General features: G+C 45.9%; 2 protein-coding genes, 1 non-coding gene and 1 pseudogene across 7 annotated transcripts; 1 reads left to right on the top strand and 3 right to left on the bottom strand.

The window, feature by feature from the left end:
• Positions 1-92,068: 92,068 nt before the first annotated feature.
• tyrp1a (tyrosinase-related protein 1a) lies at positions 92,069-129,712 on the bottom strand. 2 transcript variants are annotated; one of them, XM_068028970.1, is made up of 6 exons: positions 128,812-129,712; positions 121,209-121,413; positions 111,724-111,891; positions 96,737-96,916; positions 93,911-94,057; positions 92,069-92,594 (listed from the first exon to the last, which is right to left on the bottom strand). In XM_068028970.1, the coding sequence occupies exons 1-6, from the start codon at positions 129,496-129,498 to the stop codon at positions 92,389-92,391; spliced, it is 1,593 nt and encodes a 530-aa protein (XP_067885071.1). In that variant the 5' UTR covers positions 129,499-129,712; the 3' UTR covers positions 92,069-92,388. The 2 variants fall into 2 exon arrangements, with proteins under 2 accessions (XP_067885071.1, XP_067885072.1); XM_068028971.1 differs by having other exon boundaries at positions 128,932-129,712.
• A 21,910-nt stretch (positions 129,713-151,622) lies between these two features.
• Positions 151,623-396,316, bottom strand: LOC137368770 (uncharacterized). 4 transcript variants are annotated; one of them, XM_068028966.1, is made up of 8 exons: positions 395,994-396,316; positions 349,739-349,827; positions 255,225-255,313; positions 206,504-206,668; positions 204,855-205,088; positions 166,105-166,243; positions 154,621-154,725; positions 151,623-151,879 (listed from the first exon to the last, which is right to left on the bottom strand). In XM_068028966.1, the coding sequence occupies exons 3-8, from the start codon at positions 255,250-255,252 to the stop codon at positions 151,750-151,752; spliced, it is 801 nt and encodes a 266-aa protein (XP_067885067.1). In that variant the 5' UTR covers positions 255,253-255,313; positions 349,739-349,827; positions 395,994-396,316; the 3' UTR covers positions 151,623-151,749. The 4 variants fall into 4 exon arrangements, with proteins under 4 accessions (XP_067885067.1, XP_067885068.1, XP_067885069.1 ...); XM_068028967.1 differs by having other exon boundaries at positions 396,142-396,316; XM_068028968.1 differs by lacking the exon at positions 255,225-255,313.
• A 51,652-nt stretch (positions 396,317-447,968) lies between these two features.
• Positions 447,969-448,109, top strand: LOC137369497 (U4 spliceosomal RNA). Its single transcript, XR_010974953.1, has one exon. It is a non-coding gene; the product is annotated as a U4 spliceosomal RNA (small nuclear RNA).
• Positions 448,110-452,706: 4,597 nt separating this feature from the next.
• Positions 452,707-531,960, bottom strand: LOC137368859 (zinc finger protein 721-like; annotated as a pseudogene).
• Positions 531,961-532,649: the final 689 nt, after the last annotated feature.

Below are 532,649 nucleotides of genomic sequence, written 5' to 3'. Positions count from 1 at the left end.
AATTATGAAGGTGTAGGACAGAATGGACAGAAGCAGAGTGAGATGGTCCAGAACAAGGGGACGTAGATACAAGATTAAATGTAAGTGATTGAGGACAGAAAGCAGTGGAACCATTCTTTATACAAAAAGTTGTGGGCTGTGAAATGCACTGATGGAGATAGTGATTGAGGTACAGACTATGTCAACATTTAAGAACCAGTCAGATAGGTATTGAAGGGAAGGATTGTGGGAATACAATAGGCATATGGGATTAGAACTACTGATCATACAGAAAATAAATATATACAGACTGGTTGGGCCAAATGACTTGCTTCAGTGTTGTAATTTTGTCTCCCATACTAACCATTCTTTTGTCTGCCTTTTTGCTATTTTCAATCAGTGTCAAATTAAGAGCACTTTGCTGCTGTGCCAACTAGGAACTGGATTGAAAGGGCCCAAACACAAATACATATGATACTTAGGGGCTATTTTTGGCAGCATGTTCAGGTGCTAAATGTCCTCCAAGTTTGCAAAGATGGGGTCTTGAGCTGAACCGCTGGTTTAGCTTACATTTAGTGCAAGAAACCATCTTGATAAAGGAGCTGAAGCATGTGCCCGTAATGTGCACCGAGAGGCTTGTTAAGGAACTCACTGCAATTTAGAATTCCTGCTAACACTGATTAAAGAGGCTGCACGACATTCAACGTTTGTCCGAATGTCCACTCCTAAAAGTGACCAGCTGTTTGGAAGTAAACATGACATTGCTGTGGATTTCAAGTGCTACATTTTGTTTCGTAAATGGGAAGTGGGCATTGCTGACTAGGCCAACATTTATTGCCCATCCCTAATTGCTCTTGAGAAGATAGTGGTGAACTGCCTTCTTGAATCGTTGCAATTTGTGTAGGTACACTCACTGTGCTGTAAGGAAGGGAGTTCCAGGATTTTGAGCAGACGACAGTGAAGGAACAGCGATATAGTTTCAATTCAGGATGGTGTGTGGCTTGGAGGGGAATTTGCAGGTGCTGGTGTTCCCATGCATCTGCTGTCATTATCCTTCTAGGTGGTAGAGGTCACGGGTTTGAAAGATGCTGTCGAAAGAGCCTTGGTGCATTGCTGCCGTGCACCTTGTAGATGGTACACACTGCTGCCACTGTGCGTCGGTGGTGTAGGGAGTGAATGTTGAAGGTGGTGGATGGTGTGCCAATTGAGCGGGCTGCTTTGTCTTGGATGGTGTTGAGCTTCTTGAATGTTGTTGGAGCTGCACCCATCCAGGCAAGTGGAGAGTATTTCATCACACTCTTGACTTGTGCCTTATAGATGATGGACAGGCTTTGGGGAGACCGGAGGTGAGTTACTCAGCGCAGAATTCCCAGCCTCTGTCCTGCTCTTGTAGTCACATCATTGATATAATGGGTCCAGTTTAGTTTCTGGTCAATGGTAAACCCAGGATGTTAATAGTGGGGGTATTAACAATGGTAATGCCATTGAACATCAAATAGAGATGGTTAGATTCTTGTTTTAGATGGACATTACCTGGCACTTTTGTGGCGCAAATGTTACTTGCCACTTATTGTCCCAAGCCTGGATGTTGTCCAGGTCTTTCTGTATTTGGGCATGGGTTGTTTCAGTATCTGAGGAGTTGCGAACAGTGCTAAACATTGTGCAATCATCAGCGAACATCCTCACTTCTGACCTTATGATGGAGGAAAGGTCATTGATGAAGCAGCTGAAGATGCTTGGACCTAGGACACTACCTTGAGAAACTCCTACATTGAATAGCTGAGATGATTGGCCTCCAACAACCATGGCCATCTTCCTTTGTGCTAGGTATGACTCCAACCAGCAGGGAGATTTTCCCCTAATTCCCATTGCCTCCAGTTTTGCTAGGGCTCCTTGATGCCATACTCGGTCAAATACTGCCTTGATGTCAAGGGCAGTCACTCTTACCTCACCTCTGGAGTTCAGCTCTTTTGTCCATTTTTGGACCAAGGCAGTAATAAGGTCAGGAACTGCGTGACCCTGACGGAACCAAAACTGAGTGTCACTGAGCAGCTTGATAGCGTTGTCGACGACCCCTTCCTTCACTTTATTGATGATTGAGAGTAGCCTGATAGGGTGCTAATTGGCCGGGTTGGATTTGTCCCGCTCTTTGTGTACAAGACCTACCTGGTCAATTTTCCACATTGCTGGGTAGATGCCAGTTTTGTAGCTGTACTGGAACAGTTTGTCTAGTACCAGTAGGGGTGCAGCTAGTTCTGGAGCACAAGTCTTCAGTACTATAGCCAGAATGTTATTAGGGCCCATAGCCTTTGCAGTATCCAGTGCCTGCAGCCATTTCTTGATATCACTTGGAGGGAATTAGATTGGCTGAAGATTGGCATCTGTGATGCCGGGGACTTCAGCAGGAGGCCAAGAGGAATCATTCACTTGGCACTTCTGGCTGAAGATTGTTGCAAATGCTTCAGCCTTGTCTTTTGCACTAATGTGCTGGGCTCCCCCATCATTGAGGGTGGGGATATTTGTGCATCCTCCTCCTTCTGTCAGTTGTTTAATTGTCCACTACCATTCATGACTGGATGTGGCAGGACTGCAGAGCTTAGATATGATCCATTGGTTGTGGGATCGCTTAGCCTTGTCTATTGTATGCTGCTGCTGTTGTTTGTCATGCAAGTAGTCCTGTGTTGTAGCCTCACCAAGCTGACACCTTTTTTTTAAGGTATGCCTGGTGCTGCTTCTGGCATGCCCTCCTAAATTCTTCATTGAACTAGGGTTGGTTCCCCAGCTTGATGGTAATAGTAGAGTGGGGGATATGCCGGGCCATAAGATTACAGATTATGGTTGAATACAATTCTGCTGCTGCTGATGGCCCACAGCGCCTCATGAATGCCCAGTTTTGAATTGCTAGATCTGTTTGAAATCTATCCCATTTAGCACTGTGGTAGTACCACACAACACAATGTGAAGCTGGGACTTTGTCTCCACAAGGACTGTGCGATGCCCACTCCGACCAATCTTGTGATGTACAGATGCATCTGTGACAGGTAGACCATTGAGGATGAGGTCAAGTAGGATTTTGCCTCTTGTTGGTTCCTTCACCACCTGCCGCAGACCCAGCCTAGCAGCTATGACCTTTAGGACTTGGCCAGCTTGGTCAGTGGTGCTACCGAGCCACTCTTGGTGACGGAAATTGAAGTCCCCCACCCAGATTTCATTCTGTGCTCTTGCTACCCTCAGTGCTTCTTCCAAATGGTGTTCAACATGGAGAAGCACTGGTTCATCAGCCGAGGGGCTGCAGTAGGTGGTAATCCACAGGAGGCTTCCTTGCCCATGTTTGACCTGATGCCATGAGACTTCATGGGGTCCGGATTCAATGTTGAGGACTTCCAGGGCACCTGCCTCTTCACAGTATATCACTGTTGTGCCACCTGTGGTGGTCTCTCCTGCTGGTGGTGTCATGAGTTTCTCTGTGTTATCTTTAACAACAGGTTTATTAACAGTTAAACTAGTACAGACAATACAGAACAAACTAAATACAGAACGTTTGCCCAGGATGTTACAGTGCTGAGTGACTGTGGCTTCTAGTCACATGATTACATCCTGGTACTTAGTTCATTAGCATACTGAGTTGTTAAAGGGACATATAATATTCCCTTTCTTTTCAAAGATGTCTCGTACGTCAAAAGTAAAAAACGCATAAAATTGATCAATATCAAAATTAGTTATACAGGAATAGAGATTATAAAAGTTACAAGTATAAAGATAGGGGTTGTGAAATCTACAAATGCAGAAGCTTCAGAGTCCGTATATCGTTTCGGTGCTTTGACAACTCTTCCAGATGGTATAACCTTTTGGGGATGTGGATTTCACCCTTGGCTGTTTTTGGTTTGCAGGCATGTTGTCAATGTGTTGGTCGTTGTCCTGTTGTTTCATTACTCCATGTCAGTCATGCACCATCTTTATTCTCCATTCTTTTCCAAGCAGTGTCTCCTGCATCTTGGAGAATTTGCATCTCATCTGTTGCTGTTTTTTCTGAAGTTTCTCCCTCTCTGCATTTAGTTTCTGTTGCTCTGCCTTCAGCCTGCTAACATACTCTTTTGCTTTTCTCAAGATGACCACTTTTGTTGAGGCCTTATCATTCTTGGAAAGTTCCTGCACCTCATCTCGAAGAGCTAACAGACAATGCTTCAACTCATTCCTTCTCCACCTCTTCAGGACATTGTTTATCCATCACCTCTCCTCATCCTCTGCTTCTGAAGGCTTGGGGCTCCAGCTCGAGGATGACTTGGCTTCATGGCCAAGTACCTATCTGTTTTGGCTTGTTTTGGTGCTGGCTGTTATCTAGAGAGGAGAGGTGAGGGCATGGCATATTTGTGCTGTTGCTGTATTTCCAGACAGCACCGTTTGATGCTGGCCAGAGTCTGCGAGTGGGTTCAAGTCCTTGGAGACTTCCCCTTGGCAATGCTCCCCACTGTCAGCCTTTGCCTCTCAATGGTTAAAAAGTCAATCTCTTCTTCTGAGTTGCTGGAGCGTGATGAAACATTGCCTGTTGACAAAGAGCTTTCACCATCTGAATTTGGATCGTCATTCTCTCCAAACCAGAACCACTGAGATCCTGGAGAAACTGTGACTCAATCTCAGACATCAGGGGGCTGGACACATGGAGTGCATTCTCTCTGAGGTGCAGTACAGCATCGCCTTTGAAATCTCCCATGGTGTTGAACCGGTCCAGGTACATTTGTTGTAAGTCCTGGACTGACTCAATGTGGGTATCATTGGCATCTTCTGCTGTAATGCGTACCTTGGTGATCTCGTGGATAGTCACAATCCTTACATGCTGGTAGTCCTACCACTGTTGGTCTGCGCGTGTCTACCAGGTAAAAAATTTGTGGTTTCCGTGCCTATTTCCCATAGCTGCATTGCATTATTAGTGTGCCACTGCAAGGAATGGGTGACCCCTTGTATGCAGTTAACTTTTCAGTTGTCGATTGTATCATTAACTTCCAATGGCTCCAGTGCATATCCTTCAGGATTCGGACTGGTGGGATATTTTCAGTAGCTCCTGTGTCAATCTTAATCCTGAGTGTGTGTTTGCTGACTTTCTTAGGGCACATGATGTTAATAGTAGCAAAAGCTTCCAGTTGTTTGACTTCATCAACACAATGTGTCAGATTCACAATGTGAAATGCCTACTTGCCTTCTAGCTGAGAATCGCTCCACTCTGAGTTTTATCTTAGGTCTATTTCGCTGTGTAATTTCTGTATCGGCTTCCATTTATGCAGGTCTCTGGCATTCTCCTGGCTGCTGTTGCTATGCTGCTGTGCCTGTCTTCTGTTTGTTTCTGTCCTATTGTGACTTCTGGCTGCATCTTTGGAGCCAGGTTTCTTGAATAGACGGGCCCAGTGTGCTTTCGCACTACATGCCTTGCACAGATCTTGAAATGCAGGACAACTTTGTGGTGAGTGGGACAAACCACACTTACCACACAGCTTGCTTGCTTTTTGCAACCTGGTTATCATGCCAATACTGTTGGCTTCACCTAGTGCTTGCAGATGCTGTTGTCCAGCTGCAATTGCTTTGTATTTCCTGCCATCTTCTAGCAGCACATCAATGCTGTGACCTTTCTTTTTCCCCAAGAGGTCTTTTTGAAACACTTCAATAAGTGTTGAGACAATCACCAGCTCCATTATTCATTCTGACAGCTCAGTTTCTGAAAAATCACATTTGTTGCCTTTACTATGGCATCTACTGACAAATTAATTTATTGATTCTTGTGGCTGTTGCCTGTAGGACCTCAATTCCAAGTGATGAATTCTAAAATTCACTCTTACCTGAAACTGATCTTCTAGCACTTTCCAGATCTTTGTGGGATCTTTCTGGTCCTCTTCAGATAAACCAGAGATATTGATTCTGTATAACCCCTCATTTCTAACTGCTATCAATATTTTCAAAGCCTGTTTCTCCGGTTCTGAAATCACTTGGTCTATGAAGCATAACTGCATTCTTTGTTTAAAAAGTTTGAAATCGGATAGGATATCAATGGCTCTTCAGTTAATGCTGGGAAATTTGATAGCCATCTTTCTGCTGTTCTTTTGCTTTCTTCTCCATAATGAATTTTGTTCAGCTCTGTGTGTGTATTCAGCACTGTACTTATGCTGACTTCCTATTTGTGGCTTAAAACTTGTTTTAAAACCTGTTCTATTAACTCTGCACTATTCCCCCTTTAAGAAATTATTTTTTCTAAGCTATTTGCTTTTATGGAGTGTAACAAGTGCTTGACAATGCTCTGTTTCTTTTTCTCTTTTAGCCTTCGCTTGTATGTATACACAGCTGTTCGACAGGCAGTTCAAGTATTTTCCCCTTTGATTTTTTTGCTAGAGTTTGTTTATCTTCTTCGCGCTTGACTGGCTTAATAATTTTTTTCAGCTTGACTGCATTATTAGAGACTCAAGGGTTTTGCATGCTTTTTCTCCAATATCGGACTTATTTTTCAGTTCGTGTGCTTGTCACGTTTTTCCCTTATGCTCACAGAGCCTTTAGAAAATATAACTTTTTTAAAACTCTTCAAAGGCTCTTCTTTACCAGGATTGCTCGATCTTCGGCACAATGAATAACCCAATTGCTTGCTTTTGAGCCACGCTTCCATTCGATGGAACATTTCTCAGCCTTTTAAGGTATGTAGTTTCTTTTACTCTTTTCTTAAACTTGTTTTAATGTTCACTGTTGCTTGAAATTTTCTCTTCTGTTTTCTGTACTCCTTTAAATTTTGTTGCTGTATTACCCAAGGTCTTCAAGCTTCTATCTTGCCTTTTCACCACCGCTTCCACCATATCATGAGATTCTTTATGTTATCTTAAGCAACACAATGAGATACGTGGATTCCACTTCCTTGAAGATCTCGAGAATGTTTATTAACAGATAAATTAGTACATACAATAGAGAGAAAATTATATACAGAACTTTTGTCCAGGGTGTTACAGGGCAGATTGACAATGGATTCTAGTCACATGCCTACATCTTGGTACTCTACATTACCATCAGGCTGGGGGATCAACCCTGGTTCAAAGGAAAGTGCAGGAGGGCATGCCAGGAGCAGCACCAGGCATATCTCAAAATGAGGTGTCAACCTGGTGAAGCTACAAACCAGGACTACTTGCATGCTAAACAGCAGAAGCAGCATGCGATAGACAGAGCTAAGCGATCCCATAACCAATCGATCAAAATCAAAGCTCTGCAGTCCTGCCACATCCAGTCGTGAATGGTGGTGGATATTTAAACAACTAACAAGAGGAGGTGGCTCCACAAATATCCCCATCCTCAATGATGGGGGAGCCCAGCACATTAGTGCAAAAGACAAGGCTGAAGCATTTGCAGCAATCTTCAGCCAATAGTGCCGAGTTGATGATCCATCTTGGCATTCTCCTGAGGTCCCCAGCATCACAGGTGCCAGTCTGCAGCCAATTCGATTCACTCCATGTGATATCAAGAAACAACTGAAGATACTGCAAAAGCTATGGGCCCTGACAATATTCCAGCAATTGTACTGAAGACCTGTGCTCCAGAACCTGCCACGCCCCGAGCCAAGCTGTTCCAGTCCACCAACAGAACTGGCATCTATCCGGCAATGTGGAAAATTGCCAAGATAGGTCCTGTGCACAAAAAGCAGGATAAGTCTAACCCAGCCAATTACCGCCCCATGAGTCTACTCTCGATCATCAGTAAAGTGATGGAAGGTGTCATTGTCAGAACTATCAAGTGGCACTTGCTTAGCAATAACCTGTTCAGTGATGCTCAGTTTGGGTTCCGCCAGGGCCACTCAGCTCCTGACTTCATTCCAACCTTGGTTCAAACATGGACAAAACAGCTGAACTCCAGAGGTGAGGTGAGAGTGATTGCCCTTGACATCAAGGCAGCATTTGACCAAGTATGGCATCAAGGAGCCTGAGAAAAACTGGAGCCAATGGGAATCAGGGGGAAAAATCTTTGCTGGTTGGAGTCATACCTAGCACAAAGAAGGATGGTTGTGGTTGTTGGAGGTCAATCATCTTAGCTCCAGGACATCACTGCAGGAGTTCCTCAGAGTAGTGTCCTAGGCCCAACCATTTTCAGCTGCTTCATCAATGACCTTCCTTCAATCGTAAGGTCAGAAGTGGGGATGTTCGCTGATGATTGCACAATGTTCAGCAGCATTCACGACTTCACAGGTACTGAAGTAGTCTGTGTAGAAATACAGCAAGACCTGGACAATATCCAGGCTTGGGTTGATAAGTGGCAAGTAACATTCGCACCACACAAGTGCCAGGTAAGGACCATCTCCAACATGACAGAATCTAACCATCTCCTCTTGACATTCAATGGCATTATGATCACTGAATCCCCCACTATTAACAATGGGTTACCATTGACCAGAAGCTGATCCGGAGAAACCATATAAATACCGTGGCTTTAACAGCAGGTCAGAGGCTAGGAATCCTGCAGCGAGTAATTCACCTCCTGACTCCCCAAAACCTGTCCACCATCTACAAAGCACAAGTCAGGAGTGTGATGGAATACCCTCCAGTTGCCTAGGTGGCTGCACCTCCAACAACACTCAAGAAGCTCGATACCATCCAGGACAAAGCAGCCCATTTGATTGGCACCCCATCCACAAACATTAACTCCCTCCACCACCGACACACAGTGGCAGCAGTGTGTACCATCTACAAGATGCACTGCAGCAACACACCAAGGCTCCTCAGACAGCACCTTCCAAACCTGCGACCTCTATCACCTAGAGTGGCAAGGGCAGCAGATGTATGGAAACACCACCACCTGCAAGTTCCCCTCCAAGTCTCACACCATCCTGGCTTGGAACAATATCACCGTTCCTTCACTGTCGCTGGGTCAAATCCTGGAACTCCCTTTCTAGCAGCATTGTGGGTGTACCTACCCCACATGGACTGCAGCGGTTTAAGAAGGCAGCTCTCCACCACCTTCTCAAGGGCAATTAAGGATGGGCAATAAATGCTGCCCTAGCCAGTGTCGCCCACGTCCCAGGAACAAAAACTTAGCTCATTAGCATACTGAGTTCTTAAAAGGACATCACTCTTAAAGCGATCATATAACATGTGGGACAGGACATACCCAGGGATAGTGATGATGGTGTCTGAGACATTGTCTGTAAGGTATGATTCCATGAGTATGGCTCTGTCAGCCTGTTGCTTGACTAGTTTGTCAGATAGCTCTCCCAATTTTCACAAAAGCCCCCACATGTTAGTAAGAAAGACTTTGCAGGGTCAGCAGGGATAGGTTTTCCTTTGTTGTTTCCAGTGCTTATGTCGATGTCAGGTAGTCTGTCTGGTTTCATTCCCTTCTAAGACTTTGTCGTGATTTGATGCAACTAAGTTAGATATAGCTCTTGGGTCTGAAGGGATCAAAGGGTATGGGGAGAAAGTGGGAACAGGTTACTGAGTTGGATGATCAGCCATGATCATAATGAATGGTGGAACAGGCTCAAAGGGCCGAATGGCCGACTCCTGCTCCTATTTTCTATGTTTCTATGTTTCTATGAGTGGCTTGGAAGCCTATTTCAGAGGACTTTTAAGAATCAACCACATTGCTGTGGGTCTGGAGTCATCTTTAGGCCAGACCAGGTAATGACAGCAGATTTCCTTCCCTAAAGGACATTTGTGAAACAGACGAATTTTTACAACAATCGACAACAGTTTCATGGTCATCATTGGACAGTCAAACTGTAGCTAACAAAGGAAGTTATGGATTGTATAAAATCAAAAGAAAGGGCCTACAAAGTTGCCAGAAATAGTGGCAAACCTGAGGACTGGGAGGATTTTAGAATACTGCAAAGGAGGACCTTTCTTTCTTTTCTTTCTTTTCTTTTGGGCCTCCTTATCTCGAGAGACAATGGATACGCGCCTGGAGGTGGTCAGTGGTTTGTGAAGCAGCGCCTGGAGTGGCTATAAAGGCCAATTCTGGAGTGACAGGCTCTGCCACAGGTGCTGCAGAGAAATTTGTTTGTTGGGGCTGTTGCACAGTTGGCTCTCCCCTTGCGCCTCTGTCTTTTTTCCTGCCAACTACTAAGTCTCTTCGACTCGCCACAATTTAGCCCTGTCTTTATGGCTGCCCGCCAGCTCTGGCGAATGCTGGCAACTGACTCCCACGACTTGTGATCAATGTCACACGATTTCATGTCACGTTTGCAGACGTCTTTATAACGGAGACATGGACGGCCGGTGGGTCTGATACCAGTGGCGAGCTCGCTGTACAATGTGTCTTTGGGGATCCTGCCATCTTCCATGCGGCTCACATGGCCAAGCCATCTCAAGCGCCGCTGACTCAGTAGTGTGTATAAGCTGGGGGTGTTGGCCGCTTCAAGGACTTCTGTGTTGGAGATATAGTCCTGCCACCTGATGCCAAGTATTCTCCGAAGGCAGCGAAGATGGAATGAATTGAGACGTCGCTCTTGGCTGGCATACGTTGTCCAGGCCTCGCTGCCGTAGAGCAAGGTACTGAGGACACAGGCCTGATACACTCGGACTTTTGTGTTCCGTGTCAGTGCGCCATTTTCCCACACTCTCTTGGCCAGTCTGGACATAGCAGTGGAAGCCTTACCCATGCGCTTGTTGATTTCTGCATCTAGAGACAGGTTACTGGTGATAGTTGAGCCTAGGTAGGTGAACTCTTGAACCACTTCCAGAGCGTGGTCGCCAATATTGATGGATGGAGCATTTCTGACATCCTGCCCCATGATGTTCGTTTTCTTGAGGCTGATGGTTAGGCCAAATTCATTGCAGGCAGACGCAAACCTGTCGATGAGACTCTGCAGGCATTCTTCAGTGTGAGATGTTAAAGCAGCATCGTCAGCAAAGAGGAGTTCTCTGATGAGGACTTTCCGTACTTTGGACTTCGCTCTTAGACGGGCAAGGTTGAACAACCTGCCCCCTGATCTTGTGTGGAGGAAAATTCCTTCTTCAGAGGATTTGAACGCATGTGAAAGCAGCAGGGAGAAGAAAATCCCAAAAAGTGTGGGTGCGAGAACACAGCCCTGTTTCACACCACTCAGGATTTTAGAATACTGCAAAGGAGGACCAAGAAACTGATAAAGAAAGGGAGAATAGAATATGAATGTAAACGAGCAAAAAAACATAAAAATGCACTGTAAAAGCTTCTAAAGGTATGTAAAAAGGAAACGTTTGGCTAAGACAAATGCGGGTCTATCACAGGCAGTGTCAGGAGAATTTATAATGGGGAATAAAGAAATCGCAGAAAAGCTAAATGATTACTTCGTGTCTGTCTTCACTGAGGAAGATACAAGAAATCTCCCAGAATTAGAGATCCAAGGGACTAGGGAAAATAAGGAATTGAAGGAAATTAGCATTAGTAAGGAGGTTGTATTGGAGAAATTAATGGGGTTGTTTTAGTCTCCTTATTTAAGGAAGGATGTAAATGCATTAGAGGCGGTTCAGAGGAGGTTTACTAGATTGATACATGGAATGAACGGGATGTCCCATGAGGAAAGGTTGGACAGACTGGGCTGGTTTTCACTGGAGTTTAGAAGAGTTAGGGGAGACTTGATTGAAGTTTATAAGATCCTGAAAGGTCTTGACAAGGTAGATGTGGAAAGGATGTTTCCTCTTGTCAGTGAGGACAGAACAAGGGGGCACTGTTTTAAAATTAGGGTCTCCCTTTTTACTCTCTCAGAGGGTTGTGCGACTTTGGAACTCTCTGCCACAGAAGGTGGTAAAGGTGGCATCATTGAATATTTTTAAGGCAGAGGTAGATAGATTCTTGTTAGATAAGGGAATCAAAGGTTATCAAGGGTAGATGGGAGTATGAAATTCGAGATACAAACAGATCAGCCATGATCATATTGAATGGCGGAGCAGGCTTGAGGGGCCGAATGGCCAATTTTGCTCCTAATTCATATGTTCGCATGAAGGTTGTTAAGTCCCCGGGGCCTGATATTCCACATCCCAGAGTGTTAAAAAAGGTAGCTATGAGATAGTGGATGCATTGGTGATAAACTTTCCAAAATTATATAGATTCTGGAACGGTTCCTGCAGATTGGAAGGTTGCAATGTCACCCCACTATTTAAGAAGGGAATGAGAGAGAAAACAGGGAACTACAGACCTGTTAGCCTTACATCAGTAGTAGGGAAAATGCTGGAATCTATTCTAAAGGATGTGATAAATGGACACTTGGATAATAATGATCTGATTGGGTATAGTCAACACGGATTTATGAATGGGAAATCATGTTTGACAAACCTGTTGGAGTTTTTTGAGGATGTTACTAAGAGAATTGATAAGGGGAGCTGGTGAATGTAGTATACTTGGATTTTCAGAAGGCTTTTGATAAAGCCCCCACAGGAGGTTGGTTAGCAAAGTTAAAGCAGATGGGATAGGAAGTAATTTACTGGCATGGATTAAGGATTGGTTAACAGGCAGAAAACAGTCAGTCGGAATAAACAAGTCATTCTCACATTGGCAGGCTGTGACTCATGGGGTACCACAGGGATCAGTGCTTGGGCCCCAGCTATTCACAATCTATATCAATGATTTGGATGTGGGGACCAAATGTATTATTTCCAAGTTTGCGGATGACACAAAACTAGGTGAGAATGTGTGTTGTGAGGAAGGTGCAAAGAGGCTTCATGGGGGTTTGGACAGACTTAGTGAGTGGGCAAGAGCGTGGCAGATGGAATACAGTGTGTAAAAATTTGAAGTTATCCACTTTGGTAGGAGGAATAGATGTGCAGAGTATTTCTTAAATGGTAAGAGATTAGAAATTGAAGATGTACAAAGGGACCTGGAGTCCTCGTCAATAAGTCACTGAAAGCTAACATACAGGTGCAGCAAGCAATTAGGAAGGCTAATGGCATGGTAGCCTTTATCACAAGAGGATTTGAGTACAGGAGTAGTGAAGTCTTGCTTCAATTGTCGAGAACCTTGGTTAGACCGCACCTGGAGTACTGTGTGCAGTTTTGGTTTTGGTCCCCTTACCTTAGGAAGGATATTATTGCCATAGAAGGAGTGCAACGAAGGTTCACCAAACTTGTTCCTGGGATGGCGGGACTGTCCTATGAAGTGAGACTGGGAAATTGGGCCTGTATTCTCTAGAGTTTTGAAGAATGAGAGGTGATCTCATTGAAACCTACAAAATACTTAAACGGATAGACAGGGTAGATGCAGGTAAGATGTTTCCCCTGGTTGAGAGTCTAGAACCAAGGGATACAATTTGAAAATAAGGAGGAAGCCACTTAGGGCAGAGATGAGGAGAAATCTCTTTACTTAGAAGGTTGTGAATCTTTGGAATTCTCTACCCCAGAGGATTGTGGAAGCTCAGTCATTGAGTATGTTTAAAGCAGAGATTGACAGATTTCTAAATACCAATGACATAAAGGGATAAGAGGATAGTGTGGGAAAAAGGCATCATATTGAATAGCAGAGCAGGCTCGATGGGCTGAATGGCCTAATCCTGCTCCTATGTTCTTATGTTACTAAGTAGCCATGACCAGCCTGGATATGGGAAGAGGGGGAACGGAGGCCATTGTCAGCCTGCAGTGCTGTGTGCTCTGCACATGTAGGCTTGGTCTTGGGAGATCTGCAAGGGCAGGCATGGTCTCGGGTGGTCTTGGTGTTGTGCATCCTGCAGAGTTGTGCTTGGTTTCAGGTGTCTGCATGGGTGGCATAGTGCTGGGTCATCTGCACGGGTGGCCATACTGCTGGGTTAGAGGGTCAGGTGGCTATACTATCGGATGAGAGGGTTGGCTATCAGCAAGGGTGGGCACTGAGGGCCATCAGCATGTAAGCCAAGAGGACCAGCAGAGGCAAAGATGCCAAGGCAACTTCGCCTCTGCAGGGGCATATCACGTGGCATGTCTCCAATACACCCTGTCTCTTTGAGACCCCCATTATGATGCAGCATCTCCAACGGAGGGAGGACAAAAAGGCAGCTGTGCCTGCCCAGGAAGCTCCACAATGAGACCAACAGCAGCCAACCATGCCAAGAAGGGCACACCAGTGCCAGAGAGTGTATTGGACTTGCTTCAGCTACCTCCAAATGTGCTAGTGGCATTGTCAGCGTAGATTGAGGCTCTCCAGGGAAGCCATTACTGACTTATGCGCCATGCTCCAGGACAAGTTGTGACCTATGGGATACAGTGGTCACCCTATGCTCGTGGCCCTAACAATCACCGTGACACTTAACATTTACGCGTCTGGATATTTAGTCATGGGATGTGGGCTTCGTTGGCTAGGCCAGCATTTATTGCCCATCCCTAATTGCCCCTGAACTGAATGGCTTGCTCGGCCTTTTCAGAGGACATTTAAGAGTAAACGACATTGCTGTGAATCTGGGGTGTAGGCCAGGCCAGGTAAGGAAGCAGATTTCCTTCCCTAGAGGGCATTAGTGAAGCAGATGAGTTATTACAACAATCGACAGTGGTTTAATGGTCACCATTATAATTCCGGATTTATTAATTGAATTCAAATCTTACCATCTGCCGTGGTGGGTTCGAGCCCACATCGCCAGAGCACTAGCCTGGGCCACTGGATTACTAGTCCAATGACATTACCACTACACCACCGCCTCCCCAAGGATCCACCGGGGACACATGTGTGGTCTCCCAGGCAGCAGTGCACTGCTGCATCAAAGAGGTGACCTGTGCCCTGTTAGGACCATAGATGGCCATTCAGCCCATCAAGCCTGGTCCACCATTCAGTTAGATCATGGCTGATCATCTACCTCAATGCCACTTTCCCACATTATCCCCATATCCCTTGATGTCATTAGTATCTAGATATCTATCGATTTCTCTCTTGAACATGCTCAGTGATTGAGTTTCCACAGCCTCTGGGGGAGAGAATTCCAAAGATTCATCATCCTCTGAGTGAAGCAATTCCTCCTCATCTCAGTCTTAAATGGCCTGCCCCTAATTCTGAGATTATATCTCCTGGTTCTAAACCAGGGTTGTCCAACATATGGCCTGTCAAAGATTTCCATCTGGTCACAGATATAAACTATATTCGGGGCCGTTTCTCATCCTCACCAGGGGTCCGTGAATAGAGGTGAGAAATTTCCCTTTGTCAGACCAGCTTTTAAAAAACATCACAAGTCAGTTTCACAGCTGACAGCTGCTGACATTGGAAACAGCAATTCCCAACTTCGGACAGACTCGGTGTTTTCCAGCAGGTTCCGACTTTTTTTTTAAATCCCTGAATCGGTCCAAAGTTAGGAAATGGCTGTTCCCGATGTCAACAGATGTCAACTGTGAAACTGACTTGCAATCTTTTAAAAAACAATATGACCAGCCATCTGCTGATCATTCCTGCTCTCTGCAACAGTCAGAAAAGGGGGGAATAAGAGAGAGAGAGAAAGGAGGACAGAGAGAGAGGTGAACAGACAGAGAGAGAGAGAAAGAGAGACAGAGAGAGATGGGGAACTGAGAAAGGGAGAGAAAACGGGGACAGACAGAAAGGGAGGGGAAACAGAGAGAGAGAGCAAGAAGGGGGAAACAAAGAGGGAGAGAAGAGGGGACAGAGAGAGAGAATAGGGTGTTAGAGAGAGAGGGGAGGCCAGAGAGAGAGAGACGGCACAGAGAGAGAGAGAGGGGAGGTGACAGAGAGCGAGGGGACAGAGAGAGAAAGAAGAAGGGACAGGGAGAGAAAGAGGAGGACATAGGGCAGGGAGAACACAGGGGTGGGGGGAACACAGGAAGAGAGAGAGAGAGAGGCAGAGACAGAGACAGAGAGAAAGGGAGAAAAAGTGATCAAGATCAATTCTGACAGATGGGCATCTATCTGGAATACTCCACATCACTACATCAAGTAAGCAGGCAAACATTGACTACTCATGTAAGCAAAAAAATGCCAAGTATCTCACTAAATCAGTGTCCACCATAGTGAAGAGAAAGTAAGTCAAAAAAATAAATCTTCTCATTTAAAGCTTCTTTACAAAAATGTACATTTGTCGTTGTTTTGATTAATAGTAATATAAATTTTTAATGCATTTATCTTTCTGAAATTGTCTCACCGCTCCCCCTGTGCATGACAAAAATTGTAATGTGCCCCCCCACCCCCACACAAAAAGTTTTGTCAACCCTGTTCTAGACTCACCAGCCAGGGGAAACATCCTATTCACATCCACACTGTCACACCCTGTAAGAAGTTTGTAAGTTTCAATGTGATCATCTCTCATTCTTCAAAACTCTAGAGAATATAGGCCCAGTTTCTGCAATCTCTCCTCATAAGACAATCCCGCCATCTCAGGGATAATCTGGTGAAGCTCCAATGCACTCCTTCTAGGGCAAGTATATCCTTCCTTAGATGAAGAGACCAAAACTGTACACAATACTCCAGCTGCTGTCTCACCAAGGCTCTATAGAATTGCAGAAAGACTTTTTTACTCCTGTACTCAAATCCCCTTGCGATGAAGGCCAACTAAAGGCCTGCTGTGGTATGAAATTGAAACCCGACCTGGGCCCCTCCCGACCACATCCAACCCGAACCTGACCCGACTACCGTAATAAAGTTAATGATATCAAACAGGTTATTGTGCTCTACCTTGTCCAAATGTTGTGATCCTCTGTTCCGGAAGCACATTTCCCGCCTTGACGTCTCAGCTGAATGTTCAAATTTTGAAGATTACTTCCCTCCCTGAGCAAGGCAGCACTGTGTCCACGTCCAGCCAGACCCAACCTGAGCCTGAATGACGGATCCAGAACAGAGAGCCGACCTGACCCAAGCCCGACACATATCGTCAGGTCTGGTTGGGTTTGGGCTGGGTAGCCATGCTTTAAGGCCAACACACCATTTGCCCCCTAATTGCTTGCTGCACCTGCGTGCTAGCTTTTAGTGACTCATGAACAAGGACATCAGCACTTCCCATCCCATTTAAGAAACTCTCTGTCTTTCCGTTTTTTCTACCAAAGTGGATAACCACACATTTATTCACACTATATTCCATCTGCCATCTTCTTTCCCATTCATTTAGCCTGTCCAAGTCCCCTTGAAGCCTCCCTGCGTCCTCCTCATAACTTACATTCCCACCAAGTTTTGTGGCATCAAGAAATTTGGAAATATTACATTTGGTCCCCACGTCCAAGTCATTGATATAGATTGTGAACAGCTGTGGCCCCAGTGCAGTACTCCACTAGTAACAGCCTGCCATCCTGAGAATGACCCATTTATTCCTACTCTGTCTGTTTTCTGTCTGTTAACCAATTCGCAATCCATACCAGTATATTACCAGTAAAATCCCATGTGCTCTAAATCTGTTCACTAACCACCTGTGTGGGACTTATCAAAAGTCTTCTGATAATCCAAATCCACCACATCCACTGGTTCTCCTTGTTATCTATACTACAAGTAACATCCTCAAGAGGGCCAGTGACTATGAGAGCTACCTGACGGTCAGGCCAAGAGAACCATCGGACTTGGTGCCATTGCAGGATTCCCCCAGGTGCACAGTGTGATAGACTGCACACATATGGCCATCAAGTCTCTAAATGGCCAACCAGCTGCTTTCATCAACAGGAAGGGCTGCCATTCCATCAGCGTTCAACTGGTCTGCGACCACTGAAAGCATTGCCTGCAGGTGTGTGCCCACTTCCTGGGAAGCAGCCTCCATACTTCGACGGTCCCAGGTGTCTCAGCTTTTCAGGCCCCCGCTCGCCTTCAGGGATGGCGTCTCCGGGACAAGGGCTACCCATTGAAGAGAAAAATGAATATCATGGTGGTCAGCTGTGTTCTGCACAGGCCAGCACTGCAGGAAGAGGAGGCCTTTCATGAAGAGGACATGATTGAACAGTCCTTAACCGATGAGGAGGACAAGGTGCCTGGAGTCAGAGGGAAATCTATAAAGACTCACGTCAATGCATTCAGTCTGTCACCTCCTTTCTATTTGTGTTCGGTGTATATTGCCCAGCTTAACCTCGCACTATGACCCATGGGAGACGCTAATCAAATGAGGGCTGTGCTTACATAGGCATCCACTAAGAGAGGCAGAGCAAAGTCAGCAGCTCACAATTAAAGTATGATAGAATAAAAATTTTCCACAATGAACGCTAACTTCAATAACAAGAAAACTTAATAAGACAAAATAAATGGCAAATGTCAAACACCTGTGAAACCCCAAGTGTGTTTTAATGGTTTCTTTATACATTTTCAAGTGCTTCTATGAGGTGTAACCCCTGCACTAGCAGCTGTGCTGGAAGCAGGCTGCTGATCAGGCTGCCCCTTGGCCTGTGATGACTTTGGCGGCTGTCCTCTGACTGCCTGAGGCCTGGAAGGCCCCGGCTGCTTGAGGTTTTTCTGGACTGGTGCAGGACTCTCCTCAGGCATCACGGCTGCTAGAACTGGACTCACTGGCGGAGGGGCTGAGGAGCCGCTGTCCACACTGTCCACGCCCTGAGAGGAGCCCCCAGCTGTGGAGGTCAGCCTCTCCTCCTCCCTTTCAAGGATCACTCAAACGTCACTGCTCACCAAAGAAGGACAAGGAACTGAAGAAGACAACAGGTGCCTTGTCCTTCTCTCCCTTTGCCAGTGCTGCTTAGAGCTCATGCAAGGTGATGGTGTGCAGGTCTGTACATATCTGTGGGATCTGGTTCTCCATGAGGGTCGCCAACCTCTCACTGGAGGAAGCCATGCGTTCACATGCCTGAGACATGGCAGCAATCACGGCATGGATGGACTCCTCCATCACCCACTCATGGCTGCGCATTGCTTCTGGCAGCTCTGCCAAATGTGAGAAAAGAACCACAGAAAAATTACAGTACAGAAGGAGGCCATTCAGCCTGTCATGTCTGCACCAGCCGATAAACTAGCTGCCCAATCTAATCTTACCTTCCAGCACCTGGTCCATAGCCTTGCCAGTTTCTGCACTTTAGGTGCATGTCCAGGTACCTTTTAAATGAGTTGAGGGTTTCTGCCTCCACCACCATTCCTGGCAGTGAATTCCAGACACCCACCACCCTCTGGGTGAAAATTTTTTCCTCATTTCCCCTCTAATCCTTCTACCAATCACCTTAAATCTGTGCCCCCTGATAATTGACCTCTCTGCTAGGAGAAACAGGTCCTTCCTGTCTACTCTATCCAGGTCCCTCAATTTTATACACCTCAATTAAGTTATCCCTCAGCCTCCTCTTTTCCAAGGAAAACAACCCAAGCCTATCCAATTTTTCCTCATAGCTGCTACTTTCAAACCCTAGCAACATTCTTGCAACATCTCACACTGAAGAGTGTCTGCAGAGTCTCATCGACAGGTTTGCAGCTGCCTGCAACGAATTTGGCCTAACCATCAGCCTCAAGAAAACGAACATCACGGGACAGGACGTCAGAAATGCTCCATCCATCGATATCGGCGACCACACTCTGGAAGTGGTTCAAGAGTTCACCTACCTAGGCTCAACTATCACCAGTAACCTCTCTCTCAATGCAGAAATCAACAAGCGCATGGGAAAGGCTTCCACTGCTATGTCCAGAGTGGCCAAGAGATTGTGGGAAAATGGCGCACTGACACAGAACACAAAAATCCGAGTGTATCAAGCCTGTGACCTCAGTAGCTTGCTCTACGGCAGCGAGGCCTGGATAATGTATGTCAGCCAAGAGCGATGTCTCAATTCATTCCATCTTCGCTGCCTCCGGAGAATCCTTGGCATCAGGTGGCAGGACCATATCTCCAACACAGAAGTCCTCGAGGCGGCCAACATCCCCAGCATATACACCCTACTGAGCCAGCAGCGCTTGAGATGGCTTGGCCATGTGAGCCGCATGGAAAATGGCAGGATCCCCAAGGACACATTGTACAGCGAGCTCGTCACTGATACCAGACCCACCGGCTGTCCATGTCTCCGCTTTAAAGATGTCTGCAAACGCGACATGAAATCGTGTGACATTGATCACAAGTCGTGGGAGTCAGTTGCCAGCGATCACCAGAGCTGGAGGACAGCCATTAAGGCGGGGCTAAAGTGTGGCGAGTCGAAGAGACTTAGCAGTTGGCAGGAAAAAAGACAGAAGCGCAAGGGGACATCCAACTGTGTAACAGACCCGACAACCAATTTTATCTGTAGCACCTGTGGAAGAGTCTGTCACTCTAGAATTGGCCTTTATAGCCACTCCAGGCACTGCTTCACAAACCACTGACCACCTCCAGGTGCTTACCCATTGTCTCTCGAGACAAGGAGGCCAAAGAAGAAGAAATTTACCCACCACCGAGGTCAGACTGACCAGCCTATAATTATTTCGCCTCTTCCTCGCACCCTTTTTAAACAATGGTATAATGTTCGCAGACCTCCAATCCTCTGGCACCTCGCCCATATCCAGTGAGGATTTGTAAATGATCCTCAACGCATCTGTTATTTCCTCTCTGGCTTCCTTTAACAACCTGGGATGCAATCCATCTGGCCCTGGTGATTAATCCACTTCCAAGGATGTCAGACCCTCTAGTACTTCTCTCATTATGCTTATCGTATCTAATATTTCACACTCCTCCTCTTTAAATACAATGTCTACATCAACCCTCTCCTTTGTGAAAACAGAGACAAAAAGCTCAACCAGAACCCTGCTCACATCGTCTGCATCTACGTGTATGTTCCCTTGTATATCTCTGATAGGCCCTTCCCTTTCCTGAGTTATCCTCTTGCTCTTAATGTACTGATAAAACATCTTTGTGTTTTCCTTGATTTTGCCTGCCAATAATTTTTCGTGTTCTCTCCTTGCTTTTCTAATTTCCTTTTTTTTACTTCAACCCTGCACTTTCTATACTCCTCTCAGCTTTCTAAAGTATTAAGTTTTTTGCAATCTTCATAAGCTTTTTTTTCTGCTTTGTTTTACCCTGGATGCTTCTAGATGACCAGGGGGCTCTAGATTTGGCCGTACCACCCTTTATCTTTGTGGGGACATGCTTACACTATACCTGTAGAATCTCGCTTTTGAATGCCTCCCACTGGTTTGCTACTGATTTTCCTTCAAGTAGCTGTATCCAGTCCACTTTCGCCAGATCGCCTCTCAGTTTTGTAAAATTTGCCTTCCCCCAATTTTGAACTTTTACTCCTGTTTTATCTTTGTCATTTTCTATGATTATGCTAAAACTAACTGGATTATGGCTGCTATCTCCAAAATGGTCACTCACTGCTACTTCATCTACTTGCCCAGCTTCATTACCGAAAACTAAATCTAGAATGGTGTGCCCTCACGTTGGGCTTGTTACATGTTGCCTTACCTCTCTCTGCAACTCCAGCATATATTGTGTTGTCAACACCGGAGGCTCATCATCAGCCTGGGGCTTAGCCTCCCACTGTCCTCCAACTGTCAGAGTCCTCAGCTGTCTGAGTTCAAGCACGTGTGCGGTGTTCTCACCAGCGGTGACCCTAATTCTAATGCCGAGAGTAAACCCACCAAGGTGATCGTATTTGTGCTGGTTGAAGATGCAAGGGAGTCATGGTACGGTGCATCCAATGACCACTCTTTTATTTGATTCTTTAATGGGATTTGGGCATCACTGGCAAAGCCAGCATTTATTGCCCATCGCTAATTGCCCTTGAGAACTGAATGGCTTGGTAGACCATTTCAGAGGGTACTTAAGAGTTAACCACATAGCTGTCGGTCTGGAGTCACATGTAGGCCAGACCAGGTAAGGACAGCAGATTTCCTTCCCTAAAGGACATTCGCGAACCAGATGGATTTTTACAACAATCGATGATAGTTTCAGAATACCATTAGGTTTATATTCCAGTTTTTAAAAAATTAACTAATAGAATTTAAGTTCCACCAGCTGCTGTGGTGGGAATTGAACCCATGTCCCAAGGGCATTAGCTTGATTAATAAACCAGTGATTTTAAGTTCCACCAGCTGCTGTGGTGGGAATTGAACCCATGTCCCAAGGGCATTAGCTTGATTAATAAACCAGTGATATTATCACAATGCCACAATCTCCCCTTGACTTCTGTGCCCCTTCTGATGGAGTCTCCTGCAGGTGTCAACCTGCATGAGACAACACAAGTATGTGTGGGTTAGGCGGTGCACATCTCGTCATTATATCCATGCATGATGTGTAGCTCCTGAAGTGTGTTGGATGTTGATTGAAGATAATCCTCAATCTCTTGTGTAAAGATTCTAGTCTCACCACCAGCGACTGAGTGGCTGTTCTGGGTCCCTGTTAACTCTAGTGCTTCATTCTCAGCTGCTGAGAGAGTCTGTTTGTCAGCAATTCCTCCGCCAATTCGTAAAGTCTCTGTTATTATGGACCCACTTGCCCTGCAGGTGGAAAGAGGGAGATAGTGATACTATTCAGGAAGAGTTACAGGACAGGTGTGCTGGTGTCAGCCCCTTGTGCCTTGCTGCAGTTTCCTATATAGCTCATCTGCACGTCAGCTCTCAGGGGAGGTGATGGTGGTGAGCTTCATCATAAAGTGGCCTGTGGCTGAGATGCAGCCATGCATCTGCCAGGATGTGGTGATGCCGAACCTCCTTTTTCCAGCACCTTTGTAGTCACTCCCTCCCCATGTTGCGCTGCCTCCCGCATAGTAATATGCGAGCCCCAAAGAGGAGAGTAGTGTGGAGCACTCACCTTGGCAGACCAAAGAAGGTTGTTAACCCTTTTTCTGCACTGGATCCATGTTCGGCGGGAGGTGACACTGCCCCCCACCCCCCACACTGCTGACCTCCGCAGTGATCTCCATCCAGGTTTCCTTGGCCAGGTAGGAGAACCTCCTCCTACCATCACTGGATAAGAGAACCTCTTGCCTTTCCCTTGCAGCCTGGAGGAGAATCCCCAGGAGGGCATCGCTAAACTGTGAAGCCAGTGCCATACTTGGGTGTCCTTGTCGGGTGTGGGGGTGTCCAGGAGTCACTCCAACACCAGTTTCAGCAGGAAACAGCAAATGTGTCTAAGGCAGCAAAGAAAGCAGGGCTGGCAGGGCTTTAAATATGACACCAGCACCTGCTCTGGAGTCATCTGACACTGCATTCAGTGTCTCAAATCTTGCCCCTGTTGTGTAGTCGGATGGGCCCTGCATCTCCATTATCATAATTGGCCGCCCACCACATGATTGTGGTGGGCCCACTGCACACATGGTGAGTGGTGAAGGCGACCATTTCCGGGTCTGCTGCCAGAGACTGCGACAGGAACACTAAATCCAGCCCATACAGTGCCTTTAATGTACGAAAATAACCTAAGGCGTTACACAGGTTAGATTTTTTAAAAATTGACACCGAGGCACATAAGAAGATATTAGGGCAGATGACTGAAAGCTTGGTCAAAGACGTAGATTTTAAAGAGCTTCTTTAAGGAGGAAAGTGAGGAAGAGAGGCAGAGTGGATTAGGAGGGGAATTCTAGAGCTTAGAGTCTTAGCAGGTGAAGGCACAGCCACTAATGGTGAAGCCAGTAAAACCAGGGATGCTCAAGAGGCTGGAATTAGAGGAGTGCAGATTCAACGGGGGTTTGTGGGGCTGGAGGAGATTATAGAGATAGGAAGGGGTGAGGCCATGGGGGGGTTTGAAAACAAGGATGAGAATTTTAAAGTCAAGGTGTTGCTTGACTGGGAGCCAATGTAGGTCAACAAGCACAGAGGTGATAGGTGAACAGGACTGGGTGCGAGTTTGGGCACAGGCAGTAGAGTTTTGTATGACCTCAAGAAAATAACATCTGCAACTTTGCCAAGGCCTTGACATCCTTCTTAAAGGATGGTGCCCAGAATTGAACACAATTTTTCAGCTGAGGTCTAACCAGTGTTTGGCGAATGTTTAGCAAAATATCCTTGCTTTTGTACTCTACTGTTCTATTAATAAAGCCAAGGATCCTGAATGCTTTTTAACAGCCCTCTCAACTCATCCTGTCACCTCCAATGATTTCTGTCCATACACCCCCAATCTCTCTGTTCCAGCACCTCTTTAATATATGATTTAGTTCATATTGTCTCTCCTCTATTCCAACCAAGGTGCATCACTTCACACTTCTCTGCATTAAATTCTGTCTGCCATGCATCTGTCCATTTCATTAGTCTAAGACCTCATAGAGTCTCTTGCAATCCCCCTCACTGTTTACTACATTTCTGAGTTGCATATCGTCTGCAAACTTTGAAATTACGCTCTGTATACCCAAATCACATATATTTAAATTATATATACAATATATAACTATATATATCTCTAAATATATCAAAAAGAGCAATTGTCCTAACAGGGGTCCCTGGAAACACCACTGTATACCTCCCTCCAGTCTTTAAAAACAATTGTTCACCACAACTATCTGTTTTCTGTCCTTCGCCAATTTTGTATCCTTTCTGTCACTGTCCCTTTAATCCGATGGGCTTTGATTTTGCTAACAAGTCTATTATGTGATATCTTGTCAAATGCAAAGGAACCTATGAAATATCTTTCCAGATACTCCTCTATTACATACTGAGAAATTGTGTTTGTGGCTTGCTGTGCCCCTTTAACCTGCTGTGACCAATTATGCTCCTGTTTGTTGCCCTGAAGCTGTTTTTGGCACTAATTGTGCTTTCGCAGAAAAAGAAACAACTAACATTTATACAATATCTTTATAACCAATGATTCACTATTATCGTAAGGAAATACAATAGCCAATTTGCACATCAGTTACAGCCAGGTCCTGCACTCTCCCACAAACATCGGGTGAATGAATGGCCAAATGATCTTTATTGCTGGTTCGGAGCGGAATGTTTTCCAAGGCATCAGACAAATCCCTACTTTTCTTTGAATAACACAATTAGATCTTTTATGTCAACCTCAACAATGGAAAAGGCTTCTGTTGAGCATCTCATCCAAAAGATAGAACCTCTGACAATGCAGTACTGTATTCAAATTTAATGTTATGCATGTACCAATAGGCAGTATATTGCTCATGGTCCCTGTGAAATACTTTAAACGTTCCCCTCCTCTAAGGCTCACATAACTGTCTCCAGTCTCCAGGGCTTTAAAATAAGTTCGGAAAAAAGGTCAGTGACCTGAAAGATTAACCCTGTTTCTCTCTCCACAGATCTTTCCAGACATGCTAACTTTTTCCAGCATTTTCTGCGTTTATTTCAGATTTCCAGCATCTGCAGTATTTTCCTTTGGAAGAGTGTGGAACCTAGATGTAACCTAATTATAGGTGTGGGCTGAGACAGTGTGGGACGCAGCTGTGACTTCTCTGTAGGTGTGGGCTGAGAGAGTGCAGGACCTGGCTGTAACTGATGGATAGGTGTGGGCCGGGAGAGTGTGGGATTCAGTTGTAACTGATGGATAGGTGTGGGCCGGGAGAGTGTGGGATTCAGCTGTAACTGATGGATAGGTGTGGGCCGGGAGAGTGTGGGATTCAGCTGTAACTGATGGATAGGTGTGGGCCGGGAGAGTGTGGGATTCAGCTGTAACTGATGGATAGGTGTGGGCCGCGAGAGTGTGGGATTCAGCTGTAACTGATGGATAGGTGTGGGCCGGGAGAGTGTGGGATTCAGCTGTAACTGATGGATAGGTGTGGGCCGGGAGAGTGTGGGATTCAGCTGTAACTGATGGATAGGTGTGGGCCGGGAGAGGGTGGGATTCAGCTGTAACTGATGGATAGGTGTGGGCCAGGAGTGTGTGGGATTCAGCTGTAACTGATGGATAGGTGTGGGCCGGGAGAGCGTGGGATTCAGCTGTAACTGATGGATAGGTGTGGGCCGGGAGAGTGTGGGATTCAGTTGTAACTGATGGATAGGTGTGGGCCGGGAGAGGGTGGGATTCAGCTGTAACTGATGGATAGGTGTGGGCCGGGAGAGGGTGGGATTCAGCTGTAACTGATGGATAGGTGTGGGCCAGGAGTGTGTGGGATTCAGCTGTAACTGATGGATAGGTGTGGGCCGGGAGAGGGTGGGATTCAGCTGTAACTCATGGATAGGTGTGGACCGGGAGAGGGTGGGATTCAGCTGTAACTGATGGATAGGTGTGGGCCGGGAGAGGGTGGGATTCAGCTGTAACTGATGGATAGGTGTGGGCCAGGAGTGTGTGGGATTCAGCTGTAACTGATGGATAGGTGTGGGCCGGGAGAGTGTGGGATTCAGTTGTAACTGATGGATAGGTGTGGGCCGGGAGAGGGTGGGATTCAGCTGTAACTGATGGATAGGTGTGGGCCGGGAGAGGGTGGGATTCAGCTGTAACTGATGGATAGGTGTGGGCCAGGAGTGTGTGGGATTCAGCTGTAACTGATGGATAGGTGTGGGCCGGGAGAGGGTGGGATTCAGCTGTAACTGATGGATAGGTGTGGGCCGGGAGAGTGTGGGATCCAGCTGTAACTGATGGAGAGGTGTTGGCTGGGAGTGTGTGGGATCCAGCTGTAACTAATGGATAGGTGTGGGCCGGGAGAGTGTGGGATCCAGCTGTAACTGATGGAAAGGTGTGGGCCAGGAGAGTGTGGGATTCAGCTGTAACTGATGGATAGGTGTGGGCCGGGAGAGTGTGGGATCCAGCTGTAACTGATGGAAAGGTGTGGGCCAGGAGAGTGTGGGATTCAGCTGTAACTGATGGATAGGTGTGGGCCGGGAGAGGGTGGGATTCAGCTGTAACTGATGGAAAGGTGTGGGCCGAGAGAGTGTGGGATTCAGCTGTAACTGATGGATAGGTGTGGGCCAGGAGTGTGTGGGATTCAGCTGTAACTGATGGATAGGTGTGGGCCGGGAGAGGGTGGGATCCAGCTGTAACTGATGGACAGGTGTGGGCCGGGAGAGGGTGGGATCCAGCTGTAAATGATGGACAGGTGTGGGCCGGGAGAGGGTGGGATCCAGCTGTAACTGACGGACAGGTGTGGGCTGGGAGAGTGTGGGATTCAGCTGTAACTGATGGACAGGTGTGGGCCGGGAGAGGGTGGGATCCAGCTGTAACTGATGGACAGGTGTGGGCCGGGAGAGGGTGGGATCCAGCTGTAAATGATGGACAGGTGTGGGCCGGGAGTGTGTGGGATCCAGCTGTAACTGACGGACAGGTGTGGGCCGGGACTATGTGGGATCCAGCTGTAACTAATGGATAGGTGTGGGCCGGGAGAGGGTGGGATTCAGCTGTAACTGATGGATAGGTGTGGGCCAGGAGAGTGTGGGATTCAGCTGCAACTGATGGATAGGTGTGGGCCGGGAGTGTGTGGGATTCAGCTGTAACTGATGGATAGGTGTGGGCCGGGAGAGGGTGGGATCCAGCTTTAACTGATGGACAGGTGTGGGCCGGGAGAGTGTGGGATCCAGCTGTAACTGATGGATAGGTGTGGGCCGGGACTGTGTGGGATCCAGCTGTAACTGATGGATAGGTGTGGGCCAGGAGAGTGTGGGTTTCAGCTGTAACTCATGGATAGGTGTGGGCCAGGAGAGGGTGGGATCCAGCTGTAACTGATGGATAGGTGTGGGCCGGGACTGTGCGGGATCCAGCTGTAACTAATGGATAGGTGTGGGCCAGGAGAGGGTGGGATCCAGCTGTAACTGATGGATAGGTGTGGGCCAGGAGAGTGTGGGTTTCAGCTGTAACTGATGGATAGGTGTGGGCCAGGAGAGTATGGGATCCAGCTGTAACTGATGGATAGGTGTGGGCCGGGACTGTGCGGGATCCAGCTGTAACTAATGGATAGGTGTGGGCCAGGAGAGGGTGGGATCCAGCTGTAACTGATGGATAGGTGTGGGCCGGGAGAGTGTGGGTTTCAGCTGTAACTGATGGATAGGTGTGGGCCAGGAGAGTGTGGGATTCAGCTGTAACTCATGGATAGGTGTGGACGGGAGAGTGTGGGATTCAGCTGTAACTGATGGATAGGTGTGGGCCGGGAAAGTGTGGGATCCAGCTGTAACTGATGGATAGGTGTGGGCCAGGAGAGGGTGGGATCCAGCTGTAACTGATGGATAGGTGTGGGCCGGGAGAGGGTGGGATCCAGCTGTAACTGATGGATAGGTGTGGGCCGGGAAAGTGTGGGATTCAGCTGTAACTGATGGATAGGTGTGGGCCGGGAGAGTGTGGGATTCAGCTGTAACTGATGGATAGGTGTGGGCCAGGAGAGTGTGGGATCCAGCTGTAACTGATGGATAGGTGTGGGCCAGGAGAGGGTGGGATCCAGCTGTAACTGATGGATAGGTGTGGGCCAGGAGAGGGTGGGATCCAGCTGTAACTGATGGATAGGTGTGGGCCGGGACTGTGCGGGATCCAGCTGTAACTAATGGATAGGTGTGGGCCGGGAGAGTGTGGGATCCAGCTGTAACTGATGGATAGGTGTGGGCCGGGACTGTGCGGGATCCAGCTGTAACTAATGGATAGGTGTGGGCCAGGAGAGGGTGGGATCCAGCTGTAACTGATGGATAGGTGTGGGCCAGGAGAGTGTGGGTTTCAGCTGTAACTGATGGATAGGTGTGGGCCAGGAGAGTATGGGATCCAGCTGTAACTGATGGATAGGTGTGGGCCAGGAGAGGGTGGGATCCAGCTGTAACTGATGGATAGGTGTGGGCCGGGAAAGTGTGGGATTCAGCTGTAACTGATGGATAAGTGTGGGCCGGGAGAGTGTGGGATTCAGCTGTAACTGATGGATAGGTGTGGGCCAGGAGTGTGTGGGATTCAGCTGTAACTGATGGATAGGTGTGGGCCGGGAGAGTGTGGGATTCAGCTGTAACTGATGGATAGGTGTGGGCCAGGAGTGTGTGGGATTCAGCTGTAACTGATGGATAGGTGTGGGCCGGGAGAGTGTGGGATTCAGCTGTAACTGATGGATAGGTGTGGGCCAGGAGTGTGTGGGATTCAGCTGTAACTGATGGATAGGTGTGGGCCGGGAAAGTGTGGGATCCAGCTGTAACTGATGGATAAGTGTGGGCCGGGAAAGTGTGGGATCCAGCTGTAACTGATGGATAAGTGTGGGCCGGGAGAGTGTGGGATTCAGCTGTAACTCATGGATAGGTGTGGGCCGGGAAAGTGTGGGATCCAGCTGTAACTGATGGATAGGTGTGGGCCGGGAAAGTGTGGGATCCAGCTGTAACTGATGGATAAGTGTGGGCCGGGAGAGTGTGGGATTCAGCTGTAACTCATGGATAGGTGTGGGCCGGGAGAGTGTGGGATTCAGCTGTAACTGATGGATAAGTGTGGGCCGGGAGAGTGTGGGATTCAGCTGTAACTGATGGATAGGTGTGGGCTGTGGAGTGGTTATAATCAGAGTATACCGTAAACAGACTGTAAAAGTTGGGAATTTGGTGAGAGTGGGAATTCTCTGATAAGTGGTGGGTGAGCAGTTCTCAAATTGAAATGTAGATTAACATTTCCGTATTAATTTAGAAGCTTAAAAACTGTAAATGGAACTTCAAGTTAGTTGACAGAAAATGCTTGTCAGTGGCAGTTGACTGTCCATCAGCTGTCAGTGATTGGCAGAATAGTTGTTAATTACTCTTAGCAGGAAGCTAAGAACACAAGAAATAGGAGCAGGAGTGGACCATATGGCCCCTCGAGCCTGCTTCACATTTCAATGTGATCATGACTGATCTTCCACCTCAATTCCACTATCCTGCCCACTTCTCATATCCCTTGATTCCCTGAGAGACCAAATATCTGTCTATCTCAGTTTCAAATATATTCAACAATGGAGCATCCGCAAACTTCTGGGGTAGAGTATTGCAAAGATTCACAAGCCTCTTAGTGAAGAAATCTCTCCTCATCTCGGTCCTCAATGATTGGCCCCTTATCCTGAGACTGTGCCCCCATGTACTAGATTCCCCAACCAAGGGAATAGCCTCTCAAGGTCTACCCTGTCAAGTCCCTTCAGATTCCTGTATGTTTCAATGAGATCACCTCTCGTTCTTCTAAACTCCAGAGGGTATCAGACCAATTTGCTCACCCCCTCATCATTTGATACAATATATAAGCTCATGGCCTTCCATAAATAACCCTTACTCTACCATTAACAGTAAGCAAGGCGACCATGCCGGGTTCAATAAGTAGTGTGGAGAACATGTCAGGAGCAGCACCAGGCATACCTAAAAATGATGTCCCAACCTGGTGAAGCTACAACACAGGAGTACTTGCATCCTAAGCAGTGGAAGCAGCATGTGATAGACAGAGCTAAGCAATCCCACAACCAACGGATCAGATCTAAGCTCTGCAGTCCTGCCACATCCAGTCATGAATGGACAATTGAACAACAAACATGGTCCATTTTCGATCTCCAGATAAAGCAGAAGATGGCTTGAGTGACTGCCATGGCACAGGAGGAGAATATGGGCCAGACCTGCGCCACGTACAGTAACAATGTGAACGCCTCGCAACTGATGACCAGGTTCTTACCCGCAATGGAGAGAGAAAACGCTGCTCCCACATGCTCGGTTTACGTATTACCATGGCTACTCATTCCTTCCAGTTTTTGGCGCACGCCCCGGCCCCTTTGAACCATTTCCCCAGCACCTTCAGGTAGTCTAACCTGACAATGAAAGGGACAAAGGATCAGTCAGCCCAGTTCCCAAAGAACATGGCTTCGCTCTTGCCGCAATTTACTTTGGCTCCTGAGACCAGTTCGACCTGGTCGCAGATGCTCATAAGCCTGCGAATGGACAGCGGATCCGAGCAGAAGACGACGACGTCATCCTTGTGCAGGGAGGCTTTGACCTGAGTGCCTCTGCTGCCTGGGATTGTCACCCCTCTTATGCCGCATCCTTCCTAATGGACTCAGCAAAAAGCTCGATACAGCAAACAAACAAGACGGGGAGAGAGGACAATCCTGTCTGACTCCAGATTGGATCAGAAAACTTTTTGAATCCCACCCATTGATTGAGACTGCACTACTGATGTTTGTGTGGAGCAGTTGGATCCAGTTACAGATTCCCTCCCCAAACCCCATTTTGGAAAGCACATCCATCATGTAGGTGTGCAATATCCTGTCAAAAGCCTTCCCCTGCTCCAAGCTAATGAGGTAGGTGTCCACTCCCCTGTTCCACACATAGGTAATCCCTGAGTAGCGTGAGGCTATCTGAGATCTTGCTGCCAGGTACAGTACAGGTCTGATCATGGGTTTGAATCCCACCATGACAGAAGGTGCAATTTGAATTCGATTAATAAACAAAATCTGGAATTTAAAAAAAGCTAGTCTGATGTTGTTGGAGGTCAATCATCTGAGCTCCAGGACATCACTGCAGGAGTTCCTCAGGGTAGTGTCCTAGGCCCAACCATCTTCAACTGCTTCATCAATGACCTTCCTTCAATCATAAGGTCAGAAGTGGGGATGTTCGCTGATGATTGCACAATGTTCAGCACCATTCAAGACTCCTCAGATAATGAAACAGTCTGTGTAGAAATGCAGCAAGACCTGGACAATATCCAGGCTTGGACTGAAAAGTGGCAAGTAACATTCGCACCACACAAATGAAAGGCAATGACCATCTCCAGCAAGAGAGAATCTCACCATCTCCCCTCGACATTCAATGGAATTATGGATCGCTGAATCCCCCACGATCAACATCCGAGGGGTTACCATTGACCAGAAACTGAACTGGAGTAGCTATATAAATACCGTGGCTACAAGAGCAGGTCAGAGGTGAGGAATTCTGCGGTGAGTAATTCACCTCCTGACTCCCCAAAGCCTGTTCACCATCTACAAGGCACAAGTCAGGAGTGTGATGGAATACTCTCCACTTGCTTGGATAGGTGCAGCTCCAACAACACTCAAGAAGGTTGACACCATCCAGAACAAAGCTACCTGCTTTATTGGCACCCCATCCACAGACATTCACTCCCTCCACCACCGATGCACAGTGGCAGCTGTGTGTACCATCTACAAGATGCACTGCAGCAACGCTCCAAGGCTACTCAGGTAGCACCTTCCAACCCCACGACCTCTACCAACTAGAAGGACAAGGCCAGCAAATGCATGGGAACACCACCACCTGCAAGATCCCCCCCCAAGTCACACACCATCCTGACTTGGAACTATATCGCCGTTCCTTCACTGTTGCTGTGTCAAAATCCTGGAACTCTCTTCCTAATAGCACTGTTCCTAATAGCACGCCACATGGACTGCAGCGGTTCAAGAAGGCAGCTCACCACCACCTTCTCAAGGGCAATTAGGGACGGGCAATAAACGCTGGCCTGGCCAGGAACGAATAATAATAAAAAAATCTCGTCCTGCTCATCGGAGCGGACTCTGGATCGGAAAGTGATCCGTGGCAAAGAGCGAGGCCTGCTGGCTCATCACCTCTTGGAGATCCTCCTTGACTCGACCCTCATCGACTGCAGGCCGAGCAGATTCTGCATTCTTTTCTGAAGTCGGGACATTTCCCTCCATCCCTCTCTTGCTCTTTGAACATCTTTGAGGATGAAGAACCTTTTGCCATGATCGCTTCCCACCAGTGCACCGGAGACTCATAGAGGGGTTTCACGGTTCTCCAACCTTTGTAATCCCTTTTGAATTCTTCGATGTTCTCTGGGGTCAGCGTGTTACATTCAACTTCCATGTCCTCCTGCCAACCCGCTGGTCATCCTGTAAGTGACAGTCGGCCAGTAGGAGGCAGTGGTCAGAGAAGAACACCGGCTTGACATTAGTGGATCTGATGTATGTACAAATAACTTGTTTTTAAAAAGTGTCTTTTGCAATTTTACAGATGAGGAAATTGGTTCAGGCATCAGGTTGCACTTTGGGCTTTTTTTCCCCCAAAAATTTAGTTTATTCATAAAAATCTGTAAAAGAAATGACATTACAAAACAGTTCAAAACAGTTCCAAGGTGACATTCCAGAAAGTGCAAAGGAAATCAGTTTTCTTCAATACAGAACAATACTTCTATTGCATTTCATTTACATTACATCTACATTACATTGAAAGTGGTCATCAGGATGAGGGCGACGTTGGTGACAGTTTTCCCACTTTTATCCAAAGGTTTGAACATTGTGTCCCTCTGGACTCGGTCCATTTTAGATCTCCTGATAAAACGGAAAATGGCCCGGGTGACCGTCACGGCGCAGGAGTGGGGTATGGGCCAGACCTGCGCCACATACAGCAACAACGTGAGCACCTCACACCTAATGACCAGGTTCTTACACACAATGGAGAGATTTCGCTGCTCCCACATGCTCAGTTTATGGTGTACCCTGGCTACTCGCTCCTTCCAGTTTTTGGCGCACGCCCCCGCCCTTCCGAACCATATCCCCAGCACCTTAAGGTAATCTGACTTGATGGTGAAGGGGACAAAGGATCGGTCAGCCCAGTTCCCAAAGAACATGGCCTCACTCTTGCCGTGGTTGACTTTGGCTCCCGAGGCCAGTTTGAACTGGTCGCAGATGCTCATCAGTCTGCGAACGGACAGCGGGTCCGAGCAGAAGATGACGACGTCGTCCATGAACAGGGAGGCTTTGACCTCAGTGCCTCCACTGCCTGGGATTGTCGCCCCTCTTGTGCCCGCATCCTTCCTAATGGACTCAGCAAAAGGTTCAAATCAGCAAACAAACAAGACGGGGAGAGAGGACAGCCCTGTTTGACTCCAGATTGGATCGGGAAACTTTCTGATTCCCACCCATTGTTTGAGACTGCGCTACTGATGTTTGTGTAGAGCAGTTTGATCCAATTGCAGATTCCCTCCCCAAACCCCATTTTGGAAAGCATGTCCATCATGTAGGTGTGCGATATCCTGTCAAAAGTCTTCTCCTGGTCCAGGCTGATGAGGTAGGTGTCCACCCTCCAGTCCCGTACATAGGCGATCGTATCCCTGAGTAGTGTGAGACTATCAGAGATCTTCCTGCCGGGTACAGTGCAGGTCTAGTCAAGGTGAATCAACAAATCCAGAGCAGATTTGACTCGACTGGCTATGACTTTTGACAGAATCTTGTAGTCAACATTAAGCGGTGAGATGGGCTGCCAATTTCTGATTTCCGCTCTCTTCCCCTTCTGCTTGTAGATGAGGGTGATGATGCCTTTCCTCATGGATTCTGACATGCTGCTGGCCAGAAGCATACTCTCATACACTTCCAACAGGTCTGGGCCGACCCAGTCCCACAGGGCCGAATACAACTCAACTGGTAAGCCTTCGCTTCAGGGAGTTTTACTTGTCTCAAAGGACCTGACAGTGTTTGTCAGCTCATCCAGAGTTAGTGGTTTGTCCAGTCTCTCCCTCATGCTGTCATCTAAGACCTCTGTGATAGATGACAGGAAGGACTGGGAGGCTGTGCTGTCCGTGTGCTGTCCTCAATGTTCTCTGGGGTTAGCAGTGGAGCATTGAGCTTCCATGTCCCCCTGCCAACCCGCTGGTCATCCTGTAAGTGACAGTCGGCCGGTAAGAGGCAATGGTCAGAGAAGAACACCAGCTTGACGTTGGTGGATCCGACCGTGACAGCACGGGACACAAACAGGAAGTCAATCCTGGAACGGGCAGACCCGTCCGATCTTGACCAGGTGTATCTACACTACGCTCCGTCTGCAGGTTTGCTGAAGACGTCGTGCAGTTTGGCATCTTTAACTGTTTCCATCAGGAGTCTGGATGTAGCGTCCAGTTTGCTGTCGTCTCTGCCGGATCGTCCAGCTGCATCGATGATGCAGTTGAAATCACTGCCTAGAATGACCGGCCTGGACGTCACCAGCAGCAGTGGGAGCTGCTGGAAGACGATCAGCCGCTCACTGCATTGAACCGGGGCGTACACGTTGATCAACCAGAGTGGAGCGTTGTTGTACATTACATCTGCTACGAGGAGGCGACCGCCCACCACCTCCTTAACATCGGAGATGGTGAAGTTACCTCCCCGCAGCAGAATACCCAGACAGGAGGAACGGGAATCATTACCCCTGGACCAGATTGATGGCCCATGGGACCACCATTGCCTGTAGGTGCTGAGGTGTGGTATTCCATACACCTGCAGAAACAGTAGGTCGGCTTTGACCTTGGTGAGGTAGTCCAAGGTCGAAAAATATCGCGTCGTGGATTTAATGCTACGCACGTTAAAACTCATTAGCTATGATACTGCCACTGTGCAAAACTAAAGAATTTACCTGTCACCAATATTGGTCTATCAGATGAATACTATTCGCGGTTGTGGTGAGTAAAATTAACCAATTTTAGTAAAATGTGTATTATCATCTGGAATTGAGTTCATCAATTATAGCTCATTTGCTTAAAATAAATCTGTTTCAAACTTTTTTTCTTTTTACTTGTGACATCTTGTGAATGTGTACGGACTGCAATGAGCATTAGTCGGAGCTCCACTGAGGACAGTTTAACCGGTTACTTTAACTGACTCAAAAAAAATCCTCATATTAACTCTGCTTTAAAAGTAATTTATGAACCATAATATTATACGGTCTGGACATACTCACACGGTCCTTGTATACTGTAAAATAAAAGTAAAATACTGCGGATGCTGGAAATCTGAAATAAAAACAGAAAGTGCTGGAAAAACTATTTCCAGCACTTCCTGAGTTTATTCCTTGTTGTATTGTACCCTGTTCAGACAGAGTGAAGAGAGCTTTGTGGTTCATGTTGACACGTTGAGCTGCATTTGAGATGGCAAGGCGCATGCGCGGGATTTACTCTGCAGATTTACGCGGGATTTACTCCACCGTGATATTTAACGCAGCGGCTCATTTACATGGCCGGTGTGGACCACCTTCTCCCCAACCCCCCTAATGACGTGGAGGGGGCAGGCTCTCCATCCCCAGCAACGGCAGCCGGCGTCACTGCGCAGGCATCAGCCCCATTTTTGAAGAGCTTCCAGCCCTTACATTTAATTAAATTTTTTAAAGGAATAGCCATTAGAAATTTAATGTAAATAATTTAATAAAAGATTCAATCCCCTCTTCCACCTCCCCAATGACTAAAAATTTGTACTTGCCCTCCGCCCCCAAAAAAACTTAGCTTGCAATCCCAACCATTACCGCACCCCCCCTCCACAATTTAACTTTCACCTTCAACCCCTTCCCCCCCATCCCCTTCACCAATCACAATAGTTTTCCCTGCTCACCACCCCCCCCCCGCCCCCCACTACGCCCTGAAAACTTAGCTGCTCCCGCCTCCCAAGCAGTGTGCTGCCTCGGATCTCCGAATGGAGATCTGAAGATGCAGGAGTCCCAGCAACCGACCGGAATATGGCAGTGGGATGGCCGACAGGAACAGGTGGGTCATTCTTTCTTTAATTTGCATCAATTTACAAATTTAAATCCTGCTCCCATCGCCGAGCTGCACGGGCCCGTCACAAGATGGGATAGGGCCTTCCCAGTGTTGAGGTCCCTGGTGGGCTTCTCCCGGATGCATTTTCAGGGCCCGCTCCACATGACCCCCCTGCCCCACATGTCGGGGAGCCAGGAACATTCAGCCCATTGTTTGGAACTGGACAGAGCAACTCTGATGAAGTAGGCACCCCAGTTGCTGATGTTGCTGAGTATTTTTAGCATTTGCAGGTTCTATTTTTACATATCTACACTTTAATTGATTTCATCTTTTTTACTTGCAATTAGCAGTTCTAATGGGTGAGTTGCGATACAACTTTTACGGCCAATGATTAAACTTTGTTCAAATATATTTAGAAGAAAGAAAGCAATGTTACTTAAAGTACATCAGTAAACTGACACGAGATATGTAGTCATGCTGGGACACAAAACAGCACAATTTGTTTTAATTGATTTATTAACCTGTGTGTGCTTCTCAACAACAACAATAACTTACATTTATATCGCGCCTTTAATGTAAAAAAAAGTGCTTTACAGGAGCATAATAAAACAATGTACAACAACATCAACCACAAAAGGAGACATCAGGTCAGACGATCAAAAGCTTGGTCAAAGGGGTAGGTTTTAAGGAGTGTCTTAAAGGAGGAAAGTGAGGTGGAGAGGCAGAGAGGTGCAGGGAGGGTATTCCAGAGCTTGGGACCAAGGCAACTGAAGGCACAGCCACCAATGATGGAGATATTAAAATCAGGGATGGACAAGAGGCCAGAATTAGAGGAGCACAGATATCTTGCAGTGTTGTCGAGCTGGAGGAGATTACAGAGATAGGAAGGGGCGAGGCCAGGGAGGGATTGGAAAACAAGGATAGGGAGACCAAATGCAGATTAGGTGACTGCAGTCTGTAGGCATAACCCTGAGTCTTTGATGGCCTGCCATTCAAATTCTCCACCTTGCTGTCATGCTGATATCTCAGTCCTCAGCCGACTGCAGTGTTCCAATGAAGCTCAACACAAGTTCCAGGAACAGCACCTCACCTTTCTCTTAGGCACTTTACAGCCTTCTGGACTCAGCGTTGAGTTCAACAATTTCAGACCATAATCCCGGCCTGGTTTTGTTTCCTTATCATTGCATGTTTCGGTAATAATTTTGTTTTCTCTTGTTCTACTTTCGGATAACAGCTGTTCTTTATTCTGCCATTCACACCTCCTCTGGACATATCTTTTGTCATGGAATCATAGAGTTATACAGCACAGAAACAGGCCCTTCGGCCCATCATGTCGGTGCCAACCATCAAGCACTTATCTATTCCAATCCTACTTTCCAGCACTTGGCCCGTAGCCTTGTATGCGTTGGTGTTTCAAGTGCTCATCGAAATACTTCTTATATGTTGTGAGGATTCCTGCCACAATCACCTCTTCAGGCAGTGTGTTCCAGATTCCAATCACCCTCTGGGTGAAAATGTTTTTCCTCAAATCCCCTCTAAACTCCTGCCTCTTACCTTAAATCTATACCCCCTGGTTATTGGCACCTCAGCGAAGGGAAAAAGTTTCTTCCTATCTACCCTATTTATGACCCTCATAATTTTGTACACCTCAATCAGGTCCCGCCTCAGCCTTCTCTGCTGTAAGGAAAACAACCCTAGCCTATCCAGTCTCTCTTCATAGCTGAAATGCTCCAGCCCCGGCAACATCCTGGTGAATCTCCTCTGCACCCTCTCCAGTGCAATCACATCCTTCCTATAGTGTGGTGACCAGAACTGTACACAGTACACCAGCTGTGGCCTAACTAGCATCTTATACAGCTCCATCATAACCTCCCTGCTCTTATATTCTATGCCTTGGCTAATAAAGTCAAGTATCCCATATGTCTTCCTAAGCACCTTATCTACCTGTGCTGCTGCCTTCATTGATCTATGGACAAGTCCACCAAGGTCCCTCTGATCTTCTGTACTTCCTCTGGTCCTACCATCCATTATATATTCCCTTGCCTTATTAGTCCTCCCAAAATGCATCACCTCACACTTCTCAGGATTAAATTCCATTTGCCACTGCTCTGCCCATCTTACCAGCCCATCTATATTGCCCTGTAATCTAAAGCTTTCCTCCTCACTATTTACGACACCACCAATTTTTGTGTCACCTGCGAACTTACTGATCATATCTCCTATATTCACGTCTAAATCATTAATGTACACTACAAACAGCAAGGGTCCCAGCACCGATCCTTGTGGTACACCACTGATCACAGGCTTCCACTCGCAAAAGCAACCCTCGACCATTACCTTCTGCCTCCTGCCACTAAGCCAATTTTGGATCCAATTTGCCAAATTGACCTGGATCCCATGGGCTCTTACCTTCTTAACCAATCTCCCATGCGGCACCTTATCAAAAGCCTACTAACATTCATATAGACGACATCTACTGCTTTATCCTCATCTACACATCTAGTCACCTCCTCAAAAAATTCAATCAAATTTGTTAGACATGGGTCTGAATTTTACCTTAGGCGGATGGGAATTTGCCACCGACATGAAAGTCGCTTCTGCCTAGCCCCGGGGATCCTTCCCGTATTTTATGGATCCCTGCGCTTTAATTGTCCCGAGGCGGGACCTCCACCCACTTGAGGGAGGAGGTCCCGCCCCCGTGAGCTGCTGGCCAATCAGCGGTGGCCAGGAGCGGTGGCCACTGCTGGGACTGCAGCCCAGCTGACGCCAAGGTTCCTGGAGGGAAGGTAAGTTAAGGTTGCCTCACCAGGGGGATCAGTCCTTCCCTGGTGAGGCTGGAGTGCGTGTTTGGGGGGGAGAGGGGAATCTTGGGCCCCGGGGGTGGGTTGGGAGGCGGGGGCGGCCCTCAATCGGTCACCTTGTGCCTCATTGCTATGGAACCCCTCCTGGGTGCGGAAAGGCCAGCAGTTATTGCTGGGTGGCCTTTCACGTCCCCATCACGCCTGCTTGCCATGGGTAACATACCCGTGGAGGCGGGCGAGGGCCCTTAAGTGGACGTCAATTGGCCACTTAAGGGCCTCGATTGGCCTTGGGCAGGTTGGCCATTTCCCACCCCCCTGCCCATGCCATAAACTTGGCCAGAGGCAGAAGCGGGGCTGGTAGGCGTCCTGGACCCTCCCGCTCAATTTTACGCCGCCCCCACTCCACCATCCGACTCACTGGGGCAGCATAAAATTCAGTCCATGATCTCCCCCTGACAAAGCCATGCTGACTATCCTTGATTAATTCCTGCCTCTCCAAGTAGAGATTAATCCTGTCCCTCAGAGTTTTTTCCAATAGTTTCCATACCACTAATGATAGACTCACCGTCCTGTAATTACCTGGTTTATTCCTGCTACTTTTCCTGTGACCAGAGAGGATTTGACAATTTGTGTCAGAGCCCCTGCAATTTCCTCCCTTGCCTCATATAGCAGCCTGGGATACATCTTATCTGAGCCTGAGGATTTATCCACTTTTAAACCCGCTATTACCTCCTCCCTTTCAATGCTAATTTGTTTGAGTATATCACAATCCCCCTCCCTGATCACTACACCTACATCGTCCTTCTCCATAGTGAACACAGATGAAAAGTAATCATTTAAAATCTCACCTACGTCCTCCGGCTCCACACACAGATTGCCATTTTGGTCCCTAATGCACCCTACTCTTTCCCTGGTTATCCTCTTGCCCTTAATATACTTATAAAATGCCTAAGGATTTGCCTTTATCTTGCCCACCAGTGTTTTTTCATGCCTGCTCTTCGCTCTCCTAATCACTTTTTTAAGTACCCCCTCCCCAGACTTTCTATACTCCTCTAGTGTCTCCGCTGTTTTCAGTGCTCTGAATCTGCCATAAGCCTTCTTTTTTTTCCTTTCCAAACCTCTATATCCCTCGACATGGTTCCCTGGACTTGTTGGTCCTACCCTTCACCTTAACGGGTACATGTTGGCTCTGAACTCTCACTATTCCTCTTTGAATGACTGCCACTGGTCTGATGCAGACTTTCCTACAAGTAGCTGCTCCCAGTCCACTTTTGCCAGATCCTGTTTTATCATATTGAAATCGGCTTTCCCCCAATTCAGTATCTTTATTTCCAGTCCATCTTTGTCCTTTTCCATAATTACCTTAAAACTTACAGAGTTATGGTCACTATCCCTGAATTGCTCCCCCACTGACACTTCTACCACTTCTCCAGCTCCATTCCCTTGGATTAGGTCCAGTCTCTTTACTTGTCCCATTACTACTCCCTTTGGCCCTGCCCCTCCAAATCTTTTGTCATTTAATGTCTCCGATCTTACGCCCTATTGCAGACCTGCTCTTTTGTTCTTTTAGCACCTTCCCTTATTTGACCTGCTTAAAACCTACTACATTTCTAACTTTTCCCAGTTCTGATGAAGGATCACTGACCTGAAATGTTAACACTGTTTCTCCCCACCGATGTTCCCTTCCTGCTGAGTATTTCCAGTATTTTCTGTTTTTATTTCCTCTTTAATTGCTCTATCTAAAGCTTGCATGACTTTAAACACCTCTATCACAATTCCTCACATCCTTCTCTGCTCTAAGGAGAACAACTTCAGATTCTCCAGTGAAATGTAATCCCTCATTCCTGAATTCGACAGTGAGTTTCACCTCATCACCACCGCATATTGTCCACATCACATTCGAAAAGAGTTCTCAAGAAATTATTTGGGTGCGGTCTTACTGGATAACAGCAGAGTTGGCAAAATTTGGGGAAAATTTTCTTGCAGTCAAAGCACAGATGAAAAACCTGGATTGTGTGGTAATGAATGCTGAAGGGAAAAAAAAACAGTGAAAGGCTCCTTTTCTGGGTGGTCTCAAACTACTAACTTTCCGTTAATACCTGAATGCACTAATTAATTGCCCTACAGAGACTGGTGGACATGAGTACTACAAGATAAACTAAACCAGGGTGTCGGCGAGTTAAAGCTTCAGATTGTTGCAATAATAGTTCCAATTGTCCCCTATCAGATTTACTTTCCCAAAATAAAGTGTAGGGCATTCATTGTGGATGCATAGAAACAGTCTGATCCTGCCCACTGCAAACACATTCATGTCACTGTGAACCAGCTCTCCCACAACCAGTGCGATTTCCCTTCGAACCTTTTGGTGCCTTATCTGTTTCCAAGTATTCTGATTGGCCTGAAGCTGATATTGGGTTTTAATTCCTGATGTGCAGTACCGACAATCCTTTCAATGGCTCAGATCAGTTAATTTCTCCAATGACATCAGAGTAAATGTTCCAGTGTCTTAAAGAAGGGAAAGGTGCCTGGATTGCCTCTGGTCAACTGGGCAGTTCCCCCTTCATTCTCTTTTGATTCCAATTCCCAAAGTGAATCTAAATATTCACAAAGCTGGAGATTGGGTTTTCTTTTTGATTGTCCAGCTCCCAACTGGCAATATTTTCCCAAACCTTGTCGCAATCCTCGATCTTGCATCAGATCCAGGACTGAGATGAGGAGAAATTACTTCACTCAAAAGGTTGTGAATCTTTGGAATTCTCTACCCCAGAGGGTTGTGGATGCTCCATTGTTGAATACCTTTAAGGCTGGGATAGATAGATTTTTGGTCTCTCAGGGAATCAAGGGATATGGCAAGCGGGCAGAAATGTGAGGTTCAAGCCCAAGATCAGCCATGATAGTATTGAATGGCGGAGCAGGCTTGATGGGCCATATGCTCCTACTTCCGCTCCTATTTCATGTGTTCTTGTGTTCACGTGAATAAGACGTAAATGATTATTAATCCATCGCTGAATCACTCAGCCATTACGTCTCAGCCCAACTGCATGCACCCAAATGTTCAGTGGCCGTGCCGCAAAAGCTCAAATAATCTTTCTTATACAAAAGCCTTCAACCAACACATTGGTAAAGTCCCACTCCACCTGGAATGTGATGACTGCACTACGGAAACCAGTATTAAAGGGAGATCTGACCATACATCACTTGCTCTCATATGCAAACAGAAAATGCTGGAAATACTCAGCAGACTAGGCAGCATCTGTGAAGAGAGAAACGGAGTTAATGTTTCAGGTCAATAAACTTTCATTAGAACTGGAAAAATTGAGAGATGTAACAGGTTGTTCAGCAAATACTCTTGGCCAGACTGGCCAGACTCTCCCCACGAATGTTCCGCCTCGGTTCCCTGGATGGGGATGTGAAGGCGTGGAAGTGTCGGCCAGTGGCACAAAGATGGCACCGGGACAGATGGCAGGAACGTAGGTCTCATTAATTCATTTATTTTAATTAATGTAAATATTTAAATGGCGGTTCTGTCGCCGAGCAGTGGGAGGGGCCGGGTGTGCCACGAGGCCTCATCACCGCCGGCAATTTCGGGCCAGGCCTTCCTGCTTTTGGGGTACGTGGCATCCCTCTCCCGGAGGCATTTTCTGCCGCTCCACCACCACTCGCGACCCCCCCCACCACCACGCCACAACTTCCAACGTCAGGGTGTCTGTAAAATTCAGCCCACAGTGGCAGCAGTGTGTGCCATCTACAAGATGCACTGCAGCCAGTCACCAAGCCTCCTTCCAAACCCACAACCTCTACCATCTAGAAGAACAAGAAGACAGCTGATGCATGGGAACAATGCCAACTGCAAGTTCCCCTCCACATTATACACCATCCTTACTTGGAACTATATCGCTGTTCCTTCACTGCCGCAGGGCCAAAAACCTAGAACTCTCTCGCTCACAGCACTGTGGATGGACTGCAGTGATTCAAGAAGGAGGCTCACCACCACCATCTCAAGGGCAATTATGAATGAGCAACAAATGCTGGCCTTGCCAGCGACATTCTTATCCCAAGAACAAACAAAGAGGTTTACCAGATTGGTTCCAAGATTGAGGGATCTTAGCTGCATGATTAGGGTTGGAGAAGCTGGGATTGTTCTTCTTGGAGCAAAGGAGATTGCAGGGAGATTTGATAGCGATGTACAAGTTTATGACAGGTTTAGATAAGGTAAGCAAAAAAAAACTGTTCCCTTTCGCTGATCGTACAAGGACCAGGGGACCAGATTGAAGGTTTTGGGTAAGAGATGCAGGGAGGGTATGAGGAAGAACTTTTTTACGCAGCGAGTGGTAATGACCTGGAACTCGCTGCCTACGAAGGTGGTGGAACTGGAGACGATTGATGATTTCAAAAGGAAATTGGATGGGCACTTGAAAGATATAAACTTATAGGGTCACGAGGATAGAGTGGGAAAATGGGCCTGACTGGATTGCTCTACAGAGAGACGGCATGGACTTGATGGACCAAATGGTCTCCTTCAGTGCCTTAATGATTCTATGACTGTATGGAGGTCAACAGCCTTCGACCACCCATGCTGCAGCCACCGGATAAGCACCTCTTAAGAACACTAGAATAGGTAAATGCACAAGGAAGACAGGTCGAATGCACAAGGGTGATTAGTTTCTTTTTGTATTATGTATTATGCAATGATTGAATTTAAAACATTGGATTGGAATGTGCAGTTTCTGGTGGTTTTTATTTTTATTTTGACAAAATGAGGACAATGTGATCCTGAGAGAGAAGGTACTAAATGTGAGAGTGTTAGTGAATGGGGTAGTGCGGTTGGAGTTCCTGATATAGCTCATGCAATATTTGATCATGTCAAGCTGGACAGAAAGGGATTGTGTATATTGTCGCCTCCCTTCCTCTTCTTGTTCCTCCATTTTCTCTTCCACTGCCTCCTCCTCCTCTCTCCTAGCAGCTGCTCTCTGCATTCTTCTATTTTCAATTCCCAAAGGAAGCCCTACCAGGCCACCCATGTCTGGAAGGAACTTGCATGCTTGTGTCAAAAGCACAAGCTATTAAATGAACAAAAAAGTAGTTCAGCATCTGCCAGACCACTCCCACTAACTTTAGTGAAGAATAAGAAAGCTCCAAAAATAATTTCATTCCATTTAGCAGCATGTTCAGATGTGAGAGGTTAAGACAGGGGTGTTGGTTGGAATGTGCAGTTGGAAAATGTCTGTGCTGGCACCAAATCAATGTTGCACACTGACGTGCATCATAATCTGCCTGCTCTACATGCTGCCTGCAGTTGTTAGGCATACACATACAAACCGCTTTACCAAGATGGCATCCTGCGCACTTCCCAGTGGAAGCGTGTCCATATCTTGGACCCCATTTTTGAACATTAGGTGGCCACATAATGCCTAGAAAATAGGCATTACACCGCCCAATTTTGCCCCCAATGTGTTTCTCTCTTGTCATTACACACTGTAACTTGTGAACTTCTGCCTAATCCTTGTCTGTTTGTCTCATTCCTATGTGGTTTCCTAGCGGAGGGAGCAGCAGGATAATCAGCTGCTCAGCCAATTTCCAATGCTACGTCTGTTATTAACCCCGATATACCTGCTTTTGTGCCAGAAATCCCCTTTTCTGCAGTCACTGTGGGCTTATTTGTTTTCAGGGAAGCAGCTGCAGTCACCTGTGCAGTGCCATGTGATGCATAAGACTGTTGTTGACATAGCAACTGCCTACTGCTGTGCTTTTTCCCACATGCTACAGGTAGATGGCATGTCCTCATGAGCTCCATTTATCTGCGTGATTACAGAACACAGGGCAGAGATGAAATCTTTCAGTAATTCTCTCATGGTCTGTAAACATTCACCAAGCGAACTGAAGTCAGCCTGGGCTGCTGGTTCCTGTTTCAATCTCAACCCATCCATAGCATCCCTGAGAGTTTTTCCCAGTGCTATGTCTTTAAATTGCATCAGTGAAGTTGTCAGTGGTATTGCTTCCTACTCGGTGACAGATTGCAGTGCAGACACGTATTTGTCCAGTCTAGTTATAATGTCTTGTACTGTGGTGTGTATGGTGTGATTGCTCTAAACGGTCTATAAATTGTAACATTCCACGACAACTTAGGGGAACAGTTAACCTGTTGGATCTCTGCCCCATACATGATAGATCTCAACAACCACCGCTCCCTGTCCCCACCAGTGCACTCTCCTTCAATAGAAACTTTGTAAATCACCTTATTATATTCGCTGTGAAGTATCTGCATCTATGTTGCTGCATATGATGGTGTTTGTGATGGTAATTGGCTCTCTGATGACTGTTCCTCCACAGCTGTCCAGCAAAGCATGGACCACAAAGTGGTTGTGAAAGAGTGCTTCATTAATAAAGTACTAAAGTCGGTAATTTTGTGCAAATGGGAATTTGATGCAGAGGGGAAAGGAGGTGCTACTTTTTTTACCCTCTTGTAGCTGCTGAGTGCTTTTATTTGCCTCAAAGCTGTAATATTACAGACAAATGGCAAGCAGTGGGGGGTGGCTTCCACATTTTACCTCCCAGCTGACCGCAGTCGACAGTGCTATCAAGCGGCACTTACATAGAAGCATAGAAAATAGGAGTAGGCCATTTGGCCCTTCGAGCCAGCTCCGCCGTTCATTATGATCATGGCTCATCATCCAACTCAGTAACCTGTTCCGGCTTTCGTCCCATACCCTTTGATCCCTTTAGACCCAAGAGTTATATCTAACTCCTTCTTGAAAACATACAATGTTTTGGCCTCAACTACTTTCTGTGGTAGCGAATTCCATAGGCCCACCACTCTCTTGGTGAAGAAATTTCTCCTCATCTCAGTTCTGAAAGGTTTACCCCATATCCTTAGACTATGACCCCTGGTTCTGGACTCCCCCACCATCGGTAACATCCTTCCTGCATCTCCCCTGTCAAGTCCTGTTAGAATTTTATAGGTTTCTTTGAGATCTCCCCTCACTCTTCTGAACTCCAGCGAATATAATCCTAACCGACTCAATCTCTCCTCATATGTCAGTCCCGCCATCCCAGGAATCAGTCTGGTAAACCTTCACTGCACTCCCTCTATAGCAAGAATATCCTTCCTCAAATAAGAAGACCAAAACTGCACACAATATTCCAGGTGTGGCCTCACCAAGGCCCTGTATAATTGCAGCAAGACATCCCTGCTTCTGTACTCAAATCCTCTCGCTATGAAGGCCAACATACCATTTGCTTTTTTTACCGCCTGTTGCACCTGCATGCTTACCTTCAGCGACTGGTGTACGAGAACACCCAGGTCTCGCTGCATATTCCCCTCTCTCAGTTTATAGCCATTCAGATAATAATCTGCCTTCCCCTTTTTGCTACCAAAGTGGATAACCTCACATTTATCCACATTAAACTGCATCTGCCATGCATTAGCCCACTCACTCAACTTGTCCAAATCACCCTGAAGCCTCTCTGCATCCTCCTCACAACTCACCCTCCCACCCAGTTTTGTGTCATCTGCAAATTTGGAGAAATTACATTTAGTTCCCTCATCTAAATCAATAATGTATATTGTGTATAGCTGGGGTCCTAGCACCGATCCCTGCAGTACCCCACTAGTCATTGCCTGCCATTCAGAAAAAAACCCATTTATCCCTACTCTTTGTTTCCTGTCCGCCAACCAATTTTCTATCCTTCGCAATACACTACCCCCAATCCCAGGTGCTTTAATTTTACACGCTAATCTCTTATGTGGGACTTTGTCGAAAGCCTTCTGAAAGTCCAAATAAACCACATCAACTGGCTCCCCCTCATCAACTCTACTAGTTACATCCTCGAAGAATTCTAGTAGATTTGTCAAGCATGATTTCCCTTTCGTAAATCCATGCTGACTCTGTCCGATTCTACCATTGTTCTCCAAATGCTCTGCTATAAAATCTTTGATAATGGACTCTCGAATTTTCCCCAATACCGATGTCAGGCTGACTGGTCTATAATTCCTTGCTTTCTCTCTACGTCCCTTTTTAAATAGTGGGGTTACATTAGCTACCCTCCAATCTGTTGGAACTGTTCCAGAGTCTATAGCATCTTGGAAGATGACCACAAATGCATCCACTAGTTCGAGGGCCACTTCCTTAAGTACTCTGGGATGCATACCATCAGGCCCTGGGGATTTATCGGCCTTCAATCCCATCAATTTCCCCAACACCATTTCTCTACTAATAGCGATTTCTTTCAGTTCCTCTCTCTCACTAAGCCCTGTGTTCCCCAACATTTCTGGTAAGATATGTGTGTCCTCCTTTGTGAAGGCAGAACCAAAGTATGCATTTAGTTGGTCAGCCATTTCTTTATTCCCCATAATAAATTGCCCTGTTTCTGACTGTAAGGGGTTCACCAATCTTTTTCTCTTCACATACCTATAGAGACTTTTACAGTCAGTTTGTATGTTCCCTGCAAGCTTGCTGTCAATCCTCAGATCTGTTGTTTTTCCTGGCAAATTTATATGCCTCTTCCTTGGATCTAATGCTATCTCTAATTTCCCTTGTAAGCCATGGTTTGGCTACCTTTCCCGTTTTACTTTTGCGCCAGACAGGGATAAACAATTGTTGCAGTTCATCCATGCGCTCTTTAAATGTTTGCCATTGCCTATTCATCGTCATCCCTTTAAGTAACGTTTCCCAATCCGTCATGGCCAACTCGCGCCTCATACCTTCGTAGTTTCCTTTACTAAGATTCAGGACCCTTGTCTCAGAATCAACTACTTCCCTCTCCATCTTGATGAAGAATTCTATCATATTATGGTCGCTCGTCCTCAAGGGGTCTCACACCACTAGATTGTCAATTATTCCTCTCTCATTGCACAATACCCCGTCTAGGATGGCCTGTTCTCTAGCTGGTTCCTCAACGTATTGGTCCAGAAAACCATCCCGTATACACTCCAAGAATTCCTCCTCTACGGTATTGTGACTAATTTGATTTGCCCAATCTATATGCAGATTAAAATCACCCATAATTACAGATGTTCCTTTATTGCATGCATCTCTAATTTCCTGTTTAATGCCATTCCCAACATCACCACTACAGTTTGGGGGTCTATATACAACCCCCACTAACGTTTTTTGCCCCTTACTGTTTCTCAGCTCTACCCATACAGATTCCATATCGTCAGAGCTAATATCTTTCCTCACTTTCGCGTTAATTTCCTCTTTAACCAGCAATGCAACTCCACCGCCTTTTGCTTTTCGTCTGTCCTTCCTAAATACTGAATATCCCTGGATGTTTATTTCCCATCCCTGGTCACCTTGCAGCCACGTCTCCATAATCCTGACTGTATCATACCCGTTTACATCTATTTGCGCGATTAATTCATCCACTTTATTGCGAATGCTCCACGCGTTAAGGCACAAAGCCTTAAGGCTTGTCTTTTTAACTTGTCCTCTTCCCACTATTTTTCACTGTGGCCCTGTTTGATTCTGGCCCTTGATTACTCTGCCTATCACTTTTCTTATTCCTCTTACTGTCTTTTGTTCTTGTCTTTGATCCCCCCTCCTCTGACTCCTTGCAAAGGTTCCCATCCCCCTGCCATTTTAGTTTAAACCCTCCCCAACCACTCTAGGAAATAATCCCCCTAGGACATCAGTCCCGGTCCTACCCAGGTGTAACCTGTCCCACCTCCCCCAGAACCAGTCCCAATGCCCCAGGAATCTAAAACCCTCCCCCTCACACCATCTCTTCAGTCACGTATTCATCTGATATACCCTGCTATTTCTACTCTGACGAGCACATGGCACTGGTAGTAATCCTGGAATCACTACCTTTGAGGTCCTACTTTTCAACTTACTTCCTAGCTCCCTATATTCTGCTTTTAGGACCTCATCCTTTTTTTTACCTGCGTCGTTTGTATCAATGTGTACCACGACCACTGGCTGTTCACCCTCCCCCTTCAGAATGCCCTGTAACCGCTCTGAGACATCCTTGACCTGAGCACCAAGGAGGCAACATACCATCCTGGAGTCTCTTTTGCTGCCACAGAAATGCCGATCGATTCCCCTTACAATTGAATCTTTTATAACTATTGCATTCCCACATTTTTTACTCCTCCCCTGTGCAGCAGAGCCAACCGTGGTGCAACGAATTGGGCTGTTGCTGCTTTCCCCTGAGAGGCCATTCCCCCCAACAGTATCCAAAGCAGTATATCTGTTTTGCAGGGGAATAACCTGCTCACTGATGCTCAGTTTGGGTTCCACTAGGGCCACACAGTTCCAGACCACATTACAGCCTTGGTTCAAACATAGACAAAAGAGCTGAACTCCAGAGGTAGGGTGAGAGTGACTGCCCTTGACATCAAGGCAGCATTTGACTAAATATGCTGTCGAGGAGCCCTAGCAAAACTGAAGTCAATGGGAATCAGGGGGGAAACTCTCCACTGGTTGCAGTCATACCTAGCGCAAAGGAAGATGGTTGTGGTCGTTGGAGGTCAATCAATTCAACTCCAGGACATCATTGCAGGGGTTCCTCAGGGTAGTGTCTTAGGCCCAACCATCTTCAGCTGCTTCATCAATGGCCTTCCTTCAATCACAAGATCAGAAGTGGGGATGTTCACTGATGTTTACACAATGCTCAGCAGCATTCACAACTCCTCAGATACTGAAGCCGTCTGTGTAGAAATGCAGCAAGACCTGGACAATATCAAGGCTTGGGCTGATAAGTGGCAAGTAACATTCACGCCACACAAATGCCAGGCAATAACCATCTCCAACAAGAAAGAATCTAACCATCTCCCCTTGACATTCAATGGCATTAAAATCACTGAATCCCCACTATCAACATCTTGGGGGTTACCATTGAACCGAAACTGAACTGGAGTAGCCATATAAATACAGTGGCTACAAGAGCAGGTCGGAGGCTAGGAATCCTGAGGCAAGTAACTCACCTCCTGACTCCCCAAAGCCTGTACACCATCTACAAGGCACAAGTCAGGAGTGTGATGGAATACTCTCCACTTGGGTGGATGGGTGCAGCTCTAACAACACTTAAGAAACTCGACACCATCCGGGACAAAGCAGCCTGCTTGATTGTCACCCCATTCACAACATTCACTCCTTCCACCATGGACGCACAGTGGTAATAGTGTGTACCAGCTACAAGATGCATTGCAGCAATGCACCTAGGCCCGTCAGACAGTACCTTCCAACACTCTACCACCTAGAAGGACGAGGGCAGCAAATGCATGGGAACACCACCACCTGCAAGTTCTCCTCCAAGCCACACACCATCCTGCCTTGGAACTATATTGCCGTTCCTTCACTGTTACTGAGTCAAAATCCTGGAACTCCCTTCCTAACAGCAATTATTGATGGGCAATAAATGCTGGCCTAGCCAGCGACACCCACATCCCAGGAACGAATAAAAAGTAGATAGTGTTTTGTTAAAAATGGTATATTAGTCCCTGAGTGTTTTTAGGGTCAAATAAATAGACAAATGACAGGCGTTCTCATAGATTAAAAAAAGGAAGGTATCAATTTTTTAAAAAGTCCTGATATGGTTGCAACCTCACCCACACACACATTTACAAGCACACATACATACTCAAGAATAGATAGATAGAGAGAAAAAGGGTAGGATGCAATTAAAGTCCAAATTACTGTACAAGAGTCCATTGTTTAAAGAACCTTCAGTTTCTTTTGGGAGGAAATTTTATAATGGCGTTGCAGGCCTGAATGTTCCTTGTCTTAGAGTTGCTGAAGTGTTGTAGTCTTCTGTGGTTAAAAGTTGGTGGTGTGAATCTGATTTACTTTCACAGATGTAGAGTCTCAAAGTCACCTTTTTAGTTCTCTGCTGCAAGTTGAAGTATAGTATCAGCAGCAAGGCTTCTTTCTTAGCTGGACCCATTTCACAGTCCTTGGCTGGAACTGGCTTTCTGTGGTCTTTGGTTGATCTCCCATCTCTCTCTAGAGAGCTACATTTTAAGGTAGAAATACATCACATTTGAGTCTCTGTCAGGTGACAAAAGGCCCTCTCTCCTGGAGTGACCACACAATGATCCAGGATATGGAAACCGTTGCTATCTGTTGGCATCTGGATGGGGACCATTCTGTTACAGTGGTGCTCCTTCACTCCTATTATTCTTAGTTTGGGCTGTGGAGACAGTTTGTCGACAAAACTTTTGTTAATTTATTCCTGGAGATAGGAATCATCGATATGTAATGGAGTTCTTTCAATTTCAATGGGTTCTCCCCAGAGCTAATTCAGACGAGGTTAACATGTTTCATCCTCAACAGACAGATGTGTTTATACACAGTACAGAAGGGGTCATCTGACCTCTATTCCATTTTGTCTGTGGAACAAATATGCCCATTTTCTTGTTTTTCAGTTCAACAGTTGTTCCATAACTTCTCCATTTCGTTGTTTTTTTTAATTCATTCATGGGATGTGGGTGTTGCTGGCTTAGTCAGCATTTATTGCCCATCCCTAATTGCCCTTGAGAAGGTGGTGGTGAGCTGCCTTCTTGAACCACTGCAGCCCATGGGAGGTAGGTACACCTACGGTGCCATTAGGAAGGGAGTTCCAGGATTTTGACCCAGCGACAGTGAAGGAACGGCGATATAATTCCAAGTCAGGATGGTGTGTGACTTGGAGGGAAACTTGCAGGTGGTGGTGTTCCTATGTATTTGCTGCCCTTGTCCTTCTAGTTGGTAGAGGTCGTGGGTTTGGAAGGTGCTGTCTAAGGAGCCTTGGTGCGTTGCTGCAGTGCATGTTGTAGATGGTACACACTGCTGCCACTGTGCGTCGGTGGTGGAGGGAGTGAATGTTTGTGGATGGGGTGCCAATTGAGCGGGCTGCTTTGTCCTGGATGGTGTTGAGCTTCTTGAGTGTTGTTGGAGCTGCACCCATCCAGGCAAGTGGAGAGTATTCCATCACACTCCTGACTTGTGCCTTGTAGATGGTGGACAGGCTTTGGGGAGTCAGGAGGCGAGTTACTGACAGCAGGATTCCTAGCCTCTGACCTGTTTTTGCAGCCACGGTATTTATATGGCTACTCCAGTTCAGTTTCTGTTCAACGGTAACCCCCAGGATGTTGATAGTGGGGGATTCAGCGATGGTAATGCCATTGAATGTCATGGGGAGATGGTTAGATTCTCTCTTGTCGGAGATGGTCATTGCCTGGCACCTGTGTGATACGAATGTTACTTGCCACTTATCAGCCCAAAGCTGAATATTGTTTAGGTCTTGCTGCATTTCTACACGGACTGCTTCAGTATCTGAGGAGTTGCGAATGGTGCTGAATATTGTGCAATCATCACTGAACATCCGCACTTCTGACCTTATGATTGAAGGAAGGTCATTGATGAAGCAGTTGAAGATGGTTGGGCCTCGGACACTACCCTGAGGAACTCCTGCTGTGATGTCCTGGAGCTCAGATGATTGACCTCCAACAATCACAGCCATCTTCCTTTGCGCTAGGTATGATTCCAACCAGCAGAGAGTTTTCCCCCGGATTCCCATTGACCTCAGTTTTGCTAGGGCTACTTGATGCCATACTCAGTCAAATGCTGCCTTGATGTCAAGGGCAGTCACTCTCACCTCACCTCTGGAGTTCAGCTCTTTCGTCCATGTTTGAACCAAGGCTGTAATGAGATCAGGAGCTGAGTGGCCCTGGCGAAACCCAAACTGAGCGTCACTGAGCAGGTTGTTGCTAAGCAAGTGCCACTTGATGGCAGTGTTGATGACACCTTCCATCATTTTACTGTTGATTGAGAGTAGGCTGATGGGGCGGTAATTGGCCGGGTTGGACTTGTCCTGCTTTTTGTGTACAAGTCATACCTGGGAAATTTTCCACATGACAGGGTAGATACCAGTCCTTCCGAACATGACAGTAACTTGATATTACTTTAATAGGTTAGTAATTAAACCAGATAAACCAATTAAGTAATAAAACTAAAATAATAAATTCAATTAAAAAGCTAACGAATTAACTAATGAAATAAATAAATAATGTTAGATAGCTGTGGCAGGGCAGTTGGTATGCAGTAACTGCAGCATGTGAGAGTTTGTGTAGAGCATTACGATCCCAAACAATCATGTCTGCGTGTCGTGTCTGCAGCTCGAGGAACCTCGGTTTAGAGTTGTTGATTTGGAGTCTGAGCTGCAGTCATTGTGGGGCATCAAGAAGAGGGAGAGTAGCCTGGACATTTTGTTCCAGGAGGCAGTCACAACCCCTTAGGTTAAGTAAAACTTTAGGCTTGTGTCAATGGTCAGGGGCAGGATGGTGTGATTGTGAGCTAGGTGGGTGTGTCGTGATGGAGGAGCCTCAGCCTTGACTAGAATCAGGTTTACTCGCTGGTGAGTGGACCACACACGCACCCGAGCAGCTGGCTGAGGCTGAGACAGCCGAGGACTCTGACAGTCGGAGGACTGTGGGTGGCCAGGCCCATGCTGAGCCCCAGGCTGATGACGAGCCTCTTATGTCAACATCACAGGGCATGCTGGAGAAGCAGAGAGAGAGGTAAGGCAACATCTGGTGGAGATGCCAGAGGCCATGCAAAGCCTTGAGCGGATGATGGAGGAGTCCATCCATATCGTGACTGCTGCCATGTCTCAGGCATGTGAGTGTATGGCTTCCTTCATTGAGAGGTCTGTAACCCTCATGGGGAGCCAGATCCCACTTGATGTGCCATGAGCTGCAAGCCCTCACCACGGCCATGAGTTCAGATCAGCAGTGGCAGGGCAAGAGAAGGACCAGGAGCCTGGAGCCCTTTCCCATCTTCGTCCTTCTCTCGTGAGCAGGTAGGTTCCAATGAGCCTTGAGAGGGAGGAGGAGAGGCTGTGAAGCAGATCTGGGGGTCTCTCCTCAGGGCGCTTCGAGCGTGGACACAGCTCTTCAGCTCCTCCGCCAGTGAGCCCAGCTCCAGTAGCCGCGATACCTGAGGAGAGTTCTGCACCTGTACAGGAAACCCTCAGGCAACCGGGGCCCTTCAGGCCTCAGGCACCCTGAGGACAGCTGCCGAAATCATTTCAGGCCAAGGGGCACCCCGGTCAGCGGCCTGCCTCTAGCACAGCTGCTACAGTAGGGGTCACACCGTGTACGATTATCCATAAATGTATAAAGAAAATCACCCAGCCACACACGGGCACTCACAGGTAAAACCAATGTCAAGTGCAATCTAATTAAATGCTCTTTTGTGTCAATTATTAGCCATCATTGTGTGAAAACCAGCTTCCACCATGCCTTAATTGTGAGTTTCTGAATTCCAACATTAGTGCAGTGCCAATGTGACCCTTGGCCTCATTATCATGGAAATGTCACTGAAGATCTCATTAACATATACGCTCCCATAGGCACTAGTGCATAATGCAGCTGGTCGGCATTCAGGTAACACAGAGGAAAGGAGGCAGAAGACGATATGCATGAAGGTGAGTCTTTATTGCATTCTTATTGAGTAGACATCAGGTTGGCTGAAAGTGGGTCGCTATGAGGCTGTCTCTTGCCTCCTTTGCACATCACTTAACATGTCTGGCCTCCATCGCCATGTTGTCATCTTCCATGGCTGCTTGGCCCTGTCTCTCCTCAGCGTCCTCTTTGTCGGAGAATGTTTGTCGCTCATGCAAGGCCTCCCCCCTCTGTAGTGCTAGATTGTGCAGAGCATGTGAACTTTGCTGTGACATACTGCAGAGATCCACCAGTTCGATCAAGGCAGTGGAACCTCATTTTCAGCAGCCCAATGGTCTGCACAATTGTCACTCAGGTGCATCCGTTGTACCTCCCCTGCTCAGTATTATGATTGTTCCTCATAGGTGTCAGTGGCCATACCTTCAATGGCTAGCCCTTGTCCCCAAGAAGCCACCCCATTAAGGCGAGCAGGGGGATTGCAAAACTGAGGCACCTGGGACTGTCGAAGTATGTAGGTGTCGTGGCTGCTTCCTGGGAAGCGGGCACACACCTGCAAGAAACGCTTTCAGTGGTCGCAGACTAGTTGAACATTAATTGAATAGAAGCCCTTCCTGTTAATGAAGGCGGCTGGCTGGTCTGTTGGAGCCTTAATGGCCACATGAGTACAATCCACTACACCTTGCACCTGGGGAATCCAGTGATGGCCGTGAATCTGATGACCCTCTCAGCCTGACTGTCAGGGTCAGTCTGGTAACTCACATAGTCACCGGCCCTCTTGAAGAGAGCATTGGTCACCTCCTGGATACAACAGTGGACTACTGCCTAGGAGACCTCACATGTGTCCCCAGTGGATCTCTGGAAAGATCCAGATGATTAGAAGTTTAATGCTACGGTGATCTTTAGGGTCACTGGCATAGGGTTACGCCAAACCTCGTTGGTCACAAATTGTCCTACAGAAGGCAGCATAACTCGGTGCTGGTCTCCCTGGAGAGCCATAGTCTTCACTGACAGTATTGTTCAGACATCTGGAGGTAGCTGATACAATTCCTGTAGACTCCCTGCCATGCCTGGTTCCTTCTTGGCCTTGCCACCAGCTGCTGTTCATGTCCTGGTGCTTCAGGGCCAGGCGCAGCTGCCTCTTGGGCCCACCTCCATCAGAGGTGCCTCAACACATCGAGTTGTATCCAAAAACACAGGGTGTATGAGACCCATGGCAGGTATCCTGGGGCCTTTGGTTCCCTCCAGCTGTAGAGACGAGACTGTGTAGGCAACTGTGTTTGTCAATCTTTGCTTATCTGGATGCCTGATGTGCCTCAAGACTAAAGGTTACTGTGGTCTACCATCTTCTCCAGCTGAGACATCACACACATAACAACATCATTTATGATATCCTCTAATGGCATCCCTGACACACAACCTATACCCTTACACAGCCTCCCTCCCTCCGATACACCCCCCTTACAGAGCCCCCCGATACAAACACCCCCCTTTACAGAGCAACCCCCCCCAATACACACACCCCCTTACAGAGCCGCCCCCGATATACACACTCCTCCTTGCAGAGTCCCCCCACCCCCGGATATACCCCACTTTACAGAGCCCCCCCCCGAAACACATACCTGCCTTACATAGCCCCCCAATACACACACCCCCCTGACAGAGCCCTCCGCCCCCGGATATACCTGCCCTTACAGAGCGCCCCCCCCCTAATACACCCCCCCCCCCACTTACAGAGCCCCCACAGATACAGAAACAAGAAGGAACAAGAGAGAAAATGGGGAACTGTGGAACAGTTATCCTAACATCAGTAGAAGGAAAAATGCCAGAATCTATTATTAGTGACTTCGGGACTTATCAAATCATAATATAACCAAGCAGAGTCAACACAAATTTATGAAAGGGAAGTAGTGCTCAACAATTCTGTTAGAGTTTTTTGAGGATGCAACTAGTAAGATGGATAAGGGGGGACCAGTGGATGTAGTGTAGTGTATTTGGATTTTGAAAATGATTTCAATAAAGTGCCAACAAGAGGTTATTACACAAAGTTAGGACTGGAGGTAATATATTTGCATGACTGAGGATTGGTTAATGGACAGAGAACAGAGAATTGGAATAAATGGGACATTTTTGGGTTGGCAGGCTGTAACTAGTGGGGTATCACAAGGATCGGTACTTGGGCCTCAGATATTTACAGTCTATGTTAATGACTTTGGTAGGGCACAGAGTGTAATGGATCCAGGTTTACTGATGATATAAAGTTTGGTTGGAAAGTAAGTGATGAAGCGGACACAAAGAGGCTGCAGAGGGATATAGACAGGTTGGGTGCGTGGGCAAAAACATGAATGATGGAACACTACTTTGGTAGGAAAAATAAAAAAAGCAGAATAGTTTTTTGAATGGTGAGAGACTGGGAAATATTTGCATTCGGAGGGACCTGGGTGTCCTTGTACGTGGGTCACAGAAAGTTCATATGCAGGTACAGCAAGCTTTTAGGAAGGCAAATGGTATATTAGCTTTCGTTACAAAGAAATTGGAGTATAAAGTAAAGATGTCTTACTACAATTATACAGGGCATTGGTGAGGCCACATCTGGACTACTGTGTGCAGCTTTGGTCTCAATACCTAGGGAAAGACATACTTGCCCTCAAGGGAGTGCAACAAAGCCTCACTAGACTGGTTCCTGGGAGGAGCCGATTGTTCTGTGAGGAGAGTTTGAGTAGACTAGGCTTATGTTTCCAAGAGTTTAGAAGAATGAGAGGTGATCTAATTGAAACACATAAAATAGTAATGGGCTTGACAGGGTAGATGCTGAAAAAATGTTTCCCCTGGCTGGAGAATCTAGAACATGGCATCATAGTGTCAGAATAAGGAATTTGCCATTTAGGATAGAGATGAGGAGAAATTTCTTCACTCAAAGGGTTGTGATTATTTGGAATTCTTTACCTCAGAGAGCTGTGGATGGTCAGTAAATCAGTATATTCAAATTATAAATTCATACAACATAAAGCACTGAAAAGATAGCCAGTATGATATTCAGTGACAACTTTCATAATGCCTTTAACTTGAAATTTGCAGTACATGTGTACTATCTGCAGATGACAGGGGTATGTACACATGTAGCTGTGAAGGAGTGGCAGGCTTCACTTTCTATTGAACTTCCATGATGTAATGCATGTATCACCACTGAAAGCAAACATTGTACACTTTGATGAACAAGTATAACTTTGAATGATAGGTAACTTATATGCACTGCCAATGTGTTACTGAGGCATAGACTAGTAAGGTGTTAAAGAAAGAAAAACCTGCATATATTTGGCACCTTTCACAATCTCAGAATGTCACAATGTTCTTTACAGCTATGAAGTATGTTTGGAATGTAATGACTGTTGTAATGTAGTGAATGCGGAAGCCAACCTATGTTCAGCAAGGTCCCATGAACAGCAATGAGAGAATGACCAGATCATCAGTTGGAAGTGTTTTGGAGGCATAAATAATGGCCATGATATCAGGGAGAACTCTGCAGTTCTCCAGTGAGCAGTACTAGTACGTGTGCCTGAGAGGGCAGATAGGACCTCAGTTTAAAGTTTCATCCAAAAGACGGCACTTTTTTTATTCGTTCATGGGATGCACGCGGTGCTGGCAAGACCAGCGTGCAAAATTAAAGCACATGGGATTGGGGGTAAGGTACTGACATGGTTGACAGGCAGTCTTTTTCTGAGTGGCAGGCAGCGACTAGTGGGGTACCACAGGGATCAGTGCTAGGACCCCAGCTATTCACAATATATATTAATGATATAGATGAGGGAATTAAATGTAATATGTCCAAGTTTGCAGACGACACAAAGCTAGGTGGGAGTGTGAGCTGTGAGGAGGATGCGGAGAAGCTCCAGTGTGATTTGGACAGGTTGAGTGAGTGGGCAAATACACAGCAGATGCAGTATTATGTGGATAAGTGTGAGGTTATCAACTTTGGTGACAAAAACAGAAAGACAGATTATTATCTGACCGGCGATAGATTAGGAAAGGGGGAGGTGCAGTGAGACCTGGGTGTCCTTGTGCACCAGTCACTGAAAGTAAGCATGCAGGTGCAGCAGGCAGTTAAGAAGGCAAATGGTATGTTGGCCTTCATAGCGAGAGGATTCGAGTACAGGAGCAAGGATGTCTTGCTGCAATTATACAAGGCCTTGGTGAGACCACATCTGGAGTATTGTGTGCAGTTTTGGTCTCCTTATCTGAGGAAGGATATTCTTGCTATGGAGGGAGTGCAGCGAAGGTTCACCAGATTGATTCCTGAGATGGCAGGACTGGCGTATGAGGAGAGATTGGGTCGATTAGACTTGTATTTGCTAGAGTTTAGAAGAATGAGAGGGGATCTCATAGAAACCTACAACATTCTAACAGGACTGGACAGACTAGATGCAGGAAGGATGTTCCCGATGGCGGGAGAGTCCAGGACCAGGGATCACAGTCTAAGGATAAGGAGTAAGCCATTTAGGACTGAGATGAGGAGAGATTTCTTCACCCTGAGAGTGGTGAACATGTGAAATTCTCGACCACAGAAAGCAGTTGAGGCCAAATCATTAAATATATTCAAGAAAGAGTTAGATATAGTTCTTAGGGCTAATGGGATCAAGGGATATGAGGATAAAGCAGGAACAGGTTACTGAGTTTGGATGATCAGCCATGATCATATTGAATGGCTGTGCAGGCTTGAAGGGCCGAATGGCCTACTCCTGCTCCTATTTTTCTATGTTTCTATGTTGCCCATCCCTAAATAACCTTTAGAAGGTGGTGGTGAGCCATCTTCTTGAGCCGCTGCAATCCATCTAATGTAGGTCCACCCACAGTGCTGTTGGGGAGTAAGTTCCAGGTTTTTGATCCAGTGACAGTGATGGAACAGAAATATAATTCCAAGTCAGGATGATGTGTGACTTGGAACAGAACTTGCAGATGGTGGTGTTCTCATGCATTTGCTGCCATAGTCCTTTTAGGTGGTAGGGATCACGGTTTGGAAGGTGCTGTTGAAGGAGCATTGGCGAGTTGCTGCTGTGCACACTGCTGCCACTGTGCGTCGGTGGTGGAGGGAGTGAATGTTTGTGGATGGGGTGCCAATCAAGTCAGCTGCTTTGTCCTGGATGGTGTTGAGCTTCTTGAGTGTTGTTGGAGCTGCACCCATCCAGGAAAGTGGAGAGTATTCCATCACATTCCTGACTTGTACCTTGTAGATGGTGGACAAGCTTTGGGGAGTCAGGAGGTGAGTTACTCATTGCAGGGTTCCCAACCTCAGACCTGCCTTTGTAGCCACAGCATTTATATGGCTGCTGCAGTTAAGTTTCTGGTCAATGGCAACCCCCAGGATGTTGATGGTGGGGGATTCATCAGTGGTAATGCCATTGAATATCAAGGGGAGATGGTTAGATTCTCTCTTGTTTGATCATTGCCTGGCACTTGTGTGGTGCAAATGTTACTTGCCACTTATCAGCCCAGCCTGAATGTTATCCAGGTTGTGCTGCATGTGGGCACGGATGGCTTAGGTATCTGAGCAGTTGTGAGTGGTACTGAACACTGTGCAATCATCAGCGAATAACCCCACTTCTGACCTTATGATGGAGGGAAGGTCATTGATGAAACAGCTGAAGATGGTTGGGCCGAGGACACTACCCTGAGGAACTCCTGCAGTGATGTCCTGGGACTGAGATGATTGGCCTCCAACAACCACAACAATCTTCCTTTGTGCTAGGTATGACTCTAACCGGTGGAGGTGTTCCCCCCTGATTCCCATTGACTCCTTGATGCCATACTCAGTAAAATACTGCCTTGATGTCAAGGGCAGTCACTCTCACCTCACCTCTTGAGTTCAGCTCTTTTGTCCATGTTTGAACCAAGAATATAATTAGGTCTGGAGCCAAGATCCCCTGGCAGAACCCAAATTAAGCATCACTGAGCATGTTATTCTCTGTAAGTTCCACTGATAACATTGTCAATGACACCTTCTATCACTTTGCTGATTATTGAGAGTAGACTGATAAGGCAATAATTGTCCGGATTGGATTTGTCCTGCTTTTTGTGTTAATTTTCCACCTTGTCGGGTTGATGCCAATGTGGAACTGCTTGGCTAGGGGCACGGCCAGTTCTGGGGCACAAGTTTTCAGTACTATTGCCGGAAAGTTGTCAGGGCCCATAATCTTTGCAGTATCCAGTGCCTTCAGCCATTTCTTGATATCACGTGGAGTGAATCAAATTGGCTGAAGACTGGCATCTGTGACGATGGGGACCTCAGTAGGAGGCTAAGATGGATCATTTACTCAGCACTTCTGGCTGAAGATGATTGCAGCCTTGCTTTTTGCACTGATGTGCTGGGCTCCACATCAATGTGGATGGAAATGTTTGTGGAGCCTCCTCCTCCTGTTGTTTAATTGTCCACTATCTTTCATGACTGGATGTGGAAGGACTGCAGAGCTTTAATCTGATCGGTTGGTTGTGGGATCACTTAGCTCTGTCTATCGCATGCTGCTTACGCTACTTAGCATGCATGTAGTCCAATGTTGTAGCTTCACCAAGTTGGCACCTCATTTTTAAATATATCTCGTGCTGCTCCTGGCATGCTCTCCTGCACTCCTCATTGAACCAGGATTGAGCTCCTAGCTTGATGGTAATGGTAGAGGGATATGTTGGGCCCTGAGGTTACAGATTGTGGTTGAGTACAATTCTGCTGCTGCTGATGCCCAAGCACCTCCTGGATGCCCAGTTTTGAGCTGCTGGATCTATTCTGAGTCAATCCCATTTAGCACGGTGGTAATGCCACACAACACAATGGACAGTATCCTCAGTGTGTTGACAGGACTTTGTCTCCACAAGGACTGTGCAGTGGTCACTCTGACCAATATACTGACAACTAGATTGGTGAGGGTGAGGTCTAGTAGGTGTTTCCCACTTTTTGCTTCTCTCCCCATAGCCGCAGGCCCAGTCCGGCAGATATGTCCTCCAGGACTTGGCCACTTCAGTCAGTTGTGGTGCTACTGAGCCTCTTTTGATGATGGGCATTGAAGTCCCCCACCCAGAGTGCATTCTGTGCCCTTGTGACCCTCAGTACTTCTTCCAAGTAGCACTCTACATGAGAAGCACTGATTCATCAGCTGAGGTTGGGCAATAGGTATAATCATCAGAAGGTTTCCTTGCCCATGTTTGCCCTGAAGCAATGAGACTTCATGGGGTCCGGAGTCAATGTTGAGCACTCCCAGGGCAACTCTCTCTCAACAGTATATCACTGTGCTGTCACCTCTAGTCGGTCTGTCCTGCCGATGGGACAGGACATACCCAGGATTGGTGATGGTGGTGTGTGGGACATTGGCTGTAATGTATGATTCTGTGAGTATGATGATGTCAGGCTGTTGCTTGACTCGTCTGTGGGACAGCTCTTCCAATTTTGGCACAAGTCCCCAGATGTTAGTGAAGCGGGCTTTGAAGGGTTGACTGGGCAACTTGTGCCTTTCTGATTTATGGTGCCTTGGTCAATGCCAGATGGTCACAGAATCACAGACTTGTTACAGCATAGAAGGAGGCCATTCAGCCCATCATGTCTGCACTGCCGCTCTGAGTGAGCAATTCACTTGGTGCCATTTCCCCACTTTCACCCCATCACCCCGTACATTCTTTCTTTTCAGGTAACTATCCAAATCACTCGCCGCATGAAAAGTTTTTCTTCATGTCGCCATTGCTTCTTTTGCCAATTACCTTAAATCTGTGCCCTCTCGTTCTCGATCTTTTCACAAGTGAAAACAGCTTCTCTCTATCTACTCTGTCCAGAGCTCTCATGATTTTGAATACCTCTATCAAGTCTCCTCTCAAACTTCTCTTCTCCAAGGAAAACATTCCCAACTTCTCCAAACTATCTTCATAAATGGAGTTCCTCATCCCTGGAACCATTCTCGTGAATCTTTTCTGCATTCTGTCCAATGCCTTCCCATCTTTCCTTCAATGCGGTGCCCAGAACTGGACGCAATACTCCAGCTGAGGCCGAACTAGTGTCTTATATAAGTTCAACATAACTTCTTGCTCTTGTACTCTATACTCCTATTAATAAAGCCCAGGATACTGTATGTTGTATTAACTGCTCTCTCAACATGTCCTGTCACCTTCAATGACTTATGCACATATACACCCAGATCCATCTGTTCCTGCACCTTCTTTAGAAATGTACCCTTTATTTTATATTGTCTCTCCATCTTCTTGCTACCAAAATGAATCACTTCACATTTTTCCGCATTGAACTTCATCTGCCACTTGACCGCCCATTTCACCAGTTTGTCTATGTCCTTTTGAAGATCTACACTATCCTGCTCACAGTTCACAATGCTTCTAAGTTTTGTAATTTTGAAATTGTGCCCTGTACACCAAGGTCTGGGTCATTAATATATATGAGGAAAAGCAAGGGTCCCAACACTGATCCCTGAGAAACTCCACTGCAAACCTTCCTCCAGCCCAAAAAAAACCATTAACCACTACTCTTTGTTTCCTGTCACTCAGCTAATTTCGCATCCATGTTGCTACCGTCCCTTTAATTCCATGAGCTACAAGTTTGCTCACAAGTTTGTTGTGTGGCACTGTATCAACCGCCTTTTACAAGTCCACGCACACCACAACACCACATCAATCCTCTTGGTTACCCCTTCAAAAAACTCCAGTAGGTTAGTTAAACACAATTTTCCCATCCTGGCATTTCTTAATTAACCCACATTTGTCAACATAAATTTTGTTTGAGCAGTTTTATTCATATTTGACTTTCCTGTAGCAGTTTTATACAACTTAGTGGCTTGTTAGGCCATTTCAGAGTCAACCACATCACTGTGGATCTGGAGTCTGGAGTCACCAGTAGGTTAGGTTGGTAGATTTCCTTTCCTAAAGGGCATCAGTGAACCAGATGGGTATTTGCAACAATCCAGAAGTTTCATGGTCACCATTACTGAGACAAACTTTTTATTCCAGATATATTAATTGATGGAGTTTAAATTTCCTCAGCTTGGATTTGAGCACATGTCTCCAGAGCATCAGTCTGGTATCTGGATTACTAGTCCAGTAACATTATCACTACCCTACATTATCTGCAGCACTGTCTCAGCATCATACTAAAAGCCCAGCCTCAATTATGTTCTCAAGTTGCTGGAGTAAGGGTTGAAACCATGACCAAATGACTCACAGCAAAAACTGACACCTGCTAAATTTGAACCCCATTGTGCTGAATGTGTTAATTTTAGCTGAGGTAACAGTTGGGACTCTGCAATTGGCTCAACACCTGTTGATGGAGAAGTAAAATAAATGGGAAGCTATTCTGCTTAATAGAGTAAGAATTTCAAAAAATCAGTGTCACCTTTTCTAAATATTAATGTCAGCTCAATGAGAGGTAGAAATGCCTGATATAAATTCACTGATTATTACTTTGAGTGGCAATATAGTGTTTGAAAGAGAGAAAGATAAAACAGCTACTAAGATTCTAGGTTTAGGTTAGGCTGACTTCAATGGAATCAGACAGAGACTATCCACAGTAAACTGGGAAAATCTGTTAATAGGTAAAACGACAGAAGATCAGTGGGAAGTGTTCAAAAAGAATTTGATGTGATACAGAACCAGTTTATAACCTCAATGTATAAACAATTGACCACACCATACTCCTCCAATGACTCTCCACCTGGGTGGGACTGCACTTGCCTGGTTCCATGCTTATCTATCTACTTGTTGCCAGAGTATCACTTATAATGGCTTCTCTTCCCACTCCCACACTGTTATGTCTGGTGTCCCCAAGTAATTATCCTTGGCCCCCGCCCCCCACTCTAAATCTCAACTACGTGCTGCCACCCCACCCCTCCGTGACATCATCCGAAAGCACAGCGTTAGTTTTCATATATATGCTGATGATACCCAGCTCTATTTCACCAACACCTTTCTCGATTCTTCCACTGGTGCTAAATTATCAAACTGCTTATCTGACATCCAGTACTGAATGAGCAGAAGTTTTCTTCAATTAAATATTGGGAAGACTGAAGCCATTGTCTTTGGTCCAGACTCCAAACAATGTTCCTTGGCTACCAACTCTATTTCCCTTCCTGGAAACAGTCTGCGATTAAGCCAGTCTGTTTGCAATCTTGGTGTCACATTTGACCCCGAGATGAGCTTCCAACCACATATCCTCACCATCACTAAGACTGCCTATTTCAACCTCTGTGCATTGCCCAACTTCGCCCCTGCCTCAGTTCATCTGCCGCTGAAATGCTCATGCATGCCTTTGTTACCTTTAGACTTGACTATTCCAATGCACCCTTGGCTGGTCTCCCACATTCTACCCTCCTTAAACTTGAGGGCATCCAAAACTCTGCTGCCCATATCATTACTCATACCAAGTCCCACTTACCTAGCACCACTGACCTGCACTGGCTCCTGGGCAAGTAATATCTCAATTTTAAAATTTTCATTCTTGTTTTTAAATCCCTCTATGGTCTCCTCCCTCCCTACCTCTGTAAACTCCTCCAGTCCCACAACAGGGGCGGCACAGTGGCGCAGTGGTTAGCACCGCAGCCTCACAGCTCCAGGGACCCGGGTTCGATTCCGGGTACTGCCTGTGTGGAGTTTGCAAGTTCTCCCTGTGTCTGCGTGGGTTTCCTCCGGGTGCTCCGGTTTCCTCCCACAAGCCAAAAGACTTGCAGGTTGATAGGTAAATTGGCCATTATAAATTGTCACTAGTATAGGTAGGTGGTAGGGAAATATAGGGACAGGTGGGGATGTTTGGTAGGAATATGGGATTAGTGTAGGATTAGTATAAATGGGTGGTTGATGTTCGGCACAGACTCGGTGGGTCGAAGGGCCTGTTTCAGTGCTGTATCTCTAATCTAATCTAAACCCTCCGAGATATGTGCACTCATGGATTTCTGGCCTTTGCGGATCCCTGGTTTTAATTGTTCCACCACTGATGTCTGTACCTTCAGCTGCCTAGGCCCCAAGCGTTGGAATTGACTCCCTAAACCTCTCTGTCTCACTTACCTCTGAATCACTCCTCAAAAATTATCTCTTTGACCAAGCTTTTGGCCATCGTCCCAACAGCATCTTCTGTAGCTCATTGTCTAACTTTGCTTTATAACTCTTCTGTGAAGCATCGTGTGATGCTTTATTACGTTAAAGGAGCTATATAAATAAAAGTTCTTGTTGTTGTAAGTGGCAAAAAGCAACAAAAAGTGAATTTGAAAATAAATTTGCAAGGGATACAAAAAGCAATGCAAAAGGTTTTTAAAAAAAATATATTAGGAAAAAGACATTTGTCAGAAATTATATGGAGTCCTTTGAAAATTGATAATATTGTCAATGAAAATAAGGAATTAGCAGAAATTTTGAATAATTACTTTGCATTAATATTTATAGTCGAGGAAGAAGACAGCATGCTAGACATCCCAAGGAAACTATTACTGAATCAGGTACAGGGAATCACCAAAATTAACATAAGCAAAATAACAGTAATGAAGAAAAGAATGTCACTTAGGAGTGACAAACCCTCAGGACCAGATGGTTTCCTTCCTAGGGTTGCAAAGGAAGTAGTTAAGAAAATTACAGATGCCCTAACTATAATCATCCAAAGTTCTCTCGATTTGGGAACCATTCCTTTTGATTGGAAGATAACAGATGTCACTTGGCTATTTAAAAAAAGGTGAGAGGGAAACTAACGAATTATAGACCAGTACGCCTAACATCTGTTGTTGGGAAATTGCGAGAGTCTATAATTAAATACAGGATGGCTGAACACCTTGAAAATTTTCAGCTGATCAGAGAGAGCCAGCATGGATTTGTAAAGCAAAAACAGAAAATGCTGGAAATACTCAGCAGATCTGGCAGCATTTGTGGAGACTCATAAGAGACTGTTAGTTAAAGTTGAAGCACATGGAATTGCAGGCAAATTATTGACTTGGTTAGGAAATTGGCTGAGTGGCAGGCGGCAGAGAGTAGGGATAATGGGCAGGTACTCAAATTGGCAGGATGCAGCTAGTGGTGTCCTACAAGGATCTGTGTTGGGGCCTCAACTATATACTGTATTTATTAACAACTTAGATGATGGGATGGTATATGGAGTTAGGCCGCGGATCAGCCATGATCTCATTGAATGGCAGGACAGGCTCGAGGGGCTGAATGGCCTACTCCTGTTCCTATCTTCCTATGTTCCTATGGATACAAAGCCACATATCCAAATTTGCTGATGACACAAAGATAGGCAGCATTATAAGCAGTGTAAATAGAAGCATAAAATTATATGGAGATATTGATAGATTAAGTGAATGGTGAAAAAATTCCAAGGGGAAGTCCCAACATCTGTGGTTAACTAAAGAAGTCAAAGACAGTATTAAACTTAGCATATAATTGCGCAAAGCTGGGTGGTAGGTCAGATGATTGGACAGAATATTAAAAAAAACAAAGAATGACTTAAAGATTAATAAGGAAGGAAACAAATTAGAGTATAAGAGAAAGCTAGCTAGAGATATAAAAACAGATAGTAAGATATTTCAAAAAGAAGAGTTAACAAAGTGAGCGTTGGTCCAATAGAAAGTGAGTCTGGGGAATTAATAATGGAAAATCAGGAGATGGAGATGTATTGAACAGGCATTTTGCATCGGTCTTCACTATTGAGGATACAAGTAACATTCTAGAAATAGCTGTAAATCAGGAAATGGAAGGGAGAAAGGAACTCAAGAAATTATAATCACCAGGGAAGTGGTGCTGAACAAATTGTTGGAGCTGTGGGCTGACAAATCCCTGGGTGCTGATGGGACTTCATCCTAAGGTCTTAAAATAAGTGGCTAGTGAGATAGTTGATGCGTTTGTTTTAATTTTCCAAAATTCCCTAGATTCAGGGAACGTTGCATTAGATTGGAAAAGAGCGAATGTAACTCCTTTATTCAAAAAGTGATGGAGACAGAAAGCAGGAAACTACAGGCCAGTTAGCTTAACATCTGTCTTAGGGAAAATGTTAGAAGCTATTATTAAAGACCTTATAGCAGGGCATTTAGAAAAATACAAGGTAATCAGGCAGAGTCAACATGGTTTTTTGAAAGGGAAATCATGTTTAACCAATTTTTGGAGTTTTTTGAGGGAGTTACATGTGCCGTGGATAAAGGGGAGCCAGTGGATGTACTGTACTTAGATTTCCAGAAGGCTTTTGATAAGGTGCCACATCAAAAGTTATTGCAAAAAATAAAAGTTTGGGGTGCAGGGGGTAACATAGATAGAAGATTGGCTAGCTAACAGAAAACAGATAGTAGGCATAAATGTGTCATTTTCTGGTTGGCAGGATGATACGAGTGGTGTGCCACAGGGATCAGTGCTGGGGCCTCAACTTTTTACAATTTATATAAATGACTTGGAGGAAGGGGCTGAAGATGTGGTTGCTAAATTTGCTGATGACACAGAGGTTTGTAGGAAAGTAAGTTGTGAAGAGGACAATGGGAGGCTACATAGGGATACAGATAGGTTAAGTGAGTGGGCAAAGATCTGGCAAATGGAGTATAATATGGGAATGTGTAAAATTGTTCATTTTAACAGGAAGAATTGTTCTGATCAAGGTGGGAGGAGTGCACTGTCTTTCTCTAGTTCCACTTCTCCACAGGTCACAACATATCTTTAAATGTTTACCCAGTTATCGATACAGACAATTATATATTCTATTTTATTTCAGAATAAAATCCATCAACCAGGTTTCTTTAATAAACAACAAAATTTGTATTTTTTTAATAAAACAAGACTTATCCAGTAAAGATGCAAAGCATTAACACACAGATTGAAAAATCTCACACACACACACACACACACACACACACACACACACACACACACACACACACACACACACACACACACACACACACACACACACACACACACACACACACACACACACACCGGTTAAAGAAAAAATAAAAAAGTTTTCTCTGCAGAGATCTTTTTATAAAAAAGACAAAAAAATTCTTTGGCCAAATACTTGTTAATTCTTGAACGAAAAGACATGGAATGATATCAGATGTCCCTTTATTCTGACATCCCAAATGCTCATAGACAGCTGTCACTGGGATCTATCTGGAGCAGTTCTTTTTAGGTGGCGTCAAGAATGAATCTGACAGGCTTTCCGGGAGACATGTGGCATCAGGGGTTTCAGCTATCACACACTGGATTCGCAGGATTTCTCAGAGAGCTGGAGAAAAGATGAGTTGGGTGTTTCTCTCTTATCAGGCTGACCCTAAGTGACTCAAAACTGTATTCAAAATGAAGCCAACTCTTGACCACCATAAATCTTGACATGTCATCTCTCTGTAAACAACTCCCATAGTCAGAAGGCCCCTGCTGTTTACTTAGCTGAAGACATGTGTCATCCAGCAAATGTTTTTAAACAAAAGCTCAAGTCCTTCCAATGACCTTTAATTTAAAAAAAAAAGTCTAGCATCTATGGAATGAATTCAGTCCCAAATGAATCCATCTCCACAATCTTCAAACACAAGTCCTCGAAAAAATATTAAAAAACAGAAGCACATTCATAATGGAATACAAAAGAAGCATATTATCTAAATGGTGATAGGTTGCAGAGCTCGCAGATGCAGAGGGATCTGGGTGCCCTAGTGCATGAATCACAGAAGGTTAGTATGCAGGTACAGCAAGTAATTAGGAAAGCTAACAGAATGTTATCATTTATTGCGAGGGGAATTGAATACAAAAGTAGGGAGGTTATGTTTTAGCTATATAGGGCATTGGTGAGACCACATCTGGAGTACAGTGTACAGTATTGTTCTCCTTATTTAAGGAAGAATGTAAATGTGTTGGAAGCAGTTCAGAGAAGGTTTACTAGACTAATACCTGGAATGGGTGGGCTGTCTTTTGAGTAAAGATTGGACAGGCTAGGCTTGTATCCAATGGAGTTTAGAAGAGTAAAAAGTGACTTGAGTGAAACATATAGGGCAGAATTATAGAACCGCACTGCTGAAATCAGCGGCGGGCGAAAACAATAGCGGTACACCTGCGTGAGCTGCAAGTCACGGAGCCGCCACGATCCTAAGCACGGCGGCTCATTTAAATAGCTGGGGTGGGCCGCCCCCTTGATCACATGGATGAGGCGGGCTGTCTGACCTTGACAATTGCGTCAGCTGCCTGTGTGCAGCCACTAATGCCATTTTTAAAGGGCTTTGAGCCCTATCGTTCAATTTAAATATTTAAAAATGCAGTGAATAAACAAAATTAAGGACATTTATTTTGCCCCTCTCCCACCACCCAATAACTATAAAATTAATTGCTTGCCCTTTTCCCCCGAAAACACTTACCTTGTCCATCTGATCTCACCCCCACTACCCCCCCGCCCCAAAGTGCATAAACGTTACCCTCAAATCCTTCCCACCATCGCCTACACCAAGGCTGTTACTTTGACCCAGTTTCCCCACCCCACCCCGCACTGAGAAACTTACCTCCTGACCCCTTTCCAACCAGTGTTCTGACCCATACTTATGCGGTGGCATAAGTATAATTAATGCATTCATTTGAATTTATTTACATATTCATATGGGGTGCCGGCACCGAGCAGTGGGGGGGCCGCCACAAGGCCTCGGTGCCGCCGTCAATATCGGGCCAACCCCTCCTGGTGTCAGTGCGCGTGGTGGCCTTCTCCCAGAGGCAGAGGCATTTTCTGCCCCCCCCCCCCACTTGCCACGAACCCCGAAGTCGGGGTGCCTGAAACTCCAGCTGTTAAGATGCTGAGGGGTCTTGACAGGGTGGATGTGGAAAGGATGTTTCCTCTTGTGGGAGAATCTAGAACTAGGGGTCACTGTTTACAAATAAGGTGTCGCCCATTTAAGACAGAGATGAGGAGAATTTCTTTCTCTCAGAGGGTCGTGAGTCTTTGGAATTCTCTTCCTCAAAAGGCAGTGGAAGCAGAGTCTTTGAATATTTTTAAGGCAGAAGTAGTTAGATTCTTGATAAGCAAGAGGGTGAAAGGTTATTGGGGGTAGGTGGGAATGTAGAGTTGAGGTTACAAGCCGATCTGCCATGATCTTGTTGAATGGTGGAGGAGGCTCGAAGGGGCCGAGTGGCCTACTCCTGCTCCTAATTCATATGTTCGTATGAGTACAACTGCCTCCTTATCAAGAGGATCTAAATGTAGAATCAGTTTGGGTGGAGGTAAGAAATAGCAAGGGAAAGAAGTCACTGTTGGGAATAATCCATAGGCCCCCTAATAGTAGCTACACTGTAGAACAGAGTATAGATCAAGAAATAATAGGGGCTTGTAAGAAAGGTACTGCAATAATCGTGGGCAATTTTAATCTTCATATAGATTCGCAAAGCCTGGAGGATGAGTTCATAGAGAATATCCGGGACAGTTTGTTAGAACATTACGTTCTGGAGCCAACCAGGGAACAGGTTATTTTACACCAGGTAATGGGTAATGAGACAGGATTAATTAATAATCTCATAGTGAAGAGTCCTCTAGGGAAGAGTGATCCTAACATGATGGAATTTCATATTCGGTTTGAGGGTGAGAAATTTGTGTCTGAAACTAGTGTCTTGCACTTTGATTAAAGGCAATTGTAAAGGTATGAAGACAGAGTTGGCTAAAGTAGACTGGAAAAATATGTTAAAAGGTAAGACAGTAGGTAATCAGTGGTAGACATTTAAGGAGCTATTTCATAACTCTCAACAAAAAAAAAATCCATTGAGAAAAAGTGATTCTATGAGAATGATGAACCATCTGTGGCTAATTAAGGAAATTAAGGATGGTATCAAATTGAAAGAAAAGGTGTACAATGTTGCGAAGATTAACGTCAGGTCAGAAGATGGGGAACATTTTAGAAAGCAGCAAAGGATGACTAAAAAAAATCAAAAGGGAGAAATTGGAATATGAAAGTAAACTAACAAGAAATATAAAAAAGACAGCAAGAGCTTCTACAAGTATATAAAAAGGAAGTAAGTAGCTGAAGTAAATGTTGGTCCCTTAGAGGACGAGATTGGGGAATTAATAATGGGAAACAAGGAAATGGCAGAGACTTTGAACAAGTATTTTGTAGCTGTCTTTATTGTAGGAGACGGTAAAAACATCACAAGAATAGTAGAAAATCAAGGGGTAAAAGGGAGGGAGGAACTTGGAACAATCACTATCACTAGCGATAATGTACAAGGAAAAGTAATGGGACTAAAGGCTGACATGTCCCCTGGACCTAATGTCCTGCATCCTTGAGTCTTCAAAGAAGTAGCTGCAGAGATAGTGGATGCATCAGTTGTAATCTTTCAAAATTCCCTAGATTCTGGAAAGATGCCAGCAGGTTGGAAAACTGCAAATGTAACACCTCTATTCCAAAAAGAAGGGAGACAGAAAGCAGGAAGCTATAGGATAGTTAGCCACATGTCTATCTCAGGGAAAATACTGGAATTTATTTGAAGGCAGCTGTAGCAGCATATTTGGAGAATCATAATACTATCAGGCAGAGTCAACATAGTCTTATGTATGGCAAGTTGTGTTTGACAAATTTATTAGAGCTCTTTGAGGATGTAACAAGCAGGGTGGTTAAAAGGAACCAGTAGATATAGTGTATTTGAATTTCCAAAAGGCATTCAAAAAGGTGATGCATAAAACATTACTAAACAGCTCATGGTGCTGGGGGAAATAAATTAGCATGGATAGAGGACTGGCTAACTAACAGGAAACAGAGATTCGGGATAAATGGGGAATTTTCAGGTTGGCAAACTGCAACTAGTGGAGTGCCACAGGGATCAGTGTTGGGGCCTTAATTGTTTACGATCTATATTAATGACTTGGATGAAGGACAGAGTGTATTGTAACCAAACTTGCTGATGATATAAAGATAGGTGGCAAAGCAAGTTGTGAGGAGGACACAAAGGGCTGCATTTTATGTTGCTGCTGCTGTAATCGGCGGCAGCCGTAAAAAATGGCAGCTTGCACATGCGGGTTTTACTCTGCAGAGCCGCTGCGATATTAAATACTGCAGCTCATTTACGTGGCCAGGGTGGAATGCACCCTCCCTTCCGCCCGAAGGCGTGGGAGGGAGCAGGCGGTCCGTCCCCGGCAACGGTGTCCGCCGCTCATTGCACAGACACTGACGCCATTGTTAAAGGGCTTCCAGCCCTTATATTTAATTTAAATTTTTAAAGAAACATGGGTGTGAAAAAGTAAATAAAGTCATCGCGACCCTCTCCCACACCCTCCCAATGACCATCAAATTTATTACTTGCCCTCTCCACCCCAAAAAAATCTTACCTTGTGATCCCAAACATCCCCCCCTCCCCACAGTTCATAAACTATGAACTTCACCCCTTCCCACCAGCCGCTAGACCAATCAAATCGTTTCACCCCACTCTCCACCCCACCACCGTGACAACGTACCTGCTCCCCCCCGCCTCACCAGTGTTCCACTTCAGATCTCCGAAGGCACAGGAGTGCCAGCTGCTGCCACCAATATGGCACTGGACCAACGACGGGAGTGGGTAAGTATTTAATTCAGGGTTTTACATACATTTAAATATTTAAATTCTGATGCCACCGCCGAGCACCGGAGGGGGGTGGGGGGGCGCTGCCACGAGGGCTCACCGCTGCCGGCAATATGGGGCCGGGCCTTCCTGGCGTTGAGGTCCATGGGGGGGTCTCTCCCAGAGGCATCTTCCAGCCCCCTCCCTGCTACGGCCACCAACATCGGGGGAGTTGGTAAAATACGCCCCAAAATGTCTGCAAAGGGATATAAATAGGTTAAGTGAGTGGGCAAAATTTGGCAGATGGAGTATAATTTGGGAAAATGTGAGGTTATCCACTTTAGTAGGAAGAATAGAAAAGCAGAATTATATTTTAATGGCGAGAGAGTACAGAATGCTGTGGTACAGAATATAGTGGGTGTCCTTGTACATGAATCACATAAGTTAGCAAGCATTTACATCAAGTAATTAGGAAGGCAAATGGAATGTTGGCCTTTCTTGCAAAGGGGTGGAGTATAAACATAGGGAAATCATTCTACAACTGTCTGTGGTGTTGTTCAGACCGCAGCTAGAGTACTGCGATAATTTTGGTCTCCTTATTTAAGAAGGGATATTCTTGCATCGGAGGCAGTTCAGAGAAGGTTCACTAGGTTGACTCCCGGGATAAAGGGTTTATCTTATGAGGAAAGGTTGAGCAGGTTGGGCCTATCTCATTGGAGTTTAGCAGGTTAAGAGGTGATCTTATTGAAACATATAAGATGCTGAAGCGGGTAACAGGGTAGATGCTGAGAGGATGTTTCTCCTCATGGAGGAATCTGGAATTGGGGGGCACAGAGTAAGGAGTCTCCAATTTAAGACGGAGATGAGGAGGAATTTCTTCTCTCAGAGGGTCGTTAGTGTTTGGAATTCTCTACCTCAGCGAGCAGTGGATTTTTGATCTGCAAGGGAGTCAAGGGTATAATGGGGGGCAGGGAGGAAGGTGGAGTTGAGGCCACAATCAGATCAGCCATGATCTTATTGAATGGCAGAGCAGGCTCGATGTGCCAAATGGCCTACTCCTGCTCCTGTATCTTTTGTTCACAATAACAAAACTGGCTTCAAGTTTAGTTTCTGCTCGTAAAGCAGTGATCAGTTTCTTAGTCAACAGCACCATCTAGTGGGAAAAGTGCACATTTATTTTCCAGTATCCACCTTGAGCTTTTCACAGCCCAGAATATCTGTGGGAACATGATGCCACCCAAGGCCTTGCCTGCCATGGAACTGTGCTGCTGACATTCATGGGGATTGGGGAGGATTCTCCAGGTGCGAGCCATCGTTGGTGTCGGGCCTTACCTGCGGCAGCCACCCTGCTGGAAGTCCCGGAAACCTGAGCTTTTAACAGAATCTGCTTTCACCCAAGAGGAAGTTGGTAAACCTCAACTCACTTCGTCTTCAGGTATGAAAACTTATTCCGAGTCCCGTAGAGGCCAAGGTAGGAGGAGCTCTCAGTGTCGAGAGTTCCTGTCCTTGCCTCTGTTAGTTGCCTTGTTTCATGTGGGCGGCGAGGCTCCACTGCCAAACAAAGGCACAGGAAACTCCGTCGCACTCCTGGTATATCTGGGCCCATGCAGTCTGCAGCCTTTCTCCCTGAGAAACGATAGCAGTCCACCAAACGAATGAGGACAAACAATATAAACTAAATTATACAATATTAACCGGGGTACAGGAGCAGAGATATTTGGGGGTGTATATGTACAAATCTAAGAAGCTGGCAGGACAAGCTGAGAATGCTGCTAAAAAGGCATACAGGATCCTTGGCTATATAATAAAGGTATAGAGTACAAAAGCAAGGAAGTAATGCCAAGCCTTTAAAAAAACACTCATTTTCTTAAACCCCCCCACCCTTGTCCCCTCCATCCTCACCTCTAAAAGTAGGTGCGAGCATCTTATGGAATTCTTTGTCAATAAGATTGAGACCATCTGATCAGCTGCCTCTGCCACATCCCTCCCTTCTAGCAGCCTACCTGGCCAAACATCTGAGAATGTTCCCCACCTCCCCCCCCACTCACCTGCGCCCCGTCCTCGCCCTGCATTCATATCTTTCTCTAGTTTCTCTCCTATCTCCGCTCATGCCCTCTCTAAACTCATCTTGTCCATGAGACCCACCTCCTGTTCCCTCGATCTTATTCCCATTAAACTGCTGATCACCCAACTTCCCCTACCGGTCCCAATTTAGCTGATATTGTTAATGATTCTCTCTCTTCAGGTGCTGTTCTTCTCTCCTTTAAATCTACCGTCATCACCCCTTTCCTCAAAAAACAATCCTTGATCCCACTGCCCTGGCAAACTCCCACCCCATCTCCAATCAGCCTCTCCCCTCCAAAGTCCTTGAATGTGCTGTCGCCTCACAAATCCATTCCCATCTTTCCAGGAACTCCATGTTTGAACCCTTCCAATTAGGTTTCCCCCCCCCCCTCCACCCCACCGGCCACAGTGCCAAGATCCTCCTCTCAAAGTCACAATCTTTTTTTATTCGTTCATGGGATGTAGGCATCGCTGGCCAGGCCAGCATTTATTGCCCATCCCTAATTGCCCTTGAGAAGGTGGTGATGAGCTGCCTTCTTGAATCGCTGCAGTCCATGTTGGGTAGGTACACCCACAGTGCTGTTAGGAAGGGAGTTCCAGGATTTTGACCCAGTGACAGTGTAGGAACGATGATATAGTTCCAAGTCAAGATGGTGTGTGACTTGGAGGGGAACTTGCAGGTGGTGGCGTTCCCATGCAACTGCTGCCCTTGTCCTTCTAGGTGGTAGAGGTTGCAGGTTTGGAAGGTACTGTTAAAGGAGCCTTGGTGTGTGACATCCCATGTGACTGTGACAAAAGCAAACCTTTGCTTCTAGTCCTTCTTGACCTATGTGCAGCCTTTGACACAGTTGACAATACCATTCTCCTCCAACACCTCTCCACTGTCGTCCAGTTGGGTGGGACTGTTCTCACCTGGTTCCATTCTTAACTATTTAATCATAGCCAGAGAATCATTTGCAATGACTTCTCTTCCTGCTCATGCATCGTTACCTCTGGTATCCTTGGTCCCCTCCTATTTCTTGTCTAAATGCTGCCCTTCAGCAACATCAACCAAAAGCATGGCGTTAATTTTAATATGCATGCTGATGACACTTTGCTGTACTTCACCACCACTTCTCTCGACTTGTCCACTGTTGGCAAGTTATCAGTTTGCTTATCTGACATCCAGTACTGAAAAGGTGGCTATGCTTAGGTTAGATAAGTCACCTGGTCTGATGGCTTGCATCCTAGGTTGCAAAAGGAAGTGGGGGTGGAGATAGTGGAAGGGCTTGCCATAACCTTCCAATCTTCCAGTCTTCCCGGTGGAAGTGCCAGAGGATTGGCGAGTGGCAAATGTGACACCTTTATTCAAGAAAAAGTGTAAGAACAGTCCTAGCAACTACAGGCTGGTTAGTTTAACATCAGTGGTGGGTAAGGTTTTAGAAATAATAATCAGAGAAAGAATCAAAAAGCATTTTTTTTTTATTTGTTTATGAGATGCTGGCTAAGCCAGCATTTATTGCCCATCCCTAATTGCCCTTGAACTGAATGGTTTGCTAGGCCATTTCTGGAGAGGTTTGAGTTAATTCAGGATAGCCAGCAAAGATTTGTAAAAGGCAGATCATGCTTGACTAATCCAATTGAATTTTTTGATGAAGTAACAGAGAAGGTTGATGAAGGGAATGCAGTCGATGTTGTCTATATGGATCTTAAGAAATCATTTGATAAGGTACCACATAAAAGACTGGTTGACAAAATGTAGGCTCATGAAATAGTAAGGTCAGTATCCAATTGGATAAAAAATTGGCCTAAGGACAGAAAACAGTGAGTTGTTTTTCAGATTGGAGGATGGTAGACAATAGTGTTTCCTAAGGGTCAGTCCTGGGACCACTATTTTTTTTGCTTATATATAAATGACTTGGATCTTGAAATATGGAGTAGAATTTCAAAATTTGCCAATGATACCAAACTTGAAGGAGTGGCAAACAGTGAGGTTGATACGAATCACCTGAAACAGGACATAGGTAGGCTAGCAGAATGGACAGACGAGTGGCAGATGGAATTTAATATTGACAAGTGTGAGGTGATGCATTTTGGCATATTGGGAAGACTGAATCCACTGTTTTCGGTCCCCACTGCAAACTCTATTCTCTAGCTACCGATTCCATCCCTCTCCCTGGTGAGTGTGAGATTAAGCTGGACAATGTTTGCAACATTGATGTCATATTTGACCCTGAGATGAGCTTTCAATCACATACTCGTGCCATCACTAAGACTGCCCATTTTCACCACCATAAAATCACCCGACTTTGCCCGTTTCAGCTTATCTGCTGCTGAAACCCTCATTCATGCCTTTGTTACCTCTAGATTTGACTATTCCAGTGCATTCCTGGCTGGTCTCCCACATTCTACTCCCAGTAAACGTAAGTTCATCCAAATCTCTGCTTCCCATGTCTTAACTTACACCAAGTGCCATACACTTTTACCCTTGTGTTTGCTGACCGACATTGGCTCCCGGTCAAGCAATGTCTTGATTTTAAAATTCTCATCCTTGTTTCCAAATCTCTCCATGGCCTCACCTCTCCCTATCTCACAATCTTCCAAGAAACACCATAGCATACAAGGCTACAGGCCAAGTGCTGGAAAATGGGATTAGAATAGATAGGTGCTTGATGGCCGGCACGGACACGATGGGCTGAAGGGTCTGTTTCTGTGCTGTATAACTCTATGACTATGACTCTATCTGTAATATGAGAGAGATTGGGGCAACTGGGCCTGTATTCTCTAGAGTTTCAAAGACTGAGAGGTGATCTCATTGAAACCTACAAAAACATTAAATGGATAGACAGGTTAGATGCAGCTAAGATGTTTCTCCTGGATGGGGACTCTAGAACCAGGGGACACAATTTCAAAATAAAGTGGGAGGCCCCTTAGGACAGAGATGAGGAGAAATTTCTTTACTCAGAGGGTTGTGAATCTTTGGAATTCTGTACTCCAGAGGGCTGTGGCAGCTCAGTCATTGAGTATGTTTAAAGCAGAGATTGACAGATTTCAAAATACAAATGACATAAAGGGATATGGGGATGGTGTGGGAAAAAGGCATTGAAGTGGATGATCAGCCGTGAACGTATTGAATGGCAGAGCAGGCTCGATGGGCAGAATGGCCTACTCCTGCTCCTATGTTCCTTAAAACCTACCTCTTTGACCAAGCTTTTTGTCATCTGACCTAATATCTCCTTTTGTGGCTTGGGGTCATTCTTTGTTTTATAATGCTCCTGGGAAGTGCCTTAAGACATTTTATTACATTAGAGGCACTATATAAATATAAATTGTTGTTTTGTTATTGTTGTTTAGGCCATGAGGGTCAGCAATTCTGTGCAGCACACTTTACGAAGGGTATCAGGTGTCAGGGGGAGGCGGTGGCATAGTGGTATTGTCACTGGACTAGTAACCCAGAGACCCAGGGTATTGCTCTGGGGACATTGGTTCAAATCCCACCACAGCAGAAGGAGGAATTTGAATTCAATTAATAAATCTGGAATTAATTGGAATTCGATTGTTGTAAAAACCCATCAGGTTCACTAATGTCCTTTAGGGAAGGAAATCTGCTGTCCTTACCTGGTCCGGCCTACATGTGACTCCAGACCCACAGCAATGTGGTTGACTCTTACATGCCCTCTGAAATGGCCTAGCAAGCCACGCAGTTGTACCACCATCTTCTCAAGGGCAATTAGGGATGGGCAATAAATGCTGGCCTGGCCAGCGATGCCCACATCCCATGAATGAATAAAAAAAAAAGAGGGTGCAGAGATTTCCTAGAATGGCACCAGGGATGAAAGACTTCAGTTGTGTTGTGGGATTAGTGAAACCGAGGCTGTTCCCTGGAGAACAAGGAGCTTTAAGACGAGTTTTGAGACAGGTATTCAAAATCTTGAAGAGGTTTGATAGAGTAAATAAGCAGAAGTCTTGGTTACCAGAGGGCAGAGATTTCAGGTAATTGGCAAAGAAACCAGAGGCAATGTGAGGAAAATGATTTTACGTGGTGAGTTGTTATGAGCAGGGGAATGGAATTAATTGGATAACTCTTTCAAAGAGCTGGCACAGGCTTGTTGGACCAAATGGCCTACTTCTGTGATGAATCATTCTGTGATTCGATGGAATGGCCAAGCAATTTCAGGGCCAAAATCTATGCGATTGCTTTAATTGTCTCTTATTGGGATTGCCACAAATATATTTGGGTTATGAGCACATTTCAAGTTTCCCTTATCTGTCACTTGTTATTTTTTAACTGGTACAATGAAACTGTCTATGAAAAGTAACAAGCTGCATTGTTTTGAAATATGTTTTCATAGAGCCTGAAATTACACAATGAAGTAATAACTACAAATGTGTAGTGTGGTCATCTGGAATTCCTCTTTCCACACACTGGCCTTTGATAAGGTCCAGAAGAGAGCGACAAGAATGATTCTTCGCTTAAAGACCCTCAGCTACCCAGGTAGGCTTAAAGGGTGTAAGCTTAGTGGTCACTTGATAGTATTCTATAGAATAATTAAATATTGTCCCTAAATAGATTATTCCAGTTTAACAGATTGGGGAGGACCAGGAAATGAGTTTAAACTATGTAAGAATAGGAATGGGCTGGATTTTAGGCAGCTTTTTTATTTCCCAGCGAGCAGTGAGCCTCAGGAATATATTAAAAGCAAAATACTGCGGATGCTGGAAATCTGAAACAAAAACAAGAAATGCTGGATTCACTCAGCAGGTCTGGCAGCATCTGTGGAAAGAGAAGCAGAGTTAACGTTTCGGATCAGTGACCCTTCTTCGGAACTGACAAATATTAGAAAAGTCACAGATTATAAACAAGTGAGGTGGGGGTTGGGCAAGAGATAACAAAGGAGAAGGTGCAGATTGGACCAGGCCACATAGCTGACCAAAAGGTCACGGAGCAAAGGCAAACAATATGTTAATGGTGTGTTGAAAGACAAAGCATTAGTACAGATTAGGTGTGAATATACTGAATATTGAACATCAGCAAGTGCAAACCTGAAGAAAAACAACCTGAAAAAAACAGTGGGTGAGCAAACTGAACAAACTAAGATGAACTGAAATAAATACAAAAAAAGATTGTAAAAAATGTAAAAAGGAATGCCAAAAAAAAAAAAAAAAAAAAAAGGAAGAAAAAATAACTAAAAATGACTAAAAATGAAAGTAAAGTGGGGGGCTGTCATGCTCTGAAATTATTGAACTCAATGTTCAGACCGGCAGGCTGTAGTGTGCCTAATCGGTAGATGAGATGCTGTTCCTCGAGCTTGCGTTGATGTTCACTGGAACACTGCAGCAATCCCAGGACAGAGATGTGAGCATGAGAGCAGGGGGGAGTGTTGAAATGGCAAGCAACCGGAAGCTCAGGGTCCTGCTTGCGGACTGAGCGGAGATGTTCCGCAAAGCGGTCACCCAGTCTGCGCTTGGTCTCCCCAATGTAGAGGAGACCACACTGTGAGCAGCGAATACAGTATACTACATTGAAAGAAGTACAAGTAAATCGCTGCTTCACCTGAAAGGAGTGTTTGGGGCCTGGGATAGTGAGGAGAGAGGAGGTAAAGGGACAGGTATTACACCTCCTGCGATTGCAAGGGAAGGTGCCCTGGGATGGGGACGAGGTGGTGGGGGTAATGGAGGAGTGGACCAGGGTGTCGCGGAGGGAACGATCCCTTCGGAATGCTGACAGGGGAAGGGAGGGGAAGATGCGACTGGTAGTGGCATCACGCTGGAGGTGGCGAAAATGGCGGAGGATGATCCTTTGGATATGGAGGCTGGTGGGATGAAAAGTGAGGACAAGGGGAACCCTGTCACGGTTCTGGGAGGGAGGGGAAGGGGTGAGGGTAGAGGTGCGGGGAATGGGTCGGACACGGTTGAGGGCCCTGTCAACCACAGTGGGGGGAAATCCTCGGTTGAGGAAAAAGGAGGTCATATCAGAAGCACCGTCATGGAAGGTAGCATCATCAGAGCAGATGCGTCGGAGACGGAGAAACTGGGAGAATGGAATGGAGTCCTTACAGGAGGTAGGATGTGAAGAAGTGTAGTCGAGGTAGCTGTGGGAGTCAGTGGGCTTATAATGGATATTGGTAGACAACCTATCCCCAGAGATGGAGACAGAGAAGTCGAGGAAGGGAAGGGAAGTGTCAGAGATGGACCATGTAAAGGTGAGAGAAGGGTGGAAATTGGAAGCAAAGTTGATAAAGTTTTCTAGTTCGGGGCGGGAGCAGGAAACGGCACCGATACAGTCATCAATGTACCGGAAAAAGAGTTGGGGGAGGGGGCCTGAGTAGGACTGGAACAAAGAATGCTCGACATATCCCACAAAAAGACAGGCATAACTAGGACCCATGCGGGTACCCATAGCGACACCTTTTACTTGAAGGAAATGCATGGAGTTGAAGGAGAAGTTGTTCAATGTGAGAACAAGTTCAGCCAGGCGGAGGAGGGTGTTGGTGGATGGGGACTGGTTGGGCCTCTGTTCCAGGAAGAAGCGGAGAGCCCTCAAACCATCCTGGTGGGGGATGGAGGTGTAGAGCGATTGGACGTCCATAGTGAAGAGGAGGCGGTTGGGACCAGGAAACTGGAAATTGTCAAAATGACGTAGGGCGTCAGAAGAGTCACGGATGTAGGTGGGAAGAGACTGGACCAGCGGAGAAAAGATAGAGTCTAGATAGGAAGAAATAAGTTCAGTTGGGCAGGAGCAGGCTGACACAATGGGTCTGCCAGGACAGTCCCGTTTGTGGATTTTGGGAAGGAGGTAGAAGCGGGCTGTCCGGGGTTGCGGGACCATGAGGTTGGAAGCTGTAGAGGGAAGATCTCCAGAGGAGATGAGGTCAGTGACAGTCCTTTGGACGGTGGCTTGATGTTCGGTGGTGGGGTCATGGTCCAGAGGGAGGTAGGAAGAGGTGTCTGTGAGTTGGCGTTGAGCTTCTGCAAGGTAGAGGTCAGTACGCCATACAACAACAGCACCACCCTTGTCTGCAGGTTTGATGACCATGTCGGGGTTAGACCTGAGAGAACGGAGTGCCTCAAGTTCAGAGGGGGACAGGTTAGAGTGAGTGAGGGGGGCAGAGAAATTGAGACGACCAATGTCTCGCCGACAGTTTTCAATGAAGAGATCAAGAGCGGGTAAGAGGCCAGGGTGAGGGGTCCAGGTAGAGGGAGAATGCTGGAGGCGGGTGAATGGGTCTGCTGGTCGGGGGGAGGACTCCTGGTCGAAGAAGTGAGCCCGGAGGCGAAGGCGACGGAAGAAGAGCTCAACGTCATGCCGAGCGCGAAATTCATTGAGGTGGGGGCGTAAGGGGATAAAACAGGAATATATTGTCTGCTGGTGTGCTAGGTACTGACTCTCTGTACACCTTCTAGAAGGAGCTGGGGCAGAGATGATATATAGGTGAATTACCTATTTTTAGCTAATACTTACATACGGACATATGAATTAGGAGCAGGAGTAGGCCACTCGGCCCCTCGAGCTTGCTCCGCCATTCAATACGTTCATGGCTGAACTGATTACTCCACATTTCCACCTACCCCCCGATAACCTTTCACCCCCTTGCTTATCAAGAATCTATCTATCTCTGCCTTAAAAATATTCAAAGACTCTGCTTCCACCACCTTTTGAGGAAGAGAATTCCAAAGACTCATGACCCTCTGAGAAAAAGAATTTCTCCTCATCTCTCTCTTAAATGGTGACCCCTTATTTTTAAACAGTGACTCCTGGTTCTAGATTCTCCCACAAGAGGAAACATCTTTTCCACATCCACCCTGTCAAGATCCCTCAGGATCTTATATGTTTCAATCAAGTCGCTTCTTACTCTTCTAAATTCAAGCAGATACAAGCTTAGCCTGTCCAATCTTTCCTCATAAGACAGCCCTCCCACTACAGGTATCAATCCAGTAAACCTTCTCTGAACTTCTTCCAATGCATTTACATCCTTCCGTAAATAAGGAGACCAATACTCTACACATTACTTCAGATGTAGTCTCACCAATGCCCTGTGTAGCTGAAGCATAACCTCCCACTTTTGTATTCCCCTCGCGATAAATGATAACATTCTGTTAGCTTTCCTAATTACGTGCTGTACCTGCATACTAACCTTTTGAGATTCATGCACTAGGACATCCAGATCCCTCTGCATATCAGAGCTCTGCAATCTCTCACCATTTAGATAAAATTATTCTTCCTGTAAAAATGGACAACTTCGCATTTTTCATTATTATACTCCATCTGCCAGATTTTTGCCCACTCACTTAATCTATCTATATCCCTATGTAGCTTCCTTATGTCCTCTTCACAACCTCCTTTCCTACCTATCTTTGTGTCATCAGCAAATTTAGCAACCATACCTTCGGTCCCTTCATCTAAGTCATTTATATAAGTAGCAAAAAGTTGAGGCCCCAGTGCTGTTCCCTGTGGCACACCACTCGTTACATCTTGCCAACCAGAAAATGACGCCTTTATGCTTACTCTTTGTATCCTGTTAGCTAGCCAATCTTCTATCAATTCCAATATGTTACTCCCTACACAATGAGCTTTTATTTTCTGTAATAACCTTTGATGTGGCACCTTATCAAATGCCTTCTGGAAATCTAAGTACAATACATCCACCGGTTCCCCTTTATCCACAGCACATGTAACTCCCTCAGAGAACTCCAATAAATTGGTTAAACATGATTTCCCTTTCACAAAACCATGTTCATACTGCCTGATTACCTTGCATTTTTCTAAATGGCCTGCTATACCATTTTTAATGATAAGCTTTTAATATTTTCCCTAAGACAGATGTTAAGCTAATTGGCCTGTAGTTTCCTGCTTTCTGTCTCCCTCCCTTTTTGAATAAAGGAGTTACATTCGCTATTTTCCAATCTAACGGAACTTTCCCCGAATCTAGGTAATCTTGGAATCAGCTATTTCACTAGCCACTTCTTTTAACACCCTCGGATGGAGTCAATCAGGACCCATGGAATTGTCAGCCTGCAGCTCCAACAATTTGTTCGGTACCTCTTCCCTGGTGATTGTAATTTTCTTGAGTTTTTTTATTCATTGCCCATCCCTAAATGCCCTTGCGAAGGTGGTGGTGAGCTGCTTTCTTGAACCGTCCATGTGAGGTAGGTCCACCCACAGTGCTGTTAGGAAGGGAGTTCCAGGATTTTGACCCAGCGACAGTGAAGGAACAGCGATATAGTTCCAAGTCAGGATGGCATGTCACTTGGAGGGGAACCTGCAGGCGGTGGTGTTCCCATGCATTTGTGTCCTTGTCCTTCTAGTTGGTAGAGGTCGCGGGTTTGGAAGGTGCTGTCTAAGGATGCTTGGTGCATTGCTGTAGTGCATCTTGTAGATGGTACACACTGTTGCCACTGTGCGTCGGTGGTGGAGGGAGTGAATGTTTGTGGATGGGGTGCCAATCAAGTGGGCTGCTTTGTCCTGTGTTGAGCTTCTTGAGCGTTATTGGAGCTGCACCCATCCAGGCAAGTGGAGAGTATTCCATCACACTCCTGACTTGTGCCTTGTAGATTGTGGACAGGCTTTGGGGAGTTAGAAGGTGAGTTACTCGCTGCAGGATTCCTAGCCCCTGACCTGTTCTTCTAGCTACGGTATTCATATGGCTACTCCAGTTCAGTTGCTGTTCAATGGTAGCCCCTAGGATGTTGATAGTGAGGGATTCAGTGATGGTAATGCCATTGAATGTCAAGGGGAGATGGTTAGATTCTCTCTTGTTGGAGATGGTCATTGCCTGGCAATTGTGTGGTATGAATGTTACTTGCCACTTTTCAGCCCAAGCCTGGATATTGTCCAGGTCTCGCTGCATTTCTATTAGGAATATTTCAGTATCTGAGGAGCTGAGGAGTCGCGAATGGTGCTGAACATTGTGCAATCATCAGCGAGCATCCGCACTTCTGACCTTCTGATTGAAGGAAGGTAATTGATGAAGCAGCTGAAGATGGTTGGGCCTAGGGCACTACCCTGAGAAACTCCTGCAGTGATGTCCTGGAACTGAGGATTGACCTCCAACAACCACAACCATCTTCCTTTGCGCTAAGTATGACTCCAACCAGTGGAGAGTTTTCCCCCTGATTCCCAGTTTTGCGAGGGCTCCTTGATGCCATACTCAGTCAAATGCTGCCAAGGGCAGTCACTCTCACCTCACCTCTGGAGTTCAGCTCCATGTTTGAACCAAGGCTGTAATGAGGTCAGGAGCTGAGTGGTCCTGGCAGAACCCAAACTGAGCGTCACTGAGCCGGTTATTGCTAAGCAAGTGCCGCTTGATGGGACTGTTGTTGACACCTTCCAGCACTTTACTGATGATCGAGAGTAGACTGATGGGGCATTAATTGGCCGTGTTGGACCTGTCCTGCTTTTTGTGAACAGGACATACCTCGACAATTTTGCACATTGCCAGATAGATGCCAGTCTTGTAACTATACTGGAACAGCTGGACTAGGGGCGGGGCAAGTTCTGGAGCACAGGTACTATTGCCAGAATATTGTTATGGCCCATAGCCTTTGCTGTATCCAGTGCCTTCAGTCGTTTCTTGATATCATGTGGAGTGAATCGAATTGACTGAAGTCTGGCATCTGTGATGCTGGGGGACTTCAGGAAGAGGCCGAGATGGATCATCACTTCTGGCTGAAGATTGTTGCAAATGCTTCAGCCTTATCTTTCGTACTGATGTGCTGGGCTCACCCATCATTGAGGATGGGGATATTTGTGGGGATATTTCCCCTCCAGTTCATTGTTTAGATTAGAGATACAGCACTGAAACAGGCCCTTCGGCCCACCAAGTCTGTGCCGACCATCAACCACCCATTTATACTAATCCTACACTAATCCCATATTCCTACCAAACATCCCCACCTGTCCCTACATTTCCCTACCACCTACCTATACTAGTGACAATTTATAACGGCCAATTTACCTATCAACCTGCAAGTCTTTTGGCTTGTGGGAGGAAACCGGAGCACCCAGAGAAAACCCACGCAGACACAGGGAGAACTTGCAAACTCCACACAGGCAGTACCCAGAATCGAACCCGGGTCCCTGGAGCTGTGAGGCTGCAGTGCTAACCACTGCGCCACTGTGCCGCCCTCCATCCATGCTAACCACCATCCATGGCTGGATGTGACAGGACTGCACAGCTTAGATCTGATCCGTTGGTTATGGGATTGCTTAGCTCTGTCTATCGCATGCTGCTTATGCAGTTTGCCATGCAAGTAGTCCTGGGTTGTAGCTTCACCAGGTTGACACCTCATTTTGAGGTATGCCTGGTGCTGCTCCTGGCATGCCCTCCTGCACTCTTCAGAGTTGGTCTCCTAGCTTGATGGTAATGGTAGAGTGGTGGTTATGCCAGGCCATGAGGTTACAGATTGTGGTTGAGTACAATTCTGTTTCTGCTGATGGCCCACAGTGCCTCATGGATGCCCAGTTTGGCATTGCTAGATCTGTTCAAAATCTATACCATTTAGCATGGTGGTAGTGCCACAAAACACGAAGGAGGATATCCTCAATGTGAAGGTGGGACTTCGTCTCCACAAGGACTGTGCAGTGGTCACACCTACCAATACTGTCATGGACAGATGCATCTGCAGCAGGCAGATTGGTGAGGACAAGGTCACGTATGTTTTTCCTTCTTGTTGGTTCCCTCCCGCAGACCCAGTCTAGCAGCTATGTCCTTTAGAACTCGGCCAGCTCGGTCAGTAGTGATTCTACCGAGCCACTCTAGGTGGACATTGAAGTCTCCTCTCCAGAGTACATTCTGCACCCTTGCCACCCTCAGCGCTTCCTCCAAGTGCTGTTCAACATGGAGGAGTACTGACTCATCAGCTGAGGGAGGGCGGTCAGTGGTAATCAGAAGGAGGTTTCCTTGCCCATGTTTGACCTGATGCCATGAGACTTCATGGCGTCCAGAGTTGATGTTGAGGACTCCAAGGGCAACTCCCTTCCGATTGTATACCACTGTGCCGTCACATCTGCTGGGTCTTTCCTGCCCGTGGGACAGGACATACCCAGGGATGGTGATGGCAGTGTCTGTGACATTGTCTGTGAGGTATGATTCCATGAGTATGACTATGTCAAGCTGTTGCTTGACTAGTCTGTGGGACAGCTCTCCCAACTTTGGAACAAGCCCCCAGATGTTAGTAAGGAGGACTTTGCAGGGTCGATTGGTCTGGGTTAGCCTTTGTCATTTTCTGTGCCTAGGTCGATGCCGGGTGGTCCATCCGGTTTCATTCCTTTTTTTTTTTGACTTCGTAGCAGTTAGATACAACTGAGTGGCTTGCTAGGCCATTTCAGAGGGCATTTAAGAGTCAACCACATTGTTGTGGGTCTGGAGTCACATGCAGGCCAGACCAGGTAAGGACAGCAAATTTCCTTCCCTAAAGGACATTAGTGAACCAGATGGGTTTTTACAACAATTGACAATGGTTTCATGGTCATCATTAGACTAGTTTTAAATTCCAGATTTCTTAATTGAATTCAAATTCCACCTTTTGCTTTGATGGGATTCGAACACCTGCCCCCAGAGCAATAGCCTGGGTCTCTGGGTTACTAGTCCAGTGACAATATCACTATGCCACAACCTCCCTCTGTGATGAAAGTGATTCTATTTTTTGCTAAAAATATTTTTAAAGGAATTTATAGTTAAAATTTAATATTGGACCAGTTTTTTTTAATTTTAAAAAAAGAGAGCCATCAAGAGGACACTGAGGGAGCCAGATTGGCAACACTGCTGTTGCTGATCACATGACTCAGGTTGGGGACAGAACAGAAAGGTAACAAGGCTCGAGAAGTGACAAGTGCCCTTTGATTGGACACGCCTAGTATTAGCAGGGCACATCTGGGAAGGCAGAAAACTCACATGCGTTATGCTTGTGAGTCAGTGTGTGTTTTACCTTCTGGAGGAAGAGGCCAGATTCTGGCTGAATGCTTAAAAAGTCAAGTCTGTTGAATTGTCAAGGAAGAGCAGAAGACCACAACCCAGCAATTCCATGAAAGACTCTGAGAAGTCCACTGTGTCCATTCATCTGTCTCCTGCCTTTGAAGAAAGCCTGCTAAAAATAATTCTCAATGCCAGCCGAAAAGAAGCGTTCTAAAGATCCTAGTGATCTGTCTATGTGTACTCGGAAGTTAGACTATATGCCAATTTTGAAATAATATATTTCATCTGCTGTTTTCTTCAAAAATGAGCAAGTAATCAACCCAAGTGCTTTATGTCTATAACACAGCTCTGATCCAAAAATCCCTTTTTATTTTTTCATTTAACTGGTATATATATGTGTGTGTGTGCATGAGTGTGAGATGCTAAGGTATAAAAAGGGACGCTAAAATTTAATGTTGGGACTTTAAAAGTAGTAATCTGTGTGTTTTATTTCATTTCTGGTTAAGACTTGTTCTATAATAAACTGATAATTTTGTTGTTCAATAAAGAACCTGGTTAGTGTTTTCTATTCTGGAAAAAATAATGTATATGATTGTCACTATTCGTAAGTGGGAAAATTTTAAATATATGTCGTGGCCTTTGGAAAAGTGCGACTGAATTAACAGAGCACTCCTCCCATCTCCGTTGTAACAAGAGGGAAAAGATAGGTCAACAGGAAGAGAGGACTTGTAGTTATATAGCATACAGTTACATCTCAGTGTTTAGTATACAAGGTACAGTAGTTTGCTTGCTATGGTATGGGACTTGCAATCCAAAGGCCTAGATTAATAATTCAGAAAACATGCATTGAAATCTCACCATGCAGTTTGAGAATTTGATTTCAGTTTAAAAGCATTAAAATGACCATGAAACTGTTGGGATTGTTGTCCAAACTCAACTGGTTCAGTAATACATTTTGAGAAGAAAGACTGCCGTCCTTATCCAGTCTGGCCTATATGCAACTCCAGTATCACACCAACATGGTTGATTCTTAACTGCCCTCTGAAGTGCCAAAACAAGCCATTCAGTTGTATGAAATAGTTACTCAGCAGCTGTTCAAGAAGATGGTCCACCACCATTGCTCAAGGCAACTAGGGATGGGCAATAAATGCCAGCCTTGCCAGTGATGCATTCATCCTGAGAATGAATAAGAATACACAGGAAAATGATAACGTAAGTATAGTAGATTGGAGGTAACTATGTTGGATTTAGCAGTAATATGAGGGTGCTGGGCTTTGAAAGAATTGGGGTGACTCAGGAGTGTGTGCAGTACAGCACAGGGGCTACCTGGGGTTTGGTAACATTGGTGAGAATATGGGGGTGATTCCTGGGCAAACAGGCAACTGTGCCAGACATATTGCATACAACAACCTCCTCAAAACAGCTGTAATATAAAGGATAGTTCATCTTTTTTGTGGTGATGTTGCAAAGAAGGTTGGGCAAGGCATAGTGAATGAAGAACTTCCTGTTCTCTTGTGAATAGTACCATAAAATCTTTAACATCCAAATAAACAGTTTAAACAACAGAGGACAACCTTTTATGGTTCAACATCTCTCCCAAAGTACTTGTTATTCAAAGCATCATCTAAAACATAATCCTAAATTGAATACACAGTAAGAAATTATTGATACTTTGTGTTTTCAGAAAGCTTTGGCTAGCTAATCATCAATATTGGCCCTAAAGTATTGACCAACAGGTCAAGGGAACCCTGGATGTCAAGGGATATCGAGGATTGGATAAGGAAAAAAAAGGCGTATTCCAGATTCAGAGCGCTGAAAACAGCAGAGGCCCGAGAGGAGTATAGAAAGTGTAGGGGGTACTTAAAAAAGTAATTAGGAGAGCGAAGAGGGGGCATGAAAAATCACTGGCAGACAAGATAAAGGAAAATCCCATGGTGATTTATAAGTATGTTCAGGGCAAGAGGATAACCAGGGAAAAAGTGGGGCCCATTAGGGATCAAAGAGGCAATCTGTATGTGGAGCTGGAGGACATAGATGAGGTTTTGAATGATTGTTTTCATCTGTGTTCACTATGGAGAGGGACGATGTAGGTGTAGTGATCAGGGAAGGGGATTGTGATATACTTGATCAAATTAGCATTGTAAAGGAGGAAGTATTAGCTGTTTTAGCGGGCTTAAACGTGGATAAATCCCCAGGCCCAGATGAGATGTATCCCAGGTTGCTATGTGAGGCAAGAGAGGAGATAGCAGGGGCTCTGACACAAATTTTCAAATCTTCTCTGGCCACAGGAGAGGTGCCAGAGGACTGGAGGACAGTGAATGTGGTACCATTATTTAAGAAGGGTAGCAGGGATAAATCAGGTAATTACAGGCCAGTGAGTCTAATATCAGTGGTAGGGAAATTATTGGAAACAATTCTGAGGGACAGGATTAATCTCCACTTAGAGAGGCAGGGATTAATCAGGAATAGTCAGCATGGCTTTGTCAGGGGGAGATTATGTCTAACAAATTTGATTGAATTTTTCGAGGATGTGACTAGATGTGTAGATGAGGGTAAAGCAGTTGATGTAGTCTACATGGACTTCAGTAAGGCTTTTGATAAGGTCCCGCATGGGAGATTGGTTAAGAAAGTAAAGGCCAATGAGATCCAGGGTAATTTGGCAAATTGGATTCAAAATTGGCTTAGTGGCAGGAAGCAGAGGGTGATGGTCGAGGGTTGTTTCTGCGAGGGGAAGCCTGTGACCAGTGGTGTACCACAGGGATCGGTGCTGGGACCCTTACTGTTTGCAGTGTACATTAATGATTTAGATGTGAATATAGGAGGTATGATTAGTAAGTTCGCAGACGACACGAAAATTGGTGGTGTCGTAAATAGTGAGGAGGAAAGCCTTAGACTGCAGGACGATATAGATGGGCGGAGCAGTGGCAAATGGAGTTTGATCCTGAGAAGTGTGAGGTGATACATTTTGGGAGGTCTAACAAGGCAATGGAATATACAGTGGATGGTAGGACTCTAGGGAGTACAGAGGGTCAGAGGGACCTTGGGGTACTTGTCCATAGATCACTGAAGGCAGCAGCACAGGTAGATAAGGTGGTTAGGAAGGCATATGGGGTACTTGCCTTTATTAGCCGAGGCACAGAATGTAAGAGTAGGGAGGTTATGATGGAGCTGCATAAAATGCTGGTTAGGCCACAGCTGGAGTACTGTGTACAGTTCTGGTCGCCACAATATAGGAAGGATGTGATTGCACTGGAGAGGATGCAGAGCAGATTCACCAGGATGTTGCCTGGGCTGGAGCATTTCAGCTATGAAGACAGACTAGATAGGCTAGGGTTGTTTTCCTTGGAGCGAAGAAGGCTGAGGGGGGACCTGATTGAAGTATACAAAATTATGAGGAGCATTGATAGGATAGATAGGAAGAAACTTTTTCCCTTAGCGGAGATGTCATTAACAAGCGGGCTTAGATTTAAGGTAAGGAGCAGGAGGTTTAGAGGGGAGTTGAGGAGGAATTCTTTCACCCAGAGGGTGGTTGGAATCTGGAACACACTGCCTGAAGGGGTGGCAGAGGCAGGAACACTCACGGCATTCAAGAAATATTTAGATGAGCACTTGAAACGCCATAACATACAAGGCTACGGGACAAGTGCAGGGAAATAGGATTAGTTGGGACAGGTGCTTGATGGCTGGCGCAGGCGCATTGGGCCGAAGGGCCTGTTTCTGTGCTATAAAACTCTGACTATGACTCTCTATGACTAAAGTAGAATCACTAGATCATAGGGAAAACAATAGTGCAGAAAGGAAAATTGAAAAGAAAGGATAACCAAAAATGGGTACATTTCAGGCAGCAAAAGGTAGCCCCAGGCTTACAGCTGGAGAAAGAAAACAGAAATCAAGAATCTGTACAAAGTGTTGATCAAAAGCCCTATGGAATGCAGCATACAGTGCAATCATAGTAACTAAATCATTTCCCTTGAAAAGGCAAAGAAATGAACAGAAGTGATTTGATATATTAGGAACTTAAATTAAGAAAGGTTAAGAAAACTGGGCTGATTTAGAAAAGGTATGGTTGTCTTTGAGGTAATCTGAAATTTATGTTATGATAAGTTATAAAGGTACCTGGGAAAGCTGATGGAAGGCAAGAGTAAGAAGGCAGTCAGATGGAGTTTTCACACCTAAAGAGTCATAAAGTTGTGGAAGAAGCTACCTTGAAATGACAGGGAAAGAGACAATATTATGGATTTTTAGAGGGAAGGGAATCAAGGGATATAGGTGAGAAAACAACTAGACATAACTAATCTCTGAAAAAGTTACAGGCTTGTTTGACCTAACAACTTTCCTTGTTTCCAAGTGTTGTTTTGCATGATGACCACACAACAGCACTAACCATCATGAGGTCATTAATATGGGTTTATTGAAGATACAATTTAGCAGAAGTTAAATTTGTGGCTTACTTAACAAATTATTTCCAAAACTTCTCAATTTTAAACCACACTAAAAGCCATAGCAGCTACCATTAATAAGCCAGAAGCAATCATTTTCCGTGCAGGCCAATGTTAGATGGCTTATTTCATTTATTGCAACAGCAGGTCCAAAGATTAGAAGTTCTATAGCTTACTTCCCATTAATCTTTGAACTAAACACAGTTACAGGATGTCAGTTTGTTTTCTTATAGCACATCAGTATGGTGTGAAAGCACAAAAACAAATCAAATAGAAGTCAGACAGCAGACTGTCAGGCTTTTTGGAGTAGTGTTGATGCATCATAATCTGAATAGTTTGGATGCGAAGTCTCTAAGAGAGGTTGGTTCAGTTCACTTGCAGACAGTTTTCTTCTTCTGTTGCGTACAGCTAACATGGAGACAGTGAAAACGATAGCAACCAACACTAGAGCAGCCACAATCCCCACCATTATCATCTCCAACAGTGAGAGTGTCTGATCTGTAGAGGATATGCAAAGGTAAATTCAATAGATGTTTGATTCAGTCCACATTGAACATATATTCAGCAAGATGTACCTATAGCCATGATGATATATGATCAAATGTACACGATAGAATGTGATGTGAAATATACAAATATACAAACTGGGTGGTTTTATTTTAATTAAAAAAAAGTCAACAGATGAAACTCGCCGCCGAACAAAGGCGGTGGAGGGGTGTCACCACCACCCAGTAAATGGGACCAGAACAAGCAGAGATCAGATCGCCAGCCTCTGAATCCGGTGCCGGGGAGGAGGGTGGGTGGGGGTGGGGGGGTAAGGGAGGTGGGGGGGGGAGGGGATGGCCAACAGTTGTAATCTATCTGGGAAAACACGTGGCTGGGAATTAACGGCTCTCAATCTCTTCCCACTCCCCCCACACACAAAAAAAAGCAACCGAAAGGAGGAGGTTAGACCTCGAAACAAGATGAAGACTCGTGTCACCTTTGATGTGAAATTGATTAAATATGTATACTACCCACTCTCTCTCGGTATTGTAATGTGACATGATAAATATATACATAACATTACATCAGTTGGTAATATCTGATCATTTAACAAGCTCTGCTTGTTGTTTCACAGACAGAAAGATAATTTTAGCCTGGAAGCCAAAATGCTTTTTAATGAGAATAGAAACTGTTTAATGCAGGCCTGTTCAACATTGCTCATCATCCTTGAAGATAAAAATCTGACAAAATTGACACTGAGGAGCAAAAAGTAATTTGTTTCCAAACAAACACAATCGAGGTTGAACTTTGGCACAATTAGTTGAGGGGTGGGAACAGGTTGTTGGATCATTGGGAATGATGACTAACTGAAAGCAACTAGACACCGAAAATGGAATAGAAAAATGTTCTGGATAAGTAAATACAACTTTTCTTTGAATAAGGAGCACCATTCCTCATTATCCTGATTTTCTGATGCACTGCTTGACCTGGTTCGCCACCTCAAACTACTGGTGCCAATTACTGAATTCCATTAACCTGTATGAACCATATTGGCTTCTGTACATTTTTTGTTTCTACAGCATTATAAAGGCATTCAAATGATAAATGGTAGAACTATGAAGCAAATAGTGGCTTTTAAAAAAGGAATTGTTCAAGTGTATTTATCTAGGCATAGACACTGCATCTTCAGTTCTGTTATTAAAAGAAGTTAGGCCTCAATGAAAACTGCACAAATTACTAGACATTTTAAAAATTAGATTTTCAAGATTGTTTCTCCACCCAATAATACAAAGTAAGTCGATCTTTTGATTATTGCATAATGAACTTACTTGGCCACTCAACTTCATAGGTGTAGCCAAGATTTTCAGCTGCTGTCAAAAACATTTCTGCGTTGGTAACAGGAGGCCAAAAAGGAACCATATTGTATTCTCGGTTATGTCCTATGGGAGCATTTTCAAATGGAAAGACAGATATATCTGAAAAAAAAGGAGAATGAAGTGGTCTTTATTAACAGGGAGGCATAAACTACATACAGAGGATAGCATCATTTTATTGTATTTCCAAAAAACAAAATACTGCAGATACTGTGATACAAACAAGAAGTGTTGGAAATGCCCAATAAGCGAGGAGAGAAACAAAATGTTTAGGGTTTGGATCCTTTCTCAGAACTGGAAGATATAATAGAGGAATCATTCCTTTCGAAATGCTGGAAAGGAGAAGGAAAACACAACATAACTAAAGGAAATTAAATAAAATGACTTGTGAAATTCTTGAGTGGAGACCAGGACATGGCTAAAGGGAAGAGTGTTCTAACCTGGTCAAGCAGGACATGAAAATGAACACATCTTCACACTGAGGACACCCTCCATCATGTGTTTTGGCACTACCACTGTGTTATGGGATAGATTCAGAAAATATCTAGCAGCTCAAACTGGGCATCTATGAGGCGCTGTGGGCCATCAGCAGCAGCAGAATTGTATTCAACCACAATCTGTAACCTCATGGCCTGGCATATCCCCCACTCTACCATTACCATCAAGCCAGGGGACCAACCCTGGTTCAATCAAGAGTGCAGGAGAGTATGCCAGGAGCAGCGCCAGGCATACCTAAAAATGAGGTGCCAACCTGGTGAAGCTACAACACAGGACTATATGCATGCTAAACAGTGGAAGCAGCATGCAATAGAATTGAGGGTTCCCATAAACAATGGATCAGATCAAAGCTCTGCAGTCCTGTCACATCCAGTCATTAATGATGGTGGACAATTAAACAACTAACAGGAGGAGGAGACTCCACAAACATCCCCGTCCTCAATGATGAGGGAGCCTAGTGCATCAGTGCAAAAGCCAAGGCTGAAACATTTGCAACCATCTTCAGCCAGAAGTGCCAAGTAGGTGATCTATCTCGGCCTCCTCTTGAGGTCCCAGATGCCAGTCTTCAGCCAATCTGATTCACTCCAAGTGATATCAAGAAATGGCTGCAGGCACTGGATATTGCAATGGTTATGGGCCCTGACAACATCCCGGCTGTAGGACTGAGGGACTAGTCATGCCCCTACCCAAGCTGTTCCAGTATAGCTACAACATTGGCACCTACTGACAATGTGGAAAATTGCCCAGGTACGTCCTGTACAAAAAAAGCAGGACAAATCCAATCTGGCCAATTAAAGCCCCATCAGTCTACTCTCAATCATCAGCAAAGTGATGGAGGGTATTGTTGACAGTGCTATCAAGTGGTACTTACTCAGCAATAACCTGCTCACCGATACTCAGTTTGGGTTATGCCAAGGCCACTCAGCTCCAGATCTCATTGCAGGCTTGGTCCAAACATGGACAAAAGAGTTGAATTCCAGAGGTTAGGCGAGACTGACAGCTTTTGACATTAAGGAAGAATTTGGCTGAGTATGGTATTAAGGAGCCATCATGAAATTGAAGTCAATGGGAATTAGGGGAAACCGCTCTGCTGGTTGGAGTCATACCTAGCGCAAAGGAAGATGGTTGTGGTTGTTGGAGGCCAATCATCGCAGCCCCAGGACATCACTGCAGGAGTTCCTCAGGGTAGTGTCCTTGGCCCAACCATTTTCAGCTGCTTAATCAATGACCTTCCCTCCATGATAAGGTCAGAGGTGGGGATGTTCGCTGATGACTGTACTATATTCAGTACCATTCGCAAATCCTCACATACTGAAGCAGTAGGTGCTCATATGCAGCAAGACCTGGACAACATCCTGGGGCTTGGATTGATAAGTGTCAAGTAACATTCCAGCCTCACAAATGCCAGTGAATGACCATCTCCAACAAGAGAGAATCCAACCATCTCCTCTTGATGTTCTATGGCACTATCAACATCCTGGGGCTTGACATTGACAAGAAGATTAGCTGGACTGGCCAAATATATGCTTTGGCTACAAGTCAGGTCAGAATTCCATGCTGAGTAACTCACCTCCAGCCTCCCTGTAGCCTGTCCACCATCTACAAGGCACAAGTCAGAGGTGTGATGCAATACTTTCCACATGCCTGGATAAGTGCAAACCCAACAACACTCGAAACTCGACATCATCCAGGACAAAGCAGCCCACTTGACTGGCACCCTCTCCACCACCTTCAACATTCACTCCCTCCATCACCAGTGCACCAGCTACAAGATGCACTGCAGCAACTCTTCAAGGCTCCTTCAACAGTACCTTCCAAACCAGCGACCTCTAGAAGAGCAAGGGCAGCAGATGCATGGGAACACCACCACCTGCAAGTTCCCCTCCAAGTCACACACCAACCTGACTCTGAATTATATAGTCTTTCCATCACTGTCACTGGGTCAAATTCCTGGAACTCCCTCTCTGACAAAACTGTGGGTGTGCCTACACACATGGAGTGCAGAGGTTCAAGAAGGCAGCTCACCACTATCTTCTCAAGGGCAAGTATGGATGGGTAATAAATGCTGGCCTGGCCAGCAACACTCAAATCCCATGAACAAATATAAAAAAGTGTTCTGACCAGCACACAAGCTATCACAAAATGTAATTATTGTAATTACATGGATATCAGATTTATATTAAAACTTGCTCATAATTATGTCCAAGGTCTACTTGAAATCTATACAAATACATTTTTAAGAAGTCCAGCAACAGTAATTAAAATTAGCTTCTGTTATATTACCTGTATTCCTCCTCTTCAACCACTCATCGAATATTGCATCAGTAAATGTATGCAACAAAACAAAGATAGGGTCATTTGGGGACAAGTGGGTTTGCCCACCAGTTCCATTCAGAAATAAATGTGCCAGATTATGCAAACTACGAACGGCTGGATCGTACCTTCCTGAAGGATCATTATAACCTAGAAGACAATCAGGTCAAAGTCAAGAAAATAGGTTAGAAAGACTATATATTTCACTTTGTTCTAACCTAGCTTAGGAGACCAGTTATTGGAGAAATTTGACATCAAATAGAATAACCTTTTCTTTAGGTTTAGTCTATCCACAGATTCAAGTTTAAAAGGATTTTACATGGGCACCAATAGATTGTGAATATCCCAATGCAGACTAAAATTCCTAAGGAATAAGTTAGGAACACAGGAACATGAGTAGGCAATTTAACCCCTCAAGCGTGAACTGCCATTCAATGAGATCATGGCTGATCTGCAATCTAACTCCATATACCCTCCTTGCCCCATATTCTTTAATACCTTTGATTAACGAAAGTTCATCAATCTCAGCTTTAAAATTTACAATTGATCTAGCATCAATTTCCATTCGTGGAAGAGTTCCAAATTTCCATGTGTAGAATTTCACTCCTGAAATGTCTGGCTCTAATTTTTATATTATGCCCACTAGTCCTAGACTCCCCAACCAGCAGAAATAGTTTCTATCCACCCTATCTGTTTCCTTTAATATCTTGAAAATTTCAATCAAATCACCCCTTAATCTTACATCCATTTGCTACAGAGTTGCCCATTCACTTAATATATCAATATTTCTTCGCAATTTAATGCTTCCATCTACATTGCTTACAGTGCCAACTATCTTTGTATCAGTGCCAAATCTGGATATGTGGCTTTCCATCCCATTATCTTAGTTGTTAATAAATACAGTAAAAATTTGATGCCCCAACACAGATCCTTGCAGAGTAGCATTAGTCATATCCTGCCAATTCTCCCTGCTCTCTGTCTCCTTCTGCTCAGCCAGTTTCCTAAACAGTTTAAAAAGTTGCCTTCAATTCCAAAGGCAATACTTTAGCTAACAGTCTCTTAGGAGGGACTTTATCAAACTCCTTCTGGAAGTCCAGAATAAATAACATCCACAGACATTCCCCTCTCTACTACTTTAGTCACCTCTTCAAAAAAATTCAGTCAGACTCATCAGGCATGACCTGTCCTTCACAAATCCATGCTGGCTCTCTCTGATCAGCCAAAAATTTTCAAGGTCTTTAGTCAGACAATCCATAATTATACTAAGTCAATTTATCTCCAACAGATGTTTGGGCAACTGGTTTCTTGGATAGCTGAGTGACATGCAAAATTTTCCAATCTAAAGGAACAATTTACAAATTGAGAATTTTGGAAAATTATAGCTAGGGCATCTGCAATATTCTCATCGATTTTCATTAAAACCATGGGATGGAAACCATCTGGTCCTGGGAATTTGTCACTCTTTAATGCCATTGTTTTCTTCATTACAGTTATTTTGCTTGGGTTCATTTTGGTGTGTCCATGATTAAATATTAGTTTCCTTGGGATTTTCATATGCTGCCCTCTTCCTCTTACATGAAGTAATTATTCAATGTGTCTGCCATTTCCTTTTTTTGTGACAATATATCACATTTATCAGTTTTTAAGGGGCCCATATTGCTCCTGACCACCCTACTTTTCCTAATATAATCGTAAAATGATTATATGTTGATCTTGATATTACTTGCAAGTTTCTTTTCAACTCCCTTTTCCGTCTCTTTATTGTCTGTTTTGCCACCTTTTGCTCTTCTTTGTTCTTTCTCCATTTGCCAAGATCTGTCCAATTGTTTGCGTTTTTATATGCTTTTCAGTTTTATGTTAACTCTTACCTCTTTAGTTGTCCATGTTTTCGGGCAAATAGAACTCTTGCCCCTTTGCAGTATGAACTGATTCTGTGTCACAAATTCTTTTTTGAACACCTCCTACTGATCTTCTGTCATTTTACCCAATAACAGACATGCCCAGTTTACGGTGGACAGTGTTACGACCAAGGCTGGAGGAGTGCACTGTCTTTCTCTAGTTCCACTTCTCCATGGGTCACAACAAATATTTAAATGCTTACCCAGTTACCAATATGGCCAATTATATACTCTATTTTTATTTCAGAATAAAATCAACCAATCAGGTTTCTTTAATAAACAGCAAAGTTATTAACTTATTAAAAAAACAAGACTTATTCAGTAAAAATGCAAAGCATTAACACATAGTTTGAAATATGAAAGTTCCCTTCTAAATTTGCTATACACACACACATATACACACAAAGTAAAAATAAAGACGTTTTCTCTGCAGAGATCTCTTTACAAAAAAAAAGACAAAAAAGACTTTGGCCAAATACTTGTTAATTCTTGAAGGAAAAGGATAGAATATGGAATGATATCAGTTGTCTCTTTTCTGGTGTCCCAAATATGCATGGACGGTTGTCACTGGGATCTTTTTGGAGCAGTTCCTTTCAGGTGACATCGAGGATTAGTCCGGCAGGTTTTCCAGGAGAAATGAGGCATCGGGGATTTGCAGGGTTTCTCAAAGAGGTGGAGAAAGGATGAACTGGTGTCTTCTCTCTTCGCACGCTGACTGCCAACTGACTCAAAACAATATCCAAAACAAAACCAACTCTTGACCACCATAAATCTTGACATGTCACTTCTCAGTAAACAACTCCCCGTAGTCACCAAGGCTCTTACTGTTTACTTAGCTTAAGACACGTGACTTCCAGTAAGTGTGTTTCTGAACCAAGTCCCAAAGTCCTTCCAGTGACATTTTTTAAAAAAAGTCCAACATCTATGGAATCTCTTCAGTCGTCCACAATTTTAAAACACAAGTCCTCAAAAAAGATTAAAAGCTGGAAGCACTTTCATAACACCTCCATCCTTGGAGGAATGAAATGCCATTTCTAAATGTGTTTCATTATAAAGTGTGGAAAAAAAGATGAAAAAGTATTAAAACACATTTACACACTCATTCTCATTTACCTGTAACTAATGCAGTTTATGCCCTGGACCATCTTTGTACTCAGATAACTCAAAGCAAAGTTCAATTCTCGACAAAGTATCAGCAATTACATTGTTTTTTTTCTGCAATGTGAATAATCTTTAAATGATAGGGTTGCAATAGTAAACTCCATCAAAATAGTCTGGCATTCTGGTTTTTGAATTCTTCTACAAAGACTATGGGATTATGATCCATATATACCAGTGTCTTTCTGTAGTCATGGCTGACATATTTTTCAAAATGTTTAAGAGCTAGTAGTAAGCCCGGGGTTTCTTTTTCATGGTTGAGTATCCCTTTTGGTGTTGATTTAGCTTTTTGGAATGGAATCCCAGTGGCCTTTCTAGGCCCAATTCATCTTCTTGTAACAGAACTGCACCAACCCCCAGATCACTAGCATCAATTGTTACCTTGAAGGGCTTAGTGAAATTTGGAGCAGCCAACACTGGTTCATTGATCAAAATGGCTTTCAGCCTCTCGAAAGATGCTTGGCACTCCTCCGACCACACTACCTTGGCTTTCTTTTTTTGTAGCAAATCCGTCGGTGGAGCAGCTATAGTACTAAAATTTGGTACAAACTTGCGATAGAAACCACACATCCCTAAAAACCTCATGATTTCTCAATTAGTCTTAGGAGCAGGGATGCAATGCATGTACTTCTGCTGTTCTTGGCAACACTTGTCCTTGCCCTACTGTATGCCTGAGGTAGGTTATCCACACTTTTGCAAATTCACTTTTGACAAGGTTTATCACCAAATCAGCTGACTGTAATTTTGTAAATAGAGCCTTTCGTTGTTCCAAGTAGCCCTTCCAAGTGTCACTGTATACCATCAAGGAAAACCACACAGTTAGGAACGCTGGCTACCACTTGGTTTCATTAGTCATTGAAAAGTGGCTGCAGCATGTTTTAGCCTGAATGGCATCACTCGGTATTGGAAAAGACTGACCGGTGTGACAAAGGCGGATATTTCTTAAGTTTGGGGTGTTAAAGGAACCTACCAATATCACTTTAACAAATCTATTCTGGTAAGAAATGTGGCACTGCCAACTCTGTCAATACAGTCTTCCAAGCGAGGAATTGGGTAGGAGTCTGCCTTTGTTACTGCATTAACATTTCTGTAGTCTACGTACAATCTAGTTGAACCATCATGCTGAGGCTGTAACACGACTGGGGAACTAACACAACTGGGGAATTCCAGCTGCTTTGACTGGGTTCAATTATGTGGTTTTCCAACACATATTGGATTTCTGCTTACACTTGGACCTGTTTGTCTGGGCTGAAGTGATAAGGATGCTGTTTTATAGGAGAGGATTCTCCTACATCCACATCATGTATGTCTAAGGTTGTACGTCCGGGTTTGTCCCTACAGAGATTAAATGCTGTGAGTAGCCAAGACCCAAACATTTCTGTGAGTAGCCTTATTAGGTCTTCTCATTGTTCTGCACCTCAATATGAAAGCATATTGTCTAATCTCCATAACAATTCAGTATTAGCTAACCAGATAGTAGGAGGTTCAATTTAAGAATTTTCTAGGCCTCCTTCTGCCTCATCCTCACTATCCCTTTCATCCTTTACTGCCCCTATTACCTGACATACCTGTACTTGCTCATCCTCCTCCTGGCGATGATATTGTTTCAACATATTGATGTGACACACGCCGATTATTTTTCCAGCAATCTGGGGTGTCAATCAAATAATTTGCTTTAACAATCCTTTTGACTACTGTATATGGTCCACTAAACTGTGCTTCCAGTGGTTCACCCTGTAAAGGCAGAAATACTAACACATCATCCCCTGGTTGAAATGTTCGGGTCTTGGCGTGCTTGTCTGCCCATTTCTTCATGGTTGTTTGGGAAGCTTCAAGTATTCCTGAGCCACTTTTCAGGCTCTCCTGAGCCGCTCCAGGAACACGGATGCAGAATCTAACATGGAAGATTTGTCCCTCTGCTCTAAAAACTTTTCTCTGATTAATTTCAGAGGACCTCTTACCTCATGTCCATAAACTAATTCAAAAGCACTAAAACCGGTAGACTCAGTAGATGAATCCCAAATGGCAAACAAAAGAAATTCCAGCCCTTTGTCCCAATCATGGGGATATTCATGACAGTATGCCCTGATCATCATAAATAAAAACAAGAAATGCTGGAAATACTCGACAGGTCTAGCAGCATCTGTGGAGAGAGAAGCAGAGTTAACGTTTCAGGTCAGTGACTCTTCTTCAGAACTAGCAGATATTAGAAATGTGAAAGATTATAAGCAAGAAAGCGGGGGTGGGGCAAGAGATAACAAAGGAGAAGGTGCAGATAGGACAAGGTCACAGAGAATAACTGACCAGTAGGTCATGGAGCAAAGGCAAACAATATGTTAATGGTGTGTTGAAAGACAAAGCATTAGTACATATAGGGTGTTAATGGACTGAAAACGGAACAGCCACAAGCACAAACATGAAAAAAGTGGGTAGGAAAACTGAACTAAAATAAAATAAAATAAACACAAAAAAAAAGAAAAAAGAAAAAATAACTAAAAATAAAAGTAAAAAGGGGGGGCCCGTCATGCTCTGAAATTATTGAACTCAATGTTCAGTCTGGTAGGCTGTAGTGTGCCTAATCGGTAAATGAGATGCTGTTCCTCGAGCTTGCGTTGATGTTCACTGGAACACTGCAGCAAACCCAGGACAGAGATGCGAGCATGAGAGTAGGGGGGAGTGTTGAAATGGCAAGCAACAGGAAGCTCAGGGTCATGCTTTCGGACTGAGCGGAGACGTTCCACACAGCGGTCACTCAATGTAGAGGAGGCCACATTGTGAGCAGCGAATACCGTATACCTCATTGAAAGAAGTACAAGTAAATCGCTGCTTCACCTGAACGGAGTGCTTGGGATAGTGAGGAGAGAGGAGGTAAATGGGCAGCTATTACACCTCCTGCGATTGCAGGGGACGGTGCCGTGAGAAGGGGACGAGGTGATGGGGGTAATGAAGGATTGGACCAGGGTGTCACGGAGGGAATGATCCCTTCAGAATGCTGACAGGGAAAGGGAGGAGAAGATGTGTTTGGTAGTGGCATCACGCTGGAGGTGGCAGAAATGGCGGAGGATGATCCTTTGGATATGCAGGCTGATGGGGTGGAAAGTGAGGACAAGGGGAACCCTGTCACGGTTCTGGGAGGGAGGGGAAGGGGTGAGGGTAGAGGTGCGGGAAATGGGCCGGACATGGATGAGGGCCCTGTCAATCACAGTGGGGGGGAATCCTCGGTTGAGGAAAAAAGAAGACATATCAGAAACGCTGTCGTGGAAGGTAGCATCATTAGAGCAGATGCGTCGGAGACGGAGAAACTGAGAGAATGGAATGGAGTCCTTACAGGAGGTAGGGTGTGAAGAAGTGTAGTTGAGGTAGCTGTAGGAGTCGGTGGACTTATAATGGATATTAGTAGACAGCCTATCTCCAGAGATGGAGACAGAGAAGTCGAGAAAGGGAATGTATGTGTCGGAGATGGACCATGTAAAGGTGAGAGAAGGGTGGAAATTAGAAGCAAAGTTGCTAAAGTTTTCTAGTTCCGGGCGGGAGCAGGAAACGGCACCGATACAGTCATCAATGTACCAGAAAAAGAGTTGGGGGAGGGCGTCTGAGTAGGACTGGAACAAGGAATGTTTGACATATCCCACAAAAAGACAGGCATAACTAGGACCCATGCAGGTACCCATAGCAACACCTTTTACTTGAAGGAAGTAAGTGGAGTTGAAGAAGAAGTTGTTCAATGTGAGAACAAGTTCAGCCAGGCGGAGGAGGTTGGCAGTGGATGGGGACTGGTTGGGCCTCTGTTCAAGGAAGAAGCGGAGAGCCCTCAAACTGTCCTGGTGGGACATGGAGGTGTAGAACGATTGGACGCCCATAGTGAAGAGGAGGCGATTGGGGCCAGGAAACTGGGAATTGTCAAAATGATGTAGGGCGCAGACCCCTGATCATCATTTTGAAGGTCTGATGGTACCTTTCTAAAGCCCCTTGGGTCTGTGGGCAGTATGCTGAGGATTTTAACTGTGTTATAACTAGATTACTTATAACTTTCTGGAAAATTTTAGACATAAAATTGGAACCTTGATCTGAGTGGATCTCAATCTGTAATCCATTTCGAGTGAAGAACTGAGTTAACTTTTCTATCTTTCACTTTCCACCCCACCAGCCTCCACATCCAAAGGATCATCCTCCACCATTTCCGCTATGGCCAGCATGATGCCACTGCCAAATGCACCTTCCCCTCCGCTGTCGGCATTCTGAAGGGATTGTTCCCTCCACGAGACCCTGGTCCATTCCTCCATTACCCCCAACATCTCGTCGTCTTTACACGGCACCTTTCCATGCAATTGCAGAAGGTGTAAACCTGCCCTTTTACCTCCTCTCTCCTCACTATACAAGGCCCCAAACACTCCTTACAGGTGAAACAGCGATTTACTTGTACTTCTTTCAATGTAGTATACTGCAATCACTGCTCACAGTGTGGTCTCCTCTACATTGGGGAGACGGTCGCAGATTGGGTGACTGCTTTGAGGAACATCTCCGCTCAGTCCGCAAGCAGAACCCCGAGCTTCCTGTTGCTTGCCATTTCAACACTCCGCCCTGTTCTCATGCTCACATCTCTGTCCTGGGATTGCTGCAGTGTTCCAGCGAACATCGACGTAAGCTCAAGGAACAGCATCTCATTTACCGATTAGGCACACTACAGCCTGCCAGACTGAACATTGAGTTCAATAATTTCAGGCGGTACAGTGGCGCAGTGGTTAGCACCACAGCCTCATAGCTCCAGGGACCCGGGTTCGATTCTGGGTACTGCCTGTGCGGAGTTTGCAAGTTCTCCCTGTGTCTGCGTGGGTTTCCGCCGAGTGCTCCGGTTTCCTCCCACATCCAAAGACTTGCAGGTGATAGGTAAATTGGCCGTTGTAAATTGCCCCTAGTGTAGGGAGGTGATAGGGAATATGGGATTACTGTAGGGTTAGTATAAATGGGTGGTTGTTGGTCGGCACAGACTTGGTGGGCCGAAGGGCCTGTTTCAGTGCTGTATCTCTAAATAAATAAAAAAATAGCATGATGGCCCCCCTTTTTATTTGCAGTTTTTAAAAAATTTTATTTTAGTTTGTTTCATCATTACATTTTTTTTTTTACCATGTGTCTTCCTACTGTTTTTTTCATGTTTGTGCTTTGGGCCAGGGCTGTTCAGTTTTCTGTCCATTAATACCCTCTCTGCACCAACACTTTGTCTTTCAGCACACCATTAACATACCATTTGCCTTTGCTCCATGACTTTCTTGTCAATTATTCTCTGTGACCCTGTCCTATCAACACCTTCCCCTTTGTTATCTCTTGCCCCACCCCCACTTTATTTGCTTCAAACCTATTACATTTCTAACCTTTGCCAGTTCTGAAGAAGGGTCACTGACCTGAAACATTAACTCTATTTCCCTCTCCACAGATGCTGCCAGACCTGCTGAGTATTTCCAGCATTTCTTCTTTTTATTAACTTTTCTACCACTACCTTAGCAGAAATTGTTCTCAAGGGAATTGCCTCTGGGAACCGAGCAGCCACATCCATAATAGTGAGTTTCTATTGATGTCCAGCTTTTGTTTTCAGTAAAGGTTCCACACAGTCTACCAACACCCTACTAAATGGTTCCCCAAAAACTGGTATGGGAATTTATGCAGGTTGCAATTTTCCCACAATCTGGCACATGTAGCACGTTTTACAGAACTGCACCATGTCTTTGTAAAGACCTGGCCAGTAAAAATGTCAGCTTATACTTGATTGGGTCTTCCAGATCCCCACATGTCCCACTATAGGAATTTCATGTGCTATCCTTAATATTTCTTGGTGATACTTGGGCAGTACCACTAGCTGGTGAACTACCGTCCACTCTTCCTCTGCAGATCTGTGAGGAGATCTCCACTTCTGCACTAGAATCCCATTTTTAATATAGTGGCCTTCTGGAACTCCTTTGGCTTCAGTTTCAGTTAGAGCCGATTGTGCCACTTTTCTTAACTCTGGATCGGCTTGCTGACCCTTGATCAGAGAAGACTTACTGAACATTTCTTTCAGATTATCCAAATCTCCAAAGAAAGTTTCAGATATTCGGCTATCTGCCTGTGGTGCCAATTTGATCTCTGATGATGGAAACTGTTTAGCCATTTCTCGGTCACTACACATGAAGGAAAAATTCCAGGAATCTTTTCCTGCAACTGCTCTGTCTCTTGACTTCACTTGGTCTTTCTGTAACTACTGGAGAAGCTACTACCTTCCCTCTGGCCAAATCATTCCCCAGGAGTAAGTCAACTCCCTCTACAGGCAAACTATGGACAACTCCTACGGTTACCGTTCCATATATTAGGTTACACTCCAAGTGCACCCGATACAAAGGTACAGGTATATACTCCCCGCCAATTGCGTTCACTGAAATCTTGGCTTTCAGTGCGTTCTCTGGTGGAAATGTTATGCCTTTCCCAGTAAAAGATTTTGGGTGCCTCCTTTATCCCCAAGTATAACTATAGGTTTACCTGCCTCACTTGAGGGATAAGGAATTACTTTTCCTTTTGACAAGAATTCCCTATTACTCTCAGGTATCTTATTCATGTCTCCTGCACTCACAGTGGTTTTTGTACTTGGCCTTACAGTTGCAGTCAGAGCTACAGCCTGATCTGTCGTATACTCGGTCAGGATCCCTTTCTCTGCACTGGCCTTGTGTACCCCATAAGTCCCATGGGTTTACCCTGCAACTTCCAGCATTCTGCACAAAGGTGTCCCACCTTGTGGCAATGGTAACACTTAGGTTTTCGGATCTCACTTCCACCCTCATCATCTTCCTTTCTGGCCTGAGGAGGAGATCCTGGGGCAGTCACAACTGTCCCTTCTTGCCCTTGGCTACTTGCCTTCCTCTCACCTTCCCACCTTTTACCCTTCTCGGGTTTGTGGGGGTGAGGGACAAAGGAATTTGGCTTATAGACAAGTTTGTAATCATCAGCGATTTCCACTGCCTATCTGACTATTGAAACCTTCTGGTTCTCTACACGGGTTCTTACTCATGGAGGGAATGAATTTTTAAATTCTTCCAGGAGAATTATTTCCCCAAGGGTCTCATACGTGGCTTCTACCTTTAGTGCCCGCATCCAACTATAAAAATTAATTTGCTTTCCGAAGGTTCCAAAATTTCTGCCTGTAAGCTTCAGGGACTAACTCATCAGCAGCGAGAGTAGCCTTTTTTGCCATCTTGTAATCTGCAGAAGCCTCCTCAGCAAGCATGGCATAAACTTCATGAGCTCTGACAACCAACCTGCTTTGCATGAGCAGTGTCCAGCTTTCCTTCAGCTACTTCATCTGTCTAGCTATCTTTCAAAAGAAATGTAGAATACCTGTGTCCCTTTCCTCAAACTTTGGGAGGGCTTGCACAAATTTAAACAGCTCTCCACTGGGTCCTAGGCTGGAGTCAGGTCTTTCCCCACCAGAATTTTCACTGGAGTCAAGGCCACCCTTATAGTTCCAGCTTTTTAAATTTGCATTCCCTTTCTCATTCCCTTTCTCTATCCTCTTTTCCTTTGAAATGCCCAGACTTTTCCCTTTTCCTCTCTTTGAAGTGCTTCTCTTTCAAGTCCAAGTTTCTTCATTGCCAATTCTCTTTCCTGTTCATGCTGCTTCATCTGCAACTGAATTCTAGCTTATTCAACTGAACTATCATCTGGATTGCCTTTTCCTTCTTCCAATTTCAAATGCTGTGCTCTTACTTCAATTATGTCTGCTTTCTTAGCCCCTGGTTTTAACTCTAACTCCAACTTTTCTGAAAATTCCTTTAGCCCCGCCTTCTTTAAGTGTTTCAAATCACTCAGGGATAAGTCCTCCCTCACCAAAAAGGTCATAGCAACTGTCAAAGCCATTCCGGTCATGTAAACTTTACTCTAATGCACAAGAAACCTGGTGTTTTCCTTTTCCCATTTTCAATTATTATTACCCTACTTACAATTACACATCGTCAGCTTTGGGTTATCCTGGAAGTGCCCTCAATAATGTTACAACCGAGGCTAGAGGAGTGCACTGTCTTTCTCTAGTTCCACTTCTCCACAGGTCACCACATATATTTAAAGGTTTACCCAGTTACCGAAATGGCCAATTATACACTCTATTTTTGTTTGAGAATAAAATCCACCAAGCAGCTTTCTTTAATAAACAAAATTAATTTATTATAAAACAAGACTTATTCAGCAAAGATGCAAAGCATTAACACACAGACTGAACAATGAAAGTTCCCTTCTAAATTAGCCCAACACACACACACACACACACACACACACACACACACACACACACACACACACACACACACACACACAAACAGGTTAAAGAAATAATAAAGAACATATGAACATACGAATTAGGAGCAGGAGTCGGCCACTCGGCCCTTCAAACCTTCTCTGCCATTCAATATGTTCTTGGCTGAACTGATTACTCCACATTTCCACCTACCCCTGATAACCTTTCACCCCCTTGCTTATCAAGGATCTATCTACCTCTGCCTTAAAAATATTCAAAGACTCTGCTTCTACCGCCTTTTGAGGAAGAGAATTCCAAAGACTCACGACCCTCTGAGAGAAAAGATTTCTCCTCATTTCTGTCTTAAGTGGGCAACCCCTTATTTTTAAACAGTGACCCCCTAGTTCAAGATTCTCCCACAAGAGGAAACATCCTCTCCACCCTCAGGATCTTATATGTTTCAATCAAGAGCTTTTCTCTGTCGAGATTTCTTTACAAAAAAAAAGACAGAAATGTACTTTGGCCAAATACTTGTTAATTCTTGAAGGAAAAGGTTAAGATAGGGAATGATATCAGTTGGCCCTTTACTGGCGTCCCAAATACGCGAAGACAGCTGTCACTGGGATCTTTCTGGAGCAGGTCTCTTCAGGCGACATTGAGGATTAGTCTGGCAGGCTTTCCAGGAGAAATGCGGCATCAGAGGTTTCTGCAATCACACACCAGATTCGCAGGTTTTCTCAGAGAGGTGGAGAAAGCTCTTAGCAGGCTGATCCCAAACTGGCTCAAAACAATCCAAAATGAAACCATCTCTTGAGCACCATACATCTTGACATGTCACTTCTCGATAAGCAACTCCCCTAGTCACCAAGGCTCTTGTTGTTACTTAGCTGAAGACATGTGACTTCCAGTAAATCTGTTTCTAAACCAAATCCCAAAGTCCTTCCAGTGACGTTTTTTTTGAAAAAAAAAACAAAGTCCAACATCTATGGAATCTCTTCAGTCCTCCAAATGAATCCATTTCCACAATTTTAGAACAAGAGTCCTCAAAAATATTTTAAAAATGGAAGTACTTTCATAACAACCATCTCTGTCTCATCGCACTGAAGTCAGCCTTATCCAAGTCTGGAATCTTTGTAGCTCTTTTGGGTTTCTCCTTTTCAAACATTAAGTTGAACTTGGTCATATCATGATTGCTATGAGATAAATATTCATGCACCATTCAGCAGTTAACTAAATCTGATATGGCATGACCCCTTGTTGGGCCTCGGACATATTCCTACAGAAAACTGCCCTGGACACACTCAAGAAATTCACTACCTTTCTGACATGTGCTAGTCTGCTTATCCCGATCTATATGAAAGTTAAAATCCCCTGTTAAAACCACTCTGCCTTTGTTACATGCTTGTCTAATCACTGCTGTTATGCATTCTAACACTTGACAAGCTGCTACCAGGGGGCCTATACACAATGCCCAGTACAGTCTCAAATCCTTTTTCTATTTCTTAATTCTACCCATAAAGCTTCTCTGCACTGCCTCCAACGCATTTATATCCTTCCTTAAATAAGGAGACCAGTACTGTACACAAAGAACAAAGAACAGTACAGCACAGGAACAAGCCATTCGGCCCTCCAAGCCTGCGCCGATCTTGATGCCTGTCTAAACTAAAACCTTCTGCACTTCCGGGGTCCATATCCCTCTATTCCCATCCTATTCATATATTTGTCAAGATGCCTCTTAAACGTCTCTATGGTACCTGCTTCCACCACCTCCCCCCGCAACAAGTTCCAGACACTCACCACCTTCTGTGTAAAGAACTTGCCTCGCACATCCCCTCTAAACTTTGCCCCTCGCACCTTAAACCTATGTCCCCTAGTAACTGACTCTTCCACCCTGGGAAAAATCTTCTGACTATCCACTCTGTCCATGCTGCTCATAACTTTGTAAACCTCTATCATGTCGCCCCTCCACCTCTGTCGTTCCAGTGAAAACAATCCGAGTTTATCCAACCTCTCCTCATAGCTAATGCCCTCCAGACCAGGCAACATCTGGTAAACCTCTTCTGTACCCTCTCCAAAGCCTCTACGTCCTCCTGGTAGTGTGGCAACCAGAATTGCACACAATATTCTAAGTGTGGCCTAACTAAAGTTCTGTACAGCTGCAGCATGACTTGCCTATTTTTATACTCTATGCCCCGACCGATGAAGGCAAGCATGCTGTATGCCTTCTTGACTACCTTATCCACCTGTGTTGCCACTTTCAGTGACCTGTGGACCTGTACGCCCAGATCTCTCTGCCTGTCAATACTCCCAAGGGTTCTGCCATTTATTGTATACTTCCCACCTGCATTAGACCTTCCAAAATGCATTACCTCACATTTGCCCGAATTAAACTCCATCTGCCATTTCTCCGCCCAAGTCTCCAACCGATATATCCTGCTGTATCCTCTGACAATCCTCATCACTGTCCGCAACTCCACCAACATTTGTGTCGTCCGCAATCTTACTAATCAGACCAGCTACATTTTCCTCCAAATCATTTATATGTACTACAAACAGCAAAGGTCCCAGCACTGATCCCTGCGGAACACCACTGGTCACATCCCTCCATTCAGAAAAGCACCCTTCCACTGCTACCCTCTGTCTTCTATGACCGAGCCAGTTCTGTATCCATCTTGCCAGCTCACCTCTGATCCCATGTGACTTCACCTTTTGTATCAGCCTGCCACGAGGGACCTTGTCAAAGGCTTTACTGAAGTCCATATAGATAATATCCACTGCCCTTCCTTCATCAATCATCTTTGTCACTTCCTCAAAAAACTCAATCAAATTAGTGAGACACGACCTCCCCTTCACAAAATCGTGCTGCCTCTCACTAATAAGTCCATTTGTTTCCAAATGGGAGTAAATCCTGTCCCGAAGAATCCTCTCTAATAATTTCCCTACCACTGACGTAAGGCTCACCGGCCTATAATTTCCTGGATTATCCTTGCTACTCTTCTTAAACAAAGGAACAACCTTGGCTATTCTCCAGTCCTCTGGGACCTCACCTGTAGCCAATGAGGATGCAAAGATTTCTGGCAAGGCCCCAGCAATTTCTTCCCTTGCCTCCCTTGTATTCTGGGGTAGATCCTATCAGGCCCTGGGGACTTATCTACCTTAATGCTTTGCAAGACACATTACATCAGATGTAGTCTCTCCAATGCCCTGTCTAGCTGAAGCATAACCTCCCTACTTTTGTATTCAATTCCCCTCGCAATAAACAATAAGATTCTATTAACTTTCCTAATTACGTGCTGTACCTGCATACTAACCTTTTGCAATTCAAGCACGAGGACACCCAGATCCCTCTGCATCTCAGAGCTCTGCAATCTCTCACCATTTAGATAACCTCCTTTTTTATTCTTCCTGCCAAAATGGACAACTTTGCATTTTCCCATACTATACTCCATCTGCAAGATTTTTGCCCACTCACTTAACCTATCTATATCCTTTGTAGCTTTCTTATGTCCTCTTCACAACTTATTTTCCTACCTATCTTTGTGGGGCTTTACTGTACGAGATTGCATCTGTAAAAATTACAAGTTATTATTGGAATACTTCTGTTAAAATGTTTCACAATCAATATCCAAACTATTTTTAAATATACCTACCTTCCACTGTGTTTCGGAAACTACCTCCCGAATTAGAGTAGAAAGGTGGCGTGTCATAAGCGGATATGTCTAAACATTTTGCTACATCCTGGGCATCAGGTAGACGCTGCACCATCGGTCTAGCAACATTCCCAGCTGGGTTTCGCCGGATAGGACCACCCTCAGTGCCTGGATGAATCAATAGTATGGAGAGGTTAGGGCAGGTTCTCACTTCATTGCAGCAAGGAAGTATCATTTCTAATCCAAGGTTAAGATTGTAAATACTGGGTTTCGAGTCATAATGGCACAGAAGGAGGCCATTCAGCCCATCAGGTCCATGACAGCTTGTTGAGGCGTACTTTTTTCCCAGCCATTTTGATCAAACATCACAAATTATGGAGGAGGACGGAAACAAAAAACAAGTTGCATTTATATTGTGCCTTTCATGTAGCAAAATGTCCCAAAAGTGATAAAGGTCAATATCAATAAAACCTTTTTTGACACTGAGTCGCAGAAAGAGATATCAGGACAATGACCAAGAACTCGGACATAGAGGCAGGTTTTAAGGACCACCTTGGAGGAGGAGGAGGAGAAAGAGAGGTAGAGGCATCGAGGTTTCGGGAGGGAATTCAGGAGATTAGGGCCAAGGCAGCTGAAAACATGGCCACCAATGGTGGCCCAGTTAAAATTGGAGGTGCATAGGAAGCCAGAATTGGAGGACTGCAGACATCTCAAATGCTTCTAGGGCTGAAGTTGGTTACATAGATAAGAAGGGGCAAAGCCATGGGGAGATTTGAAAAGAAGGATGATGATTTTAAAGTTGAGCTGTTGTCAGACCAGGAACCAAATTATAAATAAAACAAATTATAGATTAAAAATGTGCAACAGTTTTGCTAAAAAGATTTCCCTGCAATTAAATAGTGTTAGGTTTCAAAAGTCAATTATCAGGTAAGATGTCTACACCGTGTTCTTGTAAATATGCTGCAGTGATAACAGACTTACTATTTATTCAGAGTCCACATTTCCTCATTTACCTTTGATATGTAAATATATCTAACGGTGCATTCACAATGTGGCCAGAGTAAAAGTCTGAAACAATTTCTCTTTGCACCAATAATCCGGTTTTAGAGTCAATAAAGACTGAATGTGGTGTTTGGGCCTGATCAGTCAGTTCAGGCCTTCACACTCAATTGATGCTACTTTTAACATTCACGGGAAACAGTTTGGCTTTAAATGCCATGTACTTTTCAAACAATAGATTACAACATCTTTGAGTTAATACTTCTAGTAATAAACCAATTTCTTTGTTCAAGACTGGTCCCAGCGCACAGTTGTTTTGAGATGAAGTGGCATGATCTTTCCAACAACAAAACCCAGTTTATCCAGCAAAAGCAACCGCCTACATCAAGGACTGATCCAGAGTAGAAGGTAAAAGGCTAGAGGTGGAGACACTTAGAGAATATGCATAGCAAAAGGTTAGGAGAGACTGGAAGGTGTTGAAGGAAAAACATAAATCTTGTACAAACAAGAACAATTAAGAGTATCCGACTGAAATTAAAGATGTACACAGCCAAGCTAGGGACATGACTGTGTAAATGATTCAGCTGAAAGATGATATAAAAGGACAAGTGCAAAATTGCTTGGACTGGAAGAGCAGTACAGGAGTTGGGTGGGAGGTGAGGATCTTGGTTCTTACCCTTTTTATGCACAATCACAAATTCCAGCTGGAGGAGGTGGGGGCTTCATGTGTTTTGATAGAGGGGTTTTGACAAGAGAAAATGAGGAGAAACTGTTTCCACTGTCAGCAGGGTGGATAACCAGAGCACACAGATTTAAGATAATTGGCAAAAGGAGAGAGGGGTTGGGGGGGTGTGGAGGGGTATATCGGATGAGGAGTTTTTTAAAAAACGCAGCGAGCTGTTATGATTTGGAATACACTGTACAACAGGGCAGTAGAGGCTGATTCAATAGTGGATATACACTTAAAAAGCAACATTGTGCAGGGTTATGGGGAAAGAGCAGATGGAATGGAACTAATTGGATAGCTCTTTCAAAGAGCTGCCACAGGCACAATGGACCAAATGGCCTCTTTCTGTGCGTATGATTCTATGAATTAATTTTTTTTTCTATGCTCACCCCGATTCTGTGCTGATGTCAGAAGGGGACAGGTTGGATGATGTCACCCACCATGAAAATTCCACTAGCTCCACTATCTTTGCACCTAATGAAAGGTAAAACTTAACATTTTGAAGGTACACTTGCATTCCAGGATATCATCCAGATGGACTGTAATTCCATTAGGCAAACAGCAATTTTAAAAGAGATTATATTATTCAAACATCCTGTGATTTTCAGCCAGAACAACTCACCTGCCTGACAAAGCAGCAATATGTTGCTCTGAAATTCCTGCTCCCATGCATGATATTGAGCATCAAAAGTACCACAGGCACCCAGCCATTTATGGAAATGACACCATTCCTGGAATTTGGGGCAGGGTCATGGCTGGGGCAGACTGGTAGTGGGAAGTCTCACCCCATTGCACTTCTGGTAGTGAGGTAGGATTCTAGGAATTTTGGGCCAAAAATGCTTTTCAAGGAAGGATACAATAAAAGAGAAGGAAGAGTCGATGCAAAAGCAATACGGATGAAAATTATTAAGACCAACAAAGCAATTGCCAACTTATCAACTCTCAGCTGAAGTGAATTGGTACATAAAGGTTAGTGATGTGCTGGTCTTTCAGCTTATGAATACTTAAAGCTATGTTTTTCAATCAAGCAGCCTCCAAAATGGGTAGTGGATTGAATACTCCTCTCTGTTTAATTTTTTTGGAGGCATAAGAGCCTGTACTCACGCGAATGAAAGCTGGGCGATTACAGATACAACATCGCACATGAAGCTGCCAAGACCATTATTAAAGACTGCTTTTGATGCCTTTGCAGATATGAGCACATTAGAACACAGGACCATCAAGATCTCCAAGATTTTCAGTCTCCTGCATGCTACGAAACTTGCCTTCCAGCGAGGCCAAACCATGGAACAGGTGAAGGAGGACCTCACTCAAAATTTAGGGAACTAACCCTGAAGATAGCTCTGCTGAAAGACAGTTACTGCCAGAAGGGTAGCGTGCTAGACTCTTATAGATGAGGCTTTCCAGGCTTCTCCTTCTGGTTGTCATCCAACAGCCCCTGCTGTCAGTGCAGGTGTAAACGTAAGGGGTGTGTACAATCAAGAAAAGAACCAAAACCAAAAGCATAAGGAAAGAGGAGAAAATCAGTGACAGCAAAAATAGAATCCTGCTGATTTAATGGGATTCTCTTAAATCTGACTGATCTGAGAATTGGTGGACTTGAATAAAGAATGACATTTCAGACTAACCAGAAGAATTCTCCTTCCAACATTTTTGAATAGTAGAGTGCTATTTTACTGTATATCTGAACTGTGTCACTATTGTGCCACATTCTATTGTAGAATGCTTCTTATAAATTCAAACAATACACTTTGTAGCCTGAAGCTTTCCTTTAAAGTTCAGCTTTTCTTAAAGATATATTATATGCTTAAACTGAAGTCTTCATTTTCCCCTCCACAAAAGCCCATTAAGTACCATCCATAATGGCAGGCACTTCAGCACTGATTTAATATTACTTTGTAACCAACCAAATTGAGGAACAATTTAATGAAAGGCAGCTTAATCTCCCTTCTCCCGAAACACATGAAAGGAACAGTTTACATTTGGCTGAATCAAAGGCAACTAAATGATGAATTAAGACATATAAATCTCTGGCTGAGCCAACACTAGGGCCTGAATTTGCTGGAAACATGAACCATATTAATAATGCATTAACAGTGTATGCCATTATTAATACATAAGGTTTCCAGCAACTAATAGAGTAAGCAAGTTGCCATTACTCACATTACACAATAATTTGCTGGGACATTTGCGCCTACGCCCAAGTCGATAATCATTCGCTTCTGTTGCACAGCCCACCATTGCACTCAATGATGATCAGCAATTTGCTGGATTTATGCCATTATTTGCACCACAGCCACATGGACTGAAAAATAATGGTGTTATTGATCTGGCATTAATGTGGTTTATGCCATCCACCAGTCTCAGTCTGGAAGGCCATTGAAGCCATGGGACTTCGCCCCAGCGGCTGGGAATTGCTGAGTTTTCTTCTGCTATTTCTCTCAGTTTTGATAGGCCTTCCTGCTGCTTTCGTCATCCAATCCCGTTAGTGTCTAAAAGTAATTAATTTAAGAAGTTTCACCTCTTGCTACATATTAGGAAGGTGAAAGCACAGTAATGGCCTGTCCACATTCACCTATCGTGAATGACCTGGAGAAGGATTAGGCGCATTTCTTGAGGCATCATGACCGGAGGCTAAACCATTATCACTGTTATGACCAAGGCTGGCAGGCTGGACTCTCTTTCTCTAGTTCCACTTCTTCATGTTTTACCCTGTCAATGATACGGCCAATTATATTCTCTACTTTTATTTCAGAATAAAATCCACCAACCAGGTTTCTTTAATAAACAATAAAATTATTAATTTATTATAAAACAAGACTTATTCAAAAAAGCTGCAAAGCATTAACACGCAGGTTGAAATATGAAAGTTACACACACACACACACACAAACACACACACACACACACACACACACACGTTAAAGGAAAAAAAAGGTTTCACCGCAGAGATCTCTTTACAAAAAAGACAAAAAAAGTACTTAGGCCAAATACTTGCTAATTCTTGAAAGAAAAGGATAAGATATGGTATGATCCCAGGGGGTCCCTTATTCCAGCTTAAAATAAGTGTAGACGGCTGTCACTGGGATCATTGTGGGGCAGTTCCTTTCAGGCGATGTTGAGGATTAGCAGGCTTTCCAGGAGAATCATTGCATCAGGGGTTTCAGCTATCACATTGGATTCTCAGGGTTTCTCAAAGAGGTGAGAAAAGGTTGAGCAGGTAGCTTCTCTCTTAGCAGGCTTATCCCCCAACTGACTCAAAACAATATCCAAAAACAAAACCGACTCTTGACCACCATAAATCTTGACATGCCACTTCTCTGTAAACAACTCCCCTAGTCACCAAGGCTCCTGCTGTTAACTTACTGAAGACATCTGACTTCCAGTAAGTGTGTTTTTAAACAAAGTCCCAAAGTCCTTTCAGTGACTTAAAGAAAAACAACATTGGTAGTTACACTCTACATGAGCCTTCTCTCATTCTTCTTCATCTAACCCCATCAGCAGAACCTTTTATTCCTCTCTTCCTCATGTATTTCTCTGGTTTCCCTTAAATGCATCTATTCTATTTGCTTCACCTCACCTCTGGAGTTCAGCTCTTTTGCCCATGTTTGAACGAAGGCTGTAGTGAGGTCAGGAGCTGAGCGACTCTGGTGGAACCCAAACGGAGTATCAGTGAGCAGGTTATTGCTGAGCAAGTGCCACTTGATAGCACTTCCATCACTTTGCTTACCTCACCTTCCTTTTTGGCTGGAGGAGGGCCCCCTGTATCTCTTACTTTTCTTTCTCTTCCAGGACTGCTTGGGCTTCTATCACCTCCCCACCCTTTGTCATTTTCAGATTTGTGGGGGTAACTAGGAAAGGTTTTCCCCTGAGGAACTGACTTATAGATGGGAGCAAACTCATCAGCCAGAACCGCGGTTTGCCTGGCTCTATGAACTTTTTGTTCCTCTACATGTGTCTTTATGGTGAGTGGGAGAGAGTTTTTAAATTCCTCTAGCAAAATTACCTCTCTGAGATTTTCATAGCTGGGCTGCACTTTAAGAGCCCTTAGTCACTGGTCAAAAGCCAGCTGCTTATTTCTCAAACTCCAAGTAAGTTTGACCAGCTTGCTTCTTGAGGGTTCTAAATTGTTGGCGATAGGCTTCAGGTACTAATTCATATGCCCGAGGATAACATTTTTTGTCAGTTCATAATTTGATGAACTCTCATCTGAAAACAGGGAATAAACCGCATGGGCTTTTCCAGTTAGCTTGCTTTGTAGCAGGAGAGTCCACGCCTCAGCTGGCCACTTTAACTTGCAAGCTTTACAAAAGATACAAAAAATGCTTCCACATCTCCCTCATTAAATTTTGGGATCAGTTGTGTAAATTTTAACAATTCTGTATCCAGCCCTGGATTACGATCCTCCATATTGGCTATGCTTTCACTGAAGTTACTCTGTCACCGCCTAGTTAACTCAAGCCGCCTTAGCTCTCTCTCCTCGCATTACTTCTGGAAGGTTCTTTCTCTCTCCTCCCTCTCTCTTTCTTTCTCTTGCCTCTCTCTTTCCTCATGTTCCTTCTGGTAGGTTCTTTCTTTCCCTCTCTCCTCTCTTTCTTTCTCTTTCCCTGTTTTCAAATTCAAGTTTCCTCTGTTCCAATTGTATCTTTGTTAGCAATACCCTGTTGGACTCTATTTCTAGTCCTGTTTCTGCTTCTTCACATTCAAGGGAAAAATGGATGACCACTAGTCTTAGGAGTTCAGACTTTCTAGCCTTGGCACAGTGATCCCACACTACTCAGACATTTTTCTCAACTCTTCCATAGACAGTGCTTTTAACTTATCCCAAGTTAATTCACCCTGGCTTGGGGAGTTGCTGACTTCAGTTGCAGACATGTTAGTATTCCAGCACACACAACCACAGGAAAACCTCCATTGAAATCTTTTCTCTTTGTTTTTGATTGGGATTAATTTGACTTCCCACGTCCAATTTTCTGTTTGTGGGTCGAATCTCAAATTTCTTTATGACCAGGTGAGAAAGGTGTCTAGGGGTTCCCTCTCAGCCTTTTCCTGATTTGACCATCAGAGGGTTTAATTTTTAAAACACTGTGTTTTTAGCTTCCCCTCAGTGAATCCTTGTTTGCTGCTCTCCAATTGTAATGGCAAAGAAATCAACCAGACAGGTTTTCTTAGACTTAAACATGAAAGGTGGAAATTTATTAACCTTCAAACTCTAATTTGGTTAAAACTACTAAAAATATGATGTGACCATGCTAGCATGCACACGCGATGAACACACACGCAGATAGAGACAGAAAAGGAGAAAGAATCAAGGGGAAAGATCCGAAACAATATCTGGAGTTCAATTACTTCCTTTTGATTTTGATCTAATGTCTTTGATTGGCAGTTCGATCTTGCCATCTCGTTGGGGGCCAGTGCACACTTTCAAACTTGTTTTAATGGTTTTCTGTCTTCTTGAAATCCAGTTGTCGTTTCTTTTTCTTGTATGAGAGGGAGATACTCTCTCTTCAAGGTCAGTTGCAGTCTGACCTCAAACTGTTCCGTGAACACAATTCAAACCAAACCAAGGCCAGCAGGCCAGTCATGTGACTAGCTCTTTTATCAGGACAACCCATTCGGCGAGGTTTTGTGGATTCTTTCAATCTTAGTAGACATCCTCAGTAGGGGGATGGAATGCTGACTTTCACACATTCAATATCTGGTGATCAAAATCCATTTGGTTAGTTGAGTCAGGGAGCAGTTCCATAGTCTTCTCCAGGCAACTGCCTCTTAGAATGCAAATGTTTACAGCCACTGTCCTGTTAGAATACAGGTGCAGCCATGTTTTCAGTCCAGTAAGAGTTTAAAATGAATGTTCCATCTGACAAAATTAATATGCCTCATTCTTGACAGGTGTGGTTTTCATCACATAACTCAGAGCTTTAAGGAGGATCTCTTCATCCTTCCACACTTCACCATTCATGACTTATTCAGCAGAGAAGGAAGTGATGGATCCTGGGGAACAAGTTTTTGTGGCCTTTTCCTTCAATATTTGCAGCATTATATCTTTTTACAAAGTAAACTTTAAAAAAATGATTTAACATGATTTCAGAAGTTGTAGCTCACTTACCTTCCAATGCCACACTTCAATCTGAGTTATGGTGTCTCTCCTAGTGTTTCTATTGTGCCAGATGATTGGTCTGCTGAGTAAACCACTGGCTGGGCCATGCATGAGGCTCCTGATTCACCACTGACCTTCCGTCATTGCAGATGTAGTATAGAGTGCTAAGAATGGAGAGTACAATCTCTTGGAGCACATGCCATTAATCAATCAAACTGGTCCTGGTTTTTATGGTGAGAGACTTGAAGCAGCTGACAAACCCGGATAGAGCATTCTCAGGAACATGAAGCTCTCTGCCATTAAATCTAAAAGGCTGCTAAAATCTGAAGTACACAGTGTCACTGATATATTTAAATCACTGACCTGCCTCCCGCCCGGTCCAGTTTGAACAAAAATAGGCATATTTGTGGCGGATCTGAGTCAGGTTTCAGATTTTTAGGAATTTAAACCCCAGATTTCCTCCACCGTTTTCACAACTTCATACATTTTCAATAATTATGGTCTTAGTTCACAATTTGAGCATAGTTCTCAAAATATATAAATATAAATTAACGCGGGGGTTGAGGGAGCTGCAGGAACAGAGAAACCTGGGGATATATGTGCACAAATCATCAAAGGTGGCAGGGCAGGTTGAGAAAGTGGTTAAAAGGCATAAGAGATCCTGGGCTTTATAAATATAGGCAAAAAGTTTAAAAGCAAGGCATTTATGATGAACTTTTATAAAGCACTGGTTTGGCCTCAGCTGCTGTATTGTATCCATTATAATAAAAGCAAAATACTGCGGATGCTGGAAATCTGAAATAAAAACAAGAAATGCTGGAACCACTCAGCAGGTCTGGCAGCATCTGTGAAAAGAGAAGCAGAGTCAGTGACCCTTCATCGGAACCAATGTATTGTATCCAATTCTGGGCACCACACTTTGGAAGGACGTGAAGATTTTAGAAAAGGTACAGATTTATGAGAATGATTCCAGGGGTGAGAGACTTCAGTTAAATCAATAGATTGGAAAATCTGGGGTTGTTCTCCTTAGAGAAGGTTGAGAGGAGATTTGATAGAGTTGTTCAAAATCTGGAGGGGTCTGGACAGTAGATAAAAGAAACTGCTTCCATTGGCAGAAGGGTTGAGAACCAGAGAACACAGATTTAAGGTGATTAGCAAAAGAATCAAAGGTGACAAGAGGAAAAACTGTTTTCACGCAGAGTGGTTAGGATCTGGAATGCACTGCCTGAGACTGTGGTGAAATTAGATTCAATCAAGGCATTCAAAATAAAACTGGATAAACCTGTAGAGAAAATAATTGCAGGGCTACTGGCAAAGGGTGGGGGTGTTAGACTAGCTAAATTGTTCTTGCAGAGAGCCAGCACAGACTCGATGGGCCAAATGGTTCTCTTTTCTGTGCTGTAACCATTCTATGATTCTATGTGAAAGACATAAGGGTAGTTCTCTGGTCTCAAAATTCAAGTAGGAGAGTGAATATTCCCATAAGAAGCAACTCTTACCAGTTGGGAAAAAAAATGACCATGCAATTTGTCCAACTGAAATATTTATGTCATGGTTTCCCATTAGAGGGCAAAGTTTTCTAGTTTCTTATCAGATAAAGACAGATATTCATGTTTCATTTCATACAATTTTTCCTTAATGGCATTTTTAAAGAGTTACCATTGCAAATAGTTCCCAGGTTCTCATAGTCTTCCAAATATTCACACAGGTTACGCCACTGAGAAAAGATAGAGTTAGGACTGATGAGAGTAGGGTCAAAATTGCTTCTGGCTCCCATCAGGTCATCAGTGCAGATGTCACAGGTATTTCTTCCAGTGGCAAAATTCCAGTATGGGAGTGCAAAGGTGGGGTCCTGTAACATCACCTACATTAATGAGAACAACAGCAATTTGGTATACTTGATATAAATGGTTCAGCTAAACTTTGAATCGATTATACAAGACTCATTTAGAAATCATTAAAATCATCAGTAGGCAGTTTTACCATTGATTTTCCAGTGAGTTTATTTGGTTTTGGCTCAGTAAGTCCAAATTCCACAAGACACCTATAAAATCTTTAATTGTCCACCTGAGTAAATTAAGCCAAGACAAATTTTAGTTCACTTCCAATTTTGCTTTCCGCTCAGCCCTAACACAAAGCCAGCCATTGTTGTGGCCAGTCCTCATCAATACAACAGCTACTCGTTTATTTTTATAACTATTCACTTGGACATAACGAAATTCATACTCACAACTACAGCATAATATGCTAAATCTAGGCATTTTCCATTGGCATTCATCATCTGATACTACTTTGTTGCTGGACCATATGGATCTTGTGGGTCCTAATCTCAGTGTCCATAATGAAACAAAACTTCAAAGTGCTCATTATATTTTTGGGTTGTCTCTCACCATATTATCTAGATTAACAACGTATACTGTCATAATCCATGTACCTGTCACTCTGCACAAGCTATAAATCTCCATGAGCATTACACAGGATACACAATAGTGGCTAATGTTATACTTTGTACTGGAACAGAAGAAATAGGAGCAGGGGTAGGCTATATAACTCCTTGAGTCTGCTCTGCCATTCAGTAAGATCATGTCCAATCTGTTCTTTGCCTCAACTCCAGTTTACTGCCCATTCCCCATAACCTTCGACTCCCCTATAGTTCAAGAATCTTTCTCTCTCCACCTTGAATATGATTCAGCCTCCTCAACTCTCTAGACTAGAGAATTGATTCACAAAGCTCAGAGAATTAATGCCTCCTCACCTCTGTCTTAAATGGGTGCCCCTTTATTCTGAAACTATGCTCCCTAGTTCTCGATTCCCCTACAGGGGAAACATCCTCTCAGCACCTATCCTGTCAAGCCTTCTCAGAATTTTATAAGTTTCAATAAGATAACTTCTCATTCTTCTAAACTCATATGAGTATAGGCCCAAACTTCCCTCTTGAGACAACTCTTTCATCCCAGGAATCAATTAGCATGGTTCACTAATATCCTTCAGAGAAGGAAATCTGCCATCCTTTCTTGGTCTGGTCTACATGTGACCCACAGCTATGTGGTTGACTCTTAAATGCACTCTGAAATGGCGAGCAAGCCATTCAGTTGCACCAAACCGCCAGCGAAAAATTTAAAGGGAATCACCAGCATCGACCTAGGCAACAGAAACAACAACAGCAAACCCAGCCCTGTCGATCCTGCAAAGTCCGCCTTACTAACATCTGGGGGCTTATAACAGAATCGGGAGAGCTGTCCCACAGACTAGTCAAGCAACAGCCTGACATAGTCATACTCACGGAATAATACCTTACAATGTCCCAGACACCACCATCACCAACTCTGAGTATGTTCTGTCTCAGCGGCAGGACAGACCCACCAGAGGTGGCGGCACAGTGGTGTATAGTCAGGAGGGAGTTGCCCTGGGAGTCCTCAACATTGACTGCGGACCCCATGAAGTCTCATGGCATCAGGAGTTTAAAAACAGTGCAGGAACTCAAGGCGTGACATCATAGGAAAGACACAAGTTCATTGGCTGGTGAGTATTGCTGCTTTGAGGGGCACGGTCTGAGCGCTTAGCTTCAAATCTCAGATAAGTTATCAGTACTGTAAGGTTTTATTAGTATTAGTAAAGATTATTAGCAGTAATAAAGCTTATTGGGAGTATTAGGGTTTATTAATAAGAAGTTTAATTAAGTAAAAAATTAATTAATTATCACAATGAAAATGGCAGGGCAGGTGCTGTGTTGTGACTGCAGGATGTGAGAGCTGCAGGATGCCAATGTGATCCAGGTCTGCAGTAAGCGTCTGCGGCTGCAGGAACTTCGGCTCTGAGTCAGCGAGCTGGAGGCCAAGGCGCAGACACTGCGACACATCAGGGAGGGGGAAAGTTACCTGGACACTTTGTACCAGGAGGTGGTCGCACTTCTTAGGATAGGGTCTTTTGATTTGGTCCATGGTCAGGGACAGGAGGGTGTGACTCAGGGTGAGCCAAGTATGGGGACCCAGAACGTCGAAGTGGAGGACCCTGAGCGTTTCCAATTGTCTAACAGGTTTGAGGTTCCTGTGTGGATGAAAGTGGGGGCTGCAAGGTGGATGAGCAAACTGACCATGGCACCATGGTACAGGAAGCCATTCAAGCAGGGTGAGTTAATAGGAATGTAGTGGTAGTAGGGGATAGCATAGTCAAGGGGATAGACACAGTTCTCTGCAACTTAGAGCGAGAGTTTAGACGGCTGTGTTGTCTGCCCGTTCCAGGGTTCTGGAGGTCTGCTCGGGGCTAGAGAGGAACTTGCAGTGTGAGGGGAAGGATCCAGTGGTCGTGGTCCACGTAGGTACTAACATAGGTAGAACCATGAAAGAGGTTCTGCTGAGAGAGTATGAGCAGCTAGGGTCTAAACTAAAAAGCAGAACCTCAAAAGTACAAGTAAATCACTGCTTCACCTGAAAAGAGTGTTTGGGGCTTTGGATAGTAAGGAGAGAGGAGGTAAATGGGCAGGTATTATATCTCCTGCGAATGCAGGGGAAGGTGCTGTGGGAAGGGAACGAGATGGTGGGGGCAATGGAGGAGTGGACCAGAGTGTCGCAGAGGAAACGATCCCTTCGGAATGCTGGGAAGGGGTGAGAGTAGAGGTGCGGAAAATGGGCCGGACATGGTTGAGAGCCCTGTCAGCCACTGTGGGGGGGGGGGGGGGGGGGGGGGGAATCCTCGATTGAAGAAAAAGGAAAACATATCAAAAGCACTGTTGTGGAAGGTAGCATCATCAGAGCAGATGCTTCGGAGACAGAGAACCTGGGAGAATGGAATGGAGTCCTTACAAGAGGCAGGGTGTGAAGAAGTGTAGTTGAGGTAGCTGTGGTGGGCTTATAATGAATACTAGTAGGCAGACTATCCCCAGAGATGGAGACAGAGAAGTCGAGGAAGGGAAGGGAAGTGTCGGGAGATGGACCATGTAAAGGTGAGAGAAGGGTGGAAATTGGAAGCAAAGTTGATAAAGTTTTCCAGTTCGGGGCGGGAGCATGAAACCGTCGTTTCGGATGCATCTGCTCTGATGATGCGACCTTCCATGACAGCACTTCTGATAGGGTCTTCCCTTTTCCTCAATGGAGGATTTCCCCCCCACTGTGGTTGACAGGGCCCTCGACTGTGTCCGGCCCATTTCCCGCACCTCTAGCCTCATCCCTTCCCCTCCCTCCCAGAACCAAAGGATCATCCTCCGCTATTTCCGCCACCTCCAGTGTGATGCCACTACCAAACGCATCTTCCCCTCCCTTTCTCTGTCAGCATTCTGAAGGGATTGTTCCGTCTGTGACATCCTGGTCCACTCCTCCATTACCCCCACCACCTTGTCCCCGTCCCATGGCACCTTCCCCTGCAATCGCAGGAGGTGTAATACCTGCCCATTTACCTCCTCTCTCCACATTATCCAAGGCCCCAAACACTCCTTTCAGGTGAAGCAGTGATTTACTTGTACTTCTTTCAATTTAGGATTTGCTGCTCACAATGTGGTCTCCTCTACACTGGGGAGATCAAATGCAAACTGGGTGACCGCTTTGCAGAACACCCCCGCTCAGTCCGAAAGCATACCCCTGAGCTTCCAGTTGCATGCCATTTCAACATCACCTCACCGTCCGCCACCCCACCCCCCCACCCCCCGCGCTCTCATGCACACATCTCTGTCCTGGGATTGCTGCAGTGTTCCAGTGAACATCAACACAAGCTCGAGGAACAGCATCTCATTTACCGATAAGGCACACTACAGCCTGCCGGACTGAACATTGAGTTCAATCATTTCAGAGCATGATGAGTCCCCACCCCCTTTTTATTTTTAGTTATTTTTTATGTGTTTATTTTATTTTACTTTATTTAGTTTGTTTCTACTGTGTCTACCCACTGCTTTTTCATGTTTGTGCTTGGAGCCAAGTTGCTCAATTGTCTGTCCATTAACACCCTCTCTGTACTAATGCTTTGTCTTTCAGCAGAACATTAACATACCGTTTGCCTTTACTCTATTACCTTCCAGTCAGTTATTCTCTGTGACCTTATCCTATCTACACAATCTCTTTTGTTATCTCTTGCTCCACCCCCACTTTACTTGCTTAAAACCTTTTACATTTCTAATATTGTGTCAGTTCTGATGAAGGGTCACTGACCTGAAATATTAACTCTGCTTCTCTCTCCACAGATGCTGCCAGACCTGCTGAGTATTTCCAGCATTTCTTGTTTGTGTTTCAGATTTCCAGCATCAGCAGTATTTTGCTTTTAATTTATACATGTCATTGCTCTTTGTGGGACTATGCTATTAATAGCTAGATAACATATTTCAGTTATGTTAATTGAAGAATAAATATTCGTCCAGACTCCAGGAGAATTTGTTTTTTTTCCAAATAGTGCCATAGGATCTTTTATATCCACCCGAGGGGACATTTCATGGTTTAACATCGGTTTCAAAAGACAGCTCCTCCAATACCCTGAGGTGAAAGTGCTACCAGTGAGCCTTGACTGATATTTTAATGTACCTTAATGTTACAATAACTGTTAATATCTAAGTGATCAACAGTCGGCATACATTTGGAAAACTTCACTGGATTAACATCACCAAACACTAAAGCACTCCACAGAGCAAAGCTCGCAAATTCAACTAAAGTTATCCTTTGTTAACAACTCCATCAGGTTTTGTTGGGTAAAGACTTTGGTCCATACTGATTCTGTGATGGTTTATTGAGTAAAGGCTGGTCTGTGTTGATCTCCTCATGACAAAGTCACAAGTGCCATCCTATGTGACTGTGACAAAATTAAACTATCTCTCCTCATCCTTCTTGACCCAACTACAGCCTTTGACACAGTTGACCACACCATCCTCCCACAATGCCTCTCCACTTTCATCCAGCTGGGTGAGACTCGATTTTCCTGGTTCCATTCTTATCTATTTAATCATAGTCAGAGCATCACTTGCAATGGCTTCTCTTCCGGCTCTCGCACGGTTACCTCTCGTGTCCCCCAAGGATCCATCCTCGACCCCCTCCTCCTTCTCATTACATACTCCCCATCGGCAGCGTCATATGAAAGCACAGAGTTAATTTTCACATGTACGCTGATGACACCCAGCTCTACCTCACCACCAGCTCTCTCAACTCCTCCACTGTTGCTAAATTATCAGTCTGCTTATCAGACATCCGGTACTGGATGAGTAGAAATTTCCTACAATTAAGTATTGGTACGACTGAAGCCATTGTTTTCGATCCCAGCTCCAATCGCTGTTCCCCAGCTACTGACTTCATCTCTCTCCCAGGAAGTGTCTGAGTCAAAACCAGTCTGTTATAATCTTGGTGTCATATTTGACCCCAACATAAGCTTCTGACCACATATTCACAATCATTAAAACCACCTATTTCTGTAACATTGTCCGACTTCAGCCCTGTCTCAGCTCATCTGCTGCTGAAACCCTCATTCATGCCTTTGTTACCTCTAGACTTGAGTGAACTTGAGGTCATCCAAAACTCTGCCGCCCATTTGTTAACTCGCACCAAGTCCCACTCCCCTATCACTCCCTGTGCTCACTGACCTACATTGGCTCCCGATCAAGCAATGCCTTGATTTTAAATTTTTTTAAATCTCACCATGGTGTCACCCCATCCCAACTCTGTAATCTCCTCCAGCCCTCTGAGATATCTGCGCTCATCTAATTCTGGACTCTTGACCATCCTCGATTTTAATCGCTCCACCACTGGTGGCCAAGCCTTCAGTTGCGCGAGATGTTTTTTCCCAAAAACATTTGTAAAAACTACATTACAAAACAGTTCAAAGCAGTTCAAATTTGACATTTTGGAAAGTACAATAGGGAACAGATTCCTTCAATAAAGAACATAAGATGCCTCACAACTCTTTCCATTCCATTTTATATGCAATGTACATTTGCATTAAACAGCAAAATATATTTGGTGCATACAGCCCGAGGGGTTTTACACAGGTTTCAGCCCTTCAGTAGACAATGGCAGGAGAACCTTACACACTGGCCTTTCCCCATTGAGACTTTGCAGCGTCTGCCCCAAGCTTTAGTGCTTCCCTCAGCACGTAGTCCTGGACCTTAGAATGTGCCAGTCTGCAACACTCGGTCATGAACAACTCTTTGTTCTGGAAGACCAGCAAGTTTTGGGCAGACCAAAGGGCGTCTTTCACTGAATTGATAGTCCTCCAGCAGCAGTTGATGTTTGTCTCGGTGTGCGTCCCTGGGAACAGCCCGTAGAGCACAGACTCCTGTGTTACAGAGCTGCTTGGGATGAACCTCGACAAAAACCACTGTATCTCTTTCCACACCTGCTTTGCAAAGACACATTCCAGGAGGAGGTGGGCAACCGTCTCTTCCCCACCACAGCCATCGCGGGGGCATTGTGCGGAGGGGGCGAGACTTCGGGTGTGCAGGAAGGATCTGACGGGGAGGGCCCTTCTCACCACCAGCCAAGCTGTTTTTAGTAAATAAAAGCAAAATACTGCGGATGCTGGAAATCTGAAATAAAAACAAGAAATGCTGGAACCACTCAGCAGGTCTGGCAGCATCTGTGGAAAGAGAAGCAGAGTTAACGTTTCGGGTCAGTGACCCTTCTTCGGAAGCTGTTTTTAGTGCTTGTTTGAAAGTTCTGGTGATGAGGCATTCCACCAAATACAACAGGGCCAAATACAATTCAACCAGTAAGCTGTCGCTTCTGGGAGTTTTACTCATCTCGAAGGACTTGACGGCCTTTGTCAGCTCGTCCAGAGTTAGCGGCTTGTCCAGTCTCTCCCTCATGCTGTCATCTAAGACCTCTGTGATAGATGACAGGAAGGACTGGGAGGCTCTGCTGTCTGTTACACTAGTATTATTGGTAGGTACGGGGCTTGCCTGCCACCTACCTACATCTCTCCACCTCTACTGCACTTTCCACCTTCAAACCAACCTCTTTGACTAAGCCTTTCGGACATCTGACCGAATACCTGCTCATGTGTCTGAGTGTCATAGTTCGGTTATAATGCTCCCGTGAAGCGTTAGCACGTTAAAGGCACTATGTACATATTAGATGGTGTTGTAAAGAGACGGATCTCTGGTCTCTGCCAACTCACTGATAGTAGAGACTCAGTGTACTGATCCCACATCCATCCATGGATAAAGTGAGCCGCCTCGACAAGTCCTTTTTAAAAAAAAAATGCAAAGCAGAATATAATGTACAAAGAAACAAATGTTGCCCTTTCGGGAGATTGCACTGCATGCCAGGTTAGAGTGGGTGAAGGATGATGCCCTTACCTGCATGTCCCGCTCCAGCTGCAGCAGGTGGTAGCGGTGCCAGGTGAGGAAAGCGGGCCCCTCATGGGAGAAGTCGATACCGCCCAAGGTGCGCCCTCCGCCCAGGTAGGTCTTACTCACCGAGTAGTAGTGAGACCACACGAACAGGTTGTAAATGGAGATGTTCTGGAACTGCGGCGTCTGCCCGTCCGCTCCGGTCATGTTGGAGTGGTGGCGAGTGGCGATGAGCAGCTCGGGGTGAGGGCTAAGCTTGGCTTGGTGCAGAGCCCGGAGCAGACGCTGCCTCTCCGGGGGGCTCAGGCTGTGCACGTCCCGCCGGCGCAGCAGCACAGGCTGCTGGCAGTCGGCGCCGCTCCAGCCGAAGCGGCAGCTGCCGCAGTTGTAGCCGTGGAAGTTGGCGGCGCAGCGGCAGGTGCGGTTGAAGAAGCGCAGGGGCCAGCGCTCCCGGTCATCCAGTCCGCTGTGCGGGTACTGCGGGCCGTGCCGAGCCCCGTCAGCCGTCAGGTCAGCGCAAGTGCCCCGGCCCAGGCTGGAGCCGCAGCGGTCATTGGGCTGCTCGGTGAGGGCAGGGCAGCATTCCCCAGTCTGCAGCACCTCCAAGCGCACACACTCCCTGGGGAACTGGCCATGGACAGTCACCGTGTAAAGTACACTCAGTAGAGAGGTGTAAAAGCCCATTGAATTCATCTCCAAATCAAACCCCTTCCTTCCACTGAAACTTCACTTTCTAAAGAGGATGAAGTTTCTTTCATTAGAACTGATAATGCCTCCAACTAATCCTCTCAAATACCCATGGCAGGGTCTGCTGCTCATCTCGTGATTATTTTTCTCTTTTGCGACTGTTTGTTCAGGTTCTGATGAAGTGGAAAGTCTTAACCGATGTTGTATAAAGCATTCATGTATTCCGTCGCCCGGCCAAGTGGGCGTATGCTGCTGAAGTCTGACTCAAGACATGAGTTTCGCTCTTGCATAAACTACAATTGGGCTTTTTGGAAGCATTTCAGGACACTCTCTTGCCCCAACCCTTAAGAAAAAATCGCACAAAGAAAATATCTGAAGTGAAATCTTAGTGACTGTGAACTGGCAGATTGATTCAGTGAAACAGTTCACTGTATGTAAAGGGCAGTGGTCATGGGAAACTTCTGGCAAAGGGATGGCCACTACTTGTCTCTAAGATCATCTGGGTGCATATCATAGAATGGTTACAACACAGAAGGAGGCCATTCGGCTCGTTGTGTCCATGCTGGCTCTTTGCAAAAGCAACTCACCTAGTCCCACTCCCCTGTCCCCTGTCCCTTTTTCCCATACTTTAAGCAAATTTTTCCTCTTCAGATAATTATCCAATTCCCTTTTGGAAGGCATGATTGAATCTGCCTCCACCCCACTCTCAGGCAGTGTATTCCAGATCCTAACCCCTCACTGCATAAAAAGGTTTTCTCTATGTCACCATTCCTTTTTTTGCCAATCACCTTAAATCAGTGTGCTCTGATTCTCCTTCCTTCCACCAATAGGAACAGTTTCTCCCTCACTACTCAGTTCAGACCCCTCATGATTTTGAACACATCTGTCAAATCGCCTCTTAATCTTTGATCTACGCTTGAGAAATGAGAAGACAGTCGTTAAAATTTTGCTCATTATTAAAATCAAATATTTTTAGATATTGTACCAGGCAATGATCATCTCCCACAAAAGAGAACCAATCCATCTCCTTGACATTCAATGACATCACCATCATCATCCGAGTGTAAACACTGTGGTTACTAGAACAGGTCAGAAACTGAACATACTGTGGCTCACCTCCTGTCTTCCCAGAGCCTCTCTGCTACCTACAAGACACAGGTCCAAGAGTGTGTTGGAGTACTGTCCACTTGCCTGATGCAGCTACAATAAAACTCAACAAGCTTGGCACCATCCAGGACAAAACAGCTTCATTCACACTTCACCCATTAGCCTAAACATCTGCCGCCCCCACCACCAATGTACTGTGGCTGCAGTGTGTACCAGCTACAAGAGGCACTGCAACAACGCACAAAGGCTTCTTCAGCTGCACCTTCCAAACCCGTGATCTCCACCAGTTAGAATGACAGGTGCAGGACGGAGTATGGGAACAATATCAGCTCCAAGGCACACACCATCCTGACTTGGATATATATCATTGATCCTTCAGTGTTACTGCGTAAAAATACTGGACCTCCCGACATAACAGCACTGTGGGAACATCTTCACCACACATTTTGCAAAAGTTTAGGACCTTCTTAGGGCAACTGGGGATAGACAATAAATGCTGGCTTTGCCAGGGATGCCCACATCCCAAGAATACTTTTTCACAAATTGGCATTACATAATTACATAATGATACATAATGATATTGTCAGCTGGGATAGATAAGATGATAGGACGATACTAAGCTAGGCGGGAATGTAAGCTGTGAGGAGGACACAGAGAGTGCAAAGAGATATGGACAGGTTAATCAGTGGGCAACAGGTGGCAGATGGAGTATAAGTGTGAGGTTATTCACTTTGGTAGTAAGAATATAAAAACAGAATATTTTTTATAAGGCCTGAAACTTGTAAATGTTTATGTTCAGAGGTGCTTGGGTGTACTCGTACAAGTAACACGAAGTTCACATGCAGATACAGCAAGCAATTAGGAAGGCAAATGACATGTTGGCCTTTATTGCAAGGGGATTGGAGTACAAGAATAAGGAAGTCTTGCTAGAGTTGCTCAGGGCTTTGCTGAGGCCAAACCTGGAATACTGTGTGCAGTTTTGGTCTCCATATCTAAGGAAGGATACACTTGCCTTGGAGGTGGTAGAGCAAATGATTGCTAGATTGGTTCCTATGATGAGAGGCTGAGTATATTGGGTCTATATTCTCTGGAGTTTAGAAGAATGAGAGGTGATCTAATTGAAACATACAAGATTCTGAAGGGCTGGATAGGGTAAACGCTGAGAGATTGTTTTCCCTGGCTGGGGAATCTAGAACATGGGGGCACAGTCTCAGGATGAAAACCATTGTGCCGACCATTTAGGACTGAGATGAGGAGAAATTCCTTCACTCAAAGGGTTGTGAATCTTTGGAATTCTCTAGCCCAGAGGGTTTTGAATGCTCCATCTTTGAATCTAATTAAGGCTGAGATAGATATTTGGTCTGTCAGGGCATCAAGGATATGTGGAGCTGGTGGGAAAGTGGAGTTGAGGCAGAAGATCAGCAATGATCATTTTGAATGGCAGTGCAGGCTCGAGGGACCATATGATCTACTCCTGCTCCTATTTCTATGTTCTTATGAAAATAAGGAGACTTGAAGGTATTGGCTTCTTCATAAGGGTGTAGCACCTTTTGCATTAATTGCCTGTGGTTACGTCGTTCATGTGGCTATCTTCATGATTAAGGCTTGGCCTTGAGTGTTCACAGCTTGGTCAAACTCAAGGTGCATCTGCCAAATCGTGCTCTCAATATCCACTTTTAGCAGGAGCCAGTAGATAGTGAGCAGGAGAGGAAATCCTGGCCCTTCTCCTCCTTTGGGCATAAACAGTCATAAAGTGTATCAATTTGGCCGATAGAGATTGTCAGTTATGGCTTGTCTCTCAGTTAGAAGGTTTGTGAGTTCAAGTTCAACTGCAGGACTTGAATACAAAAATTAAGTTTGATATTCGAGTGCTGCACTCTCAGATGTACTGTCTTTCAGATGAGGTGTTAAACTGAGGCCCTGTCTGCCTCTTAGATAGATGTTAAAAGTCCCATGGCAATATTTTGAAGAAACCAGGGGAGTTATCCCTGGTAATCTGAGCGATATTTATTCCTCAGTCAACATCATAAAACAGATTATCTGGTCATTATCACATTTCTGTTTGTGAGAGCTTGCTGTCTGAAAATTGCTGCTGTGCTTCTTACATTACGACATGTGACTACACTTCAAAAGTGCTTTATTGGCTGGAAAGTGCTTTGGGATATCCTGAGGTGGTGAAAGATGCTGTATAAGTGTGAGTCAGCCTTTCTTTCTTGGCTTCAGGCCTCTCTGTTTGGGTTCCTGCAGTGCCAAATCTGGGCCCGTTTTATACTCCAGCATTGTGACACTTTTGGCTATACCTCCTGACATGCCCACCTCCACCAACCAGCTCACATTAATCCGAAATGCACAATCCAATTTACACCAACAACTTGGATTCGTATAGCACCTCTAAAGTAGCAAAATGTCTCAAGGCATTTCACAGAAGCATTTCTGAACAAAATTTGGCATCAAGTCACATAAGGAAATAGGTCACAGAGGTAGGCTTTAAGGAGCATCTCAAAGGAGGGAAGAGAACTGGAGAGGCAGAGAGGCTTAGGGAGGGAATTCCAGAGCTTAGGGACTAGGCAGCTGAAGCCACAACCTTCTTGGATCTAGTTTACCACAAATTTTAAGCTTAAATATGGACTAACAAGGCTAAATTTCTCCCATTTGTCACACTGAACCATCCGTATTATGTGAGGAAATGTGGGCGGCACAGTGGTGCAGTGGTTAGCACCGCAGCCTCACAGCTCCAGGGACCCGGGTTCAGTTCTGGGTACTGCCTGTGCGGAGTTTGCAAGTTCTCCCTGTGACCGTGTGGGTTTTCGCCAGGTGCTCTGGTTTCCTCCCACAGCCAAAGACTTGCAGGTTGATAGGTAAATTGGCCATTGTAAATTGCCCCTAGTGTAGGCAGGTGGTAGGGAATATAGGATTACTGTAGGGTTAATATAAATGGGTGGTTGTTGGTCGGCACAGACTCGGTGGGCCGAAGGGCCTGTTTCAGTGCTGTATCTCTAAATAAATAAAAAAAATAAAAAAAATTCTGAATTATACACTAGCTGTATAAAATTGTAAACTATATGGCTCATTGTTAAACCATAGACTATGAATTTTTACTGTGATAGTTTGATAGATGTAAAATGAACAGAATTTGCTTGAATGGAGCATGCCCTGTGAGTTGGGCCTTTTCCTCATCATGCAGTGCAGAAACTGTTTATGCTGCAAATTGCTGGAAGTGTGAATTAATAACAAGGCAGCTAGGACATTGGTGAACAATGGGACCAACAGTCCATCTCCTTAACCAATGAAATTTAAGGATAGAGAAAGAAATAGAGAAATGACAGATAAGGAGAAAGAGTGAATGAAACCAAATTAGATACAGAAAGAAAATTAGAGAGAGAAGAAGAATCAGAAAGGAAAAGAAAGCAAAAAAATTTCAATTTAAAACAAGCTCCTGTCCTGGCAAGTTAATGGCCAGTTGGTGTAAAAATATATGTAAGAGTGGATTCTTCTAGGGCACAATTTCAAAGTTTGCAGATGATACGAAACTTGGAAGCATTGTGTACTGTGAGGAAGATAGTGTAGAACTTCAAAAGGACATGGACAAGTTGGTGGAATGGGCAGACAGGTGGCAGATGAAGTTCAATGCAGAGAAATGTGAAGTGATTCATTTTGGCAGGAAGAACATGGAGAGACAATATAGAATAAAGGGCATAATTCTAAATGGGGTGCAGGAGCAGAGGGACCTTGGTGTATATGTGCATAAATCATTGAAGGTGGCAGGATAGGTTGAGAGAGTGGTTAATAAAGCATACAGTGTTCCTTATTAATAGGGGCATAGGGTATAAGATCAAGGAAGTTATGTTGAACTTGTATAAGACACTAGTTCAGCCTCAGCTGGAGTATTGCATCCAGTTCTGGGCGCCGCACGAGGAAAGATATGAGGGCATTGGAGAGAGAACAGAAAAGATTGACGAGAATGATTCCAGGGATGAAGAACTTCAGTTATGAAGATAGATTGGCGAAGTTAGGACTGTTTTTCTTGGAGAAGAGAAGGCCGAGAGGTGATCTGATAGAGGTATTCAAAATCATGAGGGGTCTGGACAGAGTAGATAGAGAGAAACTGTTCCCACTCGTGAAAGGATCGAGAACAAGAGGGCACAGATTTAAAGTATTTGTTAAGAGAAGCAAAAGTGACATGAGGAAAAACTTTTTCACGCAGCGAGTGGTTAAGGTCTGGAATGCTCTGCCTCAGTGTGTGGTGGAGGAGGTTCAATTGAAGCATTCAAAAGGGAATTAGACTGTTTTATGAAAGGGTGGAATGTGCAGGGTTACAGGGAGAAAGCAGGGGAATGGAACTGAGGGAATTGCTCTTTTGGAGAGCGAGTGTGGACAGGATAAGTTGAATGACCTCCTTCTGCACTGTAACAATTCTGTGATTTTGTGATTCTACCCTCCCTTTCGGGATAACTCAGTCTGTGCAACTGTGAGTGTGAAGTCACTATGTGGGAGCCAAAGTAGGTCAGTGAGCACAGGGCTGATGGGTGAATGGGATTTGGTGCGAGTTAGGACATGGGCAACAAAGTTTTGGATGACCTCAAGTTTATGGAGGGTAGAACATGGCAAGCTGGCCAGGAATGCATTGGAATAGAAAAGACTAGAGGTAACAAAGGCATGGGTGAGGTTTTCAGCAGCAGATGAGCTGAGGCAGGGACTGCACGGCTTTCCTTTGTCTAACAGGTGGAACAAAGAATTCAAGATGAAGATTTCTGGAATAAGTTCCATTTACTTAAAAAATCAGCAAGAGATTACAAGTAAGCATCCAATAATAGTGATAGATAATCTCAGATTACATAAGCATGCAAAGGTCTACCTTTTCACTTTAAGCTTAAGTCAATATAGGCAAAAAAATCTCATACATATGAACACAAGCGAGTGGTCAGTTCAGCAGTGACTCAATGTAGCCAAATTCTCCTCAACTGCAGCAGCCCCAAGTTATCTTTTTACAACATCTTTTATACCCTTTTTCAGGGGTTGATGCATGTTATATTGACAGGACCTTCATGCCATAGAGTCCTTACGGCACAGAAGGAGGCCATTCGGCCCACTGAGACCATGCTGTCTCCCTGTAGAGCAATTCAGTCAGTCCAATTCCCTTGCTCTATCCCACTAGCCCTGAAGGTTTAGTTCCCACAAGGGCCTATCCAATTTCCTTTTGAAATTGTTGATTGTTTCTGCTTTCACCACCCTTGTAGGCAGCGAGTTCCAGGTCATTATCACTCACTACATAGAAAAGCTCTTCCTCACATCCCTCCCTGCATCTCTTGCCCAAAATCTTAACTCTCTGTACCTTAATCCTTGTACCATCAGCTAATGGGAACAGTTTTTCCTTGTCTACCTTATTTAAACCTGTCATAATCTTGTACACCTCTATCAAATCTCCCCTCAATCTCCTTTGCTCCAAGGAGAACAACCCCAGTTTCTCCAACCTAACCTTGTAGCTAAAATCCCTCATCCCTGGAACCATTCTGGTAAATCTCCTCTGCACCCTCTCAAGGACCTTCATATCCTTCCTGAAGTGTGGTAACCAGAACTGGATGCAATACTCTAATTGTGGCCTAAAAAGAGCTTTATAAAGGTTTAGCACAACCTCCCTACTTTTGTACTCAATACCTCTATTTATGAAGCCCAAGATCCCATATGCTTTGCTAACTACTCTCTCAATATGTCCTGCCAAATTCCAAGGTCTATGCACATGAACCCCCAGGTCCCTCTGTCCCTGAACACTCTTTAGAACTGTGCCATTAAGTATATATTGCCTCTCACTGTCCCTTCTGCCAAAATGCATTAAGTAACACTTCCCTGTATGAAATTCCATCTGCCACTTGTCTACTCATTCTGCTAGCTTACCTATGTCCTGTTGCAGTCGATTGGTATCACCCTCACTGCCACACGTCGAAGTTTGATATCATCAGCAAATTTTGAAATTGTACTTTGTATTCCAATATCCAAGTTATTATCAAAAAAGCAGTGGTCTGAGCACTGACCAATAAAGGTTCTTAATACAAGATGCCCAATAGAATGTTGAGTTTTTTGTCTAAACCATGGGGTGAAAACCTACCTTAATGTTATTCACCTGCCATGAGTTTCTAGAGTCTTCGCAAGTGCCTTCTGGCCTTGATCAATCAGGCCTTTACATCCTCTTCCCTTATCTCATCCTATGCTGTTCCCCATGATTAGTTCCATAGCTCCCTCAAAATATCCCATCTCTGGTCTTCAAATTAACTTTCAGGGGCTCTGTTGTTTGTGCTTTCCTGTTATCAGTTGTTTATGCTTCGAGTTGTTCTTCAAGCCTGCTAATAGGCTGCTCATAATGGCTATCCAGCCCATCCATCCTCCTTTCCTATACATAGTAATCAACATTCACATTCCAACAGGAGTTGCTTCCAGGTCGTCTTATTAATATGGTCTGGCGTTGTGCATGTTTTCCATCATGGTCCAATGGTTCGTTCCTGCTCTGGGAACTTCCTTATCTTTGAAATACTGCTTGCAGCATTCAGCATTTTATTTTACTTTCAAAAGTCTCCAGGCCTTGCAAAGCATGTTGGCACATGGAATTTGGTCAATTCTTAAATTTGGTCAAGTTACACTAAACTGTACACCAAGGTTGCAAACAGACTGGTTCAGCCTAACACAGTTGCCAGCGAGAAGGTTGGAGTTTTTGACTCGGGAATGGAGTTTGTGGCAAGGACCAAAGACAATGGTCTTCCCAATATTTAGTTGGAGAAAACTTTTTCCCATCCAATACTGGATGTCAGACAAGCAGAGAATTTAGAGACAGTGGAGGGGTTGAGAGAGGTGGTGGTGAGGTAGAGCTGAGTGTTGTCAGCATACATGTGAAAACTGACTTGTATTCAAATGATGTCACAGAGGGAGAAACATATGGATGAGAAATAGGAGGGGGCCAAGGATAAATCTTCAGGCACACCAGAGGTAACGGTGCAGGAGCAGGAAGAGAAGCCATTGCAGGTAATTCTCTAGCTACGATTGGATAGATAAGGATGGAACCAGACGTGTGCAGTCCCACCTAGCTGGATGATGGTGGGGAGGCATCTGGAATGGTTGGTGTGGTCAACAGTGTCAAAGGCTGCAGACAGCTTGAGAAGAATGAAAAGAGATAGTTTACCTTTGCCACAGTCACATAGGACATCATGTGAGTTTGATGAGAGTGGTTTCGGTACTGTGGCGGGGCGGAAACATGATTGGAAAAATTCATACATGGAGTTCTAGGAAGGATGGGCATGGATTTAGGAGGAGACAACATGCTCAAGGACTTTGGAGAGGAAAGAGAGTTTGCTGATGGGGCAGTAGTTTCCAAGGGCGGTGGGGGTCAAGCATTGTTTTTTGAAGACAGCTGTGATGACAGCAGGTTTGAAGGAGACAGTGACAGTTCCCGAGGCGAGAGCACCTTTAACAATAAGACCTTACATTGGAGTCAGGAAAGAAAGATATGTGGCAGCAGTTTAGTGGAATAGGATGGAGGGAACAGGAGATTGGTCTCATGGACAAGATGAGTTCAGAGAGGGCATGAGGGAATACAGGGGAGAAATTAGAGAACAATGCAAATTCAGGGCAAGGGCAGGGGGGGAACCTCAGAGGAAGTTTGGCGTGATGGACCAGGGGAAGGGAGGGAACTGTCAGAGTCAGCTGATTGGCTGGTCTCAATCTTACTCACAAAGAGGTCCATGAACTCCTTGCACTTGATGTTGGAATTGAGGTTGGAGGAAACAGGGGAGAGTGGTTTAAGAAGACGGTTTGCAGTAGAGGAAAGAAGCCGAGGATTATCTTTGCATTCCAGGATGACCTTGGAATAGTGGGCAGTTTTGGCAGATGAGAGCAGGACCCAATAGTGCTTTAGGTAGTCCAGCCAGCTCTGAGGGTGAATGGCTAAACCAATTGCTTGCCATATCCATTCCAGTCTGTATCCCCTGAACTTAAGGGATAAGAGATGAATTCCATAGTGGGGGAATGGCCAGGGTACGAGAGGGTAGTGGTGACTAAGGCATCAAAGGTGGAGGCAAGGGTGCGGTTGAGCAGATTGGTAGCTACAGAAATGGTGTGATGATTGAAGGGTGAAAGACTGGACACTTGGGATTTTGAAAGCAGCTACTGTCAAACAAAACAATGAAGAGAAACTCCTTAAGTGTCAAAGAGTCAGAACTTATATGAGCTGGTAGGGATGGCAAATAAATGAGTAATGAGGCAAATGTGAAGAGCTGATTTTCACTAATGTCCTTTAGGAGAGGAAATCTGCTGTCCTTACCAGGTCTCACCTACATGAGACTCCAGATCCACAGCAATATGATTGACTCTTAACTGCCCTCTGAAATGACCTAGCAAACCACACAGTTGTATTAAACCACTACAGAAAATGCACTCAGGGTGTATCAATGCCACATGGGCAGCAGCAATTCAGGAAGGTAGCTCACCACCACCTTCTCAAGGGCAATTAGGAATGAGCAATAAATGCTGGCCTTGCCAATGATGCTCACATCCAAAGAAGGAATAAAAAGATAACATAAAATTTGTTGAGAGCGTTCAATATCTTGGATTCCCCTGAAAACTTTTTCTGGCAATTGCTTGAAGGATATTAAGGTAAATTGGAGCGGAGTGGATGTGTCAGATATCTAAGTTTCTGGTAGGACAGATATACATGAATGGAAATGAGTCATCAGTATAGGTCTGTCTCCTATGATGTACAGGGAGCTGAAGATTAGTGAGAATAGAAGCAGGATATTTAAAATGTGGTGCCACATTTGACACAGTTAAGTTACCCATGAGAGTTAGGTGCATCAAAAAAAGATTTAATTCTTTAAAGAGGTGTGAAGATGGAGAGAATTATCAAGGAAAAGATATTTGATAATGGCAGTATGCAGAGTTTACACACATCATATTGAATGGAGAATTCAATGATACGGTTTGTCAAAGAGTGGTCTGACAAAATATTTTAACTTGTAGAGTTATAGCTGACAACGTATTGACATTGGCATAATTTCAAACAGCCACATCTTCCAAACCTCGTTGATGGTAAATTAAAGGATGGGCAGGTTAACAATATAACGTACCTTCTGTGACCAATGTTGCTATGGTGGAAATCTGTGTCACTGCAAAAAATGTGCATCAGTGCTATTGACCCCGATGTTAACTCAAAGGCATGTTGGGAGCATGTGAGATCCAATATTGTTTGGGAAACCCAGAAGTAAGTTCAGCATGTCTGTCAGTAGCATTTTAATGCAGACGGCTTTGAATCATTTTACTTCCCTGTTTGACATAGTTTAGGTGGCAGCAGGAGTGAAGATGATCCACATGATGTGAAGATGTCCTGCATGACATAATCTCAACTCTAGTGTCTAAAGGGTTCAGCCAAAGATGGAATTTGGAGGTGTTTGGATTTGGAAGCAAGAGAAGATGAGGCCTCTCAATGGAGTTCAGATGGGCAAAGGCTGTGCCCCAGTTCAGTGATGCTGCTGGGGGCTGTGAGGAGTCAAAGAGAGATACTCTTTCCCAGCAATAGGAGGAAGAAACCTGCTGCTGTCACAAAAAAGGCATGGCTGGACATGGTCCAGGAGGTGAGCAGCAGGAGCATTGTGCCACACTCATGGATTCAGTGCAGTAGGTGCTTTAATGACCTAACCAGGTCAAGAAAGGTAAGCACAGTTGCATATTTACCTCCATCTTACTGTGCACATCACTCCACTTCCTCACTTTGCCTTGTTAACCCTACCCCATCACATCATTCCTCATACCCACTTACCTTGCACATCCACCCATCCTTCTCTTTCTATACAATTTCTCGTATTCCCATCTATTCATCCATTACTGCGACTCACCTTCATCCTTAGGTAATTTGATGCCTTTCCCTGTTATTCACCCTCACCAAATGCACCACATTCATCGGGACACATGCCATTGTAGACACTCATAGGCCTATTCCTTCCCCCGTTGCAGTGCAAGAGAGTACAGAGCACAAGGGAGAAGGAGAGAACCAGTGGTGATTATCCACAGATTTCCCAGCTAACGGCTGCAGAGGAGTAAATGCTGGAGATCAGCGCCACACAGATCTGCACCAATGTGCTGTCTGGCAGAGTGGTAGCAGTGATGTGTGACTGGTCCACAAGAGGGATGATGGCGAAAGGGACATTGAAGTGGGGAGTCCACTCAACGCACTTTCACTTCTTACATGTTGTTCCACCCACTTCCCCCAACACCTCCCATTTAGTACACAACATGCTGCCTTGTATCCTGAAGGACGAGTCTTCCTCTGCAAAGTGCAGGTGGAGCAGTCATTATTGGGACCCCCAGGGGCTCCAAAACCCAGAGGTCATCAGCCAAAATCATCTCAGCTGCCTGAACAGGGTTCTGAACAGACTGCCTCTACCTCTGCTGAAGTCACAGTGATTGTACCATATAGGAGCAGGAGCAAAAGGAAGAGTAAAGCACTGTAGTTGCAAAAGGGTATGCAGATAGTGTATGAGAATATGTTGCATTGTAAACTTCCCATTCTCAAGCAAAATCACATAAATTTTATTAGTTTGCACTACCTTCCCATCTTGTCCATTCTCAGTTGCTGATTGGCAAGTTGTCCTTTAACTTGCTTAATGATGAAAGGAAAGACATAAGTTGATATGGGACCAGTGAGGGGATGTGCAAGGGATAGCAGCTGGTGCTGCATTGCCCTCATCACTTTTCTCCTCTACTGCAGAACCATCCACAGACGATCTGCACTCTGTGTTTGTTTCTCCTGCTGATTCAAATCATTTCACTTTGCAGTGTTGTGTAGAGTGCAGCACACCATGACCATTCTGGACACCCTAGTTAGTGCATACTGAAGGCACCTCCAGGTTTTTCTAGGAACCTGAAATGCATCTTCAGCGTGTTTAACAAAGCTTGTTTGATCACACATTGGTGGTCATATGGTATTCATTGTAGCACTGTTGGGCTTCATTGGTTAGGTTTATAGCAGGTGTCATCAGCTAAGTTTGAAGTGGGTATCTCTTTTCTCCTAGCATCCACTCCTTAAGTCTGCTTGCAGGTCCAAAGAGGCCAAAGAGCTTGAACTGCTCCAGGATGAAAGCACCTCGGGCAGCTCCCCGGCAACCTTACACACACCTGCAGAAATATCTTTTTATGGTTGCACACCAGCTGCACATTGATGGAGTGGATGCCTTTGGAGTTCATGAATACTCCTGGCTGATCTGAGTGTGTCTGGATTGCCACCTGAGTGCAGTTGATGGCGCCCTGCACCTGTGAGAAGCCAGCCAGAGCGACAAAGCTGAGCGCCCGCTCATTCTGACTGGTGTCAATGCAGGCAAGGTTCAAATAATTGCCAGCCTGGTAAACAAGCCATCAGTCGCTTGTCTTAAATATTTGTGAGCTGTTGACTGGGAGATCCTGGATACGATCCCAGTGGAGTCCTGGAATGATCTGGTGGCAAAACCGTTGATAGCAGTGGTTATTTTGACAGCCACTGGTAACATGTGACCACTCGATCCAGCAGGGAGCAGGTCTTCTTCTTGAAGATGTCTACTACTACCTGACACAATAACCTGAGCCCCCTGCAGCATTGCTGTTCTGACATGTCAAGGAAACTCAGCCTCTTCCTGTACATGTTGTGGGTAGTGCCTCCAGCGAGCTATACCCCTCTGCTGCTTTCCTCTCTATTATCCTGCTGCTGGTGGGGCTGGTGCAGGGCACATTGCTCCTTGTCTGAAGTCCAATCTAAGGCAGCCAAGGTGTCACCCATCCTGATGAGATTCAAGAAACCTTCAAGTGTATAAACTATAAGCAAAAATACTGTGAGCAAATCCCTTCCCACTAGTGAGTAAGAAAGCATCCACAAATACTGAGTATTTATTGCAGTATTTCCATGAGTTTTAATTAGCCCCCTCAGTTATCATTAGCCGGGATTTCATGAGTCCCGCAGCGTTCCCGACGGCGGGTCCAGAAGTTGAAGGAACCTCCGCTTCCACCATTTTTCCCGTTTTGCAAGCAACTTTACATGCAAATCAACAGTGTGGCAATGGACACAGGAGACACAGACGATCTTGCAGCGGGGATGGACATTCATTGGTGGAACCCACCGTCACTCAGTCAAGCACCACGAGCACCATGGCTATAAATCATTTTGCACTCCAAGCCTCAAGAAGCAGCAGCCTTCGGGGTATGTCTCTTCAGAGTTACCGCAATTAAATCTTTTACTTAATTTTAATTGTTTTCTCCTTCCTTAATTTTTCAAACTGAGTGCCAACTCCCCATCATTTTTTTTGACTACAGCAAGAGCAAACAAATGTCAGTCAGCAGGCAGTGTCCCGCCCCACGGTTCAGTGATGCCTCCCTGCAGGTTCTCCTCCAGGCCATCAGGGAAAGACGGGAGGTTCTCTTCCCTGCAGATGGAGTGTGAAGACCGTCCCGCCTGACCAAGGCAGCCTGGATGGAGGGAGCAGAGGGGGTCTCAAACCATGGGGTGATGCGGCAAATTTGGGTTCAGTGCCGCAAACATATCAATGACTTGCTCAGATCGTTGAGAGGAAGTGGTCTTGGCGAAACTGCTCCATTGTTTTTGTCCTGACTCTGTCACTTTAAGGCAGAGGGCAGACAAGGCATGCAGTGGAATGTGTGAGCAGTCTTGGTGCCGTACATTTACTGATTGTGTGCAAAGTTGACGATCGGTGTTTTTTATGTGCTTGGATGTGTCGTGCAAAAGCCAGTGCAGAATGAATGATGTCAGTGCATGCATACAATGGGTGTGATGCATCTTTTGACATGTCCATTAAATCTGCACTGTCTCCTGCAGGATAAACGCGCCCACAACCAGCGTGAGTCTGCAAAGACAGGTGGTGATGTCCCAAACATCTGGGTGCTGGCACTGGCTGAGGACACGGCTGCAGAAATAACGAAAGAGGAGGGAGGCAGGCCATATCAGATGGTGAGGCAGGATCCTCAATGCGTAAGGATAAAGTGTCATCTTCAGTCTTGCAGCTATATGTGCACACCAAAGGAAAGTGTGTGAACTTATGTTCGGCTGATGCTTGAAGTGCCACTGTTTGTCTCCATTTCAGGTGCTGCACTCGAATTACAGAACACCACAAGGCTTAAGAACCCTCCGCTGCAGAGGAAGATGCCAATGCCCCAGAGGGCGCAGGGGTGGCACAGTGGCGCAGTGGTTAGCACCGCAGCATCACAGCTCCAGTGACCCGGGTTCTGTTTTGGGTACTGCCTGTGCGGAGTTTGCAAGTTCTCCCTGTGACCGTGTGGGTTTTCGCCGGGTGCTCCGGTTTCCTCCCACAGCCAAAGACTTGCAGGTTGATAGGTAAATTGGCCATTGTAAATTGCCCCTAGTGTAGGTAGGTGGTAGGAGAATGGTGGGATGTGGGAGGGAATATGGGATTAATGTAGGATTAGTATAAATGGGTGGTTGTTGGTCGGCACAGACTCGGTGGGCTGAAGGGCCTGTTTCAGTGCTATATCTCTCTATGACTCTAGGGTGCACCGTCACCTGCTTCTTCTTCCACCTCCGCCAGCGCAGATACGTTCATACAGTCCACAGGGGATTTAAGATTAGAATGTGGGTCGCAATTTGGTGGTCACGACACAGACACATCCTAGCAGCTGAGGGAGCGTGTGCCAACCGGGTCCCCTGATAATCAGAGGACTGCTGGGGACCAGGCCCCTACTCTCCCCCACGCTCATGATAATCCTCTGTTTGTTGCTATGCGAAATCTGCTGGATGTGCAGCAAAGCCATGTAGAAAATATGTTGGAGATCCCTGAGGTCATGCGTGGCTTTGCATGTCTTTTTTGTTTATTCGTGGGATGTGGGCATCACTGGCTAGACCAGCATTTATTACCCATCCCTAATGTGCCATGGAGGACTTCATGCAAGCCATGATATCTGCCTTCTCACAGGCATTTGAACGCATTCCTCACTCAAGAGTCTGGTGAGCTCCATGGTGAGTCTGCCTGAGCACTCAAATCTTATGCGATCTGACCTGCACTCCATCACTGTAGCCATGAGCTCCATGCAGCAGAGTCTAAGCGAGAGTGGGACGAGGAACCTGGACCTCCCTCCAGGTGCTCCTTCCCCTCAGGTGGACAGGCAGGTGCCATCGTGCACACAGATGGAGGAGGAGCGCGTGGTAACTGCCCCGGGACCTTCCTCTCAGGACACCCCCAGGGTAAGTGGCATCTCATCCTCCCCCCACCCCGACGTTGACCCCCTTACCTCCAGCAGGCAAGCACATGGGAGATACTCAAGCATCATTGCTGCAGACCCCCAGTAGGATGGAGAAATCAAGGCCCCAAGCCTCCTGAGGACACCCACTACGGTCATCCAGAGCAATGGGGCAGTGCACTGAGCAGATTGCCTCCACCTCAGCTGTTAATGTCGGGGTAGCACCTAGACGTAGTGGGAGAAAAAGCAAATTGAAACAGTTTTGATCACAAAGGTGGCACGGGTGTTGTATATATTGTGTGCGTATTTATGATATTTAAATGCATATTTATTTGCTGTAATATTTGATACACTTTAGTTTAGAATTAGAATTAGAATTAGAACATTACAGTGCAGTACAGGCCCTTCGGCCCTCGATGTTGCGCCGACCTGTGAAACCATCTGACCTACACTATTCCATTTTCATCCATATGTCTATCCAATGACCACTTAAATGCCCTTAAAGTTGGCAAGTCTACTACTGTCGCAGGCAGGGCGTTCCACGCCCCTACTACTCTCTGAGTAAAGAAACTACCTCTAACATTTGTCCTATATCTATCACCCCTCAACTTAAAGCTATGTCCCCTCGTGTTTGCCATCACCATCCGAGGAAAAAGACTCTCACTATCCACCCTATCTAACCCTCTGATTATCTTATATGTCTCTATTAAGTCACCTCTCCTCCTCCTTCTCTCCAACGAAAACAACCTCAAGTCCCTCAGCCTTTCCTCGTAAGACCTTCCCTCCATACCAGGCAACATCCTAGTAAATCTCCTCTGCACCCTTTCCAAAGCTTCCACATCCTTCCTATAATGCGGTGACCAGAACTGCACGCAATACTCCAGGTGCGGTCTCACCAGAGTCTTGTACAGCTGCAGCATGACATCGTGGCTCCGAAACTCGATCCCCCTACGAATAAAAGCTAACACTCCATATGCCTTCTTAACAGCCCTATTAACCTGGGTAGCAACTTTCAGGGATTTATGTATCTGGACACCAAGATCTCTCTGTTCATCTACACTACCAAGAATCTTCCCATTAGCCCAGTACTCTGCATTCCTGTTACTCCTTCCAAAGCGAATCACCTCACACTTTTCCGCATTAAACTCCATTTGCCATCTCTCAGCCCAGCTCTGCAGCCTATCTATGTCCCTCTGTACCCTACAACATCCTTCGGCACTATCCACAACTCCACCGACCGTGTCATCCGCAAATTTACTAACCCACCCTTCTACACCCTCTTCCAGGTCATTTGTAAAAATGACAAACAGCAGTGGCCCCAAAACAGATCTTTGCAGTACACCACTAGTAACTAAACTCCAGGATGAGCATTTGCCATCAACCACCACCCTCTGTCTTCTTTCAGCTAGCCAATTTCTGATCCAAAGCTCTAAATCACCTTCAACCCCATACTTCCGTATTTTCTGCAATAGCCTACCGTGGGGAACCTTATCAAACGCCTTACTGAAATCCATATACACCACATCCACTGCTTTACCCTCATCCACCTGTTTGGTCACCTTCTCGAAAAACTCAATAAGGTTTGTGAGGCACGACCTACCCTTCACAAAACCGTGCTGACTATCGCTAATGAACTTATTCTTTTCAAGATGATTATAAATCCTGTCTCTTATAACCTTTTCCAACATTTTACCCACAACCGAAGTAAGGCTCACAGGTCTATAATTACCAGGGCTGTCTCTACTCCCCTTCTTGAAGAAGGGGACAACATTTGCTATCCTCCAGTCTTCCGGCACTATTCCTGTCGACAATGACAACATAAAGATCAAGGACAAAGGCTCTGCAATCTCCTCCCTGGCTTCCCAGAGAATCCTAGGATAAATCCCATCTGGCCCAGGGGACTTATCTATTTTCACACTTTCCAAAATTGCTAACACCTCCTCCTTGTGAACCTCAATCCCATCTAGCCTAGTAGTCTGAATCTCAGTATTCTCCTCGACAACATTTTCTTTCTCTACTGTAAATACTGACGCATTTAACGCTTCCCCTATCTCCTCTGATTCCACACACAACTTCCCACTACTATCCTTGATTGGCCCCAATCTAACTCTAGTCATTCTTTTATTCCTGATATACCTATAGAAAGCCTTAGGGTTTTCCTTGATCCTATCCGCCAATGACTTCTCGTGTCCTCTCCTTGCTCTCCTTAGCTCTCCCTTTAGATCCTTCCTGGCTAGCTTGTAACTCTCAAGCGCCCTAACTGAGCCTTCACGTCTCATCCTAACATAAGCCTTTTAGTTTTAGTTTTAGAGATACAGCACTGAAACAGGCCCTTCGGCCCACCGAGTCTGTGCCAACCATCAACCACCCATTTATACTAATCCTACACTAATCCCATATTCCTATCACATCCCCACCTGTCCCTATATATTTCCCTACCACCTACCTATACTAGGGGCAATTTATAATGGCCAATTAACCTATCAACCTGCAAGACTTTGGCATGTGGGAGGAAACCGGAGCACCCGGAGAAAACCCACGCAGACACAGGGAGAACTTGCAAACTCCACACAGGCAGTACCCAGAATTGAACCCGGATCGCTGGAGCTGTGAGGCTGCGATGCGAACCACTGCACCACTGTGCCGCTCTTGTAAATCATTTGCTTTGTTTCAGTTGAAAAGGAAAATGGTTATTGGAGGCCTATGGCAGGAACACATTGATGCTTCTAAAGCATTTCTGAAAGTGCCCAGTGCCCTTTTATCATTTGAGACATTTAAGCCTTCAGTCTTCAGTGATGGCTGTTTGTCATTTGAAGATTTTGCACTTTTTTCCTAACCAATATGCGTTACATTTGTAGTTCTGTGATCACCCCCTTACGTTCCTTGCATTGGTATGTTTGCAGTTTCATCGTAACCCAGAAATGATTTGATATGCCGGTCACATCAAAGTGCTGCAACATTGTAGCTTCCAATGTGTGAGGGGTAATGCCTTGATGCAGGACAATCATTCCATGGAGACACAGGTCGCTTTCAATGAAGTCGATAGCAGACAGATCATGAGGCATATCTCCACTGGAGATATGCAGGAAACTACAGGCCAGTTAGCTTAACATCTGTCTTAGGGAAAATGTTAGAAGCTATTATAAAAGACGTTATAGCAGGGCATTTAGAAAAATTCAAGGTAATCAGGCAGAGTCAACATGGTTTTGTGAAAGGGAAATCATGTTTAACTAATTTATTGGAGTCCTTTGAGGGAGTTACATGTGCTGTGGATAAAGGAGAACCAGTGGATGTACTTAGATTTCCAGAAGGCATTTGATAAGGTCCCACATCAAAGGTTATTGCAGAAAATAAAAGCTCATGGTGTCGGGGGTAACATATTGGCATGGATAGAAGATTGGTTAGTTAACAGGAAACAGAGAGTAGGTAAAAATGGGTAATTTTCTGGTTGGCAAGATGTAACAAGTGGTGTGCCACAGGGATCTTTGCTGGGGCCTCAACTTTTTACAATTTATACAAATGACTTGGATGAAGGGACCAAAAGTATGGTTGCTAAATTTGCTGATGACACAACGATAGGAAAGTAGGTTGTGAAGAGCACATAAGCAGGCTACAAAGGGATATAGATAGGTTAAGTGAGTGGGCAAAGACCTGGCAAATGGGGTATAATGTGGGAAAGTGGGAAATTGTCCACTTTGGCAGGAAGAATAAAAAAGAAGCATATTATCTAAATGGTGAGAGATTGCAGAGCTCTGAGATGCAGAGGGGTCTGGATGTCCTGGCGCATGAATCGCAAAAGGTTAGTATGCAGGTACAGCACATAATTAGGAAAACTAATAGAATGTTATCATTTATCCTGAGGGGAATTGAATACAAAAGTAGGGAGGTTACGCTTCAGCCAAACAGGGCATTGATGAGACCACGTTTGGAGTACTGTGAACAGTCCTGGGCTCCTTATTTAAGGAAGGATGAAAATGCGTTGGAAGCAGTACAGAGAAGGTTTACTAGACTAATACCTGGAATGGATGGGCTGTCTTATGAGGAAAGATTGGACAGGCTAGGCTTGTATCCGCTGGAATTTAAAAGAGTGAAAAGAGACTTGATTGAAACATATAAGATCCTGAGGGTCTTGACAGGGTGGATGTGGAAAGGAAGTTTCCCCTTTTGGGAGAATCTTGAACAAGGGGTCACTGTTTAAAAATAAGGGGTCGCCCATTTAAGAGAGAGATGAGGAGAAGTTTTTTTCTCTCAGAGGGTCGTGAGCCTTTGGAATTCTCTTCCTCAGAAGGTGGTGGAAACAGAGTCTTTGAATATTTTTAAGGCAGAGGTAGATAGATTCTTGATAAGCAAAGGGGTGAAAGGTTATCAGGGGTAGGTGGAAATGTGGAGCAATCAGTTCAGCCATGACCAGCTCACAGCTCCAGTGACCCGGGTTCAATTCTGGATACTGCCTGTGTGGAGTTTGCAAGTTCTCCCTGTGTTTGCGTGGGTTTCCTCCCGGTGCTCCGGTTTCCTCCCACATGCCAAAGACTTGCAGGTTGATAGGTAAATTGGCCATTAGCAATTACCCCTAGTATAGGTAGGTGGTAGGGAAATATAGGGACAGGTGGGGATGTGGTAGGAATATGGGATTAGTGTAGCATTAGTATAAATGGGTGGTTGATGGTTGGCACAGACTCGGTGGGCTGAAGGGCCTGTTTCAGTGCTGTATCTCTAAACTAAACTAAACTGAATGGCAGGACATGCTCGAAGGGCCGAGTGGCCCATCCCTGTTCCTGATTTGTATGTTCGTATGTAAGGAAGGTTTCCCCACCTTGCAACCTCCTCCTGCCACCTTCCTGCCTGCATCCATCGCTCGTGACCCACCCAATGTAACCTTAACTCTTCCCTCTTTTACCATTGAACGTCTCCCCATTACTTTGGACAGCGTCACAATCAATGTCTTCATGCCATCCCTCCCCACTGTTGCTACTCCTGTTACCATCCAACTCTGAGCCTTGACTTTCCTCAAATGCACCTTAATGTTATTGCCAAGTCCCATTCCTCTCCCTATGATGCCCTAAAATGCCCAACCCGAAGTCTCGACCTTCCCCACCACAGAAACTAATTGCCCCCACTGACTGTGACCGTTCCTTCTTAGATTAGATTAGAGATACAGCACTGAAACAGGCCCTTCGGCCCACCGAGTCTGTGCCGACCATCAACCACCCATTTATACTAATCCTACACTAATCCCATATTCCTACCAAACATCCCCACCTGTTCCTATATTTCCCTACCACCTACCTATACTAGTGACAATTTATAATGGCCAATTTACCTACCAACCTGCAAGTCTTTTGGCTTGTGGGAGGAAACCGGAGCACCCGGAGGAAACCCACGCAGACACAGGGAGAACTTGCAAACTCCACACAGGCAGTACCCAGAATCGAACCCGGGTCCCTGGAGCTGTGAGACTGCAGTGCTAACCACTGCGCCACTGTGCCGCCCTAAACCACTGGCAGCCTGTACCCTGAATTCACCCCACAGGACTCCAACATTGACAGTGCTCATCTCTCCTTTTAGGCCCCTCATGACCATCTGTTGACTGTAAAGCAGGGGTGGGACAAGAGATAACAAAAGGCAAGGTGTTGCCTAAAACCTGTTGCATTTCTAACCCTTGTCAGTTCTGATGAAGTGTCACTGACCTGAAACGTTAACTCTGCTTCTCTCTCCACAGCTGCTGCCTGACCTGCTGAGTATTTGCAGCATTTCTTGTTTTTACAACTACTACACACCCTGGACACTCCTCTCCTCCTTCCCGTCCTCCTCCATGCACCCGATAACCCCACCCTGTCCTCACCTGCTCCTCCATGTAGCCGATAACCCCACCCTGTCCTCCCCTGCTCCTCCATGTAGCCGATAAACCCACCCTGTTCTCCCCGAGTGCCCTCCCCTATCCCTCCATGCACAACCCCCTCATGCCTTCGCCACCATCCCCTGAGAAGAATTGCCTTTGCTGGTGGTGAGCCTGGAGCCAAACATCCATTCCAACGTTGGTGTTCCTTGTGCCAATGAGCTCAAGACAAGAAACCACTGACCTCAGACACAAATGCACAAAGCCGACTGGTGTACGCCACATTTAAATGAATGTGAACCGAGTGGCATGGGAATACCATTCGGCGCTAACTTAATCTGGCAGGTAGGACTTAATTTGAACCGTGTAGGGTAATGGCAAAGCTGCAATCCGCCACTGTGCGGGGGGATCCCTGGACCACCGCAAACGTGCCACTGACTTAATTGCAATAAAAAAAAAACCACTGTCGGAAATCTGAGAAAACAACTGACGCCTAATTAAATCACCTCGCACACCACCAAAGGCACTCTTGCAGGACCCATAAAATTTCCCCCATTGTGTTCTCACCAGGCTTTCAGTGGTGAGTTTCAGGTAGCCCAGGAAACCCATGGATGCAATGATAAACTTAAGACTGAGTAGCTACCATACGTTAATAGGCAACCCACCTCGCCTGCGGGGGTTGTGCGCAATCAGTCGAATGTACTCAAATTAAACATGGAAGGCAGTGGGTTGAGGTTGGCATCAGCATCCCAATGCAGTCACATTTTTGCTGAAGTTAACTGCTCTCACCTGCATCCAAACCCATTTGCTCCTCGAGGTTAAAAATCACCCCCATTGCCCCTTGTTAAAAACTGTTGAGCACTGGTGCACAAGTGAAGTTTCAAGAGATTAAGTTCCCTCTTGTGTTGCCAATTGTTTTTATAATGGTCTGATTTTTGAAGTTCCAAAAAGAAAATTTATTGGATTGATGTAAACACTGTATTTAGTAACAAACATTTGCTGGAGGGTCACCTATACATAACTTCATGATTTAAATTAATTCATGTTTGTAATGGAGCAGAATGTAATTAAGATAGGAAAATTAAGTTCTAAAAAGCTGGAGTTTAGGCTGTGAAAGGTTTGCCTTCGTAGTTCATGTCCGAATCAGATGGTTCTTGGGATTGCTGATCTGTTGCTTCCTTTTCCACTTCAGAAAAGCTTTGAGTCTCAGAAGTCTCTGTAGGATTTTTTGCTCTAAAATTAAAATAATAGCTAAATTTAGTTATACACGAACTGTAAGATGAAATGCATTTGTTGAGTGTTTATTAAACCAGGCACATATATAAATTTGAATTTAGCCTTATACAACAAGAAATGTTGCTGAAAAACTATTGAAATAGTAATCTAAAAGCCAGTATTTATGTTTTGAACTAGCTGTTTCTTCCCAGTTAAATGGAAGTACAGTATCATTATAAACAGGACAAGACTTGAGTTGTACTTCCGAAGATCCTTACTGGCAGATGGACAGACTGGCATTGGATGGTGGTGGCATCTGAAATACCAGTTGCAATGAATCACAAAGCGTGCTGAATGAGGAGGTTCAACTCTTTGCTCATCCCTCTCACTGAGCAAAATTCCCACCTTTGAACCTCCCTTCCACTTTCCATCTCCATCCATCCTGAACTTCTGTGCCACCACTAATGGGAGTGTTTAGTTGCAGCATGACATGTTTACATAGGCAGTTTACATTATAAATGTGGAGATGGGCATTTATAATAGATAAAGATAAGGACAGATTGTAAGTCTTTAAAATAGGAACTGAATTACATCTGTATGCACTGGTCCAGTAAGCCCTTGTCCTTTATCCTGCCTCACCTGAAGATACACTTGGCCTTGACTCCTCCCATGTGCAATGTGAACCAGTATATTAAAAACCTTGCAGTTGAGTGCACTTTCTGTCTACAGAAGTTCCTGCTGTCACATTTTTTATGTTAACTTCTTCCCATTGTAATTTCCTACATCCACATTTACAATGAAAACTGCGGAAAACTACAGACCTGTTAGTTTGATGTCAGTAGTGGGGAAAATGTTAGAATCTATTATAAAGGATGAGATAACTGGACAATTGGAAAATAATATAAAAACAAGAAGTGCTGGAAATACTCAGCAGGTCTGGCAGCATCTGTGGAGAGAGAAGCAGAGTTAACATTTCAGGTCAGTGACCCGTCATCAAAACTGACAAATATTAGAAATGTAAAAGATTTTAAGCAAGTGAAGTGGGGAGGGGGGGGGTGGGGGCAAGAGATAACAAAAAAGAAGGTGTTGATAGGACAAAGTCACAGAGAATAACTGACCAGAAGGTCATGGAACAAAGGCAAATGGTATGTTAATGGTGTGCTGAAAGACAAAGCATTAGTACAGAGAGGGTGTGAATTGACTGTAAAGCACAAAGCACTCCAAGCACTAACATTAAAATTAAAAAAAAAAACAGAAACAGTGGGTAGGCTCTGTAGAAACAAACTAATCAAACTAAAAAACCTAAAATAAAATAACAAAAGAAAAAACAACAAATAACTAAACATAAAAAGGGGGGGAGGCCCATCTTGGAAAATCATGATATGTTTGGGCAGAGTCAATGGAAACATGACAAACTCTTACAGGGTATGACAGAGTAGATGTGGATAGGATGTTTCTTCTGGCTGGTGAGTCTAGAACCAGGAGACACAGTCTCAGAATAAGGGGCAGGCCATTTCAGACTGAGATGAGGAATTTCTTTACTCAGAGTGTGTTGAGTCTGTAGAATTCTCTGCCCCAGTGGGCTGTGGATGTTCAATCATTGAGCATGTTTAAGACAGAAGTCGATAGATTTATGGATACTAATGACTTTAAGGGGCATGGGGATAATGGTGAAAAATGGCATAGAGGTAGATGAACAGTCATCATCACTTTGACTGGCAGAGCAGGCTCGACGGGCCAAATGGCCTACTCCTGCTCCTATTTCCTATGATCCTGTGATAAGCTGTCGCACTGTAATTGCATCATTCCACCAATGGTGACACTATATTACCTCAGTTTTGCAACTCCAATTCCTCAATTACTGCAGACAACTTCCTGTGTTCCAAACAACTCTAATTCTTTGTCTCACAACGGAATGTAAGTTATGCTATTTAACTGTCAATACATTCATATATAATATCAATATACAATGCATGATTTTCCAATGGGGACTGAATTACTTCTTTGCACCCTGGTCCAAATACTCTTCCCTGCCTGCACCCCCAACCTTGTTTTGGTTGCTTGGTCTTTATTCCCTGTGTACAATGCCCCAGGAGACTGATTGGTATTACATGAAACATCTTGTCAATTCATACATTTCTGTCCACAGATCCACTTCCTGCTGTTATGGATTTTTGGTCACACTTTTTATGTTAATATTTAATGCTGAAAATGACTATGATCAGGGGAGTTTTCCCATTCTCCTGGCAGACATTAATCCATCAAACAACATGACTAAAAAAAGTTTGAGTGGCCATTTATTTCACTGCTATTTCTGGGACCTTACTGTGCATAAATTGGCAGTCACATTTCCTTACATTACAACAATGACTACACTTCAAAACTACCTCAATAGCTGTGAAGTATTTTGGACTGTTACACGGTTGTAAAAGACGCTATATAAATGCCAGTTCTTAATCAGGAATTCCTAATACAAAACAGACCCACGTGAAATTATAGTTGAAAACCTTGTCCACTAAGCACATTTCTTGTAGCCCCATTACTTCCTGTATGACTGTATCCTGTCTCACTCCATGAGCAATGCCATGGAAAAACTACTCTACAGGCAAAAAACAGAAGATGAATGTGACCTGAACAACTAGACAATCAATCAGGCGTACTTAACTTTCTATAAGGTTAAAGAATTCATACAATTCTTGTTCATCGTTTCCTCAACAAGGCATGATCAAAGTTCATCAATGTATTCCTGATGGACTTACTGTGAGAGTCTTGTGTTGTTCACTGTTACTGTATTCTCATTGGATTCAGCATTAATTGTTTCAGCAGCCTCGCTGTCCTCATAGCTTTTTGCTGGTATTGCTTTTCTATTGGAAAAAAAAACAGTCAAACACAATACGACATTTCTTTTAGTATTAAGGAAATGTTCTAAAATTTTATGGAAGAACTTTTCTAGATTTTTATCTAAGAAAACATTGGCAAAAATATCAAAGAAGCAAGTTATCTTTTAAGATAATCACAATTTTAATTTATGTACACACCCAAGACCAATCATAACAGGAAGTGCCATAACAGTGACCTTTCATCGACCTAACCTGAAACATTAACTCTGCTTCTGTCTCCACAGATGCTGCCAGACCTGCTGAGTGTTTCCAGCACTTTCTGTTTTTATTTCAGATTTCCAGCCTCTGCTGTATTTTGCTTTTATCATCCAAGACCAAGTTGGTTCAGACCAAGAAGGTCCCAAGTTCAATCCTTAATCCTTGAGCGAGTTGATCTCGGTCAGGATGAGAGGGGGCCCTATAATTTAGTTTAGTGTCCCTAGTATGGTGCCACTGGGCTTCACCTGGAAGACATCAGCCATTGCCCCCAGCCCTTTTCATTGTCCAGCGATAAAGTATGCATAAGTACGTATTAGATGAAGACAGAATCAAGCTTAAATGTGAAACTGCCTCCATAGGAACATAGAAAATATGAGCAGGAATAGGCCATTTGACCCCTCAAGCCTGCTCCGCAATTCATATAGATCAGGGTTGATCTACCTCAACGCCATTTTCCCGCACTATTCCCATATCCCTTGATGCCTTTAATATCTAGAAATCTATCGATCTATGTTTTGAACGTACTCAATGGCTGAGCCTCTGCCGTCCTCTGAGGTAGCGAATTCCAAGGATTCACCACCCTCTGATTGAAGAAATTCTTCCCCATCTCAGTCTTAAATGGCTTACCTCTTATTCTGAGACTGTCTCCCCTGCTTCTAGACCTCACAGTCAGGGGAAATATCCTTCTTGCCTCTACCCTGTCAAGCCATGTAAGAACTCTGTATGTTTCATTGTTCTAAACTCTAGAGAATATAGGCCCAGTCTCCTCAATCTCTCCTCGTAGGACAATCCCACCATCTCAGGAATCAGAATGATGAACCTCTGTTGCACTCCCTCTATGGCAAGTATATCCTTCCTTAGATAAAGACAGTCTCACCAAGGCTCTATACAATTGCAGCAAGACATCTTTACTCTTATACTCAGATCTTCTTGCAATAAAGGCCAACATACCATTTTCCTTCCCAATTGCTTGCTGCACCTGCATGTTAGCTTTCAGTGACTCATGAACAAGGACACCCAGGTCCCTTTGTTACATCAACACTTACCAATCTGTCACCATTTAACAAATACTCTGCATTTCTATTTTTCCTACGAAAGTGGATAACTTCACATTTTTCCACATTATATTCCATCTGCCATATTCTTGCCTACTCACTTAACCAGTCTAAAACTCCTTGAGGCCTCTTTGCATCCTCCTCACAACTCACATTCCCACCTAGTTTTGTTTCATCAACAAACTTGGAATTATTACATTTGGTCCCTACATCCAAATCATTGATATAGATTGTGAATAGCTGGGGCCCAAGCATTGATCCTTGCGATACTTAGTCACAGCCTGCCAACCTGAGAATGACCAGTTTATTCCTATTTGCTGTTTTCTGTCCGTTAACCAATTCTTAATCCATGACAGTATATTACCCCAAATCCATGTGCTCTAATTTTATTTACTAACCTCATATGTCGGAGCTTATCGAAAGCCTTCTGAAAATCCAAATACACCACATCCACTGGTTCCCCCTTATCTATTCTGCTACATCCTCAAAAAACTCCCAACAGGTTTGTCAAACATGATTTCCCTTTCATAAATCCATGTTGACTCTGCCCAATCCTACCATTTACTAAGTGTCCTGTTGTCACATCCTTTAATATAGATTCTAGCATTTTTCTCTTCTACTGATGTCAGGCTAACAGGTCTGTAGATCCCCTTTTCTCTCTGCCTCCTTTCTTAAATAGTGGTGTTACATTTGCTACCTTCCAATCTGCAGGAACCATTCCAGAGTATATAGACTTTTGGAAGATGACCACCAATGCATTCACTATCTCTACAGACACCTTTCAACACTCTGGGATGTAGATCATCAGATCCAAGTGATTTACCAAATTTCAGTCCCATTAATTTCTCCAGTACTACTTTTTTACTAATATTAATTTCTTTCAGTTCCACATTCGCACTAGTCTCTCGGTTTTCTAGCATTCTTGGGAGGTTTTTTGTATCTTCCTCAGTAAAGACAGACTCAAAGTATTTGTTTAGTTTCTCTGCAATTTCCTTATTCCCCATTATAAATTCTCCTGTCTCTGCCTGGAATGGGCTCACATTTGTTTTTGCGAATCCTTTAGCCTATGTTTCTGGATTACTAGTCCAGTGACATTACCACTATGCCACTGTAGAAACATAGAAAATAGAAGCAAGAATAGGCCATTTGTCCCTTCGAGCCTGCTCCGCCATTCATTATGATCATAGCTGATCTTTCAACTCAGTAACCTGTTTCCACTTTCGCCCTATACCCTTAGATCCCTTTATATCTGATTCCTTCTTGTAAACATACAATGTTTTGGCCTCAACTGCTTTCTGTGGTAGCGAATTCCACAGGCTCACCACTCTCTGGGTGAAGAAATTTCTCCTCATCTCAGTCCTGAAAGGTTTACCCCGTATCCTTAGACTATGACCCCTGGTTCTGGACTCCCCCACCAGCGGGAACATCCTTCCTGCATCTACCCTGTCAAGTCCTGTTAGAATTTTAGAGGTTTCTATGAGATCCCCCCTCACTCTTCTGAACTCCAGCGAATATAATCCTAACTGACTCAATCTTTTTTTAAATTCATTCATGGGATGTGGGCGTCGCTGGCCACATTTATTGCCCATCCCTAATTGCCCTAACTGAGTGGCTTGCTAGGCCATTTCAGAGGGCATATAAGAGTCAATCACATTGCTGTGGGTCTGGAGTCACATGTAGGCCAGACCAGGTAAGGACAGCAGATTTCCTTCCCTAAAGGACATTAGTGAACCAGATGGGTTTTTACAACAATCGACAATGGTTTCATGGCCATCATTAGACTAGCTTTTTAATTCCAGATTTATTAATTGAATTCAAATTCCGCCTTCTGCTGTGGTGGGATTTGAACCCATGTCCCCCGAGCAATACCGTGGGTCTCTGGGTTACTAGTCCAGTGACAATACCACTTCGCCACCGTCTCCCCATACATCAGTCCCACCATCCCAGGAATCAGTCTGGTAAACCTTCGCTCACTCCCTCTATAGCAAGAACATCCTTCCTCAGATAAGGAGACCAAAACTGCACACAATATTCCAGGTGTGGCCTCACAAAGGCCCTGTATAATTGCAGTAAGACATCCCTGCTCCTGTATTCGAATCCTCTCGCTATGAAGGCCAACATACCATTTGCCTTTTTTACCACCTGTTGGACCTGCATGCTTACCTTCAGTGACTGGTGTACGAGAACACCCAGGTCTCGTTGCATATTCCCCTCTCTCAGTTTATAGCCGTTCAGATAATAATCTGCCTTCCTGTTTTTGCTACCAAAGTGGATAATCTCACATTTATCCACATTATACTGCATCTGCCATGCATTTGCCCACTCACTCAACTTGTCCAAATCACCCTGAAGCCACTCTGCATCCTCCTCACAACTCACCCTCCCACCCAGTTTTGTGTCATCAGCAAATTTGGAAATATTACATTTAGTTCCCTCATCTAAATCATGAATATATATTGTGAATAGCTGGGGTCCTAGCACTGATCCCTGCAGCACCCCACTAGTCACTTCCTGCCATTCGGAAAAAGACCCATTTATCCCTCCTCTTTGTTTCCAGTCTGCCAACCAATTTTCTGTCCACCGCAATACACTACCCCCAATCCCATGCGCTTTAATTTTACACACTAATCTCTTATGTGGGACTTTGTCGAAAGCCTTCTGAAAGTCCAAATAAACTACATCCACTGGCTCCCCCTCATCAACTCTACTAGTTACTTCCTCGAAGAGTTCTGGTAGATTTGTCAAGCATGATTTCCCTTTCGTAAATCCGTGCTGACTCTGCCCGATTCTACCACTGTTCTCCAAGTGCTCTGCTATAAAATCTTTGAGAATGGACTTTAGAATTTTCCCCACTACCGACGTCAGGCTGACTGGTCTATAATTCCCTGCTTTCTCTCTACCTCCCATTTTCAATAATGGGGTTACATTAGCTACCCTCCAATCTGTAGGAACTGTCTACCCCATTTTCTTTTTACATATCTATAGAAGCTTTTACAATTGGTTTGTTTTTCTCTCTAGTTTACTTTCATATCCTATCAAGCACCCGTGCACCTGAAAGTTACAAAGTCTGTCGACACTCATTATCGAGGCATATACACAAAAATGGTGAACTGACCAAAATGCCAGAGAGCGAGTGGCACCTGTGGAATTGTAACTAGTCTGAGTTCAATACTTGCATGAAAGAAAAGGATTGTGAGAAATATGTTATAAAGAAATTAGGGTATATTGTTTCCTGTTAAAATCATTTTTATGGAGGCAATTGAACCATTCATTGTTTCCTGTTATTTATTCATCTCAAATTGCACTAAGGACATTACATCATTGCTATCCTGCTTTTCCAAATAATTTGGTACCACCCAAAACCACAAACATACTTTTAACAACTTGTGCCTGAAAATAGGAGAGATGTTTAAAGGGTGGCAAAATTAACAATGTGCACTTTACACTGTTATCTGAAGTCAAGATTACCTCCAGTATCTGTATAATAACATTGTAGCAAAATGGAAATGCTATGTTAGATATGTTTATCTTGCGCCTTTTAATGAAGTGCTGTAACCCAGTTATAAGATTTATTCCATTTGCTTTGTTGAAAGGAGAAAGGGCTACTGGAGATATTTATCTGTTGTTTCATAGGCTCAGACTTGTTTGATCAAAAATTAGTCAAGATAAAAACTCTTCTGGCCAAGTACAGTGTATTTATGAAAAACATTAAGGTGTCAGCACCTCATAGAACCTTTAGCAGCTTTGTTGCAAGTCGTACTTATGCACTTATGTTTTCAACAGTTATCAGTTTAGTTATGATATTGTATCTTCATCAACATTGAGAACCTGCACTATAGTTATGTGATGGCAAATAACTGTCACAAGTGTAGGTAAAATTGGGTAGTTAGATAATAGTTTAACATGACCATTTTCACACAGTATCCTCTGTAATAACTAACAAGGTCAAGGAAACCATTTTAATACTAATACATGACCATAGAAGCCATTTTGTGTACTGTATTAATCAAACTAATGTATTAAGCAGCAACCAATATTAAACAGATGATTGTAAAAGTAATGAGCCTTGATTGAGTTATAATTAATGAATTGATAATCATGTTAAAGAGTGGGTTTTTAACTTAATGGTTATGAAGTTTAAAACTAAGTCCTAAGCTTGTGAGAAAGTTCAGTGTTAGTTGAATTTTGTAACTCACTGTAATGCAAAGTCAGCAGAATAAAGTGTTCTGAACCCTGATAACATTCAGTAGCTTGGCTAACAAACAATTGCTTTCTGCACGTATTTTCTACTGTCTGGATCAGCATAAGCAGATAATAACAGTAATGAATAGAACTCTTAGTTTTTTTCTGTAATTATTGGCCAGTACTTTATCAATTAGGCCCCTAGTAGAGTAGGTTAGTAACCAACCATTGGCAAACTATAAGGCAGTCTAATGGCCAAAAAGGGATTTAAAACAAACATGTCTCCTTGTGCAAAAATAACAGAAAACCTCCGAGTTAGAACCACAGACCAACAGCCAAGTTTTCAGCCTGACGAGGAATCAAGACTGAAAAGAGAGGACCATGTCACTCTGCGACCAATACTCGACCAGGAAGAATTGTGAGAACTGTAAAGTTGCATTACCAAGTTTGTTAAATATAGTTCTGCTTCCAATTGTTAGGTATTATTTTACTTTCAATAAACTCTTTAGACTTATTAATCAAGTGGGCGGCACAGTGGCGCAGTGATTAGCACTGCAGCCTCACAGCTCCAGCGACCCGGGTTCAGTACTGCGTAATGCCTGTGCGGAGTTTGCAAGTTCTCCCTGTGACCGTGTGGATTTCCACTGGGGGCTCCGGTTTCCTCCCACAGCCAAAGACTTGCAGGGTTGATAGGTAAATTGGCTTTTGTAAATTGCCCCTAGTGTAGGTAGGTGGTAGGCGAATTGAGGGAAGGTGGGGATGTGGTAGGGAATATGGGATTAATGTAGGATTAGTATAAATGGGTGGTTGTTGGTCGGCACAGACTCGGTGAGCCGAAGGGCCTGTTTCAGTGCTGTATCCTCTATGACTATGACTAATTATCCTGTTGCCGTAATATTAGTTTAATCTTGCCTGAATTAAGTTGAATTTGGGTCCACAAGGGAATTTCACAAGCTACAATCACATTATATTTTGACATCTTATGGCTATTATGAAGCTTCTTGCTTTACTTCACATGATTGGACAACTCAAAGCAATTCATTGTATAAATGTCAGGCCTGGTGGCTATTTTTTAGCTATGGTTAGAAGGTCAATACAAAATTGCCTGCATTTAATGCTGAACGGCTGCTTACGTATAATAATAGATTGTATCATCTCAGGAATTTGACCGAAGGAGCTGGAAGAACAATGGACTATTTTAAAGTCTTTCTGGATTAAATAACTACTTGTGCTGAATTATACCCATCTAATACCCTTGGCTTTGTGAATCATGTACTTCAAAGTCAATTTGATCAGTAGCTTTAGCCTTCATAGTGTGGGAGTGAAACTTGTCTTCAGCAAAAGCCAATGGTACATAGTGCCTGATGTTGGCTGCCGGTTTGCTATCACCATTTTGTACCTTTGCTGACGTTCAGTTTCAACTCCCGTGAGTCTCGCAATTGATATTTCCCATCTTCTGGGTTAATAGGAGACATAGTGTGAATCCTACATAGGTTTGAGTCCAAAGCTTTACTACTAAATAGAGTAATTGTTCTGGACAATGCTAATTCATTGTTGTAGAGAATGAATGATCAGGGTTTACAGATCAATAATTTCTGTCATGCTGTTTGCATGAAAAAAATGATGCTGCAAAAGGCACAGACAGGAGCAAGAAGACATTTCAGTCTCTGAAAGCCTAAAGTTCATTTCAATCAACTAACCACTAAGAAATTTGTTCTTACCAATTCCTTCATATATCTATGTTGTCTTGGATTTATTGCTTTTATTCACTGCATTTCAGAATTGGTGTCTTATGATAGACACCAGAGGGATGATCTTGACTGCCCCACGTCCACCTGGCCTGCTGGAAACTACGGGGTTAAAATTGCTTCTATGGCTACCCTGGACTCTTCCATCACCATTCCCGCCCCCAGCATTATAATTGGCCTGTTTGTGTCTGCATGTCTGCCAAGCGGGGTCCAAACTAAAAGGTTAAATTTGTGTTCCTTTGTCATTCCTGCTCACACTGCATTTTAACTTGAATTTGCAGAAGATTCACTCATTCCTAAACCCATTGGAAAAACCTAGTGGGATTGGTCTATGAGAGTCCCTGAAGCAGCATCAAAGAGGACTCCCAGCTGCAGCTCACTGGGTCACAAGACTTTTTGCTGTCTGGCTTGCCAGGAGTGTTTTCAGCTACCAGATTGTATCTTCTACCCTTTTGTGGGAGTGATTCTTGCTTCTTTCTTCTGGATGGAGCAAGACCTAGAAGTAAAGGAGGAGCAGCAGCCTCAGCAACTACCAGAACCATCACCTGGTGTGTCTGAATATGTCAGGTTTGGGGTACTGTATGGAGGAGGCCATACTGTTACGGCCGAGGCAGGAGGAGGACGGAGTACACAGTTAATTCAGTCCCACTTCTCTACAGGTCACAGCATATCAATAAATGTTCCCACTTACCGAAACAGCCAATTAGATACTCTATTTATCTCTGAATAAAGCACACCAACCAGGTTTCTTTAATCAACAATAAAATTAACTGATTATAAATACTGATATAAGTCTATATATGAATTGAAATATTAAAGCTCCCTATTTTCCCTGGCCCTCATGCACAGGCATCCAAAACCCAGTTAACCAGGGGAAAAAAAGGAATTTTGTTTACAGCTGTTTCATAGGAATGAAAAGAATAATAAAAAACTTAGGCTGTCGCGATCTGGAAGGAAGGTCTTTGATTTGTCGAGGTAAAGCAAAGTCGAATAGTTGGAAGCCACTCGAAGTCTTTCCAGGCGAGGTTGATGAACAGTCTGTGATGGGTAGGTGTTCAAAGAACTTAAACTGTAGAAAGCTTCACATAAGATCTTCCATCAGGTGTGCAGCAACAAGGATCTTCTTTGGTTCTACAGCAGAAATATAACAGTAAAAGGTTTCTTCCAATATTCAGGATTCCCTAAATCCAGAAGGCAATAGGGACCACATTTGATGTAGGGATTCTTTAGAGACAGTAAGAATCTGTCGCATTTGAAATACAGGGTTTCTTCTCAGGAAATGCAGGATTCCTTTCCATAGAGGTAATACTTTTCTGGGTCTTCTGATCTCCAAGCAGGTCAGAATCAAATTTCAATTGCCTGTTTTTTGGCCAAACCCACTGGCTTTAAAGTTCAAAACTGAAACCAAAACCTTCCTGAAACAAGTCACGTGCCCAGTCATAAATTCTCCCTTGTCATAACAGAGGGTAGCTCTGAACTCAACCCCCTGTTGGTTTCCTTGAAATTACCTACTTTACAGTCCTTGTATACCAGTTCAGCTTTTGTTAAACTTCCTTTCAAAACATCCATAAAGTTCAACTATTTACAGGTGTCTCAATGTCCACTGAAATCCTTTTTCAGTTTTTAAAAACACAGAATACGAAGTTTTAATACAAAAAAGATCTTCATAACAATACCCAGTATGCAGGGTCTACAGGCAAAAGACACCAAGACCACCTGAGGAGCAGTGCAGGTGGAGGCTACGTTTCTCCAGAGAGATAATTGCAGACCTCTGCAATATCCTCCAACATGACCTACTGCCTGCTGAAACAGGGGGACATACCATAACACAAGAGCAAAGTACCACAGATGCTGGAAATCTGTATTAGGAACAGAAAATGCTGGAAATATTCAGTAGGTCTGGCATACTATGCCAGTGGCCCTCAAAGTCACCACAAGATCTGAATGTTTACCAGCTGCTCCTTTCAGTTTGCAACAAGGGCCATCAGTTGTATCTCACAGGCTGCAGTTCACAGCTGCATAAAGCAGGTGGGCAACACATGACTTTCCAGTGTCAAGCAATATTCACTTTTCCCATTGGCCCCAGCAGTCAACAAGAGGAAGCTTCCCTCACATGCAAGAAATTATTTGTGTGTCAATTTTAGCAGCAGAATACTAGTTGCTAACATTCGTCAATAGAACAAAATCCCACTGTATCTGTACAACTAGTGGCCAAACACAGAGAAACAACATTATGCAGGTCTGTGCAATGTACCCAGGGAACTGCCATGATGCTTTATTCTCTGACACTCTATCATCCCCTTACTGTTCAACCCTTGGAGCTGCTAGGGTACAAGTGATGCCCCCTACAAACCTAGCTGGTGACATCCCTACCAAATCCTATTACAACCAAGCAGCACAGAATCAGTCAAAACCAGGACACAACCAGGATCCTTATAGCTGACTTGTTGGCATTGTAGTGGGTACTATTTGGGTGGGGGGGAGGGTGCAGGGTGGTGAATGTGCAGATATGTTGACATCCTGAGCAGGGTGGAATGAGAAAAAAATGGAGGCTGGGGGCAGGCCGTAAACGTCCCCAACATGGGGCGGCACAGTGGCGCAGTGGTTAGCACCGCAGCCTCACAGCTCCAGCGACTCGGGTTCAATTCTGGGTACTGCCTGTGTGGAGTTTGCAAGTTTTCTCCCTGTATCTGCGTGGGTTTCCTCCGGGTGCTCCAGTTTCCTCCCACATGCCAAAGACTTGCAGGTTGATAGGTAAATTGGCCATTATAAATTACCCCTAGGATAGGTAGGTGGTAGGGAAATATAGGGACTGGTGGGGATGTGGTAGGAATATGGAATTAGTATAGGATTAGTATAAATGGGTGGTTGATGGTCGGCACAGACTCGGTGGGCCGAAGGGCCTGTTTCAGCGCTGTATCTCTGAAAAAAAATGCTTTCAACAGTTGTTCAATGAAAATGTAAGCAAGGGACGCAAACTTGCTTTAAGTGATAAGTAGGATCAGGAAATGCTCCAGAAATTTCAGCAGTCTGTTCTTCAAATGTTAAAATGGACTGTGTCTCATGCTGAAAATGACAGGGAGGTTTGCTGCACGCCATGCTTCTGTACGCACAATACCTGGCCTGAGTTATAAATGGCTGTAGTATATTTCTGATTATTGATGACAAGGCAACAGGCCTATAATTCACCAGTTTACATCTTTATCCTGTTATAATGCTTAAAATCACATTCACCATAAGGTCATAAGGTCGTAAGAACTAAGAGCAGGAGCAATTCAGCACCTCGAGCCTGTTCCGCCATTCAATACGATCATGGCTGATCTCATCTTGGCCTCAATTCCACTTTCCTGCCTGTTCTCTATAACCCTTCAGCCCATGACTAATTAAAAATCTGTCTACTCCTGAAATTTACTCAATATCCCGGCACCCACCGCACTCTGGGGTAAGTCAATTCCACAGACTCACGACCCATTTTGTAGCCCACTGGTATTATCCCCTGAGCTCTGACAATTTTCACTATATTCTTGGTTATAAATTTCACTTCAGTCTTGTGTTTTAGAAGCCTGTAAAATGCTTCATTTTCTCAATGACGTTTTTATTATTGACCAATGTCTTCTTCAAAAACTCAGATGCATCTTTTGTAAGTTTAATTTCCTGCTTGGGAATATAGCTGGTATATCCTATGGTGGAACCTGCTGTGGAAAACGAACAATTAAAAGCACTGTTGTACTGCAAATGATCCCTGCTATCCTGCCCCTTTCATCCTTACTCCAATTGTTGTTGTTGTTCAATATTTTGCCTGAAATATAAAACACATAAAAATCCATTTTTATATTCATTTTTCAACATGTTATCCCATATTTGCCTCATTTTCTGTCTCCCCAAATATCCTCCTTTTCACTATTTGTCTTGACTGAGTAACCAGGTTAATTGGTTCCAAACTCTAACTTGATGCAATGTTTCATCTCGTTTTGTGATCAATAAGTACACTGATTGAAAGGTGGGCAGGACGAGTTGTTCATTTGTCTTTTCAACAGAAGATTTCATCGACATGATACATCCCAGAATAGTACTGGCAAAGCTGTATGTCGCATTTCAAATGACCTGTTCAATGGATTAGGTAATGAAAGATCAGATGTGAAAAAACTAAAAGGTCTTACCTGCCTCTCTTTTTGCATTTGGTGCAGTAAATGGCAAGAGCAAGAGCCTCCACAGCCAAAAATACAGGCACAACAGCTGAAAGCAAACCAAATTTCCATGCCTGAAGACCGAAAACTGAGACTTCGGATGGATTAGTACCTGTGCAGACAAGATAACAATGTAATCTGAAGATTAGAGTTGATCTGTGTGTCTTTTTATTGGTATGTGATTTGAATCAGAGACTTCAAATTATTTGGGTTTCTACCAATCTGGAATCTCGTTTTGGAAGGCGAGCAAATTGAAAAAATCTGATGGCTGGATCTCTGAGATATCTGCTTTCCACCAATCATGGCCACTTTTCATCACTCCATCATTGGACACCATGACTTCAGCTGCTTAGGCCCTAAGTTCTAGTAATTCCCTCTCTAAACTTCTCTGTATCTCTACTCTCCTTTAAATCGCTCCTTAAAATCTATCTCTTTGACCAAGCTTGTGGTCACCTGTCCTAATATCTCTTTATGTGGCTTGTTGTGAAATATTGTCTGATTACGCCTCTGTGATGCGCCTTGGGAGGTTTTTACTAGGCTTAAGATGCTATATAAATGCAAGTTGCCGTTGTTGGATTAAATTTGGATTTGATCAATATTCCAAAGCTAAACTTTGTGCATTCCTATGTAGGAATTACTCAATCATTTTTCTTTATGAATGTAAATTAGAAAGAAAGCACTTGCACTTATAAAGCACCTTGCATGATACCTGAATGGTTGTGAAATGCTTTAGGACAATGAACTAATTCTAAAGTGTAGTCACACCTGTGCAGAAATGCTGCAGCCGATTTGCATACAGCAAGATCTTACAAAAGGCAATGAGATAAATTATCAGGAAATCTGTTTTTGTTGATGTTGGTTGAGGGATAAATATTGGCCAAGACACAGGGAGACCTCTCCTTTTCATTAAACAGGCCATGGGGTCTTTTACATTTACCTGAGAGGGCAGATGGGGGCCTTGGTTTAACATTTCATCTCAAAGACGCACCTCCAACCATTCAGTGTACTTCAGTGAATGGATAAATTAATATCAACTGATGGAAGACTTATGCTGTGCTTTGTGATCCTAAACAATATGAGCAGACAACTCTCTACTGTTTTCCCACTTTATACTTCAGAACTGATAGTTACATATAACTCGAAGCAGAAATTTTGTGGAAAACTCCCCATTGTCATCTACACCAATGACATCATGAATAGTTTTGTTCGAGCAGAGCATCTGTGACATTCAATGCATGTCATTGGTAAGGCAGACAGCAAAATGCAGCTTTTACATATCTAGCAGCAGACTCATGCAAAGCGAACAGCTACTTTTGGATATTCTTATTTAACTGCACAGTGCCCCTAGCCTGAAGTCGTTGTACCATCTGTACATAAATATTGGCGAGTACCATGACCTTCACCTTTATTTTGACAGCAAAATCACAGCATTCTCCATCAATGATGTTAGTGATTTGGAACTACATGAAATCACATGATGGAAAGCTCCCTGCAAAATTGCAGGCATTGTAACACAACAAAAGGTAAAAAAAGGTGATTATGTGGTATTGATAACTGTACAGATATCCTTTCATAATGTGATGGATTCATTTGTTTTTATATAGAAGTTCAAAATCAGATACAATAAAATAAATTAAAAGTATGTTTCCGCTGTTCAGGAGAGTCACAATCAAGAATATATAGAATACGGTTGGCCAAGTTGTTGCAGAAGTGAGCAGACATATTTATGCTAAAGCACTGTTCCACACAGCTTGAAAGAGCATTCTGAAGTTTAATGGAAAAGTAACTTTCATCTCATTAACAAAGGAAATTTGACACTGTCTCGAACGAAGCATGAAGGAGTTCAAATAGAGAGTGAGTTATCAGTTCACAGAGACAGAGATCAAAAGTGCTAGAATGAAAATCAATTTCTGTTTTCTGGTCTTGAGAGAGGCCTTTGAGAAAGCTAACCTCCTTCCTAGGAAAAGACTGTTCACTGAATACTACAGCACTGTTCCAATTGAAGCAGCCTATAAACTGAAAATATAATCTTCGGAACATAGGAAAATGAGTAGGCCATTTAGCCCGTGGAGTCAATTCCTCCATGGCTAATCTGCAACCCAACTCCAGATACCCACATTAGCTCATAACCCTTAATACCTTTGGATAACAAAAATATATCAATCTCAGATTTAAAATTTAGAATTGGTCTAGCATCAATTGCTGTTTGAGGAAGACAGTTATAACGTTTCTATCGTTCTTAGTGTGTAGCAGGATTTTCTATTTCACTCCAGGCCTATGTAACTTGTGTTTTCTATGTGTCCATTTGCATGTGCAGTTTGGCTGCTAATTTGGATCCAAGCCCATCACTTGCATTTCCACTTTTTACTCCCCCACTTTTTTTTAGTTCTTTTCTCTTTACCTTTCCAAGACCCTTCTCTCTAATCATCATGCCTCCTTTCACTTCTCCCCACTCAGGTACTCTGTCCTCCCAAATCCCTACACTAACCCTTCAGTACTCCTCAACCTTCCTGCTCTCCGGCCACTGCCTCAGGCTTGACTCCTTCCCTCCCCCTGTGCCTCTCTTGGCATCCTCCGAAGGCTTATCACAATTAAGGCCTCATTGCAAACTCCACCCCAATTGCCCCATTCTACTGTCTCACCGTACCTCTCCACATCTCCCTCCAGAATGCCCGTTCACTTGTGAACAAGGCTTTTGCCTTCCATGAACTTATTGTGGATGATTGCATCAATATCATGGCCTTGACGGAAGCCTGGCTGAGGGGTGATGACACTTTTCCCCTACAGGAAGCCTCCCCACCTCGCTATGCTTTCCTTCACTTTCCCCATCATGACTGTCATGGTGGCGATGTAGCTCTAATCACCAAATCTCACCTTGCTTAGTCCTCTTGCTCTTTGGTACTTTCTCTTCCATCGAGAATCTGACCTTGTTCCACCCCTCTTACCTCAATGAAAATCCTCACTCTCTACTGCCTACCCAAGTACCTTACCTCCTTACCTCCCTCAGCCTCTGCATCGATCAACTTTTCATCTTCACTGATTTCAATCTCCATCCCAACTCATCATGCTCCCTCTCCTCTGAGTTCACTGACTTTTTAGCCTCCCTTAATCTCTCACTCCATGTAAACACCCCCATCCATATTCATGGCCACCCCCTTGATATCTCACGTTCCATTTCTACTCCCATTGTATCATTCACAGATAAGGTTATCTCTGATCACTTGCTTGTATCACTCTCCACCCACATCTCTCTCCCAAATCCCAACCCCACTTCCTTCTGTGTCCACCCCTGGAAAACACTCTCCCAAATTCCCAAACAACTGCAATTTCAAGATCCCAACTGTCTAACCTTTGGCCCTCTGCTACCGATTTGCTTAACCACACCCTCACCTTCATCTTGATGCCATAGTCCCCAGTAAAACTGTTACTCTCTCTCACCCTGGCCATTTGCCTGGTCTGAATCTCATCACCGCTCCCTTGAGTCCAAGGAATGCAGACTTAAATGGATATGGTGGACAACTGGATTAGCCAGATTTGGCTGGATCACACAAAACGTGTTTGCTAAAACTGGTCATGATTTCAATATCGTCCTGGAATGCAAAGATAACCCCCAGATTCTTTTCTCTACTGCAAACTATCTTTTTAAACTCCTGTCCCCTGTCTCACCCACCCTCACCTCCAACAATAAATATGAGCAGCTCAGAGACTTTGTTGTCACTAAGATTGATACCATTACATCAACTGCCTTTGCCGCTTCCCTCCCTTCCTCTAGTCCAACGAGTCAAACTTCTAAAGTTCCGCGCTGCCCTAGCCCTGAACTTGGATTTTTCTTTAGTTTCTCTTCTATTTCCCTCCTGCCCTCACGGAGCTCATCTTATTCATGAGATTCATGTCCTGTTCCCTCAACCCTATTCCCACTAAACTACTGACCACCCAACTTCCCCTCCTGCTCCCCATGTTAGCCAATATTGTTAAGTTTTTTTTTGTTATTGTCCCTCTTCTTAAAAATGGCCATCATCATCCCTCTCATCAAAAAAGAACGCTTGACTCCACCGTCCTTGCAAACTACCATCCCATCTCCAACCTTCCTTTCCTCTCCAAAGTCCTTGAACGTGTTGACACCTGCAAATCCGTACCTATCTTTCCCAAAACTCCATGTTTGAATCCCTCCAATCAGGTTTCCACCCCCGGCCCAGTACCGAAGCAGCTCTTATCAAAGTCACAAATGATATCCTACGTGACTGTGACAAAGTGAACTATCCCTCCTTGTCCTTCCTGACCTGTCTGCAGCGTTTGACACAGTTGGCCATTCCATCCTCCTCCACCGCCTTTCCACTGTCATCCAGCTGGGTGGGACTGCTCTTTAACATCCCTTTCCCAGCCCCCAATAACAGTTACATTAACTATTTTCCCTTTCCCCCCCCCCCCCCAAATCACTTACCTTTTAAATCTGACCTGATTCCATTTTTGTCTATCTAATCATAAGCAATGCATAGACCTGCACTTGTTCCTCTCAGACCATTACCACTAGTGTCCACTAATGATGTATCCTTGGTCCTCTCCTATTTCTCATCTACATGTTGCCTCTCGAACATCATCTGAAAACACAGCGTTAATATTCATATACATGCTGATAACACCTAACTCACCACCATCTCCCTCAACTCTCTCATTGGCTGGGATTTTACTGGGCCCCTGGCAACAGGCTCTGTGGCAGGGGGTGCCGCCAGAAGACAGTTCCGTGACCCCGCCACCCTCCCACCCTCCCTCCCCCCCCCCACCCCCCCACCACCACCGCTGGGTGCCGGGACCTGAATTACAATATTTAAATCAATAAAATGAATACAATTATGTTTGCAGCGATCTTCAGTGTGGTGGCTGGCACCCCTGTGCCTTCACTTCCCTGTCTGGGGAAGGTGGGGGGGGGATGGAGTTAAGATTTATAGTGCAGGGGGTGCAAGGCGATGGGGTCAAATCATTGTAATGTGTGTAGAGGGTGGTGGAAAGGGGTAAACTTTAAACATTTGTGGGGGGGGAACGGTCAGATTTAAAAGGTAAGCATTTTGGGGGGGGTGGGGCGGAGAAAGGGAAAATAGTTAATGTAACTGTTATTGGAGACTGGGAAAGGGACGTTAGAATTTTACTCCGTACATCTTGGGAGGGGGGTCTCTTTAAAAATTTAAATTTGCCGGCAGGGCTGGCTGCCCTTTAAAAACGGCGCCAGCTATTTAAATGAGCTGTGTGCGGGAGATCGCCATGGCTCTGTGGGCTGCCATTTCTGTCACCCGCGATCCTACTATGAACTCTGATCCCTAGTCATCGACACCAGCCCTCTCCCTGACCACTGTCTGAGGCTGAACCAAGCTGTTCGCAATCTCAGTGTCATATTTCATCTCGAGATGAGCTTCCGACCACATATCCACGCCATCATTAAGACCGCCTAGTTCCAGCTCCGTGATACTGTAAGACTCTGCCCCTACCTCAGCTGATCTGCTGCTGAAAGCATCATCCATGCCTTTGTTACCTCTGGACTTGACTATTCCAATGCACTCCTGAATGTTCCTCCCTCTGTAAACTTGAGGTCATCTAAAACTTTTCTGCCTGTGTCCTTGTTTGCAGCAAATCCTGTTCACCCATCACCCCTGTGCTTGCTGATCTTCACTGGCTTCCGGTTAAGCAATGCTTTGGTCTTAAAATTCTCATCCTTGTTTTCAAATTCCTCTATGGCCTGATGCCTCCTTATCTCTGTAAAGTCTTCAATCCCACAACCCTCTGAGGCATCTGTGCTCCTCTAATTCCAGCCTCTTGAGCATCCCTGATTTTAATTGCTGCACCATTGGTGGCTATGCATTCAGCTGCATATGCCCCAAGCTCTGGAATTACCTCTCTAAACCTCTCCGTCTCTCGACCTCTCTTTCCTCATTTAAGACACCTCTTAAAACTTAATTCTTTAACAAAGCATTTGGCCAACTACCCTAATATCATCTTAAGTGATTCAATGTAAAATTTTGCATATAATGTTCCTGTGAAGTGCCTTTGGATGTTTTATTACATTAAAGGTGCTAAATAAATACAGGTTGTTGTTGTCAAAAGGCCTGGCTCCAATTTTTAGGCTATGACCCCTAGTCAAGACTCTCCAACTAGTGGACATAGTTTCTCTCTATCTACCCTCTCTGTTACCCTTAATATTTTGAAAACGTTGATCAAATCAGCCCTTAACCTTCTAAATTCCAGGGAATACAACCCCAGTTTGTGTAATCTCTCCTTGTAATTTAATTCTTGGAGTCCAGGTATCATTCTGGCAAACCTGCGCTGCACTTCCTTATCCTTCCGAAGGTGTGGTGCCCAGAACTGCTCATAGTGTGCTCTCACCAGGGATTTGTATAGCTGAAGCATGTGTTCTAACCCTCCTTGTATTGTAGCCCTCTAAATATAAAGGTCAGCATTCCATTAGTATTTTCATTATTTTCTGAACTTGTTCATAACATTTTAATGATCTCTGTACCTGGACCCCTAAGTCTCTTTGGACCCAATGAAAGGTCATTGACCTGAAACCTTAACTCTATTCCTTTCTCCAGAGATGTTACCTGACCTGCTGATCATTTCCATCATTTTCTGTTTTTATTTCAGATTTCCAGCATCCACATTATTTTGCGTGTGTCTCTTTGGACCTCGACTGCTCCTAGCTTTTCACTGTTCAGATCCAAAATTGTTGACCTTACACCTGCTTACATAGAAACCATTTGCCACAGTTTTGCACATTCACTTAATCTATCAATATATTGTAATAATTTTATACTTCCATCTCCACTGCTTACAATACCACCTGTCTTTGTGTCCTTAGCAAATTTGGATAGGTGGCTGTTTAATCCCATCACCTAAGTCATTAATAAATACTGTGAATAGTTGAGGCTCCTTGCAGCATACCACTAGTCACATCCTGCTAATTAAAGTACCTGCCCATTATCCCTACTTTCTGTCTCCCAATGCTCAGCCAGCCTAATAATTTTGTTACGACCAGGTGAGAAAGGGGTCTAGGGGTTCCCTCTCAGCCTTTGCCTGGTTTAACCAGAACAGGGTTTAATTTTAAAAACACTGTGTTTTAGCGCCCCTCAGTGAATCCTTGTTCACAGCTTTCCAACTGTAAGGCAAAGAAATGAATTAGACAGGTTTTCTTAGATTTAAACAAGAAAGGTGGAAGTTTATTAATCTTAAACTCTAATTCAGGTAATGGCTACGAATACGCAATGTGACCACGCTAGCATGCATATGCAATAAACACACACGCAGATAGAGACAGGAAAAGTAGAAAGAATAAAGGGGAAATGTTTGAGTCAATAGCTGGGTGTATTTACAGTCCTTTGAGTTCAGTGTGGAGTCTTTCATTGCTGGTAAGTCATAGAGTCATAGAGTTGTACAGCATAGAAACAGGCCCTTCGGCCCACCGCGTCCTTGCCGACCATAATGCCTATCTATACTAATCCCACCTGCCTGCATTAATTCCATATCCCTCTATGCCTTGCTCATTCAAGTACCTGTCCAGATGCCTCTTAAATGTCCCTACTGTTCCTGCCTCCACCACCTCCTCAGGTAGCTCATTCCAGATATCCACTATTCTTTGTGTTAAAAATTTATCCCTTTGATCCTCTTTAAACCTCCTCCCTCTCACCTTAAATCTATGCCCCCTAGTTTTAGTCACTCCTACCATAGGAAACAGACTCTGGCATCTACCCTATCTATGCCTCTCATAATTTTATATACCTCAATCATGTCCCCTGTCAGCCTCCTTCACTCCAGGGAAAACAGACTCAGCCTATCCAATCTCTCTTTATAACTCAAGCCCCCCAAACCAGGCAACATCCTTGTGAATCTTTTCTGCACCCTCTCTCGCTTAATCACATCTTTCCTGTAGTGCGGCGACCAGAACTGCACACAGTTCTCCAAATGCGGCCTAACCAACGTCCCAACTCTTGTACTCAATGCCTCGGCCAATGAAGGCAAGCATGCCATATGCGTTCTTCACCACCCTGTCCAGCTGTGTTGCCACTTTCAGGGAACTATGTACTTGCACCCCAAGGTCTCTCTGCTCAACAACACTCCCAGGGCCCTGCCGTTCACTGTATATGTCCTGCCCTGGTTTAACTTCCCAAAATGCATCACTTTGCACATGTCTGTGTTAAATTCCATTTGCCAATCCCTTGCCCACTTTCCCAGTTAATCTATATCCTGTTGTAACCTTAGACAACCTTCTTTACTGTCCACTATACCACCAATTTTGGTGTCATCTGCAAACTTACTAATCATGCCCCCTACATTCACATCCAAGTCATTAATATATATGACAAACAACAGAGGGCCCAGCACTGATCCCTGCGGCAAACCACTGGTCACCGGCCTCCAATCTGAAAAACAACCCTCCACTACCGCCCTCTGCCTCCTATCACCAAGCCAATTTTGTATCCAATTTTGCTAGCTGCTGTTCATTGGGGCCCAGTGCACTCTTTAATTGTTTAAATGTAGGAATCTTTCCTCTCTTGAGGTTTAAGTGACTTTGGTGGGTCCGGAGCTTTCTGAGAAAGCGAGAGACAGCCAGCCGGCAGAGAGGCTCTCTTGTTCCAGGTTCAGTTGCAATGTGTAGTTTGTCTTCGAACTGTCCTGTGTAGTTCAAAAAGCCTTGTCCAGCTGGTTAGTCAGTTGACCAGCTGACTTAATCACTCCTGTGTTTGTGGATTCTAAAGCTCTCGGTGGGGGGGTGTAGTGCTGTCTCTTACCCCGACAAGATGTGGGTCACCATTGCCCAGCCCAATCTCTGTTAATTGAATCAGTGAGCAATTCTTTTGTCTCTCCAAGCACTGTCTCTTAGTATGCAAATGTCCTCCATCCAAATGTCTGGTGATCTCTTTAGACAAGATATTTCTTCACTCCAGCAACAGTTTAAAATTAATGTTCATATGACAAAATTAATATGCCTCATTCTTGGCAGGTAGGGGTCTTCATTACAATCTGCATACAATTTCATGTGTTTCAACTTTAGCTAACCATCTCTTATGAGGAATTGTATCAAATGCCTTCTGGACGTCCATGTAAATAATACCCATAAACATGACCTTGTCCACAACTTTAATCTTATTAAGCGTGGAAGCCTAAGGCTTCTTCCATGAGTGATGATCCCAACATAGCCCAATGCAGCTGGCTAGTGCATAGTATACTGGAGGCAGTGAAGCAACAATTTGCCCATATAGCGCATTTGATGTAGTAAAACATCTTTACATGGGCTGGAATTTTACGGGTTTTTGGGCAGGTGATGGAGGTTATTGGGATTTTTTGGGTGGGTGATGGGGTGATTGGGTTTTTGGGTGGGTGATGGAGGTTATTGGGGGGGTTTGGGTTTTTGTGTAGGTGATGGAGGTTATTGGGTTTTTGTGTGGGTGAAGGAGGTTATTGTGGTTTTTTGGGTGGGTGATGGAGGTTATTGGGTTTTTGTGTGGGTGAAGGAGGTTATTGTGGTTTTTTGGGTGGGTGATGGAGGTTATTGGGGTTTTTTGGGTGGGTGATGGAGGTTATTGGGGTTTTTTGGGTGGGTGATGGAAGTTATTGGGGTTTTTTAGGTGGGTGATGGAGGTTATTGGGATTTTTGGGTGGGTGATGGAGGTTATTGGGGTTTCTGGGTGGGTGATGGAGGTTATTGGGATTTTTTGGGTGGGTGATGGGGGTTATTGGGGTTTTTTGGGTGGGTGATGGAGGTTATTGGGGTTTTTGTGTGGGTGATGGAGGTTATTGGGATTTTTGGGTGGGTGAACGAGGTTATTGTGGTTTTTTGGGTGGGTGATGGAGGTTATTGGGAGTTTCTGGGTGGGTGATGGAGGTTATTGGGGTTTTTGTGTGGGTGATGGAGGTTATTGGGATTTTTGGGTGGGTGATGGAGGTTATTGGGGTTTTTGTGTGGGTGAACGAGGTTATTGTGGTTTTTTGGGTGGGTGATGGAGGTTATTGGGATTTTTGGGTGGGTGATGGAGGTTATTGGGATTTTTGGGTGGGTGATGGAGGTTATTGGGGTTTTTGGGTGGGTGAACGAGGTTATTGTGGTTTTTTGGGTGGGTGATGGAGGTTATTGGGATTTTTGGGTGGGTGATGGAGGTTATTGGGATTTTTGGGTGGGTGATGGAGGTTATTGGGATTTTTGGGTGGGTGATGGGGTGATTGGGTTTTTGGGTGGGTGATGGAGGTTATTGGGATTTTTGGGTGGGTGATGGGGTGATTGGGTTTTTGGGTGGGTGATGGAGGTTATTGGGGGTTTTGGGGTTTTTGTGTGGGTGATGGAGGTTATTGGGGTTTTTTGGGTGGATGATGGAGGTTATTGGGGTTTTGGGTGGGTGATGGAGGTTATTGGGGTTTTTGTGTGGGTGATGGAGGTTATTGGGGTTTTTGGGTGGGTGATGGAGGTTATTGGGGTTTTTGGGTGGGTGATGGAGGTTATTGGGGTTTTTGGGTGGGTGATGGAGGTTATTGGGATTTTTGGGTGGGTGAACGAGGTTATTGTGTTTTTTTGGGTGGGTGATGGAGGTTATTGGGATTTTTGGGTGGGTGATGGAGGTTATTGGGATTTTTGGGTGGGTGATGGAGGTTATTGGGATTTTTGGGTGGGTGATGGAGGTTATTGGGGTTTTTGGGTGGGTGAACGAGGTTATTGTGGTTTTTTGGGTGGGTGATGGAGGTTATTGGGATTTTTGGGTGGGTGATGGAGGTTATTGGGATTTTTGGGTGGGTGATGGAGGTTATTGGGATTTTTGGGTGGGTGATGGGGTGATTGGGTTTTTGGGTGGGTGATGGAGGTTATTGGGATTTTTGGGTGGGTGATGGGGTGATTGGGTTTTTGGGTGGGTGATGGAGGTTATTGGGGGTTTTGGGGTTTTTGTGTGGGTGATGGAGGTTATTGGGGTTTTTTGGGTGGGTGATGGAGGTTATTGGGGTTTTGGGTGGGTGATGGAGGTTATTGGGGTTTTTGTGTGGGTGATGGAGGTTATTGGGGTTTTTGGGTGGGTGATGGAGGTTATTGGGGTTTTTGGGTGGGTGATGGAGGTTATTGGGGTTTTTTGGGTGGGTGATGGAGGTTATTGGGGTTTTGTGGGTGGGTGATGGAGGTTATTGGGGTTTTCTGGGTGGGTGATGGAGGTTATTGGGGTTTTTGGGTGGGTGATGGAGGTTATTGGGGTTTTTGGGTGGGTGATGGAGGTTATTGGGGTTTTTTTGGGTGGGTGATGGAGGTTATTGGGGTTTTTTAGGTGGGTGATGGAGGTTATTGGGGTTTTTTAGGTGGGTGATGGAGGTTATTGGGGTTTTTTAGGTGGGTGATGGAGGTTATTGGGGTTTTTGGGTGGGTGATGGAGGTTATTGGGGTTTTATTGGGTGGGTGATGGAGGTTATTGGGGTTTTTGGGTGGGTAATGGAGGTTATTGGGGTTTTTTTGGGTGGGTGATGGAGGTTATTGGGGTTTTTTAGGTGGGTGATGGAGGTTATTGGGGTTTTTTAGGTGGGTGATGGAGGTTATTGGGGTTTTTGGGTGGGTAATGGAGGTTATTGGGGTTTTTTTGGGTGGGTGATGGAGGTTATTGGGGTTTTTGGGTGGGTAATAGAGGTTATTGGGGTTTTTTAGGTGGGTGATGGAGGTTATTGGGGTTTTTGGGTGGGTAATGGAGGTTATTGGGGTTTTTGGGTGGGTAATGGAGGTTATTGGGGTTTTTTTGGGTGGGTGATGGAGGTTATTGGGGTTTTTTAGGTGGGTGATGGAGGTTATTGGGGTTTTTTAGGTGGGTGATGGAGGTTATTGGGGTTTTTGGGTGGGTGATGGAGGTTATTGGGGTTTTTTAGGTGGGTGATGGAGGTTATTGGGTTTTTTTGGGTGGGTGATGGAGGTTATTGGGGTTTTTGGGTGGATGATGGAAGTTATTGGGATTTTTTGGGTGGGTGATGGAGGTTATTGGGGTTTTTTAGGTGGGTGATGGAGGTTATTGGGGTTTTTATGGGTGGGTGATGGAGGTTATTGGGGTTTTTGGGTGGATGATGGAAGTTATTGGGATTTTTTGTGTGGGTGATGGAGGTTATTGGGATTTTTTGGGTGGGTGATGGAGGTTATTGGGGTTTTTGGGTGGGTGATGGAGATTATTGGGGTTTTTTGGGTGGGTGATGGAGATTATTGCGGTTTTTTGGGTGGGTGAAGGAGGTTATTGGTGTTTCTGGGTGGGTAATGGAGGTTATTGGGTTTTTTTTTGGGTGGGTAATGGAGGTTATTGGGGTTTTTTAGGTGGGTGATGGAGGTTATTGGGGTTTTTGGGTGGGTAATGGAGGTTATTGGGGTTTTTTAGGTGGGTGATGGAGGTTATTGGGGTTTTTGGGTGGGTAATGGAGGTTATTGGGGTTTTTGGGTGGGTAATGGAGGTTATTGGGGTTTTTTTGGGTGGGTAATGGAGGTTATTGGGGGTTTTTTGGGTGGGTGATGGAGGTTATTGGGGTTTTTTAGGTGGGTGATGGAGGTTATTGGGGTTTTTGGGTGGGTGATGGAGGTTATTGGGGTTTTTTAGGTGGGTGATGGAGGTTATTGGGGTTTTTTTGGGTGGGTGATGGAGGTTATTGGGGTTTTTGGGTGGATGATGGAAGTTATTGGGATTTTTTGGGTGGGTGATGGAGGTTATTGGGGTTTTTGGGTGGGTGATGGAGATTATTGGGGTTTTTTGGGTGGGTGATGGAGGTTATTGCGGTTTTTTGGGTGGGTGAAGGAGGTTATTGGTGTTTCTGGGTGGATGATGGGGAAATTCGTGTTTTCAAGTGTAATTGGAGTTTTTGTGTGGGTGATGGAGGTTATTGGGGTTTTTGGGTGGCTGATGGGGTGATTGGGTTTTTGTGTGGGTGATGGAGGTTATTGAGGTCTTTGGGTGGGTGAAGGAGGTTATTGGGGTTTTTGGGTGGGTGAAGGAGGTTATTGGGGTTTTGGGTGGGTGATGGAGGTTATTGGGGTTTTTGGGTGGGTGAAGGAGGTTATTGGGGTTTTTGGGTGGGTGATGGAGGTTATTGGGGTTTTTGTGTGGGTGATGGAGGTTATTGGGGTTTTTGGGTGGGTGATGGAGGTTATTGGGGTTTTTGGGTGGGTGAAGGAGGTTATTGGGGTTTTGGGTGGGTGATGGAGGTTATTGAGGTCTTTGGGTGGATGAAGCAGGTTATTGGGTATTTGGGTGGGTGAAGGAGGTTATTGGGGTTTTAGGGTGAGTGATGGAGGTTATTGGGGTTTTTGGGTGGATGATGGAGGTTATTGGGGTTTCTGGGTGGATGATGGGGGTAATTCGGGTTTTCAGGGGTGATTGGGGTTTTTGGGTGGGTGATGGAGGTTATTGGGGTTTTTTGGGTGGGTGAAGGAGGTTATTGTGGTTTTTTGGGTGGGTGAAGGAGGTTATTGGGCTTTTTTGGGTGGGTGAAGGAGGTTATTGGGCTTTTTTGGGTGGATGATAGAGGTTATTGGGATTTCTGGGTGGATGATGGGGATAATTCAGGCTTTCAGGGGTGATTGGGGTTTTTGGGTGGGTGATGGAGGTTATTGCTGTTTCTTGGATGATCGAGATTATTGAGGGTTTTTGAGTGAGTGATGGGGGTGATTGGAGTTTTGAGGTGGATGATGAGGGTAATTAGGGTTTTGGGGTGGGTGATTCGGGTTTTCAGGGGTGATGGGGGTGATTGGGATGTTTTGGTGGGTGATTGGGATGATTGGCGTTTTTCGGGGTGATGGGGGTGATTGGGGCTTGACAGCAGTGGTGAACACGAGACTTTTCTATCTCTATTTCTCTGCATTATACCTGAGCACAACTCACACCCTTCCCCAGGTGCTTGAAACACTCCCCTCTCCTGCATCATCTGCTTGTCCACCAATTGCAAGGGGAACTATACCACCTGTCTGTCTCATTCACACATTCACCTGTTGCTATTACTCTCACAACAGGCACAACAGCTTTTAAGTGGCAACTGCTGAGCATTTTGCTTCTCTGCCATTTGCTTCTCATTTCACACTAGAACTATTTCCTTGTTCACAACTTGCTGCTTTACTCACAGCATGCAAACTATATGAAGCTGCTCCACATATCTGCTCAACTCTTTTCAAGAGCTACTCAGCAGCTCTCTTTTTTTGCAGGAGAAGCTGGCTCATAATAACAGGGGATGGACCAGAACCTGGGAGAGCCAGCCTCTATTCAAGCCTTCACCCAGATGGAGGAGGATATATAGACACCATGAGAACAGGCAGAGCAAGGAGTGTTGACAATGGCGAGGCTGAAGGTCATGTTCAGTAGTGAGCCTGCCTATTATTTATACCATTTCTCTTTCATCAACAAATCACACATACAGGGAGTTAACAACATGGAACTGCAGCATTCTGCCAATCACGTGCTACTGCCTAGTCTTTCTGTGCCATGCTGATTCTTCTCTCTCTCTATCTCTCTCTCTCTCTCTCTCTCCCTTTTCTTGATCCATCTGAAGGCCTTGGGCCATGAGAATAACAATGAGAAGAAATCAATCATCCTGAAGGACACTTCCTCTGTCCCTCCCAAACACCAGGACAGAAATTGGCCCCGTGCACGGCATAGATAGTGATCCAGTGGGGTCTATACTTGGTGAAAAGAGACAGCACAAATCAGCAGGATCTTGTTGAGAGGAGATTATGTGTTAGGCTCCTAGCATTTCGGAGGAGCACAGAAGTATCAACTTTAAGAGGCCAGCCTTCAAATATTCAATAATTTAAAGTATTGGAAAACCTGCCAAGTAGTTGCCATTCCATGTCCAAACATTGGAGGGATGTGCTTCCAATGTATGTGTCATTCTGGCACAGCCATCAGCATTCTGCAGTCTACCGTGCAGTGTGTAGTTACCTGTATGGATGCTACAGCTGGGGCCTCGTGTTATTAACTCTTGCAGTTTCAATTGAAGCTCAAACTGGTGCTTTTGATGCCCTGGGCTCCATTGTCGCCACTCCATTGAAAGACTGGAGGACCACATGAATAAGGTGCCGCAATTGCATAACTGATTTCCTGTAGTGTGCTCTCCCGTAGAACAGTGGGAGTGATGAGCCACAGCACTATGAGTGTGGTATTGGAGTATGTTGTCCACTCTTAGCAATACAGCACAACTGCACTCTTGCATGTCATGGTGCTACAAAGCCAGCTGGGCCGGTCTGCCTCGACAGAAACCAAGACGCTTTGCTCAACAGCCAGATCCTCACAGGCCCGAGCTCCTAGAGGCCACCAACTACACACTACGCAAGGGCCCTCATCTAAGCATCAGCAGCTCTCCACAACTCCTGCTGAAGAAACCAGAGGAGCAGTTGGAACAGTAATATCAGCAAGAAGTCACTTAGGAAAATCACTATGGATTCGCACATGGGTGAAAATATGATGTTGTGGCTCTTGTGTCAGCCATTTTTTAAAAAAAGCACTTTTTAATTGAACAACTTTGTCTGCAGTGCAGTGCAACAACAGGTAAGGAATCTGTGGTGTGGTGCCATGGTGAAATGGTGGCAGGCAGAACTGGAGCAGGAAAAGGGTGTTAAATGCAGCAGTGTGATTTCAGCATAAGAAATCTCCTCTTTAAGGTTAAGTTAAATGACTCGTGCACTAACTGAACAAGCTCCAATGTCAGTATTAATGCCAGAATTTCACATTTATTTAGGTCAAGTTAATTCAAAGTGAATGCCTTCCCTGCAGGGGTTGTGGAATTATTGGGACATCTGACTTGATTACACAGAAGTCTTTGTAGTCTGTTAAATTTTGCATTCCAGAAGCTCAGTTAGGCAGAATCATGTATTCCTGTGGCAAGATTTCAAGCTAATTGAAAATGTACCATAAAACCTTAAATACCGAGCATGCAGCTTGTTACATTCTGAGATAGTATCCCACTAAAATAAAGAACTTGCATTCATATAAACCCAGTTTATGTGAAATAGGAATATTATCCACTTGTCTGTTCCGTTCTTCGCAAGTCCTTGCAAAAGCTGGAAGAAATCGCTGCCACCTTAAGTTGTTGCAGGTGTTTAAATTACAACACCCCACCCCAACGCCAGTCAAGTTTGGGTTGGGACTCGAGCAGGGACTGAGGCAAACGGTCCTGACCTCAGCATGGCGCAACCTTAACTCTTCGGCCATATCTTCACATCCCTGGTTAGTTATATGTTCCTGGTCCAGCAGGAAGCAGCAACTTGTTTGGACAAATACCTTTGTACACTTTGGCTTGCCATACACATGTGACCTCTGATGTCATGGTACATAAGTTAAGGATTTTGGCAGTAGCCATTTTTTGCACCACATAGAACATGGTGTCAGAAGTTTAGGCAAGTGGAGGGAACCTTGGTTGACGAGGGATATTGAGGGTCTGGTCAGGATAAAGAAGGAGGCACATGTCAGGTATAGGCAGCTGGGATCAAGCGAGTCCCTCGAGGAGTATAGGGGATGTAGGACTACACTTAAGAAGGAAATTAGGAGGGTGAAAAGGGCCCATGAGATTTCCCTGGCAAATAAGATAAAGGAGAATCCTAAAAGATTCTATAAGTATATTAAGAGTAAAAGGGTAGCTAGGGAGAGAGTAGGTCCCCTTAAGGATCAGTGTGGTAATCTATGTGTGGAGCCACAGGAAATGGGCGAGGTCTTAAATGAATATTTCTCGTCCATATTTACCGTGGAGAAGGGCATGTTTTAGTTTTAGTTTTAGAGATACAGCACTGAAACAGGCCCTTCGGCCCACCGAGTCTGTGCCGACCATCAACCACCCATTTATACTAATCCTACACTAATCCCATATTCCTACCACATCCCCACCTGTCCCTATATTTCCCTACCACCTACCTGTACGAGGGGCAATTTTATAATGGCCAATTTACCTACCAACTTGCAAGTCTTTTGGCTTGTGGGAGGAAACCGGAGCACCTGGAGAAAACCCACGCAGACACAGAACTTGCAAACTCCACACAGGCAGTACCCAGAATTGAACCCGGTTCGCTGGAGCTGTGAGGCTGCGGTGCTAACCACCGCGCCACTGGAAGCTAGTGAGTTCAAGGGAGGGAACAGCGATATCGTGGAGCATATCAACATTACAAAGGAGGAGATGTTGGAGGTTTTGAAGCGCAATAAGGTAGATAACTCCTCAGGGCCTGACCAGATGTATTCTAGGATGCTATGGGAAACAAGGGAGGAGATTGCTGGGGCCCTGGCAGAGATTTTTGTATCATCGTTAGCCAGGGGTGAGGTACCGGAAGACTGGAGGATAGCTAATGTTGTGCCTTTATTTAAGAAGGGCAGCAGGGATAAGCCAGGGAACTACAGGCCTTACAGCAGTGGTGGGAAAGTTATTGGAAGGGATTCTGAGAGACAGCATGTATATGCATTTGGAAAGGCAAGGTCTGATTAGGGATAGTCAGCATGGCTTTGTGCGTGGGAAATCATGTCTCACGAATTTGATTGAGTTTTTTGAGGAGGTGACCAAGAGGATTGACGAGGACAGGGCGATGGACGTTGTCTACATGGACTTTAGCAAGGCCTTGACAAGGTCCCGCATGGTAGGCTGGTCCAGAAGGTTCAAACACATGGGATCCAGGGTGAGCTTGCCAATTGGATACAAAATTGGCTTGGTGATAGGAGGCAGAGGGTGGTAGTGGAGGGTTGTTTATCAGATTGGAGGCCGGTGACCAGTGGTGTGTCGCAGGGATCGGTGATGGGCCCTCTGTTGTTTGTCATATATATTAATGACTTGGATGTGAATGTAAGGGGCATGATTAGTAAGTTTGCAGATGACACCAAAATTGGTGGTATAGTGGACAGTGAAGAAGGTCGTCTGAGGTTACAACAGGATATAGATCAACTGGGAAAGTGGGCAAGGGATTGGCAAATGGAATTTAACGCAGACATGTGCAAAGTGATGCATTTTGGGAAGTTAAACCAGAGCAGGACATATACAGTGAATGGCAGGGCCCTGTGGAGTGTTGTTGAGCAGAGAGACCTTGGGGTACAAGTACATAGTTCTCTAAAAGTGGCAACACAGGTAGACAGGGTGGTGAAGAAGGCATATGGCATGCTTGCCTTCATCAGCCGAGGCATTGAGTACAAGAGTTGGGACGTCATGTTACAGTTGTACAGAACGTTGGTTAGGCCGCATTTGGAGTACTGTGTGCAGTTCTGGTCGCCGCACTACAGGAAAGATGTGATTAAGCTAGAGAGGGTGCAGAAAAGATTCAGAAGGACGTTGCCTAGTTCGGAGGGCTTGAGTTATAAAGGGAGATTGGATAGACTGGGTCTGTTTTCCCTGGAGCGAAGGAGGCTGAGAGGGGACATGATAGATGTATATAAAATTATGAGAGGCATAGATAGGGTAGATAGCCAGAGTCTGTTTCCCATGGTAGGAGTGATTAAAACTAGAGGGCATAAATTTAAGGTGGGAGGGAGGAGGTTTAAAGGGGATCAAAGGGGTAAATTTTTCACACAATGAATAGTGGGTATCTGGAATGAGCTGCCAGAGGTGGTGGTGGAGGCAGGAACAGTAGGGACATTTAAGAGGCATCTGGACAGGTACTTGAATGAGCAAGGCATAGAGGGATATGGAATTAATGCAGGCAGGTGGGATTAGTATAGATAGGCATTATGGTCGGCATTGACGTGGTGGGCCGAAGGGCCTGTTTCTATGCTGTATGACTCTATGACTCTAAATGGGATTTGAGAGGATTTTGATAGCTGTAAGACAGCCAGCACTGTGCAAAACATCGGAGAATTATTAGGCCCCATGGAGTTCTAGCAGGGAAAGTTTTAGCTTAAAGAAAACTTCTGTCTGCAACTTTGCACAGGGCAGCGACAGCTGGGTAATTTTCCAGTACCTGCTGTTAGGGATATGAATGGAGATTTGAGAGGGAACTGGCAATTCTTCCAGTCTCAGTAGCAGAATTATGAGATTGCCACAGAGTTGGACAAGAAACCCAAACAGGTTCATTGATCGGGACGAAGTGTTACAAGCAGTATTGCACCCTAGATCTCACTGAGGAGAAGAAAAGCAAGACTTGGGAGATTTTGGAGGCCTTGAAGTCCCACTTTGAAGTCGCAGCTAATGTCATTTATGAACGCCATTTGTTTAACACTAGAGCCTACGAACAGAGGCAGTGCAAACCTTCCAAGCACAAGTCAGGTCACAACATTCAGAAGGGCCAGCAGAAAGATCAAGGCCAGAGTACTGGATGTAAATACAGTGGGGGGCATCACAAGAAGGGAAAGGAAGCATGTCCAGTGTGGGGAAAGCAGTGTCCAAACTGCAAGAAGCTGAACCACTTTGCACGCAACTGTTTTGCTAGAAAGACGAAAAGCCAGCTTGTAAAGATGGCTGATGGAGAGATGTCAGATGATGATTCTGCCGAATCACTCTACGTCCTAGAACATGTTGGTGCTGTCAAGTCTCGAGGTAGAAAGTGGCTTTTGACTGTTGGAATGATGACTGCAGGAGGAGAGCATCAAGCTGATGTGAGGTGTCATATAGACCCTGGTTCTACGTGCAACATCATGAGCTGTGACTGGTGTGAAATTGTACAAGATGGAGACCCGAATATGAAGTCATCGAAGGTAAAGGTGAGGCTCTGCGATGGAACAATGCTCAACCCAAGAGGACAAACCAAGCTGAGAGTCCAATGCAATGGGAAGAAAGAAGAACTTCAGTTCCAGATAGTGGACACTAGGCAAACTCCCCCCATCTCAGCCGAAACAAGTTAAAAACTTGGACTGGTAACCCTCCATGTACCAGAAGAGATTTGCAGTGTTTCGCAGGACACTAAGTCAGATTACAAAGATGTTTTCACTGGTCTTCGATGCTGTCCTGGTGAATATTGAATATCATCTTGAAGTAGACGAGAGTGTGAGGGCAACTCAACATCTTCCGAGGAGAATTCCAGTTGCCCTCAAGTCCAGCCTGAAGGACAAGATAGAGGAGCTTGAAAAGATGGGAGTAATCATGAAAGTGACCACGCCTATAGATTGGATTAGCAGCATGGAAGCAGTGACCAAAATTGGAAAGTTGAGAGTGTGTTTAGATCCAAAGGACCGCAATAAAGCTTTGAAGAGATCTCACTACCGTATACCAATCATTGAAGAGACTCTGCCTCAATTTGCCAAGGCAAAGCTCTTTACTATCCTAGATGCTAAGGATGGAGACTGGAAAGTGAAGTTGGATGAAAGGAGCAGCTTTCTGACTACTTTTCTGGATGTAATTTGGAAGGTACAGATGGTTGTGCAAGCTATTTGGCATTTCTACTTCTCCACAAGAGTACCAATGCAGACAACATGCGATAGTCAATGGTCCACCAGGATTGGAAGCAAACGTGGATAATCTTCTAGTCTATGGATGGAAGACACCACTGCAGACCATGATCGGAATCTAGTGAAACTGCTGGAGACAGCTCGGCAAATGAAACTAAACCTGAACAAGAAAAGGTTGCAGCTGAAGATGACTGAAGTCAGGTACATAGGGCATGTAGTGACAGTTAAAGGACTGCACCCTGATCCTGATATGGTGCGAGCAGCAGCAGAGATGAAGAAACCAACAGATGTGAAGGCAGTTCAATGACTTGTTGGATTTGTGAACTACCTAGCCAAGTTCTTGCCCAGTCTGTTGTCAGAGTGTGAACCTCTACACAAGCTCACTGCAAAGGATGTTCAGTGGTATTGGGGCACAGACAAAGAAGCAGCTTTTACTTACATCAAACAATTAGTGATGACAATGACAGTGCTGAGGTACTATGATGTCATTGAGGAAGTCACCCTGCAGTGTGATGCTGGTGAAACAGGACTTGGAGCAATGCTCATGCAGCAAGGGCAGCCAGTAGTGTTTGCATCTACAGTATTAATGCAAATTTAACAGTGCTATGCACAGATCAAGAAATAGTGTCTGGCTATTGTCTTTGCTTGTGAACATTTCAACCAGTACCTGTTTGGGAGAAAGTGATGTTAGAGTCTGACCACAAACCACTTCAAAGCTTCTTTCTCAAACAGCTTCTATCTGCTCAAAAGCATTTTCAAAGGATGTTACTGCTTTTGCAGAGATATCACTTGGAATTGAAGTACTAGCAAGGGAAGCAGATGTCCAGAGCTGTGCTCCCTTTGAAGGAGGTTGATGATGCTAGTACAGAGTGTGAAATCTTCCAGATTCAACGACAAGCAACAGCATGACAAGCTCTGCAAATCATCCATCCAGCAGATACAAAGGGCTAAATTTTATGGGCCCCCTGGGGATGGGAACGGAGGCAGGGGTGCCCATAAAATTGTTGGATGGTGGGAAGCAGAGTGCCCACACCTTCCCGACACCTTCCAGTTTAGTCAGAGTTGGGGAAGGCCAAGGAAGGCCTTACCACCCCAGGCAATTGAGGACCTTAAGTCGCCAATTAATGGTCACTTAAAGGCATCTTCCCACCACTGCCTCAATTTAATAGAAGGAGGTGGGGCCTGCTGCTGTGGGGAGACACTGCCAGGTAAAACATGGTGGTCTCCTAGTGGGGTTGGGCGTGGGGGTGTCTCCATCCTTTGGGCCCCCCCACCCCCAGTAGTGACTGCCACCCACTTTCTGGAAGGACACCCCCATCCTCACTAGCCACATCCTCCCACCCCATCACCAGGGCCAGCCTGAATGGCCCTGGCAACTCTGATCCCGCTCCCCTCTACTGGGGTCTTTACCATTCCTCAGTACTGCAGGGCCTCCTGCAGTATCAGCAGTCGCCACTGCTCCTGGTGGAACTGCCGATAAGGCAGGAGCATGTCCCTTAAAGGGATGGCATCCTGCATGGTGGGCAGTTAATTGCCTGCCCGCTATTAAATAGCACCAAGGGTCCAATGCAGGGCCAAGGCGGGGTCTTCCCCCACTGTCCAGCCCACCGCTGGGACCCTGTCTCCATAACAAATTCAGCCCATTAAATCTGACAGATCAGTGTTTTGCTCAGGTCAAGCAGACAATATGACAGGATACAACTCTTCAAGCGCTACAGGAAGTTGTGATGAAAGGTTTGACCTGAAACCATGAAGGGCATCAAGATGGCATCTTGTACAAAGGGACTAGGGTCATTATCCCTAAAAAGATGAGAAAAGCAATGCGGAAGCGTGTCCACACAAGCCATCAAGGAATCGAGTGTAGTCTGAGGATAGCAAGAGAATGGCTAAACATGAGCAATAAGATTAAGGACCATATCAGTCAATGCAGTGCTTGCAATGAATATCAAGTTGAGCAAGCTAAAGAGCTGCTCATTACTCATGATATCCCAGACAGACCATGGATGAAGCTTGGAGTAGACCTCTTCACCCTCACTGGAATTATCCCATCACAGTTGGCCACTATTCAGACTACTGGGAGTTAGACCAGCTGACATCAACAACTACCAGTGAGATTGTAGAATGCCTGAAAGTACATTTCAGTTGTTACAACATTCCCCACATTGTGATGAGCGACAATGGCCCTCAGTTCATGAATGAAGAATTCGGCTGCTTCATGAACAATTGGGAAATTCAGCATTACGCATCATCTTTACACTATCCCCAGCCAAATGGAAAGGCTGAGGCAGCGGTGAAAATTGCAAAGGATCATAAAGAAATCTACTAGATCCAGCACAGATGTGTACAAGGCAAACTTAGAGTGGATAAACACACCTACTGAAGACATGGGAAGTAGTCCAGTCCAGCGACTAATGTCACACCACACCCAGACGACATTTCCAACAGCTAAAAGAACTACTGTCGCCAGATGTGGTGGCAGGTGTGAGGGACGCATAGCGAAATGACTGAAAGTCAAATGTCACTTTGATAAAGTTGACAAATCATGCCAGAGCTGAGAGCTGGAGAGCTGGTCAGAGTGCAAACATTCAACATATTCAAGAAGAATTAGTTCACTTGGCAACTTGGAACTTGTATGAAGAAGTTGTCATCATCATGGTACCAGGTGAAAGTGAACAACCAGATCTATCATTGCAAACACAGATATCTACGCTGAACCAGAGAAGCTGCCCCTTCACAGCAAACGGCTGCTGAGACAGATCTGAGTTCGCCAGCTGAACAGGAAACTGAAGGGCCATCAGTCCCAGAGGTCAACTGTACCCCAACCAACGCAACAGATGAGCAGCAACAATCACCACAGCTACAACACTCACCACAGAAACATTTCCCAGAGAAGCAACACCAACAACATCAAACAAGGAACCAGCAGACACCAGATGAACAGCCAACAACAGCTCTCATGTGTACCATAAAATGTCCTGAATGCTTTAAAGATTATGGAGGCAATTTTATGGAAGCAATGGGAGTCTCGGCATCCAGCTGGACACCTGGTGAGAGACCCACGTTGCCTCCTCCGGGAAGACCCACCATATTACGAGCCAATCAGGTGACTAACAAGCCACTGGTAGGCCTTCCCCATGATCAAGACCCCAGGTGTAGGTAGTCCCGCCTGCCGAGACTTGTCAGCCAATCAGAGGCCAGCAGCTCTTTTGCTCAGCAGCGTCATCAGGGAGGTGGTGGTTGCTGTGGGAAATACACCCAACAGAGGCCCAAGATCGTGGAGTGACCGAGGCCTCAGGTGGGGTGTGTTTTGCAGGGTGGGGGCCATAGTGGAGGGGGTGTAGGGGGGTGAGCAGCAAGGGCAGGGTGTTGGTTCTCAATGGATTCCCCACCCGCTTCCTGATGCCGGATGCTTTAATTAAGCATTGAGGGCCTTCGAACAAGGAACCCCTCTCCACCCCATGCTGGGAGACCACAAGCAGTCCTGCACACGTTTGCATGTCGTGCTCCCCGCATGGTGACAGGCCTGCCAGCTGCTGGGTTAATACCAGCGGCGTCAGAAAGAGGCCCTTAATCAGACATTAATTGCCATTCAAGAGCCTCAGTTGATGGCGGGGCAGGAAGGCCATTCTCGGGCCTTCCCACCGCGGACTTAATTGGGGTGGTGTCGGGAAGGTGGTGGGGTCCCCACCCGCCACCATCCCACCTGATTAAATGCCTTTCCCACCTCCACACTTTTCACACGGGTGTGCATAAAATACCACTCTGTGTGTGAAACGCATGCATTGGAGCAGACAAATTTGAAAGGACAAGAGAGAACAAACTCTTTATGAAAAGAGGATGTTTGGCTAAATACTTTTGTATACTTTAGCTTGCCATATATGTGACCTCTGACATCATGATACGTAAATAAAGGCTTTTGGCAGTAGCCATTTAATGCAGCACATGGAACACATTGGCCAGTGGGTGGAAGCAAGATGTCGGGCAGAAAGCTGCTTCTGGGGACTGAAGGTATCATTCAAATCGCAGGAAGTGGGCTTGGGGAGGTCTTTGCCATCAGGAAGGGGTGTAGCCCAAGGCAGGGGAAGTTTAAATTTTCCCTGTAGAGTCTGGAGTGTCAGAAAAATTCGGCGCTCACCTCTGTTCTCTCCACTTGTTTGTTTCTTTCCTTGCAATTGAAGTCAAAAGCTGGTGAAGATTCCTGCTGCCTTAAATTGCTGCAGACTTTTAAATTACAACCAGAGCACCCACCCTCCCACCTCCATCAATATCAAAATGATAACATTCATCGATGAATTGGGATTAAGTTACAAGAGATGGTTACCAAACTAGCCAATCCCTAACAAGGTGGGAGTTTCTTCCCCCTTATAAGGAATAGTATATATAATGGGTACATGCGATATTGGCTGGATATTGCTCCCCAGGGATCTGCACTGAAGCGTCAGCTTTTCACTATATTGGCAAAGGAATAGACAGCCAAATATCCAAATTTGCTGACAATACCAAGTTAGGTGGTATAGTAAATAGTGTGGATGGGAGGAGAAAGTCACAAACGGACATTGATAGGGCAAAAACTGTAGCAGATGGAGTTCAATGTGGAAAGGCTGTCGACTTTGCAACTGAAGAAAACTGGATGAGAGCACTTTGTAAATGGTAAGGAGCTAGGAACTGTGGATGAGTAGAGAGGTTTAGAGGTCCAAGTACAGAAATCATTAAAAGCTCATGGACAGTTTCAGGCAAACCCCACCTGCCAAGACTGAGGCACACATTATTTCGCCATATGAACATTAAAAGTTTAAAAATTGCACTCTGTGACTGGAAGAACATTTGCATAGTACCAGACAATGTGGAAACAAAGGGAGCCAACCCCTGTTCCTCCAATACACAGACATGGTCAGAGAGTTTTGGTCACATGACTGACTGGCTGTTGCAGAGTTTTTGAACTCCCAACAAAGGATTAGAACAGAGACAAAGCCGTGTGCTCATGGACTGAGAAAATCTCCTCTGCCTGCCTGTCTGTCTGCCTGCCTGCTTCATCTCTTCCAACGGAACTGAATCTTGTGAAAACACGTGAAACTCAAAGAGAGACAGATTTCTACACGAACAAGGTTTAAGACTAATACTGAGCTCCAACGAACCGCAAGACCATATCTTCAATCAAGGACTACAGCAAGCACAAAGCACAGTAACAAGATATTGCCTCAAACTGTTCTACTTATCTTTTCTTCTGTTCTTTTCTATTCATATCTGCATGTTTATATCACGTGTGCATGCTAGTGTGAGCACGTCATATATCCGTAGGTGTGACCCATATTAGAGTTTACGTTTTAAGGTTTTAATAAATTTTCTCTTTCTGCTTTAAACTAAAGAAAGCATGTGTGTGCTCGGTGCTTTGCCTGATAATTGGAAACTGTGAACAAGGATTCACACAAAGGGGAGCTCAAAACACAGTGTGTTTAAAATTAAACCCTGTTACAATGAGACCAGGTAAAGACAGCCAAAGACCTCAAGACATTGCTCACCTGGTCGTAAGAACAGATACAAAAATAATTTAAAAGGCTAATGGAGTGCGGGTGGATTTTATGGGTCCCCCTGAGTTGGGGCCGGTAACGGGAGGCACGGACAATCGTGATAGGAAGCGGGGAGTGGAGGGCCCATCACCTCCCTGTCACCAAACAATATTACCGGGGTGGATAGGCTAACAATGGTCTTCCCGCCCAGAGGCCAATTGAGGCCCTTAAGTGGTCAATTAAGGACCTTCTCCCACTGCCGCTGTGATCTAACCAGTGGCAGGGTAATGCCTCCACCACTTGGGGAGGTGCACTTTGTCAAATGAGCCGCACTCCTTGCGGGTTGGGGGGGACCCTCCTCCATGCACAATTTCTGGCCCATGGAGGACCCCCGCTAGGAACCACTTTACCCCTACCCACAGGAACCCCCTTCCCCTGGACTGCACGACCACCCCCCACGCTCTTTACCAGGGTCTTCTGGACTGATGTCCAGGGTTCCAGCGCTGGACCAAGGCCTCTGCAGTACCGGCAATGGCCATTGCTCTCGGTGGCACTGCTGATACTGCTGAGCTGCCAGTGCTCTGATTGGCCAGCAGCTTTTCAATGCAGGATCCCCATCTTTAAAGTGACAAAGATCCCAGCTTGTGAAACTTAGATTTAAAAAAGACTGGAGGACGCTTCGGGGAGGGGAGAGGGTACACGAAAAGGCAGAAGCAGGTTTTCCCCCTCCTTTTCGGCTGGCACCGGGAGCTGCATCTCCAATGCAAAGTCCTAGCCGTGGGTCTTTATCTCAAGAGAACTTGAATATAAAGGGGTGAAAGTTATGTACAGCTGTACAGAGCCCTGGTTAGAGCCCATCTGGCATACTGCATTCAATTCTGGGCACTGCACCTCAGGAAGGATATATTGGCCTTGAAAGGAGCCCAGTGCAAATTCACTAGAATGATAGCAGGCTTAAAGGGTGAAGTGATGAGGTCAGGTTGAGTGGACTAAGCTTGTATTCCCTTAACTGTAAAAGGGTAATATAGTTGAGATGCTTAAGCTGATCAAAAGTGTTGATAGAGAAAGGGTAGATAGAGAGAAATTATTTCCTCTGCTGGAGGAGTCCAGAACAAGGGGGCATAAACTTAAAATTAGGTCTAGGCCATTCCAGGGTGATGTCAGATAGCACTTCTTAACACAAAGGTTGGTGGAAATCTCGAACTCTTTCCCCTAGAATGCTGTTGAAGTTAGACCAATGGTAAATTTCAAAACTGAGATTGGTAAGAATTTTGTTAGGCAAGGGTATTAAGGGTTACAGAACCATGGCAAGTACATTGAGTTAAGATGCACACTAGCTATGATCTATTTGAATGGTAGAAGAGGAGGGAGGGGCTGAATGGTCTACTCTTGTTCCTATGTTCCTATACTCAATTTATTTGCCACCTATTCTAAAGTACATCCATTCACTTGCAAGCAAATTTCCTGTTCCAATATGCATTGCACTTAGCCATATTAATATCTATCTTCCATTGGCCCAATTATTTAATTTTCCCAGATCACTTTGAACAAAATCAATCTGCCTTACACTGACTAAATAGTCACATAATTTGACTGTGCTGGAATTTTGGCAGAGCAGGAATCTAACCTGTTTTCTGCTCCACTCCACGCATAATTCTGGTTAAAGCATCACTCACTCCAGAAATGTTGGGGCCATTCTACATAGCTTTGGATTGAAGATTCTTGAGCTCATCCACCTGCTCAAGGTAACCTGCAGACAGGATTTCTTTAAGTTGCTTCATAAACAAATGTTTTATTGACTGTTACACTGTATATTTGAACACTAAGCTATGAAGCATGAATCTTGCTCTTTGTCAAGTCATCTTAGTCCCATGACCTAGAGCTCCAATGCTACTTTGTACAAAACATGTTTATGCTTAAGCAACCATGAAATATCCTGTAAAAGAATTATCAAGATCATAGAGTCATTAGTACACAGAATGAAGCCATTCAGCCCAACAAGTCCATGCCTGCTCACTGTACAGCATTCCAGTCAGTCCCATTCCCCTGCTTTATCCCCGTAGCCTTGTAAGTTTTTTTTCCCCTCAAGTGCCCATCCGATTTCTTTTTGAAATCATTCACCCTCTCCACTTCCACCACCCGCATAGGCAGTGAGTTCCAGGTCATTAAAACTCGCTGTGTAAAAACAATCTTCCTCACATCCACCACCCCCACAGCATCTCTTTCCCAAAGATCTTAAATCTGTATCCCAAAGTCCTTGTACCATCAGCCCTGGTTGTCAAACATCTTTTTGTGTATTTGGGGAGTTGAGGGAAAAGGTCATCGGCAAAATTTGGTATATATGTCTGTTTTCCAATATTTTTATTTATCATCTATAATATATAGATATTAATGGGATATATTTGTATTTTAGGAGTTTTTGATATACAGACTTTATGTTTAAAATTACTCTCATTTTCTTAGTATTAGGTTATCATTTCTGTGTTCATAAGAATTTATATCGTGCTTTGCACAACCACCAGACATCTCAAAGTGCTTTACAGCCAATGAAGTACTTTTGAAGTGTAATCGCCGTTGTAGGAAACGTGGCAGTCAATTTGTGCACAGCAAGCTCCCACAAACAGTAATGTGATAATGACCGGTTTTTGTGATGTTGATTGAGGGATAATTATTGGCCAGGAGATTGGGATCACTCTCCTGTTCTTGTTCAAAATAGTGCTATGGGATCTTTTATGTCCATCTGAGGGGCAGACGGAACCTCTGTTTAACATCTCATCCAAAAGACAGCGCCTCCAACAGTGCAGCAATGGAGTGTCCGCCTTGATTTCTGTGTTAGAAATCTTGAAGTGGAACTTGAACCAAGACCTTATGACACAGAAGCAAGAGTGCTATCAACTGAGACACAGCTGACAGGAGATATAAGGATATATTAGGGCGATGACCAAAACTTCGTTCAGAGAGGCAGGTTTTAAGGTACATTGTAAAGGTGGAACGAGGTGGAGAGTTTTAGGGAGGGAATTCCAGACCTGGGGTCCGGGTAGCTGAAGACATGACACCCAATTGTGAGCAATTAAATTCAGGGATGCTCAAGAGGCCAGATGAATGCAGATATCACAGAGGGTTGTGGGGCAGGAGGAGATGACATCGATAGGGGGAGGCCAGGCATGTGTTAGAATAGTCAGGTTTAGAGGTAACATAGTGTCAGGCAAAACCCCACCTGCCAAGACTGAGGCACACATTATTTCATCACATGCACATTAAAAATTAAAATTGCAAGCCCCTGACGAGAAAGGCATTTGCATAGTAACAGACAGTGTTGGAACAAGGGACAAAGGACCATGTTCTGACACATTCAACTAACAATGGATTTTTGATTACCAGACATTGAAGGTGGGGGGAGTTAGCATTCCAGGTTGACTGCTAAGATAACAGAATCCACAAATACAGAACAAGTGGTCAGACCAGTTTTAGTCACATGACTGACTGTTGGAGTTTTTGAATTTGAACTTTTAACAAGGAATTTGAATTCAGAAAGCACCTTTCACCTAGACTAAGAAGACCTCTCTCCTGTCTGCTCTCATCTCACTCTCACCAGCTTTGGAAACCATTGAAGACTTATGAACCCCAAGAGAAAAAAGTCTCCTACAGTGAACAAGGGTTCAGAAGAATACGGGGTCCTTACAAAAAGTAAGAGCTGTCTACAATCAAGGACATTACAGCGAGCTGGAAACAGAAACAGTAACAAGAAAGCCCCACTCCGCCCCCCCCCCCCTTTTAGAGACTGCCTCAAACCTCTCCATTTTATTTTTCTTCTGCTCTTTTCTGTCCCTATTTGCATGAGTGTGTCTTGCGTGCATACTAGCATGGACGTGTCATATACCCATAGGTGTTAACTGTATTAGAGTTTAAGATTAAAGATGAATAAATTTCACTTTTCTCCTTTAAACCGAGGAAAGCCTGTTTATGCTCATTTCTTTGCCTTATAATTGGAAAGCTGTGAACAAGGATTCACAAAGTGGGAGCTCAAAACACAGTGTATTTAAAATTAAACCCTGTTACAAAAAGACCAGGTGAAGACAGTAAAAAGCCACGAGACATCTTTCTCACCTGGTCGTAACAGAAATTTGGGGGCCCGTCTGGGATTTTACCCACAGACAAACGAGTGAAATTGGAAGTGGGAAGTCAAATTGTTCCCAATCAAAAAGAGCAAAATTTCAGTTCAGGTTTTCTTGTGGTTGTGTGTGCTTGAATACTAACATGTCTGCAGCTGAAGCGAATAGCTCTCCAAACCAGGGTGAAGTAACTTGGGATAAGTTAAAAGCACTGTCTATGGAGGAGTTGAGGAAAATGGCTGAGCAGTGTGGTATCACTGTACATGGCAAGGCTAGTAAGTCTGAACTCCTAAGGCTAGTGACCAACCATTTTTCCCTTGAATCTGAAGAAGCAGAAGCAGAAGCAGTGTTAGAAGTAAAAACAGACAGGGTACTGCCAGAAAAGACACAAATGGAACAAAGGAAACTTGAATTAGAGGAAAAAGAGAGAGAGAAGCAGAAGAGGGAGAAAGAGATAGCCTTCCAAAAGGAACGTGAAGAGAATGAAAGGCAGGAGAGAGAGAGTGGAAGAATATTCCAGAAAGAATGCAAAGAAAGAGAGTTAAGGCGGCTTGAGTTAGCTAGGGGGGTGACAGAGTAACCCCAGTGAAAGCATGGCCAATATTGAGGAACACAATTTAGGACTGGGTACGAGATTGCTAAAACTCACTCAGTTAATTCCAAAATTCAATGAGGAAGATGTGGAAGTGTTTTTTGTGTCTTTTGAGAAACTGGCAAGGCAGCTAAAATGGCCAGCTGAGACCTCGTCCCTTTTAATACAAAACAAACTAACTGGAAAAGCCCAAGAGGTTTATTCCTTTTTGCCATATGAGAGTTCATCAAATTATGAACTGACCAAAATTGCTGTTCTCGGGGTATATGAATTAGTACACGAACCCTATCGCCAAATGATTAGAACCCTCAAAAAGTAAGCCAATCAACTTATCTGGAGTTTGAAAGAAGTAAGCAGCCGGCTTTTGACCAGAGGCTGAGAGATTTAAAAATACAGCTCACCGATGAGACTCTCAGAGAAGTAATCCTGTGAGAGGAATTTTAAAACTCTCTCCCATTCTCAATTAAGACCCACGTAGAGGAGCAGCAGGTTCAGGGAGCCTGGCAAGTGGCTGCTCTGGCTGATGAGTTTGCTTTAATTTATAATTCAGTTTCCCAGGGGAGAACCTTTCCTAGTCACCCCCACAAATCCGAAAAGGAGAAAGGGTGGGAAGGTGATAGAAGCCCAGGCTGTCCTGAGAGAGAAAGGAAAGTAGGAGACACATGGGGTCCTCCTCCAGTCAAAAAGGAAGGTGCTGTGAGCAAGACTGAGACCCGGAGACCTGTGTGCTTCCATTGTAATAAGGCAGGGCATTTAAAAGCTGACTGCTGGAAACTGAAGGGGAAACTGGTAGTGTTAATCAGGTCACACCCGCTCAGTGAAGACAAGGGCCTGATGCAAAACACAGAACAAGCTGTGGCTTTAACTGCAGTAAGAGTGCAACCCAGGAAGCTTAGTACAGCCAGTGCAGGGAAAGTTAATAAGATTCCTGAAGGTTATCAGGCTTTTGTGTTTGAAGGAAAAGTAACCCCATATCCCCCGCATGGGGCAAGCAAGCCCATAGTAATTCTCAGGGACATAGGGGCAACAAGATCCCTTTTACTGGGAAAAGGCCTGATCTTTCCCCCCGAGAGTGCAATAAACACCAAAATGATGGTGAGTGGTATTGGAGGGCAGTGTATGCCTGTACCTGTACACCGGCTGCACCTGGAGTGCGACCTAGTTTCGGGACTGGTGACCGTAGGGATTGTCCCTAGTTTGCCCATGGACAGAGTTGACCTGCTCCTAGGTATTGATCTGGCGGGCGTGAAGGTGGTAACCCTCCCCCCGAAGTAGTGAAAGAAAGAGTTAGATATAGTTCTTAGGGCTAATGGGATCGAGGGATACGGGGAGAAAACAGAAACAGGTTACTGAGTTTGGATGATCATCCATGATCATAATGAATGGCAGAGCAGGCTCAAAGGGCTGAATGGCCTACTGCTCCAACTTTTCTATCTTTCTATGAAAGACTGCAGGAGGTCAGAGAGACAGGGCAGTGGCAAGAAACCCTGCAGTTTCCCTGAATTTGGAGTGAATGAGGCCATGATCAAACCAGCTCCCCCAGAAGAGACTGAATTAGCACTGCAGGCAGATGACCATGAGGTCTGTCTGTCTGAGACTTTCTCTGTAAAGTTAGGAGACCCAAGAAATGAATTAAATGGATTTTCCCTCGATGAGGCTCAGCGAGCCGACCCAGTATTGAGAGAGTTAACACAGGCTGCCCAGTCTGAAAGTGAGGCAGAGGGAGTCCCTGACTGCTACTATTTAAAGAATGAGGTACTGATGAGGAAATGGAGTTCTCCTCACAGACCTGAGGGCAAGGAGTGGGCAGTAGTTCACCAGTTAGTGGTGCCACAGAGGTACCAGGGAGAAATATTATGAAGGGCCCACGAGACTACAGTGGCTGTACATGCTGGTATATGAAAGACCAAAGCCTGCATAAGACAGCACTTTGACTGGCCAAAACTCCACAAAGATGTGGTGGAGTACTGCAGGAGTTGCCACATGTGCCAGGTTGAGGGGAAACCCCAACCTACAGTGAAACCTGCACCCCTAAGTCCTGTACCGGTGTTAGGAGGACCCTCCAGCAGAGGGCTGGTGAACTGTAAGGGACCCCTGCCGAGAACAAAAGGGGGCAGGCAGGCACACGGCTGGCAAAAGTTTAGAAAGATAAGGGGAAAAGGTGACCAAGATGGCAGGTTAAAGGAAGTCAGGGAAGAATCCTGGATGAAAACCTTTACTGTCTGGTCAACAAACCCTGCAAAATATGAAAAGTTAGACCCCACATCCTCTTATGTAAATGTAGACCCTAGAAGCACCCCACCGGAGTTGCTAACAATATTTACAGGAACCTACAGAGACAAAGGAGGCACAGAAACCATGAGGGTGATGCTTCACCAAGTCGAAGTGCCACAGGAGAATGCAGCCAAGTCTGCATAAATACCTACAGGTAGGAGTGTGCATACAAGCGTGGGCGCATCATATATCCAGACAACAAAGGGAGAGTAACAAAGACTTCTCCACCACCCCCCCCCCCCCCCCTCCCACAGTCAAAGGAAAAGGGAACCACCCTGAAGTCAAAAGCCTTTGCATGACTCAGAGAGTTCAGGATAGACCTGTCCACTACCAACTCTCCTGAGAAAAAAAGGGGGAATTAAGACAGACCTGGCACCCAGAAAAGACCAATTTTAATAGGCTTTAAGATTGGTGATTGAATGGAAATGAATGAAAGAAATGCATGATTTTTCTTTTTGTATCTTATATTTTTCTCAAACTCTGTAGTGAAATGCGCCATTTTTCTTCAAATCACATTTCATTCCCCTAGGTGTCAGGCAAAACCCCACCTGCCAATGCTGAGGCACATATTATCTTGCCACATGCACATTAAAACTTAAAATAGCAAGCCCCTGACTGGAAAGACATTTGCATAGAAACAGACAGTGTTGGATCAAGGGACAAAGGACCATGCCCTGACACATTCAACCAACAATGGACTTTTGATTACCATATGTTAAAGGTGGGGGGAGCTCGCATTCCAGGTTGACTGCTAAGATAGCAGAGTCCACAAACACAGAACAAGTGGTCAGACCAGTTTTAGTCACATGACTGACTGTTGGCATTTTTGAATTTCAACTTCCAACATGGAATTTGAACTCAGAAAGAACTTTTCTCCTCGACTAAGAAGACCTCTCTCCTGTCTGCTCTTATCTCACTCTCACCAGCTTTGGAAACCATTGAAGACTTATGAATCCCAAGAGAGAAAAGTCTCCGACAGTGAACTGGGGACTAGGGTTAAGAAGAGTACTGGGCCCCAATGAAAAGTAAGAGCTGTCTACAATCAAGGACTCTACGCCGAGCTGAAAACACGAACAGTAACAAGAACCCCACCACCCCCCCTTTAGAGACTGCCTCAAACCTCTCCATTTTATTTTATTTCTGCTCTTTTCTGGCTCTATTTGCATGAGTGTATCACGTGTGCATACTAGCGTGGGCGCATCATATATCCATAGGTGTTAACTGTATTAGAGTTTAAGATTAAGGTTTAATAAATTTCACTTTTCTCCTTTAAACTGAGGAAAGCCTGTTTATGCTCATTTCTTTGCCTTAAAATTGGAAAGCTGTGAACAAAGATTCACAAAGTGGGAGCTCAAAATACAGTGTATTTAAAATTAAACCCTGTTACAATAAAACCAGGTGAAGACAGTAACAGACCCCCAGACACCTTTCTCACCTGGTCATAACAATAGGCATGGATGAGGGTTTCAACAGCAGATGAGTTGAGGCAGAGGCGGAATTGGATGATGCTACAGAGGTGGAAATTGATGGTTTTAGTGGTTGTGTGGTTATGTGGTTGGAAGCTCATCTTGGGGTCAAATATGACACCGAGGTTGCAAACTGTCTGGTTCAGCCACAGACAGTTGTTAAAGAGAGGGATCGGTTGGTGGCTCGGAAGCAGAGTTTGTTGTAGGGACCGAAGACAATGACCTTGGTTTTTCCAATATTTAATTAAAGGAAGTTTCTGCTTATCCAAGATTGGATGTTTGACAAGCAGTCCAACAAATTAGAAACAGTGGAGGGGCTAAGAGAGGTGTGATGAGGCAGAAGTGGGTGTCATCATTGTACATGTGAAAACTGACGTATTTTCAGATGATGTTGCCGATGGGGCAGCATGTAGACGAGAAATAGGAGGGGGTCAAAGATAGATCCTTGGGAACACCAGAGATGAATTTGTGGGAGTGGGAAGAGAAATCATTGATGGCGATTCTCTGGCTAAGATTAGATAAATAAGAATGGAACCAGACAAGTTCATTCCCACCCAGCTGGATGATGGTGGATAGACTTGCAGGAGGATGGTAGGGTGAACTGTATTAAAGGCTGCAGACAGGTCAAGAATGATGAGGAGGGTTCGTTTACCTTTGTCACAGTTACAGGATGTCATTTGAGACTTTGATGAAAGCTAGTTTGATACTGTGGCAGGGGCGGAAACCTGATTGCAGGGATTCAAACATGGAGTTCTGGGAAAGTTAAGCATGAATTGGGAGGCGACAATGTGTTCAAGGACTTTGGAGAGGGCGGGTGGTAGTTTGCAAGGTCAAGGGTTGGCTTTTTAAGGAGAGGTGATGATGGCAGATTTGAAGGCGAGTACGACAGAATTTGAGGAAAAAGAACCATTAACAATATCAAATATCGTGGGAGCCCAGGCAGTGAAGTTGGGTTGTCAGTAGTTTAGTGGGAATAGGATTGAGAGAGCAGGAGGTGGGTCTCAAGGACAAGATGAGCTTAGAGAGGCCCGAGGGAAGATAGGAGAGAATCTAGAGAAAGATGCTAGTTCAGGACTAGGGCAGGGGCTTGGGGGAGGAGACTTAAAGGAAATTTGGCCCAGTGGGCTAGGGAGAGGGAGGGAAGTGGCAGAGGCAGTTGAGCAGATAGTTTCAGTCTTTTGTTTAGAGATACAGCACTGAAACAGGTCCTTCGGCCCACCAAGTCTGTGCCGACCAACAACCACCCATTTTATACTAATCCTACACTAATCCCATATTCCTACCGCATCCCCACCTGTGCCTATATTTCCCTACCACCTACCGATACGAGGGGCAATTTATAATGGCCAATTTACCTATCAACCTGCAAGTCTTTTGGGTTGTGGGAGGAAACCTGAGCACCCGGAGAAAACCCACGCAGACACAGGGAGAACTTGCAAACTCCACACAGGCAGCACCCAGAATTGAACCCGGGTCCCTGGAGCTGTGAGGCTGCGGTGCTAACCACTGCGCCACTGTGCCGCCCATCGTGGTGATAAAGAAATCATGAGCTCCCAGCACTTGTTGTTGGAGGCGAGGGTGAAGTAGACTGGGGAAAGGGTTTTAAGAAGGCAGTTTTCAGTAGAGAAAAGAAGCTGTGGGTTATATTTGTATTCCACGATGATCCTGGAACAGTGAGCAGTTTTTGTAGGTGAGAGCAGAAACTGATGCTGCTTTATGTGGTCCAGCCAGATCTGACATTGAATGGTGAAACCAGCTGTCCGCTATATCTGTTCAAGTGTGTGTCCCTTGGGCTGAAGGGAGCAGAGATAAGAGGGGATGGTCATGGTGAGAAGGAGTGATGGTCTTAATGGGGATGAGGTCATCGAAGGTGAGGGTGTGGTTCAGAAGATCGGTAGCTGCAGAATTGTTGTGGTAAACGAAAGACCAAGTCATTTGTGATTTTGAAAGTGCAGTTTGTAAGTGAATTAGGGAACAATTGTTTTCCCTGTGAGGAAAGGTAATCATGGTGATTTTAATAGACAATGCTGCTGTCATTCCTTGTTTGTTTTAGAGTCATAGAGATATACAGCACAGAAACAGGGCCTTTGGCCCATCGTGTCTGTGCCAGCCATCAAGCACCTAACTATTCTAATCCCATTTTCCTGCACTTGGCCCATAGCCTTGTATGCTATGGCATTTCAAGTGCTCATCTAAATACTTCTTAAATGTTGTGAGGGTTCCTGCCTCTACCACTTCTTCAGGCAGTGTGTTCCAGATTCCAACCGCCCTCTGGGTGAAAAAGTTTCTCCTCAAATCCCCTCTAAACCTTTTGCCCCTTACCTTAAATCTATGCCCCCTGGTTATTGGCCCCTCCGCTAAGGGAAAAAGTTTCTTCCTATCTATCCTATCTATGCCCCTCATAATTTTGTATACTTCAATCAGGTCCCCACTCAGCCTTCTCTGCTCTAAGGAAAACAACCCTAGCCTTTTCAGTCTCTCTTCATAGCTGAAATGCTCCAGCCCAGGCAACATCCTGGTGAATCTCCTCTGCACCCTCTCCAGTGCAATCACATCCTTCCTATAGTGTGGTGCCCAGAACTGTACACAGTACTCCAGCTGTGGCCTAACTAGCGTTTTATATAGCTCCATCATATCCTCCCTGCTCTTATATTCTATGCCTCGGCTAATAAAGGTAAGTATCCCATATGCCTTCCTAACCACCTTATCTACCTGTGCTGCTGCCTTCAGTGATCTCTGGATAAGTACACCAAGGGCCCTCTGACCCTCTGTACTTCCTAGGGTCCTACCATCCATTGTATATTCCCTTGCCTTGTTAGTCCTCCCAAAATGCATCACCTCACACTCCTCAGGATTAAATTCCATTTGCCGCTGCTCCGCCCATCTTACCAGTCCATCTATATCATCCTGTAATCTAAGGCTTTCCTCCTGACAATTTATGACACCACCAATTTTCATGTCATCTGCGAACTTACTGATCATACCTCTTATATTCACACAGCACAGTGGCGCAGTGGTTAGTACCGCAGCCTCACAGCTCCAGCGACCCGGGTTCAGTTCTGGGTACTGCCTGTGCGGAATTTGCAAGTTCTCCCTGTGACCGTGTGGGTTTCCGCTGGGTGCTCCAGTTTCCTCCCACAGCCAAAGACTTGCAGGTTAATCGGTAAATTGGCCATTGTAAATTGCCCCTAGTGTAGGTAGGTGGTAGGAGATTGGTGGGGATGTGGTCGGGAATATGGGATTGACGTAGGGTTAGTATAAATGGGTGGTTGTTGGTCGGCACAGACTCGGTGGGCCGAAGGGCCTGTTTCAGTGCTGTATCTCTAAATAAAATAAATAAATCATTAATGAACACTACAAACAGCAAGGGTCCCATCACCGATCCCTGTGGTACACCACTGGCCACAGGCTTCCACTCACAAAAACAACCCTCGACCATCACCCTCTGCCTCCTGCCACTAAGTCAACTTTGGATCCAATTTGCCAAATTGCCCTGGATCCCATGGGCTCTTACCTTTTTAACCAATCTCCCATGTCGGACCTTATTAAAAGCCTTACTGAAGTCCATGTAGACTACATCAACTGCTTTACCTTCATCTACTCATCTTGTCACCTCCTCGAAAATTTCAATCAAGTTAATTAGACATGATCTCCCCCTGACAAAGCCATGCTGCCTCTCCAACTGGAGATTAATCCTGTCCCTCAGAGTTTTTTTCCAATAGTTTCCCTACCACTGATGTTAGACTCACCAACCTATAATTACCTGGTTTATCCCTGCTACCCTTCTTGAATAATGGTACCACATTCGTTGTCCTCCAATCCTCTGGTACCTCTCCTGTGGCCAGACAGAATTTGAAAATTTGTGTCAGAGCCTCTGCTGTCTCCTCCCTTGCCTCACATAACAGCCTAGGATACATCTCACCTGGGTCTGGGAATTTATCCACTTTGAAGTCCGCTAAAACAGCAAATACTTTCTCCCTTTTAATGCTAATATGTTCAAGTATATCACAATCCCCCTCCCTGATCTCTACACCTACATTGTCCTTCTCCATAGTGAACACAGATGAAAAATAATCATTTGAAACCTCACCTATGTCCTCCGGCTCCACACACAGTTTGCCACTTTGGTCCCTAATGGGCCCTACTCTTTCCCTGGTTATCCTCTTGCCCTTAATATACTTATAAAACGCCTTAGGATTCTCCCACAGGAGCACTTGAACAATGTGGGAAAGAATTTTGTGCTCTCTTTCTCCCTATATTTAGCTGTTTAGTCTATCTTCTCTGTATTTTCTAGGTCAGATTGACAGAACTGATCTTTATGGAAAGTAAGAGTATAAATGTCAGTGAAGTCTTGAATTCCAACTTAGCTCTGATTAGTAGCCTCCCTTTTACTACAGTATTTTGGTTATCAGATTCTTGGAATAACTTATACCTGTCATTCATAAGCCATATCTACGTACATGTATTACCCACAATAGCAGGTGTTAGCGTTGGCATTGTTCCAGCTGTATCTGTCAAAGAATTGCCAAGTTTTGGACCAGCCGTCACTAGTTGGGAGGCAAGAATCTCACGTGGGTTGTTAGATTCCTTGTTGACTTCAGCAATTACTGTGTTGGTTCCTTCAGATGACCTCAGAGTCTCATGAACTGTTGACTGTGATAGCAAGTAGGAGTGAAGTGGAGTCTGGGTGATAGCTGAGAGAACAGAGAGAAACTTAGCAACTGGCTGAAAATTAAAGCTACCTTTCCAAGAGCACCTGAAGATTTTAACAGCTTTCTAATAACATTCACTGATACAGAGTGTACATGAAGTGTAGGGAACTCTTGCAGAAATGGTGCTTAAATAAGAACACCTGAAAATAAATACTTTGAAATGCTTTTCTTTCAGAATACAACAACAGGCATGCAACATAATTTTTCCAATGAAGTAGCAGGGTTGTCTTTGGTTTATGTTAGCATTTAAACTTTAGAGCGCAGTGATGCAGTTTTAGAGTTTTATTGTTTTACCACTGGACAATTAGCAAGTTTAAGAGGGAGACAGAAAGCAGGAAACTACAGGCCAGTTAGCTTAACATCTGTCTCAGGGAAAATGTTAGAAGCTTTTATTAAAGATGTTATAGCAGGACATTTAGAAAAATTCAAGGTAATCAAGCAGAGTCAACATGGTTTTGTGAAAGGGAAATCATGTTTCACTAATTTATTGGAGTTCTTTGAGGGAGTTACATGTGCTGTGGATAAAGGGGTACTGGTGGATGTATTGTACTTAGATTTCCAGAAGGTATTTGATAAGGTGCCAGATCAATGTTATTGCAGAAAATAAAAGCTTATGGTATAGGGGATAACATATTGGCAGGGATAGAAGTATAGTCAGGCCAAGAAATATAAGGAAGGATAGTGTACCATGTTCAATCTCACATAGGATCTAATTTTGTTGCTCTTTGATTTGGCCCATTTACATACATAAACCTGATTGGAGAGGTTCAAACATGCAGTCAGATGGGCACAGTTTTGAAAGGCAACAACAGGTTCAAGAACTTTGCAAAGGTAGGTGAGGCAGTAATTTCCAAGGATAGAGGGTCAAGTGTGTGTTTTTTGAGGAAAGGGTGATGATGACAGCTTTGAACAGAAATGAAACAATACCTGAGGAGATGGAACCATTTACAACATCAGCTAGCATGGAGGCCAGGAAGGGAAGTTGGGTAGTCAGCAGTTTAGTGGGAGTAGGGTCGAGAGAGAGGGAGGTGTTGTTTTAAACCAGATAACCAGGTAGTGAAGGATAGAACTGGAGCTTAATCTCTGCACACATATAAGCTATTATTCACAGAGACACACATTACAAATATGCACCTCCAAACCCAACAACCACAGTTTTCAGTCTGCTCCTATATATAGGAGCACACGTGAATCCCCAGTTAATGCCAACCATCTGAACACAATTAAATACTCAATTGCTCTACAATTAACAAGCATGTTTCATGAACAAGATGAGCTCAGAAAGGGCGTAAAGGAAAATAGGGAGAAACAGGAGAAAGGTGCAAGTTCCAGACAATACTTATTTGAAGAACAAAGCTCATTTTTTAGGGTTTTTTTAATGTCACTGAAATACATACCGTGCTGAGTTTTATTGGCAAATGTTGTTACTGCCTCTGAATGGCCTAAGCTGGTATTACGCACATTCACATGAGAAGATTCAGATCTGTTGTTTTTAATTAAAATGTGCACTGTTGAGAGAGTACTTGTTTCTTCAAACATGGCCATTTGAGTTGCAGTATTGTCTGCAAAGAGAGGAATTTAGTGGTCAGGAATGTATTAAATCTCATGAACCATCAAATGATGTGGAATATATACTGTCAATCCAGTACAGCACAGGTTGAACAAAAAAAAGGTGATCTAGTTTCATAAATATACATTGGAACAATTCCTACATTAGGGGTGATTCTGCAATCACGCCCTCCCAGCAGACGGCTGTGTTCATAGGTTTAGCCAGTTGGATAACTGGGGATAAAATATTGTGGCACTAACTCCAATCTGCACTTGCATTGGGCATGGCTAATTTAATGGGATCAGGAGATCACCCAGTGTTTTTCACAGTACTTCTTTTAAATAACTGCTGGAAGATGGTAATGCATTCCAAAGACAGAAAGGAAGTACAGGCTTGCATTTCTAGAGAGCTTTTATATGTCTTTCAGAAGCATCTCAAAACACAAAAGGGTGCAAAGCCAAAGGGGAAAAGTAGAGAAACAAAAGATGGGTCTAGAAGAGCTGTAGATGGGAATAGCAGAATCATTAACAGCACCCACTGTCTGAAATAATGGGAACAATTGTTATGATCTGAAATTATTGAACTCAGGGCTAAATCCGGAAGGCTGTGAATTACCTAATTGCAAGTTGAGCTGTTGTTTCTCAAGCTTCATTCGACTTTAATGGGAGGCCAAGGACAGAATGGGCGTGCAATGAGGAATTAAAATGGAAAGCAACTGGAAGCTTAGGGTCACACTTCGATGCAGGTGTTCAACAAAGCGATCACTCAATCTGCAATTAGTCTCCTCAATGTAGAGGAGACTGCATCGTGTGCACTAATTCCCATATATCAAACTAAAAGAAGCACAAGTAAATCGCTGCTTCACCTGGAAGGAGTGTTTGGGGTTCTGGGTGGTGGGAGGGGAGGAGGTAAAAGGGCACGTGTCGCATCTCCTATGGTTGCATGGAAAGGTGCTATGGGAATGGGAGGGGTTGTTGGGGGTAATGGAAGAGTGGACCAATGTGTTGATGGAAGGGAAGGGGAGGGGAAGATGTGTCTAGTTGTGGCATGACATTGAGGGTGGCAGAAATGGCAGAGAATGAATGTGGAGGCTGGTGGTGAGGACAGGAAGAGCCCTATTGTCATTCTAGAAGACAGGGGAAGGAGTGATGGCTGAGGTGAGGGAAATGGGAGAGACATGGCCGAGGGCCCTGTCAAACATTGAAGGGGAGTCCTTCGTTGAGAACAAAGAAACAGATATCGGAAACACCTATGTGGAACATGGCATCATCAGAACAGATGCATCGGAGATGGAGAAACTGGGAGAATGGAAGGTAGGGAGGAAGTATGGTCAATGTTGTTGGAGGAATCAGAATGTTTGTAGTGATTGACAGCCTATCCCCAGAAACAGAGATAGAGAAGTTGTTCACGGGAAGGAGGAGCCAGAGATGGACCACGTAAAGGCAAAGGAGACATGGAAATTTGAAGTAACGTTGATGAAATTTTCAGTTCAGGGTGAGAGCAAGAAGCGGCATTGGTACAGTCATCAATGAGCCAGAGAAAAAAGTGAGGGAGAGGACCAGAGTAGGACCAGAACAAAGATTGTTCCAGGTATCCTATCAAAGGCAGGCATGGCTAGGACCTATACGGTTTCCCAGAGTGACACTTTTTATTTGGAGGAAGTGAGTGAGTGAAAGGAAGAATTGTTCAATGTGAGGTCAACTTCGTCCAGGTTGAGGAAGGTGGTGGTGGTGGATGGGAACAGTTTGGGCCTCCATTCAAGGAAGAAACGGAAGGTCCTCAGGCTATCCTGGTGGGGCTGGACATGTAGAGAGATTGAACGTCCACAGTGAAAAGGAGACGGTTCGGGTCAGGTTAGCACCGCAGCCTCACAGCTCCAGCGACCCGGGTTCTATTCCGGGTACTGCCTGTGTGGAGTTTGCAAGTTCTCCCTGTGTCTGCATGGGTTTTCGCCGGGTACTCCGGTTTCCTCCCACCACCATAGGTAAATTGGCCATTAAAAATTGCCCCCAGTATAGGGAGGTGGTAGGGGAATAGAGGGACAGGTGGGGATGTGTTAGGAATATGGGATTAGTGTAGGATTAGTATAAATGGGTGGTTGATGGTCGGCACAGACTCGGTGGGCCAAAGGGCCTGTTTCAGTGCTGTATCTCTAAATAAATAAATAAAAACTGGAAACTGTTAAAGTGGTGACAGGTATGGGAAGAGTTGCGGATGCAGGTCAGAAGAGAATGGATAAGGGGAGAAAAAATAGAGTTGAGATTGGAAGAAATAAGTAGATAGTGTTCTCATTGAATGAGGGTTTATACCCACCTTCTGACCCACAGTCTATCTACTGAAGGAAACTGACACTCTAGCTAGTAGTAAAACAACCAGTTATCAATGGAAATGAACAATAGGTAAATAATGTCCTTTTATGTATAAATCCATGTTAAAATTTTAGCACTTAATAAACAATGGCAAGCACGATTATTTTTTTCCACTTTCTGTTTCTTCTTTGGCCCAAGGATCTTTGCCTCAATTTGCTTTTGCATCTGACAAGCAGATTAGAAGTAGCTGTCAGAATGCATGAATGTCAGCGGAGACTGGGTTTGTCCGGTATGGAATGCAACACATAAACTCACTTGGATACCTTGACTGGAAAACACATTAAAGCTTAAAAGAATTACTGCAACATTAAATTGGAAACACTTTTGAATATTCATCACTGAAACAATCCGCTTTACACATAACAAATTCACAACGCAAACAAGTGATCTGTTGCATCAAGTGTTTTGCTATCACTCAGATCCACTCACAGGTCAGCATTTGTATTGGTTCCCCTCAGATTTTTCTGTAGAATTCTGGTACTTGCATTGTAAATTGCATTATATATGAAATCACACAGGATGTTGTTCCGTGAAAATAATTTCAGACAGGTGAGATTGTTAAAATCCTGATCAGAAAATGCCATTATGCATAGCATAGTGGCACACTGACCACCTCCAGGCGCGTATCCATTGTCTCTCGAGATAAGGAGGCCCAAAAGAAGAAAAAAGAAGGAGTGGCACACAGCAGCTTATTTTATGGGAATGCTATTACTTTAACTGAGCCGAAATAGATCAAGTCATTAAAATTAGACCAATGTTGATAACAAACTTTTAAGGGAAGTGTTGCATAAGTACTGCAATTTCTAACTGATAGTATTACTGAATAAGAATTTCAGGATCCCTGTACGGATTGTAAAACTGACTCATGTAACACAATAACAACCTGCATTTATCTAGTGTCTTTAACATCTGAATGCACAAATATTCACAGTAGATACTCCGATTACAGGAATATTCACCGAAGTTAATATACTGAATGTTGACTTGTATCTGATTCAGTCATTGGTGCTCTCTATAATTAAATAATTTTACCCCAAACAAAGGAATGAATTAAAAATAAACTCACCCTGAGATTTGCAGAATGCCAACACAAAAGCCATGAGTAATCCTCTTGGCACAGTAGCTTCTGTCATGTTGATTAAATTTGATTTTAACTCAAAGAAAGGTTGCAGTTTCTGAGGCCGTTTAGAAACAGCCTTTGTAATTGTGTGGTTGCTACACAGCCAGACAATATACACTAATGGAAACTTCTATAAGGACTCTCACTTTGTCGCAAGGTTACATTGGTGCTGTTTGACTCCCCTCCAGATACTAACTTTAGTTTCATATCATAGATATGGCACATTGTTTCGAAATAGCTTAGAATGCATCATTATGCAGTTGGGCTGGGTGTAATCTACAGTGAGGTGACTGGTATGTAACATCAATATTCAAAACCTTCATTTACTTCCAGCAAATTTCAAAGGACATAACATATTGAAAAAAACTTGTAAAATACTTGCATTTATAGAGTATCTTTTATATTGAAGTGTCTGAAATGGCTTACATGAAGTGAAATTAATTAAAGTGAATGACTTAAAGAAAGGTAAAGGATTCTTTTAGTGGTACACCATCGCAGAATTCATTTATGACACAAACACATCTAATATAAAAATATAAACCCATGAAACCCAAGTGCAGCTAGATGGACTTTTTCATGTGCTTGTGGGTGCTCCTACATGGTGCTCCCCCTGCGCTGTCCCTGAGATGGAGGCAGGGTGCTGACCGTTCTACTCTGTGGCCTTCGATGACTTTGGTGTGTCATACTCTGGTAGCCTGAGGCCTTTGACAGCCCCAGCGTATTGCCACTTCTGTCTCTGCATCTTCTAGAGCCACTGGTGTCACCATCAGAATGGCTGAGGAGCCACCATGCACATCAGGAGCACCCTGAAAGGAACCCCCAGTTGCTATCGACAGCCTTTCAGGGTACACTTTGCCCTCCTTGCTCACCTGAGCAGTTTGTTGGCTGCAGGCATCTCGTCCCCCTCTCGGCCAGCCTTCCTCCACAGAACTCATAGAGATGGAGATGGAATGCAGGTCAGTGCACATCTCAGGCATCCACTGGGCGGTACGCTGGATGTGGCTCTCCATGAGGGTCGCCAGTCTCTCAATGGAGGAAGCCATGCATACTCAAGCCAGACACATGGCTGCACTCATGGCCTGGATGGGCTCATCTGTCATCTGAGTGTGGGTATGTATCGCCTCTGGAAGCTCTGCCAGATGTTCCCACATCTTGCACTACAGCTCCAGCATCTGCTACCTTGTTGATGACTCCAGGAGCATGTCATCAGCTTGAAGGTGAGTATTATGGTGCCCTCCCACAGTCCTCTGAGTGTGAGTGACCTTGGCTGTCACTGCCATCATCAGCTGCTTGGACGCTGCGCTCACCAGACTATGACCCTGTTACTAATTGCGCACGACTACCCACCGACGTGGAAGTCATTGCGCTGGTGGAGGGTGCAAGGAAATGATGTGACGGTGCACTCTGTGAGGTCTCCACCTCCTCAGAGGTGGAGGGTTGTCTCTCAGGTTTGGTAGCTGACCGTTCTTGTTCACATCCTGCAAGAGAGAGGAGTGGTGAGAGGGCAATGCGTTTTCCATCACATCCTTCTGGCTACTCATCGTCTGGAGTTCTCCTGGGCCCGTCCATGGCAATGTAAAAACCTGTCCGATTGGCTCTTCTTATGATAATGGCAGGTAAAAAAGTAAAGACTCACTGAATTGGCCAGTTTATCCACATAAAAGAAATAAATCTGTTATGGACAAACAAGGAGAGGAAAAAGAATGGAGCCCTTCAACCCCTCCTCAGCTGACTGGAACATTCTTATTGGATTTATTGATGCCTATCTTATTTGTATGACCCCTAGTTTTGGCCTCCCCAATGAGTAGAAATATTTTCTCCACGTCTACATTCTCAAACCCTTTCAGAATCTTAAAAACCTCAATGAAGTCATCTCTCAGAGAAAAGAGACCCAGCCTGTTTAGCCTTTACTGATTTAAGCAAAATACTACGGATGCTGGAAATCTGAAATAAAAACAAGAAATGCTGGAACCACTCAGCAGGTCTGGCAGCATCTGTGGAAAGAGAAGCAGAGTTAACGTTTCGGGTCAGTGACGTTAACGTTCCGAAGAAGGGTCACTGACCCGAAACGTTAACTCTGCTTCTTTTTCCACAGATGCTGCCAGACCTGCTGAGTGGTTCCAGCATTTCTTGTTTTTATTAGCCTTTACTGATTGTTGTATCCTCTTAGAACTTGTAAATGTTTTTGTGCACTTTCTCCAGTGCTTCTATATCCTTTTTGTAATATGGGGCTGAATTATCGGGGACCATTTGAGACAGGAACAGAGGGAGGGTGGGACATAAAATAGGGACGGAAGATATTGGACAGGAAGTTCAAGGTCATCACGTCCCTTCCAGATTTCACTATCAGTAGCCAACTTGGAGAGCAAAACTCATACACCCACAAGGCGGGAAGGTAATTAAGGTAGTTAAGATGGGCAACACAGTGGCGCAGTGGTTAGCACTGCAGCCTCACAGCTCCAGTGACCCGGGTTCAATTCTGGGTACTGCCTGTGTGGAGTTTGCAAGTTCTCCTTGTGACTGCGTGGGTTTTTGCTGGGTGCTCCGGTTTCCTCCCACAGCCAAAGACTTGCAGGTTGATAGGTAAATTGGCCATTGTAAATTGCCCCTAGTATAGGTAGGTGGTAGGGGAATTGTGGGGATGTGGTAAGAATATGGGATTAATGTAGGATTAGTATAAATGGGTGGTTGATGGTTGGCACAGACTCGGTGGGCTGAAGGGCCTGTTTCAGTGCTGTATCTCTAAATAAAATAAAATAAATAAGATCCAATCGACAGCAATCTTATTCTCTATTTTGGATTTAACTAATGGCGCACAGGAACCACGGGGCTTCAGGGCTTTGCTGGTGAAAGGAGGTGACAAGGAGTGTCGGCTTCACTGGGAAGCCAGCGGGTGAGGCAGCGTCAGTAAGCTGTGATCTGTAAACTGTAAGGAGTTAACCCCTTACTCACAACAGTTTCAGATGTGACAAAAAGTTCAGTTGTGAAACTATTGAGACAAAGTCAGAACAAGTTTATTAAGTTTTGCTCAAATTAAAGCAGTAAACACAGGCAGCGATTTGCACTCTAACACGGGCTATATACTTCCTGTATTAGTCCTGGAGGGGGAGTGAACATCTTCTCTTGCAGTTCTGAGGAAAACCACACCCGCCAAAGTGAGGCATATTAATTTTGTCATATGGAACATTAATTTTAAACTCCTACTGGACTGAAAACATGGCTGCAGCTGCAGAGGATAGAATGAAACACACTATTCAGAGTCAGAGGGATTGACCCCTCCTCACTTCACCGTAACAATGGACTAGAAGATTCTCCAGCTCTCTCTTCACCCATATCCAACATGTGGATAGTTCCTACTAAATACTATTTCTTCCTAATCTTCAACTATCCCAATTCAAATTCTGTATCCCTTTTTGTTTAATGTTATTCCCTCTGACTGTGAATAGTGTGTTTGATTCTATTCTCTTTATTTTAAAGTTAGTTTCTCGATGGAGTATGTGTCAATGCCTTGATGATTAAAAATATTTGTCTCACTCTACTGGCCACATGAACCTTTTCATGTTGTTCTGTTATCAAATAGCTGAGCATGCATGAAACCTGTTTTTCAGTGCAGGTTCTCCATGCATTTCCGCATGTTGGTTACTTCACACATGACAAATCACATCTGCACACTCACACCGGTGTTCCAATGTCATTCCACATGTGCCATCAGATACAAGCCATTCTTGGACTTTCAGGTTATCCTCTCAAACAATCAAGTGAAGTGTCTGTCTGAAACTCTTTCCTTATCTCTCCTTCCATGGACCCGATGTCTCGGGTAGTGGCCAGACTATCAAATGTGATTTTCTTAAAACGTTCATCGACAAGGGTACAAATATTTCCAAAAGAAAATGATCAATTTATTTGTCTCATCTACACCCTACTAGAACGTACATGAATACCAAATTGGTATGTTCCATTGAACTGCGTCCTGGTGATATTTCCAAATCCCAGTTCCAATCCCCTATCCTCAATCAATTCCTCTCATTCACTTTTACACATCCCATGAGTTACCATTCTGTTTCATTCATGAGCCCTGGAGGAACTTTACAGTCCAGTACAATATTCTCAGAATATCTTGAATACAGTAATGAAATATTCCCACTAGACTGCAGGCATTAACACATTTTGTTTGTCTTGCATCTAACATTTTATCATTTCACAATTATCCCAAGTTAAAATAACAGTGTTGTTGGGCTGACAGGTTTTGTCAATGTTAAATTAATTTGTCCCCAAAAGAAACTTTTTATTTCTTAATACTCAGTTTTATGTGAAATAACATACAAACATACAAATTAGGAGCAAGAGTAGACCATTCGGCCCTTCGAGCCAGGTCACCATTTGATAAGATCACAGCTGAGCTGAATGTGGCCTCAACTCTACTTTCCTGTCTGCCCACCATAACACTTGACTCCCTTGTCTATAAAGAATCTGTCTAACTCAGCTTTGAATATATTCAATGACCTAGCCACTACTGCTCTCTGAGGAAGTGAATTCCACAGTCTAATGACTCGCTCATAGAAAAAATTTCTCCTCATCTCCATCTTAAATGGGAGACCCCTTATTTTTAAATTGTGTCCCCTAGTTCGAGTCTCGCCCAAAAGGGGAAACATCCTTCCAGCATCCACCCTATCAAGTTCCCTCAGGATCTTATATGTTTCAATATGATCACCTCTCATTCTTCTAAATTCCAATGGGTATAGGCCCAGCCTGTTCAACTCATAAGATAACCCCTTCCTCCCATAAATCAGTCAAGTGAACTTTCTCTGAACTTCTTCTAATGCAATTATATCCTTTCTTAAGTAAGGAGACTAAAACTGTACACAGTACTCCAGATGTGGTCTCACTAAGGCCCTGTACAGCTGTAGCAACACTTCCCTCGATTCCCGTTGCAATAAACACCAATACTCCATTTGCCTTCCTAATCACTTGCTGTATCTGGATACCAACCTTTGTGATTCATGCACCAGGACACCCAGATCCTTTTGTACTGCAGAGTTCTGCAGTCTCTCTCCATTTAAATAATATATTGCTTTTCTATTCTTCCTGCCAAAGTGTTCAAGTTCACATTTTTCCACCTTATACACCATCTGCCAATTTTTTGCCCACTCACTTAACCTATCTATATATCCCTTTGCAGATTCTTTATGTCCTCTTCACAACTTATCTTCCAATTTATCTTTGCCTCAACTGTAAATTTAGCAACCATACATTCGGTCCCTTCATTCAAGTCATTAATATTGATTCTGAATAGTTGAGGCCCCAGCACTAATCCCATCAGTTTCAGCTTGCCAACCCGAAAAATGATCCATTTATTCCTACTCTTTGCTTCCTGTTAGCTAAGCAGTCCTTTATCCAGGCTAATATGTTACCCCCTACACTGTGAACTCTCCTTTTGTGCAGTAACTTTTGATGTGGAACCTTATCAAATGTCTTTTGGAAATTCAAGTCCACCACATCTACAGGTTCCCCTTTCATCTACATTGCTTGTTAATTCCTCAATGAACTCTAATAAATTAGTTAAACATGATTTCCCTTTCACAAAACCACGTTCACTCTGCCTGATCGCATTATGATTTTCTAAATGTCCTGCAATAGCCTCTTTAATAATGAACTCCAGCATTTTCCCTCTGACAGATGTTAAGCTAACTGGCCTATAGTTTCCTGCTTTCTGTCTCCCTCCTTTCTTGAATAAAGGTGTTAAATTAGCTATTTTCCAATCTACTGGGACCTTTCCAGAATCTAGGGAGTTTTGGAATGGCGGCACAGTGGCGCAGTGGTTAGCACCGCAGCCTCACAGCTCCAGCGACCCGGGTTCAATTCTGGGTACTGCCTGTGTGGAGTTTGCAAGTTCTCCCTGTGTCTGTGTGGGTTTCCTCCGGGTGCTCCGGTTTCCTCCCACATGCCAAAGACTTGCAGGTTGATAGGTAAATTGGCCATTATAAATTGTCCCTAGTATAGGCAGGTGGTAGGGAAATATAGGGACAGGTGGGGATGTGGTAGGAATATGGAATTAGTGTAGGATTAGTATAAATGGGTGGTTGATGGTCGGCACAGACTTGGTGGGCCGGAGGGCCTGTTTCAGTGCTGTATCTCTCTAAACTCTAAACTAAAGCCTCTATTATCTCTGCACCCACTTCTTTTAAGACACTCGGATGCAGACCATCAGGTCCAGGGGACTTGTCAGTCTTTAACTCTAATAGCTTTCCCAGGACCTTTTCCCTGATGATTATGATTGTTTTAAGTTCTTCCTTCCCTTTTATCTTTTGTTTTTCAAGTATCTTTGGGATTTTTTTGTTTCTTCGATAGTGAAGACTGATACAAAATACCTATTCAATGCTTGCGCTATTTCCTTGTTACCCATGATTAATTCCCCTGACTCACTCTCTAGAGGAGAGTAACTAATTAATCTAAGGGTAAGTCAGGGCAGGAGAGCTCAGCCCCGTGATATGCTCCTCCTGCGCAATGTGGGAAATCAGGGATACTGGAAGTATGCCTGATGACCATGTGTGCAGGAAGTGTAACCAGCTACTGGCTACCCGCATTACGGAGCTAGAGCTGCAGGTGGATTCACTGCGGAAAATCCGCGAGGCTGAGGAAGGCATGGATAGCATGTTTAGTGAGGTGGTCACACCGCAGGTAATCGCTGCACAGGCAGAAAAGAGATAGGTGACCACCAGATGGAGTAGTAGGCGCAGGCAGGTAGTGCAGGAATCCCCTGTGGCCATCCTCCTCTCAAACAGATATACCGCTTAAGATACTGTTGGGGGGGGATGACCTCCCAGGGGAAAGCAGCAACAGCCAAGTTCTTGGCACCACGGAGGCCTCTGCTGCACAGCAGGGGAGAAAAAGAGTTGGAAGAGCTATAGTGATAGGGGATTCTATCGTAAGGGATGCAGATAGGAGTTTCTGTGGCCACAAATGAGACTCCAGGGTGGTATGTTGCCTCCCTGGTACTAGGGTCAAGGATGTCTCGGAGCGGCTGCAGGACATTCTGAAAGGGGAGGGTGAGCAGCCAGAGGTCTTGGTCCATATTGGTACTAACGACAGAGGCAGGAAAAGAGATGAGGTCCTGCAAAGTGAATATAGGGAGTTAGGCAGAAGGTTAAAAAGCAGGACCTCTAGGGTTGTAATCTCAGGATTACTCCCTGTGCCACGTGCTACTGAGGGTAGGAATAGGAGGATAAGGCAAATGAATGCATGGCTGAAGAGCTGGTGCAGGCGGGAGGGCTTCAGCTACATGGATCATTGGGATCTCTTCTGGTGCAGAGTTGACCTGTACAAGAAGGACGGGTTGCATCTAAACTGGAGGGGGACCAATATCCTTGCGGGGAGGTTTGCTAGTACTACTCGGGAGGGTTTAAACTAGTCTTGCAGGGGGCGTGGGACCCAAAGTAGTAGTCCCTCAGATGAGATAGTTGAGGCAAATGTAGAGATTAAAGCAAGCAAGTCCAGTAGGCAGGCCAGGCAAGGGCAGGACAGGGAGCGTGGAACGTCTGGTAGGCTAAACTGCATTTACTTTAATGCAAGAAGCCTTACAGGTAAGGCAGATGAACTCAGAGCATGGATCAGTACATGGGATTGTGATATTATAGCTATTATGGAAACGTGGTTGAGGGATGAGCAGGACTGGCAGCTCAATGTTCCGGGGTACAGATCCTTCCAGCGTGACAGAGGTGGAGGTAAGAGAGGAGGGGGAGTTGCACTATTGATTAGAGAGGACATCACAGCAGTACTTAGAGAGGATATCCCAGGGGGAACATCCAGCGAGGCCATATGGGTAGAACTTAGAAATAAGAAAGGGGTGATCACTTTGATGGGATTATACTATAGGCCCCCCAATAGTCAGAGGGAATTGGAGGAGCGTAGATGTAGGGAAATCACAGATAGGTGTAGGAATTATAGGGTTGTAATAGTAGGTGATTTTAACTTCCCTAATATTGATTGGGACTGCCTTAGTGCTAAGGGATCAGATGGGGAAGAATTTGTTAAGTGTGTCCAAGATAGTTTTCTGAAGCAGTATGTGGATGGCCCTACTAGAGAAGGGGCTATACTCGACCTTCTCTTAGGAAATGAGGATGGGCAGGTGATTGATGTGTCAGTGGGGGAGCACTTTGGGACCAGTGACCATAACTCTATTAGCTTCAAGATAGTTATGGAAAAGGATAGGACTGGTCCTCAGGTTGAAGTCCTAAATTGGGGGAAGGCTAATTTCGATGGCATCAGACAGGAACTCTCAAAAGTTGAATGGGGGAGGCTGTTTACAGGTAAAGGGATGTCTGGCAAGTGGGAGGCTTTTGAAAGTGAGATAGGAAGAGTTCAGGTCCAGCATGTTCCTGTTAGATGGAAGGGCAAGGCTGGCAAGTTGAGGGAACCTTGGCTGATGAGGGATATTGAGGGTCTGGACAGGACAAATCAGGAGGCATATGTCAGGTATAGGCAGCAGGGATCGAGTGAGTCCCTCAAGGAGTATAGGGGATGTAGGACTACATTTAAGAAGGAAATTAGGAGGGCGAAAAGGGGCCATGAGATTTCCCGGGCAGATAAGATAAAGGAGAATCCCAAAAGATTCTGTAAGTATATTAAGAGTAAAAGGGTAGCTAGGGAGAGAGTAGGTCCCCTTAAGGATCAGTGTGGCAATCTATGTGTGGAGCCATGGGAAATGGGCGAGGTATTAAATGATTATTTCTCATCTGTATTTACCGTGGAGAAGGTCATGGAAGCTAGTGAGTTCAAGGGAGGGAACAGCGATATTCTGGAGCATATCAACATTACAAAGGAGGAGGTGTTGGAGGTTTTGAAGCGCATTAAGGTGGATAAATCCCCAGGGCCTGACCAGGTGTATTCTAGGATGCTATGGGAAGCAAGGGAGGAGATTAATGGGGCCCTGGCAGAGATTTTTGTATCATTGTTAGCCAAGGGTGAGGTACCGGAAGACTGGAGGATAGCTAATGTTGTGCCTTTATTTAAGAAGGGCAGCTGGGATAAGCCAGGGAACTACAGGCTGGTGAGCCTTACATCAGTGGTGGAAAGGTTATTGGAAGGGATTCTGAGAGACAGGATTTATATGCATCTGGATAGGCAAGGTCTGATTACGGATAGTCAGCTTGGCTTTGTGCGTGGGAAATCATGTCTCACGAATTTGATTGAGTTTTTCGAGGAGGTGACCAAGAGGATTGATGAGGGCAGGGCGATGGACGTTGTCTACATGGACTTTAGCAAGGCCTTTGACAAGGTCCCGCATGGTAGGCTGGTCCAGAAGGTCCAAACACATCCAGGGTGAGCTTGCCAATTGGATACAAAATTGGCTTGGTGATAGGAGGCAGAGGGTGGTAGTGGAGGGTTGTTTTTCAGATTGGAGGCTGGTGACCAGTGGTGTGCTGCAGGGATCAGTGCTGGGCCCTCTGTTGTTTTTCATATATATTAATGACTTGGATGGGAATGTAAGGGGCATGATTAGTAAGTTTGCAGATGACACCAAAATTGGTGGTGTAGTGGACAGTGAAGAAGGTTGTCTTAGGTTACAACAGGATATAGATCAACTGGGAAAGTGGGCAAGGGAGTGGCAAATGGAATTTAATGCAGACAAGTGTGAAGCGATGCATTTTGAGAAGTTAAACCAGGGCAGAACATATACAGTGAATGGCAGGGCCCTGGGGAGTGTTGTTGAGCAGAGAGACCTTGGGGTGCAAGTACATAGTTCCCTGAAAGTGGCAACACAGGTAGACAGGGTGGTGAAGAAGGCGTATGGCATGCTTGCCTTCATCGGCTGAGGCATTGAGTACAAGAGTTGGGACGTCATGTTACAGTTGTACATAACGTTAGTTTGGCCGCATTTGGAATACTGTGTGCAGTTCTGGTCGCCGCACTACAGGAAAGATGTGATTAAGCTAGAGAGGGTGCAAAAAAGATTCACAAGGATGTTGCCTGGTTTGGAGGGCTTGAGTTATAAAGAGAGATTGGATAGGCTGGGTCTGTTTTCCCTGGAGCGAAGGAGGCTGAGAGGGGACATGATTGAGGTATATAAAATTATGAGAGGCATAGACAGGGTAGATAGCCAGAGTCTGTTTCCCATGGTAGGGGTGACTAAAACTAGAGGGCATAGATTTAAGGTGAGAGGGAGGAGGTTTAAAGGGGGATCAAAGGGGTACATTTTTCACACAAAGAATAGTGGGTATCTGGAATGAGCTGCCTGAGGAGGTGGTGGAGGCAGGAACAGTAGCAACATTTAAGAGGCATCTGGACAGGTACTCGAATGAGCATAGCATAGAGGGATATGGAATTAATGCAGGCAGGTGGGATTAGTATCGATAGGCATTATGGTCGGCAAGGACGCGGTGGGCCGAAGGGCCTGTTTCTATGCTGTACAACTCTATGACTCTATGACTTACCAGCAATGAAAGACTCCACACTGAACTCAAAGGACTGTAAATACACCCAGCTACTGACTCAAACATTTCCCCTTTATTCTTTCTACTTTTCCTGTCTCTATCTGCGTGTGTGTTTATTGCATATGCATGCTAGCGTGGTCACATGGACACGGTGGGCCGAAGGGCCTGTTTCTATGCTGTACGACTGTATGACTCTATGAGAAGGAGACATAGGTTAATGAGTGATGTTGCTACAGTGTTCAATATGGGATCTTCTCTGGTAAATATTTTAGATTTAGAAAATGTAGATTCAAAGGTGAGAAGGCTAACAAAGCAGACTAAGGATATTTTGACTAAAATGAATAGCAACCAGCAACCAGCAACAAGTAGCTACAACTAGTCGAGATTTAACCAAGTCTACTAAAGTTTGGTTACCATAATGGAGGCTCACGCTAAAACAATTAACAAGTTTATTATGGCCATAGAGGGGATATTCCATAGCACTGATAACGAGAGTGTGTCTCATACTTATGGGTCATGGATGTTAGAACAAACCCGAGAGCATTTGAAACAAGTCGAGGAAGGTGAATTGCCAGTATGGATAATTAATACTCAGATAAGAAACTTAGTTAGTGATAGAGGTAATGTAAACATAATTCAAGAAAGTGATAGCTATCGTTCTTAGGGCTAATGGGATCAAGGGATACGGGGAGAAAGCGGGAACTGAGTTTGGATGATCAGCCATGATCGTATTGAATGGCGGAGCAGGCTCGAAGGGCCGAATGGTCTACTCCTGCACCTATTTTTCTACGTTTCTATAACTGGATTTCAACTCAGAAAGTTAGTTAAGGTTTAGTCGAGCAACGAATGTCTGGGAACGGGAGTCTCTACGATTGGGTTAGTACTGGGAATACCGGCCATACCCCAATGACAGACTGGGATGAAGCTTTTTGAGGTAGAAAGCATAGGAGTAGTATGAAACGGGGAATACATTAAATATCATGATATACTACCCTATGCCGTGAAGAATAATGGTGATACGGCTGGAACCACGTTGACCAAGTGTGAGATGGGAGGCAACATTGTTATTGATAAAACCCCAGAGTCAATGTGTGGATTTAAAAGTAACCTCACTGTAAATTGCACTATGGAAGTGTCCAAGGTAACATTTGGAATCACACGAGTGGCGCACCGAGGAAAAGGGACTTACTATATAACCACCACTGTAAGCGGTCATCCCTATGGAAACATGACCTGTACAGTGAGTAATACTACCTTCTGTATGGTCCCACAAATCCCCACTCGCATCAGAAGCATCGAGATCGTGGACATACATCAATGAGAGCAATTTAATATTACTGTACATGAGGGCATTAAGGACAATTTGATGGAGAGGTACGCGTATGAGATTGAGCCTTTGCCTACCAACTTACAACGTGAATGGGACAGATTGAATATCATCGTACAGTCCTTCTTTGAAGTAGTGCAACAGTCACGAGGGGTACAGAAGGAGATAGACCAGGTAAAGGTCAGCACCTGGTGGGATGACCTGTGGGACTGGGGGACCAATGTCCAACTGCACCCGTGGTTCCAAATATCCCATGTTATAAAGTTAATCTTTAGGAAAATGGTAGTGGTTGCATTAGTTTTAATATGGTATCTGAAATGATTGATTAAGAATTTGCAAATGAGAATTGCTGTATCAAATGCTTATATTCCCTTGCAGAAATGAGAAATAGTGTAATGTGAGGAAGTACGAGAGTGATCCAATAAAGTAAATCTAATGGATCAAAGGGGGGACTGTTGAGAATGAACTCAGCATTAGTTTTGCACATCTCAACATAAAGCTTATCTTTTTTACCTAGCTTTGCAATACATGATTAATGTAGTTTAGAATGTTCTAGTGGGTTAACAGTCTGTCACTCTAGTATTGGCCTTTATAGCCACTCCAGGCGCTGCTCCACAAACCACTGACCACCTCTAGGCGCTTACCCATTGTCTCCCGAGACAAGGAGGCCAAAGAAGAAAGAAGAGAAGAGTGGGTTAACAGATTTAAAGCAAGGTGATAATTGAATCAGGAGATGGTTGGTCACACCAGAGTGAGTTGGAGTCGTTTTGGACAGAGGAGACAAGTCGAGACAAATCACGAAGACAAGGGTATAAACGTTGGACTCTCAGGACGATCGCGAGCGAGAACCCCAGGGACCAACACTCGATCGAGGAACCCTGAGTCGGGATTCAGTGACAGAACCGACTAGTCTGAGACTGATCACCTTGGCTAGACATGGGTAATGTTTATGCGAATTGTGAGGTTTGCATATTCTTTGTGACTGGTTTCTTTTGTGACTTACTAATAAAATATATTGTACTCACTATTGGTGTCTGTAACATTTGCTGCTGTTACCTTGCTGGCTCTTGATGCCGTCAGCCAGGAGTTGGACAACACTATTTTACGCCTCCACCACCGCCACCACCCCCCCCACAATCGCCTGTCCGTCCCCTCCCCACCCCCCGCAACCACCATCCAGCTCATTGGGGTGGCGTAAAATTCTGGCCATCATATCTGATTGATTGTTTCGGTAATTGGGAAAATTTAAATATATGTTGTGACTTGTGGAGAAGTGGGACTGAATTAACAGTGCACTCCTCCCACCTCGGTCATAACAAAAGACACACAGCTATTCAACACAGTCCCATGTACAAAGACACACAGCTGTTGAACACAGTTCCGAGGACAAAGACAGACAGCTGTTCAACATTGTCCCATGTACCAAGACACACAACTGTTGAGCACATTCCCATAAGCAATGACATGAAACTGTTCAGCACAACCCCATGATTGGGTAGCCTCCATTGGACGGCAGGGCCTTTTAGCTCTGTATCCACATATAACTCAGGAGGATTACTTAATGTTTTGGCCTCTGCTTTATATTAGTTCATCCTCATCAAACTTCAGTGCTCAGGATCTCACTCTGTGATTCATTCGCAACAGCTCCTCCCCAGGTACTATAGTTCTGCTAATATCTGCTTTAGATGGTGACGGTTGTGATGCAAGCAGAACTCCATTGTGCTTGATATATTTAAATCTGTATTATATATTTTCCATATGAACCTTTAATTAATCTAACATATTGTGACTACATTTAGCTGTATTCTTAAGAGTTCCGATGAAAGGTCATGAACCTAAAACGTTAACTCTGTTTCTCTCTCCAGCATTTCCAGCATTTTCTGTCTTTATTTCAGATTTCCAGTAGCTGCAGTATTTTGCTCTTGTGCGTTTAGCTATTACCTGCTCCTTGGGAGTGAGTCCTAATAGTCTGCATTAAGTTGCTGGAAAAGCCGTGCAAACTCTTAAAAGTTGATGTTGTCCACTCATGCTGGTTGGAATACTTTAAGTATGTCACAGTTCATAAATTTTTAATTAAAAGAATCATTTGAGTCATTTGATGATCACTTTTGTATCTTGTGACCAACAATCAGCAGTAAAACAGCAGAGGGTGCTTCAGTCACGATGCCGTGAAAAGGTCAATTATTAGCGGCACAATTCATGCAAAATCAAAGACTCATTATTGCAAATCTGTTTTTAGCAATAGTGAATGACTACTGAAAGCAGCTGCCTCAATAGTAAGATAGACACAAAGGACTATGAGTTTTCTGTTACGTTAATAATCGATGGGAGTTCAAACCCATTATTCTTGGGTGCCATTAATGTTTAAATTAATGACTTTTCTCATTTTTCCTCAGTCCATCAGACAACTTGAACACTAGTGCCAGAAATACTGATGTTGAAAACCTTGAAGATGATACACCTTCACTTCTTCTTAACATGCCAAGCGCCAGTACGGAAGTCAGCATCCCTTTTGGGATGAGCACAAGTGAGCAGTTTTAGGTGGAGGTGACGAGGGAGGTGAAGAACAGAGCTGACCAGACAGACAATTCACACCATAGCTCTACCAGAGATCCAAATTTAAGTGGACCAGCAATTTTTTAAAAAGCTTAATTTCTGCACCCGCAATAAGGACTGTATTTTTAGGCCTCCACTGAGGTTGGGAACGGAGGTGGTTGTGGGGCCTGAAAATTCGGACACCGGCTGGCATGTCAGTTTCAAGACATGGTTCCCGGCATGGGCAATGTTCACCAGAATGGGGGGAGGGTGGGATCGATGTCTGACGATTAAGGCCATTTAAAGTAGTTAAACAGCTCATTAAGAGCTTGTTAGAGGTGGAGGTTGAAATTTTGACGGGGACGCATAGGTTACACGTGCTGTCCATTGCTGACCAGCTGAAGTGAGATGGATATAGTGTGTGCAGCCAGACATGGCTGCCTCAGGGAATCACCCCACCCCTATGAGAGGGTCAGCGGGGCAGAGGGGGACTCAGCATTTGGTAAGGGGATGCCCCTGGCGTTGTGCAGGTGGCAGGGAGACTCAGTGCTCAGTCATTGAATCGGGGCAGAAGAGCAGGGGGTAAGACTGCCAATCACAATACAGTTGGCTGCCTGTCCAAAAGAAATGCTGCAGCTGTCAATGGGACATGACTGTTAGATTTTGGGCCCAGTGGCAATAAGGGGAAATGCCCTCCAAGGAAGGACGGAATCGCAGGCAGTAGGAGGGCACAAGAGAGGACAGAGTGGCAGGAACGCAACAGTGGCTATGCTTTCAACACAGAATTGACCTCCAAAGACGGAGCCACCTGGAGATGACTGAGACCCAGTGCCACAGGAGACTGTGACTCTCCAGGCAAATGGTCACTGACATCTGTGACCTCATCGCCAAGGACCTCTCACCTCGCAGCACTGGTCGCCATGCCCTGCCAGTGGCCGTCAAAGTCACTGTGGCCTTGAATTTCTTCGCTTCTAGCTCCTTCCAAGGATCAGCGGTGGACCATGGTGGCATCTCACACATGGCTCCCCACCACTGCATCTTGCTGGTCACTGATGCCCTCTTCGGCAGGGTTGGACAGCACATTCATTTGACGATGAACACAGCCTCGTAGACACAGAGGGCGCAGTGGGTTTCAGTACCATTGTTGGATTAAGGTGTAAAGGCCTCAGGTGCGGTGTGTTTGGTGCTGATCTAATTGCCATGTTTTTTTTCATGTTATACCTCCTCAATCGTGAAACCTTTATATTTGAAACATTTTCATTTTTCTCAGAAGCTAAACATTATTTTTTTAAAATCAGATATATTGAATTATTGTCTGATAAAAATAAATTAAAAAGGTACTGTAAACATTGAAGAATCCCCACCTGTCAAGAATGAGGCATATTAATTTTGTCATATGAACATTAATATTAAACTGTTGCTGGAGTGACTTGTTTAAAGAGATCACCAGACATTTGGCTGGAAAGCATTTGCATACTAAGCAACAGTGCTTGAAGAGACAAAAGAGTTGCTCACTGATTCAGTTAACAGAGATTGGGCTGGACAATGGTGATCCACATCTCGTCGGGGTAAGAGACAGCACTACACCCCCTCCCCCCCGCCCACCGCTCCCCGCCACCCTCTGCACCGCCCACCGAGAGCTTTGGAATCCACAAACACAGGAGTTTGTATAAACAGTGAGGTCACATGACTAACCAGCTGGCCCAGGTCTGGTTTTGAATTATGCTTATAGGACAGTTTGAAGACAGACTGCAGATTGCAACTGAACCTGGAACAAGACAGCCGCTCTTCTGGCTGGCTCTTTCTCGCTTTCTCACAAACCTCCAGACCCACTGAAATCGCTTAAACCTCAAGAGAGAAAAGACTCCTACATCGAAACAAGTTCAAGTGTGCACCGGGCCCCAACGAACGGCAAGACCTACCAGCAACCAAAGACACCACATCGAACTCAAAGGACTGTAATTACACCCCAGCTATTGCCTCAAACTTTTCCCCTTTATTCTTTCTACTTTTTATGTCTCTATCTGCGTGTGTGTTTATCGCATATGCATGCTAGCGTGGTTGTGTCGCGTATTCATAGTCGTTAACCGAATTAGAGTTTAAGGTTAATAAACTTCCACCTTCCTTGTTCAAATCTAAAAAAACTTGTCTGATTTGATTTTCTTGCCTTACAATTGGAAAGCAGTGAACAAGGATTCACTGAGGGGGGAGCTAAAACATGGTGTTTTAAAAATTAAACCCGTTACGGCAAAGGCTCAGAAAGAACCCCTACACCCCTTTCTCACCTGGTCATAACAGAAATTTGGGGGCTCATCCGGGATTTGACCCACAGACAAACAAGAAATTGGAAGTGGGAAATCAAATTGATCCCAATCAAACAGAGAAAAGATTTCAATACAGGTTTTCTTGTGGTTGTGTGTGCTTGAATACTAACATGTCTGTGACTGAAACTAGTAGCTCCCCAAGCCAGGATGAAGTAACTTGTGATAAGTTAAAAGCACTGTCGATGGAGGAGTTGAGGAAAATGGCTGAGCAGTGTGGGATCACTGTACGTGGCAAGGCTAGGAATCCTGAACTCCTAAGGCTAATGGCCAACCATTTTTCCCTTGAATCTGAAGAAGCAAAAACAGGCTTAGAAGCAGATTCCGAAAGGGCATTGCTGGCAAAGATACAATTGGAACAGGGGAAACCTGAATTAGAAGACAGGGAAAGAGAAAGAGAAAGACAGGAGAGAGAGAAAGAAAGAACCTTTCAGAAGGAACGTGAAGAAAAAGAGAAAGAGGAGAGAGAGAAAAAAAGAGCCTTCCAGAAGGAATACGAAGAGAGAGAGCTTTGGCATTGTGAGTTAACTAGGGGGTGACAGAGTAACCCCAGTGAAAGCATGGCCAATATGGAGGAGTGTAATTTAGGGCTTGGTACAGAATTCTTAAAACTTTCCCAATTAGTCCCAAAATTCAATGAGGACCTGTACAAGAAAGACGGGTTGCATCTAAACTGGAGGGGCACAAATATCCTGGCTGCAAGGTTTGCTAGTGTCACTCAGGAGAGTTTAAACTAGTGTCGCAGGGGGGTGGGAACCAGAGCAGTAAGTCAGCCGGTGAAATAACTGAGGGGGAACTAGTGAATAAGGCCAGTAATACTGAGAGGATGAGTAGGCAGGGAGATGTTGCTGAGCACAGCGGGACTGGTGGTCTGAAGTGCATTTGTTTCAATGCGAGAAGTATAACAGGTAAGGCAGATGAACTTCGAGCTTGGATTAGTACTTGGAACTATGATGTTATTGCGATTACAGAAACTTGGTTGAGGGAAGGACAGGATTGGCAGCTAAACGTTCTGGGATTTCGATGCTTCAGGCTGGATAGAGGGGGATGTAAAAGGGGTGGGAGAGTTGCATTACTGGTTAAGGAGAATATCACAGCTGTACTGCGGGAGGACACCTCAGAGGGGTCATGCAGCAAGGCAATATGGGTGGAGCTCAGGAATAGGAAGGGTGCAGTCACGATGTTGGGGGTTTACTACAGGCCTCCCAACAGCCAGCAGGAGATAGAGGAGCAGATATGTAGACAGATTTTGGAAAGATGTAAAAGCAACAAGGTTGTTGGGTGGGTGATTTTAACTTCCCCTATATTGACTGGGACTCACTTAGTGCTAGGGGCTTGGATGGGGCAGAATTTGTAAGGAGCATCCAGGAGGGCTTCTTGAAACAATATGTAGATAGTCCAACGAGGGAAGGGGCCGTACTGGACCTGGTATTGGGGAATGAGCCCAGTCAGGTGGTCGAAGTTTCAGTAGGGGAGCATTTCGGGAACAGTGACCATCATTCCGTAAGTTTTAAGGTACTTGTGGATAAGGATAAGAGTAGTCCTCAGGTGAAGGTGCTAAATTGGGGGAAGGCTAATTGTAACAATATTAGGCAGGAACTGAAGAATTTAGATTGGGGGCGGCTGTTTGAAGGTAAATCAACATCTGACATGTGGGAGTCTTTCAAACGTCAGTTGATTAGAATCCAGGACCGGCATTTTCCTGTGAGGATGAAGGATAAGTTTGGCAAGTTTCGGGAAGCTTGGATAACGAGGGATATTGTGAGCCGAGTCAAAAAGAAAAAGGAAGCATTTGTAAGGGCTGGAAGGCTAGGAACAGATGAAGCACTTGAGGAATATAAAGACAGTAGGAAGGAACTTAAGCAAGAAGCCAGGAGGGCTAAAAGGGGTCATGAAAAGTCATTGGCAAACAGGATTAAGGAGAATCCCAAGGCTTTTTATACGTATATAAAGAGCAAGAGGGTAACCAGGGAAAGGGTTGGCCCACTCAAGGACAGAGGAGGGAATCTATGCATGGAGCCAGAGGAAATGGTCGAGGTACTAAATGAGTACTTTGCATCAGTATTCACCCAAGAGAAGGACTTTGTGGATGATGAGTCTAGGGAAGGGAGTGTAGATAGTCTGGGTCATGTCGATATCAAAAAGGAGGTGGTGTTTGGCGTTTTGAAAAGCATTAAGGTAGATAAGTCCCCAGGGCCTGATGGGATCTACCCCAGAATACTGAGGGAGGCAAGGGAGGAAATTGCTGGGGCCTTGACAGAAATCTTTGTATCCTCATTGGTGACAGGTGAGGTCCCAGAGGACTGGAGAATAGCCAATGTTGTTCCTTTGTTTAAGAAGGGTAGCAAGGATAATCCAGGAAATTACAGGCCGGTGAGCCTTACGACAGAGGTAGGGAAATTATTGGAGAAGATTCTTCGGCACAGGATTTACTTCCATTTGGAAACAAATGGACTTATTAGCGAGAGGCAGCATGGTTTTGTGAAGGGGAGGTCGTGTCTCACTAACTTGATCGAGTGTTTTGAGGAAGTGACAAAGATGATGAAGGAAGGGCAGTGGATATTGTCTACATAGACTTCAGTAAAGCCTTTGACAAGGACCCTCATGGTAAACTGGTGCAAAAGGTGAAGTCACACGGGATCAGAGGTGAGCTGGCAAGATGGATACAGAACTGGCTCGGTCATAGAAGACAGAGGGTAGCAATGGAAGGGTGCTTTTCTGAATGGAGGGATGTGACTAGTGGTGCTCTGCAGGGATCAGTGCTGGGACCATTGCTGTTTGTAGTATATATAAATGATTTGGAGGAAAATGTAGCTGGTCTGATTAGTAAGTTTGCGGATGACACAAAGGTTGGTGGAGTTGCGGATAGTGATGAGGATTGTCAGAGGGTACAGCAGGATATATCGGTTGGAAACTTGGGCGGAGAAATGGCAGATTGAGCTAAATCTGGACAAATGTGAGGTATGCATTTTGGAAGGTCTAATACAGGTGGGAAGTATACAATAAATGGGAGAACCCTTAGGAGTATTGACAGGCAGAGAGATCTGGGCGTACAGGTCCACAGATCACTGAAAGTGGCAACGCAGGTGGATAAGGTAGTCAAGAAGGCATACGGCATGCTTACCTTCATCGGTCGGGGCATAGAGTATAAAAATTGGCAAGTCATGCTGCAGCTGTACAGAACCTTAGTTAGGCCACACTTGGAATACTGCGTACAATTCTGGTCGCCACACTACCAGAAGGATGTGGAGGCTTTGGAGAGGGTACAGAAGAGGTTTACCAGGATGTTGCCTGGTCTGGAGGGCATTAGCTATGAGGAGAGGTTGGATAAACTCGGATTGTTTTCACTGGAACAACGGAGGTGGAGGGGCGACATGATGGAGGTTTACAAAGTTATGAGTGGCATGGACAGAGTGGATAATCGGAAGCTTTTTCCCAGGGTGGAAGAGTCAGTTACTAGGGGACATAGGTTTAAGGTGCGAGGGGCAAAGTTTAGAGGGGATGTGCGAGGCAAGTTTTTTACACAGAGGGTGGTGAGTGCCTGGAACTTGCTGCCGGGGGAGGTGGTGGAAGCAGGTATGATAGCGACGTTTAAGAGACATCTTGACAAATACATGAATAGGAAGGGAATAGAGGGATACGGACCCCAGAAGTGCAGACGGTTTTAGTTTAGACAGGCATCAACATCGGCGCAGGCTTGGAGGGCCGAATGGCCTGTTCCTGTGCTGTACTGTTCTTTGTTCTTTGTTCTTCGAGATGTGGAAGCCTTTTTTGTGTCTTTTGAAAAACTGCCAAGGCAGTTAAAGTGACCAGCTGAGGCTTGGACTCTCCTGCTACAAAGTAAGCTAACCAGAAAAGCCCATAAGGTTTATTCCATGTTGCCAGATGAGAGTTCATCCAATTATGAACTGACAAAAAATGCTATCCTTGGGGCATATGAGTTAGTACCTGAAGCCTATTGCCAAAAGTTTAGAACCCTCAAGAAGCAAGCTAATCAAACTTACTTGGAGTTTGAGAGAAATAAGCAACTGGCTTTGGGCCAGTGACTGAGGGCTCTTAAAGTGCAGCCCAGCTATGAAAATCTCAGAGAGGTAATTTTGCTATAAGAATTTAAACATTCTCTCCCACTCTCCATAAAGACACATGTAGAGGAACAGAAGGTTCATAGAGCCAGGCAATCCACAGTTCTGGCTGATGAGTTTGCTCTCATTTCTAAGTCGGTTCCCCAGGGAAAAACCTTTCCTAGTCACCCCCACAAATCTGAAAAGGCAAAGGGTGGGAAGGTCACAGAAGCCCAAGCAGTCCTGGGAGGGAAGGAAAAGCAGGAGACATAGGGTGACCTCCTCCAGCCAAAAAGGAAGGTGCTAGAAGTAGGAATGAGACCTGGAGACATTGTAATAAAGCAGGGCATCTAAGAGCTGACTGCTGGAAATGAAAGGGAAAACCTGTAGGGTTAATCAGGGAACTCTAGCTCAGTGAAAGAGAAGGGACCATGATGGAAAGCACAGCTGAACAAGCTGTGGCTTTAAGTGCAAGAGTAGTGAGATCCAAGAAGCTTACCATTGCAAGTGCAGGAAAATTTAATAGGATTTCTGAAGGTTATCAAGGTTTTGTTTCTGAAGGGAGAGTAACCCCATACGCCTTGAGTGGGGCAAGCAAGCCCAAGGTAATCCTCAGGGACACTGGGGCCACTAGATCACTTTTATCTGGAAAAAGCCTGATTTGTTTCCCCTAGAGAGTGCAGTAAACATCAGAATGGTGGTGAATGGTATTGGAGAGCACTGTATGTCTGTACCTTTACACCGGGTGCACTTGGAGTGCGACCTAGTTTCGGGACGGTGACCATAGGGATTGTCCGTAGTTTGCCTGTGGATGGGGTTGAGCTGCTCCGAGGTAATAATCTGGTGGGGGTGAAGGTGGTAGCCCCCCCCAGTAGTGAAATAGAGACAGCGGGACGCCAAAGAGATATGGAAGCGGCAGGAGACGGTCCCCTGCAGTTTCCCTGAATGTGTAGTGGATCAGGCCATGATCAAACCAGATCACCCAGAGGAGACTGAATTGACACTGCAGGCAGATGACCATGAGGTCTGTCTGTCTGAGACTTTATTTGGAAAGTTAGAAGACCCAGGGAATGAATTCAATGAATCTTCTCTAGCCGAGGCTCAGCGAGCCGACCCAGTGTTACAAGACTTAGCACAGGCTGCCCAGTCTGAAGCTGAACCAGAGGGAATCCCTAACTGCTACTATTTAAATAATTAAGTAATGATGAGGAAATGGAGTTCTCCTCACAGACCTGAGAGCAAGGAGTGGACAGTAGTTCATCAGTTAGTGGTGCCTCAGAGGTACTGGAGAGAAATAGTAAGAATGGCCCACGAGACTACAGTGGCTGTACATGTCGGTATACGTAAATACCAAAGCCATCACAAGACAGCAGTTTGACTGGCCAAAACTCCACAAAGATGTGGTGGAGTACTGCAGGAGTTGCCACATGTGCCAAAATGAGGGGAAACCCCAACCTACAGTGAAATCTGCACCCCTAAGTCCTTTATCAGTGTTTGGAGGACCCTCCAGCAGAGGGCTGTGAATTGTAAGGGACCCCTGCCGAGAACAAAAGGGGACAGGCAGGCACAAGGCTGGCAAAAAGGTTAGAAAGGAAAGGGAAAAAAGGGACCAAGAGGGCCAGTTAAAGAAAGTCCGGTAGGAATCCCAAATGGAAACCCCTACTGTCCAGTCAGCCAACCCCGTAATGTTTGAAAGGTTAGACCCCACATTCTCCCAAGTAAATGCAGACACTAGAAGCACCCCACCAGAGTTGCTGACAGCATTTACAGGAACATGCAGAGACAAAGAAAGTCCTCAAGAGGGCAGTGAAACTGTGTGAATGATGCCTCACCTAGTCGAAGTGCCGCAGGAGACTATAGCAGAATCTGGACAAATACCTGTAAGCAGGAGTGTCCCAGAGGACAAAGGGAAGATTGGCAAGGAATCCACCCCCACAGTCAGGAGAAAAGGGAACCAACCATCCCCTAAGGTAAAAAGCCCTTGCATGACTCATCAAGAGAGTTCAGAGTGGAACTGCCCACTGCCACAGCCCATGAGTAGAACGCCAACCTTCTTCTTTGGCCTCCTTCTCTCGGGAGACAATGGGTAAGTGCCTGGAGGTGGTCAGTGGTTTGTGGAGCAGCGCCTGGAGTGGCTATAAAGGCCAACACTAGAGTACAGACTCTTCCACAGGTGCTGCAGATAAAATTGGTTGTCAGGGCTGTTTTGCAGTTGGCAGTTGCGCAAACTCAAACCTAGGGCTAATTAAATGTAACCCTCCCCAAACAACCACCCCCCCACCCCTCTCCGCAGACCTCAACAAGAACAAAATCCCCCTAGGCAGTCTTGGAAATGTGCAAACTAAAAAACTTCCCCAAAAAACACATGTTTATTGGGATGCCAAAAAGGGCAGTTTAAAGCAGCACTGCTACCAAGAAAAGACAGGCTGTAACAACTGTTAGGATTTCTGAATGAATGAGAGAGACACATATGTGTTTTCCTGAACTGATCTCTCTAGTCCCTTTTAACGAAATGCTCTTTTAAAAATTGCATTTCATTCCATTGGGTGTGGAAGTGTCATGAAGACCCCCACCTGCCAAGAATGAGGCATATTAATTTCATCATATGACCATTAATATTAAACTGTTGCTGGAGTGAAGAAATGGCTTGTTTAAAGAGATCACCAGACATTTGGATAGAAAACATTTGCATACTAAAAGACAGTGCTTGAAGAGACAAAAGAATTGCTCACTGATTCAATTAACAGAGATTGGGCTGGGCAATGGTGATCCACATCTTGTCGGGGTAAGAGACAGCAACCCACCCCCCACCCCTCCAACCACCCACCGAGAGCTTTGAAATCCACAAACACAGGAGTTTGTTTAATAAATGAATCACATGACTAACCTGCTGGCCCAGGTCTGGTTTTGAATTGTGCTCATAGATTGCAACTGAACCTAGAACAAGACAGCATCACTCCTAGCTGGCTCTCTCTCACTTTCTCACTAACCTCCGGACCCACTGAAGTCACTTAAACCTCAAGAGAGAAGACTCCTACATCGAAACAAGTTAAAACGTGCACTGGGCCGCAATGAACGGCAAGACCTACCGGCAACCAAAGACTCCACATCGAACTCACAGGACTGTAATTACAACCCAGATATTGCCTCAAACTTTTCACCTTTATTCTTTCTACTTTTTATGTCTCTATCTGTGTGTGTGTTTATTGCATATGCATGCTAGTGTGGTCACATCGCGTATTCGTAGTCGTTTACCAAATTAGAGTTTCAGGTTAATAAACTTCCACCTTCCTTGATTAAATCTAAGAAAACCTGTCTGATTTGATTTCTTTGCCTTACAATTGAAAAGCAGTGAACAAGGATTCACTGAGAGGGGAGCTAAAACAGTGTTTTAAAATGCAACACTGTTACGGTTAAACCAGGCAAAGGCTGAGAGGGAACCCCAAGACCCCTTTCTCACCTGGTCATAACAATTGCAAAAGTGAAAATAAAGGCAATTTAAAGCTTCTTAACCTGCTTTTGGACCTGCTCTTGCTTCCATTCCAAATGGGTGCACAAAGACAAAGGAACAAACCTTCTGCAAATCCCACAGAACTGTGTTTCCATTTAAATTCTTCTACATCAAATCTTGGGTTTTAGTGAGGCTAACACAGTTCCAGTGGGCCAGTCCTCCTTTCTTTTCTCCAACTAAAAATGAATTCAAAAATAAAGGGGTAACAAGTAGTTGCAGCCCATTTTCAGCCCTCTGATTGACAGGCACTTCCAGCTCATCTCCAATTTAGGAGGCCTGAGTCTTGACAAAGATTGGGCCTCAGGCCTCATTGCGATAATTAGGGTCGGCTGTTGCCCGCTGACCCGTTTAGCCAGATTGAACAGGTAAGTCCTGGGGAGGAGGAGAACTTGAGGGAGATGATCACATGCCGAGACCTGCCCGCGGTAGCGCTGTGGATCTGGGGGCGACAGTCCCACTCCACCAGACTCGACATAAAAGTAAGTTTAAAATGAATATACTTTTTTATTCCATAGCTTTCAGCTGATTGAGGACCAATGGGTAGGCCACAGCAGAACTGTAAAGACCTGTTGGAGCATGTACGGCACATTTTCCAGTTAGCCTTAATGAATTTTATAACCGGGTCCTAAAACAGGCAGAGGACCCTTGTTTCAACATTGAAATGAAGCCTTTGCTTTGTTCTGCCAAGAAAAATAGCCCCTAATAAATTTAGTATTATCTGAATGCCTGCATGGATCAGGAAAGGGCGTCTCAACACGTAATTCGCTATTGTTATCTCTGTTTGACAATTGTAAAATGGATACAATGATGTTGAATTTCTCCCCCAATTATCTCTTCATAATTTCTTTCTATTTTATACCAGGATTACAGAACGTACTTTTAAAACTACATAACTGATTTAAAATCCTGATCACTTAAAAATACACTTTAATGAAATTGCAATGACACAATTAAAATGTGCAATTAAGTTCCAAAGCTCCTGAATGACTCTGACCACTCTGGGCCAAGCTTTTGAATAGTCATAAACAGTATCATCCATAAAAGGATTAAATGTTGGAATCTAAGATAGAGCAACATAACCAATGTAAAGTGCACATAAAGGATTGAATTTAATGACTGGCGGCAGGCCCGGTAATGGACACCATTCCCATCCGTCACATAGGCAACCATCCCACTGCAATCACACAGCGGGCAGCCATTTTACATATGGATACGTGGGTCCCCCCCCCCCCCCCCCCCCCACAATCACGTGGCAGGGGCAGGGGGTGAGTCATTGATTACAGCATCAAATGACTCTGGAGCAGGTCTGAATCAAAGTCTTCCAGCCCTGCTTGCAATGCTGCCCTTAGAGCCACTTTTATTTGACTGGTAAAACATTGCTGGACTGATTCCCAGACCCATCACACCCCCTTGAGGAGGGCAGTACAGGATAGCTGAGGCAAGACAAAGGGTGGCCCCACAGTTCAGCGATGCCTCTCTGCCTGGGTTCTCATCTCCAGCGAAGGCAAGAAGAAGTCCTCCTGCCTGATCAAGCAAGCCTGGGTGGAGATCACAGAGGAGGTCAGCAGCCATGGGGTCACCCAGTGCAACTGGATCCAGTGCAGGAAGAGGGTCAAGGACCTCTGGCGTTCTGGCAATGTGGGTGCTCCATACCACTCTCCTTCTTGGGAAATGCAGAGGGTGTGCAACATGGGGAGGGTGGCACTACATGGCGATGGCAGAGGGGCAAGGTTAGGATCTCATCCTGACAGATACATGGCTGTATCTTAGCCACGGGCCACCTTCTTTCATAGCTCACCTCCATTAATTCCCCTGACAGCGTGTGTCAGCATGAGAGCTATCAGAGCCCTCAGTAGGGAACGAGGGTCTGACAGTACCAGAAATGCCATTTTGATCTTTCTGCCAATTTCTACTATCTCCATTCTTCCTCTTGCAGGACAAGAGGGCCCACAATAGGAGGAGTGCCTGATGGAGGATTCCCTCATCTACACCCTCACACCACCGGCACAGTGGTTAGCACCGCAGCCTCACAGCTCCAGCAACCTGGGTTCAGTTCTGGGTACTGCCTGTGTGGAGTTTGCAAGTTCTCCCTGTGACTGAGCTCTGGTTTCCTCCCACAGCCAAAGACTTGCAGGTTGATAGGTAAATTGGCCATTGTAAATTGCCCCTAGTGTAGGTAGGAGAATGGTAGGGAATATGGGATTGATGTGGTAGGGAATATGGGATTAATGTCGGATTAGTATAAATGGGTGGTTGATGGTTGGCACAGATTCGGTGGGCCAAAGGGCCTGTTTCAGTGCTGTATCTCTCTATGACTCTAAAGAAGCCTTGGAACTGGTGGAGACCCAGACTGGCTGTGCAATTTCAGACAGACTGAAGTTCCTGTGCTTGCCAGTGAGGATTGGCTTCCGTTGACATACTCATTAATTATGGCAAACTCTGGTTGACATAACAAGATCCGAACAGTCTAACCCACACGTTTGTTTTCTTTAATGCATGTCAGCGTGTGCAGGAGACCGCAGCCACAGGGGGACAGTTGTCCAACACAAGGAGGAGGAGCACTCAGAGGATGCACCATACCGTGACTCTTCTGCACCTTCCACCAGCACAGATACTTTCACCTCAGTGGGTAACTACTCGGCTTTAGAATCAGGCTCTCAAGCTGCTGAGAACAACACATACACCCCCGAGCAACCGGCGGACGCTGAGACAGCCGAGGACTCTGACAGTCGGAGGACTGTGGGTGACCCATGCTGAGCCCCAGGCTGATGATGAGCCTCTGGTGTCGACAGCACAGGGCATGCTGGAGTTGTAGAGAGTGGTAAGGCAACATCTGGCGCAGATGCCAGAGGCCAAGCACAGCCATGTGGATGATGGAGGAGCCCATCCATGCCTTGACTGCTGCCATGTCTCAGGTGCACGGATTCCTCCATCGAGAGGTTGATGACCCTCATGGAGAGCCAGATCCCACAGATGCACACAGGTCTGCACCCCATCACCATGACCATGTGCTCAACACAGCAGTGACAAGGCAAGAGAAGGAACAGGAGCCTGGAGAATTCTCCAGCTCCTCGTCCTTCTCTGGTGAGCAGGGAGGTTTAAGTAAGCCTTGAAAGGGAGGAGGAGAAGCTGACCTCCACATCTGGGGCTCCCCTCAGGGCACACTGAGCACAGTCAGCGGCTCCACAGCCCCTCTGCCAGTGAGCACAGCTCCAGTAGCTGCGACGTCTGAGGTGGGTCCTGCACCAGTGGGGCCTTCCAGGCCTCAGGCAGCCAGATGATACCTGCCAAAGTCATCACAAGCCCAGGGGCAGCCTGATCAGCAGCCTGCCTCCAGCACAGCTGCTGTCACAGGGATCACACCGTGTAGGAGCACCAGTAAATGCACTTAGAAGATCACCTAGTCAGTTGGTGTAGGAAATATGTAATGTAGTGATTAATTATAAGTTCTTTTGTGCAAATCATTAGCCATCATTGTCTTAAAGCCATGTTCCATTATACCTTAATTGGGAGCTGCTGACTTCCCTCTTCCCAATGCCCACTGTAACCACAGCCTCATTAACATATTTTCTCCCATGGGCAGAGTGTGGGTTGTAGCTGGTCGCAAGTCAGAAAACACAAATGGAAAGGAGGCGACAAACTACATGCATGAAGGTGAGTGGACATCAGGGTAGCTGGAAACGGGTAATTATGAGGTTGTCTCTTGCCTCCTTTGTGCGTCGCTCAATCTGTCTGGCTTCCGGCACAAGGTCTTCACCATCCAGTGCTGCTTGTTCCTCTCCGTCCTCCATGTCGGTGGAGGAGTATCACTCAGGCATCTCATCATCATGTAAAGTCTTCCCCCTCTGCAGTGATAGATTGTGCAGAGCACAACAGACCACAACGATACACGAGACCCTCCCTGGGGCATACTGCAGGGTTCCATCTGGTCAATCGAGGCAATGGAACCTCATCTTCAGTAGCCCAATGGCCTGCTCAATGGTAGTTCGGTGGAACTGTAGCAATTGTACCTCTCCTCTGCTGCATTGTGAGGGTTCCTCACAGGCATAAGAAGCCAAGTCTTCAATGGGTAGCTCTTGTCCCCGAGAATCCATCCCTGAAGGTGAGCAGGGGGCCTGAAAAGCTATGGCCCCTGGGACTGTCGAAGTATATAGGCATTGTTGCTGCTTCCTGGGGAGCGGGCACACACCTGCAGGAAATACTTTGAGTGAACACAGACGAATTGAACATTGATTGAATGAAAGCCCTTCCTGTTGATGAAGGCCACTGGCTGGTCCATGGGAGCCTTGATGACCACATGTGTGCAATCTATCACACCATGTACCCGGGGAAACCCAGCGATGGCCCCTGAATCCAATGGCCCTCTCGTCTGAACTGATAGAGTCAGTCTGGTAGCGCACATAGTCGCTGGCCCTCTTGAACAGGGCATTGGTCTCCTCCTTGATACAGTGGTGGGCTGCTGCCTGGGAGACCCCACACATGTCCCTGGTGGATCCCTCGAAAGATCCAGACACGTAAAAGTTCAGTGCCACGGTTATCTTCAGGGCTACTGGCATTGGGTGACCCCCAAATCCCATAGGTCACGACTCGCCCAGACTGCAGCAGGGTGCATAAGTCAGTGAGGGCCTGCCTGGGGAGCTGTAGTCTTTGTTGACAATGGTCCTCGGATATTTGGAGGTGGCTGATTTGGGTCCAGTACATTGTTTGGAGTATGTGGACCTTCTTGGCCTGGCCGACTGTTGTTGCTCTCATTCACGGACAGGCACAGCTGCCTCTCGGCCCTCCCTCTGTTGGAGGCACCACATTACACCACAGGGGCTCCAAAACTACAGGGTGTATGAGAACCATACCCTGACCTGTGGGCCTGCAGATCGCTGTCGATGCAGAGACGACTCTACCTTGACAACTGAGCTTTTGATAATTCTCTTGGTGGAGTCCCTGGTGGACCTCAGAGCCCAACCTTGCTGATGTCCACCCTCTCTTCCAGCAGCGTGAGTGACCAACATATCACACAGCAGTTTGGTAACCACAATACAGCCACCCCAAAACCCACACTAAACACTTGCAGAGCCCCCAAGACCCCGAACCACCTGACAGAGCCCACAGCAACACAGTCCAACAATAACCTCTGAACCCCACCACCCCCACCCTTTCCCTATGCAGCAATGCTCAGGGCTGCCTCTCCATCACAGCAATGAAGCTTCTTGCCTTGGTGCTGCCAGGTTTTAAAGGTTGTGAACCTGAAGTCATGTGAGCGACGTCTTCTATTCACAAAAACGAGGGCCAATCATTAAATTGGAAATAATTATATTTAAATGCATTGAAAAGAGCAGTTCAGTAATTTAAAATTGCTCCCATCGCATTGGGACACCTGTACCACCGTGCCTCTGACAATATCCGGAACTGATTCATGATGCTGGATTTCTGGGTGGACAGTTCCAACACAATTCTCCATCCCTTCACCATATTCACCTTATACAGCCACATTAAATTCTGCCCAAAGTGTGTTCAGTTGTGCATGAAATAGTAAAGTTTGTTTCTTCAAACTTATTCAAACAAGGGTGTAATAGTCAAGAGTTCTGTCTTATGCAAGATCTGTTCATTTATTTTCAAGCAAGATCGTAAACTGTTGATAAGTTGCCTCGACAATTCCAGTTTATCGAATGTGTACTGACCACCTCCAGGTGCTTACCCATTGTCTCTCGAGATAAGGAGGCCAAAGAAGAAGGATTCTGAATAGAAATGCATTTAATGTGAGCTGGTTTTATTTCTGGATGTTAAAAGCTATTAGAAGAGCTACTGCTGTTGAAATAAAAAAACAAAACCTCAGAAGTGGCTGATGGTTTATAAATGGTGCGTCTGTTTCGGATCAGATGCCTCAGGCTTATGTTAATCATGTGAGAATTGATTTGAGTTGTGAAATTCAGCACACAGTTGGTGCTCAATGATTCACGAGTCATCTTTTATTTTGTCGACCATTTATCTGAGTGGGAAAAACAAACGACTGGCCAAAGATTGATTTAGATTTCATTAGGAGGGACAGAAGAAACAGTACTAAAATATACTGCTCCTGTGTGAATTGGCGTGGCATTTTGTTCACTACGCATCTGTCCTGCTGTTATTGAAACTTTTTGAGAGTTGACCAGACATCCAGGGCTTTGGTCTGTGGATGGAATTGTACTTATGACTGTTGTACACATAGGTCCAAAACCCATTCATGCAGCATTGTTTCTGCATTGGAACAATTAGTATCAAAGTCATTTTGTTATCATACACTTAGGCAGCTCAAAGGTGGACCAGGATGTTCAGAAATCCCTGTCAAAGTATTGCAGCAGACCAGTGCCATGACCACTGGATCTAGTAAGCCTGTTATTCTTATATTTAAAATTTTTTCCCCAATGATATTCAGTTACTTTAAAATTGGAGGCCAGATGAAATTGCTCTTTTCTGAAAGTGTTAATGCCTACTGGAGAATCATTCCATGGGTACGGGAAAACCTCTAGGACATTGTCCATGTGGCTTTTCCTTATATATGGACCTCAACAGGAGGTATTAGGCTACTTAATGATAGAAAATATCAAAGCCAAGCTTGATCCGTAGTACACGTGGTCAGGCGTCAGTGAATAGTGAACAAGAGTGGGAACCCTGACTGACTGCATCCTCCTGATCCCAGGGGTGCTTAAGACAATTGCAGCTCCCCTGTCTCCCGTTCCAGTTCAGGTCAGCTAATGCAACACAAATTAATAATCGAACCGGAGACATCTGCCTCGGCTTTTACCCGCCCCTCTTCACGACTGGCCTAAAGTGGCTCAGGTAGGTTTTAGAACTTTGTTTGGTTTTCAGCATCTTGTGGGCCACCACGCCACCGTTCTGATGGCTGCCCTCAGTCGGTCACCCCATGCAGTCAATCTGGCTGGCTATCAGGCAGAAGTCAGTACAGAAACATTTAAATGAAACCCTGCTATTAAGATGGGCAGGGCCTCCACGTCCCAGGCCTTGCCTGGTTCATTGGCAGCTACTAGGCTCAGCTGCATCCTTGCTGCTTCCCTGTTAATATCAGGGCCATCTTGTCCAGATGGTCCATTTAAATGTTACTTTCATAAAGCTCACCCACTATGGAGAGCCCTAAACATGCTTTTTGACAGACAAATTCAGGTTACGAACAATAAATTTGTCTGTCTTGCCCCCATTAACATATGTTCATGAGTATCAAACAAATGATTGCAGAATTTGGAGGTAATTTATCACTGATGGAAACCTCCAAGCTGCAAAGTAAAATGTGATGCAGAATTTGCTTCCCAAAAAGACTTTTTCTTTTTGCATGACTCTATCCCAGTAAAAAGGCAAATTATTTTTTGAATAAGGACCAACTAGCATTTGCTTGAATTACTTTGAGTAATTCCTTTGAAGGTTTACATGCAATGATCTTGTCAGCCTTTTCATGTGACTCACTGCTGTCGGCTGCTTCCAAGTTACATTCTTACATTAATTCTGTGATAAGCATTCCAATAAATGTGTTACATCATGTGCCATGGAGACTGAGGGCAGAAGAGAGGAGTCACCTTGGGCATTAATACAAAATATGTGATAACAAACCAGCAGCCTGTTTTACATTCCACCCAACTTTCTTTGCCCTGGAATTGTGCATAGACTACCATCTCCTTTTAAAGGCAAGCTCTGTAAGCTATACATCCCCAGGCACTGCAGCAGAGGCAGGAACCAGACTAGACCCTGGGAGCCTTCAACAGCCAGAAGCACTTGCCCCTCCTCGCCTGTGCACTCTAATTCCCTCTCTGCTTTTCAGCCTCATTATTTACTAACTATGCTGGTGCTTGACAAAGGATGTGATAGCGATGCAGGGTGTTGTGAAATGCTTGGGGACGAAGGCTGTGGTTGCGGTCTGCTCTTGCAGAATGCAGAAGAGAACAAAATATCAAAATATTGCCTCAAGAAAACCATCTTAAAAGAATCATTTTCACTGCATGCGACACTGTTTTTGAATTTTCCGGATCTGGCTGGATTGGCGGTTGTGCAGAAATTGTGTGTTGGCTTGCCTCTCAGAATACCAGGGGCAGAGTACTGGAAGCACAGGACAAGATGTCAGTGGCTTATTTGAAGGTGCAGTTCATTCTGCTGTTCATTATTTTATTCTTGATTATGGACAGATGAAGTGCTTTTAATTTTTAAAATAAACTTACCTTGAAATTTGCACAGTCTATTGACTGTGAAATATAATTTATCACAGAATCACAGAATTGTTACAGCACAGGAGGCCATTTGGCCTATCGTGTCTACACCAGCTCTCTGAATGAGCAACTCACCTCGTGCCAGTTCCCCTGCTTTCTCCCTGTAACCCTGCACATTCTTCCTTTTCATATAACAGTCTAATTTCCTTTCCAATGCTTCAATTGAATCTGCCTCCATCACACTCGGGCAGTGCATTCCAGACCTTAACCACTCACTGCAGGAAAAAGTTTTTCCTCATGTCACTTTTGCTTCTTTTGCCAATGATTTTAAATCTGTGCCCTCTCGTTCTCGAGAAAACAGCACTCAACTCCATATAGTGATTTCAATAGAAAAACTCTCAACAAATGTACAAGGAAAGCTTTTACAGCAGCAACCTTCCAAGGGTCAGCTGGCTCATGGTATTTCCATTGCTCGCAGTCCCCGCACAAAGCAAAGCTGCTCAGATCTTCTGCACATCCACATTCACTCCGAGAGCCATCAGCCAGAGAGTAACAGTCAGTGCAGCTCGATTTCCATCAGGTAAGCTGGTTGTGCAGCTTGCTGCCACAAATTTACCCAGTTGACAAATCTATTGTGATGTCTGAACTCACTGTGATGCACAGTGCGAGGGTGAGGCTTATCCTGTGATGTCACAGTTTGTCTGATCCAGTTAAAGGGTCTCACACTGATGAAAGTGTTGGACAAAGTGACCTCGACTTGGATCACAGGACACAACTTCAAAATTTTTGGATTGCACAAAACTTGGAAGTATTGTGAACTGTAAAGAGGAATTGTTGGACAAGTGGCAGATGAAATTTAATGCAGAAAAGTGTGAAGTGATTCATTTGGTAGGAAGAATGAGGAGGAGAGGCAATATCAATTAAAGGGTACAATTCTAAAGGGGGTGCAGGAGCAGAGGGACCTGGGGTATATGCACTAATCATTGAAGACTGCAGGGCAGGTTGAGAAAGCAGTTAATAAAGCTTATGGGATCCTGGGTTTTATAAATAGGAGCATACAGTACAAAAGTAAAGAAGTTATGACAAACCTGTATAAAACACTGGTTCAGCTTCAACTAGAGTATTGTGTCCAATTCTGGGCACCACACTTTCAGAAGGACATGGAGGCATTAGAGAGGGTGCAGAAAAGATTCACAAGAATGGTTCCTGGGATGAGGGATTTCATCGATGTGGATAGATTGGAGAAGCTGGTTCTGTTCTCCTTGGCGAGGAGAAGACTAAGAGAAGATTTGATCGAGGTGTTCAAAATCATAAGCGGTCCGAACAGAGTAGATCGGGAGAAACGTTCCCATTGGCCAAAAGATCCAGAGAGGAGACTGATTTAAGGTGATTGACAAAAGAAGCAACGGCGACACGAGGAAAATCTTTTTCACGCAGCGAGTGGTTAGGATCTGGAATACATTGCCTGAAAGTGTGGTGGAGGCAAATTCAATCATGGCTTTCAAAAGAGAGTTGGATAATTATCTGAAGACAAAAAAAATTTCAGGGCTACAGGGAAAAGGCAGGAGAGTGGGACTAGGTAAGTTGCTCTTGCAGAGAGCTGGCACAGACACGATGGGCCAAATGGCCTCCCTCTGCGCTGTAACCATTCAATAATTCTATGATTCTATAATTCGCTGCATTTCATTGCTTGTGTCCATTTCAGAAAGGAATACTGTTCAGATCTTCTACTTAATCGCATTCACTCCTAGACAGATCAGCCAGTAAGTTAGTTTTTGCAGGTCCCTTTCCTTCACTTGATCTGGTTGTGCAGCCTCCACTTCAAACGTTACAAACCTATTGTGATGTCTGATCTCACTGCGAAGCGCAGTGTGAGGGTGAGTTTTATGGGATCTTGGTCTTCAGAAATAGAGGCATTGAGTACACAAGCAGGGAAGTTACGCTGAACCTTTATAAAGTTCTGGTTAGGCACCAACTGGAATATTGCGTCCAGTTCTGGTCACCACACTTCAGGAAGGTTGTGAGGGCCCTTGAGCGGGTGCAGAGGAAATTTACCAGAATGGTTCCGGGGATGAGGGATTTTATTAACTAGGTTAGCTTGGAGAAGCTGGGGTTGTTCTCCTTGGAGCAAAGGAGAGTGAGGGGAGATTTGATAGAGGTGTTCAAGATTATGACAGAATTAAATAAGGTAAACATTCTACATTCTATTATTCGAAACATCCTTGGACTGAACTTAGGTCACAATGACAGAATGAGCTAAGATACAATAATAGGTTTCCTGTGGGAGGGTTATGACCCACAAAACAGGGTTTGTGGGCAATGAGCAGTAACAGGATTGTTTGCCTTCTCTGTGTCCCCCTTCTCTTGGTGGAAGATGATTCCACCTTCCAATGTCCATCTGAAACAGAGTTTGTGTTTCTTTGCAGCACTGTAGAGCTGGGCACAGACCACCAGTGATGCCAGATATCATTGATCAGGACCCACTGATGCTGGCTTTGGTGCAAGTGAGGTGGGGGAGCTGGTCAATGCTGGTGCGGAGCTTCTATGGAACTGAATCCATTTCCTGCTGGACTGTATGTATGCTTGATACTGAGGCTTTTCAACAAGTCATTGCTGCGAGAAAGGACATGGCAGTTGAACTAGTTCCCTTAAGCTCTATCCTGTACATACAGGTAGCAGCAGGTAAATGTCATCCTGGGACTTTAGAGTGTGACCCAGCAAATGTAGGCAATTATTGTTCTCCCTCCAGAAAATCACAAGAATTGCTGTGGAAGATCTACTACAAATGTCAAGCAGTTGTATATATTTACAGAACAGGGACTGCACCAAACTCAAAGACTGGCCATGAGACAGTCAGGGATAACAAGGAGAGACCTGAGAGTAAGTACGCTGCAGGCCCCAAACCACCTGTTAACAGCTCCATGGACTGTTTAGTAGTGACAATAAATTCAAGTATTCCATCCAGCTGTGCATTAATTATACTTAATGTTTCAGGAGTTTCACAAATTATGATTCAAGATAACCCATGTTGGGACTAACCCATCAATGGCTGTAACCTTCTGTTTAATCTACCAGTTGATGATGTTGCCATTGTTCACTCTCCCTTCACAAAGTAAATGTATTCAGATTTTCTAGCTGACCATATTTACTCCTAGACAGATCAGCCATTTATTCACAGTCAGCGCAGCTCCACTTCCTTCACTTCAACTGGTTTTGCAGCCTCCTGCCTCAAATTTACCCAGTTTACAAACCGATTGTGATGTCTGAACTCACTGTGATTCACAGTGTGAGGGTGTGACCTTCTCTGTGATGTCACCGTTTGACCCCTGCAGTTAAAGGTGCCTCACCTTGATGTTTGGCAAAGCCTTGGGTTTCATACAAGTTACAATGACTTGATGTGCGAGAAGACAATAATAGACTGGTCATGTCCCAGAAAACAGAAGGACAGAGAGTACAGTAACATAGTGGTCAGTTGGCTGGACCATCAATCCAGAGGCTGAACTAATGATCCAGAGACATGAGTTCAATTCCACTACAACAGCTTAGATATTTAAATTCAGTTAATTAAATAAATCTGGAATAAAAACGTTTGCATCAGTAATAGTGAACATAAAACACCCAAATATCGGAAAAAAACATCTGATTCACTAATGTCCTTTAAGGAAGGGAATCTGTTGTCCTTACCCAGTCTGGTCTAATTTTGACTCCAGACCCACAGCAATGTGATTGACTCTTAACCGTCATCTGAAATGGTCTATCAAAGCCATTCAATTGTATAGGGTAGGGCATTAAATGTCGGCCTTGCCAGCACTGCCCACATCCTATGAATGAATTTTAAAAAAGGGACACATAGGCGAAGAGATTCTTTGCTTCCTACCAGTAATGCTAAGTAGTGATATACAATTACCTTTGCCACATATCCCTTAATACATTTGGCTAACAAAAATCAATCAATCTCAGTTTTAAAATTTACAGTTGACCGAGTATCAATTTCCATTTGTGAAAGGGAGTTCCAAACTTTTATTGCCCTTTATCACCCTTTCCCAGTTTCACTCCTGAAAGGCCTGACTCTAATTTTTGGACAATCACTCTAGTCCTCGACTCACTAACTAGCGGAAATAGTTTCACCCAATCCCAAAGGGCAGTGGGTTCCCAGCACATTCTTGCCTCTCAAAATCTGCACAAAATGTTCTTACATCCCCCTCCTGTCATCCACCATCCCAAATTCCTGATGTTCTTCATAGTGGAAAATCTCTTTAGTGTCAGGTTTGTGCTGTGACTCACAGCTACTGGAAACTAGTTTGCAACCTCCCAACCTGATGCCGCTTCCCAAAATGACCCTGACAGATATTAGTGACAAATGGCAGTCATCCTTTACACTGCTCAATAATTATAATCTACAATCCAGAAATGAAAGCACAGTGTACTAACTCATTGATTCACTCAGTTTCTAAAGTGCTATTTCAAATATTCTGTGTGATGTTGATTATTGTACTGATTCTGTCTGCTGTACTTAGTTGGGGTAGGGAGGGAGGCCCCTTAGTGCACAGGAAGTGCTCCACAAATTGCCCAGCCAATCCTATGCTGTAGCTGCCCTGGAGTGTTTGATGAGACAGTGTAGAATGAACTTTATTCTGTATCTAACCTATGCAGTATCTGCCCTGAGAGTGTTTGATGGGATAGTGTAGAGGCAGCTTTACTTTGTATCTAACCCTTTTTTTTCTTTTTTTTTTGCATGGAGACTCCTCCCATTGTATGAGCAATGATGTAACAGTCGCACGAGATAGGCTTGAGAAGAAGAAGGTATAGCAGCACAAAGGATGCTAGCTTAGGTAACTTGTTTTTCTTTTTTTTTTCTATCTCTGTGCTGTACCTGCCCTCGGAGTGTTTGATGGGACAGTGTAGAGTGAACTTTAGTCTGTATCTAACCCATGCTGTAGCTGACTGGAGAATGCTTCAAGCTGACACTCAGTGCTCCAAATGCCCCAATTCCCCGGCACTGACATCCATCACCTTGATAAGGAAAAGCGTTCAATCCAAAGATAAGAGAAATCCATCAGCTTCTACTCGAACACAGATCGGAGGGACAGTGAGCATGCCAAACATTTTTGTACAGTTTGCTCGATATTTCATCCCTGGGTCTGAGTCGTTTGGTGACAAATTTAATTTGATACTCTATAGTTACTGACTCACAAACTAGTGAAATAGCTTTTCCTCATTTACCTGATGAAATTTTGAACCCCTCCCTTAGATCTCCAATGACCTTTGTTCTAATGACCTCCAGTTTCTCTAATCTCTTCTGATAACTAAAGCCTCTCTTCCCTGGTATCATCTCAGTGAATCTCTTCAGTGCCTTGACATCATTCCTGGTGTAAAATATCCAAACCTTGAACCAATATTCTAACTGCAGCCTAACTAAGAATTTGTACAGGTTTACATGACCTCTGTCCTTTTGCAGTCCACACCCCGAATTATAAAACCTAGGATCCCATGGGCTTTTTAACCATTTATCAACTTGTCCTCCCACTTTTAAAGGTTTCTGTATCTGAACCCCTTGTAGGTTTCAGAGATATTAATACAACATGTTTAAAATGCATTGACATGAAATGTCTGCTATGTTTGTTAAGGGAAGAACAGTGTGAATTAGTGAAAGGATTCACAGGCTGTTTAATGCTCCTTCCATGGCTGGCACCATTTGATTCCAGCTGATCTGCTGATCAGACGTAAAACAGGAGAGTTTACAACTCACACCATGAGGGTCAACAGCCACACCCACCCCACCCAGACGCAGGAACTGTGTTCAGTTTTGGGCACCAAACCTGGCCTTGGAGATGTTCCAAAGCAGGTTCACCAGGGTGAAACCAGTTAAGTTATGAAAAAGGGCTGCAGAAGCTTGGGGCTGGATTTTGTTCCCAGCCCAATACCGGGTTCCGTGATGGGGGGGAGGTCAGAGAATCGTAGGAGCAGCAGTCACCATGGAACATGGCAGGCACACAACGGGACGCGCCACTGGGCCAACGCAATTACACAACAGGCAGCCATTTTACATATTCACAGCGGCCGCTCCACCCCCAATCACTGAGCAAGGGCAGCCTCGGTCATCTGCTGAAGAATTCTTCACTTTGTTGGGTTGGGGGGCAGGAGGGGAAGGGGTGAACTCTGCACTCTGATGGGTGGGGGAAGGGAAGGGGTAAACTCTGCACTCTGATGGGTGGGGGAGGGGGAAGGGGTAAACTCTGCACTCTGATGGGTGGGGGAAGGGAAGGGGTAAACTCTGCACTCTGTTGGTTGGGAGAGGGGAAGGGGTGAACTCTACACTCTGTTAGGTGGGGGTGGGGGAAGAGAAAGGGGTGAACTCTGCACTCTGATGGATGGGGAAAGGGGTGAACTCTGCGCTCTGATGGATGGGGAAAGGGGTGAACTCTGCACTCTGATGGATGGGGGAAAGGGGTGAACTCTGCACTCTGATGGATGGGGGAAAGGGGTGAACTCTGCGCTCTGATGGATGGGGGAAAGGGGTGAACTCTGCGCTCTGATGGATGGGGGAAAGGGGTGAACTCTGCACTCTGATGGATGGGGGGAAGGGGTGAACTCTGCACTCTGATGGATGGGGAAAGGGGTGAACTCTGCGCTCTGATGGATGGGGGAAAGGGGTGAACTCTGCACTCTGATGGATGGGGGGAAGGGGTGAACTCTGCACTCTGATGGATGGGGGAGGGTGAAGGGGTGAATTGTGCACTCTGATGGGAATGGGGAAAGGGGTGAACTCTGCACTCTGATGGGTGGGGAAGGGGAAGGGGTGAACTCTGCACTCTGATGGGTGGGGGAGGTGAAGGGGTGAACTCTGCACTCTGATGGATGGGGAAGGGGAAGGGGTGAACTCTGCACTCTGATGGATGGGGAAGGGGAAAGGGGTGAACTCTGCACTCTGATGGGTGGGGAAGGGGAAGGGGTGAACTCTGCACTCTGATGGGTGGGGGAGGTGAAGGGGTGAACTCTGCACTCTGATGGATGGGGGGAAGGGGAAGGGGTGAACTCTGCACTCTGATGGATGGGGGGAAGGGGAAGGGGTGAACTCTGCACTCTGATGGATGGGGAAGGGGAAGGGGTGAACTCTGCACTCTGGTGGATGGGGGGAAGGGGAAGGGGTGAACTCTGCACTCTGATGGATGGGGGGAAGGGGTGAACTCTGCACTCTGATGGATGGGGAAGGGGAAGGGGTGAACTCTGCACTCTGATGGATGAGGGGAAGGGGTGAACTCTGCACTCTGATGGATGGGAGGAAGGGGTGAGCTCTGCACTCTGATGGATGGGGGGAAGGGGTGAACTCTGCACTCTGATGGATGGGGGGAAGGGGAAGGGGTGAACTCTGCACTCTGATGGATGGGGAAGGGGAAGGGGTGAACTCTGCACTCTGATGGATGGGGGGAAGGGGTGAACTCTGCACTCTGATGTGTGGGGAAGGGAAAGGGGTGAACTCTGCACTCTGATGGATGGGGGGAAGGGGTGAACTCTGCACTCTGATGGATGGGGAAGGGGAAGGGGTGAACTCTGCACTCTGATGGATGGGGGGAAGGGGAAGGGGTGAACTCTGCACTCTGATGGATGGGGAAGGGAAAGGGGTGAACTCTGCACTCTGATGTGTGGGGAAGGGAAAGGGGTGAACTCTGCACTCTGATGGATGGGGGGAAGGGGTGAACTCTGCACTCTGATGGATGGGGGAAAGGGGTGAATTGTGCACTCTGATGGGAATGGGGGGAAGGGGTGAACTCTGCACTCTGATGGATGGGGAAGGGGTGAACTCTGCACTCTGATGGATGGGGAAGGGGAAGGGATGAACTCTGCACTCTGATGGATGGGGAAGGGGAAGGGGTGAACTCTGCACTCTGATGGGTGGGGGAGGGTGAAGGGGTGAACTCTGCACTCTGATGGATGGGGAAGGGAAAGGGGTGAACTCTGCACTCTGATGGATGGGGGAAAGGGGTGAACTCTGCACTCTGATGGATGGGGGGAAGGGGTGAACTCTGCACTCTGATGGATGGGGGGAAGGGGTGAACTCTGCACTCTGATGGATGGGGGAAAGGGGTGAACTCTGCACTCTGATGGATGGGGGGAAGGGGTGAACTCTGCACTCTGATGGATGGGGGAAAGGGGTGAACTCTGCACTCTGATGGATGGGGGGAAGGGGTGAACTCTGCACTCTGATGGGTGGGGGAGGGTGAAGGGGTGAACTCTGCACTCTGATGGATGGGGAAGGGAAAGGGGTGAACTCTGCACTCTGATGGATGGTGGGAAGGGGTGAACTCTGCACTCTGATGGATGGGGGGAAGGGGTGAACTCTGCACTCTGATGGATGGGGGAAAGGGGTGAACTCTGCACTCTGATGGATGGGGGGAAGGGGTGAACTCTGCACTCTGATGGGTGGGGGAGGGTGAAGGGGTGAACTCTGCACTCTGATTGATGGGGGAAAGGGGTGAACTCTGCAATCTGTTGGATGGGGGGAAGGGGTGAACTCTGCACTCTGATGGATGGGGGGAAGGGGTGAACTCGGCACTCTGATGGATGGGGGAGGGTGAAGGGGTGAACTCTGCACTCTGATGGATGGGGAAGGGAAAGGGGTGAACTCTGCACTCTGATGGATGGGGGGAAGGGGTGAACTCTGCACTCTGATGGATGGGGGGAAGGGGTGAACTCTGCACTCTGATGGATGGGGGAAAGGGGTGAACTCTGCACTCTGATGGATGGGGGGAAGGGGTGAACTCTGCACTCTGATGGATGGGGGAAAGGGGTGAACTCTGCACTCTGATGGATGGGGGGAAGGGGTGAACTCTGCACTCTGATGGGTGGGGGAGGGTGAAGGGGTGAACTCTGCACTCTGATGGATGGGGAAGGGAAAGGGGTGAACTCTGCACTCTGATGGATGGTGGGAAGGGGTGAACTCTGCACTCTGATGGATGGGGGGAAGGGGTGAACTCTGCACTCTGATGGATGGGGGAAAGGGGTGAACTCTGCACTCTGATGGATGGGGGGAAGGGGTGAACTCTGCACTCTGATGGGTGGGGGAGGGTGAAGGGGTGAACTCTGCACTCTGATTGATGGGGGAAAGGGGTGAACTCTGCACTCTGATGGATGGGGGGAAGGGGTGAACTCTGCACTCTGATGGATGGGGGGAAGGGGTGAACTCGGCACTCTGATGGATGGGGGAGGGTGAAGGGGTGAACTCTGCACTCTGATGGATGGGGAAGGGAAAGGGGTGAACTCTGCACTCTGATGGATGGGGGGAAGGGGTGAACTCTGCACTCTGATGGATGGGGGGAAGGGGTGAACTCTGCACTCTGATGGATGGGGGAAAGGGGTGAACTCTGCACTCTGATGGATGGGGGGAAGGGGTGAACTCTGCACTCTGATGGGTGGGGGAGGGTGAAGGGGTGAACTCTGCACTCTGATGGATGGGGAAGGGAAAGGGGTGAACTCTGCACTCTGATGGATGGGGGAAAGGGGTGAACTCTGCACTCTGATGGATGGGGGGAAGGGGTGAACTCTGCACTCTGATGGATGGGGGGAAGGGGTGAACTCGGCACTCTGATGGATGGGGGAGGGTGAAGGGGTGAATTGTGCACTCTGATGGGAATGGGGGGAAGGGGTGAACTCTGCACTCTGATGGGTGGGGGAGGGTGAAGGGGTGAACTCTGCACTCTGATGGGAATGGGGGGAAGGGGTGAACTCTGCACTCCGATGGATGGAAGGGGAAGAGGTGAACTCTGCACTCTGATGGGTGGGGGGAAGGGATGAACTCTGCACTCTGATGGGTGGGGGGAAGGGGTGAACTCTGCACTCTGCTCGGTGGTGAAGGGGAAGGGGTGAACTCTGCACTCTGATGGGTGGGGGGAAGGGGTAAACTCTGCACTCTGATGGGTGGGGGAAGGGGTGAACTCTGCACTCTGATGGGTGGGGGAAAGGGGTGAACTCTGCACTCTGATGGGTGGGGGTGTGGCAAGAAGGGGTGAACTCTGTGTTGTATTGAACTGTTTTCAGGCTGGCAGCCTTTAAAAGTGGCACCAGCACCTGCTTCTTCAATGGGTGACGCTGTGGACAGCATTGCCAAGTCCGTCCTTGCCTCATGATTGGGATGGGGCGGCCCCCGTCAATATGTAAAATGGCTGCCCATCGTGTAATCGTGTCGGTGCGGTGGCGCGTGTCCTTTGGGGACGGCCGCAATGTTCTGGAAGCCGCGGCGGGAATAAAAAATCCAGCCCTTGGTCTCCATCCAGGAGGAAGGATATTCTTGCCTTCGTGTAGGTGCAACCAATCTTTACTAGATTGGCCCCTGAGATGAGACGATTTTCCTTTGAGAAGTGATTAAGTAGGATGAGTCTATACACTCTGAAGTTTAGAAGAATGAGAGGCGAATACATTGAAAAGTCTAAAATTCTGAGGGATATTGACAGGTACATGCTGTGAGGCTGATTGCCCTGACTGGAGAGTCTCGGACTGGGGTCATCATCTCCGGATAAGGTGTCAGCCATTTAGGACTGAGATGAAGAGAGATTTCATAAGAACATAAGAAATAGGAGCAAGAGTAGGCCATTTGGCCCCTCAAACCTGCCCCGCCATTCCATAAGATCATGGCTGATCTGCCCCAGATCTCAACTCCTCTTTCGTGCCAGCTGCTCATAGCCCTCAACTCCCCGATATTTCAAAAATCTATCTACCTCCTCTTTAAATACTTTCAGTGATCTAGCCTCCACAACTCTCTGAGGTAGACAATTCCAGACATTCACTACCCTCTGAGAGAAGAAATTCCTTCACATAGATGTTTGTAAATCTTTGAAATTCTCTATCTGAGAGGGCTGTGGATGCTGAGGCGATGGTATATACAAGGCTGAGAGGGATGGATTTTTGGACTCTAGGGGAATCAAGGGCAATAGAGATTGAGTAGGAAATTAGGTCGAGGATCAGCCATGAAATTATTAAATGGCGGAACAGGCTCAAAGGGATTATGGCTTATTCCCTACTCCTTTTTAATGTTTTTATAAAGTACCCATATGAGACAAAGTAATGCTTAATTTTGATTTTATCCAAACCATATTGGCACTTGCATGCAGCGTGTAGTCACAGCCGAGTGGTTGAGGCAATGAGCTAGAAATCTATTGAAATTACCTCACACACGTTTGAAACTTGCTGACTACTCTGTGGATCATTTCCAAATTTAGCCAGGTTCCAACAGAACTAATCATCAGTTAAAGGAAATAAAATCCCACACCTTTCAACCTCTCCAGGGTTTTCTCATTTTCCTTCATCTGCAAGTATTCACCAAATTTACAGGCGGAAATGGAACAAAAATCAGCCAAATTTGCGGCACTTTTTCTCTCTGGCTGTCTGCCTCTCTTTCGGCCTTTGTCACTCTCAGTGTATATGTTGCTGCGTTTCACTCTCTGGGATGGATTTTAAGGGCTCACTGCTGAAAGCTCAAAAAATGGCGGCCCACCTGCCATGGGCCACACACCAAAGAGCCGCTGCAATCTCAAGCACGGTGGCTCATTTAAAGAGGTGGGGCGGCCCCCCCCCCCCGCCCCGCAATCAAGTGAAGGGGACGGGCTGTCCGTCCCCAGCAATGGCGTCAGCTGCCTATGTGCTGGTGCCCTTTTTAAAGGGCAGTCAGCCCTGCCGGTTTATTTAAATATTTAATTTTATTCAATATGTCTTTTGCCCCTCTCCCACCCACCAATAACATTTACATTAGCTATTTGCTCTTCACCTCCCCCCCCCCCAAACACTTACATTTACCATCTGACCTTTGCCCCCTAAACTGCACAAAGTTTAAACTCCAACCCTTCCCACCATCCCCTACACCCATGACGTTTATTTGACCCCATTCCCCTCCACACCCGCACTGATAAACTTACCTCCCCACCAGTATGGCGCCACGTTTCCCCAGATGGGGATCCGAAAGCACAGGCGTGCCGGCTGCTGGCTTGAAGATAGCGGTGGGCCATCGAGATTAGACCTTAGTCTATGAAAATCGTTTAATTTGCAGATGCTGATAGTGGTTCCGTCGCTGAGCGGCAAGGAGCGGGGGATGTCACCAAGGTGCCTCACCGCCGCCGGAAGAATTGGGCCGGGCCCTGCTGTCGTCGAGGTCCGTGGCGGGCCTCATCCGGAGCCATTTTCAGGCCCCACCCCTGCCATAGATCCCGACACCGAGGCTTCTTAAAACCCAGCCATATGTGTGTCAACGTGGTTCAATTCTCCGAGGGGGTGAACAGGTTTTTACCATCACAAACTTTTTTCACGTCATTTGTCCAGCTTCATATTAAAATGCTACTGAGAAAAATGGCAGGTTAAAAATCTGCAGGAGGCGATTGTCTCTTTCTGCATTTTCTTGAGTGGAGACTGTTTAGCGACTAAGTGCCCGTGTGCGACAAAGCAAAGGATGATTGTAATTTTAACTGACAACATTTAAACAGAGACCGAGCAGTCATGGGTGAACGGTTAAGACAATGGTCACATCGAGAGAATTAATTTATAGATCATGAGAGACCAAACTGAAATCACTCGAACATTAGGAATCGTTTCTACTACTGCTGGCTCTGCAATGAACAAGAAAATAAATGTTCACTCATAAATTTCACCAGAACAGAGAGGTTCAAACAAACAGGAAATTCTGAACAGGCTGAGACGCTTTCCTCCAGAAAAGAGAAGGGATGACCTGAGAGAATTTGGGATGTTTTATCCATCTTTCATCAGGGATTCAAGGTGAAATCTCTGCACTCAGCTTCAGGTTTCCATTTGCTGAATCTGCATTAAACAAATAATGAGATGTTTATTGATATGGAAAGAAAGTTTCCATATTGTAATTCTTAAGATTGAATTTTGGTATCTGATGAATCAGTATTTACACACACACACACACCCTCTCTCTGTCATTAGATTAGAGTCGTGATTACAATTCCCCGATGAGGTTTTTACAAATATTAAGATGTCAAAATACTTCAGGGTGTAGCTTCATGTTAAAATTGGACACAAACATTTAAAAGAGTGACAACATGGAGGGATAATCACTTGGAGATTTTCATCACTAAGTGTCCATACAGATGGATGGATAATTGTAATTTTAATTTCATACCAGTTTCCTTTCCTGCTGCTGATTCACACTGGTTTACATTAGCATCAAATAAACAAGCAGATATTTATAGATGTGCAGAGTAAGATTCCATATTTATACATAAATTTGAAGATTCTGGAGTGTAAAAGGTATAGAACGCTCAGAATTCTGAAAATGCATTCAGGAAAGCTTTTTTTTTAGTCAATGCACAGCAAATGCAACAAGAGAGGGGGTAGTTCTGGCTTAATTTTAGGGAATGACCTGGGCAGGTGGCGAGGGAATCAGTGGAAGAGTAGTTTAATCGGAGTGACCATAATTTGATTGGATTTAGTATAGTTAGAAAGGGATAAAGATAGACCAAGAGCCAAAGTTATAAATTGGGGAGATGTCAATTTTACAAAGCTGAGGGGCGATTTGGCAAAAGTGGACTGGAAACAGCTGTTTGAAGGTAAATTAGTGTCAGAGCAGTGGGAGGCATTCAAGGAGGAGATAGAGAGGGTTCACAACAAATATGTTCCCACTGAAAAAAAAAGGTCTTTAGGTTCCCTTTGGATGTAAAAGGGCACAGAGAGTAAGATAAGGCAAAAAGGGGAAGCATGTGTCAGATGCCAAGACTGCAGAAAGCCTAGTGGAGTACAAAAAGTGCCAGTATGAAATTAAAAAGGAAATTAGGAAAGCAAAGAGAGGACATGAAAAATTATTGGCAAGTAAATCACGGAAACCCCAAAGATGTTTTATAAATACGTAAAGGGCAAGACCATCACAAAGGAATGTGTAGGGTTGATAAGCGACCAAGATGTGGGAGTGGTTCTCAATGAATACTTTGAATCTGTTTTCACAAAAGAGAGGAAGGAAGCGGCTATGGGGCTGGATGTTATGATCCTGCCGCAAAATGGTGACAGTCCCGCCTGGGAGGTCAGTGGCCACGCTGCCGCGATTATGTGCCGGTAGCCATTTTGCATAATGGCAGCGGCCATTCACCCCAATCACATAGTGGGGATGGCAGTCGAGATACCATTCATGGCGTCACCTGATATTGGAGCAGGTGCCAGTCCTGCATTTAGTCTCTCCATGCAGTGAACAGCAGCTTATTGAACATAAGAACATAAGAAATAGGAGCAGGAGTAGGCCATTTGGCCCCTCAAGCCTGCCCCGCCATTCAATAAGATCATGGTTGATCTGCCCCAGACCTCAACTCCTCTTTCATGCCAGCTCCTCATAGCCCTCAACTCCCCGATATTTCAAAAATCTATCTACCTCCTCTTTAGATACTTTCACTGATCGAACCTCCACAACTCTCTGGGGTAGAGAAATCCAGACATTCACTACCCTCTGAGAGAAGACGTTCCTTCACATCTCAGTTTTAACTGAATGTCCCCTTATTCTGTAACTATATCCCCTTGTTCAGGATTCCCCCACTAGTGGAAACATCTTCTCAACATCTACCCTGTCAAGCCTCCCTCAGAATCTTGTACCTTTCAATAAGATCACCCCTCATTCTTCTAAACTCTAATGAATAAAGGCCGAACCTGTTTTGCCGTTCTTGATAAGTCAACTCCTTCATCCCAGGAATCAGCCTAGTGAATCTCTTTTGAACTGCCTCCAATGCCAGTATATCCTTTCTTAGATACGGGGACCAAAACTGTACACAGTACTCCAGGTGCGGCCTCACCAACACCCTGTACAGTTGTAACAAGACTTCCCTATTTTTAAACTCCAACCCACTAGCAATAAAGGCCAAAATTCCATTTGCCTTCTTAATTACTTGCTGCACCCGCATGCTAACTTTTTTGTGTTTCACGCACAAGAACACCCAGATCCCTCTGTGCTGCACTTTGTTTGGAGTCTCTCTCCATTTAAATAATAGTCTGCCTTTTGATTCTTCCTACCATAGTGCAGGACCTCACACTTTCCTACATTAAACTCCATCTGCCAAGTTTTTGCCCACTCACTCAACCTATCTATATCCCCTTGCAGATTCCTTATGTCCTCATCACAACATGCCCTCCCACCTATTTTTGTGCTGTCAGCAAATTTTGATATTACGCTCTGCCCCCTCCTCCAAGTCATAAATATAGATAGTAAATAATTGAGGCCCCAAGGCTGATCCTTGTGGCACTCCACTAGTTACATCTTTCCAACCTGAAAAAGACCCATTAATCTCGACTCTCTGTCTTCTGTGAGTTAACCAATCCTCAGTCCATGCTAATACATTACCCCCAATACCGTGAGCTCCTATCTTGTGCAATAATCTTTTATGTGGCACCTTATCGAATGCCTTCTGGAAATCCAAATACACTACATCTACCAGTTCCCCTTTATCAACTCTGCTTGTTATGTCCTCAAAGAACTCTAGCATGAAGCAACAATTATGTGGTTTGCAATAAATCTGTTACTCAGAAAGCAGCCCCCCGGGCATCATTCTGATCATGTCAGATGGCCGAGGGATGTTGGCCCCACAGTTCAGTGATGCCTCCCTGCTGCTTCTCCTCCAGGCCGCAAAGGAAAGGCAGCAGGTCCTTTTCCCCATTGATAGTACAAAGAGGTCCTCCCACCTGACTAAGCAAGCCTGGACGGAATTCGCAGAGGTCAGTAGCCATGGGGTCATCCAACGAAACTGAGTCCAGCGTAGGAAGAGGGTCAATGACCTCCTGCATTCAGCCAAGCTAAATGGCACGTTTTGAAATTACTTGGTGTGATCTGGTTGTCCATAAACGGTATACCACACAGGTGCCAGAGCCATTCCTCGGACAGGGAGATCACAACAGATTGATGGCAGATGACTGGCTGTATATGTGAAAGAAGTCTCCCTCATTTATACCGCAGCCCAAGTGAGGCCCATGACAGGTTAAGTCAATATGAGAGACAAAACATTCCCCAGGTGTTGGTGAGGGGGCCCATGTTAGTATTACCGTGATTTGAGACCTTTGACAATGTTCAATATCTTCATCCTTGCTATTTCAGGAGAATAGAGCCCACAACTTGAGAGAGGCGGCCGGGACTGGTGGCGGGTGCCCTATCTGCAGCCTTTAAGTCAGATCAAAGAGGAGGTACTGGAATTAGCCAGTAGCCAAGGTAGAAGTGCCATCTCAGACCTGGAGCTCAGGGTCCCAGTGCATGAGAGTGAGTCTAGCCAATCAAAGAAAAATGCAATATTCGTGTTGCTTGAACTCTGCAATGGAGTCCTTAATGGGATATGTGTAGCCTAACCCACACTTGTTTATTTCAATTTTATCTTGCAGGTCACCACTCGCATGTGACTACAGACCCCAAGAGACTGATGAGAATCTCTGAGGAGGAGGAGCACACAGAGGATGCACCATCCCATGACTCCCCTGCACTTTTCACCATCGCAGATACTTTCACCTCAGTAGGAATCCGCTCGGCTGTAGAATCAGGGTCACCAGCTGGTGAGAGCACCACACACGCACCTGAGCAGCTGACTGAGGCTAAGACAGTCGAGGCCTCTGACAATTGGAGGACTGTGGGTGGCCAGGCCCATGTTGAGCTCCAGGATGATGACGAGCCTCTGGTGTCGACAGCACAGGGCATGCTGGAGCTGCAGGGAGAGGGAAGGCAACATCTGGCAGAGATGCCAGAGGCCATGCGTAGCCATGAGCGGACGGTGGAGGAGTCCGTTCATGCCGTGACTGTTGTCATGTCCCAGGCATGTGAGTGCCTGGCTTCATCCATCGAGAGGTTGGAAACCCTCATGGAGAGCCACATTCCACAGATGCACCATGACCTGAAATCCCTCGCCTTGGCCATGTTAAGATCAACTGTGGCAGGGCGAGAGAAGGTGCAGGAGCCCGGAGAGCTTTCCCGCTCCTAGTCCTTCTCTGGTGAGCAGGGAGGTTCCAATGAGCCTTGAGTGGGAGGAGGAGAGGATACTCCGCATCTGGGGTCTCCCCTTAAGGCATTTCGATTGTAGACCCCAGCTCCCTAGCCCCTCCACCAGTGAGCCCAGCTCCAACAGCTGCAATGCCTGTGGACAATCCTGCATCAATGCAGGAAGACTTCAGGCAGCCGGGGACATCCAGAAGACGACCGCCAAAGTCATCTCAGGCCAAGGGGCATCCTGATCAGCAGCCTGCCTCCAGTCCAGCTGCCAGTGCAGGGGTCACACGACACAGGAGCACCCGCAAGTGTATTAAAAATACACTTATACAGACTAGTAGTCACGGGTGACAAAACTATGTCATGTTTATTTTAATTAAATGTTCTTTAGTGCCAATCATCAGCCTTCATTGTTTGTAAATAACATTCCAACATGCCTTAATTGTGACTCTCAGAATCCCAACATAAGCCTTTTGGCACTGTCAAAGTAACCACTGACATCATTATCATGGCAATGTTCACCAGGTTTTATTGCACGCATGATGTCCCGTGGGCACTAGCGCACATTGTTGCTGGCCTTCATTCAGAAGAGACAGAGAGTACAGAAGCAGGAGACTACATGTATGACAGTGAGTATTTTGGGCATTCATATTGGATTGATATCAGGGTTGTTGAAAACGTATTGTACTTCAATCAAACTAAGTAAAATAATAAACTGCATGCCAACTTTCACACGCACACATACATACTAGAGGATTACACACACACAAATAGGTTAGAGTGGGGAAGGGTAGATTGGTGGAGTTCGAGTCCATAGAAAAAAAGGGCTATACAGTCTGTGCAGTTTGGTGATTCGGCTGGCTTCTAGCTGAATTCAGTAGTCCTGAGGCCTTTAGTTTGAAGAGATAGATGACTGATTCTGTGGGTCCCTTGGAGATAGTGATGCAGATGATTTCCTCCAACAGGGTTTCTGACTGTAGCCAGAGTGTGCAGAGGTGGTCAGTCAGCAGGCAGAGTTTGAAGCTTACAAGCTGGAGAGAGAGGAGGGACCCCCACTTGGGTCTGCACGTGTCAGAGTTCAGGTGCTTCTCCTTGCTGCTGCAGAGAAACACAAGCTTAAAACCACAGATGCAGATGGGAGCTTTTCACATGACAGTCTCCCAATGATTCAAGCATGGTAGTTAGCAGTGTATTTATTCTTGCTAAAAAGAACAGGCAACTCCCCTAAACTCCATTGATCTTGCTTCTTGCTGGGTTGAGCAAAAAGTATGTCTCCACCTCACAGGCCTTGCAATGTAAAATAGTGTCACAAATTAGATGGCCATTTAAGATGCAAACAAAGTCATATTTTATCTGTTCCTTTTTAAATTTCTTCAAAAAAATATAAATTCAGGTCTCTAGTCAGTAGATTAAAGAAAATTATCATTCAACAAAGCACATTGGTGCGACAGCACATTCATTTTCACTTTACATACTAATCTCATTTCCCCCAAAGTCTCTAACATCACAGATTCAAACGTTCAGGAAGCTTCACAACTCTCCCTGATCGTGTTTTGTCAGACTCGGAAGATCAGTAGTCTTTCTTGAAAGTCTTGCTCGATGACTTTGATGGCCTTTACCACTCTTTGTCGTATCCTGTTGTCTCTGGGTTTCTTGATCATCATCTGGTTCCTCCAGATATATGACTGGTTGTTGTGTTTGAGGTATAGGGATAAGATTTCTCCTATTTCGGTGTATAGTACCTCGGAAGTGTGTACTTCGTAAGATCGCGGATGAACTTCATCTCCCTGGATAACACTACCTTCACATCTTAGATCTCGTATCCATACCTTCTCACCATCTTTTAGCCTTGGCAGGTTTCTGGTACAAAATCACTTATTATAATTGTGAGCTTGTTGGTTTCCATAAGACTTTTCTTTGTCTTGAACTTTTTTGTAGTCTTGTATGTTGATCCCCAGAAGTAATTTTCTGGGTAGAATGACAAGTTGAGTTTTTAACTTCCTGCCCATCAACAGCTCTGAAAGTGAAAGTTCACATAACGATGGAGTAGATTGATAATTTAAGAGTGCATTTGGAAGATTATCGTTCTTCTTCAACAACGATTTAGTAGTTCGTATTCCCTTCTCTTTTTGAATTAGATGCAGGTCTAAGCATGCTTTTCTGCTTAACCATGAGAATGCTTGATTTTTCAAAACAGACAGCATTTCCTTTATCTTCCATCCTTTACATTAAATTGATGCAACCATGCTAGCATGCACACATGATGAACACACATGCAGATAGAGACAGAAAAGGAGAAAGAATGTTGGGGAAATGTTTGAAGCAATGGCTGGAGTTCATTTACTGTCTTTTGAGTTCAATGTAAAGTCTGTGATTGCTGTTAAATCTTGCCATATCATTGAGGTCCAGTGCACACTTTCAAACTAGTTTCGATGGTTTTCTGTCTTGAGGCTTTGTTTCTTCCGTGGGTTCCTGTCTTTGCGTGAGAGGGAGAGAGAGAGAGAGAGAGAGAGAGACAGGGAGATGCTGTCTTCTTGAAATTCAGTTGCAGTCTCTGCTTTTTGTGAGAGAGAAAGAGAGAGACGGAGAGAGATGCTCTCTCTTCAAGTTCAGTTGCAGTATGATTTTTTCTGTCACAACTCAAACCAAACCTGGGCGAGCAGGCCAGTCATGTGATTATAATAAAAGCAAAATACTGCGGATGCTGGAAATCTGAAACAAAAACAAGAAATGCTGGATTCACTCAGCAGGTCTGGCAGCATCTGTGGAAAGAGAAGCAGAGTTAACGTTTCGGGTCAGTGACCCTTCGTTCCGAAGAAGGGTCACTGACCCGAAACGTTAACTCTGCTTCTCTTTCCACAGATGCTGCCAGACCTGCTGAGTGAATCCAGCATTTCTTGTTTTTGTTTCAGTCATGTGATTAGTTCCTTTTTGGAACAACCTGCCGGCGAGATTTTGTGGTTTCTTTCAATCTTAGTAAACATCCTCAGTAGGGGCTGGAATGCTGACTTTCACATATCCAATGTCTTTTGATCAAAATCCATTTGGTTAATTGAGGGAGCAATTCCATTGTCTTCTCCAGGCAACTGTATTTTAGAATGCAAATGTTTCCAGCCACTGTCCTTTTAGAATGCAGGTGCAGCCATGTTTTCAGTCCAGTAAGATTTTGAAATTAATGCTCCATATGACCAAATTGACATGCCTCATTCTTGGCTGGTGTGGTTTTCCTCACAGCATCCACTGATTTGCCCAGCTGCTGGATCCTTTTATTGATCGCACCGTTTCTAAGATCTTATTGCTTCTTCATTGAACAAATTAATCAAAAGCTTGTAATATATCCTCAAACTTATCTGAAGCTCCATTGATGCCTTGTCACACGATCACATCATCAGCTATTTCACCTATGGCGTATAGTAATGTATTTACTTGCTCCACTTCAGATTTGGTATGTAATGTTGAGGCTAGTCTGAATATTAAAAATCTTGTCCTCGAGCGTGACAAGTATTGAATCTTGTTTGGCCCCTCTGAGTTATGGAAGCTTTCGGGAATTTTATATTTTGAATGCATCCTGTGCTAAACTTTTTAGGTTATTCCTTTCGTACCATAATTTTTTTGTTGCCTTACTGGAGGTGTTCTCTGTGTACTTGGAGGTTTCTAGCTCATTTTCAGGATTTTTAAAAATTTGTTCATTCATTCGTAATTGCCCTTGAGAAAGTGGTGGTGAGCTGCCTTCTTGAACCGTTGTAGTCATTGGGGTGTAGGTACACCTACAATGATGTTAGGGAGTTCCAGAATTTTGACCCAGCAACAGTGAAGGAACAGTGATATTGTTCCAAGTGAAGATGGTGTGTGGCTTAGAGGGGAACTTGCACGTTGTGGTGTTCCCGTGTGCCTGCTGCCCTTCTCATTCTAGGTGGTAGAGGTCGTGGGTTTGGAAGGTGCTGTTGAAGGAGCCTTGGTGCGTTGATACAGTGCATCTTTTAGATGGTACACACTGCTGCCACTGTGCGTCGGTGGTGAAGGAAGTTAATGCTGAAGGTGGTGGATGGGGTGCCAATCAACTGGGCTGCTTTGTCCTGGATGGTGTCGAGCTTCTAGAGTGCTGTTGGAGCTGCACCCATCCAGGCAACTGAAGAGTATTCCATCACACTCCTGACTTGTGCCTTTTAGATGGTGCACAGACTTTGGGGCCACAGGAGGTGAGTTACTCGCCACAGAATTCTCAGCCTCTGACCTGCTCTTGTAGCCACAGCATATATGTGGCTGGTCAAGTTCAGTTTCTGGTCAATGGTAACCCCCAGGATGTGGATAGCCTGGCTTTCCTGGGTTTCCTCTCTTTTCGGGAATTCCTGCGCTTTCCCTCCACAGTGCGCTCGTGTAATGGCTACTGACTCCTGACTCACCTTCCAATCTTACTGCCCTTGTGACTATTACTATGTCATCACTGCAGTGGGAGGGGTTACTCTCACTGTCTTAACCATTAACCCTTTCAGACCCTTATATTAGAGTGACCACCCAGGGATGACCCTGCTGCAGATAGAGACTCCTTGAAGGAAATCAATTCAGAGGAACAGCCAAATTATCCAAACACGCCTACAAATCGGAGGCCTCAGGGAGATTGAAGGAAATTTGCAAGGGGCATATATGCGAATGGGGAGGAACTCTGCAAGCGGCTTGTGCAAGAATGGGGAGGAAATCTACAAGGGGCTAGTGTGTAAATGTGAGCAACTCTGCAAGGGGCATATATGCGAATGGGGAGGAACTCTACAAGGGGCTTGTGTGTGAATGGGAAGGAACTCTACAAGGGGCTTGTGTGTGAATGGGAAGGAACTCTACAAGAGGCTTGTGTGGGAACGGGGAGGAACTCAACAAGGGGCTTGTGTGTGAATGGAGAGGAACTCTATCAGGGTCTTGTGTGTGAATGGGGAGGAACACTACAACGGACTTGCATGTGAACGGGGAGGAACTCCACAAAGGACTTGCATGTGAATGGGGAGGAAGTCTGCAAGGGGCTTGTGTGTGAATGGGGAGGAACTAAACAAGGAGCTTGTGTATGAATGGGGAGGAACTGTGCAAGGGGCTTGTGTATGAATGGGGAGGAACTGTGCAAGAGGCTTGTGTATGAATGGGGAGGAACTCTGCAAGGGGCTTGTGTATGAATGGGGAGGAACTCTACAAGGGGATGGTGTGTGAATGGAGAGGAACGCAACAAGGGGCTCGTGTGTGAATGGGAGGAATTCTGCAAGGGGCTTGTGTATGAATGGGGAGGCACTCTGCAAGGGGCTTTTGTGTGAATGGAGAGGAACTCAACAAGGGGCTCGTGAGTGAATGGAGAGGAACTCTGCAAGGGGCTTGTGTATGAATGGGGAGGAACTCTACAAGCGGCATTTCTGCGAATGGGGAGGAACTGTGCAAGGGGCTTGTGTATGAATGGGGAGGAACTGTGCAAAGCGCTTGTGTATGAATGGGGAGGAACTGTGCAAGGGGGTTGTGTATGAATGGGGAGGAACTCAACAAGGGGCTTATGTGTGAATGGGGAGGAACTCAACAAGGGGCTTGTGTGTGAATGGAGAGGAACTCGACAAGGGTCTTGTGGGTGAATGAGGAGGAACTCTACAAGGGACTAGTATGTGACTGGGGAGGAACTCTGCAAGGGGCTTGTGTGTGAATGGGGAGGATCTCTGCAAGGGGCTTGTGTGTGAATGGAGAGGAACTCGATAAGGGTCTTGTGTGTGAATGGGGAGGAACACTACAACGGACTTGCATGTGAATGGGGAGGAACTCCACAAGGGACTTGTATGTGAATGGGGAGGAAGTCTGCAAGGGGCATGTGTGTGAATGGGGTGGAACTAAACAAGGGGCTTGTGTATGAATGGGGAGGAACTGTGCAAGGGGCTTGTGTATGAATGGGGAGGAACTGTACAAGGGGCTTGTGTATGAATGGGGAGGAACTCTGCAAGGGGCTTGTGTATGAATGGGGAGGAACTCGACAAGGGGATGGTGTGTGAATGGAGAGGAACGCAACAAGGGGCTCGTGTGTGAATGGGAGGAACTCTGCAAGGGGCTTGTGTATGAATGGGGAGGCACTCTGCAAGGGGCTTTTGTGTGAATGGAGAGGAACTCAACAAGGGGCCGTGCGTGAATGGAGAGGAACTCTACAAGGGACTTGTATGTGGATAGGGAGGAACTCTACAAGGGGTTTGTGTATGAATGGGGAGGAAATCTACAAGGGGCTCGTGTGTGAATGGAGAAGAATGCTACAAGGGGCTCATGCGTGAATGGGAGGAACTCTGCAAGGGGTTGTGTATGAATGGGGCGGAACTATGCAAGGGGCTTGTGTGTGAATGGAGAGGAACTCTACAAGGGGCTCGTGTGTGAATGGGGAGGAATTCAACAAGGGGCTCGTGTGTGAATGGAGAGGAACTCTACAAGGGGCTTGTATGTGAATGGGGAGGAACTGTGCAAGGGGCTTGTGTATGAATGGGGAGGAACTGTGCAAGGGGCTTGTGTATGAATGGGGAGGAACTCAACAAGGGGCTCGTGTATGAATGGGGAGGAAGTCTACAACGGACTTGTATGTGAATGGGGAGGAACTGTGCAAGGGGCTTGTGTATGAATGGGGAGGAACTGTGCAAGGGGCTTGTGTATGAATGGGGAGGAACACTACAACGGACTTGCATGTGAACGGGGAGGAACTCCACAAAGGACTTGCATGTGAATGGGGAGGAAGTCTGCAAGGGGCTAGTGTGTGAATGGGGAGGAACTAAACAAGGGGCTTGTGTATGAATGGGGAGGAACTGTGCAAGGGGCTTGTGTATGAATGGGGAGGAACTGTGCAAGAGGCTTGTGTATGAATGGGGAGGAACTCTGCAAGGGGCTTGTGTATGAATGGGGAGGAACTCGACAAGGGGATGGTGTGTGAATGGAGAGGAACGCAACAAGGGGCTCGTGTGTGAATGGGAGGAATTCTGCAAGGGGCTTGTGTATGAATGGGGAGGCACTCTGCAAGGGGCTTTTGTGTGAATGGAGAGGAACTCAACAAGGGGCTCGTGAGTGAATGGAGAGGAACTCTGCAAGGGGCTTGTGTATGAATGGGGAGGAACTCTACAAGCGGCATTTCTGCGAATGGGGAGGAACTGTGCAAGGGGCTTGTGTATGAATGGGGAGGAACTGTGCAAAGGGCTTGTGTATGAATGGGGAGGAACTGTGCAAGGGGGTTGTGTATGAATGGGGAGGAACTCAACAAGGGGCTTATGTGTGAATGGGGAGGAACTCAACAAGGGGCTTGTGTGTGAATGGAGAGGAACTCGACAAGGGTCTTGTGGGTGAATGAGGAGGAACTCTACAAGGGACTAGTATGTGACTGGGGAGGAACTCTGCAAGGGGCTTATGTGTGAATGGGGAGGAACTCAACAAGGGGCTTGTGTGTGAATGGAGAGGAACTCGACAAGGGTCTTGTGGGTGAATGAGGAGGAACTCTACAAGGGACTAGTATGTGACTGGGGAGGAACTCTGCAAGGGGCTTGTGTGTGAATGGGGAGGATCTCTGCAAGGGGCTTGTGTGTGAATGGAGAGGAACTCGATAAGGGTCTTGTGTGTGAATGGGGAGGAACACTACAACGGACTTGCATGTGAATGGGGAGGAACTCCACAAGGGACTTGTATGTGAATGGGGAGGAAGTCTGCAAGGGGCATGTGTGTGAATGGGGTGGAACTAAACAAGGGGCTTGTGTATGAATGGGGAGGAACTGTGCAAGGGGCTTGTGTATGAATGGGGAGGAACTGTACAAGGGGCTTGTGTATGAATGGGGAGGAACTCTGCAAGGGGCTTGTGTATGAATGGGGAGGAACTCGACAAGGGGATGGTGTGTGAATGGAGAGGAACGCAACAAGGGGCTCGTGTGTGAATGGGAGGAACTCTGCAAGGGGCTTGTGTATGAATGGGGAGGCACTCTGCAAGGGGCTTTTGTGTGAATGGAGAGGAACTCAACAAGGGGCCGTGCGTGAATGGAGAGGAACTCTACAAGGGACTTGTATGTGGATAGGGAGGAACTCTACAAGGGGTTTGTGTATGAATGGGGAGGAAATCTACAAGGGGCTCGTGTGTGAATGGAGAAGAATGCTACAAGGGGCTCATGCGTGAATGGGAGGAACTCTGCAAGGGGTTGTGTATGAATGGGGCGGAACTATGCAAGGGGCTTGTGTGTGAATGGAGAGGAACTCTACAAGGGGCTCGTGTGTGAATGGGGAGGAATTCAACAAGGGGCTCGTGTGTGAATGGAGAGGAACTCTACAAGGGGCTTGTATGTGAATGGGGAGGAACTGTGCAAGGGGCTTGTGTATGAATGGGGAGGAACTGTGCAAGGGGCTTGTGTATGAATGGGGAGGAACTCAACAAGGGGCTCGTGTATGAATGGGGAGGAAGTCTACAACGGACTTGTATGTGAATGGGGAGGAACTGTGCAAGGGGCTTGTGTATGAATGGGGAGGAACTGTGCAAGGGGCTTGTGTATGAATGGGGAGGAACTCTGCAAGGGGCTTGTGTGTGAATGGGGAAGAACTCAACAAGGGGCTTGTGTGTGAATGGAGAGGAACTCTACAAGGGGCTAGTGTGTGAATGGGGAGGAACTCAACAAGGGGCTCGTGTGTGAATGGAGAGGAACTCTACAAGGGGCTTGTGTATGAATGGGGAGGAACTCTACAACGGACTTGCATGTGAATGGGGAGGAACTGTGCAAGGGGCTTGTGTATGAATGGGGAGGAACTGTGCAAGGGGCTTGTGTATGAATGGGGAGGAACTCTGCAAGGGGTTTGTGTGTGAATGGGGAGGAACTCAACAAGGGGCTTGTGTGTGAATGGAGAGGAACTCTACAAGGGGCTTGTGTATGAATGGGGAGGAACTCTACAAGCGGCATATATGCGAATGGGGAGGAACTCTACAAGGGGCTTGTGTATGAATGGGGAGGAACTCTGCAAGGGGCTTTTGTTTCAATGGGGAGGAACTCAACAAGGGGCTTGTGTATGAATGCGGAGGAACTCAACAAGGGGCTCGTGAGTGAATGGAGAGGAACTCTGCAAGGGGCTTGTGTATGAATGGGGAGGAACTCTACAAGCGGCATTTCTGCGAATGGGGAGGAACTGTGCAAGGGGCTTGTGTATGAATGGGGAGGAACTGTGCAAAGGGCTTGTGTATGAATGGGGAGGAACTGTGCAAGGGGGTTGTGTATGAATGGGGAGGAACTCAACAAGGGGCTTATGTGTGAATGGGGAGGAACTCAACAAGGGGCTTGTGTGTGAATGGAGAGGAACTCTACAAGGGTCTTGTGGGTGAATGAGGAGGAACTCTACAAGGGACTAGTATGTGACTGGGGAGGAACTCTGCAAGGGGCTTGTGTGTGAATGGGGAGGATCTCTGCAAGGGGCTTGTGTGTGAATGGAGAGGAACTCGATAAGGGTCTTGTGTGTGAATGGGGAGGAACACTACAACGGACTTGCATGTGAATGGGGAGGAACTCCACAAGGGACTTGTATGTGAATGGGGAGGAAGTCTGCAAGGGGCATGTGTGTGAATGGGGTGGAACTAAACAAGGGGCTTGTGTATGAATGGGGAGGAACTGTGCAAGGGGCTTGTGTATGAATGGGGAGGAACTGTACAAGGGGCTTGTGTATGAATGGGGAGGAACTCTGCAAGGGGCTTGTGTATGAATGGGGAGGAACTCGACAAGGGGATGGTGTGTGAATGGAGAGGAACGCAACAAGGGGCTCGTGTGTGAATGGGAGGAACTCTGCAAGGGGCTTGTGTATGAATGGGGAGGCACTCTGCAAGGGGCTTTTGTGTGAATGGAGAGGAACTCAACAAGGGGCCGTGCGTGAATGGAGAGGAACTCTACAAGGGACTTGTATGTGGATAGGGAGGAACTCTACAAGGGGTTTGTGTATGAATGGGGAGGAAATCTACAAGGGGCTCGTGTGTGAATGGAGAAGAATGCTACAAGGGGCTCATGCGTGAATGGGAGGAACTCTGCAAGGGGTTGTGTATGAATGGGGCGGAACTATGCAAGGGGCTTGTGTGTGAATGGAGAGGAACTCTACAAGGGGCTCGTGTGTGAATGGGGAGGAACTCAACAAGGGGCTCGTGTGTGAAAGGAGAGGAACTCTACAAGGGGCTTGTATGTGAATGGGGAGGAACTGTGCAAGGGGCTTGTGTATGAATGGGGAGGAACTGTGCAAGGGGCTTGTGTATGAATGGGGAGGAACTCAACAAGGGGCTCGTGTATGAATGGGGAGGAACTCTACAACGGACTTGTATGTGAATGGGGAGGAACTGTGCAAGGGGCTTGTGTATGAATGGGGAGGAACTGTGCAAGGGGCTTGTGTATGAATGGGGAGGAACTCTGCAAGGGGCTTGTGTGTGAATGGGGAAGAACTCAACAAGGGGCTTGTGTGTGAATGGAGAGGAACTCTACAAGGGGCTAGTGTGTGAATGGGGAGGAACTCAACAAGGGGCTCGTGTGTGAATGGAGAGGAACTCTACAAGGGGCTTGTGTATGAATGGGGAGGAACTCTACAACGGACTTGCATGTGAATGGGGAGGAACTGTGCAAGGGGCTTGTGTATGAATGGGGAGGAACTGTGCAAGGGGCTTGTGTATGAATGGGGAGGAACTCTGCAAGGGGTTTGTGTGTGAATGGGGAGGAACTCAACAAGGGGCTTGTGTGTGAATGGAGAGGAACTCTACAAGGGGCTTGTGTATGAATGGGGAGGAACTCTACAAGGGGCTTGTGTATGAATGGGGAGGAAATCTGCAAGGGGCTTTTGTTTCAATGGGGAGGAACTCAACAAGGGGCTTGTGTATGAATGCGGAGGAACTCAACAAGGGGCTTGTATGTGAATGGAGAGGAACTCTACAAGGGTCTTGTGGGTGAATGGGGAGGAACTCAACTAGGGGCTTGTGTGTGAATGGAGAGGGACTCTACAAGGGTCTTGTGGGTGAATGGGGAAGAACTCTACAAGGGACTTATGTGTGAATGGGGAGGAACTCAAATAGGGGCTTGTGTGTGAATGGACAGGGACTCTACAAGGGTCTTGTGGGTGAATGGGGAGGAACTCTACAAGGGACTAGTATGTGACTGGGGAGGAACTCTGCAAGGGGCTTGTGTGTGAATGGGGAGGATCTCTGCAAGGGGCTTGTGTGTGAATGGAGAGGAACTCTACAAGGGACTAGTATGTGACTGGGGAGGAACTCTGCAAGGGGCTTGTGTGTGAATGGGGAGGATCTCTGCAAGGGGCTCGTGTATGAATGGGGAGGAACTCTGCAAGGGGCTTGAGTATGAATGGGGAGGAACTCGACAAGGGGATCATGTGTGAATGGAGAGGAACACTACAAGGGGCTCGTGTGTGAATGGGAGGAACTCTGCAAGCGGCTTGTGTATGAATGGAGAGGAACTCTGCAAGGGGCATATATGCGAATGGGGAGGAACTCTGCAAAGGGCTTGTGTGTGAATGGGGGTGAATTCTGCAAGGGGCTTGCGTGTGAATGGGGAGGAACTGTGCAAGGGGCTTGTGTATGAATCGGAGGGAATCTGCAAGGGGCTTGTATATGAATGGGGAGGAACTCTGCAAGGGGCTTGTGTGTGAACGGAGGAACTCTGCAAGGGGCTTGTGTGAATGGGAGTGAACTCTGCAATTGGCTTGTCTGTGAATGGGGGTGAACTCTGCAAGGGGCTTGTGTGTGAATCGGAGGCAATCTACAAGGGGCTTGAGTGTGAATGGGAGGAACTCTACAAGGGCCTTGTGTATGAATGGAGAAGAACTCTACAAGGTGGTTGTGTGTGAATGGGAGGAAATCTGCAAGGGGCTTGTGTGTGAATGGGGAGGAACTCAACAAGGGGCTTGTGTATGATTGGGGAGGAACTCTACAACGGACTTGTATGTGAATGGGGAGGAACTGTGCAAGGGCCTTGTGTATGAATGGGGAGGAGCTCAACAAGGGGCTTGTGTATGATTGGGGAGGAACTCTGCAAGGGGCTTGTGTGTGAATGGGGAGGAGCTCAACAAGGGGCTTGTGTGTGAATGGAGAGGAACTCTACAAGGGGCTTGTGTATGAATGGGGAGGAACTCTACAAGCGGCATATATGCGAATGGGGAGGAACTCTACAAGGGGCTTGTGTATGAATGGGGAGGAACTGAACTAGGGGCTTGTGTGTGAATGGAGAGGGACTCTAAAAGGGTCTTGTGGGTGAATGGGGAGGAACTCTACAAGGGACTTATGTGTGAATGGGGAGGAACTCAACTAGGGGCTTGTGTGTGAATGGAGAGGGACTCTACAAGGGGCTTGTGGGTGAATGGGGAGGAACTCTACAAGGAACTAGTATGTGACTGGGGAGGAACTCTGCAAGGGGCTTGTGTGTGAATGGGGAGGATCTCTGCAAGGGGCTTGTGTGTGAATGGAGAGGAACTCTACAAGGGACTAGTATGTGACTGGGGAGGAACTCTGCAAGGGGCTTGTGTGTGAATGGGGAGGAACTCTACAACGGACTTGTATGTGAATGGGGAGGAACTGTGCAAGGGGCTTGTGTATGAATGGGGAGGAACTGTGCAAGGGGCTTGTGTATGAATGGGGAGGAACTCTGCAAGGGGCTTGTGTGTGAATGGGGAAGAACTCAACAAGGGGCTTGTGTGTGAATGGAGAGGAACTCTACAAGGGGCTAGTGTGTGAATGGGGAGGAACTCAACAAGGGGCTCGTGTGTGAATGGAGAGGAACTCTCCAAGGGGCTTGTGTATGAATGGGGAGGAACTCTACAACGGACTTGCATGTGAATGGGGAGGAACTGTGCAAGGGGCTTGTGTATGAATGGGGAGGAACTGTGCAAGGGGCTTGTTTATGAATGGGGAGGAACTCTACAAGCGGCATATATGCGAATGGGGAGGAACTCTACAAGGGGCATGTGTATGAATGGGGAGGAACTCTGCAAGGGGCTTTTGTTTCAATGGGGAGGAACTCAACAAGGGGCTTGTGTATGAATGCGGAGGAACTCAACAAGGGGCTTGTATGTGAATGGAGAGGAACTCTACAAGGGTCTTGTGGGTGAATGGGGAGGAACTCAACTAGGGGCTTGTGTGTGAATGGAGAGGGACTCTACAAGGGTCTTGTGGGTGAATGGGGAAGAACTCTACAAGGGACGTATGTGTGAATGGGGAGGAACTCAAATAGGGGCTTGTGTGTGAATGGAGAGGGACTCTACAAGGGTCTTGTGGGTGAATGGGGAGGAACTCTACAAGGGGCTTGTGTGTGAATGGGGAGGATCTCTGCAAGGGGCTTGTGTGTGAATGGAGAGGAACTCTACAAGGGACTAGTATGTGACTGGGGAGGAACTCTGCAAGGGGCTTGTGTGTGAATGGGGAGGATCTCTGCAAGGGGCTCGTGTATGAATGGGGAGGAACTCTGCAAGGGGCTAGTGTATGAATGGGGAGGAACTGTGCAAGGGGCTTGAGTATGAATGGGGAGGAACTCTACAAGGGGATCATGTGTGAATGGAGAGGAACACTACAAGGGGCTCGTGTGTGAATGGGAGGAACTCTGCAAGCGGCTTGTGTATGAATGGAGAGGAACTCTACAAGGGGCATATATGCGAATGGGGAGGAACTCTGCAAAGGGCTTGTGTGTGAATGGGGGTGAATTCTGCAAGGGGCTTGCGTGTGAATGGGGAGGAACTGTGCAAGGGGCTTGTGTATGAATCGGAGGGAATCTGCAAGGGGCTTGTGTATGAATGGGGAGGAACTCTGCAAGGGGCTTGTGTGTGAACGGAGGAACTCTGCAAGGGGCTTGTGTGAATGGGAGTGAACTCTGCAATTGGCTTGTGTGTGAATGGGGGTGAACTCTGCAAGGGGCTTGTGTGTGAATCGGAGGCAATCTACAAGGGGCTTGAGTGTGAATGGGAGGAACTCTCCAAGGGCCTTGTGTATGAATGGAGAAGAACTCTACAAGGTGGTTGTGTGTGAATGGGAGGAAATCTGCAAGGGGCTTGTGTGTGAATGGGGGTGAACTCTGCAAGGGGCAAATATGTGAATGGGGAGGAACTCTGCAAGGGGCTTGTGTGTGAATTGGGAGGAACTCTGCAAGGGGCTTGTGTATGAATGGAGAGGAACTCTGCAAGGGGCTTGTGTATGAATGGGGAGGAGCTCAACAAGGGGCTTGTGTGTGAATGGAGAGGAACTCTACAAGGGGCTTGTGTATGAATGGGGAGGAACTCTACAAGCGGCATATATGCGAATGGGGAGGAACTCTACAAGGGGCTTGTGTATGAATGGGGAGGAACTGAACTAGGGGCTTGTGTGTGAATGGAGAGGGACTCTAAAAGGGTCTTGTGGGTGAATGGGGAGGAACTCTACAAGGGACTTATGTGTGAATGGGGAGGAACTCAACTAGGGGCTTGTGTGTGAATGGAGAGGGACTCTACAAGGGGCTTGTGGGTGAATGGGGAGGAACTCTACAAGGAACTAGTATGTGACTGGGGAGGAACTCTGCAAGGGGCTTGTGTGTGAATGGGGAGGATCTCTGCAAGGGGCTTGTGTGTGAATGGAGAGGAACTCTACAAGGGACTAGTATGTGACTGGGGAGGAACTCTGCAAGGGGCTTGTGTGTGAATGGGGAGGATCTCTGCAAGGGGCTCGTGTATGAATGGGGAGGAACTCAACAAGGGGCTCGTGTATGAATGGGGAGGAACTCTACAACGGACTTGTATGTGAATGGGGAGGAACTGTGCAAGGGGCTTGTGTATGAATGGGGAGGAACTGTGCAAGGGGCTTGTGTATGAATGGGGAGGAACTCTGCAAGGGGCTTGTGTGTGAATGGGGAAGAACTCAACAAGGGGCTTGTGTGTGAATGGAGAGGAACTCTACAAGGGGCTAGTGTGTGAATGGGGAGGAACTCAACAAGGGGCTCGTGTGTGAATGGAGAGGAACTCTCCAAGGGGCTTGTGTATGAATGGGGAGGAACTCTACAACGGACTTGCATGTGAATGGGGAGGAACTGTGCAAGGGGCTTGTGTATGAATGGGGAGGAACTGTGCAAGGGGCTTGTTTATGAATGGGGAGGAACTCTACAAGCGGCATATTTGCGAATGGGGAGGAACTCTACAAGGGGCTTGTGTATGAATGGGGAGGAACTCTGCAAGGGGCTTTTGTTTCAATGGGGAGGAACTCAACAAGGGGCTTGTGTATGAATGCGGAGGAACTCAACAAGGGGCTTGTATGTGAATGGAGAGGAACTCTACAAGGGTCTTGTGGGTGAATGGGGAGGAACTCAACTAGGGGCTTGTGTGTGAATGGAGAGGGACTCTACAAGGGTCTTGTGGGTGAATGGGGAAGAACTCTACAAGGGACGTATGTGTGAATGGGGAGGAACTCAAATAGGGGCTTGTGTGTGAATGGAGAGGGACTCTACAAGGGTCTTGTGGGTGAATGGGGAGGAACTCTACAAGGGACTAGTATGTGACTGGGGAGGAACTCTGCAAGGGGCTTGTGTGTGAATGGGGAGGATCTCTGCAAGGGGCTTGTGTGTGAATGGAGAGGAACTCTACAAGGGACTAGTATGTGACTGGGGAGGAACTCTGCAAGGGGCTTGTGTGTGAATGGGGAGGATCTCTGCAAGGGGCTCGTGTATGAATGGGGAGGAACTCTGCAAGGGGCTAGTGTATGAATGGGGAGGAACTGTGCAAGGGGCTTGAGTATGAATGGGGAGGAACTCTACAAGGGGATCATGTGTGAATGGAGAGGAACACTACAAGGGGCTCGTGTGTGAATGGGAGGAACTCTGCAAGCGGCTTGTGTATGAATGGAGAGGAACTCTACAAGGGGCATATATGCGAATGGGGAGGAACTCTGCAAAGGGCTTGTGTGTGAATGGGGGTGAATTCTGCAAGGGGCTTGCGTGTGAATGGGGAGGAACTGTGCAAGGGGCTTGTGTATGAATCGGAGGGAATCTGCAAGGGGCTTGTGTATGAATGGGGAGGAACTCTGCAAGGGGCTTGTGTGTGAACGGAGGAACTCTGCAAGGGGCTTGTGTGAATGGGAGTGAACTCTGCAATTGGCTTGTGTGTGAATGGGGGTGAACTCTGCAAGGGGCTTGTGTGTGAATCGGAGGCAATCTACAAGGGGCTTGAGTGTGAATGGGAGGAACTCTCCAAGGGCCTTGTGTATGAATGGAGAAGAACTCTACAAGGTGGTTGTGTGTGAATGGGAGGAAATCTGCAAGGGGCTTGTGTGTGAATGGGGGTGAACTCTGCAAGGGGCAAATATGTGAATGGGGAGGAACTCTGCAAGGGGCTTGTGTGTGAATTGGGAGGAACTCTGCAAGGGGCTTGTGTATGAATGGAGAGGAACTCTGCAAGGGGCTTGTGTATGAATGGGGAGGAGCTCAACAAGGGGCTTGTGTGTGAATGGAGAGGAACTCTACAAGGGGCTTGTGTATGAATGGGGAGGAACTCTACAAGTGGCATATATGCGAATGGGGAGGAACTCTGCAAGGGGCTTTTGTTTCAATGGGGAGGAACTCAACAAGGGGCTTGTGTATGAATGCGGAGGAACTCAACAAGGGGCTTGTATGTGAATGGAGAGGAACTCTACAAGGGTCTTGTGGGTGAATGGGGAGGAACTCAACTAGGGGCTTGTGTGTGAATGGAGAGGGACTCTACAAGGGTCTTGTGGGTGAATGGGGAAGAACTCTACAAGGGACGTATGTGTGAATGGGGAGGAACTCAAATAGGGGCTTGTGTGTGAATGGAGAGGGACTCTACAAGGGTCTTGTGGGTGAATGGGGAGGAACTCTACAAGGGACTAGTATGTGACTGGGGAGGAACTCTGCAAGGGGCTTGTGTGTGAATGGGGAGGATCTCTGCAAGGGGCTTGTGTGTGAATGGAGAGGAACTCTACAAGGGACTAGTATGTGACTGGGGAGGAACTCTGCAAGGGGCTTGTGTGTGAATGGGGAGGATCTCTGCAAGGGGCTCGTGTATGAATGGGGAGGAACTCTGCAAGGGGCTAGTGTATGAATGGGGAGGAACTGTGCAAGGGGCTTGAGTATGAATGGGGAGGAACTCTACAAGGGGATCATGTGTGAATGGAGAGGAACACTACAAGGGGCTCGTGTGTGAATGGGAGGAACTCTGCAAGCGGCTTGTGTATGAATGGAGAGGAACTCTACAAGGGGCATATATGCGAATGGGGAGGAACTCTGCAAAGGGCTTGTGTGTGAATGGGGGTGAATTCTGCAAGGGGCTTGCGTGTGAATGGGGAGGAACTGTGCAAGGGGCTTGTGTATGAATCGGAGGGAATCTGCAAGGGGCTTGTGTATGAATGGGGAGGAACTCTGCAAGGGGCTTGTGTGTGAACGGAGGAACTCTGCAAGGGGCTTGTGTGAATGGGAGTGAACTCTGCAATTGGCTTGTGTGTGAATGGGGGTGAACTCTGCAAGGGGCTTGTGTGTGAATCGGAGGCAATCTACAAGGGGCTTGAGTGTGAATGGGAGGAACTCTCCAAGGGCCTTGTGTATGAATGGAGAAGAACTCTACAAGGTGGTTGTGTGTGAATGGGAGGAAATCTGCAAGGGGCTTGTGTGTGAATGGGGGTGAACTCTGCAAGGGGCAAATATGTGAATGGGGAGGAACTCTGCAAGGGGCTTGTGTGTGAATTGGGAGGAACTCTGCAAGGGGCTTGTGTATGAATGGGGAGGAACTCTGCAAGGGGCTTGTGTATGAATGGGGAGGAACTCAACAAGGGGCTTGTGTATGATTGGGGAGGAACTCTACAACGGACTTGTATGTAAATGGGGAGGAACTGTGCAAGGGCCTTGTGTATGAATGGGGAGGAACTGTGCAAGGGGCTTGTGTATGAATGGGGAGGAACTCTGCAAAGGGCTTGTGTGTGAATGGGGCGGAACGATGCAAGGGGCTTGTGTGTGAATGGAGAGGAACTCTACAAGGGTCTTGTGTGTGTATGGGGAGGAACTCAACAAGGGGCTTGTGTATGATTGGGGAGGAACTCTGCAACGGACTTGTTTGTGAATGGGGAGGAACTGTGCAAGAGGCTTGTGTATGAATGGGGAGGAACTGTGCAAGGGGCTTATGTATGAATGGGGAGGAACTCAACAAGGGGCTTGTGTGTGAATGGGGAGGAACTCAACAAGGGGCTTGTGTGTGAATGGAGAGGAACTCTACAAGGGGCTTGTGTATGAATGGGGAGGAACTCTACAAGCGGCATATATGTGAATGGGGAGGAACTCTGCAAGGGGCTTTTGTTTCAATGGGGAGGAACTCAACAAGGGGCTTGTGTATGAATGCGGAGGAACTCAACAAGGGGCTTGTATGTGAATGGAGAGGAACTCTACAAGGGTCTTGTGGGTGAATGGGGAGGAACTGAACTAGGGGCTTGTGTGTGAATGGAGAGGGACTCTACAAGGGGCTTGTGGGTGAATGGGGAGGATCTCTGCAAGGGGCTTGTGTGTGACTGGGGAGGAACTCTGCAAGGGGCTTGTGTGTGAATGGGGAGGATCTCTGCAAGGGGCTTGTGTGTGAATGGAGAGGAACTCTACAAGGGACTAGTATGTGACTGGGGAGGAACTCTGCAAGGGGCTTGTGTGTGAATGGGGAGGATCTCTGCAAGGGGCTCGTGTATGAATGGGGAGGAACTCAACAAGGGGCTCGTGTATCAATGGGGAGGAACTGTGCAAGGGGCTTGTGTATGAATGGGGAGGAACTCTGCAAGGGGCTTGTGTGTGAATGGGGAAGAACTCAACAAGGGGCTTGTGTGTGAATGGAGAGGAACTCTACAAGGGGCTTGTGTATGAATGGGGAGGAACTCTACAACGGACTTGCATGTGAATGGGGAGGAACTGTGCAAGCGGCTTGTGTATGAATGGGGAGGAACTGTGCAAGGGGCTTGTGTATGAATGGGGAGGAACCCTGCAAGGGGCTTGTGTGTGAATGGGGAGGAACTCAACAAGGGGCTTGTGTGTGAATGGAGAGGAACTCTACAAGGGGCTTGTGTATGAATGGGGAGGAACTCTACAAGCGGCATATATGCGAATGGGGAGGAACTCTACAAGGGGCTTGTGTATGAATGGGGAGGAACTCTGCAAGGGGCTTTTGTTTCAATGGGGAGGAACTCAACAAGGGGCTTGTGTATGAATGCGGAGGAACTCAACAAGGGGCTTGTATGTGAATGGAGAGGAACTCTACAAGGGTCTTGTGGGTGAATGGGGAGGAACTCAACTAGGGGCTTGTGTGTGAATGGAGAGGGACTCTACAAGGGTCTTGTGGGTGAATGGGGAAGAACTCTACAAGGGACGTATGTGTGAATGGGGAGGAACTCAAATAGGGGCTTGTGTGTGAATGGAGAGGGACTCTACAAGGGTCTTGTGGGTGAATGGGGAGGAACTCTACAAGGGACCAGTATGTGACTGGGGAGGAACTCTGCAAGGGGCTTGTGTGTGAATGGGGAGGATCTCTGCAAGGGGCTTGTGTGTGAATGGAGAGGAACTCTACAAGGGACTAGTATGTGACTGGGGAGGAACTCTGCAAGGGGCTTGTGTGTGAATGGGGAGGATCTCTGCAAGGGGCTCGTGTATGAATGGGGAGGAACTCTGCAAGGGGCTAGTGTATGAATGGGGAGGAACTGTGCAAGGGGCTTGAGTATGAATGGGGAGGAACTCTACAAGGGGATCATGTGTGAATGGAGAGGAACACTACAAGGGGCTCGTGTGTGAATGGGAGGAACTCTGCAAGCGGCTTGTGTATGAATGGAGAGGAACTCTACAAGGGGCATATATGCGAATGGGGAGGAACTCTGCAAAGGGCTTGTGTGTGAATGGGGGTGAATTCTGCAAGGGGCTTGCGTGTGAATGGGGAGGAACTGTGCAAGGGGCTTGTGTATGAATCGGAGGGAATCTGCAAGGGGCTTGTGTATGAATGGGGAGGAACTCTGCAAGGGGCTTGTGTGTGAACGGAGGAACTCTGCAAGGGGCTTGTGTGAATGGGAGTGAACTCTGCAATTGGCTTGTGTGTGAATGGGGGTGAACTCTGCAAGGGGCTTGTGTGTGAATCGGAGGCAATCTACAAGGGGCTTGAGTGTGAATGGGAGGAACTCTACAAGGGCCTTGTGTATGAATGGGGAGGAACTGTGCAAGGGGCTTGTGTATGAATGGGGAGGACCTCTGCAAAGGGCTTGTGTGTGAATGGAGCGGAACGATGCAAGGGGCTTGTGTGTGAATGGAGAGGAACTCTACAAGGGTCTTGTGTGTGAATGGGGAGGAACTCAACAAGGGGCTCGTTTGTGAATGGAGAGGAACTCTACAAGGGGCTTGTGTATGAATGGGGAGGAACTCTGCAACGGACTTGTTTGTGAATGGGGAGGAACTGTGCAAGGGGCTTGTGTATGAATGGGGAGGAACTGTGCAAGGGGCTTGTGTATGATTGGGGAGGAACTCTGCAAGGGGCTTGTGTGTGAATGGGGAGGAACTCAACAAGGGGCTTGTGTGTGAATGGAGAGGAACTCTACAAGGGGCTTGTGTATGAATGGGGAGGAACTCTACAAGCGGCATATATGCGAATGGGGAGGAACTCTGCAAGGGGCTTTTGTTTCAATGGGGAGGAACTCAACAAGGGGCTTGTGTATGAATGCGGAGGAACTCAACAAGGGGCTTGTATGTGAATGGAGAGGAACTCTACAAGGGTCTTGTGGGTGAATGGGGAGGAACTGAACTAGGGGCTTGTGTGTGAATGGAGAGGGACTCTAAAAGGGTCTTGTGGGTGAATGGGGAGGAACTCTACAAGGGACTTATGTGTGAATGGGGAGGAACTCAACTAGGGGCTTGTGTGTGAATGGAGAGGGACTCTACAAGGGGCTTGTGGGTGAATGGGGAGGATCTCTGCAAGGGGCTTGTGTGTGAATGGGGAGGATCTCTGCAAGGGGCACGTGTATGAATGGGGAGGAACTGTGCAAGGGGCTAGTATGTGACTGGGGAGGATCTCTGCAAGGGGCTTGTGTGTGAATGGGGAGGATCTCTGCAAGGGGCTCGTGTCTGAATGGGGAGGAACTGTTCAAGGGGCTAGTGTATGAATGGGGAGGAACTGTGCAAGGGGCTTGAGTATGAATGGGGAGGAACTCTACAAGGGGATCATGTGTGAATGGAGAGGAACACTACAAGGGGCTCGTGTGTGAATGGGAGGAACTCTGCAAGCGGCTTGTGTATGAATGGGGAGGAACTCTGCAAGGGGCACATATGCGAATGGGGAGGAATTTTGCAAAGGGCTTGTGTGTGAATGGGGGTGAACTCTGCAAGGGGCTTGAGTGTGAATGGGGAGGAACTGTGCAAGGGGCTTGTGTATGAATCAGAGGGAATCTGCAAGGGGCTTGTGTATGAATGGGGAGGAACTCTGCAAGGGGCTTGTGTGTGAATGGGGGTGAACTCTGCAAGGGGCAAATATGCGAATGGGGAGGAACTCTGCAAGGGGCTTGTGTGTGAATTGGGAGGAACTCTGCAAGGGGCTTGTGTATGAATGGAGAGGAACTCTGCAAGGGGCTTGTGTGTGAAAGGGAGGAACTCTGCAAGGGGCTTGTGTGTGAATGGGGGTGAACTCTGCAAGGGCTTGTGTGTGAATGGGGGTGAACGATACAAGGGGCATATGTGCGAATCGGCAGGAACACTACAAGGGGCTCGTGTATGAATGGGAAGGAACTCTGCAGGGGGCTTGTGTATGAATGGGGAGTAATTCAACAAGGGGCTAGTGTGTGACTGGGGAGGAACTCAACAAGGGGCTTGTGAGTGAATGGAGAGGAACTCTACAAGGGTCTTGTGTGTGAATGGGGAGGAACTCTATAAGGGACTTGTATGTGAATGGGGAGGAACTCTACAAGGGGCTTGTGTATGAATGGGGAGGAAATCTACAAGTGGCTCGTGTGTGAATGGAGAAGAATGCTACAAGGGGCTCATGCGTGAATGGGAGGAACTATGCAAGGGGTTGTGTATGAATGGGGAGGAACTGTGCAAGGGGCTTGTGTATGAATGGGGAGGAACTGTGCAAGGGGCTTGTGTATGAATGGGAAAGAAACTGTGCAAGGGGCTTCTGTGTGAATGGGGAGGAACTCTGCAAGGGGCTTGTGTGTGAATGGGGAGGAACTCAACAAGGGGCTTGTGTTTGAATGGAGAGGAACTCTACAAGGGGCTCGTGCGTGAATGGAGAGGAACTCTACAAGGGACTTGTATGTGCATAGGGAGGAACTCTACAAGGGGCTTGTGTATGAATGGGGAGGAAATCTACAAGGGGGTCGTGTGTGAATGGAGAGGAATGCTACAAGGGGCTCATGCGTGAATGGGAGGAACTCTGCAAGGTGTTGTGTATGAATGGGCCGGAACTATGCAAGGGGCTTGTTTGTGAATGGAGAGGAACTCTACAAGGTTCTTGTGTGTGAATGGGGAGGAACTCAACAAGGAGCTCGTGTGTGAATGGAGAGGAACTCCACAAGGGGCTTGTGTATGAATGGGGAGGAAATCTACAACGGACTTGTATGTGAATGGGGAGGAACTGTGCAAGGGGCTTGTGTATGAATGGGGAGGAACTGTGCAAGGGGCTTGTGTATGAATGGGGAGGAACCCAACAAGGGGCTTGTGTGTGAATGGAGAGGAACTCTACAAGGGGCTTGTGTATGAATGGGGAGGAACTCTGCAAGGGGCTTGTGTGTGAATGGGGAGGAACTCAACACGGGGCTTGTGTGTGAATGGAGAGGAACTCTACAAGGGGCTTGTGTATGAATGGGGAGGAACTCTACAAGCGGCATATATGCGAATGGGGAGGAACTCGACAAGGGGCTTGTGTATGAATGGGGAGGAACTCTGCAAGAGGCTTTTGTTTCAATGGGGAGGAACTGTGCAAGGGGCTTGTGTTTGAATCGGAGGGAATCTGCAAGGGGCTTGTGTATGAATGGGGAGGAACTCTGCAAGGGGCTTGTGTGTGAATGGAGGAACTCTGCAAGTGGCTTGTGTGAATGGGAGTGAACTCTGCAAGGGGCTTGTGTGTGAATGGGGGTGAACTCTGCAAGGGGCTTGTGTGTGAATGGGAGGCAATCTACAAGGGGCTTGAGTGTGAATGGGAGGAGCTCTACAAAGGCCTTGTGTATGAATGGAGAAGAACTCTACAAGGTGGTTGTGTGTGAATGGGAGGAACTCTGCAAGGGGCTTATGTGTGAATGGGGGTGAACTCTGCAAGGGGCAAATATGCGAATGGGGAGGAACTCTGCAAGGGGCTTGTGTGTGAATTGGGAGGAACTCTGCAAGGGCTTGTGTGTGAATGGGGGTGAACTATACAAGGGACATATATGCGAATCGGCAGGAACTCTACAAGGGGCTTGTGTATGAATGGGAAGGAACTCTGCAAGGGGCTTGTGTATGAATGGAGAGTAATTCAACAAGGGGCTTGTGTGTGAATGGGGAGGAACTCAACAAGGGGCTTGTGAGTGAATGGAGAGGAACTCTACAAGGGTCTTGTGTGTGAATGGGGAGGAACTCTACAAGGGGCTTGTGTGTGAATGGGGAGGATCTCTGCCGGGAGCTTGTGTATGAATGGGTACGAACTGTGCAAGGGGCTTGTGTATGAATGGGGATGAACTGTGCAAGGGGCTTGTGTATTTAGAGATACAGCACTGAAATAGGCCCTTCGGCCCACCGAGACTGTGCCGACCATCAACCACCCATTTATACTAATCCTAGTCTAATTCCATATTCTTATCACATCCCCACCTGTCCCTATATTTCCCTACCACCTACCAATACTAGGGACAATTGCTGAATAGCCAATTTACCTATCAACCTGCAAGTCTTTGACATGTGGGAGGAAACCGGAGTACCCGGAGGCAACCCACGCAGACACAGGGAGAACTTGCAAACTCCACACAGGCAGTACCCAGAATTGAACTCAGGTCGCTGGAGCTGTGAGGCTGCGGTGTTAACCACGGCGCCACTGTGCCGCCCATATGAATGGGGAATAACTCTGCAAGGGGCTTGTGTATGAAAGGGGAGGAACTCTGCAAGGGGCTTGTGTATCAATGGGGAGGAACTGTGCAAGGGGCTTGTGTATGAATGGGGAGGAACTGAACAAGGGGCTTGTGTATGAATGGGGAGGAACTCAACAAGGGGCTTGTATGTGAATGGAGAGGAAATCAACAAGGGGCTTGTGTGTGAATGGCGAGGAACTCAACAAGGGGCTTGTGTGTGAATGGAGAGGAACTCTCCAAGGGTCTTGTGGGTGACTGGGGAGGAACTCTGCAAGGGGCTTGTGTGTGAATGGGGAGGATCTCTGCAAGGGGCTTGTGTGTGAATGGAGATAAACTCTACAAGGGACTAGTATGTGACTGGGGAGGAACTCTGCAAGTGGCTTGTGTGTGAATGGGAGGAACTCTGCAAGCGGCTTGTGTATGAATGGGGAGGAACTCTGCAAGGGGCTTGAGTGTGAATGGGGAGGAACTGTGCAAGGGGCTTGTGTATGAATCGGAGGGAATCTGCAAGGGGCTTGTGTATGAATGGGGAGGAACTCTCCAAGGGGATTTGTGTGTGAACGGAGGAACTCTGCAAGGGGCTTGTGTGAATGGGAGTGAACTCTGCAAGGGGCTTGTGTGTGAATGGGGGTGAACTCTACAAGGGACTTGTATGTGTATAGGGAGGAACTCAACAAGGGGCTAGCGTGTGAATGGAGAGGAACTCTATAAGGGTCTTGTGTGTGAATGGGGAGGAACACTACAACGGACTTGCATGTGAATGGAGAGGAACTCCACAAGGGACTTGTATGTGAATGGGGAGGAAGTCTGCAAGGGGCTTGTGTGAATGGGGAGGAACTAAACAAGGGGCTTGTGTATGAATGGGGAGGAAATGTGCAAGGGGCTTGTGTATGAATGGGGAGGAACTGTGCAAGGGGCTTGTGTATGAATGGGGAGGAACTCTGCAAGGGGCTTGTGTATGAATGGGGAGGAACTCTACAAGGGGCAGGTGTGTAAATGGAGAGGAATGCTGCAAGGGGCTCGTGTGTGAATGGGAGGAAATCTACAAGGGGCTTGTCTATGAATGGGGAGGCACTCGGCAAGGGGCTTGTATGTGCATAGGGAGGAACTCTACAAGGGGCTTGTGTATGAATGGGGAGGAAATCTACAAGGGGCTCGTGTGTGAATGGAGAAGAATGCTACAAGGGGCTCATGCGTGAATGGGAGGAACTCTGCAAGGTGTTGTGTATGAATGGGGCGGAACTATGCAAGGGGCTTGTTTGTGAATGGAGAGGAACTCTACAAGGGTCTTGTGTGTGAATGGGGAGGAACTCAACAAGGGGCTCGTGTGTGAATGGAGAGGAACTCCACAAGGGGCTTGTGTATGAATGGGGAGGAAATCTACAACGGACTTGTATGTGAATGGGGAGGAACTGTGCAAGGGGCTTGTGTATGAATGGGGAGGAACTGTGCAAGGAGCTTGTGTATGAATGGGGAGGAACTGTGCAAGGGGCTTGTGTATGAATGGAGAGGAACTCTACAAGGGGCTAGTGTGTGAATGGGGAGGAACTCAACAAGGGGCTCGTGTATGAATGGAGAGGAACTCTAAAAGGGGCTTGTGTATGAATGGGGAGGAACTCTACAAGCGGCATATATGCGAATGGGGAGGAACTCTACAAGGGGCTTGTGTATGAATGGGGAGGAACTCTGCAAGGGGCTTGTGTATCAATGGGGAGGAACTGTGCAAGGGGCTTGTGTATGAATGGGGAGGAACTCAACAAGGGGCTTGTGTATGAATGGGGAGGAACTCAACAAGGGGCTTGTATGTGAATGGAGAGGAACTCGACAAGGGGCTTGTGTGTGAATGGCGAGGAACTCAACAAGGGGCTTGTATGTGAATGGAGAGGAACTCGACAAGGGTCTTGTGGGTGACTGGGGAGGAACTCTGCAAGGGGCTTGTGTGTGAATGGGGAGGATCTCTGCAAGGGGCACGTGTATGAATGGGGAGGAACTGTGCAAGGGGCTAGTATGTGACTGGGGAGGATCTCTGCAAGGGGCTTGTGTGTGAATGGGGAGGAAATGTGCAAGGGGCTTGTGTATGAATGGGGAGGAACTGTGCAAGGGGCTTGTGTATGAATGGGGAGGAACTCTGCAAGGGGCTTGTGTATGAATGGGGAGGAACTCTACAAGGGGCAGGTGTGTAAATGGAGAGGAACGCTGCAAGGGGCTCGTGTGTGAATGGAGATAAACTCTACAAGGGACTAGTATGTGACTGGGGAGGAACTCTGCAAGGGGCTTGTGTGTGAATGGGGAGGATCTCTGCAAGGGGCTCGTGTATGAATGGGAGGAACTCTGCAAGCGGCTTGTGTATGAATGGGGAGGAACTCTGCAAGGGGCATATATGCGAATGGGGAGGAACTCTGCAAAGGGCTTGTGTGTGAATGGGGGTGAACTCTGCAAGGGGCTTGAGTGTGAATGGGGAGGAACTGTGCAAGGGGCTTGTGTATGAATCGGAGGGAATCTGCAAGGGGCTTGTGTATGAATGGGGAGGAACTCTCCAAGGGGATTTGTGTGTGAACGGAGGAACTCTGCAAGGGGCTTGTGTGAATGGGAGTGAACTCTGCAAGGGGCTTGTGTGTGAATGGGGGTGAACTCTACAAGGGACTTGTATGTGTATAGGGAGGAACTCAACAAGGGGCTAGCGTGTGAATGGAGAGGAACTCTATAAGGGTCTTGTGTGTGAATGGGGAGGAACACTACAACGGACTTGCATGTGAATGGGGAGGAACTCCACAAGGGACTTGTATGTGAATGGGGAGGAAGTCTGCAAGGGGCTTGTGTGTGAATGGGGAGGAACTAAACAAGGGGCTTGTGTATGAATGGGGAGGAAATGTGCAAGGGGCTTGTGTATGAATGGGGAGGAACTGTGCAAGGGGCTTGTGTATGAATGGGGAGGAACTCTACAAGGGGCAGGTGTGTAAATGGAGAGGAATGCTGCAAGGGGCTCGTGTGTGAATGGGAGGAAATCTACAAGGGGCTTGTCTATTAATGGGGAGGCACTCGGCAAGGGGCTTGTGTGTGAATGGAGAGGAACTCAACAAGGGGCTCGTGCTTGAATGGAGAGGAACTCTACAAGGGACTTGTATGTGCATAGGGAGGAACTCTACAAGGGGCTTGTGTATGAATGGGGAGGAAATCTACAAGGGGCTCGTGTGTGAATGGAGAAGAATGCTACAAGGGGCTCATGCGTGAATGGGAGGAACTCTGCAAGGTGTTGTGTATGAATGGTACGGAACTATGCTAGGGGCGTGTTTGTGAATGGAGAGGAACTCTACAAGGGTCTTGTGTGTGAATGGGGAGGAACTCAACAAGGGGCTCGTGTGTGAATGGAGAGGAACTCCACAAGGGGCTTGTGTATGAATGGGGAGGAAATCTACAACGGACTTGTATGTGAATGGGGAGGAACTGTGCAAGGGGCTTGTGTATGAATGGGGAGGAACTGTGCAAGGGGCTTGTGTATGAATGGGGAGGAACCCAACAAGGGGCTTGTGTGTGAATGGAGAGGAACTCTACAAGGGGCTTGTGTATGAATGGGGAGGAACTCTGCAAGGGGCTTGTGTGTGAATGGGGAGGAACTCAACACGGGGCTTGTGTGTGAATGGAGAGGAACTCTACAAGGGGCTTGTGTATGAATGGGGAGGAACTCTACAAGCGGCATATATGCGAATGGGGAGGAACTCGACAAGGGGCTTGTGTATGAATGGGGATGAACTCTGCAAGAGGCTTTTGTTTCAATGGGGAGGAACTGTGTAAGGGGCTTGTGTTTGAATCGGAGGGAATCTGCAAGGGGCTTGTGTATGAATGGGGAGGAACTCTGCAAGGGGCTTGTGTGTGAATGGAGGAACTCTGCAAGTGGCTTGTGTGAATGGGAGTGAACTCTGCAAGGGGCTTGTGTGTGAATGGGGGTGAACTCTGCAAGGGGCCTGTGTGTGAATGGGAGGCAATCTACAAGGGGCTTGAGTGTGAATGGGAGGAGCTCTACAAAGGCCTTGTGTATGAATGGAGAAGAACTCTACAAGGTGGTTGTGTATGAATGGGAGGAACTCTGCAAGGGGCTTATGTGTGAATGGGGCTGAACTCTGCAAGGGGCAAATATGCGAATGGGGAGGAACTCTGCAAGGGGCTTGTGTGTGAATTGGGAGGAACTCTGCAAGGGCTTGTGTGTGAATGGGGGTGAACTATACAAGGGACATATATGCGAATCGGCAGGAACTCTACAAGGGGCTTGTGTATGAATGGGAAGGAACTCTGCAAGGGGCTTGTGTATGAATGGAGAGTAATTCAACAAGGGGCTTGTGTGTGAATGGGGAGGAACTCAACAAGGGGCTTGTGAGTGAATGGAGAGGAACTCTACAAGGGTCTTGTGTGTGAATGGGGAGGAACTCTACAAGGGGCTTGTGTGTGAATGGGGAGGATCTCTGCCGGGAGCTTGTGTATGAATGGGTACGAACTGTGCAAGGGGCTTGTGTATGAATGGGGATGCACTGTGCAAGGGGCTTCTGTATTTAGAGATTTAGAGCACTGAAACAGGCCCGTCGGCCCACCGAGACTGTGCCGACCATCAACCACCCATTTATACTAATCCTAGTCTAATTCCATATTCTTATCACATCCCCACCTGTCCCTATATTTCCCTACCACCTACCAATACTAGGGACAATTGCTGAATAGCCAATTTACCTATCAACCTGCAAGTCTTTGACATGTGGGAGGAAACCGGAGTACCCGGAGGAAACCCACGCAGACACAGGGAGAACTTGCAAACTCCACACAGGCAGTACCCAGAATTGAACTCAGGTCGCTGGAGCTGTGAGGCTGCGGTGTTAACCACGGCGCCACTGTGCCGCCCATATGAATGGGGAATAACTCTGCAAGGGGCTTGTGTATGAAAGGGGAGGAACTCTGCAAGGGGCTTGTGTATCAATGGGGAGGAACTGTGCAAGGGGCTTGTGTATGAATGGGGAGGAACTCAACAAGGGGCTTGTGTATGAATGGGGAGGAACTCAACAAGGGGCTTGTATGTGAATGGAGAGGAACTCGACAAGGGGCTTGTGTGTGAATGGTGAGGAACTCAACAAGAGGCTTGTGTGTGAATGGAGAGGAACTCTACAAGGGTCTTGTGGGTGACTGGGGAGGAACTCTGCAAGGGGCTTGTGTGTGAATGGGGAGGATCTCTGCAAGGGGCTTGTGTGTGAATGGAGATAAACTCTACAAGGGACTAGTATGTGACTGGGGAGGAACTCTGCAAGGGGCTTGTGTGTGATTGGGGAGGATCTCTGCAAGGGGCTCGTGTATGAATGGGAGGAACTCTGCAAGCGGCTTGTGTATGAATGGGGAGGAACTCTGCAAGGGGCATATATGCGAATGGGGAGGAACTCTGCAAAGGGCTTGTGTGTGAATGGGGGTGAACTCTGCAAGGGGCTTGAGTGTGAATGGGGAGGAACTGTGCAAGGGGCTTGTGTATGAATCGGAGGGAATCTGCAAGGGGCTTGTGTATGAATGGGGAGGAACTCTCCAAGGGGATTTGTGTGTGAACGGAGGAACTCTGCAAGGGGCTTGTGTGAATGGGAGTGAACTCTGCAAGGGGCTTGTGTGTGAATGGGGGTGAACTCTACAAGGGACTTGTATGTGTATAGGGAGGAACTCAACAAGGGGCTAGCGTGTGAATGGAGAGGAACTCTATAAGGGTCTTGTGTGTGAATGGGGAGGAACACTACAACGGACTTGCATGTGAATGGGGAGGAACTCCACAAGGGACTTGTATGTGAATGGGGAGGAAGTCTGCAAGGGGCTTGTGTGTGAATGGGGAGGAACTAAACAAGGGGCTTGTGTATGAATGGGGAGGAAATGTGCAAGGGGCTTGTGTATGAATGGGGAGGAACTGTGCAAGGGGCTTGTGTATGAATGGGGAGGAACTCTGCAAGGGGCTTTTGTATGAATGGGGAGGAACTCTACAAGGGGCAGGTGTGTAAATGGAGAGGAATGCTGCAAGGGGCTCGTGTGTGAATGGGAGGAAATCTACAAAGGGCTTGTCTATGAATGGGGAGGCACTCGGCAAGGGGCTTGTATGTGCATAGGGAGGAACTCTACAAGGGGCTTGTGTATGAATGGGGAGGAAATCTACAAGGGGCTCGTGTGTGAATGGAGAAGAATGCTACAAGGGGCTCATGCGTGAATGGGAGGAACTCTGCAAGGTGTTGTGTATGAATGGGGCGGAACTATGCAAGGGGCTTGTTTGTGAATGGAGAGGAACTCAACAAGGGGCTCGTGTGTGAATGGAGAGGAACTCCACAAGGGGCTTGTGTATGAATGGGGAGGAAATCTACAACGGACTTGTATGTGAATGGGGAGGAACTGTGCAAGGGGCTTGTGTATGAATGGGGAGGAACTGTGCAAGGGGCTTGTGTATGAATGGAGAGGAACCCAACAAGGGGCTTGTGTGTGAATGGAGAGGAACTCTACAAGGGGCTTGTGTATGAATGGGGAGGAACTCTGCAAGGGGCTTGTGTGTGAATGGGGAGGAACTCAACACGGGGCTTGTGTGTGAATGGAGAGGAACTCTACAAGGGGCTTGTGTATGAATGGGGAGGAACTCTACAAGCGGCATATATGCGAATGGGGAGGAACTCGAGAAGGGGCTTGTGTATGAATGGGGAGGAACTCTGCAAGAGGCTTTTGTTTCAATGGGGAGGAACTGTGCAAGGGGCTTGTGTTTGAATCGGAGGGAATCTGCAAGGGGCTTGTGTATGAATGGGGAGGAACTCTGCAAGGGGCTTGTGTGTGAATGGAGGAACTCTGCAAGTGGCTTGTGTGAATGGGAGTGAACTCTGCAAGGGGCTTGTGTGTGAATGGGGGTGAACTCTGCAAGGGGCTTGTGTGTGAATGGGAGGCAATCTACAAGGGGCTTGAGTGTGAATGGGAGGAGCTCTACAAAGGCCTTGTGTATGAATGGAGAAGAACTCTACAAGGTGGTTGTGTGTGAATGGGAGGAACTCTGCAAGGGGCTTATGTGTGAATGGGGGTGAACTCTGCAAGGGGCAAATATGCGAATGGGGAGGAACTCTGCAAGGGGCTTGTGTGTGAATTGGGAGGAACTCTGCAAGGGCTTGTGTGTGAATGGGGGTGAACTATACAAGGGACATATATGCGAATCGGCAGGAACTCTACAAGGGGCTTGTGTATGAATGGGAAGGAACTCTGCAAGGGGCTTGTGTATGAATGGAGAGTAATTCAACAAGGGGCTTGTGTGTGAATGGGGAGGAACTCAACAAGGGGCTTGTGAGTGAATGGAGAGGAACTCTACAAGGGTCTTGTGTGTGAATGGGGAGGAACTCTACAAGGGGCTTGTGTGTGAATGGGGAGGATCTCTGCCGGGAGCGTGTGTATGAATGGGTACGAACTGTGCAAGGGGCTTGTGTATGAATGGGGATGCACTGTGCAAGGGGCTTCTGTATTTAGAGATTTAGAGCACTGAAACAGGCCCGTCGGCCCACCGAGACTGTGCCGACCATCAACCACCCATTTATACTAATCCTAGTCTAATTCCATATTCTTATCACATCCCCACCTGTCCCTATATTTCCCTACCACCTACCAATACTAGGGACAATTGCTGAATAGCCAATTTACCTATCAACCTGCAAGTCTTTGACATGTGGGAGGAAACCGGAGTACCCGGAGGCAACCCACGCAGACACAGGGAGAACTTGCAAACTCCACACAGGCAGTACCCAGAATTGAACTCAGGTCGCTGGAGCTGTGAGGCTGCGGTGTTAACCACGGCGCCACTGTGCCGCCCATATGAATGGGGAATAACTCTGCAAGGGGCTTGTGTATGAAAGGGGAGGAACTCTGCAAGGGGCTTGTGTATCAATGGGGAGGAACTGTGCAAGGGGCTTGTGTATGAATGGGGAGGAACTCAACAAGGGGCTTGTGTATGAATGGGGAGGAACTCAACAAGGGGCTTGTATGTGAATGGAGAGGAAATCAACAAGGGGCTTGTGTGTGAATGGCGAGGAACTCAACAAGGGGCTTGTGTGTGAATGGAGAGGAACTCTCCAAGGGTCTTGTGGGTGACTGGGGAGGAACTCTGCAAGGGGCTTGTGTGTGAATGGGGAGGATCTCTGCAAGGGGCTTGTGTGTGAATGGAGATAAACTCTACAAGGGACTAGTATGTGACTGGGGAGGAACTCAGCAAGGGGCTTGTGTGTGAATGGGAGGAACTCTGCAAGCGGCTTGTGTATGAATGGGGAGGAACTCTGCAAGGGGCTTGAGTGTGAATGGGGAGGAACTGTGCAAGGGGCTTGTGTATGAATCGGAGGGAATCTGCAAGGGGCTTGTGTATGAATGGGGAGGAACTCTCCAAGGGGATTTGTGTGTGAACGGAGGAACTCTGCAAGGGGCTTGTGTGAATGGGAGTGAACTCTGCAAGGGGCTTGTGTGTGAATGGGGGTGAACTCTACAAGGGACTTGTATGTGTATAGGGAGGAACTCAACAAGGGGCTAGCGTGTGAATGGAGAGGAACTCTATAAGGGTCTTGTGTGTGAATGGGGAGGAACACTACAACGGACTTGCATGTGAATGGAGAGGAACTCCACAAGGGACTTGTATGTGAATGGGGAGGAAGTCTGCAAGGGGCTTGTGTGAATGGGGAGGAACTAAACAAGGGGCTTGTGTATGAATGGGGAGGAAATGTGCAAGGGGCTTGTGTATGAATGGGGAGGAACTGTGCAAGGGGCTTGTGTATGAATGGGGAGGAACTCTGCAAGGGGCTTGTGTATGAATGGGGAGGAACTCTGCAAGGGGCAGGTGTGTAAATGGAGAGGAATGCTGCAAGGGGCTCGTGTGTGAATGGGAGGAAATCTACAAGGGGCTTGTCTATGAATGGGGAGGCACTCGGCAAGGGGCTTGTATGTGCATAGGGAGGAACTCTACAAGGGGCTTGTGTATGAATGGGGAGGAAATCTACAAGGGGCTCGTGTGTGAATGGAGAAGAATGCTACAAGGGGCTCATGCGTGAATGGGAGGAACTCTGCAAGGTGTTGTGTATGAATGGGGCGGAACTATGCAAGGGGCTTGTTTGTGAATGGAGAGGAACTCTACAAGGGTCTTGTGTGTGAATGGGGAGGAACTCAACAAGGGGCTCGTGTGTGAATGGAGAGGAACTCCACAAGGGGCTTGTGTATGAATGGGGAGGAAATCTACAACGGACTTGTATGTGAATGGGGAGGAACTGTGCAAGGGGCTTGTGTATGAATGGGGAGGAACTGTGCAAGGAGCTTGTGTATGAATGGGGAGGAACTGTGCAAGGGGCTTGTGTATGAATGGAGAGGAACTCTACAAGGGGCTAGTGTGTGAATGGGGAGGAACTCAACAAGGGGCTCGTGTGTGAATGGAGAGGAACTCTAAAAGGGGCTTGTGTATGAATGGGGAGGAACTCTACAAGCGGCATATATGCGAATGGGGAGGAACTCTACAAGGGGCTTGTGTATGAATGGGGAGGAACTCTGCAAGGGGCTTGTGTATCAATGGGGAGGAACTGTGCAAGGGGCTTGTGTATGAATGGGGAGGAACTCAACAAGGGGCTTGTGTATGAATGGGGAGGAACTCAACAAGGGGCTTGTATGTGAATGGAGAGGAACTCGACAAGGGGCTTGTGTGTGAATGGCGAGGAACTCAACAAGGGGCTTGTGTGTGAATGGAGAGGAACTCTACAAGGGTCTTGTGAGTGACTGGGGAGGAACTCTGCAAGGGGCTTGTGTGTGAATGGGGAGGATCTCTGCAAGGGGCTTGTGTGTGAATGGAGATAAACTCTACAAGGGACTAGTATGTGACTGGGGAGGAACTCTGCAAGGGGCTTGTGTGTGAATGGGGAGGATCTCTGCAAGGGGCTCGTGTATGAATGGGAGGAACTCTGCAAGCGGCTTGTGTATGAATGGGGAGGAACTCTGCAAGGGGCATATATGCGAATGGGGAGGAACTCTGCAAAGGGCTTGTGTGTGAATGGGGGTGAACTCTGCAAGGGGCTTGAGTGTGAATGGGGAGGAACTGTGCAAGGGGCTTGTGTATGAATCGGAGGGAATCTGCAAGGGGCTTGTGTATGAATGGGGAGGAACTCTCCAAGGGGATTTGTGTGTGAACGGAGGAACTCTGCAAGGGGCTTGTGTGAATGGGAGTGAACTCTGCAAGGGGCTTGTGTGTGAATGGGGGTGAACTCTACAAGGGACTTGTATGTGTATAGGGAGGAACTCAACAAGGGGCTAGCGTGTGAATGGAGAGGAACTCTATAAGGGTCTTGTGTGTGAATGGGGAGGAACACTACAACGGACTTGCATGTGAATGGGGAGGAACTCCACAAGGGACTTGTATGTGAATGGGGAGGAAGTCTGCAAGGGGCTTGTGTGTGAATGGGGAGGAACTAAACAAGGGGCCTGTGTATGAATGGGGAGGAAATGTGCAAGGGGCTTGTGTATGAATGGGGAGGAACTGTGCAAGTGGCTTGTGTATGAATGGGGAGGAACTCTACAAGGGGCAGGTGTGTAAATGGAGAGGAATGCTGCAAGGGGCTCGTGTGTGAATGGGAGGAAATCTACAAGGGGCTTGTCTATTAATGGGGAGGCACTCGGCAAGGGGCTTGTGTGTGAATGGAGAGGAACTCAACAAGGGGCTCGTGCTTGAATGGAGAGGAACTCTACAAGGGACTTGTATGTGCATAGGGAGGAACTCTACAAGGGGCTTGTGTATGAATGGGGAGGAAATCTACAAGGGGCTCGTGTGTGAATGGAGAAGAATGCTACAAGGGGCTCATGCGTGAATGGGAGGAACTCTGCAAGGTGTTGTGTATGAATGGTACGGAACTATGCTAGGGGCTTGTTTGTGAATGGAGAGGAACTCTACAAGGGTCTTGTGTGTGAATGGGGAGGAACTCAACAAGGGGCTCGTGTGTGAATGGAGAGGAACTCCACAAGGGGCTTGTGTATGAATGGGGAGGAACTCTGCAAGGGGCTTGTGTGTGAATGGGGAGGAACTCAACACGGGGCTTGTGTGTGAATGGAGAGGAACTCTACAAGGGGCTTGTGTATGAATGGGGAGGAACTCTACAAGCGGCATATATGCGAATGGGGAGGAACTCAACAAGGGGCTTGTGTATGAATGGGGATGAACTCTGCAAGAGGCTTTTGTTTCAATGGGGAGGAACTGTGCAAGGGGCTTGTGTTTGAATCGGAGGGAATCTGCAAGGGGCTTGTGTATGAATGGGGAGGAACTCTGCAAGGGGCTTGTGTGTGAATGGAGGAACTCTGCAAGTGGCTTGTGTGAATGGGAGTGAACTCTGCAAGGGGCTTGTGTGTGAATGGGGGTGAACTCTGCAAGGGGCCTGTGTGTGAATGGGAGGCAATCTACAAGGGGCTTGAGTGTGAATGGGAGGAGCTCTACAAAGGCCTTGTGTATGAATGGAGAAGAACTCTACAAGGTGGTTGTGTATGAATGGGAGGAACTCTGCAAGGGGCTTATGTGTGAATGGGGATGAACTCTGCAAGGGGCAAATATGCGAATGGGGAGGAACTCTGCAAGGGGCTTGTGTGTGAATTGGGAGGAACTCTGCAAGGGCTTGTGTGTGAATGGGGGTGAACTATACAAGGGACATATATGCGAATCGGCAGGAACTCTACAAGGGGCTTGTGTATGAATGGGAAGGAACTCTGCAAGGGGCTTGTGTATGAATGGAGAGTAATTCAACAAGGGGCTTGTGTGTGAATGGGGAGGAACTCAACAAGGGGCTTGTGAGTGAATGGAGAGGAACTCTACAAGGGTCTTGTGTGTGAATGGGGAGGAACTCTACAAGGGGCTTGTGTGTGAATGGGGAGGATCTCTGCCGGGAGCTTGTGTATGAATGGGTACGAACTGTGCAAGGGGCTTGTGTATGAATGGGGATGCACTGTGCAAGGGGCTTCTGTATTTAGAGATTTAGAGCACTGAAACAGGCCCGTCGGCCCACCGAGACTGTGCCGACCATCAACCACCCATTTATACTAATCCTAGTCTAATTCCATATTCTTATCACATCCCCACCTGTCCCTATATTTCCCTACCACCTACCAATACTAGGGACAATTGCTGAATAGCCAATTTACCTATCAACCTGCAAGTCTTTGACATGTGGGAGGAAACCGGAGTACCCGGAGGAAACCCACGCAGACACAGGGAGAACTTGCAAACTCCACACAGGCAGTACCCAGAATTGAACTCAGGTCGCTGGAGCTGTGAGGCTGCGGTGTTAACCACGGCGCCACTGTGCCGCCCATATGAATGGGGAATAACTCTGCAAGGGGCTTGTGTATGAAAGGGGAGGAACTCTGCAAGGGGCTTGTGTATCAATGGGGAGGAACTGTGCAAGGGGCTTGTGTATGAATGGGGAGGAACTCAACAAGGGGCTTGTGTATGAATGGGGAGGAACTCAACAAGGGGCTTGTATGTGAATGGAGAGGAACTCGACAAGGGGCTTGTGTGTGAATGGCGAGGAACTCAACAAGAGGCTTGTGTGTGAATGGAGAGGAACTCTACAAGGGTCTTGTGGGTGACTGGGGAGGAACTCTGCAAGGGGCTTGTGTGTGAATGGGGAGGATCTCTGCAAGGGGCTTGTGTGTGAATGGAGATAAACTCTACAAGGGACTAGTATGTGACTGGGGAGGAACTCTGCAAGGGGCTTGTGTGTGAATGGGGAGGATCTCTGCAAGGGGCTCGTGTATGAATGGGAGGAACTCTGCAAGCGGCTTGTGTATGAATGGGGAGGAACTCTGCAAGGGGCATATATGCGAATGGGGAGGAACTCTGCAAAGGGCTTGTGTGTGAATGGGGGTGAACTCTGCAAGGGGCTTGAGTGTGAATGGGGAGGAACTGTGCAAGGGGCTTGTGTATGAATCGGAGGGAATCTGCAAGGGGCTTGTGTATGAATGGGGAGGAACTCTCCAAGGGGATTTGTGTGTGAACGGAGGAACTCTGCAAGGGGCTTGTGTGAATGGGAGTGAACTCTGCAAGGGGCTTGTGTGTGAATGGGGGTGAACTCTACAAGGGACTTGTATGTGTATAGGGAGGAACTCAACAAGGGGCTAGCGTGTGAATGGAGAGGAACTCTATAAGGGTCTTGTGTGTGAATGGGGAGGAACACTACAACGGACTTGCATGTGAATGGGGAGGAACTCCACAAGGGACTTGTATGTGAATGGGGAGGAAGTCTGCAAGGGGCTTGTGTGTGAATGGGGAGGAACTAAACAAGGGGCCTGTGTATGAATGGGGAGGAAATGTGCAAGGGGCTTGTGTATGAATGGGGAGGAACTGTGCAAGGGGCTTGTGTATGAATGGGGAGGAACTCTACAAGGGGCAGGTGTGTAAATGGAGAGGAATGCTGCAAGGGGCTCGTGTGTGAATGGGAGGAAATCTACAAGGGGCTTGTCTATTAATGGGGAGGCACTCGGCAAGGGGCTTGTGTGTGAATGGAGAGGAACTCAACAAGGGGCTCGTGCTTGAATGGAGAGGAACTCTACAAGGGACTTGTATGTGCATAGGGAGGAACTCTACAAGGGGCTTGTGTATGAATGGGGAGGAAATCTACAAGGGGCTCGTGTGTGAATGGAGAAGAATGCTACAAGGGGCTCATGCGTGAATGGGAGGAACTCTGCAAGGTGTTGTGTATGAATGGTACGGAACTATGCTAGGGGCTTGTTTGTGAATGGAGAGGAACTCTACAAGGGTCTTGTGTGTGAATGGGGAGGAACTCAACAAGGGGCTCGTGTGTGAATGGAGAGGAACTCCACAAGGGGCTTGTGTATGAATGGGGAGGAACTCTGCAAGGGGCTTGTGTGTGAATGGGGAGGAACTCAACACGGGGCTTGTGTGTGAATGGAGAGGAACTCTACAAGGGGCTTGTGTATGAATGGGGAGGAACTCTACAAGCGGCATATATGCGAATGGGGAGGAACTCAACAAGGGGCTTGTGTATGAATGGGGATGAACTCTGCAAGAGGCTTTTGTTTCAATGGGGAGGAACTGTGCAAGGGGCTTGTGTTTGAATCGGAGGGAATCTGCAAGGGGCTTGTGTATGAATGGGGATGCACTGTGCAAGGGGCTTCTGTATTTAGAGATTTAGAGCACTGAAACAGGTCCGTCGGCCCACCGAGACTGTGCCGACCATCAACCACCCATTTATACTAATCCTAGTCTAATTCCATATTCTTATCACATCCCCACCTGTCCCTATATTTCCCTACCACCTACCAATACTAGGGACAATTGCTGAATAGCCAATTTACCTATCAACCTGCAAGTCTTTGACATGTGGGAGGAAACCGGAGTACCCGGAGGAAACCCACGCAGACACAGGGAGAACTTGCAAACTCCACACAGGCAGTACCCAGAATTGAACTCAGGTCGCTGGAGCTGTGAGGCTGCGGTGTTAACCACGGCGCCACTGTGCCGCCCATATGAATGGGGAATAACTCTGCAAGGGGCTTGTGTATGAAAGGGGAGGAACTCTGCAAGGGGCTTGTGTATCAATGGGGAGGAACTGTGCAAGGGGCTTGTGTATGAATGGGGAGGAACTCAACAAGGGGCTTGTGTATGAATGGGGAGGAACTCAACAAGGGGCTTGTATGTGAATGGAGAGGAACTCGACAAGGGGCTTGTGTGTGAATGGCGAGGAACTCAACAAGAGGCTTGTGTGTGAATGGAGAGGAACTCTACAAGGGTCTTGTGGGTGACTGGGGAGGAACTCTGCAAGGGGCTTGTGTGTGAATGGGGAGGATCTCTGCAAGGGGCTTGTGTGTGAATGGAGATAAACTCTACAAGGGACTAGTATGTGACTGGGGAGGAACTCTGCAAGGGGCTTGTGTGTGAATGGGGAGGATCTCTGCAAGGGGCTCGTGTATGAATGGGAGGAACTCTGCAAGCGGCTTGTGTATGAATGGGGAGGAACTCTGCAAGGGGCATATATGCGAATGGGGAGGAACTCTGCAAAGGGCTTGTGTGTGAATGGGGGTGAACTCTGCAAGGGGCTTGAGTGTGAATGGGGAGGAACTGTGCAAGGGGCTTGTGTATGAATCGGAGGGAATCTGCAAGGGGCTTGTGTATGAATGGGGAGGAACTCTCCAAGGGGATTTGTGTGTGAACGGAGGAACTCTGCAAGGGGCTTGTGTGAATGGGAGTGAACTCTGCAAGGGGCTTGTGTGTGAATGGGGGTGAACTCTACAAGGGACTTGTATGTGTATAGGGAGGAACTCAACAAGGGGCTAGCGTGTGAATGGAGAGGAACTCTATAAGGGTCTTGTGTGTGAATGGGGAGGAACACTACAACGGACTTGCATGTGAATGGGGAGGAACTCCACAAGGGACTTGTATGTGAATGGGGAGGAAGTCTGCAAGGGGCTTGTGTGTGAATGGGGAGGAACTAAACAAGGGGCCTGTGTATGAATGGGGAGGAAATGTGCAAGGGGCTTGTGTATGAATGGGGAGGAACTGTGCAAGGGGCTTGTGTATGAATGGGGAGGAACTCTACAAGGGGCAGGTGTGTAAATGGAGAGGAATGCTGCAAGGGGCTCGTGTGTGAATGGGAGGAAATCTACAAGGGGCTTGTCTATTAATGGGGAGGCACTCGGCAAGGGGCTTGTGTGTGAATGGAGAGGAACTCAACAAGGGGCTCGTGCTTGAATGGAGAGGAACTCTACAAGGGACTTGTATGTGCATAGGGAGGAACTCTACAAGGGGCTTGTGTATGAATGGGGAGGAAATCTACAAGGGGCTCGTGTGTGAATGGAGAAGAATGCTACAAGGGGCTCATGCGTGAATGGGAGGAACTCTGCAAGGTGTTGTGTATGAATGGTACGGAACTATGCTAGGGGCTTGTTTGTGAATGGAGAGGAACTCTACAAGGGTCTTGTGTGTGAATGGGGAGGAACTCAACAAGGGGCTCGTGTGTGAATGGAGAGGAACTCCACAAGGGGCTTGTGTATGAATGGGGAGGAACTCTGCAAGGGGCTTGTGTGTGAATGGGGAGGAACTCAACACGGGGCTTGTGTGTGAATGGAGAGGAACTCTACAAGGGGCTTGTGTATGAATGGGGAGGAACTCTACAAGCGGCATATATGCGAATGGGGAGGAACTCAACAAGGGGCTTGTGTATGAATGGGGATGAACTCTGCAAGAGGCTTTTGTTTCAATGGGGAGGAACTGTGCAAGGGGCTTGTGTTTGAATCGGAGGGAATCTGCAAGGGGCTTGTGTATGAATGGGGAGGAACTCTGCAAGGGGCTTGTGTGTGAATGGAGGAACTCTGCAAGTGGCTTGTGTGAATGGGAGTGAACTCTGCAAGGGGCTTGTGTGTGAATGGGGGTGAACTCTGCAAGGGGCCTGTGTGTGAATGGGAGGCAATCTACAAGGGGCTTGAGTGTGAATGGGAGGAGCTCTACAAAGGCCTTGTGTATGAATGGAGAAGAACTCTACAAGGTGGTTGTGTATGAATGGGAGGAACTCTGCAAGGGGCTTATGTGTGAATGGGGATGAACTCTGCAAGGGGCAAATATGCGAATGGGGAGGAACTCTGCAAGGGGCTTGTGTGTGAATTGGGAGGAACTCTGCAAGGGCTTGTGTGTGAATGGGGGTGAACTATACAAGGGACATATATGCGAATCGGCAGGAACTCTACAAGGGGCTTGTGTATGAATGGGAAGGAACTCTGCAAGGGGCTTGTGTATGAATGGAGAGTAATTCAACAAGGGGCTTGTGTGTGAATGGGGAGGAACTCAACAAGGGGCTTGTGAGTGAATGGAGAGGAACTCTACAAGGGTCTTGTGTGTGAATGGGGAGGAACTCTACAAGGGGCTTGTGTGTGAATGGGGAGGATCTCTGCCGGGAGCTTGTGTATGAATGGGTACGAACTGTGCAAGGGGCTTGTGTATGAATGGGGATGCACTGTGCAAGGGGCTTCTGTATTTAGAGATTTAGAGCACTGAAACAGGTCCGTCGGCCCACCGAGACTGTGCCGACCATCAACCACCCATTTATACTAATCCTAGTCTAATTCCATATTCTTATCACATCCCCACCTGTCCCTATATTTCCCTACCACCTACCAATACTAGGGACAATTGCTGAATAGCCAATTTACCTATCAACCTGCAAGTCTTTGACATGTGGGAGGAAACCGGAGTACCCGGAGGAAACCCACGCAGACACAGGGAGAACTTGCAAACTCCACACAGGCAGTACCCAGAATTGAACTCAGGTCGCTGGAGCTGTGAGGCTGCGGTGTTAACCACGGCGCCACTGTGCCGCCCATATGAATGGGGAATAACTCTGCAAGGGGCTTGTGTATGAAAGGGGAGGAACTCTGCAAGGGGCTTGTGTATCAATGGGGAGGAACTGTGCAAGGGGCTTGTGTATGAATGGGGAGGAACTCAACAAGGGGCTTGTGTATGAATGGGGAGGAACTCAACAAGGGGCTTGTATGTGAATGGAGAGGAACTCGACAAGGGGCTTGTGTGTGAATGGCGAGGAACTCAACAAGAGGCTTGTGTGTGAATGGAGAGGAACTCTACAAGGGTCTTGTGGGTGACTGGGGAGGAACTCTGCAAGGGGCTTGTGTGTGAATGGGGAGGATCTCTGCAAGGGGCTTGTGTGTGAATGGAGATAAACTCTACAAGGGACTAGTATGTGACTAGGGAGGAACTCTGCAAGGGGCTTGTGTGTGAATGGGGAGGATCTCTGCAAGGGGCTCGTGTATGAATGGGAGGAACTCTGCAAGCGGCTTGTGTATGAATGGGGAGGAACTCTGCAAGGGGCATATATGCGAATGGGGAGGAACTCTGCAAAGGGCTTGTGTGTGAATGGGGGTGAACTCTGCAAGGGGCTTGAGTGTGAATGGGGAGGAACTGTGCAAGGGGCTTGTGTATGAATCGGAGGGAATCTGCAAGGGGCTTGTGTATGAATGGGGAGGAACTCTCCAAGGGGATTTGTGTGTGAACGGAGGAACTCTGCAAGGGGCTTGTGTGAATGGGAGTGAACTCTGCAAGGGGCTTGTGTGTGAATGGGGGTGAACTCTACAAGGGACTTGTATGTGTATAGGGAGGAACTCAACAAGGGGCTAGCGTGTGAATGGAGAGGAACTCTATAAGGGTCTTGTGTGTGAATGGGGAGGAACACTACAACGGACTTGCATGTGAATGGGGAGGAACTCCACAAGGGACTTGTATGTGAATGGGGAGGAAGTCTGCAAGGGGCTTGTGTGTGAATGGGGAGGAACTAAACAAGGGGCTTGTGTATGAATGGGGAGGAAATGTGCAAGGGGCTTGTGTATGAATGGGGAGGAACTGTGCAAGGGGCTTGTGTATGAATGGGGAGGAACTCTGCAAGGGGCTTTTGTATGAATGGGGAGGAACTCTACAAGGGGCAGGTGTGTAAATGGAGAGGAATGCTGCAAGGGGCTCGTGTGTGAATGGGAGGAAATCTACAAAGGGCTTGTCTATGAATGGGGAGGCACTCGGCAAGGGGCTTGTATGTGCATAGTGAGGAACTCTACAAGGGGCTTGTGTATGAATGGGGAGGAAATCTACAAGGGGCTCGTGTGTGAATGGAGAAGAATGCTACAAGGGGCTCATGCGTGAATGGGAGGAACTCTGCAAGGTGTTGTGTATGAATGGGGCGGAACTATGCAAGGGGCTTGTTTGTGAATGGAGAGGAACTCAACAAGGGGCTCGTGTGTGAATGGAGAGGAACTCCACAAGGGGCTTGTGTATGAATGGGGAGGAAATCTACAACGGACTTGTATGTGAATGGGGAGGAACTGTGCAAGGGGCTTGTGTATGAATGGGGAGGAACTGTGCAAGGGGCTTGTGTATGAATGGGGAGGAACCCAACAAGGGGCTTGTGTGTGAATGGAGAGGAACTCTACAAGGGGCTTGTGTATGAATGGGGAGGAACTCTGCAAGGGGCTTGTGTGTGAATGGGGAGGAACTCAACACGGGGCTTGTGTGTGAATGGAGAGGAACTCTACAAGGGGCTTGTGTATGAATGGGGAGGAACTCTACAAGCGGCATATATGCGAATGGGAAGGAACTCGACAAGGGGCTTGTGTATGAATGGGGAGGAACTCTGCAAGAGGCTTTTGTTTCAATGGGGAGGAACTGTGCAAGGGGCTTGTGTTTGAATCGGAGGGAATCTGCAAGGGGCTTGTGTATGAATGGGGAGGAACTCTGCAAGGGGCTTGTGTGTGAATGGAGGAACTCTGCAAGTGGCTTGTGTGAATGGGAGTGAACTCTGCAAGGGGCTTGTGTGTGAATGGGGGTGAACTCTGCAAGGGGCTTGTGTGTGAATGGGAGGCAATCTACAAGGGGCTTGAGTGTGAATGGGAGGAGCTCTACAAAGGCCTTGTGTATGAATGGAGAAGAACTCTACAAGGTGGTTGTGTGTGAATGGGAGGAACTCTGCAAGGGGCTTATGTGTGAATGGGGGTGAACTCTGCAAGGGGCAAATATGCGAATGGGGAGGAACTCTGCAAGGGGCTTGTGTGTGAATTGGGAGGAACTCTGCAAGGGCTTGTGTGTGAATGGGGGTGAACTATACAAGGGACATATATGCGAATCGGCAGGAACTCTACAAGGGGCTTGTGTATGAATGGGAAGGAACTCTGCAAGGGGCTTGTGTATGAATGGAGAGTAATTCAACAAGGGGCTTGTGTGTGAATGGGGAGGAACTCAACAAGGGGCTTGTGAGTGAATGGAGAGGAACTCTACAAGGGTCTTGTGTGTGAATGGGGAGGAACTCTACAAGGGGCTTGTGTGTGAATGGGGAGGATCTCTGCCGGGAGCTTGTGTATGAATGGGTACGAACTGTGCAAGGGGCTTGTGTATGAATGGGGATGAACTGTGCAAGGGGCTTGTGTATTTAGAGATACAGCACTGAAACAGGCCCTTCGGCCCACCGAGACTGTGCCGACCATCAACCACCCATTTATACTAATCCTAGTCTAATTCCATATTCTTATCACATCCCCACCTGTCCCTATATTTCCCTACCACCTACCAATACTAGGGACAATTGCTGAATAGCCAATTTACCTATCAACCTGCAAGTCTTTGGCATGTGGGAGGAAACCGGAGTACCCGGAGGAAACCCACGCAGACACTGGGAGAACTTGCAAACTCCACACAGGCAGTACCCAGAATTGAACTCAGGTCGCTGGAGCTGTGAGGCTGCGGTGTTAACCACGGCGCCACTGTGCCGCCCATATGAATGGGGAATAACTCTGCAAGGGGCTTGTGTATGAAAGGGGAGGAACTCTGCTTGGGGCTTGTGTATCAATGGGGAGGAACTGTGCAAGGGGCTTGTGTATGAATGGGGAGGAACTCAACAAGGGGCTTGTGTATGAATGGGGAGGAACTCTCCAAGGGGATTTGTGTGTGAACGGAGGAACTCTGCAAGGGGCTTGTGTGAATGGGAGTGAACTCTGCAAGGGGCTTGTGTGTGAATGGGGGTGAACTCTACAAGGGACTTGTATGTGTATAGGGAGGAACTCAACAAGGGGCTAGCGTGTGAATGGAGAGGAACTCTATAAGGGTCTTGTGTGTGAATGGGGAGGAACACTACAACGGACTTGCATGTGAATGGGGAGGAACTCCACAAGGGACTTGTATGTGAATGGGGAGGAAGTCTGCAAGGGGCTTGTGTGTGAATGGGGAGGAACTAAACAAGGGGCTTGTGTATGAATGGGGAGGAAATGTGCAAGGGGCTTGTGTATGAATGGGGAGGAACTGTGCAAGGGGCTTGTGTGTAAATGGAGAGGAATGCTGCAAGGGGCTCGTGTGTGAATGGGAGGAAATCTACAAGGGGCTTGTCTATGAATGGGGAGGCACTCGGCAAGGGGCTTGTATGTGCATAGGGAGGAACTCTACAAGGGGCTTGTGTATGAATGGGGAGGAAATCTACAAGGGGCTCGTGTGTGAATGGAGAAGAATGCTACAAGGGGCTCATGCGTGAATGGGAGGAACTCTGCAAGGTGTTGTGTATGAATGGGGCGGAACTATGCAAGGGGCTTGTTTGTGAATGGAGAGGAACTCAACAAGGGGCTCGTGTGTGAATGGAGAGGAACTCCACAAGGGGCTTGTGTATGAATGGGGAGGAAATCTACAACGGACTTGTATGTGAATGGGGAGGAACTGTGCAAGGGGCTTGTGTATGAATGGGGAGGAACTGTGCAAGGGGCTTGTGTATGAATGGGGAGGAACCCAACAAGGGGCTTGTGTGTGAATGGAGAGGAACTCTACAAGGGGCTTGTGTATGAATGGGGAGGAACTCTGCAAGGGGCTTGTGTGTGAATGGGGAGGAACTCAACACGGGGCTTGTGTGTGAATGGAGAGGAACTCTACAAGGGGCTTGTGTATGAATGGGGAGGAACTCTACAAGCGGCATATATGCGAATGGGGAGGAACTCGACAAGGGGCTTGTGTATGAATGGGGAGGAACTCTGCAAGAGGCTTTTGTTTCAATGGGGAGGAACTGTGCAAGGGGCTTGTGTTTGAATCGGAGGGAATCTGCAAGGGGCTTGTGTATGAATGGGGAGGAACTCTGCAAGGGGCTTGTGTGTGAATGGAGGAACTCTGCAAGTGGCTTGTGTGAATGGGAGTGAACTCTGCAAGGGGCTTGTGTGTGAATGGGGGTGAATTCTGCAAGGGGCTTGTGTGTGAATGGGAGGCAATCTACAAGGGGCTTGAGTGTGAATGGGAGGAGCTCTACAAAGGCCTTGTGTATGAATGGAGAAGAACTCTACAAGGTGGTTGTGTGTGAATGGGAGGAACTCTGCAAGGGGCTTATGTGTGAATGGGGGTGAACTCTCAAGGGGCAAATATGCGAATCGGCAGGAACTCTACAAGGGGCTTGTGTATGAATGGGAAGGAACTCTGCAAGGGGCTTGTGTATGAATGGAGAGTAATTCAACAAGGGGCTTGTGTGTGAATGGGGAGGAACTCAACAAGGGCTTGTGAGTGAATGGAGAGGAACTCTACAAGGGTCTTGTGTGTGAATGGGGAGGAACTCTACAAGGGGCTTGTGTGTGAATGGGGAGGATCTCTGCCGGGAGCTTGTGTATGAATGGGTACGAACTGTGCAAGGGGCTTGTGTATGAATGGGAAGGAACTGTGCAAGGGGCTTGTGTATGAATGGGGAGGAACTCAACAAGGGGCTTGTGTGTGAATGGAGAGGAACTCTACAAGGGGCTTGTGTATGAATGGGGAGGAACTCTGCAAGGGGCTTGTGTGTGAATGGGGAGGAACTCAACACGGGGCTTGTGTGTGAATGGAGAGGAACTCTACAAGCGGCTTGTGTATGAATGGGGAGGAACTCTACAAGCGGCATATATGCGAATGGGGAGGAATTCGACAAGGGGCTTGTGTATGAATGGGGAGGAACGCTGCAAGAGGCTTTTGTTTCAATGGGGAGGAACTGTGCAAGGGGCTTGTGTATGAATGGGGGTGAACTCTGCAAGGGGCTTGTGTGTGAATGGGAGGCAATCTACAAGGGGCTTGAGTGTGAATGGGAGGAGCTCTACAAGGGCCTTGTGTATGAATGGAGAAGAACTCTCCAAGGGGGTTGTGTGTGAATGGGAGTAACTCTGCAAGGGGCTTGTGTGTGAATGGGGGTGAACTCTGCAAGGGGCAAATATGCGAATGGGGAGGAACTCTGCCAGGGGCTTGTGTGTGAATTGGGAGGAACTCTGCAAGGGCTTGTGTGTGAATGGGGGTGAACTATACAAGGGGCATATATGTGAATCGGCAGGAACTCTACAACGGGCTTGTGTATGAATGGGAAGGAACTCTGCAAGGGGCTTGTGTATGAATGGAGAGTAATTCAACAAGGGGCTTGTGTGTGAATGGGGAGGAACTCAACAAGGGGCTTGTGAGTGAATGGAGAGGAACTCTACAAGGGTCTTGTGTGTGAATGGGGAGGAACTCTACAAGGGACTTGTGTGTGAATGGGGAGGAACTCTGCAAGGGGCTTGTGTGTGAATGGGAAGGATCTCTGCCAGGAGCTTGTGTATGAATGGGTACGAACTGTGCAAGGGGCTTGTGTATGAATGGGGATGAACTGTGCAAGGGGCTTGTGTATTTAGAGATACAGCACTGAAACAGGCCCTTCGGCCCACCGAGACTATGCCGACCATCAACCACCCATTTATACTAATCCTAGTCTAATTCCATATTCTTACCACATCCCCACCTGTCCCTATATTTCCCTACCACCTACCAATACTAGGGACAATTGCTAATAGCCAATTTACCTCTCAACCTGCAAGTCTTTGGCATGTGGGAGGAAACCGGAGTACCCGGAGGAAACCCACGCAGACACAGGGAGAACTTGCAAACTCCACACAGGCAGTACCCAGAATTGAACCCAGGTCGCTGGAGCTGTGAGGCTGCGGTGTTAACCACTGCGCCACTGTGCCGCCCATATGAATGGGGAATAACTCTGCAAGGGGCTTGTGTATGAAAGGGGAGGAACTCTGCAAGGGGCTTGTGTATCAATGGGGAGGAACTGTGCAAGGGGCATGTGTATGTATGGGGAGGAACTCTGCAAGGGGCTTGTGTATCAATGAGGAGGAACTGTGCAAGGGGCTTGTCTGTGAATCGGAAGGAACTCTGCAAGGGGCTTGTGTATGAATGGGGAGGCACTCTGAAAGGGGCTTGTGTGTGAATGGAGAGGAACTCAACAAGGGGCTCGTGCGTGAATGGAGAGAAACTGGAAAGGGACTTGTATGTGTATAGGGAGGAACTCTACAAGGGGCTTGTGTATGAATGGGGAGGAAATCTACAAGTGACTCGTGTGTGAATGGAGAAGAATGCTACAAGGGGCTCATGCGTGAATGGGAGGAACTATGCATGGGGTTGTGTATGAATGGGGAGGAACTGTGCAAGGGGCTTGTGTATGAATGGGGAGGAACTGTGCAAGGGGCTTGTGTATGAATGGGGAAGGAACTGTGCAAGGGTCTTGTGTATGAATGGGGAGGAACTCTGCAAGGGGCTTGTGTGTGAATGGGGTGGAACTCAACAAGGGGCTTGTGTGTGAATGGAGAGGAACTCTACAAGGGGCTAGTGTGTGAATGGGGAGGAACTCAACAAGGGGCTCGTGTGTGAATGGAGAGGAACTCTAAAAGGGGCTTGTATGTGAATGGAGAGGAAATCTACAAGGGGCTTATGTGTGAATGGGGAGGAACTCTACAAGCGGCATATATGCGAATGGGGAGGCACTCTACAAGGGGCTTGTGTATGAATGGGGAGCAACTCTGCAAGGGGCTTGTGTATCAATGGGGAGGAACTGTGCAAGGGGCTTGTGTATGAATGGGGAGGAACTCAACAAGGGGCTTGTGTATGAATGGGGAGGAACTCAACAAGGGGCTTGTATGTGAATGGAGAGGAAATCTACAAGGGGCTTATGTGTGAATGGGGAGGAACTCAACAAGGGGCTTGTGTGTGAATGGAGAGGAACTCTACAAGGGTCTTGTGGGTGAATGGGGAGGAACTCTACAAGGGACTAGTATGTGACTGGGGAGGAACTCTGCAAGGGGCTTGTGTGTGAATGGGGAGGATCTCTGCCAGGGGCTTGTGTGTGAATGGAGATAAACTCTACAAGGGACTAGTATGTGACTGGGGAGGAACTCTGCAAGGGTCTTGTGTGTGAATGGGGAGGATCTCTGCAAGGGGTTCGTGTATGAATGGGGAGGAACTGTGCAAGGGGCTAGTGTATGAATGGGGAGGAACTGTGCAAGGGGCTTGAGTATGAATGGGGAGGAACTCTACAAGGGGATCATGTGTGAATGGAGAGGAACACTACAAGGGGCTCGTGTGTGAATGGGAGGAACTCTGCAAGCGGCTTGTGTATGAATGGGGAGGAACTCTGCAAGGGGCATATATGCGAATGGGGAGGAACTCTGCAAAGGGCTTGTGTGTGAATGGGGGTGAACTCTGCAAGGGGCTTGAGTGTGAATGGGGAGGAACTGTACAAGGGCCTTGTGTATGAATCGGAGGGAATCTGCAAGGGGCTTGTGTATGAATGGGGAGGAACTCTGCAAGGGGCTTGTGTGTGAACGGAGGAACTCTGCAAGGGGCTTGTGTGAATGGGAGTGAACTCTGCAAGGGGCTTGTGTGTGAATGGGGGTGAACTCTGCAAGGCGCTTGTGTGTGAATTGGGAGGAACTCTGCAAGGGCTTGTGTGTGAATGGAGAGGAACTCTGCAAGGGGCTTGTGTGTGAATGGGAGGAACTCTACAATGGCCTTGTGTATGAATGGAGAAGAACTCGACAAGGTGCTTGTGTTTGAAAGGGAGGAACTCTGCAAGGGGCTTGTGTGTGAATGGGGTTAACTATACAAGGGGCATATATGCGAATCCGCAGGAACTCTGCAAGGGGCTTTTGTGTGAATTGGGGTGAACTATACAAGGGGCAAATATGCGAATGGGGAGGAACTCTGCAAGGGGCTTGTGTGTGAATGGGGGTGAATTCTGCAAGGGCTTGTGTGTGAATGGGAAGGAACTCTGCAAGGGGCTTGTGTGTGAATGGGGTTAACTATACAAGGGGCATATATGCGAATCGGCAGGAACTCTGCAAGGGGCTTGTGTGTGAATTGGGGTGAACTATACAAGGGGCAAATATGCGAATGGGGAGGAACTCTGCAAGGGGCTTGTGTGTGAATTGGGAGGAACTCTGCCAGGGGCTTGTGTATGTATGGGGAGGATCTCTGCAAGGGGCTTGTGTATCAATGAGGAGGAACTGTGCAAGGGGCTTGTCTGTGAATCGGAAGGAACTCTGCAAGGGGCTTGTGTATGAATGGGGAGGCACTCTGAAAGGGGCTTGTGTGTGAATGGAGAGGAACTCAACAAGGGGCTCGTGCGTGAATGGAGAGAAACTGGAAAGGGACTTGTATGTGTATAGGGAGGATCTCTACAAGGGGCTTGTGTATGAATGGGGAGGAAATCTACAAGTGACTCGTGTGTGAATGGAGAAGAATGTTACAAGGGGCTCGTGCGTGAATGGGAGGAACTATGCAAGGGGTTGTGTATGAATGGGGAGGAACTGTGCAAGGGGCTTGTGTATGAATGGGGAGGAACTGTGCAAGGGGCTTGTGTATGAATGGGGAAGGAACTGTGCAAGGGTCTTGTGTATGAATGGGGAGGAACTCTGCAAGGGGCTTGTGTGTGAATGGGGAGGAACTCAACAAGGGGCTTGTGTGTGAATGGAGAGGAACTCTACAAGGGGCTAGTGTGTGAATGGGGAGGAACTCAACAAGGGGCTCGTGTGTGAATGGAGAGGAACTCTAAAAGGGGCTTTTGTATGAATGGGGAGGAACTCTACAAGCGGCATATATGCGAATGGGGAGGAACTCTACAAGGGGCTTGTGTATGAATGGGGAGGAACTCTGCAAGGGGCTTGTGTATCAATGGGGAGGAACTGTGCAAGGGGCTTGTGTATGAATGGGGAGGAACTCAACAAGGGGCTTATGTATGAATGGGGAGGAACTCAACAAGGGGCTTGTATGTGAATGGAGAGGAAATCTACAAGGGGCTTATGTGTGAATGGGGAGGAACTCAACAAGGGGCTTGTGTGTGAATGGAGAGGAACTCTACAAGGGTCTTGTGGGTGAATGGGGAGGAACTCTACAAGGGACTAGTATGTGACTGGGGAGGAACTCTGCAAGGGGCTTGTGTGTGAATGGGGAGGATCTCTGCCAGGGGCTTGTGTGTGAATGGAGATAAACTCTACAAGGGACTAGTATGTGACTGGGGAGGAACTCTGCAAGGGTCTTGTGTGTGAATGGGGAGGATCTCTGCAAGGGGTTCGTGTATGAATGGGGAGGAACTGTGCAAGGGGCTAGTGTATGAATGGGGAGGAACTGTGCAAGGGGCTTGAGTATGAATGGGGAGGAACTCTACAAGGGGATCATGTGTGAATGGAGAGGAACACTACAAGGGGCTCGTGTGTGAATGGGAGGAACTCTGCAAGCGGCTTGTGTATGAATGGGGAGGAACTCTGCAAGGGGCATATATGCGAATGGGGAGGAACTCTGCAAAGGGCTTGTGTGTGAATGGGGGTGAACTCTGCAAGGGGCTTGAGTGTGAATGGGGAGGAACTGTACAAGGGGCTTTTGTATGATCGGAGGGAATCTGCAAGGGGCTTGTGTATGAATGGGGAGGAACTCTGCAAGGGGCTTGTGTGTGAACGGAGGAACTCTGCAAGGGGCTTGTGTGAATGGGAGTGAACTCTGCAAGGGGCTTGTGTGTGAATGGGGGTGAACTCTGCAAGGGGCTTGTGTGTGAATTGGGAGGAACTCTGCAAGGGGCTTGTGTGTGAATGGAGAGGAACTCTGCAAGGGGCTTGTGTGTGAATGGGAGGAACTCTACAAGGGCCTTGTGTATGAATGGAGAAGAACTCGACAAGGTGCTTGTGTTTGAATGGGAGGAACTCTGCAAGGGGCTTGTGTGTGAATGGGGTTAACTATACAAGGGGCATATATGCGAATCCGCAGGAACTCTGCAAGGGGCTTTTGTGTGAATTGGGGTGAACTATACAAGGGGCAAATATGCGAATGGGGAGGAACTCTGCAAGGGGCTTGTGTGTGAATGGGGGTGAATTCTGCAAGGGCTTGTGTGTGAATGGGAAGGAACTCTGCAAGGGGCTTGTGTGTGAATGGGGTTAACTATACAAGGGGCATATATGCGAATCGGCAGGAACTCTGCAAGGGGCTTGTGTGTGAATTGGGGTGAACTATACAAGGGGCAAATATGCGAATGGGGAGGAACTCTGCAAGGGGCTTGTGTGTGAATTGGGAGGAACTCTGCAAGGGGCTTGTGTGTGAATGGGAGGAACTCTGCAAGGGGCTTGTGTGTGAATGGGGGTGAATTCTGCAAGGGCTTGTGTGTGAATGGGAAGGAACTCTGCAATGGGCTTGTGTGTGAATGGGGTTAACTATACAAGGGGCAAATATGCAAATGGAGAGGAACTCTGCAAGGGGCTTGTGTGTGAATTGGGAGGAACTCTGCAAGGGGCTTGTGTGTGAATGGGAGGAACTCTGCAAGGGGCTTGTGTGTGAATTGGGAGGAACTCTGCAAGGGGCTTGTGTGTGAATGGGAGGAACTCTGCAAGGGGCTTGTGTGTGAATTGGGGTGAACTATACAGGGGGCAAATATGCGAATGGGGAGGAACTCTGCAAGGGGCTTGTTTATGAATGGAGAGGAACTCTGCAAGGGGCTTGTGTGTGAATGGGAGGAACTCTGCAAGGGGCTTGTGTGTGAATGGGGGTGAACTCTGCAAGGGATTGTGTGTGAATGGGAAGGAACTCTGCAAGGGGCTTGTGTGTGAATGGGGGTGAACTAGACAAGGGGCATATATGCGAATCGGCAGGAACTCTACAAGGGGCTTATGTATGAATGGGAAGGAACTCTGCAAGGGGCTTGTGTATGAATGGGGAGTAAGTCAACAAGGGGCTTGTGTGTGAATGGGGAGGAACTCAACAAGGGGCTTGTGTGTGAATGGAGAGGAACTCTACAAGGGGCTTGTGTGTGAATTGGGGTGAACTATACAGGGGGCAAATATGCGAATGGGGAGGAACTCTGCAAGGGGCTTGTTTATGAATGGAGAGGAACTCTGCAAGGGGCTTGTGTGTGAATGGGGAGGAACTCTAGAAGGGACTTGTATGTGAATGGGAGGAACTCTCCAAGGGCCTTGTGTATGAATGGAGAAGAACTCGACAAGGTGCTTGTGTGTGAATGGGAGGAACTCTGCAAGGGGCTTGTGTGAATGGGAGTGAACTCTGCAAGGGGCTTGTGTGTGAATGGGGGTGAACTCTGCAAGGGGCTTGTGTGTGAATGAGAGGAAATCTACAAGGGGCTTGAGTGTGAATGGGAGGAACTCGACAAGGGCCTTGTGTATGAATGCAGAAGAACTCGACAAGGTGCTTGTGTGTGAATGGGAGGAACTCTGCAAGGGGCTTGTGTGTGAATGGGGGTGAACTCTGCAAGGGGCAAATATGCGAATGGGGAGGAACTCTGCAAGGGGCTTGTGTGTGAATTGGGAGGAACTCTGCAAGGGGCTTGTGTATGAATGGAGAGGAACTCTGCAAGGGGCTTGTGTGTGAATATGAGGAACTCTGAAAGGGGCTTGTGTGTGAATGGGGGTGAACTCTGCCAGGGATTGTGTGTGAATGGGAAGGAAGTCTGCAAGGGGCTTGTGTGTGAATGGGGTTGAACTATACAAGGGGCATATATGCGAATCGGCAGTAACTCGACAAGGGGCTTATGTATGAATGGGAAGGAACTCTGCAAGGGACTTGTGTATGAATGGGGAGTAATTCAACAAGGGGCTTGTGTGTGAATGGGGAGGAACTCAACAAGGGGCTTGTGTGTGAATGGAGAGGAACTCTACAAGGGTCTTGTGTGTGAATGGGGAGGAACTCTACAAGGGACTTGTATGTGAATGGGGAGGAACTCTGCAAGGGGCTTGTGTGTGAATGGGGAGGATCTCTGTCAGGAGCTTGTGTCTGAATGGGGACGAACTGTGCAAGGGGCTTGTGTATGAATGGGGATGAACTGTGCAAGGGGCATGTGTATTTAGAGAGATACAGCACTGAAACAGGCCCTTCGGCCCACCGAGTCTGTGCCGACCATCAACCACCCATTTATACTAATCCTAGTCTAATTCCATATTCTTACCACATCCCCACCTGTCCCTATATTTCCCTACCACCTACCTATACTAGGGACAATTGCTAATAGCCAATTTACCTATCAACCTGCAAGTCTTTGGCATGTGGGAGGAAACCGGAGTACCTGGAGGATACCCACGCAGACACAGGGAGAACTTGCAAACTCCACACAGGCAGTACACAGAATTGAACCAAGGTCGCTGGAGCTGTGAGGCTGCGGTGCTAACCACTGCGCCACTGTGCCGCCCATATGAATGGGGAATAACTCTGCAAGGGGCTTGTGTATGAAAGGGGAGGAACTCTGCAAGGGGCTTGTGTATCAATGGGGAAGAACTGTGCAAGGAGCTAGTGTATGAATGGGGAGGAGCTCTGCCAGGGGCTTGTGTATCAATGAGGAGGAACTGTGCAAGGGGCTTGTGTATGAATGGGGAGCAACTCAACAAGGGGCTTGTGTATGAATGGGGAGGAACTCAACAAGGGGCTTTTGTGTGAATCGGAAGGAACTCTGCAAGGGGCTTGTGTATGAATGGGGAGGCACTCTGCAAGGGGCTTGTGTGTGAATGGAGAGGAACTCAACAAGGGGCTCGTGCGTGAATGGAGAGGAACTCTACAAGGGGCTCGTGTGTGAATGGAGAAGAATGCTACAAGGGCCTCATGCGTGAATGGGAGGAACTCTGCAAGGGGTTGTGTATGAATGGGGCGGAACTATGCAAGGGGCTTGTGTGTTAATGGAGAGGAACTCTACAAGGGTCTTGTGTGTGAATGGGGAGGAACTCAACAAGGGGCTCGTGTGTGAATGGGGAGGAACTCTACAAGGGGCTTGTGTATGAATGGGTAGGAACTCTGCAACGGACTTGTATGTGAATGGGGAGGAACTGTGCAAGGGGCTTGTGTATGAATGGGGAGGAACTGTGCAAGGGGCTTGTGTATGAATGGGGAGGAACTCTGCAAGGGGCTCGTGTGTGAATGGGGAGGAACTCAACAAGGGGCTTGTGTGTGAATGGAGAGGAACTCTACAAGGGGCTTGTGTATGAATGGGGAGGAACTCTACAAGCGGCATATATGCGAATGGGGAGGAACTCTACAAGGGGCTTGTGTATGAATGGGGAGGAACTCTGCAAGGGGCTTTTGTTTCAATGGGGAGGAGCTCAACAAGGGGCTTGTGTATGAATGCGGAGGAACTCAACAAGGGGCTTGTATGTGAATGGAGAGGAACTCTACAAGGGGCTTATGTGTGAATGGGGAGGAACTCAACTAGGGGCTTGTGTGTGAATGGCGAGATACTCTACAAGGGTCTTGTGGGTGAATGGGGAGGAACTCTCCAAGGGGCTTGTGTGTGAATGGGGAGGATCTCAACTAGGGGCTTGTGTGTGAATGGAGAGGGACTCTACAAGGGTCTTGTGGGTGAATGGGGAGGAACTCTACAAGGGGCTCGTGTATGAATGGGGAGGAACTGTGCAAGGTGCTAGTGTATGAATGGGGAGGAACTGTGCAAGGGGCTTGAGTATGAATGGGGAGGAACTCTACAAGGGGATCATGTGTGAATGGAGAGGAATACTACAAGTGGCTCGTGTGTGAATGGGAGGAACTCTGCAAAGGCTTGTGTATGAATGGGGAGGAACTCTGCAAGGGGCATATATGAAAATGGGGAGGAACTCTGCAAAGGGCTTGTGTGTGAATGGGGGTGAACTCTGCAAGGGGCTTGAGTGTGAATGGGGAGGAACTGTGCAAGGGGCTTGTGTGTGAATCGGAGGAACTCTGCAAGGGGCTTGTGTATGAATGGAGAGGAACTCTGCAAGGGGTTTGTGTGTGAATGGGAGGAACTCGACAAGGGCCTTGTGTATGAATGCAGAAGAACTCGACAAGGTGCTTGTGTGTGAATGGGAGGAACTCTGCAAGGGGCTTGTGTGTGAATGGGGGTGAACTCTGCAAGGGGCAAATATGCGAATGGGGAGGAACTCTGCAAGTGGCTTGTGTGTGAATTGGGAGGAACTCTGCAAGGGGCTTGTGTATGAATGGAGAGGAACTCTGCAAGGGGCTTGTGTGTGAATATGAGGAACTCTGAAAGGGGCTTGTGTGTGAATGGGGGTGAACTCTGCCAGGGATTGTGTGTGAATGGGAAGGAAGTCTGCAAGGGGCTTGTGTGTGAATGGGGTTGAACTATACAAGGGGCATATATGCGAATCGGCAGTAACTCGACAAGGGGCTTATGTATGAATGGGAAGGAACTCTGCAAGGGGCTTGTGTATGAATGGGGAGTAATTCAACAAGGGGCTTGTGTGTGAATGGGGAGGAACTCAACAAGGGGCTTGTGTGTGAATGGAGAGGAACTCTACAAGGGTCTTGTGTGTGAATGGGGAGGAACTCTACAAGGGACTTGTATGTGAATGGGGAGGAACTCTGCAAGGGGCTTGTGTGTGAATGGGGAGGATCTCTGTCAGGAGCTTGTGTCTGAATGGGGACGAACTGTGCAAGGGGCTTGTGTATGAATGGGGATGAACTGTGCAAGGGGCATGTGTATTTAGAGAGATACAGCACTGAAACAGGCCCTTCGGCCCACCGAGTCTGTGCCGACCATCAACCACCCATCTATACTAATCCTAGTCTAATTCCATATTCTTACCACATCCCCACCTGTCCCTATATTTCCCTACCACCTACCTATACTAGGGACAATTGCTAATAGCCAATTTACCTATCAACCTGCAAGTCTTTGGCATGTGGGAGGAAACCGGAGTACCTGGAGGATACCCACGCAGACACAGGGAGAACTTGCAAACTCCACACAGGCAGTACACAGAATTGAACCAAGGTCGCTGGAGCTGTGAGGCTGCGGTGCTAACCACTGCGCCACTGTGCCGCCCATATGAATGGGGAATAACTCTGCAAGGGGCTTGTGTATGAAAGGGGAGGAACTCTGCAAGGGGCTTGTGTATCAATGGGGAAGAACTGTGCAAGGAGCTAGTGTATGAATGGGGAGGAGCTCTGCCAGGGGCTTGTGTATCAATGAGGAGGAACTGTGCAAGGGGCTTGTGTATGAATGGGGAGCAACTCAACAAGGGGCTTGTGTATGAATGGGGAGGAACTCAACAAGGGGCTTTTGTGTGAATCGGAAGGAACTCTGCAAGGGGCTTGTGTATGAATGGGGAGGCACTCTGCAAGGGGCTTGTGTGTGAATGGAGAGGAACTCAACAAGGGGCTCGTGCGTGAATGGAGAGGAACTCTACAAGGGACTTGTATGTGTATAGGGAGGAAATCTACAAGGGGCTTGTGTATGAATGGGGAGGAAATCTACAAGGGGCTCGTGTGTGAATGGAGAAGAATGCTACAAGGGCCTCATGCGTGAATGGGAGGAACTCTGCAAGGGGTTGTGTATGAATGGGGCGGAACTATGCAAGGGGCTTGTGTGTTAATGGAGAGGAACTCTACAAGGGTCTTGTGTGTGAATGGGGAGGAACTCAACAAGGGGCTCGTGTGTGAATGGAGAGGAACTCTACAAGGGGCTTGTGTATGAATGGGTAGGAACTCTGCAACGGACTTGTATGTGAATGGGGAGGAACTGTGCAAGGGGCTTGTGTATGAATGGGGAGGAACTGTGCAAGGGGCTTGTGTATGAATGGGGAGGAACTCTGCAAGGGGCTCGTGTGTGAATGGGGAGGAACTCAACAAGGGGCTTGTGTGTGAATGGAGAGGAACTCTACAAGGGGCTTGTGTATGAATGGGGAGGAACTCTACAAGCGGCATATATGCGAATGGGGAGGAACTCTACAAGGGGCTTGTGTATGAATGGGGAGGAACTCTGCAAGGGGCTTTTGTTTCAATGGGGAGGAGCTCAACAAGGGGCTTGTGTATGAATGCGGAGGAACTCAACAAGGGGCTTGTATGTGAATGGAGAGGAACTCTACAAGGGGCTTATGTGTGAATGGGGAGGAACTCAACTAGGGGCTTGTGTGTGAATGGCGAGATACTCTACAAGGGTCTTGTGGGTGAATGGGGAGGAACTCTACAAGGGGCTTGTGTGTGAATGGGGAGGATCTCAACTAGGGGCTTGTGTGTGAATGGAGAGGGACTCTACAAGGGTCTTGTGGGTGAATGGGGAGAAACTCTACAAGGGGCTCGTGTATGAATGGGGAGGAACTGTGCAAGGGGCTAGTGTATGAATGGGGAGGAACTGTGCAAGGGGCTTGAGTATGAATGGGGAGGAACTCTACAAGGGGATCATGTGTGAATGGAGAGGAATACTACAAGTGGCTCGTGTGTGAATGGGAGGAACTCTGCAAAGGCTTGTGTATGAATGGGGAGGAACTCTGCAAGGGGCATATATGAAAATGGGGAGGAACTCTGCAAAGGGCTTGTGTGTGAATGGGGGTGAACTCTGCAAGGGGCTTGAGTGTGAATGGGGAGGAACTGTGCAAGGGGCTTGTGTGTGAATCGGAGGAACTCTGCAAGGGGCTTGTGTATGAATGGAGAGGAACTCTGCAAGGGGTTTGTGTGTGAATGCGAGGAACTCTGCAAGGGGCTTGTGTGTGAATGGGGGTGAACTTTGCAAGGTCTTGTGTGTGAATGGGGAGGAACTCTACAAGGGACTTTTTTGTGAATGGGGAGGAACTCTGAAAGGGCTTGTGTGTGAATGTGGAGGAACGCTCCAAGCGGCTCGTGTGTGAATTGGAGTAACTCTGCAAGGGGCTTGTGTGTGAATGGGGAGGAACTCTGCAAGGGGCTTGTTTATGTGAATGGGGAGGAACTCTACAATGGGCATATATGCGAAAGGGGAGGAATGCTGCAAGGGTCTTGTGTATGAATGGGGAGTGAACTCTGCAAGGGGCTTGTGTATGAATGGGGAGGAACTCTGCAAGGAGTTTGTGTATGAATGGGGAGGAACTCAACAAGGGGCTTGTGTGTGAATGGGAAGGAACTCTCGAAGGGGCTTGTGTATGAATGGGGAGGAACTCTACAAGGGGCTTGTGTGTGAATGGAGAGGAACTCTACAAGGGGCTCGTGTGTGAATGGGGAGGATATCAACAAGGGGCTTGAATATGAATGGAGAGGAACTCTACAAGGGTCTTGTGTGTGAATGGGGAGGAACTCTACAAGGGACTTGTGTGTGAATAGGGAGGAACTCTACAAGTGGCTTGTGTGTGAATGGGGAGGAACACTGCAAGGGGCTTGTGTATGAATGGGGAGGAACTCTACAAGGGGCTCGTGTGTGAATGGAGAGGAACGCTACAAGGGGCTCGGGTGTGAAAGGGAGGAACTCTGCAAGGGGCTTGTGTGTGAATGGAGAGGAACTCTACAAGGGGCTTGTGTGTGAATGGGAAGGAACTCAACAAGGGGCTCGTGCGCGAATGGGGAGGAACTCTCGAAGGGGCTTGTGTATGAATGGGGAGGAACTCTACAAGGGGCTTGTGTGTGAATGGAGAGGAACTCTACAAGGGGCTCGTGTGTGAATGGGGAGGATATCAACAAGGGGCTTGTGTATGAATGGAGAGGAACTCTACAAGGGTCTTGTGTGTGAACGGGGTGGAACTCTACAAGTGACTTGTGTGTGAATGGGGAGGAACTCTACAAGTGGCTTGTGTATGAATGGCGAGGAACTCTACAAGGGGCTTGTGTGTGAATGGGGAGGAACACTGCAAGCGGCTTGTGTATGAATGGGGAGGAACTGTTCAAGTGGTTTGTGTATGAATGGGGAGGAACTCTGCAAGGGGCTTGTGTATGAATGGGGAGGAACTCTGCAAGGGGTTTGTGTGTGAATGGGAGGAACTCTGCAAGGGGCTTGTGTGAATGGGAGTGAACTCTGCAAGGGGCTTGTGTGTGAATGGGGTTGAACTCTGCAAGGGGCTTGTGTGTGAATGGGAGGAACTCTACAAGGGGCTTGTGTATGAATGGAGAGGAACTCTGCAAGGGGCTTGTGTGTGAATGGGAGGAACTCTGCAAGGGGCTTGTGTGTGAATGGGGGTGAACTCTGCAAGGGCTTGTGTGTGAATGGGGAGGAACTCTACAAGGGGCTTGTGTCTGAATGGGAGGAACACTGCAAGGGGCTTGTGTGTGAATGGGGGTGAACTCTGCAAGGGCTTGTGTGTGAATGGGGAGGAACTCGACAAGGGGCTTGTGTGTGAATGGGGAGGAATTGTGCAAGGGGCTTGTGGGTGAATGGGAGGGACTCTGCAAGGGCCTTGTGTGTGAATGGTGAGGATCTCTACAAGGGGCTTGTGTGTGAATGGGAGGGACTCTGCAAGGGGCTTGTGTATGAATGGAGAGGATCTCTACAAGGGGCTTGTGTGTGAATGGGAGGAACTCTGCAAGGGGCTTGTGTGTGAATGGGGGTGAACTCTGCAAGGGCTTGTGTGGGAATGGGGAGGAACTCTACAAGGGGCTTTTGTGTGAATGGGGAGGAACTCTACAAGGGGCTTGTGTGTGAATGGGGGTGAACTGTGCAAGGGGCTTGTGTGTGAATGGGGAGGAACTCTACAAGGGGCTTGTGTGTGAATGGGGGTGAACTGTGCAAGGGGCTTGTGTTTGAATGGGGGTCAACTCTGCAAGGGGCTTGTGTGTGAATGGGGTCGGGGGAACTCTGAAAGGGGCTGGTGTGTGATGGGGATGGTCTTTCAAGCTGCAGTTGCACTGCTGCATCAAGCTGGTGACCAATCCCTCTTCAGGCGAGTTGGCAAATGTGTGCGCTATTGGACAGACCTTGAGAGTCAGTCCGAAAGGACCATCGTATTTGTGGCCATAGCAGGATTTCCACAGGTGAAGATGTAGTTGACTGTCTGCGTGTGGCCATTAAGGCTGCTATGGACCAAGCAGCCGGCTTTATCAACAGGAAGGTGTTACGATCAGGTGAGGAGGGATTGTATAGTTACCCCTTTCTCCCCTCACCAGGTTTGACTGCAAAAGGTTTACTTCTTTTTAAAAAATTTCACCCCCATTCACACGCAAGCCCCTAGCAGAAGTCACCCTCAGTCGCATACAAGCTCCTTGGATAGATCACCCCCATTCACACGCAAGTCGCTTGCATAGTTCACCCCCATTCACACAGAAGCTCCTTCAGAGTTCACCCCCATTCACACACGAGCCCCTTGAAGATTTCTCCCCCATTGACACGCAAGCCCCTCGCAGAAGTCACCCTCAGTCGCATACAAGCTCCTTGCAGAGATCACCCCCATTCACACACAAGTCGTTTGCTTAGTTCACCCCCATTCACACACAAGCTCCTTCAGAGTTCACTCCCATTCACACACAAGCTCTTTGAAGATTTTGCCCCCATTCACACACATTCTTCTTGAAGAGTTCACTCACATTCATTCAAAGGCCCCCTGCAGAGTTCGCCCCCATTCACACACATGGCCCTTGCAGAGTTCACCCCCATTCACACACAAGCCCCTTGCATAGTTCACTCACATTCACACACAAGGCCCTTGCAGAGTGCACCCCCATTCACACACAAGCCCCATGCCGAATTCACCCCCATTCACACATAAGCCCCTTGCAGAGCTCACTCCCATGCACACAAACAGTCCTCGCACATCTCACCACTGTCATATATTTGGTTAGTCTAGCTAGGAGAGATGACTGAGTCTTAGCTAAGGTTTAACAATAACTAGTTTATTCCATATTAGAGAACTATATATAGCTTTACAGAAGTTTGTCTAACCCCACTGATGCCATGCGGCTTCTCCGTCAAGTCTCTGGAAATGCAAAATGGACCGGGTCTGGAGGGACACTATGTTCAAACCTCTGGATAAAGGACGAAAAAAGCATACCCAAAGTCACCCTCATCCTTCGTGTGCAGCTGCATCAAGCTGTGCATAGAGCCCCAGTACGCAAACACCAAGTGTCACTACGTGCTGAGGTACTATTTGTCCCCAGTGTTGCCAAGGATAGGTCTGGCCACATTGCCGCGAAACGCTCCATTCAGTTGGACCATGCCGTACCACCGAACCTTGGTGGAAAATTTGTGCAGAAAAACACCTTTGACCACCAATCCATCAGACAGTGGTCTGCACGGAATGTCCTCAAGGCCTTACGAGAAAAGGAGATGGTGGATCCTGTCGGATGGTTCCCTAAGCAGACTGCCAAAGTCATTTGGCAGAATGCCTCATCACCAGAACTTTCAAACAAGCACCAAGATGTAGCTTGGCTGGTAATGAGAAGGCCCTCCCCATCAGATCCTTCCTGTACACCCAGAGTCTCACTGCCTCTGCACGCTGCCCTCGAGGTGGCTGTGGTGGGGAAGAGACTGTTGCCCACCGCCTTCTGGAATGTGCCTTTGCAAAGCAGGTGTGGAAAGAAATGCAGTGGTTTTTGTCGAGGTTCATCCCGAGCAGCTCTGTAACACAGGAGTCTGTGTTCTACAGGCTGTTCCCAAGGATGCACGTCGAGATAAACATCAACTGCTGCTGCAGGTCCATCAACTTGGTGAAAGATAAAGCGGACGATGGCTCGGGTGACCACCATTGTGCTGGACTGAGGTATGGGCCAGACCTGCGCCATGTACAGTAACAACATGAGTGCCTCGCACCTGATGACCAGGTTCTTACAGACAATCGAGAAAGATCGCTGCTCCTTCATGCTCAGTTTATGATGTACCCTGGCTACTCGCTCCTTCCAGGTTTTGGCGCATGCCACGGCCCCTCCAAACCATATCCCCAGCACCTTCAGGTCGTCTGACCTGGCGATGAATGGGACAAAGGATCGGTCATCCCAGTTCCCAAAGAACATGACCTCACTCTTGCCGCAATTTACTTTGGTTCCCGAGGCCAGTTTGAACTGGTCGCAGATGCTCATCAGCCTGCGAACGGACAGCGCATCCGAGCAGATGACAGCGATGTCGTCCATGTACAGGGAGACTTTGACCTGGCAAGCATCCGGAAGCTCGGGGTCCTGCTTGCGGACTGAGCAGAGGTGTTTGCCATTTCAACCCTCCCCCCATGCTTACATCTCTGTCCTGGGATTGCCGCAGTGTTCCAGTGAACATCAACACAAGCTCGTGGAACAGCATCTCATTTACCGATTAGGCACACTACAACCTGCCGGACTGAACATTGAGTTCAATCATTTCAGAGCATGACGGGCCCCCCATTTTACTTTTATTTTTAGTTAATTTTTTCTTTCTCCTTTTTTTATATATTATATTTTTATGTTTATTTTATTTTATTTCATCTTAGTTTTTTCAGTTTGCTTACCCACTGTTTTTTGCATGTTTGTACTTGTGGCTGTTCAATTTTCAGTCCGTTAACACCCTTTCTGTACTAATGCTTTGTCTTTCAACACACCATTAACATATCTTTGCTCCATGACCTTCTTATATTTTTATTTAGAGATACAGCACTGAAACAGGCCCTTCGGCCCACTGAGTCTGTGCCGACCATCAACCACCCATTTATACTAATCTTACACTAATTCCATATTCCTACCACATCCCCACCTGTCCCTATATTTCTCAACCACCTACCTATACTAGTGGCAATTTATAATGGCCAATTTACCTATCAACCTGCAAGTCTTTGGCATGTGGGAGGAAACCGGAGCACCCGGAGAAAACCCACGCAGACACAGGCAGAACTTGCAAACTCCACACAGGCAGTACCCAGAATTGAACCCAGGTCGCTGGAGCTGTGAGGCTGCGGTGCTAGCCACTGCGCCACTGGTGAGCTATTCTGTGACCTCACCCTATCTACATCTTTTCCTTTGTTATCTCTTGCCCCACCCCCACTTTACTTGCTTATAACCTTTTACATTTCTAATATTTGCCAGTTCTGAAGAAGGGTCACTGACCTGAAATGTTAACTCTGCTTCTCTGTCTACAGATGCTGCCAGGCCTGCTGAATATTTCCAAAATTTCCTGTTTTTAATGCAACAAACACTGGCTGCCCCGCAGAACAAGTTGCCCCGATTTCCACCAATGGCAAAGCTGGAGGGAGAGTGCAGGATGACTGCCTTAGCTCCACTCTCAAGGTTACCTTGACCTTGCTGATACAAATCTCGAACAGGTCATTGACCTCAGTGCTGCTGTTCCAGCCATCTCAAAGTACCTGGCAAGGAACATGAGCACATCCATGACAGGGATATGGGAATTGTACAGATGAATCATCACAATGCAGTTCCCTTGCAACGGCAGCATAAACAGTGGCTCCACAGCGAGGATTGACAGCGACACCTCATTGCCGTTCTCCTTGAAGACCTTCAGAAGTTTCAGGCATGCCACTATGTTTTTAAACAGCACATTGAAATATCCACTGCTGGGGAAATCTTGCAGGAAGAAGATGTCCGCACCTTAAAATCCATAGCAGTTGAATAATGTCATTGTCACAAAGAAGGTTCGATCCACTGACATGCTTTCTTCCCTCTTCTTCACTGTCACCCTGACAGTGTTACTCACCCCGGCTTGGAGCTCAGGTGTTGATTCCGGCCATTCTGGAAAGTCAAGTCTTCGCTGGATTGGCGTTCGGCCTGAGCCGAAATCAAACATTGTTGGGGGCATTAGGCTGAAGCCAGCACTGAGATCCACTGAGAAATTTTTTTAAAACTGATTTCACACTTGATCGTATCCAAACAGCTGAGAAGCGATCATGTAATACATAGGATACAAGTAACATCTCAGAAATAACAGCAAATCAGGAAATGGAAGGGAGGGAGGAACTCAAGAAAAGTACAACGGCACTGAGCAATTGTTGGAGCTGTGGGCTGACAAATCCCCAGGTCCTGATGGACTTCATCTTAGGGTCTTAAAAGAAGTGGCTGGTGAGATATTGGTGCAATGGTTTTAATTTTCTAAAATTCCCTAGGTTCAGGGAAGGCTCGATTAGATTGGAAAATAATGAATGTAACTCCTTTATTCAAAAAGGGTTGGAGACAGAAAGCAGGAAACTACAGGCCTGTTAGCTTAACATCTGTCATCGGGAAAATGTTAGTAACTATTATTAAAGACGTTATAGCAGGGCACTTAGAAAAATTCAAGGTAATCAGGCAGAGTCAACATGGTTTTGTGAAAGGGAAATCATGTTTAACCAACTTATTGGAGTTCTTTGAAGAAGTAATATTTACTGTGGCTAAAGGGGAACCGGTGGATGTATTGTACTTAGATTTCCAGAAGGCATTTGATAAGGTGCACTTCAAAGGTTATTGAAGAAAATAAAAGCTCATGGTAAACGGGGCAACATTCTGGAATGGATAGAAGATTGGCTAGCTAACAGGGAACAGAGAGTAGGCATAAATGGGTCATTTTCTGGTTGGCAATATGTAACGAGTGGTGTGCCACAGGAATCTGTGCTGGGGCCTCAATTTTTTACAATTTATATAAATGATTTTATTAAGGGACTGAAGGTATTGTTGCTAAATTTGATGATGACAGAAAGATAGGTTGGAAAGCAAGTTGTGAAGAGGGCATAAAGAGGCTACAAAGGGATATTGATAAAGTGAGTGGGCAAAGATCTGGCAAATGGAGTATAACGTGGGAAAATGTGAAATTTTCCATTTTGGCAGGAAGAATAAAAAAGAAGCATATTATCTAAATGGTGAGAGATTGCAGAGCTCTGAGATGCAGAGGGATCTGGGTGTCCTCGTGCATGAATCACAAAAGATTAGCATGCAGGTACAGAAGGTAATTAGATTTTTTTTTGATTAGATTTGGAGATACAGCACTGAAACAGGCCCTTCGGCCCACCGAGTCTGTGCCGACCATTAACCACCCATTTATACTAATCCTACACTAATCCCATATTTCTACCACATCCTTACCTGTCCCTATATTCCCCTACCACCTACCTATACTAGTGGCAATTTATAATGGCCAATTCACCTATCAACCTGCAAGTCTTTTGGCTGTGGGAGGAAACCGGAGCACCCGGAAACCCACGCAGACACAGGGAGAACTTGCAAACTCCACACAGGCAGGACCCAGAATTGAACCCGGGTCGCTGGAGCTGTGAGGCTGCGGTGCTAACCACTGCGCCACTGTGCCGCCCAGCTATAGAATGATATCATTTATTGCAAGGGGAATTGAATACAAAAGTAGGGAGGTTATCCTTCAGCTATACAGGGCATTGGTGAGACCACATCTGGAGTACTGTGTACAGTACTGGTCTCCTTAATTAAGGAAGGATGTAAATGCATTGGAAGCAGTTCAGAGAAGGATTACTAGACTAGTATCTGGAGGGAGAGAAAAAACAGGGAATTACAGACCAGTTAGCCTTACATCAGCAGTGGGGAAAATGCTAGAGTCTATTATAAAGGATGTGACAGCAGAACACCTGGAAAGCATAAACGGGATTGGGGAAAGTCAGCATGGGTTTATGAAAGGCAAATCATGCTTAACAAATCTACTGGAGTTTTCTGAAGATGTAACTAGTAGAATAGATAAGGGAGAACCTGTGGATGTGGTGTATTTGGATTTTCAGAAGGCTTTTGATAAGGTCCCACAGAAGAGGTTAGTGTGTAAAATTAAAGCACATGGGATTGGGGTAATATACTGGCATGGATTGAGAATTGGTTGACAGACAGAAAACAGAGAGTAGGAATTAACGGGTCTTTTTCCGGGTGACAGGCATTGACTAGTGGGGTACTGCAGTGATCAGTGCTTGGGCCCCAGCTATTCACAATATATATTAACGACTTGGGTGAGGGAACTAAATGTAACATTTCCAAGTTTGGAGACGACACAAAGCTGGGGGTGGGGGGAAAAATGTGAGCTGTGATGAGGATGCAAAGAGGCTCCAATGTGATTTGGATATGTTCGGTGAATGGGCAAATGCATGGCAGATGCAGTATCATGTGGATAAATGTGAAGTTATCCACTTTGGTTGTAAAAACAGAAAGGCAGATTATTATCTTAATGGTGATAGATTGGGAAAGGGGGTGGTGCAACGAGACCTGGGTGTCCTTGTGCACCAGTCGCTGAAAGCAAGCATTCAGGTGCAACAAGCAGTTAAGAAGGCGAATGGTATGTTGGCCTTCATTGCAAGAGGATTTGAGGACAGGAGCAAGGATGTCTTACTGCAGTTATACAGGGCCTTGGTGAGACAACATCTGGAGTATTTGTATGCAGTTTTGGTCTCCTTATCTGAGGAAGAATGTTCTTGCCATGGAGGGAGTGTAAAATGATTTACTAGGCTGATTCCTGGGATGGCAGGATTGACGTATGAGGAGAGATTGGGCCTATATTCACTAGAGTTTAGAAGAATGAGAGGGGGTCTCATAGAAACCGATAAAATTCTAACAGGACTAGACAGGCTAGATGCAGGGAGGATGTTCCCGATGGCTGGGGAGTCCAGAACCAGGGGTCACAGTCTCAGGATATTGGGTATACCAATTAGGACCAAGATGAGGAGACATTTCTTCACTCAGAGAGTGGTGAACCTGTGGAATTTTCAACCGCAGAAGGCAGTGGAAGCCAAGTCATTAAATATATTCAAGAAGGAGCTAGATATATTTCTTAATGCCAAAGGGATCAAAGGATATGTGGAGAAAGCGGGAACAGGGTACTGAATTAGACGATCAGCCATGATCTTTTTGAATGGCGGAGCAGGCCCGAAGGGCCGAATGGCCTACTCCTGCTCCTATTTTCTATGTTTCTATATTTCTATGGCAGATTGTCTTTTGAGGAAAGGTCGGACATGCTAGGCTTGTATCTGCTGGAGTTTAGAAGAGTAATAAACAAATAAGATCCTGAGGGGTCTTAACAGGGTGGATGTGGAAAGGATTCTCTGTGTAAGAATCTAGAACTAGGGGTCACTGTTCAAAAATAAGGGGTCGCCCATTTATGACAGAGATGTGGAGAATTTTTTTCTCTCAGAGGGTGGTGAGTCTTTGGAAGTCTCTTCCTCAGAAGGCAGTGGAAGCAGAGTCTTTGAATATGTTTAAGGCAGTGGTTGATATTTTCTTGATAAGCAAGGGGATGAAAGGTTATCGGGGGTAGGTGAGATTGTGGAGTTGAGGTTACAATCAGCTCAGCCATGATCTTATTGAATGGTGGAGCAGGTTTGTGGGGCTGAGTGTCCTACTCCTGCTCCTAATTCGTATGTTCGTATGTTAATCACTATGCGATGTTCTGGCTACCTTGTTATAAAAATGACACTTATTGATATGCAAATACCTGCTAATGGGAAGAATACTGGAAACACTCATCAGGTCAGGGTGCATCTGTGGAGAGGGAAACAGAGCTAAAGTTTCAGGTTGATGATCTTTCAACAGAACATTCTACTTTCCAGCATCAACTGGTTTTTGCTGTTGTTGGACAGCTTCTGCTAGGCCCTCTGAACATTTGCTTAACATATTATTACTCTCTATTTGCTTGCTGTTAATCATACTGTTAATCAGGGTAGGCGGTGGCGTAATGGTATTATCACTGGACTAGTAACCCAAAGACCCAGGGTATTCCTCTGGGGACATGGGTACGAATCCCACCACAGCAGAAGGTGGAATTTGAACTTAATAAAAATTTGGAATTTAAAAAAAAACTAGTCTAATGATGGCCATGAATCCATTGTCGATTGTTGTAAAAACCCATCAGGTTAACGAATGTCCTTTAGGGAAGGAAATCTGCTGTCCTTACCTGGTCTGGCCTACATGTGACTCCAGACCCACAGCAATGTGGTTAACTCTTACATGTCCTCTGAAATGGCCTAGCCAGCCACTCAGTTGTACCTAACCGCTATGAAGTCTATAAAAAGGAATGAAACCGGACGGACCAAAAGGCATCGACCAAGACACCGGAAACAACAACGGCAAACCCAGCCCTGTCGACCCTGCAAAGTCCTCCTTACTAACATCTGGGGGCTTGTGCCAAAGTTGGGAGAGCTGTCCCACAGACTAGTCAAGCACCAGCCTGACATAGTCATACTCACGGAATCATACCTAACAGACAATGTCCCAGAAACTGCCATCACCATCCCCGGGTACGTCCTGTCCCACCGGCAGGACAGACCCAGCAGAGGTGGTGGCACAGTGGTATACAGTAGGGAGGGAGTTGCCCTGGGAGTCCTCAACATCGACTCCGGACCTCATGAAGTCTCATGACATCAGGTCAAATATGGGCAAGGTAACCTCCTACTGATTACCACCTACTGCCCTCCCTCAGCTGATGACTCAGTACTCCACCATGTTGAACACCACTTGGAGGAAGCACTGAGGGTGGCAAGGGCACAAAATGTACTCTGGGTGGGGGACTTCAATGTCCATCACCAAGAGTGGCTCAGTAGCACCACTACTGACCGAGCTGGCCTAGTCCTAAAGGACATGGCTGCCAGACTGGGTCTGTGGCAGGTGGTGGGGGAACCAACACGAGGGAAGAACATACTCGGCCTCGTCGTCACCAATCTGCCTGCCGCGGATGCATTTGTCCATGACTGTATTGGTAGGAGTGACCACCGTACAGTCCTTGTGGAGACGAAGTCCCGCCTTCACATTGAGGATACCGTCAATCGTGTTGTGTGGCACTATCACCGTGCTGAATGGGATAGATTTCGAACGGATCTAGCAATGCAAAACTGGGCATCCATGAGGCGCTGTGGGCCATCAGCAGCAGCAGAATTGTACTCAACCACAATCTGTAACCTCATGGCCCGGCATATCCCCCACTCTCCCATTACCATCAAGCCAGGAGACCAACCCTGGTTCAATGAAGAGTGCAGGACGGCATGCCAGGAGCAGCACCAGGCATACCTCAAAATGAGGTGTCAACCTGGTGAAGCTACAACCCAGGACTACTTGCATGCCAAACTGCGTAAGCAGCATGCGATAGACAGAGCTAAGCGATCCCATAACCAACGGATCAGATCTAAGCTCTGCAGTCCTGCCACATCCAGCCGTGAATGGTGGTGGACAATTAAACAACTAACTGGAGGAGGTGGCTCCACAAATATCCCCATCCTGAATAATGGGGGAGCACAGCACATCAGTGCGAAAGATAAGGCTGAAGCATTTGCAACAATCTTCAGCCAGAAGTGCCGAGTTGATGATCCATCTCGGCCTCCTCCTGAAGGCCCCAGCATCACAGATGCCAAACTTCAGCCAATTCGATTCACTCCACGTGATATCAAGAAACGACTGAAGGCACTGGATACTGCAAAAGCTATGGGCCCTGACAATATTCCGGCAATAGTACTGAAGACCTGTGCTCCAGAACTTGCCGCGCCCCAAGCCAAGCTCTTCCAGTACAGCTACAACACTGGCATCTACTCTGCAATGTGGAAAATTGCCCAGGTATGTCCTGTACACAAAAAGCGGGACAAATCCAACCCGGCCAACTACCACCCCATTAGCCTACTCTCAATCATCAGTAAAGTGATGGAAGGTGTCAGCAACAGTGCCATCAAGGGGCACTTGCTTAGCAACAACCTGCTCAGTGATGCTCAGTTTGGGTTCCGCCAGGGCCACTCAGCTGCTGACCTCATTACAGCCTTGGTTCAAACATGGACAAAAGAGCTGAACTCAAGAGGTGAGGTGAGAGTGACTGCCCTTGACATCAAGGCAGTATTTGACCGAGTATGGCATCAAGGAGCCCGAGCAAAACTGAGGTCAATGGGAATCAGGGGGAAAACCCTCCGCTGGCTGGAGTCATACCTAGCGCAAAGGAAGATGGTTGTGGTTGTTGGAGGTCAATCATCTGAGCTCCAGGACATCACTGCAGGAGTACCTCAGGGTAGTGTCCTAGGCCCAACCATCTTCAGCTGCTTCATCAATGACCTTCCTTCAATCATAAGGTCAGAAGTGGGGATGTTCGCTGATGATTGCACAATGTTCAGCACCATTCGTGACTCCTCAGATACTGAAGCAGTCCGTGTAGAAATGCAGCAAGACCTGGTCAATATCCAGGCTGGGGCTGATAAGTGGCAAGTAACATTTGCACCACACAAGTGCCAGGCAATGACCATCTCCAACAAAAGAGAATCGAACCATCTCCCCTTGACATTCAACGGCATTACCATCGCTGAATCCCCCACTATCAACATCCTAGGGGCTACCATTGACCGAAAACTGAACTGGAGTAGCCATATAAATACCGTGGCTACAAGAGCAGGTCAGAGGCTAGGAATCTTGAGGCGAGTAACTCACCTCCTGACTCCCCAAAGCCTGTCCACAAGCTACAAGGCACAAGTCAGGAGTGTGATGGAATACTCTCCACTTGCCTGGATGGGTGCAGCTCCAACAACACTCAAGAAGCTCGACACCATCCAGGACAAAGTAGCCCACTTGATTGGCACCCCATCGACAAACATTCACCCCCTCCACCACCGACGCACAGTGGCAGCAGTGTGTACCATCTACAAGATGCACTGCAGCAATGCACCAAGGCTCCTTCGACAGCACCTTCCAAACCCGCGACCTCTACCACCTAGAAGGACAAGGGCAGCAAATACATGGGAACACCACCACCTGCAAGTTCCCCGCCAAGTCACACACCATCCTGACTTGGAACTATATCGCCGTTCCTTCACTGTCGCTGGGTCAAAATCCTGGAACTCCCTTCCTAACAGCACTGTGGGTATACCTACCCCGAATGGACTGCAGCGGTTCAAGAAGGAAGCTCACCACCACCTTCTCAAGGGCAATTAGGGATGGGCAATAAATGCTGGCCTAGCCAGCGACGCCCACATCCCATGAATGAATAAAAAAAAAATACCAACGGTTCATTTTATTTTAGCAGTAACTGAATGGATAGCAAATCGTGAAATCATATAGCAGAGAAGGCTGTTTAACCCATTGAGTCTGTGCCTGAAAGAGCTATTCAATTTTCCCACTCCTGTGCTCTTTCCCCAATGTAATCTATTTTCCTTTTCAAGTATTTATCCAATTCCGTTTTGAAAGTTATGATTGCATCTGCTTTCACCACCATTTCTGCTTAGTTCCAGATCGTAACAACTAACTTTAAAAAGTCCTAATTTCTCCAATGGATCTTTTTCCAGACAATCAAAACATAACAGAGAGCAGGTACTCAGTTATTGAGTAGTTACTCAGACTGGCGGAAAGTGGGAGCGATGTTCCATGAGAATTGGGACTGGAGCCACTGTTGTTACCAGAAATTATTTCGTCTCGGGACTTGGAAATACAGTATCAACATTTGTGGTGACACCAACTTGGGAGGGAGTGGGGTATTGTGACAAAATACATGAGTTGCAGAAACATATTTGCAGAAATGGCAAATTAATTTCATTGTGGATAAGTTTGAAGTGGCGTAGTTTGGTGGGAGGAATAAGGAGGCCCCTAATCTTCAGAAAATAGTGGTTTAAATGAGGTCTGCAGTGAGCATTTGTCGGAGCTCCACTTAGGATACTTTAACCGACTCAAAAAATCCTCGTATTGACTCTGCTTTAAAAGTAATTTATGAATCATAATATTAAACAGTCTGGACACACTCACATGGTCCTTGTTGTATTGTCCCCTGTTCAGACAGAGTGAAGAGAGCTTTATGGTTCATGTTGACACATTGTTGGGAACTGGACAGAGCAGCTCTGATGAAGCAGACATCCCAGTTGCTGATGCTGCTGAGTATTTTTCGCATTTTGCTTGTGTTTTTTTTTATTTCTGAATTTTTAGCATTTGTAGGTTTTCTTTTTAAATATCTAGACTTCAATTGATTTATTCTTTTTTTTATTTGCGATTAGCAGTTCTCACGGCTGAGTTGCAATACAGCTTTGTTCAGTCAATAATTGAACTTTGTTCAATTATATTTAGAAGAAAGAAAGCAATGTTACTTAAAGTGCATCAGTAAACTGACACGAGGTATGTAGTCATGCTGGGACACAAAACAGCACAATTTGTTTTAATTGATATGTGTGTGCTTCTCAACATCAACAATAACTTATTTTTATGTGGCGCCTTTAATGAAATGAAATGTCCCAAAGTGCTTTACAGGAGCATTATAAAACAATGTACAACACCAAACCACAAAAGGAGACAGATGATCAAAAGCTTAGCCAAAGGGGTAGGTTTTAAGGAGTGTCTTAAAGGAGGAAAGTGAGGTGGAGAGGCAGAGAGGTGCAGGTGTATTCCAGAGCTTGGGACCAAGGCAACTGAAGGCACAGCCACCAATGATGGAGATATTAAAATCAGGGATGGACAAGAGGCCAGAATTAGAGGAGCACAGATATCTTGCAGGGTTGTGGGGCTGGAAGAGATTACAGAGATAGGAAGGGGCGAGGCCATGGAGGGATTAAACAACAAGGATGGGGAGACCAAATGCAGATTAGGTGACTGCAGTCTGTAGGCATGACCCTGAGCCTTCGATGGCCTGCCATTCGAATTCTCCACCTTGCTGTCATGCTGATATCTCAGTCCTCAGCCTACTGCAGTGTTCCAATGAATCGCAAGCACGAGCAACAGCACCTCACCTTTCTATTAGGCACTTTACAGCCTTCTGGATTCAACACTGAATTCAACAATTTCAGACAGTAATCCCTGCCCCGATTTTGTTTCCTTATCTTTGCATATTTCAGTTATAATCTTGTTTTCTCTTGCTTTGCCTACAGATGGCAGCTGTTCTTTATTCTGCCATTCACACCTCCTCTGGACACATCTTTGGTCTCTTTACTTGTCCCATTACTACTCCCTTTGGCTCTGCCCCACCAAATCTTCTGTCATTTAATGTCTCCAAGTTTACGCCTGTCACAAGCCTTCTCTTTTGTTCTTTTTATCCTCTCCCTCATTTGACCTACTTAAAACCCATTACATTTATAACTTTTCCCAGTTCTGATGAAGGATCACTGACCTGAAATGTTAACTCTGTTTCTCTCTCCACCAATGCTGCCTGACCTGCTGAGTATTTCCAGTATTTTCTGTTTTTATTTCCTCTTTAATTGCTCTATCTAAAGCTTGCATGACTTTAAACACCTCTATCACAATTCCTCACATCCTTCTCTGCTCTAAGGAGAACAACTTCAGATTCTCCAGTGAAATGTAATCCCTCATTCCTGAATTCGACAGTGAGTTTCACCTCATCACCACTGCATATTGTCCACATCACATTCAAAAAGAGTTCTCAAGAAATTATTTGGGTGCGGTCTTACTGGATAACAGCAGAGTTGGCAACATTTGGAGAAGATTTTCTCGTAGTCAAAGCACAGATGGAAAACCTGGATTGTGTGGTAATGAATGCTGAAGGGAAAAAAAGCAGAAAAGGCTCCTTTCCTGTGTGGTCTCAAACTAGTAACTTTCTGTTAACATCTGAATGCACTAGTTAATTGCCCCACAGAGATTGGTGGACATGAGTACTACAAGTACCCTAAACCAGGGTTAAATGCTGCAATAATAGTTACAATTGTCCCCTATTAGTTTTAGTTTTCCATAGTAAAGGGTAGGGAATTCATTGTGGATACATGGAAACAGTCTGATCCCACTGACTTGTTATGACCAAGGCGGGAGGAGCACACTGTTAATTCAGTCCCGCTTCTCCAAAGGTCACAGCATATCAATAAATTTTCCCATTTACCGAAACAACCAATTAGATACTCTATTTGTCCCGCAGAATAAAGCACACCAACCAGATTTCTTTAATAAACAACAAAATTATCTGTTTATTATAAAACCAAGTCTTAACCAATAATGAAGTAAATATATACGCAAATTGAAATATTAAAGCCCTGTATTTTTTATATCCTGGTCTCATGCATATGCACATACATTCAAAAACCAGTTAACCGGGAAAAAAAAGGGATTGTTGTTTACACCTGTTGCAAAGAAATAGAAGGAATGAAAGAAAAATAACTTCTACTGAAGAGACAAGATGGATGCGCTGAGTGTGAAGAAGGGAGTTTGGTAAGTGAGTGAATTTTAAGGGTTAATCTCTCAAGATTTTCTATGTTTCTATGTAAGACTAGATTTTGTTTTGTTTACATCTGGCAATTAATTTAAATTCCTGTTTCAATTAAGAAGTAAATTAGGTTTCTTGCAGTTTTAAACAGGGATATACTAAACTCTCAGAGTAGCTGTAGCTAGTTAATTAAGTAGCTAGCTTAAACTGGTGTCTGAGCTTTAGCAGAGCTCTAACAGAGCTGACGCAGCATTGTTTTCAGAGTACAAATTGAGGGGACTCTCAGTGCTGCTTGTCTGCACAGAGTGCTGCTGGAGGACACAGAGTGTGAAGAAGGGAGTTGGTAATTGAGGGAGTTTGGTAAGGAGTGGAACTATAAAATAAGAAGAAAATAAATTTAAGTGCACAGAGTGTAAAGTGAGAGTTTGGTGCATGAGGGAGGGGCTCCTTTCATTCTTTCTTTCTTCTACCTTTTTTCAGCCTCCAGTAGCTGACTCACTCTTTGGTACAGGGGAAGAAGTTGATTGGTGAGTAACTGGTAAGTTATTTTACTTTACATTGTAAGAAAAAATTTTAAAGTTGCGTTATGGGAAGTCAGCTCAGCCAAGTGGAATGTACGTCCTGCAGTATGTGGGAAGTCATGGATGCACCATGTGTCCGATACAAACACATCCACGGGAAGTGTTACTGGCTGCAGAAGCTTGAGCTCTGGGTTTCGGAACTTGAGCAGTGGCTGGAGTCACCTGTTCTGCATCCATGAGGCAGAGGACTATGTGGATAGCACCTTTAGGGAAGTGGTCACACCGCAGGTTAGGAACATGCAGACAGAGAGAGAATGGGTGACTGCCAGGCAGTCTAAGAGAACCAGGCAGGCAGTGCATGAGTCCCCTGAGTCTATCTTGCTTGCTAATCGGTTTTCCATTTTGGATACTGGTGAGAGTGATGGTTCCTTGGGGCAGTGCAGCCAGAGCAAAGTCCATAGTCCCATGGGTGGCTCAGCTCCACAGGAGGGAAGGAAGAAGAGTGGAAGAGCAATAGTGATAGGGGATTCGATAGTCGGGGATCAGGCAGGCATTTCTGTGGCAATAAACATGACTCCAGGATGGTGCCAGGGTCAAGGATGTCATGGAGAGGCTGCAGGACATCCTTCTGGAGGAAGGTGAACAGCCAGAAATCGTGGTCCACATTGGTACCAATGACATAGTTAAGAAGAGGGGTGAAGCCCTGAAAGCATATTTTAGGGAGTTCGGAAGGAAATTTAAAAGCAGGACCTCCAAAGCAGTGATTTCAGGATTACTTCCAGTGCCATGTGCTAGTGAGCTTAGGAATAGGAAGATTGATCGATTGAACATGTGGTTGGAGAATTGGTGTAGGACGGAGGGCATCAGATTTCTGAAGCATTGGGACCAGTTCTGGGGCAGGTGGGACCTGTACAAGATGGATGGGCTACACTTTAACAGGACCAGAACTAACATCCTCACAGGGGGATTTGCTATTGCTGTTTAAACTAGCTTGTCAAGGGGATAGGAACCTAAGAGGTAGCTCAAATTGGAAGGAAGTAAAGCTGCTAACAGGGGGTAGAAAAGTAGCAAGTTAACTAGGCTTAGAATGCAGAATAATGTCAAGAAGACAAGGTTAAGGGCATTCTACTTGAACGCACACAGCATTTGCAACAAGGTAGATGATTTAAAGGCCCAAATAGAGGTAAATGGGTATGATCTAATTGCCATAACGGAAACGTGGCTACGAGGTGACCAAGACTTGAAACTGAATATTCAAGGATATTCGACATTTAGGAAGGACAGGCAAAAAGGAAAAGGAAGTGGTGTTTTGCTGATAACAAGGGATGGGATCAATACATTAGTAAGGGAGGATCTCAGATTGGAAGAACAAAATGTGGAATCTGTTTGGGTGGAGCTAAGAAACAGCAAGGGGCAGCAAACATTGGCAGCAGTTGTTTATAGGCCACCAAACAGTCGTGGTAGTGTGGGGCATGGTATTAAGCAGGAGATTAGAGAAGCATGTAGCATAGGTAATACAGAAATCATTGGTGACTTCAATCTGCATATAGACTGGGTAAACCTCATGAGCAATAATGCTATGGAGGATGAATTTCTGGAGTGTGTTAGGGATGGTTTTCTAGAGCTGTATGTTGAGGAACTGACTAGAGAATAGGCTATCTAATATTATGTAATGAGAAAGGGCTAATTAATAATATTGTTGTAAACAACCCTTTAGGGATGAATGACCATATACGATAGAATTTTACATTATGTTTGAAAGTGAGATTGTTGAAAATGAAGCCAGGGTGTTAAATTTAAACAAAGGAAATTATGAAGGTATGAGGGGCAAATTTGCTGAGGTGGATTGGGAAAATACATTAAAAGTTATGACAGTACTGAGACAATGGGTAGTCTTTAAAGAAATATTACATAGTTGACAGCAACTATACATTCCTTCAAGGCACAAAACCCACAAAAGTAACCGGAAGTTTGGGATTGTCCACCGCTCTGAGCAGCCCCCCTGCTGTCACCAGGCTCTGATCCCTGGCGTAGCGGAGAAGCTTCCCGCACTGCCACTATCATCAGCACCAGGGAGCCGGCACCGGACTACCTGCAGACAGCCAGTAGTCGGGCTACGCCAACAGCAGCAGTCGCCGGGCCTGCGGGCTGGGACACAGTGCGGGGCTGCAGTCGGAGATTAGCCTGGTGCTGCACACCCAGGGACATCGCAGAGGCGCCGGGCGGGTGTGTGGGCCCGAGGACTGGTTACAGGCCCGGGATCGGGGGAGCCCCGAGTTGGAGATTCCCGGAGTCAGTGACTCACATCGACATCAGCATTGACAGCAGCTTCTTCCCTGAGGTAAAATCCGAAAGCGCGATTAAAGATCTGAGAGCGGCCATCTTTGAGAGGGGCTGCGAAGTCACAGTGTTGCTGGTAAGGTCAAAGTGCGGGCTTTGGTGTATGTCGGGCTTCGGTGAGGAGGGTGAGTATTGACCAGGTAAGGCTTAGTTTGTTTTTTAATTCCCAATTTCTGTCCGTCTTTCTTTCTTTCTTTAAGCCAGAAATAATGCGAGGGGTGGAAATTGCAGTCAGTGGAGTAGTATGCTCCTCCTGTGAAATGTGGGAGATCAGGGAGAAGTCAAATGTCCCCGACGACTACGTTTGCAGGAAGTGTGTCCAGCTGCAGCTCCTTTCAGATCGCATCGATCAGTTGGAGCGGCAGTTGGACTCACTGAGGAGCACACAGGAGTCAGAAAGTATCATATATAGGACTTTCAGGGAGGTGGTTACACCGCAGATTGAGGCAGATAGATGGGTAACCGCCAGGAGGGGCAGGCAGGTAGTGCAGGAATCCCCTGTGGCTATTCCCATCAATAACAAGTATGCTGTTTTGGATACTGTTGGGGGGGGGGGGGATGGCCTCTCAGGGGAAAGCAGCAGCAGCAGTCAGGTCAATGGCACCACGACTGGCTCTGTTATACAGCAGGGAAGGTCAAAGTGTAGGCGAACAGTAGTGATAGGGGACTCTATAATCAGGGGCACAGATAGGCGTTTCTGTGGCTGCGAGCGAGAATCCAGGATGGTGTGTTGTCTCCCTGGTGCCAGGGTCAAGGATGTCTCTGAGCGGGCACAGGACATTCTGAAAGGGGAGGGTGAGCAGCCAGAGGCTGTTGTCCACATTGGTACTAACGACATAGGCAGAAAGAGAGTTGAGGTCCTGCAAAGTGAATATAGGGAGTTAGGCAGAAGGTTAAAAAGCAGGACCTCAAGGGTTGTAATCTCATGATTACTCCCTGTGCCATGTGCTAGTGAGAGTTGGAATAGGAGTATAAGGCAAATGAATGCATGGCTGAAGAGCTGGTGCAGGCGGGAGGTCTTCAGCTACTTGGATCATTGGGATCTCCTCTGGTGCAGAGGTGACCTGTACAAGAAGGACGGGTTGCATCTAAACTGGAAGGGGACAAATATCCTTGTGGGGAGGTTTGCTAGTACAACTCAGGAGGGTTTAAACTAGTCTGGCGGGGGACCTAAAGTAGTAGTCTCTCAGATGAGATAGTCGAAGCAGTATGTGGATGGCCCTACATGAAAAGGGGCTACACTCGACCTCATCTTAGGAAATGAGGATGGGCAGGTGGTTGATGTGTCAGTGGGGGAGCACTTTGGGACCAGTGACCATAACTCTATTAGCTTCAAGATAGTTATGGAAAAGGATAGGACTGGTCATCAAGTTGAAGTCCTAAATTGGGGGAAGGCTAATTTCGATGGCATCAGACAGGAACTCTCAAAAGTTGAATGGGAGAGGCTGTTTACAGGTAAAGGGACGTCTGGCAAGTGGGAGGCTTTTAAAAGTGAGATAAGAAGAGTTCAGGGTCAGCATGTTCCTGTCCGATTGAAGGGCAAGGCTGGCAAGTTTAGGGAACCTTGGTTGACGAGGGATATTGAGGATCTGGTCAGGACAAAGAATGAGGCATATGTCAGGTGTAGGCAGCTGGGATCCAGCGAGTCCCTTGAGGAGCATAGGGGATGTAGGACTACACTTAAGAAGGAAATTAGGAGGGCGAAAAGGGGCCATGAGATTTCCCTGGCAGACAAAATAAAAGAAAATCCTAAAAGATTCTCTAAGTATATTAAGAGTAAAAGGATAGCTAGGGAGAGAGTAGGTCCCCTTAAGTATCAGTGTGGTAATCTATGTGTGGAGCCACGGGAAATGGGCGAGGTCTTAAATGAATATTTCTCATCTGTATTTACTGTGGAGAAGGTCATGGAAGCTAGTGAGTTCAAGGGAGGGAACAGCAATATCCTGGAGCATATCAACATTACAAAGGAGGAGGTGTTGGAGGTTTGAAGCACATTCAGGTGGATAAATCCCCAGGGCCTGACCAGGTGTATCCTAGGATGCTATGGGAAGCAAGGGAGGAGATTGCTGGGGCCCTGGCAGAGATTTTTGTATCATTGTTAGCCATGGGTGAGGTACCGGAAGACCGGAGGATAACTAATGTGCCTTTATTTAAGAAGGGCAGCAGGGATAAGCCAGGGAACTACAGGCTGGTGAGCCTTGCATCAGTGATGGGAAAGTTATTGGAAGGGATTCTGAGAGACAGGATTTATATGCATTTGGAAAGGCATGGTCTGATTAGGGATAGTCAGCATGGCTTTGTGCGTGGGAAATCATGTCTGACGAATTTGATTGAGTTTTTTGAGGAGGTAACCAAGAGGATTGACGAGGGCAGGGCAATGGACGTTGTGTACATGGACTTTAGCAAGGCTTTTGACAAGGTCCTGCAAAGCAGGCTGGTCCAGAAGGTTCGAACACATGGGATCCAGGGTGAGCTTGCCAACTGGATACAAAATTGGCTTGGTGATAGGAGGCAGAGGGTGGTAGTGGAGGGTTGTTTTTCAGATTGGAGGCTGGTGACCAGTGGTGTGCCGCAGGGATCAGTGCTGGGCCCTCTGTTGTTTGTCATATATATTAATGACTTGGATGTGAATGTAAGGGGCATAATTAGTAAGTTTGCAGATGACACCAAAATTGGTGGTATAGTGGACAGTGAAGAAGGTTGTCTAAGGTTACAACAGGATATAGATCAACTGGGAAAGTAGGCAAGGGATTGGCAAATGGAATTTAACACAGACAAGTGTGAAGTGATGCATTTTGGGAAGTTAAACCAGAGCAGGACATATACAGTGAATGGCAGGGCCCTGGGGCGTGTTGTTGAGCAGAGAGACCTTGGGGTGCAAGTACATAGTTCCCTGAAAGTGGCAACACAGGTAGACAGGGTGGTGAAGAAGGCGTATGGCATGCGTGCCTTCATCGGCAGAGGCATTGAGTACAAGAGTTGGGACGTCATGTTACAGTTGTACATAACGTTGGTTAGGCCGCATTTGGAGTACTGTGTGCAGTTCTGGTCGCCACACTACAGGAAAGATGTGATTAAGCTAGAGAGTGTGCAGAAAAGATTCACAAGGATGTTGCCTGGTTTGGAGGGCTTGAGTTAGAAAGAGAGATTGGAAAGGCTGGGTCTGTTTTCCCTGGAGTGAAGGAGACTGAGAGGGGACATGATAGAGGTATATAAAATTGAGGTGCATAGATAGGGTAGATAGCCAGAGTCTGTTTCCCATGGCAGGGGTGACTAAAACTAGAGGGCATAGATTTAAGGTGAGAGGGAGGAGGTTTAAAGGGGGATCAAAGGGGTAAATTTTTCACACAAAGAATAGTGTGTATCTGGAATGAGCTGCCAGACGAGGTGGTGGAGGCAGGAACAGTAGCAACATTTAAGAGGCATCTGGACAGGTACTTGAATGAGCAAGGCATAGAGGGATATGGAATTAATGTAGGCAGGTGGGATTAGTATAGATAGGCATTATGGTCGGCATGGACGCGGTGGGCCGAAGGGCCTGTTTCAATGCTGTACGACTCTATGACTGTAAAGGCATTCAACTGTGGATAACAAAGGCAGTTAAGGATTGTATAAGATTAAAATAAAAGGCCTATAAAGTTTCCAGAAATCGTAGTCAACTTGAGGATTGGGAGGATTTTAGAATTCAGCAAAGGAGGTCAAAGAAACTTATAAAGAAAGGGAGAATAAAATATGATTGTAGGCTAGCAAAAAATATCAAAACAGACTGTAAAAGTTTCCATAAGTACATATAGAATGGAAACGTTTGGCTAAGACAAATATGGGTCCATTACCGGCAGAGTCAGGGGAATTTATAATGGGGAATAGAGAAATGGCAGAGAAGCTAAATGATTACTTTCTTCACTGAGGAACATACAAGAAATCTCCCAGAATTAGAGATCCAAGGGATTAGGGGAAATGAAGAATTGAAGGAGATTAGTATTAGTAAGAAGATCTCATTGGAGAAATTAATGGGGCTGAAAGTTGATGAGTCCCCAGGACCTGATATTCTACATCTTAGAGTAGAAAGAGGTAGCTATGGAGATAGTGGATGCATTGGTCATCATCTTCCAGGATTCTGGAGCAGTTCCTGCAGGTTGGAAGGTTGCAAATGTCACCCCACGACTTAAGAAGGGAGGGAGAGAAAAAATAGGGAAATACAGGTCTGTTAGCCTTACATCAGTCATTGGGAAAATGCTGGAATCTATTCTAAAGGATGTGATAAATGGACACTTAGATAATAATGATCTGATTGGGCAAAGTCAACATGGATCTATGAATGGGAAATCATGTTTGACAAACTTCTTGGAGTTTTTTGAGGATGTTGCCAACAGAGTTGATAAAGGGAGTCGGTGGACGTTGTATACTTGATTTTCAAAAGGCCTTCGATAAAGTCTCCCACAGGAGGTTGTTTAGCAAAATTAAAGCACATGGGGAGCAGGTAATATACTGGCATGAATTAGGATTGGTTAACAGGCAGAAAACAGAGTCGGAATAAACGGGTCATTCTCACGTTGGCAGGCTGTGACTAGTGGGGTACTGCAGGGATCAGTGCTTGGGCCCCAGCTGTTCACAATATATATCAATGATTTGGATTTGGGAACCAAATGTAATATTTCCAAGTTCACAGATGACACAAAACTAGGTGAGAATGTGTGTTGTGAGGAAGATGCAAAGCGGCTTCAAGGGGATTTGTAAAGACTTAAGTGAGTGGGCAAGAACGTGGCAGATGGAATGTAATGTGGAGAAATGTGAAGTTATACACTTTGGTAGGAGGAATAGATGTGCAAAGTATTTCTTAAATGGTAAGAGATTAGAAAGTGTAGAAAGTAAAGGTACCTGGGTGTCCTTGTCAATAAGTCACCGAAAGCTAACATGCAGATGCAGCAAGCAATTAGGAAGGCTAATGGTATGTTAGCCTTTATCACAAGAGGATTTGCATACAGGAGTAGTGATGTCTTGCTTCAATTGTATAGAACCTTGGTTAGACTGCACCTGGAGTACTGTGTGTAGTTTTGGTCCCCTTGCCTTCGGAAGGATATTATTGTCATAGAGGGAGTACAACGAAGGTTCACCAAACTTGTCCCCCGGATGGTGGGACTGTCCTATGAAGAAAGATTGGGGCAATTGGGCCTGTATTCTCCAAAGTTTAGAAGAATGAGAGGTGATCTCATTGAAACTTACAAAATACTTAAAGGGATAGACAGGGTAGATGCAGGTAAGATGATTCCCCTGGTTGGGGAGTCTAGAACCAGTGGACATAATTTCAATATCAGAGGGAATCCACTTAGGACAGAGATGAGGAGAAATTTCTTTACTCAGAGGGTTGTGAATCTTTGGAATTCTCTACCCCAGAGGGCTGTGGAAGCTCAGTCATTGAGTATGTTTAAAGCAGAGATTGACAGATTTCTAAATACCAATGACATAAGGGAATATGAGGATAGTGTGGGAAAAATGCATTGAAGTGGATGATCAGCCATGATCATATTGAATGGCAGAGCAGGCTCAATGGGCTGAATGGCCTACTTCTGTTCCTATGTTCCTAAGTCATTTTTTTCGAGGTGTCCCAAAGTTGGATACTTGGCTGCCACTAGGAATTTTTCCAGTCTGTTTGGGTAGGCATTTAAAGAAATTCAACTGCAGAATGCTTCACAGCCAGTGTGCAGCAACAGGTGTCAGTTCTCACACACATTCGATACAAAGTTAATTTAAAGATGCAAGGTTTCTGCAAGCATTCAGGATGTCTTCAAAATTACAGGAGGCAACAGTATAACTTCTAGAGTAGGGATTCTTCAAAGTAAGGTAAAAGCTTTCTTCTGAACTCCTGGCAGGTCCATCTCTAATTTCAATTGCCTGCCTTAGTCCATACCCACTGGCTTTTAACAGTTCATAATGAAACTACTATTCCAAGCAAGGCTCATGCTAAGCACAAATACTCTCTTGTCACAACAAAGGATAGCTCTGAAGTAAATGCCCCAGTGGGGGTGCTTACTTGAAATCACATGTTTCCTCGGACTTGTTTACTGGTCAAAACCAGGAACCACTTATTGATCTTCCTCTTAAAAATAAAATGCGTCCATAAAACTCCGCTTTTTCCAGATGTTACAATGTCCATGAAATCCTTTTTTAGTTTTTAAAAATATAGATTCCCAAGTTTTAACACAAAAGATAGAAATTCCGTAACACACTGCAAACACATTCATGTCACTGTGAACCAGCTCTCCCATAACCAATGCCGTCTCCCTTCGAGCCTTTCAGTGCCTTACCTGTTACCAAGTGTTCTGATTGGCCCGAAGCTGATATTGGGTTTTAATTCCTGATGTGCAGTAACGAGAATCCTTTCAATGGCTCAGATCAGTTAATTTCACTGATAAAATCAGAGTAAATGTTCCAGTGTCTTTTAGAAGGCAAAGGTGCTTTGACTTCTTCTGGTCAATTGGACAGTTCCCCCTTCATTCTCTTCTGATTCTGTTTCCCAGAGCGTTTCTAAATATTCATAAAGCTGGAGACTGTGTTTTCTTTTTGGTGCCTTTTGATTGTCCAGCTCCCAACCGGCAATATTTTTGCAAACCTCATCGCATTCCTTCACCTTGCATCAGATCCAGGGATGAGGAAATTCAGTTATGTGGAGAGACCCTAGAGGCCAGGACTGTTCTTTCGAACGAAGAAGGAGAAAGATAATTGGTGATAAAAAGAGAGCCAGGGCAGCAGCTTGTTGCGATCTGGAATGAGCTGCTAGAAAGTCTCTCCACATAACTGAATTTTCTCATCCCTGGATCTGATGCAAGATGGAGGATTGTGACGAGGTTTGGGAAAATATTGCCAGTTGGGAGCTGGACAAGCAAAAGGCACCAAAAAAAATAAAGTCCAGTCTCCAGCTTTGTGAATATTTAGAAACACTCTGGGAATCGGAATCAGAAAAGAATGAAGGGAGACCTGCCCAATTGACCAGAAGCAGTCAAAGCACCTTTCCCTTCTTTCAGACACTGGAACATTTATGGTGATTTCATTGGTAAAAGTCACAGATCTGAGCCATTGAAAGCAGAAGTGCAAAAGAAACACATTTCAGGGCAATGATGAAAGAGCAGGAGTGGGACTAATTGGACCGCATTTTCAAAAAGCTGGCACAGACACGATGGGCTGAATTTTACGGGCCCACCTGAGATGGGTTCAGAGGCAAGGAAGCCCGTAGAATTGTAAAGAGAGTGGGGGGCAGAGAGCCCGTCGCCACCTCGTCACAGTGCAATTTTGTCGTGGGTGGGATAGGGCAAAGACGTCCTTCCCGCTCAAAGGCCAATTGAGCTCCTTAAATGGCTTATTACCAGCCAATTCCTGCCGCCGCTGGGATATAACCAGCGGCTGGGGCGGGGCGCCTCCAGCACACTGGGAGATTGCCCAGTATAATGAGATGACCTCCGTTTGGGCTTGGGAGATGGGCCGTCCTCTGTGGGCACCACAAAGCCCACCCCGATGGGAAATTTGGCCTCCTTCTGTGCTATGTGATTCTACAATTTTATGTTTCATCCTTGACAGCAGCTCCTCGCCGCACAAAGTGTCTCCCTGCCTCTCCCATGTTCCTACTGTTGCCTTAATGACAGTAACCATGGCCTCATCCTCTGGAACACTCACACAGTCCAGGATGCTGCAAGTGCAACTAGAAAAAGCCATTCTCGAGCTCAATGGGATTTGCAGTAATAGTCAAGATAATGACACAGAATTTGAACAAAGTCAAACATAGTCTACAAAATGTATATAACAGAAAGGAAAGATAAGACAAAGTAACCAAGGTGGGTAAATGGAGTTAAGATACAAATCAGTCATGATCTAATTGAATGGTGGAACAGTCTTGAGGGGCTGAATAGTCTACTCCTATGTTCCTCACAATAATAACTTGTGTTTATATAGCTCCTTTAACATAGTTAAATGCCACAATGTGTTTCGAGGAGCATTATTTGACACTGAATCACATAAGACGATATTAGGACAGATGACCAAAAGCTTGGTCAAAGTGGTAGGTTTTAATTAGCATTTTAAAGGAGGAAAGAGGTCAAGAGGCAGAGAGGATTATGGAGGGAGAATTTTAAAATCAAGGTTGTTTAATTGGGAGCCAATGCAGGCCAGCAAGAACTGGGCTGATGGGTGAACAGGACTTTGCGTGAGTTCGGATGAAATTCAAATTTATTATTGAGGAAATCTTAGCAATGCACTTAGAAAAGCATAGTATGATTAGAACAAGTCAACATGGTTTTACTAAAGGGAGATCCTGTTTGACAAATTTCTTAGAGGTTTTTCAAGGATGCAACTAGTAGGGCATTTTCAAGTTGGCAGGCAGTGAATAGTGGAGTGCTGCAAGGATTGGTGCTGGGGCCTCAGCTGTTTATAATCTATATCAATGACTTAGATGAAGGGATAGAGAGTAATGATCCAAGTTTGCTGACGATACAAAGGTAGGTGGAAAGGTAAGGTGTTGGTCCTGGCCAATATGTATCCCTCAATCAACATCACAAAAACAGATTATCTGTTCATTATTACATTTGTTACGAGCTCAGAGAGATCGTTAAGGTGAAAAATATGAAAAATGAGGCCCCCAGACCAATTTAAAGAATTACACAAGATTTCATGCATTAAGCCTGTTTTTATAACAACTAAACTAAAAGAAATCCCCAATTAACTAAATAGTACTTTGTAAGTAGCTGATACCACAAATTACATACCAAGGTAATTTCTTTAGAACATAGAACATTTTAGAACATAGAACATTACAGCGCAGTACAGGCCCTTCAGCCCTCGATGTTGCGCCGACCTGTGAAACCATCTGACCTACACTATTCCATTTTCATCCATATGTCTATCCAATGACCACTTAAATGCCCTTAAAGTTGGCGAGTCTACTACTGTTGCAGGCAGGGCGTTCCACGCCCCTACTACTCTCTGTGTAAAGAAACTACCTCTGACATCTGTCCTATATCTATCACCCCTCAACTTAAAGCTATGTCCCCTCGTGTTTGCCATCACCATCCGAGGAAAAAGGCTCTCACTATACACCCTGTCCAACCCTCTGATTATCTTATATGTCTCTATTAAGTCACCTCTTCTCCTCCTTCTCTCTAACGAAAACAACCTCAAGTCCCTCAGCCTTTCCTCGTAAGACCTTCCCTCCATACCAGGCAACATCCTAGTAAATCTCCTCTGCACCTTTTCCAAAGCTTCCACATCCTTCCTATAATGCGGTGACCAGAACTGCACGCAATACTCCAGGTGCGGCTGCACCAGAGTTCTGTACAGCTGCAGCATGACCTCGTGGTTCCTAAATGCGATCCCCCTACTAATAAAAGCTAACACACCATATGCCTTCTTAACAGCTCTATTAACCTGGGTGGCAACTTTCAGGGATTTATGTACCTGGACACCAAGATCTCTCTGCTCATCTACACTACCAAGGATCTTCCCATTAGCCCAGTATTCTGCAATCCTGTTACTCCTTCCGAAGTGAATCACCTCACACATTTCCGCATTAAACTCCATTTGCCATCTCTCAGCCCAGCTCTGCAGCCTATCTATGTCCCTCTGTAACCTACAACATCCTTCGGCACTATCCACAACTCCACCGACCTTCGTGTCATCCGCAAATTTACTAACCCACCATTCTACACCCTCATCCAGGTCATTTATAAAAATGACAAACAGCAGTGGCCCCAAAACAGATCCTTGCGGTACACCACTAGAAACTAAACTCCAGGATGAACATTTACCATAACCACCACCCTTTGTCTTCTTTCAGCTAGCCAATTTCTGATCCAAAGCACTAATTCACCTTCAATCCCATACTTCTGTATTTTCTGCAATAGCCTACCGTGGGGAACTTTATCAAACGCCTTACTGAAATCCATATAGACCACATCCACGGCTTTACCCTCATCCACCTGTTTGGTCACCTTGTCAAAAAACTCAATAAGGTTTGTGAGGCACGACCTACCCTTCACAAAACCGTGCTGACTATCTCTAATGAACTTATTCTTTTCAAGATGATTATAAATCCTATCTCTTATAACCTTTTCCAACATTTTACCCACAACCGAAGTAAGGCTCACAGGTCTATAATTACCAGGGCTGTCTCTACTCCCCTTCTTGAAGAAGGGGACAACATTTGCTATCCTCCAGTCTTCCGGCACTATTCCTGTCGACAATGACGACATAAAAATCAAGGACAAAGGCTCTGCAATCTCCTCCCTGGCTTCCCAGAGAATCCTAGGATAAATCCCATCTGGCCCAGGGGACCTATCTATTTTCACACTTTCCAAAATTGCTTAACACCTCCTCCTTGTGAACCTCAATCCCATCTAGCCTAGTAGTCTGTATCTCAGTATTCTCCTCGACAACATTTTCTTTCTCCACTGTAAATACTGACGAAAAATATTCATTTAACACTTCCCCTATCTCCTCCGATTCCACACACAACTTCCCACTACTATCCTTGATTGGCCCCAACCTATCTCTAGTCATTCTTTTATTCCTGATATACCTATAGAAAGCCTTAGGGTTTTCTTTGATCCTATCCGCCAATGACTTCTCGTGTCCTCTCCTTGCTCTTCTTATCTCTCCCTTTAGATCCTTCCTGGTAGCTTGTAACTCTCAAGCGCCCTAACTGAGCCTTCACATCTCATCCTAACATAAGCCTTCTTCTTCCTCTTGACAAGCTCTTCAACTTCTTTAGTAAACCACGGCTCCCTCGCTCGACAACTTCCTCCCTGCCTGACAGGTACATACTTATCAAGGACACGCAGTAGCTGCTCCTTGAATAAGCTCCACATTTCGATTGTGCCCATCTCCTGCAGTTTCCTTCCCCATCCTACGCATCCTAAATCTTGCCTAATCACATCATAATTTCCTTTCCCCCAGCTATAATTCTTGCCCTGCTGTATATGCCTGTCCCTGCCCATCGCTAAGGTAAACCTAACCGAATTGTGATCACTATCACCAAAGTGCTCACCAACTTCTAAATCTAACACCTGGCCGGGTTCATTACCCAGTACCAAATCCAATGTGGCATCGCCCCTGGTTGGCCTGTCTACATACTGTGTCAGAAAACCCTCCTGCACACACTGGACAAAAACAGACCCATCTAAAGTACTCGAACTATAGTATTTCCAGTCAATATTTGGAAAGTTAAAGTCCCCCATAACCACTACCCTGTTACTCTCGCTCCTGTCAAGAATCATCTTTGCTATCCTTTCCTCTACATCTCTGGAACTATTTGGAGGTCAATAGAAAACTCCCAACAGGGTGACCTCTCCTCTCCTGTTTCTAACCTCGGCCCAGACTACCTCAGTAGACAAGTCCTCAAACGTCCTTTCTGCCGCTGTAATACTTTCCTTGATTAACAATGCCACACCCCCCCCCTCTTTTACCCTCTTCTCTGTTCTTAGTGAAACATCTAAATCCCGGAACCCGCAACATCCATTCCTGTCCCTGCTCTACCCATGTCTCTGAAATGGCCACAACATCGAGATCCCAGGTACCAACCCATGCTGCAAGCTCACCCACCTTATTCCGGATGCTCCTGGCGTTGAAGTAGACACATTTTAAACCAAGCTCTTGCTTGCCAGTGCCCTCTTGTGTCCTTATAACCTTATCTCTGCCCTCACTACTCTCAACATCCTGCACACTGGAACTACAATTTAGGTTCCCATCCCCCTGCTGAATTAGTTTAAACCCCCCCGAAGAGCACTAGCAAATCTCCCCCCCAGGATATTGGTACCCCTCTGGTTCAGGTGAAGACCATCCTGTTTGTAGAGGTCCCACCTACCCCAGAAAGAGCCCCAATTATCCAGGAAACCAAAACCCTCCCTCCTACACCATCCCTGCAGCCACGTGTTCAACTCCTCTCTCTCCCTATTCCTCACTTCACTAGCACGTGGCACGGGCAACAACCCAGAGATAACAACTCTGTTTGTTCTCGCTCTAAGCTTCCACCCTAGCTCCCTGAATTTCTGCCTTAAATCCCCATCTGTCTTCCTACCTATGTCGTTGGTGCCTATGTGTACCACGACTTGGGGCTGCTCCCCCTCCCCCTTGAGGATCCCTAAAACACGATCCGAGACATCACGTACCCTGGCACCTGGGAGGCAACACACCAACCGGGAGTCTCTCTCGTTCCCACAAAACCTCCTATCTGTTCCCCTAACTATGGAGTCCCCAATGACTAATGCTCTGCTCCTCTTACCCCTTCCCTTCTGAGCAACAGGGACAGACTCTGCGCCAGAGACCTGTATCCCATTGCCTACCCCTGGTAAGTCGTCTCCCCCAACAGTATCCAAAACAGTATACCTGTTGTTGAGGGAAACGGCCACAGGGGATCCCTGCACTGCCTGCTGGTTCCCTCTCCTTCCCCTGACGGTAACCCATCTACCTTCTTCTTTTACCTGAGGTGTGACTGCCTCCCGATAACTCCTCTCAATAATCCCCTCCGCCTCCCGAATGATCCGAAGTTCCTCCAGCTCCAGTTCCCTAACGCGGTCCTCGAGGAGCTGGAGCTGGGTGCACTTCCCGCAGATGCAGTCAGCAGGGACACCCTTGGCGACCCTTACCTCCCACATTCTGCAGGAGGAACATTCAACTGCCTTAACCTCCATTCCCACTATTCTAAATTCCCAAGTTTTTAACCAATCACACGATAAAACAAGAAGAGAAATAGAAAAAGCCTTACCTTACCTACACACAACAGAGTCCTTTTTTTGGTAAGAGGAGGAGGGCGGGTGGGAGACACTACAAGAGTAGTGTCTCGGGTTCAGAAACAGCCCAAATATATAGGTTTCTACTTACCCAGCAGTCCCTGCTCCACCGAAACTCCCGATGAAATGGACTTCCCAGCTGTTCACTCCTCGCTCGCAATGCCTGTGCTCCTGGAAAAGCTGCACAACGAAAAGATAAGAGAATTTACACAGCCCAAATATATAGGTTTCTACTTACCCAGCAGTCCCTGCTCCACCGAAACTCCCGATGAAATTGAGTTCCCAGCTGTTCACTCCTCGCTCGCAATGCCTGTGCTCCTGGAAAAGCTGCACAACGAAAAAAAAAACTTACTCCACACTTGAAAATGTCACACCATTCTTACACATTACACAGTCCTTTTTTGATGACGAAATCTTTGCAGTTAAAAGTCACAAATCCCTTCCAGTTGCAATGGATTGTATTCCCAGACTTTTCAAAAAATCAATATTATCTTTTTTCTCTTCCAACTTAGACCTCTGTGGATAATGTTGTTACAATCAAGTGAGGAGGGGTCGAAGGGCTCCTCTCTTTTCCCTCTCCTTTTTTGACAATAGGTCTATTTCTTTTTAAGTGGATATACTTGCCAATTCAGTGAGTGTTTTTAGCTGTTTATGGGCTGTGATCATAAAAAGAGCCAATCGGACAGATTTTCTCAAATTTAACAAAGAAAGAGGTTTACTTTATTGTAGTTAAACCAATCTAAGTAAAACAACAAAATACACTCCAACTTTCACACACATACACAAATAGGTTACAGAGTGGGCAAGGATAGATTGGTCAAATTAGAGTCCTGTGAAATAAAAGGAGGATACAGTCTGTGGAGGTTGGTGCCTCGGTTGGCTTCAGGCTAAATTCGGTGGTCGCACGACACTCCTTTGGTGATCCTGAGGTTTCCTCAGGATGGAGATGTGGATGCTGATTCTCCGGGAGACAACAATGTGCCTGATTTCCTTTGAGAGGGAGATCTTTGTCTGGTCTTTCTGGAAAGTTCTCTATGCTCAGTAGTTCCCCTGTCCAACTTAAGTCATTAACAGTGGGCATTGATTGGTGAACAGATTAACACAATCAAACACAGAAAATTAAACCATTGAACATGACAGTCTGCAGCAGGGAATATGCCTCAGTACTCAAGGTCAGCAGACAGAGTCCGAAGCTTGCAAGGTTTGAGTGGTTTGTCTCCACCAGTTTAATATTCAGGTTTTCAGCCAGTGAATTAAAAAAATCATCTTTCAACCTAGCACGTCTTTTTGCGTGACACCTCTACACCACGTGAAATGAAATGTGATGACACCAGCATTTCATTATAAAGTTATAAATAAAAGAAAGAAACTCTACACACATTTATCCTCAAACACTCACTTATAGAAACATATAAGCATAGAAAATAGGAACAGGATTTCCCATTTGGTTGTGGGGACAGGAAAATCCATCAGTGCCTCTACCTTTGGTGCTCTGGGCAACACTCACTCTTGACCCACAACATGCCCCAGGTATGTTACCTGAGCTTCAGCGAACTCGCTCTTTGCAAGAATTACCATGAGGTCAGCCGACTATAACCTTCAGAAGAGGGCTTCTAACTGGTCTAGATGATCCCCACAGGTGTCACTGTGTACTAACAGATCAGCCAGGTATACTGCACTGTTGGGCAGGCCAGTCACTACCTGGTTCATCAGCCTTTGGCTGGGCCATCTCTTAATCCAGAGGGCATCACCCAGCACTGGAATAAGCTGTCTGCGGCGACAAAAGCCTGGATGGTTAAGGGAACCTGCCAGTATCCTTTTAACAAGTCTATTTTTGTTCTGTAGATGACCTTTCCTACTCTAGCTATACAATCTTCTAGATGGGGAATTTGGTAGGAATCAACTCTGGTCACTTCATGACTAGAGTTAGATTAGGGCCAATCAAGGATAGTAGTGGGAAGTTGTGTGTGGAATCAGAGGAGATAGGGGAAGCGTTAAATGAATATTTTGCGTCAGTATTTACAGTAGAGAAAGAAAATGTTGTCGAGGAGAATACTGAGATTCAGACTACTAGGCTAGATGGGATTGAGGTTCACAAGGAGGAGGTGTTAGCGATTTTGGAAAGTGTGAAAATAGATAAGTCCCCTGGGCCAGATGGGATTTATCCTAGGATTCTCTGGGAAGCCAGGGAGGAAATTGCAGAGCCTTTGTCCTTGATCTTTATGTCATCATTGTCGACAGGAATAGTGCCGGAAGACTGGAGGATAGCAAATGTTGTCCCCTTCTTCAAGAAGGGGAGTAGAGACAGCCCTGGTAATTATAGACCTGTGAGCCTTACTTCGGTTGTGGGTAAAATGTTGGAAAAGGTTATAAGAGACAGGATTTATAATCATCTTGAAAAGAATAAGTTCATTAGCGATAGTCAGCACGGTTTTGTGAAGGGTAGGTCGTGCCTCACAAACCTTATTGAGTTTTTCGAGAAGGTGACCAAACAGGTGGATGAGGGTAAAGCAGTGGATGTGGTGTATATGGATTTCAGTAAGGCATTTGATAAGGTTCCCCACGGTAAGCTATTGCAGAAAATACGGAAGTATGGGGTTGAAGGTGATTTAGAGCTTTGGATCAGAAATTGGCTAGCTGAAAGAAGACAGAGGGTGGTGGTTGATGGCAAATGTTCATCCTGGAGTTTAGTTACTAGTGGTGTACCGCAAGGATCTGTTTTGGGGCCACTGCTGTTTGTCATTTTTATAAATGACCTGGAAGAGGGTGTAGAAGGGTGGGTTAGTAAATTTGCGGATGACACGAAGGTCGGTGGAGTTGTGGATAGTGCCGAAGGATGTTGTAGGGTACAGAGGGACATAGATAGGCTGCAGAGCTGGGCTGAGAGATGGCAAATGGAGTTTAATGCGGAAAAGTGTGAGGTGATTCACTTTGGAAGGAGTAACAGCAATGCAGAGTACTGGGCTAATGGGAAGATTCTTGGTAGTGTAGATGAACAGAGAGATCTTGGTGTCCAGGTACATAAATCCCTGAAAGTTGCTACCCAGGTTAATAGGGCTGTTAAGAAGGCATATGGTGTGTTAGCTTTTATTAGTAGGGGGATCGAGTTTCGGAGCCACGAGGTCATGCTGCAGCTGTACAAAACTCTGGTGGGACCACACCTGGAGTATTGCGTGCAGTTCTGGTCACCGCATTATAGGAAGGATGTGGAAGCTTTGGAAAGGGTGCAGAGGAGATTTACTAGGATGTTGCCTGGTATGGAGGGAAGGTCTTACGAGGAAAGGCTGAGGGACTTGAGGTTGTTTTCGTTGGAGAGAAGGAGGAGGAGAGGTGACTTAATAGAGACATATAAGATAATCAGAGGGTTAGATAGGGTGGATAGTGAGAGTCTTTTTCCTCGGATGGTGATGGCAAACACGAGGGGACATAGCGTTAAGTTGAGGGGTGATAGATATAGGACAGATGTCAGAGGTAGTTTCTTTACTCAGAGAGTAGTAGCGGCGTGGAACGCCCTGCCTGCAACAGTAGTAGACTCGACAACTTTAAGGGCATTTAAGTGGTCATTGGATAGACATATGGATGAAAATGGAATAGTGTAGGTCAGATGGTTTCACAGGTCGGCGCAACATCGAGGGCCGAAGGGCCTGTACTGCGCTGTAATGTTCTAATTCTAATTCTAACCTTCCTGTAATCAATGCAGAGCCTTGTAGATCCATCAGGTTTGGGCGTCAGCACAACTGGGGAACTCCAGCTGCTCTGACTGGGCTCAATCGGCTAGTGCTCCAGCATATACTGAATTTCCTTCTGAACCTGGGTCAGTTTCCTGGGACCTAGGTGACAGGAATTTTGCTTTATGGGAGGGGTGTCTTCTACACCTACATCATGTCGGGCTAGGGTTGTGCACCCTGGTTTGTCCCTGCAGATGTCTTTAAACGCTGTGAGGAGCCAAGATAAATCTCCTCTCCGTTCTGCATTTAAATAGGAGAGTATGGTGTCTACTCTCCCTAACATCTCAGTGTTAGCTAACAGGACGGTAGGAGATTCGATTTCGGAATCCTCTAGGCCTCCATCTAACTCATCCTCACTGTCCCTTTCACCCTCCTCTTTCCTGACTGCCTGTCAGACCTGTGCTTGTTTGTCCCCTTCCTGGCTGTGATGTCATTTTAACATATTGATGTGGCACAGCTTTGCTTTTTCTTATGGTCTGGGGTGTCAATTATATAATTTACCTGGCTAATTCTCTTTACTGCTGTGTATGGGCCACTGAACCAGGCTTTCAATGATTCACCCTGTATTGGTAATTGTACGAACACAAGGTCTCTGGGCTGAAATGTTCTGGTCTTGGCATGTTTATCCACCTGCCTTTTCATAGCTGTGTGAGAGGTTTTTAGGTGTTCCTGAGCCACCCCACAGGCTCTCATGAGACGTTCTGGGAACATGGAAATGTAGTCTGATAGGCAAGATTTGTCCCTGTGTCCCAAAAACCTCTCCTTGATTAGCTTAAGAAGACCTCTCACCTCATGTCCATAAACTAACTCAAAGGGATTAAAGCCAGTCGATTCACTGGCTGAGTCCCAGGCAGCAAACAGAAGAAATCCCAGCCCATTGTCCCAGTTATGCGGGTACTCATAGCAGTATGTCCTGATCATTGTCTTTAGGGTTTGGTGGTCCTGTTCCAAAGCCCCTTGTGACTGTGGGTGGTAGGCTGAGGACTTTAGCTGGGTTATGCCCAGATTACCCATGACCTTCTGAAACATACTGGACATAAAATTTGTGCCCTGATTCGACTGGATCTCGGCAGGCACCCATATCGGGTGAGGAATTGGGTTAGCCCCTTCACCATTACCTTGGCAGAGATAGTTCTTGAGGGCTAGCCTCTGGAAATTGGGTAGCCACATCCATAATGGTGAGAAGGTACTGGTAGCCCCCTTTTGTTTTCAGCAGGGGCCCTATACAATCCACCAGCACTCTGCTGAATGGTTCCTCAAAAGCCGGTATGGGAATTAGGGGTTTCGTTGCATGTTGCCCACAACCTGGCACGTGTGACAGATCTTACAGAACTCCACCACATCCTTGTGGCGTTGTGCCCAGTAAAAATGTGGTCATATGTGGGCTTGGGTTTTTCTGATACTGACACGTCCAGCCATTGGAATCTCATGCGCTACTCTCAATATTTACCCTTGCGGTACCTCAGCAGCACCACTGCCTGGTGAACCACTGTCCACTGTTCGTCTGCAGGTCTGTGAGGAGGTCTCCACTTCCTCATCAGCACCTCATTCTTTTAAATAGTAGCACTCGGGGACTCCCTCTGCTTCAGCTTCAGTTTGGGCAGTCTGTGCTAACTTTTTTAGCACTGGATCGGTTTGCTGAGCCTCGACCAAGGAAGACCTGTTTAATCCATCTTTTGGTTCCTCTGAATTCCCGAAGGTTTCAGATAACCAGACAGCAGTGTCATCTGTCTGCAGTGCCAGTTCAGCCTCCTCTGACGGAGCTTGTTTGGCCATAGACTGGGTCACCACACAGTCAGGGAAAACACCAGGGTCCTTCTCCTGTAACTGCTCTGTCTCCCTGGCCTTGTTCAACCTCTCTAAAACCACTGGGAAGCCACCAACTTCGCCCCTGCCAGGGAGAATTTTTTTCTCTCAGAGGGTTGTGAGTCTTGGGAACTCTATTCCCCAAAGAGCAGTGGAGGCAGAATCATTGAATATTTTTAAGGCAGAGGTAGATAAATTCTTGACTAACAAGGGAGTAGAAGGGTATCGGAGGTGGGCAGGAAAGTGGATTTGAAACCACAGGCAGATCAGCCATGATCTTATTAAATGGAAGAGCAGGCATGTAGGGGCCAAATGGCCTACTCCTGCTTCTAATCCATATGTTCCCGTGTTCATACGTCATTACCAAGGAGCAGATTAACTCCGTCCCCAGGTAAACTAGGGACAATCCCCACAGTTACCGGTCCTGAAATAAGGTCGCAAAACCAGTGCAACTGATATAAAGGTATGGGCATATACCTTCCCCCGATACTGTTCCCTAATACTTTGGTATTCAATGCACTCTCTGGGGAAAAGGTCATGCCTAAGTATGACTATGGGCTTACTTGCCTCGCTCGAGGGGTCACTTTTCTTTTAGTCACGAAATCCTGGTAACTCTCAGGGATTTATGTTACGTTCTCCCGCACTCACAGTGGTACATTTGCAGGGACTTACTGGTGCAGTTAGAGCCACAGCCTGGTCTCCTGTGCTTTCCATCAGTGCCCTTTTTACTGCACTGGTCTGGTATAGGCTAATCCTATGAGTTTTCCCCATAACTTCCAGCAGTTAGCCCAAAGGTGACCTGTCTTTTTGCTTTGGAAACATACAGGCTTTCAGGCAGCACTGCTGTACTCAGCACCTTCCTTTTTGGCCAGAGGAGGGCCCCAGCTTTCCCTTCTCTCGCATGGCTGTTCATCCTCCTATCACCCTCTCACCTTCTATCCTTTTCAGGTTTTTGGAGGTGACTAGGGAAGTGTTTCTCTTGGGCCAGAGCTTGTGGAGAAGGTCATAATCATCAGCCAGGGCTGCTGCCTGCCCAGCTCTTGGAACCTTTTGTTCCTCCACATGGGTTTTTATGGAAAGGGGAAGCGAATTTTTGAACTCCTTGAGGAGGATCACCGCTCTGAGCTTTTCATAGGTGGGTTATATCTCAAACACCTCTATCCATCAGTCGAAAGCAAGTTGCTTAACCCTTTCAAACTCGATATAAGTTCGTTCAGGCCATTTTTGGACAGTTAGGAATTTTTGGTAGTGTGCCTTTGTTAACAGCTCATATACGCTCAGGATAGCATTTTTGGTCATCTCATAATTCTCGTCAGGCCATAGGGAATAAACCTCATGGGCTTTTCCGGTTAATTTATTTTGCAGGAATAGGGCCTAGCCCTCCACTGACCACTTCAACTGTTTTGCAAGCTTTTCAAATGATATAAAAAATGCTTCCACATCCCCCTCCTCAAAATGTGGCATCAATTGGGAGAACTTTAAGAGATCAGCACTCAGTCCTGAGCTAGGGGTATTCCCCTCACTAGCGGTGCCTTCACTGGGTACATTGGGTCTTCCCCTATTCAGTTCGAGCTGCCTTAACTCTCTTTCCTGCCACTCCTTCTGGAAATCTCTTTCTTTCTCCCTTTCCTGGAATTCTGTCTTGGAATTCTAGCTCTAGTCTCAGCAGTTCCAGCTGTATCTTGACTAATGCTATTCTGTCTGTTTCAGATTCTATGCCTGTCTCCGGTTCTTCAGTTTCAATTTCAAAATGGTTGGCCACATGTTTTAGGATTTTGGGTTTCCTGTCTCTTGGATAGATAATCATCTCTAATTGCCTCGCTATACTCCTTAACTCTTCAATAGATAGGACTTTTAGACTGCCCCGAGTTACCTCACTCTGTTCCAGGAAGGTACTGACCTCGAATGTGGACATTTTAGTACTCTAGCGCTGTTTTGTAGATTTTTGTAGATTTTTTAAAAAATTTCTAGGGATCAATTTGGTTTGCCGCTTCCAAATTCTCATTTGGCTTTGGGTTTGATCCCAGATGTGAGCCCCCAAATTTCTGTTCAGATCAGTTGAAGAGGGGTCGAAGGGCTCCTCTCTTTTCCCTCCCCTTGTTTGATCACAATAGGTTTATTTCTTTTTTAAGTGGATATAGTTGCCAATTCAGTGACTGTTTAACTGTTTCGGCAACTTGATCATAAAAAGAGCCTGTCAGGCAGGTTTTCTCAAGTTTAACAAAGAAGCAGGTTAACTTTATTGTACTTAAACTAATCTAAGTAAAATTATAAAATATGCTTTCACACACACACACACACACACACACACACACAGAACATCGAATACAGAATACAGGATACAGAACGACGAAGGATAGTTTGGTCGAATTAGAGTCCAGTGAACTAAAAGGAGTATACAGTCTGTGGAGGTTGGTGACACAACTGACTTCAGGCTGAATGTGGTGGTCACGTGACTTTCCTTTGATGGTCCTGAGGTTTCCAGTTTGAAGATGTGATGGTTCTCTGGGAGACCACAATGTGCCTGATTTCCTTCAAGAGGGAGATCTCTGTCTGCTCATTCTGGAAAGTTCTCTATGCTCAGTAGCTCTGCCATCAGGCTTAAGTCATTAAGCACAGTGAGCATCATCAATGAACAGACTAACACAATCAAACACAGATCAATTAAACCACTGAACACTACAGTCTGCAACAGGAAATATGCCTTGGTGCTCATGGTCAGCAGAAAGAGTTCAAAGTTCACAAGGTTTGAGTGGTTCATCTCCACCAGTTTAATATTCAAGTTTCCAGCCAGTGGATTAAAAAATCATTATTTGATCTAGCACGTTTTTGTGACAATGTGATTTCCGGTGATCCTGTGGGCCCTTTACTCCTCTGCAAGCTTCAACTCTCAAAATAGTTTTGAGTGTTCATGGGCTTTCACTGTATATCTTCAGAGAGCAGGTGTTCCCTCTCTCTCTCTCTCCTCAGCTGTCACTGCAGGGTGTCTTGTCTTATAGCTTGCCCTGAGGCCACACCCGAACGGGTTCTCTTCTTCCAGCCTGTTTGAGGCCACAACCTGATAGTTCCTTCCTTACAGCCTGTTATTCTCGAGACAGTCTGTTAAATGTATCTCGATTTAGAATTCAAGAGTTCATTGTTCTGCTCCAAAATTCAGAGACCAGTAATCTGAGTTCCACAAAGCTATTCGGCCTTTCTATTGTCCCCAGGTGTTAACATCTGCTTGGTTAAATTTTTATGCTCTCAATGGCTGAATCCTTGTTTTACAAGTCTAGGAAGGCGAAATCCATTGTTCTTCAAGTGTTAGTGCTGTCGTCTTCAGTTCTTCAGTAGACAGTCTTTGATCTGTACTCTTTATTGTCCTGGTAACTTTTCGCAGAATGGAGGTGTGGTCAGCTGACCTTCTGGACTTCATCTTGAAATTATAAAAATCACAATTTTTAAGCTACAGCAATGTTACGAGGTCCAGCATTCATAACACAGTGTTCTTTGTGGCACTGTGCTGCGTTTCCTACATTAGAAGAGTGACGACACTTCAAAAGACATACATTGACTGTAAAGCGCTTTGGGATTCCAGTGGTCATGCAAGGCGTTATATAAATGCAAGGCTTTCTTTCCTTCGAAATCCATCCCCTTGGTTATTCATCTCTCCCGGGTCCGGAGGGACACGATGTTCAAATCTCTGGACAAGGGCGGGAAAGATGTACCCAACGTGGCCCTCATCCTGATGACCACCTTCGTGTGCGGCTGCATCAAGCTGTGTGTAGATCCCCAGTACGCAAACTCCAAGTGTCACTACGTGCTGAGGTTCTATCTGTCCCCGGTGTTGCGAAGGATGGGCCTGGTCACATTGCCGCGGAACGCTCCGTGCAGTTGGGCGGTGCCGTACCACCTATCCTTCGTGGAGCAGTTTCTGCGGGAAAACACCTTTGACCACCGGTCCATCAGGCAGTGGTCTGCACGGAATGTCCTCAAGGCCCTACGGGAAAAGGAAACGGTGGATCCTGTCGGATGGTTCCCCGAGCAGACCGTCAAAGTCATTTGGCGGAATGCCTCATCACCAGAACTTTCAAACAAGCACCAAGACGTAGCTTGGCTGGTGGTGAGAAGGGCCCTCCCCGTCAGATCCTTCATGCACACCCGAAGTCTCGCCCCCTCCGCACAGTGCCCCCGCGTTGGCTGTGGTGGGGAAGAGACGGTCGCCCACCTCCTCCTGGAATGTGCCTTTGCAAAGCAGGTGTGGAAAGAGATGCAGTGGTTTTTGTCGAGGTTCATCCCAAGCAGCTCTGTAACACAGGAGTCTGTGCTCTACGGGCTGTTCCCAGGGACGCACACCGAGACAAACATCAACTGCTGCTGGAGGACTATCAATTCGGTGAAAGACGCCCTTTGGTCTGCCCGGAACTTGCTGGTCTTCCAGCGCAAAGAGTTGTCCACCTCCGAATGTTGCAGACTGGCACATTCCAAGGTCCAGGACTACGTGCTGAGGGACGCACTAAAGCTTGGGGCAGCCGCAGCAAAGGCTCAATGGGGAAAGACCACAGTGTAAGGTCCCCCCACCAAGCTGGACTGAGGCGCTGGATCCATGGGAAACCCCCCTCGAACTGTATCGTTAATATTCTCAATTGCTGTAAATGTAAAACTGTAATTGACATGACAATTGTGAAACAGAAGGGTTGGGAAGAAACTCATGACAGTATTGAAGGAAACTGATCTCCCTTGCAATGTTTGTATTTTTTGGTGCTGTTTGGAAACTGTTTGGCAATGTAATTTTTACAGATTTTTATGAATAAAGTATATTTTGGAAAAAAAAAATTCATCTCTCTAAGGGCCGGGGCATGCACCAAAATCTGGGAGGAGCAAGTAGCCAAGGTACAACAAAAGTTGAGCATGTGGGGGCAGCGATCTCTCTCCATTGTGGGTAAGAACCTGGTCATCGGGTGCGAGGCGCTCACGTTGTTGCTGTACGTGGCGCAGGTCTGGCCCATACCCCACTCCTGCACTGTGGCGGTCACCCGAGCCATTTTCCTCTTCATCTGGGGATCTAAATGGACCCGGTCCGGAGGGACACAATGTTCAAATCTCTGGACAAGGGCGGGAAAAACGTACCCAACATGGCCCTCATCCTGATGACCATCTTCGTGTGAGGCTACATCAAGCTATGTGTAGACCTCCGGTACGCAAACTCCAAGTGTCACTACGTGCTGAGGTTCTATCTGTCCCCAGTGTTGCGAAGGATGGGCCTGGTCACATTGCCGCGGAACGCTCCATGCAGTTGGACCGTGCCGTACCACCTATCCTTCATGGAGCAGTTTCTGCGGGAAAACACCTTCGACCACTGATCCATCAGGCAGTGGTCTGCACGGAATGTCCTCAAGGCCCTACGGGAAAAGGAGACGGGGGATCCTGTCAGATGGTTCCCCGAGCAGACCGCCAAAGTCATTTGGTGGAATGCCTCATCACCAGAACTTTCAAACAAGCACCAAGATGTAGCTTGGCTGGTGGTGAGAAGGGCCCTCCCCGTCAGATCCTTCCTGCACGCCCGAAGTCTCGCCCCCTCCGCGCAATGCCCCCGCGGTGGCTGTGGTGGGGAAGAGACGGTTGCCCACCTCCTCCTGGAATGTGTCTTTGCAAAGCAGGTGTGGAAAGAGATGCAGTGGTTTTTGTCGAGGTTCATCCCAAGCAGCTCTGTAACACAGGAGTCTGTGCTCTACAGGCTGTTCCCAGGGACGCACACCGAGACAAACATCAACTGCTGCTGGAGGACTATCAATTTGGTGAACGACACCCTTTGGTCTGCCCGAAACTTGCTGGTCTTCCAGCGCAAAGAGTTGTCCACCACCGAATGTTGCAGACTGGCACATTCCAAGGTCCAGGACTACGTGCTGAGGGACGCACTAAAGCTTGGGACAGCCGCAGCAAAGGCTCAATGGGGAAAGACCACAGTGTAAGGTCCCCCCCACCAAGCTGAACTGAGGGGCTGGATCCATGGGAAACCCCTCGAACTGTATCGGGAAAATTTTGTGTGCTGTAAATGTAAAAATGTATGTGGCATGACAAATGTGAAATGGAAGGGTTGTGAGACAACTCATGATTGTATAGAAGGTAACTGATCACCCTTGCAATGTTTGTATTTTTTGACTTGATGCTGTTTTAAACTGTTTGGGAATGTAATTTTTACAGATTTTTATGAATAAAGTATATTTTGGAAATAAAAAAAAATTCGTCTCTCTGCTCATGGAAATTGGTCCTTCCTATCTGCTTTATCTAGGTTCTTATAATTGAATACACCTCAATAAAATTTCTCCTTAGCCACCTCTGTTCCAAAGAAAACAAACTCAGCCGATTCAATCATTCTTCATAGCTCATTTTTATGTGAATAAAGTTCAGGATGACGGTCAGAATTTTTCTCCCCTAATCTCATGAATCTCATCATTCTTGTTCAAATCCATTTCAACATGGTGCTGCCGCTATCAGTCCCCCAGGAAGTGATCATTCTAATTCTGTGACTCTGAGCAGTTCTGTTGGTACAGGGGCTCGACTGGAGCTTCCATTTTTAAGTGTCATCATTCATTGTACATTAGGCCACACCTAAAACTTGTCTCTCTCATGTCCAGTGACGCAAAAGGCTGTTTTCACTCGTAAACCAGCAATTGTGATATTCACAAAAGCGTGCTGGAGAAAGACTCAGTTTGAGCGCAGTGACACTGCTGGAGAAATGGTGAGCTGGGGTTCACTCATGAAAGCGGTAGCAAAGTTTAAAATAAACTCACCTAACGTGGGACTCAAACCCTGAGATTAAGAGTCTCACACTGTGCTCGCTGAGGTACCAGGCATGCAATGATGGTTTTTCCATGTCTTTTATTGCAGTGAGACAACCGTTGGCTTCCTCCTGCTGCCTCAGTATGGTCTGTGTTACAAGATGTAAAAGGAAATCAACCAACAAATGCCCAAGGGTGTAATGCATTCCACTCAATCATCAATACAATCATTCCCATCTTCCGTTTCTTAGATGCATTTCCTTCCACACATTGTAATCCATTTTAGAAGGATTTCTTCGAGGATTTAATATTTGCCTGCTTTGTGCCCTCATTTTGATGTGAGATTCCCTTCTATTTCTAACAATTGAATTGCAAACCTGACGAAGGAAAACACAAATCTCATGGTGCTCATTTTCAGATGCAGCGCAGTCAACTTTTAAATCAGATGAAAGCATTTTTCAGGGAAGAGATTTAGAAAGTTGGTGTTATTTTTGTTTGAGATTCACTCACTCCTGTATTCTGTAAATGCTACTCAGTGGTTCGGTGACTGGGTCATAATCTGCCTGTGCTTTCCAGAGCCTGCACTGAATGTGTGGGGAGGTTTGGCCTGGGTTGTAGTATCCTGCGTCCCAGATATGTGCATGATTCTGAATGATTCATTGCTTTCTGCTGGCAGCTGGTGATTGGAGAGTGCCGGGCCAGAATATTGCTGCTTGTCCCAGTCTCCCTCACTGTGGAGCGGTGGAAGAGCGAATAATTGATGGATTTGTTTCCATGTCTGAAATGTGGCTCAGATCTACTGTTATTAACCAAGGTCCTTGCCCTACGGCAGCGAGGCCTGGACAACGTATGCCAGCCAAGAGCGACGTCTCAATTCATTCCATCTTCGCTGCCTTCGGAGAATACTTGGCATCAGGTGGCAGGACTATATCTCCAACACAGAAGTCCTTGAAGCGGCCAACACCTCCAGCTTATACACACTACTGAGTCAGCGGCGCTTGAGATAGCTTGGCCATGTGAGCCGCATGGAAGATGGCAGGATCCCCAAAGACACATTGTACAGCGAGCTCGCCACTGGTATCAGACCCACCGGCCATCCATGTCTCCGCTATAAAGACGTCTGCAAACGCGACATGAAATCGTGTGACATTGATCACAAGTCGTGGGAGTCAGTTGCCAGCATTCGCCAGAGCTGGCGGGCAGCTGTAAAGACAGGGCTAAATTGTGGCGAGTCGAAGAGACTTAGTAGTTGGCAGGAAAAAAGACAGAGGCGCAAGGGGAGAGCCAACTGTGCAACAGCCCCGACAAACAAATTTCTCTGCAGCACCTGTGGAAGAGCCTGTCACTCCAGAATTGGCCTTTATAGCCACTCCAGGCGCTGCTTCACAAACCACTGACCACCTCCAGGCGCGTATCCATTGTCTCTCGAGATAAGGAGGCCCAAAAGAAAAGAAAGAACCAAGGTAGCACAGAATGATCTTTTTATAATGTCTCACAAATTGAACAGAAATTGACCATAATGTTCAGCTTTGAGAGTGACTTTCTGCACTGTCAGGGCTGGAAACGGAAGCAACTGTGGAGAGCTTGCATGTTCAGAACTATAGAGGGAAAGCAAATATAACAGGTCTGTGAGATCATTTGTAAATATTTTTAAACAAACATGTATCATTCAATTTTCCCCAGCTTTTAATGGAGTAAGTTTTGATAATGTTTCCACCTGGTTTTGAACAGGGGACCTTTTGCGTGTGAGACAAATCCTACAATACAGAAGCACTGCACGATTATCAACCTGGGGAGCATAGCCAGACTGTTAAACTGTGCAGTCATGCTGTGCTTCAGCAATTTTTTGGCCAAAATAGAATTCCAGTGCTATATTTAGGAAGGCTGCAGAAATTGGCAGGAATTGATTGATTTAGTCATAGAATAATGGAATGACACAACACAGACGGAGGACATTTGGCCCATCAGCTCTTTGAAAGAGCTGTCCAATTAGTCCCACTTCGCTGTACTTTCCCTATTGCCATGTAATTTTTCACTTTCAAATAATTATCCAAAACTGAGAGTTAAGAAAAGCAATATTGAAAAAGGTGCAGGAGCATCTGAAATGTTGATGCACAGTGTGTGATTAATGACAGAATTTCCCGGACCCAGAGATACCAAAAGTAGAACTCGGATTCTTATACAATTTTGAATAATCATTTATTTATGGAATTGATTTTAAACCATTTTATTTTAAATTCTGATTGAACAAGTCTTTACTTTGCCGAGTTGGTATATATACAATGTAATTACCCTAGCTGTACTTCTGTTACAGAGGCAGTTATGTAAAGAAGGACAGTTTTTCTACAGTTATACAATGTCCTGGTTAGACCATACCTGGGGTACTGCAGTTTTTCTAGGATTAGGGAATTAATCAGTAGGGTAAATAAAGAGAAACTTTTTTTTTTCACTTGATCATTATGGACACAATACTTATTTAGGAAAATAGTTGATAACTTTAAATAGAGTGGGAGCATCTCTGTTCACACAGTTTACATATCCTCTCATCAATCTACTCATTGAACCGCATTGAGAAGGCCTGGCATCACAGGTACTGAAAAAAACTATTTGCCATTTTACAAGTTGGTTATGGTAAGTTGTACCATCATCTTGAAATGAGATTGCAAACCTGACAGACAAGCAAAAGAAAACAAGTCACGAGTGATCACAATCCCCATGATGCTCATTTTCAGGTTCATAACAGTTTTTAGATAAAGTGGAAGAAATTTGCATTGATAAGATTTGGAAGAAGACGTTGCTTGTATTCGTGCCTTTCTTTATTCTATTTACGAAATTTTCTGGCGTCTGAATCTCGTTCATGTCTCTTCTTCCACTATTGAATAAAAAAGGATGGGTTTGACATTAGCCAGACCTACAGTGCTCAGGATATTTGTGAGCTCATCCTTTATATTTAGTGATTCTACACCTTTGATCGGTGTCAGCTTCAACTCAGTGGTTACATCGTAGCATCAACTTCATCAGAAATTCAAATCTGATTCACTCACGGCAGGGACTGGCATTTTCATCGTCATTTCAATCCACCTCTTTTGCACTGAAACAAATTATATTTGTTATTTTAAATTAGCATGAGGTGATTTTTAGAAGTCATCTTTAAATGACCTAAAAAGGACTCAAGGCTCATGGCATTCCGGCCATTTCAGCAGCCATATTGAAAACATCAAATGTTTTGGCTTTTGATGTTTTCAATATGGCAGAGAGACAATGATCAATGACCTTTGACCCTGTTTCTGGTAATTTTTGAGCAAAATAGCTGTAACCAATTCGAGAGCTTCAGGCCAGGGAGTGCGTAACACCATTTGGGTGGTGACGGATCAGGAAGAAGGTGCACCGGTTGACCATACCTTCTTCATTAAGAAAATCCTTATTGATTGCTGTGGATTCCAAGCTGCGGACACCTTCGGCCGCAGAACTTCCCCAGCAGTGGATATTTTGACGTGACGTTCAAGTACGTGGCGGGATGCATCAAGTTCCTGAAGGTGTTCAAGGAGAAGGAAAACCAGGCACCGCTGTCGATCCTCATCGTGGAGCCACCATTCATGCACGAGTAAAACTCCCGGAGCGACGGCTTACCAGTTGAGTTGTATTCTGCTCTGTGGGACTGGATCGCCCCAGACCTGCCGGAAGAGTATGCTTCTAGTCGGCAGCATGTCAAAATCCATGAGGAAAGGCATCATCACCCTCATCTACAAGCGGAAGGGGGAGAGGGTAGAAATCAGAAATTGGCAGCCCATCTCACTGCTTAATGTTGACTACTAGATTCTGTTCAACGTCATCGCCAGTCGGGTCAAGTCTGCTCTGGAGTCGGTGATTCACCCTGATCAGACCTGTACTGTACCCGGCAGAAAGATCTCTGATAGTCTCACACTACTCAGGGATACAATCGCCCATGTACGGGACAGGAGGGTGGACACCTGCCTCATCAGCCTGGACCAGGAGAAGGCTTTTGACAGGATATCGCCCACCTACATGATGTACATGCTTTCCAAAATGGAGTTTGGGGAGGGAATCCGCAATTGGATCAAACTGCTCCACACAAACATCAGTAGCTCAGTCTCAATCAATGGGTGGGAATCAGAAAGTTTCCAGATCCAGTCTGGAGTCAGACAGGGCTGTCCTCTCTCCCTGGTCTTGTTTGTTTGCTGTATTGAACATTTTGCTGAGTCCAATAGGAAGGATGAGGGCATAAGATGGGTAACAATCCCAGGCAGCGGAGGCACTCAGGTCAAAGCCTCTCTGTACATAGACGGCGTCGTCATCTTCTGCTCGGTTCTGCTGTCCGTTCACAGACTGATGAGCATCTGCGACCAGTTCGAACTGGCCTCGGGAGCCAAAGTTAACCATGGCAAGAGTGAGGCCATGTTCTTTGGGAACTGGGCCGACCGATCCTTTGTCCCCTTCACCGTTAGGTCAGACTACCTGAAGGTGCTGGGGATATGGTTTGGAAGGGCCGGGGCATGCACCAAAACCTGGAAGGAGCGAGTAGCCAGGGTATTCCATAAACTGAGCATGTGGGAGCAGCGATCGCTCTACATTGTGTGTAAGAACCTGGTCATCAGGTGCGAGGCACTCACACTGTTGCTGTATGTGGCGCAGGTCTGGCCCATACCCCACTCCTGCAACGTGGCGGTCACCCAAGCCATTTTCCGCTTCATCTGGAGATCCAAAATGGACCGGGTCCGGAGGGACACGATGTTCAAATCTCTGGATAAGGGCAGAAAAAATGTACCCAACATCACCCTCATCCTGATGACCACCTTCGTGTGCGGCTGCATCAAGCTATGTGTAGACCTCCAGTACGCAAACAGCAAGTGTCACTACGTGTTGAGGTTCTATCTGTCCCCGGGTTGCGAAGGATGGGTCTGGTCACATTGCCGCGGAATGCTCCATCCAGTTAGACCGTGCCATACCACCTATCCTTCGTAGAAAAGTTTCTGCGGAAAAACACCTTTGACCACCAATCCATCAGGCAATGGTCTGCACGGAATGTCCTCAAGGCCCTACGGGAAAAGAAGATGGTGGATCCTGTCGGATGGTTCCCTGAGCAGACCGCCAAAGTCATTTGGCAGAATGCCTCATCGCCAGAACTTTCAAACAAGCACCAAGAGGTAGTTTGGCTGGTGGTGAAGGGAGAAGGGCCCTCCTGTCAGATCCTTCCTGCACGCCCGGAGTCTCACCCTCTCCACATGCTGCCCTCGAGGTGGTTGTGGTGAGGATTAGACCGTTGCCCACCTCCTTCTGGAATGTGCCTTTGCAAAGCAGGTTTGGAGAGAGATGCAGTGGTTTTTGTCGAGGTTCATCCCAAGCAGCTCTGTAACACAGGAGTTTGTGCTTTATGGGCTGTTCCCAGGGACGCACACCGAGATAAACGTCAACTGCTGCTGGAGGAACCATCAATTCGGTGAAGGACGCTCCTTGGTCTTCCAGCGCAAAGAGTTGTCCACGACCGAGTGTTGCAGACTGGCACATTCCAAGGTCCAGGACTACGTGCTGAGGGACGCACTAAAGCTTGGGGCAGGCGCTGCAAAGGCTCAATAGGGAAAGGCCACTGTGTAAGGTCCTCCCACCATAGTGAACTGAGGGGCTGGACCCATGGGAAACCCCTCAGGCTGTATGCACCAAGTATGGGTTTGCTGTAAAATGTACATTGTATGTAAAATGGAACGGAAGGGTTGTGAGGCAACTCACTCCTGTATTGAAGAAAACTGATTTCCTTTGCACTTTTTGGAATGTCAACTTGGTGCTGTTTTGAACTGTTTTGTAATGCATTTTTTTACAGATTTTTATGAATAAAGTATATTTTTGGGAAAAAAAAATCTGAAGGAAAATATACTTACCCGGCAGGGGAGAGATCATGATCAGTGGCCTTTGATCCTGTAGGTGCTGCTTCTGTGTTTTTTTCCGAGGTTTTCTGGGGGGCTTTGCGCTGTTTTTATGGCATTTCAACCTTTGGGATTGGAGATCTACTGTGGTTGTTGTTTTCCTCTTGGTTGGAGTTTTAATACCTGTCCCACGAAAACTTCAAGCAAAGAATGGCTGCAACCAACACCAGAGCTCCAGGCCGGAGGGTGCGTAACACCGTTAGGGTGATGGTGAAAGATAGCGAAGGAGGTGCACCCATCGACTGCGCATTCTTCATTCAGAAAATCCTGATCGAAATGCTGTGGATTCCAAGCTGCGGACATCTTCTGCCTGCAGGACCTCCCCAGCAGTGGATATTTCGATGTAACTTTCAAGAATGTGGCGGGATGCATCAAGTTCCTGAAGGTGTTCGAGGAGAAGGGAAACCAGGCACTGCTGTCCATCCTCACGGCGGAGCCACTCCACGCTGCCATCGCAACGTGACTGGGTAGTGATAATTCACCTCTATAACCCCCATGCTCCTGCTGTGGATGTACTCACCTTCCTCGCCAAGTATGTTGAGGTGGCTGGCAGCAGCACTGATGTCAAGGACCCATCTGGGATTTGGACCAGCAAGCAGCAGGTCAAGGTGACCTTGAAGGTCGATGCCAACATAGCCATCATCCATCCTCTCTCCAGCTTCGCTATCAGGGGAAGTCGAGGCTTCTTGGTCTATGCGGGGCAGCCCAGAGTTTGTCACACCTGTGGCAAATCTGATCACGTGGCAGCAAACTGCAGCACAGTCGTCTGCAAGAACTGCAAGAAGAAAGGCCATCAGACCAAGGACTGTAAGCAGAGTAAGTCCTGCAACCTGCGGTGAGGCAGGCCACCTCTACAAAACCTGCCCCAAACGCTGCCTCAGTTACATACAGGCAGCAAGGTTATAGGAAAGGCTAGAGGGAGGAACGGTGAACGCGCCTCGCGCTGCAAAGGAGACCAGCAACCCTCCCCGCAGTGAGGATATCCATCTGAGGAGAGGAAAGGGGAGGTAGCTGCAACCAGCAACCCAACACCTACTCTGTGCCTGGAAACTCCTCCTCAACAGACAGAATCCATGGAGGAGGAGGCAGCAGTGGGACAATCGGATGAGTGGCAAGTGGTCAAAAGGAAAACCCCAAAGAAGAAGCCCCAAAAAAAGGAACAGGTCGCCACCCAAACCAGTGGCAAGAGGAGACAACCGTCTGAGACAAACTAGGGCAGCTGCTCCTCATTGGACAAGGAAGGGCCGGAAAGATGGCACATGCAAAAGAAGCGGCAGAACGCAAAAGGAGCTGGAGGAGAAAGCCCCCCAGCTCTGTGGCACTGCAAGCAGCTATGGGCCCAGCGCGCCTCAACCCCGAAGCACTGAACCCAGCGAGATTCCGAGTGCACCCCAGCTCCGGAGGACCGAGAGCAGCGAAGCGTCCAGCGCACTCCAGCTCCGGGAAACTGGGAGCGGACACGTCCTCGAGGAGGAACAGAGCGGAATGACACCACCAGCAGAGGACAGTCCAAACCTTGCTGGGTGCATGACCCCCCCCACCCCCCTGATGTCACACTAGTGAAAAAAAAACACCTGTGAGTGACCAGAAGGGGTTTCTGAGCCCAACACATGCGCAACAGCTTGTGCACAATGTGGGTTTGCAGGAAAATACCCAAGGACTGGGACTAGTAAGGACAACTGGTGTAGTAAGCAACATCCAGTTTTAAAAGGGTATAAAGATTGCTTCTCTTAATGTGCGTAGCGTTAAATCCACTACGTGATGTGTTTCGACCTTAGGTTACCTCACCAAGGTCAAAGCTGACCTACTGTTTCTGCAAGCGTGTGGAATTCCTCACGTCAGCACCTACAGGCAATGGTTGCGATGGTGGTCTCACGGGCCATCGATCTGGTCAGGGGGTAATGATTCCCGTTCTTCCAGCCTGGGTATTCTGCAGTGGGGAGGTAACTTCACCATCTCCGAAGTGAAGGAGGTGCTGGGCGGTCGCCTCCTTGTAGCAGTTGTAATGTACAACAATGACTCGCTCCAGTTGAGTGTACGCCCCGGTCCAATACAGCGAGCAGCTGACCGTCTTCCTGCAGCTCCCACTGCTGCTGGCGACATCCAGGCCGGTCATTCTAGGTGGTAACTTCAAATAGATCATCGAAGAAGCTGAACGATCAAGCAGTGACGACAGCAAACTGGATGCTATGTACAGATTCCTAATGGAAACAGTAAAAGATTCCAAACTGCATGACGTCTTCAGCAGCCCTGCAGACGGAGCGCAGCGTAGATACACATGATCAAGATCGGACAGGTCTGCCCGTTCCAGGATTGATTTCCTGTTTGTGTCCCATGCTGTCATGGTCAGATCCAACGACGCCAAGCCGATGTTCTTCTCTGACTGTTGCCTCCTACTGGCCGACTGTCACCTGCAGGACGACCAGCGGGTTGGCAGGGGGAATATGGAAGCTGAGCGCAACAGTGCTGACCCCAGAGAACATTGAGGAACACAAAAGGGATTACAAAGGTTGGAGAACCCTGAAATCCCCTTTTGAGTTTCCGGTGTACTGGTGGGAGGCGATCAAGAAGAACATCAAGAGGTTCTTTATCTTCAAAGGTGTTCAGAGGGCAAGAGAGAGACAGAGGGAAATGTCCCGACTCCAGAAAAGAATGCAAAATCTGCTCTGGCTGCAGTCGATGGGGATCGAGGGCAAGGAGGACCTCCAAGAGGTGAAGAGCCAGCAGGCCTTGCTCTTTGCTAAGGAGGCCTCCAAGATCATCTTCCAGTCCAGAGTCCACTCCGTTGAGCAGGATGAGATGTACCTTTTAAAAGGTACACAGAGAGAGCTCTGTGATCAGCAGCCTGAAGGAAGAGGACAGCTCGGTAATGTCATCACAATGTCATGCTCGGCCCCCATCTGCCAAGAATGAGGCACATTAATTTTGTTATGAACATTGATTTTAAACTGTTGCTGGAGTGAAGAAAAGACTTGTTAAACAGATCAGCCATGGCTGGAAAAGATATTTGCATATTAACAAATGGTGATTGGAAGAACAAAGGACCATTCCCTGACACATTCAACCCACAATGGACCTTGATCACCCGGTATTCTGTGTAAAAGGAGCATTCCAGAGACTGCTAAGGTGATACAATCCAAGACGTGGTTAGACCAGTTTGTCACATGACTTAACTGCTTGGCAACCTGCGTTTTTTTGAATTGTACAAACAGTTTGAACTGAAAAAGTCTGTTTGCTCCTGGACTGAGAAGATCTCTCCTCTTTCTCACAAGCCTCTGAATCCACTGAAGACACATGATCCCCAAGAGAGAAAAGTCTCTACAGTGAACAAGGTTTAAAAAGAATACTGGGTCCCAACAAATAGCAAGATCTACCTACAATCAAGGACTTTACAGTGAGCTTGAAAAACCGTAACAAAAACTCTTCAGATATTGCCTCAAACTTTTCCACTTTATTTTTCTTCTGTTCTTTTCTGTCTCTATTTGCATGTGTGCATCGCGTATGCATGCTAGTGTGGGTGCGTCGTGTATCCGTAGGTGTCAACCGAATTAGAGTTTAAGTTTGAGTTTAAATAAATTTCAACTTTTCGTCTTTAAACCTAAGAAAGCCTGTTTTTGCTGGTTTCTTTGCCTTATAATTGGGAAGCAGTGAACAAGGATTCACCAAGGGTGAGCTCAAAACACAGTGTGATTAAAAATAAAACCCTGTTACAGTAAGACCAAATGAAGGCTGAAAGGGAACCCTAAACCTCTTTCTCACCGGGTCGTAACAACAGTCTGACATACTAAGGATTAGCAAATCCTTTTATGCCGGGGTGTACGACATGTAGCCCACGAACATCACGGCCTCCCAGTCCTTCCTGTCATCTATCACAGAGGTCTTAGATGACAACATGTGGCAGAGTCTGGACAAACTACTAACTCTGGACGAGCTGACAAATGCGGTCAGGTCCTTCGAGACGAGTAAAACTCCTGGATGTGACGGCTTACTGGTTGATTTGTATTCGACTCTGTGGGACTGGGTCAGCCTGGACCTGCTGGAAGTATACGAGAGTATGCTTCTGGCCGGCAGCATGTCAGAATCCATGAGGAAAGGCATCATCACCCTCATCTACAAGCGGAAGGGGGAGAGGGCAGAAATCAAAAATTGGCAGCCCATCTCATTGCTTAATGTAGACTAGAAGATCCTGTCCAAAGTCATCACCAATCGGGTCAAGACTGCTCTGGAGTTGGTGATTCACCCTGATCAGACCTGTACTGTACCCGGCAGAAAGATCTCCGATGGTCTCATGCTACTCCGGGATACGATTACCTATGTACAGGACAGGACGGTGGACACCTGCCTCATCAGCTCGGACCGGGAGAAGGCTTTTGATAGGCTATTGCACACCTACATGATGGTCGTGCTCTCCAAAATGGGCTTTGGGGAGGGAATCTGCAATTGGATCCAACTGCTCCACACAAACATCAGTAGCGCAGTCTCAATCAATGGGTAGGAATCAGAAAGTTTCCCAATCCAATCTGCGGGCATAAGAGGGGTGACAATCCCCTGCAGTGGAGGGACTCAAGTCAAAGCCTCCCTGTATATGGGCGACGTCACCGTCTTCTGCTCGGATCCGCTGTCTGTTTGCAGACTGATGAGCCTCTGCGACCAGTTCAAACTGGCCTCGGGAACCAAAGTAAATCACAGCAAGAGCGAGGCCATGTTCTTTGGGAACTGGTCAGACTACCTGAAGGTGCTGGGATATGGTTCGGAAGTTCCAGGGCTTCCGCCAAAATCTGGAAAGAGCAAATAACCATGGTTAAACCATAAACTGAGCATGTGGGAGCAGCATTCTCTCTCCATTGTGGATAAGAACCTGGTTAGCAGGTGCGAGGCGCTCACGTTGTTGCTGTATGTGGCGCAGGTCCGGCCCATACCCCACTCCTGTGCCGTGGCAGTCACCCGATCCATTTTCCTCTTTATCTGAAGATCCAAAATGGACTGTGTTCGGAGGGACACGATGTTTAAACCCCTGGATAAAGGGGGAGAAAACATACCCAACGTCGCCCTAATCCTGATGGCCACCTTTGTGTGCGGCTGCATCAAGCTGGGCATAGAACCTCAGTATGCAAACACCAAGTGTCACTGCGTGCTGAGGTTCTATCTGTCCCCGGTGTTGTGAAGGATGGGTCTGGTCACATTGCCGCAGAACACTCCATCCAGTTGGATCGTGCCACACCATCTATTCTTCGTGGAAAAGTTTCTGCAGATAAACACCTTTGACCACCAATCCATCAGGTAGTGGTCTGCACGGAATGACCTCAAGACAATATGGGAAAAGGAGATGGTGGATCCTATTGGTTCCCTGAGTCATTTGGCAGAATGCCTCATCACCAGAACTTTCAAACAAGCATTAAGGCGTAGCTTGGCTGGTGGTGAGAAGGGCCCTCCCCGTCAGATCCTTCCTGCACGCCGGGCATCTCACTGCCGCTGCACGCTGCCCTCGAGGTGGCTGTGCTGGGGAAGAGACAGTTGCCCACCTCCTTCTGGAATGTTCCTTTGCAAAACAGGTGTGGAAAGAGATGCAGTGGTTTTTGTCAAGGTTCATCCCGAACAGCTCTGTATCGCAGGAGTCTGTGCTCTACGGCCTGTTCCCAGGGACACACACCGAGATAAACATCAACAGCTGCTGGAGGACCATCAACTTGGTGAAAGACGCTCTTTGTTCAGTCCGAAGCCGAAGTCTTCCAGCGCAAAGAGTTGTCCACGACCGAGTGTTGCAGACTGGCACATTCCAAGGTCCAGGACTACGTGCTGAGGGACGCACTAAAGCTTGGGTCAGCTGCCACAAAGACTCAATGGGGAAAGACCACTGTGTAAGGTCTTCCCGCCATAGTGAACCGAGGGGCTGGAACCCGTGTAAAACCCCTTGGGCTGTATACACCAAAATGTTTTTGCTGTGTAAAGCAAATGTACATTGGATAGAAAATGGAATGGAAAAATTTGTGAGGCACCTTATGTTCTGTATCAAAGGAATCTGATCTCTATTGCACTTTCCAAATGTCAAATTTGAACTGTTCTGTAACTTATCTTTTACAAATTTTTATGAATAATGTATATTGTTGGAAAAACAAAATCTGAAGGAAAATTGAATCAGAAATGTGAGATTCCAGATCTGCGATTCTTGCTTTTAAGGAATGCACAGCTTTGGACTCCATCAGTTCCTTGTGAGTATCCCTACTTAAATGCAAGAGACTGGGGTTCAATTCCACAACATGGGGTGCTGTAACTTTTTAATACATCAGAACATTTTATCATGTATCTTAAAATATCACAGAGAAAATTAGAAGATTAAAAAAGTGCAAGGGGGCTGTTCTCTTTGAGAATTCTCTTGAGTGGAGATTGTTTCATCACGAAGTGCCCACATGCTACACAGTGATAGATAATTGTGATTTTAATTTAATTTAATACTGATTTCCTTTCGCGCTGCTCAGTGACACTGCTTTATATCTGCATGAAACAAACAATCTGATGTTTTGTGTCTGTGGAAAGTAAGATTCCATATTTATGTATAATTCTGAAGATTCTGAGGTATAAAAAGTATAAATGGTGCACAATTCTTAAAGTGCATTCAAGAAAGTTTGAGCCATTGTGTCGCAAACCCAACAAGAGAAGGGACAATTCTGGACTTAGTTTCAGGGAAAAACCTGAGCAGGTGGATGGGGTATCAGTGGGAGAGCATTTTAGTGGTAGGCAATCATAATTCAGTTAGATTTAGCACAGTTGGAAAAGGATAAAGATAGACCACAGGTAAAATTTTGAACTTGGGAAAGGTCAACTTTACTGATCAGAGGTTTGATTTGGCATAAGTGGACAGGAAACAGCTACTTGAAGGCAAATCAGTGTCAGGGCAGAGGGAGGCATTCAAGGAGGAGCTAAGAGGGTTCAGAACAAATATGTTCCCACTAAGAAAAAGGACAGGGCTCCCAAATTTAGGCTCCCCCCGGATGTTGGAACACTACAGGAAACAGCCTAACAGTCACAAATACACCCATCGGCCATCACCCTTTGCTTCCTGCCACTGAGTCAATTTTCAGTCCAACTTGCCAGATCCCTTGTATCACATGACTTTTTAATTTTCTGACCAGTCTGCCATGTTGGACCTTGTCAAAAGCCTTGCTAAAATCTCTGTCGACTAAATGAAGCACGTCAACCTCACCGACCCTCCACAATTGCTGCCAGCCCTGCTGAGCTTTTTATTTACAGTTATTCAGAAAGAAATGCATTTTGGTTGTGACAGTTTGTATAGCAGCAAGAAAGTTTCATTCTCTGAATGGGAATCGAACCAGGGCTGTGGCAGAGAAAGCACCGAATTCTCACCACTAGATGACCAGGGAATCTGCCAGACTTCATTGCAGGTTAGCTGGTTCATGCTGCTTTTGCTATTCCTTCACTTCAGGCCACTTTCGCCAAGGCGAGGAACTATTTAAAAAATCAGATGTTTAGCTCGAGCACCAGAGACTTATCCAGGCAATGACAGCACCGAGTGTGGTAGGAATGAGCATGAAGCTGCAGATGTACAAGCTTCAACCTCCAAAATACAACAACTTAATCAATGTGGCTCTTGTGAAACGTGCAAGGCAACACACAGCAGTCATACATCAATAGAAGTAACTGGGACACTGGGAAATTCTGTCAGTTTCAGGTAGGATCTCTTTCTACATTTGTCACTGCTTTTCCTTCAGCTCCCTCTGCTCCTCCAGCTCCCTGTGAATTAGCTGCTTGATGAAAACACACTGAATTCATGAAACCCAGCTTTACCTGGAAAGCAGAGAGTGGGAATGAAAGATGCAGAACATTAAGAAGCGATGAGTTTTGCAGATAACAGGATAAATAGGCACTGGGATCTCATCTTCCTGCTCCTTCCAGATACTGAACGCAGTGATGAACAAAGTTGTTCCCATTGCCCATTATCCCCAGTTTCATTTCCCTTCCAATCTTGTTGCTTAGATTTGAAATTGTGTATATTTTTACACCGGTTTTCAATTTGAAGAAAGCTACGATAAGCTAATGTTGTTAAGCAGATGTAGTTTAGTTTAGTTTAGTTTAGAGATACAGTACTGAAACAGGCCCTTCGGCCCACCGAGTCTGTGCCGACCATCAACCACCCATTTATACTAATCCTACACTACTTCCATATTCCTACCACATCCCCACCTGTCCCTATATTTCCCTACCACCTACCTATACTAGGGGCAATTGCTAATGGCCAATTAACCTATCAACCAGCAAGTCTTTGGCATGTGGGAGGAAACCGGAGCACCCAGAGGAAACCCACACAGACACAGGGAGAACTTGCAAACTCCACACAGGCAGTACCCAGAATTGAACCCGGGTCGCTGGAGCTGTGAGGCTGCGGTGCTAACCACTGCCCCATTGTGCCGCCCCGTAGTGCAGGAAGATACAGAATAAGTTGATGATAACAATGACTGTACTAAGTCTGAGGTACAGCTAAAAGTTGGCAACATTTAAAGTACCAATCAGCAAGTTGTGGGATGCAGTTCAAGTGGGGGACGTGAAAAGGAAGGTGGTTGTGAGAAGGGACAGTGTAGTTAGGCAGATAGATACAGCTCTCTGCAGCCCTGACTGGGAATACCAAAGATTGTGCTGCCTGCCCAGTACAGCCATGTTTGTGTCAGTTTGAACAGCAAGCAGAGAAACTATCCGATTAACACCCACATTTTGCCTAGTACTATCACCCCTGTTGTCAGTTCATCATTCATGGTTTGCAACCTATTACAGCCCTTCCCTTTTGCACTTCCACTCCCAACCTCCTCCTTTGTATTTGTTTTCAACCTTTTTTTTTATTTGTTCGTGGGATATGGGCATCACTGGCAAGGTCAGCATTTATTGCCCATCCCTCATTGCCCTTGAGAAGGTGGTGGTGAGCTGCCTTCTTGAACCACAGCAGTCCATGTGGGGTAGGGACACCTACAGTGCTGTTAGGAAGGGAGTTCCAGGATTTTGACCCAGCGACAGTGAAGGAACGGCGATATAATTCCAAGAACGGCTAAACAGGTTAGGCCTTTATTCATTGGAGTTTAAAAGAATGAGGGGTGATCTTATAAGATTTTAAGGGGGCTTGACAGGGTAGATGTTGGGAAGATGTTTCCACTAGTGGGGGAATCTCGAACTAGGGGACATACTTACAGAATAAGGGGTCACACATTTAAAACTGAGAGTCGAAGGAATTTCTTCTCTCAGAGGGTGGTGTATCTCTGGAATTCTCTACCTCAGAGAGTTGTGGAGGCTAGGTCACTAAATGTATTTAGAGAGGAGGTAGATAGATTTTTGAAATCTCGAGAAGTCGAGGGTTAGGCGGAGCAGACCTGAAAGAGGAGTTGAGGCCTGGGACAGATCAGCCATGATCTTATTGAATGGCGGGGCAGGCTTGGAGGGCTGAATGGCCTACTCCCGCTCCTATTTCTTATGTTCTTATGTTCTTAAGTCAGGATGGTGAGTGGCTTGGAGGGAAACTTGCAGGTTGTGGTGTTCTCATTCATCCGCTGCCTTTGTCCTTCTAGGTGGAAGAGGTCGCGGGTTTGGAAGGTGCTGTCTAAGGAGCCTTGGTGAGTCTCTGCAGCGCATCTTGTAGATGGTACACACTGCTGCCACTGTGCGTCGGTGGTGGAAGGAGTGAATGTTTGTGGATGGGGAGCCAATCAAGAGAGTTGCTTTGTCCTGGATGGTGTTGAGCTTCTTGAGTGTTGTTGGAGCTGCAACCATCCAGGCAAGTGGAGAGTATTCCATCACACTCCTGACTTGTGCCTTGTAGATGATGGACAGGAAACAGGAGGTAAGTTACTCGCCATAGAATTCCCAGTTTGTGACCTGCTCTTGTAGCCACAGCATTTATGTGGCTGGTCCAGTTCAGTTTCTGGTCAATGGTAACCCCAGGATGTTGATAGTGGGGGATTCCGTGATGGTAATGCCATTGAACGTCAAGGGGAGGTGATTAGATTCTCTCTTGTTTGAGATGGTCATTGCCTGGCACTTGTGTGGTGTGACTGTTCCTTGCAACTTATCAGCCCAAACCTGGATGTTGTCCCAGTCTTGCTGCATCTGGACATGGACTATTTCAGCATCTGAGGAGCCGCGAATGATACTGAACATCGTGCAATCATCAGCAAACATTCCCACTTCCGACCTGATGATTGAAGGAAGGTAATTGCTGAAGCAGCTGAAGTTGGTTGGGCCTAGGACACAACCCTGAGGAACTCCTGCAGTGATGTCCGGGGACTGAGATGATTGAACTCCAACAACCACAAACATCTTCCTTTGTTCCAGGTCTGATTCCAGCCAGTGGACAGTTTTCCCCCTGATTCCCATTGACTCCAGTTTTGCTAGGGCTCCTTGATGCCATACTCAGTCAAATGCTGCCTTGATGTCAAGGGCAGTCATTCTGGGTCTTGACAAGGTGGATGTGGAAATGATGTTTCCCCTTATGGGAAAATCTACAATTAGGAGTCACTATTTAAAAATAAGGGGCCACCCATTTAAGACAGAGATGAGGATAATATCTTTCTCTCTGAGGGTCATGAGGCTTTGGAACTCTCTTCCTCAAAAGGCGATAGAAGCAGAGTCTCACATATTATTAAGGCAGAGGTAGATAGATTCTTGATAAGCAAGATGGTAGGCAGGAATGTAGAGTTGAGGTTACATCAGATCAGCCATGATCTTATTGAATGGTGGAGCAGGTTCAAATGGTCTACTTCTGCTCCTAATTCGTATGTTCGTATGTACGTATGTTTGTATGTACGTCACCTCTGAAGTTCAGCACTTTTGTCCATGTTTGAACCGAGGCTGTAATGAGGTCAGGATCTGAGTGGCCCTAACTGAAGACAAAGTGAACGTCACTGAGCAGGTTATTTCTGAGCATGTGCTGCTTGATAGCACTGTCGACAACACCTTCCATCACTTTGCTGATGATCAAGAGTAGACTGGTAGGGCGGTAATTGGCCGGGTTGGATTTGTCCTGCTTTCTGTGCACAGGACATACCTGGGCAATTTTCCACATTGCCGGATAGATGCCAGTGTTGTAGCTGTACTGGAACAGCTTGGCTAGGGGCGTGGCAAGTTCTGGAGCACAAGTCTTCATTACTGTTGTCGTCATTTTGTCAGGGCCCAGAGCCTTTGCGGTATCCAGTGCCTTCAGCCATTTCTTTATATCACGCTGAGTGAATCAGATTGGCTGAAGACTGGCATCTGTGATGCAGAGGACCTCAGGAGGAGGGTGAGATGGATCATCCACTTGGCACTTCTGGCTGAAGATTGTTGCCAATCTCTCAGCCTTGTCTTTCGCACTGATGTGCTGGGCTCCCCCATCATTGAGGGTGGGGATATTTGTGGAGCCTTTACCTCCTGTTAGTTGTCTAATTGTCCACCACCATTCACGACTAGATGTAGCAGGACTGCAGAGTGTAGATCTGATCCGTTGGTTGTGGGATCACTTCGCTCTGTCTATTGCATGCTGCTTCCATTGTTTGGCCTGCAAGTAGTCCTCTGTTGTAGCTTCACCAGGTTGACGCCTCATTTTGAGGTATGCCTGGTGCTGCTCCTGGCATGCCCTCCTGCACTTTTCATTGAACCATGGTTGATCCCGTGGTTTGATGGTATTGGTAGAGTGGGGGATATGCCGGTATAAGGTTATAGATTGTGGTTGAGTACAGTTCTGCTGCTGGTGATGGCCCACAGCGCCTCATGGATGCCCAGTTTTGAGCTGCTAGATCTGTTCGAAATCTATCCCATTTAGCACTTCTGATTTTTCCAGCTGTAATGAAGTATCATCAAGCTGAATGGTTCAATCTGTTTCTCACTCCACAGATATTGCAAACCTGCTGAGAATTTCCTGTTTTCATTCAGCAAGGAAGTCATATCAATTCTAACAGTTTGCACTGCATCAAGGAAGCTTCATTCCCTGCTCAGAATCAAACCCAGTTCACTGCAGTGACAGCACCAAATCTTAAACAGTAAACTATCAGAGAAGCTGGCATAATTTCTTGCAAGTTAATTGATCCACGCTGCTCTGGTTGCTCCTTCACTTCAGACCATTTTCGCCACAGACAGGTTTCTTGTCCAAAATGGCCTGTTTAGTTACAACACAAGACTTATCTAACAAATGACAGGCCAGTGAGTCTAACATCAATGGTTGGGAAACTATTGGAAAAAATTCTGAGGGACAGGATTAATCTCCACTTGGAGAGGCAGGGATTAATCAGGAATAGTCAGCATGGCTTTGTCAGGGGGAGATCGTGTCCAACAAATTTGATTGAATTTTTCGAGGAGGTGACTAGGTGTGTAGATGAGGGTAAAGCAGTTGATGTAGTCTACATGGACTTCAGTAAGGCTTTTCATAAGGTCCCGCATGGGAGATTGGTTAAGGAGGTAAGAGCCCGTGGGATCCAGGGCAATTTGGCAAATTGGATCCAAAATTGGCTTAGTGGCAGGAGGCAGAGGGTAATGGTCGAGGACTGTTTTTTCGAGTGGAAGCCTGTGACCAGTGGTGTACCACAGGGATCGGTGCTGGGACCCTTGCTGTTTGTAGTGTACATTAATGATTTAGACATGAATATAGGAGGTATGATTAGTATGTTCGCAGATGACACGAAAATTGGTGGTGTTGTAAATAGTGAGGAGGAAAGCCTTAGGTTACAGGATGATATAGTTGGGCTGGTAAGATGGGCGGAGCAGTGGCAAATGGAATTTAATCCTGAGAAGTGTGAGGTGATGCATTTTGGGAGGACTAACAAGGCAAGGGTATATACAATGGATGGTAGGACCCTAGGAAGTTCAGAGGGTCAGAGGGACCTCGGTGTACTTGTCCATAGATCACTGAAGGCAGCAGCGCAGGTAGATAAGGTGGTTAGCAAGGAAAATAGGATACTTGCCTTTATTAGCTGAGGCATAGAATATAAGAGCAGGGAGGTTATGATAGAGCAGTATAAAATGCTAGTTAGGCCACAGCTGGAGTACTGTGTACAGTTCTGGGCACCACACTATAGGAAGGATGTGATTGCACTGGAGAGGGAGCAGAGGAGATTCACCAGGATGTTGCCTGGGCTGGAGCATTTCAGCTATGAAGAGAGAATGAAAAAGCTGGGGTTGTTTTCCTTAGAGCAGAGAAGGCTGAGGGGGGACATGATTGAGGTATACAAAATTATGAGGGGCATTGATAGGTTAGATAGGAATAAACTTTTTCCCTTAACGGAGGGGTCAATAACCAGGGGGCATAGATTTAAGGTAAGGGGCAGGAGGTTTCGAGGGGAGAGGGTGGTTGGAATCTGCCTGAAGGGGTGGTAAAGGCAGGAACACTCAGAAAATTTAAGAAGTATTTAGATGAGCACTTGAAACACCATAGCATACAAGGCTACGGGCCAAGTGCTGGAAAATGGGATTAGAATAGTTAGGTTCTTGATGGCCAGCACAGACACGATGGGCCAAAGGGCCTGTTTCTGTGCTGTATAACTCTATGACTCCATGACTGAGTGTGGTAGGCAGAAACATGAAATGGACAGTCAAGTGAAATAGTACCACCGGCTGTGAATGTCCAAGCTTCAATGTCCAAAATGCAACGACCTAATCAATGTGGCTCCTGTGAAATATGCAAGACAACACACAACTTTCAGACATCAATAGAAGCATCTGGCACTCTCCCACTTCTGCCAGTTTCATGTGGGATCTCCTTCTGCTTTTGTCACTGCTTTCCCTCCAGCTCTCTCTGCTCCTCCAGCTCCCAGGTGAATTAGCTCCTTGATGCAAACACAGTGAATTCGTGAAACTCAGCTTTACCTGGAAAGCTGGGAGTGGGAAAAAAAGATGCAGGACCTTGAGAAGCGATAGGTTTTGCAGATAACAGGATAAATAGACACTGGGATCTCATCTTCCTGCTTCTTCCAGGTACTGAATACATTGATGTGCAAGAGTTGTTCCCATTAGCAATTATCCCCAGTCGCAGTCACCTTCCAATTCTGTACATGTTGCTGAGATATAAAACTATACATATTTTCTCACTGGTTTTCAATGTGAAGAAAGTGGAGCTACAATTAGCTAATGTTGTTCAGCAGATGTCGTGCAAGAAGATGCATAACAGGCCGAATATAAGAATGAATGTTTTGACGCGGTGGACTGCAGGTCATGGCACTATTTAAAATGTCACTCAGCAGGTCTGGTTCCAAATTTGGTGATAAAAAATGACAAGAAATCTTTTTGCTGCATTTCCTCAGTGTTATGATGTCAAAAGACCAAGACACAAGGTAAAAAAGTGGATTTTGTGATAATGCGTTGTAAGGCAGCAGAATGACTGTGAAGGCCTCAGCAGTGGTGTTGAGAAATATACAAGATAGAAAGGTACAGCACAGAAGGAGGCCATTCGGCCCGACTTGCTTCTTTGACAAAGCAGTTCTGATTGGTTGATCAGGGGTGGTAATTGTGCCAGTTTGAACAGCAGACAGAAAAATTGTGTCGTCAGCACCCACATTTGCCTTGCACCATTATCCCTTCTGTCAGTAAATCGCTCATGTGTTGCGTTTTCTCTTTCTTGACACAAACACGCCAATCACACAGACAAGATGTGAATCTAAAAGGTGGGTTCTTTTATTGAAGATGCTAACTTATATACAGCAATACTAGGAAGGTAGGATAACATGTCTTGTCTCTGGAGCTGCTTCCAATAAGTGCTTAGAGAGCACATGGGTCTGTATATTATATCCTGTCTGGTAATGGATGGCAGTTTCAGATACACCCCTTAAAGTAACAATGCAACACTTACACAACATCCCCCTTTTTTCTAAATTAAACATGTGTTATAAAATAATTGGAACTATTTGTAATACAGTAAGTAAAAAAGGTTTTAAATGTTTAAAATTTACAGCAACAAATTTATAAGTCTCCAAAGCATATTGGAGGTCTAATAATACACCCAGACCTGATCACTGTAGGTTCAGTTTGTGGTCGCTGTGCAGTCTCACAGTTTTGACTGTTGGTGGGAATATTGGGTTTGGGTGGTGTCTTCGAACATGTCCTGTTGACAATGGGATAGCTCGGCGCTGCTTGGTCTGGAACTTCTCGAATTTGACGCAGTTCCTATGCAATGTCATACCATTGGATGATCAGACCTGATATGACCCTGGTTCTGGACAAGTTCTGACAACTTCTGCTGGATTCCACATTCCATCAGTTGAGTATTGAACATAAACATTTTGTCCAATACTGAGATTGGGCAATTCTTTGCCTGCATGACAGTCATGGCTGTCTTTCATTTTTCTTTGCCTGTCAATAAAATTTCCCCTCACCTCTGGAAGTGTCAATAGCTGGTGACCAGGTAAGTTCATTTGCACTGGCCTACCAAACAACAAGTTGGCTGGAGATGGGATTGTTGCACTAAGCGGTGTCGCTCGGAGATGTAACATAGCAACATGTAGATTGTGTTTGGTTTGTCGGCATTTCATGATCAACTGTGCGAACCATACACTCAGCATGCCATTAGAGTGAGAATAATGTGGTGACTACGTGGTATGGCTGACTTCCCATTTGTCGCACATGGTCTTAGATGGTTTTCCTGTGTACTGGGGTCTGTGTTAGAGACGAGTTCCTGTGGTGCCCCAAAAAGACTGAAGATCAAACTTAAAGTGGCTGCAATGGTCACGCTTGATGTGTCATGCAACCAACAAATGATGGGGAATTTGGAGAAATAATCTATCACAACTATGAAATCCTTTCAATGGACAGTGAAGAGATCAGTTGCAGTTCTGGTCCATGGATTTGAAAGAACTTCCTGGGGTAACAGAGGTTCTCTCTGAAGACTGGACATGTGAGCTTGGCATGCCTTACAGTTCTTCATGGCTGTTTCAATCTCATGGTGTATCCCCAGCCAATAAACTGTTTCTCTGGCCAATCATCTTGTATGGTCTATACCCATGTGTACTTGTTGCAAGATGTTCTGTCTGAGAGATTACAGAACAAGTACTTGTTCTCCTTGAAAGATGATACCCTGAGATATTCCAAGTTCATCTATGAATGGCCAAAATGGTCGAATAGCCTCTGGGACCACCCAGAGAGCAGGTGATATTAGACTTGGTATTGTGTAATGTGACAGGATTAATTAACGACCTCAGAGTAAAGGCACCTCCAGGTAGCATCGACCACAATATGATTGAATTTTACAACCAGTTTGAAAGAGAGAAGAGTGAGTCTAAGACTAGTGTTTTAAACTTAAATAAGGGCAACTATGTGGGCATGAAAGCTGAGCTAGCTGAAGTGAACTGGGTTACTAGGCTAGGAGATAGATCAATAGAGATGCAGTGGCAGACATTCAAGGGAATATCTCAGAATACTCAGGATAAGTATATTCCTACTATAAAGAAAAATTCTAAGGGGAGGACCCACTATCCATGGTTAACTAAAGAAGTTAAGGAAAGAATCAAACTTAAGGAAAAAGCATATAATTGTGCAAAGGTCAGATGATTGGTCAGAGTATTAAAAACAGCAGAGAATGACTAAAAGGTTTATTTTTATTTATTTAGAGATACAGCACTGAAACAGGCCCTTTGGCCCACCAAGTCTGTGCCAACCAAACACCACCCATTTATACTAATCCTACATTAATCCCATATTCCCTACCACATCCCCACCAGTCTCCTACCTACAGTAGGGGCAATTTACAATGGCCAATTTACCTATCAACCTGCAAGTCTTTGGCTGTGGGAGGAAACCAGAGCACCCAGTGGAAACCCACACAGTCAGAGGGAGAACTTGCAAACTCCACACAGGCAGTGCCCAGAACTGAACCCAGGCTGCTGGAGCTGTGAGGCTGTGGTGCTAACCACTGCGCCACCCAGGTTAATCAGGCAAACAAATTTAGTATGAGAGGAAGCTAGATAGAAATGTAAAAAAGATAGCAAGAGTTTCTGCAGGTATTTAAAAAGGAAAAGAGTAAGTAAAGTGAGTGTTGGTCCTCTAGAGAGTGAGAATGGGGAATTAATAGTAGATAATAAGGAAATGGTGGATGCAATGAACAAATATTTTACTTCTGTCTTCACTATAGAGGATACAAAAAACATTCCAGTAATAGCTGTAAATCAGGAGGTGGAAGGAAGAGAGGAACTTGGTAAAATTACAATCACCAGGGAAATGGTACTGAGCAAACTGATGGAGCTGTGGGCTGACAAGTCCCCAGGTCCTGATGTGCTTCATCCTAGGATCTTAAAAGAGGTGGCTAATGATGTAATAGATGCATTGGTGTTAATTTTTCAAAATTCGCTACATTCTGGAAAGGTTCCATCAGGCTGCAAAGTAGCAAATATATCTTCTCTATTCAAGAAGTAGGGACAGTGGGGGGAGGGGGGGAGGGGGGGGGGTGGTGTGGGGGGAGGCAGAAAACTGGTAACTATAGACCAGTTAGCTTGACATCTGTCAGGGGGAAGGTGTTAGAATCGATCATTGGGAGGCTATAGCTGGGCACTTAGAAAAACTCAAGGTAATCACGAATAGTTTTGTGAAAGGGAAATCATGTATAACCAATTTATTGGAGTTCTTTGAAGGAGGAACATGCACTGTGGATAAAGGGGAGCCTGTTGAAGTACTGTACTTGGATTTCCAGAAGGAATTTGACAAGGTACCACATAAAAGGTTATTGTGCAAAGTAGGAACTCCTGGTTTGGGGGTAACATATTAGCATGGATAGGAGATTGGCTGACTGGCCGAAAACAGAGATTATGCATAAATGGATAATTTTCTGATTGGCAGGATGTGACAAGTGGAGTCTCGCAGAGGTCTATGCTGAGGCCTAAACTTTTTACAATTTATATCAATGACTTAGATGAGGGGAGCGATGGCAATGGTAGCTAAATTTGCAGATGACACAAAGATAGGTAGGAAAGTATGTTGTGAAGAGAACATAGAGGTTGCAGACCAATATAGATAGGTTGAGTGAGTGGGCAAAAATCTGGCAAATGGAGTATAATGTGGGAAAATGGGAAGTTGTTCACTTTGGCAGGAAGAATAAAAATGCAGAGTATTACTTAAACGGAGAATGACTGCAGAATTCTGAGGTGCAGCGGGATCTAGGTGTTCTATCATGAGTCACAAAATGTTAGTATGCAGGTACAGCAGGTAATAAAGAAGGCTAATGGAATGATATCCTTTATTATGAGAGGAATTGAAAAGGAAAGTAAGGATGTTATGCTTCAGTTATACAGGGCATTGGGAGACCACATCTGGAATACTGTGTGCAGTTTTGGTCTCCTTATTTAAGGAAGAATGTTAAGGTGTTGGAGGCGGTTCAGAGGAGGTTCACTAGATTGATATGAGCCGGTTGTCTTATAAGGAAAGGTTGGACAGACTGGGCTTGTTTTCACTGAAGTTTAGAAGAGTGAGGGGAAACTTGATTGAAGTTTATAAGATCCTGAACTGTCTTGACCAGGTGGATGTGGAAAGGATGTTTCCTCTTGTGGGTGAGTCCAGAACTAGGGGACACTGTTTTAAAATTAGGGTTGCCCATTTAGGACAGAGATGAGGAGAAATTTTCTTTCAGAGGCTTGTGCGACTTTGGAACTCTCTGCCTCAGCAGGTGGTGGAGGCAGGGACATTGAATATTTTTAAGGCAGGGGTAGATAGATTCTTAGGCAAGGGAATCAAAGGTTATCGCGGGTAGATGGGAGTGTGGAATTCAAGACACAAACAGATCAGCCATGATCGTATTGAATGGCAGAGCAGGTTAGAAGGGCTGAATGGCCCACTTGTGCTCCCTATTTGTATGTGCATATGGGACATCTTGGAAAGACTCTGGCCAGTCATCAATCAGGGTCATCCAGTGCTGTTGCAAAGTAGGCTCGTCAGACGTTTCCTGTCGAAGTTGTTGACATTTGTACAATCCAAACTCACAAGGTCAGCATGTAGTACATCTTCTATTTCAGAGTCAATGAGGTTATCCTGAAGATCCAATGAAATGTCACCATTTTTTTATGAATTGGGTAACTGACTCAACGCCTCAGACGTAATTATGTTACTACCTGGCTTGTAGCAAATATCATAGTCGTAACCTTGAATTTTAACAAGCAGACACTGTAGTTGAGGTGGCACACTTGTCAGTGGTTTCTGCCAGATCACCTCAAGGGGTTTGGGATCTGTTTCAATGACGAATATTTTGCCAGAGATATGTATGGAAAGGCTGAATCCTGAAGACTAGGACTAAAGTTTCCTGTTCAATGTTGGAATAATTTGTTTGGGATTTCGAAAGGCTCTTGGATGCGAATGCAATTGGCTTTCCTATTTTTGAGATGCATCAACTTCTAATGTGGTCTCCTCTGATGGGTCATAGAATTGGTGTGTCGACGGTCCCTCAGTCAGTGATTTTTTGAGGAAATTAATTATGTGCTGATGATCTTCATACCACACAAATGGAACTTTCTTTTTCAGGAAATCTCGAAGAGAAGAGAAGTGAGCAAAATTTGGACTATATGACAATAAGAAGTTGAATAAGCCTAGATAACATTGCAGATCTAGCTTGTCCTTTTGGGTTTGGCATTGCAATAATGTCCTCCAGCTTGGCAGATCAGGATGGATACCTGCATCTGAGTAGATGAACCCAAAGAAATTAATCTGCTTCAGGGTGATGTTGCATTTCTGGCTGTTCAAAAGGAGTCCCTCTCGGCATGCTGTTTCTATAAGGAGATGTAGGCTATGGTCGTGCTTCTGCTTCATTCTACCAACAACAGCAATGTCATCTGCTGTACAGATGCATCCTGTCTGGAAGCTTGCATGTGATGTGGTCCATATTTGACTGGAGAAGAGGACCCGGCTAATGGACCTATGACCTTTGGAAGCAGTATCTTCTGAATGGAGTGTGAAACATAGCTAGTGCTTGAAATGACTACCAAATGAACTGACCCCCAGTTTTTGGCATCCAGTTTGAAAAAGAATTTAGTGATTGCAAACTTAGGGTTCATTTCTTGTAAGGTTGGGATCTGATCTGGGCATCACTTCGTGCCACAGGTAGACATCCTGGGTTAAGACAAACTCAAATGGAGCCTCTTTCTTTACTACACATGTGATGGAATATTACCAATCAGTGTGCTGATATACCTTTCATATCATGCCGTCTTTCTCCATCTTATCCAGTTCAATCTTTCGTTTGGTTTGGACATGGATGCTGCACTTGTGTGGAGGAGCAATCAAAGATATGGCATCGGTGCATAAGTACAAAACGACATCGCCCTTAAAACTGCCAATCTTGTTGAACTTGTCTGGATAGAGTGAGGTTAAGTCAGCCACAGAGGTGATTGGCTTATCCTTCTGATCAGTAGGCTTAACATTTGTATCAATGCTGTGGATTGTTACCAATGTGAGGTCTTTACATGCCAGTAGGCCTGCAAAGGAGTTCTGCCCAGCCCACACTGCTCAGAGTTGGCTTTTGACAGATTGCTTCCAGCACAAATCTAACCGCAGCTTGAGTCAGGCTCCCTTAAAGTAAAGCTGTAGAATCTTGGCACAATTTACGATGTCCTGACGATGCAGACTTGCAGTGTGTTCAGCATCAACAATATCGCCGAGTTACTTACAGAGACTTCGACTCTGCTGCAAGGATCGCAGATAATCCTGATGAGCTTGCAAACTTTGACACCAGATCTTCTGTAGCAAGCGGATGGGCTTAGCTTTGCAGGATCTGCAGAAACGCAGTATCTTCAACACTGCCAGCTGCCACCATATTGCATTTGCTCTTTCTTGATGCAAACAAACCAATCACACAGACTAAACAGATGAATCTAAAACGTGTTTTTTTTCATTGAAGGTACTAACTTATATACAGCAATACTGGGAAAGTGGGTTAACATGTCTTGTCTCTTCAGCTGCTTCCTACAACTGCCTAGCAATCACATGGGTCTGTACATTACATCCTGTCTGGTAGTGGACAGTCGTTTCAGATAGGCCCCTTAAAGCAATACCACAACAACTCCCACCCCCCTATAATTGTAAACACCTCTATTACATCTCTGTTTAACCTTCTTTGTTCTGAAGAGAGCAGTCTGGGCCTTTACTGTCTCTCCACATAGATAAATTACCCCAACTCTAGACATGATGCAAGGTGGAGGATTATGACGAGGTTTGGGAAAATATTGCTAGTTGAGAGCAGGAAAAATAGAAAGGAACCAAAAAATAAAACACAGACACCAGTTTTGTGAATATTTAGATTCACTTTGGGAAACAGAATCAGAAGAGAATGAAGGGGGAACTGTCCAATTGACCAGAAGAAGTCAAAGCACCTTTGCCTTCTATAAGACACTGGAACATTTACTCTGATTTTATCAGTGAAATTAACTGATCTGAGCCATTGAAAGGATTCTCGTTACTGCACATCAGGAATTAAAACCCAATATCAGCTTCGGGCCAATCAGAACACTTGGTAACAGGTAAGACACTGAAAGGTTCGAAGGGAAGTGGCACCGGTTATAGGAGAGCTGATTCAGTGACATGGATGTGTCTGCAGTGGGCAGGATCAGACTGTTTCCATGCATCCACAATGAATGCCCTACACTTTATTTTGGAAAACTAAAATTGATAGAGGAGATTTGCCATTCCCGTCACAGCAATTTGAGGCTTTAACTCACTGACATACTGGAATAAGGTGACTTGCAAATCTTGGCTGTCTGAGTCTCTGTGGTGTGATTGGTTAAGTGTATTTGGATGTTAAATTAAAGGTTGGTGTATCAAGACCATCCCGGAACAAAGCTTTGTGCCGTTTCTCCCCCCCCTCCCCCCAACCTCCCCCTTCTACATTCATTGCCATACAATTCCGTGTTGTGTGTTTTGGCTGCAAAGAAATATTCCCCCAAACTTTGACAGCTCTGCTGTGATCCAGTAAGTTACCACGCAAATAGTTTCATGAACATTCATTTCAAATAAAATGAGAAAAGTAGAGATGAACCATGTACATGCAGCCAACCCATTTTAAGTTATTGGCTTCAAAGAAACTGATAGAAATTGATTCTATGAATGCATGTATGGAATTGAGATATGCCATCACACCGTGTGAAGCTACATTTTATTTGTGGCTATTGTACAGCTGGTATTATGGAAAACAATTCTAAACACACTGGACCATTTCAATGATGTTTTACCTGCAGCAAATGGCTAAATTTTTTTTGATGTAAAATCAGAGTCCCTGGGTTTACCTATCCAGCTGGGTAGTCCTTAAGTATCCCTGTCCAGCTGTGCTAGTCACTGGGTATCCCTGTGCAGCTGTGCTAGTCACTGGGTATCCCTGTCCAGCTGTGCTAAACCCTGGGTATCCCTGTCCAGCTGTGCCAGTCACTGGATATACCTGTCCAGCTGTGCTAGACACTGGGTATCCCTGTCCAGCTGTGCTAAACCCTGGGTATCCCTGTCTAGCTGTGCTAGTCACTAGGTATACCTGTCAAGCTGTGCTAGACACTGGGTATCCCTGTCCAGCTGTGCTAGTCACTGGGTATCCCTGTCCAGCTGTGCTAGACACTGGGTATTCCTGTCCAGCTGTGCTAGACACTGGGTGTCCCTGTCCAGCTGTACTAGTCACTGGGTATCCCTGTGTAGCTGTGCCAGACACTGGGTATCCCTGTCCAGCTGTGCTAGTCACTGGGTATTCCTGTGCAGCTGTGCTAGTCACTGGGTATCCCTGTGCAGCTGTGCTAGACACAGGGTAGCCCTGTCCAGCTGTACTAGTCACTGGGTATTCCTGTGCAGCTGTGCTAGTCACTGGGTATCCCTGTCCAGCTGTGCTAAACCCTGGGTATCCCTGTCCAGCTGTGCCAGTCACTGGATATACCTGTCCAGCTGTGCTAGACACTGGGTATCCCTGTCCAGCTGTGCTAAACCCTGGGTATCCCTGTCTAGCTGTGCTAGTCACTAGGTATACCTGTCAAGCTGTGCTAGACACTGGGTATCCCTGTCCAGCTGTGCTAGTCACTGGGTATCCCTGTCCAGCTGTGCTAGACACTGGGTATCCCTGTCCAGCTGTGCTAGACACTGGGTGTCCCTGTCCAGCTGTACTAGTCACTGGGTATCCCTGTGTAGCTGTGCCAGACACTGGGTATCCCTGTCCAGCTGTGCTAGTCACTGGGTATTCCTGTGCAGCTGTGCTAGTCACTGGGTATCCCTGTGCAGCTGTGCTAGACACAGGGTAGCCCTGTCCAGCTGTGCTAGTCACTGGGTATTCCTGTGCAGCTGTGCTAGTCACTGGGTATCCCTGTCCAGCTGTGCTAGACACTGGGTATCCCTGTCCAGCTGTGCTAGATGCTGGGTATCCCTGTCCAGCTGTACTAGTCACTGGGTATCCCTGCCAGCTGTACTAGTCATTGGGTATCCATGTCCAGCTGTGCTAGACACTGGGTATCCTTGTCCAGCTGTGCTAGTCCCTGGATATCCCTGTCCAGCTGTGCTAGACACTGGGTATCCCTGTCCAGCTGTGCTAAACCCTGGGTATCCCTGTCCAGCTGTGCTAGTCCCTGGATATCCCTGTCCAGCTGTGCTAAACCCTGGGTATCCCAGTCCAGCTGTACTAGTCACTGGGTATGCCTGTCCAGCTGTGCTAAACACTGGGTATCCCTGTCCAGCTGTGCTAGACACTGGGTATCCCTGTCCAGCTGTGCTAGACACTGGATATCCCTGTCCAGCTGTGCTAGACACTGTGTATCCCTGTGTAGCTGTGCTAGTCCCTGGATATCCCTGTGCAACTGTGCTAGACACTGGGTATCCCTGTCCAGCTGTGCTGGTCCCTGGGTACACTGGGTATCCCTGTCCAGCTTGCTAGACCTTGGGTATCCCTGGCCAGTTGTGCTAGTCCCTGGGTACACTGGGTATCCCTGTCCAGCTGTGCTAGACCTTGGGTATCCCTGGCCAGTTGTGCTAGATCCTGGGTATCCCTGTCCAGTTGTGCTAGTCCCTGGGTACACTGGGTATCCCTGTCCAGCTGTGCTAGACCTTGGGTATCCCTGGCCACTTGTGCTAGATCCTGGGTATCCCTGTCCAGTTGTGCTAGTCCCTGGGTACACTGGGTATCCCTGTCCAGCTGTGCTAGACCTTGGGTATCCCTGGCCACTTGTGCTAGATCCTGGGTATCCCTGTCCAGTTGTGCTAGTCCCTGGGTACACTGGGTATCCCTGTCCAGCTGTGCTAGACCTTGGGTATCCCTGGCCACTTGTGCTAGATCCTGGGTATCCCTGTCCAGTTGTGCTAGTCCCTGGGTACACTGGGTATCTCTGTCCAGCTGTGCTAGACCTTGGGTATCCCTGGCCAGTTGTGCTAAACCCTGGGTATCCCTGTCCAGCTGTGCTAAACCCTGGGCATCCCTGTGTCGCTGTGCTCGTCCCTGGTTATCCCTGTGCAGCTGTGCTAGACCCTGTGTCTCCCTGTCCAGTGGTGCTAGTTCATGGGTACCCCTGTCCAGCTCTGCAGGTTCCTGTGTATACCTGTCCATTAATGCTAGTTCCTGGGTATACCTGGAAACGTGATATTGAGAACATGGGCTGTGACAATGCAAAAATCACTGTCCAAACAAAATACACTAACATCACTGAATTACAATTGTGTTTCCTGGGGCGGAGAGCAGGTTTCCATCCAAATAGATCCAAATAAGGGTGATCAGATTCAGAAGATTCAGGGAAGGAAATTCGGTAGCTACTTTGGATGTTTAATGACTTTGTGATAGATATTTCTCCAGTGTAACTTGTGTGGTTTGGAACAGTGAAATGTTTGTTAAAGTGAGTTAATGCAGAGGATTCAGTGTTTCACCTTTTAACACTTTCTCTGACCTGAGGCCAAAAAGTTAGATGTTTATGTGGTGTAGCGACGATCAGCTTCACATCACATGCGAAAGGTTTCCGGTCACTTCGCAAACATTTCCTTCAGAGAGCATCAGAGAGTTGTGGGTTTATTAATAGTGATGAAAGCAATTATCCTATGTTTGCCAAATTAATTGTTTTTAAAAATTATTCCCATGATCGGGAATCAAACCCTGTCCACTGCAGTGAAACTGCCGAATCCTAACCTGTGATCATTGTAAATATATTTGGAATTATGTGTGTTAAGCCGATATATATTTTTGGTTCAAAAACAAGAAATGCTGGATTCACTCAGCAGGTCTGGCAGCATCTGTGGAAAGAGAAGCAGAGTTAACGTTTCGGGTCAGTGACCCTTCTTCGGAACTGACAAATATTAGAAAAGTCACAGATTATAAACAAGTGAGGTGGGGGTTGGGCAAGAGATAACAAAGGAGAAGGTGCAGATTGCCTTTGCTCCGTGACCTTTTGGTCAGCTATGTGGCCTGGTCCAATCTGCACCTTCTCCTTTGTTATCTCTTGCCCCACCTCACTTGTTTATAATCTGTGACTTTTCTAATATTTGTCAGTTCCGAAGAAGGGTCACTGACCCGAAACGTTAACTCTGCTTCTCTTTCCACAGATGCTGCCAGACCTGCTGAGTGAATCCAGCATTTCTTGTTTTTTTTTCAGATTTCCAGCATCCGCAGTATTTTGCTTTTATATATTTTTGGTTGCTCTTGTTGGATGCTGATCAAAGGAGGAGAAACCACTAAATATAAAGGATTAGCATAATGCCAGTCAGTGTCAAACCCCTCCTTTCTTATTCAATAGAGGAAGAGACATGAACAGGATTCAGACACCAGAAAGTTTCATAAATAAAACAAAGGCCCAAATATAACTATCACCTATATTCCAAATCTTATCAATGCAAATTCATCTCACTTTATTTGAAAACTGACTATTATGAATCTGAAAATAAGCACCATGGGATTTGTGTTAACTCGTGACTTGTTTTTCTTTGTTTCTCCGTCAGGTTTGCAATTCAATTTGTGTTGGATATTGAAGAGAATGGCATTTCAAGATGAGGGCACAGTGCACCATGTTTAAAGCAACCAACTTGTAAAATGGCAGAGTTTTTTTCAGCAACTGTGCTACCAAACCCTTTCAATATCTTTCAAGAGGTAGACTGATGAGAGAATATGCCTATTGGGAGAACAGAAATGCTCTCACGATATTTCAAGTTATCGACTATTTTTCTAAGTTAGCATCCCGTCCACAATGATCAAGTGAGAAAAGTTCCTCTCTATTTATTTATTAATTCACTTTCTAATCCAGAAAAAAAAACTCTATTAAAATCACCCACTAACTTCCTATATTCCAAAGAATACAAACCTACTTTATTTAATCTCACCTCATAAGCTGGCCATTAGAACTCTGCAAACATTCTGCTGGCTCTCCAATTACATGCTGTCCTGCCCAGAACTATACACCGTATTCCAGGTATTGACAAACCAGGACTTTGGATAGCTGTAGCAAAACATTTCCTCCTTTATCTAATAGCCTCTGTAACTGATTGTACAGTTAGTCTAATTAGATTGTATATAGTGACTCAGCAAATTAAGGGCTTGTTTGATCAGAATAAACATTTTAAAAATTCAATATGCAATCCATATCATAAATAAATAATTTTAAAAATCATTCTTTTCCAAAACAGTACAAGAATTCCGAGTCCAATTCTTGGTGTCATTGAGTCAGGGAAACTTTGGCCAGAATTTTATGGTCCCCCAACGAGCGGGCAGGTGGCGGGAATGGGGGGGCAATAAAATTGAGTGGGAGACGGAGGGGGGGCGGGGTGGCCATTCTCGACTCCCTTCCGCCCCCGTTGCAATTTTACATGGGGCGACAGCAGTGAGATACGCCCCACCCGCCCCAGGCCAATCAAGGCCGTTAAATGGCCAATTTACTGCCACAGGGCCTCCCGTGGGTATTTTACCCACGGCGGGAGGACGGCAGGCAAAGACCCTGAGAACCACGCCTGGTAAAACCTGGTGGCCATCTTGTGGGCTGGATGGATGCCCTCCTGTTCGGGCACCCTGTGCCCCACACAGGGCCGCCCCTGAAGCCCCAACCGCCCCCAATGCACAACACTTCCTCCCCCAACCAACCCCCCTTGCCTCACTAGGGCCCAGCCAACTGTCCTTGGAGAGGCCCTAAAAACTAACCTTCGTTCCGGTGCCATCCTTCCTCTTGCTGCCAATGGCCAGGTGTAGTCCCAGCAGTGGCCACCACTCCCATTGGCGCTGCTGGGACTTAGAGCTGCCAGCCCACTGATTGGCTGGCAGCTCCATTAGACGGGACGTCTTGCCTCAAGGAGGTGGAAGTCACACCAAATAACAATTAAGGGCCTGGGGAGCAAAAAATCCCGGCGTGCCTCCCTGGGCCTGGCGGAGATGGGCTCGCCACCAACTTTTCAGCCGGTGGGCGGGGCCTCCTGCCCAATGTAAAATTTCGGCCTTCATCATTTATTGCATACTGTGCATCAACACTGCAGAAGCTCCTGCACCTCTTTCAATATTGTTTTTCAGAACTCAGTTTTCAAAAGGGAATTCTGTGATTACTTGAAAGGAAAAGAAAATTGCAGGGTTGTGGAGAAAGAGCAGGGAAGTGGGACTAACTGGACAGCTCTTCCAAGAAGCTGGCATAGGCCGAATGGGCTCTTTGCTAGATCAATTTCTCTATGGCCTCCCTAAATATAGCACCAGAATCCTATTCCTGCAAAACTTGGCCCTGCAAAGCAGCATAATTGCATAGTTTAATATTCTAAGTAGATTCCTAGGATCATCTGTACTGCAGTGGTCACCAAATTTGCTTCACACATGAAAGGTAGCCCCATCTGAACCCAAGTTGAGACATTGTCAAAATGTGTTCAAGTATGAGGAATAATTCACGTGTTGTTAAAAATTAACAGAATACAGTATCTTAGACATGTTGCACTTGCTCTTCCCCTGCACAGTTCTATACACACTCAATCTTTGCACAGTGTCTTTCACTTGCTTCCGTTTCCAGCCCTGATGGTGCAGAAAGCTTCTCTCAAACCTGCACATTCTGGCTGATTTCTGTTGATTTGTGTAAGATTATTAAAGGATCCTGCAGTGCTTCCTCAGTTAATAACAGCAGATCGGAGCCACATTTCAGATGCTGAAACAAACCCATCAATTATTCACTGTTCCACAAAGAGTGAGACAGGACAAGCAGCAATATTTTCCCCCACATTCAACTTACCCACTATCAGCAGAAGATGGTGACTGCAGCCTCAATCAGCTGGTCACTGCCCACTCCTGGGCAATCCAGGCCAAACCTCCCCATGCAAAGACTCAAGAAAATGTCGGCAGATTGTATCCCAGTCACTAAACCTCCGAGCAACACTTACAGAATATCCGAGTGAGTGGAACTTTCTTTGAGCTTCAATGGAGAAACTCTGGCGGAAACAAGTTGTGGGAACTTGCACTTCATGAACATTTCTTCTCATGTGAAAGGGGCTAAAATCCTTTTAAATTTAACAACAGCATCAGCAGATTCCTTGTGTTCGAAGCAGCTTTATAACCCAGCTCTTAAAATACAGTCCACAAAACAAGAAGAGGTAAAAGTTCATGACACGCAGAGCAGAAAAAGTTATTAAAGTTTTAACTGTTACTCGGCAGACATATTAGCATTTCATTCAGTCAGCAACAGAAATTCATGGGCTTAGTGATGCCGATTAACATAATTATTCACAGTCTCACAGAGCGGCTCAGAGTAATTTGGGCACCTGAAAGACGGATGCAGGTGATACTGTAGTTGAAACTAAGGAAATGGCAGACATGCTAAATAATGACTCTGTAGTGGTCTTCATAGTAGAGGAAGGGGAATGACTACCAAGGAGATGATGAAACAGAGGTGCAGTGCAGGTCTGGTGAGCGTCAAACCCCTCCTTTCATATTCAATAGAGGAATAAGAGTCACTGTTAACAGCCTGTTATATATCTTCCTGTACTACATCTGCTTAACGAAAGCAAAATACTGCAGATGCTGGAAATCTGAAATATAAACAGAAAATTCTGGAAACACTTCGCAGGTCAGGCAGCATCTGTGGAAAGAAGCAGGGTTAATGTTTCAGGTCAGATGACCTTTCTTCAAAACTGGAAATGTCAGAGATGAAACAGGCCTGGAGCAAGTACAGAGGCGGAAGTAGGGGAGTGGAAGGGATGTCATAGGATTCGGGGAGGAGGGATAAGCTGACGAAAGAGGATGAGGGTGCAAGGCAAAATCTGTCTGGTAACGATACAGCTTTTTCTGCCTACTGTTCAAACTGGCTCCAGTACCGCTGATCAACCAAATGCAAATGCTCTTTCACAGAATCACCATGGACCGATTGGCCTCCTTCTGTGTTTTAGGTTTGGTGTCTAACGAGCTTGATTGAAATTTTTTAGGATGTAAGAAGGAGGGTCAATTAGGGTAGCATGTTCAATATAGTCCATGTGCATTCGAGGAAGGCTTTTGACGAGGTCTCACATGGCAGACTGGTCAGAAAAATTAAAAGCTCAAGGTGGCATGGAAAGTGTCAAGTTGGATTCAAAATTGGCTCAGTGGCAGGAAGCAAAAGAAAGTGATCAATGGGTGTTTTTGTGACAGGAAGGCTGTTTCCAGTGGGGTTCCATGGGGCTCTCTACTGGGTCCCTGGCTGTCTGTGGTATAGAACAATGATTTAGACTTTAACGTAAGGGGCGTGATTAAGAAGTTTGCAGGTGATATAAAAATTGGCCGTGTGTTTGATAGTGAGGAAAAAAGCTGTAGATTGCAGGAAGCCATCAATGGATTGGTTATGTGGGTAGAAAAGTGTAGTATGCATTTTGGGAGGATGAATAAGGCAAGTGTCATGCAGATCCCTACCTGCCAAGCATACTAAGAGATGCTGCTTGTGGAGACAAAGGACTATTCCCTGCTCCAATTAACCCAAATGGATTTTGATCATCAGAAATTGAAGGTGTAAGGAAGTGCATTCTAGGCCCTGATAAGATGATACAATCCACAGAGCCAGGACTGGTTAAACTAGCTGGTCACATGACTAAGTGGCTGGTCCAGGTTTTTTGAACTAGCCACAGGACAGTTTAAACTCGGAAGGCAGTGTGCAACTGAAGCTGGAACAAGGAAACCTCCCCTCATTCTCTCGTTTTCTCCCAAGCCACCAGGCCCACGGAAGACACATAAACCTCAAGAGAGAAAAGACTCTGACATTGGATCAAGTTGAAGCATGAACTGGGCCCCAAGAATTGCAAAACTTACCGGCAACCAAAGATTCCATGTTGAACTTAAAGGACTATAACTACCAGATATTGCGTCAAATTTTTCCCCTTTATTCCTTCTATTTTTTCGGTCTCTATCTGCATGTGTGTTTATCGCGTATGCATGCTAGCGTGGTCACGTCGTGTATTCGTAGTCATTAACTGGATTAGAGTTTAAGATTTTTTTACTTTCTTTTTTTGATTTATCTATTAATTGGTTATTTGAAAAAGACCATAGCAGAGAAGTATCAGAAAGTACTTAACTCATAAATTTATATAAAGTAATAAAGTAATTAACTAAGTAGAGATGGCTGGGCAGGTGATGTGCTGTAGCTGTATGATATGGGGGCTGGCTGACCCCATTGTGAACGGCAGGGACCACATCTGCAGCAAGTGTTGGTTGCTGGAAGAACTCTGGCTCAGAGTTGATGATCTGGAATCTGAGCTTCAAACACTGCGGCACATCCGGGAGGGGGAGAGTTACCTGGACGTTTTGTTTCAGAAGGCAGTCACACCTGGTAGATTAAGTAATTCAAATTCAGTTAGTGATCAGGGACAACAGGGTGTGATTGCAAGTGGGGCAGGTAGGGGGATCCTGAGTTCAGGAGTGGAGGAGCCTCAGCCTTTGACCTTATCCAATAGGTACGAGATACTTGCTCCCTGTGTGGATGAGGAAAAGGGCTGTGGGGAGGATGAGCCAACTGACCATGGCACCATGGTGCAGAAGGCCATTCAAGAGGGGGGAGCAAAAAGACAAGTGGTAGTTATAGTTTTTTAGTTTTAGAGATACAGCACTGAAACAGGCCCTTCGGCCCACCGAGTCTGTGCCGACTGTCAACCACCCATTTTATACTAATCCTACACTAATTCCACATTACTACCACATCCCCACCTGTCTCGACATTTCCCTACCACCTACCTATACTAGGAGCAATTTATAAAGGCCAATTAACCTATCAACCAGCAAGTCTTTGGCATGTGGGAGGAAACCGGAGCACCCGGAGGAAACCCACACAGACACAGGGAGAACTTGCAAACTCCACACAGGCAGTCCCCAGAACTGAACCCGGGTCGCTGGAGCTGTGAGGCTGCGGTGCTAACCACTGCGCCACTGTGCCGCCCTATAATTAGGGGGATAGATAGTATCCTTTGCAAGCTGGATCGGGAGTCCCGCATGGTGTGTTGCCTGCCCGGTGTCAGGGTGCAGGACATTTCTGACCGGCTTGAAAGGATATTGGAGCGGGAGGGGGAGGATCCAGTTGTTGTGGTCCACGTTGGGATGAACAACATAGGCAAGGCTAGGATGGAGGACCTGTTTGGGGATTATAAAGCACTAGGAACGAAATTAAGGAACAGGTCCTCGAGGGTCATAATCTCCGGATTACTGCCCGAGCAACGTGAAAATTGGCTTCGGGATAAGAATATTAGGGAAGTAAACACGTGGCTAAGGGAGTGGTGTGGGAAAGAGGGGTTCCATTTCATGAGGCATTGGCATCAGTTTTGGAACCGGGGGCATCTGTACCGATGGGATGGTCTCCACCTGAACCGATCTGGAACCAGTGTTCTCGCGAAACGGATAAATAGGGTGGTCTCTAGGACATTAAACTAATGACTCGGGGGTAAGGGAAAGGGAAAACGACAGGGAGTATGATGGTAAATAAAAAGGTAAGCAGCAGGTTAACATGTGTGCAGGAGGGTTTAAGTTCAAGGCAGACTATGAAAGAAGCAGAAAGGAAGGATAACTCAGGAGTTATTTTTAGAGATGTTGGAAATCATGAGGGTAAGAAAGCTAGCATAAAGGCACTTTACCTGAATGCTCGTAGCATTCGTAACAAGGTTGATGAGTTAACGGCACAAATCATCGCGAATGAATATGATTTGGTAGCCATTACGGAGACATGGTTACAGGTTGGTCACGACTGGGAGTTAAATATCCAGGGGTACCAGACTATTCGGAAGGACAGACAGGAAGGTAAGGGAGGTGGTGTAGCTCTGATATTCAAGGACGACATCAGGGCGGTGCTGAGAGATGATATAGGTTCTATGGAGAATGAGGTTGAATCCATTTGGGTGGAAATTAGAAACTCTAAGAAGAAAAAGTCATTGATAGGCATAGTCTATAGGCCACTAAATAATAACATCACATTGGGGTGGGCAATAAACAAAGAAATAACTAAGGCCTGTAAAAATGGTACGGCAATTATCATGGGGGATTTTAATCTACATGTAGATTGGTCGAACCAGCTCAGTCAGGGTAGCCTTGAGGAGGAGTTCGTTGAGTGTATCCGTGATAGTTTTCTTGAACAGTATGTAATGGAACCGACGAGGGAGCAAGCTATCCTAGATCTAGTACTGTGTAATGAGACAGGAATAATTAATGACCTCATAGTTAGGGATCCTCTTGGAAGGAGTGATCACAGTATGGTTGAATTTAGAATACAGATGGAGTGTGAAGATAAAATCCAATACCAGGGTCCTGCGCTTGAACAAGGGAGACTACAATAGAATGAGGGAGGACTTGGCTAAAGTAGACTGGAAACAAAAATTTTATGGTGGGACAGTTGATGAGCAATGGAGGACTTACAAAGCAATTTTTCAGTTGGGCAGACGCAGCATGGGTTCATGAAGGGCAGGTCATGCTTGACAAATCTTTTGGAATTCTATGATGACATTACGAGCAAGGTGGACAATGGGGACCCAGTGGATGTGGTGTACCTAGATTTCCAAAAGGCCTTCGACAAGGTGCCGCACAAGAGGCTGCTGCATAAGATAAGGATGCATGGCGTTAGGGGTAAAGTATTAGCATGGATAGAGGATTGGTTGACTAACAGGAAGCAGAGAGTGGGGATAAATGAGTGCTATTCTGGTTGGCAATCAGTCACTAGTGGTGTGCCTCAGGGATCGGTGTTGGGACCGCAATTATTTACAATTTATATAGATGACTTGGAGTTGGAAACCACGTGTAGGGTGTCAAAGTTTGCAGATGACACTAAGATGAGTGGCAGAGCAAAGTGTGCAGATGACTGTGAAACTTTGCAGAGGAACATAGATACATTGAGTGAGTGGGCAAAGGTCTGGCAGATGGAATACAATGTTAATAAATGTGAAGTCATTCATTTCGGTAGGAGTAATAGTAAAAAGGATTATTACTTGAATGGTAAAAAGTTACAGCATGCTGCTATGCAGAAGGACCTGGGTCTCCTTGTGCATGAATCGCAGAAGGTTGGTCTGCAGGTACAGCAAGTAATTAGGAAGGCAAATGGAATTTTGTCCTTCATTGCTAAAGGGATTGAGTTTAAAAGCAGAGAGGTTATGTTGCAGCTGTATAAGGTACTGGTGAGGCCGCATCTGGAGTACTGTGTGCAGTTTTGGTCTCCTTACTTGAGAAAGGATGTACTGGCACTGGAGAGGGTGCAGAGGAGGTTCACTAGGTTGATTCCAGAGTTGAGGGGGTTGGCTTATGAGGAGAGACTGAGTAGATTGGGATTATATTCATTGGAATTCAGAAGAATGAAGGGGGATCTTATAGAAACATATAAAATTATGAAGGGAATAGATAAGATACAAGTAGAGAGGATGTTTCCACTGGCAGGTGAAGCTAGGACAAGAGGGCATAGCCTCAAGATTAGAGGGAGCAGATTTAGGACTGAATTAAGAAGGAACTTCTTCACCCAGAGGGTTGTTAATCTATGGAATTCCTTGCCCAGTGAAGTAGTTGACGCTTCTTCAGTAAACGTCTTTAAAGCTAAGGTAGATATCTTTTTGAACAATAAAGGAATTAAGGGATACGGTGGGAGCGCGGGTAAGTGGATCTGAGTCCACGAAAAGATCAGCCATGATCTTATTGAATGGTGGAGCAGGCTCGAGGGGCCGGACGGCCTCCTCTTGCTCCTAGATCTTATGATCTTATGATTAATAAACTTCTACCTTTCTTGTTTAAATCTAAGGAAACCTGTTTGATTTCTTTGCCTTACAATCGGAGCAGTGAACAAGGATTCACTAAGGGGGAGCTAAAAACACAGTATTTTAAAATTAAACCCTGTTACGGTTAAACCAGGCAAAGGCTGAGAGGGAACTCCTATACCCCTTCTCACCTGGTCATAACAGACAGGAATACAATATAAATGGTAGAATGCAGAGAAATGTAAAGGAACAGAGGGACCTTGGAGTGCACGTCTGCAGATCTCTAAAGGTAGGAAGATAGATGAATTGGTTAAGAATGCATACAGGCTACTTTCCTTCATTGACCACAGCCTTGAGTCTAAGAACAGGGAGATTATGCTGGAACTGTATAAAACACTAGTTAGATCACAGTTAGAGTTGCACAGTTCTGCTTGCTACATTACAAGGAGAATGGCATCATACTGGAAACAGTCGGGGAAATTTACAAACATGATGCCAGGGATGGAGAATTTTAGCAGTGTGGGTCAACTAAAGTTGCAGTGATTCTAAACTCCATGGCTGCTGCCTTCACAGTCATTCTACCATCTTCCAACCCATTATAGCGAAATGTACTTCCTTGCCTTGTGTCTTGCTCTTTTGAAGTCATGATGTGAAGCAAATTCTGCTAGATGTTTTCTTGCTATTTCTATCACAAGATTTAGGAATGACCAGCTGTATGACATTTCACATGGTGTCACATTTTAACTGTAGCTCAGAGTCAATAATGTTACTGTTATCAATTTGCATATTTTCTTGCAGTGCATCTGCTGAACAACATTAGTAGCCGCTCTTTCTTCACATCGAAAGCCAGTGTCTGGAAGATTGGAAAGATAGTGCAATTTGGGATAATGGACAATGGGAACAACTTTTGTTTGTCATGTATTCAGTAGAAAGAAGGAGGAATATGAGATCCCAGTGCCTATTTATCCTGTTATCTGCAAAACCCATCGCTTCTCAATGCCCTGCAGCTTTCATTCCCACTCCCTGCTTTCCAGGTAAAGCTGGGTTTCATGAATTGAGTGTGTTTGCATCAAGCAGCTCGTTCACCTGGGAGCTGGAGGGAAAGCAGTGACAGAAACAGAAGGAGATCCCACATGAAACTGGCAGAATTTGCCATGAACGAGTTGCTTGTATTCATGTACGGCACGTGTGAGTTGCCTTGCACATTTCATGGAAACCATATTGATTCAGTTAGTGCGTTTTGGAAACTGAAACTTGTACATCCGCAACTTATTATACTATTTCACCTGACTGTCCATTTCATGTTCATGTCTACAGCACTCGGTGCTGGCATTGTCTGGACAAGTCATTTGTGTTCTAACTAAGCAGGCCATTGAAGACGAGCAACCAATCTGTGGCAAAAGTGGCTTGAAGAAATAGGAAAAGCAGCGTGGGTAGGCGAACATGCAGGCTCTTGCACCAGCCTTCCTTGGTGGTCTGCTGTGAGGTTTCGTCATTCTAATCATCACCAGGGTAAAATTCCCAGTCAGAGAATTAAACTTTCTTGCTGCTGTATGAGCTGTCACAATTAATACGACTTCCTTGCTAAATGAAAGCAGAAAAAGATCAGCAGATCTGGCAGCATCTATGGAGGGTCGATGAGCCTAGTGTGTTTCATGTAGTTTACATGGATTTTAGCAAGGCTTTTGACAAAGCTCCACATGGCAGACTGTGGAGTCAGAAAATGAAAAGTCCACATGATATTTAGGAAAGTGGCAAGTTGAATCCATAACTGGCATAGTGGCAAGAAGCAAAAAATGATGGTCGGCAGGTGTATTTGTGACTGGAAGGCTGTTTCCTGTGGGGTTCAACAGGGGTCAGTACTAGGTCCCTTGCTGTTAGTGGTATATATTAATGAATTAGATGTAAATGTAGGGGCATGACTAAGAAGCTTGTAGTTGATACGAAAACTGGTCGTGTTTATGATAGTGAGGAAGAAAGCTGTCGGCTGCAGGAAGATATCAATGGACTGGTAAAGAGGACAGAAAATATGTAACTGCATACAGCAAGCTTCCAAAGACATCAACGTGACTGTGAGCTAATCGTTTGCATTATTAAGTGATGCTGTTTGAGGAATAAATACTGGTCCAGGAGACTGAGAGTATTTGATGTTGACTCAAGGTTTTTTAAATTTAACCTGAATGTACAGATTTCGACGTGAGTCCCTGATAAAGGGACATAGCATCCCAAATTCTATCAGGTCATCTCTCAGCATTCTCTTTTCTAGGGAAAGGAGCTTCAGTCTGTTCAGGTTTTCCTGGTTATTATAAACCTCCTGTTCCGGTAAAAGTTGTGAATGAATTTTTATTTTCCAGTTAACTGCGAGACCTGGCAGTAGTTGAAACAATTCCATTCAATAAGATCATGGATAATCTTTGACCTCAAGTATACCTTTCCACACTGTCCAAATATCCCTTGATTCCCTTCGAGTCCAAAAATCTATCCATCTCAGCCTTAAATGTACTCAAGAACTGATTATCCACAGCCCTCTGGGATGTTGGATTCCAAAAATTCACAGCCGACTAAGTGAAGGAATGTCTCATCTCAGACCAAAATGATTGCCCTTCTTATCCTGAGATTATGCCCATTAGTTCTAGACTCTCCAGTCACAGGAAACAGCCTGATAGGCAACTAACCTGTCAAGCCTGCTCAGAACCTTACATGTTCCAATGAGATCACCTCTCATTCTTTAAAACTCCAGAGAGTATATGCCCATTCTACTCAATCTCTCTTCGTAGGACAAATCTTGAATCCCAGGAATCTGTCTAGTGAACCTTTATTGCAGCCACTCTTCTCCATTTACTCCACGATGACATGCAAGCTGCGATCCTGACCAACCAAACCACCCAGACCGTATCTCAGTCAAGACTGGGGTCAAACAAGGCTGTGTCATCGCACCAACCCTCTTCATTTTCCTCGCTGCAATGTTACACCTCACCTCCAGCAAACTGCCTGCAGGGATGGAGCTAATCTACAGAACAGATGGGAAACTGTTCAACCTACGCCCCCTTCAACCCAAAACCAATATCACTCCAGCCTCAGTCGTTGAGCTTCAGTACGCAGATGACGCTTGCGTGTGTGCTCACTCTGAAACTGAGTTCCAGATCATCGCTGACTCCTTCTCTGAAGCAAATGCGAAAATGGGTCTTTCACTAAATACCAGCAAAATGAAGGTCTTTTTCCAACCAGCTCCCACAACTCACACCTCCCTCCATCAATCAAGATCAATGGAGAGATCCTGTAAAATGTGAACCGTTTTCCATATCTTGGGAGCCTCCTCCTAGTGAAGGCAGACATTGATGACGAGGTTCATTATCGCCTCCAATATGCCAGCTCAGCCTTCGGCTGACTAAGGAAGAGAGTATTGGAGGATCAGGCTTTCAAACCTGAGACTAAGATCATGGTTTACTGGGCAGCAGTGATCCCTGTGCTCCTATATGCTTCAGTGACTTGAACAACCTACAGCAGGCACGTCAAAGCTCTGGAGAAGTATCATCAGAGATGTCTCCGCAAGATTCTTCAAATCCAGTGGCAAGAAAGGTGGTCCAACAGCAGCATCCTCTCCCAAGCCAGCCTGTCCAGCATCGGGGCACTAATCACCCAAAACCAACTCTGCTGGGCGAGACATGTCATTCGCCTGCCTGACAGCAGACTCCTGAGTGACATCCCAGGTACAGACTCTCCCACTCAGTCCTCCAATCCCTTTCCCTTATTCCTGTAGCTCCCTTATACATCTATCTTAATGTTTAATCTTTCAGGTAGGAATTTTAACAAAGGAATACCTCCTACAACATAGGAGATCCAAGCCTCATTTTCTGATGTTAAACAGTTGGAAACATTGCATTGTACTCAGTAATCTCCCCCCACAAATGAAATGGTATCATATATCATGCTGCATGGTACATTCTTACTGACTTTGGTAACAAAATCTGAAGAGATGGGGTGGATGCAGCTGGGAAACTGATAAGAAAAAAGATAAGGAAAAATAGAAGCGAGAAATAACAATGGGATAGGCTGAACATCGGAGCAGTAGAAGTAAAACTGGGAGACAGGAAGCTCTAATTATTAAGATTGTTGGAATAAATTTGCTTGGGAGACAAACAGCTGCAAGACATTTGACTAAAATACATTTGTGTGATGTAACAAACATGAAATGCACAAACAATGTCCATTTATATTATGTGCCTATCAGATCTTTACTGAGTCAGAGGATCTGCTGTTTTACAACCATCGAGATGTTACATGATGTTATGTACCAATTATCAGAGCCACAGATTTAAGTTTGTAAAATCGGTGCATTTCCCATTTTTGTTGCATGGAAATTATAGCAATATTCTGGGGAACAAATTGGGCAAGCACAGAAACGTCAGGAATCAAACGTCTTAATTTCATAGAGTCATAGAGTTATACAGCACAGAAACAGGCTCTTCAGCCCATCATGTTTGTGCCAGCCATAAAGCACCTAACTATTCGAATCCCATTTTCCAGCACTTAGCCCATAGCCTTGTATGCTATGGCGTTTCAAGTGCTCATCTAAATACATCTTAAATGTTGTGAGGGTTCCTGCCACTACCACCTCTTCAGGCAGTGCGTTCCAGATTCCAACCACTCTCTGAGTGAAAATTTTTTTCCTCAAATCTCCTATAAACCTCCTACCCCTTACCTTAAATCTATGCCCCCTGGTTATTGACCCCTCCGCTAAGGGAAAAAGTTTTTCCTATCTACCCTATCAATGCCCCTCATAATTTTGTACACCTCAATCATGTCCCCCCCCTCAGCCTTCTCTGCTCCAAGGAAAACAACCCTAGCCTTTTCAGTCTCTCTTCATAGCTGAAATGCTCCAGCCCAGGCAACATCCTGGTGAATCTCCTCTGTACCCTCTCCAGGGCAATCACATCCTTCCTTTAGTGTGGTGCCCAGAACTATACACAGTACTCCAGCTGTGGCCTAACTAGCGTTTTATACAGCTCCATCATAACCTCCCTGCTCTTATATTCTATGCCTCGGCTAATAAAGGCAAGTATCCCATATGCCTTCCTAACCACCTTATCTACCTGCGCTGCTGCCTTCAGTGATCTATGGACAAGTACACCAAGGCCACTCTGACCCTCTGTACTTCCTAGGGTCCTACCATCCATTGTATATTCCCTTGCCTTATTAGTCCTCCCAAAATGCATCACCACACACTTCCCAGGATTAAATTCCATTTGTCACTGCTCCGCCCATCTTACCAGCCCATCTATATCATCCTGTAATCGAAGGCTTTCCTCCTCACTATTTATGACACCATCAATTTTCGTGTCATCTGCAAACTTACTGATCATACCACCTATGTTCACTTCTAAATCATTAATGTACACTACAAACAGCAAGGGTCCCAGAACCGATCCCTGTGGTACACCACTGATCACAGGCTTTCACTCGCAAAAACAACCCTCGATCATCACCCTCTGCCTCCTGCCACTAAGCCAATTTTGGATCCAATTTGTCAAATTGCCCTGGATCCCATGGGCTCTTACCTTCTCAACCAGTCTCCCATATGGGACCTTATCAAAAGCCTTACTGAAGTCCATGTTGACTACATCAACTAGTTTGCCCTCATCAACACATCTAACCACCGCCTCAAAAAATTCAATCAAGTTAGTTAGACATGATCTCCCCCTGACAAAGCCATGCTGACTATCCCTGATTAATCCCTAAAATAAAAGCAAAATATTGCAGATGCTGGAAATCTGAAACAAAAACAAGAAATGCTGGAAATCTGAAACAAAAACAAGAAATGCTGGAAATACCCTGCCTCTCCAACTGGAGATTAATCCTGTCCCTCAGAATTTTTTCTAAGTTTCCCAACCACTGATGTTAGACTCACCAGCCTGTAATTACCTGGTTTATCCTGCTACCCTTCTTGAATAATGGCACCACATTTGCTGTCCTCCAATCCTCTGGTACCTCTCCTGTGGCCAGAGAGGATTTGAAAATTTGTGTCAGAGCCCCTGCAATCTCCTCCCTTGCCTCACATAACAGCCTGGGATACATCTCATCTGGGCTTGGGGATTTATCCACTTTTAAGCCCGCTAAAACCACTAATACCTCCTCCCTTTCAATGCTAATTTGTTCACGTATATCACAATCCCCCTCCATGATCTCTACACCTACATCGTCCTTCTCCATCGTGAACAGAGATGAAAAGTAATGATTTAAAACCTCACCCATGTCCTCCAGCTCCACACACAGATTGCCACTTTGGTCCCTAATGCCCCCTACTCTTTCCCTGGTTATCCTCTTGCTCTTAATATACTTATAAAATGCCTAAGGATTTTCCTTTACCTTGTCCGCCAGTGATTTTTCATGTCCCCTCTTCGCCCTCCTAATTATTTTTTAAGTACCCTCCTACACTTTCTATACTCGTCTAGTGTCTCCGCTGTTTTCAGAGCTCTGTATTTGCCATAAGCCTCCTTTTTTCCCCTGATCCAATCCCCTATATCCCTTGACATCCAGGGTTCCCTGGACTTGTTGGTCCTCCCCGTCACCTTAACGGGTACATGATGGCTCTGAACTCTTACTATTTCCTCTTTAAATGAGTTCCACTGGTCTGATGCAGACTTTCCTGCAAGTAACTGCTCCAAGTCCACTTTGGCCAGATCCTGTTTCATCATATTGAAAGCTGCCTTCCCCCAATTTATTTCCGGTCCATCTTTGTCCTTTTCCATAACTACCTTAAATCTTACAGAGTTATGGTCACTATCCTTGAAATGCTCCCCCACTGACACTTCTACCACTTGTCCGGCTTCATTCCCCAGGATTAGGTCAAGTACTGCCCCTTCCCTTGTAGGACTTTCTAAGTACTGGCTCAAAAAGCTCTCCTGAATGCATTTTAAGAATTCCGCCCCCATTAAACCTTTTGCACTAAGACTATCCCAGTTGATATAGGGGAAGTTGAAATCCCCTACTATTATTACCCTATTGCTTTTACACCTCTCTGAGATTTGCCTACATATCTGCTCCTCTATCTCTCCCTGACTGTTTAGAGGCCTGTAGTACACTCCCAGCCAAGTGACTGCCCCCTTTTTGTTTTTAAGTTCTACCCATATGGCTTCATTTGAGGAACCTTCTAAGGTGTCATCCCTCCTTACTGCAGTAATTGACTCCTTGATCAACAGTGCAATGCCACCTCCTCTTTTACCCCCTCCCCTGTCTCGCCTGTAGATTCTATACCCTGGAATATTGAGCTGTCAGTCCTGTCCCTCCCTCAACCATTTCTCTGTGATAGCAATAATATCATAATCCCATGTGTTAATCATCGCCCTCAATTCATCTGCCTTACTAGTAAGACTCCTTGTATTAAAATAGATGCAATCCAGCCTTGCATTTTTCTCCTGTGCCTTAACAGGTCTATATTTGCTCTGCCTTCCAGACTGACTCAGTTTCTCTTTTATATTTGACTGTGCATCACCCCCTACTGTACCTCCACTCTGTATCCCATCCCCCTGCCAAATTAGTTTAAACCACCCCCACCAACAGCACTAGCAAAGCTCCCAGCAAGGATGTTGGTCCCGTTCCGGTTCCGGTGCAATCCGTCCCACTTGTACAGGTCCCACCTTTGGCAGAAATAGACCCAGTGATCCAGGAAACTAAAGCCCTCCCTCCTGCACTTTCTCCTCAGCCATGCATTCATCTACTCTATCCTCCTATTCCTATACTCAGTAGCGCGTGGCACTGGGAGTAATCCAGAGATTGCAACCTTTGAGGTCCTGCTTTTTAATCTGCTACCTAGCTCCCTAAATTCTTGTTGCAGGACCTCATCCCTCTTTCTACCTATGTCGTTGGTACCAATGTGTATCATGACCACTGACTGTTCACCCTCCCCCTTCAGAATGTCCTGCAGCCGCTCCATGACGCCCTTGACCCTAGCACCAGGGAGGCAAAACACCATCCTGGAGTCACGTTTGTGGCCACAGAAATGCCTATCTGTACCCCTTACGATAGAATCCCCCATCACTATAGCTCTTCCACTCCTTTTCTTCCCCTCCTGTGCAGCTGAGCCACCCGTGGTGCCACAAACTTTTCTCTTGCTGCATTCCCCTGAGAAGCTATCTCCCCCAACAGTATCCAAAGTGGAAAATCTGTTAGATAGGGAGATGAACCCAGGGAACTCCTGCACTACCTGCCTAGTTCTTCTACTCTGCCTGGCGGTCACCTATTCCCTTTCTGCCTGAGCAGTCTTTACCTGTGGTGTGACCACGTCCCTGTACGTGCTACCCACGATGATCTCAGCCTTGCGATGCTCCACAGTGTCTCTAGTTGCCGCTCCAGATCCGAAACGCAGATTTTTAGTAGCTGCAGCTGGAGACACTTCTTGCACATGTGTTCGCCCGGGACACTGGAAGAGTCCCTGACTTCCCACACTGTGGAGACTGTTAACACTCCTGTGAAGAGTCTCAGGACATTTTTACTGTGATAAAGGTGCTATATAAATGCCCGTTGACTGTGGGCAGGGGTTCACTTGGCAGGCTGAGGTGGGAACTCATGGGCCCAGTCACGTCGGGGAGAATGTGAAAGGGATTTACTCAGTCATCCCATTCATTTATACACCAGCAGAGTCAAACTGGAGAGAGACTGTTCAGATCACAGAGGAATACCAAGGTGCACAGAATACTGGGAGAGATAGATAACTCTAGAGTACGGAATAGTAAGTTATTAGATGGGGTGAGAGTAAGGGAGAAAGTAATGAAGTCTAAATCAGGGCTAATGTGCATGTATGTGAATGTATAGAATGTGATTAATAAGACTGGTGAGTTACAGGTACAGAATGATATGTGGAAATATGATGTTGTAGCTATAACAGCGTTCTGGCTCAAAGAAGGACAAGGCTGGGTATTAAATTTTCCTGGGTACAAGGTGTTCAGTAAAGATAGAAGAGGAAGACAAGGGGGAGGAGTGGCAGTATTGATTAAGGAGAGCATTGCAGTGCTGGAGAGAGAGGATATCCCAGTGGCGCCAAGGATGGAATCTATTTGGCTGGAGCCAAGGAACAAAAAGATGCAATTACATTGCTTGGTGTAGTCTATAGGCCACCAACAAGTGGAAAGGATGAAGAGGTACAAATCTGCAAGGAAATCAGAGACAGATGAAAGAATTATACAGTAGTTACAACGAGGACTTTAATTATCCAAATATAGACTGGGATAGTAGTAATGTAAAGGGCAGCGAGGGGAAATAGTTCCGAGAATGTGTTCAGGAAAATTTTCTACAGCAGTACGTTTCCAATCCAATGAGATGGGAGATGATGCTGGACCTGGTTCTTGGGAATGAGGTGGGCCAAGTGGATCAATAGGAGAACATTTAGGGGACAGTGATCATTTATCATAAGGTTTAGGTTGGTTATGGAAAAGGACAATGACTATCTAAGTAAGAATAATTAACTGGGGAAAGTCAATTTCAATGGGGTAAGAATGGATCTGGGCCGAATAAACTGGAATCAAAGGTTAGCAGGGAAAGCAGTAGCTGAACAATGACTACCTTCACAGAAGAGAGTTCGGGCATAATCAAGGTATATTCCCTTGAAGGTGAAAGGTAGGACGAACAAATCCAGAGCTCCCTGGATGACAAAAGAGATAGAGATGAATATGAAGAAAAAGTGTGCTATGACAGATGTCAAGTAGATAATCCAATGGATAACCAGGCTGAATATAGAAGGTTCAGAAGGGAAGTGAAAAAGCAGGAAGAGAAACAAAGAGAGAGTATGAAAAGAGACTGGCAGCTAACATAAAAGGGAATCCCAAAGTCTTCTATAGGCATGTAAATATTAAAATCATGATAAAGGGAGTAGGGCCAACTCGGGACCAAAAGGGGATTTACACATGGAGGCTGTCTATACTTAAAGTTGATAAAAAGCCAGTGCCGGATGAGATGCATCCAAGGATACTGAGGATGTGAGCGTGGAAATTGTGGAGACACTGGCCATAATTTTCCAGTTTTCCTTCGACTCAGGGGTGGTGCCGGAGGAATGGAAAGTTGCAAATCTTACATTCTTGTTCAAAAAAGGATGTAAAGATAAGCCAAGCAATAATAGACCAGTCTGTTTAAGTTTGGCGGTTGGGAAACTTCTAGAAACAATAATTTGGGACAAAATTAATAGTTACATGGACAAATGTGGGTTAATTAAGGAAAGCCAGCACAGATTTGTTAAGGGAAAAACTAGCTGGGGTTTTTTGAAGAGGTAACAGAGAGAGTTGATGAGGGCAATGCTGTTGATGTGGTGTAATCTGATACAGTGCCGCACAACAGTTATAGCTCATGGAATAAAAGGGACAGTAGCAACATGGATACAAAATTGGCTGAGTGACAGGAAACAGAGAGTAGTGGTTAATGGATGTTTTCCAGGCTGGAGGAAGATTTATAGTGGGGCTCCCCAGGGGTCAGTGTTGGGACCCTTTCTCTTCATGGTATATATTAATGACCTAGACCTTGGTGTACAGGGCAGAATTTCAAAGTTTGCGGACAATACGAAACTTGGAAGCATTGTGAACTATGCGGAGGATAGTGTAGAATTTCAAAAAGACATAGATGTTGCCTGGTCTGGAGGGCATTAGCTACGAGGAGAGGTTGGATAAACTCGGATTGATTTCACTGGAACGACGGTGGTGGAGGGGCGACATGATAGAGGTTTACAAAGTTAAGAGTGGCATGGACAGAGTGGATAGTCAGAAGCATTTTCCCAGGGTGAAAGAGTCAGTTACTAGGGGACAGAGGTTTAAGGTGCGAGGGGCAAAGTTTAGAGGGGATGTGCGAGGCAAGTTCTTTACACAGAGGGTGGTGAGGCATCTTGACAAATACATGAATAGGATGGGAATAGAGGGATACGGTCCCCGGAAGTGCAGAAGGTTTTAGTTTAGACAGGCATCAAGATCGGCGCAGGCTTGGAGGGCCGAATGGCCTGTTCCTGTGCTGTACTGTTCTTTGATTTTTTTTATAAGTTGGTGGAATGTGCAGACAGGTGGCAGATGAAGTGCAATGTGGAGAAATGTGAAGTGATTCATTTTGGTAGGAAGAACATGGAGAGACAACATAACATCAAGGGTACAACTCTATAGGGTATGTATGAGCAGAGGAGCCTGGGAGTTCATGTGCATCAGTCATTGAAGGAGGCAGGACAGGTTGACAGAGCAGTAATAAATCATACTGTACCCTAGACTTTATTAATAGGGGCACAGAGTGCAAGGAGGTTATGTTTAGTTTAGAGATACAGAACTGAAACAGGCCCTTCGGCCCACCGAGTCTGTGCCGACCATCAACCACCCATATATACTAATCCTACACTAATCCCATATTCCTACCACATCCCCACCTGTCCCTATATTTCCCTACCACCTACCTATACTAGGGGCAATTTATAATGGCCAATTTACCTACCAACCTGCAAGTCTTTTGGCTTGTGGGAGGAAACCGGAGCACCCGGAGAAAACCCACGCAGACACAGGGAGAACTTGCAAACTCCACACAGGCAGTACCCAGAATTGAACCTGGGTCACTGGAGCTGTGAGGCTGCTGTTGAACTTGCACATGACACTAGTTCAGCCTCAGCTGGAGCATTGCATCCAGTTTGGGAAAATGTGAAGGCATTGGAGAGTTCAGAAAATATTCACAAGAATTTTTTTTTAATTCATTCATGGGATGTGGGCGTCACTGGCCAGGCCAGCATTTATTGCCCATCCCTAATTGCCCTTGAGAAGGTGGTGGTGAGCTGCCTTCTTGAACCGCTGCAGTCCATTTGGGGTAGGTATACCCACAGTGCTGTTAGGAAGGGAGTTCCAGGATTTTGACCCAGCGACAGTGAAGGAACGGTGAAATAGTTCCAAGTCAGGATGGTGTGTGACTTGGAGGGGAACTTGCAGGTGGTGGTGTTCCCATGTATTTGCTGCCCTTGTCCTTCTAGTTGGTAGAGGTCGCGGGTTTGGAAGGTGCTGTCTAAGGAGCCATGGTGCATTGCTGCAGTGCATTTGGTAGATGGTACACACGGCTGCCACTGCATGTCAGTGGTGGAGGGAGTGAATGTTTGTAGATGAGGTACCAATCAAGCGGGCTGCTTTGTCCTGGATGGTGTTGAGCTTCTTGAGTGTTGTTGGAGCTGCACCCATCCAGGCAAGTGGAGAGTATTCCATCACACTCCTGACTTGTGCCTTGTAGATGGTGGACAGGCTTTGGGGAGTCAGGAGGTGAGTTACTCGCCTCAGGATTCCTAGCCTCTGACCTGCTCTTGTAGCCACGGTATTTATATGGCTACTCCAGTTCAGTTTCTGGTCAATGGTAGCCCCTAGGATGTTGATAGTGGGAGAATCAGGGAAGCTAATGCTGTTGAATGTCAAGGGGAGATGGTTAGATTCTCTCTTGTTGGAGATGGTCATTGCCTGGCACTTGTGTGGCGCGAATGTTACTTGCCACTTATCAGCCCAAGCCTGGATATTGTCCAGGTCTTGCTGCATTTCTACATGGACTGCTTCAGTATCTGAGGAGTCACGAATGGTGCAGAACATTGTGCAATCATCTGCGAACATCCCCACTTCTGACCTTATGATTGAAGGAAGGTCATTGATGAAGCAGCTGAAGATGGTTGGGCCTAGGACACTACCCTGAGGAACTCCTGCAGTGATGTCCTGGAGCTCAGATGATTGACCTCCAACAACCACAACCATCTTCCTTTGTGCTAGATATGACTCCAGCCAGCGGAGGGTTTTCCCCCGATTCCCATTGACCTCAGTTTTGCTAGGGCTCCTTGATGCCATACTCGGTCAAATGCTGCCTTGATGTCAAGAGCAGTCACTCTCACCTCACCTCTTGAGTTCAGCTCTTTTGTCCATGTTTGAACCAAGGCTGTAATGAGGTCGGGAGCTGAATGCCCCTGGCGGAACCCAAACTGAGCCTCACTGAGCAGGTTATTACTAAGCAAGTGCCGCTTGATGGCACTGTTGATGACATCTTCCATCACTTTACTGATGATAGAGAGTCGGCTGATGGGGCGGTATTTGGCCGGGTTGGATTTGTCCTGCTTTTTGTGTACAGGACATACCTGGGCAATTTTCCACATTGCAGGGTAGATGCCAGTGTTGTAGCTGCACTGGAACAGCTTGGCTAGGGGCGCGGCAAGTTCTGGAGCACAGGTCTTCAGTACTATTGCCGGAATATTGTCAGGGCCTCTAGCTTTTGCATTATTCAGTGCCTTCAGTCCTTTCTTGATATCACGTGGAGTGAATCGAATTGGCTGAAATCTGCCATCTGTGATGCTGGGGACTTCAGGAGCAGGCCGAGATGGATCATCAACTCGGCACTTCTGGCTGAAGATTGTTGCAAATGCTTCAGCCTTATCCTTATGCTGGGCTCCCCCATCATTGAGGATAGGGATATTTGTGGGAGCCACATCCTCCAGTTGGTTGTTTAATTGTCCACCACCATTCACGGCTGGATGTGGCAGGACTGCAGAGCTTAGATCTGATCCGTTGGTTATGGGATCGCTTAGCTCTGTCTATCGCATGCTGCTTACGCAGTTTGGTACGCAGATAGTCCTGTGTTGTAGCTTCACCAGTTTGACACCTCATTTTGAGGTATGCCTGGTGCTGCTCCTGACATGCCCTCCTGCACTCTTCATTGAACCAGGGTTGGTCTCCTGGCTTGATGGTAATGGTAGAGTGAGGGATATGCCGGGCCACGAAGTTACAGATTGTGGTTGAGTATAATTCTGCTGCTGCTGATGGCCCACAGCGCCTCATGGATGCCCAGTTTTGAGTTGCTAGATCTGTTCGAAATCTATCCCATTTAGCACGGTGATTGTGTCACACAACACAATGGAGGGTATCCTCAATGTGAAGGCAGGACTTCGTCTCCACAAGGACTGTGCGGTGGTCACTCCTACCAATACAGTCATGGACAGAAGCATCTGCAGCAGGCAGATTGGTGAGGAAGAGGTCAAGTATGTTTTTCCCTCGTGTTGGTTCCCCCACCACCTGCCGCAGACCCAGTCTAGCAGATATGTCCTTTAGGACTAGGCCAGCTCGGTCAGTAGTGGTGCTACCGAGCCACTCTTGGTGATGGACATTGAAGTCCCCCACCCAGAGTACATTTTGTACCCTTGCCACCCTTAGTGCTTCCTCCAAGTGGTGTTCAACATGGTGGAGTACTGAGTCATCAGCTGAGGGAGGGCGGTAGGTGGTAATCAGTAGGAGGTTACCTTGCCCATGTTTGACCTGATGCCATGAGACTTTATGGGGTCCGGAGTCGATGTTGAGGACTCCCAGGGCAACTCCCTCCCTACTGTATACCACTGTGCCACCACCTCTGCTGGGTCTGTCCTGCCGGTGGGACAGGACATACCCAGGGATAGTGATTGCAGTGTCTAGGACATTGCAAGGTATGATTCCGTGAGTATGACTATGTCAGGCTGTTGCTTGACTGGTCTGTGGGACAGCTCTCCCAACTTTGGCACAAGCCCCCAGATGTTAGTAAGGAGGATTTTGCAGGGTCGACAGGGCTGGGTTTGCTGTTGTCGTTTCCGGTGTCTAGGTCGATGCCGGGTGGTCCTTCCAGTTTCATTCCTTTTTATTAACTTCGTAGTGGTGAGGTACAACTGAGTGGCTTGCTCGGCCATTTCAGACGGCATGTAAGAGTTAACCACATTGCTGTGGGTCTGGAGTCACATGTAGGCCAGAGCAGGTAAGGACAGCAGATTTCCTTCCCTGAAGGACATTTGTGAACCAGATGGGTTTTACAACAATCGACAATGATTTCATCCATCATTAGACTAGCTTTTAATTCCAGATTTGTTAATTAAATTCAAATTCCACCTTCTGCTGTGGTGGGATTCGAACCCATGTCCCCAGAGTTACTAGTCCAGTGATAATACCACTACGCCACTGCCTACCCAAGAATAGTTCCAAGTATGAAGAAATTCAGTTTTGAAGACAGATTGGAGAAGCTGGGACTGCTTTCTTTGAAGAGAAGGCTGAAAGGATATTTGATAGAAGTGTTCAAAATTATGAGAGAATAGGGAACAACAGTTCCCACTCATGAAAGGATTGAGAGCAAGGGGAAACAGATTTAAAGTGATGGGCAAAAGTGGCATGAGAAAAAACTTTTCACACAGTGTGTGGTTAAGATCTAGAATGCACTGCCTGAGCGTGTGAAGGCTCAATCAAGGCCTTCAAAAGGGATTTAGACTGTTATCTGAAAAGGAAGAACGTGCAGGGTGACGGGAAGAAGGCGGGAGAAATGGCGTTCGGTCAATTGCTCATTTGACGAACCGGTGCAGAGATGATGGGCTGAATGGCCTCCTTCTGCACTGTAACAGTTCTATGATACTGTGACTTCACATGTGCGAAGGGATTTACTCAGTTTTCCCACATGTTAACATCCCAGCTTTCAAAGTATTTGATGCATAATCAGTGCATTCTTACTGGAGAGAGAGGCTTTTTAAATGTTCTCTGCGTGGGAAGCGATGGACTCGTTCACCCCCAGCTCCTGTCACCTGACTGTAAGGGTGGGGGGGTCTCCTGATCTTGCTGCTGTTTACAGGATGCTCGATTAGACAGCAGTTTCCATTCTCCTTCTTTCTGGTGGATAATGAAGCTTCCATGCACTTAGGTTTTTGTATAATTTGTTTCCTAATTTTACTGATTGGCCTTCCAGTCCCAGTCTGCACCCCATCACAGATAATAACTAAAAACCTAGCGGGATGGTCAATGGCAGGGCTAAATGGTCTCCATTCAGTACGCAGGCGCATGGCCAATGATAGTGACGGTTGTGAGTCGCATCTGCAGCTTGTAAGCAATGGTTCCCTAAACACCTGGTGTCGGTCGTAAACCTGATTAAACAACCTGCCGGTCCCGTGGTTGCAGCTGCGGGGCTCTTTCTCCCTGGCACTGTCTCCTGACAATGTCGAGCAATGGCCGACCTTCCCACCATGAACCTGCCCCTTGCGCTAACGTCAGCACGTATGACGTAAACGTCATTTATATGACGTCACCACGTGCCGAGCGGCTTTCGGCCAACGGTACGGGGCGAGGGGGCGAAGGGGAAACGGGGTGGTACAGCAGCGATGAGGGGGAGTTGATTGCGGCTGTTGAAGCGGAGATCGTCGGAAGTGAGGAAGAGAAGCGGCGGTCGTGGGAGGGAGCGGGGAACTGAATGTGGGTATTGAAGCGGCAATCGTGGGAGGGAGCGGGGAACTGAATGCGGGTATTGAAGCGGGAGACAGTGGGGAACTGTTGAGGGGGGCGGTTGGAAGCGGCGATTTCGGCCATTGAGGTGAGGGGTTACGTTCGCTTTTTTGTGTCAAATTGAGTAGCGCCATCTTTATTACTGGCAGCTGTCTGTGACGTCGCAGACAGTGACGTTTCAATCGATGACGCTGCATTTGCGCATGTGCAGTTGGTGCTCTACCTAATGGTTTGCTTGTTGGTTACAGGCTCAAGTTAACGGTCGCTATGCTGGTAAAGGAGGGAAAGGTTTAGTTTGGCGCCATCATGGTTCAAGAATAAAAACAAAAAGTGCTGGAAATACACAGCAGGTCTACATCAGAGTTTTGACGAAAGGTCAGAAACCTGAAACGTTAACTGTGTTTCTGTTTCTACAGATGCTGCCAGACCTGCTGAGTATTTCCAGCACTTGCTGTTTTCAGATTTGGTTCAGGAAAACCGAGCAGGTGGGGCTTCAGGTCCCTGCACCCAGTCCCGGGAGCGAAAACTGTTGGTCCATCTTGGTCACATGTGCCCAGTGGTGCAGCCGCTGCAGGGCGCATGTATGGATATTCTGGGCAGGGAAGCAGGAGGAGAGAATGTTGTGAACTTTCATCCTGGACTGATGACAGCTTTTGTAAACTCCTTTTAGGAGGGCTGAGAAGGCAAGGATTTGCACACAGCACACTCAAACCAAGAGAAATGTTTGTGGCTTTGTAATTTCTATCTAGGACTGACAGTGATGGCTTTTGTAAACTGAAAGATTAAACCTATTAGGAAAGATTGAACAGTTTGGGGCTTTTTTATTTAGAAAACAGACGACTTAGTGGTGACCTGATTGAGGTCTTTAAAATTATCAATGGGTTGGACAGGGCAAACGTGGAAAGAATGTTTCCACTTGTGGGTGAATCTAAAAGTAGTGGCCATGAATACGGTTACTAATAAATCCAGTTGGGAAATAAGCAGAGATTTATTTTGTCTGAGAGTGATTAGAATGTGGAACTCGCTACCACAGGAGGTGGTTGAGGTGAATAGCTGAAATGCTTTCAAAAGGAAACTAGAAAATATGAGAGCAACGGGAATAAAAAGATATTCTGAAAGGCTGAGATGAGGTACATGGAATGAAAGGAGATGCATGTGGTGTATAAACACCAGCACAAACTAGTTGGACTGAATGGCCTGTTTGTGTACTGTGTGTAATCTCCCTTTACAGGGTATTGGAAGGGGAGGCTTTGCAGATGGAAAACTCAAACCAAGCATCACATCATGATCTGACAGAGTCACTTGATTCATCAGGACCTGAATATCATCGGCCTTTGAACGTAGAAGGAGAAATGTTTGTCTGTTCTGTCGATGGGAAAAGAATTCAAACATCAGCGTGACTGGAAAAGCAGTGAGACACACACACACCCGGGTGAGAGTGTTCCAGTGCACTGACTGTGGAAAGAGCAGTTACACAGCCTGAAAAAACATTGCACCATTCACAGCGGGGAGAAACCGCGTTCTGTGTATTTGGGCGAGGCTTCAATCAATCATCCAATCTGGAGAGACACAAGGACACCCGCACCACAGCGAAACCATGGAAATGTGGGGACTGCGGGAAGGGATTCAGTTACCCATCTGAGTTGGAAACTCATCAACGCAGTCACACTGGGGAGAGGCCGTTCACCTGCTGTGTGTGTGGGAAGGGATTCACTCAGTCATCCAGCCTCTATACACACCAACGAGTTCATACTGGTGAGAGGCCATTCACCTGTATTGAATGTGGGAAGGGATTTAATGCTTTGTCAAACCTCCGGACACACCAACGGGTTCACTCTGATAAGAGACCGTTTAAATGTTCTGACTGTGAGAAGAGCTTTAAAAGCACAAGGGATCTGCTGACACACCAACGCACCCACACTGGGGAGAGGCCGTTCATCTGCTCCGTGTGTGGGAAGGGATTCACTCAATCATCCCACCTCCTGACACACCAGCTTGTTCACACTGATAAGAGACCTTTTAAATGTTCTGACTGTGAGAAGAGCTTTAAAAGTAAAAAGGATTTAATGAATCACCAACGCACTCTTACTGGGGAGAGGCCATTCACTTGCTCTGTGTGTGGGAAAGGATTCACTTGTTCATCCCACCTCCTGACACACCAGCTTGTTCACACTGATAACAGACCTTTTAAATGTTCTGAATGTGAAAAGAGTTTTAAAAGTAAAAAGGATCTGCTGAAACACCAACGCACTCACACTGGGGAGAGGCCATTCACCTGCTCCGAGTGCGGGAAGGGATTCACTCGATTATCCCACCTTCTGAGACACCAGCGAGTTCACACTGGGGAGAGACCATTCACGTGCAATGAGTGTGGGCAGGAATTCACTGATTCATCTGACCTTCTGACACACCAGCGAGTCCACACTGGGGAGAGACCATTCACCTGCTCAGTGTGTGGGAAGGGATTCACTCAGTCATCCCACCTCACTACACATCAACTTGTTCACACTGATAAGAGACCTTTTAAATGTTCTGACTGTGAGAAGAGATTTAAAAGTAAAAGGAATCTGCTGACACACCAGCGAGTTCATACTGGGGAGAGACCATTCACCTGCTCCATGTGTGGGAAGGGATTCACTCAGTCAAACAACCTGCTGAGACACCAACGAGTTCACATGTGACTGCATGGGTTGGATTCTGCTGTTCTTGCTGTTAATCACATTGAGGACTGAATTGTGACTGGAAGGCTGCTTCTTGTGGGGTTCCACAGGCCTCAGTACCAGGTCTCTTTACATAGTATATATCAATAATTTAGACTTAAATGTAGGGGTCGTGATTAAGAAGTTTGCAGATGATACAAAAATTGATCATGTGGTTGACAGGAAAAAAATTATGGACTGCAGGAAGATATCAATGGACTGGCAATGTGGCAGAAAAATGGCATTTGAAATTCAATCCAGAGAAGTGTGAGGTAATGCATTTGGGGAGGGCAAACAAGGCAAGGGAAAACAATATTACTGGTAGAATACTGAGAACTGTTAAGGAACAGAGGGATCTTGGAGTGCATGTCCACAGATACCTGAAGGTAGCAGTACAGGTAGATAAGGCGGTCAAGAAGGCATACAGATACTTTCCTTTATTGGCTGAGGATTAGAGTATAAGAGCAAGGAGATTATGCTAGAATTGTAGAAAACACTAGTTAGACCACAACTAAGTACTGCTTCCAGTTCTGATCACTGCATATTCAGCTATAAAGTAAGACTGGATCAATGAATTAGCGTAAAACTAAAGCCAATTTGATAACTTATCATATAATTACAGTTGGTGTTCAATTTGTTAATCCGATCTGGGGGATAAAGTTAAATAACAAGGGATAGTAACACTAAAGGATTCTGAATTTTTCAGTAAATTGAAGCCTGAGGTGTGTAAATAATAAGTGTTAAGTAAACCATTTCAGTTAACTCCATATAAAATGGACCAGTAATCCAGAGCCCAGGCTAATACTCTGGGGACGTGGGTTCAAATCCCACCATGGCAGAAGGTGAAATTTGAATTCAATTAATAAATCTGGAATTAAAAGCTCGTCTAATGGTGACCATGAAACCATTGTTGATTGTTGTAAAAACCCATCTGGTTCATTAATGTCCTTTAGGGAAAGAAATCTGCTGTCCTTACCTGGTCTGGCCTACATGTGACTCCAGACCCACAGAAATGTGATTGATTCTTAAAATGCCCTCTGAAATGGCCTAGCAAGCCCTCAGTTCAAGGGCAATTAGGGATGGGCAATAACTGTTCACCTGGTCAGCGACGCCCACATCCCACAAACGAATAAAAAAAATAAGGTGACGTCAACACGAGGGAGGCAGCTGATTGATGAGTAGTTGATGAGCCTCTATTTATTTAAATCATAAGTTTATTCCAGTTAAGTCAGCTAATTGTCAAATGAAGAAAAGCATGGCAGAGCATCTCAGTCCCGTGGAGTGCACGCATCCTGCTCCATTTGAGAACTCCAGGACGCTTCTCGTGTCCTGGACAACCGCATGTGCAGGAAGTGTCATCAGCTGGAGCAGAAAGAAGCAGATGGTAATGGTCGATGGGTGTTTTGTGACCGGAAGGCTGTTTCCAGTGGTGTTCTGTATGGCTCAGTACGAGGCCCCTTGTTTTGATGGTATATATCAATGATGTAGACTTTAACGTAGGCAGCATGATTAAGACATTTGCAGCCTTATGGTTGACAGTGAGGAAGAAAGCTGCAGACCACAGGAAGATATCAATGGAAGGTCATGTGAACTGAAAAGTGGCAAATGGAGTTCAATCTGGGGGAATGTGAGGTAATACATTTGGGGAGAGCAAACAAGGCAAGAGAATATAATATTACTAGTAGATTACTGAGAAGTGTAGAGGAACAGAGGGACCTTGGAGTGCATGTCAACAGATCCCTGAAGGTAGCAGGACAGGTAGATGATGTTGTTCAGAAGGCATGCAGGATACTTTCTTTATTAGCCAAGGAATTGAATACATAGAGCAGCCACTATTTCCAGCATTCACAGACCTGAAATGTTAACTCTCCTTTCTCCACAAATGCTGCCAGACCTGCTGAGTATTTCCAGCATTTTGTGTTTTTATTACAAGAGTAGGGAGGTTATGTTACAACTGTATAAAACACTAGTTAGGGGATGTTGCCATGAATGGAGAATTTTTAGCTATGAGGAAAGATTGGATAGGCTGGGGATGTTTTCTTGGAACAGAGGAGGCTGAGGGGAGATTTAGTTGAGCTGCATAACATTATGAGGGGGCTGGACAGACTGGATAGGGAGGACCTATTTCCTTCAGAGAGGTAAATAACCAGGGGCCACTGGTAGAAGGATTAGAGGGGAGTGGAAAGATCATTTCACCCAGAGGATGCCAAGGGCGGGGGTTGGTAGGTGGTGTCTGGAACCCTTCGCCTGAAAGAGTGGAGAAGACAAAAACCCTCCTCACATTTAACACTTGGATATGCACTTGAAGTGCCATAACCTACATGGCTACAGACCAGGAGCTGGAAAGTGGGATTAGGCTGGATAACTTATCAGCTGCACAGCTATGATGGGCTGAATGGCCTCCTTCTGTGCCGTAAATGCTCAATGTTTCTATTCTGCTACTTGGGAGTTGCTTCTGCAGATGTTAGTAACCCCCATAACTGTGCTGGAGTTTAATATTCTGGATAAATGTTGAATAAATCGGCATTGTTTTAAGCACATTGTTGTGGATATCTGTCTTTCCCACCTGAGAGTTTCACATCAGTGGGTGGAACTCAGAAAGGACAATCTGGGGGGGAGGATCGTACGGCAGGAACAGAACTTCAGCCTGGACACAGTCCATCAGGGTCACACTGAGAGGGACAAACGGCACTTTGGTCTTCCTCATCTCTCTTCACTGACAGCAAAGTCTCCGTACGGTTTAATCGTGAGGCCTGTAAGAAATGTGTCCCAGCCGCTTTCTTCCGCGGTTTAGAACCCGTAGGCATGGAACAGAAGGCTGCTTTACAACTGCGTTTAGAGTCAGTAAGAACAACGGTGAATACTGAAAACGTGCTGTCAAATCAGAGATTGGTGTAAAACTGGGATCTGTTCTTGACTGAAAGTGAAACGGCAGGTTTAAGTTTCCAGTCTGAAAATGACTATGGTAATTATTCTACAAAGATTTAACGTGTTTTTTGGACAGTACTGAGTCCACCATTTTAAGACAGGTATTATTTAAAATAAATCTATTTAAAATAAATGAGTTAAAGTCTGCATTAAAATAGCAGATGAAGGAGTTCACAGGAGATGTTAACTATTGGTATAATTATACAACAGACATTTAATCTCTAGATAAAGCAGTGTGTTTCCAGGAATTCCTTGTTTTATTGATGTGTGAGTGTTAGACACCAGGAGAACTAAAAATACACGACCCGGAACATCAACAGCAGTGTGATCCGAGTACTTACTCTGGGATCACTCTCGCTGTGGAACAAGTTGTAGGCTCAGGGTGTGGGCCCTCCAAGAGTGGACTGTGAGAAGGCTGGGTTTCAGTATCCTGACACATATATGGCGAGCAACCAGAGAAATCCTTACTAAGGAGCCGTCTGGGATTTTACCTGCCAGCATAGATCTAGGGATGAATGATTCCTGACTCCCTGAACTGTCTTACATTGAATCCAGTTTGGAACAAAATAAATTCATTTTACAGGAGAATAGGGACAAATATAAGTCACAACTGAGTGGAGGTGAAAGCAGCCATTAGAGAGGCTAAGAGATCTTTGGGAATGAAGATGGTGCACAATTGTGGGAATAATAGCAAAAGCTTTTCCAGCCATACCAGGAGTAACAGGACAAAGTTACATAGAATTTCATAGAATCTACAGCATAGGAATAGGCCATTCATCCCAGTTGGTCTATGCTGGCATTTATGCTCCATACGAGCCTCCTCCAACCCCTCTTCATCTTAATTCTATCAGCATCTCCTTCTATTCCTTTCTCCCTCATGTACTTGTCTAACTTCCCCTTAAATGTATCTCTGCTTTGCACTTCAACTACTCCTTGTGGTAGTGAATTCCACAATCTTGCTTCTCTTTGGGTAAAGAAGTTTCTCCTGAATTTTCTTTTGGATTTATTCACAGAATCTAAGAATTGTTATAGCGCAGAAGGAGGCCATATGGCGTATTGTGTCTGCACCGGCTCACTGAATGAGCAATTTACCTAATGTCCTTTTTCCACCTTCTCCCCATAACCCTGCACATTCTTCCTTTTCAGATAACAGTCTAATTCCCTGCTGAATGCCTCAATTGAAACTGCCTTCACCACGCTCTCTGGGAGTGCATTCCAGACCATAACCACTCACTGCGTGAAAAGGTTTTTCCTTATGTCGCTTTTGCTTCTTTTACCAATTACTATTAAATCTGTGCCCTCTCGTCCTTGATACTTTCACGAGTGGGAACAGTTTCTCTCTATCTACTCTGTCCAGACCCCTCATGATTTTGAATATCTCTATCAAATCACCTCAGCCTTTTCTTCTCCAAGGAAAACAGACCTAACTTCTCCAATCTATCTTCATAACTGAAGTTCCTCATCTCTGGAGTCATTCTCGTGTATTTTTTCTGTACTCTCTCCAATGCCCTCGCAACCTTCCTCAAGTGCGGCGCCCAGACTGGACACAGTACTCCAGCTGAGGCCAAACTAGTGTCTTATGCAAGTTCAACATAACCTCCTTGCTCTTGTACTCAATGCGCCTATTAAGGCCTAGAATACTGTATGCTTTATTCGCTGCTGTCTCAACCTGTTCTGCCACCTTCAATGTCTTATGCAGATATACCCCCAGGACCCTCTGCTCTTGCACCCCCTTTAGAGTTGTACCTTTTATTGTATATTGTCTCTGCATGTGACATCTAGTTTTGGAATCCCCCACAAGTGAAAACATTTTCTCCACGTCCACCTTGTATAACCTTTTAATAATCTTAAAGACCTCGATCAGGTGACCCACCAGTCCTCTTTTTTCCAACAGACAAGCATCCCTGCCTGTTCAGCTTTCCTGATAAGTGTATCCTCTCCGCTCTTGGATGATCCTTGCCAATCTTTGTTCTACTTTTCTCAGTGGCTCCATTTCCTTTTTATATAATGAAGACCAGAACTGTTCACTGTTCTCCAAGTGTGGTCTAACCAAGGTTCAATACAAGTTTAACGTAACTTCACTTTTCAATTCTGTCCCTTTAGAAATGAACCTCATTTGGTTCTTTTATTCCCTTATTAACCTATGTTGCTACTTTTATTGTTTGTGTATCTGTATCCTCGATCCCTTTGCTCCTCTACCCACTTAGGCTCTTATTTTCCAAGTAGTATATGACCGCCTTATACTTCCTACCAAAATGCACCATTTCACACTTATCAATATCGAAATTTACTTGCCAATTACACTCCAATTCTGCAAGTTTATTAATGTCTTTGTGCATTTTGTCACAGTTTCCCTCAGGATTAACTCTATCTCCCAATTTGGTGTCGTCCATAAATTTTGAAATTGTACTTCTGATTCCCGAGTCTAAATTGTTTATGTAAATAGTGAATAACAGTGGTTCCAGCACTGATTCCTGTGGAACACTACTTCCCACCACCCGCCAATCGGAGTAGCTACTCTTAACCCTTACTCTCTGTTTTCTGTTTTGTAACCAGCTTGCCATCCAAAACAGTATGTACAATCTGCAAGGTGACCAAGATCAGGCTGTGTGGAATGTAGGGCCAGGCAGTAGAATAGATGGAAAGATGTTTACAAAACAGAAATCAAAGGGTTGTATTCATGGACAGTTCATAGTCGTGTCCGATGGGTCTGGCTGTCCACCCCCAATGGGTGAGTTGTGGGAGCTCATCAAACTCTTCAGTTTAAAGTCTGATCAACAGATTGGCTGGACTGAAATGAGTCCAGCCATGAAGGAGCGTGAAACAGCCTGTGAATCCTTTCACTAATTCACATTGTTTCTCTTTGAACTCTTCCCTTGGAGAACAATCACTGCACTGTGTTATTTCCTGAAATAATCCCTGCTGTCTGACCTAAATTAATTCATTTCACTAACAAATGTTGAAATGTTTGCTGCACACCCACAGGAGTTCATTTTTAAAAATTCTATCATGGGATGTGGGCATCACTGGCAGGCCAGCATTTGTTGCTCATCCCTAATTACCCTTGAACTAGTGGCTTGCTTGGCCATTTCAGAGGGCAGTTAAGAGTCAACCACATTGCTGTGGGTCTAGAGTCACATGTAGGCCAGGGCAGGTAAGGACGGCAGATTTCCTTCCGTAAAGAATGTTAGTGAACCAAATGGGTTTTTACAACAATCAATGATATTTAAAGCCGCAACAGAAAGGACCAGTTTGCTCCTAGAGGATTTGAGATAAATCAGATTTAAAAACGATGCAGAGTTTCAGCCAATGATGGATGTCTGGGCTCAGCCCCGCCCACTCGATACCACAAGACCTGACCCTCAATATTCCAATTGGTTGGAGGATGAGCCACCCACTTGGTCCTCCAGCTCCTCTCTGCTCTTCCTATTGGTCCGGAGCTGACGTCAATCAGCTGGGCATTTTGAGCTGACAGGTAAGTGGTATGGAGGGACTGGGTTAATAAACTTCGGGGGGAGCAGCTCCCGGGTTCATCCTGCCTGGAAAGCGCAGTGTAAGCAGCAAACTCCGGGAGGGACAGCAAGAGCTGGGAACTCTCAGGGAGCGTCTGCAAATGGAGAAGAAATGGAGACTCGTCAGGGAGCGTTTATAAATGTCCTCAACATTGACTGGGCCCCATGAAGTTTCACGGCATCGGGTCAAACATGGGCAAGGAAACCTCCTGCTGATTACCACATACCACCATCGGGAACATCCTGCATCTACCCTGTCAAGTCCTGTTAGAATTTTATAGGTTTCTATGAGATGCCCCCCTCACTCTTCTGAACTCCAGCAAATATAATCCTAACCGACTCAATCTCTCCTCATACGTTAGTCCCACCATCCCAGGAATCAGTCTGGTAAACCTTCGCTGCACTCCCTCTATAGCAAGAACATCGTTCCTCAGATAAGGAGACCAAAACTGCACACAATATTCCAGGTGTAGCCTCACCAAGGCCCTGTATAATTGCAGCAAGACATCCCTGCTTCTGTACTCAAATCCTCTCGCTATGAAGGCCAACATACCATTTGCCTTTTTTACTGCCTGTTGCGCCTGCTTGCTTACCTTTAGTGACTGGTGTACGAGAACAGCCAGGTCTCGCTGCATATTCCCCTCTCTCAGTTTACAGCCATTCAGATCATAATCTGCTTTCCTGTTTTTGCTACCAAAGTGGATAACCTCACATTTATCTACATTATACTGCATCTGCCATGCATTAACCCACTCACTCAACTTGTCCAAATCACCCTGAAGCCTCTCTGCATCCTCATCACAACTCACCCTCCCACCTAGTTTTGTCATCTGCAGATTTGGAGATATTACATTTAGTTCCCTCATTTAAATCATGAATATATATTGTGAATAGCTGGGGTCCTAGCACTGATCCCTGCCGTACCCCACTAGTCACTGCCTGCCATTCGGAAAAAGACCCATTTATCCCTATTCTTTGTTCCTGTCCGCCAACCAATTTTCTATCCATCACAATACACTACCCCCAATCCCATGTGCTTTAATTTTACATGCTAATCTCTTATGTGGGACTTTGTCGAAAGCCTTCTGAAAGTCCGAATAAACCACATCCACTGGCTCCCCCTCATCAACTCTACTAGTTACCTCCTCAAAGAATTCTAGTAGATTTGTCAAGCATGATTTCCCTTTCGTAAATCCATGCTGACTCTGCCCGATTCTACCACTGTTCTCTAAGTGCTCTGCTATAAAATCTTTGATAATGGACTCTAGAATTTTCCCCACTACCAACGTCAGGCTGACTGGTCTATAATTCCCTGCTTTCTCTCTACCTCCCTTTTTAAATAGTGGGGTTACATTCGTTACCCTCCAATCTGTAGGAACTGTTCCAGAGTCTACAGAATCTTGAAAGATGACCACCAATGCATCCACTATTTCTAGGGCCACTTTCTTAAGTACTCTGGGATGCATACCATCAGGCCCTGGGGATTTATCGGCCTTCAATCCCATCAATTTCCCCAACACCATTTCTCTACTAATACTGATTTCTTTCAGTTCCTCCCTCTCACTAAGCCCTGTGTTCCCCAACATTTCTGGTATGATATTTGTGTCCTCCTTTGTGAAGACAGAACCAGAGTATGCATTTAGTTGGTCCGCCATTTCTTTGTTCCCCATAATAAATTCCCGTTTCTGACTGTAAGGGACCTACATTTGTCTTCACCAATCTTTTTCTCTTCACATACCTACAGAAACTTTTACAGTCTGTTTTTATGTTTCCTGCAAGCTTGCTCTCGTACTCTGTTTTCCCTTTCTTAATCAATCCTTTGGTCCTCCTTTGCTGAATTCTAAACTGCTCCCAATCCTCAGGTCTGTTATTTTTCCTGGCAAATTTATATGCCTCTTCCTTGGATCTAATGCTGTCTGTAATTTCCCTTGTAAGCCATGGTTTGGCTACCATTCCCGTTTTACGTTTGCACCAGACAGGGATAAACAATTGTTGCAGTTCATCCATGCGCACTTTAAATGTTTGCCATTGCCTATCCACTGCCATCCCTTTAAGTAACGTTTCCCAATCTGTCATGGCCAACTCGTGCCTCATACCTTCATAGTTTCCTTTACTAAGATTCAGGACCCTTGTCTCAGAATCAACTATGTCACTTTCCATCTTGATAAAGAATTCTATCATGTTATGATCGCTCATCCCCAAGGGGTCTTGCACCACTAGATTGTCAATTATTCCTCTCTCATTACACAATACCCAGTCTAGGATGGCCTGTTCTCTAGTTGGTTCCGCAATGTATTGGTCCAGAAAACCATCTCATATACGCTCCAAGAATTCCTCCTCTGTGGTATTGTGACGAATTTGATTTGCCCAATCTATATGCAGATTAAACTCACCAATAATTACAGATGTTCCTTTATCGCATGCATCTCTAATTTCCTGTTTAATGCCATTCCCAACATCACCACTACAGTTTGGGGGTCTATATACAACCCCCACTAATGTTTTTTGCCCCTTAGTTTTTCTCAGCTCTACCCATACAGATTCCACATCGTCAGAGCTATTGCATTAATTTCCTCTTTAACCAGCAATGCAACTCCACCGCCTTTTGCTTTTTGTCTGCCCTTCCTAAATACTGAATATCCCTGGATGTTCATTTCTCATCCCTGGTCACCTTGCAGCCATGTCTCCATAATCCTGACGATATCATACCCATTTCCATCTATTTGCATGATTACTTCATCCACTTTATTGCGAATGCTCCACGCGTTAAGGCACAAAGCCTTAAGGCTTGTCTTTTTAACATTACGTGTCCCCTTCCCACTATTTTGTATTCAAGCACAATCTGTAACCTCAACCCTGGCATATCCCCCACTCTACCATTACCATCAAGCGCGGAGACCAACCCTGGTTTAATGAAGAGTGCAAGAGGACATACGAATTAAGTGCAGGAGTAGGCCACTCAGCCCCTCGAGCCTACTCCGCCATTCAACAAGATCATGGCTGATCTGACTGTAACTCAACTCCACATTCCCGCCTACCTCCAATAATCTTTTACTCCCTTGCTCATCAAGAATCTATCAAACTCTGCCTTAAAAATATTCAAAGACTCTGATTCTACTGCCTTTTGAGGAAGAGAGTTCCAAAGGCTGGCGACCCTCTGAGAGAAAAACATTTCTCCTCATCTCTTAAATGGGCGACCCCTTATTTTTAAACAGTGACACCTAGTTCTAGATTCTCCCACAGGAGGAAACAACCTTTCCACATCCATCCTGTCAAGACCCTCAGGATCTTATATGTTTCAATCAAGTCGCCTCTTACTCTTCTGACGTCCAGCAGATATAAGCCTAGCCTGTGCAACCTTTCCTCCTAAGACAATCCACCCATTCCAGGTATTTGTCTAGTAAACCTTCTCTGAACTGCTTCCAATGCATTTATATCCATCCTTAAATAAGGAGACCAGTACTGTACACAGTACTCCAGATGTGGTCTCACCAATGCCCTGTATCGCTGAAGCATAACCTCCTTACTTTTGTATTTAATTCCCCTCGTGATAAATGATAACATTCTATTAGCTTTCCTAATTACTTGCTGAACCTGCATACTAACCTTTGGTGATTCATGTACTAGCACATCTCGATCCCTCTGCATCTCAGAGCTCTGCAATCTCTCACCATTTAGATCATATGCTTTTTTATTCTTCCTGCCAAAATGAACAATTTAAATAATTCTTGCATTATACTCCATTTTCCATATCTTTTTCCATTCACTTAACCTACCTATATCCCTTTCTGGCTTCCTTATGTCCTCTTCACAACTTACTTTCCTACCTATCTTTGTGTCATCAGCAAATTTAGCAACCATACCTTCGGTCCCTTCAGCCAAGTCATTTATATAAATTGTAAATAGTTGAGGCCCCAGCACTGATTCCTGCAGCACACCACTTGTTACATCTTGCCAATAAGAAAATGACCCGTTTATGCCGACTCTCTGTTTCTTGTTAGGTAGCCAATCTTTTATCCATGCCAATTGGTAACCCACTACACTATGAGCTTTTATTTTCCACAATAACCTTTGATGTGGCACCTTATCAAATGCCTTCTGGAAATCCAAGTATGGTACATCCACCAGTTCCCCTTTATCCACAGCACATGTTACTTCTTCAAAGAACTCCAATAAATTGGTTAAACATGATTTCCTTTTCACAAAATCATGTTGCCTCTGCCCGATTACTCTGAATTTTTCTAAGTGCCCTGCTAAAACATCATGCCAGGAGCAGCACAAGGTATACCTGAAAATAGGGTGACAACCTGGTGAAGCTACAACACGAGTACATGCATGCCAAACAGCAGAAGCAGCATGCAATGGACAGGGCTAAGTGATCCCACAACCAATGGATCAGAAATAAGCTCTGCAGTCCTGCCACACCCAGTCGTGAATGGTGGTGGACAATTAAACAACTGATAGGAGGAGGAGGCTCCACAAATATCCCCATCCTCAATGATGCAGGAGCCCAGCACATCAGTGCAAAAGACAAGGCTGAAGCATTTGCAACAATCTTCAGTCAGAAGTGCTGAGTGGATGATCCATCCTCCTTCTGAAATCCCCAGCATCACAGATGCCAGTCTGCAGCCTATCCGATTCACTCCCTGTGATATCAAGAAATGGCTGAAGGCACTGGATATTGCAAAGGCTATGAGCCCGGAAAACATTCTAGCGATTGTACTGAAGACATGTGCTCCAGAACCTGCCACGCCCCGAGCCAAGCTGATCCAGTACAGCTACAACACTGGCATCTACCCAGCAATGTGGAAAATTGCCCAGATATGTCCTGTGCACAAAAAGCAGGACAAATCCAACCTGGCCAATTACCACCCTATAAGTCTACTCTCGATCATCAGCAAAGTGTTGGAAGGTATCATTGGCAGTGCTATCAAGCGGCACTTGCTCAGCTATAACCTGCTCAGTGACGCTCAGGGCCACTCAGCTCCTGACCTCATGACAGCCTTTGTCCAAACATGGACAAAGGAGCTGAACTCCAGAGGTGAGGTGAGAGTGACTGCCTTTGACGTCGGGGCAGCATTTGACTGAGTGTGGCATCAAGGAGCCTGAGCAAAACTGGAGTCAATGAGAATTGGGGGGAAACTCTTCAATGGTTGGAATCATACTTAGTACCAAGAAAGATGGTTGTGGTTGTTGGAGGCCAATCCTCTCAGTTGCAGGACATCACTGCAGGAGTTCCTCAGGGTAGTGTCCTAGGCCCAACCACCTTCAGCTACTTCATCAATGACCTTCCCTCAATCATAAGGTCAGAAGTGGTGACGTTCACGGATGATTGCACAATGTTCAGCACCATTCATGACTCCTCAGATACTGAAGCAGTCCATTTTCATATGCAGCAGGACCTGGACAACATCCAAGCCTGGGCTGATAAGTGGCAAGGAACATTCACACCCAACAAGTGCCAGGCAATGACCATCTCAAACAAGAGAGAATTTAACCACCTCCCCTTGATATTCAATGGCATTACCCCACTATCAACATCCTGGGGGTCACCATTGACCAGAAACTGTACTGGATCAGCCACATAAATGCTGTGGCTACAAGAGCAGGTCAGAGGCTGGGAATTCTGTGGCGTGTAACTCACCTCCTGTCTCCCCAATGCCTGTCCTCCATCTACAATGCACAAGTCAGTAATGTGATGGAATACTCTCCACTTGCCTGGATGGGTGCAGCTGGAACAACACTTAAGAAGCTTGACATCATCCAGGATAAAGCAGCCCATTTGATTGGCACCCCATCTACCACCTTCAACATCCACTCCCTCCACCACTAACGCACAGTGGCAGCAGTGTGTACCATCTACAAGATGCACTGCAGCAACTCACCAAGGCTCCTTCAACAGCACCTTCCAAATCCGTGACCTCTACCACCTAGAAGGACAAGGGCAGCATAGGAACACCACCACCTGCAAGTTCTCCTCCAAGCCACACACCATCCTAACTTGGAACTATATCACCGTTCCTTCACTGTCGCTGGGTCAAAATCCTGGAACTCCCTTCCTAACAGCACTGTGAGTGTACCTATACCCAAGGACTGCAGTAGTTCAAGAAGGCGGCTCACCACCATCCTCTCAAGGGCAATTAGGGATGGGCAATAAATGCTGGTCTAGCTAGCGATACACACTTCCCACGAACGAATAAAAAAAACTTTGATGGGAATCGTAAAAGTGCTGGAGACACTTTTGCAGTGGGTGAGAGTCGGTAGGGCACAGGGGCATAATGGAGCTGGCGGGTAGGTGGGGAGTCTTCAGAAACACCTGATGCAGGCCGAAAGCCCCAAATAAGAACCAGAGGTCCCACGTTTGCAGTTACGGGGCTTTTTCCCAGGAACAGGCTCAAGTTAATGGCCAGGGATGGGCACCAAGATGTTGCACCATGGACATTTGACAAAATTATTGACTCAGCACGGACATGGGGGCAATTAATATGTATATAAAATATATAGCCAACCTGATATCATCAAAACACTGTCCAATTTAAAACTCATTTCTCTTTATAAATAATGTAGCTAAGCATACAAACATCAATGGATAGCAGCAAAACTGTATTCGCTGACTCGGAAGCAGAACAGTATGCAATGCCAATGTGAATTACTTTTTTTGACAGAATAGAGCTCGCTACGCCATGTGCTAACATTGTGTTAGCATGTAGCCAGCCAGTTAAACCATTACGCGATAAAAGTAGGACAGAGCGGAGTAACAGTCTCTTTCCCAAGCTGGGTTGAACAATCACTTCTTCAAATTTGACGCCATATGTTTTTTCACGAGGAAGAAAAAAAGTGGGGAAAATGTGAATGTAAAATTAGAATTCCTAGCTCCCTTCCTGGTCATTGAGGACACTTAATGTATGTTAGAGTTTATAAATGTGTTCTAGTCCAGAAATTGAATGAGATATGACTGTATAGATTGGTGTCCTTTGCAGAGTCTAACACCAGAACCTGTGCAATATCACTGTAGTCTTTGTGAAATGGCTTATTTACTCAACTTTCATTCCTCCTGTTTTCTATTATGTAAAACAAGTATTTTTGGGGAGTTTCTAATGAGGAGAGACAATATAGTCCAAAACTCACAGCATCTACAATCCATCGACATTACTGGGATAGGGAGACAGAGTTTAGAAAGACCAACATGACTTGAGTAATACAACTCATGAGAGAAAGGTGTAGCAGTGTATGTACCTGCCCTGATATCCCTCCAGGCCTATCAGTCAACATCCCCCCTCCTTCCCTCCTCAGCTCAGCCTAGCTGCTTCCTGCACCTTCGGCCAGCCCTGCCCAGGTGTGGCACAGTCCGAGGGAAGTCTTTGTGGTACCAGGGACGTCCTGCACAATGCTGTGTCCCAAATGGATCCTCCCCTCCCCTCCCCTCCCCTCCCCCAGGCTCCGTTAGAACTGGGCTGTTTCCTTTAATGTTTTGGGGGTTGATATTACAGTTTATGAATCCTTAGGTCCTCCAAAGGATCTTGAAAGCTGTCAGCCATTAACCCAGACCTGGTACCAGGAGATCTCTCATAGCTGCTGCCCCACTCAGTGCAAATGCAGGTTTGGGAGCTTCTTACTGGGGGTATTTGAAGCCTACAGCAGGTGCTCCACATACACCTGCCAGCACCATTCCTCTCTTGCACGACAATTTGTCACCCACTGCAGATTCAACACAACGGCCTCTCTCCAGCCCCAGCATGCACACTGGGCCCATTCCAGTTACAACCCAACACTACACACAAACCAGTCACAGCCCAACACCACACATCCTCCAGACACAGCTCCACAAATACTCCAGTCACAGCCTGACACCACAGACACTCCACTCACAGCCCAACATCGCACATATTCCAGTCACAGCCTGACACCACACATGGAGTCATAGAGAGATACAGCGCTGAAACAGGCCCTTTGGCCCACCAAGTCTATGCCAACCATCATCCACCCATTTATACTAATCCTGCATTAATGCCATATTCTCTACCACATCCCCACAATTCTCTTCCCTACACAAGGGGCAGTTTACAATGGCCAATTTACCTATCAACCTGCAAGTCTTTGGCTGTGGGACGAAACCAGAGTAGCCAGCAGAAACCCACGTGGTCACAGGGAGAACTTACAAACTCCGGACAGGCAGTACCCAGAATTGGACCCAGGTTGCTGGGGTTGTGAGGCTGCGGTGCTAACTGCTGCACCACTGTGCCACCCATGCTCCTGTCACAGCCCAACACCACACATACTCCACTCGCAGCCCAACACCACACACACTCCATTCACAGCCAAACACCGTACATACTCCAGTGACAGCCTGACACCACACACACTCCACTCATAGCCCTGCACACACTCCAATCACAGCCCGATGCCGCACACACAACAATCACAGCCCGCCACCACACACACTCCAGTCATAGCCCTGCGCACAGTCCAGTCACAGCCCGACACCGCACATAATCCAGTCACAGCCCGATGCCGCACACACTCCAGTCATAGCCCATCACCGCACTCACTCCAGTCATAACCCAATATCACACACAATCCAGTCACAATCTGAAACCGCATATACTCCAGTCACAGCTCCGCAAATATTCCAGTCAAAGCCTGGCACCGCACACACTCCAGTTACAGCCCAACACCACACACACTCCAGTCACAGTCTGAAACCGCACATACTCCAGTCACAGCTCCGCACATATTCCAGTCAAAGCCTGGTACAGTACACACTCCAGTCAAAGCCTGGAACCTCACACACTCCAGTCACAGCCCAACACCACACACACTCCAGTCACAGTCTGAAACCACACATACTCCAGTCACAGCTCCGCACATATTCCAGTCAAAGCCTGGTACAGTACACACTCCAGTCAAAGCCTGGAACCTCACACACTCCAGTCACAGCCCAACACCACACACACTACAGTCACAGCCCAACACCACACACACTCCAGTCACAGTCTGAAACCACACATACTCCGGTCACAGCTCCGCACATATTCCAGTCAAAGCCTGGTACAGTACACACTCCAGTCAAAGCCTGGAACCTCACACACTCCAGTCACAGCCCAACACCACACACACTACAGTCACAGCCCAACACCACACACACTCCAGTCACAGTCTGAAACCACACATACTCCAGTCACAGCTCCGCACATATTCCAGTCAAAGCCTGGTACAGTACACACTCCAGTCAAAGCCTGGCACCTCACACACTCCAGTCACAGCCCAACACCACACACACTCCAGTCACAGTCTGAAACCACACATACTCCAGTCACAGCTCCGCACATATTCCAGTCAAAGCCTGGTACAGTACACACTCCAGTCAAAGCCTGGAACCTCACACACTCCAGTCACAGCCCAACACCACACACACTACAGTCACAGCCCAACACCACACACACTCCAGTCACAGTCTGAAACCACACATACTCCAGTCACAGCTCCGCACATATTCCAGTCAAAGCCTGGTACAGTACACACTCCAGTCAAAGCCTGGCACCTCACACACTCCAGTCACAGCCCAACACCACTAACACTCCAGTCAAAGCCTGGCACAAAACAAAATGCAGTAACAGCCTGACTCCACACAAAATGCAGTAAAAGCCCAACACCGCAAGAGAGCTGACAAGGACTCAATGGGCAAAATGGCCTCCTTGTGTTCCATAATGACTCTATGACTGGTTTGTGTAGTCTCACCTCATAAGTTAACCCTTTTAGTCCAGGTATTATTCAGGTAAACCTGCACTTCACTCCCTCCAAGGCCAATATATTCATTCTGAAGTTCTTGTGCCCAGTACTGAACATGGTAATCCAGGTCTAACTTGAGTTTTGTGTATCTCGGTGCTTTTCCAGTCACACTGATACTTGAAATCTTTTCCCACAGACAGAAGTGACAAACCCTTTTCCTTCCTTCTGGTCCTGATGAATCAATTGACTCTGTTAGGTGCTCAAGAAGAAGGTGGACCAACAATTTCACAAGGACAACTGGGGATTGGCAATATGTACTGGCCTTTCTACTGACCACCATGCCACAAGAATTAAAAGCTTCTACAGAAATATTTGTTTCTAAAACAATACTCTTCTACATTGTATGGAGAATGTTTGTTTAGCAACCTAATCTCCACTTGAATCTGCCTTCCTTGCGGTTTGAGTTTCCCACCTACAAATCCTCCCCTTCTAATATCTTGTAAAAGGTCTTCACAAAAGCCATCACTGTCAGTACAGGGTAGAAATTCAGAGCAGACTATTCTAGTTTATATGGAACATTTTTTCCTCTCTTGTTCCCCCAAAGCTGTAAATCCCTGTCCCACACACTTTCCCTCCTCCCTGTGCTGAAATCCAAACCCATCGGACCATCTGCACCATTTCTTTCCTCCACTGTCAGTTTTCTCCCTCCCTGTACTCTGGCTGGGTTCAGTTCTGCAGCCCCTGTTTGCAGAGTGAGAATCAAATCAATGAGTCAATGATTTTCTCTCCTGGTCATCGGGACCCTGAAGCCACACCCACTCCCTGTGCCATCACCAAGATGGGCTGCGCAAGCGCCATGACCCCACTCTGTACAAGATGGCGGCCAGTGATCCCACTCACCAGCACCTGTCATCACAGGGCAAAGACGGGCCTGTGGACTCTTGTTCGGGGCTTCAGGTCTACCCGAGATTCCATCTGATGAACAAAGAAGGCACCATTGGATCTTATTCAGACATTCAAACCATTCATTAACTTTCTAAACCCTGGCGCGTGTGGGTGTGCGGGATGCAACCTCCCCACACTTTAAAATCCAAAGGTCCCGCAGGAATCGTAGTATTTATTTATTTATTTTATTCATTCATGGGATGTGGCCATCGCTGACAAAGCTAACACTTATTGCCCATCCCTAATTGTCCTTGAGAAAGTAGTGGTGAGCCACCTTCTTGAATCCTGGAGTCCAAAGTGGTGTTGGTCCATCCACAGTGCTGATCAGGAGGGAGTTCCAGGATTTTGACCCAGTGAATTTAAATATGTTATATATTTTATATTTTTTGTATTCAGCTGGTTTAAACAGTGAATGAAATAGCTTCACTCCAGTTTTGGAAATAAAAGCAGAAATTGCTGAAAATCCTCAGCCTCTGTGGAGAAACTTTCCATCCAAACCTTCAGCTGAAACATGAACTCTGCTTCTGTCTCCACAGATGCTGCAGGAACTGATGGGACCCGCTGAGGATTTCCAGCATTTTCTCTTTTTATTTCAGATTTCCACCACTGGCGGAATTTTGCTTTTGTTTCATTGCAGGTTTTATACAGATTTGAAAACAAAGATAATTCTTGGGATGTGAGCATTGCTGGCAAGACCCAGCACATATTCTCAATCACTCTTTGCTCTTTGAGTTGGTGATGGTCGGCTGCCTTCTTGAACTGCTGCAGTCCATGTGGTGAATGTGCTCCCAAAGTGCAAGGAGTTATAGGATTTTGACCCAGTGACAATGAAGGAGCAGCGAGAGATTTCCAAGTCGGGATGGTGTGTGTCTTGGAACTGATGGTTTTCCCATGCATCCGCTGCTCTTGTCCTTCTAGGTGGTGGAGATTGTGGGTTTGGGAGCTTCTGTCAAAATTCTGGTTGAGTTGTAGATATATGAAGTCCATCTCCTTTGCGCTTTCCTCCACCTTCCCCCCCACCCCACCTCCCAAACTCCCCAACCCCTCTCTCTCTCTCCTCCCATAGAGCCAGAGTCTTATGTTGGCCCAGACCAGTTGGCAACTTCCCTTCCCTGAAGGACATTAGTGAACCAGTTGGGTTTTACGGCAATTAAAAGGGAGGGAGTCAGAAAGCAGGAAACTACAGGCCAGTTAGCTTAACATCTGTCTTAGGGAAAATGTTAGAAGCGATTATTAAAGATGCTATAGCAGGGCACTTTGAAAAATTTAAGGTAATCAGGCAGAGGCAACATGGTTTTGTGAAAGGGAAATCACATTTAACCAATTGATTGGAGTTCTTTGAAGAAGTAACATGTGCTGTGGATAAAGGGGACCTGGTGAATGTACTGAGATTTCCAGAAGGCTTTCATAAGGTGCCACATCAAAGGTTATTGTGGAAAATAAAAGCTCATGGTGTAGTGGATAACCTATCGGCATGGATAGACGATTGGCTTGCTAACAGGAAACAGAGAGTAGGCATAAATGGGTCATTTTATGGTTGGCAAGATGTAACGAGTGGTGTGCCACTGGGATATGTGCTGGGGTCTCAACTTTTTACAATTTTATAAATGACTTGAATGAAGGGACCGAAGGTATCATTGCTAAATTTGCTAATGACACAAAGATATGTAAGAAAATGTTGTGAAGAGGACATAAAGAAGCCATAAAGGGATAGAGATAGGTTAAATGAGTGGGCAAAGACCTGGCAAATGGAGTATAATGTGGGAAAATGTGAAATCATCCACTTTGGCAGGAAGAATAAAAAAGAAGCATATTATCTAAATGGTGAGAGATTGCAGAGCTCTGAGATGCAGAGGGATCTGGGTGTCCTAGTGCATGAATCACTAAAGGTTAGTATGCAGGTACAGCACATAATTAGGAAAGCTAATAGAATGTTATCATTTATTGCGAGGGGAATTGAATACAAAACTAGAGAGGTTACGCTTCAGCTATACAGGGCATTGGTGAGGCCACATTTGGAGTACTGTGCACGTATTGGTCTCCTTATTTAAGGAAGGATGTAAATGCGTTGGAAGCAGTTCAGGGAAGGTTTACTAGACTAATACCTGGAATGGGTGGATTATCTTATGAGGAAAGGTTGGACAGGCCAGGCTTGTATCTGCTGGTGTTTAGAAGAGTAAGAGGTGACTTGATTGAAACATATAAGATCCTGAGGGGTCTTGACAGGGCGGATGTGGAAAGGATGTTTCCACTTGTGGGAGAATCTCGAACTAGGGGTCACTGTTTAAAAATAAGGGGTTGGCCATTTAAGAGAGAGATGAGGAGAAATTTTTTCACTCTGAGAGTCGTGAGTCTTTGGAATTCACTTCCTCAAAAGGTGGTGGAAGCAGAGTCTTTGAATATTTTTAAGGCAAAGGTAGATAGATTCTTGATAAGCAAGGGGGTGAAAGGTTATTGGGGGTAGGCGGGAATGTGGAGTTGAGGTTACAATCAGATCAGTCATGATCTTGTTGAATGGCGGAGCAGGCTTGAGGGGAAAAGTGGCCTACTCCTGCTCCTAATTCGTATGTCCGGCAGCTTTCATGGTCACTTTTTCGTAGTGTGGGCCTCACCCCCACAAGTTACCGGATTCATTTAGCTCAATTTCACAACATGCCTTTACATTTTTGTGGATTCTCTTACCCTCCCTTGTTTCTGTTTTCATTTCATTTTACAGGGTGTTAGAAGGGGAGGGTTTGCAGACAGGAAGCTCAAACGAAACATCACGTCAAGATCTGAGCGAGGCACATGATGCATCAGGATCTGAATATCATTGGCCTTTGACCATGGAAGCAAAAAGCCTGTTAACAGCGTGGAGAAACCATACATGTGTTGTGTCTGTGGATGAGGCTTCAGCCGATCATCTGGCCTGTCAAAATACAAACGCAGTCACGCTGGAGAGAAGCCATGGAAATGTGGGGATGGTGAGAAGGGATTCAGTTACCCATCTGAGCTGGAAGTTCATCGATGCATTCACACTGGGGAGAGGCTCTGTGTGGGGGGATTCACTCAGTCATCTGCTCTGCTGACACATCAGCACATTCACACTGGGGAGTGGCCATTCACCTACTTCATGTGTGGTAAGGGATGCTGTCATTTCTCTTCTTTGTGGACACAGTGAGTTGACATTGACAAGAGAATTTAAATGCTCCGTGTGTGAAAAGAGCTTTAAACACCCATGTGCACTGATGGAGCTCCAGTGCTTTCATACCAGTTCCACACCATTAAGCTGCTCTCACTGTGGGAATAGGTTCAGGGGATCATCCAACCTGCTGAAACATCAGCGAGTTCATACTAGGGAGAGACTGTTCATCTGAAAGCGAGCCTTCCATGCTCCAGGTTCCAGTTCAAACAGCCTTCTGCCTTTCTCTGTGGCACAATTCAAAAAACCCCAGATTGCCCAGCAGGTTAGTCTTGTGACTAGCTGGTTTGGCCACTTTTGTTTTGTGGTTTCTGCCATCTTAGCAGTCATCCTGGAATGTTAGCTTCCTCACCTTCAATGTCTGGTGATCAAAGTCCATTATGGGTTAAGTGTCTCCACAAACAGCCTCTTTTAGAATGCAAATGTCCTTCCAGCCCAGTGTCTGGTAATTTTTTTCAACAAGTCATTTCTTCATTCCAGCAACATTTAAAATCAATGTGCATATGACAAAATTAATATACCTCATTCTTGGCAGGTGGGGGTCTGCATGACACCTCCACACCCAGCAGAATGAAATGCGATTTTTAAAAAGAGCATTTCATTAAAAGGGAGTAGAGAGAAGATAAGGACAGGAAAACACACACGCATCTCTCTCAGTCATTCAGAAATCCTAACAGTTGTTACAGCCTGTCTTTTCTTGGTGGCAGTACTGCTTTAAACAGCCCTTTCTGACATCCCAATAAACATGCGTTTTTTGGGGCAGTTTTTCCAGTTTGCACATTTCCATGACTGCCAAAGGGGTCTTCGTTCTTGTTGAGACCTGCAGGGGAAGGTTAGGTTTAATTAGCCCAAGGTTGGAGTTCTGCTCAAGGTCGGTGGGAGCAGTGGGCGGTTCCACTCTGAACTCTCTTTCAGTGCCTTGATGAGTCATGCAAGGGCTTTTCTCCTCAGGGGGTGGCTGGTTCCCTTTTTTCCTGACTTTGGGGGTGGATACTCTGTTAATCTTCCCTTTGGGATACTCCTGCTTGCAGGTACTTGTCCAGATTCTACTACACTCCCCTGCGGCACTTCGAATAGGTGAGGCATTACCCTCATGGTTTTTCTGCCCTCTTGAGGACTTTCTTTGTCTCTGCAGGTGCCTGTAAATGCTGTTAGTAACTGTGGTGGGGTGCATTTAGCATCTGGATTTACATAGGAGGATGTGGGGTCTAATTTTTCAAATATTTCGAGGTTGGCTGACTGGACAGCAGGGGTTTTCATCCGGGATTCTTCCCAGACTTCCTTTAACCCACCCTCTTGGTCCTTTTTTCCCCGATCCTTTCTAAACTGTTGCCAGCCTGGTACCTGCCTGTCCCCTTTTGTTCTTGGCAGGGGTCCTTTACAATTCACCGGCCCTCTGTTGGAGGGGCCTGCAAACACTGATACAGGACTTAAGGGTGCAGGTGGAACTCTTACAGTACTCCACCACATCTTTGTGGAGTTTTGGCCAGTCAAACTGCTGTCTTATGCGGGCTTTCCTTTTGCGTATTCCGACATATATAGCCACTGTAATCTCATGGGCTACTTTTACTATTTCTGTCCGGTACCTCTGGAGCACCACTAACCGGTGAACCACTGTTCACTCCTTGCTCCCAGGTCTGTGAGGAGAACTCCATTTCCTCATCAGTACCTCATTCTTTACATAGTAGCAATCAGGGACTCACTCTGCTTCAATTTCAGACTGGGCAGCCTGTGCTAACTCTCGCAATACTGGGTCAGCTCGCTGAGCCTCAGCTAGGGAAGATTTATTTAATTCATTCCCTGGGTCTTCTAACTTTCCAAAGAAAGTCTCGGACAGACAGACCTCATGGTCATCTGCCTGCAGTGCCAATTCAGTCTCCTCTGGGGGAGCTGGTTTGATCATGGCCTGATCCACTACACATTCAGGGAAACTGCAGGAGACCATCTCCTGCCACTGCCCTGTCTCTCTGACCTCCTGCAGTCTCTCTTTCACTATTGGGGAAGCTACCACCTTCACCCCCGCCAGATCATTATTTAGGAGCAGGTCAACCCCGTCCACAGGCAAACTAGGGACAATCCCTACAGTCACGGTCCTGAAACTAGGTCGCTCTCCAAGTGCACCAGTAAAGGCACAGGCATATACTGCCCTCCAATACCAGTCACCACCATTCTGGTGTTTACTGCACTCTCTGGGGGAAAGGTCAGGCCTTTTCCCAGTAAAAGTGATCTAGTGGCCCCTGTGTCCCTGAGGATTACTATGGGCTTGCTTGCCCCACCTGAGGGTATGGGGTTACGTTCCTTTCAAACACAAAACCCTAATAGCCTTCTGGGATCCTCTAAGTTTTCCTCCATTTGCAGTGGTAAACTTCCTGGGTTGCACTCTTACTGCAGTTACAGCCACAGCTGCATTATAAGAGCTACATCCGTGACTTTTCTGACAATTTCCAGTTTCTCGGCCCTAACCGCCTCCTCTTCACTATGGACTTCCAATCTCTCTACACCTCCATCCCCCACCAGGATGGTTTAAGGGCTCTCCACTTCTTCCTTGAACAGAGGCCGAACCAGTCCCCATCCACTACCACCCTCCTCTGCCTGGCTGAACTTGTTCTCACATTGAACAACTTCTCCTTCAACTCTACTCACTTCTGTCAAGTAAAAGGTGTTGCTATGGGTACCCACCTGGGTCCTAGTTATGCCTGTCATTTTGTGGGATACGTCGAACATTCCTTGTTCCAGTCCTACTCAGGACCCTCACCCAACTCTTTTTCCGGTACATTGATGACTGTATCGGTGCCGTTTCCTGCTCCCCCCCGGATCCAGAAAACTTTATCAACTTTGCTTCCAATTTCCACCCTTCTCTCACCTTCACATGGTCCATCTCCAACACTTCCTTTCCCTTCCTCGACTTCTATGTCTCCATCTCTGGGGATAGGCTGTCTGCTAATATTCATTATTAAGCCCACTGATTCCCACAGCTACCCAAACTACACTTCTTCACACCCTGCCTCCTGTAAGGACTCCATTTCATTCTCCCAGTTTCTCCATCTCCGATGCATCTGCTCTGATAATGCTACCTTCCATGACAACGCTTCCGATGTGTCTTCCTTTTCCTTCACCTGAGGATTCCCCCCTACTGTGGTTGACAGGTCCATCAACCGTGTCCAGTCCATTTCCCGCACCTCTACCCTCACCTCTTCCCCTCCCTCCCAGAACAGCAACAGGGTTCCACTTGTCCTCACTTTCCACCCCACCAGCCTCCACATCCAAAGGATCAAGGCCCCAAACACTCTTTTCAGGTGAAGCAGCGATTTACTTGTACTTCTTTCAATGTAGTATACAGTATTCGCTGCTCACAACGTGGTCTCCTCTACACTGGGAGACCAAACGCAGACTGGGTGACCGCTTTGCGGAACACCTCCGCTCAATCCGAAAGCATGACCCCGAGCTTCCGGTTGCTTGCCATTTGAACACTCCCCCCTGCTCTCATGCTCACATCTCTGTCCTGGGATTGCTGCAGTGTTCCAGTGAACATCAACACAAGCTCGAGGAACAGCACCTCATTTACCAATTAGGCACGCTACAGCCTGCTGGACTGAACATTGAATTCAATAATTTCAGAGCATGACGGGCCCCCCTTTATATTTTTACTTTTAGTTGTTTTTTTTTGGTTTTATTTGAGTTTGTTTGGTTTGTTTCTATGGTGCCTACCCACTGTTTCATGTTTGTGCTTGGGGCCAGGGCTGTTCATTTTTCTGTCAATTAACACCCTCTCTGTACTAACGCTTTGTCTTTCACCACACCATTAACATACCATTTGCCTTTGCTTCATGACCTTCTGGTCAGTTATTCTCTGTGACCTTGTCCTATCTACACCTTCTCTTTTGTTATCTCTTGCTCCACCCCCGCTTTACTTGCTTAAAACCATTTAGATTTCTAATATTTGCCAGTTCTGATGAAGGGTCACTGACCTGAAACGTTAACTCTGCTTCTCTCTCCACAGATGCTGCCAGACCTGCTGAGTATTTCCAGCATTTCTTGTTTTTATTTCAGATTTACAGCATCTGCAGTATTTTGCTTTTATAACGCCACAGCTTGTTCTGCTACGCTTTGCATCAGGGTCCCTTCTTCACTGAGTGGCTGTGCTCTGATTAACCCTACAGGTTTTCCCTTTAGTTTCCAGCAGTCAGCTCTTAAAATGCCCTGCTTTATTACAATGGAAGCACACAGGTGTCCGGGTCTCTCTCCTGCTTACAGCGCCTTCCTTTGTGGTTGGAGGAGGGCCCCCTGTGTCTCCTGCTTTTCTTTCCCTTCCAGGACACCTTCCCACCCTTTGTCCTTTTTGGATTTGTGGGTGTGATTCGGAAAGGTTTTCACCTGGCAAACTGACTTATAAATGAGAGCAAATTCATCAGCCAGAATGGCCACTTGCCGAGTCTATGACCCTTCTGTTCCTCTACATGTGTCTTTATGGAGAGTGGGTAAGAGTTTTTAAATTCCTCTAGCAAAATTACTTTCATTTTCATAGCTGAGCTGTACTTTAAGAGCCCTCAGCCACTGGTCAAAAACCAGCTGCTTATTTCTCTCAAACTCCAGGTAAGTTTGATTAGCTTGCTTCTTGAAGGTTTTAAACTTTTGGCGATAGGCTTTGGGTACTAATTCATATGCCCTGAGGATAGCATTTTTTGTCAATTCATAATTTGATGAACTCTCATCTGGCAATATGGAATAAACCTCATGGGCTTTTCCAGTTAGCAGGAGAGTAAAAGCCTCAGCTAGCTACTTTAACTGCCTTGCCAGTTTTTTGAAAGATGCAAAAAAAGGGGCGGCACAGTGGCGCAGTGGTTAGCACCGCAGCCTCACAGCTCCAGCGACCCGGGTTCAATTCCGGGTACTGCCTGTGTGGAGTTTGCAAGTTCTCTCTATGTCTGTGTGGGTTTCCTCCTGGTGCTCCGGTTTCCTCCCACATGCCAAAGACTTGCAGGTTGATAGGTTAACTGGCCATTATAAATTGCCCCTAGTATAGGTAGGTGGTAGGGAAATATAGGGACAGGTGGGGATGTGGTAGGAATATGGGATTAGTGTAGGATTAGTATAAATGGGTGGTTGATGGTCGGCACAGACTCGGTGGGCCGAAGGGCCTGTTTCAGTGCTGTATCTCTCTAAAAAAAAACTCTAAAAAAAATGTTTCAACGTCTCATTGAATTTTGGGATAAATTGTGAAAGTTTTAACAATTCTGTACCCAGCCCTAAATTGCCCTCCTCCATATTGGCCATGCTTTCACTGGGGTTACTCTGTCGCTCCCTAGTTGACTCAAGTCGTCTCAGCTCTCTTTCTTTGCATTCTTTTTGGAAGGTTCTTTCTCTTTCTCTCTCCTCCCTCTCTTTGTTTTCACATTCCTTTTGGAGGGCTCCTTCTTTCTCTCTCTCCTATCTCTCCCTTTTTCTCTTTCCTCAAATTCAAGTTTCCTCTGTTTCAATTGTATCTTTGCTAGCAATACCCTTTTGGAGTCTGCTTCTAAATCTGTTTCCACTTCTTCAGATTCAAGGGAAAAATGGTTGGCCACTAGCCTTAGGAGTTCAGACTTTCTAGCCTTGCCACGTACAGTGATCCCACACTGCTCAGCCATTTTCCTCAACTCCTCCATAGACAGTGCTTTTAACTTATCCCATGTTACTTCATCTTGGCTTGGAAAGCTACTAGTTTCAGTCGCAGACATGTGAATATTCTAGAACACACAACCACAAGAAAACCTGTATTGAATCTTTTCTCTTTTTTGATTGGGAACAATTGACAACTCTGCTGTTATCCAGTAAGTCCACACCCAATTAATTTCTTGAGGAGTTTAATTATTGACTGTAAAAAGCTGTATTGCAACTCAGCCATTAGAACTGCTAATCGCAAATAAAAAAATCAAATCAATTAAAGTGTAGATATGTCATAGAGTGAGTGATACAGCACTGAAACAGGCCATTCGGCCCACTGAGTCTGTGCCAACCAACAACCACCCATTTATACTCATCCTATATTCCTTACCACATCCCCACCATTCTCCTACCACCTGCCTACACTAGGAGCAATTTACAATGGCCAATTTACCTATCAACCTACATGTCTTTGGCTGTGGGAGGAAACCCACATGGTCACAGGGAGAACTTGCAAACTCCACACAAGCAGTACCCAGAACTAAACCTGGGTTGCTAGAGCTGTGAGGCTGTGGTGCTAACCACTGTGCCACACTCGACAACCAATGTAAAAATAAAAGCTGCAAATGCTAAAAATACTCAGCAGCATCAGCAACTGGGATGTCTGCTTCATCAGAGCTGCTCTGTCCAGTTCCCAACAATGTGTCAACATGAACCATAAAGCTCTCTTCACTCTGTCTGAACAGGGGACAATACAACAAGGACCATGTGAGTGTGTCCAGACTGTTTAATATTATGATTCATAAATTACTTTTTAAAAAGAGTTAATATCAGGATTATTTTGAGTCACTTAAAGTAACCGGTTAAACTGTCCTCAGTGGAGCTTCGACAAATGCTCATCGCAGTCCACGCACCTTCACAAGAAGTCACAAGTAAAATTAGCATATTCATATCTTATTATCATTTCCATTGCAGTACAACATCCTGACTGACGAAAAAAGTTTGAATCTGATTTATTTTAAGCAAATGAGCTACAATTGATGAACTCAATTCCAGATGATAATACACATTTTACCGAAATCGGTTAATTTTACTCACCACAACCGTGAATAGTATTCATCTGATAGACCAGTACCGGAGAGCAGTGTTCGTTAGCTTTGCGCAGTGGCAATATCGTAGCTAATGAGGTTTAACCGAAGCGTGATTATTGCTTATTGAAAACTTTTCCCAATACCCCGCTATGCTGATTTGAAATACAGTCAGCAATGGCAATTTTTGATAGTCTCTGCGGAGACTTTTCTTTCAATGAAAAATAGAAGAATTTAATTATTTCTGGTTGCTGATAAGGCAGTTCATAAATTTGCTGTTGTCATGTTTTATAATGCACTTGCCAATAAATTTTTTAACTGATTCACTTGGAAAAGACCTTCAAAACAGTCCTGCAGGGGATGTGGAGACCAAGTGGGCCCACATCAGAAATGCTATTGATGTCTCAGCAATGACCACCTTTGGCAAATGTGAGAAGCGGAATGCAGACTGGTTTCAATCTCACTTTAAGAGCTGGAACCTGTCATAGTTGCTAAGCGCACTGCACTGTTGAGCGACAAGAAAGCCCCCAGCGAGTTAACATCTGTAGCATGGAGAACAGCCAGGCGATGTGCAAATGACTACTGGTAACACCTATGTATTTGTATTCAGCTGGCCTCTTGACACCAGAAACATCAGAGGAATGTATGATGGCATTAAGAGAGCTTTTGGGCCAACCATCAAGAAGATCACCCCCCCTCAAGTCTATGTCAGGGGACATAATCACTAACCAACACAAGCCAACATCCCCAGCATATACACCCTACTGAGACAGCAGCACTTACATACATACATACATAGAGATACAGCACTGAAACAGGCCCTTTGGCCCACCGAGTCTGTGCCAACCAACAACCACCCATTTATACTAATCCTACATTAATCCCATATTCCCTACCACATCCCCACCTACCGACACTAGGGGCAATTTACCTATCAACCTGCAAGTCTTTGGCTGTGGGAGGAAACTAGAGCACCCAGCAGAAACCCACATGGTCACAGAGAGAGCTTGCAAACTCCAAACAGACAGTACCCAGAACTGAACACAGGTCACTGGAGCTGTGAGGCTGCAGTGCTAACCACTGTGCCACTTGAGATGGCTTGGCCATATGAGCTGCATGGAAGATGGCAGGAGCCCCAAGGACGCATTATACAGCAAGCTCGTTACTGGTATCAGACCCACCGGCCGTCCATGTCTCCTCTTTAAAGACATTTGCAAACGTGACATGAAGTCCTGTGACATTGGCCACAAGTCGTGGGAGTCAGTTGCCAGCGATCGCCAGAGCTGGCGGACAGCCATAAAGGCGGGGCTAAAGAGTGACGAGTCGAAGAGACTTAGCAGTTGGCAGGAAAAAAGACAGAAGCGCAAGAAGAGAGCCAACTGCGTAACAGCCCTGACAACCAATTTTATCTGCCACTCTAGAATTGGCCTTTATTGCCACTCCAGGCGCTGCTCCACAAACCACTGACCACCTCTAGGCACTTACCCATTGTCTCTCGAGACAAGGAGGTCAAAGAAGAAGACTGAAAAGTTAGACAGAAAATTCACTGTTGTCACATTTTATAATGTACTTGCCCACTGTTTGCAAATGATTTTGTGGCTTAATATGAATGCTGCTACTTTCATTGATTTGTGAATCTCGAACCCCAGGATCCCTTTGGTCCAGCATGCATACCAAAAACTGGAAGGAGAAGGTAGCTATGACAGGGGAGAAACTGATCAGTGGCCTTTGATCCTGTTCCAGGCAGGTTTTGCATAAAATGGCTATAAACAATTCAAGAGCTTCAGGCCAGGGAGTGTGTAACACCGTTCGGGTGGCGGTGAGGGATAATGAAGGAGATGCACCTGTGGACCGAACCTTCTTCATCAAGAAAATCCTTATTGATTGCTGTGAGTTCCAAGCTGCAGACATCTTCTGCCTGCAGGACTTCCCCAGCAGTGGATATTTCGATGTGAGGTTCAGGAATGTGGCGGGATGCATCAAGTTCCTGAAGGTGTTCAAGGAGAAGGGAAACCAGGTGCCGCTGTCCATTCTCACAGTGGAGCCACTCTTCATGTTGCCCTCGCGACGCGACTGGGTGGTGGCAATTCCCCTCTATAACTCCCATGTTCCTGTCGTAGATATGCTCACCTTCCTCGCCAGGTACATCAAGGTGGCCAGCAGCAGCAGTGATGTCAAGGACGCATTTGGGATTTGGACCAGCAAGCGGCACGTCAATGTGACCTTGAAGGTCGATGCCAATGGAGCCATCATCCACCCTCCCTCCAGCTTTGCTATCTGGGGAAGTCGAGGCTTCTTGGTCTATGCTGGGTAGCCCAGAGTTCGTCACACCTGTGGCAAATATGGTCACGTGGCAGCTGACTGCAGCACAGTTGTCTGCATGAACTGCAAGAAGGAAGGCCATCAGACCAAGTACTGTAAGCAGAGTAAGTGTTGCAACTTGTGCAGTGCGACAGGCCACCTCTACAAAACCTGCCCCAAACGCTGCCTCAGTTATGCTCAGGTGGCAAGGTCCAAGGAAAAGCCAGGAGAAGGAATGACGAAGGCATCCGGTGCTGGAAAGGAGACAAACAAACTTCTCCACAGTGAGGAAAGTCTACCTGAGAAGGAGAAGAAAGGGGAGGCAGCTGAAACCAGCGACCCAGCAACTACCCTGCGCCTGGAAACCCCTCCTCCACAGACAGAATCAATGGAGGAGGAGGCAGCAGATGGACAAACTTGTCAGTGGCAAGTGGTACAAAAGAAAACTACAAAGAAAAAACCTCCAAAAGCAGAACAGGCCACCACCCAAACCAGTGGCAAGAGGAGGTTACCATCTGAGACAGACTACAGCAGCTCCTCTTCACTGGACGAGGAAGTGCCGGGACGACGGCACCTTCAAAAGAGGCAGCAGAACTCAAAGGAGCTGGAAGATAAAGCCTCCCCAGCCCCCGGGCACTGGAAGCTGTGATGGGCCCAGCATGCCCCAACCCCAAAGCGCCACACCTAGCGACATGGCCAACGCATCCCAGCTCCGGGACACCGAGAGCAAAGACACGTCTGGCACACCTCAGCTCCGGGAAGCCAGGAGCAGTGATGTTTTCGAGGAGGAACAGGGGGGAACAGCACAGGACAGCCCAATCCTTGCTGCCTACAAGACCCCCCCTGATGTCACCCCAGCAGAACAAACCCTGCATGAAAAACCAGGAGGAGTCTCTGAGCCCAACGAACGTGAAACAGCTTGTGTACACTATGGGTATGCAGGAACATCCAGAAGGACTGAGACTAGCAAGGACAAATGGTATGGGAAGCAAGAACTAACTTAAAAGAAATGGATAGAAGGATTGCTTCAATTAATGTGCGTAGCATTAAATCCACTACGTGATGTGTTTCAACCTTGGATTACCTCGCCAAGGTCAAAGCCGACCTACTGTTTCTGCAGGAGTGTGGAATACCACACCTCAGCACCTACAGGCAATTGGTGCGATGATGGTCCCACAGGCCATTAATCTGGTCGGGGGGTAATGATTCCCGTTCCTCTGGCCTGTGTATTCTGCTGCGGGGAGGTAACTTCACCATCTCTGAAGTTAAGGAGGTGGTGGGCGGTCACCTCCTCATAGCAGATGTAATGTACAACAATGCTCCGCTCCGGTTGATCAACGTGTACGCCCTAGTTCAATGCAGCGAGCGGCTGACCGTCTTCCAGCAGCTCCCACTGCTGCTGGTAACGTCCAGGCCGGTCATCCTAGGCGGTGACCTCAATTGCATCATCGATGCAGCTGGATGATCCGGCAGAGACGACAGCAAACTGAACGCGACATCCAGTAAAAGATGCCAAACTGCATGATGTCTTCAACAAACCTGCAGACGGAGCGCAGCGTAGATACAGATGGTCAAGAACGGACAGGTCTGCCCGTTCCAGGATTGACTTCCTGTTTGTGTCCCGTGCTGTCACGGTCAGATCCACCGACGTCAAGCCGGTGTTCTTCTCTGACCACTGCCTCTTACTGGCCGACTGTCACTTACAGGATGACCAGTGGGTTGGCAGGGGGACGTGGAAGCTCAATGCTACACTGCTAACCCCAGAGAACGTTGAGGAACTCAAAAGGGATTACAAAGGTTGGAGGACCGTGAAACCCCTCTTTGAGTCTCCAGTTCACTGGTGGGAGGCGATCAAGGAGAACATCAAGAGGTTCTTTATCTTCAAAGGTGTTCAGAGGGCGAGAGAGAGACAGAGAGAAATGTCCCGACTCCAGAGAAGTATGCAAAATCTGCTCCAGCTGCAGATGATGGGGGTCGAGGTCAAGGAGGATCTCCATGAGGTGAAGAGACAGCAGGCCTCGCTCTTTGCCACGGAGGCCTGTTGTAATGTATAACAATGCTCCGCTCCGGTTGATCAATGTGTACGCCCTGGTTCAATGCAGCGAGTGGCTGAGAGTCTCATCAGCCTGCAGGCTTCTGTTTCATACAATTCCTGTGTGGATTGAAATTGAAAACCAAGTTTTCAGGCGTGATATTCTATTCACACATTGAAGGTGATAGAGATGCTGTGGGACTCACATTACGTCCAATAGCTGAAAATGATTAACAAACTGAATTTTGTGTTTCGTGATCCCGGGTGTATTACTGATACTTCCCTGGATACCAAGGTTGAGAGAGGCACTCTAAAAGGTATGAGGATCTGGGACTTGTCCACGGGAGTAACAGAATCTATGAGAACTACAATCTAGAATTAGAAAGGAGAAAAGGCCCAAAAATGGAACATTCGGTACCAGGTTCTCAAATAGTCCCCTTATCTGTAGAAATGAAGAACACAACACGCAGTTTGTTTCCACCAAGACAGATTTATTTGACAGATATCCAGAATATTAAAGTGAGAGAGGTTATTAACAGCAGCAGGAATAAACAAAGGATATGATTAACAGCAGAATCCAACCCCTGCTGTCACAAGTGCATTTGCTTGTGTCAGCAGGTGTTCTGACTGAGTGAATCCATTTCCACAAGCGGAGCACATAAATGGCCTCTCCCCAGCAGGACTGAGCTGATGAGTCAGCACCTCAATTGTGCTTTTAAAGCTCTTCTCAGTCAGAACATTTAAATGGTCTATTATTGGCGTGAACAAGTTGATGTGAAGTGAGGGTACTTAACCGAGTGAATCCCTTCCCACACACCGAGCACGTGAACGGCCTCTCTCCAGTATGAACACGCTGGTGTCTCAGCAGGGTGGATGATTGAATGAATCCCTTTCCACAGACGCAGCAGGTGAATGGCCTTTGTCCAGTGTGAGTCTGCTGGTGTCTCAGCAGGGTTGATGACTGAGTGAATCCCTTCCCACACACAGAGCAGATGAACGGTCTCTCCCCAGTGTGAGTTTGTTGATGTTGCATTAGGTGGTTTCTGCTTTTAAAGCTTTTCTCACAGTCAGAACATTTTAAAGGTCTCTTATTAGAGTGAACTCGTTGGTGTGACAGCAGGTGTTGTGACTGGAGGAAACCTTTTCCACACACACAGCAGACGAATGGCCTTTCTCCAGTGTGGCTGCGTCGATGAGTTTCCAGATGGGATGGATAATTGAATCCCTTCCCACAGTCTCCACATTTCCAAGGTTTCTCCGTGGTGCAGGTGTCCTTAAGTTTCTCCAGGTTGGATGATCAGTTGAAGCCTCGTCCACGCACAGAACACAAGCACGGTTTCTCCCCGCTGTGAATGGTGTGATGTTTTTTCAGGCTGTGTAACTGGTTAAAGCTCTTTCCACAGTCAGTGTACTGGAACACTCTCACTCGGGTGTGTGTGTGTCTCACTGCTTTTCCAGTCACACTGATGTTTGAAATCTTTTCCCACAGACAGAACAGACAAACATTTCTCCTTCCACATTCAAAGGCCGATGATATTCAAATCCTGATGAACTGAGTGACTCTGTCACAGCTTGACATGATGCTTGCTTTGAGTTTCCCATCTGCAAATTCTCCCCTTCTAATACCCTGTAAAAGGAGTTTACAAAAGTCATCACTGTCAGTACAGGATAGAAATTCAGAAGAGATAAATATTTCCCTTGGTTTTAGTTTGCTGTGTGTAAATCTTCCTCTTCTATCCCCTCTAAGAGGAGTTTACAAAAACTATCACTGTCAGTCCAGGGGATAGAAATTCACAACATTCTCTCCTCCTGCTTCCTGGCCCAGGATGGCTGTGCATGGCTCCTCTCAAGGTGGCAGCCATTAACCCGGAGCTGTCACTGGGAGAAGACTCGCAGCTGCCACCCCACTAGCTGCAAATGTGGGACCGGTAGCTTCTTATTCAGGGTTTAAGGCTAGATTGGGTGTTTATGAAGCTTCTCCGCCCACCTGCCAGTTCCATTACTCTCCTGCACTCAGCGGCTTCTCACCTGATGCCGATCCGACACTAATGCTTTCCTCAGCTCCAGCACCCGCTCTGCCCATGCTCAAGTCACTGCGTCTGTGCGGGGAGCTCCTGCAGTGAGGATAGGCCACATTCTGTCCCCAGGGGTGTGCTGTGCTCAGCTACACAGGGTGGGCGGCGGCGGCGGCACATAGAATATTGGAAGAGCGATAGTGATCGGAGATTTAATAGTCAGGGGAACAGAGAGGCGTTTCTGTGGCAGCAGACGTGAATCCAGAATGGCGTGCTGCCTCCCTGGTGCCAGGGTCAAGGATGTCACTGAATGGCTGCACAGCATCCTGAGGGGGGAGGGTGAACAGCCAGCAGTCATGGTCCACATTGGTACCAATGACATACGTAGGAAGAGGGGTGTGTACCTGTAGAAAGAGTTTAGTGAGCTAGGTAAGAAATTAGCAAGCTCAAAAATAGTAATCTCTGGATTAATCCCAGTGCACGCGCAAGTGAATATAGAAATAAGAGGATAGTGCAGGTGAATGCATGTCTGGAAAGATGGTACAGGAGGAAGGGCTTTAGATTCCTGGGACACTGGGACCAGTTCTGGAGAAGGTGGGACCTGTATAGGCCGAACGGATTGCACTTGAACAGAGCTGGGACATATTTCCTTGCGAGGCGATTTGCTAGTAGTCTTGGGGAGGGTTTAAACTAAAATGGCAGGGGTGTAGGAACCAGGAGGAAATATCAGAGAGGAATACGAATACTGGGAGAGATAGTGCTACAGAAGGGAACAGTAAGTTATTAGGTGGGGTCAGAGTAAGGGAGAAAGTAATAAAGTCTGAATCGGGGTTAATGTGCATGCATATGAATGCACGGAGTGTAGTTAATAAGACTGGCGAGGTACAGGCGTGGATTGGCATGTGGAAATATGATGTTGTGGCTATAACAGAGACCTGGCTCAAAAAAGGGCAGGATTGGGTGTTGAATATTCCTGGATACAATGTGTTCAAGAGAGATTGAAAAGGGGGAGGAGTGGCGGTATTGATTAAAGACAGCATTACAGTGCTGGAGAAAAAAAAACGGATATCCCAGAGGGATCAAGGATGCAATCTATTTGACGAAAGCTAAGAAACAAAAAAGGTGCAATTACATTATTCAGTGTAGTCTACAGCCTACCAACAAGTGGAAAGGAGGAAGAGGAACAAATTTGCAAGGAAATTACAGAGATGCAAGAATTATAGAGTAGTTATAATGTGGAACTTTAATTATCCAAATATAGACTGGAATATAGTAGCGTAAAGGGCAGAGAGGGGCAAGAGTTAACAAAAGAGATAGAGATGAAGGTGAAAAAGAAAAAGTGTGCTTAAGACAGATGTTAGGTAGATAATACAATAGAGAACCAAGCTGAATATAGATGGTTCAGAGGGGAAGTAAAAAGGAAAATAAAAGAAGCAATGAGAGAGCATGAAAAGAGACTGGCAGCTAACATAAAAGGGACACTCATACGTACATACGAATTAGGAGCAGGAGTAGGCCACTCAGTCCTTCAAGCCTGCTCCGTCATTCAATATGTTCATGGCTGAACTGATTACTCCACATTTCCAACTACCCCTGATAACCTTCCACCCCCTTGCTTATCAAGAATCTATCTTCCACTGCCTTAAGAATATTCAATGACTCTGCTTCCACCACCTTTTGAGGAAGAGATTTCCAAAGACTCACGACCCTGAGAGAAAACATCTCTCCTCATCTCTGTCTTAAATAGGCGACCCCTTATTTTTAAACAGTGACCTCTAGTTCTAGATTTTCCCACAAGGGGAAATATCCTTTCCACATTCACCCTATCAAGACCCCTCAGGATCTTATGTTTCAATCAAGTCACCTCTTAGTCTTCTAACTTCCAACAGATACAAGCCTGCCCAATCTTTCCTCGTACGACAGCCTGCCCATTATTAGTATTAGTCCAGTAAACCTTCTCTGTACTGCCTCCAACACATTTACATCCTTCCTTAAATAAGGAGACCAGTACTATCTACAGTACCCCAGATGTGGTCTCACCAATACCCTGTATAGCTGAAGCATAATCTCCCTAATTTTGTATTCAATTCCCCTCGCGATAAATGATAACATTCTATTAGCTTTCCGAATTATTTGCTGTACCTAGAAACATAGAAAATAGGAGCAGCAGTAGGCCATTCGGCCCTTCAAGCCTGCTCTGCCATTCATTATGATCATGGCTGATCATTCAACTCAGTAACCTGTTCCTGCTTTTGCCCCATATCCTTTGATCCCTTTAAACCCAAGAGCTATATCTAACTCCTTCTTGAAAACATACAGAGTTTTGGCCTCAACTGCTTTCTGTGGTAGCAAATTCCACGGGTTCACCACTCTCTGGGTGAAGAAATTTCTCCTCATCTCAGTCCTGAAAGATTTACCCCGTATCCTCAGACTATGACCCCTGGTTCTGGACTCCCCCACCATCGGGAACATCCTTCCTGCATCTAACCTGTCAAACCTTGTTAAAATTTTATAGGTTTCTATAACTGCATACTAACCTTTTGCGATTCATGCATTAGAACACCCAGATCCCTCTGCATCTCAGAGTTAGAACATAGAACACAGAACAGTACAGCACAGTACAGGCCCTTCGGCCCACGATGTTGTGCCGAACCTTTAACTTACTCTAGGATCAAACTACCTACATACCCTTCATACTACTATCATCCATGTACCTATCCAATAGTCGCTTAAATGTCCCTAATGTATCAGCTTCTACTACCACCGCTGGCAGTGCATTCCAAGCACCCACCACTCTCTGTGTAAAGAACCTACCTCTGACATCTCCCCGAAACCTTCTTCTAATCACCTTAAAATTATGCCCCCTGGTGATAGCCCTTTCCACCCTGGGAAAAAGTCTCTGGCTATCCACTCTATCTATGCCTCTCATCATCTTGTACCCCTCTATCAAGTCACCTCTCATCCTTCTTCGCTCCAATGAGAAAAGCCCTAGCTCCCTCAACCTTTCTTCGTAAGACATGCCCTCCAGTCCAGGCAGCATCCTGGTAAATCTCCTCTGCACCCTCTCTAAAGCTTCCACATCCTTCCTATAATGAGGTGACCAAAACTGTACACAATATTCAAAGTGTGCTCTACCTATCTTTGTGTCATCAGCAAATTTAGCAATCATACCTTTAGTCCCTTCATCTAAGTCATTTATATAAATTGTAAAAAGTTGAGGCCCCATCACAGATCCCTGTGGCACACCACTTGTTACATCTTGCCAACCAAAGTCTTCTATAGGCATATGAATAGTAAAAGGATGATAAAAGGTGAAGTAGGGCTGATTAAGAATCAAAAGAGATATTTACACATGGAGGCAGGGAGAATAGCTGAGTATTAAATGAATATGTTGCATCTGTCTTTACCAAGGAAGAAGATGCTATCCAGACCATGGTTAAAGAAGAGGTTATTAATACACTGGAAGGGTTTAAAATTGATAAGGAGGAGGTATTAGATAGGCTGTTTATATGTAAAGTTGATAAAGCACCAGGACCAACTGAGATGCATCTAAGGATACTAAGGGAAATGAGAGTGGAATTTGCAGAGGCACTGGCCATAATTTTTCAGTCTTCCATAGACTCAGGGGTGATGCCAGAGGACTGGTGATTTGCAAACGTTACACCCTTGTTAAAAAATGGGTGTAAAGATAAGCCCAGCAACGACAGGCCAGTCAGTTTAACTTTGATGGTGGGGAAACTTTTGGAAACAATAATTCAGGACAAAATTAATAGTCACATGGACAAAAGCGAGTTAATTAAGGGAAGCCAGCATGGATTTCTTAAGGGAAAATCATGTTTAACTAACTTGCTGGAGTTCTTTGAAGAGTTAACAGAGGAGGTTGATGAGGGCAATACTGTTGATGTGGTGTACATGGACTTCCAAAAGGCATTTGATACAGTGCCGCACAACAGACTTGTGAGCAAAATTACAGCTCATGGAATAAAGACAGTAGCAACATGGATATGAAACTGGCTGAGTGACAGGAAACAAAGAGTAGTGGTTAATGGATGTTCTTCGGGCTGGAGGAAGGTTTGTAGTGGAGTTCCCCAGGGTTCAGTGTTGGGATCCATGCTCTTCCTGATATATATTAATGATCTAGATCTTGGTGTACAGGGCACAATTTTAAAATTTGCAGATGATACAAAACTTGGAAAAACTGTGAACTAGAAATCACAGAAAGAGGCCACTTGGCCCATTGTGTCTGTGCTGGCTGAAAAAGGATCCACCTATTCTAATCCCACCTTCCAGCATTTGGTCCATCGCCCTGCAGATTACAGCACTTGAGGTGCATATCCAGACTCCATTTGAATGAGTTGAGGGTCTCTGCCTCAACCACCCTTTCAGGCAGTGAGTTCCAGACCCCCACCACCGTCTGGGTGAAAAAGTTTTTCCTCATCACTCTTCTAATGTCTCTCTGGTGGAGTTTTTACCCACAAAACTCCAAAAGGACGTAGACAAGTTGGTAGAATGGATGGATAAGTGGCAGATGTAGTTCAATGCAGAGAAATGTGAAGTGATTCATCTTGGTAGGAAGAACATGGAGAGACAATATAACATAAAGGGTACAACTCTCAAGGTGATGTGGGGGGTGGGGGGGGAACAAGAGCAAAGGGACCTGGGTGTATATGTGCATAAGTCATTGAAGGTGGCAGGATAGGTTGAGAGCATGGTTCATAAAGCACACAGTATCCTGTGCTTTATTAATAGGGGCATAGAGTACAAGAGCCAGGAAGTTATGTTGAACTTGTAGAAGACACTCGTTCGGCTTCAGCTGGAGTATTACGTCCAGTTCTGGGCGCTGCACTTTAGAAATGATGTGAAGGCACTGGAGAGAGTGCAGATAAGATTAACAAATATGTTTCCAGGGATTAGGAACTTCAGTTATGAGGATAGATTGGAGACAGTTTTCCTTGGAGGAGAAAGCTGAGAGGTGATTTGATAGAAGCATTCAAAATCATGTGGGGTCTGGACAGAATAGATAGGAAGGAACTGTTCCCACTCGTGAAAAGATCGAGAATGACAGGGGACAGATTTAAGGTAATTGGCAAAAGAAGCAAAAGTGACATGAGGAAAGACCTTTACATGCAGCAAGTGGTTAGGATCTGGAATTCACTGTCAAGAGTGTGGTGGAGGCAGGTTCAATCAAGGCATGCAAAAGGGAATTCGACAGTTATTTTAAAAGGAAGAATGTGCAGGGTTACAAGGTGGAGGAATGGCATTAGGTAAAATGCTCATTCCAAGACCCAGTGCAGACTCGATGCACCGAATGGTCTCCTGCACTGTTACAAATTTGTGATTCTGTGGGTAAAAAATCCACTATAGAGACCATACTGGTGACTGTAAGAAAGGGCTGTCTGCTGACAACACAACCACTAGGTGACACAGTACTGGCACATGCGCAAATACAGCCTCAATGATTGAATCGTCACTGCGACCTCCCAGGTAAACTGCCAGGAATAAAGATGGCGCTGCTCAATTTGACACAAAAAAGCGAACTTAACCCAAACCACCCCCTTACGTCTCATCAGCCGGGATCGGGGACTCCATCGCTCCCCAACAGCACCCCGTACCCTCCCGCTTCAATACCCGCACTCAGTTCCCGGCTGCCTCCCGCGATCGTTGCTTCAATACCCGAAGTCAGTTTCCCGCTCCATCCTGCGATCGCCGCCTCCCTGCCTCGCCGCATCCGCCGCTCATTTCCCCCCCTCGCACCCGGCCTTGCCGCTTCCCACGCCCCTCACCCCCCCAGCAGGCCGCTCACCGGCTCGGTGCGTGTTGACGTCTGACAGTTGTCGGACGCTCTGATGACGTTGACGATCGCTCTGCGCATGCTCTGCGTTTTCAGGAGTGACAGATATGAATTGTTATCCTGGATTGAGGGTGATGGCTTTTGTAAAGTGCATTTACAGGGGCTTAGAAAGAAAGGAAAAATCAAAGCAAACATCACATCAAGATCTGACTGAGTCACTGAACTCCACAGGACCTGAATATCATCGGACCATGAATGTGGAAGGAAGAAGGTTTCTGGTCTGGCTGTGGGAAAATATTTCATAACTTGGGTAATTTCAGTAATTGTAACGTTTTATTCACAATAGTAAGGATTAATAATAGTAGTAAAGCTTATTAGATTGGCTGCGAGTATTTCCTAGTACTATTGGTAAGGTTTATTACTATTGGGGTTATTAATACTATTGGTAATATTTCAGTATTGGTAGGGTGTATTAATAGTGGTAAGGTATGTATTTGTTAAGTTTATTATTAGTATCAGTAAGGTTATTCTTACTATTGGAAAGGTTATTTTTATTTGTAAAATTTATTATTGGTAGGGTTAGTAGTATTAATAGTTGCAGGGTTTAGTTGTAGCTGGGTTTAGTTATACCAAGGATTATTGTCTAATAGATAGAGGAATGACAGGGCTGCTTCAACCTCTGGAGTGCACATCCACTGCAATGTGTTCTGGACAACCATATGTGAAGGAAGTGTTGTCAGCTGCAGCAGCTTGAGCTCTGAGTTTTGGAGCTTGAGCAGCATCTGGCATCACTGTGGTGTATCTGGGAGGTTGAGAGTTTCGTGGATAGCACATCTATAGATGTGGTCACCCTGCAGCTTAAAAGGATACAGACAGAGATGGAATGGGTGACCACTTGACAGTCAAGAAGAAACAGGCAGCGAGCGCAGGAGACCCCTGAGTGCATCTCACTCTCCCAACAGGTATTCTATTCTGAATATTGAGGAAAGTGATGATTCATCTGGTGAGTGCAGCCAGGGCCAAGGTATTGGCAGCAGGGGTGGCTTAGCTGTGCAGGGGCTTACAAGGAATACTGGAAGAGCAATAGTGATAAATTTGACAATCAAGAGAACGGACAGGCATTTCTCTAGCCATAGACATGAGTCCAGGATGGTGTGTTGCCTCCATGGTGCCAGGGTCAAGATGTCACTGAACAGCTGCAGAGCACCCTAAGGTGGGGAGGGTGAACAGCCTGCATTCATGGGCCACATTGGTACCAACGACGTAGGTAGGAAGAGGGATGTGGACCTGCAGAAAGAGTTTAGTGAACTAGGTAAGAAATTAGCAAGCAGGACCTCAAAAGTAGTATTCTCTAGATTACTCCCAGTACCACACGCAAGTGAGTGTAGAAATAGGAGGATAGTGTCAAAGAAGAACAAAGAACAGTACAGCACAGGAACAAGCCATTCGGCCCTCCAAGCCTGCGCCGACCTTGATGCCTGCCTAAACTAACACCTTCTGCACTTCCGGAGCCCATATTCCTCTATTCCCTTCCTATTCATGTATTTGTCAAGATGTCTGTTAAACGTCGCTATCGTATCTGCTTCCACCACCTCCCCTGGTAGCAAGTTCCAGGCACTCACCACCCTCTGTGTAAAGAACTTGCCTCGCGCATCCCCTCTAAACTTTGCCCCTCACACCTTAAACCTATGTCCCCTAGTAACTGACTCTTCCACTCTAGGAAAAAGCTTCTGACTATCCACTCTGTCCATGCCGCTCATAACTTTGTAAACCTCTATCATGTCGCCTCTCCACCTCCGTCGTTCCAGTGAAAACAATCCGAGTTTTTCCAACCTCTCCTCATAGCTAATGCCCTCCAGACCAGGCAACATCCTGGTAAACCTCTTCTGTACCCTCTCCAAAGCCTCCACGTTCTTCTGGTAGTGTGGCGACCAGAATTGCACGCAATATTCTAAGTGTGGCCTAACTAAGGTTCTGTACAGCTGCAACATGACTTGCTAATTTTTATACTCTATGCCCCGACCGATGAAGGCAAGCATGCCGTATGCCTTCTTGACTACCTTATCCACCTGCGTTGCCACTTTCAGTGACCTGTGGACCTGTACGCCCAGATCTCTCTGCCTGTTATCTATAACTCCTAAGGGTTCTGCCATTTACTGTATACCTCCCACCTGCATTAGACCTTCCAAAATGCATTACCTCACATTTGTCCGGATTAAACTCCATCTGCCATTTCTCCGCCCAAGTCTCCAACCGATCTATATCCTGCTGTATCCTCTGACAATCCTCATCATTATCCGCAACTCCACCAACCTTTGTGTCGTCCGCAAACTTACTAATCAAACCAGCTACATTTTCCTCCAAATCATTTATATATACTACAAACAGCAAAGGTCCCAGCACTGATCCCTGCGGAACACCACTAGTCACATCCCTCCATTCAGAAAAACACCCATCCACTGATACCCTCTGTCTTCTATGACCGAGCCAGTTCTGTATCCATCTTGCCAGCTCACCTCTGATCCCGTGTGACTTCACCTTTTGTACCAGTCTGCCATGCGGGACCTTGTCAAAGGCTTTACTAAAGTCCATATAGATAACATCCACTGCCCTTCCCTCATCAATTATCTTCGTCACTTCCTCAAAAAACTCAATCAAATTAGTAAGACACGACCTCCCCTTCACAAAACCATGCTGTCTCTCGCTAATAAGTTCGTTTGTTTCCAAATGGGAGTAAATCCTGTCCCGAATAATCCTCTCTAATAGTTCCCCTACCACTGACGTAAGGCTCACCGGCCTATAATTTCCTGGATTATCCTTGCCACCCTTCTTAAACAAAGGCACAACATTGGCTATTCTCCAGTCCTCTGGGACCTCACCAGTAGCCAATGAGGATGCAAAGATTTCTGTCAAGGCCCCAGCAATTTCTTCCCTTGCCTCCCTCGTATTCTGGGGTAGATCCCATCAGGCCCTGGGGACTTATCTACCTTAATGCTTTGCAAGACACCCAACACCTCCTCCTTTTTGATAATGAGATGACTGAGACTATCTTTCCTAGGCTCATCATCCACCAAGTCCTTCTCCTTGGTGAATACAGATGCAAAGTACTCATTTAGCACCTCACCCATTTCCTCTGGCTCCACACATAGATTCCCATCTCTGTCCTTGAGTGGGCCAACCCCTTTCCCTGGTTACCCTCTTGCTCTTTATATATGTATAAAAAGCCTTGGGATTTTCCTTAATCCTGTTTGCCAATGACTTTTCATGACCCCTTTTAGCCCTCCTAACTCCTTGCTTGAGTTCCTTCCTACTATCTTTATATTCCTCAAGTGCTTCATCTGTTCCTAGCCTTCCAGCCCTTACAAATTCTTCCTTTTTCTTTTTGACTAGGCTCACAATATCCCATTGCATCCAAGCTTCCCGAAACTTGCCAAACTTATCTTTCTTCCTCACAGGAACATGCTGGTCCTGGATTCTAATCAGCTGACGTTTGAAAGACTCCCACATGTCAGATGTTGATTTACCCTCAAATAGCCCAATCTAAATTCTTCAGTTCCTGCCTAATATTGTTATAATTAGCCTTCCCCCAATTTAGCACCTTCACCCGAGGACTACTCTTATCCTTATCCACAAGTACCTTAAAACTTATGGAATGATGGTCACTGCTCCCGAAATGCTCCCCCACTGAAACTTCCACCACCTGGCCGGGCTCATTCCCCAATACCAGGTCCAGAATGGCCCCATCCCTAGTTGGACTATACATACTGTTTCAAGAAGCCCTCCTGGATGCTCCCCACAAATTCTGCCCCATCCAAGCCCCTAGCACTAAGTGAGTCCCAGTCAATATCGGGGAAGTTAAAATCACCCACCACCACAACTCTGTTACCTTTACATCTTTCCAAAATCTGTCTACATATCTGCTCCTCTACCTCCCGCTGGCTGTTGGGAGGCCTGTAGTAAACCCCCAACATCGTGACTGCACCCTTCCTATTCCTGAGCTCCACCCATATTGCCTCGCTGCATGACCCCTCTGAGGTGTCCTCCCGCAGTACAGCTGTGATATTCTCCTTAACCAGTAATGCAACTCCCCTACCCCTTTTACATCCCCCTCTATCCCGCCTGAAGCTTTTAAAGCCTGGAACATTTAGCTGCCAATCCTGCCCTTCCCTCAACCAAGTCTCTGTAATAGCAACATCATATTTCCAAGTACTAATCCAAGCTCTAAGTTCTACTTCTCACATTGAAACAAATGCACTTCAGACCACCAGTCCCGCTGTGCTCAGCAACATCTCCCTGCCTGCTCTTCCTCTTAGTCCTACTGGCCTTATTTACTATGTCCTAATTTATTTCACGAGCTGTCCTACTGCTCTGGTTCTCACCCCCCTGCCACACTAGTGTCGATGAATGCGTGGCTGGAAAGATGGTGCAGGAGGGAGGGCTTTAGATTCCTGTGATACGAGAATCAGTTCTGGAGAAGCTGGGACCTGTACCGGCCAGCCGGGTTGCCCCTGAACAGAGCTGGGACAAGTTTCCTTGCAGGGCGATTTGCTAGTGTTTTTGGGGAGGGTTTAAACTAAATTGGCAGGCGTGTGGGAACCAGGAGATAATACAAGAGAGGAACAGCAAGGTGCATGGAGAGTTGGAAGAGACAGATAGCACTAGAGTAGGAAATAGAAAAGTATTAGGTGGGGTTAGAACGAGAGTGTTGGACATTATCTAGAGAAGGTACTAGTTCTGTGTTAGATGGGAGTGGACTGAGAAGGACTATGAGGAATGGAAAGACAGAATTACAATGCATGTGTGTAAACACACCAAGTGTGATGAATAAGATTGGTGAGCTACAAGCACAAATAACAGTATGGGACTATGATGTAGTGACAATTATGGAAACGTGGCTTCTAAATTTACAAGGATATAAAGTGTTCAGAAAAGTAAGAGAAGGAAAAAAGGGAGGTGGGATGGCAATCCTGGTTAGGGCTCCTTGGTTGACAAGGGAGATAGAGATGATGATGAAATCAAAAAAAGAGGGTGTATAATACATGTCACGTGAATTCATCAAGTGAGAACCAGGCCATACAAGATAAGTTGAGAGGGAAGGTGAGGAGGAAAAAAGGACTGGTAAAAAAATATGAAATTTGAATGGCAGTCAACATAAAAGGGAACCCAAAGATCTTCTACTAGCATGTAAATAGTAAACGAGTCGTAAGAGGAGGAGTGGGGGCTATTGGGGACAGAGAGGAAAGTATATGCTTTGAGGCTCAGGGCAGGGCTAATATACTAAATGAGCACTATGTATCAGTGGTGTTACGTGAGAGCTTCTGTTTTCTGTGTTAATTATATCTTAAGAAATTATAGTTGAATTTTGGACATTGAATCATCTGGAGGTTGCTGAACTTTGTGGGTGTTTTTTCTTAAAATGAAGGTCAACAGAAGGTTGACCAGTAAACAAGTTTTTACTGGAAGGCACATGTTTGTAAAGAACCCAGCAGGGGGTTTGAACTGAAGAGCTATTTGCTTATTGACAAGTCAGGATTTATGACCGTCATAGAACTTGCCTGTGCTAAATGTTTTTTTTTGAACTGTTAAAAAAGCCAGTTGGTTTTGGCTAAAAACAGGCAGTTGGAGTTTGCTTATTGACCTGCCAGGAGAAGAAGACCCTGCTTATCTTGCTTTTGAAAAGCAAATCCTGCATCAAGTTGTACTGTTGCCTCTTGTATTTGAAGAAATCCTGAATGTTTGTAGAAACCGTGCATCTTTAAAAGAACTTTGCATCGAATGTGTCAGAATTGAAACCTTTGGTGCTGCATCTCTGATGTAAACCTATGTGAAGCCTTCTGTAGCTGAACCTCTTTGAACATCTACCCAAATGGATCATCAACTTCGCCTGGAAGGACTGTTCTGGGAAGATCCTGGTGGTAGCCGCCTATTCGCCTTTGGGATACTTCGCCAAAACCAAGGACATCTTCTGTACACACTTTTCAGTATAAGGTTTTAACCCCCTTATATTTCTTTATAATAGCTGTAAACAAAAAATCAGTTTTTTTCCCGGTTAACCGGTTGTGTATGTATGTGTGTGTGCGTGAGGTCTCGGATAAAAAAAAGGGGCTTTAATATTTCAATTCGCGTGTATGTTTACTTCATTATTGGTTAAGACTTGGTTTCTAATAAACTGGTAATTTCTTTTGTTTGTTAAAGAAACCTGTTTGGTGTGCTTTATTTTGGGAACAAATAGAGTTTCTGACTGTTTCGGTAAGTGGGAAAATTTAAATATATGTTGTGGCCTGTGGAGAAGTGGGACTGAACTGACAGTGCACTCCTCCCGCCTCGGTCATAACAGTATTCACGACGGAAATGGAGACTAACAAAATATTGCTCGAAGCAGAGAGAGTAGAGGCAATGGATAGGATAAAAATTGAGGTGGAGGTACTAAAAATGCTGCCTGCTTAGGGTAGATAAGTCACCTGGCCCGGATGGCTTGCATCCCAGATTTATGAAGGAAGTGGGGTTGGAGATAGCGGAAGGTCTTGCCATAATCTTCCAATCTTCCCTGGTTAGGGGGAGGTGCCAGAGGTTTGGAAGTGGCAAATGTGACACCCTTATTCAAGAAGGATGTAAGGGCAGTCCTTGCAACTACAGGCCAATTAGTTTAACACCAGTGGTGGTTAAGGTTTTAGAAACTGTAATCAGGGAAAATATCAACGGACGCTTGGAGTTAAATAAGGAGAGCAGCATGGATTTGTAAAAGACAGATCATGCTTGACTAATCTAATTGAATTTTTTGGTGAAGTAACAGAGAAGGTTGATGAAGGGAATGCGGTGATGTTGTTTGTATGGATTTTAAGAAAGCAATTTGATAAGGTACCACATAAAAGGCTGGTTAAGAAAATTGAAACTCATGGAATAGGAAGGTCAATGTCGAATTGGATTAAAAAAATTGGCTTAAGGACAGAAAGTAGCGAGTCGTAGTAAATGGTTGCTTTTCAGATTGGAGGATGGTAGACAGTGGTGTTCCCCAAAGGTTAGTGGCGTGACCATTGCTTTTTTGTAGAATCTCAAAATTTGCAGATGACACCAAACCTGGAGGTGCGGTAAACAGTGAGGATGATGTGAACAGGACATAGATAGGCTAGCAGAATGGGCAGGGAGGTGGAAGATGGAATTTAATACTGACAAGTGTGGGGTGATGCATTTTGGCAGAAGGAATAGAGAGAGGCAATATATACTGAATGGCACCAGTTCTAAAGAGTGCAGGATCAGAGGAACCTGGGAGTGCATGTGCATAGGTGTTTGAAGGTGTCAGGAAATACTGAGAGAGTGGTTCGTAAAGCATGTGGGATCTTGGGCTTCATAGAGGCATTGAGTACAAAAGCAGGGAGGTTATGCTGAACCTTTATAAAGCTCTGGTTAGGCCCCAACTGGAATATTTCATCCAGTTCTGGTTACCACACTTCAGGAAGGATGTGAGGGTTCTTGAGAGATTATGGAGGAGATTTACCAGAATGGTTCCAGGGTTGGAGTATTTTAGTAACAAGGTTAGGTTGAGAAAGCTGGGTTTATTCTCCTTAGAACAAAGGTTTTGAGGGGAGATTTAATAGACGTAAACAAGATTATGACAGGCTTAGATAAGTTAGACAAGGAAAAGCTGTTCCCATTAACAAATGATACAAGGACTAAAGGGCACAGATTGAATGTTTTGGGCAAAAGATGCGGGGGAATATGAGGAGGCATATTTTTACGCAGCGGGTGATAATGACCAGGAACTCCCTGCCCACAAGGGTGAAAGAAGCGGAGACAATCAGTGACTTCAAGAGGAAGTTGGATGGCCACCTGAGAGAAATAGACTTGCAGGGCTATGGGGATTGAGCCGGGGAGTGGGACTGACTGCATAACTCCACGGAGAGCTGGCGTGGACACAATGGGTTGAATGGCCTCCTTCTGTGCCATAAATATCAGTGTCCAAGAAAAGCACCGAGATACACAAAACCATGGCTAGACCACACCTGAAGTACTGTGTTCAGTCTGTTCCTTGTATGATTAGTTATGGGAACAGCTTTTCCTTGTCTACCTTATCTAAACCTGCCCTAATCTTCTACACCTCTATTAATCTCGCCTCAGTCTGCTTTGCTCCAAGGTGAAGAACCCCAGCTTTCTCCAACCTAACCTTGTCACATAAATCCCTCATTCCTGGAACCATTCTAGTAAATCTCTGCATCCCCTGGAACCATTCTGGTAAATCTCCTCCGTAACCTCTCAAGAACCCTCACATCCTTCCTAAAGTGCGGTGACCAGAACTGGACAAGATATTCTGGTCGTGGCCTAACACTGCTTTGTAAAGGTTCAGCAAAACTTCCTGCTTCTGTACTCAATACCTCTATTTGGGAAACCCAAGATCCCATATGCTTTGCTAACCACTCTCTCAATATGTCCTGCCACCTTTGAAGATCTATGCACATGGATACCCAGGTCCCTCTGTCCCTACCCACTCTTGAGAACTGTGCTATTAAGCATATATTGCCTCTCCCTATCCCTTCTGCCAAAATGCATCACCTCATTACGTGGGTATTCCCTGGAATCTGGAAGATTAAGGGGTAATTTGATCAAAGTTTTCAAGCTATTAATTGGAACTGATGGGGCAGATAGAGAGAAACTACTTCCACTGAATGGGGAATCCAGGACTAGGGGACATAGTGCAAACATTAGAGCCAGACCTTCCAGGAGTGAAGTTAGGAAACACTTCTACACACAATGGGTGGCAGAAGTTTTAAGCTGTCTTCTACAAAATAACATATGTGAGATCAGTGTTAATTTTAACTCTGACATTGATAGATATAAAATATATATATATATATATATATATAAAGAAGAAGGTCATTCAACCCTTTGTGCAGTCCCTTTGGAAGAGCAGTCATGCATAGCCTCTAATACCCACTTTTTATTTGTAACTCTGTAAGCTCCTCATGCTCAAATACCTGTCAACTCCCTTTTAAAATTACTGATAGAATGAGGTTACACCACCTTTCCAAGTAGTGTGTTTCAGATCCTTGTAGAACAATCCCCTCATCCCATGAAACAGTCGAGTAAACCTTTGTTGTATTCCATCTAGGGAAGTATGTCCTTCCTTAGGTAAAGAGACCAAAACTGTTCTCCATGTGGCACCTCATCAATGCCCTGTATAATTGTAGTAAGATGACTTTACTCTTACACTTCAATCCCTTTGTAATAAAAGTTAACATACCGTTTACCTTCCTAATTGCTTTCTGTACCTACATGTTAACTTTCTGTGATTCATGTACAAGGACACCCGTGTCCCTGATTCTGTGATCTCCCAGTGCTCACCATATAAAACATATTCTTTTTTATTGTTTCTACCAAAGTGGATAACCTCCTACTTCACCACATTATATTCCATCTGCCATGTTCTTGCTCGCTCACCCAACCTGTCTATATCCCTTTGAGTCATAGAGTCATTTACAGCACAGAAGGAGGCCATTTAGCCCATCGCGCCCATGTTGGCTCTCCACGGAGCCAGTCAGTCCCACTCCCTTGCTTGATCCCTATAGCTCGACAAGTCTATTTCCTTCAAGTGGCCAATTCTGTACCCAGCCCTGAATTACGATCCTCCATATTGGCCATGCTTTCACTGGGGTTACTCTATCGGCCGCTAGTTAACTCAAGCCGCCTCAGCGCTCTCACTTCGCATTCCTTCTGGAAGGCTCTCTCTCCTGTCTTTCTTTTTCCTGTCTCTCTCTTTCTCTTTCCCTTTTTTCTAATTCAAGTTTCTGCGTCTCCCCTATCCAAGCTGTTCCAGTCCAGCTACAACACTAGCATCTACTGGCAATGTGGAAAATTGCCCAGGTATGTTCTGTACACAAAAAAAAGTAAGACAAATCGAACCTGGCCAATTCCCGTCCCATCAGTCTATCCTCATTCATCAGTAAAGTGATGGAAGGTGTCATCAACAGTGCTATAAAGTGGCACTTGCTTAGCAATGACCTGCTGAGTTTGGGTTCCGCCAGGGCCACTCAGCTCCTGACCTCATTACAGCCTTGGTTCAAACATGAACATTCGCGCCACACAAGTGCCAGGCAATGACCATCTCAAACAAGAGAGAATCTAACCATCTCTCCTTGACATTCAAAACAAAAGAGCTAAACTCAAGAGGTGAGGTGAGTGTGACTGTCCTTGACATCAAGGCAGCATATGACCGAGTCTGGCATCAAGGAGCCCGAGCAAAACTGGAGTCAATGAGAATCGGGGGAAAACTCTCCACTGGTTGGAGTCATACCTAACACAAAGGAAGATGGTTGTGGTTGTTGGAGGTCAATCATCTGAGCTCCAGGACATCGCTGCAGGAGTTCCTCGGGATAGTGTCTGAGGCCCAACCATCTTCAGCTGCTTCATCAATGGCCTTCCTTCAATCTTAAGGTCAAAAGTGGGGATGTTCACTGACGATTGCACAATGTTCAGCACCATTCGCGACTCCTCAGATACTGAAGCAGTCCGTGTAGAAATGCAGCAAGACCTGGACAATATCCAGGCTTGGGCTGATAAGTGGCAAGTAACATACGCGCCACAAAAGTGCCAGGCAATGACCATCTCAAACAAGAGAGAATCTAACCATCTCCCCTTGACATTCAACAGCATTAGCTTCCCTGATTCTCCCACTATCAACATCCTAGGGGCTACCATTGACCAGAAACTGAACTGGAGTAGCCATATAAATACCATGGCTACAAGAGCAGGTCAGAGGCTAGGAATCCTGCGACGAGTAACTCACCTCCTGACTCCCCAAAGCCTGTTCAGCATCTACAAGGCACAAGTTAGGAGTGTGATGGAATACTCTCTACCTGCCTGGATCGATGCAGCTGCAACAACACTAAATAAGCTCGACACCATCCAGGACAAAGCAGTCTGCTTGATTGGCACCCCATTTATTTTATTTATTTATTTAGAGATACAGCACTGAAACAGGCCCTTCGGCCCACCGAGTCTGTGCCGACCATCAACCACCTAATCCTACTATATTAATCCTACATTAATCCCATTTACAAACATTCACTCCCTCCACCACCGACGCTCAGTGGCAGCAGTGTGTACCATCTACAAGATGCACTGCAGAAACGCACCAAGGCTCCTTAGACAGCACCTTCCAAACCTGCGACCTCTACCACCAAGAAGTTCAAGGATGGTAGTTGCATGGGAACACCACCATCTGCAAGTTCCCCTCCAAGCCACACACCATCCTGAGTTGGAACTATATCACTGTTCCTTCACTGTCGCTGGGTCAGAATCCTGGAACTCCCTTCCGAAAAGCACTGTGGGTATACCTACCCCAAATGGACTGCAGCGGTTCAAGAAGGCAACTCACTACCGCCTTCTCAAGGGCAATTAGGGATGGGCAATAAATGCTGGCCTAGCCAGTGACACCCACATCCCATGAATGAATAATAAAAAAAACACTAACCCCAAACATTAACTGCAATCATAATCAATAACCACGAACACCAATCCTAACCAATAATCATTATCAAATCACAGAATTGTTGCAGTGCAGAAGGCCATTTGGCCCATCGTGCCTGCACTGGCTTTCTGAAAGAGGAATTCCCTTCGTCCCTTAATCTGCAAGGTCTCTAATTTTTAAATGCTGTTTATATCTAGTAGTGTTTAAGAATTTAGTTTTACTAATTAAACAGTTAATTTGTTGATTTATAAACACCTGGTTTGGTTAGCCTCATTCTGGGTTAATAGAGGGTACAATTTGCCTGGGTCTCTAATTTGGAAAGTTTAAAGTGATATGTTAGGTGATCTGTGGAGGGACGGGATTGAATTAACAGTGCGTTTCTCCCACCACAATCAGAATCCTCTCTTTTGTTTGGGGGCTTAGACTGGAGCGGTCGGTCGTAACATATTAATTGGGTTCCTCGTCTGGGAATTGAATCATATCTTAATTGAGGGCTCGCTCGCAGTTGAGGCATATTTAATTTTGTGGCTCGCGTCTGGGATCAGAATCAGACAAAACTGGAGGGCTCGCATTTGGTATCATGTTAATTAGTCATTTCTGAGATACATTTAAATTGGGGTCACTGCGTTTGTCCATCATTTAATTTCTCTCAAGTCTGGATTATATCAATTGGAAACTCGATTGTTGGGATCTAAGTCTAACGCCAATTACAAAGAAATTAAAAGAACCAGGTAAAAGCAAAATACTGCGGATGCTGGAAATCTGAAACAAAAACAAGAAATGCTGGAATCACTCAGCAGGTCTGGCAGCATCTGTGGAAAGAGAAGCAGAGTTAACGTTTCGGGTCAGTGACCCTTCTTCGGAACTGACAAATATTAGAAAAGTCACAGATTATAAACAAGTGAGGTGGGGGTGGGGCAAGAGATAACAAAGGAGAAGGTGCAGATTGGACCAGGCCACATAGCTGACCAAAAGGTCACGGAGCAAAGGCAAACAATATGTTAATGGTGTGTTGAAAGACAAAGCATTAGTACAGAATAGGTGTGAATACACTGAATATTAAACAGCAGCAAGTGCAAACCTGAAAAAAAACAACCTGAAAAAAACAGTGGGTAAGCCAACTGAACAAACTAAGATGAAATGAAATGAAATAAATGCAAAAAAAGATTGTAAAAAATGTAAAAAGGAATGTAAAAAAAAGGAAGAAAAAATAACTAAAAATGAAAGTAAAATGGGGGGCTGTCATGCTCTGAAATTATTGAACTCAATGTTCAGTCCAGCAGGCTGTAGTGTGCCTAATCGGTAGATGAGATGCTGTTCCTCGAGCTTGCGTTGATGTTCACTGGAACACTGCAGCAATCCCAGGACAGAGATGTGAGCATGAGAGCAGGGGGGAGTGTTGAAATGGCAAGCAACCGGAAGCTCAGGGTCCTGCTTGCGGACTGAGCGGAGATGTTCCGCAAAGCGGTCACCCAGTCTGTGCTTGGTCTCCCCAATGTAGAGGAGACCACACTGTGAGCAGCGAATACAGTATACTACATTGAAAGAAGTACAAGTAAATCGCTGCTTCACCTGAAAGGAGTGTTTGGGGCCTGGGATAGTGAGGAGAGAGGAGGTAAATGGGCAGGTATTACACCTCCTGCGATTGCAAGGGAAGGTGCCCTGGGACGGGGACGAGGTGGTGGGGGTAATGGAGGAGTGGACCAGGGTGTCGCGGAGGGAATGATCCCTTCGGAATGCTGACAGGGGAAGGGAGGGGAAGATGCGACTGGTAGTGGCATCACGCTGGAGGTGGCGAAAATGGCGGAGGATGATCCTTTGGATATGGAGGCTGGTGGGATGAAAAGTGAGGACAAGGGGAACCGTGTCGCGGTTCTGGGAGGGAGGGGAAGGGGTGAGGGTAGAGGTGCGGGGAATGGGTCGGACACGGTTGAGGGCCCTGTCAACCACAGTGGGGGGAAATCCTCGGTTGAGGAAAAAGGAGGTCATATCAGAAGCACCGCCATGGAAGGTAGCATCATCAGAGCAGATGCGTCGGAGACGGAGAAACTGGGAGAATGGAATGGAGTCCTTACAGGAGGTAGGGTGTGAAGAAGTGTAGTCGAGGTAGCTGTGGGAGTCAGTGGGCTTATAATGGATATTGGTAGACAACCTATCCCCAGACATGGAGACAGAGAAGTCGAGGAAGGGAAGGGAAGTGTCAGAGATGGACCATGTAAAGGTGAGAGAAGGGTGGAAATTGGAAGCAAAGTTGATAAAGTTTTCTAGTTCGGGGCGGGAGCAGGAAACGGCACAGATACAGTCATCAATGTACCGGAAAAAGAGTTGGGGGAGGGGGCCTGAGTAAGACTGGAACAAAGAATGCTCGACATATCCCACAAAAAGACAGGCATAACCAGGATGCATGCGGGTACCCATAGTGACACCTTTTACTTGAAGGAAGTGCATGGAGTTGAAGGAGAAGTTGTTCAATGTGAGAACAAGTTCAGCCAGGCGGAGGAGGGTGTTGGTGGATGGGGACTGGTTGGGCCTCTGTCCCAGGAAGAAGCGGAGAGCCCTCAAACCATCCTGGTGGGGGATGGAGGTGTAGAGCGATTGGACGTCCATAGTGAAGAGGAGGCGGTTGGGACCAGGAAACTGGAAATTGTCAAAATGACGTAGGGCGTCAGAAGAGTCACGGATGTAGGTGGGAAGAGACTGGACCAGCGGAGAAAAGATATAGTCAAGATAGGAAGAAATAAGTTCAGTGGGGCAGGAGCAGGCTGACACAATGGGTCTGCCGGGACAGTCCCGTTTGTTGATTTTGGGAAGGAGGTAGAAGCGGGCTGTCCGGGGTTGTGGGACTATGAGGTTGGAAGCCGTAGAGGGAAGATCTCCAGAGGAGATGAGGTCAGTGACAGTCCTTTGGACGGTGGCTTGATGTTCGGTGGTGGGGTCATGGTCCAGAGGGAGGTAGGAAGAGGTGTCTGTGAGTTGGCGTTGAGCTTCTGCAAGGTAGAGGTCGGTACGCCATACAACAACAGCACCACCCTTGTCTGCAGGTTTGATGACCATGTCGGGGTTAGACCTGAGAGAACGGAGTGCCTCAAGTTCAGAGGGGGACAGGTTATAGTGAGTGAGGGGGGCAGAGAAATTGAGACGACCAATGTCTCGCCGACAGTTTTCAATGAAGAGATCAAGAGCGGGTAAGAGGCCAGGGGGAGGGGTCCAGGTAGAGGGAGAATGCTGGAGGCGGGTGAATGGGTCTGCTGGTCGGGGGGAGGACTCCTGGTCGAAGAAGTGAGCCCGGAGGCGGAGGCGACGGAAGAAGAGCTCAACGTCATGCCGAGCGCGAAATTCATTGAGGTGGGGGCGTAAGGGGATAAAACTGAGACCTTTGCTGAGTACAGAACGCTCAGCATCAGAGAGGGGGAGGTCAGAGGGTATAGTGAATACACGGCAAGGGGTCAGATCAGAAGGGGTGGGGTCAGAGGGAAGTGAAGCGGAAGGAGGATCTGGAGGGGCATTCGTCCCCATCAGCTGCTGGAGCTTGCGTTCCTTAACACCTGAAAGGAAGAAAAAAAGTTTTTTGTTAATGCGTCGGATGAGACGTAAGATGAGATGAAACTGCGGAGTAGAACAGCTTTGAGATAAGGTGAGACGGTGCTGCTGGAGAGAGAGGTCCAGTGTGTGCATGTGGCGGCGCATAGCACTGAGTGTGGATCTCAGGATGCGGCAAGAGTAGCAGTCCGAGGAACGTTGTATTTCTCAGAGATACCTGTGATCCTAGGTGGTTTCAAAGCATGATGGGTGAAACTGCAGTTGGAATCCACATGGAATAAGTCGGAGCCGGAGACAGTCACTGAGGAAGGAGATGTGGCTGTGAAAACGAGTTTTGGTAGATACCTTATCAAACACCAGGAGTGAAATAGAAAGCAATGAAGGTGAACAAGGTAAAAGAGACAAACGAAAATCCCGTCGGAGCGAAGAGCAGAACTTCTTCAAGGTAGGCATTCCTGGAAGAGAAGTGGCAGTGAATTAAACACTAAAATAAAAGCAAAATACTGCGGATGCTGGAAATCTGAAACAAAAATAAGAAATGCTGGAATCACTCAGCAGGTCTGGCAGCATCTGTGGAAAGAGAATCAGAGTTAACGTTTCGGGTCAGTGACCCTTCTTCGGAACTGACAAATATTAGAAAAGTCACAGATTATAAACAAGTGAGGTGGGGGTGGGGCAAGAGATAACAAAGGAGAAGATGCAGATTGGACCAGGCCACATAGCTGACCAGAAGGTCACGGAGCAAAGGCAAACAATATGTTAATGGTGTGTTGAAAGACAAAGCATTAGTACAGAATAGGTGTGAATACGCTGAATATTGAACAGCAGCAAGTGCAAACCTGAAGAAAAACAACCTGAAAAAAACAGTGGGTAAGCCAACTGAACAAACTAAGATGAAATGAAATAAATGCAAAAAAAGATTGTAAAAAATGTAAAAAGGAATGTAAAAAAAAAAGGAAGAAAAAATAACTAAAAATGAAAGTAAAATGGGGGGCTGTCATGCTCTGAAATTATTGAACTCAATGTTCAATCCTGCAGGCTGTAGTGTGCCTAATCGGTAGATGAGATGCTGTTCCTCGAGCTTGTTCCTGGGACAGAGGCCCAACCAGTCCCCATCCACCATCACCCTCCTCCGCCTGGCTGAACTTGTTCTCACATTGAACAACTTCTCCTTCAACTCCATGCACTTCCTTCAAGTAAAAGGTGTCGCTATGGGTACCCGCATGGGTCCTGGTTCTGCCTGTCTTTTTGTGGGATATGTCGAGCATTCTTTGTTCCAGTCCTACTCAGGCCCCCTCCCCCAACTCTTTTTCCGGTACATTGATGACTGTATCGGTGCCGTTTCCTGCTCCCGCCCCGAACTAGAAAACTTTATCAACTTTGCTTCCAATTTCCACCCTTCTCTCACCTTTACATGGTCCATCTCTGACACTTCCCTTCCCTTCCTCGACTTCTCTGTCTCCATCTCTGGGGATAGGTTGTCTACCAATATCCATTATAAGCCCACTGACTCCCACAGCTACCTCGACTACACTTCTTCACACCCTACCTCCTGTAAGGACTCCATTCCATTCTCCCAGTTTCTCCGTCTCCGACGCATCTGCTCTGATGATGCTACCTTCCATGGCGGTGCTTCTGATATGACCTTTTTCCTCAACCGAGGATTTCCCCCCACTGTGGTTGACAGGGCCCTCAACCGTGTCCGACCCATTCCCCGCACCTCTACCCTCACCCCTTCCCCTCCCTCCCAGAACCGTGACAGGGTTTCCCTTGTCCTCACTTTTCATCCCACCAGCCTCCATATCCAAAGGATCATCCTTCGCCATTTTCGCCACCTCCAGCGTGATGCCACTACCAGTCGCATCTTCCCCTCCCTTCCCCTGTCAGCATTGCGAAGGGATCGTTCCCTCCGCGACACCCTGGTCCACTCCTCCATTACCCCCACCACCTCGTCCCCGTCCCAGGGCACCTTCCCCTGCAATCGCAAGAGGTGTAATACCTGCCCATTTACCTCCTCTCTCCTCACTATCCCAGGCCCCAAACACTCCTTTCAGGTGAAGCAGCGATTTACTTGTACTTCTTTCAATGTAGTATACTGTATTCGCTGCTAACAGTGTGGTCTCCTCTACATTGGGGAGACCAAGCGCAGACTGGGTGACTGCTTTGCGGAACATCTCCGCTCAGTCCGCAAGCAGGACCCTGAGCTTCCGGTTGCTTGCCATTTCAACACTCCCCCCTGCTCTCATGCTCACATCTCTGTCCTGGGATTGCTGCAGTGTTCCAGTGAACATCAACGCAAGCTCGAGGAACAGCATCTCATCTACCGATTCGGCACACTACAGCCTGCTGGACTGAACATTGAGTTCAATAATTTCAGAGCATGACAGCCCCCCATTTTACTTTCATTTTTAGTTATTTTTTCTTCCTTTTTTTTTTACATTCCTTTTTACATTTTTTACAATCTTTTTTTGCATTTATTTATTTCATCTTAGTTTGTTCAGTTGGCTTACCCACTGTTTTTTTCAGGTTGTTTTTCTTCAGGTTTGCACTTGCTGCTGTTCAATATTCAGTGTATTCACACCTAATCTGTACTAATGCTTTGTCTTTCAACACACCATTAACATATTGTTTGCCTTTGCTCCGTGACCTTCTGGTCAGCTATGTGGCCTGGTCCAATCTGCACCTTCTCCTTTGTTATCTCTTGCCCCACCCCCACCTCACTTGTTTATAATCTGTGACTTTTCTAATATTTGTCAGTTCCGAAGAAGGGTCACTGACCCGAAACGTTAACTCTGCTTCTCTTTCCACAGATGCTGCCAGACCTGCTGAGTGATTCCAGCATTTCTTGTTTTTGTTGTAAAAGAACCAGGTGTCTTGTATACTAAGGTACATTCTATACCATAGTAACGGTATTAGTGGTTGCAGCAGGTTTTGGGAAAGCAGAATGTTTCCCTGAGTGACTTGATAACTTTAACTAAGAACAAATTAAAAGAATTGGCAGCGAAATTTGGGTTGGAATTGAAATCAGGTGCCAAAAAAGCAGAGATAATTGACATAATAGCCAAACATCGGGAATTAGTAGAAGAATAATTGTCTATTCACAATATATATTAATGATATAGATGAGGGAATTAAATGTAATATATCCAAGTTTGCTGACAACACAAAGCTGGGTGGGAGTGTGAGCTGTGAGGAGGATGCAGAGACGCTCCAGTGTGATTTTGACAGGTTGAGTGAGTGGGCAAATGCATGGCAGTTGCAGTATAATGTGGATAAATGTGAGGCTATCTACTTTGGTGGCAAAAACTGAAAGGCAGATTATTATCTGAACGGCGATAGATTAGGAAAGGGGAAGGTACAACAAGACCTGGGTGTCCTTGTGCACTAGTCACTGAAAGTAAGCATGCAGGTGCAGCAGGCAGTTAAGAAGACAAATGGTATGTGGGCCTTCATAGCAAGAGGATTCGAGCACAGGAGCAAGGATATCTTGCTGCAATTATACAAGGTCTTGGTGAGACCACATCTGGAGCATTATGTGCAGTTTTGGTCTCCTTATCTGAGGAAGGATGTTCTTGCTATGGAGGGAGCGCAGCGAAGGTTCACCAGATTGATTCCTGGGATGGCAGGACTGACGTATGAAGAGGGATTTGGTCAATTAGGCTTGTATTTGCTAGAGTTTAGAAGAATGAGAGGAAATTTCATAGAAACCTACAAAATTCTAACAGGACTGGACAGACAGATGCAGGAAGGATGTTCCTGATGGTGGGGGAATCCAGGACCAGGGGTCACAGTCTAAGGATAAGAGGTAAGCCATTTAGGACTGAAATGAGGTGGGATTTCTTCACCCAGAGAGTGGTGAACCTGTGGAATTCTCTACCACGGAAAGCAGTTGAGGCCAAATCGTTAAATATATTCAAGAAAGAGCTAGATATAGTTCTTAAGGCTAAAGGGATCAAGGGATACGGGGAGAAAGCAGGAGTCGGGTACTGAGTTTGAATGATCAGCCATGATCGTATTGAATGGCAGAGCAGGCTCGAAGGGCCGAATGGACTACTCCTGCTCCTATTTTTCTATGTTTCTAAGAAGATGATGATGATGATGATGAAGCTGAAGGGGAATACAAGGAACAAGAAAGGGAATACTAGAGACAAGAAGGTAGTAGGTCCAAGAGTGATGCAGTGGTATTGGCTAGGCTTCAGTTAGAAATGAAAAAACTTGAATTGGAGGAAAGGGAATAAGAAAAAGCAATAGAATTAAGAAAACTTGATCAAAGAGAAAGTGAAAGAGAAGAGAAAGAATTTAAGTTAAAAGAGATGGAACTGAGAAAAAATGGTCAGAAGAATCTGAATTTAGATCAGGACCCAGCGAGAAGTTGTTGAAATTTATACAGGCTCTTCCTAAATTCGAGGGAAGGGACTGAGAGGCATTTTTCATATCTTTTGAAAAAATAGTCAAACGGATGAAATGGCCAAAAGAAAGCTGGCCATTGCTCATGCAGGGCAGATTGGTAGGCAGAGCTCATGAAGCTTATGCCAGGCTTTCTGAAGAGGCTTCAGCAGATTATGAGATGGCAAAAAAGGCTATTCTCACTGCGTATGAGTTAGTCCCAGAAGTTTAGGAATTTACGGAGATTGGCTGGGCAGACATATTTAGAATTTGAGAGGGTGAAGCAAATGAATTTTCACCGTTGGATATCGGCATTGAAGATAGAAACCACATACGAGAAACTTTGAGAATTGATTCTCTTAGAAGAGTTTAAAAACTCCATTCCTTCAGCAGTGAGAACTCCTATAGATAACCTGAAAGTTTTGAAAGTTAGGCAAGCAGCAGAGATTACTGATGATTTTGAGCTTGTGAATAAGCCAACCTATTTTGTCCATCACCCCCATAAACCCGAGAAGGACAGAAAGTGGGAGAGTGAAAGGAAGGCAAGTAGCCGGGGACAAGAAGGAACAGCTGAGTATGTCCCAGGATCACCTCCTCAGGTCAGAAAGGAAGGTGCTGAGGGTAGAAGTGAGGTTCGCAAGCCAAAGTGTTATCATTGCAACAAAACAGGTCATCTTCGTTCAGAGTGCTGGAAATAGCGAGGTAAACCCTTGGGACTTGTTGGGGTACGCAAAGTTAGTGCAGAGGAAAAGACTCTGACCGAGAGTATAGCAGACCAGGCTATAGCTTTAACAACAGCTGTGAATGTGAAACCAGACACTAAAACTAAAAGGAGTGCAGAGGTTAAGAATAAAATACCTGAGAATTATAATGAATTTTTGTCAAAGGGGAGAGTAACTCCCTATCCTGTAAATGAGGCAGGAAAATCTATCATTATACTCAGGACCACAGGAGCAACCCAAACACTCTTGCTGGAGAATGATATGAGGTTTCCACCAGAGAGCACCTTCAACACTAAAGTTTTAGTTAATGGAATTGACGGGGTATGTACACCCATACCTTTGTACAAAGTATGCCTGAAGAGGGACTTAATATCTGGGATAGTTACTGTAGGTGTTGTCCACAGTTTACCAGCGAAGGGAATTGATCTACCCCTAGAAAATGATTTGGCAGGATCAAAAGTATCAGTTTTTCCTATAGTTACAGAGAAAGCAAGTGAAATTAAGGAAACGGAGCCATTGCAGGAAGTATTCCCGGAACTTGTTCCTGTTTGCGTTAACAGATTGTCTATCATTGCAGCACACAGCAAGCTGATCCAGAGATATACTGAATAGCACAGACAGCTCTTTCAGAAGCTGAGGCGAAAGGAGTTCTGGAAAGCTATTATATGGCAAACAGGGGTTTGTAAAGGAAATGAAGATCGTCTCATAGGCTTGCCGACGCAGACTGGACAGTTGTTGAACAGATAGTGGTACCACCTAAATATTGACAAGGATTATTAAGGTTAGCACACAACATTCCTTTTGCAGGACATAGGGGAATTCGGAAGACAAATCATGCATATGCCAACATTATTACTGGCCAGGTATTACAAAGGAAATGAGACAATTTTGTAGGACATGCCATGGCTGTCAAATGGTGGGAAAACCACAACCTACCATAAAACCAGGGGATGAAGTATTCGTGTTGTTACCATTACAGGGAGAACCATTAAAAGCACAGTTCAGTGGCCCATATCGAGTGATCAAACTTGATTGATACCCCTGGTGGCCGGAAGAAGGACCAGTTGTGTCACATTAATATGCTCAAACAATATTACCGCAGGGAGGAGGATAAGCCAAATCAGGTCTGTCAGGTAATCGGAACTGTTGAGAAGGAAAAGGATAGTGAGGGTGAGGCAGAAGTAGGCCTAGGAAATTCTCAGATTGAACCTCCAACTATCCAATTAGCAAATACAGAATGGCTAGGAAAATTAAACAATAGGCTTTTACACTTAGAGGCAAAACAGCGTGAAATCATAACCAGGATTTTCACAATGTATCAAAAAATTTGTAGAGATAAGCCCCATGATGTGGATACAGGGGGAACCATTCCTTTAAAACAACATCCTTGTCACTTAGATCCAGACAGGCCCAAATGGAAGCAGCAGTACAATGCATGCTGAAGGGCAGCTTAGTTGAACCTAGTGAGGACAGCTGCAATTCGCAGATGGTCTTGATGATTAAACCTGGTGGGTCGGCTCAAATTTGCATAGACTCGAGAAAAGTCAGTGTGGTAAAAAAGGCAGACTCCTACCCAAATTTTCATTTAAAGGACTGTATGGACAGGGTGGGTAACACCGTGTGTCTTAAAGAGACAAATGTGTTGAGGAAACCTGTCAAGTTCCTTTGACACCCCAGGATGAGAAAAAAAATCAGCTCCTGTTACACTGGACAGGGTTTTCCAGTGTCAAGTGATGCCACATAGGTTAAGGGGTACGCGAGAAACTTCTCAGAGAATAGTAAACCCAGTAGTGGTCAGTGCTCATAGCTGTGTAGTTCACCTGGCTGAGGTGGTGGACAATAGGGACACATGGAAGGAAAACATGAAACAATTGGAAGACTATGCTTGTAAATTTGAAATGGGTTAATTGGGACAACCTTTTGAAAATTTAAAGCCAAAATGTTCTGGCGGAACTTATTGCTGTAGTCTTAACATTTTAGAAAAGTGTATGCCTGAAAATTTAAAAAAAAGTGTTAGCATTTTTTTTTTTCAAATTTGTATTTTTTTACCCATTGTAATGAAACACATTCCAGGAATAGCGTTTCATTCCGCCAGGGGCGGAAGTGTTATAATCCTGCAGTTTTTTTTTTCGGGAAGAATGCAGTGTGCCTTTAAGGCTGGAAGGGGAGCCGTATTGCTTTAAGGCAGCAAGCTCCAGAAACTGAGTCAAAGAATGCATTTTCATTGCCCGGGATACAGGCATTCGGAGACTGTCATGCAACGAGTGCATTCTCGTTGCCCGGGGTACAACCATTCAGGACCAGAGTTCGAGAGATACATTGTTACGATTTAATTTTGAACTCGCTTATGGTGGAAACAAACTGTTCTAACTCAGAGAAACAGACAGACAGCTGTGTGTTAGCACCTGAAAGGAGATCTCTCAGACCATTTAAAGTGAAGGAAGAGAATTTAGTCTGCTTATTTATTATTCTGTCTCAAGATTCTAAAACGTCAAGCCAAAACAGAGATCTCTGATAATTTAAACTGAAGGAAGGGAAGTTAAACTGTGACGATCTTTTATCCCTCAAAAAATTCTGAAGCCAATTTGATTCATTAAAAAAGTGTTTGTAAGTTGTTAATTGTTCAAATTCATCGCTGAAGAAGGAGCAACTATTTCGACTTCTGAATTAGACTACGGACTGTTCTACTGTTGAAGAACTTTTTTTTTCCCCATCAGACGGCTGTGAGGACTTCAAGCAACCTTGGACTGTTCCACATCTGGCAGGAGCGTAAATCTGCAAGGACTCTAATTTTTTTTATTTTTAAATGTTGTTTATATCTTGTTTAAGAATTTAGTTTTCCTAATTAAACAGTTAATTTGTTGATTTAAAGACACTTGGTTTGGTTAGCTTCATTCAGGGGTTAATAGATGGTGCAATTTGCCCTGGGTCTTTCTTTAATTTGGAAAGTTTAAAATGATATGTTAGGCGTTCTGTGGAGGGACGGGTTTGAATTAACAGTGCTTCTCCCACCACAACCAGAATCCTATATTTTGATTGGGTGCTTTGACTGGAGCGGTCAGTCGTAACACTCTCTAATTCCTTTTTGAATGCTTCAGTTGAACCTCCTCCACCACTTTCTCTGGCAGCGCATTCCAAACCTTAATCACTCGCTGCGTGAAAAAGTTTTTCCTCATGTCACTTTTGCTTCTCTCACCAAATACTTTAAATCTGTTCCCTCTCTTTCTCAATCCTTTCACGAATGGGATCAGTTTCTGTGGGGACAGATCAAAAGTAAGCTAATAAGCTAACAAACTAACTGTGAAGCTGTGGAGCCAATTTATAAAAAAATAACAAGCAGAAGTTAACAGGACAGTTGCAGATAGCTTAATAATAAGCCTAACAGTTCAAGGAGGGGGGATGTGAAACTACTGAAATAAAATGCAAGAATAAAATGCTGGGACGAATGAACCAATCATGCACTGATAATAGAAGTCTGCAAACCACTCAGAAACAAGGGGGGTGGTGGGCGTTACTAGTTTTGTTTGAATAACAATAAGAAAGGCTTGCTGTCGTGAGCATATGTTCTTTTGTTTTGTTCTTTTGCATGTTCTTTAGTTTTGCTTTTTGTTCCTTTTGTATCCTTGCAATGTAACGACCATATACTGCAATAAAGTTTCTAAAAGTTACGGTCGGACTTTTTCTCTCTTTGTAACTGATGGGATCCAGCAACTTGGCGTAGTCGGCAGGATCGCTGAAGGATTAAAGACTGAAGCCCTGGACGGCGGATCTATATCGGCCCCCGGAGGTAAGGACTCCTCTTTACTTTAAAAAGTCCTCGGCCGTTGTCTAGTTTCGGTACTCCACCACGCGATCCCGAACTCTTCCGAGGCTCGAGACCTCCATTATAGACGTCTAAATCGGCGGTGTTCAATGGTAATGCACCAGCCCGGCTGAAAAGCTCCACAGCATCTGTATAAGAAGCCCCACAGCTCGAGACTCCCACCCTCACACAAAATTGGTACAATGACTGACGAAGGTAACCGACAGTTGGCAACGACCGTAAAAGGCGGGCGGGCCCCGCCAGACGTTTCCGAAAATGAAATTCTTCGGCAGTTAAAAGGGTATACAGAGCAACAGTTTAATTTGGCTAAAATCTGTACTGAAATTGAACAGAAATACGGTGCCTCCATGGGACCATGGTCCCTGGAAGATATAGAGATTGGGGAAAAACGACCCGTTTAAAGGATAAAGAATGGACCCAATGGTCCTTAACCGTAATGGGCCAACACTTATTGGATGCATGTCCCGGCAGATCCTGAGAAAATTTATAAATGGTCCAAAGAATTGCCTGACCCGAAAAAGTGGGGTCAGAAGACGTGGGAACAGTTGGAACGTCTGAAGGGAATTTACCACCTCCACCCATGGGACGGGGTACAGATTTTGACTGTGATGGTGCCCGGGCGAGCAGGGCGAAGACTGAACAGAGAGGTCCAAATTGCTTTGGGTGAGGACGAGCAACAACTAGATGCCGGATGGACTGCGATTAGTCAGTGGCTGCGAGCGTTCTGTTCTGCAAAGACGGATTGGAATAAAATTACAGCCTGTCAGCAAAAAGGTACCGAAGAGGTGCAGGAGTATGAAGAGAGGTTTAGATCTGCTTGGCTGGAACACTCAGGGATAACGGACATTGCCCCAGAGGATCTGGGCGATACCCATTTTGTGCCTTTGAAGTCTGCCTTTATTGCAGGGCTAAAACCAGAATTATCCAAGATGCTGAAGGTAACCTTACCAAAGTGGGAAGGCACAGGAGTAACCTACGTGCAGTTGATTGATCGATGCAGTCAGGTGGACAGGGACATGGGAGCAAAGCTCCGAGCTCTACAGGCGGGTTGGACGCCCAAAGGCCCAGATAGGGCACAAGATAGGCGACCCAGGGCATGCCACTACTGCAGGAAGGAAGGCCATTGGGCTAAGATGTTTAGAGCGAAGGGACGGGGAAGAGGACGGCAAGAATACAATCCGGCACCAAGACCAGGTCCCTCCCTGAGGACGATAACCGAGAAAAATTCAAACAGTTGTCACCCCAGCAATGGAAGGAGATACTGGCGTTACTTGGTGCGGCAAAAAACTAGCGGAGCTCTCTCTCGCCCCTCCAGTGCCCCTTCTGGCACTAATAGAACAACGAAGAGATGGATTGTAAGGGTGGGCGATCAAGATATAGACTGCCTGCTGGATACTGGGGTCGGATTGACGTGTCTACCTCAACGATACGGGAACTCTATACCGATGGACGGTAAAGTTAAGACTGCCCACAGGGCTGGTGGCCATGGGTTGGTGATCAGGAAAACTAAGCCCATACGCATTGATCTTGGTCCACATGAATTGATAACACCAGTCTGGATAGGCCCTTCTCGGTATGGACGTTCTTACCCAGTTGAACTCCTCGCTGCATTTTGAAGGCGGCCAGGTAACATGGTCTATCAGAAGTCTGAAGAAGGAGGAGCTGAGGGAGCACCCAATATGCGCTCGGGATAAGAACGATTGTGGGCTACTTCAAATGGAACCGGCAACGTTTACAGGATCCGCTCCGCCCTGTACTAAACAATACCCCATTAGTCCAACATCTATTGCAGGAATCTTACCCATAATTAGACAATTAGAGGAGCGAGGCATGCTGGTTAAAACACACAGTACCTCCAACAGTCCTGTGTGGCCAGTACGGAATCCAAACAGGACCTGGCAGCTTACTGTTGACTATAGAAGGGCTAACCAGGGTATTGATCAAAAGGCTCCTCTGGTAGCTGACCCCTCCACTGTATTCAATGCCCTGAGGCCGGAACATGAATGGTTCTCTTATCGACATGGCCAATGGATTTTGGTCGGTGCCACTGGCATCCGAGGTCCAACTGTGGTTCGCCTTTACTGTTCAACAACAACAGTACACCTGGACCCAGCTGCCACAGGGTTTCCACAACAGCCCTACGGTATTTCATATGGCCCTACAAAACCATTTGAGGGAGTTACCTCCCATGCACTCCACGGTCATCCAGTACGTGGACGACATCCTGTTGGCCTCTGAAACGGATGAACAACATGAACAAGATCTGCGTACCCTGCTGGACCACCTTCATCGGAGAGGACACAAGGCCAGTATCGACAAAGCCCAAATAGCCCAAGAAGAGGTCGTGTACCTGGGAGAAAAGATTTCAAAAGGAAAGAGGGAACTTACCCAGGATAGGACCACAGCCATCCAGGCAGCCAAACAGCCCACCACTATCCAGGAGCTTAGGTCCTTTTTGGGTTTGTGTAACTTCAACAGAAATTGGATCGACTCCTACACACAACTGGCTCAACCATTAAATGATCTCTTGAAAGGGAGTGGGCCTCGAAGGAAGCGGTCAGCCTTTTGAGAGACCAACAAGAGGCCTTCGAGAATTTAAAGAGAGCCTTGTGCTCAGCACCGGCCCTGGGAATCCCCAACAGGAAACCGTTTACCCTGTTTGTACATGAAAAAGAGGGATACATGACCGGCATATTGACACAGGAGCACGGGCACCAACAGAGACCTATTGGATAGAATTCGAGAAAACTGGACACGGTAGCCCTAGGATGGGGCAGTTGCCTCAGGGCCATGGAAGCCACATGCCAAGCTGTGATAGCTACTGCGGGTCTGGTATTGGACCAAAAGCTAACAGTCAAGTGTCCGCACACCATCTACACATTGCTGTCCATGAATAGAGTATCCCAAGTGACAGCAGGCAGATGGACCAGATGGACAATGGTCCTAGAGGCCCCCAACCTCCATATAGTCCGAGCCAGCCCGGTAAACCCAGCAACTATGCTCCCGTTGCCTGGGGAGCAAGAGGGGAAAGAGCATGACTGTGTGGAGGCTGTGAGAGAGACAGAGGAAGTAATCTTAGCGGCGAAGGAGGCATTGCACAATCTGGATTTAATCCTTTTTACAGATGGCTCCTCCTTTGTTGACAACAGTACCCGGAAAGCAGGATGGGCGGTGACAACCCTACATGAAGTTGTGGCGACGGGATGTCTGCCCTCGGGGACATCAGCCCAACAGGCTGAATTACAGGCCCTGTCGGAGGCATGTCGGATAGCAGAGGAAAAGATGGCTAATAGTTATACGGACTCACGATACGCCTTTGGAGTTGCTCACAACTTTGGTCAGCTGTGGCGCAAAAGAGAATTTCTCACCACCGTTGGTACACCTATCCGAAATGGGAAAGTCTCATCCGAAATGAGACTTACTAGAGGCCATACAATTACCACAAGAGGTATCCATTCTGAAATGTAAAGCCCATACGAAGGATAATACCATAGAGGCGCAGGGGAATGCCCTAGCCGACCAGGCAGCCAAGGAAGCCGCCTTGCAGGGTGACTCCCCGGATGCATAGATGCAAATATGTAAACTGAATGTACCCAGTTTGGCACAAGACCTACAAGTGATGCAGAGCGAGTGCACCAAAGACGAAAAATGGACCTGGATAGAAGCAGGGATCAAACTATGTGAAGATGGCATCTAGAGGCAAAGGGACACCGAGAGACCAGTCGCGCCACAGGCGCTGATGCCCTTTTTAGCCCAACAGATTCACCTGGGGGCACCTGGCCCCACAACAGATGATGGCTCGGTTCCAGAAAAGCTGGTGGGGTCGGGGGTTCAAAAAACACATCCAGCTGGCGACTGACCGCTGTGTGGTCTGTCAGAAAAACAATCCAGGACCTGCCACGATAATGCCTCAACTAAGAGCTCCTGCTCCAGCTGGCCCATTCAAGTGCTTGCAAGTCGACTATGTCACTCTTACACCTTGCCAGGGATACACTGGCATTCTCGAAATTGTTGACAGATTTTCCAGATGGGTAGAGGCCGTCCCAGCCAGAAGAGCCACGGCCAATCACACCGCTAAGGTCTTGTGTAAGGACTACATCCCCAGATGGGGAGTACCGGTCAGCATTGATTTTGACCAAGGGACTCATTTTACAAGTGCGGTCTGTCAGGAAGTCTGTCGGCTACTGAACATTACGTGGGATTTACACTGTCCTCACCACCCACAGTCCTCGGACCAAGTGGAGCGAATGAACCAGACCCTAAAACAACGACTATCTAAGTAACACCAGGAAGGAATACCATGGCCCCAGGCGCTGCCGATAGTTCTGTGCAGTATTAGGGCGACTCCAAACAGAACTACGGGCCTGAGTCCATTTGAAATAATAACAGGGAGACCCATGTCTCTGCCGGGAACAATTCATTTGCGAAAAGCTGATTGTCACCCGATGAGTGACGCTCTACTAGAATATTGTCAGAACCTAACAAATGCTATCAGTTCTGCTTCCTCGCAGGTATCGGCAGCTTGGGGTGACCCACCAGATGGAGGGCACGACATCGTCCCGGGGGTCTGGGTCTACGCGAAGAAAATACATAAAGAATCATTGGGCGCCAAGTGGGAGGGTGCTACTGACCACCCAGGCAGCAGTTAAGGTGGAAGGGAAGAAAGCCTGGATACACGCCTCTCACGTCAAGCGAGCCACCTGTGACTAAACACCGACCTGCTATCAGGACAATTACCATTTGCCAATATGTTCAGAATTTTTTATTATCCTCTTTGCATTCATTTTAAGTATCTGCTTACTTTTGGCTAACCAAACCTTTCCACTTTGGGGAACTAATCGAGTGTCCAGGGAAATGCACGTTGACAAAGAAACTCAAACAACCCCCAACTCCCACCTTATGGAGTTGGGCGACCTGGTGGTTGGGCTCAATAGGGACCTCAATGGTTCAGGGTTTGATCTTTTTTGTTATAATCATTATTTTGCATTTTATGTTTTTGCTTATTAAGTGCTGTTGTAAACAAGTAACTGAAACCCTTGCCAAGCTTATGCCCCTACAGAGCTCCCAATGTCCCCTCTTGTGGCACAAGTGGGCAACGTATTAAGCGCAACCCCTCCGGGTGTTGAAGGCTGTTTCGAGACAAGTAGAGACCATTAAAGGCACCTAGGTGGGATTGATGGAATGATTCTTAAAGACGTTTGAAGAATCAAAGGGGGGATTGTGGGGACAGAGCAAAAGTAAGCTAATCAGCTAACAAACTAACTGTGAAGCTGTGGAGCCAATTTATAAAAAATAACAAGCAGAAGCTAACAGGACAGCTGCAGACAGCTTAATAGTAGCCTATTGTTTAATAATCAGCCTAACAGTTCAAGGAGGGGGGATGTGAAACTACTGAAATAAAATGCAAGAATAAAATGCTGGGACGAATGAACCAATCATGCACTGATAATAGAAGTCTGCAAACCACTCAGAAACAAGGGGGGGGGGGGTGGTGGTGGGGGTTGTTACTAGTTTTGTTTGAATAACTATAAGAAAGGCTTGCTGTAGTGAGCACATGTTCTTTTGTTTTGTTCTTTTGCATGTTCTTTTGTTTTGCTTTTTGTTCCTTTTGCATCCTTGCAATGCAACGACCATATACTGCAATAAAGTTTCTAAAAGTTACAGTTGGACTTTGTCTCTCTTTGTAACTGATAGGATCCAACAGTTTCTCTCTATCTACTCTGTCCAGACCCCTCATGATTTTGAATACCTCTATCAAATCACTTTTCATCCGTCTCTTCTACAAGGAAAACAGTCCTAACTTCTCCAATCTATCTTCATAACTGAAATTCCTCATCCCTGGAACCATTCTCGTTAATCTCTTCTGTACTCTCTCCAATGCCCTCATGTCTTTCCTCAAGTGCAGCGCCCAGAACTGGATGCAATCCTCCAGCTGAGGCCGAACTAGTGTCTTAAACAAGTTCAACATAACTTCCTTGCTCTTGTACTCTATGCCCCTATTAATAAAGCCAGGATACTGTATGCTTTATTAACTACTCTCTCAACCTGTCCTGCCACCTTTAATGCACATATACACCTAGGACCCTCTGCTCCTGCACCCCCTTTAGAATTGTACCCTTTACTCTATATTGTCTCTCCATGTTCTTCCTACCTCACATTTCTCTACATTGAACTTCATCTGCCACCTGTCTGCCCATTCCACCAACTTATTTATGTCCTTTTGAAGTTCTACACTATCATCCTCACAGTTCACGATGCTCCCAAGTTTCATATCATCTGCAAACTTTGAAATTGTGCCCTGTACACCAAGGTCTAGGTCATTAATATATATCAGGAAAAGGCAAGGGTCCCAACACTGATCCCTGGGGGACTTCACTATAAACCTTCCTCAGCCCAAAAAACATCCATTAACCACTACTCTTTGTTTCCTGTCACTCAACCAATTTCGTATCCATGTTGCTACCGTCCCTTTTATTCCATGTGCTACAAGTTTGCTCACATGTCTGTTGTGCGGCATGTTATCAAATGCCTTTTGAAAGTCCAAGTCCACCATAGCAACAGCATTGCCCTCATCAACCCTCTCTGTTACCTCCTCAAAAAACTCCAGCAAGTTAATGAAACATGATTTTCCTTTAAGACATCCATGCTGGTTTTCCTTAATTAACTCGCATTTGTCCATATGACTATTGATTTTGTCCCGAATTATTTTTTCTAGAAGTTTTCTCAACCGAAGTTAAACTGACTGGCCTGTAGTTGCTGGGCTTATCTTTACACCCTTTTGTGAACAAGGGTGTAACGTTTGCAATTCTCCAGTCCTCTGGCACCGCCCCTGAGTCAAAGGAAGACTGAAAGATTATGGCCAGTGCCTCTGCGATTTCCACTTTCCCTTCCCTCAGTATCCTTGGATGCATCTCATCTGTCCCTGGCGCTTTATCCACTTTAAGTTCAGAGAGCCTATCTAATACTTACTCTTTATCAATTTTAAACCCCTCTAGTGTCTGACTTTCCTCCTGTTTCAACATTGCCTGGGTTGCATCTTCTTCTTTGGTGAAGACAGATGCAAAGTATTCATTTAATACCTTAGCTATGTCCTCTGCCTCCATGTGTGAATTCCCTTTCTGGTCTCTAAACAGCTCCGCCCCTTTTACCACCCTTTTCCAATTAGATGCCTATAGAAAACTTTGAGATTTCCCTTAATGCTTGCTGCCAGTCTCTTCTCATGCTCTCTTTTTGCTTCTTATTTGCTTTTTCACTTCCCCTCTGGACCTTTTATATTCACCCTGGTTCTCAATAGTATTTTCTTCCTGGCATCTGTCATAAGCACCTTTCTTGTTCCTTAGCTCTAGGCAAATTGATTCTGTCCTCGACCCCTTTGGGACATCCTTTTTCTCCAGCACTGCAACGCTTTACTTAATCAATACTGCCACCCCTCCCCTTTTCTTCCCTTTTCTCTCTTTCCTGAACACCTTGTATCCAGGAATATTTAACACCCAGTCCTGCCCTTCTTTGAGCCAGGTCTCTGTTATAGCCACAACATTATATTTCCACATGGCAATCCGTGCCTGTACCTCACCAATCTTATTAACCACACTCCATGCATTCACATACATGCACATTAACCCTGATTCAGATTTTATTAGTTTCTCACTTATTCTGACCCCACCTAATGTCGTAATATTCCCTACTCTCATGCTGTCTATCTCCCCCGATATTCTTTGCACCTTGGTATTCCTTTCTAATACCTGCTCCTGGTTCCCACACCCCTGACTAGTTACCAGTTTTGCTTCCCTCCAATTTGAGCTTCCTCTCAGGTTTCCATCTCCCATGAGAATTTAGTTTAAATCCTCCCCAACAGCACTAGCAAATATCCCTGCAAGGATAATCAATAACCACTAACCCCAACCACGAACCCCAATCCTGACCAATAAGCACAAACACTAAGTCTAACCAATATCCATGAACCCCAACCACTGACCCCAATCCCAATCAATAACCAGTCAGCGCAATCCTAATCAATAACCACTCACCCCAACCACTAAATCCAATTGTAACCAATAACTACCGACTCCAATCAATAAATGCAATCCCAGCCAATAACCACAAACCTCAATCGCAACCAATAACCACTGATAGCAACCACTAACCCCGTCCAAAAGAATAACAATTAACTCCATTCCTAATCGATAACCACAAACCCCAATACCCACCACTAACCACTACCATTATCGACTAGCACCAGTCCCAGCCAATAACCACTACCTGACCCACTAACCCTAATCCCAATCAATAATCACTAACCCTAATCCTAATCAGTGAACACCAACCTCAATCCCAACAACAAATCTCTACCCTAACCAGTCATCCTAATACCAACCAATAACCATTAACCCCAACCACTAATGCCAATCCCAACCAATAAAGACTAACTCCAAGCATTAACCCCATTCCAAATCACAACCAGTAATCCCAAGCACTAACCCCAATCCTAACCAATAACCACTAACCCTAATCCGAACTAATAATCAATCAGTCAAGTGATGGACGGTGTCAGCAACAGCGTCATCAAGCGACACTTGCTTCGGAATAACCTGCTCAGTGATGCTCAGTTTGAGGTCCGCCAGGGCCATTCAACTCCTGACCTCATTACAGCCTTGGTTCAAACATGGACAAAAGAGCTGAACTCAAGAGGTGAGGTGAGAGTGACTGCCCTTGACATCAAGGCAGCATTTGACCGAGTATGGCATCAAGGAGCCCTAGCAAAACTGAAGTTGATGGGAATCGGGGGAAAACTTGCCACTGTTTGGAGCTGTACCTAGCACAAAGGAAGATGGCTGTGGTTGTTGGAGGTCAATCATCTGAGCTCCAGGACATCACTGCAGGAGTTCCTCAGGATAATGTTCTAGGTCCAACCATCTTCAGCTGCTTCATCAATGACCTTCCTTCAATCATAAGGTCAGAAGTGGGGATGTTTGCGGATGATTGCACAATGTTCAGCACCATTTGCAACTCCTCAGATACTGAAGCAGTCCATGTAGAAATGCAGCAAGACCTGGACAATATCCAAGCTTGGGCTGATAAGTGGCAAGTAACATTCGCACCACACAAGTGCCAGGCAATGACCATCTCCAACAAGAGAGATTCTAATAATCTCCCCTTGACATTCAATGGCGTTACGATCGCTGAATCCCCCACTATCAACATCCTGCGGGTTACCATTGACCAGAAACTGAACTGGAGTAACCATATAAATACCGTGGCTACAAGAGCAGGTCAGAGGCTTGGAATCCTGCGGCGAGTAACTCACCTCCTGACTCCTCAAAGCCTATCCACCACCTACAAGGCACAAGTCAGGAGTGTGATGGAATACTCTCCACTTGCCTGGATGGGTGCAGCTGCAACAACATTCAAGAAGCTCGAAACCATCCAGGACAAAGCAGTCTGCTTGATTAGCACCCCATCCACAAACATTCACTCCCTCTACCACCGATGCTCAGTGGCATTATCTACAAGATGCCCTGCAGAAATGCACCAAGGCTCCTTAGACAGTACCTTCCAAACCTGTGACCTGTACCAACTAGAAGGACAAGGGCACCAAATACATGGGAACACCACCAACTGCAAGTTCCCCTCCAAGTCACACACCATCTTGACTTGGAACTATAGCGCCGTTCCTTCACCGTCTCTGGGTCAAAATCCTGGAACTCCCTTCCTAAAAGCACTGTGGGTGTACCTACCTCACATGGACTGCAGCAGTTCAAGAAGGCAGCTCACCATCACCTTCTCAAGGGCAATTTGGGATGGGCAATAAATGCTGGCCTGGCCACTGACGCCCACATCCCATGAATGAATAAAAAAAAATCATTAACACCGAACCTCATCAGTAACCATGAACACCAGCCGCTCACCTAATCACAATCAATTACCACTTATTCCAATCCTAGCCAATAATCACTCACCCCAACCACTAACATCAATCATAATCAATGATGACTAATCCCAACCACTCACCCCAATCCTAATCAATAACCACAAACCTTAACCACTAAGCCCAAAAATAACCAATAACCACTAACTCCTATCCTAATCAATAAACACTAACCCCAATTCTACATCAATAACATCCATTACCAACCACCAACCCAATCCCAACCAATAACCACCAACACCACCCCACTAACCCAATTGTAATCAATAACCATATTAATCAATGGGCGGCACAGTGGCGCAGCGGTTAGCACCGCAGCCTCACAGCTCCAGTGACCCGGGTTCAATTCTGGGTACTGCCTGTGTGGAGTTTGCAAGTTCTCCCTGTGTTTGCGTGGGTTTCCTCCGGTTTCCTCCCACATGCCAAAGACTTGCAGATTGATAGGTAAATTGGCCATTAGCGATTGCCCCGAGTGTAGGTAGGTGGTAGGGAAATATAGGGACTGGTGGGGATGTGGTAGGAATATTGGATTAGTGTAGCGTTAGTATAAATGGGTGGTTGATGGTTGGCACAGACTCGGTGGGCCGAAGGGCCTGTTTCAGTGCTGTATCGCTAAACTAAACTAAACTAAAACCATGAACTCCAATCCTAATTACTAACCACTAATTCCAATCAATAACCTCAAGGCCAACCACTAATGACTGCTCCTAACAACTAACCACAATGCCAATCCTAATCAATAACCTCTAATGCCAACCAGTAACCCCAATCAAAATCAATTACCACTTACCCCAATCCTAATCAATAACCACAAACATCAACTGTTGTGATATTGCTTTCACTGCTGGGGTACTAGTTAACATACTGTTGAATATGTAAATAGTTTGACATGCATCATCACAGGAAGTGATGCAAGCCAGCATGTGATATAGCAGTTGGAGCAGTGTTAGTCAACAGTCAGTATGTATATCTTAGAACTCTCCTGTAATTCTGTTATTTTGTAATAAAGAACTCTTCATTCAGCTTACCATTCTTCCTCAGAATGTTTGGTACATTTATGTTAAGAAATCAATAACACAATATGGTGGCAGTGGCTCACGACAGGATAGCGGTGATGCAGAAGGACGTAACATTGCTAAGAGTGGTGTTCGACGCAGGGCGGAGTTCTCAAGCGGGGAATTAAGGATAACCCTTTAGATCACTGGAGGAAGTGGCATTGAAGCGACATAAGGTTAAATTTGAAGACTACCCTCAAAATTGTTGCTCCGGGGGTGTGTGAGTAAATGAAGGGGGTAGATTATTTGAATGTTAGCTGGCAGGAGAGGCAGGAATCAGGCAGAATTGGGCTCAAAGAAAGGAAAGAGTCGGTTCAAGTTGGTGCTGCAATACTGCTCCAGCATTACGCGCCATTGTTTTCTCGTCATAAGTGCTTCAAGGGTGGAGTCCCGCTGAGCAGAGGCTGAAAGCCTGTGCTGCAGTCACAGAGCTCATGGCATAGCGAAGGTCCAGCGCTGCAGGCACAGCAGACCTGCATTGTATTTTTCCTTCAAGGAATGCTACAAAAGAAAATAACTAAAGGAGAAAACTCTGGCAGAAGAATTCTTGCCAACAAGAAGTTCTAACACCATAACCACAAAATACCCAGTGATGAACTGGAAGGATCCAGATATCTTCCATGAGTTACAACTCTTCAGGCAACATATGAAAATATGTTTTATTGATCTTGCAATCACAGAACTTGATAACCAAGCAATTAAGATAAAGATTGTGATTGTCAATGAAGGTCTCCATCACATCAACGCTTCTGGACTGTCAGAAGCAGACTAGAAACTCTGGGTAATGTTAGAAGACCAACTGAAGGCCAGTGTCAACTTCAGGATCCATCGACTGGAACTGATGGCTTTCAGACAACGGCCCAAAGAAACAGTTGACCAGTTTGTCATTAGTTACTGGAAAAAAGGGAGACACTATGACTTTTCAGGTGCACAACTTTCTGAGAGGATAATGGAACTGGCAATTGCATCAACTCCAATAGAGGCATTGCAAAAAGATCTGCTTGATAAGTCAAAAGGATATGACATCAACAGTCTCCTCAAGGATGGCAGGAATTACAAAGCCATAGCTGCAAGCAGGCACCTCATACAAGGGCTTGGAGCAGCAACAACCGTGGGTGAGGTAGCCAAGACACCACAACAGGGCAAGGTATGCAGCAAATGTGGTCTCATGCATCACCTATGTAACTGTCACGCATTCAGACACACCTGCAAGGTATGTGGTCTAAAGGAACACTGGGCAAGACTGTGCAGAGAATCTGGCAGTGAAGAAGTGGTCAGAAGCCACAGCAGCCACAGTTCAATAAGAATCAGACACAACCAAGTGGCAAGAACAAAAAGGATTTCACCAAACACCAGTCAGGTCCATGAGGTAGACAAAGACCTGGACAGCAAAGAAGGCACTGAAAGTGAACAAGCTTTTTGCATGGTGACTGTCACACACCACGTGGATGAAATCACACAGTTGGAAGCCTTCACTACCATCAAAATCATATGTCTGAATAAGAGTGGCAAGCATCAACTGCAACTGAAGATAGACAGTGGGACAAGTGCCAACATTTTACCACTACGAATACTCAAGGATATGGACCTAGTGAGGTGAGATGCTATGTTACAGCCAAGAAGAGCTAGACTCACTGCATATAATGGTTCACCAATATGCTGCATGGGAACATTGCCGTTAGAGTGCAGATATGGAAATTCTGCATGGTTACTACAAGTCTTCTACATAGTTGACACCAATGGTCCTGTGGTAACAGGACTACCAGCATGCAGCGAACTCTGGATTGTGATTATTCACAAGGTCAATAAAACACCAAGGCAAATGTGACCCCATTGAGTCCATTCAGGATTTACAACAGAAGTACCCAGACAGATTTGACATGATGGGCAGTTTTATAGAAGATGCTGTTCTTCATTTGAAAGACGATGTAGTTCCCTCCATAAATCCATCACAGAAATGCAGGGTCCACATAATGGGCAACCTAAAAGCTGAGCTTGACACAGTGGAAGAGCAAGGGATCAGTCACCATGTTCAGCAACACACTGGCTGGTGTAGTTCTATAACTACTGTAATCAAGAAAGACAGTACCATCAGAGCACGTCTGGATCCTCGAAGACTGAATCAAACACTCAAAAGATGTTCTCACAAAATTCTTACTTTGAAAAAGCTAAATCTCAGCCTTTTGAGAGCTCAGTGGTAATGTAGGGAAGGGTAACGATAACATTGCATGTGTCAAGGGTGATGAGTTCAAGCTGGAAGGTTACAAGAGGTGGTTGAAAAGTGGAGAAATTTGCCCTGAATTCCACACCATTTTATCCAACGATAATAGAAACATGTGGAGACCAAGGAGAGTGGGAGGAGGCAAATAACAGTAGATGTGTCTTCTACCTGGCTATAATTTGAAGGCAGATATAAAGGAGCTGATCATTGCCTCAATGTTTTAGCTCAGTGTAAACAGAGGGCTGAATTACCACGCTCTGCTTATTTATTGTTCAGAAAAGCCACAGCGACAAGGATCTCACACATCCAATTTGTCTAGTACCAGGGAAAGAAGAGCAAAGAGAAAGACTAAGGAGGGTTCTTTTGCCTCAACTTACGTTGCCTGAGCACCAGCAACAGGCAGAACAGGAAGGTGAGGATGCTCTGAAAGATAACATCCAGGAACGTCCTTATCAAAGACAGGCACTGGCATGTAATCGCATCCTCAGGATAAGGACAGGTTATTTCAGATGTCAGACAGGCAATGTCAGAGACACCTCAGGATGTCACATGAAATGGTCACAAATTTGTAGGATCCTGCAGCATGACCTGCATCCACTCAGCTTCGGTGGGAATCCCATGCCAGTTGTCCTCAAGATGACTGCTGCACTCAATTCTTTTCCCCAGCAGCTCCTTCCAGGGATCCACGGGTGACATATGTGACATCTCATAGTCTCCAACCCTCAAGTGCATCAAAGAGGTGACCAATGCTCTTTTCAACGTGCAAATGATTTCACCTACTTACTTGTAGATGAGGACAGCTACTCAGCAAGGTCTGCGGCCTTTGGCACCATCACTGGCTTCCCTAGAGTGCAAGGAGTGATCAATTGTACTCAAGTGGAAATTAGAGCTCCCTGGGACAAACATGCTGTCTTTGTCAATCTCAAAGATGTCCACTGGTGCAACCACAGGAGAAGAATCATGCATGTTTGTGCATGTTTCCCAGGGAGCTTTCATGCCTGATACATTTTGAGTAATTCCCAGCTGCCAGCAGTTCATGAGGAACCAGCTGAAGTGGATGGATGGATCCTGGATGACAAGGGTTATCCTCTTTATACATGGTTGATAACACCAGTACATCATCCCCAAATGCTGCTGAAGAGAGGTACAATGCTGCTTACAAATCCACCAGAGCCATCACTGAACACACCATTGGCGTGCTGAAAATGTGATTCCATTGTCTTGACCAGTCCGGAGGGACTCTTCAGAATGCACCACAGGGGATGTCAAAAATAATCGCTGTCTGCTGTGTCTTGCACAACCTTGCAATTAGACGCAGCAACATTCTGCAGGTGGAGGAACAGGACGAACACCAGTCCTCCTCAGATGAGGATAACTATGAGGAGGGTGAGGAGGATAACAATGACAACATGCTGTTATCGATATGGGGGCCATGGAGAGACATGCTAGGGGCATCAGGAAGAACCTAATTTATGCATGTTTCAGCCAACAATAAGCCACATTATCAAGAAACGTTGGGAGAAGAAACATAACAATTCCCCACAGAAATTCCCTTTTGCATGAGATCTTATTAATCTCTGCAATCTTAACGAAGCATTGCAGCACTTTCATGTGTTTGGCATTTGAAATAATCTATGGGCTATGATGAATGCGGCTACAACCACTGCAAGTAGCAGTAAGTTATGGCTGTAGAAAACATGTAAGAAAACCGATAAGGCATGACAGTATTGGAAAAAGTTAATAATCATCAATCGGAAAACAGCCATCATTGAAGAGTGAAGGCTCAAATTCCAATGAAATATGGACACTGGGACATTTCCAAAAATGCATTGCAAACATCACTGTGTTCCTGCCATAGGCCTCCAGAAAACATCTTTGTCTCCATCTGTAACCAAGCACAACATTACCGAGTGTTACGACCATTTGAGCAATGGGGCTCAGGGTCTCTTGCTGTCTGTTACAATAAGACCAGGTAAGAGTTTAATTTTAAATACAATGTGTTTTGAGCTCCCCTTTTTGTGAATCCTTGTTCACAATTTCCAATTATAAGACAAAGAACTGAGCACCAACAGGTTTTCTTTGGTTTAAAGCAGAAAGATGAAACTTATTAAACCTGAAACTTAAACTCAAATATGGTTCATGCCTAGGGATATATGACGTGCTCATGCTAGCATGCACATGCAATATAAACATGCAAAAATAGGGACAGAAAAGAGCAGAAGAAAAGATAAGTAGAACAGTTTGAGGCAATATCTTGTTACTGTTTCTCGAGCTTGCTGTCGTCCTTGATTGAAGATATGGTCTTGCATTTCGTTGGTGCCCAGTAATAGTTTTAAACCTTGTTCACACAGGAAACCTTTTCTGTCTCTGAGTTTACGTGTCTTCAATGGTTTCAGTTCCCTGAGAGGTGAGCAGGCAGACAGGAGAGGAGATGCTCTCAGTTCCAGGAGAGGTCTTTACTCCATGAGCACATGGCTTTGTCTGACCTCAAATCCTTTTGTTGGGAGTTCAAATTCAAAAAAACCTCCCAAGTTGCCCAGCAGGTTAGTCATGTGACTAGCTCCTTATATGGAACCATCTCTTCTCATCTTTTGTTGGAAGTTCAAATTTCTCTGCAACAGCCAGTTAGCCTTGTGACTAAAACTGGTCTGACCACTTCTGTGTATTGGAGAAGCACCTGCTGAGTCCCCATTGTTTCAACATTGTCTGGTACTATGTAAATGTCCTTCCAGTCAGGGTTTGTAATTTTTAAGTTTTAATGTTCATGTGGCAAAATCATATGTGGGTCTCAGTCTTGGCAGGTGGGGTTTGCCTGACACCGAGAGTGGATCAAATTTGGCATTAAATAAAAATGTATTAATAAGACTTTTCCATTTTCATAATATATCCAGCTGTGCCACCTTAGTGCTCAAAACTATTTCAATTTCCTTTTTCATCCACTACAACTAGGTGCTACCCCGACAGCTGAGGTGGAGACAGTCTGCTGAGTGTGCTGCCCTATTGCTGTGGATGACCGTGGGGGGCATCCTCTGGAGGAATGGGGCTTTGATAGTTCCATCCTCCTGGGGTCTGCAGCACTGGTGCTTGAGTATCCCCCATGTGTTCACCTGTTGGTGGTAAGGGGGTCAATGTCAGGGGGGGGAAGACGAGACACTGCTTACCCTGGGGATGTCCTGAGAGGAAGGCCCCGGGGAAGCTGGCATATGCTCCTCCTCCATCTGTGTACACAGTGGTACCTGACTCCCAGAGGAGAAGGAGCACCTGGAGGGATGTCCAGGTTCCTCATTCCCCTGTCGCTTAGACTCTGCTGCATGGAGCCAATGGCAACAGCGATGGAGTGCAGGTCAGATAGCATATGGCTTGAGTGCTCAACCAGACTCACCGCAGAGCTCGCCAGATTCTCGGCTGAGGAAGCAATACGCTTAAATGCCTGGCCGACATCATGACCTGCATGGACTCCTCCATGACACGTGCAAAGCCACACATGACCTCAGGCATCTCCGACATATTTTCCACATGGCTTTGCTGCACATCCAGCAGACCTCTCATAGCAACAAACAGAGGATCATCATGAACGTGGGGCTGAGCAGGGGCTTGGTCCCCAGCTGTCCTCCGATTGTGGCATATGCTCCCTCAGCTGCTGGGATGTGTCTGTGTCGTAACCACCAGCTTGTGACCCAGATTCTAATCTTAAACCCCCCATGGACCATGTGGATGTATCTGCACTGGCGGAGGTGGAAGAAGAGGCAGCAGACGGTGCACCTTCTGGGGCATTGGCTTCTTCTTCCTCCCCAGAGGAGGATTCTTGGGCCATGCGGAGTTCTGCTACTCGGGTGCGGGTACCTGCAGTGGAGATGCAAACAGAGGCACTTTAAGCATGTGCTTCACACGAGTTCACACAATTTCCTTCAGTTTCCACACATGGCTGCAAGAGTCGAGATGACACTTCATCTTTACGCCATGTGGCTCCTCCTCAGCCATAGTCAGCAGTCTTATGTCAGGGATGCCTCCTCCCATTGTAGCATGTTCAGGCAGGTCATGGCTCTGTTTATCCTGCAGTAGACAGTGCAGATTTCGTTGTCATAGTCAGCTGTCCCTTGATTCAAGGATGATGTTTACTCAAGTTTGCTAGTTTCTGCCATGGGTCTTCAGGTGACTGTACAGGCTGATCAGGCTGATTCCCAACCCGCAGATCTTTGGTCACATGGGGCAGGATGTCCCACGAGGTTGTGGGATCCGGAGTGCAGGATTTGCTTCCTTTTCTTTCCTTCTCTGCCGCCGCTCTGCCTCATCATTAAGGCATTTGGACTCAAAGCATGATGCAGCTTGATGGGCAGGTTGTTGCCATTTTGAACGATTGGTAGCCAGCTCCTCCCAGTCATCAATGTCAATGCTGCTGCTCTTCAAAGAGAGCTTCCAAGTGTCTTTGAAGTGCTTTCTTTGTCCTCCCCTGGAATGCTGCCCATTTGAGAGTTGAGAAAACAGTGTCCAGTTCATCAAAGTTGGTTTTGTAGGAGTTTTGCCTGGCTTCAAGAAGGACACTAGTGTTTGTTTGACGGTCCTCCCATTGAATCCGGAGGATGCGGCAGAGGCATTGCTGATGGAATTTCTCCAGTGCTCTTATGAGTCACTAATGTCCAGTCCAGGTCTCACTGCAGTACAGGAGTGTGGTAACAACAACTACTTTGTACACTAGGACTTGCGGAGGTCTTTGTTGTCGCTCACTGCTGTAGTTTGTTGAAGGCTGAGCTGGCACAGCTGATCCGGTGTTGGATTTCCTAGTTAGTGGTGGCCTTTTGAGAGAGGTGGCTACCAAGGTATGGGGAGTGCTCAACGTATTCCGAAGGCTGTCCTTCAACATATATGGGAGGTGGAATATTTGGCTGACCAGGTGTGGGCTGATACATGAGTTTTGTTTTGGCAGCATTCAAGGACAGGCCAAGTCTCTTGTTTGCAGAATTCAAGAAATCGAAAGTGGCTTGCAGATTTGTTGCAGAGCGGGTAACAACACTGCAGTCATCTACAAACTGCAGCTCATGTATGTCTATGGTGGTCAGCTTAGTTCTGGCATGGAAGCGACTGAGGTTAAAGGGTCTTTCATCTAGGCAGTATTTAATAGTCACACCAGAGGGCAGTTAATCTTTTACAAGGTGAATAGCCAGTGTCAGGAAGATTATAAATAGAACGGGGGTTATCACACAGCCTTGCTTGATCCCAGTCCATCTGTTTCAGATCTCCCAGTCAAGACACTTGCAGTCAGATCATCATGGAGCAATTTCAGGGTTATGAAGAAGTTTCTTGGACATCCAAATCTTTGGAGCACAATCTACAGAGCCTCGCGATTTACTTATGGAATTTGTTGCCTGTAAAATCTAGCAGAAATGTCGTGAACAATGCCAGGAACTCTTCATTGCATTCATTGACCTGACCAAAGCATTTGACTCTGTGCAGATTTAATAATATGGCAAATTATGCATCGCAACCATTGCATACGTGCATCAATATTACTCATTCCACAGTGGCTTTCGCACAGCATATCCAATCACATAAACAATGCCAATCTTCATCATTTAGTGAATGGCACCAAGACTGCTCATGCATTTCACTGCATTCCTTGTGTACCCTCTGCCTTAAAGGCACAGAGCATGGAAGAAAACAATGGAGTTGCCTCACCAGGACCACTTACCCTCTCTAATCTGAGCAAATCATTGATTCACTTGTGGCACTGCACCCATGTTCTATGAGTTACCGCACGGTTCGAGACCTCCTCTGGTACCTCCATCCAGGCCGCCTTGGTGAGACAGGAGGGTCTTCACACTCCATCTGCAGGAAAGAGGACCTCCACCTTTCCCTGATGGCCTGGAGGAGAACCTGCAGGGAAGCATCACTGAACCATGGGGTGGGACACTGCCTGCTGGCTGCCATGTCATTCACTTTGGCTGCAGGGAAAATAAGTGATGTGGTTGGTGGTGAATTTCACACAATAAGGGAGGCAAAAACATTTTGATTTCAGTAAAAGCTTCAATTTAAGTTAGTCTGAAGATACTTACATGAAAGGAAGGCTGCTGCTCCTTGAGGCGACAAGCACAGAATGTTTTATATCTGTGGTGATCATGGTGATTGGGGCAGTGATGGCGGATTCCACCAATGAAAGGCCACCCCCACCACATGATCCCATGTGTTCCCCGTGCCCGTCGCCGCATGGCTAACCTATATACAAAATTGCGTGGGAAACGGGGTTTGCAGCGGGAACGCCACGGCACTCAAAATTCCACCCTATGACTCATTTTTGAAATCTCTCTTTGAGTCCAGGTATTATTTAGGTAAACCTGCAATGCACTTCCTCCAAGGCCAATATATCCTGCCTACGGTGTGGTGCCCAGCAGTGAACACAGTACTCCGGGTGTGTTCTAACCAGGGCTTTATGTATCTTGATGCTTTTCCAGTTACACTGATAATTGAAATCTTTTCCCACAGACAGAAAAGACAAACCTTTTTCCTTCCACAATCAAAAGCCGATGATATTCATGTCCTAATAGATCGAGTGATTCTGTCAGATCTTGATGTGGTATTTAGTTTGGGTTTCCCATCTGCAAATCCTCCCCTTTGAAGACCCTGTAAAAGGAGTTTACAAAAGCCATCACTGTTGTCCTCCTTTTTTCTGACCCACAATGGCAGCACATATGTCCTGCTGCACATTGCCCACTATAAAGATGGCGGCCGTTACCCTGAGCCTGTCACTGGGAGAAACCCCGCAGCTACTGCCCCGCTCAGTGCAGACGGCAGCTGCTTATTCAGGGTTTGAAGCCTACACCGGGTGTTTATGAAGCCTCCCTGCCTACCCGCTGGCCCCATCCCTCTCCTGCACTCGGCCATTTCTCACCCTTTTCAGATCTGACTGACTGCCTCTGTTCAGCACCTGCACTGTGCATGCTCGACTCACAGCCCAGCACCGAGTCTGCACCGGGGGTCCTGTAGTGAGGACACAGTCTGTCCTGCGGTGAATGTTGGGTAACAGCTCTGCTATTGAAAGGTGAGATTAGTGCATAGAAAATGATCTTATGTGAACCGAATGAGAATGGAGCCAGAGGGTTGAGATCTCGAGTCATAAATTCATTTATGGTAGAGAAGGCGGCCATTCGGCCCATCAAGTCCATGCCAGCTCTCTACAGAGCTATCCAGTCAGTCCCACTCCCTCGCTCGATCCCCTCGCTCTGTAAGTCTATTTCCCTCAAGTGGCCATCAAACCTCCTCTTGAAGTCATTGTTTCTGCTTCCAGCACCCTTGTGGGCAGCGAATTTCAGGTCATTATCAACCACTGTGTAAAAAAAGTGCTTGCATACGAACATATGAATTAGGAGCAGGAGTAGGCTACTCAGCGCTTCAAGCCTGCTCCGCCATTGAATAAGTTCATGGTGAGCTGATTACTCCACATTTCTACCTACCCCCGATAACCTTCTACCCCCTTGCTTATCAAGAATCTATCTACCTCTGCCTTAAAAATATTCATAGACTCTGCTTCCACCGCCTTTTGAGGAAGAGAATTCCAAAGACTCACGACCCTCTGAGAGAAAAAAAATTCCTCCTCCTCTCTGTCTTAAATGGGTGACCCCTTATTTGTAAACAGTGACCCCTAGTTCTAGATTCTCCCACAAGAGGAAACATCCTTTCCACATCCACCCTGCCAAGACCCCTCAGGATCTTATATGTTTCAATCAAGTCGCCTCTTACTCTTCTAAATTCCAGCAGATACAAGCCTAGCCTGTCCAATCTTCCTCATAAGACAGCCCGCCCATTCCAGGTATTAATCCAGTAAACCTTCTCTGTACTGCCTCCAATGCATTTACATCCTTCCCTAAATAAGGAGACCAGTACTGTACACAGTACCCCAGATGTGGTCTCACCAATGCCCTTTATAGCTGAAACATAACCTCTCTACTTTTGTGTTCAAATCCCCTCGCGATAAACGATAACATTCTATTAGATTTCTTTATTACATGCTGTACCTGCATACTAACCTTTTGCGATTCATGCACTAGGACACCCAGATCCCTCTGCATCTCAGAGCTCTGCAATCTCTCACCATTTAGATAATATGCTTTTTTACTCTTCCTGCCAAAGTGGACAATTTCCCACTTTATACTCCATTTGTCAGGTCTTTGACCACTCACTTAACCTATCGATATCTCTTTGTAGCCCCCTTATGTCCTCTTCACAAGATACTTTCCTACCTTTCTTTGTGTCATGAACAAATTTAGCAACCCTACTTTCAGTCCCTTCATCTAAGTCATTTATAAAATTGTAAAGGTTAAGGCCCCAACACAGATCCCTGTGGCACACCACTTGTTACATCTTGCCAACAAGAAAATTACCCATTTATGCCTACTCTTTGTTTCCTGTTAGCTAACGAATCTTCTATCCATGCCAATATGTTACCCCCTACACCATGAGCTTTTATTTTCTGCAATAACCTTTGATGTGGCATCTTATCAAATGCCTTCTGGAAATCTAAGTACAATACATCCACCGGGTTCCCCTTTATCCACAGCATATGTAACTCCCTCAAATAACTCCAAAAAACTGGTTAAACATGATTTCCTTTTCACAAAACCATGTTGACTCTACTTGATTACCTTGAATTTATCTATGTGCCCTGCTATAACGTCTTTAATAATAGCTTCTAACATTTTCCCTACACAGATGTTAAGCTAACTGGCCTGTAGTTTCCTGCTTTCTGTCTCCCTCCCTTTTGAATAAAAGAGTTACATTCGCTATTTTCCAATCGAACAGAAACTTCTCCAAATCTAGGGAATTTTGGAAAATTAAAACTAACGCATCAACTATCTCACTAGCCACTTCTTTTAACACCCTAGGATGAAGTCCATCAGGACCCAGGGATTTGTCAGCCCACAGCTCCAACAATTTGTTCAGTACCACTTCCCTGGTGATTGTAATTTTCTTGAGTTCCTCCCTCCCTTCCATTTCCTGATTTACGGCTAATACTGTGATGTTACTTGTATCCTCAATAGTGAAGAACGATGCAAAGTCTCTGTTCATCTGCCATCTCCTTATTATCCATTATTAATCCCCCAGACTCACTTTCTATAGGACCAATGCTAACTTTGTTGACTTTTCTTTTTTAAATATCTATAGAAACTCTTACTATCTGTCTTTATATTTCCAGCTAGCTTTCTCTCATACTCTGATTTTATCTTCCTTATCAATCTTTAAGTCATTTTTTGCTTTTTTAAATATTTTGTCAATCTTCTGACTTGCCTCCCATCTTTGCGCAATTATAGGCTTTTTCTTTAAGTTTGATACTATCTTTAACTGTTTTAGTTAACCACAGAAGGCGGGTCCCACCCTTGGAATTTTTCTTTCTCGTTGAAATGTATCTATTCTGTGTATTCTGAAATATCCTCTTAAATGTCTGCCACTGCATCTCTATGGACCTAACCCTTCACCTGATTTGCTAGTTCATTTTAGCTAGCTCTGCTTTCATGCCCTCATAATTGCCCTTATTTAAGTTTAAAATGCTAGTCTTGGACCCACTCTTCTCTCCCCCAAACTGAATGTAAAATTCAATCATATTATGTTCGTTGCTACCTAGGGGCGCCTTAACTATGAGTTCATTTATTAATCATATCTCATTGCACAATACCAAGTCTAGTATACCCTGCTCTCTGATTGGCTCCGGAATGTATTGTTCCAGAAATTATCCTGAAAACATTCTATGTAATCTTCATCTAGGCTATCTCTGCCCATCTGATTTTTCCAGTCTATATGTAGGTTAAAATCTCCCATAATTATCACTGTACCTTTCTGAGTCGAAGAGACTTAGTAGTTGGCAGGAAAAAAGACAGAGGCGCAAGGGGAGAGCCAACTGTGCAACAGCCCCGACAAACAAATTTCTCTGCAGCACCTGTGGAAGAGCCTGTCACTCCAGAATTGGCCTTTATAGCCACTCCAGGCGCTGCTTCACAAACCACTGACCACCTCCAGGCGCGTATCCATTGTCTCTCGAGATAAGGAGGCCCAAAGACCTTTCTGACAAGCTGCCATTTCTTCCTTTATACCCTGTCCTACAGTGTGTTGTTAGGTGGCTTGTACATCACTCCCACAAGTGACTTCTTGTCTTTATGATTTTCCATCTCTACCCAAACTGCTTCTACATCCTGTTCTCCTGAACTTAGATCATCCCTCTCTATTGCACTAATACCATCATTAATTAACCCTCCACCTTTTCCTAGCTTCCTTCCCTTCCGAAATGCGATATATCCTTCAATATTCAGGTCCCAATCTATGCCATCCTGCAGCCATGTCTCTGTAATGGCTATCAGATCGTACTTATTTATTTCTATTTGCGCTCTCAATTCATCTGTTTTATTTTGAATGCTAGGTGCATTCAGATACAGAGCTTTCAATTTTGTCCTATTATTTTTGTAACCTCGAGCCTTATCTGTTGATTTACTCCTCGACTTGTATGCTCTGTCTCTTCCTGTCACACAGTCTGTTTATCATTTCCCATATTAATACCTTTCTCTCTTGCCTTGTCTCTACTCCTTGATTTACCATATCTTCCCAAATTTGATCCCTTGCCCCCACTATACAGTTTAAAACTCTCTCTACATCCCTAGTTATGCGGCTTGCTAGAACACCGGCCCCAGCATGGTTCAGGTGTAGACCGTCTCAACGGTACAGCCACCACTTTCCCCAGTACTGGTGCCAGTGCCCCACTGGAACCTACTTCTACCACACCAGTCTTTGAGCCACACATTAACTTCTCTAATCTTATATGCCCTATGCCAATTTGCATGTGGCTCAGGTAATAAATCCAGAGGTTATAACCTTTGAGGTTCTGCTTCTTAATTTGGCACCTCTTTCCTTGGCTTGCCGATATTGTTGGTACCTACATGGACCGTGATGACTGGATCCTCCCCCTCCCACGTCAAGTTCCTCTCCAGCCCTGAGCAGATGTCCCGAACCCTGGAAACACAGCCATCTGGACTCTCGCTCTTTGCTCAGAGAACAGTGTCTATCCCCCTAACTATACTGTCCCCTACAACCAATACATTCCTTTTTTCTCGCTTCACTTGAATGGCTTCCTGTACCATGGTCAGCTGCTCATCCACCCTGCAGCCCCCACTCTCATCCAAACAAGCTGAAAGAACCTCAACCCTGTTGGACAATCGCAAAGGCTGAGACTCCTGCACTCTGGGTCCCCTTACCTACCTCAGCTGCAGCCACACTCACCTGGCCCTGAGCACTGTCCAAATCAGAAGACCCTATCCCAAGGGGTGTGACCACCTCCTGGTAACTTTTCCCCTCCCTGATGTGTCACTCTGTCTGCAGCTCGGACTGCAGTTCAATGACTCCGAGCCGAAGCTCTTCGAGCCGCAAACACTTACTGCAGATCACACTGGCATCCAGGAGCTCCCACATGCTGCAGCCGTGACACATCACCTGTCCTGCCATCCTTAATGTGTTTTAATTAACTACTTAATTATTTTATTCAATTATTTATTTTATTTTCCATTGTTAACATGTATTTTATTAAGCTGACCACTAGTTCCTTTACTAATTTAAATGTTAGGTTTATAATGGACCTTAATCACTTACCAGATACTCACCAAAGAGGTAGCTTCTTCCCAAACCAATCACCTACCTGTTTGCCTGTGATGTTTGATGCTATGTTTGACTTAAATTAAATTAAAAGCTTATCTGTATACTCACCCCGGTGGCTCTCTGTTTCCCTGCTCTCACTGTTGATTGTGATGCCACTCTGATGTCACTTTTCAATATTTCCCTGCTCTGCTCCCCCCGTGCTCCCCCCTCTCTCTCTGTCTGTCTCCTGTCTCCATGCTTTTTAAACCTCAGCTCCCGCCGTGCTCCTCCCTCTCTCTCGGTCTCCGGTCTCCATGCTTTTTAAACCTCAGCTCCCGCCGTGCTCCTCTCTCTCTTTCTGTCTCCAGTCTCTGGCTTCTTCATATTCCCCCTGCATCTTTTTCCCCAAACTTTCAACCAGTGTCCCCTAGTCCTTGTATCATTAGTTAATGGGAATGGTTTTTCTTTGTCTAACTTATCTAAGCCTGTCATTATCTTGTACGCTTCAATGAAATCTCCCCTCAATCTCCTTGTTCTGAGAATAAACCCAGCTCTTCCAACCTAACCTTGTAACTAACATTCTCCATCCCTAGAACCATTCTGGCAAATCTCCTCTGCACCCTCACATCTTCTGACCCTGCCTGATTGTATTATGATTTTCTCGATGTCCTGCTACTACTACTTTCATAATTTCTTGCAATTTCCCAACAGACATTAAACTATCTGGTCTATAGTATCCAGCTTTCTGTCTCCCTCCTTTCTTGAACAGAGTTACATATGCAGTCTTCCAATCCACTGGACCTTTCCATAATCGAGGGACTTTTGGAAGATTACAATCAATGGATCAACTATCGCTGCAGCCACTTCCTTTAAGACCTTTGGATACAGGCCATTAGTTTTCCTTGTACTTGTTCTCTAGTGATAGTTTAACGTTTCTCCCTCCGTTTTTCCTCTTAATTTTCTACTATTCTTTGGATGCTAGGTGTTTTATTTATTTCAATTTTATTTAGAGATACAGCACTGAAACAGGCCCTTCGGCCTACAGAGTCTGTGCTGACCATCAACCACCCATTTATACTAATCCTATACTAATTCCATATTCCTACCACATCCCCATCTGTCCCTATATTTCCCTGCCACCTACCTATACTAGGGGCAATTTATAATGGCCAATTTACCTATCAACCTGCAAGTCTTTGGCATGTGGGAGGAAACCGGAGCACCCGGAGGAAACCCACGCAGACACAGGGAGAACTTGCCAACTCCACACAGGCAGTACCCGGAATTGAACCCGGGTCCCTGGAGCTGTGAGGCTGCGGTGCGGTTTTCTACAATGAAGACAGATATTTTACAAATGTAAATCAGTGACTCTGATAAATGGTCTGTTACATCCCATAACACCCCTATTGTTGTAAAACAGCAGATCCTCTGGCTCAGTATGATCTGTGCCTTGGTAGATCTACTTGGAATATATGTGGGAAATGTCTGTGTATTTCATATTTGTTACATCACACACATTTATTTGAGTGAAATGTCTCACAGCTGATTGTTGCAATAAATCTACCCGGGAGACAATCTTAATAACTAGTGTTCCCATCTCCCAGTTTTTTTTCTACTGCTCCTGCATTCCGTTGAATCCATTGTTATTTCCTTGTAGACTTCCTGCTTGTACTTAACCTTAATATTTTCTTCTCTATCTTTTTCCCATCTGCTTTACTTCTCTCCATTCCAAGTATTCAGACTTTGTTCCCAAAGTTGGTAAGGAGGTAAGATGTGCCATGCAGCACGATATATAACACTATTTCAGATGGTGAGGGGGGAATTGCTGAGTATAATGCAATATTTCCAACTTTATCAGAAATGAAACTGTGATCTCCTACATTACAGGAGTCCCAACTGAAATATTAACCATTAATCTATTTTTTGCAAATGATGATTGATCTGCTGTGTATTTCCCCATTTTTGAGTTCCTTTCAGTTTTCCAGTATTCGTATTTTTTCTGTTATCTCTGCTAAAACATATTTTACTTCTAACACTGAAATCCAGAGGCTTTTAAATCAGAAGAAGTCAATACCCATCAAGTACACAGAAAGTTTCAACTTGTCCTAACTTTTTATTATACCAATAAACAAAGGTCTCACAAGAGGTTTTACAGGGAAATATTTTTCCTCCAAGATCAGGTACAGCCAAACTATGCCTCAAAGTTCTAATCTGGCCCATGAGCATCGGCTATCAGGCCCACCTCCAGGAAGCACCATTATCAGCCTCTGAACACAGCTCCTTGCCTCTCCCTGCTCTTCAGTACCTACCATGCCCCCACGCCATAGCTGTTTCCTGCTTCTTGTTGCGGTCTTTAAGTACAGCTCCAAACTCTGTGCAGAACTTCCTTCCCACAGTTTGCAGTGACTTATCGCTTAAAGCACATCAGCAAGGAGGTAAAAAAAAAAATGGTGCAGGCATTGAATGGGTACGAGATGGGATCCATGGTGAGAGCAGGAAAAGTGCCAGAATGATATTGGAGGCAGGGAGAAAGGAGTGTCAGTATGAAACTGGAGGGGAAGGGATGGAGCTACCTTGAACTGAGGACAGAGGGTGTAGGAAATGCAACATTGGTCACAAGACTGCTGTGGCCACTGTACTTGTGACTTGGAACCATGATCAGAACAGATGTCTCCTGAAGTTGACTCGGATTAATATTTCTTTCTTCTGAAAATCTCAGGGTATATCAATTTTCCACTGCTTTACAGACACTTCATTAACTCCAGGTCACAGCTGAGAGTTAAATTATCTGAGGACTGAAAGGACTCTCGAAACACTCTCTCTGTGTATTGTTGTAAAATAATGATATCAGACCTATCCTAAACCATCTTTTCTTCAATTCTTTCTTGTATATATATTTCACATTTCCTGTTCAATGTGTATCAATAGATGCATTTATCCATCTGGTTAAGTCAATTTGATCCCCCCTTTATGCTGGTCCCCTAAGCACAGTTTGATCCAATTAGTAAATTTCAGATAACTAGAATCCCCCTGATCTGTATTTCTCTTTTTAAAATGAACTGTACAAACACTAGGTTCCCAACTGCGACCCCTGCAGAATTCTTCTCTTTTCTATTAACAAGCCACTTCTAACCTCCAGTTGGTCACTTTGACATTAAAGGAACAACAGTTTGATTTGATATTTGACTGTAACCAATTCACCACTCCAATAATCAGCAAAAAAAAATCTTACATTAAAAACATTTGCTTTCAGTTCAGTGGGTTCTGATTTCAAATTGCAAGCTAGAAGTGGCATCAGTGATGAAGTTATAAAATTACCCAGCCTATTTCCAGAGTGCAGTCTGAGACCGAAGTCTGGAGTTTCCTCTATAATAAAAACAAGAAATGCTGGAAATACTCAGCAGTCTGGCAACACCTGTGGAGAGAGAAGCAGAGTTAACATTTCAGGTCGAGTGGCCCTTCTTCAGAACTAGTAGATATTAGAAATCTGAAAGGTTTTAAACAAGTAAAGCAAGGGTGGGGCAAGAGATAACAAAGGAGAAGATGTAGATAGGACAAGGTCACACAGAATAACCGACCAGAAGATCATGGAGCAAAGGCAAACAATATGTTAATGGTGTGTTGAAAGACAAAGCATTAGTACAGATAGGGAGTTAACGGACTGAAAACTGAACAGCCACAAGTACAAACATGAAAAAAATGGGTAGGCAAACTGAACAATCTCGAGCTCAAGGAACAGCATCTCATTTACCGATTAGGTACACGACAGGCAGCCAGACTGAACATTGAGTTCAATAATTTCAGAGCATGACGGGCCCCCCATTTCACTTTACTTTTAGTTATTTTTTCTTGTTTATATTTTTTGGGGGTTTATTTTATTTTATCGTAGATTGTTCAGTTTGCCTACCCCCAGTTTTTTTCATGTTTGTACTTGTGGCTGTTCAGTTTTCAGTCCATTAACACCCTATCTGTACTAATACTTTGTCATTCAACACACCATTAACATATTGTTTGCCTTTGCTCCATGACATTCTGGTCGGTTATTCTGTGTAACCTTGTCCGATCTACACCTTCTCCTTTGTTATCTCTTGCCCCACCCCTGCTTTACTTGCTTAAAACCTTTCACATTTCTAATACCCGCTAGTTCTGAAGAAGGGTCACTCGACCTGAAACGTTAACTCTGCTTCTCTCTCCACAGATGCTGCCAGACTGCTGAGCATTTCCAGCATTTCTTGTTTTTATTTCAGATTTCCAGCATCTGCAGAATTTTGCCTTTATATACTGGAGTTTCCTCTCATCAGCACATTCCCATTTCCACCCACCTTTTAATCTTTGTAAATTGTTTGCGCCCAGACTATACGTCTCTCTCTGTGAATATGCCGAGGAAACTCTGGGCCTGGATGTGGTATACAGGGCAGTTCAACTACTGCTGGATACAACTGCAACATTATTGACTTTATAGCAACCACATTCTGTGCAACTGCAGTCATTGATCTATGTCCAATTATTTCTGTCAAGTTCCATTTACTGGCCTCCACTGCTCATGGAAGGTCACACTGTTATACACCTAATTATATCCAGAATGCTGAAACCTACTTTCAGAAAAAAAAAGGTAAAATGACTGCAGGCTCAGTTCAGTCTCAGTCTTAAATTTTGATGATTTTCACTCTGTTTTGGCCATTTTGAGGTTTATTCAAATATATCAGGTTTTTTTTTAAAACACAGGAAAATTGGTGAAAAGCAGAAAACCCAAGTATCACTTTGACCTGGTCATCTCTCAACCACAGGCAAGGCCATCTCTGTTCAATTTCTTATATCCCTCACCACTCACATTCCCCTTCCTTCTGTGTCCACCCTGGAAAATACTCTCCCCAAGTCACTTACTCTTGAAAGAGGGCTCTTTCAACCTCTCAACTGTCTCATCATTGGCCGTCCATTTTTCACAATACTCCTGCAACTGGTGATCTGCTAAATCATTCCCTCAACCTCTGATGCCTATGCAATCACTAAAACCATGACTCTTCCCAACCTTGTCCCTCCCGCATCTTCACTTCAAGTCCAGGGAACTCAGATTTGAACATAGCTGGCATACAATTGTTTTGCCATTCATTGCCACAGCCAATTGCACCACACATCAAGCTCTTTCAGTCCCTGCTCTCCTCTGACAAAACTGCTCACTATTTCAGGATCATTCCTGCAAGCAAAGATAACCCAGTTTCTTTTCTCTACTACTGTCTCCTTAAACCTCTTCAAAGGTTATAGGAGATATGAGCAGAAACAAACACAAACTGTTAGAAGGAACACGGTTCAGTCCTGCATGTGATTAACAGTAGCAATAACAGCAGAATCCAACCCTGCAGTCATTTGTGAACTCGCTGGTGTGTCAGAAGGTTGGATGATCGGTTAAATCTCTTCCCGCACACAGAGTGGGTGAAAGGCCTCTCCCCAGCGTGAATTCGCTGGTGCCTCAAAAGATGGGATGAATGAATGAATCCCTTCCTACACACAGAACAGGTGAATGGCCACTTGCTCGTGTGAACTTGCTGATGTGTCAGAAGGTTGGATGATCGATTAAATCTCTTCCTGCACACAGAGCAGGTAAACGGCCTCTCCCCAGTGTGAATTCGCTGGTGTCTCAAAAGGTGAGATGATCGATTAAATCTCTTCCTGCACACAGAGCAGGTAAACGGCCTCTCCCCAGTGTGAATTCCCTGGTGTCTCAAAAGATGGGATGAATGAATGAATCCCTTCCCACACACACAGCAGATGAATGGCCTCTTCCTGGTGTGAACTTGCTGATGTGTCAGCAGGTTGGATGATCGATTAAATCTCTTTCCACACACAGAGCAGGTAAACGGCCTCTCCCCAGTGTGAATGCGCTGGTGTCTCAAAAGGTGGGATGAATGAATGAATCCCTTCCCACACACACAGCAGGTGAATGGCCTCTTCCTGGTGTGAACTTGCTGATGTGTCAGCAGGTTGGATGATCGATTAAATCTCTTTCCACACACAGAGCAGGTAAACGGCCTCTCCCCAGTGTGAACTCGCTGGTGTCTCAAAAGGTGGGATGAATGAATGAATCCCTTCCCACACACAGAGCAGGTGAACGGCCTCTTCCTGGTGTGTACTTGCTGATGTGTCAGCAGGTTGGATGATCGATTAAATCTCTTTCCACACACAGAGCAGGTAAACGGCCTCTCCCCAGTGTGAATTCGCTGGTGTCTCAACAGGTTGGATGATCGATTAAATCTCTTCCCACACACAGAGCAGGTGAACGGCCTCTCACCAGTGTGAATACGCTGGTGTATCAGCAGGTTGGATGATCGATTAAATCTCTTCCCACACACAGAGCAGGTAAACGGCCTCTCCCCAGTGTGAATTCGCTGGTGTCTCAAAAGGTGGGATGAATGAACAAATCCCTTCCCACACACAGAGCAGGTAAATGGCCTCTCCCCAGTGTGAATTCGCTGGTGTCTCAACAGGTGGGATGAATGAACGAATCCCTTCCCACACACAGAGCAGGTGAACGGCCTCTCACCAGTGTGAATGCGCTGGTGTATCAGCAGGTTGGATGATCGATTAAATCTCTTCCCACACACAGAGCAGGTAAACGGCCTCTCGCCAGTGTGAATGCGCTGGTGTATCAGCAGGTTGGATGAACGATTAAATCCCTTCTCACACACAGAGCAGGTGAATGGCCTCTCGCCAGTGTGAATGCGCTGGTGTATCAGCAGGTTGGATGATCGATTAAATCCCTTTCCACAAATGGAGCTGGTGGACAGCTTTTTCCCAGTGTGAATGTGCTGGTGTCTCAACAAGTGGGATGAACAACTGAATCCCTTCGCACACACAGAGCAGGTGAACGGCCTCTCCCCAGTGTGACTGCGTCGATGAGTTTCCAGCAAGGACGGGTATTTGAATCCTTTCCCACAGTCCCCACATTTCCACGGTTTCTCCATGGTGCGGCTAATCTTGTGTCTGGACAGGTTGGATGATCAGTTAAAGCCTTGTCCACACCCAGAACACCTGTATGTTTTCTTCCCGCTGTTAGTGGTGCAATGTTTTTTCAGGCTTTCCACAGTCAGTGCACTGGAACACTCTCACTTGTGTGTATGTTTCGGTGCTTTTCCAGTTACACTGACGTTTGAAATCTTTTCCCACCGGCAAAACAAACGAACATTTCTCCTTCCACATTCAAGACTGGCGATATGTGGGTCCTGATGAATCGAGTGACTGTCAGATCTTGACGTGATGTTTGGTCTGAGTTTGTCATCTGCAAAACCTCATCTTCTAATATCTGTAAAAGGAGTTTACAAAAGCCATCACTGTCAGTACAGGGTAGAAATTCAGAACAGACAATTCTAGTTTCTATGGACCATTCATTCCTCTTGTTCCCCAAAGCTGTAAATTCCCATCCCACACACTCCCCCTCCTCCCCGTGCTGAGCACTTACCTTCCAGGAGAGCAGCGGAGAGGAGTCCAGGCACACTGGAGTTTGAAAACAGTGAGCAGTGATGTCACAGGAAAGCTGCAACGTGATTGGCTGGTGAGTAACTGAAGTTAGGGAATAACTCTAAATAGCTGGGTCAGTACATTACTGTTAGGGTGTGTGTGTAAATACTTAATAATAAGGAAGGGAGTATCTGTTTTTTTTTGAATAAGGTTTATTTTAATTGGTGAACTGTATTGATTTTTAGTCTGATTTATCAGTACTAGTAAGGTTTTATTCATAATTCAAAGCTGTTGTAGTATTGGTAAGGTTTTTTTTTTAGCAGTAGCAAAGGGTCAATTAATAAATAAAGGAATGGCAGGGTTGCTTCAACCTTGACAGTGCACATCTCTGCTATGTGGGAGATCCAGGATGCTTCCAGTATTCTGGAGAACCATTTGTGCAGGAAGTGTCGTCAATTGAAGCAGCTTTAGCTCCGGGTTTTGGAACTTGAGCAGCAGCTAGTGACGTTGCAATGCATTCATGAGGATGACAGCTATGTAGATCATACATTTATAGATGTGGTCACCCCACAGCTTAAGGAGAGAGGGAATGGGTGGCCACCAGTCAAAAAGAATCCGGCAGGTAATGCAGGAGACCCCTGAGTGCATCTCACTCTCCAACAGCTATTCAGTTCTGACTTACTGAGGAAAGTGATGCTTCACCTGGGGGTTGCAGCCAGAGGGAAGTCCATGGTACCACAGGTAGTTCAGATGCACAGGGAAGACTGGAAGAGCCATAGTTTAGTTTAGTTTAGTTTAGAGATACAGCACTGAAACAGGCCCTTTGGCCCACCGCGTCTGTGCCGACCATCAACCACCCACTTATACTAATCCTACACTAATCCCATATTCCTACCACATCCCCACCTATCCCTATATTTCCCTACCACCTACCTATACTAGGGGCAATTTATAATGGCCAATTTACCTATCAACCTGCAAGTCTTTTTGGCTGTGGGAGGAAACCGGAGCACCCGGAGGAAACCCACGCGCTCACAGGGAGAACTTGCAAACTCCACACAGGCAGCACCCAGAATTGAACCTGGGTCGCTGGAGCTGTGAGGCTGCGGTGCTAACCACTGCGCCGCCTAAGTGATAGGTGATTCAATAGTCAGGGGAACAGACAGGCATTTCTGGGGCCACAGATGTGAATCCAGGAAGGTGTGTTGCCTCCCTGGTGCCAGGGTCAAGGATATCACTGAACAGCTGCAGAGCATCCTGAGTGGGGAGGGCGAGCAGCCAGCAGTTGTGGTCCACATCTGAACCAACGATGTTGGTAGAAACAGGAATGTGGTCTTGCAGTCAGAATTTAGGGAGCTAGGTAAGAAATTAGCAAGCAGGACCTCAAAATTAGTAATCTCCAGATTACTCCCAGTGCCACGCGCAAGTGAGTACAGAAATCGAAGGATAAGACAGATGAATGCATGGCTGGAAATATGGCGCAGGAGGGAGGGCTTCAGATTCCTGGGACGTAGGGACCGGCTCTGGGGGAGATGGGACCTGTACAGGCCGGACAGTTGCACCTGAACAGAGCCGGGACTGAGTTCCCTGCGGGATGTTTTGCTAGTGCTGTTGGGGAGCGTTTAAACTAGTTTGGAAGGGGGAATGGGGACCTGAGGGTAGAGTCAGTTGGGACATCAGAAATGAAAATGGAAGACTCCCAGTTTTCTCCCTCCCTCTACTCTGGCTGCGTTCAGTTCCCCAGCCCTGTGTACAGAATGAGATTCAAATCAATGCTCTTCTCTCCTTTTTTTTTTAACAGATACTACACTTGATCTTCGCCTGGTTACTAGGACTCTGAAGCTCACAACTTCCCTGTGCCACCACCAAGATGTCTGTACACGTGCTCGTCACCCCGCTCAACCAAGATGCTGGCCGTTAACGTGGACCTGTTCCCGGAGGAAAAGCGCCAGAGTTACAAACGCCGTACCTGTAGGTTCTTATTCAGGGCTTGCGGTCTAAACCAAGTATTTCTGAAACCTTCTGGCCGGCTCCACTGCTCCTTGCGCCTCGCTGAATCTCACCCTCTCCGGTCCTTCCGAAGCTCCCATCAAAGTAAGACTGCGCATGCTCCAGATACAGTCGCGAAATGCACCAGAGTCCAATGCTCCTGTAGTGTCAATAGGGCGCCTTCACTACCGCGGGGTATGCTGGGTAGCAGACCTGCCATTGGTAAACTCAGTAACGGAAGGGATTCTCAGCTTTTGCGAAAAGATTGAGATAACTGTATCCATGCGTTTCCACCTTAGACGGGCAACTGAACCTGTTCCCTCAATCCCTCACTTGCATAGTTCATTCAGTTAATTCAAAAATAAATGACTCTATGATAAAAGCAAAATGCTGCGGATGCTGGAAATCTGAAATAAAAACAAGAAATGCTGGAACCACTCAGCAGGTCTGGCAGCATCTGTGGAAAGAGAAGCAGAGTTAACGTTTCGGGTCAGTGACCCTTCTTCGGAACCTATGACTCTATGAGATAGACGCAGGAATCCCACAGGCGAGATGATTGGCTGAAGCTCCGCAATTTCATTTCATCCTTGGTCTCATCCTACGCATTAACAAAAAAACTTTTTTTCTTCCTTTCAGGTGTTAAGGAACACAAGCTCCAGCAGCTGATGGGACCAATGCCCCTCCAGCTCCTTCTTCCCCTTCACTTCCCTCTGACCCTATCCATTCTGGTCTGACCCCTCCCCGTGTATTCACTATACCATCTGACCTTCCCCTCTCTGACGCTGAACGTTCTGTACTCAGCAAAGGACTCAGTTTTATCCCCTTACGCCCCCACCTCAATGAATTTTGTGCTCGACATGGCATTGAGCTCTTCTTCCGTCGCCTTCGCCTCCGGGCTCACTTCTTTGATCAGGAGTCCTCCACCCGACCAGCAGACCCATTCACCCGCCTCCAGATTCTCCCTCTACCTGGACCCCTCCCTCTGGCCTCTTACCCGCTCTTGATCTTTTCATTGAAAACTGTCGGCGAGACATCGGATGTCTCAATTTCTCTGCCCCCCTCATTCACTCTAACCTGCCCCCCTCTGAACTTGCCGCACTCCGTTCTCTCAGGTCTAAATCCAACATTGTCATCAAACCTGCAGAGAAGGGTGGTACTGTTGCTGTCTGGCGTACCGACCTCTACCTTGTAGAGGCTCAATGCCAACTCTCAGACACTTCTTCCTACTTCCCCCTGGACCATGACCCCACCACCAAACATCAAGCTACTGTCCACCTGACCTCAACTCCTCTGGAGATCTTCCCTCTACAGCTTCCCACCTCATAGTTCCACAACCCTGGACAGCCTGCTTCTACCTCCTTCCCAAAATCCACAAACAGGATTGTCCCGGTAGACCCATTGTTTCAGCCTGTTCCTGCCCCACTGAACTTATTCTTCCTATCTTGACTCTATCTTTTCTCCCCGGTCCAGTCTCTTCTTACTAACATCTGTGACTCTTCTGACACCCTACGTCATTTTGACAATTTCCAGTTTCCTGGCCCTAACCTCCTCCTCTTCACTATGGATTCCAATCACTCTGCACCTCCATCCCCCACCAGGACGGTTTGAGGGCTCTCCGCTTCTTCCTTGAACAGAGGCCCAACCAGTCTCCATCCACCACCACCCTCCTCCGCCTGGCTGAACTTGTTCTCACATTGAACAACTTCCCCTTCAACTCCACTCACTTCTTTCAAATAAAAGGTGTTGCTATGGGTACCCACCTGGGTCCTAGTTATGCCTGTCTTTTTGTTGGATATGTCGAACATTCCTTGTTCCAGTCCTACTCAGGCCCCCTTTGCCAACTCTTTTTCCGGTACATTGATGACTGTATCGGTGCCGTTTCCTGCTCCTGCCCGGAACTAGAAAACGTTATCAACTTTGCTTCTAATTTCCACCCTTCTCTCACCTTTACATGGTCCATCTCTGACACGTCCCTACCCTTCCTCGACTTCTCTGTCTCCACCTCTGGAGACAGGCTGTCTACTAATATTTATTATAAGCCCACCGACTCCCACAGCTACCTCGACTGCACATCCTCACACCCTGCCTCCTGTAAGGACTCCATTCCATTCTCCCAGTTTCTCCATCTCCGACGCATCTGTTCTGATGATACTACCTTCCACAACAGTGCTTCTGATATGTCTTCCTTTTTCCTCAACTGAGAATTCCCCCCCACTGTGGTTGACAGGGCCCTCAACCGTGTCCAGCCCATTTCCTGCACCTCTACCCCCACCCCTTCCCCTCCCTCCCAGAACAGTGTTCCCCTTGTTCTCACTTTCCACCCCACCAGCCTCCACATCCAAAGGATCATCCTCCGCCATTTCCGCCACATCCAGCGTGATGCCACTACCAAATGCATCTTCCCCTCCCTTCCCCTGTCAGCATTCCGAAGGGATCATTCCCTCCACGACACCCTCGCCACCCCTCCATTACCCTCATCACCTCATTCCCTTCCCACGGCACCCTCCCCTGCAATCACAGGAGGTGTAATACCTGCCCATTTACCTCCTCTCTCCTCACTATCCAAGGCCCCAAACACTCCTTTCAGGTGAAGTAGCGATTTACTTGTACTTCTTTCAATGTAGTATACTGTATTCTCTTCTCACAGTGTGGTCTCCTCTACATTGGGGAGACCAAGCGCAGATTGGGGGACCGCTTTGCGGAACACCTTCGCTCAGTCCGTAAGCATGATCCCGAGCTTCTGGTTGCTGGCCATTTCAACACCCACCCCCTGCTCACATGCTCACATCTCTGTTCTGGGATTGCTGCAGTGTTCCAGTGAACATTAACACAAGCTCGAAGAACAGCATCTCATTTACCGATTAGGCACACTACAGCCTGCCGGACTGAACATTGAGTTCAATAATTTTAGAGCATGACGGGCCCCCCTTTTTATTTTTAATTATTTTTTCTTTTTTGTTTGTGTATTTTATTTTAGTTTGTTTCTACTGTGCCTACCCACTGTTTTTTTTTAATGCTATTGCTTGGAGCCAGGGCTGTTCATTTTACAGTCAATTAACACCCTTTCTGTACTAATGCTTTGTCGTTCACCACACCATTAACATACCATTTGCCTTTGCTCCATGACCTTCTGGTCAGTTATTCTTTGTGACCTTGTCCTATCAACACCTTCCCTTTTGTTATCTCTTGCCCCACCCCCGCTTTACTTGCTTAAAATGTTTTACATTTCTAACATTTTTCAGTTCTGTTGAAGGGTCACTGACCTGAAATGTTAACTCTGCTTCTCTCTCCACAGATGCTGCCAAACCTGCTGAGTATTTCCAGCATTTCTTGTTTTTATTACAGATTTCCAGCATCTACAGTATTTTGCTTTTATTATATGATTGGTTGAAGGTGCGTCCACAGAGAACGCGTGCATTGATTCTCACCGCTGTGATTGGTGCGTTTTCCTTCTGTATCCAAAGGGCGAATTTTTTCAGGTCCTGATGAATCCAGTCATTCTGTCAGATGTTGACACAATGTTTGGTGTGAGCTTACCATCTGTGAATCCTCTCCTTCTAATACCCATAAAAGCGTATTCACAACACAGGAGAAAACCACTCAGCCCATTGAGTTCATGCCGGATCTCCACGGAGCTATGCAGTCAGTCCCACTCCCTGGCTAGCTCTCCATAGCCCTACAAGTCTATTTCTCTCAGGTGGCCTTCCAACTTCCTTTTGAAATTATTGATCATCTACGCTTCCATCACCCTTGTGGCCAGCAAGTTCCAGGTTATTACCACCCGCTGTGTATAAAGTGCTTCCTCATATTCTCCCTTCAACTTTTGCTGAAAACTTTCAATCTGTGTGTCCTAGTCCTTGTACCACTTGTTAATGGGAACAGTTTTTCCTTGTCTAACTTACCTAAGCCTGTAATAATCTTGTCCACCTCTATTAAATCTCCCCTCAGTCTCCTTTGTTTCTCGGAGAACAAACCCAGCTTTTCCAACCTAACCTTGTAACTAAGATCCTCCATTCTCGGAATCATTCTGGTAAATGTCCTCTGCACCCTCTCAAGGGCCCTCGCATCCTTCCTAAAATGTGGTGACAAGAACTGGATGCAGTACTCTAGTTGGGACCTAACCAGAGCTTTATAACATTTCAGCATAACTTCCCTGCTTTTGTACTCAGTGACTGTATTATTGAATCCCAACATCTCATGTGCTTTACTAACCACTCTCTCAATATGGCCTGCCACCTTCGAAGACCTATGCACATGCACCCCAGGTCTCTCTGTTCCTGCACACTCTTTAGAACTATACTATTAAGTATATATTGCCTCTCCCTATTCCTTCTGCCAAAATGCATCAACACACACACTTGTCAGTATTAAATTCTATCTGCCACCTCTCTGCCCATTCTGCGAGCTTTTCTATGTCCTGTTGCAGGTGGTTCATACCATCCTCACTGTTTGACTGACCTCCAAGTTTGGGGTCATCAGCAAATTTTAAAATTCTACTCTGTATTTCAAGATCCAAACAATTTATATATAGAAAAAAAAGCAGTGGTCTCAGCACTGATCCTTGGGGAGCACGACTGCCATCCTCCAGTCTGAAAAACAACCGGTAACTATGAATCACTGTTTCCTGTCCTTATGCCAATTTTTAAAAATCTAATTGAACACTGATCCTCCTATTCCATGAGCCTATTCATAAAAACAACATCCACTGCATTCCCCTCAATCACCTTCTCTGTCACTTCATCAAAGAATTCAATTAGATTAGTCAAGCATGATCTGCCTTTTACAAATTAATACAGGCTATCCTTAATTATCTCAAATTTCTCTAAGTGTCCATTGATATTTTCCCTGATTATAGTTTCTAAAATCTTACCCACCACTGATGTTAAACAAATTAGCTTGCAGTTGCTAGGACTGTCCTTACACACTTTCTTGAATAAGGGTGTCACATTTGCCACTCTCCAATCCTCTGGCACCTCCCCCATAGCCAGGGAAAATTGAAAGATGATGACAAGATCTTCCACTATCTTCATCCCCACTTCTTTTAGCAACCTGGGGTGCAAGCCATCTGGACCAGGGGACTTATCAATCCAAAGCATAGCCAATTCTTTTAGTACCTCCCCACTTTCAATTTTTATCCTATTCATTGCCTGTACTCTCTGGTAATGATATTTTGTCAGCCTCCATTTCCTAAATGAACACTGATACAAAGTCTTCATTAAGTATATTAGCCTTGCCCTATGCCTCTAAGTACATATCACCAAAAGGTACAGAGAGAGAGCTCTGTGATCAGCAACCTGAAGGAAGAGGATGGCTCGGTAACATCTTCGCAATCCGACACAATCAGGATCAGCAAATCCCTTTATGCTGGTCTGTACGACGTGAAGCCCGCCGACAGCACGGCTTCCCAGTCCTTCCTGTCATCTATCATGAAGTTCTTAGATGATAGCATGAGGGAGAGACTGGACAAACCGCTGACTCTGGTTGAGCTGACAAAGGCCGTCAGGTCCTTCGAGACAAGTAAAACTTCCGGAAGCGACGGCTTACCAGTTGAGTTGTGGCTCTGTGGGACTGGGTCAGCCCAGACCTGCTGGAAGTATACGAGAGTATGCTTCTGGCTGGCAGCATGTCAGAATCCATGAGGAAAGGCATCATCACCCTCACCTACAAGCAGAAGGGAAAGAGGGTGGAAATCAGAAATTGGCGACCCATCTCACTGCTTAATGTTGATTACAAGATTCTGTCCAAAGTCATCACCAGTCGGATCAAGTCTGCTCTGGAGTTAGTGATTCTCCCTGATCAGACCTATACTGTACCTGGCAGGAAGATCTCTGATAGTCTCACGTTGCTCAGGGATACGATCGCCTATGTACGGGACAGGGGGGTGGACACCTGCCTCATCAGCCTGAACCAGGAGAAGGCTTTTGACAGGATACCGCACATCTACATGATGGACATACTCTCCAAAATGGGGTTTGGGGAGGGAATCCGCAATTGGATCAAATTGCTCTACACAAACATCAGTAGCGCAGTCTCAATCATTGGATGTGAATCAGAAAGTTTCCCGATCCAATCTGGAGTCAGGCAGAGCTGTCCTCTCTCCCTTGTCTTGTTTGTGTGCTGTATTGTACCCTTTGCTGAGTCCATTAGGAAGGATGCGGGCAGAAAAGGGGTGACAATCCCAGGCAGCGGAGGCACTCAGGTCAAAGCCTCCCTGTACATGGATGACGTCGTCGTCTTCTGCTCGGATCCGCTGTCTGTTTGCAGACTGATGAGCATCTGCGACCAGTTCGAACTGGCCTCGGGAGCCAAAATTAAGCATGGCAAGAGTGTTCTTTGGGAACTTGGCCAACTGATTCTTTGTCCCCTTCACTGTCAGGTCAGACTACCTGAAGGTGCTGGGGATATGGTTCGGAAGGGCTTGGGCATACGCCAAAACCTGGAAGGAGCGAGTAGCCAGGGTACACCATAAACTGAGCATGTGCGAGCAGCGATCTCTCTACATTGTAAGAACCTGGACATCAGGTGCGAGGCACTCACATTGTTGCTGTATGTGGTGCAGGTCTGGCCCATACCCCACTCCTGCACCGTGGCGGTCACCCGAGCCAATTTCCATTTTATCTGGAGAGACACTATGTTCAAACCTCTGGATAAGGATGGGGAAAATGGACCCAACGTCGCCCTCATTCTGATGACCATCATCGTGCGCGGCTGCATCAAGCTGTGCATAGAGCCCCAGTACTCAAACACCAAGTGTCACTACGTGCTGAGGTTCTATCAGTCCCTGGTGTTGCAAAGTATGGGTCTGGTCACATTGCCGCGGAATGCTTCATCCAGTTGGACCATGCCATACTACCTATCCTTCATGGGAAAGTTTCTGCGGGAAAACACCTTTGACCACCATCAGGCAGTGGTCTGCATGGAATGTCCTCAACGCCCTGCGGGAAAAGGAGATGGTGGATGCTATTAGATGGTTCCCTGAGCAGACTGCCAAAGTCATTTGGCAGAATGCCTCATCACCAGAACTTTCAAACAAGCACCAAGACGTAGCTTGGTTGGTGGTGAGTAGGGCCATCCCCGTCAGATCCTTCCTGCATGCCCGGAGTCTCGCCCCCTTCACACGCTGCCTTCGAGGTGGCTGTGGTGGGGAAGAGACAGTTGCCCACCTCCTTCTGGAATGTATCTTTGCAAAGAATGTGTGGATAGAGATGCAATGGTTTTTGTCAAGGTTCATCCCAAGCAGCTCTGTAACACAGGAGTCTGTGCTCCAAGGGCTGTTCCCAGGGATGCACACCGAGATGAACATTAACTGCTGCTAGAGGAACCATCAATTCGGTGAAAGACGCTCTTTGGTCTGCCCGGAGCTTGCTGGTCTTCCAGAGCAAAGAGTTGTCCATGACCGAGTGTTGCAGACTGGCACATTCCAAGGTCCAGGACTACATGCTGACGGACGCACTAAAGCTTGGGGCAGCCACTGCAAAGGCTCAATGGGGAAAAACCACTGTGTAAGGTCCCCCCGCCAAGGTGAACTGAGGGCTGGAACCTTTGGAAAAAAAAGCTCAGCAGTATCGGCAGCGCCACCGGGATTGATGCCCACTGCCTGATTGGAAGATTACAATCAATGGATCAACTATCGCTGCAGCCACTTCCTTTAAGACCTTTGGATACAGGCCATTAGTTTTCCTTGTACTTGTTCTCTAGTGATAGTTTAACGTTTCTCCCTCCGTTTTTCCTCTTAATTTTCTACTATTCTTTGGATGCTAGGTGTTTTATTTATTTTAATTTTATTTAGAGATACAGCACTGAAACAGGCCCTTCGGCCTACAGAGTCTGTGCCGACCATCAACCACCCATTTATACTAATCCTATACTAATTCCATATTCCTACCACATCCCCATCTGTCCCTATATTTCCCTGCCACCTACCTATACTAGGGGCAATTTATAATGGCCAATTTACCTATCAACCTGCAAGTCTTTGGCATGTGGGAGGAAACCGGAGCACCCAGAGGAAACCCACGCAGACACAGGGAGAACTTGCCAACTCCACACAGGCAGTACCCAGAATCGAACCCGGGTCCCTGGAGCTGTGAGGCTGCGGTGCGGTTTTCTACAATGAAGACAGATATTTTACAAATGTAAATCAGTGACTCTGATAAATGGTCTGTTACATCCCATAACACCCCTATTGTTGTAAAACAGCAGATCCTCTGGCTCAGTATGATCTGTGCCTTGGTAGATCTACTTGGAATATATGTGGGAAATGTCTGTGTATTTCATATTTGTTACATCACACACATTTATTTGAGTGAAATGTCTCAAAGCTGATTGTTGCAATAAATCTACCCGGGAGACAATCTTAATAACTAGTGTTCCCATCTCCCAGTTTTTTTTCTACTGCTCCTGCATTCCGTTGAATCCATTGTTATTTCCTTGTAGACTTCCTGCTTGTACTTAACCTTAATATTTTCTTCTCTATCTTTTTCTCATCTGCTTTACCTCTCTCCATTCCAAGTATTCAGACTTTGTTCCCAAAGTTGGTAAGGAGGTAAGATGTGCCATGCAGCACGATATATAACACTATTTCAGATGGTGAGGGGGGAATTGCTGAGTATAATGCAATATTTCCAACTTTATCAGAAATGAAACTGTGATCTCCTACATTACAGGAGTCCCAACTGAAATATTAACCATTAATCTATTTTTTGCAAATGATGATTGATCTGCTGTGTATTTCCCCATTTTTGAGTTCCTTTCAGTTTTCCAGTATTCGTATTTTTTCTGTTATCTCTGCTAAAACATATTTTACTTCTAACACTGAAATCCAGAGGCTTTTAAATCAGAAGAAGTCAATACCCATCAAGTACACAGAAAGTTTCAACTTGTCCTAACTTTTTATTATACCAATAAACAAAGGTCTCACAAGAGGTTTTACAGGGAAATATTTTTCCTCCAAGATCAGGTACAGCCAAACTATGCCTCAAAGTTCTGATCTGGCCCATGAGCATTGGCTATCAGGCCCACCTCCAGGAAGCACCATTATCAGCCTCTGAACACAGCTCCTTGCCTCTCCCTGCTCTTCAGTACCTACCATGCCCCCACGCCATAGCTGTTTCCTGCTTCTTGTTGCGGTCTTTAAGTACAGCTCCAAACTCTGTGCAGAACTTCCTTCCCACAGTTTGCAGTGACTTATCGCTTAAAGCACATCAGCAAGGAGGTAAAAAAAAAAAATGGTGCAGGCATTGAATGGGTACGAGATGGGATCCATGGTGAGAGCAGGAAAAGTGCCAGAATGATATTGGAGGCAGGGAGAAAGGAGTGTCAGTATGAAACTGGAGGGGAAGGGATGGAGCTACCTTGAACTGAGGACAGAGGGTGTAGGAAATGCAACATTGGTCACAAGACTGCTGTGGCCACTGTACTTGTGACTTGGAGCCATGATCAGAACAGATGTCTCCTGAAGTTGACTCGGATTAATATTTCTTTCTTCTGAAAATCTCAGGGTATATCAATTTTCCACTGCTTTACAGACACTTCATTAACTCCAGGTCACAGCTGAGAGTTAAATTATCTGAGGACTGAAAGGACTCTCGAAACACTCTCACTGTGTATTGTTGTAAAATAATGATATCAGACCTATCCTAAACCATCTTTTCTTCAATTCTTTCTTGTATATATATTTCACATTTCCTGTTCAATGTGTATCAATAGATGCATTTATCCATCTGGTTAAGTCAATTTGATCCCCCCTTTATGCTGGTCCCCTAAGCACAGTTTGATCCAATTAGTAAATTTCAGATAACTAGAATCCCCCTGATCTGTATTTCTCTTTTTAAAATGAACTGTACAAACACTAGGTTCCCAACTGCGACCCCTGCAGAATTCTTCTCTTTTCTATTAACAAGCCACTTCTAACCTCCAGTTGGTCACTTTGACATTAAAGGAACAACAGTTTGATTTGATATTTGACTGTAACCAATTCACCACTCCAATAATCGGCAAAAAAAAATCTTACATTAAAAACATTTGCTTTCAGTTCAGTGGGTTCTGATTTCAAATTGCAAGCTAGAAGTGGCATCAGTGATGAAGTTACAAAATTACCCAGCCTATTTCCAGAGTGCAGTCTGAGACCCAAGTCTGGAGTTTCCTCTATAATAAAAACAAGAAATGCTGGAAATACTCAGCAGTCTGGCAACACCTGTGGAGAGAGAAGCAGAGTTAACGTTTCAGGTCGAGTGGCCCTTCTTCAGAACTAGTAGATATTAGAAATCTGAAAGGTTTTAAACAAGTAAAGCAAGGGTGGGGCAAGAGATAACAAAGGAGAAGATGTAGATAGGACAAGGTCACACAGAATAACCGACCAGAAGATCATGGAGCAAAGGCAAACAATATGTTAATGGTGTGTTGAAAGACAAAGCATTAGTACAGATAGGGAGTTAACGGACTGAAAACTGAACAGCCACAAGTACAAACATGAAAAAAATGGGTAGGCAAACTGAACAATCTCGAGCTCAAGGAACAGCATCTCATTTACCGATTAGGCACACGACAGGCAGCCAGACTGAACATTGAGTTCAATAATTTCAGAGCATGACGGGCCCCCCATTTCACTTTACTTTTAGTTATTTTTTCTTGTTTATATTTTTTGGGGGTTTATTTTATTTTATCGTAGATTGTTCAGTTTGCCTACCCCCAGTTTTTTTCATGTTTGTACTTGTGGCTGTTCAGTTTTCAGTCCATTAACACCCTATCTGTACTAATACTTTGTCATTCAACACACCATTAACATATTGTTTGCCTTTGCTCCATGACATTCTGGTCGGTTATTCTGTGTAACCTTGTCCGATCTACACCTTCTCCTTTGTTATCGCTTGCCCCACCCCTGCTCTACTTGCTTAAAACCTTTCACATTTCTAATACCCGCTAGTTCTGAAGAAGGGTCACTCGACCTGAAACGTTAACTCTGCTTCTCTCTCCACAGATGCTGCCAGACTGCTGAGCATTTCCAGCATTTCTTGTTTTTATTTCAGATTTCCAGCATCTGCAGAATTTTGCCTTTATATACTGGAGTTTCCTCTCATCAGCACATTCCCATTTCCACCCACCTTTTAATCTTTGTAAATTGTTTGCGCCCAGACTATACGTCTCTCTCTGTGAATATGCCGAGGAAACTCTGGGCCTGGATGTGGTATACAGGGCAGTTCAACTACTGCTGGATACAACTGCAACATTATTGACTTTATAGCAACCACATTCTGTGCAACTGCAGTCATTGATCTATGTCCAATTATTTCTGTCAAGTTCCATTTACTGGCCTCCACTGCTCATGGAAGGTCACACTGTTATACACCTAATTATATCCAGAATGCTGAAACCTACTTTCAGAAAAAACAAAGGTAAAATGACTGCAGGCTCAGTTCAGTCTCAGTCTTAAATTTTGATGATTTTCACTCTGTTTTGGCCATTTTGAGGTTTATTCAAATATATCAGGTTTTTTTTTAAAACACAGGAAAATTGGTGAAAAGCAGAAAACCCAAGTATCACTTTGACCTGGTCATCTCTCAACCACAGGCAAGGCCATCTCTGTTCAATTTCTTATATCCCTCACCACTCACATTCCCCTTCCTTCTGTGTCCACCCTGGAAAATACTCTCCCCAAGTCACTTACTCTTGAAAGAGGGCTCTTTCAACCTCTCAACTGTCTCATCATTGGCCGTCCATTTTTCACAATACTCCTGCAACTGGTGATCTGCTAAATCATTCCCTCAACCTCTGATGCCTATGCAATCACTAAAACCATGACTCTTCCCAACCTTGTCCCTCCCGCATCTTCACTTCAAGTCCAGGGAACTCAGATTTGAACATAGCTGGCATACAATTGTTTTGCCATTCATTGCCACAGCCAATTGCACCACACATCAAGCTCTTTCAGTCCCTGCTCTCCTCTGACAAAACTGCTCACTATTTCAGGATCATTCCTGCAAGCAAAGATAACCCAGTTTCTTTTCTCTACTACTGTCTCCTTAAACCTCTTCAAAGGTTATAGGAGATATGAGCAGAAACAAACACAAACTGTTAGAAGGAACACGGTTCAGTCCTGCATGTGATTAACAGTAGCAATAACAGCAGAATCCAACCCTGCAGTCATTTGTGAACTCGCTGGTGTGTCAGAAGGTTGGATGATCGGTTAAATCTCTTCCCGCACACAGAGTGGGTGAAAGGCCTCTCCCCAGCGTGAATTCGCTGGTGCCTCAAAAGATGGGATGAATGAATGAATCCCTTCCTACACACAGAACAGGTGAATGGCCACTTGCTCGTGTGAACTTGCTGATGTGTCAGAAGGTTGGATGATCGATTAAATCTCTTCCTGCACACAGAGCAGGTAAACGGCCTCTCCCCAGTGTGAATTCGCTGGTGTCTCAAAAGGTGAGATGATCGATTAAATCTCTTCCTGCACACAGAGCAGGTAAACGGCCTCTCCCCAGTGTGAATTCCCTGGTGTCTCAAAAGATGGGATGAATGAATGAATCCCTTCCCACACACACAGCAGATGAATGGCCTCTTCCTGGTGTGAACTTGCTGATGTGTCAGCAGGTTGGATGATCGATTAAATCTCTTTCCACACACAGAGCAGGTAAACGGCCTCTCCCCAGTGTGAATGCGCTGGTGTCTCAAAAGGTGGGATGAATGAATGAATCCCTTCCCACACACACAGCAGGTGAATGGCCTCTTCCTGGTGTGAACTTGCTGATGTGTCAGCAGGTTGGATGATCGATTAAATCTCTTTCCACACACAGAGCAGGTAAACGGCCTCTCCCCAGTGTGAACTCGCTGGTGTCTCAAAAGGTGGGATGAATGAATGAATCCCTTCCCACACACAGAGCAGGTGAACGGCCTCTTCCTGGTGTGTACTTGCTGATGTGTCAGCAGGTTGGATGATCGATTAAATCTCTTTCCACACACAGAGCAGGTAAACGGCCTCTCCCCAGTGTGAATTCGCTGGTGTCTCAACAGGTTGGATGATCGATTAAATCTCTTCCCACACACAGAGCAGGTGAACGGCCTCTCACCAGTGTGAATACGCTGGTGTATCAGCAGGTTGGATGATCGATTAAATCTCTTCCCACACACAGAGCAGGTAAACGGCCTCTCCCCAGTGTGAATTCGCTGGTGTCTCAAAAGGTGGGATGAATGAACAAATCCCTTCCCACACACAGAGCAGGTAAATGGCCTCTCCCCAGTGTGAATTCGCTGGTGTCTCAACAGGTGGGATGAATGAACGAATCCCTTCCCACACACAGAGCAGGTGAACGGCCTCTCACCAGTGTGAATGCGCTGGTGTATCAGCAGGTTGGATGATCGATTAAATCTCTTCCCACACACAGAGCAGGTAAACGGCCTCTCGCCAGTGTGAATGCGCTGGTGTATCAGCAGGTTGGATGAACGATTAAATCCCTTCTCACACACAGAGCAGGTGAATGGCCTCTCGCCAGTGTGAATGCGCTGGTGTATCAGCAGGTTGGATGATCGATTAAATCCCTTTCCACAAATGGAGCTGGTGGACAGCTTTTTCCCAGTGTGAATGTGCTGGTGTCTCAACAAGTGGGATGAACAACTGAATCCCTTCGCACACACAGAGCAGGTGAACGGCCTCTCCCCAGTGTGACTGCGTCGATGAGTTTCCAGCAAGGACGGGTATTTGAATCCTTTCCCACAGTCCCCACATTTCCACGGTTTCTCCATGGTGCGGCTAATCTTGTGTCTGGACAGGTTGGATGATCAGTTAAAGCCTTGTCCACACCCAGAACACCTGTATGTTTTCTTCCCGCTGTTAGTGGTGCAATGTTTTTTCAGGCTTTCCACAGTCAGTGCACTGGAACACTCTCACTTGTGTGTATGTTTCGGTGCTTTTCCAGTTACACTGACGTTTGAAATCTTTTCCCACCGGCAAAACAAACGAACATTTCTCCTTCCACATTCAAGACTGGCGATATGTGGGTCCTGATGAATCGAGTGACTGTCAGATCTTGACGTGATGTTTGGTCTGAGTTTGTCATCTGCAAAACCTCATCTTCTAATATCTGTAAAAGGAGTTTACAAAAGCCATCACTGTCAGTACAGGGTAGAAATTCAGAACAGACAATTCTAGTTTCTATGGACCATTCATTCCTCTTGTTCCCCAAAGCTGTAAATTCCCATCCCACACACTCCCCCTCCTCCCCGTGCTGAGCACTTACCTTCCAGGAGAGCAGCGGAGAGGAGTCCAGGCACACTGGAGTTTGAAAACAGTGAGCAGTGATGTCACAGGAAAGCTGCAACGTGATTGGCTGGTGAGTAACTGAAGTTAGGGAATAACTCTAAATAGCTGGGTCAGTACATTACTGTTAGGGTGTGTGTGTAAATACTTAATAATAAGGAAGGGAGTATCTGTT

The sequence above is a fragment of the Heterodontus francisci genome, chromosome 4 (genome assembly GCF_036365525.1).
Source record: "Heterodontus francisci isolate sHetFra1 chromosome 4, sHetFra1.hap1, whole genome shotgun sequence".
In the NCBI taxonomy this organism is placed as follows: Eukaryota; Metazoa; Chordata; class Chondrichthyes; order Heterodontiformes; family Heterodontidae; genus Heterodontus; species Heterodontus francisci.
Note: the sequence above shows the minus strand (reverse complement) of the source record. Positions and strands in the feature narration are given on the sequence as shown.

Bases quoted from the DNA above. Each gene is read 5' to 3' on its own strand.
- tyrp1a (XM_068028970.1), bottom strand. From the start codon at position 129,498: ATGAATTCAATGGGCTTTTACACCTCTCTACTGAGTGTACTTTACACG. The intron at 111,892-121,208 runs GTAACTCTTTAA...TGATTCATCCAG, and splicing joins CCTGGGAACTATTTGCAATG to GCACTGAGGGTGGTCCTATC. The intron at 96,917-111,723 runs GTAGGTATATTT...ATTGTCTTCTAG, and splicing joins TTTCCGAAACACAGTGGAAG to GTTATAATGATCCTTCAGGA.
- LOC137368770 (XM_068028966.1), bottom strand. From the start codon at position 255,252: ATGGATAAAACATCCCAAATTCTCTCAG. The intron at 206,669-255,224 runs GTCATCCCTTCT...CTCTCTTTGCAG, and splicing joins AACATCCCAAATTCTCTCAG to ACAATACTGCAACTCAAATG. The intron at 154,726-166,104 runs GTAAGACCTTTT...TTTTTCCAATAG, and splicing joins AAATGCAAAAAGAGAGGCAG to AAAAGCAATACCAGCAAAAA.